The sequence below is a fragment of the Macrotis lagotis genome, chromosome 5 (genome assembly GCF_037893015.1).
Source record: "Macrotis lagotis isolate mMagLag1 chromosome 5, bilby.v1.9.chrom.fasta, whole genome shotgun sequence".
Classification (NCBI taxonomy): Eukaryota; Metazoa; Chordata; class Mammalia; order Peramelemorphia; family Peramelidae; genus Macrotis; species Macrotis lagotis.
In genome coordinates, this window is record NC_133662.1 from 215,816,271 (window position 1) to 216,392,986 (window position 576,716).

At 38.9% G+C, this 576,716-nt stretch overlaps 2 protein-coding genes, 1 long non-coding RNA gene and 1 other non-coding gene across 4 annotated transcripts; 2 read left to right on the top strand and 2 right to left on the bottom strand.

The window, feature by feature from the left end:
- Nucleotides 1-28,762: 28,762 nt before the first annotated feature.
- DDX20 (DEAD-box helicase 20) lies at nt 28,763-41,689 on the top strand. Its single transcript, XM_074188435.1, has 11 exons — nt 28,763-29,543; nt 29,675-29,769; nt 31,329-31,497; nt 33,138-33,252; nt 33,363-33,505; nt 33,689-33,827; nt 33,932-33,990; nt 36,082-36,164; nt 36,696-36,801; nt 36,922-37,023; nt 40,229-41,689. The coding sequence occupies exons 1-11, from the start codon at nt 29,246-29,248 to the stop codon at nt 41,395-41,397; spliced, it is 2,478 nt and encodes an 825-aa protein (XP_074044536.1). The 5' UTR covers nt 28,763-29,245; the 3' UTR covers nt 41,398-41,689.
- Nucleotides 41,690-44,820: 3,131 nt separating this feature from the next.
- On the bottom strand, nt 44,821-355,901 carry KCND3 (potassium voltage-gated channel subfamily D member 3). Its single transcript, XM_074188436.1, has 7 exons — nt 353,844-355,901; nt 76,873-77,035; nt 56,455-56,556; nt 54,766-54,855; nt 53,059-53,115; nt 51,423-51,670; nt 44,821-50,316 (listed from the first exon to the last, which is right to left on the bottom strand). The coding sequence occupies exons 1-7, from the start codon at nt 354,947-354,949 to the stop codon at nt 50,115-50,117; spliced, it is 1,968 nt and encodes a 655-aa protein (XP_074044537.1). The 5' UTR covers nt 354,950-355,901; the 3' UTR covers nt 44,821-50,114.
- On the bottom strand, nt 69,866-69,968 carry LOC141490291 (U6 spliceosomal RNA). The gene has a single exon (XR_012469140.1). It is a non-coding gene; the product is annotated as a U6 spliceosomal RNA (small nuclear RNA).
- LOC141488401 (uncharacterized) lies at nt 252,283-256,403 on the top strand. Its single transcript, XR_012468671.1, has 2 exons — nt 252,283-252,444; nt 256,271-256,403. It is a non-coding gene; the product is annotated as an uncharacterized LOC141488401 (long non-coding RNA).
- Nucleotides 355,902-576,716: the final 220,815 nt, after the last annotated feature.

Here is a 576,716-nt window from a genome sequence, read left to right on the forward strand (position 1 = left end):
TTTGGTTCTACTCCCTTGGCTCAGCATCAGATCCTGTAAGTCATTCCATGCTTCTTTAGAGCCCAGTCATTTATGGTTTCTTATAGAATAATAATATTCCATAATATTCATGTACCATAACTTGCTTAACCATTCCTCAATTGATGGGCATCCCTTCAATTTCCATTTCTTTGCCACTACAAAAAAAGAGCTGCAATGAATATTTTGGAAGATGTAGGACTTTTCCCATTTTTTACATTTTCTCCTGGATTCAGAATTAGAATTGTAATTACTGGGTCAAATAATATGAACAGTTTTATTGCTCTTTGAGCATAGTTCCATATTGCTCTCCAGAAAGGTTGGATCTGTTCACAACTCCACCAGTAATACATCAGTGTCCCATTCCTCCCATAACCTCTCCAACATTGATCATTTTCTCTTTTTCTCATCTTGATCAATCTGATAGGTGTGAGATGATACCTCATTGTTATTTTAGTTTGCCTTTCTCTAATCAATAATGATTTGGAGAATTTTTCCCCATATCATTACATATAGCTTTAATTTCTTCATTTGAAAACTGTTCATATCCTTTGACCATTTATCACTTGGGGAATGACTTGTAACTTTATAAATCTGATGTAATTCTCTATACATTTTAGAAGTGAGACCTTTATCAGAACTCCTGGTTGTGAATATTGTTTCCCAGCTTTCTGCTTTCCTTCTAATTTTGGAAGCATTGATTTTATTAGTGTAAAAACTTTTTAATTTAATATAGTCAAAATCATTCATTTTGCAGTTGATAATATACTCTAATTCTTATTTGGTCATAAATTTTCCCATTTCCTTAGATCTGATAAATAGAATATTTCTTGGAATATTAATTTATCTATGGTTTTTCTCTTTATGTCTAATTTCTGAACCCATTTTGACCTTATTTTGGTATAGGTTGTGAGATATGGATCTATGCCTAGTTTTTGTCATTATATTTTCCCAACAATTTTTGTCAAATAGTCAGTTCTTATCCCAGAAGCTGATGTCTTTGAGTTTGTCAAATAGTGATTGCTTGTAGTCATTTACTGCAGTTTCTTTTGAACCTATCCTAATTCACTGATTTATTACTTTTATTTCTTAACCAGTACCAGGCAGTTTCTATGACTGCTACTTTATAGTATAGTTTTAGATCTGGTAGAGTTAGGCCACCTTCCTCTACATTTTTTTTCATCAGTTCCCTTGCTATCTTGATTTTTTGTTGCCCCAGATGAATTTTGTTACTATTTTTTTCTAGCTTGGTAAAGTAGTTATTTGGTAACTTGATTGGTATGGCTCTGAATAAGTAATTTAATTTGGGCAGAATTATCATTTTTATTATATTAGCTCAACTAACCATGGGCATTTGACATTTTTTTTAGGTTTTTGCAAGGTAAATGGGATTAAGTGGCTTGCCTAAGGCCACACAGCCAGGTAATTATTAAGTGTCTGAGACCGGATTTGAACCCAGGTACTCCTGACTCCAAGGTTGGTGCTTTATCCACTACGCCACCTAGCCACCCCCACATTTTTTCCAATTATTATATCTGACTTTATTTGGGTGAGAATTCTTTATAATTGTGTTCATACAGTTTCTGGGTTTGTCTTGGGAGGTAGATTCCCAAGTAATAACTTGCTGTAGTCTCATTATTAAAATTTTATTTAAGATTTTTGTATCAATATTCATTAGGTAGATTGGTCCATAATTTTCTTTGTTTTGATTCTTCCTGGTTTAGGTATCAACACCATATTGGTGTCATAAAAGGAGTTTGGCAGAACTCCTATTTTTTAAAAATAGTTTATGTAGAATAGGATTTAATTGTTCCTTAAATGTTTGATAGAATTCACTTGTAAATCCATCTGGACCTGGAGACTTTATTTTAGGGAGTTTATTGATGGTTTCCTTCATTTTCTTTTTTCTGAAGTGGGGTTATTTAAGTAATTTATTTCCTCTTCTGTTAATCTGAGCAGTTTGTATTTTTTGTAAATATTCATCTATTTCACTCAGATTATCCAATTTATTGGCATACAGTTTGGCAAAGTAGCTCCGAATTATCTCTTTAATTTCCTTCTCATTCGTGGTTAGTTTACTCTTTTCATTTTTGATACTGGTAATTTGGTTATCTTCTTTGTTTTTTTAAATTAGATTAAGCAAAGATTTGTTTATTTTATTGGCTTTATTATAAAACCAACTCTTAGTTTTATTTATGAGATCAATGGGTTTTCTTGCTGTCAATTTTATTAATCTCTCCCTTGATTTTCAGCATTTCTAATTCAGTATTTAATTGGGGATCTTTAATTTGTTCTTTTTCTAGCTTTTCTAGTTGCATAACCAATCCTATAGGCATTTAGAGATATAATGTTTACCTTCAAAATTGCCTTGGCTGCATCCCATAAATTTTGGTATGTTTCATTAATTATCATTTTCTTGGATATAATTGTTGATTATTTCTATTATTTGATGTTTGATCCACCGATCATTTAAGATAAAGTTATTTAATTTACAATTAGTTCTTGGTTTATCTTTCCATGACTCTTTATTACATGACTCTTTATTGCATAGTGTTCTGAGAAGTGTGTATTTATTATTTCTGCCATTTTTCTAAGGATTTTGTGTCCTAATATATGGTCAATTTTGGTACAAGTGCCATGTACTGCCAAGAAAAAGGTATATTCTTTTCTATCCCCATTAAGTTTTCTCCAGAAGTTTACCCTAAATTTCTAAGATTTCATTCAACTTCTTACTTCTTATTCATTTTGTTGTTAGATTTATCTAGTTCTGAGAGAGGGAGATTGAGATCTCCCATTATTAAAGTTGTGCTGTCTATGTTTCCTTGTAATTCACTCAGCTTTTCCTCTAGGAATTTGGATGCTATACTACTAGGTGCATACTTGTTTAGTAATGATATAGCTTTATTACCAATGGTGCTTTTCAAGAAGATGTAGTTTTGGAGCAGCTAGGTGGTACAGTGGATAGAGCACTGGCCCTGGAGTCAGGAGGACCTGAGTTCAAATCCGGCCTCAGACATTTAATAATTATATAGCTATGTGACCTTTGGCAAGTCACTTAGCCCCTTTTCCTTGCAAAAACTAAAAAAAAAAAAAAAAAAAAGTAAAAAGAAAAGAAGATGCAGTTTCCTTCCTTATCCCCTTTAAAGAGTTGATTTTTGCTTTTACTTTATCTGAGATTAGGATGGCTACCCCAGATTTTTTTACTTCAACTGAGACATAATATATTTTGCTCCAACCTTTTACTTTTACCCTGTGTGTATCTCTCTGCTTCAATGTGTTTCTTGTAAACAACATATTGTAGGATTCTGGTTTTTAATCCATTCTGTTCTCCACTTCTGTTTTATGGAACAGTTCATCCCCTTCACATTTACAGTTAATATTACTAATTCTGTATTTCCCTCTGTGCTATCTTTCTCTATTTATATTTTTCTTTCCTTTTCTCCTATTCCTCCTCACCAAAATTTTACTACCTTTCCCTTTTGATTTTTCTTTTAAAAATGTAACTTTCTGTTTATTTTCACTTATAACTTTGCCTTCCCTTTTTTTTCAGTCCCTTCTTCTCTTATCTTTCCCTTTCCCAATCCCCCCCCCCCTTCTCTGTAGGTTAGGGTAGATTTTTAAAAGTGGGAATGTATCTTATTCCCTCTCTGGACCAAATCTATTGTTACTCAGAATTCACATTCTCCCTTCATTCCCTCTAAAATTATAAATCTTTGTGCCTCTTCTCTTGCTGTTATTTATCACTTTAGTGCTATTAATCAGGTATCATCAATCACACTTTGATTATTTGATAAGCTCATATTGTTATCAAGTTATCATCATAGATGGCTTCATTGCTTGATAAGCAGCATTGTCTCAAATTACATCAATTTATAATTATAATCATTTTTACCTTACTCCCTTTTTGAGTATCTTTCAAATTATACCCAATCCTCCTCAAGAACCGAAGTATCATCCAAAGCCATATCATTTCTTAAACTATTTGTGCTTCTCCCTCCAGGCTTTACCCCCCTCCCCCCATCTAGGGTAGTTAACCCCTTTTTAAGTGAAGTCAAACCCTGATCTAATTAACTGCAAGAATCTTGAAGATCTCTAAGTACTGGGAGGCTCTGGAGGTCTCACCTGAGAACTTTACAAATGATTGCAAGTTACAGAGACACTGACTCCGGTCCTCACAGTTTAAAGTCAAGGTGCTAAGCACAGTAGAGTTAAAGTGGGTCAAAGGATAATGAGACACTTAAATTTAAGGTTAAGAGCCCTGGGCTTTTTGTCTTAAACATAGTGATGTCATCTTGGATCTCTTCAATGGAGAGATAAGACCCAACTGTACCCATATCCTTTAAATCCATTCTCTTCAATTATATTTGACCCTTTAATTATCCTAAGAGAAGTAAAGTTCAAGAATAAGAAGTATTTTATCTTCCCTTTTAAGGTTGTATACAATTTGATGGTCTTGACTAACATTTTGTTTTGTTTTTTCCTTCCCTTTTTCATTTATCTTTTTATGCAGTCGTGTATTTGATGATTGACTTCTCTGTTCAGTTCTGGTCTTTGTGTCAGGAAATTCTGGAATTTTCATTCACTTTTGCAAACTGGATCACTTTTAACTTGAATTCAGCACTGTACGAAAATCTTTTCTGAGCCATTTCTGGGCAGAACTGGGCAAAACATAACCTAATATACTGGTAATAATTGCAAAACAATGAGTGCAAAAACAACAAGCTTGAAAAAGCAGGAAATGCAAGTTAAAAAAATCTACAACTGGGGCAGCTAGGTGGTGTAGTGGATAAAGCACCGGCCTTGGAGTCAGGATTGCCTGGGTTCAAATCCAATCTCAGACACTTAATAATTACCTAGCTGTGTGGCCTTGGGCAAGCCACTTAACCCCATTTGCCTTGCAAAAACCTAAAAAAAATCTACAACCATCGTATAAGATGCTCCCAGTTTTTAGACCCCAAATTTTTTGAGAAAGGGTACATTTTATACATAGAGAAGTACAGTAATCGAACCTGTTGAGATGGCCAAGGGAAATAGTGTAGATGGAGAAAAGAAGGGGACCCAGGTCAGAGCCTTGTGGGACACCTATGTTTGAAGGGCATGAACCTGGAAGAGCATCTGGACAAGGACAACAGGAGTGGTCAGAAGAAGTAGGAGACAGTGGTATCCTGTAAACCTAGAGAGAAGAAAAGAATAAGAGGGTGATTAATGTCAAAGGCTGCAGAGAGAAGAGAGGTCAAGAAGGTGGGAATTGAGAAAAGGTTATTAGATTTGGCAATTAAGAAATCTGGAAACTTTGGAGAGAGAAATGTCTATTGTATGGTGAGATTGAAAACTAAACTGAAGAATAAAAATTAAAGGAAGATGAAAAGATGTGAAGGTACCTATTATAGATGGTCTTCTCAAGGAGTTGAGCCACAAAAGAGAGGGGAAGGGGGGGATGATTTTACAGGATGATTTGATGGATCAAATGAAGTTTTTGAGAATAGGGAAAACATGGTCATTCAGTAGGGAAGCGTCCAGTAGTCAGAGAGAGATCAAAAATAGGTAAAACAGGGGCAATTTAATAGAGAAGACCAGATGGAGTAAGATCATTTGTATATGCAGAGGGGTTTCTTTGCCTTGGCAAAGAGAAGAGGTCACCTCATTATGTGAGGTAGAAGTGAAGGCAGAGATTGTGGCAGAAGGTATGAAATAAGGAGCAAGGGAAAAGAGGGAACTCTTCTGATGGGTAGTGAATAGCCTCAGGTTTTTTTTTTTTTACGGTGGGATTAAGTGATTTGCCCAAGGTCACACAGCTAGATAATTATTAAGTGTTTGAACTCAGGTCCCTCCTGACTCAAGGTCTGGTGCTCTATCTACTGCACCACCTAGCTGCCTGAATGGCCTCAATTTTAAAAAGAAAATATGATGCAAGGTTCTTAGCTGAGAGAGTGGAGGAATGAAATCATGGGAGATATGAGAAAGAATAAAAAAGTCTGGAAAAGAAGCTGTGGAGAGTGGAAGAATGAGTTAATGAGGGAGGTGTAAAAGGATTATTTTACAGTAATGAGTATCCAATTGCGTTTATATAACATAAATTTGTAGTGGATCCAATCAGCACCATTAACCCATCACAAAGATTAGTTTAAAAAGAGCTTTCTGGGTCCACCCAGCCAAATGACCAATTCCCATTTGATCATTGAGAAGTCCCACTTTCAGGTTCTGAAGAATCCATTACTGTGGGGGGAGGCAAATATGGAATTATTAAGAGCCCCAGGGTTTCAAGCCATGACATCTACTGAAAAAACTTAGAATATCTACAATGGCTGTCCTAAAATATCTGAAGGGCTTTGTAGAAGAGGGATTAATTTGTTTATTCTGACCCTAGAACAGTACCTGAAAAAATGTGTGAAAGTTAAAAAGAGGGAAATTCAGGTTTGATATCAGGAACATTTTTTTAAGGCAACCAAGGTTAAATGACTTGCCCAGAGTCATTTAGCTAATAAGTAAACACTAGATTTGAACTCAGGTTCCCCTGACTCAAGGGCCAGCATTTTATGCACTTCACCATTTATAAACTTCACAATTAGAGATAATTCAAAGGTGACCTTGGTAGATAGTGGGCTTTTCCTCCCCAAAGGTCTCATACTAAAGTTGGATGACCAATTTCCAGGTACCCTGTAAAGAGGACCTGTGTTCAGACCCTTCTAATTCTGAAGTTCTGTGATCCTTTGATTCCGAGACAGAACCAGAGATGCGTGTGGTAACTGGAAGGGCTGTCATGATTTTTAAGGGTGCAGGTTAAGAGAGAACCAAACTTGTCACCATGGAGATGTAAACATGAGTAAATATTCCTGACACATGGGGGTGGGGGTGATTTATACAGGCTTAGGAGGAATGAGATGGCTCAGCATCTCCCCCTCTTCCTCTCTCCAACCTCCCCCCCCCACACACGTGATCTCCTGGGAGGATTTATCTTACTTAAAAATAAATTATGGAAATAAATCAAAGGCATCAAGATCGGTTGTAAACACACTTTCTCAAAGTACAAGGATTCCTTCCCAAAAGGGAGATGAGCATCTCCCCAAGGGCCAGTGGGTAAATAACTGGCACTTTTTTGCACATTTTCCTGGGTGGGAAGGGCAAATGTAGTAGTTTTAGGAGCTCCTAGAAATCCTGCCCTGTGGCTCATCATCTTGGCAACTTGCCCTACCTATTCTTGGGAGGCCATCCCACTTGGCATCCATGCCCGAACTGGTTGGCTCAGGAGTTGACAATGATTGACAGGAACTGAGAGAGAGGCAGGTCTCAGTTTTGTCCCAACAAGGTCTGGATCCTAAATTAAAATGAACACAGCTCCCCAGTTCCAATCCCTCTAGCCCTTCTCCTCTTGCTGAGGACTGAACCCCATCCCAGTTCTTGGATATGGAACATAAAGACGCACCCCAGTGATGTAATGTCAAAAATCTTGTCTCCATCGACAGACTAGAAGCTAGGGAGCTTATTCTGATTTCAGGAAAGAGATCTAGGGGCCACACACAGTCTATGGAAACCACATTCTAATATTTAGGCCCAGGGCTGATTCCATGTCTCCATTCTCTCCCACCCCACCCCACAATCCTCCCAGGGTTTCGAACAATAAGCATCCCAATTCCCCCACCCCTGAAACACTCCTGAGCAACAACAGGAAAGACTGTCCCTGGAGATAAACACGCTCTGTTGGAGCGTGTTCAGATCTCACAGAGGGAAGAGGCTCTCTTGGGAGTGGGCTGGGGCTTGACAAGCAAGTCCCTCCTAAAATTATGCTGGGCTTCAGAGGGAAGAGGAGCAATGCCTAGGGTGAGGATAGGGAATTGACTCTGGAGGGAGCCCAGCTGAGGCTGGAGACTGTAGAGAGAGAAGATCAGTGAAGGAATTTAAGTGCCAACTGGAACAAGGCAAGGGCTTAGGGGTCTTTGGAGAAATGGAGGAGAGACTGGGCAGGTTTCTGTGAATTGGGTCCTTTGACTGGTGCTTAGACACTTTACCTGACTTTTTGTTCTTTCTTAAGTCAGTTTAAGGCCCCTTTTCAGAGTGAGGACAGTGTCAGAGGGAGGATTTGAGCCCAAATTTTCAAGTTTCAGGTTTCTATCTATTGCACAATGTGAATTGTTTTCTGCTTAAGTAATTTAGAGGAAATGTTTTGGGACTTGTTCCTCAAAGACTTCAACTTCATTTAATTTCCAAGTCTGCAACTCTCTATTTAGCTGTGATGTAGATCAGGACAATGAATTTCAGTCCAGGAAAGCAGATGGGATAAAGGGAAAGAAAGTGTTGGACTATGGGAGAAAACTTAAACTTAAAAAAAGAAGATTTAATTTCACAATTTAATTCGACAAATATTTATCAGCACTTTGTTCAACACTGAGGATACCAAAATTAAGAAAGAACATAGTCCCTGTCCCCAAGGAGTTTATTTCTACAGTCACATAGTCCTTTTGCTCAAGAAACTTAAATTCTACAGTCACTTTTTTAAATTGTCCTGGGTTTTTTCTTTATTTTTTTTCCCATTTACATTTAAAGATAGTTTTCAACATTCATCTTTTGTTTTTTTTTTTTGCAAGGCATATGGGGTTAAGTGTCAACATTGATTTTTTTGTAAGATTTTGAGTTCTGATTTTTCTCCCTCTTTCTCTTCCCTCTCCCCCTTGACAGAGAATAATCTGATATTGCTTATATATGTACAACTATGATAAACATATTTCCACATTGGTCATAATGTGAAATAAACATCAGAACCAAAGGAGAAAAACATGAGAGAAAAAACATTCACCAACTTTTTAAACTTGAAAATAGTATGCTTTGGTCTGACTACATAATTTTTTCTCTAGATATGGATGGCAATTTCCATCACAAGGCATTTAGAATTTTCTTTGCTCATTGTACTGCTGAGGAGACCTAAGTCTATCAAAGTCAATCATCACACATTATGTACAATGATTTCTTGGTTCTGCTCACTTCATTCAGCACCAGTTCATGAAAGTCTTTCCAGGCTTTTCTGAAGCCTGCTTGCTCAAGATTTCTTATAGAACGATAGAACTCCATCTCATTCATATACTGCAATTTGTTCAACCATTCCCCAATTGATAGGCATCCCCTCAATTTTCAGTTCTTTGCCACCACAAAAAAAAACTACTATAAATATTTAGTTCATGTGGACCTTTTCCTCTTTTTTTCAGACTTAGTAGTGATATTGCTGGATAAATCTAGTGTCACTTTTTTAAAAAATAGTATTTTATTTTTTCTAATTACATGTAAAGATAATTTTGAAAATTCATTTAAAAATTTTGAATTCCATTTTTTCCCTCCCCTGCCTTTCCTTCTCCCTCCCTAAAATGGTAAGCAATTTTATATAAATTATATATTGTGTCATCATGGAAAGCATATTTCTGGGGGCCGCTAGGTGGCACAGTGGAGAAAGCATCAGCCCTGGAGTCAGGAAGACCTGAGTTCAAATCCAACCTCAGACACTTAATAATGGCTTAGTTGTGTGACCTTGGGCAAAGCACTTAACCCCGTTGTCTTAAATTTTAAAAAAAACAGCATGTTTCTATATTAGTTATGTTGTGGAAGAAGAAACCAACCCAAAGGAAAGAAGTCATGGAACAATAATAAACAAACAAAAAAACAAATAAGTAAATGAATGAATAAATGAATGAATGAATGAGCAAATGAATGAATGAATGAATAAAATGAAAATAGTATGCTTCAATCTGTAGTCATACTCCATCAGTTCTCTCTAAATGAATAGCATTTTGCATTATGAGTCCTTTGGAATTGTCTTGGATCATTATATTGTTGAGAAGAGCTAAGTTAACATAGATTGATAATCACACAATATTGCTATCACTATTTAAAATGTTCTCCTGGTTCTGCTAACTTCACTTTGCATCAGTTCATGCAAGTCTTTCCTCTGCAGTCATTTTTCATCTGAATAAGCTACCTGAACAAAGATCATGAAACAGCTACTGGGTGGAGCAATCATAGATCTTGGATAGGATGTCTAAAGAATATTTTGCTGCACCTCCTGTCTCCATATTGAGCAACTAAAATCTAAACATCATAGGGAATTCATCCATCACAACATGGAAAGGTAACAAAATGGAGAGCAGAATTCAAATCTTCTTTCCTTCAATATGTGGCTCTTTACATTATATCAACGTATGCTTTCAGAACACAGTAAGATCATGAGAGAAAGTCCAGACTATTATATTTTCATGTATCTTTTTTTTTAATTTGGGTGGCTTTGAGGAATGTTATCTACAGAGTTATACAATAGGAAAGCACATTAGAGAACATTTAATCTAATCCTTACCTGACTAGAAATCCCCTCTATAGCATACTAGAAAAAGTGATTATGCAGTTTTCAAAAGAACCCCCACTGCCATCTGAGACAACTGGTTCCATTTTTGAACAGCTATAAATTCTAGATAATTCTCTGTCACTGTCACTTCCCCCACAGAAGCACATCCACATCTTCCTGGAAAAATATGGCAGATTCATATAGATGCTGATCATTTGGCCAATTGCCATTAAAAAAAAAAACCCTGCAGCCAGCAGCTTGAGGATAACTCTACCCCCACCTGATTTGTTTTACCGGCTACGATGCTTGGCCTACTGGATGTGGGGAGGTTGTTCTACTTTGTATAAATGACACCAATGAGAGTTTCAGTAGAAAATGGTAAGAGATCAAAAAACCAACTCCTAATTTACCTGGGCTAGAATCAACTTTCAAGAGAAATCCCTCCTGACCTGGGTCTTGTTCTTTGTGATCAGAAGTAATGGTTACCTGAAAAGTGGAAATAACCATTCCCCTCTATCCATTTATTGCCAGTTAATCCTGTATCTATCTATCTTGTATATGCATAGCTGTGTGTGTGTTGTTCCCCGCATTAGACTATGAGCTCCTCCAGAGCAGGGACTGGTTTTGTGTTTCTTTGTAACCCCAGAAAAGAGGTACATACATAATATGCACTTAATAAACATTTACTGACAGGCAAACATTAATCATTAGCAAGCTTTTATTAAGCTCCTACTATGGATCAGGCTCTGCACTAAAGAAAGGAAATGCAGAAAAAGTGAAAGAGTCTTTGTCCTCCAAGATCTTATTTTCTTTTTTTATTTATTTTTTTCAAAATCTTATTTTCTAACATGGAGGAAACATGCACATGTGAAATATATACATGTTTATAAGCATACATATGTATGTGCATATTCGTATTCATGCATATACACACTCATATATGTTGTCTGTCTTTCATTTTCCAAGAGGACCAATGACATCACCACTGCCATCTTGACTTAAGCACGAATTGGATTGAAGTGAGGCAGGTTTGCACAAAGTCCTCAGCCTCATATTCTCTTCTATAGTCATTTAAGTTCATTGGCAAGACAAAGTTAAGACAATTGGCAGTGTGAACCAAGATGCAATGGATGACCTTGGCATCCTTTATGTCTGATCAAATTCTAAGGACTCCCTAGCAACTGCTGCATTCCCCTCCAAGGTTTTTGGAAAAAAATTGTTCTCAATCACCTATTCTGCTGGGAGAAGTCATCTCCGCAACTTACAATTGAGTTTAAAGCTGTCAACTATTCCCAATGGGTTTAGACCATTTACTGAGACAATTTACTGAGATGTGGCCATTGTATATGCTGCTGCTTTTGCTGTTTCTCCTGTTTTCAAAGAAGACTGTGTCAAAGTGGTGCCATGCATTGGATCTAAGTGAGGGAGACCTGTGCAGAATCATCACTCTAATAGGGAGAAGACAAGGTGGTTGGGCAAGAAGGTTGGAGACATGGGAGTAGTCTGGTTGGGGGTGATGGCAAGGGAGCTGTTGGGGAGATGTCAGTGACTGGAGTTACTGAATAGGAAGGAGGCAGAGAATGTTTGTATGTGTATACAGGTGAATCTATTGACATATCCTGGAAGAGCATTCTTAGTATGCATTTTCTTGAGATACAAATCTGATGTGTTTTCAGTACAAGAACCTAACCTGGTATTCCATTCCATTGGAACCACAGGTGAAAACTGGGTGACAGGTGGACACAAAAAAGTGGGTGAACAGTTCTGAAAAAGCCTTGGCAAGCTCTCAGACCAAAGGTATCAATCCTTCCTGGATAACCCATACATGTATGTATCATGGATGTATGTATAAACACATCAGAAAATGTGCTTGAAAATATCAACTCTATAAAGTACCTATTTTGTGGCATTTTCCCAGTTCCTACATGAGACATGTGGGAAATATTAATACTCACTGGAATGTTTTTGCCTATAAGCTGTGCTAGAAAGGAAAGCAAGAGTCTCCAGAAGTTTGAAGGAGTCCAGGGCTCAAGGGGTTAACAAAGATCTGAGGATAAGGACTATGATGGTTGAATGTATAGAAGGCACCAGAGACCCTCAAATTGAGAATACTATTCAACAGGTACTGGGAATGCTGTAAAGCTGAGAAAGATTACAGGTATGCCTAGACTTGAGGATGTTTCCCTGTCTAATCTAAAATGGGCAAGAGCACTGAGGTATTAGTAGCTTCATTGGAATAGGAGGGGAAGGGTAGGATGTGCGAATGGGAAAAACATTTTCAGGATGTTGTCAAGAAATGGTTTTAGGGCTATTATATGTTAGATAGTTTGAGAGACCAGAATGGGAGTTTTGAGTTCAGTAGCATAGAAAGAGACTCCTTGACTGTGTTTCTACTTTGGGTGAGATTAGGAAGTGAATAGAATAGGTGCTTGGGGGGGTATGGCTACGGTAGTTTGGGACTGACTGAAAAGTGAAAAAGTCCTAACAAGTACAAGTTTAGATTCTGAAAGCCCTGGTTGTGTGCATTTGGAACTCCTTGTGAAAGAAGGAATGAGAGAAGAGACTGAAAATAGGGCTTTGACCTGGATGCTAGTCTTTCTTTTCTCTGATGAAAAGCAAAGATGTAACACCAGGGATTTGGGGGCCAGGAGTAAATTCATTTGTGGTGAGGGGAGATCTCAAAGACTGTGGAGTGCAAGATCCATATCACTGTGGGTGGAGTCCCTGAGACACTAAGAGGCTACAGCTGGGGAGACACAAGGTAGAGTTGGCCAGGGAAGTGCCAAATTGCCTAGAGAACACAGGGAAGAGGAGGAAGCCATCTGTTATCTTCTTATTTTAACTAAATGGGGGCCAAGCTCAATTGTGTCTTCCTGTTGAAGTGCTATCAGTGCTTCTTAAATTTTGGAGCTCTAAGGAAAAGTGTTGATTGCTTTGCCCTAGTTAGGGTTCTCTCTGTAAGTTCAGATTCTGCTTATGACAACATATCTGAATCAAACCTTAGCTCCTCCTGGATTCTCTTTCAGAAAGTAAATATTCAGGAGGGTAACTTATGGTTGAGCATAATCATGGTTATAGCAACTACAAAATGAAAATAGCTCCTAAATCATCTTGGATGACCTGGTGGATCTGGAGCAGATCTTAATACATTCTCCAGGGATATTCAAGGGGGCTTACGTTATTGCCCCCATCTCTCCCCAATGCCATATCTCTTAGAGGAGCCATTAATCAGGGTCTTGTCTGTTTTTCAGGGAAGTGAGAGGACATGACTTTTCCAGGATATTTCCATTTAGTATTTTGGGTATGGTTTTGAACATTTTTTGCTGGAGCAAAGCGAGGATAATCTTCACTTGGTCAATTTGGGAGGGTCTACACTGGACAGGCTGGTGTTCATAATGGAGGAGGACTTCCCTTTGCTGCCAGTGCTCTGAGAGTAAGTCTTATGACTCTCACAGTGTTGAGCTACCCTCACAAAGAACAGGAATTCCAAGTTTCATGCTAAAACATCAGGCAAGGTGCAAGACCTTTCCTGGAATGTATAAATGAATTTTGCCAAGGGGGTTGGGAGGAGGCAGTTGGTATGGAGAACTCCTCCACAAGCCCAGGACACAAACAACTATTAATTAGATACTTAATAAATGTTTATTGACTTTAGTGCCAGTAGATAGAATGCTGAGTCTGAAGCCAGAGGATATGAGTTCAGATTTCACTTGTGTGGCCTGGGCAAATAATCTCTCTTGGTCTTAGTTTTCTCATCTGTACAATGATTCTGTCTTATCTGCTCAATAGCTAGCTAGACTTCTCCTGTTTCTGTGTCAGAAGAACTGTTGTTATCATTTGTCCTTTGTTCTCAAAGGCTTGCCCAGCGATTGGGTGATTTGGGATATTGAGAATCATGACAGTCATGGAAGAAAATGATGACTTCTCATGGAAAAGTTCTGAGAGAGACTATTTACCGGTAGGGCTCCTATGTTTGTTGGGGAGCATTCCCCCCTCTTTGGCTAGGAAACTGAATGCAAAGTACAGCTCTGGAGGAACCAAGGTCAGTCTGATTAGTCAGATAACTGGTAAGGGTGTGTCAGGTTGCTGGTGCCCCTTCAACTTCTTCTCCTCAAAAATAGAAACTAGAAGGCCAGTTCAGCTACACCAGGATCCAGATGATCTGTCCTAGACAGGACTGGACCATTTCATGCTCTGTACCATTATGGACTCTGAGGAGGAAAACTCTACCCTACTTATCCCACCCCCCAACATATTGAAATTGGGGAAGGAGAAACAAAGCAAATACCACTGGGCCAGCAGGCCCCTTAGATTCTTTGTTCTCCTAAATTAGAGTTCTGTTTTCATGCTGAATTACATGCTCCAAACACTCCCAACTTCTTTTTTCACATTTTTCTACAGGTGGCCAGGTCCCAATTAATATGGTAATAGAGCCACCGGCTCTCTTTCTGATGTCCTGCATCTCTACAGAGTGGCAACCAATCACCTCTTTTTCAACTGCCAGCAGCCCTAGAGTCTTCTAGCCTTCAGACTCAGAGTAGGTGTTAAAGGTTTGGGGTTTATAGAGCTTATCACAGAGAAAGTATTGCGGCAGAGATGTAACTCCTGTGACCCAAGAACACAGGCAAAGAGCAGAATGTAAAGAGCTCTGTATTCAAGGTCCAGGGGTGGTAGAAGGAAAGAGAGGAGCCACCATGGCTGGGTGAGCCAAGATAGTTTCCTATAAGGAAGCTGGGATGCCAATAACTGGGGAACACAAAGATGAGATAAAATACAAATAAAAATGGAAGCCAGAAGTCAGATAAATTTGAAACTAGGGGCAGTCATGTTGTAATTATAGGTTATAGTCTGATTTGGAAGGGGGCTTTTAAGTTAATTAGTCTGTATACCATATTCCTCCCCACCCTCAGGCCTACCATTTTACAGATGAAGAACCTGAGGTACATAGGGACAAAGGGGTCTGTCCAGATGACAGATTGAGCAGTAAAATTTGAAAGCAACCAATCAATCATTTCTTAAGAACTTACTGCGTCAGACACTGTGTGTTAGATGCTGGAGATTCATATAGAAAAAACTTTGTCCTCTGACTCTAAATTCAATAATATTTCCATTATACTATATTCCATGGGACTTCTTTACCAAATTCTTGGCAGTTATAAGCTAAAAAGGAACAAAGATGCTGGGAGGGGTGGATTTCAGGGTGAGCCTGCCAGGGAGAAGTTGGTTAGTTGGTAGAGATGGAGGAAGAGAAACAACAAAGACCCTACAAGAAGTTGAGGATTGAGATGGAAAAGAGATCACTTTGGACCATTGTCTCAGTGCTCTCCATATTTGGTCTCCAGTGGGTGTTCTCTGCTCTCGCATCTGGTATTCAGCAGGAGATAGAGACCATCCATTCTCCTCTTGTTCTGGTGGGGGGGGGGGGAGGGCCTTTATTCCAGGACTCAGTGGGAATTCTAATCTGGAAGCTCTTGGAAGAGCCAGAACTGAAGTCAACAGCTGCTCCTAGGAGGGGCTGGGTCTAAAGCCCATGACCCTCCTGTTGTCCCAACAGCCAGTATGTGGGTAAAGATCCTCTCAGTTCTGGCTGCCAGGGAGGTTCAAGCATTCATGGGTATGACAGAAGACACAAAACTGCCCCAGGAATCAGGGGTGGGTGGTCTATATAAAAAGGAAGTACCCTTCAGATCTCCAGGGGGACAAGGCACTCTTCCTCAAATCAGAGGGAATATAGGAAAACAAAAAGAAATGAAGATGCAAATCAAAGAGCAGGGACTGAGCTGGGAAGAGTTTTATTCTCTGGCTCCCTCCCAATCTCCCTTTCCAACTCCTGCCCACCCCCACCCCCTTACTGGCTTTAGACAAGTTTTCTTTGCTATGATTATTCTCCATGAATCATCATCTATGAAAAGTGACTGGGGCAATGGAGAGTGAGTAATGAATATCCAACATGGTCTTTTGTGTTTCTGCCTGGAGGGATCTGGAAATAACTTGCATTTTGATCTTTTCATTGCAGAATGATAGAATGAGGTAGCTGGAAGGGACTTTGGAAATTATCCAGCCCAAACCTCTCATTTTGCAGATGAGGAAACTGAGACTCAGAGAAATGATGTGATTTGCTCAAGGTCACATAGTTAGTTAATGATGGGTTAAGGGTTAGAATCTACATCTTTTCACGACTAGCTCAGTACTTATACTTCTTTATCATGTTGGCATTATAGGGTTAAATTAGAATCTCATCAGCTACTTGATGCCATCTGTGTGACTTGGACAAGATACTTCATCTCTTTAAGACCTGAAATCCTCATCTGTAAAATTAGGGAATTAGATTAGTTCATAAGATCATATACAAGCTGAGAGCTGTAAATGACTCCAGGGTCATCATATCTAAAATTCTCCTTTTACGGCTGAAGAAACAGAGGCCCAGAGAAGTAAAAGGGCTTGCCTGAAGATAGGCAGTTGTTAATGGCAGAGTTGAGATCTTTCAAGTTCTTTCCAGTACTGTATTCTAATCATGTCATTAGTCATAAAACTAATGACACAGAAATAATATGTATGATTAAGAACAAATAATTCAAGGAAACTTATGAGCTTGGGGTCCAAAGAGTGAGAATTTATGCAATCATTAATCGTGTGTGTGTGTGTGTGTGTGTGTGTGTGTGTGTGTGTGTGTATGTGTGGTGTGTATCTGTATTTGGGAGTCCAGACAGACTGGAGAAAGGTAGAGAACAGCATATTTGCTTCTTTTGGACTGCATTAAGAATCTTTCAGCAAGAATAGGAACCTAGGACTTCTTGGTATAATTGACTTTTCCAATACATTATTGGCAGTGCCCCTCCCCAAGGATTTGATCTGAGGGCAGCTAGGTGGTGCAGTGGATAGAGCACCAGCCCTGGAGTCAGGAGTACCTGGGTTCGAATCGGGTCTCAGACAATAATTACTTAGCTGTGTGGCCTTGGGCAAGCCACTTAGCCCCATTGCCTTGCAAAATGATCTGAAAGAGGGAGGGGAATGGGAGTGGGTGAGAGCATCTGTAGATGATGAGAACAGGCTGAAATGACAATGTGATTTTAGAAATAGAATTGGCATCTCAGGTGCTTTAACATACTATCCATAATACTAAGACAGAGGTGCAATATGTTCAAGGATTTGTTATTTCATCTGATCTGGACAGCAAGTTGTCACAGAAAGAGCAATGGTCTGGGAGTCAGGGCAACTCTATGTTGGGATTCTGGATCTGATACCTTACTGGCTGGGTGACCCTACTGAGTCATTTTATTGACCCGATCCTCCAATTCTCCTTCTGTTTGTAGTGGCTTTATCATTCTGCCTGCACACACACACACACACACACACACACACACACACACACACACACACATATATATATATATATAGAGAGAGAGAGAGATCTGATCTGACTGGGCATGATCGTAAATGAGACAGGAGAGGCACCTTTTGTTGCATTAAAGCTAAAAGTGGGAAAACAATATTGGATTGTAGGCTTCTCCTGGATGGAGAATCTTATAGCTATATAGAACCTTATAGCTAGGGCCAGCTTGGCAGCACAGTAGATAGAATACTGGTCATGGAATCAGGAGAATCTGAGTTCAAATCCAGTCTCAGACACTTAGGTGTATGACCTTGGGCAGGTCATTTAAACCTATTGCCTTGCAAAACCAAATATGAACCCTATAGCTATGACCAATCAAGTTGGAGGTCTCTGCCAGGACAAAATGGAATAGCCCATCTACTGTGGGACCTTCAGCCTTCTCCTTAGTTTACCTAGATCCTGAATCCATTCCCAGACACCGAATTCCTCCAGAGTTTCAACTTACTCATTTAGTGAGTAGAGCATCAAGTGGGCACTCCTTTGACCATTTTTTTTCTTTGACCATATAAAGGAAGAAAAAGTGAGGAACTAAACGAACTCCAACTGAACATTTCATTGAATTCCGAGGTCCCGATTAATTCTATGTCTGAGGGACTTTTCAGGTCTGGCAGAGCAATGGGTGTGTAAATACTTGTTAGATGCTTTATTATTAATTACTATTTCTAAACAAAGTGGAGAAAAGATGCAGTATTCAAGAACATTTGTCATCTTTGTATAGTTGACTACATTATGCTAAGGTCACATGATGAACCCTACATATGTATGTATGTGTATATATATATATATATATATAATATTCCTCTATATACATGTGTATCTATATATCTAACAAGTTTTCTCTATATACACATAGGTGTGTGTATACTATAGATCAAGTTCTCTCTCTATAATACATGTGTGTATATATACATTTATTTATTTATTTTAAAGATTTTTATTTATTTTGAGTTTTACAATTTTCCCCCTAATCTTACTTCCCTCCCCCACCCCCCACAGAAGGCAATTTGCCAGTCTTACATCATTTCCATGGTGTGTGTGTATATATATATATATATATATATATATATATATATATATATATATACACATTTAACAAGTTCTCTTTCTATACACATTTGTGTGTGTATATATATGCATATAACACATTTGGTCCAGATAGGCTGTCTTCTGTCTCTCCTTGAAGCAAATTGACTAGGGGGACACATCAGTAGGGGGGAACCAAGAAATGATGGTACTTCTGCCCAATGGAGCTTGCACAAACCACTACCGAGAATGGGACAAAAACCAGTTCCAGATCTGATAGTAGTTATCAATGCCACCTGCTGGTAAAATGTAAAATGGGCATAAAAATAATTATACTCCCTCCTTCACAGGGTTATTATGCTGAAAACATTCAATAAACTTTTAAGTCTTACAGAAATCTGGACTTTTGATGTTAGTCCTCCCTTGACTAATAAAATAACTGGATCTACCGCTCCTTAAAAGATGGTCTTTGCAAGTTACTCTGCCAAAGGAGACTTTTTGAACTTGGGTAGACTCGATCATGAAGGACAGAGCTCCTTTCTGGTTTGTACTTAGCCTAGCCATTGAAGAGAAAATACCAGAGCTTGTTCCCCTCTTGGGAACCCAATTAAACTAATTGCTGTATCCACACCATGATTAAATGTTTTTTTTTGGGGGGGGAGGAAGTGAACATGTAAATACCTTTCTATGGGTGTGCTCAAGTAGAACTTTGAGATTCATAGATTAGCTCTCAGCCATTTGCCAAATGGCCAGTGGAAAACTGGCCCTGCAGAGAGAAACGAATAGTGAGGGAATAATATGATCAGGCTGCTGGGGTAGGTTTGTTGCAGCTGTTGGTATTGTTCAGTGTATCCTCTTTCTAGTTGAGGGTCTGTTGTGTCAAGGTTGAGAGCTGAGGGAGATACAAAGGGTTTCTTCCTTTCTAGACACTTATAATCCAGTATAGTAGGTAAGAACCCTATATCAGCAACCATAGTACAAGTTAGACTTGAAGTGCAGGAGATAGAGTTAGACCTAGAGCTACGAGAACTGTAAGGAGAGAGAAATCCATTCCCTCTTGAGGATGGAGGGAAGCAGAGTAAAGGCTTCTACTTCAGCCCATCCCAGCACACTACTTGGTGGACATGCTTTCCAGTGGTGTCTTCTGTCTTTTCTTGACTATGGGGATAAACCAGCCTGGGATCAGAAGCTGACAATGCTAAAAGCCCTAGCCTCTGAGGCTGACTGTAGGGACCCAGGCTACCAATGTGAGTGGAAGTTGGGGAATGAGTCTCCAAGTAGTACTGTAGGATCAGGGAAGGTTTCATGGGGGTATTTGATCTGAACTCAATTTGTATTTTTTCAGCTCTTAATTTGTTTGTCCAGCAGGTTAAAATCTTATAGGAGATGGAGTAGTGTAGTGAGAAGAGTTCTTGGTCTTGCTGCTGATTCTCTGAGTGATCTTTCACAGATTTTCCCCTATAACTGGAATTCTTTCCTTAACTGCTTAGAATCTAGGCCCTGACCATATATTCTCATTACAGAACATACGCTTCTAGGGTTTGTCTTATTTTTTGTCTTCATATGCTCAGCAACCTACGCAGTGTCCTTCCATTATTAAATTCTGGAATAGAATTGAATGATTCACTTCTCCCATATCTCGGTTTGTATATCTGTAAAATGGGGCATATAATCCCTTCTTTATCCATCTGTTCTGTTGTTGAAGATAAAATGAGATCACATCTTGGGAAGTCTCTTTGGGAAATAAATATAGTGGGGCACAAATGCACGGTATTTTCAACACATTTTCTGAACTTGCTTAGGGTAAGATAGACAAACAGGTGGTACAATGGATAGAGCTTTGGTCCTAGAATCAGAAAGATGAATTTAAATCTGTTCTCAGACACTTACTATGGGAACCCTGGGTAAGTGACTTAACCCTGTTTGTCACAGTTTCTTCACCTGTTAAAAAGTGCTACAAAAGGAAATGGCAAACCAGTATTTTTGGCAAGAAAACCCCAAATAGGCTCATAAAGAGACAGGCATGACTGCAATGACCAAACAACAAAAGCACAGGTTCATAAATTTTAAGTTGGAGGGATCTCTGAGGTCATCCAGTCCAGTGCCATCATTTTACAGATGAGAAATCTGAGGAACTGAGCATTAAAAGTTGTGAATGTCAGATTCAGGATTTGAACCCAGGTCCCTTGATTCAAAAGCTACTTCTTTTTCCATTGCAGCCTCCCATAGCAATCTAATTCAGCGTATATGTATGTTTCTGTGTGTATATGTATGTGAGTATATTTAGATGCATCTCTGTATGTCTCTGTGTAGGTATCTATGCATGCATGTGTGCACACACCCTTTTTTCCTACATATTCTGGTAAATGTCCAGAAAGGCATTTAAGAATCTCACAGCTGTAACTCTCATCTCCTCTCTAGGCTCAGAAAATAAGGAAAAGGGCAAAACCAATGTTCTCTTACTGCTTGATCTCTTGACATCCTGTCGGAGCCTCCCCCACCACCTGAGGAGATGCTCCTGCAGCCCTTCGTTATCGACTCAGCGCCTGTCAGTTTAATTTAGCAAGGTTGCGGTAGAAGTTTGATTTAATCAAACCAGTTGCTGTATCCATCCTGCTCTGAGGCCCCTTTGTGTCATCATCAGGCCCAGATTAGACAGCGACAATTGTTTGTTCCTTGCAGGGGCATCTCCCCCTCCCAGTTTCTCTGGCTGGAAGGAATGAGGAGGCAGACAAACCTCAGGGGCTAAGAATAGATACAGAAGGATTAAAGGAAGAGTCTGGTTGAGGGAGCCCCCTCACCATGTCTTATGTGGTCCTAGGGAAAAGGGGCAGGGGTGGGGATGGGGCTGAGGAAGAAAGGTTTTGGGCTGCAGAATCTTAGACATGAAGGTGGCGAGCTATCTTACAAGGCCTTTGAGTGCATCTCCTTCATTCCATGAACGTGGAAATTAAGACCTAGGAAAGAGGAGTGTCTTGCCTGAGGTTTCATAGGATTTAAATGGTAGAGCCAATATTTGATCCAAGTCAAGTTGGCAATGATTTGCTGTGTTAAAAACTGGAGAGAGAAAGGCAAAAAATAATCCTTGTCTTCAAGGGGCCCACACCAAAGCTGCTTCATCATTCATGGTGGTCAGAGATCACATTGGACTTCCCTTTTTGATAAGAAATAGTGTTGGAGGAGGGAGCGATGGTATGGTGTGAAAGGCCCAGGAATTCAGTGTGCCCCAGACAACTTTAATTTCTGGTTTCCAAGACCAGGAACAAAAAAGAAAGATAAGATTCATAATTCAGGGCCCATTGCCCTTCAACTTAGATGGAAGGTGGGTAGCAGGTGGAATTGTAACCTGATTATTGCATTCATGTAAATGGAGGAGATGGTATGTACATATATGTGTGTGTGTGAGAGAGATTTATACATACACACATATATGCCTTGTATACCCAATACTGTCTTAAATGCATGGTATGTAGTATGTAGGTAATTTTATATATATGGTCACACGTGATAGCATGTTATATATATATTTTATGTGAAGTATTCTTATTAGTGCAGAGAAGATGAAGACCGGCTAAAATGGGGCCCTAAATGTTTTTTTTAAAATTTTTTGCATTTGTATTATATTCTTTAGAGGGACTATATACTGAATAGTTGATTCTTTCCTTTTCACTTTTTTCAGTCCTCCTTTCTCAGCATTTGTCCCTCACCCACATATCAGTAGCAGATACCATCATCTCTAGGAGCTGAATATGATTAGCAGAAACCCTTCCTGACAGCTCCAATGAAAAACCCTCAAATGCAGATTCTACTGAGTATGTCTCATTGCTACTGACAGCCGCTTTATCAATTAAATTCCACATTCTCTGTCTTCAGAGACACTGAGAACCTACTTACCTAATAAATCATGGGGGCCCCAGTTATTGTTAAATATCCCATCAGTCTGTAATAAATTCCCTGTCAACAGGGCAGGTTATTTATTATGCTGTCTGACTTAGAATGAATAAGGCCCCCACCAATTCTCACAAGGAGAATAGCAAATTTGACTCCATGCTCCCCAAAGAATCAGGCTTCAGTGTTTAATCGGGGCAATTAATCAAAATGGTTTCTGGGGCAGAAGGAAGAATTGGGTGGAGAAGACCATGGTCAGAAAATTTCTCCACAACATGATCAGGCAAATCCCTATGGACTAGGCTGCTGGTTGAAGCTCTAGGGGACTCCGACTGTTAATCTGCTTTTGTCTCCACTCTATGCCACTTATAGAAAGCCAAGTGGTGCTGGCCACCAGTCTAATACTCAGCTCTGTTGCTGGGTCATTTTGGTGGTGTCCAACTCTTGGTGGTTTTCTTGGCAGAGATCCTAGAGAGGTTTGCCATGTCCTTCTCCAGATAATTTCACAGATGAGGAAACTGAGACAAACAGGGTGAAGTGACTTACTCAGTCATACAGATAGATTTGAACTCTGGAAGACCACTCTTTCTGACCTCAGACCCAATATTCTATATGCCATTAAAATACCATCTTACTCTATATTTAACCAGCATAGGTAGCTTCAGAACACCTCACAGACCTCATACATATATCCATTATATGCCTTTGCTAACAGTATCAGCCTAATGAGTTCTGATTACCTAGGGTTGATTTCCTCTCTTCATTAGGTCATTTTCATTAAAAAAAATAGATGGTTTTGTCCTATTTGCTTACTACCTTTTTAGGAGCATCTATCTGGTGAAAAGAGCAATACAAACTCATAGCTACTGGAAAACTCAGGATGAAAAGCTATACTAATGGTAGCTCAGTTGTCACTTTTCCCTATGTCCATCCTTCCATTGTTAGAAAACACTGTCTTTTCACCTCTACATCTGAGAATCCTTCTTCCGGTTTAAGGCCCAGCTCAAATACTATCTGCTATGTGATGCTTTTCTTGGGCCTCCCTAATGCTAATTATCTTGTGTTTAGCTATTTTGTAATTTATCCTGGATTTATATTCATCTGTATTTGATCATTTGTGTAATTGTTTGGCCCATTGAAATGGAAGTTCTTTTTGAAGTAGACTCCTTGGCCAGAAGAGAAGATGGCTGGAGAGTAGAAGTGTTACTGGGCAGTATTGGAGAGGTGAATTGCCCTTGTTGCATGAGTCCCTATATGGGGTCCCTTCCTGCATATTTCTTAGTTACTCACATCTGTTCTTTATGTCCTTCTGTTGTTGGTATGACCTTTAATGGACACATATCTCCACTGTCTGTCATATCATCTCTTCTGGGTGTGATTAATCCTCTGATTTTTTTTTCATTATTTTGCTACTCTCTGCTACTATTTTCAGGTCATAGAGTGTAGTGACTGATAAAGCCTCTCCCCGTCAAGGAATAGCTCTTTTAAAGCATAGTTATAGGGTATATATCACAATATCTAGCAAAAGCTAGTCAAGGTTCCAGACTAAGATTAAATCTACTCTTTTGACTTCTGCTAATTTTTGTCCCCCTCATTACAGCTAACTCAATGATTTGAAATTAGAAAATTTCTTTTCATTCACATTAAATCCCTGATTGACCATCTGTATCCACAAGCTCATTTTGGGGATTCAATTCATTAAATTCCAAAGAAGCTTTGTGAGGATTGGGTCTAAGAGATGCTCCCTAATTCTCAACATGCTTCCTAATTGGCATGTAAATAAATCCAGGGCTAAAGACATTAGGACTAAATAAATAAGAGAGGTTATGCTTTTGACTTTGATCTACATTTTTGCCATTATTGTGCATACATGTTAGCAACAAAATACTTAGTAATTTAGAAGTCTGTCCCCCATAAAAGTGCTAGTGCATTTACACTTTAATGATACTACACAATCTAAATATAGCAACTCATTCAAACAAGAAACATTAGGCAAACACCTGTTATGTACGAGAACCCTGTGTTGTATGATACAATTTCCAAATAGGTTCTCTTCCTGAAAACAAAAACAAAAACAAAAACAAAAACAAAAACTTGAGGTACTCCTAACTTCCCTAGAGTTCCGACATTATGCTTTATTTTTGTAACTCCCTCTTTTCCTCCACCTTCTTTTCAGGTCCCTTTTGTTCATTGTCTATAGCCTGGCTTCTGACTTCATCATTCAACAGAAGTTGAATGAAGTCTCTTCAAAATTACTAATGATCTCTTAATCACCAAACCTGAGCTTTCTTGTCCTTTCTGCAGCCTCTGACACTTTTTCCCTTCTCCTCCTTTTCAATTGCGGTTATGTGACTTGCCCAGGGTCATAAAGCTAGTAAGCGTCAAGTATCAAAGGCTGCATTTGAACTCAGGTCCTCCAGTCTTCAGGGCCAAGTGCTCTATCTACTGTGCTTCCCAGCTGTCCCCACTCTTTTCTTCTTGCTTGTTTCTTCAACGTTTTTCATGACCTGGTTCTCCTATCCATTTGATCCTTCTTTTAATAGAGATTCATCCTGGTCACTCAAGCTGAGTATTCCACAAAGTGTTGGTTCTTTTCTCTTTATCACTTGGTGATCTTATCGATTCTCTTTCCCATAACCCTTCCACTCTCCTAAGACCTTCATAACATTTCTCATGTCTGTCAGGGGATCTCCTCTGACATCATCATTACCCTGGGGCAGGCCATCACCTCACACCTGGATTAGTGCAATAGTTAAATCTCTAGGTCTCAAGGCTCTCTCCCCTCTAGACAATCCTCCAATTTCTCTCCCCTCTAGAGGATCCTCCATTCAATTGTTAAATTTATCTTCTTAAAAACCAGTTCTATGTTACCCCTTCATTCAGTAAACTACAATGGCATCTCCTAGCACCTCCAGGATAAAATAAAAAAGCTCTTTATAATCTTTCTCCTTCCTACTTTTCTAATATTCTTACATTGACTACTCTGCACATAGACTGTGACTTATCTCCTGACTTCAGGACTCCTGTTCCTCATTCCTGGATTTTCTCCCTCCCCATCTCCATATGCCTCCCAGTTTCAGAGATTTTCTTACAATCTCAGCTAAAGTCTCACCCTCTACAAAAGGTCTTATCTAATCCTCTTTAATGCTAATATAATACATCTGTTAATTTGGAAATGAAGTGAATGGAACACTGGTTTTGGAGTCAAGAGGAGAGTAGTTCAAATTCAGCACCAGAGCTTTGACACTAGCTGTGTGACCTTGGGCAAGTCACTTAACTCTGACTCCCATCCAGGGCCATCTCCAGTTGTACTGATTCATGTCTGTCCCAGATGACTCTGGAGGAGAAAGTGAGACTAGTGACTAAATCCATTCATATACTTGTTATGGTATCACCTCTCCGGAGGTCACTTTTTTTTTTTAGGATTTTTTGCAGGGCAAATGGGGTTAAAGTCGCTTGCCCAAGGCCACACAGCTAGGTAATTATTAAGTGTCTGAGGCCGGATTTGAACTCAGGTACTCCTGACTCCAGGGCTGGTGCTCCATCCACTGTGCCTCCTAGTCGCCACTTGTTTTTTTTTTTAAGAAAGATTTTATTTTGAATTTTACAATTTTTCCCCTAATCTTGCTTCCCTCCTCCCCCCCCCCCCCCCAATAGAAGGCAGTCCATTAGTCTTTACTTTGTTTCCATGGTATACATTGACCTAAGTTGAATGTGATGAGAGAGAAATCATATCCTTAAGGAAGAAACATAAAATATAAGAGCAAAATTGTATAATAAGATAACATGTTTTTTTTTTTTTTTAATTAGAAGTAATGGTCTTTGGTCTTTGTTCAAACTCCACATTTCTTTCTCTGGACACAGATGGTATTCTCCATCACAGATAGCCCAAAATCGTGCCTGATTGTTGCACTGATGGAATGAGCAAGTCCATTAAGGTTGACCATCACCCCCATGTTGCTGTTAGGGTGTACAGTGTTTTTCTGGTCCTGCTCATCTTGCTCAGCATCATTTCATGCACATCCTTCCAGGCTTCCCTGAATTCCCATCCCTCCTGGTTTCTAATAGAACAATAGTGTTCCATCACATACATATATCACAGTTTAAGTCATTCCCCAATTGAAGGACATTCACTTAATTTCCATTTCTTTGCCACCACAAGCAGGGTTGCTATGAATATTTTTTTACAAGTGTTTTTACCCTTTTCATCATCTCTTCAGGGTACAGACTCAAGATCATGTCTTCTTTGAGAAACATCATCTCCAATTTATCTTGTTTGTTTGGGGCTTGTTTGTATAGAGTTGTTTGCTTGTTGTCTTCTCCCCATTAGACTGTGAGCTCCTTGAGGTCAGGGACTGTAGAAAGTTTTTTTTTTTTTAATAATTTATTGTTTTCCTTCAATAGAAAGTAAGTTCCTTGAGATCAGGGAGTGTCTTTTGTCTTTATTTGTATCTTCAGTGCTTAGCACACAGTGCCTAGTTCATAGGGGTTTTTTTTTGTTTTTTTAGTTTTTTGCAAGGCAATGGGTTTAAGGGGCCTGCCCAAGGCCACACAGCTAGGTAATTATTAAGTGTCTCAGGTCAGATTTGAACTCAGATCCTCCTGACTCCAGGGCTGGTGCTCTATCCACTGTGCCACCTAGCCACCCTAGTTTGTAGGTTAAGAAATTCTTTATTATTTTCCTTCATTAGAAAGTAAGCTCCTTGAGGTTAGGGATGATCTATTGACTTTATTTTTATCTTTAGTGCTTAGCACAGTACCTAGTTCATAGAAACATAGAACTTTTTCTTTTTTCTTTCTTTTTTTTTAGTTTTTGTAAGGCAATGGGATTAAGGGGCTTGCCCAAGGCCACACGGCTAGGTACTTATTGTCTGAGGCCGGATTGGAACTCAGGTACTCCTGACTCCAGGGCCGGTGCTCTATCTGCTGTGCCACCGAGCTGCCCCTAGAACTTTTTAATAAACATAAACATTTAATAAATTCTTTGTTTTCCTTTATTGGAAAGTAAGATCCTTGAAGGCAGGGTCTGTCTTATTTTTGCTTGTATTTTTAGTACAGTGCTTAATAAGGGCCTGTTGCTTATTGGAGGTCACATAGGAGGAATAAGGGGATGTTTGGTTCCACAAGAACGTGAAGGGAGAATTGTAAATTTATATTACAAAGAGTAGGATCTGGCTATATTGTGGCCTGTGGACAGGTATGTGAGTTAAGAAAGAAGACTTAGCCTCAATATGATCTAAAACTGAGATCAGGGGGCGGCCAGGTGGCGCAGCGGATAGAGCTCGGGCCCTGGAGTCTGGAGCACCTGGGTTCCAATCCGGTCTCAGACACTTTATAATGACCTAGCGGTGTGGCCTTGGGCAAGCTGCTTAACTCTGTTGCCTTGCAAAAACCTAAAAAAACCAAAACTTAGATTTAGGCCAGGTCTGCCCCGTCTGGTTCTGAGTTAACCTAGGTTCTGCCTTCTCCTCTGTCCATTCTCAAGGGGGTAGCTGTCCTTGCTCATTAGTACAGTGAGCAGGGAGGGGAAAATGTATGGGGACAATGTGACAATTAGATGTGTGACCCCAGCCAAAGACTGGCACAAAGGGGCAGGATCAGAGCCTTTCAAAGTGCCGGTAGGACTTAACGTTTCCAGAATCCCCTGTCCTCTCCCCTTGAGACAGAGGTGTCATTTATTAAGATGTCTAAATTAAAAAAAAACCCATTTTACTCCCTCTGGACGGAGTATTCACGAGCCACTTATGCCACCCAGCCTGGGTGGCACGTAGATGGGGGGAACCGTGCCCCTGGGAGACGGCGCCCACCCGAGGCCTTCCAGCTCCCACGCATGGGGGTCCCCAGGAGGCGCGCTACCTGGCCGTGCCCCTTCCCTCACGGGGGCATCGGCTTCTTGGCTCCTGCGTGTGGGCAACGAACTGGAGGCCTTTGGGGCCCCCACTTTTCTCTTGTAGAGGGGTCCAGAGGCGGGTAGCCAGAGGGGCGGCAGCCGGGGGGGCCTCTGCCAGCAGGTGCCCCCCGCGCCTGCCCAGGCTTACTGACCACGCACCGCTGCCAGGCGGCCGGAAGGAGCGGCGGGGCTCGGGGGGCGGAGCCTCGCATTGTGACGGCCGTGACGTCACGCCGTAGCCCGGATGTGGCGCGCGGGGCGGGCCGAGAGCCGGAGCGGGGGCGTGTCCGGCTCCGGCCTCTCCCGTGCCCGGGCGCGAGGCCGCCCCGCGGGGCCCGGCTGACCTGCCTCGCTCTTGGGCCGGGTCCGGCTGCATGACCTGTCCGTCCCCCGTCACCGGGGCGGAGGAGGGGAACGAGGCGAGGCAGCGAGGGGCGGAGAGGCGCCGCCCGGGCGCCTCAGAGCGACGGACGCGAGCGCGGGCCGGCGGCGCCCTCTGCCGGCGGGAGGCCCCGGCCCCTTCCGGCTCCTGCCCTCTGGGTGCTCGCCGCGCCTGATCCCGCCTCTTGCCGCCCTCCGGGGCGTCCATTGGCCTCCGCCTCCTCTTGGCCCCGCCCGTGTTCGCTCCGGACGGTTTGTCAATAAAGTTGCTTCTCTGCGCTCGCGCCGCCGCCCCCTCCTCTCGCGAGATCCGGCGGCGGCGGCGGGCGGCATGGCCGCGGCGGTGGCGGCGCCGGGCAACGCTCGAGGCTGCGCGATGGCCGCCGGCTTCGCCCCGGGCCCGGACCCGGGGCCGGACGCGGGGGAGCCGGGCCAAGGCCGCGGCCCGCGCACGGCCCACGACGTGGGCGGCCCGCGGGCCCGCACCGGGGACGTGCTGCCGGCCGAGCCGGCGGACTTCGGGTCGCTGCTGCTGTCGCGGCCGGTGCTGGAGGGGCTGCGGGCGGCCGGCTTCGAGCGGCCCTCGCCGGTGCAGCTCAAGGCCATCCCGCTGGGCCGCTGCGGCCTGGGTGAGGCCCGGGGCCCCCGCCCGGAGCGCGCCTTTCCCAGGGCCGCCCCGGGCCGCGCGGGGAGGGAGGCCGGGAGGGGGCCGAGCCCCGGGCCGGGGCCGAGCCCAGAGCTGCCGCTTCCCGCCCCGCAGATCTGATCGTGCAGGCCAAGTCCGGCACCGGCAAGACCTGCGTCTTCTCCACCGTGGCCCTGGACTCCCTGATCCTCGAAAACGTGGCCACCCAGGTGAGCCCGAGGCGGGGCGGGTGGGGGGGAGCAGCCCCCAGGTGAGGCGGGGCGGGTGGGGGGGCGGCCCCCCAGGTGAGCCTGAGGCCAGGTATGAGGGGAGCAGCCCCCAGGTGAGGCGGGGCGGGGTGGGGCAGCCCCCCAGGTGAGCCTGAGGCGGGGCGGGGTGGGGGGGCAGCCCCCCAGGTGAGCCTGAGGCGGGCTGAGGGGAGCAGCCCCCAGGTGAGCCCGAGGCGGGGCGGAGGGGAGCAGCCCCCCAGGTGAGCCTGAGGTGGGGCGGAGGGGAGCAGCCCCCCAGGTGAGCCTGGGGCGGAGGGGAGCAGCTCCCAGGTGAGCCTGAGGCGGGCAGAGGGGAGCAGCCCCCCACCTGGCCACCTAGGTGAGCCTGAGGCGGGGCGGAGGGGAGCAGCCCCCCAGGTGAGCCTGAGGCGGGGCGGAGGGGAGCAGCCCCCCAGGTGAGCCTGAGGCGGGCGGAGGGGAGCAGCCCCCCAGGTGAGCCTGAGGCGGGCGGAGGGGAGCAGCCCCCAGGTGAGCCCGAGGCGGGGCGGAGGGGAGCAGCCCCCAGGTGAGCCTGAGGTGAGCAGAGGGGAGCAGCCCCCCACCTGGCCACCTAGGTGAGCCTGAGGCGGGGCGGAGGGGAGCAGCCCCCCAGGTGAGCCTGAGGCGGGGCGGAGGGGAGCAGCCCCCCAGGTGAGCCTGAGGCCGGGCGGGAGGGGAGCAGCACCCCAGGTGAGCCTGAGGCCGGGCGGGAGGGGAGCAGCCCCCCAGGTGAGCCTGAGGTGGGCAGAGGGGAGCAGCCCCCAGGTGAGCCTGAGGCGGGGCGGAGGGGAGCAGCCCCCCACCTGGCCACCTAGGTGAGCCTGAGGCGGGGCGGAGGGGAGCAGCCCCCCAGGTGAGCCTGAGTCGGGGCGGGAGGGGAGCAGCCCCCCAGGTGAGCCTGAGGTCAGGTATGAGGGGAGCAGCCCCCCACCTGGCCAGCCAGGCGCCCTGGGCCTGCCCTGGAGCAGATCTAGTACTAGCTGTGAGACCTCGGCCTGTCCCCTAAGGAGGCAGCACCAAAAGTGCAGTTTTGAGCAGTGAAACTTTCCAGGAGCATCAGGATGAGGTGCCTCTGAGGTGGCTGGATCTTGGGCCTTAGCCACCCCCACGGCTGGGGCTTACTCTCTCTCAGACACATGTTTATCAAGTTGATTGACTTCCTGCCTCACTTTGACGAACTTTGAAGGCATGAGGCACTGAGGGTTCTTAGAGGATGGTGATGATGCTGAAGCTGCGTCCTAATGGCATGAGCCATAAGTGGCCCTTTTTCCTCCTTCTCTTGGGAGTGTTTCTAGGGACTAGATGTTTTCTGTACTTTTAAAAATTAGTCTGGGAGGCAGCTGGGTGGCACAGCAGATAGAGCACTGGCCCAGGAGTCAGGAGGACCTGAGTTCAAATGTGACCTCAGCCACTTAATAATTACCTAGCTGTGTGGCCTTGGGTAAGTCACTTAACCCCATTGCCTTACCCCAAAAAAACCCTAAAAAAATTAGTCTGAAAATTGATTTCTTGCACCCTAGATCCTGATCTTGGCTCCTACCAGAGAGATTGCTGTGCAGATCCATTCTGTTATCACAGCCATTGGAATCAAGATGGAAGGATTAGAATGCCATGTCTTCATTGGAGGCACACCTTTATCTCAAGATAAGACTAGACTTAAGAAGTGCCATATTGCTGTTGGCTCTCCTGGTAAGTTTGTTTACTGTTACCTTTTCTCAGCAAGAACATGGTAGATTCTGAAATTGCTAAGGTAAAATTTCGATTTTTAATGGTCAGTGTCAGGAATAATAGACTGACACTAAGCAAATGAGAAAAACTGTGGTACATTGAGGTTAGAGAACTTGGGTTTGAATCCTGCCTTTGCTCCTTAATATCTATGTAATGTTAGATGGTGAATTACTTATCGTTTTTGGCTTTTGCTTCTTTATAAAAGAAGGGGGGCAGACCATATGACCTGAGGTCACAAATCTAAATCAGTGATCCTGTGAATTAAAGAATCCTCTTCACTTGAAATCCTGAAGAATAAATTTGGGGCAAAATGGGTCTGAAGACAATGTGAAAGATTAGCTGCTGGACACTCGTTTTTAATATGTATGTTATGGATTATCTTAATTGTGGATCATCCAGGAGTTGATAATCTATTTTCCTTGTAAAATGTTGATGAAATGAGAATGTCTCAGGAGAGCTGTCTAGTTTTAGGGAGCAGAGATTTTTTTTCCCCTAGCAGTGTCTTGTACTTTTTTTTGTCTGTGTGTGTGTGATAATAGAAAATTGAAGGAGGTGGATCTCCTTTTACCAATGAAGTATAGCAACTTAAGAGTCTAAAGAGAGGCCAAGTAACCTGCTCAAGGTTTCACAGCCAGCCTATGTAAAAGGCAAGATTTGAATCTTTTTCAGGTTCTTTTAACTCTGAAATCCAGTCTCTAGCTATATGCCTTTTTCATAGTGTGAGGAATATGTTACACATGGTAGTTGCTTATTAGATGTTGAATAGGCACTTTAACAGGTATTTTAGTTGACTTACATGACCTCATTTCTATTTTGGCTTATTGATTAACTATGCACAAAATTTTAATGGGAACTGGGGAAGGAAATTAGGGGAATTAAAACTAATAGTGTTTAGCTGTTCCTCAGACTTCAGTAGTTGCTGTCATTATTATTTACATCATTAAAAAGTGATAGATAGATAGATAGATACTCTGAGTCCAGTGACTAGATATGAATCAGGATGCTTAGTGATAATCCTGGATGTAAGGCATGGGAATGTGAGGGAACCAGGAAAGGTCTAAAGGAAAGGAGCTTCTAAAAGGTTGAGTTCAGGGACAACCATCCAGAAGCTCCTGAAAGAGTCTATGGGGGTCTAACCTTGGATGGTTGTAGAGTCAGTTGAGAGGAGGGGAAAGAGGTCAGTAACAGACCAGATACAGGGGCTGAGGAAGAGTGGCTTGGCTATTGCCAAGGATATGCAGTGATCAACTTTGACCCAGAAAGTCAAAGGTGAGCTGTACCTCTTCGAAGTATATCTTAATAGGCAGGACCTCTGTTCATTTATTTTTGCCAAACCATACCTCTTTATTTCAAAGGTGTTAAAGTGAGGCTGGTGACTTAGCACAGCACCCCCTCAATCAAATCCAGTTTATGTGCTTGTCATGGCATCACCTCTTCGATGATTGTTATGATCTTCTTCAAGAATGAAGGGCCAACCTCAGCGTGTGTATGTGTGTGTGTGTGTGTACAGTTACATATGTACACAAATAATGCAAAATGCTTAAATGTTTTGTACATAGTTAATCCGTCAGTATTTACTTTTTATTTTTTCTGAAACATAGGTCGAATTAAGCAGTTAATAGAACTTGACTACTTGAACACAGCCAGTATACGTCTTTTTATTCTTGATGAGGCAGATAAACTTCTAGAAGAAGGGAGCTTCCAGGAACAAATAAAGTAAGGAAAAATAACTGGTTTAACCCTTAAATGCATAAATACTTCACCTTTCCAAGGGATGCTTGTGTTAAGTATCTTCAGTGTTTATTTTTCCTTTTGTTATTCTGTAGTTGGATTTATTCTTCTCTACCTGCCAACAAACAGATGCTGGCAGTATCAGCTACCTACCCTGAATTCTTGGCCAGTGCTTTGACGAGGTACATGAGAGACCCCACATTTGTGAGGCTGAATTCCAGTGACCCAAGTCTTATTGGTATGTCTAGGTTTTAGATATGTCCTTTGTGTTAAGTTCATGATATTCTGATAGTTCCCCCCCCCCCCCCATTTGCAGCTGTTTGTACACATCTGTTATAGACCTTATAAGAATTCTTGGTATATGGAGTATGATGTCTGTTCGTTCTGTACTAATGATTCCTATTTTTTTTTTTTTGCATAGGGTTAAAGCAATATTACAAAGTGGTGAATTCACATCCCTTGCCTCATAAGATTTTTGAGGAAAAGACTCAGCACTTGCAAGAATTATTTAGTAGAATTCCATTTAATCAAGCTTTGGTTTTCTCTAATTTACATAGCAGGTAATTAAGATTGAGATGCTGGGTGAAGGAGATAGTCATGAGAATCTGAAAGTATTTTGGATGAATTCTATAAGATTTGAGTTCTTTATATCGTTTTTCTACAGAGCCCAACATTTGGCTGATATCTTGTCCTCCAAGGGCTTTCCTGCTGAGTGCATTTCAGGTAAGTATTTTAACCTTTATAAAGTACCTTGGAATGAAGTTCCCAAAGTAAGAGGACGAAATGGTATGTCAGATATAGTCTTGAGATTTATTCCCCTCTATTTTTCTGTAATTTCAAATTAATCCAAAGTATTGTTCCAGTTAGATATTTTTCTTTGTGGAATTCTTAGGTATGTTTATAATGCTCACTGACAACTTTCTTTTTATAAGTGAAAAGATTAAGTTAAATAACAATGATGAAATTTTGCAAATAGAGCATGATAGCAGGAATGAATTATTTGGGGTATTTTTTTAAAATAGCAAGTTGACTAAGATGGGTGTTTTTGTGACCTCACCTTTGGGAAGCTTACAGTTCACTTTGGATGATTAATACATTTTGACACATGTTCCAGTTCTTAAATGTACAAATTTGGTATATTTTATGTGCTTGTATTGAGAGAATACCAGAAGACAGCCTAGCCTCCTCCTAGCTCTATGGAATGATTTCTTAAAATGTCTTCGATATTTGTCCTGTTTCTTGAAAAAAAACTTAGGTGTTTTCACCTATTTGCTATTTGGGACAATGTTTTCTTTTTTCTTTTTTCTTTATTTGGTTTTCACAAGGCAAGTGGTGTTACATGACTTGCCTAAGGTTACACAGCTAGGTAATTATTAAGTGTCTGAGGCTGGATTTGAACTCAAGTTCTCCTGACTCCAGGGCTGGTGCTCTATTATCCACTGTGTTACCTAGCTCCCCCTGGGACAATGTTTTCTTTCTTTTTCTTTTTTTTTTTTGTAGTTTTTTTTTTTTTTTTTGCAAGGCAATAGGGTTAAGTGGCTTGCCCAAGGCCACACAGCTAAGTAATTATTAAGCATCTGAGGCCAGATTTGAACTCAGGTACTCCTGACTCCAGGGCCAGTGCCCTATCCATTGTGTCACCTAGCTACTCTGACAATGTTTTCTGATAGAAAAACATTTAAAACTCCAAAGTGTACAAAGTATCATGCTGTGTTAAGCCTTCATTGTAATTAGGATGGGAGCACATATTTTAGGTTATGATACTTTGTGTGACTCCAAAGGAATTTTATATATATTAATCTCATTAGTCTTTGAGCTAGGTGTTCAAGTGTCATCCCTGTTTTCTATAGGGGCAAACTGAAGCTCAGAGAGATAATGATTTTACTAGTCACACTTGGTATATGGTGGAGTTGTAATTCTAGCCCAATTATTTTAGGTACTTTATCTGGTATATTTCATCATCACTGTTGGAGCAGTTATTATATAATGTATAATATATACATTTTTGTTGAAAAATATCAGTAGGTATATATATATATATATATATACATAATACATGCACACTGTGTATGGTAATGAATTGAAAATGTTTCTATTATAGAACTATATTCTAAAAAGCTTGTTTCTCTTGTATCTCATTCTGAATTATTCATAGTCTAAGAAACTCTTATCTCAATGTCACATCATGTGGCAGCTAGAGAGTGGATAGAGCTGTTCATAGTGGTGGAGTCTGAGTTCAAATCCAGTTTCAGACCCTTTAACTAGCTGTGTGTGTGTGTGTGTGTGGCCTTGTGTGCATCACTTAATTTTTCTCAGCCTTAGTTTCCTTATGAAGTGGGGATGATATAATACTTGTAAAATACTTTATGAACCTTTAAAAGCTCTATAAATACTAGCTATTTTTATTACGTGTAGGGAGGAAGTTGAAGAGAACTGAAGTTTTGCTCTTAGAACTCTGGGTTCTTGAAAACTATGCTAGTAAGAACACAAGCTTTGGCAGGTCCTACTGATCAAGAGAAGCCTGGTACGGACCCAGTAACTCTCATCCAAGGACCAGCTTAACTCCATTTGGAGATCCAGCTGATGTTATTTTAGTTGTATCAGTTTATCAGTCAATGTCCTAAATTTTGAAAGAGCCAGAATTTGTATCAGTTGCAGAACTTACTCATATTAATGAAATCATACCCATGCATATGGAAGTCTTAAAATAAATGCAGTGGGAGTCAGGGTTGTTTCTTTTTATGTATTTGAGTAATCACAAAATACAGCCACATCATTGCTTATAAAACATTTGATGTTCTTGGATTTCTTCAGGTAGTATGAATCAAAACCAACGTCTAGATGCTATGGCCAAACTGAAGCAGTTCCATTGCAGAGTTCTCATTTCAACAGATTTGGTAAGCTTCCTGTTCACTTTGGATGACTAATACATCTTGACACATATTTCTAATTCTCAAATTCAGATTTAGTATATTTTATGTATACGTATTGAGAGAATACCAGAAGACAGCCTATCCTCCCAGCTCTGTGGCATGATTTCTTAAAATGGCTTTGATATTTGTCCCTTTTCTTAAAGCTAAAGCAGTAATGTTCACAAAACAATAGCTTATCTTTATGTAGCATTTGGTGTATTATCTCTTTTTCAGGTGAGGAAACTTAAGGTTTAAAACATTTTTCCAGAGTTAAATAGCTAGTAAGTGTAGAAGGACTTAAGTACAGACACTTTTTTCTACACTCATATGCAGAATTTAGAAAACATATTATTTTCACCCATGCTGCCAAATATACTTCTGCCTTTAATTTGTCCTATCATCTGTGGTTGTGCCAAAGTAGTATAGATTTTTTGGGGGTAGAAATTACAGTGTTCATTTTGAAATACTATGGGGGAACATTATTAAGTAAACAACTGCTATCTTATTCATTTTGAGACTTCACGTGGGATTGATGCTGAGAAAGTGAATCTGGTTGTAAATTTGGATGTGCCATTCGACTGGGAAACGTACATGCATCGGATTGGCAGAGCTGGACGTTTTGGTAAAAGACAAAAAAAAATAGGGTTTCCTTTATTTAGGAAAGGGCCCTTATGTGATAGTTGGAATTGCAGGTATCATTTATGTCCAGCAGGAAGTCTAATTTTATATCTTTCTGTTTTAGGTACTTTGGGACTAGCTGTAACCTATTGTTGTCGGGGAGAGGAAGAAAATATGATGATGACAATTGCCCAGAAGTGTAATCTTAACCTCCTCTGTTTGCCAGGTAAAGTTTGTTACCAAAATTTGTTGAAGATCAGCCTCTCACTAACACAAGATGTGTTTGATGACCATATTAACTCTGCTTTTATTTAGGTGGTTTGGTCATTGCATAGTAACTTTTTCTTTTTGTAGCTAGAGACTGTTATGCCATTTTCTCTATAATATCTCAAGTTTGGACAGTATTTTGTCTGTATACAGGATTGGTTGGAATTACTGTTTTAATCAAGTCATTTATTCTCTCTATCCTTTTTAAATATTGCATTTGAAACTCGATATGAATATTAGAAAAAACCTAATCATGTGGGAATATTGTTATATTTGACTGTTCATTCAGAAATTGGGTAAATGTTTGTAAGGCATTGTGTTTAGGTACTGTGGACAAGAGAACCAAAAAACTCTTGAACTCATGGAGCTTAAAATGTAATAGGGAAAATAAAATGTTCACACAACTGATTAATGTAGAATGTGATAATACCACAAGAGATATAAAGGGTTTAGAGAGTTTCAAGGAATGAGAAGTTTTCTCTTTCATGAAAGATTGATTTTATTTTCTTAATATGTTGGATTTCAAAGGTAGGTGAATGAAATAATTTTAAGGTTTTTTTTTTGAACCAACTAAGCTAACTAAATGTTAATATTTAGACTGTAGGGCTTAATATAGAAATTAATTTCTTTTAAAAAATCTTAACCCAAACTTAATAGCATATTGCTTTAAATATATATATGTGTGTGTGTGTGTGTGTGTGTGTGTGTGTGTGTATAATTTCATTAAATATTTCCCAATTACATATATAGTTTTTTAACAATCATTTAAAAAAAAATTTGAGTTCCAAATTTTCTTCCTCCTCTGTTCTCGTCTCTTCTCTTTGAAAAGGTAAGGAATTTGATATCAATTGACAGTATGCAGTTTTAAGTAATATTGAGCATGAAATTGGTCATATCTTAAATTTTAGTTCTAGATAAAGAGACATCATGGCTTCTCTTGGGAAGTCTATTATGTGTAAAATAGCCCAGTTTGATTAGGGTGTATGCAAAAATGCTTTAAAAAAATAATGCTAACTACTCTTTTTTAAATTTTATTTAAGGCAAAGGGGTTAAGTGACTTGCCCAAGGTCACACAGCTAGGCAATTATTAAGCATCTGAGGCTGGATTTGAACTCAGGTCATCCTGACTCCAGGGCCAGGGCTCTATCTACTGTGCCACCTAGCTGCCCTGAGTACTCTTGTTTATATATTACTTTAAGGTCTACCAGAGAATTGGCCTGCAGACCCCCTTTTGGTGGAAACTGGTGTTAAAGTGTTAGAATAAATATTTTTTAAGGTGTGCCTGAAAGGGAATAGCTTGATAAAGAGCATGAAGGTGCTAATTTGGAATCTTTTAGTATGTAATAAACATAGTAGATCTTTGAGGATGTGGAGAGGTCTTTGTGGATGTGGGTGAAGCAGAATAACTGGGAATGACTTTGTGAGTTGGCAAGAATTTAAGTTAGGATAGCCATTGGTCAAGTCCAGAGAAGTCACCTGAGACAGGGAGAAGCAGGTAGATATTGTAGCTCCAGAGTCTTAAGAAAATGAGCCATGACAGAGATCAATAGCAACTGGGGTTAGGGCGGCTAGGTGGCCAGTGGATAAAGCACTGGCCCTGTAGCTGGGTTCAAATCTGGTCTCAGACACTTAATAATTACTTAGCTGTGTGGCCTTGGGCAAGCTGCTTAACCCCATTTGCCTTGCAAAAACCTTTAAAAAAAAGATGATTAGGGACAAAAGGGGGAGCGTGCTGTCAAAAACTTAGACCACATTATTTAGACAGTAAGGGTTAAAAATCTAAGTGGGGAGGTCCCTGAAGAGCTGAGCCAGGGGCTTATTGAAAGGGCTTCATTTTTAGTGTGGAAAGGCAGACCTGACTGTGGCAGGACTACCTGGACCACCTAGACAGTGTGCTGCACTGCAACTCCCTGTTCATATTTTTTGTAAAATGATTAACCAGCTTTTTGCCATTTACGTTATTTCTGGTTTTTAATCTGAGGAGTGCTGCCTCTCCTTAGCTGTTTGAACAATAATGTCATCCTTTTGGGATTCAGAGTGGTTTTTGTAGGCCCTCTCTTTGTCTCCTGTTTTAAAGCATAAACTTCTGATCTTGGTGTTCAAGGTGCCCAGCATAATCTGGTTCACAGTCAACATTCTAGTCAAATTGGACTGCTGTCAATTCCCCACTCTTTCCCTCTTCTGTGTCTTTGCCTTTCTTCCTGAGTCTGGAATGGTGTTCTCTCCTTCTGTATACCCCTTCCCTCTGTCCATCTGTTGATATATTGTCCTTTCTTTCAAGACCCAATTCATTTTATTCATAGTACTTCTTCTCCTATGCATTCATCCATGTCCTCTTCTGAATTAGATTGGATTTTAGTTTCAAATGCAGTTTCTCTTCTCATCTCTAAATTTTTTTTTTTAATATTGCTGTTACTGATTGTTCATCTGGTTCTGTTTACCTCGTTCTGCATTATTTCAAATAAGTCTTCCCAGGTTTTTTTGAAACCATCCCCCTTCATTATTTCTCAGTACAGTACAGTACATATACCATAAATTTGTTCAGCCTTTTCCTGTTTTGATGGACAACCCAGCAGTTTCCAATTTTGACACTACAAACCTAAATATTTTTGTACATTTTGATCTTTTTTCTCTTTCTTAGATCTCTTTGGGGTATAAACCTAGTAGTGTTAGTGCTGGTTCCAAGACATGCACAATTTAATATTCTCTCTACTTTAGTCATAGATATTTATGTACCCCCATCCTTCCCTCTTCTCTCCAATTAGATTTTAAACTTGGAAATAGGAATATTATTCTCTGTATCCTAAGAATAATGTTTTTTTTGTATTGGTAGGTGCTTCATAAATGTTTATTGAAGTTAGTTGAATTTCCATTGGGTGAACAGTTGTGGGGAACACAAATCCTGTTCCTCTTCTGCTTTCTTAAATTTGCTAAAGGGAAGAGGATGATACTGGGAAAGAATTCTCCATGTCCTCAGTCTTTTATTCTTCCACCAGATGGAAATGCAACTGGTGGGGATGTTGTTTGTCTGCCATATTCCAAGAACAGCTCATAAGAAAAACATACTTGGAACATTTGAAGCCTCTGAAGACTATCCTACATTTTTACATAAGTTAATAAGAGTATTAGGAGAATATTAATGCTTTCCTTTTTCTATTATGTAGATCCAATTCCTCCTGGCTTGATGGAAGAATGTTTGGATTGGGATGTTGAGGTCAAAGCTGCTGTGCCTACAGTTGGTTCAGTTAATGTACCCATCCAAGCTCCTAAAACAGTTCAGAAGCCAGATTGGATCATCCAGGCACAGAAAGCTCAGAGTAGCCATATGGCTCTCTGCCAGACAGTGTCAGGTCCTCCAGGGACAGTCAAATCAAAGAAAGCTACCAAGCAGAAACACCTAGGGAAAAGCCATTCAGAGTATGGATCCAAAGAGAAAGCCGAACTCTCCAGGGGAGTGGGCTATGCCACACAATTGAAAGAACCAGTAGAGAACTACAATCAGACCCCTGTTGAAAGTGCCAACATCTTTCAGAACCAGGCCAGAGAAGCTTCACTTGCCTCACTCCCCAAAATCCCTTGTCTCTCTTCTTTTAAGACCCAGCAACCCTGCATAGTGACTTTTTCTGAATTGGTGGAGGATTATGAAAATTATATTGAGGGACTAGAAAAGCATGTTGAAATTATCAGGCACTATACTGGTCCTGGGGAACAGGCCCTGCAGCCCCAAAATGGTTTATTGAAATGGAGACAAATTCAAGAAAGCCCCCGGGCATTGGTGAGTAGTGGCCACTCAGAAGATTCAGCCAGTGACAGTGATTCCGGCTGCTCAAGAACATCATCCCAGAGCAAAGGGAACAAGTCATGTTTAGAAGGCTCTTCTGACAATCAGGTGAGAGAAAGCGACTTGGCCTCCCTGACAGGCCATGCCTCTCCTGATCAGCCCTTGAAAAGAAGTGAGACTCTGAGTGTGGAGGAGCGGGAAGATGTCCCTCACATCCCGATGAAAGCCCTGGGAAGAGAGGAGGGAGCTAACCAGACCTCTAAGCGCAGCAGGAAGAGCATTCCCAAACGGGTGCCCCACCAACTGCAGTGGGAGCCTCCAGAAGAGAGTTGGTGCAATCACCCCAATCACTCTGGGGAGCACCCTCCAGTTTTCCCCACCAATCAGAGTTATGAGGATTACTGGAGATCCTGCTACTGGGCATGGCAGGAATATTACGCAGCAGCCTCGCAATCCTACAGCTGGAACGCTAAGAGACACTCCGATTGGATGGCAGCCTATCACATGAACACCATCTATCTTCAGGAGTTGATGCGGGGCAGTGACCTGTGAAACTTCAAGTTTATAGAAGCTCTTTGGTGCCTCTGGGGGGACTCTGTCCTGGAGGACAGACTATAATGGCATTTTTGAGGGACTTTTAAAAAGCTTGAGGTTCTATGAAATGCTTTTATTCTTCAGGTTGGTTTGTATCAGGTGAGGTACTGTTTTCCTCTTTTTTCTTTTGGGAAAATTCACATATTTGGGCTCTGAAAAAAGAGAAGTTTGGGTACAGAGTCTTAGTGCATCATTTTTTTCACCATTCTTTCACTGTCCCCCTTAAAAATAAACAAAACATAGTACTACACCCACTGCTTATTTAAAATATTCCTAAACTACCACCACCTGCTCCCAAGGAGTAAATATTATGAAGGACCTCCTGTAGAAAAATAACTTGGTTCTTATCAGGCTAGGCTGTATTTTCATAGCTACAATGTGAAAATGCAGTATTTTTAGAATTTTGTTGACCAAGAATAACTCCTTTTTTCTTTTAAATTGAGGTAAGTGGGGATTTTTAGTAAAGCTGTTTCTTTAATCTTTGTAAAAACCCAGACAGGAAACATACGTTTATTTTCATAAAATGAACTGCTAAAGTTGTGGTGGGAACCCTCCCCCCCATGTTTTCACTGTTAACTTTTCAAATATCTGTTTCTAGTAGAGAGGCTGCAGTGGGTCAGGACCTTCTTGGCTGTCAGAAGACAAAGTGATCTGCTAACTTTTTGGTTCTCATTTGAATAGCTAGCCTTTAATCTTCCCATACTGCCTCCACACAGCATCCTTGATGCTCTCATCACGTATTTGTTATGTTAGACCGGGAGGAAGAAGTTAATCTTGTTAGGAAATGTTACATTCTAATATTGTGGTGATTGAAAAAAATCACTAGGAGTCAGATCTTTATGTTCCTTTCTTTTGTGTTCTTCCCTGCTGTGAGCTAGTCCCTCCAAGGAAAACCTTGATTCTTTGGAAGAAAGAGGCAGGATTTAGGGCAACAGGGTTGGCTCTTCATTTAGGAAGGCTGTTCTATTGAGAGGGCTAGACAACATAAATACTGTTCCTCTCCTGTCAGCATACACCCACGGTGATCGTCATTTTTTGTCAAAACACCCACACAGCCATAGTCCTGAACTCAATACCATCCGCTTCCTGTTTTAAGGTAAAGCAATGAGAGTCTTCACTTTTCTATTTATATGATTTTGCCAAGTAGGGTGGATTAATTAAAACAATGTAAATAGCAATTGGATAATTAGGTCCAGTGTGCCATACAGTGGTAAAAATTTTAATTACACCAAATTAAGATCCTGTTGCACCTTTCCTTTGCCTTGCCATGTCCCATTTGTAACTCTCTTCCTCTGCCCCCCCCAATATGGCCAAGTTAGCAGCCTGTCATTGCCAAGGAATTTTAATTAGGATGCCACTGCATCTTAATTAGAAATGAAATTGCCCATTAGTCCTGAAATTAATTGGATTCTCTTTAGGTTTGTCTGTTACTTTGTGTTTGTTATTTTTTAAATTGGAAAATAAGCTGGGGATGAGCACATCTTTATTGCCAGATAACTAGTCTGAGGAGAGAAGCTACACACAAAATATATTAAATCTGTTTTCTTTTTTCATGAGCATTTATAAGAAAAAAATTTGAAATAATACCTCCTCTCAGTGGAGAAAGCTAATTAGGTTCATTGTGTGGGACATTCTCTTCATAAAAATAAAATTTTTAGCTCAGACTTGACATCCTGATAAACCCTAGGACTTGATAGATGTTTTTAGGAAACCCTAGGTATGGAAAGAAGGTGAGGTAGCAACTGATGAGAAAAACTACTGTGGCCTAGTTGCTGACTAGACTGAGCATCTGTATCTGGGCTCTAATCCTTCTAAGAAAAGCAGTTTGCTTAATTGAAAATTGAGGCCAGTGAAAAGGTAATTTCTTAGTATGTGTGGTTCTGTAAATGATATGAAGGATGATGGGAGGTGGAGGAACCTAAATGAATCACATTTTGCAGATAGTCTAAGACCTTCCTTACTAATTGATTACGGTTGAAGGTAGAGACCAGTATGAATTGGCAAAACTTCTTCAGTGGATGCTTTACAAAAGTTTTTTATTATAATTCATATTGAGAATAATTCAAAATTAGGTTATAGTAAAAACTAAAAGATTTTGTTCTTTTAGATGATTATTGAATAGGTAAGTTTGATGTTATTTGAAAAGTATTTTCTAGAATAGGTTATGTATTTTTCAGTCTTGTTATACCATCAGTTCTAGTAGCTCCCATATTTAAAAAAAATTTGAAAAGGTGAGTGTTTTGTGAATATAGTTGCAATTAAGATTATACTATATTTCAGAATCCAGACAGGGGGATAGTTTGATTTTCTTAAAAAATATGCTTAGAAATCCATAAATTTTGGAATGTTTATTGACCTTTTACTTGATATCCAAGCATACTCTAATGAAAAATGTTAAGCATTGATCACTGTCCTTGATGTCTGGAGAGATTTGGGGCTAGGGTGACACCTAGTGGGTGATGAGATTCAGAGCAGCCATTTTCTTGGTATGAAAGTAAATGTCAGTTTTGCTATTGGCTGTTTGACCCCTTTGATATTTGTCCGAAAATGTCTTTTTCTCATCCACTGACCAAGATCTGACTACTGAATAGTGGTGGTAGTTTTAAGAGAATTTTCTTTGAACTTTGTGTTCTTGTAGCTATTACCTGTTCTGCAACTATTTCCTTAGACAGTTCTTAATTTTGAGCCTTTTTTTCCCATTGAAGGGACCTTTGTTTAGAGGATTTATTTATTCCCTTATCAGGGCTTAGATTTTTAGCTAGAGGGTAGAATTAGGATCCATTAGAAGTTCAAAGAAGCTCCTTAGCTGCTGTCCTAGAAAGTTAGGTAAAGTCGTGAACTCTTTGTGACTGGAAGTGAGCCTGCAAGCAACTAGATGGTGATCTCAGACACATTCTTTAGGAGGCACTCTAGCTCTGGTCAGGATGATGGCTCTTAGAATTCTGTCTTTTACTTTTCAGAACATAATTATAATGGACTGGGTACAGTGCTGGGCTCAGGAGGTCCCATGTACATGCTAGCTGTTACTGTTCAAGGTTAAGTGGGTAGTATTGTGAAGGTGCTGGCAGGTGTCTCCGATGTCTTGTAGTCCATCTGTCACCTTAAATAGATGATGGAACTTGAGGTCCTGGGAAGGATGTGCTCCCACTCTGCCATAGTAGGAAGGAACAGGGCTAAGATCTGTCTGCACCCTGCCTCTCTGACACCAGGTCTGCCATGTTCTTCTGCTATGGAAGTTGGATTAGATGAACTTTATTTAAGGGCTCTTCCAACTAGAAGGCTTCCATTGGCACAAAAGAAACCTTAGTGCCACCTGCTTTCTCATGGGCAAAGGTAACTTTAAAAGTGGAAAGCCGGGTTACAGTAAGCACGCAGCATCACTTTGGGGTTTGTGGCACATACGCCATTTAATCCAGATTGGATACATCAGGTACAGCAGTGGCACACGACTCGATACTGTCAATGTTAGACACACTTTAACATATGCACTACAATTTCAAAGAGAAGACAACAGGAAACTCAAGAATTTTTGTATTAGAAAGTTGTTTTCAGATGAAGTCTGAATCTTCCTGCAGTTTTGTACAGTGCGTTTCTGTCTCTGCCATTGTGACGTTGGTAAAGCAAAGCCCATTTATTATACGAAAATAGAGAAGAACGTACGCGATGTTTTTCACAATAAACGTTAAAGGGGGCAGGGGAACCTCTAAGGAGAACATTGCATTGGAATGTCTGATTATCAAAAATATACCAACCCTCCCTCTATCCCCAGCCCCCACTTTGTAAAATAGTCCCTTGGTCCAAGGAACCCCCTGGGACTGAGATCATCACCCTACACCTGAGTGGAGTGAGCCCCACCCCAGGTAGGTAAGTGACTTGCTGAGACAAAAGCCCATCTCAAACTTGGTGAGAAAGACACATAAACGAAACAAGACTAAGGAAAAACCTCTTTAAACCACTTTGTTTTTTTGATGGTCCCTTCTTATGAGCCTCTTCCTAAGGTTCATGATAATGCTTTTCCCTCTTCAGTCATGGAGCACTTTGCTAGTGATGAGGTTCTCCACAAAGAAGCCCCAAAGGGAAAAAAATGCCTATCAATTCCCTGCTTGGCCATATTCACAGTGCCATTTAGTTGGAAGGGGGAGCAGATATTTGGCTATGCTAGGTAAACTGAACATTTTTAAAATGCATAACCAACCTCACAGTTATCTGGTTATAGGGACAAGGGAGCTGGGATCACTGGAATCTACAGAGAATCTTAAAACATAATTTTGACCCCATGCTCTCAACCTTGTAAAAATCAGCTTCCCTTTTCCCTACTCTGAATTGTCTCTTCAAAATGTGTGGAAAGATCCCAAATTATGGGAGCAGGAGAAACCTTCAAGGGCTTGGTTGATCAGCTTATTGGATCATGACTCCACCTTTGCTAATGATTGGTCAAAATTATGAGGCCATTTTTATGTACATAGAAATCTAAGCTCTTTGTATCCCCAGTGTCTAACACAGTGCCTGGTGTGTAGTAAATGCTTGGTACATGCTTGTTGATTCACGTATTGCCCAATTTCACCGTTCTTTGTGCTGGTGTTAGGCCCATAGTAAGCATGAGAGATCAGCTCCGCTGGCAGCAACTGTAAGATTCACCCCCCTTGTGTAATTTTAGTAAGCCAAAACCGACAATATTTTGAAGTCTTCAGTCTTCTGTTGAGGGGGGCTGGTCTTTTGAGCAGGTGTCACCTAACTGTCCCAAGCTCAAAAGGTTTATTTGCAAAGGTAGACCATAGAGAAATAGAAATGGATATAATTTGAGAAATTTATGATATCCCATAGATGACAGACTTCCCCTGTAAAGGCAATGCCAGAGAGGTTCTGTATGATAATCTTGAGGAAAATGTAGTAAAGCATCTTAATCCTGTCAGTCTCAGTTTGTCCAGCTGCATAATAGGGTACATAATGTTCTACCCTCCTAAAAGGGTTCTAAGAAGCATATACTAATGTAAATGTTTTGGAGAAGATGGTGTTAAACAGGTTTAAAGAATTATGGTTTGAAATGGTGCTTCTTAACCCTCCCCAAAGAATAAAAGGAGAGCTGTTCATATATGTATCTCAAACTGATTATACAATAAGGCAGAGCATTCAGCTCTGAGCTTTCCTCTTCCTCCCCCAGCCCCAAATTGCTAGCTCACTTATTCTGAGTACCGCGACAATTGCTATGTGAGACATTTGACATAAATGGATCGTTAAAATGACCCCTTATTTGGGGCAGCTAGGAGGCATAGTGGATAGAGCACCGGCCCTGGAATCAGGAGGACCTGAGTTCAAATCTGGCCTCAGACACTTTCTAATTACCTAGCTATTATGACCTTGGGTAAATTACTTAACCTCACTGCCTTACAAAAACGAACAAAAAAAACCCAACCCCTTATTTTTGGTCTTCAGCTTCTATTCTTGTTCTCGTCTACTAATGAGCTATGTCTCTTAGGGCAAGTCCCTTAACTTTTCTGGACATTTCATTATTAGGTTTGGACTACATTTCCAAGGTAAAAAATACAAATATTCAGTATGTCCTTTCTTCTTGATCAACTTCTGGGTTAACAGGTTGGGGTGGGGTGACATGGTCTATGGAATCTCTCCAGAAGTGGTTCATGAATGGAAAAGGCCCGAGGATAAGTTCCACAGGAGACCAATGGAAGAGTAAGACCCAATCATAATTCTAGGTGTCTTAGTTGCAAAGAGGTCAGGGTAGTATAGTTTAGAAGTTGAACTTTCATTGTTAATCTCAAGGAGACTGGAAGGATCCATTGTCATGTATGGGCTTTTCTCATTTATAGCTCCTTGATTGCCATCCCTTTTAGACCCATGGTCAGAGAAACTAGTTAAGGTCTCATCTCTGGCTGAGCATTGTTCACCCAAGTATTGAGGATTAGGGAGGGACTGAAAAATCTTGAGGGCAAGTTTGGTGACCATGAAGAGCAAAGTGATTTGGGATTCAGTGGCTGCCATGAGAGGATCATAGATTTAGAGCTGGAAGGTACCTCAGAGGTCATCTGAGGACAACAAGATCCAGAAGATGTCAAGGGACTTGATGATTTGTTGCAGATGGTAACTGGCAAAATACAGGTAGGCAAGAGTCCTGAATCTGGAGTCACAATGGCCATTTGTTGGGAGGTAGAACTCTAGGTGACCTCCAAACCTCCAACTCCTGTTTTATCAATGCTGCAGATGTTTTCATACAAAACAGCCTTTGGTTCTACAGTGAGACAAACTTGGGTTGGATGGATCATTGTGACCCAGTGTGACTTAAACGTTGATTGGCCTTCATTAAAGTACTATTCTGAACTTCCTTTGTGAAATGGAGATAAGCCTGTGATCTCAGTCTCTTCCAGAACTGCTTGAAGGCTAGACATTGAAGCCTACCTGCTGTAGAAATGATCATCACTAGGAAACTGGCTTGAATCTTGAAATTTACTGAGGCAGGAACCATTACACACTTTGTAATGGTTGGATGAAGGATCATTCTCTTCCCTAAACTTCCTCTCAAAGCAATGTAGCTTAGAGCATAGACCTTTGGAATTGTTAATCTGCCATTAAGAACTATTCCAAGACTCCACTTGCTCTCTGTAAGATTATCTTATTCTGAAGCCAATCTAATTTTCTGCTTTTCTCTACTGAGGAGGTATCTTTATATAATTAAATTTTAAGCACTGATATTTCAGTGTGTTCAGGTTTGTGTGGCTACTCCAATGTATATTTACATCCATGGTCCTCAGCTGCACAGAAATGATTGTTCTGTTGCCCATCAAGATGTTAAGCTTACAGAAAGCAGGAACCATTTCCCATATTGGAGAAAGTTCCTAAGGTCAGGACCAGTTTGATAGTCTGTACATGAGAAGATGGGAAAGGTTCCCTCTCCTTTGCCCTATCTGAAGTTCATTTCCTATGATTAGGTACTAACTCAGAAGGCCCTTTTTAAAAGGCCTTATAGGGCTTGGGTCATGGGGAGACCTAATGGTGTATTTAGATTCTTGACCAGAGAAATCTTATCTACAGAGGGCTGAGGCAGGAGAACTGTAGGAATGGTAACCACTTAACTGTAGAGCAGGTTTTGAGGAGCTGCTGAGGAGTTCCAAGGGGTTGAGGAGGTAACATGACCATCTTAATCCTTCAGAGCTCAGCCTGAATTAGTGGTCATGAGGTAGGGAGTCCAGGAGATAGAATGAGCTTATCAAGCTCAAAATTCAAGGAAAGTTCTTATTGTAGTAGATTGGCTAATCCACTCTTCTACTGAAAGTGATAGAAAAGGACAAGAGATCTTCCTCCTAGCATTAATTCATAAAAATGGTGCCCAGGTTTCCAAGGAAAAGCCATCTTTACACACTTGATCAGAGGGATATCAGTTCTCCTTGGTACTGGATAGACCATCATTCCTGAGAACACATGATCAACCTTGTCCAGTTGGTTGTATCCTAGGACCTTGTCCAGGTCAGGTATACTCTAGGGGAAGCTGCCCAGAGTCTCCTGGTTATGAATTAGACTGGTCATTGCTAGCAGAACAGGAGAGAAGAAATTTGTCTTCATACTCCATGCAATGTCTTCCATCTTTTGTTATTTAGTACTCATCACAGGATACACAAGATTCTGTTTTTTTTCTTTTTTCAAGATCTTAGGCTAATCAATTTGGATGAAACCAAAACTTTAGAAATACCAGGAAGTACCTTCATGTCTCTTCTTGGCTCCCCTGCTCCTTTTCCCTTAAAGCACAATTTCCCATTAACTAGCAGGTGGATTTTACCACATAAAGTTGTATTGCAGTGGTCAGGTTGACCATTTGCAAAACCAGATTTAGACTGAAAGCAGTGGAAAGAGGCAGCTGAACAGAGACAAAGGGAGAGGCAGTGACCAGGTACAAAGAGACGAGGAGACAAGATAGACTTGGAGAGAGCAAGAGCTGCATTGTGGTCACATGGCTACTGTGTGGGTCACTCGGGCTTCAGGAGGCTCAGTGGCCCAGATTCACCCACCTAGGGTGGGGAAAGGAGAGAAAACTCAGTAACAATTGACATCTTGGCCTAAAGCCTTTTGTTATAAAAGGAGGAAAAAAACCTCATAAAATGCATTGTTTTGGTTTAGTTAAAGGTATTGGGTCCATGGAGAAAAACATTTCACAAAAATCCTGTTTTTCTGTTTTGTTTTCCACCTTTTTTTTTCAGTCATGTCCCATGAATAAATATTATCCATTTAAAAGCCTTGAAAAAGGTGCTTAAATACACAGTGTTAATATTTCCTTCCTGTTTTGCATGTGATTTCTCGGCCTCTGTGCTGCTCTCTTCTTGTTTCCCTTGCTGGGGTCTCCAGAAACAATCATTCGTTTGATCTGAGGTTCTCCCCCACCCCCCACCACAAGCCACCAGGCCTTGACCAGGTACACACTCCCCAGGTCCCCTGCCTCCCTGTCCTGCCTCTGTGGCTCCAGTGGAGTGATGACACCCAGGGCTCTGTCCACTTTGGCAGAAGCTGCCGTAGTGTCTCCTTCCTGCTTGCAGGCAGTTTTAGTGCAAGGGGTTCAACCAGACCAGACAGGAGCGGCAGGGGAAGGAGAAGGGAACAGCCTGGCCCTAGAGGCTCCCTTCACCTCCCCATCCCTCCTGCCACCCTTCCACCAGCCCCTTCCCTCAGTGGCTTTACAAGGCAGAGACCTTGACGATGTTGCTGCTTAAGGGGGGAATGTTCGTTGTGGAGCCAGGGCTAGATGGTGGTGGTCGGCTCTCCCCCTCTGGGGTCAACGCTGGCGGGGTGGGGATGCTGATGATGGCTGTAGTGATCTGGGATCCTTTGCAGTTGGGTCTCAGTCCATCATCTGCTTTCAGATTAAGGCTGGAACGACTGGGGTAGATAGAAAAAAAGAATTAAAGGGCTGCCTTTACCACCCAGGACTCCCACAAGTTCCTAGATTTCTTACTCTTCATTTTATCCTATTACTGGAGCTAAACAGAGCTTAGAAGATCCTCAAAGTAATATTAATAAAAAAAAATTATACCCACCATATATTGACTGTAAAACCATGGGCAAGTCTAACTTGTGGATGCCCTGGATAAATCAAGAAAATAAATGAGGCAAGGTGCCATGCTGCAGAGGGGTTTTCTACACAGATGAAGACGCGGGACCAATCCCCTTCTCAGTTTACTTTTTTTTTTCCTGGCCAGATTACAGGTTCAAGGTAGTAAGGAGTGGGGGTGGAGAGTCAGGCTTTGTTTCAAAATTAGTTATCGATAAGGTTCAAATTGTCCTCTAAAGGTCTACTGTGATGCCTCCTTGTTGGGTTCCTGAAGGTTTGGCCAGGGCAGTACCAGCTCTCACAAATCCTGTCAGCCTGGAAAGGCTATCAGGTCAAGCTCCAGACTGGATGGTTGCCATCTGAAGCTAAGTTCAGAAAGGATTTTCAGGGGAGGATGGCTTTTTGGCCAAATAGCTTCCTTTCAGGACAAAGGATTATGGTCTGTATTGGTGGAGAGAACAGATCCTAGAAACTAAGTCAATTGGTAGCCCAGTATCTAGATAAAAGCATTGGGCTAGGAGTCACAAATATCTGACCTGGACAAGGGCTCATGATACAACCAACTGAACAAGGTTGGTCATATGTTCTCAGGAGTGATGGCCTGTCCAGGACCAAGGATCCTGCCTTATATACTAGTTGTGTGACCTGGATGGAGTCATGGTCCTCAGCCTCAACTTTCCTTGTAAAAAATGGGGATAATAGGATTTATCTCCTAGTATTGTTGTGAAGTACTATGTAAATATTAGCTATTAAGCCAATAAGAGTTGACTATTACAATGTTTTCCTTATGGGAAAACAAGTTAATTCTCTGGGTAAGGACAGATTGATTATCTTGCCACCTTGTTAGAAATCCTGATTTCTAACTCCAATCCTGGTATCCTCTTGGGTTAGAGCCCATTAAAGAGGGAGTGTGTAAGGAGGGGAACGTACTCACCTGGTTGTGAGTGAGGGCTGTTCACTTCCCTGGATGTGAATGGTGCTGAGCTCTTGCATGCTCCTCAGGCGGGTAGCAGGCAGGTTAGAATTGGGCAGGTGGGTGGTCTTCTTGCTTCGACGGGAGCAGCAGGAGGTGGTTATGCCTGGGTGGCTTGACAGTGAAGGGCTTCTTGTGGATGGGTAATTCTGCATTGAGCTTTCCATGCAGTTCTGCTCAAACATTTGCTCATCGATAAACTCATGGTTCTGTTGGGAAGGACAGAAAAGCATGTGGGAAGGGGGAGATGGGAGGGAGGGGACAAATTCCCCTCACACATTAACTGGAGGGTCTTGTCCTGGATTCTGTAGGGGTAGGCCCCCAGGAGACTGGAGTACAGACGAACACTCATGAAAGGTAACATCCCACAGGTGTTGAGAGAGGAAAGAAAGAATCATCTTGGCAGCCCTGGCTATCACAGTTGGGTAGGGGTGAAGGATTGGTATGATGGCAGGACTATGTTGTGTCCACCTGAAGTTGCAGTTCGGGAGGGTGTTAGGGGTATACAGTTATAACTGTATCTGAATGATTTTGAATCAGAACTTACTCTTGGGTACTAGAGGATATAGAAGCTTGAGTGTGGGGACCTAGGCTGTAGGAATTAATGGAGCAACATAGTCAATAGAAGGTGATTTGGTGACATCATCACCCATTGATTGGGGCTTCACACTTCTTTGCCATCTCTAGCACAATGGTTTCTTACAATATTTGTCATTATTGTCACTGAAGGGGGACATACAAAGGTTTCTGGCTTGCTCATAAACTAAAGCAATTGGAGTTGCTGCTCCCCATGACTAATAATATTTGTTCTTCATTTTCGAAGAAAGCCATGACATCAGTGAGATGATGCCACAACAAGCACTTGAATTGGATTCGAGTGAGAGGGTGCTGTTTTAAGTCACCAGTCTCATTTTTCTCCTCCAGAACCATCTGGGTCCAGTGGCCAGTTATCAGATGACCCTGGATATGAGGCAATAATATTAGGAAGATATATGCTTTCCTAATACAGTTTTTTGAGAGGGAATGGGGAAAGATGTTGGGCTGTTAGGAGAGCCTGGGGACCCTGTGAAGTTATGGGGGGAGAACCTGAGATGCATAGGGTCCTCTAGCCTGGAGTTGGAGAGAAAGAGAAGTGGACAACCCTGGAACCTATGAATAAGAACTGCTTCTAAGGCTAAAGGAGGCCCCGGGGGTGTCTGTGACCTGGCTAAGGCTACCAGGGTGAAGAGGAGAGGTCACATTGGAGCAAAGGCTAGCCCAAACCAGGAGACCCCAGAGAGCGAAGGAGTGGCACAGACAGCATAAGGCACATGGACACTCACAGGATCCCAAGACAAGTGTCCTATTCAACCACCCCCACCACGCCCCCAGCAAGGTAGGAGGAAGAGGTTGGGAGAGACAGGTTGCTGAGTTGGTCTGCACAGAAAACTGGAAGCCCAAGTTGGTACTGGTAGTAACAGTGGAGGGCAGGGCAAGCCCCAGGGAGAAGTGACAGCACATGCAAGGAAACCAGACCAAGTGATAGAAAGAAAACAGTCCACATACGCCACAGGAATCAGAGAGAAAAAACAGGAATTGAATTTGTAAAAAGCTATACCTTGATGGTGGAAGTTCGTACAGATAACAGGGGATCATCCACAAGATAGGACAACCCCTACAGGACAACATGCCAACAGAAGATAAAAACACCATTGATTGTACATTCCAGCATTCCCAAGCTCAACTCTGACATTCCACCTTCAATTCTGGCATTCCACCCCTCAATTTCCACAGGCCCCAACATTCCACTTTTCAAGTCCGGCATTCTGTCCTCTCCATCCCGGCATTCCACCCCCTCAGTCCCCACATTCTACCCCCCCCTCAAATCCCAATATTTTATCCTTAGTTTCAACTTCCCATTTCCTTAATTCCAACATTCCAACCCCTCAATTCAAACAATTCCCCCTCTTCACTCACTCCTCTGAAATGTCCACATTCCCATCTAGCACATGCAAGTTTGAAAGGGCAGTTAGGTCTGAGCCTTTCCTTTCCTTTTTTTTTTTTTTTTTTTTAGAATTGTTCCAAGTCCTGGAGGAGAATTCCAGGGACCTCATGAGACATGCAAATGCAGTCCTTTGGGGGCAATGGAAGAAGTATTTGGTGAGGCCTGGAAACTTCAGGGTTTGTTTCCTGCTTCCCGATTTGGAAACCTCAATGGGGTTCACATGCCACCCCCAGAGTGCATATTTAAAGCTTTCCCTCTGGCCTGAGAGGGTAGACTATTGGATAGTCTTACTCAGAAAGCCTCTCTCTCATGCTGATCATTCAATCTGGGGAAAGGAAGGTACCAGAGAACCATGGAATGTTTAGTGTGGATGCTTCCATCTTATTCATGTCCTATTAGGTGACCCAAGCATTTCATTCCAGTTCATTCCAACTATGGCCCCGAACCCAGGATTTGATATTGCTCTTTAGTAGGGTTTGGACCTGTCCTTTGGGAATAGGTGGGAAAGTAAAATTGACCTTCAGTTAGAAAGCTCCTTACATCTCCTAGCACCTTCCACATGGGTAGAAGGGTGGCACCGGAGGAGCCTAGTCAAAAAGCATCAATTGAAGTCTCTCCTGGATGCAGGAAGAGTGCAAAAGGGTTGTTACTGTCTAGTCAAGTATTGCAAACTTGATAGTTGGCTCAGTGGCATCTACTTGGAGGGTGATATATCAGCCCATTAGAGTAGATCAGTCATACTGTGATAGTGTATAACCTGCCCCATAGCTCCTGTTGGCTATGAACGTATGGCTGGAATAGGAAATAAGTTCCAGCCTTATCTGAGAATCCAGGCCCTGGCAAATCATTTGTAATTGGAGATAATAATAGCTTAGTAGCTCACATTTATAGAGCATTGCTTTATATACCTCATCCCTCTTGATTCTTAGAGAAACTCTCTCAGTTTTGTAGAGCAAGTATTATCTGTATTTTACAGACTGGAAAACAAGTTCAGAGAAGTAAAGGTTCAAGGCCTCTCAGGCCCAGTCTGAATTTGAACCCAGGTCCAGAGAGCCTCCCATTATACCATGGTAATCCTTTCTTCCTCTTCTCTTAATGACAACAGGTGATTCAGTGCTTTGAGATATTCAAAGGGAAATGAAGAGCCTGGTGTGACACTGGAAGAGAGAGGATGGTTCATTTCCTACCATTCCCTGGCACCATCTTGGTCTGTGAATGGACAGGCTGTGCCTAGAATCCGGGGCTGGGCTTGAGACTAAGGGTATACCTTTAGGAGGAGGGAAGTTGATGCTGGGAGGGATGACTAAGGAGGAGACTTACAGTAGTTTTCTCCAAGCAGTGCAGCAGGTGGTGATGCTGGCTTTCAATGAGTGATGTGGCCTTGGTCAGATGCTCCTCCTCTGGGGAACCCTGGAACAAATGAAGAGATGCAATAAGGCAGGGAGATGTGTGAGGCTCCTTCTCCCCAGCTACCCCTTATCTCTGAGTGATAAGGAATTGTTTAACTTCTAGGGGATGTGCAGGTTTCAAATTCACCCACCCCACTGGCTTCTTTGGCTCAGGGGGTAGGGGGTGAGGAGGATTCTGTAGTTACAGAGAGAGAAATTACCTTTGGAGGGGTGCATGTTGCGAAGAACAAATAAGATACAAGCTCCCGAGGTATGGCACTACAAGCTCCAGATTGTCCAGGATTTAAGCCACTTTTATACTTTCCTCCCCCCTCACCTCCCAATATTTTTTGCTTTGGGGAATTGTGGCACAGTGAATGAAGAAGGGTAACTGTTCAGTCTGACCATAATCCCTCACTTGGGTCTTGGGATTCCTTTGACTCTCTTTCCCTTCATGGAACTTCTTGTTCTCCTTTTTCTGTACTTATCCGGGACTGAGATAGAGCTGCAATTGTGTGACCCTCCCAAGACTAAGCTGGGAAAAGCAGGCAGCAAAACTGCAGCTGGGGAAGGGGGTTGGTGAATGAGGAAGTCTTGGGATTGGAAGGAGGAGATTCTTGGCACACCTAGTGAAATCTGAATCATGCAAGAGTCCCATTGCACATACTTGAGAATCACTGGTTTAAGCCATGGGAGCCATCTGTGCCTCCCACATGTCACTCCATCTTCCATCTCTGTGTGCCTTTGTACAGGCTGTTCCCTCCCCCCTCAGTCCTTACCCCCTCCACACACACACATACACACACACCTTCTCCTTCCTCATCTCCACCTGTTGAAATCTCTGTCTTCAAGATTCCATCTAAGTACCATCATCTTGATGAGACTTTTCCTGGTTTGTCATTCATACCTGACTCTTCATCTTGTCTCCCTCATTAGATTGTGAGCTCCTCGAAGGCAGGAGCTTTCACGTTGTTCTCATCTATCACAGCACCTAGCTCACATTAGGGGGTTACTAAGTACTAGATGGCTTGATTAAAGGGGAAGAAGCTTTGGAATAGATTTCCCCCCAAAGGAGACAAGCTCCTTTATTTATTATGCTCCATGGCCCTTGATGGGGAGCTGTATTGTGAGGTCTGGAAATTAAGTCTTAACAGGAAGGTGTTAGAATCCTTCAAATTCAGCTCAAACCAGGCATTCCAGTGTGTGTGTGTGTGTGTGTGTTTGTGTGTGTTGGAGGTGATTGTTAGTAAGGTGAATTTGGTATATCTGATCTGAGGGAAAGTCAGAAGTATCATTCCTTCCATGAGGGGGTAGACTATGATCATGAGAAGGACCTAGGGTTCAGAGGGAGGGAGAAAAACTACAACTTGTCTCTCTCCCTTCCTATTTTTTTTCTTTTCTTTTTTTAAGGTTTTTTTTGCAAGGCAAATGGGGTTAAGTGACTTGCCCAAGGCCACACAGCTGGGTAATTATTAAGTGTCTGAGACAGGATTTGAACCCAGGTAACTCCTGACTCCAGGTCTGGTGCTTTATCCACTGCGCCACCTAGCCGCCACCTAGCCGCCCCCCCTTCCTATTTTCTTAAACCTCCCCTCCTTCCCTCCAATCCCAGGATACTGACTGTTAGCTCCAGGGCTTCGTTGAGAAGACCATTCCTCTTGCTGTGCAGGTAGGCATTGGAACTACCAGTCTTGGCCACACGAATCCTGGCAAGGCGGGCTTTCTGTAATTGAGAAAGACAATGAGAGGGATGCTGAGATCATTAAAAGGCCAGGCTGAGGTTGCTCTCATGATGCTGTTTTCATGTTAAGGCAGCTACAAACTTCCTTAGAACCAGAGCTGGTGATGGTGAACTCCTTCCATTCAGAATGTGGTCTAGGACAGTGGTTTGAGCATGTTGCAGTACAGGACTTGCTACATGATAGCACATGGGTAACCATATCAATCTCTACTTCTATAGTCAAAGACATTATTGGCCAGACACCAAGGCTTCCAGAGACCTGAGCTATGAAAGAGATGGGGTGGAGTATCTGGGATAGAGATGATCAAAGACTATTCCAAGTACCAGGATGTCAGCTATTATGAATTCAGATGGACTAAGAATTAGCCGAGAAGAGGATATTGGTTTCCTACATTATCTTGTCTGCTTTCCTTTTCTAAGTTTCCATGGTCTTGAGAAGAAAGGTTACTTCCCCCCAATATGCTTTCCCTTTGCCTTTCCTATGACTATAGGTGGTTTGGAAATGTTTTCTCTGAATGTCTGGAAGGACAAACAGGAGGAGGTTTAGGAGATGGTGAAAAATGTGTATATTTAGCCTAATTCTTTTTTTGAGGGTGTGTGTAATTAATTATGTAATCACAGTATGTTAAATATCAAGTTCTGAGGATGTAGAGTCAGCAGAGAGAGGAGATTCCAGACAAATCAGGTGTTATGTACAAATGATAGAGCAAAATATTTTTTAATATTTTGAGTAATATTTTATTTCTTAGACTAAATGCAAGATGTAGCCACTACTACAGAAGTCACTGACTGGGTAGTGTAGAAGGCAGTCTAATTTTCTTCAGATTGAACATTCTCTAGGGACCAGTCCTTTAGGAAGGGTATTTTGTAACTGTGCCAGAGACTGATGGCAGTACTGGGTTGGTGACTTAGGTAGGATGCTGCCTAGTGACCAACTTAAGACTACTGGAGAACTAATATATTAACATGCTGTCTTTATGTGGGCTAAGGGAAGGAAGCTTTTGAAGTGGATATAGTGTTTGACCTGGAGTCAGAAAGATCTGATCTCAAGTTCCATCTTAGATACTTACTAGCTGTGTGACCTTGGGCAAGTCATATCTCCTTCAGCTTCAGTTTCTTCATCTATCAAATGGGAATAATAGCAATACCTACCTTGCAGGATTGTTAGGAGGATCAACTAAAATAATACGTACTGTGCTTTACAAACTTTAAGCAGCTATATAAATGAGGACAACAATGATGATTATATAAGATCAGATCTGTCTTGCTCCCCTTACTTAAAATCCTACTGTCAACTGAGGCTAGATGTCCTTTTGTGATATTCAAGGCCTTTCATTCTGCGCTTTCCCACCTCTGTGCAATTACTTTCATGTTGTTCTACCTAAAACAGTGTGATGATGACAACAATAATGATATTTATTCGTTTTATCTTGTGAATTCTTTTATATTTCTTGTTTTGTCATAGATCCATAAACCTGAAAGGTAATTTCTTCCTCTCTTTTTTCATTTGTTTTTGATAGAACATTTTATATCTAGGTCATGAGTCCATGTTGATGATGATGATGATGATGATGATTTTAGAGAATATCTTGTTAATATGTGGTGAAGTGAAACTTAATTTCTCCCAGTGAGCCCTTCCCTTATCAAAAACTGGGGTCTTTTGTCTTATCAAGCATTATGCTACTATTTGTTTTCTGTATGTTGGATACCTTGAGGAGTTCTACTGATTGACTTCTCTCTCTCTTTAAAACCAGTACCAAATTGTTTTTTAATGATTACTATATACAGTACAGTGTAAGAGCTAGTATTCATAGATCCCCTTCTCTCTGACTAATTTAATTAGTCACTTTTAGTTTCTTGACCTTTTGTTCTTCCATAGGAATCTCATTACTATTTTCTTCTAATTTTATAAAATCTTCTTTGGGAGTTGATATAGTATAGAATAAGTAAATTAATTTAGATAGTATTTCCATTTTTTATTATACTGGCTCAACCTATCCATAAGCAATTAATGTTTCTCTAAATATTTAGGCCTATCTTAATTCTGCAAAGAAGGTTTTGTAGTTAAGTTCATATAGTCTCTTGTGAATCTTAGCAGATATAACTTCAAGTATCCTCTCAAGGTTGTCTTATGAAAAATACTTGTAAACCACAAAGTTTCCAGTGAATGGAAACCATTATTCTTATACGTTTTAACTGCTGGTTTAGTAGTTATTCAATTCAATGCAAAAATATTTATTAAGATTTTGTTATATACTTGGAATGAGAGGTGGCCTGTCATGGTGAAGAGAATTATGGTCAGCCCCAGAAGCAGAAAAACATGCCCCTGATACATGTTAGCTGTGTGAGCCTAAAAGTTCTCAAAGACTGTGAGTTCTAATTTCTTGTTTTGGTGGAGGGATTCCTCCAATACCTGCCTCCCCCCCAAAAGAAGAAGACCATGTAGAAACTTTGCCTTGTGGCTAAATCTCTTTGAGTTTGTTCTCATGAATTTGCACTTGTTAGGTATCAGGAAAAAGGGAGGGATGTGACTTCAGAACACTGATTTCTATGGTAAATATGGTCATAGTCTTTCTTAGTCCCTTCTTTCAGAACCTCCCAGCTGAGGATGCCTCCAGCTTCTTATTCATTAAAATGTACTTTGATCCCAAGGACTTTTGGCCTGGGAGATTGTCCACTTTTTCCACTGAACAAGAAGGGGAATGACACAAGGTACATACATACTGGTTACTTTTTTCTTTCCTAATAAGCGTCATTGGTATAACCATAGCAGCAGCACAACTAAGGAATTAAGTCAGTGAGGGAAGGAATCTTTGCGGGAGAGGGAGGAGAGGTGAGATGAAACCTTAAGGATTGTCCCAGGTTCAGACTCTGGGACTTGGCAGATGACTCTAGGTTCATCCCACCAAATAGACTTCTTTGTGATTGTAACTGGAGAGCAACAATGCCAGTCTCACAGGGCCTTCCAGGGATCTTTTTGTCCATCCCTCTGGTTCTAAGGAAGTTTGTAACTGCCTTAAATTAGGGGACTGTGCTATTATGCACCATTTCCCTTCACATAATCTGGACAAGTTGCCCTTCTTTCTGTGTCTCACATGAGCTACTCCATCTATCTCCTGTCTCTCTCCATGAGAGAGAGTCAGGATCTCTCTTTTTGCCCTCAATCTCTTAGAATCCCTCAGCTCAAGCTTAATTTTCTCCATGAAGCTTTTCCTAATCTACTGAACATTGAATATCTTCTTTCCCACAAATTTCCTTTCATTTACATATATATTTTTTGATATTTTTACATAATCACGTTCTCTCTAAATAGAATATAAACTATTTGAGGGCAGAGATTATTTCATTTGCTTGACACATAAGAGGTACTCAATACATATTTGCTCGTTTGATTCAATCATTTTGTTGTGTTCTTCCTTCTCCCCACCCCCATCCCTCTACCTGGAGTCAGTCCCCATCTTGAGTCCTGTTTGGGTAGTTAAAACTAGTCCAAGAATCCAGGAGTTTATATTACCCAAGAGAAGTGCAGGACATTTACTATGATTTGTCCATTAGTTCAGAAAATCTTACCTTGGCCACCATCAGAAAAATAATGATGACCTGTCCCAGTAATATTCAGGATCTTACTGGGACTAAGAACTGTCCAGAGATCAAAGAAGGTTTAGAGTGAGCCCAGGTGGACCCGTAGGAAGCAATGGACCTTTTGGGAAGAGTTTTCTCATGAAGGTAAATTGATTAGCAACTCAAAGCAATTGGAACCAAAGGTCACAGTTCTATCTATAAGTAGATATAGATTTGCTGTGACATGGCCACACATTGCACCCCAGACCTTCGACATTTATATCACAAATAACATGTCTTGGCAGTGTTGGGTTGAGAATGTGAATGATTTAGCCAGAATAATCTCTACCCCTGGAACAAAAATGCAAATAATGAGTCATGCCAACTCTGTGTACAAAAGATGGTACATTTGAGCTTGGAAAAATTCTAAAGAATAGAGCTATGGCAAATTAGAAAAATAAATTCATCCACAAAAGACTGGTGGAGGGTGGGAGGTAGGGTCAAAAGTGTAAGCCATTGAATGTCTAACACTGACTACATTGATTCAAGAAAGTGGTTTAGTTTTTCATCGTCTCTTTTCTTCCTCTTTATCTAAGGAAAGAGTCTGCTAATATCTGCCTGATCTGGGAACTCTGATGGAAGTTGGAGGTCATTCTTCTCACCCCATGAATTGGTTAAGCTAGGACAAGGGACTGGAGAATTGGGTCACGAATCCTATTAAACAAGCATAAAAAGTTGCATGACTTTTAAAGGCAGCAATGTACATTGGAAAACATATTGGGCTTGGTTTAGATCATAGATTTGGAGCTGGAAGGGATCTCAGAAACCATAGGTGAAAAAGGCCAGAAAGGTCACCCAGATAGGAAGGTCCAAGATCAGATTGAAGATAACGACTTTCCATTGTTCCAGACTGCTCTGAGTTAAAACTCCTAACTTACTTGTGACTTATGGGATCTTGGGAAGTCACTTAATCTGTTTTGGCTTCAGTTTCCTTATACAGAAAGCAAGGGGTTCAGACCAGATGACCTTTCAGTCTCTCTATCCATTCTTAGGTTTTGCACTGTCCTTTCTTTCCTTGGCTCCTTCAAATGCTCACCCTGTCTAGAGAGGCCAGAGACATTGAAGCAGAAACAAAGGAGGGAGAGAGGGGAAAAATAAATCCATCCATTTTCTCTCTTTGTCAAGCTGGCTAAGTTTCCAAAAGTCATTCTCATCCTGACAAGTTCCTTGCCTCAAAGAATTTGCTTCTGTCCTCTCCCCTCCATCTGTATGTTTATATCCAAACAATGTTCTTACCTCCCCATAGAAGAAAGTGGTTTTTATTGCTTTGGGGAAGCTCTGGGTGCTGAGAGCTGCATATGGAAATCCAATTGTGTCAAGCTCATTATAGCCTTATATAATTTGATCCCACCACTTAGAGCCAGACCTTTATCGTATCTGGGGTCTGTCTTCATTACTTTCTAGAGATGAAAGATTTTTCTTCTCTCCTTTGTGGCATTTCTTTTAATCTTATCTTACCCTGGGCTCTATTAAAGCAATAGATTGTCATATCAAATATACTGTATCGTTTAATCATTTCCAACACAGGATGAAGAGGTTGGCAATATATTTATGGAACAATTCCCAGAATATGGAATTCAGTGTGGTTCCTGCTGTGATTTTCCTTGATATAAGCCCGGGGAGGGCAGGGATCAGTCTTATCCAGCTTTAGATTCTCTCACAGGGCCTAACACAGTGTTTAGGAATGTTCAGTGATTCAATTCAGATGCACATTCATTCATTGTCATTCATTTGCCCTGTACTAACAACCATGGGAGATACAGAGTTTAGAAAAGACATGATGTCTGCCCTCATGAAGCTTTTCATCTAGTGGGGGCATACAATACATACACAGATATCATTAATACTAAGTAATACATGACAAATTCATACAAATGTACTATCCTGACATTTCATGGTGGCATGCCAGTTATCCTGAAATCTTAAAGGGTATGCCAGCTTTGTGTGTTATCCTAGCAACAGATGGAACCTACTTTCTGAGGTTCAGCCTGATTAATAAAAGGGAGACTCATAATTAGAGAGGCAGACCACTAGGTGATGAATTCTTGGGCCATAACAACTTATGAAATGTGGAAAGATTCAAAATGACTCTTGAGTGACCTATATTCCCCTTCTGTTAGAGTGGTAGAGTGGTGAAAAAAGTAGGCAAAAGGTACCAAGTATAAAAATTGCTAGTTAAAACTACCATTTATATAGCACTTTAAGATTTACAAAGTAATTTATAAATATTATCTACTTTTTTCTTGCAACAACTATAGGAGGGAAATACTTTATTATTATTATTATTATTATTATTATTATTATTACTACTACCCATTTTATAGATGATAAACATGAGGCAGTCAGAAGATAAGAGACTTGACCAAGGTCACACAGAAAGTAAGTATCTGAGAATGGATTTGAAGAATTCAATAGGCTTTAATATAACTTATAAAACACTAACTTAACTGCTGATATGTATTTTACAGTGGAGATCCTTGACCCGTGAACAACAAATGACATTATTAGAAAAATTGAATCATATCAATAATAAGGGGAGTGAATTAACATTTATGAATCATCTGCTGTGTCTTTGGAAATATTATGACATTTGATCCATAATGATCTCATTTGGTCAAAAATGGAAATTTCGTTAAAATGAGTTCAAAAGACGCAAGGAAGATGTGGTTAAATGAAAGTATGGTTCATAGGTTCTCTTTGGAAAGGTGCTGATGGCATATAATTTTGTCATACAGCCAAAGGCAACAAGAAACATAATATCATGGGATACTTGATCATAATTAACCCATAATTAGCCCATAATTAACAAAAATAAAAAAATGATACACTGATGGACTATGATCTATTGCAGAGAGATGAACGTATTCTCCAAAGGACTCCATATCATCTTCCAACTCAAAATAGCCCATTCTTTGATACTCAGTAATTTCAGTGCAAAAGTAGATATTTAAGGCAGTTATTAAATAGCTACTCTGTGCAAGTCATTTTGTCACATGCTAGGGATGCAAAAGACAAAATGAATTCCTGCCCTCAAGGTGCTTATATCTGACTAGGGAGATACAGCATTGGCCCATAGAAGCAAATTAAAGATGATCTGAAGAGAGCACAAATAACTAGGCAATCAAGAAAGACTTCCCATAGGAAGTGAAATGAGTTGAACTAAACACGAAGAAATGTGAGAAAGCAGAAATAGCACATTTCAGAAAACAAAGACAGATTAAAAAACCTAGCTGCATCAGGCCAAGTATAAACAGGAGAAATCCATGCTGGAAGCAACACAATTTTGAGGGAATTGATTTTGTGAGTTTATCTGAAAGGGAGGAAGATGCTTAATTATTGGAGGGAAAAGTCATGGCTGCTATCACTACCAAAAAGGCATCAATAACTATTGACTCATATGCCTATGTCCTCATCTCTACAAAATCTCCATGAGAATAATTTGCTCACATTTTTTTGAGAATGTCCTTGATGAAGATAAGAGAAGGATCTAATAGGCAGGATTTCCCAAATGATATTAGAAAGCAGAGCATGTTTTTCACACAATTGACTGAAAGGTACAGAGAATACAAAAGCCCATATTGCTTACTCTTTGTTGACTATGAAAAGCATTTTTGCTGCCTGTGAGAACTTCCTACAACAGAGCATCATATCATCTCATACAAGATTCCTTGATGAAAGCAACCAAAGTGATATCTTTGATGACCTCCTGGTCCTCAAAGGTATAAACAATGGAGATATAATCTTGCTAAAAGGAAGTATGATGTAGAGTTCAAATGGAAGAAAGATTCCCTATGGGACTGAGGTTCTCCAGGTGTTCTTTTCTGTAGATAACATTATGGTAATTGTATTAAAACCCAGACTACCGTAGAATTTTCTAAGTGAGGTCCATCACTACTCATAAGTGTTTTGCCTAACTATCCACATAGGAAAAACAAATGAATAAAGAATGTCTTTTGTTCAGATTATGATATACAGTTCTATAACTACCCCCCACAGAATTGGCTCATCACGGTATTTATCATGGACACTTCTGATGGACAAAAAGATGAACTGAGAATTGAATAGGAGGAAGAGAATGAACTAGACTGCATTTGGGAAATTGTGCATTGATTTTGGTTACCTCAAGTTCTTCCCTGAAATAAAATTCCATTGTTATTCTATCAATATGCTACAGGAGAAAGAATTAGGAAACAGTATGGTCTCTGAGGAATCCAAGTGGTAGGTCACCCATAAAACCATAGAGACATATGATCATTAAAATTATGTTTTGGATCAGATCTGTGATTTCATTGATATAGGGATCTTCTAATAAATAACTTCCTCTATCAATGAAGATTGACAACTTTTTTGAAATTTATAGTCCAAGAGACACAGGGACATTGAGAAGTTGTGACTTGCCCAGGGTTATATAATCAATTTATATAAGGGCTAGGATTTGAAGCCAGATATTTTTGATAACCAGACTGATTTTCTGTCCTTTATGCCTTATTTTCTGGTGTAGTATATTACAAATAGTGAAAGTAAACACACAAAATGATGTAAAAGATATGATCAAAAAGATGTGTGACTAGAGATAGTGGATGAATTACAGCAAAAGGTAAACAGCTAGATGGCTCGTGTGCTATCCTAGCACCCACATAACATCATGAAATCTAGAACAATGGTTTTTAATTGGAGAATCCACAGATGGATTTCAAGGGGACTGTGAATTTTGTTGGGGGAAAAATGACATCTTTATTTTCCACTAACTTTTACTCAGGGATCCTTCATTTTTATTGGGTTATGGACTCCTCTGGTAGTCTGGCAAAGTCTATGGACTTTTCAGAATAATGTTTTAAAATGCATAGAATGAAGTATATAGGATTACAAAGGAAACCAATTTTATTGAAAGGAAAAGAGAGTAAGTATTTATACTTACTATTTTTTTGTGTGAAGCAATCAGAGTTAAGTGACTTGACCAGAGATACACAACTGATGAGTATCAAGTGTCTGAATCCAGACTTGAACTCAAGTCCTTCTGATTCCAGGGCTGGTGCTCTATGCACTACATCACCTTGCTGCCCCTGTGCTGAGCACTTTTTACAAATATTATCTTTATTTTAGCCTTATCAAACCCTGTGAAGTAGGTGCTGTTATCATCCCTCTTTTACTGTTGAGGAAACTGAGACAAACAGAAGTTAAATGACTTGTCCAGAGTCTAGTAAGTGTATAGACCACATGACTCCAGATCAAGGATTCTATCCACTGTACTACCAACTGCTTCAAATATGAAATATAATTATCAAAATATAAAAAAGCCCAGACACACAAACTTCAGGTTAAGAACATCTATTCTAACTGAAATTCAACATTTCTTTCAATTATTTAAAAACATTATTTTGAGAAGAGGTCCATAGGGATTCACCAGGCAGCAAAAGAAAAAGGGTCTATGATAAAACATGCTCCAGAGGAAGGTCCTCAGTGTATTGGGTGGTTCCCTTGTGGAAGATTTACAGGGAGAAAAAGATCAGAGTCAAAAAGGATTAGAAACCCTGGATGTTTTGCCATTTGTCCAATTGGAGGAAGTATTACATCAATGAGAGCAGATAAATGAAAGTATTAAAGAATATTGAAACATAAAGGTACAAAAAATTCAGAGTGTATTAATTATACCAACTTTTTCTCTCACTCATAGGATTACAGATTTTGAGTTGGGAATGCCCTGAGAAGACAGTTAATTCAACCCTTTTATTTACATGTAAAAGATCATAGAGTGTTCTATATCCTCTTTCCTACTAAGTACTTGGGCAGCTAGGTGGTGCAGTGGATAGAGCACCAGCCCTAGAGTCAGGAGGACCTGAATTCAAATCTGACCTCAGACGCTAGATTTACTAGCTGTGTGATCTTGGGCAAATCATTTAACCCTGATTGCCTCTGGAGGAGAAGGTGAGGCTGGTGAGCATCCCCTCACTCAAATCCAATTCATATGCATGTCATGGCATTACCTCCCCGATGTCATCATCTTCTCCAAGAATGAAGGACAAACATCATCACTTGGGTTGTAGTACCAGTGCAAGCACCCAGGTGGCTCTCTCTAAGCTCAAACTGCTTCAATTTGATTCAAACTATGCCTCTGCAGATAGGACCTGGCCTCTCAGGGTTGGGCAAATCACTGGAGACTTCTTAACCTGGGATCTGTGAACTATATTTATTTTTAACATTTTGATAATGTAAGCCCTTTGATCAAGAGAACTTGTCTTGGCAGGGAAGCAATAAGATGCAAAGCACTGTCTCCTCAAAATAAAAAAAAAAAAGTCCTTAAACGACATCTGAGACATCACTCATTCCAATCCCTTGAGTCTACTCAGTTCCAAATTTCCTCTTATCTCTGGTGCCTTCAAGATTTGGACAGTGCAGGGAAGACGTTTCATCTGAGCAGTGGAAGACATTCACAGGACATGGAAACTGAGGCCCAGGGAATTGAAAGGGTCGATTCAAAGTCATACAGATAGTATGAGGTAGCTAGGTTTTCAACCCAAGTTCTCTTGATCCAAATCCGTCATTCTTTCCATTGGACCATAGTGCCAGTTTCTCACAACCCTGTATATTCCCATCTCAATTGAATCTGCTCTCTCCAAGGTTGACAGTGCTTACTTACTAAATCTGATGGCTTTTTCTTAACTCTCATCCTCCTTGACCTTTAGTGGCACCTGACACTTTTAAACCCCTTTTGGTCTTCTTCTTGGGTATTCTTCTTCCTCATTTTGGGGGAATGTTGCTCTCTCTTTGTTTTCCTACTATTTGTCTATTTCTCACACTTTTTTCCCTTGGGACATCCTTGTTTTGCTGCCTTTAACAGACCCCATCTAGGATGGCAATGATGCAGAAAGACTAGTGACAAGGAAGTTTCCTGCCTTCCTCCCTTCTCTTCTCTCTCCTTTCCTTGGCCGCTTAGAAGCTTACTAGACAGTTCCACTGCCCACATGACTTGGTGAGTTGGGAGTCACCAGCTGTATTCCTTTGGGTGAGATGACAGGCCATAGGACATATCATTGACCCTGCTGCAGCCTCTTAAGGTCCTCTAGGTCCTACCGTCTGCCCTGCGGACCTCCAGCTCTGTCATCTGAAGTTTTGATGTCGTTGAAGGACCCTGGGTCTTCCTATCTGACTCACTGTGGCACTTTGGAGACTTCTGAATTTTCCATCTACCCTGTAGCTGAAATTTCTTTTACATGCTGTCTCCCCTAGAATATGAGCTCCTTTGAGAAGAGGGACTAATCCCAGTAAAGTAGCTCAATACTTGACACTTGGTAAGCACTTAAAAACATTTATTAATTCATTCAACAAAAAACCTAATAACAATAATTAATAATAGTTAACATTTACATAGTGCTTACAATTATTATCTCATTTGAGCCTCACAATAACCTTGTGCTATTACTATTCCCATTTTACAGATGAAAAAAACTGAGGCAGACTTTTTTTTTTAATTGACTTGCTCAGGGTGAGTGAATGAAGCTGATTTCATCTGAAGTTTTCCTCTATCTCCTGCACAGCCTAGTTGAGTAGAGGAAATGGCTCAGTAAGTATTTACAAAATAAAAGAATGATGAATGAATCAATGTAGTCATCCATCGGGCCCAGTACCAATGAAGTCAATAAATTTAGGCATACTTAACATAGTGGAAAAGATCACTGGACTTGGTATTAGGAGGGGGCTGGAAAGGACAATGTCCAAGGCTTCTTCTATTACTAGCATTCTAATGCAGACTACAACCAACCAACCCAAGCCTTTTCTTCCTGTGTCTCCCATCCATGTCCACTCACTAGTAGCTATTGCCACCCTCATCAGAGTCACAGAGGATAGAATAGAACACTGGACCTGGAGTCAGAAGGATCTGAGTTCAAATCCAGTCTCAGATACTATCTGTGTGACCCTGGACAAGCCACTTAAGCCTGTATGCCTCACTTTCCTCATCTGTAAAATGAGAATTATAAGGGCAGCTAGGTGGCACAGTGGAGTCAGGAAGTCCAGTATCAGATAATTACCAGCTGTGTGATCCTGGGCAAATTACTTAATCCTAATTGCCTCAGTTTCCTCATCTGTAAAATGAACTAGAGAATGAAATGGCAAACCACTCTAGTATCTCTTCCAAGAAAATCTCAAATGGGGTCATGGAAGAGTCTGAAATGATTGAAATGACTAAGCAAAAAAACCAAAAAATGGAGATAACAGCATCTACCTCAAGGGTTATTGGGAGGGCATCCACCCATTGTCCTGGCAATTTTCCTGGCAATTCTCTTGATAGGAGGATGGTACCACTAGACTATATAAGCTATACCTCTCTCTTGGCACATGCCCAACTTTGTCCTCATATACTTCTGTGTTGACAGTCTTTATTTCTCCTCTATTTCTCTTTCTCAGCTGTGATTCCTTGTATGGAATGAATTGTAGCTTGCTCACTCCAACTATGCACCTTTCTACAGTTCCTTGAGAAATCAATCCTCTTCTTCATTTCTTAGGAGATTGCAGTGTTCCAATGATATTCAGCCTTATCGTATAGCTAGTCTATAATTGTAATGATGATTATTCTTTAATATCCAATATCACTTGTTTCTTACAAGCATTTCATCCCCATATTTTTAAAATGATTTTTAAGGATCAGGACTAGACCTGGAATTTCATTGGTATAGGCAATTCCCAGGTGAAGAAATTCCCTCTACAAATGCAGCTAAATCCCGAGTTTGCAGTTTGTAGACTTAGAGACCTATCGAGAATACTCAGAGGTTAGGTGACTTGTCCAAGGTCATATAACCAGTATGTTAGAAGTGGGGCTTAAACCCTTTCTCCACTATGTCTGATCTGATGGAGAAGAGCTACCCTCAAAGGATTTTGGGACCTTTCCATCTGACTTGCAGTGAAAATCTACTTTAGTGTTTTCTCTCTTTATTAGAATGTGCTCCTTCAGAGGAAGGACTGCCTAAACTTTTTATTTGCAGCCTCAACTCTTCTTGTGGTTTCCATATAGTAAGCACTTAAGCATTTTTAAAATTTATTCATTGACAGGCCGCCTCTCATTTTAAAATCTTTTAAAATGTTAATTTTTATTATTATGCACTTGATAAACATCAACTAACATGAAAATTTCTATTTATAAAGAAATATGAAAGAAGATTAAACTTGTTGTCAATTGTTTTTCAGTCATATCTAATTCTTTGTGACCCCATTTGGAGTTTTCTTGGCAAAGATACGGGAATGGTTTGCCATTTCCTTTTCCAGGTCTTTTGACAGATGAGGAAACTGATTCAAATAGGGTGAAGTAACTTGTGCAAGATCCACAACTAGTAAATGCCTGAGGCTAGATTTGAACTTGGGAAGATGAATCTTGTGACTCTATCCATTATGGCACCACCTAAATGTCCACATATTAAATAGGGGTTAACTATTATATACAGCATTTAAAAAACTATATAGCTATTTCAGGACAGTAGTTCTAAGACTGCCTTGCTTGTCTTGTTTTAGAACTTTCTTCTTTTTTCCTCTCATTCTGAAAATGTGTCATTGATCAATTTCTTTTCTTTTTTTTTTTTAGCATTACTACCATTATCCCTTTGCTCCTATTACTCTACCCCCCACCAAAGAGAAAAGACAGAGACCAAGGGGGGGGGGGGAGGGAGATACATAGAGAGAAAGAAATATGGAATGCTTCATGAATTTACATGTCATTCCTGAGCAAGGGCCATGCATATTTTCTGTATCATTCCAAATTTAGCCTCTGTATTGTCAAAGTTAACATCCCACATCCTACTTTTTCTAGGCTCATTCTTTTTACTATTCTTTCCCCAGTACCTTTACTTAATCTCTCTCTTCACTTTTATCACAGTTTGTCTGGCTTAGGTACTGATAGATCACAACAAAACTCTGGTTAAAAATTGAGAAATATTTAACAAAATAAATAAAAATACAATACAACACAGGTAATATTAATTTGTGATTTTCCAAGTCAATATTTGGCCCTCAGGGATTCTGTTTCTATTTTGACCCTGCTATGCCCATTGGGGGGCAGGAATTTTTAACTTGGGGCCAGTATGTTTTAAAAAAAATTTTTGACAACTGTTTTCAACAGATTTGATTTTCTTTGTAATTCTATATAATTTATTTTATGCATTTTATTGTTGTTTTGTTTTTTAAGTTTTTTTGCAAGGAAGTGGGGTTAAGTGACTTGCCCAAGGTCACACAAGCTAGGTAATTATTGTCTGAGGCTGGTTTTGAACTCAGGTCCTCCTGACTCCAGGATTGATGCTCTATCCACTGTGCCACCTAGCTGCCCCTATTTTATGCATTTTAGGATTTTGGAATTTTGCAAGGCAAATGAGGTTAAGTGGCTTGCCCAAGGCCACACAGCTAGGTAATTATTAAGTGTCTGAGACCGGATTTGAACCCAGGTACTCCTGACTCCAGGGCCAGTGCTTTATCTACTGCGCCACCTAGCCACCCCTATTTTATGCATTTTAAAAGCATGGTTCTGTGAAAGGATCTATAGGTTGAACAAAAATGGTTCAGAATCCTTGACTTAGAGGATTACCAGTAGGATGGTACCAGGTTATACTAGAGAGAAGGAGAATTGGATGTTTGACTCTATATTTGTGATTTATTTCTATCCAGACCTTCATTTGGCTTCTGATTCTATTGTTATGACCTAGCTAGAGGTGATGCAGTGGATAGAGCACTGGCATTGGAGTCAGGAGATCGAGAGTTCGAATCAAGCCTCAGACATGTGACACTAGTTTTGTAGGCAAAAATCACTTGGGCAAATCACTGAACCCTGATTACCTTGTATTCTGGGCCACCTTCAGTCGAACTGATTCATATCTGGCCACTGGACTCAGATGGCTCTGGAGGAGAAAGTGAGGCTGATGACTTAGCACAGCCCCCCCTCACTCAAATCCATTTCGTTTGTTTGTCGTGGCATCATCTCCCTGATATCATGGTATTCTTTGAGAATGAAAAACATCAAAATGACCTAGCTAGCTTAGTGGGGTCCCCTAGCTAGAACCCAGTGGGAGTACTCCTTAGGTTCTAAACTTAAGATCTGAGCCTGTCTGTTGGTTTCTATCTCAGCCTCTATGATTATAGCAGTCTCAGACTTAGAATCTGTCCATTGCAATTGGAGGGCTTGTAGCTGCTATTGTCTTCATCAGAGGTGGCCAGGTGCTGGACTCTGGGTAATGAAGAACTGAATTTCAATCTTTCCTACAATACTTATCAACTGTATGTTTCTGGGCCAAGGGACTACTTGACTTCTGTCTGCCTCAGTTTTCTAAAATGCAAAGTGGAGATTATAGCAGCTCCTATCCCTCAGGATTGTTTTGAGGACCAAATGAAATAATATTTTAAAGTGTTTTGCAAAAGTTAAAGTGCTATGTAAACGGGAGCTGTTGTTATTGTTTTTTGATTGTCATGCCCATTACTACCTTGTTTTCTTTCCATTGTTGACCTTCATTTGGCATCTAGTAACCAGGTGTGTGTGTGTGTGTGTGTGTGTGTGTGTGTGTGTGTGTGCGCGCGCGTGCGCGTTTAAAGTCAGGGTGAGTATAATGGCAGAACATGTCTTCTAGACATGGCTGGGGGAGTTTCTACTTCTTGGCTTTCAGTTCTGCTGAGGAAAGTACATTGTAAAAGCTGACCAAGAGTTCCCCATTCCCAATAGACACAGATTCCAATGGAAAGGGAGGGGAATTGAGTGCTGAGAGGTGATGAGTTCTCCCTTTTAGGAAAGGAGATGCCTGTTGGAAATGCTCATTCCCTTTTGGTGATGATCACTCATTTTGAGTGCTGCTAGCTCTCCATCAATCTCACCCTACATTCCTTAAGTACCTTTTAACAGTTTTGCTTACAGGTGCCCTTTAGTACCTGAATATTTATATCTTTCATCTGGAGTGGCAACATAGCTTTCTCCTTGGAAGAGTAGAAGGAGAAAGATGAAGAGACAGGGAAGTGGGAAGAGAGGAGATGAAGGAGGGGATGGGAGTGGAAAGGAGCAGGAGGAGACTGAGAGATTGAGAGATGAGGAAGGAGGGACATAGGGAAGGAAGAGGAGGGGGGAGATAAGAAAAGTGAGGGAAGAAAGGAGGGGAAGATGGAGGGAAAGGGGGGAGAGAGAGAAGTATAGAAGGGTGGAGGAGGGAGAGAGTGAAGGAGAGAAGGGGCAAAGGATGTTAGAAGATGAAGGGAGAAAAGGGGAAACATTCTCCTTCTTCCCCAGTCTCCATCTTCCCTCTGCCCCTTCTCCCAAATTTACAAGACTCAGAAAATATGATGCCTGTTTGGCCAACACTATCCAAATCCCTGATATGGAAAACCTATGTAAAAATCAATGTGAAAGGAAGGAAAAAAGAAAGTGAGGGCATTTATTTCTTTCTGGACTGGATGGCTTCTAGGTTCTAAGTTTGTAGACTGATGCTTATTTTCATCACTGCTCTATCTTTTAAAGCATTGACTCTGATTGAGGGCTAACATTTGCCATACTACCCCAGCTCCCCTTTGTGACTCGTCTCCTGAGATGCACAGCTTCAGCCACCAAAAGCAGATAACTATTTTTTCCTTCCTGGCAGAGAGCCCAAGGTGAAAGGGGGTAGGTTTGAACAACCTTGAGGAAAGGCAGCATCAGTTTGAGTGAAAATCCTGTAAATATTTACTCTGATGTCAGAGAAGGAAGGAAGGAGGGAGAGATGGAGAGGGGGAAGGAGTCATCTTCATCTGTCAGCATGGGGAAAAAAAGATAAGACATAGCTCTCTGACTTTTAAAGATCAGGGATGTATTTATAGAGTAATGAGATGTCCCAAAAGGTGGGCAAGTGGGACATGGGAAATACCTTGACTACAACTGTGTTGGGGAGACAACCAATGTTGCAAAACATAAGGCTAAATGTAAGGTTGGGAGCTTGGAAAATGTGGCCAATTATTTCTCTAAATTGTCTGCTCAGTTGAAAGTATTTTAGAATGCTCTTAGGATTGATTCCAGTGAGTACCCTATCTCTTCAAGTACTCCAATGACAGGGGATGGAGATGAGATGGGGTGGGTCCAGAACCAGAGAGGGTTTAGGAAACAGCTCTTCCACAGATTTGATTAGAGTCAAGTAAAGCAAGAGTCAAGGGTATGGTAAATGGAACCTTATCCCAGGGCACCAATCATCTTTGCTCTGTATGTAAGCCCTATTCCTGGCAGGGGATTTGCTGCAATGACACTGGGAGATCTGAGGTTTTGTCAGGTTAAATTCTTTTGTTCATCTAATGTTATTTTCTTCATTAGAGTTTCTTGAGAAATGGATACCCCCAGGCTAGGGATCACTAGAATAAAGATTTTGATTCAGAATTCCATAGCCCAGTTTTCTTAGAACTCTGGGAACTTTTCTCTCATAGTCTTCAAACCCCTCTCAAAGCCCCAAACTCAGGAAATGTTGTCATCATGACACTGGAGTCAACACATGCTGATCTCATTTTTCAATACCAGCCTGTTCACTACTTCCCAACTTTGCCAGGATGTACTTTGCTCAAAAAGGATCAATGGCCTCAGTTGCATCCTGCCTACCCCCCTTGCCCTGACCTAGGCTGCCTGGCACCACTCTGTGGAGTCAGCAAAAACCACATCTAATTAATTCTTTTCCATTGTGGGTTTTGGAGAGGAACAAACAATCTATCTTTGGAGCATTTAAACTGCCAAAGAGTAGCCAGTCTCTCTCTCCTTCTCCCTATGTCTCTATCTCTCTCCTCTCTGCAATTACTGAGGGTTTCCACATGAAGGGAGAATAGTTCTTTGTTCTGTCCACCTTCAGGGAATGTGGGGCCAGCAAACACCATCTGGACTCCGCTCCTCTGTCCTCTTTGGTTTCTGTTTGGGTTACCACAAACAATCCAATTTTGGGGTGTCCTGAGACATTTTTGCCTGTCCCAACACAACACAATGTTCTTGCATTTCTATTAAACCCAAACTTCGAGTCTATTGTCCTTTACCACTTCAGGTAGTGAAGACAATGGTGAAGGTCTCAGAGGTTGGGATCTAATTGAAGCAGGTGATGGGCAATCATCATGTCAAGGGATGGTCTGAGGGATTATAGGATAATAGATTTAGAGTTGCAGTGTACATTGGGAGGTCATCTAGACCTATCTCCATATTTTATTGATGAGGAAATAGAGGTCAGCAGAGATTAAAGGATCTGCTTTAATGTCACCCAGGTAGTAGATAACACCGGGGATCTGGTTCTTTTCTTGGTATTACTTTGGTATAAGGAATATCAATTAGAAGTATCCAGGAGAGGAATAGGCTACTTGAGGAGGGCCAGAAGGACTCTAGAAAACTGAATGGATACCTGTTGAAGATACTATACTGTATACCTGTATAAGATACTATAGAGTGGGGATTCTTGTTCAGGTATGGATTGGTCTAGATCAGGTATCAGCAAACTACAGCCCAACAGCCATATCCAGTCTGTTGTCTGTTTTTGTTTGGTTGGCAGGAATGGGTTTTCACAGTTTTATATTAAATAAAACTTTATTTAAAAATATAAAAATCCTCCTTAACTCATGAACCATATGAAAACAGGCAGCAGGCTGGCTTTGACTCTCAGGCTACAGTTTGTCAACTCTTGGTCTTGATGGTCTCTGAGGTTCCTTCCAAGCCCAAGAGTCTGTGGTTTTGATGAATGGATAAAAATCAACCTAAATGAAGTATCTGGTAGAGTGCGAGAGGTCTTTTTTTCTCAGCCTTGTTTTATTTGACATCCTTGTCAATAATTTGCCTGTGGTTCGGGGTTTACCAAGTTGCAGATTAAACTAATACCAATACTAATAGTAGGGCAGCTTGGAGGTACAGTGTATAGAGTGCCAGGCCTAGAGACAGGAAGACTACTCTTTCTGAGTTCAAATCTGGCCTCAGATATCTACTAGCTGTGTGACTCTTGGGCAAATCAATGAACTTTATTGGCCTCTATTCCTCATCTGTAAAATGAGCTAGAGGAGGAAATAGCAACCCACTCTAGTATTTCTTCCAAGAGCACCCTAAATGGAACCATGAAGAGGCAGTTATGATTGAAACAACTGAACAATAGCCAACTACAACAATACTAATACCAATACTGGCAGACAGTCTAACAGGAAGGACCCTTGTCTTTGAAGTCAGAGCTCAATCTCCTGTTTCAAGGTATTCCCTAGTGGTAGTTTCTGGGAAATGAGAATGTATGGATCTTACTATTAGGTCAACAGCAATTTTTCCCAGTCAGAATCACAGAGTTAAAGAAGTTGGAGTTGGAAGAAACTGTAGGAAATCACATAGTGCTAGATTTTCTTATGCTGATATATTCCTCTGTTATACCACTCCTCTTGGTGAGTTTCTTGCAGGGTTTCCATTGGGGGATGACAGGCCTATGTTGGCCATACTTCATTCCCATACTGGCTATGCTTCTGACTCTATAGACTTAGCTACTATGACCCACCTGCTCTCTCATCCTGTTATTTCCTTTAGTGTCTGGGACTTTCTCATGCTGAAATAGGCTTCTGCCATGGCTGTCCCCTTCTCCACTGGTGAGTTTCTTTCAGGGATGCAGTTTGGGGATGATGATCTTTGACCAAGTTTCATTCTTCTGGCTGTGCTTTTGACTTTTTGCCCTTTGAGATCACACTCTGACTTGGACACCACTTCTAGTTCCTTTTTAGGTGTTGGCTTTCCCCATCAGGGATTTTTTTTCTTTTACCGGTATTTCCAATGTTTACCACACTATAGCTGCTTAATAAATGTTTATTGACTGCTCAATTCTCCAAAGAACCATTCTCTTTTAAAGCATTTCTGAGTAGTCATCTAGTTTCCACCTGAACATCTCTATTTTGGAACAATACCCAATTCTGACACAGTCTCAACTAGTTACCTTTATCACTCCTCATTCTCTCCACCCTCAGTGTAAAAAGGAGAACCCAGTTGCCAAATGGGTGCTATTAATCATTAGGACAACTGATGGATTCTTTTCTGGTATATTTTTTTCTTCACACTATTCTAACTTTCTCTGCTACTTGGTTTTGGATTGGGAGAGATGGGTTTCTGAAGAGTTAGGGTGAGATCTAGGGAATCCTAAGAACCTTCCCCATCTCTTATGATACTGGGGAGAGAAGATCACATTCTTGACCTCGTTGTCTCTAAAAGCCCTTACTTCTGCTAGGTATGTGACATTAATCCATAAGATCTTAAGGTTCCTGAGACTAGGAACCACATCTTAGGTAATCTTAATATCTTCTCTTTCCTCTGTTTGACATTTGTTCTATGTAGCTCTAGAGGGCAGAACTAGCAGCAATAAGTGGAAATCAAAGGGAGAAATAATTGGGTGCAAAATAAGTAATGAGTGGCTACTGAGGTGGAGCTATTCAGTAATGCATTGGGTTAGTTTCCTGAAGATATTCAAAGGTTATCCCAATGAAGGGAGAAGCAGGCCTCAAACCCTAGTCCTTCTGTTCCAAAGCTGGTCTTATTATCTATTCTGCCATGCTGCCCTCTTCTATAGGTGAAGACACTGAAACTCAGTAGTATTTAGGGTCCCAGGTCTAGTAAGTATCAGAAGTCAGAATCTGAACTTAGGTCTTCTAGTTTCTGTATCTGCCTCATCTTAAATATTATGGGCAAGAAAGCCTCTGTTAGAATGGATTAGGACTCACCTTCTGTGCTCGTCGCTTGTCAGCTCTCTGATTCTGATGATAAATCCGACTGAAGTTGGAGACAATGACAGGGACAGGCAGGGCGATGACCAGGACGCCACTGAGGGAGCAGATGGAACCGAAGATCTTCCCTGCGATGGTCTTAGGCACCATGTCTCCATATCTGGGAATGAAAAAGAAGCCCCCAGTGAAATTAAATTAGTGTGGCCTCTCTGTCCCCATCATCTGGCTGCTCCCTCATTCCCTAGATTTTGAAGGGAAGGAAAGGGGAGCTAGGACTTGAAGGATAGTTAAAGATGAACATTTTTCAGAAATATTCTTCTACTCACCCAGTTTTGATCATTCCTATAGGAAAGGAGGAAGCAGTGGCCAAAATAAAGGATTTGGGCTACCACGGATTTAAATCATACCACACTTCCTTGTGGTCCCATAATCATGAATGATAGAATCATACAATGTAGATCATGAGTCCAATCTGGATCCAGAAAGGAATCTTGTCCGACCTCCAATAAGGATACACTCATAATGTCTTTTTTTTTTTAGGTTTTTTGCAAGGCAGTGGGGTTAAGTGGCTTGCCCAAGGCCACACAGCTAGGTAATTATTAAGTGTCTGAGGCCAGATTTGAACTCAGGTACTCCTGACTCCAGGGCCAGTGCTCTATCCACTGCTCCACATAGCCGCCCCCCCCCACTCATAATGTCTTAAAGCAATCAATTAACCAACCAAACAACTAAAAAGCATTTAGTCTTCATCTTGGTACCCCTTATCAAAGCTCGCAATGTTCTCTTCAACCTGGAGAACAATAAAACTGATCATACCCTCTGACCCAGCAATACCAATACTAGGCTTATATACAAAAGAAATAGTAAAAAAAAAGAAATGGGATAAGCTATATTTATAGCAGTTCTTTCTATAGTGGCAAAGAATTGGAAATTGAGGGGATGCATAAGTTACAGTATATGAATGCTAAGGAATACTATTGTTCTAAAAGAAACCATTGAATAGTCAGACTTTAGAAAAGCATGGAAAGAATTAAATGAACTGATGCTGAGCAAAGGAAACAGAATCAAGAGAACACTGTACACAATAACAATAATATAGTTATTATAGATGCAGCTCTTCTCAGCAACTCAGAGAGCTAGGGCAACCCTGGGAGACCTGTTATGGATAATGCCACCCACATCCAGCGGGGGGGAACCCCACAGAATCTGAATGGGTACTGTTAACTTTTTAAAATCTTCTCTTATATTTTTCCTTCCTATCTCCTTTCTTTTCCTTTAGTCCTAATTTCTCATAGAAACAATGCCTATTATATAAATATGTTAAGCACAAAAGTACATTTACAACTTTTACCACATTATTCACTGCCAAGGGGAGGGGGGGTGGGAAGGGAGGGTGAAAGAAAAATGTATAACTTATAAATAGGCATATGGATGAATGCTGAAAAACTTCTATAACATGTAATTGGAAAAATAAAATAAAATATCAATTAAAAAACCCTAATATCCCCTTCAATTGATACTTAGCATAAATTCAGGAGATTTCGTAGTTGTCCTCCTTTGTCCACCTCTCTACATAACTGATATCTTATTCTAAAATGTAGAACTTGGAACTATACATGATATGTACTGTATAGTATAGTATATATGGGGTACAGTACAGTATAGTATAGTATACATGGGGTCTGGCCAGGGCAGACCATACAGAGAATACCCCTCTCTTGACCTGGATATCCATCCTCTCACAATGCTTTTTCTTAGCAGCCCGTTTCACTTCTTATAACAAGTCAAAATCTGCCTCTTGCAACTTCCACTGCCATAACAGGATAAAGGAGGGACTGTGCTTTCCCATCTCTTCTCTCAAGAGACTCTTCCACTCTTCCATCTTTTCCTTTCTCTGAGTGACTCTGGTGTTCACTGACTGTAGAATAATAAGAAGAAAGATAATAATAACTACTGTTTTCAAATGCTTTTGAGCTTCACAACAATTCTTTGAGGTAGGCATTATTATTTATCCCCATTTTACAGATGAGGTAATGAGGTAACTAAGCTGAATTCAAGTATTCCTGTCCCCGAGCTGGGGACTCTAGCCACTAAGTCATCTTCCAATACATCTTTATTGGAACAAAGCTTAGAGAACTTTGGGGTTTAAATCCTCCTTGGTACAGTTGAGGAAACAGACCCAGGGAAGGGAAGTAACCTGCCTAAAGATCCACAGTCAGTTCATGGAAAAGCTGGCATTGGACCCCAACCTCTCCTATGTTTCTGCTTTCTCTCATCACTTTGTAAGATCCTTGAGAGTAAGAACTCCCATGTCCCTTGGGGCCCTCTATCATACCTACTAATTGTGACTTGAAGTCAAGACAATCTGAGTTTAATTCTTGCCTCAGACATTAGTTATGTGTGACACTTTGGGCAAGTCACTTACTCTTCCTCAATTTGCTCATCTGTAAGATGAGGATAATAAAAAAAATACCTACTTCCCTATTGTGAGGCTCGAATGAGGTAATATATCTAAAAAAGCTACTTTAACAAATCTTAAAGCATGATACAAATGCTAGCAGTTGTTTTGGATTATCACTGATCTGCCCTTAGATCTTTCTGAGTTGCCCCAGTCATCACGTAAAAGATGAAGGGGTGGTTTCAGGTGATCAAGAGTCAGAATGGGCTACATGAGAATGGAATAAAACTCTGTCCAGAAGGTTGCATTTAATGTGCTTTGCTAGAGATCAGAAGGGAGTAAGCTTCTGGAAACAGCCTCTGGGGGGGCTGAGCTTGAGTCCCAGAGATGGTGTCTTACACCCCATGCCCTCTCCCTCTTCCTCACCGAGGGAGAACAGTAAATAGATTCTGGGTCCCACTCTCCATGCCCTTTCAGTCTAAAGAACAGCTTGGCAAAAACCTGATGTTTGGATTGGTAAAAATTCACACTTCAGCAATTGCATTGGGGGCCCTAATCTCCTGTCTCTGCTCTCATTACTATCTCCCTTCTAATAAATAAAACTCTGTCCCAGCTGTTAAGTGTTATTTAGCCTTCTCTTTAGGAGATAATTTAAAGGCCTTTTGTTAAGCCAAGAGTTCGGAAGCTTCCTTTCTCCAAGGACAGAAACACTTTCTTCCCAGCTCCCCCATCCCCCGCCACTGGGTGCCTAGAAACAGAGGGGATTGAGACAACCATTAATCATGAAATTATCACTTTGAAATCATATAGCTTATTTCTTCTATGTAGGCTTAAAGCTACTTGTCCAGAGACATCATCCTTCCGGACTCCCAGGTTAGCAACCTCAGCATTATCCTTGTCTCGTTACTCTCTCTCTATCCCCACATATCATACAATGGCCAAAATTTTCAATTTCCTCTTTCACATCTCTCATCATCCAAGTCCTTTTCTCTATTTCACAGCTACTGCCTTAGTTCAAGTCCTTTTAATGTCTTCCTTGGACTCTTGCAATGGCCCCCTATCTCTCCTCTCTCTAATCTACCCTCCATACAGCTGACAAAGCGATTTTCTTTTAAGCCTGTCTCTGACCATGTCTCTCCACCACTCAATAAACTCCAGTGGCTCCCCATTACTTCTTAGGCTAAACATCTAAACTGTTCTGTTTAACTTTTAAAACCCTTCAAAATCTAGCCCTTCTCTCCCTTTCCAGCCCCATTTGACATTACTTACCATACTCTAGCCTAAACTAGCCTTCTCATAATTTCTCATGTTTAGTCAGTGAGTAATTTATTAAGCATATAGCACACTGTATTTGTGCTGGGGTTACAAAAAAGGGTGAAAACCTGGTCCCAAGCCTCAAAGAGAATGTAATCTAGTGGACCACACCTCATATTGCATGACTGTCTGTCTCCAGGACCTGGAAGACACTCCTTCCTCATTTCTGTCTTATTGAACCCCCATGGTCTTCTCTCTCTCTCTCTCTCTCTCTCTCTCTCTCTCTCTCTCTCTCTCTCTCTCTCTCTCTCTCTGTTATGGTTTTCAGGTAGTCCAGTGACTTTTTTTTTTTGGTGTTAAGTGACTTGACCAAGGCCACACAGCTAGGTAATTATTAAGTGTCTGAAGCTGGATTTGATCTCAGGTACTCCTGACTCCAGGGCCAGTGCTCTATCCACTGCACTACCTAGCTGCCCAGTCTCCTTTTATTTAATCTCATATTTATTTTATATTCGATAGTTACACACACACACACAGACACCACACACACACACACACACACACACACACACACATACACACACCACACTATGGTTGTCCTTTGTTCTCGAAGAGGACCAGAATGATATCACTGTTAGTGGCAAAGTACAGTATGTCTGGCTCTGACTGACCAGACCAGTATGAGTCTGGGATGCTCTACCAAGGCCAGGTACAAATAGTTCATGTGAACATTGGGAGTGGGTACTCTAAACTTATGTTTCCTTTTATCTGCTTCAATTTTATTTTGCTTCAAAGAGTACCTTCTTGGATGAGGGCATGCCATTCTGGGTGATCCTGTGCCAGTGTCTCCCATGTCCCACAATATATGTTCATATATCCATATATACAAGTTATTCATCTATAGAATGCAAGCTACTTGAAGGTAGATCTTTCTTTAATTCTCAGCACCAAACATAAAAGATATTTAATAACAGCTTGTGGATTGTGAAAAAATCCAAGGATCCTGGGGGTTCCAGGGCTTGTAGAGGGGGCTGGAGATAGATGGGAGGGATGACCAAAACAGGCAGAGAGGAGAACAGACTGAATAAACTCTCAGGTTAAAATTTATTGTTGTTGAGTCATTTTAGTCTTCCAACTCTTCATGACCCTATTGAGATTTTCTTGGAATGGGCTTACCATTTCTTTCCCCAACTCATTTAACAGATGAGGAAACTGAGTCAAACAGGGTTAAGTGACTTGCCCAGGGTCACACAGCTTAGTAAGTGTCTGAGGTCAGATTGGGACTCAGATCTTCTTACTCTAAAGTTCAATGCTATCTACTGTACCACCCAGGGCTGTAGTTAGGAGGATGCAAAATGACACAATGGAGAGAACATGGGTTCATATTTGGACTTTATTATTTATAGTATGACCTTGAATAAAACAATTAAGTCCTTTGGGCTTCAGTTTCCTCATCTGTAAAATGAAAGAATTAGATTAGAAGGACTCTGAAGTCCCTCCAACTCTAAATATGAATGTAAAGTGGAGGGGGTTATAAGTAACAAGGGTTTAAATTCCCCCTTCTTTCAAGACTTGAATGAATCATGTGCGATCTTTTCCAGAAAGCCTTCTCAGATTTCCTCCCCTCCAGATGGAAGTGATCTTTCTCCTCATATATTGATGGCACTGTAGCTGGATACTTGGATACCTCCTTTGTATAGCTAAAAATGATTTTCTATTGATTTTTCTTTGTTTGTTTTATGTGGCAATGGGGTTAAGTGACTTGCCAAAGGTCACACAGCTAGTATCAAACGTCTGAGGTCACATTTGAAGTCCTCCTGACTCCAGGGCTGGTGCTCTATCTATTGTGCCACCTATCTGTCCCTAAAATGTTTTTTTATCTCCCTCTCACCTTTACCTCCCTATTCCCCACCCCTCCCCCTCCCCCCTTTACTCCATTACTCTCAGGCTCCATGACAGCAAGGTGTGTGTCCTCAATACCTTTGCTTCTCAAGGGCCTAGCTCAGTGCCTCACATACACTAGGCAATGAGCAAACAGGTTCTGTTGAATTTTGGATTGCAGGCCTGAGCCTCCTCTGACTGGCGATAAATCATCGCATTTGGCTCTGACAGTTATTCAACTTGGTGCCTACTTCTCAGAGCCCCGCAAGACAAAACAGAGTCAACAAACCTAATTTGGGAATCACCTTTTCCTTCTTCCCTTTCTCCCAACCCAAGGGAAGTCAGGACAGGTTTTTGATAGTAATTGTATTTGCTGTTGCCTTTTTTTAAAACTTAGATTCTGGAGCTGTGCCAAGGTGTGCCAGACCTGCCAAAGGGGAGGACTTTCAGGGAGATGAGGTGCCCTTTTGGGGCTGGGAGAATTGAATTGAATCCGGTCCAATCAGTACCTATTAAGAACAAGGTATTGTGCAAGCTGTAGACACAGAAAAATGAAAAATCGCCCCAGTCCTTGAGTTACTTAACGTCTACTGGAAAAGTGAGATTTCTGTGGAATACTATCTCTGCAAACCAACCCAGGCCAAATCCTGGGACCACAAACACCACCAAGGTGAAAATTTCTGTTTAAGAAAAAATATTCTAAACAATCCAGACAGTTGTTATAAGTCATAGTCCTGGGCAGCTAGGTGGCACAATGAATAGAGCACCGGCCCTGGACTCAGGAGTACCTGAGTTCAAATCCGGCCTCAGACACTTAATAATTACCTAGCTGTGTGGCTTTGGCAAGCCACTTAACCCCATTACCTTGCAAAAAAATAAGTCATATTCCTTTATAACCAACTATGACCAAAGAATGGAGAGTCCTTTGGATTTGGGAGAAAGAGAGGCTGTTCTACTTGGTGTCATTAGAGATCATCTAATACAACCTTCTTTGTTTTATAAATGAAGAATCCAAAACCCAAAGAGAAGGAATGACTTACCAAGCAGACACAGGTAAAACTTGTAACACCGACCTTGACTTCCATTAGGTAATGGTTGTAATCTGTAACTGCTGACATTGGCATTCCGGAGAAAGAAGGGATTCTGAAATAGTTACTCACACAACCTTTGATGACCCTGTGATGCAGAATCCAGCCTACTGGTGCAAGCTAGGAAAAGGTCTAAAGTGTCTTGGAACATGAACCTTGAACCAGGCTTTAACCAGGAACACACAAACTATAGGGAAACAAACTCAGAAATACAGGGCTTGGTGCTTGTCCTTCATTATGGAAGAAAACAAAAATGACATCACTATGTTTGAAACAAATTACTGTGTCCTCCTGTGACTGATCAGCCCAATACAAACTTGGATTGCTCTACCCCAGGTAGGGTACAAATAGTTTATATGAAAACCTGAGGTGGTTACTCTAAACTTATGGATGTCACATTTCCTTTGAGTTCTTTCCATTCTGCCTTCCTCATAGAGCACAGCCCCGTCACTGTTGAGGGCATGCCATGCTGGGCCGTCCTGTGCCAGTGTCTTCCAAGTTGTGCAATCAGTTTTAAAGTTCTTCAATGAGAATATAAGGGTGTCTCAGCATCGCTTCTTCTGACCCCATTGTGAGCACTTTCCCTGTGAGACTTCTCCATAAAATAGTTTTTTGGGCAAGCGTATGTCTGGCATTCTAACAACATGACCAGCCCACTGTAGTTGACCTCTCTATAGTAATGTTGGAATGCTAGAAAGTTTAGCTCAAGAAAGGACCTCAATGTCTGGGAGCTTCTCCTCCCAGGAGATCTTCAGAATCTTCCTAAGACAATTTAAATGGAAGTGATTCAGTTTCCTGACATGGCACTGGTAGACTGTCCAGGTTTCAAGGCATACACCAACAAAGAAGTCAACACAACAGCTCTGTAGACCTTCAGTTTGGTTGCATTCTAATACCTCTTCTCTTCCACTCTTTCTTTCAGACCCTCCCAAATACTGAATTAGCCCTGGCAATGTGGGCATCAGCTTCATAGTCAATGTGTACCTCCCTGGAAAGGACACTGCCAAAGTAAGCGAACTTGTCCACAGTCCTCAAAACTTCTCCATTTGCTGTAATTGATGGTTCCACATAGGGATGGTGTGGTGCTGCCTGATGGAGCACTTGGGTTTTCTTGGTGTTCATTTTTAGACCAAAATGAGCACAAGCAGCAGAGAATCCATCCGTTTTTTTGTTGCATCACAGCCTCAGAGGCTGCACTGAGAGCACAATCATTTGCAAATATATATATTTTGGGGTCCTGGTGCCCTCAGGGCTCTTGAGCTTCTATGGTGGGACCTGCCTTCTGAGGGGAGCCAGGCAGTGGCATCTGTGGCCCTCTCTGAGAGAAGAGAGAGTAGTTGGGAGAGAGACTGAAATGGCATTGGCAAGACCCCCTCTGGCAAGTATTGGGGGAAGAATTGACAGTGGAAGGCGGTTTTTGGGAGGCCCGTATGGCTTCTTCTTCTCCTCCTTTCATTCTCCCCACTTGCCAACTTCTTGCTTTCTCATGATCGTTTTCTCCTCGTTAGGGAAACAGGGAAAATTATAGGTGAAATCAAACTTAAATCACCCCTGCTAGGTGAGAGAGTGGTGAGCTCTCTGACTCTGGCATTAGGAAAACCTGAGTTCAAATCTCACCTACTTATTATGTGTATGATCCTGGGCAAGTCACTTACCCATTGACTGCTTCAATTTCTCCAATTGTAAAATGGAAATAATAATAGCTCCTAACTCAAAAGGTTGTTGTGAGATAATGTTTGTAAAGCACTTAAGCAAAGAGAAATATGAACTATTATTATTATTATTGTTATCCCTATTTCCCAAATGCGCGGCTCAACCACCGCAGACTAAGGGATCAGTCTGACACCATGCCAAACTTCAAACTCTCTCTATTTTTATATGTATATAATTACCTCATAAAATGTACTTTTTACATGTGCTATCTTGCTTGATCTTGACAATAACCTTTGGAGACTGTGTATTGTCATTACTCTCATCTTCTAAATAATGAAATTGAGACCTGCCCAACTCACACGCCTAATAAGTGTCTGAGGAGTGATTCAAACCTGGTCAGTCTGCCCCCAAGGCTAGCCCTCCATCCACTTTGTTACCCATCTATTGACTTTTTATACACTATTATATTCTTTGAGGAGGCAGACCATGATCAAGATGGGGATATTGGAGAGATGCTGACTTTGACTTCCCCATAAGGAACATCATTCTACCTGTTGGGGCTGTCTGAAAATGAGATAGTTTACTCTATAATAGAGGTATTGTAGGAGGGTAGAGAAAGTGTCTTTAGAATCAGGAGAGAGTTGGGTTTAAGTTCTACCTCTGATACTTATGTGATATGGAAATGTCACCTTTTTTCTGAGCCTCAGTTTCCTCATCTTTAAATGAAGATAAAAATAATAGTTTCACTTGCCTCAAAGGGTTGTTTGAACATGCAAATGAATAAATGTGTATGTTTGGCAAACCATAAGGAACAAAGAGTCAAATATTGCTGCTGCTCTTATCATTGACATTATTACTGTTATTATTATTATGGCAGACAAGCGGCACTATAGTGCGTGGAATGAAGGGTCTGGAGTTATTTACTAGCTGTGTGACCCTGGGGGAAGAACTGACACTGGCAGGTGGTTTGGGGGAGGCCTGTTAATCCTGTTTGTCTCGGTTTCCTCTTCTGTAGAAAGAGTTAGAGAAGATAATGGCAAACCACTCCAGTAGCTTTGCCAAGAAAACCTCAAATGAGGTCAGTAGAATCAGATATGACTGAACAATAGCATCAGTTATTTTATTATTATAATTAGCAGTAGCAATAGTAGTGGTAGCAATAGCAGCAGTGGTAATAATAGTAATAATAGGAGTAGTAAGAATAGTAATAGCAATACTACTGCTACTGCTACTATCACTATTTCTATTATTAGTAACAGCAGTGACAGTGGTGAAAGGAATGGCAATAATAGTAGCAGTAGCAGCAATAGAAGAAATAGTAAGAATAGTAGTAGTAGTAATAGCATTAGTAGTAGAAGTAGCATCAACAGTAGGAATAGTGGGTTATAGTAATAAGAGCAGCAGCAGTAGTAGCAGCAGTAGCAGCAGCAGCGGCAGCAGCAGCGGCAGCAGCAGTAGTAGTAGTAGTAGTAGTAGTAAACAGTAATAGTAATAGTAGCAATAGTATAGTGGTTGGTTGGGTTGGTTCTTGTCCTTTTTTATCAAAGAAGACCAAAATGATATCACTAAGTTAGAGACAAGCTGTGTCTGATTATGGCTGATCAGGGCAATATGAGCTTGGAATGCTCTACACAGGTTGAGAGCACAAATAGTTCATGTGAACACTTAGGTTACTCTAAACTTATGCATTTCATGTTTCCTTTGAGCTACTTCAATTATGTCATGCTCATAGAACCCTGATGAGGGCATGACAAGCTGGGCAGATCTCTGCTAGTGTCTCCTGTGCTGAACAATCAATTCCAAAGTTCTTAAGAGAGACCTTTAGGACGTTTCTTCTTCTGACCCCTCTGTGAGTACTTGCTTGTGTTAGTTCTCCATAAAATAGTCTTTTTTGACAATCGTACCTTTGGCATTTGAAATAGTAGTAGTAGTAGTGGTGGTGGTGGTGGTGGTAGCAGCAGCAGCAGCAGCAGCAGTAGTAGTAGTAGTAGTAGTAAAGTAGTAATAGTAGTAGTAGTGGGAGGGGGTAATGGTGGTGGTGGTAGGAGTAGTAGTAGAGCGGTAGTAGTAGTAGGTAATGGTAGTGGTAGTAGGAGTAGTAGCGGTAGTAGGGGTAGTAGTGGTGGTAGTGGTAGTAGTAGTAGTGGTAATAGTAGTAGTGTAGTGGGTAATGGTGGTGGTAGTAGGAGTAGTAGTGGTAGTAGTAGTTAGTAGTGGGGTAGTGGTAGTAGTGGTGGTGGTAGTAGTAGTAATTGTGGCAGTAGTAGAAGCAGCAGCAGCAGCAAGCAGCAGCAGTAGCAGTAATAGTAGTAGTAATAGAAGCAGTAATAGTAATTGTAGCAGTGGTAGAAGCAGTAGCAGCAGCAGCAGAAGTAATAGTAGTAATAGTAGCAATAGCAACAGTAGTTGTAGCAGTGAGCTCCCTGTCACTACAAACTGAATGACCACATTGCCCAGGATGTCAGGTAGATGTACCACCTTGATCAAGTTCAATGTGCTCCTATGCTGCACTCATTAGAATATCGCTGCATTGGAAGAGACTTCAGCCAGCATCTAGAAAAAACCCTTTATTTTCTTCATGGAGTATTAGGTTGACTTGGATGACCTCCAAAAGTCCCTTCCAATGAGGGTTAGAACTAAGAGAAGGTAACTGCCTAAGGGGCAACAAGAAACATGTTGAAAAAAGAATCCATTTTTATTGATATTATTTTTGCATCACTTAGATTTCACAATATATGCTGCTTATATTGATTTTTGAAGGCTTTTGTAATAAAGAATTTAAAGGGGATGGCTAGATGGTGCAGTGGATAGAGCACCGACCCTGGAGTCAGGAGTACCTGAGTTCAAATCCGGCCTCAGACACATAATAATTACCTAGCTGTGTGGCCTTGGGCAAGCCACTTAACCCCATTTGCCTTGCAAAGAACTAAAAACAAACAAACAAACAAACAAATAAATAAATAATTAAAAGAGATGGAAAAACAAGTAACAAAATGAACTTGAAAATACAGGCATCTTTCCACACCTTTAAGTCCCCTACTCTGGCCAAGAAAGGGAGGTAGGGAAATGAAGAATCCTTTGTAAATATATATTAGTTTTTTCGAGGCAATGGGTTCAAGTGGCTTGCCCAAGGCCACACAGCTAGGTAATTATTAAGTGTCTGAGGGCAGATTTGAACTCAGGTACTCCTGACTCCAGGGCCGGTGCTCTATCTACTGCACCACTAGCCTCCCCTGTAAATATTTTTAATAAGAGATAATTCTCGGTAACATGTAGAGATTTTATGATAAGTCAAGTCACATGATATGATAGAGATTTTCCACCTTTTTTGCTTGTCATGAACTCTTGTGGTTTCTGGCCTATCGCCTATGGACCCCTTCCAAAAGAAAGGTTTAAAATAACTGAAGGAAATGCTAAACTGAAAATAGAGGTTAAGAAAATAAAGATTTTTTTCCCTATAAGCTTACAGACCCCCTGAAATTAATCCACAGACCCCATATTAAGCATACTTGCATTCAAGAGAGGAGCCCTTTTTAGCTTGGGTGAACTGTAACACAAGTAGGACCAAAGGCTTTAAACCCTGCTTGAGGTGTATAGCTTGCCTTCTCCTACCTCTAAGATTCTGGGATCCTGGGATTCAGAGATCATCTATCTTAGGATTCTTATTTTACAAATGAGAAAGTGCTGGAGAGGTGATGTGACCAAGAGGAAATAGCGAAGTTAGGATTTGAACTCAGAGGTATTAGATTCTAGAGGTACCCTCCACTGTTGCACATTTGCCCCTGGAAGGGGCCCAAGATTAAGTTGGGTTGCTTCTTAAAGTTGCATTGAGGAAGTATCCCTGACATTCATATATCATAATTTGTTTTTTCTAGAGAAACCTAGGAAAACATGTATGAACTGATTCAAGTGAAATGAGCAGAATCAGAATAATCTGTACAACAGCAACATTGTAAAAGAAAAAAAACTTTGAAATATTTAAGAATTCTGCTCTGCATTGTGACCAATGACTATGAAGAATGCTATCAATCTCTGGATCACCAGAGAGACTGATACATTCAACAAGCTGAATGAAACATATTTTTGGACATGACAAATGTGGGAATCTGTTTTGTTTATATGTATTTCTTAAAAGGTTTTTTCTCTTAGTGGTGGTGATGGAAGAGAAAATAAATGCTTGATAATAAAAAAAATTAAAAGAAAGCATTCTTGAATTGTCCCTCCACTTCCAGATTCTATCCTTTCTCACTTTTCCTCCTCCATGATTCCTTGGTAGACTTCTCATTATATTGGACTTGGTATATAAATATAATACAATCCTCTCACCTTCCACCATGATTAGTTTACCCATCTCCCATTAGCTTCCTTTTAGGACAGTTGGATGGGAGTAGAATCACTGAGGCATTTATCCAGATCATACTTTGACAATGGCACAAGATCATCCAGCATGGCGTGCCCTCACCAGTGAGGGTGCTGCACTCTATGAGGAAGGCGTAATAAGAGCAGCTCAAAGGAAATGTGACATCCATAATTTTAGAAAACCCATCCCAAGTGTTCACATGGACTATTTGTGCCCAACCTGTGGTAGAGCATTCTGAGCTTGTATTGGTCTGATCAGCCAAAGTCGGACACACTAATTTGTCTCATACATAGTGATGTCATTTTGGTCTTTTTTGATAATGAAGGACAAGAACCAATCACCTTGACCAAGGTCCTATTTTCAGTTCTACCTTTGCCCAGCCAGATGCAAGGAACAGAAAAGAAGAGAGGGAAAAGGAGAAAGAAGTGGAAAGATAATAAAAAGTGGCGAAGCCTATGGAGAAAGATAGTCCTCCTGGAAGAATCTGAACACAAATCCTTGTTTCCTTTCCCAAGGAAGCTAATCTTTCTCAAAATGGCATTTGAAAGTGAAGGGAAGTGAATGGGACTCTCAAAACAGAGTACCAGCAGAGACTGATGGACAGGCAGGTCCCTGAGTCTGAAGCCCAGTGTTCCAGTCTGCAACAAACCCCAGACCTCTCCTGCCCTGGAAGCCAATCTGATGTCTTCAATAATCCAAAGAACTGCCTACCCTGAGACAGGGACAGGCAAGCTTACTCTAGTAATATGGGAGGCTAATTAATTTGTATTAGGGCTTAGGGATAATTAAACTTTTTATCTGAGCTTAAGCGGCACCAACAGCAGGCCTTGTACGATTAATTGCTGCTTTCCTTTTCTCCTCCAGGTACCAGAAAGATAAGCCTGAGCCATTCTCTCTCATCTTGTCTTGTTGCTTCTTACGGGGAGAGGAAACTGCCAGTGTTCCTGGTCTAAGTCCAGGAATGAGATGGAGGGGACCCTCCTCCCCCCACGGCAATCCTGCAGTGGTCAGCCATCATAATGAACACTAGATAAATGTTAGCTTTTATTGTTATTATCTGTGGGATACCTGGGGGTGGGGGGGTGGGGAGAGAGGCAGAGCTATGAGAAGCAAAAGCTTTCTCCCCAAATTTCTGCCTTACTCTGGCAAAGTTAGGAGGATTTTCTCTACCATAGAGTTCTCTTCATAGATGTCAAAATGATTTTTTCCTAAAGCACAAGACTCATGAGGTCACTCCCTTCCTCAACAAACTTCAATATTTCCCATTTAAAGGCTTTCAAACCTGAGTACAACCTCCTGGTCCTTGTTTCACATTACTCTCATTCACCAATTCTCCAGCCTGGTCAGACTGACCTTCTAACTGTTACTCTATTGATCCTCCATCATCCACAGCTCTGTATCTTAGCTGCCACTTCAATATGCTTGAAATCTCTCCTTACGATCTTCTCTTGCTCTCTCACTTTAACTTTATTTATTTCTTACATTTGAATTGTAAATTGTTTCCTTCCCAACCACATATTAGAGAAGACCAACATTCGATATAGCCTTGGATTTGCTATAAGTGGCACCATACAACACATACTTCTATCACTTCTTTCTCTGAAAGATTTCCTTCTTAAATTCTTTGGAGTTGATTTGAATGTTCATACTTCTCAAAATAGCTAAGTCATCCATAGTTACTCATTGAATAATATAGCTTCATCTCTTACCATCCCCAGTTTCCTTCAAAGGTCACTTTGTTTTTAGGTTTTTGCAAGGCAAATGGGGTTAAGTGGCTTGCCCAAGGTCACACAGCTAGGTCATTATTAAGTGTCTGAGGTTGGATCTGAACTCAGGTCCTCCTGACTCCAGGGCCAGTGCTCTATCCACTGCACCACCTAGCTGCCCCCAGAAACATGACCTTCTTGAGGGCAGGAACTGTGTTTTCTATTTTCTCTCCAATGCTTGCCTGAGAGTAGACATTTTAAAAATGCTTATTGACTGTCTGCTAGATCTTTATGCTGAGTTCTAAGGATTCAGGATGAGATTGCTCCTTCCCGACTCAGGTAAAATGGGAGTAACATCAAAGCATTGGCCATTCAAGTTACCACCAGGAAAAATAACCAAGGTCCTTTAGAGGAGTTCTTGTAATCAGAACACTGGAACAGAGAACCCCTCATCTGCAGCTCATTAGTTGTGAGATGATCTTGGCCAAATCCATAAAATGGGAATAATGAGACTTTTCTCACTTTCCCTGCTGGCCTGCTCTGAGGTCAAAAGAAATGATGGATATGAAAATGTCTTCTAAACTGTAAATCATATAAGTGTAAATTATATCATTCTTTGACTAATTAGTATTCATTATAACCTGGGCAAGATCAGCAAAGGACTGGATGGTGAATGCCAAAGACTTGCCAGTTGAAGAATTCATGATAATAGTAGTGATTGTTGACATGCAGTAAGATTTTTCCAGATGCCTTACAGTCACGATCTCATCTGAACCTCATTTGCCATAGATATTATAGGTATTTTGTTGTTTTTCAGTTATTCCAGTTGGGTCTGACTCTGTAACCCCATTTGGGAATTTTTTGGCAAAAATATTGGAATAGTTTTCCACTTCCTTCCAGATGAGGAAACCGAAGCAAATAGGATCAAGTGACTTGTCCAGGGTCACTCATCTAGGCTGCATTTCCTGAACTCAGGTCTTCCTGATTGTAGACCCACTAAGCACCTGTGCTACTTAGATGTCCCATTATATATATGATTCTCTCCTTTTCCAAGATGAGAAAACCAAGACCTCAGACAGTTTCATAAATGACATGACTGTGGTCATGGGTTTGGTAAATGTTGGAGGAGGGAATGGAAACCAGGCCTGTCTTGACTCCTCTTTTGTGCAACACTTTGGTTGCCTGCTGGAACCTGTTTAATGGGTAGTTCTAGGTTCTTAAAGTAGTGTTGCTACATAGAAAGAACACTGGATTAGGAATTGGATATCTTGGATTCCAATCCTGACTCTGCTGTTTATCTTGCATAAGTCACTTCTCCTTACTTCTTTTCAGACTTCAGTTCTTCATCTTTAAATGGGGGATTGTCTCTTTTCTCTAAGGGCTCTTCCACCTTTACACTCATCTTTCTTGGCCTTGACCACATGGCAGGTGACTGAGGCTCTCCCCCTAGCAGTGACTGAGCCAACATGGTCAATTCCTATCAGAAGGCATAGGAACCAGCCCCCAACAGTGGGCAATGAGCAGGTGAGCTCATCTGCTAAATGCAGATAGAGAGCAGCTGGAACAGACAAAATCCTGGCCAGAACTTCAGTCAGGTGGCCTAGAACATCTGGCTGGTGGTATAGACCCAGGAGAACAATTCACCCCAGACAGCAGGGACTATCTGTTGCAGGGGATTAGGATTCCTGAAAGGTAGAGGCCAGGTTCTGACATTTAAAGTTTAAAATGTCACCTCCAAGCAAATGTGCAGAGTGAATTCAACAGAGAAAAGTTCTTATCTCCTATACTCAAGGTTGGGCTCCCTGGGAACTAGAAATCTCCATGTTACCTTGATCCTGCATTGAAGCTGAAAGCTTGCACTGCCTTCCTTTGTGTGAGCCTCAGACACCTCGAATGAGAGAGCAAGATCAACTCTGAGATTGTCGACAGTCCACTCTTCTCTGTTTCATTTATTCCTCTCTAAGGGAAATGAAAGTTTCTAGTTCCTCTAGAGGAGCTCCCATCTATCAGAACATACTAGATTTCAAAGAACACTTTGTTAGGCATCTTTCTAACCATGTGATATTGAGTAGCTGTACTTTATTTCCTTGACTAGATCATAAGCCCTATAAGGGTTGAGGAACATTTTATCCAAATTTTGAATTTGCCCCTGCTGCCTATCATGGTATTGCACATACAGCAAGCATTAAATAACTGTTGCTTTATAAATTTTAATTTAATTTAAAAATGTTTTATTTTTCACTTTATTTTTAATTTTTAAATGGGGATATATATTATAGATGGGGAAATTAGATTCAAGAGTGGCAGGGCATGGATTGGAACTTGCAACTTGGAAATATGCTTGCATGATGGCATATACATAGCATAAATCAAATTGCTTTACATTATTGGGAGAGGATGGAGGAAGGGAGAGAATTTGGAACTAAATTTTGTTAAAATGAGTGTCAGAAATTGTTTTTCCATGTAATTGTGAAAAAAATAAAATATTCTTTTAAAACAATGAAGCCTCATCCTGAGTCTAATACTCTGTTATACCATATTACCTTAAGCTTGAGCACAGATCTAGGGGCTAAAACCATGGATTAGTGTGATATGATTTTGTTGAAATGTAGTGTTGAAATTGGGCCACTTGATTTGAAGTTCTGCATCCCTGAGTGATTCCATCTTTGCCATCTCCCCCACCCTTCTCAGTTATTTCCACAGAATTTGTAGTGAGCCCACCCCCACATTATCTTTCTTTCCCTAACATCCTCTCAGCATCTTCCTAAAATCAAGAGTCACCTTGTCAAAGGCATAGAACCCTCAGGAAGCTAAGTACCAAAGGAACTGCAAAGAGGGTAGGTCTCATTCCTCCAACTTCTATTATTCTTGTGCCTGAGGCCTTTGGGCAGATGCTTTATTTCCTAGTCATTTCCTTATGCAAGCTGAAAACCCCTCCAACTTTTTTCTATTGATAGAATGTAAGCATCTTGAGGACAGGAAATGTGATTTGCTTTTATTTGTATTCTCAGTACTTAGTATAGTGTCTGACTAAGAGTTTATAAAATTATTGTTGATTGATTACAATTGTAGGAGAACATAATTATAGATTTCTTTCCTAAAATTCTTTTCTGCTGATGCATTGTGGTGGAGAGATGACCTTGGATTCTTGAAGGCCATGCCAACATAGCATAAACTCTGGCAGATCCTTTTTACTGAGTTGGATACGCTTTGCATTTGGGCCTGGCTATTGTTTATATGTCTGCTGTCCCCAAAACAGTTTAGATAAGTTCAAAGAAATTCCTTTCCAGAAAACTGGTCACTAGGTAATGAATATTTTTGTTCACATCTACTAAGGTGTAATGGGGATTGAGATCTCTACCAGAGAAGGTAATACCCATCCTGATGGAATTATGGAGCTCCTTACTATTGTATGTGTAACTGGGCTTGCCTTTGGCATATGCCCAGGTCATCCAAAGGGACAATGCCTAAGGAGGCTTGTGTGGGCATGCTCAGATCTTCCAACATAGAAGCTTTGCATCCCTTACCACTTGGGGTAGGGTTGCCTCTTTAATTATTTGCATTTTCTTGCTCTGTCCTGTTCAGAGAATGAGGATCACAGTTCCTCTACAGAGTGGTAGAGAGGGTAGCTAATCCTACTATTAATGGCTAAATGGAACTTAGATACAAAGGGACTTCCCCCCCCCCCGCCCCCAACATTTGAGGATATATTAGAAGTAGATGCTGGAGTCATTGGCCACTGACCATTGACCAAGAGTGTGGGTGCCACAAAACTCCCTGAGGGTATCCGATAGTTCTGAGAAGTGGTATAAGATATAACATGCCCCCATGTTGTAGGGGATTAGTATCCTCCATGTTAGGTGATCAGGGCATGCTAGAAAGGCAAGCCCCAGTATATACAGGAAATATGAACTAGAGAGCTTTCCAGTAAATATTTTCATATTTTGAGTTGTAACCCTAAATCTGGGGAGGCAACTGAAACCTTGCTATTGTGGGCAAGTGATGGATCAGAAAGGCTGATGAACTTTCTCTGGAAGGAGAAATTGGAGTGAAAAGGCATTAAGGATATGTTTTCAGAGCAGCATGGTGGCTAATCAAAAGCAGGGTGGTGGTTTTGGCCTATGTATGAAGGTGGCTAGTTAGCCCAAAATGTTTCTATTGGCCTCCTTGGCTAGATGAAGGATCAGGTGAACCTGAATGGTTGTGTCCTGGAATTGAACAACTGTGTTCTCCATAGAGTTGATTTCTTTTACCCTTTCCCCCCATAAACAAACCAAAAGGCTAGATTCAGTTTGTTGTCAGATATGACATAGGTATGAAGTTCCATAAAAAGGCAGCTCCAAGGACTAGAAAAAAAGGAATTAGGAGGCCCATGAAGCTAAAATATGAAGCAACAGATGGATTCATGATTTAGTCATTACCCCAAAAGGTATTAAAAGAATCAAGGGAAGGCCTCCAATATATTGGGGGACCTTTGAGGAGAATCTTTGATATGATAGGGACAAGAATCTCAAAGAAGGAGAAGGCAGGGAGGAGATGCAATCTTGGTGGAGTGACCACTCTCATTGAAACCATGAAACCACTGAAGTATCAGTTTCTCCCCATTTATTGGTACAATCAACCAATCAGTCAATGATAAAGTACTACTTATTAAGTTCCAGATGCTGCGTTGAGTCCTGGAGAGAAGATGAGCTGCAGAACGAAATGGCAAAACACTCTTGTCCTTTGCCAAGAAAAATCCCTTGCATCTGAGTTCCATTTAGCCATTAATGGGAGGATTAGCTACCCCCACCCAATACTGTAGGGGAACTGTGGTCTTCACCCTCTGAATAGGACAGAGGGGTCATGAAGAGTCAGACACAACTGAAGAACAACAAGTGGTAGAAAGACAGAGGAGTCTCCCCACTAGCAGTTTTAGGGTGCCAGTGAATAAAGACTGAACACAGAGTAGAAAAGGAGGAAGAAAAGTCCTGCTCAGATGGGGTTTATCTCCTGTGTACTTGGATCACATTGCCTCACTAGACTAAGAGGTGGGTGAGGGCAGGAGGCTTCTAGGACATTTGCCGATTCTCACCTCCATTGTCATTATACCTTGCTTAGCATGGGTTCAACCATAGTCCATGGTTGAGCCAGGGATGTGCAGTGAGGGGGAGGCGGGGGAGGCAGGGGAGGCAGGGGAGGCAGAGCTGAGCCTCACCTCTGATGCACTCAACTCTTCTCAATCAGATGAAGCACAAATGAGGCACTTCTCTGCCTCTCCTGCCTCCCCTCACCCCATGTCCCCGACTTAACCATGGAGCAAGGGAATTACATAGACAGCTCCTCCTCTAAGACATGCTGATAGGGACAAATGTGTAAAGGACGTGGAGAGAACAAGATGCAAACAAGCAAACCAATTTGAAACTAGACAGGAACCCATGCCAGCTGATAAAAGCCAGGAGAGGAAATGCAATCAAGGCTTGTGTTGGTCTCCTTTCAACAAGAAAATATGGAACAGTAAATTGAGTTCTTAAATTTATTATGAAGATCCTAAAATATCATCGTGAATTCCTCCACTCATGGGGATGCCTCAAAGGACCTCCAAAGGGGGTGAGGGGACCTCTTTTCTGGGGAAGTGTGTGTGTGTGTGTGTGTGTGTGTGTGTGTGTGTGTGTGTATGTGTGTGTGTACGGTGGAGAGAGGAAGGAGATTAAAGGGAAGGAGGGAAAGACAGAGTCAGAGAGACAGAAAAAAGAGACAGAGAGAGGAGGGAGAATAGGAGGAAGGAAGAAGAGGAAACAAGGAAGAGAAGGGAACACAGCATGCAAAGATTTAGAAGTAGGAAAGATCTTGGAGGTCATTGAGTCCAGTTCCTTCATTTCACAGATGAGGAAACTGAGTCCCAGAGGTTTACAGTGACTTGCCCAAAACAATCTCATGCAGCTAATAAGGCATCTGAAATGGGATTTGGATCTGGATCTTCCTGACTTTCATTCTGGGGAAGAGGGGAAAGAGGATAAGGAAAGGAATAGAGGGTGAGAGTGAAGAAGAAATAGAAAGAGGGGAAAAAACAAAAGAAGAAAAAGAAAGAGGAGAGAGAATAGAAAATGCAAAGGGGGAGAGAGAGAGAGAGAGAGAGAGAGAGAGAGAGAGAGAGAGAGAGAGAGAGAGAGAGGAGAGAGGGAGTGGGTAAAAGAGAGAGGAGAAGGAGAAGGGGAAAAGGAGGGAGAGAGGGAGAGTGGGGGAAGGGGAGGAGAGGGAAAAGGGAAGGATGGATATGGAGAGAGGGGAAAAGGGAGAGATAAGTAAGGAGAGGGAGAAGGATGTAGAAGAAAAAAGGGAGAGAAGGAGAGAGAGGATAAGAGGGGAGGGGGAGAAAGAGGGAAGAAGAGTGGAAGAGGGTAAGAGGAGAGAGAGACAAGGGGAAGAGAAAGGGAAGAAGGGAGAAGATGGGGGAAAGAGAGACAGAGAAAGAGAGGGGGAGAGGAGAAGAGTAGGGAGAAATAGGAGAGGAGTAGAAGGGAGGGAAGGAGGAAGAAGACCTCAGCTTCTGAAAACTTGTACCTGTAGGTTTCTAGGAGTCAATATACTCTTTTCTGAGCCCTAATCAGGGAGACTAACAATTAGTCCAATGAAAAGCTGATCCCCTTTGTGGGGAGCTGTGATGATATTTCTAGAGCCTGGGAGTAGCTAGGTAGTATAGTGGATAGAGCACTGGCCCTGGAATCAGGAGGGCCTGAGTTCAAATTTGTCTTCAGACACTTGACACCTACTAGCTGTGTGAACTTGCGCAAGTCACTTAACCCTGATTGCCTCATGTCCAGGCCAGCTCCATTTGTCCTCATTCATAGCTAACCACTGTACCCAAATGGCTCTGGAGGAGAAAGTGAGGCTGGTGACTTAGCACAATACCCCCTCACTCCTAATTCATGTGCTTGTCATGGCATCATCTTCCTGATATCATGGTCTTCTTCAAGAATGAAGAACATCATCAGAGCTTAGGATGGTGCTTTCTGTGGAGCTGCTGTTTCTAAATTTTCCAGAGTTGGCCTGTATATGAACATTCTTCTGAAAAAAGGATGTCACCTGAGCTCTTCAATGTTAATCTGGGTTGGAGAGCATCCCTCACCCCCCCCCCACCTGGGGATGGAAAGCATGGGGAACATTACACACATCCCTGGTCAGACTATCAAAGGCCTGGAGAGAACCTTGTCCCCCAGGCCTAGGCCATCTGCTCATCTTTCTCCATATGCTCAACTAAACAGTCATTCTCCCCTGAGCTAACTCCTTCTGTGCTTCCAGCTCTGTGCCCAAAGAGAAAACAGGAACATGAAATATCTGTCCCTGGGGCTCCCAACTCTGGTGGGAGACCGAGGCAGGAGTGAAGTTAAGAACCAGAGTTGTTCCCTCAGGTTGGGGAATGGGAAAAATGGAGGTGCTATAGATTTAGATCAACCTAGAAGTTCAAATAAAAACTATTTATTAAGACCTAACTATGTGCCTGCCACTATGCTAGAAATTGGGATACGAATAAAAAAAGTATGGCAGTCCCCACCTTAATGTATAGAGAAAATTCCACACTGGCCTCACCCATGGGAATGGACATCCAATAGGAAGGGGACAGAAGAAATCAATGCTTCTAGAACCATAAAGAGTTTTGCATTTCCTTCCAAATGTCCTCTGGTGTTGGTGTTGAACCATAACTGCTGGAGATAATTAAAGGACTGTTTGTACCTAGTTCTTATAATTGAACAAGATCAGGCAAGGGGCCAGTGTTACCCCTTGGTGGTGGAATATTTTCTCTTAAAACAACTTTTATTAAGTCATTTCCTTCTCTAAAGAGTCTCCAGGATAATTTCAAAATATTTTCTTCAGTGCTTCCTTTGGAAAACCCCCAGTAACAATAAAAACAATAATTATAATAACTGTTTTATCATGTTCATTATGTGTCAGACTGGTCGAGTGGTGGTTGTCCTTCATTCTGTTCCCAAGGAGGACCAAAATGACACAACTGTAGTCAAGTTACAATGTGTCCGATGGGATTATTAATATTCTCCAATTTTTTTTGTCATTAAGTCTTAACTGACTTTTTGTGATTCCATTTGGGATTTCTTGGTAAAGATATTGACGTTGTTTGCTATTTTCTTCTCCAGCTCATTTTACAGACAAGTAAACTGGGGCAAACAGGGTTAAGTGACTTGCCCAGGGTCACACAGCTAAATTAAGTGTTTTGAGTTTGAATTGAACTCAGGTCTTCCTGGTGCTCTATTTCACCACCTAGCTGCTCATCTTCATTCTACAGATGAGGAAAGAAAGGCAAAGAGAGGTTAAGTAACTTGTTCAGGGTAACAGAGTATATGGTTCTGAACTGATACTGGAAGTATCTAGGTCTTCTTTATTGTATCTCCTATACTTTTTCCAGGGCTATCTAACAGTCCCTTTAGGATAATGTCCTGACTCCCTTTGGGTCTTCATCACTCTCCCCTTTCTTTTCTAAATGACATAAAACATGATGGCCCTTCAAGCTTAAACCTCACTTAAGCCCAAATTATGCCCCACTTCTTCCATGAAGTCTTCTCTGACTCCAGCTCATTTATGAGAGAATCACCAGTTTAGAAGGGAACTGAGGTTAATTAATCCACCTTTTCATCTAAGATCAGAGTATCTCAAAAAGATAGTTGTTAGTGAGTCAGCCAGTCCTTAAAGACTTTCAGTGAGGAACATTTCAAACTCTTTTATTTAATTTTTTTTTAAAAAGCTATTTACTTATTTTACAAGTACTAATTATCTCTCCCTCCCACTGCACCCTCCCCCTCATTGAACAATTAAAAAAAAAAGAAAACTTGAACCCTCATAACAAATATGCATGGTTCAGCAAAACAAATCCCCATATTGGTTGTGTCCAAAAATACATCTCATTCTGCATTTCAGGTCCATCAACTCTCTGGCAGGGTGTGAGTAGCATATTTCATTGGCAATCCTTTGGACTTAGAACTCACTCTTTTTAGAAACAGACTTTTCTATTATTGGGCAGTTTGAATTATCAAAAAGTTCTTTCTCATATTTGTACCAAAACACAGTTCCCAGACATCTACCCATTGGTCTAGTCTGTCCTCTATAGAGAGATTGTTGTTCATACTGAGTTTTAGTCATACATACCTGATTCTTTTTGAACCTATTAAGGGATTTCTTGGCAAGGATACTTTGGTGGTTTGTTATTTCCTTCTCTAGCTCTTTACAAATGAGAAAACTGAGGCAAACAGCATTTAGTGACTTGCCTAGGGTCACACAGACAGTGTCAGAAGTCAGATTTGAACTCAGGAAGATGAGTCTTCCTGATCCTTTGTCCAGTGCTCTAGTTCTTATACCATCTAACTAGACTAAATCTGCTTCTTTTTTCATGAAGAGGCAGTATTGTATAATAGAAAGAGCCCTGACCCTGGGGTTTGGCTGTGAGGCTTTGGACAATCACCTAATCGCCCTGAGTCCAACTTCCTTCATTAATGAGGATGGGCAGCTAGCTGGTGCAGTGGAGTCAGAGGATCTGAGTTCAAATCCAACCTCAGACATTTATTAGTTGTGTGACCTTGGACAAGTCACTTAATCCAAATTGCCTCCAAAAAGAAAAAAAAATGCTCCATTTACCTCATGGAAAGCTGAAAAAATATTGTGTAAACCTTAAAAAGTGCTGCTGTGTGCTATTTTATTAGAGTCTTCCTGAACTCCTCTGATCCTTTCCAGAGAAAGTTGACTTTTGGTCATATGGAGGCAAATCTTTTCTCTTTCTTTCCCCCTTCCTTATATATGAACTGCAACCCTGAGACAGCTCTTCCTGTGGGTCACAGAGGCTTTACCCTTGGCATTCTTCCTCTTCCTCCTCAGATTTTGGGCTTGTCTTTGCTTTTCCTGACTTCTTACTGTTTAGAGTCCATTCATAATAGTTCTGAGGAAGAAAGAGGGAGAGAGGGAATATCTCTGAGGTATCCCTTCCTTTCCCCAGTCTCAAAGCTGATCTCCTCGGGCTGTCAGTATTGTTAATTCTAGTGCTATGCTATTTGAAAGATTTGGAATAACCTTGGGGATCATTGAATCGAAACCTCCTCATTCTACAGATAAAGAAACAGAGGCACAGAAAGGTGAACTGCCTGGGATCATGTGGGTAGGAAGTAGCTGAGCCAGGATCTGAACACAAGCCCTCCCTGGTTCAAAATCCACAACTTTTCTTCTCATCCCATCTCCTGTCCTAAGTGAGGACAATCCTGCCACTCACCCTGCTCTCAAACACAACTCCTTGATGAAATGCCAAGATAGACTAATCCTGTTTTTCTCTGAAATGTAGAGCCTCTAATCCTTAGTGAACCAAAAACCCCATTAGCACCTCTAGGCAAGTTTCCCTAATAACAGTTGACATTTGAACAGTTGACATATGTTCTCTCATTTATGCCTTTCAACAACATTGTCTTTGTTGTTCAGTTTTATCCAACTTCGTGTGACCCCATTTGGGATTTTCTTGGCAGTGATATTAGAGTGGTTTATCATTTCCTTCTCCAGCTCATTTTACAGATGAGAAAACTAAGGCAAATAGGGTCAAGTGACTTGTCCAGGGCCACACAGCTAGTAAGTATCTGAGGCTGGATTTGAACTCAGGAATATGAGTCATCCTGACTCAAAGCCCCTTGTTCTGTGCCCTATCTGCTCTACAATGCTAAATCCCTGCCCCAATACCCTGCATCTCTTGTTGCAACAGTGCCTGGGATTAGGGAATTGGGAGTCATCCTGTCCTCTGACCTGATCAGGTCACATCAAGAGGATCATGGACAGCTCTCAGAACACCAGTTTTGGAAGGAGGATGGCAAATGGAGGATGTTCCAAGGAAGGCAACTAGAATGGCAAAGATCTCTAAAGATTAATTGAAGTAATTAGATAATTTTTAACCTGTAGAATAAAAACAAACCAAATGAACAAAACTTGGAAGGGACACAATAACTGTCTTCTAATATGGCATGGTAACAATTAGGTGGCACAGTGCACAGAGGGCCAGGTCTGGAATCAGGAAGATCTGATTCAAGTCCAACCTTAGAAACTGGATGAGTGATTGTGGGTATGTCACAGGCTCAGTTTGCAATCATAGAACCTACCTCTCTAGGTTTCTGTGAGGATCAAATGAGATAATATTTTTAAAGCATTTAGTATAGTGTTGTGGCTTGCTTCACTTTGGGGCCCTTTCAGCAACGAGCTCACTCCTGGAGGGGAGCTGAGAATAAGGAGTCAAGCCACACTGCCTTATGCCTCAAGCTCAAATTTATTACTGCTTAGCTTCTAACATATATACTGATAGGTCTTCTGGGGTAGAACAAAGAAAAATGAGGAAATGGGGGATGTGCAAGCAGGGTCTACGTGCAGCATTTTGCGTTACAGGATGAGGGGGTACATTAGTGGGGAGGTGGTTAAATACAGCTGTGCTTTGTGCCCTTGGGCTGTGGGGTGGAAAGACCAGCTCCCAAGGACTCTGGCATGCCTTATCTCTCAGGGCGGCACACCAGCTCTCCTGAGATTGTGTCCAGGTGGTGGTTATTTAGAAATGACCTGGGTCATGGCCATTAGAATAGCCTGTGTTCCCACAGTATAGTGTCTGGCAAATAGTAGGTACTTAGTTAATCCCTTCCTTCCTTCCTTCCTTCCTTCCTTCCTTCCTTCCTTCCTTCCTTCCTTCCTTCCTTCCTTCCTTCCTTCCTTCCTTCCTTCCTTCCTTCCTTCCTTCCTTCCTTCCTTCCTTCCTTCCTTCCTTCCTTCCTTCCTTCCTTCCTTCCTTCCTTCCTTCCTTCCTCTCTCCCTCACTTTCTCCCTCCCTTACTTCTTTCATCTTTCCCTTTTCCTTTCTCCCTCACTTCCTTCTTTTCTTATCCTTCTTTCCTCTCTCCCTCTCTTTTTCCTTTCTCCTTCCTTCCCTCTCTTTCTCCATCACTTTCTCATTCCCCCACTTCTTTCCCTTCCTTCTTTCCTATCCATTTTAAATTTTGAGTTATTCCCCCTTCCTCTCCCACCCTGTCAGAGAAAATCAACATGCATCAACAAATGACTATATAATAATATAGTCTTTCTCTGGATGTGGATAGCATCTTCTGTAATAGATCCCTTGTAGTTGATTTGAATGTTCATATTATTCAGAATACCTTAGTCATTGAGAGTTGCTCTTTAAGTAACTGTGCTTAAAGAAATATTGTACATGATGTTCTCTTAGTTCTGCTTATTGTACTCTTCATTATTTCATGCAACACTTTTTATGTTTTTCAATCAACCTGCTCATCATTTCTTATAGCACAGTAGTATTCACAATCCTATACCACAACTAATTCAGTCATTTTCCAAGTAATTGGCATCCCCTAAATTTCCAGTACTTTGCCAACACAAAGAGAGCTGCTATAAATATTTTAGAACATATAGGTTTTTCTTTGACCCCCATCACCTTGGAAAACATATACCTAATAATGATATTGCTAGATCAATTTTATATATACAATATTTGTATATTGAATATAATTGTATATACAGTTTTATGACTTTTGGAGCATAATTCCAAGTTGCCCTCCAAAATAGTTGGATCAGTTCACAGTTCCATCAAAAATATGTGTATTCCAATTTTTCCACATTCCCTCTAAAGTTTATCATTTTCCTTTTCTGTCATATTAGTTAATCTGATAGGTGTGAGATGGTGTTTCAAAGTTGTTTTAATCTGCATTTCTCTAATCAATGATTTAGATCATTTTATCATATGGCTTTATAAAACTACTTATTCATGTCCTTTGACCATTTATCACTTGGACAATGACTCATTCTGAAAAATTTGATAAAGTTCTCTATATATTTAAGATATGAAGCCTTTAATCTGAGAAATTTTCTACAAATTTCCTCCTCAATTTTCTGTTTATTTTGGCTACATTGGTTTTATTTGTATAAAACCTTTTTAACTTGATATAATTAAAATTATCTTTTTTATCTCACAGTTCTATCTCTTGTTAGTAATAAATTCCTCTCCTATCCATAAATCTGATAGACAACATATTCCATGTTTTCTATTTACTTATGATATCCCTTTTTGTCTAGGTCATGTATCTATATTGATCTTATCTTGGTAAGGTGGTAGATTGGTCTTTACCTGGTTTCTACCAATCATTTTCCAGTTTTCCCAACTATTTTTCTCAAGCAGTAAATTCTTATACTGAAAACTTAAATCTTTGTGTTTATCAAACAAAAGACTATTATAATGGTTTATAACTGTGTATTACCTGTACTCCATTCTATTTCTTAGCCAGTATGAGATAACTTTCATTATTGCCTTACAATACAATTTAAGCTTTGATATTGCTAGACCTCTTTAATTTACATCCCCCCATTAATTCCTTTGATAATCTTGACCTTTTATTCTTTCTTTCATATATATATGTATGTATATTGATTTTATTTATTTTTTTCCAAGGCAACAGGGTTAAGTGACTTGCCCAAGGTCACACAGTTAGGTTATTATTGTCTGAGGTCGGATTTGAACTCAGGTCCTCCTGACTCCAGGGCCAGTTCTCTATCCACCATGCCACCTATCTACCCTGACGTTTTATTCTTTCAAATGGATTTTGTTATTTTTTTCCTAGCTCAATAAAATATTTTTTTGATGATTTAAATGGTATAAACTTGCTTTTTAATGGAGAAAGACAACACAGAAAAAGGAGCTAAAAAAACCAGTGGAGTAGGAGAAAGATGTCCAAATGGGGGAAAAACCAAAAATAAAGAACGACAGGAATGGAGTTTGACCAGTCTGGGTCTGTTTCCAAAATGCAAGCCCTGGGCAGAACTCATCAGAGAGTAAAAGGGGCTAGCATAGCAAGTAATGTGAGGAGGCATCAGAAGTGGTTGTTTACTCCAGGGTGAGGAAGGCTCAGGCTCTTATTATGATCCTACCTTCAGAGTCCTCCATAGTCTAACTGGGGAAGCAAGATTAAGATTTAGGAATCAATGGAAAGACAACATCTCTAGTCAGTGTCCAACAACAGGATCAATGATTCCTGAAAGAAAAGCTGCTCTTGGTGTTCAAAGAAAAAGGTATGAATAACTAGTCTCTAATTTTTTTCTCAGATTAAAGATTGCATCAAAGGCTAAAGGAAGAACTTAGAATCCTTGAATTATAAAGCAGGCCTCCAATACAACCCCTCTCTGAAGCAATATCAACATCTTTACCAAATGCTCATCCAACATCTTTTTTTTTTTTTTTAGGTTTTTGCAAGGCAAACAGGGTTAAGTGGCTTGCCCAAGGCCACACAGCTAGGTAATTATTAAGTGTCTGAGAACAGATTTGAACCCAGGTATTCCTGACTCCAAGGCCAGTGCTTTATCCACTGTGCTACCTAGCCGCCCCCATCCAACATCTTCTTGATGCCCTCCATGGAGAGGTAACTCAGCCCAAACTAATTTTATACAGCTCTAATTTTAGAAAGTTGAAAATTGTCTCTAACTTCCTCTTGTTGGCATCATTTCTTTCTTCTGAGGACAAGTTGATCTGCTCACACAACAGCCCTTGGAAACAATCATTATGCTTGACTTGCATTCTCTTTCCCAACCTTCTCTTCTATAGGCTCAATATCCTTAGTTCCTTCAAGCCGACTTGAAGGTTTCCAGATTCTTCCTGATCTTGGTCTTCCTAATCTAGATCAGTTCTAGTTTATCAAGGTTCTTTCTAAAATGTGGATTCAGCTCTCTCTCCCACACCCAATTAACTGAACACAAGGTTCCATATGTTATCTGACAAAGTGGACTTTGGCTGGACATTACGGTTCTATCAAAGCAACTAAAGCTCACAATAGGCTTCTAAGCCACCCCCCCCACTCCCATTGAAGAGGTGACTTAGAATACCCAGATTTTTTTTTCCTTCTAAATTACTATTAAGGTGTTATCTTTCCATTTTTATATTTGTACAATTGATTTTTTGAACATTAGTAAAGACTTTTTATTTATTGCCACCATATTTTATGGCATATTTTAAAGGCAGAATATTATCTCATTTGAACTTAACAACAGCTTTAGGAGGTGGGTGCTGCTATTGTAGTGATTACTACTCCCAGAACTGGAGGTGGAAAGGGCAAAGATATCATGGAGCAACCTGACATCAAAATTACTGCTGGGTAGGTTTAATGGCATTAATTAGTAGGCCAGCCTTGGACTATCAAAGATCTGACCTCAAATCCTGCCTCTGATACATGTTGCAATGACTATGGGTAATTCATTGCAACTTTCTAAGACTATAAGTTGCATATATAGTTTTTTTTTGGGGGGGGGATTGTCATTGATATTAGAGGTAGGAATTTTAAGTCAAGCATTTCTGAAACTGATGGAATCACAGGTCTGGGCCAAATTATCTATCTATCTATCTCTCTATCTATCTATCTCCATCCATCTATCATCATATTAGCTCTGACTCTTTGTTTCTGTTCTCCCTCACCCCTATCCCTAGGAGACAATATAAGATGGTAGAAAGAGGTCTGGAGTCAGAGGATCTGGTTTCAAATACTGACTTTGATTGTTGTTGTGTGTCCTTCATTTTCTCAGAGGACCAGTGACATCACAGGTGATGTCTCGACTTATGTATGAATTGGATTGCATTGAGGCAGGGAGTTGCACAAAGACAAAGTCCATTGGCAGGACTATAGTCAAAATAACTGGTGATGTCTTGGGATGCAATGGATGACCTTGGAGTCTTCAGTGTTTGATCAAGTTCTAAGTGTTTCACAGTGTTTGCTTCAGTAGCCTTCATGGTCAATAGAACAAATTGTTCTCATGGGTCCATTCCACTGAGGAAATCTTCACCCTGCTAACTTAGAATTATCCAGTTTAGCCCATTCTTTGAGAAAGTTTTTTACCAGGGTGTGGTCATTGCATATGCTACAGCTTCTTGGAGAATTGGGTGAAGGTGGACACTAAAAGTGGGCAAACATTCCTGAAAAGGGCCGGGCAAGCCCTCACCCAGTCACATTAATCCTCCCTGAACACTTCCACACAACCCACTGACTCTGATATACTCATAGCCTCTATGAGTTTCAGTTGTGAAATGATGGAGTTGGATTAGAATAGTCCATGAGGTCTCTTCAATCTCTAAATCTATGATCCTATGCTCTGGCCCCATTATACAATAATTCACCCCTTCCTCTGCCCCCTTACTTTCTATCATATTCTCAATCTTAAATTATCCTGGAATATTTCTATCTCAGACACCTTTAGGGCATAGTGAACCAAAGCAAGTGTCCTGGGCCCTTCAATGCTATAGGGATACATTGTTTGGAGAGAGACAGTGACTCAGGGAGGCAGTAGATAGAAAGATAGAAAGAAAGCTAGAAAGAAGAGAAGATGGTCCTAATAAACACTAAAGAGTGCCAAAAAAACAGGTTTGTTGTCAGAAGATCTGGGTTCTAATCTTGACTTTACCACTTAATCCCTGTATGGAAATTATATAGTGTCTCTGATCCTCAGTTTCTTCATCTGTAAAATGAGGGAGCTGTATCTTCATTTTAGAGGTCATTAGATGACCCAACTCTTAATTCACTGACCCTGAGATACTTATGTATATGCAATTAGCAGCCCCTCCCTCTTTCTATCATTTGACAATCACTGTGTGTGACATATAACCCTCCTCCTCCATGCCCAAGTATATTTTAGCTTGCATGTTACTTTTTTCTCTCTTTGGCTGATTCCTGACTCCTGTAACACTTTTATTTACAAAGATTCCTGATGTTAATAGCTTTGGTTCCCTTGATCATGACCCCATCTTCACATGAATCTATCTGCATAAAAGTGTTTGTTATAAAGGTGAAAGCACATGGTGTGATTTACCCTGGGTCTTAAACCCTGGTCTGTGGGAAATGGAACAATAAATTCTTTATAGGGATGAGAAGTTAAGAGCCTGATCCCTGATCTGTCCTTTGTCTCTATACCCCCTGTCTTGGCAATTTTATCAGCTCTCATTCTGATGTAGGAAACTCCCAGATCTCCAGATCTCCATACCCAATCCTAGGGACTCAGTTAAACTTCAATTCTACATTACCATTGCTTGCTGGAAATTTCTATGTGGGTCAGGGATCTCAAATTAAAAATGTTCTTCCCAAACCCATCTCTTTTCCTGTTTCCCCCTTTTTTGTCAAGGGAGTTTCTATTATCCAAGTTACCTGGGTTCATTTTTTATCTATTTTCTCTCTTTCACTCTCCAGATCCAATTAGTTGCTAAGTTCTTTGAATAAAACATCTACTACTTCTGCATGTATCCTCGTTGTTCCATTCACATAGCCGCCACTTAGCTCATTCCTGATTTACCTTTTCTGCATTATTATAGTGACTTCCTTTTTATTCTGTTTCTAGTTGCTTCTAGCTCCAATTCATTTTCCACATAAATATCAAATTAATATTCCTAAAGCACAGCTTTCATTATGCTTATATCTTGCTCAAGAAGCTTTGGTGAATATATATCAATGTTATGTATCATATATATATATTCATGTTTAATTATAGCCTTCTCTAGGACAAGGTGGGGAGAGAGGGAGAAAAATAAAATAAACTTTAAAATGCACAGATGAGAACAAAAGAAAACTTAGAAGGAAGCATAGAAAAGCTTGGACAGCTTTGGAAACAATGTATAGTATTTATTACATAGGTTTTCAAAAAACATAAATAATTCAAAATGAATCTATTGTTTTATATTGAATTTTTTCTTTAAGTTCTGCTGTGTACTTGGAAATGTTCTTTTTCACTTTTCTTGCTTTGTATTTAAGTTGAAAAATGAATAAAAATTTTAAAAAGAAAAGAAACTTTGGAAGATCTCTGTTGACTAGAATAAAATGTAAATTCGTTTTTGATGTTTAAACTCTTTTCCCTTCAAGACCTGACTTCAACTTATCTCTCTCGACTAATTGGATATCCCTCTTGCATTCTACGTTATTAGCTGGCCCACCTACACAGGCTCTTCCTCATAGGTGGAACCCTCTTAGTCCTTTTGAAATGTTCTCCAGCTTCAGCTTTTACTCCTGGAATTCTTAGAAACATTCACATCTCAGCTGAAACAAATGCCTCCTATAAGAGGTCTTTCCAAATCCAGTGGTTATTGCTCTCTGTTTTTACTTTGTCCCTGTCTGGGTACATGTTGTTTACTCCAGTCAAATGTAAGCTCTCTGAGGGCAAAGGCAATTTCATTTTTTTTTTCGTTGAATCCAGAACACGGCATGGATGACACTCAATAAATGATTTTTGAAGAGCAAGACAGGCTCATGAATGAGATAACTGCCCCTGGGGCCTCTAGTAAGCACAAGAGGCATCTCCAAAGATTCCTAAGTCAGAAGCAGCTGACCCACACCCAGATGAAGTTATTTCATAGATTTCAAGCCTGTCTTCTTGCTCCTGTTTTCTGAAAAGCATCTTCTAGCTTATCATCATTGGACTTAGGTTTCCCTTCCCCAGTGTCAGTCTAGGGATACATTTCCACTCCTAGCTGTGAGGTGAGGTAGAGCTACCAAGAATCCTTCAAGAAAGCACTGGCTATTCCCAGTCCCAATAGTTACTCTCTAGGTGCTTTGACTTTGGAGTGGGACAATGAGAACTATGTCCTGAGGTCATCCACTTCCTGACTATGGTCCCAATGTAATCAGTCATTCATGATTGACATGGCTCATGAATCCTGGCTTGGCTATGTGGCTGACCTTGGGGAAAAGTGACCACCATGGTGAAACATCAAGAAACCATTCTTTAAAAAGATCTGCTGCACATTCAGCCTGGAGAATGAAAACTTTGGGGGCAATAGAGGAGCTGTCTGTCATGAAGAAGAGATATTAGATTGATTTTGTTTGGATCTGGGGAGCAACTAGGTGATGCAGTGGATAGATCACTGGTTTTAGACTCAGGAAGGACCTGAGTTCAAATGTGACCTCAAACACTTGATATTTACTAGCTTTGGACCTTGGCAAGTCATTTAACCCCACTGCCCTATCCCCACCAAAGAACCACCCCCAAAATGACTTTGTTTGAACCCAGAAGGAGGCACAATGGAGAGAAGAAGAAGAAAGATGGATTTTGGCTAAATGTAAGAAAAACTTATTAATACTTGAGTTATCCCCAAGTTGAAAAGGGTTATTTTAGAAATAGGATTTCTCTCTCATTTCAAACAAAAGCTAGGTGACCTCTTGCCAGGTATGGTATAGAGGGATTTACATGCAGTTTAGCCTAGACTAGATTGCATGTACACTACAAGTTAGCTGACCTCTTTTGAGATTCTGAGAAATTTCTCCAGGCTTCTGTTTCTTCATTTAGAAATAGAGGGTTATTTCTGTGCTCCCTTCTACTTATAAATATTCTATCCTAAGCTCAGGTAGAATGATTGCAACTTTACCATGCTCAATCACTTCCCTGAAGTTCTGTGCACAGATTAAAAACTACAGGCTAGGGACTGGGTAGATCCTTCAAGGCTCAATTCAGCTATCATTCCCACTATGAATTGTGTTTTTTTTTTCACAAGGCAATGGGGTTAAGTGACTTGCCCAAGGCCACACAACTAGGTCATTATTAAGTGTCTGAGGCTGGATTTGAACTAGAGTACTTCTGACTCCAGGGCCAGTTCTCTATCCACTGTGCCACCTAGCTGACCCCCCCCCCCCACAATGAAATTTTTGCTGAGAAACTTAGCCCTAACCAAATCATGCTAAAATTCTTGAAGCCTTAAGCTGTTCATTTCTTCAGTCCCTTTTATGTGGAATATTGAATAAACAAGGGTTTACTGATATTCCAGACTTTGTGCTAGAGATACAAAAACAAAAAGCAATAAACCTCAATAATTTACATTCTAATAGGGAGAGACAATCTACATAGGATTGGTGGCTGGGGAGAGGTGTTTTGTTCTGAGTAGTCATAGAGCTGGTAAGTGGAGTCAGAAAACAACTGATTGACATGTCCTTTGCCAGGATGGCTGTATTGATTTATGAGTTTATCATATCTAACTCAACAAAACCCTCCATGAGACTCTCTATGCATGGTGCCACTCCCCCCACCCTTTCCAGTTCTAGCTTTGGAGATAATAAGAAACATTACAATTGATAGCACTCACCTCACAGGGCTAGTGGAAGGATGAAATAAGATAATACATGTAAAACGCTATATAAAAGTTAACTGTGATATTAGTTAACCACTAACAGCCAGTCTTGTCTTCATGTATCTGCTCTTTCCCTTCTGCCTCTCTTTCTCCAAGCCTATTTCTATGCTGCTCCTGTACAAAGTCTTGCCCCTGGACAGACGGGGGCTTAGCAGCAACTTGCCTGGGATGAGATATGCTAATATCAGAAAGGATGGCTTTGGGGAGATTAGAGGCTCCATTTAGGACTGCCAGCTGGGTAATTTCCCATAGAGCAGTTTTTTCTTTGTAAAGCCAGCTTTCCTAGGTCATCTATACAGTCTCTGCCTTCAAAAGAAACACACACACATACTCATCAACAGATATTTCAATCTTTCTTTCTCTTACTATCTTTCTTCTTTATCTCTGTCTTTCTCCTTTTCTTTTTCTGTTTTTGTCTCTTTCTCTATTGTTCTACCTTTCTCATTCTCTATTTTTCTTTGTCTCTATCTCTCCCCTTTCTCTTTCTCTACCTTCCTTTCTCTGTTCTTTCTTCTTCTTCTTCTTCTTCTTCTTCTTCTTCTTCTTCTTCTTTTCTCTCTCTCTCTCTCTCTCTCTCTCTCTCTCTCTCTCTCTCTTTCCCTTTCTCTCTTTATCTTCTTTCTCTATTTTTTGTTCTCTCTCTACCTTTCTTTGTTTTGTTTTTTAGGTTTTTGCAAGGCAAATGGGGTTAAGTGGCTTGCCCAAGGCCACACAGCTAGGTCATTATTAAGTGTCTGAGACCAGATTTGAACCCAGGTACTGCTGACTCCAGGGCCTGTGCTTTATCCACTATGCCACCTAGCCACCCCTCTACCTTTCTTTATATCTGTTTTTTTAAAATTTCTCTTCTTCTCTGTCTCTGTGTCTCTCTTTCCACATGCATCTGGGTACAGATGGGATCCTAAATTAGCTCTTGGATCAAGCGGTTAATCAATCCACAAACTTTAAATCCTTGTCTACCATGTTCCAAGCCCCTGCCTTCAAAGAATACTGAGTCCTTTCCCTCCCGTAAAGAACCTTTAGACTCCTCTAATGTCCAAACTTTTCAGCCTGACATTCAGAGCCTTCCACACTTTTTTCCACCCTATATGACTGCTACTTACTACCACACACAGTAGCCCATTTCTGACTGATTTTTATATATAAATAATATTAAACATTAATATTAATAAATACTATATATAATATACCCATCCCTCAAGGTTCCACTCTGGTTCTTCTTCCATGAAACCGTACCTCATTCTAGTCCAACACTCATTTTACAGTCAAAGAGCATGTCACTAGGGAGAAAACTGACTTGCCCAAGGTCATACAGGCAGTAAGTCATAGAGTCATTTCTTATCTAATTAATACCTGCCTCCAAGTCAGATGGGACACAGGAAAGATGGAATTAGAGGCACTGGGAGATTCAGTAGCATTAAAATCATACAATGTTAATTATATTCAAAATATTAAAATAATAGAAAAATCTTATGTCAAGAGAATCACTGAGTTGGAAGGGACCTTACACATCATCTGGTCCAACCCCCACTCAACACCACACTCCCTTCCTCAGATAGCAGGTAGCCAATCAACCACTGCTTAAAACCACCCAGGGAGGACAACTCACTTCTTCATTTCTTAAAAGGTTATTCATTTTAACAAATGTTTATTCCCTCTCCCTCCCACTGCTACTCTTTCTTTGCTGAAGAAAGGGGAGACCTTGATATGTATAAATATAAGTGCATACAAAATATGTACAAAATAAATATCTGGTAATCTGTGTAGGGAGCCACCATCAATTGGAAAGATCAAGAGTGGCCTCATGTAGGAGATGATGCTTGAACTGAGCTTTGAAGAAAATTAGAGCATTTAAGGGACAAAGGCAAAGATAGCACATATTTTTGGTTTAGGGGATGTGGAGATAGAAGACAAGCTCATCTTAGCTTATCTGATATCTGAGGACCAGATGGCTGGTCATCCAGTGTGGTAGAAAGACAGAGGAGTCCAAAACCCTCTACTCAAATGGCACAGTACTAAAAGTCAGCAAACTTGAATTCTCTTCTTGTCTATCTTGTTTATTCTTCATTTAGCCAAGCCTGTTTCCACATCTGTAAAATGAAGGGATTGGTATAGATTGGGAGTTCTTAGTCCTTTCTTTGTCATAGAGTCCTTTAGTAAATTGGGGAAGCCTATGGATCTTTTCTTAGAATAATCTTTCCAAATACATAAAATAAAATCCAGAGGATTACATTGAATTTTATACTGAAATATAGTTAGAAATAAAAGCACAGTAAATAAAGCATCAGACCAGGTTAAGAATGCTAAGATTTTTTCAACATTCTAACATGACTAAGATAATTAATGTAAGATTTCGGATATAATTAACATTGTATGACTTTTAATACTACTGAATTTCCCTATGCCTCTATTTCCATCTTTGAAAAAAAAATTTGCCCTTGTCCCAATTGACTTGGAGGCAAGTGCTAATTAGATAAGAAATGACTCTGTGACTTACTACCTGTGTGACCTTGGGCAAGTCAATTTTCTCCCTAGCGACATGTTCTTTGACTGTAAAATGAGTGTTGGACTAGAATGAGCTTTCAAGTTCCTTCCAGCTCTAAATCTTATGATTCTGAGTACAAGGATAATTAAGCTGTAGGAGTCCTTATCTCCTGTGAACTCACTGCCTCTATACTCCTTTGGAATTTATAACATGTCTTCATTTAGATCTGACCTGCTATATATTCCCTGTCCTCCCCACCCCTGCACTGATGACATGAAAATCCATCTCAAAAGTATTTACAGAGTTCAAAAGGAACCCACAAAAAATTCCTTGAAAACAATAGGGGGTTAAAAGCTTTCTGGCTTGTGATTGATTCTGGTTTTGTTTTTGGTGACCTAAACAGGGCACTGGATTTAGAATCAGGAAAACTTGAGTTCAAATTCTATCTTGGATGCTTTACTAACTTAACAGGTCACCTAACTTTTCTGGACCTCAGTTTCCCAATTTGTAAAATAAAAGAGTTAGACCCATTGCTCTCTAAGATCAATAGTCCTATGATCTTCTTCCATAATGTTTAACTTTTATGTATGTGGACCTCATTTTGCCACTGAGATTTTATTTGAGAGCAATGCCCACACCAGAGGATGAGATAATAGCTAAAACTAGAGGGAATTTTAGGGGCCGATGAGTCCAACTCCTCATTGTGCAGATGAGAAAGTTGAGGCTCAGAAAGATTAAGCAACTTGCTCAAGGTCATGAGGTAGTGTCAGAGATAAGACTTGTATTTAGGTCCCCTGACTTCAGAACTAGTACTCTTTCCATTGTACCTCACTCTATTTTTCTCAGTAGCTACTCTATCAATGACTGATGAAGAAGTCTCCCAAGTTCCATTCCCCATCACCTCATGTGAGATATCAAACTCTTCCTCCAGATGGCTCATGTCCTTTCTGTTCTACTCTCTTGATTGTCCTTGCCATGAGCCTTAAGCTCTCCTCTTGATTTTCTACTAAGGTAAGAAGGTGGTGATTTTTGTCAAGGACTCTTCTGTTTGCTAGGTTTTTGGAGCTTTCCTCAAGCCCTGGAACAGACTTAGCTCTCTCTCCTCCTGCTCTTCGTCTCCTCCTCCCCCTCTTCCTCTAACTCCTCTTCTTCCTCTTCTCATTCTTTTTATTCTTGTTCTTGTCTCTCTTCTTTTCTCTTTCATTCTCTCTCTCTTCTTAATCCATTATTCCAATCTAATAAATATTTATTACTACTGTGTGCCAGACACTGTGAACTTAACTGTGTTAAGTTCAACTAATAGAAAAGAAAGACGGTCCCCCCACCCAGGAACTTTTAATATAATGTGAGTAGGTGGGAGGAGCAATACACAAATAATCCACAAAAAGGAGGCAGGAAAGGAGGGAAGAGACTGGATATTAGTGGGTTCTTGGCCCAGGGACATCTTGTTCTTTGGAGCTGGAAGCAGGCAGAGCAGCAGATGTGTAGTGGAATGAACCAAAAAGCCCAGTTTCTTCTGCACTCTCTGAAGTGCAGCATTTGGAGGAGTTTGGTGCTCCAGCCTCCAGTCCTTCAATCAGAGGGGAGAGGAACTTGGAGGGGGGGTGGCAGTCAAAGTTGGGGTTAGCAATATGGTGGTCACTTCTTCCATGTGGCTCATAGTCTTCTTGCTAACCCTCCCCACTGGCCCCCAACTCTCTTGGTGCTTCTGTTACGGTGAAAGGGTAATGCTATTTGTCATGGACTATCCTGTTTCCTTGGAAATTAGAGCTTTTCCTCAGCTCTGACCCAGAACTCCCTCTCTGTCTCAGTCTCTCCCTTCCTCCCTTCCTTACACTCCCTCTCCCCTCCTCCTTCTTTCCCTCCCTCTGCTTCTTCTCCTTCCCTTCCTCCTCTATCTCTCTCTCTCCCTCTCTCCTCCCATCTCTTTCTCCCTCCACCTCTACCTTCCCATTTTTTCTCCCTCCCTCTCTCCTTCCCTTCCCCTGTTTCTCCTCCTTCCCTTTCTCCCCTATGTCTCTCCCCTCCCTCCTTCTTCCCAATCTCTCTCCCTCCTCTACTTTTCTGTTTCTTATCTCTTCCTGTCTCCTTCCCTCCCCCTTTCTTCTCCTTCCCTCCTTTTCTCTCCCTCTCTTTCTGTTTTTCTCTCCCTTTCTTTCTTTTCTCCATTTCTCCTCTTTCCCTTCCTCCCCCTGTCTCTTTCTCCCTTCCTTCCCCCCCCATCTCTTCCTGCCTCTCTATTGGTTTCTTACTCCCTCACTCCTCTCTCTCTCTCTCTCTCTCTCTCTCTCTCTCTCTCTCTCTCTCTTTCCTCCTTTTCCCCATCTCGCTCTCTTCCTCCCTCTCTACCCTTCTGTTTCTTTCTGCTTCCCTCCCCCTGACTCTCTTTCTTCCCATCAGTCATTTTCTCCCTTCCTCTTTTTCTCCCTCTCCCTCTCCCTCTCCCTCTCCCTCTCCCTCTCTGCTTCTCTCCCTCTCTGCTTCTCTCTCTCTCTCTCTCTCTCTCTCTCTCTCTCTCTCTCTCTCTCTCTCTCTCTCTCTCCCCTTTCCCCCATCTCTCCTTTGGTCAATATTTAACTTAATTTAAATTCTAACACAGGAAGTGGGAGGGAAGGAGATGCATTTCTTTGCAAGTCATCAGTGGGCTGGCACCAGTGGCAGGCAGAGACACCTATCTCCCAGGATTCTTCAGCCATCATACATTAAGTTATAATGAGGCTACTTTGCTTTGAATCTGTTCTTTATCTAAAATATTCTCTCACCTCTGCCCTTTCCTCACTTTATTCTCTGATGAACAAGTCCCAAGTTCTGGACCTGTACAGAGGCCAGAGTAGGGGCAACTTTGCTGGAATGGATGATACCCTGGCTCAGGGTGGCTTCCCCAGGGGCCCTGTCTGTATCCTTTAGAAAGATGAGTTAGTGTTCTAATTGCTGGCTTTCAAGCCACACTTGTTTCCATCACTTTTGGACAGGTTTACCACTGCAGGGTCTATGTTTGTTAAGTATCGTGCCTCACCACAAAATAGTCATTTGATAAATGTTGGATTGAATTTTTTAAAAATTTTATTCAGTTAAGTCAATGGGGTTGAGTAACTTGCCCAACGTCACATACTAGGCAATTTTTTTTTTAGTTTTTTTTTTGCAAGACAATGGGGTTAAGTGGCTTGCCCAAGGCCACACAACTAGGTCATTATTAAGTGTCTGAGGTCAGATTTGAACTCAGGTACTCCTGATTCCAGGGCTGGTGCTCCATCTACTGCACAATTTAATCCAAGTCTGATTTCACAGATAAGGAAATCAAGGCTCAGAAAGAAGTGATTTTGCCTAAGGTCACGTGGCTACTAATAGCAGAGACAGGATTATAATCCAGATCCTCTTCCAACCCTCCTTCTCCACTCCCTTTCTTTCCTTTATTTTCTAGTAGGGAAAGAGCAAGCATTCAAGGCCAGATAGAGTCCAAGGCTTTGGACACTCTGGATCAGAGTAAGAGGATGCGCTCCCTCCAGTGAATGAGGCATATGACCATGGGTGGTGGGCACAGAGCAACAGAATTGGGAGTTAGCTTCAAGTTCATCAGCACCAAAATTTTACAGATGAGGATATGAGACCTAGAGAGAGGAAGTGATCTTCCAAGGATCATATAGTTCAAGGATCTTAGTTTCTTAAAGTAGAAGATACTTAGAGGCCATCTAGTCTACCCTGCCCTCCCACTTTCAGTTTTACAGATGAAGAAACTGAGGACCAGGAGAGGGAAATGACTTATTGAGGATAATCCATGTAGCATCAGAGGAGAAAGCTGAACCCAGATCTTCTTACTCCAGTGTCAAGTCTCTTTCTACTGTACCATGCTGTCTCTTAGATTTTCAAGGGAAGAATTCTGGATTAAGGCCAGGTTTTTTGCCTTGAAGTCTTAGGTTTGTTCTATTACACTGTAGTCTGGGTTGTGACTCCTAGAACATTAAATCCAATATCCTAAGACTTAGGTCTGAAAAAAGGACTCTACAGCTTTCTCTGTGTTTGGTTTAGGGAATGTGACTTTTCTTTTAGTTTCAGTTTCCTCATATCAGTAAATAAGCCATGACTGCTATCTGGATCATCAATGTTCAAAATGTCATATGGAGACCCTTGGTTAAAACTATTTTCATCATGATACTAACATGTTTTTATTTCTCACATGGTAATTATCAATAGATAAAATCCTAATAAACATGAACACTTTGGAGGGGGGGAGCTATCCTCCATAATTTTTAAGAGTGTAAAGGGATGGGGCAGTTAGGTGGCGCAGAGAGCACTAGCCCTGGATTCAGGAGAACCTGAGTTCAAATGTGGCCTCAGACACTTAATAATGACCTAGCTGTGTGACCTTGGGCAAGCCATTTAACTCCATTGCCTTGCAAAAACTAAAAAAAAAAGAGTGTAAAGGGGTCCTTAGACCAGAGAACTGTTGTACTTTATGACTCAAAGGTCTTTTCTAGCTCAGATTTTTATGAGCATTTGACCTCCAACCCCCTGGAAAAATGTATAAAATGGAGGCAATTATCACCTCCCTTTGATCTAGGCAACTGATCAAATGGAAAGGGGAGAGTTGCTGGAAAAAGAGACCCAACTTGATCCAGGGCAAGTCAGTGGATCTGAGTATCTGAATAGGGGGAATCTGGTCTCCAACAAAGAAGCTGAGTTGTTAGTAGGAGGGAAATTATGCCAAACATTGACAAACAGGGTTATTTATTTTTCCTCCTCCCCATCGTGGGGCTTCTATTAAATGACTCAATCTGCTATTAATCCTTCCTGAGCCATCAGCCCCAACAGGGAAAACAGAAGAAACAGAAGACAATCTGTGTCAGCAGGGAGCTCCCCTGGGGATGGACCTGAGGACAGAGCTACTGCAATAAAGGAATCTTATGACATTCCACTATACTGAGTCCAAAGACCCTTGAGACCTTGGAGGCCAAGGACATATTCCCAGAGAACCAGACTGTAATCTTTATGGTTTGCTCCTCTTAGATGAATAGAATTGGAGAGTTGTTATATTAGACTTCATTTTCTTCACTGCCTTACACTTGTTTTACAAATGAGGACTGTAGTGAGAAATGATTTGTCCAAGGTCATACTAGTATGATAGTATGATGATCCTCAAGTGTTTTTCTTTCTTTCTCTTTTTCTTTCTTTCTTTCTTTCCTTCTTTCTTTCTTTCTTTCTTTCTTTCTTTCCTTCTTTCTCTCTTTCTTTCTTTCTTTCTTTCCTTCTTTCTCTCTTTCTCTCTCTCTCTCTTTCTTTCTTTCTTTCTGGCAAAGAATGGGGTTAAATGACTTGCCCAAGGCCACACAGCTACTGAGTATCAAGTGTGTGAGATTGGCTTTGACCTCAGCTTCTCCTGACTCTAGGGCAAGTGCTACACCTCCTAGCTGCCCTTCTTTGCTCCCACTGCCTTCTCTCTTTTCCTTTCTCTCTCTCTATCTCTTTGTCTCTCTGTCTCTCTCTGTCTCTCTCTCTGTCTCTTTGTCTCTCTCTCTCTCTCTCTCTCTCTCTCTCTCTCTCTCTCTCTCTACTGTTTTCTTGCCCTTCTGCAGAGTCAGTGGGGTTCCTGCCGAGCTAGGCTCAAGTCAGCCAGACACACACCTTGGCATTTTAATGAGTCCCCCTGTACAGATGATATGAAAATCAATCTCAGAGGTACTTCCAAGGTCCAAAAAGAATCATTAGAAGGGAATAAATCAACCCCCTTTAAAGAGCTCAGTTCAGCTGAGGTCTTAAACTTTAGGGGAAATTGGAATTGGATGTTGGAGAGGTTTGCCCAATCAAAACTTGGGGACTGGGGAATAAGAACTGGTGGTTCCTTGCTTTGCTTTGGGGAAAATGCCTATAGAGAAAAATTTCCTAAGTGCTGAAGTCAGTAAAGTTGCACTGGGCTCAAGGGAAAAACCTAATTAAAGATTTTATTTGTATTTTCATAAACTCAGAGAGGTCTCAGAAGAAGGCATTCTGGGGAGGCAGCCCCTGGAGAGAAGGGGCATGGAATCAAAGATCTAAAACTGGAAGAAAATTCAGAGGTCATTTGCTCCAGCCTCCTCACAAAAAAAGAAATTGAGGTCAAGGGAAGAGAAGGGATAGGGGTGAGAGAGTATTTCTCTCTACCCAAACACCCAATCTTAATTTGACCTGTAAGACCTTTCCACCAACTGGTCATTTCTGGCTCTTCATTTCTTCCTTCCTTACCTTTCTATGGTCATCATACAGAATAGAATTGACTATGCAGTATGGGAGATACTGGCACAAGACTGTCCGACATGGCATGCCCTCATCACAGAAGTTCTTGCACTCTATGATCAAGGAAGAATTGAAGTAGCTCATAGGATATGTGAGATTCTTAAGTTTAGAATAAATAACCCAGATGTTCACTCGGACTATTTGTGCCTGACCTGTGGTGCAGTATTCTGAACTCTAATTGATCTTATCAGTCACAATCAGACACACTGTAATTTGTCTCTAACAAGGTGATGTCATTTTGGTCTTAGATTGAAGGACAAGAGACAACCAACCATCATACAGGTTTTTCTCCTGAGATTGCTTACTTTTCTCTGCATCAGTTCATGTGAGTCTTTCCCATTTTCTCAATTCATTTAAAGAAACATTTACTAAGTGGTTACTATGAAAAAGAAACTATATTGGATTTGGTGGAAATAAAGCAGGTGGCAAATTGGATGGAGAAGTGGACTTGGAGATAGGAAAGACTGTTTTCAAATCTTCAGAAATTTACTAGCCATGGGACCTTAGGGAAGTCCCTTTTCTCAGTGCCTCAGTTTCCTCATCTGATGATGGATGTTGGATGCAATAGCCTTAAATGTCCTTTTCAGTTCTAAATCTATGATCTTATTAAATTGCTCCTGCCCTTAAATTCTTTAATTCTGCTTTGTTGCTATTTACAGAAGAGTTACAGAGTCAGTTGCAGAATGGAAAGAATAGTCAGGAGGTTCAAGGAAGGCTTCATTCAGATGTGACCTTTGTGATGAGCTGTTATTGTTGGTCCTTTGAGCATGAGATAATGCTGAGGCAGAATTGATTTGATTATTGGGGATAAGGGAAAGGGAGAAGCAAGTATGACTCCAAGATTTCAAAAATGGAAGGATGGTGACACCTTCAACTGAAATATGAGAATTTGGAGGGCAGCTTTTGATGGGGGGAGTTAAGTGATGGATTTTCTTTTGAACATGTTGAGTCTGAGATGCTGATGGGACATGCAAGCATTTGGTGATATAGAAATGGAGATCAGCAGAGAGATAGGGATTTTTCTCTTTCTGTCTCTGTGTCTCTGTGTATGTCTCTATCACATATACTCATCTGCACAGAGAGACAACTACATCCAAAGGAATTGATAAAATCATTAAAAAGTGAGTGTAGTGTAAGAAGACAAGAGGAAACCAGACAGAATCTCAGGGGACACCTATGTTTAAAGCAGAAAATATGGATGATGATTAAGCAAAGATTAAGCAAAGAAGAAAGAGAGAGAGAGAGAGAGAGAGAGAGAGAGAGAGAGAGAGAGAGAGAGTAGTGTCAAAGTAAAGGAAAGAGGAAGTGTTAAGGAGGAGGGGAGGGGATGGTCACCAATGCCAAAAAATGCAGGTAGGACAAGCTACCAAAAATGATATGAAATCATTGGTAATCTTGGGGAGAGTAGTTTTAGTTAAATTGTAGAGGCTAGCTAGGTGGTGCAGTGGATAGAGCACTGGCCTTGGAATCAGGAGTCTGACACTTAACTCTGCCACCTTGGGCAAGTTATTTAAGCCTGATTTTATTTCTTCTTCTAAGAGTTTTGCAATGAAAGTGAGAAAAAAGTAGTATAATAGTTTTAGTGAATGGTAGGCTAAATGCAGGGTTTTTTTTAAAGAATGGGAGAGCCCTGGGGCAATAGGGCATGTTATATTGAAAGTGACAGGGTATGACTGAAGGGGTGAGCTGCTTCAGGGAGAAGATGAGATCAAGGGCTTCAATAGAGGGTCATGTCTTGGCTAGGAGAAAGACCACATCTTTATCAGAGATTGGAGTAAAGGAGAGAATGGGAGGGATTTGAGGTGTGGGGTAGGGAAGAAGGAACTGAAGGTGGTAGATAAATACTTTTTTTTTCCCAGTAAAGTCTAAAAGTCTGTTGAGAGAGAGGGTGTCCTTTTGTGATGGATTTGTGAAGTGATGCTTTGCTTAGTGATCTCATCCACTTCCAAGGACTTAACTATCATTTTCATTCTCACAATTTTCTAATTTATATCCCTTACTCTAATCTCTTTGCTGATGTCTCCTATTTACAACTGTCTTTCAAACATCTTGAATTGGATGTTCAGTAGACATCTTAAATTCACTTATCTCTCCTACTAAACACCACCCCCCACACCCCAATTTTCTGTTAAGGTAGAGGGCAGCAATATCTTTCAATACCTCAGATTCACAATTCCTCAACTCTTCACTCTCTGAAGTTTTCCATGGAAGATTTTCCTAACTCCTATTAATTCTATTGCCTTCCCTCTTTTAATTATTTCCTATTCATCCTCTGTGTAGCTTGTTGTGTCCCTCATTATATTGTATCAACTCTTCACCTTCCCATAGCCAATCTCTTGCCAAAGACAGGAGATTTCACCTTTAGAGCATCTCTCAAGTTGCACCCCTTTCTCTTCTGACCCTATCAATATTCTGGTACAGGATATCATCACCTCATACCTAGACTATTGCAATAGTCTCTTGGTTGGTTTGTCTACCTCAGGTTTCTCCTTAGTCTGATCCACTCCCTGTTTAGCCACTAAAGTGGTTTTCCTAAAAAAATAGGTTTAATCCCTGCCACTTTCTAGTCAATGAATTCATTGACTCCCTATCACCTCCAGAATCAAATGTTCAATATTCTGTTTGGTGTGCAGAGAAAGTCCTTTATAAACCAAGTCTATCTTTCTAGTCTCTTTAAAATCTACCTGCCTCCCTCCACTTCCCTGTTTCCTGAGCCTCCATTTCTCTTCGATCCAGTGACATTGATTTCTTGGATATTCCAGGAATAACGCTCCATCTCTTAACCGTGGGCATGTGTGTGGAAGGCCCTCCCTCTCCATCTACTCCTCCTGACTTTTCTGGCTTCTTTTAAGTCCGAACTAAAAGTCCCATCTTCTGTAGTAGGGAGTGGGGAACCTTTTTTCTGCCTCATTTGGATGTTTATAACATCATTTGAGGACCATATAAAATTACCAACTTAAAAATTAGGCTGCTATATTTGGACAAACATTTGGGTAATTCACCCCTAAAAGCTCCTAGATTTATTGAACTTAAGTCCCACCTTGGTTGCCTTGGCAGTGTCAGGCCAAATGATTTCACTTGCCTTTTAAAGTTGAGGGCCAGAGGTTCTCCACCAAAGCTTTTTCTAACTCCTATTGATTCTATTGTCTTCCTTCTTTTAATTATTTCCTATTCATCCTCTGTATAGCTCTTGGTCTCTCCCATTAGATTATAAATTCCTGAGGATAGTGATTGTCGTTTGCCTCTTTTTTGCATCCCTAGGGCTTAGCATAATGCCTAACACTTAATAAATGTTAATTGGCTGGCTGACTGAAGGTTCCTTTGGGATGATTCCCTACACCACCCAAAGATCAAACAATGCACTGTCTCAATAAGGAGTGAGTTCTCTGTCACCTCTTCAAACAGAGCCTGAATAATCACTTAATCAGGGATGTAATAAAAAAGATTCCTCTTTGATACAGGCTAGACTTGCTGTCCTTTGAGAACCCATCAGATTCTGTGTGAAATACAAGGAAAGTGCTTGAGGAAAATTCAAGGGGGGCAGAACGCGATGCCCAGACTGTTCTGAAAACCTTTGATGGAGGCAGCAATGAGGCTAAAAGACTGATACCCAGAGGGCTTGGACTCCCAAGGGCAGCACCGGAAATTTGGGTAGAGAAGCAGTTTTCTGTCCCCCAACATGACCCTTGAGTGTAGACAGGATATTACTGAGATTGAAGTGTGATAATTCTTGGTCACCCTGCTGGCTGACAAATAGCACCTCACACAGTAGAGGAAGAAGAGACATGGTGGAGGCAGTTATAACAGCTCTCCCCCCTTTCCAGAGTTTTCACTGTAGCCCTGCCTTCAACTAGCAATGTGAAAATCTCCATCCATTTTTAGGGCTCTGTTTCCCCAGCTATAAGATGATTTAGTAGGCAATATTCATTTATCATCTATATTTGGAGATTCCACCCAGGTCATTGGGAAGCCATGGAAGAACTACCTGGGGATAAGAAAGACAGATTCCCAAACAAAGAAAAAATTTCTTTAAAAATTTTGCTTCTGCTATTTATTCACTGCGTGACTCTGGGCAAATCACAATATTTCTTGACTTCTGTTTCCTCATTTCTAAAAAAGAAGAGGCTGGACACACAATTGCCTTTGGGACTCCCTCTGGCTTTAGATCTACATGATCAGAAGATGCTTTGGCCTCTGTTGAGGGCTGGGTCCCCTTCCATCTCTAAGGCCAGGCAGGGACCCCTTCATCTTTGTAGCTGCCTTCACAGATCTGGAGTGGAAACCTGTTATAGAGAAGGAAACTCTTATCTAAGGTAGTCTGGGATTCAGCCCTGAATTTGACTTCTTCCTGCCTGAGGCATTTCTTTATAGAGGGATTAGAAGTTGGGATGTTGCTACCATATAAAGAGTTTTAATGGTATATATTGCAAAGGAACAAAAAGCAGGTTCAAAAATGAATGAATAAGGAGGGGGGGGGCTAGGTAGTGCAATGGACAAAGCACCAGCCCTGGAATCAGGAGTACCTGGGTTCAACTCTGGCATCAGACACTTCATAATTGCCTAGCTGTGTGGCCTTGGGCAAGTCACTTAACCCCGTTGCCTTGCAAAAATCTTTAAAAAAAGAATGAATAAATAAATTAATGGATAAATGAATAAGTAAATAAATAAATGCCACTCCCTTATACTTCTTCCATATTTCCATTTTTGTTTACGAAAAAGAGAATTGGATTGTACTAGGAGCAAAGTAATTAGGGTACTTTGTTTAGGGGTGGTACTTAATTTTAAGGGTGTAGTGTAAGGAGACTGTAAAAGTGATAACTAACTAAGCAGGAAGAATCTTTAGCATATAATGTGTCCCTTACTTCCTCCCTCAAGCTACTATATTGACCTTTGATGACACTTCTTCCTATAGCTGCTTTTCCTGGTGTTTCCATTCACTTTACCTTCCATCCCATCACAGGTGACATCAGATTTCACCTGGATAAAAATATTAGGGAGAAGAGAGGATCATGGACTTTATAGATTTAGAATAAGCGGGGACCTCTTTACAGAAGAAGGAACTGAGGCATAGAGAGGTTAAGTAATTTGCCCAGTAGGTATCCAAGGTAAGATAAGACCCTAGGACTCCCTAATTTCCAGTTCTGTATCTATGTATTATTCTACTCTGCCTCTCAAAATTAAATTTTCAAAATGTCACCTCCAAAGAAGGCTGTGACCCATATTGTATCTTCAGATCCTTATTCCAGTTGGCCATCTCGAATCACATAATAGTTTAATGTCTCACACATCAATAACTGTGGATTTTAGTTTGCTCTCTGACAATTTGCCATGTGATCTTAGACAAGTCACTTTAAGGTCTTAATTTCCTTATCTGTAAGATGGGGCTAAATATAGCTATTTCCACTTATCTCTAAAGGCTGTATGATGATGTGAAAGCATTTTGAAATAAATATGAGGTGGGCAGCTAGGTGGTGCAGTGGATAGAGCACCGATCCTAGAGTCAGAAAGACCTGAGTTCAAATCTGGTGTCAGACACTTAATAATTTCCTAGTTGTGTGACCTTGAGCAAGTCATTTAATCCCATTGTTTGCAAAAACAACAATAAAAAAGAAACAAATATAAGGGACAAGCAAAGGATTACTTTTATCACTATATATATCATCCTTCTGTGTTATTTAAATATGGTCAACTCTTTGTAATCTGTGAGTGGATTGTCTTTCTCCCTCCACTTCCCTTGGATCTCAATGGGCCATATGATTTAGATTTTGAGAAAAGCATAGGAAGAGGAAGGGGTGAGTGTTCTTGTGTGAGTATGTGAATAAGCGAATTGATAAGTTCCTGAGTGGGCCACTTTCTGGACTTCAGAGCTAAGTATCAATTATATTGGATTAGTCAGTGGTTGGGGGGATCTCTGCACCTCCTTTGACCATGAGCATTCAAAAAGTGAGAGTTGGCTTTAGAATTTCACTGTATAATTATTTAAATAACTCATTGGCTTCACTAAGGCATGACTGTAGACCCTATTTTAAACTTTTGCAGGAGGGACATTACTCATTCAGAATGGGATGAGTAATGTTACCATTTTCCCCAAAAGCTTTTGGTCTATGTATCTTAGGATCAAAGGTTTTCTTTTCTATCCCTCTTCATATCTTGCCTAGCTATTTTCATGGTCCAGCACAGAAATCATTTCATGGTGTGTGTGTGTGTGGGGGGATCGGAGATCTAAGTATCATACATTCAGAAATGAAAGGGATTTAGAAAACCATCTAGTCTAATCTCCTCATTTGATAAAGGAGGAATTAAATGAATTTAGGTAGCCAGGTGGTAATGTAGTGGAAAAATCATTGAACTTAGAATTAGGAAGATCTGAGTTCAAATTCAGACTCAGATGCTTACTAGCTGTGTGACTGGACAAGCCACTTAAATCTCTGTCTGCCTTGGTTTCCTTGTCTGTAAAATGGGGAAAATAGTAGTTTCTATCTCCTAGGGTGGTTATAAGAATCAAGGGAGATATTTGTAAAGTTTTTAGCACAGTGTCTAGTATGTAGTAGTTGTTTAATAAATGCTTCTTCATTTTTTTTCTCTTGTCCAAATTCATGTAGATAGTGAGTAGCAGACCCAGGATTAGTAGCCAGGTCCTTTAACTCTAAATTCAATAGTTTGTCCCCAGCCCTGTGATACTGAGTCTTCTTGTCTGTATACAAATGATAACCACAGATGAGGAAGCAGAGATGATGATCATGAAGGTTGTTTATTGATTGCACAGTCAGCTTTCAATTATCCAGAGGGTAGTAAAGCTGATATAAGTTGGTAATTAAAATATTATTAAAAGTGACAGCTAATATTTCTATAGCATTTTAAGATTTGTAACTTGCTTTATATAAAATATCCAATTTGATCCTCATAACAACCCTGTTAACTAGGTACCATTATTATCTCCATTTTACAGATGAGGAAACTGATACTCATAGAACACCTTTAGCAGAGACTTATCCAGAAACTTGTCCAGTCACTTATCCAGAGACACTGGATTGTAAGCATCTCATGTGAGAACTGAATATAACTTTGTTTGATTCTTATCTCAGGTAGAAGTTGATATTATCCAGGCTCAGAGTCTTGGAAAAGAGAATTTTTGCTGTCCTTTTGAAAGAACTGGCAGTTGCCCAACCAGTCAATATAAATGCAAACAACCTTGTGTGTGTGTGTGTGTGTGTGTGTGTGTGTGCTTGGGATTAGGGGATAGAGAAGGAACATATATGGCTCTTGCTTTTAGGGTGCTTACTAATGAGGAAGATGGAATCCACAAAAAAAGTAACTGTAAGAGACTTATAGCCTAGTATAAATTGATGCTGTGTGAATGGGAGCCCAAGTGCCAAGGAATCAGAGTCAATCAGATGAGATAATTGGGGAAGACACCCTGAAGGAAGGGAGTCTGGGCAGTGTTCTTTTCATTGAATTTCAGAACACTGCTTATTGTAATTGATTGGCAGGTAAAGGGGGTGATAAGGCATTTTTCCATTGGTTCAGTGGCTTCCTTGACAATGGGGATATGGCTGAAGGCAGGGTGGGGAGAAGTAATCCTCTCAGATTTGTTCTTTATACAATAGTCTCAGCTTGGAATTTTTCAGGAATCGCTGAATGTTTTTTTAAATTTCATATTGCCACCTCCCCCACAAGGGCTTTATTAACCCATGACTGATTCAGTCAGTCACTAGATGTTTCTTGGGTGGAATCAGTAGCTTTCATTCAATGACCAAGGACCTATAAAACCTCCCAAGTTGATTAGGGAATTTCATCATGTGTTGTGGGATTGTGGGAAAACTTAATTCCTCCCTTACAAGGAGAAAGGAGAGAGGTGAATTTTCACAGAGGAGCTAGATGGAGTGACACAGTCATAGTGAAGGGTTTGTGACAATTCTGTTCATAAAAAAGTAAAGCCAGAATTTGAACTCAGGTCACTTGAGTCTAAATCCAGCTTCTTATATTAAATTGTATTACTTCTACTTTTTTTTTGTAAGGTAATGGAGTTAAGTGACTTGCCCAAAGTCACACAGCTAAGTAAGTATTGAGTGTCTGAGATCAATCTGAACTCATATTCTTCTGACTCCAGGGTTGGTGCTCTATCCACTGCTCCCTGCTTCTGTTTATAGATTGGCGACTCTTGTCTGAGTATGATTCTTTTCTAGGCATGGGTTAGGAAGCCTATGGAATGCCCAAGTAGGTAGCTGATATGCCCCCAACTGATTGGGCACATCTTCCTGTCACCAGATTACTAGGTACTTTCCAGGAATTCGGGGCTAGTTCTCCTTCCCTACATTTTGAAAAGTATAAATGTGAAGGGCTCTGTAGAGCTGTTTTACCTTGAACATGAATCTTCTCCAACTTAGCCCTGAAGGGTCAGTACGGAGATGACAATTTCTTGGACAAAAGTAACTGGGGGCATTATGGGTTCTCAGAGTGTTCCCCAGGTCATCTCTTAGGCCCATGAATCAGAAGTCAGTAATTCTGGTGCCTGCTCTATTAGGCAGTGTTCTCTCAAATTAATGGTATTATCCAATTTAATTTCCCCTCTAGGAAATTAAATATTTTTAAAAAATATATGAAGGGTCAGAGAAAGAACCATAGCAACAAGGGGACTGAAAAGTGAAGACTTTATTCCTTCTCCTGGAGTCTTGTTCCACCTTCTATTTGTCTCTCAAGATTCCTTCCCAGGGCAGGGAAATGGGATACTTTAGAATTGAGATAAGAAAAGAAGCAGGCCACCTGCCTAGGGTAGATTCTGGCCCAGATTTTTAGGCTAAAGTTGTATGCAACTCATAGGTTATCACAAGAAAAGGGGAAAAAATTAAAGATTTCTGGTTGATGAGTAGATCTCTTTTTTCTTCTTTCCTTTTGGGAAATAATGATCATTACACAAATGGTTTACATAAAGGATTGGGGCTTAAAAGACTGAGGTCAGTAGGAGGCAGAGGTCATTCTTCTCTCTAGGCAAATGATCATGTATACTGAGGAGTATTCTGATTTAGCACAGTGAAGACTTTCTTTCCTCCTTTTATCTATCCTGTGTCATTGTCCTGCTCATTTACTTGCAAACAAACAACAAATATTTTTTAGACACTTCCTATATGCCAGACATTATCTTAAGGGCTACTGACATAAGAAGCACATATTATATTGAAGCAACTAGATTGTGAAACACCATTCAATATGTAGAAATCTAAAATATTTCAGAGTTAAATAGTAACAGGAGGGAGATTTCCTGACTTGAGTTCAGTGGCTGAGGGGGAAGGGGCTATAAAAAAAATGGTCAGTTCAGGGAATCCCTTTATAGTGTTACTGTTGGAAAGACATGGTTAGTATCTTTGTTATAAACTAATCACATTACAGCAGAATTTTACTGCATTTATTTGAGAATGTTTTGGGAAACATGAGCTGGTGGGTTATAGAGGAGCTGAGTAATAGTGAGCCATGCTCTAATGGGCTTATTACTCTGGGTCCCTAACTTCCCTCCTTCCATCAAGGGCACTATCATTCTTCCAGGTTTCAAACCTTAGTTATCTTTGATTTTTTTCCTTTTTTTTTAAAATTTCCTCTCATCTCCCAACTTCCATTGTATTAATTGCCAAATCTGTGGCTCAAGGCCCATTGGTAAGTTGGTTAGAACATGTTATGAACACTGAGATCAAGGACTCATTTCAACTTATTTAATTTAGGTGCATCTGTAATATTCTTGTGAGAAGCAACATGGTGCAAGTGTTAAGAATGATAAAGGATTTGAATATAGACAATTTGGGTTCTACTTCCATTTCAGTCAGTTATTACCTATGTGATTTTGGTCAAGTCACTTAATTTCTGGGTTTCTCTTTCATCTCTAAAGCAAAGGGTTGAATATTCTTTGAAGTTTCCTTACAGCTTGAAAGGTGGAAACAGCTGGTGGTACCATGAATAGAGCACTGGGTCTTGAAACAAGAACTGATTTCAAATTTGGCCTCAGACAGCTGGATTTGGACCCAGGTGCTCCTGGCTCAAGGACCAATGCTCTGTCTGCCACCTAGCCACCCCTACTATTATTACTATTTTTATTTTATTTTGGGTTTTTTTTTTCTTTTTTCTTTTTTCTTTTTTTGGTTTTTGCAGGGCAGTGGGGTTCAGGTAGCTTGCATGTCACATGGCTGGGTGATTGTTGGGTGTACAGGGCCGGATGTGGGCTTGGGTGCTCATGACTCCAAATCTGGTGCTCTGTCCACTGTGCCACCTGGCCATACCTACAATTATTACTATTATTTTTTTAATTTTAATTTTTTCTCTCCCCTTTACCTTATTGCTCAAGTGAGTCTATATTTTTGGGGGGAGGGGGTATTTTGTTTACTCTTAAACAAGAATATTTTATTAATGTATAAAAAAAATTTGGCCTCAGACACTAGCTGTGTGATCCTAGGCAAGTCACTTAACCTATTTGCCTCAGTTTCCTCAAGTGTAAAATGGGATACTTATGGCACCTACCTCACAGGTCTCAATTGAGACAAAATTCATTATCATCTCGTATATAGTAGGAGATATATAAATGCTTAATTCTCTTCTTTCCAGCTCCAAAGCTGTGATGCTATGATGCTGTCAATGACACTTCCATAATAATTCTGTCTTTTGTATCTTATTCTCCCCCACCCCACACCCCTCCACATACATATACTAATTCAGGCTCTATCACTTCACATTTGAACATTTTAATGTCTCCAAATTGGTGTTCCCCCTCCAACCTCTCCCTCAATCCATTCAACACATAACTGCTATGCTTCTAACCTTAGGTCCCATGACTTTTCCAAATGAATCATCTGCTTCAACTAGTGTGAGGTATTCACTGTCCCCAGAGAGCAAATCCCTGATTCATTGATGTCTCTACCCACACTTCTCTTCCCTATCTAGAATGCTTGTCTTCCTCCCCTCTGCCTACCTAAATCCTACTCATATTTCAAGGTTCAACTCCAGTTCCACCAATTACCAGAATCCTTCTCTGATTGTTTTGACTCTTGACAATCTCTGCCTGTTCTGAACTCAGATAAGCCTGAACATTGGTAGCACTGACGTTTCCTAGCTATGGCACCATGGACAAGTCACTTAATGTTTTTGAGGCTCAAATAGCTTGATTCACAAAAAGGCAATAATAAGACTCAGCTTTACAAGTGAAAAAGTAAATTCTAAATGTTCTATAAATTAGATCCAAAGGGAACCAAAGGTCTGAGGTTAGAAGGGACCTCCGAAGACATCTAAACTAACCCCTTTATTTCATGGAAGAGAAAATAGAAATCCCCAGAGGGTGACTTGCCCAAGGTCACACAAGTGGTAAATGTTGGAGCCAAGATTTGAATCTACATCCTTTAACTTCAGAACCAATGTTTTATCTCCTGGGCTATTATTAGTTCAATTCCACAAACATTTGACAATAATCAAAGTTAACATTTACATAGTGAATCAAAGTTTGCAAAGTATTTTACATATATTATCTTATTTGATCTTCACAATGGCCCTGTGAGATAGATGCTATTAATTTATTGTATATAGGAAGGAATCAAGTATTTATTAAGAATGTGGTGTTATTACTATTAATCCCATTTAAAAAGTTACAAATAATAACGATAATAACAATAATAATGATAGCCAACATTTACATATCACTCTACCCTATGTTCTTGGCACAATGTTAAGTACCTTACAAATGTTATCCCATTTGGTCTTCATAATGACCTTGGGAGATGGATGCTATCATTATCCCTATTTTTATTAATAATAAACCTTAGTCAGTAGATTAACAATAAACAATCTTAGTAGGTGGATACTAGCTTTATCTTCATTTTAAAAATGAGGAAACTGAGGCAGTCAGAGGTTAAGTGATGTGCCCAGGGTCACACAGCTAGTAAGTTTCTGAGGCTGGATTTAAACTTGGTTCTTCCTGACTCTAGCTCCACCACACTATCCTTTGCTTCATGCAAGAAAATGAAGCTCAGTCCAAGTTAATTAATGTCACTCAGCAAGTTAGTTTCTAAGGGGGGGATTTAAACATAGGTCTTCCTGACTTTCAGCCCAGTGTCCCTCCACAATGCCTCATTTTATTAAGTATATATTATATGTAAGATACTAAGTTAGGTACTTGGGAAACGGCAACACAAAAATGACACCATCTCTATAGTGAAATAACATATTGCAACTATTATTGTATATTGGGATGTGATGCAACATAGATATGAATACACATGATTTAAGATAGAATGTGAGATGAGCAAAGGAGACTTGTGCAAAAGACCTTTTTGGTCTTCTTTTTTGGCTTCCTTGCTCAATCATAATGCATGTCATACTAACTGTAGGTTTTCCCCAGGCCTCTACCCTTGTCTCTTCTCTGTCTACTCTTTATCTTGGTGACCTCATCAGCTCCCATAAGTTTAATTATCATCATTAGGCAGCTAACTTTTTCCAGTCCTGGTTCCTCTCCTGAGCCACATTTTTGAATCATCAACAGTCTATTGGATATTTCTAACTCGATAACAAATTTAATATATCCAAAAACCAAATTCACTATCTTCCACAAAGCCCCATACCCATGCCTGCCAAATGTCTCTTCCTCTTAACTTCCCTTTTTCTTTTGAGAGCATCGTCATCTGTCTACATTATCACCTTTGGTTATCCTAACCTCTTCCTTCTCCTTTACCTGGTTTTCTTCATATGTAAAATGAGGAAAATGAAATCATGGACCTGGAGCTGGAAGATCCTTCAAGGTCATCTCATTCAACCTCCTCATTTTACTGAGAAGGAAATTCAGGCCAAGAGAGAATTAATGACATGCCTAAGGTCACATGATAACAAGGAAGCACGAATTGAGCCCCAGTTCAATTTAGTCATTCTTTCACTGGACTACTTGTCTAATGGATGAAAACATTACTGTAAACTGAATTATTATTACTATTATTGATATATTTAACCTTTCACATGGGCAGGTTAGATTGCATTTAGAAAAATTGCAGCATCCCTTTAAAGATCCCCAGATGCTCTCTTATACAATGACCTATTTGTTTGTTCCACACAAATGTTTTCTCAGGGATTGATTCTCAACATATCTGGAGAGAAAGAGACCAAAACCTTGGGAAAAAAACAAACAAAACCATGGATGTTATTACTACTAAAAAAAGGCAAATGGAAATAATAATAACCACCAAGCCACATTCCTATTTTCCCACATCTATAAAATCTTTATATGATAATATTCTATCTACTCAACATATCAAGGGCATTCTTGAAGAAAAGAGATGGGAATGGCCGGCCTTTTGCTAACAGCATTCTATAGTATGGCACACATTGACAATTACACAACTGACAGAAGGGTACAGAAAATGCCAGATCCTGCTGTTTTTATTGTTTGCTGACTATTAAAAAAATATTTTATTCAGTAGAACAAAATGGTGTCTTAAAGGGGTCTGTCTTCTCTGCGTATGTGAGTATCATAAGATTCTTTGAAAGGAGATCACTTTGTTTGATACCTCTGATTATTAAGATCAAGCAAAGCATAAAATAGGAAGTCATATGTTTGCCAAGGGTATTTGCCATTGCTGTGGAGGTTTTCCAGTGAGGGAAAAAAAAATCCTCCAAGGATTATACTTTTTTCCCTTTCTTTGTAGTCCCCGTATTTATTTAGCACAATGCTTAGCACAGTAGGCACTTAATAAATGTTTATTGACTAAATTCAAATGAAAGAGGATGGCCAAAGAATAACAATTATCCAGACTACATTGTGTAGCTGGACCAACAGCCACAGATGTGGTCTATCACCATAGATATCTTTTTTAAAAACTTTTATTTATTTATTTATTTTTGGCAAGGCATTGGGGTTAAGTGGCTTGCCCAAGGCCACACTGCTAGGTCATTATTAAGTGTCTGAGGTCAGATTTGAATTCAGGTACTCCTAACTCCAGAGCCAGTGCTCTATCTACTGTGCCGCCTTGTTTTGATGCTGCAAATGGACAATAAGCTGGACACAGAATTGAACAGATGAGGGACATTGGTTGGATTGTATCTGGGAAATTGTTTAGTATTTTTAAGGACTGTGACCTCCTCTCTGAAACAAAAATCCACCTTTTAAACATAAATACTCTGGGAATCCTATATAGCTAACAAGATGGAATAGCATGTCCTTTAAAGATATAAATGTGGTCAGACACACAAAATGCAAGGGAGAGATGTAGGGAGGGCACCAGTGGGAGATAACTTATTCCTGGTGAAAAAAGGAGAAGGAGCAGAATGGGTATTGGAAAGATAGACTCTTTTTTCATGAGGTGAGAGTGAGGTATAATTGATGAATGATTTGGATATGATTGGTATTTGTGCAGGACCTAGAAGAAGGCAGTCAGGCAGTGGTGCAATGGAGAGAAAGCTGGGCTTCGAGTTAGGAAGACTTAAGTTAAAGTCCAGCCTCAGACACTTATTAGTGTCCCTGGGTGAGTCACTTAACTGCCTCAGTTTCCTCAACTGTAAAATGGGTATAATAATGGCACCTACTTACCAAGGTGGCTATGAGAATCAGAAAAGGTGTTATTTGTAAAGGGCCCAGTATAGTACCCAATACATAGCAGGTGCTTAATAAATTCTTCCTTACTACTCTCCTTTCTCTTTCTCTTCATTCCTTTCCTCCCTCCTTCCTTTTCCCCTTTCCTCTCTCCTTTCTTCCCTCCCTCCCTTCTTCCTTCCTTCTATCTCCTTCCTCTGTCCTATTCCCAACATGTTGGGTAGACTGAATTAAAAGAGGACAAGAGTCATCCAGGATGAGAAAGCATAAATGAGTTGTATTCTGTATAAGGGGATGGGGTACCCTCACTGATGAGATTACAAATCAATTGAGGATCAGAATGAGTTCTGGTGATGTTGCATGGTTGCTGATCTCAGAAGACCACAGTCACAAAGGAGTCAAGGTTGCAGGTGACCCAAAGGACATCTGAGAAACACAGGATGAATGCAAGGAGAAAGATCCAATGATTATCTATGTTCAATAAGTGGCCTAAAGGATATTATTGGGGAAAGGTATAATTAACAACCAGGCTGGGCTGGTCACAGTCTGAAAGCAAGGGTTAACAGATGGATGACCACAGAACTCTCCTGCTTCATGCAATATAAAGAGACCATGGGAAAGGTCTTCAGAGTTTAGGTTGGGTCTTTTGAGAAATGTCTGCTTTCTCTGTAAAATGCTGTGGTTGAACTAAAGACTCTTCAAGCTTTAACCATCTGATCCTATACACAAAGACAAGAATCCAAAAGGAAAAGTGGGCATGGAGGGGATGGCAATCAGCACCCATGGAGATCATATTAGAGATATGATCTATTGTAGCATGAAAAAATCATTATCCTCCCCCTGGCTCTCTTTCTTTTGAGCCTCTCTCTCTCTCTCTCTCTCTCTCTCTCTCTCTCTCTCTCTCTCTCTCTGTGTGTGTGTGTGTGTGTGTGTGTGTGTGTGTGTGTGTGTGTGTGAGTGAGAGAGAGAGAGAGATGTGGATCTATAGAAACATAGCCATATGTACTTAAATCAGTACTACAGATTTTGGGGGTGGGGAGGTGAACAGGGGAGGTCTTTTATTTCAGCATGCCTGGGAAGGGCTGGGTGGCATAGTGGATAGCTTGCTGAGTCTGGAGTCAGGAAGATTCATCTTCCTGAGTTCAAATATGGCATAGACAGTTACTAACTGTGTGACTGGCCAAGTCACTTAACCCTGTTTGCTTTAGTTTCCTCATCTCTAAAATGAGCAGGAGAAGAAAATGGCAAACTGCTCCAGGATCTTTGCCAGAAAAACTCCAGATGGGGTCACAAAGAGTTGGACATGACTGAAAATGACAGAACAACAGTACTGAATTCCTAATTTCATACAAAATTTTAGAATAAAAATTCCATACATCTCATTACTTCTGAGAAACCTAGGGGGAGAAATGTGCAACTGGGTAGGAATTCAGATTAGAGATATGACACTGATAACAAAACAACCCCGCCCTAAAATCAACAAGGAAAAAAAAGCTCATTAAGGTTTCTGTCCTTGTGAAGCAAACAGTCTTCTCATAAATATTCACCAACTCCAAAGTGTGGTGGAAGGGAATGTCAACACTCTGAAGTTAAGAAAGCTCAACATTTCCCCTTAGTTTAACTCAGTTATTATCTTTTCTCAACTTTGCTTTTCCAAAGCCATCTGTTGGATAGGGACCAGGTAGAGCATCATGGCAACTTATTCTGATTCCTTAGAAAGGAAGAGCCTTGAGTAGAAGGCTTCTACTCAAGAGAAGCCTTTGAAGAGAAGTCTTTGTCTAATGACCACAGAATATGGGAGTTGGAAAACCTCAGGACCATCTAATTCAAACCATGCTTTCACACACTAAATCCAATCTCTTCTTGAAGGTCTCCCATGACCTCTTGAGGCAGACAAATCTATTTTTGGATAGTTTTAAACTTTAGGAAGTTTCTCTGGCCATCAAGCCTAAGTTTGAATCATTGCAACTTTGACTCATTTTTCCTGGTTCTGTTGTCTGGGGTCAAAGAGAACAAATCTAGTCCTTCCAAATAACAACCCTTCAAATACTTGAGGATATACACCATTTATCCCTGGAATCTTCTCTCCTCCAGTCTAACCAAGCCAATTTCCTTACATCCTCAGATGTCATGGAAACAAGGTCCTTCACCAATTTGATTGTCCTCCTTTGGACACTCTCAGGTTTGTTCTTTTTGTTCTTCAACCGAAGTTTTATGTTAAAACTTTGGATGGAATTAGGCATTCAGGCTATTATTATTCAGTCAGTTTTTAGCCATATCTAATTCTTTGTGACCTGATCTGGAGTTTTCTTGGCAAAAGATCCTGGACTGGTTTGCCATTTTCTTTTCCAGCTCATTTTGTAGATGAGGAAACTGAAACAAACAGGGTTAAGTGATTTGGTCAGGGTCATATAACTAGCATGTGAATATATAAGTCCTCCAATTGAAGTAAGAAAAAGGGTAGAATGCTATAAGAATGTTACTTTCTTAATCCTCTTAATGAACCCAATTAGTAAATAGAATCTTTGAATTTTAAGGGTAACATATTTATAGTGTTTTAAAGTTTAGAAATACATCCCTGGGGCAGCTGAGTGGTGCAGTGGATAGAGCACTGGCCCAGGCATCCAGAGGACCTGAGTTCAAATGTGATCTCAGACACTTAATAATTGCCTAGTTGTGTGACCTTGGGCAAGTTACTTAACCCCATTATCTTAAATAAAATAAAAAAAGAAATATACCCCCCCCCCAAATCTCATGTGATTTGGTTTCCTGACACTTCAGCCTTCTAGCTGCTGATTTCTGCATATGCTTAAGTTTGTTCAATGTCCATCTTTAAAATGTGGCATCAAGGATTAAAGATACTCTAGATGTGCTCTGACTGTTACATAGCACAATTAGATAATTAACCTCCTTCAAATGGCACTTCTGCATTAATTGAAGCCTAGGGTCATGCTACCACATCCTATTGTTGGTTCATATTGAACTCACTAAGACTCTTACATTCCTTTCCCATGAGCTGTTATAAGTCTCCCCTAACCCAAAGCATTGATTTTTGGAATCCAAATGCAGGATTTTATATTCATTTTTCATTCAATTTAGTTTTATTGGTTTTGGTCTATCACTCTAGCCTGTTAGATCCCTTTAAAAATCTTGATTCTGTTATTGAATGGATTAGTTTTATGTCATCTGCAAATTTGATAAATGTGCCTGTTATATTTTCATCTGAGTGTCTAATAAAAATGTTGAAGATTACAGCATCAAGTATGAAACCCTCTGGCATACAGTGATGGACCTCACCCTATGTTGGGAGGTATTCATTAATCAACATCCTTTGGATTTGAATCTACCTAACAGCACTTACATTCAGTTCACATTTCATCATACTATCCACAGAGATATCATGAGAGTCTCTTTCAAATGCCTTACTGAAATCAAGGTACACTTTTTCTATGACTTCCTCCTAAACATTTTAAGATGAAGAAACAAAGGTTCAGAAATGCTAAGGCTTTTGCCCAAGGTCCCATAGGAAGTTGCAGAGTTAAACCAGAACCCAGATGTTCTAGCAAGAAGTCCAATATTCTTTCCCTTATATCATGCTTTCTCCTATTGAAAGTTCTGCCTTCTTTGTCAAATGTTAATGCTTTAGTAGCCTCTCCAAATCTTAGCTATTTCCTATCTGTCTTTTGAAAAATTCTGAATATAGCTTTTAAAAGACCTTATATGTTGTCCTTATCACTTCTACAAGTCCCATTCCATTTCAGTCTTTAGCCTTCTTACCTACTCTTTTGTATTCATCCTTTGTTATGAGCCCCTCCTTACATCTTTTGTACACATCCTTTTAAAATATTAGTCCCTTGGAGAGCTCTCTTTGCTACACTTTTGTTGTTGCTTCCCCTTTTTCTTCCTCACTGAGATTATTTATGATTGTATAACCAGAATTTCATTTCTTGGCTGCCCATCCCTCTTCAGATGTCTTTTATTTCTAAAGTTTTAAGATCCTACCTATCTGCCCATGTTACTGTTTTTTGAATCAGTTTTCCTATAGTCTAGGGTATGACTATAAATAAATTTCTTTCTTTGTGGGTTGTTTGTTTTAACCAACTTATATATACACATATACACATATGATTAGAACTAGTCTCCCTCATTATTGATGTATTCAGGATTTACATTATTGAGTTTTAAACTTCTATGCTTTTTAAAGATAGTTTAAAATGTTCATTTGGATTGCGCAATCTCTAAAAGGAGACTCAGATCATGATTTAGCTATTGCTGGGGATGTGATTCCTCCTCTTCAGCACATATACTGTAACACAACCTTTTCTAGAAGTTCCTATTTTTCTTTCTCTCCTTGCCTTGCCTTCCTTTCCCTCTTGCTTCTTGCTTTTCTTCCTCTCCTCCCAACCTGTCACCATGTTGTCACCGAGACAAGAAGCAGATGTATGATGATGACAGCTTGACATCAATTCATCAAGCTGTAAAAGAAGCAAGAATTCAACATCAGGCTTGAGGATGGGGTCAGATTGAAAGCACAGGGTACCAGGCTGGGCTGAGCCTTTAATATGATGAGTATTGGGTAAACTCCTGGATTTTAGGTTTGATTCCTCTGTTCAAGAGTCCTCCATGACACCACATAGATAGGAATCAATCTTAATTAAAGTCTATAATTAAGGTTGAAGCCCTTGCTAGGGGAGCTCTTAGGTCAATGTTCACTTGAACATGTTTCTGTTGGCCATAGGAACACAAAGAATGGTATTTGGGAAGGGAGCAGGACTTGAGGATATTAATAAACTTATTGTCCTAACTGGAAGATAGTGAGATTCACAGTTTAATTGGGCAGGAAGAGCATAGAGTTGATGATAGTTTTTGTTTCAAGGGATTCATTTAGGGACAGCAACACCCTCCACTTTCACCCTGTTTTGAGCTAAGGGAGAAGGAACAATTAAAAACAAATATTTCTAGTTTCTGCTTCCGGTCTTTCTCCTTAATGAAAATCAGTATTGTTAAAGGCTCTTAGGGGACTCACTACCCACCTCATTCACTTCCTGCTCTCAAGTAGCTCAGGGAAGGATGCTCCAAAAGGAGCATTTGGCGGCTTCTTGACCCTTAGCAGCTCAATGGAACCACATTACTCCACTGCTCTTGGAATCACAAAACCCCAGGAGCTGCAATGGGACCTTATGGATCTCTTATCCTGCTCTTTCATCTTGCAAATGATGAAACTGAGGTCTAGAAAGGGAAAAAGGAATCAACCAAGACTGATATTTTGTCCTTCGATAGCTAAGACCATGACATCAGGGAAGTGATGTCATGACAAGTATGTGAATTGGATTTGAGTGATGGGGGGGTGCTGTGTTGTCACCAGTCTCACTTTCTCCTCCACAGTCATCTGGGTCTGTGATCAGATATGAATCAGGATGACTGGAGATGGCCCTGGAGGTGAGATCATCAAACTTTAAAGACTTGCACAAGGTCAAGTGTCTGGGGTCAAATTTGAACTCCCATTCTCCTGACCGCAGGGCCAGTGCTCTAGGCGCTGCACCGGCTTGCTGCCAAATATCACTACTAGGACTAGGGCCTGGATAATTAGATTCCTTCTGCCTTTGCTTCACTTGGTTCAACTTCATCTTGCCAGGGATAGCTGCCTTTCTTCTTCCCTTCCCCACAAAAGCTTGTGACACATAATTTCCTGTCCATTACTAGTTACTCATTACTTTGAGGGAGTGTCCAGACTTGCATTGTTCTCTTTTTTTTTCTGTATATATTTCTTTGTCTGTGTCTTATTCTCCCTCTCTTTCCAGGCTTAATAATGGTTAACTAAGACTGACCTTATTTATTTAACTTCACCTCTCATTATTTTCCAGCATTTTGTCCAGTTTTGATCCAAGGAGTTTAATAGTCATACTCATTCATGCCTTCATACTAAGGATTATTGCATTTTCTTTACTTGTAATGCCTAGCTCATTCTTTCTACCTAATCACATCTGATTCAGCCTTCAAGGTTTTTTTTTTGCAAGTAAGTTTTACCTCCCCCATGGAGTCTTCCCTGACTGCTCCAACCTGTAATGATCTTCCCTATTCATTTGCTGAGGTAGTTAGGTAACTTAAATGTATATTTTGACCCTGAAATCAGGAACATGAGTTCAAATCTGGCTTCAGATCCATAGTAAATCTGTGACCCCGGGCAAGTCACTTAGTTGAAATGAGAGCCTTAGTCCCTCATCTATAAAAAGAGCTGAAGAAAGAAATGGCAAACCACTCTAGTATCTTTGCCAAGAAAATCCCAAAATAAGGTCACAGAGAGTCAGCCATGACTGAAATGACTCAACAACAACCACTTAAATTGGATCACATCTTTCTTAGCTTGTCTGTTACTGCTTACCTTTTTTTATACATATATTTTGTCTACCAAGTAGACAATAAGCAAGGATATGTAATATAGTTCTTTGTCTTCCATTTCATCTGAAAACAGTCTATAATAGATGCTGTCACTTCTTTAATATCCACTCTTTAATTACCTGCTTCTATAGCTATCATTCTACTGAAACTGGTCCCTTGAAGAACATGAGTCACTTTATAATTGAAAGGCAACATGATATACAGTAGATGGCATGCTGGTCTTGGAATCAGTGAGACCTAAGTTCAAATCCTGTCTCTGACATTTACCAGCTGGTGATCAGAGACAAGTCATTTAATTTGTTTCTTCATTTGTAAGATGAAGGGATTGAACTCATGGCATCTGAGATCCCTTCCGGCTTTAAAACGATGATCTATGATCTAATCTCCATTTCCATCAGCATTTTTCAGTCCTCATCCTTCTTAATGTGTCTCCAGTACCTGACATTGTTCATCACCCTATTCTTCTTGAAACACTTTTCTTGCTGGCTTTTATACCACTGTGCTAAACTGGTCAATCCACTCCTCTGACATCTCTTATTCTGTCTCCTTCCCTGACCCCTAAAGAGCAGCACTTCTCAAGGTTTTGTTCTTAAGGTACTTTCCTTTTTTGTTATACCCTTTCTTCTGGCATTCTCACCCATTCTTATGGGTTCATTTATTACTTCTATGCAGATGAAACATACATTTTTATCTCCAGACTTGACCTATCTTCTGAGTTTCAGCCTGGAATTTAAAACTACTCACTGGACATTTATCATCACCTCTATACCTTATCAAACTCAACCTGTACAAACCAAACTCATAACTTTCTCTCTGAAAATCAGCTACTTTTCTTGCCTACTCTATTTCTCTGAAAAAGAAATTATTGTTATCCTTTATTTTTATATCATCTTCATTTCCAATACATCCTCCCACCCTCTCCTTCCAGACAGCTATTCTTATAACAAAGAATAAGAGAGAAAACAAAATCAGCTAAGCAGCCCTAACCAGTACATCAATTAAGCCTATATAACATACGGCATCCCACATCCCCTATTCCCTGACTTCTTCACAGATAGGAGTTAAGTTCAGTCTCTTAGATCTTTTGGAATATATAGCACAGTTTCTGGATTATAATTAGGTTATTAATAAATATTTATTGAAAGACTGACTATAATTTCTTAGCATTCAAGGGTTTTTTGACTGTTCTTTCCATTAATATTATTTTAATCATTGTTGTGACTATTTCTCCTTACTTCATTTTAGATTAGTTCATGTCTTATCATGTTTCTCTACAGTAACAGTTCATCACATAATTTATTTAGATGTTCCCCAACAGATGGGTTCAGGCAGCTATGTAGAGAGTAGTCCTAAGTTAGGAGACTTGAATTCGAATCTAACTCCAGATACTTATTACCTGTGTGACCCATGGAAGTCACTTTACCCTATTTTCTTCAGTTTCCTCTTCTATAAAATGAAGTAAAGAATGAAATCAAACTATTCCAGTATCTCTGCCCAAAAAATTCCAAAAGGGATCATGAAGAGTCAAACATTACTGAAAAATGATGAAATGACAACAAAATAATTGTATATCTACTTTGCTTCCTGTTATTTGCCACACTAGCACTTGTGCTGATATGAATATTTTGGAACATGGCATTATGGGACTTATGTTTGACCTGATTGGGATATATATATATAGTAAGAGTGGGATAATGGGTAGGAGGAGAGGGCATGGGTATTTTATTGATTTCTTTATTTCAAATTTTAATCTGTGTGCATGAATTGAACCCTAGGTCTTGACACTATGGATTAGATTTTTCTAAGCAATGCTTTTCTTTCATTTATAACATTTATGGTCTTTTGTTCCTCTGCAGGCATTAGACTAACTCCTAAGATTTAGGAAAGATTTCCTTTAACCAGATAAAAAAATGCAGAATAAGCTTAAACATAAACCCTTAACAAGCCTTCCACTTTTTTTTTTTGCAGAGCAATGGGGTTAAGTGACTTGCCCGAGGACACACAGCTAGGTAATTATTAAGTGTCTGAGGTCAAATTTGAACTCAGGTCCTCCTGACTTCAGGGCCGGTGCTCTATCCACTCTGCCACCTTACTGTCCCAAGTCTTCCACTTTTTGAAGGAAATCAAGCAGTCCTGCCCACTGGTAAGTCCCTTTAGACTTCTGGATATTCAAATGAGGCTGATTAATGGCTTATATTTCTATAATGAGTGAAGGATTGCCAAACTTTACATAATCTCATTTGATCCTTCCAACAATCGTTTGAAGTAAGTGTTATTATTATATCCATTTTCTGGAAAAAGAAACAGTAGATGTTAACTAAGTAACCCAGGGTCATACGGCTAGTAAGTATCTGAGAGAGATATTTTCTGAGACCAAATATAGTTTTCAAGCTATTCTGTTGCCTAACTGGGCAAGGATATAAAAGGAAATTTTATTCCCCTTATTTTCTCTATTACTACCTCCAGTTTCACTTAATAAAAGATCTTTCTCTTAGTTTAGTTGTTAATTAATTTTCACAAAAGTATTAGTCTATATAGGTGTAAGGTCTTACTATTTACAAGGGGTGGCCAAAGGTGTGACTAATGGTGGAATTTCAGGCATATATAAGAAGGCATTTTGAAGTAAGGGCCCTGCCTTAGGACTCCTCACACCATTTTGTTCTGATGGCTATATCTTTTTGGAATTGGTATTTGACAGCCAATACTTTTGTTGTCTCCACTTTCTGACACTAATGATGACATCATTTGGTTCCTATGACCTGACTCTAGCTCCCCTCCTGACTAGATCACCAGGAGCTCAATGGAAACTGGATGTCCATCCTCCTAAAGATGAATCTCAGTGTTTCCCTCTTTTTCAGATATTAAGGGAAGTCTCTCAATCTTTCTGCCAATTTGATGCCAATTGTAGGAGAATAAACAGAACTGTCCTTTAGTCTGGCAATGAGAGGAAAAGAAAAAGGGAAAGTAGAGCTGTTCCAAAAACAAATTAATATTCCTCCATCTTTAGTCCACAGTTTTTCTAGGCCTCATCAATCCTTGTATGATCCTCTACATCTGTAAATAGGTCAGCTTGACCTGCCAGGTATTCGAACATTGACCTCTTGGGACCTGTGTTTAAAAGAGGGCTTAAAGATCTCAGCAGATATGTAAACTCTTGGTGAGCTGATGCTTTACAGGTTACACCTTCCAATGAACTTTAGATGTACAAAAACTACCCAGGATGAACAAACTTCTCAAAGCTGGCCTAATTGGTTCTTATGATGCTGAACTAAGTCTACAGGGGGACTCAGGCTTCTATTATTTTCTCTCTACCCTGGAGAAGTACAAAATAAGACATTATGTATGATTTCAAATATTGAAATAAAACCTGGGGGGTGAGAAGACGTGAGTTTTAATCTCTCTACAGATTCTTACTCTCTATGTTACCTTAGGAAAGTCATTTAATCTCAACAGACCTTAGTTTCCTCACCTGAAAAATGAGTGGGTTGGGCTCAATGAACTCTAAATTTTCTTTCCAGTTCTAAATCTATGACCTCATAATCCATTTAATAATCCATAATCCATAAACTCTTTGAGTTTTTACATTGCCATTTCCTGATTGTGTGATTATATTCAAATCACTTAAACAACTGTCAGTTTCCACGTCTATAAAATGGGGATAGTAAACTCCTTCATTAAATGTGGAGTTTTTAGTGTGGAGTTGAGCTGTTCTTGAGTTCTCTAAGGCTATTCCAGCAAGAACATGAATTCTGGCGGGTCTTCCCAAACTAGACAGATTTTTATTATTGTTCTTGTGAGTGGTTTTTGTCATTTAAGAACTCAGTCAAGCTAAATTTAGAAAGGCTCATAACTGAATGGGTCAGGTTAGTCAGATAGTCAGCAAACACTTAAAAGTTCCCCCAGAGGATATAAAACTAGGCAAAAGTTAATCTCTTCCCTCAAGGTTCTTACAATCTAACTGGGGAGATAATAGGCAAATAAATCCCTACAAAAAAGTCATATATGAATGAAATATATAGGAAATAATTAGGAGAGAGAAGGCACTAGAATTAAGGGGCTTCCTATAGAAGATGGGATTAGGGGTTGGGTTACAAGGATCACAACAACTCCAAAGACTTGTCTTTTGTTCACAGCTCTTCTGGAAATCCTAGGGAGGACTCTTGCTTCAGATACAAGTTGAACAAGAATGACTCTGAATATCCTTCCAGCTCTGAGATCCTATGATTCCTGAAATGATCCACACTTTTAAAATCCAGGCAGTGGGAGGAATTGGCAGTTAAACTGGAAGGGGCCTGAAATGTTTACTGGGATCAGCCAGAGTCTATATTCTTTGAAGTGTCTTCCTATAGAAATCTTGGACTCCACCCCTTGAACCACTCCTAGCTTCTGACTGGTCAACCTGAAAACAAAACTCCTCATCCCTTCGGTTATCTCCACAGCATCTTGTCCTTCTGGCTTTCCCCTAGACTCCTTTCCAGCCCTTTCCCCCAGCCCCTCACTTATGTGTTGTTTTCTTTCTTTAGAATGTCAGCTCCTTAAGGGTAGTTCATTTTTTAATTTGTATCTGTATACCACTAATTAGCTTGGCATATTTTGTTGTTCAGATGTTCAGCTACATCTGCCTCTTGGTGACCCCATGGACCACAGCACACTAAGTCCATCGATCCTCCAGTTTCTTATGAAGTCTGTCATAGTTCAAGTTTGTTGTTTCCATGACACTACTATCTCATCCCCTGCTGTCCCCTTTTTCTTTTGTTTCAGTTGTTCCTGACATCTGGGTCTTTTCCAATGAGTCCTGTCTTTGCATTATGTGGTCAAAAGTATTTATTTAAACTTCAACTTCACTATTTTACCTTCCAGTAAATAGTCTGAATTAATTTCTTTACATATTGACTGATATGATCTCCTTCCTATCCAAGTGATTCTCAAAAATCATGCTTAATATTCCATCATATATATATATATGTATATATATATATATATGCCAGAATATATGCCAAAATTTGAGGGGATATTCATGAAAAGTGAGTCAATTTTTGTCTTTGGTGCGAGGGAGTCATGCTCAAGTCCATCTCTAGGGGATCATAATGCCTAGCGATATGGCAAGGCCAGATGTAGATGCAGTTAAAGTAAGGGGTGGGGGAGGTCATTGCAACATAGCAAAATAGTATCAGCCTAAAAAACAGGTTAGAGAATGCACATTATTCTTTTGAAGTTTTCTCAGTTACCTATAGTTAAATTATAGATATCTTAAGAGATTTCTGAGCTTCATTAATCTGTCAGTTCTGTGTTCTTTCATTTCCAAGTGACTAGTACAATTCTCTCTTTTTTTTCCAAGGCAATTGGATTAAGTGACTTGTCCAAGGTCACACAGCTAGGTAATTATTAAGTATCTGAGACTGTATTTGAACTCAGGTCCTCCTGACCTCAAGGCCAGTACTCTATCTACTGTATCACCTAGATGCCCATATGAGCATTTTAAAGCAATCTAGCCTTTGTCTCAAAGGAGAAGCACTTGGTAATGAACCTAAGTTCAGGAAACATGGGGAAATGTCATATAAATATCATATATCCTTGTTTGGGGGGAACAATACCTATCCACTCCCTTCCCCCATGAAAGTTAGGGTAGTTTTTCCTCAAAAATATTAAAACCATTGCATAGACTTAATTGACTCAATGAACTAAAGGCTCTGACTATTGTTATCATCTATAGGTGCTTATTTTCTGATGCCTGGCTGGCAGACCACCCTGGGAAACTCAGAGAATCAACCTGTGGTGTCTTAACTGCATATGATTTTCAAATAGTCTTCCCCTGAAGAACTCAGGAGATATTCTTTTTATCAACTGTTGAATAACTTATGAGTATCTCATTTCATACCAATACTATATTTAAGTTTCCAAGGGACTGGTTTGAATCATGCCCAGTATATAACACTAAAGTAGCCTGTGGGTAGTTTGTCTGCCTCAAGTATCTCCCCACTCCAATCCATCCTCTTTTCAGCCACCAAAGGGATTCTTCTAAAACTCAGGTTCCATCGTGCCTCTCCCTACTTTGAAAACTCAGTAAACTTAAAGTCCTTCATAACCTAGTTCCCTCCTATCTTTCTAGTCTTTTTATACTTTATATCTCCCAAAGATACTTCATGATCCATTGATATTGGGTCTCTTGCATGTTGCATGAACAAGAGACACTCCATCTCTCTGTGTCCACCATTTTCTCTGGCTGTCTCCATGTCTGGAACTCATTCCTTCCTTTGTTCTGACTATTGACCCCCGCCCCCCACGGTTTTCTTTAAGTTCCAGCTAAAATCCTACTTTTTATTGGAAACCTTTCCTATACCTCCTCATTCCAGTGCCTTCCCATTTAAAAATGTCTTTTTAACTTTTACAAAGCATGTGTTGTATGTTTTCATGTTGTCTTCCCCATTAGACTATAAGCTCCTTGAGGGTAGGCACTATCTTTTATTTCCATTTGTATCCTCAGTGCTTAGTACAGTGCCTTGCACATAGTAGGTTTGTAATAAATGTTGATTGACTGACAATTTTGACACATAGTAGGCTATCAGGAAATGTTTATTGGTTGACCTAACACTGGCATGTGGGAGACCCTTAATAAATGTTGATTGGGGCCAGCTGGGTGGTGTAGCGGATAAAGCACCAGCCCTGGAGTCAGGAGTACCTGGGTTCAAATCTGGTCTCAGACACTTAATAATTACCTAGCTGTGTGGCCTTGGGCAAGCCACTTAATCCTGTTTGTCTTGCAAAAACTTTAAAAAAATGTTGATTGGCATTATCTTGGCACATAGTAGGCTCTCTGAGAAATGTTGATTGATTTGATTGGTAGGAACTGTAGCAATTTTGGAAATCTAGAACCCACTTCTCCCTCCCCCTAATAGATCTGAGATGTATTCACAAGAGGGCTAGCTTCAAGAAGGCTGTTCTGGGGCTCATCTGTATGTGTGACTCTTCTTTTTTGCTTTAGGATATTTCTTTTTTTGTTTGTTTGTTTGTTTTGTTTAGGGTATTTCTTTACAGATTGTCTTGGCTCAAGATAATAATAACAAGCAACATGTATATAATGCTTTCATATTTGTAAAATGCTCTCCATATGTAATCTCATTTGATCAGAGATCCCTGTGTTCCTTACTCCCACAGTTGCTGATGGCAAATATCTCTTTCCTTTCTCTCTTCAAGAGAAGAGCTCCAATCTCAGCTGCCACCTAGGCCTTTAGAGGAGTCCATTGACTAGGTAAGGAAAAATGTGCCAATCTCCCCATTCTCTTCTCCAACACAGTCACCATGTTTTTTGACTAGCCTCTCCTCTCCTAACCCGAGGAAGGATTTAGGGATCAAACACATGGATCACAAATCTTTACCACTTGTTAATATCAAATCTCTACTCATCCAGGGCCTTTGGAGGAGGGCTAATTGTAATTGTAATTCCTCTTTAAGGAATCACCCATATATGCACATACACACACACACACACACACACACACACACACACAGACACCCCTAAACATACACATATTCACATGCAGAGAGCTAAGGTGACCATGACATTTCATTGTGAAAGTAAATTCTGATGGTCCAAGGTAAGCCATTTTTTTAAACATCCTTTTGCTCATTTTTTTACTCATTCTTTTAAATTTCTCCTTGGATCTTGGATCTTATTTATCAATCACTCATTATTATTAAGCATGTATTATGCTAGGTATTGAGAAGAAAGGATAAAAATAAAAGTTCCTGAATACAAATCTAGATTGAGCTCTTTTATATCAAGTAAAAGTACCATGATTTATATCAAGTATAAGTAACATGATACTTTCCAATCTGTGTCCCCTCCTCAATTCCATCAGTTAATTCCCATTTTTCCTGGAGTCATTTTAATTTATGCTGAAGCTGATTGATCTGCCATTGTCTTCTGCTGAGACTCAGATAGAACTGAGGTTAGGGAAGGCTGAGGGGTGGAGGGAGAAGAGTGGGACCCAGTTCTCAGGGGAGAATTGCAGTGGAAAGATATTATCAGTTCCTAGCCTGAGGATCGGGTCCATATGTCTTGATCTTCCCCATACAAAAAAGCACTTTGTCTTCTTAAACTGGAAACCCTCTGACACAGAGGACACTTCTCTCTCTCTCTTGTTCCCCATGGAAGACAGAGGCACTGTGATCGATGTGATGCTGGAGGTAAGTAGGCCGAAGGGAGGTGTAGTTGTAATGGAATAAATACATCTCTGGTAAATCTTCCCACCAAGACATCTTTAAACCTAAAAATGGTCGCTCTGTTCCCTATCGCTACTGTGAGGGTTGATGGATCTTTGTACTTCCATGGGAGCCATCTCTGTTTCCTCTCCTAACTCATCATTGAGAACACAGTCAGTAGAGTTGGGGACCCAATTAAAGATTTTGAGAGCTAGGAGGGGGATGGAGAGGATAGGCAGTGGTTTAGCTAAAAAACTGCCCATGTCAACAGATTATCCTCTGTGACACCACCTGCCACTTCCCAAGGAAGGATCAACACCCATTTTGCTTTGATGTAGAGTGAGAAGAATCAGAAGCTTTGATATTTGCCCATTTTGATATCTCTCCATTTCACACTCTCACAGGCTTGCTGTCTGACATCAAGTGTGATTTAATGTACGATGAAGGTGTCGGGCAAACTTGCCATGGCCCCCACCACCCATTTATAGCACCCATTTTACACTCTTATCTTGATGAGTGCTGAGAAATTCTCAGATGCTGAGCTTATTAACATGGACACTTTCCTTGTCCACAAGCAGCTTCTCACACCCTCAGGAATTTGCTGTCAGTACTGAGAATTTTTATCCCTCTCAAGTAGTCTTTTGTCAGATTTTGCCCACCCATCTAAGGGAATGAACTGAGGTTGGTCCTGGAATCACAGGATTTTAAAGTTAGGAAAGATCTTAGAAATGCTATAATCTATTCTCTTCTTTCACTGATGAAAAAACTGAGGTCCACAGAGGTCTCCTGACCACTACCTCAGCTCCAAGAGTGGGGTGATACCAGTGGGTCAAAGGCACCGAAAATGCATCCTGCTCTTAGACCATGATTATTTGGTTCCTTTCCAGGTCCATAGGTGGTCCCAGAATTTAGTGGGTTTGGAAATCAAATAGTCCATTTCCCTCATTTTACTGAAGAGAAAATTAGATTTAGAGAGAACTAAATTATGCAAGGTCATCCAGCTAGTGAGTAGCAGAGTTTAGGTCTTTTCACTATATTGTATTGCTTCTAGCTCTCCCTTAGCTCCAATTCTTAGAAATACTTCCTAGATAATAACTCACATAGCACTTAAATGGTTTAACTCTTTGTGACTCCATTTGGTGTTTTTTTGGTTAAAGATACTGGAGTGGCTCTTCCTTTCTTTCTCCAGCTCATTTTACAGATGAGGAAACTGAGGTAAACAGGATTAAATGACTTATTATTATTATTAAATGACTGAAATATTGTCTGAGATCAGGTTTGAACACAGGAAGGTGAGTCTTCCTGATTCTAGATTGAGCTCTCTATTCACTACACCATCTAACTGCCCAACTTAAAAGTTTAGGGATCATTATATTCATGAAAGCCCAGTAAGCTATCTCAGATTTACCAGAAGAGAGCTGAATTGTCCATTGTACCTGTTGGAAGCAAATTTCAGTCTCAATTATCCAGTGCTTAACCAATTGGCACATAGTAGGCTCTTAAATATTTACTGAACTGAACTGAATTGAATCTTGACTCTAAGTCTAACCCTTACATATGGCTGTTGGAAAACCCCCATATTTGCCTCTCAAGCATTCCCCTCAATAAAGGGGTCATCTTGACCTTAGCTCTATTTATCCCAACTATTTCCTTTCATGAGAAAGACACATGCTTAACCCTACCAGTCAACAAAATAAGAGAGCTGCTGGAGGTCTTGTGGTGGGGCATATTCATGATCTCACACTGGCCAAAAGCCCCAAGAACAAGGGCTTGCTCTTGGCAAGAGTAGAGGCAGGGTATAAAAGGGAGGGTCACAACAAATCTTTATTACATGAAGGGTATTGAGGGTGCAAAGATAAAAATGAAACCAGTTTCTACCCTCAAGTAGCTTTCATTCTCTCAAGTATATAAACATGCACACATAAATATATAAAATAAATCAAAAAGAAATAAATGACAATCTTGTGAGGGTTGACACTAGTTTTGGGGAACCAGAAAAGGCTATATATGTCATTATAAACATTTCAACTATAATTATTTTTCATTGTCAGACATGTGCCAATTTGTGAGTGTTATCCCTAAACCCAGTGGCACAAATTGGTTTCTGTGGGAGGTACTTTTGTGCCAGTTAGGCTAAGGAGGAGGGATTGCTAATAGGCATTTATACAGTGCTTTGTCAGGTGCTTTGCCAAACATGAAAGAAATATTATCTCATTGAATCATCTCAACTATTCTTCAAGGTGGTTTCCATTACTATTTCCATTTTACAATTGAGGAAATTAAAGTAAATAGAGGTGAAGTGAATTGCCCAGGGCCATTTAGCCAATAAGTTTTTGAGGCTAGACTTGAACTCAGATCCTCCTGACTTGAGGTTCAGTGCTCTACCCCCTTTGTCACCTAGCTGTCTCTAAGGATCAGTGGAAAGGGGCAGAAGAAAGGGTTCAACAGTCTAGTAAACTCTTCATGGATTAGATCTAAGGTTACTTACAGTTTTAGACCTCTTTTATATGTTTATACTATGATCACCCTAGTCCCTGCCCTTTCATCTTACACCTGTATTACTGGACTAATAGTCTAACCATCCACTTGCCTCTAGTCACTACTGTTTCCTGACCATGATGTTCTCATACTCAAAAATCTGGCTCCTTGTTGTCTCCAGGATAGTTGGTTTAGCTTGGCTTTGAAGATCCTATAGAGTTTAGCCATAACTGAGCTTTCTGCCTTTATTTTACATTATGGCTTTTGACATTCCAGTCTAACTAGATCCTACCACTTTCCTGCCCCCAATCTGCTAGCTCTTTCCTCTTTCATTTGAATGAGCTATTCCTCATTATCTAGATGGCATTCTGTCATCTCTTTCTTTCAGATAACTTTTCTTGAAGGTTCAGTTTAGGTGCTAGCTCCTCCATGAAGTTTTTTTTTAATTTTTTAAAAATTTATTTAAGGCAATGGGGTTAAGAGTGACTTGCCCTGGGCAGCTAGGTGGTGCAGTGGATAGAGCACTGGCCCTGGAATCAGGAGGACTTGAGTTCAAATGCAGTCTCAGACACTTAATAATTACATAGCTGTGCGGCCTTGGGCAAGCTACTTAACCCCATTTGCCTTGAAGAAAAAAGAGTAACTTGCCCAAGGTCACACAGCCAGGCAATTATTAAATGTTTGAGGTCACATTTGAACTCAGGTCCTCCTGACTCCAGGGCCGGTGCTCTATCCACTGCACTATCCACTGTACCACCTAGCTACCACCCCCACCTTGAAGCTTTTTAAAAACAGTTTTCCACCTGAGAGAATTCTCTCCCATTTCAAATTTCCCAAGTTCACTGTGCTTTCTCCTTTGCCCTCATCCCGTTCTATCATTGCATTACACCTATTGACAAACATTTAAGAATACCAATAGATTGCAATTTCTAAGAGAGCAGGAACTGTTTTGTTTTTCACCCTATGAACATACATATATGTATGTTTTGAATCACAGTGCCCTGTACATCATAACATATTTCTTGAATTGTATTACTGTAGTAGAGAAATTCATTTATAGACCAGGAAAGGGTAGCCTGAAGACTAGGATTATGGTGACTTACTTTTTCCTATTGGTCAGTTGAACAATCCTGGATGGGTCAATCAAGTCAGTGTGGTCTGTTGTTCTGGTAAGATCTCTGGATCTAGCCCAGACATAAACCTCTACACTATTCCCAACTCTTGCAACCACCCTGAAGACAATGGATGGAACAGCAAAAGAAAAGGAAATAAATCTTAAATTCTTGCTACCTGATGAAGATTTTAACAAGAGGTTTTCCTGAAAAGATATGAGTCTACGTAAAAACCAAAGACAAAAGAAAGATGCCTTTACTGTTCTCTTGGAGCCAAAAGAGATTTGTTACCTTTTCTATTAATAGGACCTGGAAAACCAGCTTATGTGAAGAAGTTGACGGTTTTTTAGGTCTTGGGTAACCCAAGTAGGTTAGGACTTTCAGAAAGTACCAAAGATCTTGTGTCAGTTTTACCTAATCATTTATGCAAAACGAGTTTGGGGGCAGCTAGGTGGCACAGTGGATAGAGCACTGGCCCTGGAGTCAGGAGTACCTGGGTTCAAATCTGGCCTCAGACACTAGCTGTGTAGCCTTGGGCAAGCCACTTAACCCCATTTGCCTTGCAAAAACTTAACCCCCCCAAAAAAACCCCAAACCAAAAAACTGGTTTGAATCTGACATCAGGCCCTTACCAACTGTATGTCTCTTAACCTCATTTTGCCTCAGTTTCCTCATCTGTAAAATGTGAATAATAATAGGACCTACCTCTCAGGGATGTTGTGATAATCATTGTAAAGTGCTGTATAAATAGTGTAAACATTATTATTGATTACAGTAGGAACATCACTTGTGTATATTTGGACATTATCTCTTTCCTAGTATAGCCTAAAAGTGTATTAGCTATTTTGGGGCCACCATATTATATTATTGACTTGTATTGAATCTGAAGTCCACTTACAACTACAGACATTTTTTTTCAGATGAACTTCTTCTGTTTTGCCTCCATCTTGTACTTGTGAACCGGATTTATTTGAACTTAATCATAAGACTTTACAGCTATTCTTTTCATGTTTTATCTTATGTTTGGCTCAATGATTCAGCCTGCAGAGATCTTCTGGGAAAAGCTAACAAAAGAGGAGTAAGTCAAGTCTGCCTTTCACATAACTCATTGAATATTTGAAGACAGGGATCCTGTTGCTGCCTTCCCCTTTCCTCCACTCCCAACCTGCTCCCTTTCAGTTTTCTTTTCAAAGAGAAACATTTCCAATTCTTTTTATCTTCCTTTTATAATATGATTTTGAGACCCATCTCATGCTAGGCCATTCCAGTTTTCCAAAATTCATCCTGAAATATTATTCCAAAGATAAACACCACAGTATCAGCCCAGCTAACCGTGTCCAACTCAGAATCCTAAGGAAGGCAGTTGGTATGGGGGAGGAGTAGATTGGCAGCCATGCCACACAAGAATTGGTTGGACATCATAGAGGGAAAGTTAAGGAGTTAGGAAGAACTGGATTTGAATTTTGACTCAATCATTAACTGGCAAGCAATGATTCACCACAGACAAGTAATTATTCTCAACCTCAGTTTACTCATCTGTAAAAGAAAGTTTGGACAACTAGGTGATACAGTAGAGAGAGTGCTAGATCTGGCATCAGGAAGACTCATCTCACCCCTGACACTTACTAGCTGTGTGACCCTGGGCAAGTCACTTAATCCTGTTTGTCTCAATCACCTCATAGGCAAAATAAACTGGAAAAGGAAAGATATCTTTGCCAAGAAAAACCTCCAAATGGGGTCATGGAGAGTTTGATGTGATTGAAAAATGATTCAACAACAACAAAAGAAAGTTAATTACAACAACCTCACAAGAATGCTTTGAGGATCAAATGAAATTATAGATGCAAAGTTTTCCTTTTGGTCCTTCTAACAGTCTGTGTCTCTCCTTTGCATATTTTAATGTGAGAAAATGTGTTTCTTTACAAGTTTATTTCATCCTTTATCCTTTTGCAAAAATTAACTTAGCTTATGTGTCTTTCTGCAACTAGACTGTCCACTTATAAAATGTGGCAGTGCTTTAGTTATGTAAAGCCCTTTGCAAATCTCAAACTCTCTATAAATGTTATCTCTTATTGTTTTACTAGGCCCTGAAGGGCAGAACTAGAAATAATGGGTAGAAATTTTAGAGAAATAGATATAGGCTCCATGTAAATAGCTTTGTGGAGCTTCTTAGAGATGGAATAGGCTTCCAGTAAGGGTGGAAGTCAGATAGGGGCTGGGGAAGGTAGTGAAGTCCCTATCTGTGGGGGTATCCACTTGGAAGTATAAATTCATGGCTCTATGAATATCATGTTTTGAGGAAAAACTGCTGACTTCTAGATGATGACCTCTGGAGTTCCATTGAATTCTGAGACTGAGAGTGGATTGGGGGAATGTCTTTTTGAAGGTGGGATATAATGTAGTTACAAAGGTGGCCCTCCTTCCAATGAAGAGTTAAATGATATGTTATATTTAATTATAAAGTTTGATCTTCATTTTTGAAGAAGACCACAACATCAGGGAGATGATGCCATGACAAGCACATGAATTGGATATGAGTGAGGGGGTGCTGGGCTAGTTCACCAGCCTCACTTTCTCCTCCAGAACCAACTGGGTCCAGTGACCAGATATGAATCAGGACAACTGGAGATGACCCTGGATGTGAGGCAATCAGGTTTAAGTGACCTGCCCAAGTTTACACAGCTAATATAAGGCAAGTGTCTGAGGCTGAATTTGAACCCTTGTCCTTCTGACTCCAAGGCCAGTGCTTTACCATTGTGCCACCTAGCTGCTCTTGGACTATAGTCCATGAATCATGGGGCTGGTGGTCTTCCAAAGAAACCTCCGTGTGCTCCTCACTGCTGGCATGGGGTCTGGGAAGGAAGTAGAATAACTTCACCAGTCTTTAATCCTTGACCTTTGGAAACTCTATAGTCTGGCCTTTTTGCTAACTCCTGCTGAGAGACCTCTGCTGCTTGGCAATGGCTGGAGCTGTGTGTGTGTTTGTGTGTGTGTGTGTGTGTGTGTGTGTGTTTTAATTCTTTCCTTTATGTTTTTATTAAAAATAAAAATCCAAAAAGGAATTCATGTCTGTGTCACTTTATGCAAAACTAGATTCATCTGTCATTGTCTTCTGTACCTTCAGGCTCTGTTAAAATTTAAAAAAAAAATACATTGTTTTCTTTTTTTAAAAGAACACAGTGACATCTCTGGAAATCTCCAGCGTAAGCAGATCTCAGCGTAATGCATTGCCCTAAATCACCTTGCAATTAGCCATGGACAGAAATTGCAGGAGAGGATTTTACAGCTGTCCTGGAGATGTGGAGAATAAGCTAGCATCCTAAGGACCAAATCACCCCTACTCCCCTATTCCCATAGCCTGTATCACATAGCTAATTGTGATTGGAAGAACTGAAGTCATTAAGTTTGGAAAAGAGACTTGTGGGATGTTTATTACTATTTGGTCTTCCAGTCAGTTCATGGTCCCCTCCCAAGCCACATGATAACTATTCAAATTGCTCATAGATTGTTGATTGGGTCATTCACGGAGCTCCCTGAGTCTCCCCTTGAGCTGACCATATTTCATGATTCCCTTCACCTTGTCATACCCCACCCACTCCCAAATTCCATATTTATTTTGTGATAGTTGAGTCCTCACATTTTAAATCCAATTAGAATGCCTCCCCCGACCCCTTTTCCTGGGCGGTTTTCCTAGCCTCACATCCAAGGACCTAGCTCAAATTTCAGTTTCAGCATGATTCTCTGGGTGACTTTGGACTGTCTCTCTGACCTCATTTACAAAATTAAGGGCTATAATATTGGTACCACCTACCACATGGAGTTGTTGAGGGACAAAGTGACTTCATAAACCTTAACACACTAGAAATGGGAGTTATTATTTTTCCTGAGTCATACCATTGACTCTGAACTCTCTTTCAACCTAGGTCCCCAAAGCCATGAAGCACGTGCCATACTCATTTATGTATTTCTTTGCAAATTATTCTTAAGACTGTGATCCTGTTTGGCTTCTGTTCTTTATGGAAGGAGAGATCCCTGAAGACAAGAACTGTATCCATTCATCTTACCATAAGCCCCTCTGCGTGAGCTATGAATGAAGTGACTGATGACACCATTCCCTGTTCATTTCTATGGAGTAGAAGAGAGGTGATAAGGAGCAAGGAACATATGATTACATAATATTAATTCTAGTAACACTACTATCCATCAATAAAAATAATAGTGAACATTTATAAATCTAGCTCTGTGTAGTGGTTAAACTCATCCTTGGAGTCAAGGAGACCTGGGTTCAGATCCTACCTCTGTAACATACTGTTGGTATCAGTCTCTCAGTCTCCCAGTTAACTCTCTGAGAGCAGAGATGAGCAGATGCTGATTCATCTCAGCAAAGGCAATTTTCCTCAGTGAAATAACAGGACTACTCCAACCTCCCCATATCCCTCCTTCTAAGCATTTCTATAATTGCTTTAAGTTTTGCAAAACTTTGCTTTAAATATATTATTTGATCCGCATAGGAGGTTGGGGCCATTTTACAGATAAAGAAACTCATGTGGCATTGAGAGGTTAAGTGACTTGCACAGGGTCACGTAGCTAGTAAGTGCCAGAGGCAGGCTTTGAATCTAGGTCTCTCCTGAGTCCATCTACTACACTGCTGTTTCTCAGTAAGTCCATATGGAATGATGCCCGGTTTGTGCTGAATTTGGTGGCTGGAATAGGTTTGAGGAGAGGTTCTTCTCCCTGTGAGATCATCTTCTGAGCTTCTCTTATGTTAGTTAAAACTTGAGAAGTCTGTAACTCCTGCTAGAGCAGCATAGGACCAAGACACCATCTTCCTTGCTTTGCTATTACCTTGTTAGGTCAAGGAATAAATACCAGTTTTTTCAAATAACAATACGTGTTATTCTATTCTCTCTCAACTACCCATCTCTAGTGTGAACAGTCAAAAAAGTAAATATGGATCTAAAACTAGAATGCCTGTCCATAGCACTCTTCATTTTTTTCAGATCAGTTGAAAATGTATTAACGTATATTTTTGACCTATTCTTAAGCCAAGACAAGTATTACTGTGCCCATTGTTCACATCAGGAAACAGAGATGTCAGCAGGTAAGGTGACTTACTATTCAAACTCACATAATAATAATCACCAGGATCAATGACTGCACCTCACGGGATCTCAGAGTTAGAAGGATCTTAGAAATCACATAGTATAGATAACCACTTAACACAGTAAAAAACTCCTATGGTGTCTTTGACAAGGGGTCATTCAGTTTTGCTTCTATATTTCCAGAGGATGGGGGGGGTGGTTCACTACTTGCTGTTAAATTCTTTAATTATTAAAAATTTTGTCCTTATACTAAACTCAAATCTGCCTTCCCTGGAAGTGTAATTTGTTGGTCATAATTCTGCTCTTTGGAAAAACAGAATAAAGTATATTCCACATGATGACATGTTAAATATTGTATTTAAAGACAGTTATCATAGTTCCCCTAAGGCTTCATACTAAACACCTCTCTTCCCTCATTTAGTTGTTATGTGATTTTTCTCATCATTCTGACTGATTTCTATAGTTTTTTCTCTCAAAGTCTATATTAAAAGCATAGGGTCCACAACTAGATATAATACTCTAGATATGATCTGACCAGTAGAAGATATATTGGGACTATGCCTCACTTATTCTGAGTACTAGCATTCTGGTAAGTTCCATTTCCTTTACTAAAGACCTATGCGACTATTTTGTAGAAGTGAGCCCAGGGTCTTAAGGTTTAGCCTCATCTAGTACAAGTTCTGATAGTGGGTACCACTTATCTGGGAAAAAATATGGATCCTGCTCTCTGGAGACTAGCCTATTTTAGTTTAGAGGGTGTGATTGCTAGAGAATTGATCCCAGAGGGAAAATTTGCTTTTATTTACAGACATCCATGAAACTAGCTGCTAAGGCATGGAGAGGTTGCAGTATACATTGGTAGAATAGTACCCACACTGATAAAATCTTTTTAAGAGTAGGGTCTATGTAATAATTATCTTTGTTTCTTTTGACTAAAGAATCTCTTGAAGTACCAAAGACCATGCTAGTTTTTTCCTGTTTTTTTTCTAGCTGGGTCTGTTCAGCATCTCCATTTTAAAAGCATTTTATATCTATCTATCTATCTATCTATCTATCTATCTATATACACAATCATGTTAAATATATTTTCACATTAGTCATGTTGTGAAAGAAGAATCAGAACAAAAAAGAAAAACCACTAGAAAGGAAAAAACCCCAAAATGAAAATAGCATGCTTCGATCTGCAATCAAACTCCATAGTACTTTTTCTGGATGTGGTTGGCATTTTCCATAATGAGTCTTTTGGAATTGTCTTGGATCATCGTATTTCTGAGAAGAGCTAATTTAATCATAGTTGATGAATGCACAATATTGCTATTACTGTGTACAATGTTCTTCTGGTTTGAGCATCTACATTCTTGACTCATAGTGAGCTTGTGGTCATAGGAATCTCCATTTGTTTTTTTCACATCAACATCAAAGCAAGTATTCCCCCATCTTGTACTTAATGTGATTGATTCTGCTTAAACCAAAGGGCAAGGCTTTATATTTATCCTTATTAAGTTGTATTTTTTTTTTTTTTAGTTTTTGCAAGGCAGTAGGGTTAAGTGACTTGCCCAAAGTCACACAGCTAGATAATTATTATGTGTCTGATACTGGATTTGAACTCAGTACCTCCTGACTCCAGGACTGGTGCTCAACCCACCGTGCCCCCTAGCTGCCCCATTAAATTGCATCTTGATGCCTTAAAATTAGATAAAGCATTTATTAAGTTATCTGGGTGGCATAGAGGGGCTTGGAGTCAGAAAGACCTGTGTTAAAATTAGCCTCAGACATTTATGCACTGTGTGACCATGGGGAAGTCAATGTCACTGTTGTTTGCCTCAGTTTCCTCATTTGTAAAATGAGGATAATAATAATAAAAGATTATTTAATATAATATGTAATTATAATAATAATAATAGAACCTTCCTCCCAGTCTTTAATGTGAAGCCCAAATAAAATAATAAAGCACTCAGAATCATGTCTAGAACATGGTAAGCACTATATAATGATGATGATGATGATGATGATTAGTTTACTTTGTGCCCCAAACTTTGCAAGAGTCTGGAAATAAATACAAATGCAAGCATAAGGAAAAATAGTTTTTGCCCTTAAGGAGCATACATTCTCCTAAGAGGAAGACAATACAGACCAGGGCAAAAATTGCCTGAGGAATCAGGGTTTAGGCAGATCACAAGTATGATTGTTCTTGGAGGTTCTGAGAAGAGCTTATTGATTGGAGGGAGGAGGAAGGGTCGATGTGTCTCTAGGATGAGAAGACCATTGGGACAGAAGTGGGGACGATCAAAGCCTGTTGTCTATGATTCCAGGCTGCTGGGAACAACTTCAATTTTAATTCTTTCATCCAAAGGATCAAAATTATTCCTTTTATTTCTATGCTATCTACAATTTTGATGGGCATATACCTTTTGAGTCTTCATTAAAGTTGCTGATAAAATGTTTAACAGGATAGAGTCAAAGAAAGAGACTTATGGCATGCCACTAAAGACTTTCCTCTAGTCAGGGATTCTTAGTGTTTTGTGAGTCGTGGATCCCTTTGACAGTCTGAAGAAGCTAAAGTCTTCTTAGAATACTTGGTATAAAATAAGATATATAGAATTACAAAGGAAACCAATTATATTGAAATAAAGATGTAATTTTTTTCCTCATCCATGTTTGAAAACCCCTCCCTCCAAATCTTGCCACAGAATCCTGGGGGGGGAGGGGGCAATCCCTAGAGCTTGTTAAGAATCCCTATGCTGGGCTGATACTGATCCCTTCAACAACATTCTTTGGCTCTTTTTGTTTCATCATTTATAAGCTCCTGAACCCTGCTAACTGTATTACAATCAGACTATATTTCTCTACCTTTTCCACAATAATATCAAGGAAAAGGTGGAAGGATTTGAAAGTAACCAAGACCTGATGAATCTCATAAAAATAATGCTGGATGTTAATGACCAAAATGAATTCAGGCTTGAGACAACCTAAAAAGGATAAAAATATGATCCTTGAAGAAATAAGATAAACAAGGAAAAGATGAATCCAAGAGAGCTTTATCTACCTCCTTACTAAAAATCCATATATATATATATATATGTGTGTGTGTGTGTGTGTATTATCTTTGGCCTTTCTTTGAATAACCACTACAGTCACCCTTGATCAGAAATGGAAATTGGCTTAGTTTTGCTATGATTCTTTGTGGTAAACCCGCACTGGTTCTTAGTCATTTCTTTTCCCCAAAAAAGTCTGTTTAATAATTCATTCTAGAACTTTGCAAGGGATGAAAACCAACTCTGATGATGTTTAATTTCTAGAATCCAACCTTTTGGAAATTTGGAGACTCTTTTTTTATGTTTTTGCAAGGCAATGTGGTTAAGTGGCTTTGCTCAAGGCCACACAGCTAGGTAACTATTAAGTGTCTGAGGTTGGATTTCAACTCAGGTCCTTCTGACTCCAGGGCTGGTGCTCTATCCACCGTGCCACCTAGCTACCCCCAAGACTTATTTTTAAAACATTTTTCTGCCATCTCTCTTATTTGTAATCAAAGAAAATTCATAACAGCATGATAATTACTTTTATCAATTTTGTACACTAGGCCTAGAGGCTTGAGCTAATTTAAAACAACTATATTTTCTCATATTATCTTTTCTACTATCTTCAAATCAATATCTACTATGTGCCAGACTGTATTAAGTGGCAGAATTTCAATTCCCTTCTTGAGTTTAAAATCTCTCTAAATGATGTTCTAGTTTTTACAGTTTGATGGTTAATCCACTTGGTGGAGAAAATGGAAGCAAAATAGGATTTGAATTTGTCTACTCATTGTCATCAAAATATTAACCTTCTGTCTCAAATACTTACCCTAGTCTATCCTTGTTTGTCTATTTTTGCTTTAAATACAACTGATACATTTTATTTTTGGAAATCATTAACATTCTCAGATCTCAGCTCATTTTAGGGATTCTGTTTCCTGACAGTTTTATTCTTCTTCTTCATTTTTTTTTGCTATTGACAGTTCTGTTCTTACACAGTGTCCCTCCTTTTATATTTTGTATTTCCTCTTGAAACATAGGCTCAGCAGAGAGTTCCCTATGAGGTTACATCTGTATTTCTATGTCTCCTCCTTTTCTTGTGATTGTTTTAATTTCATTTTTAAGAGTCTCTTTTAAGTCATATATATATGTGTATATATATATATATACACATATATATATTTAGGTTTTTACAAGGCAATGGGGTTAAGCTTGCCCAAGGCCACACAGTTAGGGAATTATTAAGTGTCTGAGGCCAGATTTGAACTTAGGAACTCCTGACTCCAGGGCCGGTGCTCTATCCACTGTGCCACCTAGCTGCCCTAAGTCATATTTTTAAAAGATCTAGAGTTAAAAGGGACCTCTCTGTTCATTTAGTGTAAATTCCTAATTTTACAACTGGAAGAAACTGAGCTTAAGTCAAAGGTCACATAGGTACTAAAAGTGAGCAGTAGGATTTGAACCCAGGTCTTTCTGCTATATCATTCTGCTTCCCAACCTTTTATAAGGTCTGGTCATAGGATCACAAACCATTTTTTTTTCATTTTTTTTAAAATTTTGTTTTTAAGGTCTAGAATACCCAATTTTCCAAAGTTTAGATATGACAAGTTTACCCTCCTTCCGTCATTACTATATTTTCCTTTGTTATAATTTATGACATTACTCAAGCATCATTCATAATCTTTTTCTGAATGGGTGGTATATATAATAGACTTTCATTAGTTTGCTCTCCTTTTATCGTTACTAAAATTAATTAAAGAATTATAGTCTTAGATTTTAAAAGACCTTTATTGACCATCTAGTTCAAGCCTGGAAGCATGTAAATCCTTTATTATATATCTGTCAAATAGATGCTCAAGTTTGGAATAAGATTCCATGGATGTACTTAAGGTGGTCCATTCCATTTTAGAGCATTCTAACTTTCAGTGGATCACTCTATCTGTCAAATTGTATGCCTCACTGTATTATGTACTTGTCTCATGCTTTCTTGTTCTTATTCCATGATTCATGTTCTTCCCCATGCCTGGAACATCCTTCCCTTTCTAACTGTTGAAATCTGAATCACCTTCCAAGACCTAATAAATATTACCTCTCCATGAAAGCTTTCTCTTTGCCTACATAAAAATCTTAGTATTTATTTTAATTTTAATTTTTCATAAACAAAAAACTGGTTCATCTCTTTTCTATTCCCAATTTGAAAAAAAAGAGAAAGAAAACTAATATCCTTTTAACAAAGATGCAGCATCTAGAAGAACAAATTCCTGCCTTGGCCATATGCCCAAAATATACTTCAATATATGCTATGAGTTCATCACCTCTCTATCAGGAGGTGGATAGCATGTTTCATCATGAGTTTTATGGAATCATAATCACATTGATCAGAATTTTTAAGACCTTCAATGTTGCTTGTCTTTACAATTTTTTGTTATTGCTATATAATTTCCTTTCCTCCCTGCCCCCCCTGCCCTGATTATTCTCATTTCACTCTGCATCAGACCATGAGATTTCTCTGAAGTAGTCCCCTTCATTATTTCTTACAGCACAATAGTATTCTCTTATAAATTATGCATATATGTGCATATAAATGTACATGCATATATAGGTGTATTTATCAATAGATTCATACATACATATGTATATATATATACATTTCAGCCATTCCTCAATTCATGGGCATTCCCATAGTATCCAATTCTTTGCTACCACAGAAAGAAACACTAGAGATATTTTTGTGTATGTATACGTGTATAAATATGCATATATATATTTATATATACACACACACATACAAATATCCTTTTCCTCTTTCATTTAATCTCTTTAGGATATGGATCTAATAGTGGAATCACTGGATCAAAGTTTAGCAGCTTTTTGGGTCGTGGTTTTTAAATTGCTTTCCAGTAGGGTTAGACCAATTCATAGCTCCATCAGCAGTGCATTAATCTATCTGCTTTCTCAAAGCCTTGTCAGCATTTTTTATTTAACTTTTTTTTTGTTCACTTTCGCCAATCTCTTAGTTGTGAAGTAGAATTTACCCTTTTCTCTTGGCCAAAAATTAAATTTTCTTCTTTGGAGCTTTGTTTAGATTTCATGCACTTAGTGATGGTAGTTTATATCTATCATTCTATGTCTGCATCCACTTGCTATATTGTAGAACTGTAAGTTTCATAATAGGAGAAGCAATGGATTATAATGGAAAGAACATTGAGTTGGAGTCAAGAAAACATGAATGGGTCATAGAGGATAGGCAAACATGGAAAAGTATAATCTGAATCACTGGAAGAAACATTTAAATTAATATGACCCCAGTTTCATCTGAATATTTGTGTATTATTATTATTATTATTATTATTAAGCTCAATAAGGCTCAATGTATTTTATTTATCATTGCATCAGTCATAGTGCTCAGAACATACTTATTCTAGATATTCTAGCCATGTCTCATTCCATCAAATATGGGTGATATCATAGTATCCTTGAAAGGGCCACTGGTCAGAAGGGTCAGAAGTTTTCTGACATTTACTGGCTAAACATTAATGGACAAGTCATTTAACCTAACTGAATCTAAATTTTCTCACTTCTAAATGAGGGTGATCTTGCCTATAGAACCTACTTTTTAGAATTGCTATGAGGACCAAATGGGAAAAAGCATGTTTTGAAAAACTTTAAATTCCATATATGTGTATATATATATATATATATATGTATATATATATATATAGTTACTTTAGCAATTATATTGTTTTTATTATTATCCTTATAGTTATATATTATCCTTATCCTTTATATATTATCCTTACATCCTGAGAGTAGATGCAGAATTCCACACCCAGAGTACCCCATCTCTGCAATAAAGGAGGGAAAGCTATGCCAACAATTACAATTATTGGTTTTACTTAAGAGGCTATATTTATCAAATAAATGCTTGTTTACTGAAAGACTGAAATTGCATTATCATTTCAACTTGTTTATTTCTCATGTTCTATACATAGATATTTAGGTATTTCAAGCCACAAATGCTGCTCCCAATGTGGTTTTTTACTTTTCTCTCCTGATGATTACTGGGTCCCTCTTCTGCCTCCTAAAGACTTATTTGACCTTGTTCTCTACCCAAGTGATATGTCCTATTCTTACTGAATGGATCCATTCTCAGATATCATGCTGCCCATTCTTTTCCATGTATAGGTTGTCATCCATGACAGGAGTCCATTCCCTTCTCATCTTTACTTGCTGAAATCCTTAGCTTTCATATTCCCAACTCTGGTGCCATGTCTTCCAAGGGTCCTTTCCTTATCCGGGGGCTGAAATTGATTTTTGTCTTCTTTAATCTTAGAGAATTTCGTCTGGATCACTCTTCTTTGACCTTCTCACATCCCAGTTTGTATCATATTGATTTAGGTATGACGTTGTTGTTCAATTGTTTTTCAGTCGTGTCCAATTCTTTATGACCCCATTTGGGGTTCTCTTGGCAAAGATACTGAAGCAGTTTGCTATTTCCTTCTCTAGGTCATTTTATAGATGAGAAAACTGAGGCAAACAGTGTTAAGTGACTTGCCCAGGGTCACACAGCTAATTGTCCACTGATATGATTCACAGAACTGCACAATCTCGAATTGAAAGGTATCTCATCAGGCACCTAGTTCAGCCTATATCTTAAAAAAGAACTCCCCTCTATGCTGCATTTGGCAAGTGGTTATCCAACCTCTGAGTGAGCTCGCCAATGAAGTAAGTTCCTTAGACAGATCATTTAAGCTCTCATAGCCAGGAAGTTCCCCCTTACTTTGAGCCTAAATTTACCCCTTTGTAACTTCAATAAATCAATAAAAATTTATTAAGTACCTACTAAGTTCTAGGTGCTGTGCTAAATGGGAAATTGATACATAAAGGGACAAAGAAAATCCCTGTCCTCAAGGAGCTTGCAATCTAATCCAGTGCTTCTGAGACCAAACAGGTAAATCTAATCCCTCTTGCCTGGGACAGTCCTTTAAAGGCTTAAAGACAGTCATCAGTACCCCAATTTTCCCAATTCAGAATCTTTTATGCTAGAGGTTAAACATCCCCATTTGCTTCATCTGATCCTCACATAGCATGGTTTCAAGGTACTTCACTACATTGGATACTTTCCAGTTTAATAAGGTCTCTGAAATGTCAGAGCTCAGAGCTCAACCCAGTTCTACAGATGTGGTCTGACCATGGCAGAGGACAGCAGGCATCAACTTATTTCCAAGATAAGAAGAAATTCCTCCTTTTCGCTCAGAAACCTTTATTGTATTTCATTGTGCCTCTAGTTTCTAGTACAATGTTCTGTATGTATTAGGGCTCCCTGAATCAAAAGTGCAACCCCAGCACCCAGCATTGTATCTTACATAGCAGATAATTTAGATGTTTACTGTTTATCATTGAATGATATTTCCATGTCTCACCCATCATCCCCCATGAGCATTTTTCTTCCTTTGCTTAAAATTGCAGCTTAAGTCTTCATTTCATTTTAAAGATTCAAGTCTTCTAATGGCTTATTCAGTGCTCAATTTCATTAGGGAACAAAAAAGAAGGACTGGGGAAGAAGACTGACTTGGCATGGCTAAGCCTGTCATCAGAATGGGGGAGAGGATTATGAACTAGGGGGGCAAGCGGGCAGTGATTTGTCCCATTGTGTCACTGTGGACAATTTTCCATTATCTGTGGGTGGGTAATAAACTTGTGACCCATCTGTAGCACTTTGGGCTTGCCTCCTGCTGGACTCGGATTTGGTGCTTAATTTTTCTTTGTGATGTCCTGGAGGGAATAAGGGCAGCTGGAAAGTAAGGCACCAGAGGAGTATTAACATGCTTTGGTTATGGTCCCAAATGTCAGGCAGCAAGTAGACTCAGTTGTCCTGAATCCAGTCTAATTCTGCATCAACTGGGCTTTCCCAGGGCAGGTGGGATTTTCAAGTAGCACCATTGCCAAGGCTCACCAGGGCTGAGTCAGCATTCAGACTCTGGACAGCTCCCACCTCTCCACACTACTCACCTGTCCCCTGTGACCCCTCTTAGGCAGATGACCGTTCACCTGCCCACCCTCCTGTATAGTCAGGGGTGGGAGGATGATTCTTACATTCATACACATATATCAGGAACCAAGAGAGGAAAAGCTAGGCATGCACTGCCAACTATGACATCCAATCAGTTTTCAATCAAATTCTTAAGACAGACATCAAGTTCCCAGAAGGTCTTCTCCAGGGCAAACATCCCTTAATTTCTCAGTTCCTCATCTATGACTTTTCTTAGGAACTTCTAAGGTCCCTTTCAGTTTGATTATCTTTGATCCCATGGTCTTCTAAATGATCCTCATATGGCATGAACTCAAGACTCTTCATTACCATCATCACTTAAACTTATCACCTTGTACTTTGCATTCTGTAGATTTTTATTTGCATAGTGATTGAGGCAGCAGGTGACTAGAGGATAGAACACAGGGTCTGAATTAGGTGTGACTCTGGCCAAGTCACTTAATATGTCTGCCTTAGTTTCCTTAACTGTAAAATGTGAATTTAGTACCTGGTCATTGGAGAACCAAAGTAGGTCATATTTGTAAATTGTTTAGCACAGTGCTTCTCACCCCTTCACTGTCTTTCCTTCCTTCTTTTCTTCTTTTTTTTCCTTCCTTCCCCTCCCTTCCTTCCTTCCTTCCTTCCTTCCTTCCTTCCTTCTATCCTTCCTATTTTCTCAATACATCTTCTTCTCATAAGTCTCATTCCATCAAACATGAGTGACATCATGACATCATGAAAAGAATCACTGTTCAGAAGGGTCAGAAGTTATTTCTGACATTTAATGACTATGCATCCATGGACAAGTCATTTAACCTGAATTTATTTTTCCTCCTCTCTAAATGAGGATCATTATGCCTGTAGTAGCTACCTTGTAGTATTGCTGTGAGGACCAAAATGGACAATGTATATGAAATGTTTTGAAAACTTTAAATGTCAAATAAATGCCTTCTTTAAAAATTATGTCTTTTTATTATTATTTATTATTATCCTTATGTCATATTTACTGTGCCTGAATACTGTATAGAATTCCACACCAATAGAACCCCATCTCTGCAATTGAGGGAAGCTATGCCAGCAATTACTATCATTAGTTTTACTTAAGAGGCTGTATTTACTTAATAAATTTTATTGATTACAAAGTGCTCCCCTACAAAATTCTATGAGGTACATAAAACATGTGTCATCATTCCCACTTTATAGGAGAGAAAACTGGGGCATAGAAAGGTTAAAGATAAAAGGGCCATTCAATTCCAAGTTTTAATCTTTCAAAAATTGTGTAAAAAGCAAAGAAGCTAAATAGAAGAAAAAAAAGGAAACCACCAGCCCTTCCTCCACCTCCAAATGAAAGATCTCATAGGGTGCCATGATGAAAAATGCCATCCACTTAAAAAGAGAGAACTCATAAACTCTGAGTGCAGATTGAAGTATTGAAATCTATTTCTTTTTTCACTTTTTTCTTTCTTTGTGTTTTTTTTCGCAATATGGTTAATATGGAAATGTTTTGCAAGACTTCACTTGCATAATCGATATCACACTGCTTGCCATCTCAAGGGGTGGGAGGGAGAGAATTTGAAACTAAAAAAAGAATGTTAAAAAATTTTAAAAATATAATTGGTAAATATTTAATGAAATCAACAAAATATATTTAAAAATAAGAAAGCATAGAGTGCTTAAATTCTATTAGGTTGTAGTTAGTGGTTTTTGGTTCTATCAACCTTAATAATGATTCGCAAGGAAATGGATGGGTATTAGCCTCCTTCCAAGTAATTTATGTACTTATATATATTCATTCATCCAATTAGCATTTATGATGTGCCTACTGTATGAGAAATTACCAGGCTCAAGGAGGGCAGCTAGGTGACTCAATGGATGAATTTGGAGTCAGAAACCTGAGTTCAAATTTGGCCTTAGACACTTACTAGCTGTGTGACTCTGGTCGAGTCACTTAATCTTTGTTTTTCTTGACCCTCTGAAGAAGGAAGCAGTAAGCTATTCCACTATCTTACTATCCCATTGACAGTATTGATGTCATGTACAGTCAGACACATCTGAACAATAAAAAGAGAGGCTGAAGATAAAATTTTAGATAAGATATGAAACAATCTAATTATTGCTGATAGTTTTCCAGGACCTCAATTTGTTCATCCAAAGAATGAACAGGTTAGATGAGATGTGAAATATATTCTCTGATTCATATAAAATTCTCTTTTAATTTACTTACCCACTTGAATAGAATGGGTTTTCCAGAAAGCAAAAGAAGGTGAACTTGTATACAGGGGATAAGGATGGGAGTGAGGCTCCAGCAAAGAAGAGAAAATAGGAAAGGGGATAGAAATCAGGACTTTTGAAACTCTTGGATGGTGGCAAAAAAAAAAAAAAATTATCCTCCCTCTACACCCACCCTCCCTAACCCCCAGCAGCCAGACTACTCTAGTTCCACTGGTTTCCTAAACTCTGCTTTGTTTCATGTCCCACAAGTCCCAAGTTAATTGACGCCCTTTCCTTGGTGGGGGGGGGATGGCACTGTCTTGGGTCAAGGAAAAAAGATGATCCAGACAGAAACCAGAATCATTATTTCAGTCCTACTGACCATAAAAACTTAACCCTTGAAAGTATGAGAATAGAATATTAGCTTCTAGGGGTCAGAGACTGCTCTTGGTTTGGGGGGCTTTGTATCCTTGGTATCATACCTTGTACACAATAGACATTGAATAAGTGTTTTCCAAACTGAAATGGGTCATGGTTCACTTACACCTAGTTCTGAGGAAATGGTTCATGGGAGAAAGCTCTGAATTGATCATGTGGGATCACTCAGATGTATTTATGGCCTTCTTGAGGTAGCAAATGCTTTAGCCTAATGGGCTGCCATTAGGAAAACGTGGATGTGGTGAACACTCACATTCCCTTGATTTTTTAAATGGGAGCAACTGTAGCAGGAGGAGGCCAGGACTAGCCATTCCCTCCGGTACAGACCATATGGCCTGGACCCCAAGCTCTCTGTTCACTTGGAAAATGGGACACAGCTCAAGGCCTGCTAGGAAAGTAAATATTTCCTTCTGGGTTAAAAATAAAACTCATCTGTCTCTGCTCCCCTGACAGGAGCCCCAGAGGCCGTTTGGGAGAAGCTGGGCTTTTTCTTTTCCTTTATCGGCATTTTATTTCATCCTGCCCTTTTTGATGCCATTAAGAGGCTTTGAACGAGGCTCCTTCTCCCTTGTGTTTCAGGGCTCTGCTCAAGCCATTTTGTAGCTCAGGGACCAGAGAAGGGGTTGGGAGAAAAGTTAATGAAGATGTGGGGACTGTAGCCAACCCAACCACAGCAGAATGGGAGTTCTGTTGGCAAATATAACATTCCCCTCAAATTCAGGGCCTCCCCTTTCCCCCCAGACTACCTACTGTATACTTGTACTCTGGGCTATAATTACTATTTTGGTTCCATTTTACAATGTTAATTAAAAATCACAGAGCCCCCCCCCCCCATTGTTACAGCTAAATATAAATAGATAATTTTCAAGTCACATAGCAGTGGGATTGTGTGTGTGTGTGTGTGTGTGTGTGTGTGTGTGTGTGTATGTGTGTATGTTGTGGGAGAAGGTAGGGAGGAGATAATGTGTGATCTCCCCATCTTCTTCCTGTCTTGGAAGTTAAATTGATGTTCTCTTCTCCCTCACCCTCAACCCCAATTTCCTTAATAACCATTCTGGAAAAAAAAAAGATGCCAGGATTTCAAAGGAGACAGAGAGGTGGGGCTGGGGGAGAGAAAGACCCAGATAAGGGATCGTGGGTGGTGAATGCAAGAATTCACCAATTTGGGAGCAAAACAGGGAAATGAAATGCCTGTGTGTATCTTTTCTATCTAGAATTTATATTTTTTATGTGTTTGTTTTCTTCTTTTTATGAGGGAAGGAGGAGGAGGAGAAGGATGTAAAATCACCAAGGGCCTCACAAGAACTACAATGCAACAGAATAAAGACCTGCTTTTTCTATGGCTCCATTTGGAGTTGTCAAAGTTTGCCATTAGAGGAAGGGGAGGGGAGGAAGGGGGTTTAGGGTTCAAGAATGCCTCTTATCTAGGATAATATAGCAATCATAGCTACACACTGGGATCATTTCCATGTTTCCTTCAAAAATGGAAGTTGTAAGAGGACAAGGGGTCAGGTTCCTCTGGCTATTTGTAGGTCCCAGAGTGGACTTTATTAAGAATTGGCTGTAATAATAACGAAGGACAATCTACATAGGCGTTGATGAGGAGATCTAATTCTTATGACATATGAATGACTGATCAAAAATATTCCTCACCAGTTCTTATACTACCAAAGAGTAAATAGAATTATTTCTAATCAATATAAGCCCTTCAGAGATAATGGCCTTTGTGGGCTTAATAGTTCACCGCAGTTAGTAATCAGAGGAGGAAGACAACAGAAGAATCAAGACTTCTTGCTGCATCTGAAAAAACCAGCAGAATCTTTAGGAAATTGCTAGAGGAAAAAGCTGAGTGTGGAAGTTGGATAGGACCTTCAACACATTGATTGGAACAAAATTGAGGGCTGCACTACTTGCCCTCTTAAACAGATTTTGCACCTACATTTTCCCAGTCTTCCTTTACTTTTTCCTCTCCTTTCTTCTCATCTCCATAGCACAAAGGATCTTCTGGTCTATATATCATTTTCACCATCATCTCTTTCACCATCATCACCATGGGCAGGGAGCCTTTATTTAGCTCTTTGAAGTTTACGAAGCACTTTTATTTATCATCTCATTTGAGACAATCTGATGAGGTAGTTATTAGTATTCTATGTTACAGTATTTCACAGGAATAGAACCTGATATAGACAGAGGGAAAGTGACTTCCCCAAGAAAAGTAAAGCAGGATTTTAACTATGTTTTTCTTGACTCCATGTCCACACTCTATCCACTATGCCACGTACTTGTGTATGTGGGTCAATGGGTCTATCTCACTGGATTTCTTTAAGAGGGCAGGGCCTGCCCTGTGTAATTTTCTATGACTTATCTATAATGATCAGCCTGGGGCCCTGGCCTAACATCTCAGAGAGAAAAGGCATTTAACTCCCCCTTTCCCGAGCCTCAGGGAACAAAATGATGAAGTAATCCACAGCTTGGCTGCTGACCTACTCTGACCTCATTCCCTGCTTTCAGAAATTGGTCTTTGGCTTGATTTTTGTGATGAAGCACTTGCTTGATACCCATTTCCCCAGTAATTGGGTCCTGTGACCTTGTGCCTAGGACTGGAGCCTTTTCCCCAAACCCTGGATGTTTTGCTTAATGGTACAGAGTTCTGATTATAATAGATACTTTAACAAATGTCTGTTGAATGAATCAATGGATGAATAAATGTGTTCTTTCTACTGTAGTCATGCTTTTCTGACACTAACCACCTCTTTGTTTAGACCTTTGTCTAATATCTCCCTCCCTATGTCCAACTAAAGGGGACCCTAAAGAATCCTGGGACTATTTAGTTGTTGCAGTCATGTCCAACTCTTCATGACCCCCATTTGGAATTTTCTTGGCTAAGATACTAGAGTGGATTGCCATTTCTTCTCCAGCACATTTTACAGACAAGGAAACTGAGGCAAATAAGATTAAGTTACTCACTCAGGGTTACACAGCTAACTGTCTGAAACTGAATTTGAACTCAGGTCTTCCTGTCTCCAAGCTTGGTGCTTTATTGACTTCACTAACTAGCTGCCCTTTCCAGAATCCTAAAATCATTTAATGGTTATGGATTCATTATTATTGTTAATGATTATAATGATGTTAATAATACTATTGTTAGTGTTATTATTATATTTTACATACCTGGGCTATAAACTCTTGGAATTATTTAATATCATATAAATCTAACACACACACACACACACACACACACAGCACTTCATGTTTACTGAGCACTTATATTATCTCAGGAAGCTACCTGTACAGAGGTTAGAGAGCTGACTCTGGAGGCAGGGAGATCTGAGTTCAAATTTGACTTTAGATACTAGCTGTATGACCCTGGACAAGTCACCTTGCCTCAGATTTCTCATCTCTAAAGTGGGGAGACTAACGTCCCCTACACTCCAGGGTTGTGGGGATCATATGAAATAATCTTTGTAAAACTCTTAACAGAGCATCTGGCAGACAATAATAAGAAAGTAGATCCTTAGTAGGTGCTCATTTCCTTCTTTTCCCTCATCCAGATGTACATCTCTTCCAGATTAATTTTTTTCTAAGTATGCCATTTGAATCCTATTACGGCAATGCTTAAAGCCTCCTATAGCTTTCTGTGGACCCCAGAAGAGAGTATAAAACCCCTGGGTTGGCATTCTGATTATTCTCACTTTTTAGCTTTTGATCATTCTTGTGGATTCAAATGTGGAATCCCCCCCCCCCCCCCACTGAGATCTGCTTCAACCTTTAAGGTTTGGAACTCATTCTACTTCCCTACAACCTTGCCCTGTCATCTCGCTCCACAGTGATGGTTCCCTCCCTTCGAACCTCTATAATAAAGCTTTGTCATTCAACTTGAATATATTAAGCACTTACTGTATGCCCAAACACCGTGCTAAGCACTGGGGATACAAAGAAGAAAAAAAAACAGTCCCCTTGAGGAGCTTTAGAGTCTAATGGGGAAGACAATGTACAAAAACTACATAAAAACAAGATATATACAAGATATATTGGAGGTTATCTCGGAGAGAAGACACTGAAATGAAAGAAGACTAGGAAAACCTTTTTTTTTCTAGAAAGTTGGATTGGTTTCTGGATCAATCATTTGACCCTCTCCTTGGTAGTCCTTTCTACAAGAAAGGCAGCTAGGTGGTGCAGTATATAGAGTACCAGTCTTGGAGTCAGGAGGACCTGAGTTCAAATTTGACTAAAGACATCTGACATTTGCTAGCTACGTGACCTTCGGCAAGTCACTTAACCCAAATTGCCTTGCATCCAGGATCATAAGGTCATGCCTCATTTATTTTAGTGTGTAATTCATTCATGATTGTTACCCACTGATTAACCAAATGAATTGGGGATTTGATGATGAGGGGATCCAACAATAGGTGGAAAGGGCTGGGTGGGAGGGCAGGCATTGGAAAGTACTCTGACCTATTTTTTTTTTCTTTTGGGGTCACTTCTTCCTAAGGACCACCAAAGTCCTTAGGAAGGACTTGTCATTACACAGTCTCATTTGTGGAGACCAGAAGCATTTGAAATCCTCTTTGAGCCTGGAAAAAGGAGTGATCTGGTAGTTGCTGGATGGAACTCACTTTTCCATCCTTCCCTTTGCAGTAAAACTTAAAGACTTGGATTTCTTTCCAAGTATGCTGACATCCTGAATATCTCCTCCTTTTTCTGCCACCCCTTTTTTCATTTATTAAGCCCCTTAAGACTCTTCAAATCTGGGGCTCCTCCAGATTCAAAGCAATCAAGCCTTCCTTGCCTAATGACCTGGGACTTGCACTCTTCTTGCTATGCTTTCCTCCCTCTGCCTCAAAGTCTTCTATTGTGTTTTATCTTTTATATCTTTTTTTCCTTTCATGGTTTTTTTCCTTTTTATTCTGATTCTTCTTTCACAATATGATTAATATGAAAATATATTTAACATAGTTATACATATATAACCTATTTTAGATTACTCTCTGCCTGGGGATGGGGAGGGAAGGAAGGGAGGGAGGGAGAAAAATGTGAAACTGAAAATCTTAAAAAAATGATTGTTGAAAACTATCTTTTCATGTAGCTGGAAAAATAAAGAAATATATTTATTCTTTTAAAAAAGAATCTTCTATCTTCCAACTTCATCTGAATTTTGAAACAAAAGTGGATTTTGGGGTATCTGTTGGGAGAACTACCTCTGAGGTAGCTCACTGACATCTAACTTGGACCCAGTCTGATTAAACCAAACTCTGGATTCCCTTTGATTTAGAGATGAAGAGGCTTTGGATTTAGTTCTCTTAAGAAGTCACTTGCCCACACCCTTTCCCTAAACAACCATCAACCTCCTTTTCTTTAACTGTAAAATAATATTAGTACCTGCCTCCCAGGATGGTTGTGAGGATTAAAGGAGATAATACTTTAGCATATAGTGGGTCCTTAATAAATTCTTGTTCCCTTTTCCTCTATTTTTACGGTTGTTGTTAGAATAAACAGGAAAGGGCTTTTGCAAACCTTAAAGTATTATATAAATGTTTTCTATTATAATTACAGTAATAATTATCATTATTATTGTTACTGTTATCATTTTGTGAAATCCAAGGGGGAAGTCCATACTAGTGGTGGTGGTGGGGAACAGAATCAGGGAAGGCTTCCTGGAGTTTGTTTAACCTGAATCAATAAGGGATAAAGGATATTTCAGGCATAAGAAATAATGTGAGCAAAGACATGGAGATGGGGAAATGCAGGGTGGCATATAGTGTTTGTAGGAATGTAATAAGTAAGGTTAGGAAAGTGGACAGATCATGGAGGACATTCAATGTCAGCCTAAAGAAGTTGAGCTTTACTCAGTGGTCAATAAAGAAATGCCAAAAGATTTCTGAGGACCTAGGTCCATGCCAAAGAGAGAGGACTCTAGCCATGATATCAAGGCTGGATTGGAGAAGGGAGCTGGTGAAGGGGGAAGCTATAGGATAGATACCCCCTATATGGGGATAGAAGTGGGGGGGGTTGGGGTGAGAAGGAGTGGAGGGTGGAGTAGATGGCATGGAAGATACTCTGGAGGGTTATGTGGGAGTGTAATCAATAGGACTGGTTAATAACTTGAAATCAGCAAAACTTATTGAGTGAATGAGATGGACAGGGCCTGACAACCAAGAGAGAGGGAAGGGTATATAACAACCAGATTTCATTGTTTTTTTTTTAGGGTTTTTTTGGCAAGGCAATGGGGTTAAGTGGCTTGCCCAAGGCCACACAGCTAGGTAATTATTAAGTGTCTGAGGCCACATTTGAACTCAGGTCCTCCTGACCCCAGGGCCGCTGCACTATCTATCCACTGTGCCACCTAGCCATCTCCTTTCATTTTGTTTTTAGAAACATTTCCAATATTTTTTCAATATGATTTCAAACAGAGGTTCTTCTTTCTCCTCCCCCTTTTCCCTCAGCAGTGGGGGCATTGGTCTCTTTCTAGTTTGTCTATTCTGAACACAGGTGCATCCTTGGGAAGATGAAGTCTTACTGATTGGGCTAGGTAGTCTAGACTCAGTAAACCTTCCCACAGTTGGGTGTCTCCTACAACACTGAAAAAAAATCCTCAAGAACTCTCAACATTTATTTTTTTCCCCCTTACCCTAGCTGGCTGAGGCCAAACTTGGTGTTCCTTGAAGATGGCATGAGACTTCAGTTTGGCAAGCTGCCAGTTCTGATGAGGTGCCAGGAGAAATAGAGAGAAGCCTGGACTAAATCTTCAGGCACATGGGGAAGAGAAGAGAAGTCTGGAACTATGAAGACCCAGTTTAAGGCGATGTCTCCAAGCTTCCCCACCATGCCTGCAACACTAGTGAGGACTCCACTGGCATCCTGGCCTCTACAGAGGACCTCTTATTGTAGCCTCATTAAAATACTCATGGAGTCCTAGACTCAGAGCTGGAAGAATTCTTTGAGGTCATTAGTCCACCTCTCTCATTTTATTGATGAGGAATCTAACACTCATTGAGATTAAATGGGTATGGAAGGGGTTATGTAGCTAATAATAATGTTTGCCCTTCATTTTCAACATCAGGGAGGTGGTGCCATGACAAGCAAATGAATTGAATTTGAGCAGGGGGGGGGGGCTGTGCTAAGTCACCAGTCTCACTTTCTCCTTCCATCTGGGACCAGTGGCCAGATACAACTAAGTACAATTTGAGGCAATTAGGGTTAAGTAACTTGCCTAAGGTCACACAGCTAGTAAATGTCTGAGGCTGAATTTGAACTCCTATCCTCTTGACTTGAGGATTTAAACTCAAGCCTTCATAACTCCGAGTCTAGGATTCCAACCACTGCCCCACACTCACTGCCTTTCAGGCTTGTAAAGTAGGTACAGAGATGGAAACATGCCTGGATCCGGTGTAAGGTGACCTTTGTTCTGGTATCTGTGGGATTTCTGGGCAAGCTACTTTATTTGTGCCTCAATTTTTCATCTGTAAAATGAGGGACTTTGGACTAGATGGTCCCTGGTGTCAACTTTCCAGCACTAAATCTATGATTCTGTGATCAACCTATTTTACAGATGTGGAAACTAAGGTTCTGTGAGGTTTTAGTGACTATCTGATGAATGAAGTTGCACAGCTGGTACATAGGTTAGAGCTGGATTTTCAACCAAGGTAGAATGCTGCTTCTCAATAGCAACTCAGGCTAGATTGTTAGATTGTTAGATCAGTTCACACCTATCTCAGAATTCACATCTCCATCTCTGCATTTACCTGTAGGAATCCTATTTGTCTTTGCATTTACTTCCATATCAATTAATTGATAGACAGTTATTAAGTACTTACCATGTCCCGTGGGTAGCACAGTGGATAGAATGCCAAACCTAGAGTCAGGAAGACTTATTTTTGTGAGATTAAATTTGGCCTCAGACACTTATTAGCTGTTACCTGTCATATATTTCATCCTCTTTGCCTCAGTTTCCTCATCTGTAAGATGAGCTGGAGAAGGAAATGGCAAACCACTCCAGGATCTTTGCCTAGAAAACCCCAAATGGGGTCATGAAGAGTAAGACATGACTGGAAAATGATTATGCTAAGCATTAAAGACACACAAAAAGAGGCAAAAGACAGTCCCTGCCCTCCAGGAGGTGACACCAGTTTCTGGTTTTGACCCCATCCTGTATCTCTGTCTGCCTGGGTCTTCTGGTCCTGCCTTCCCTAATCTGACTCATACCCTTATTGTTTAAGCTGGGTGAGACCACCCAGCCCAGTCCCAGAGGCTTCTGCTCCCAAGATCCTATATTCATAACCCCGACTCCTCTGCCACAAAACCCAGTCCCCTCCTTACTGAAATTTCAGCTCCTTTTGTTTGATTCTCTCTAGAAAGAGAGACCAGTGGGCTTTCACCAGGCTCCCTAAGACTTCGATTCTCAGAAACTGGAGAATGCCAGCCCTTTTCCTCTCCGACCCCTCCCGGAATCTTGAATTCTCCTGCAATCCCAGCTGGCCTGCTCCCTGCTCCCTGATTAGAGAAGCACAAATTGCTTTGCTGCTAAGAATAGCATCTTCATCAGTGACTAAACAGTCCTACACACAGCTCTCTCCAGTCCCCCTCCCTGTAATGTGGTCATTTCTAGAAAGGAAGGAGTGAAGCTGCTTGTCAAGGAAGACCCTGTCTCTGGTGCTGGAAGCTGGAGCCATGCCTGAAGGTCAATGATGGTGGCAGTCAGTCTGCAGTCCTTGCCCCATCCTTTCCCCAGGAGTCTCACTAGCACTTGCTAACCAGAAATGCCCTCCAGCCAGCTCTCCATTATCTATACCTAGAGAGGGAGCGCTGACTTTTCATTGCTTTGTTGGGATTACTGGGAAGAGGTTTACCCACTTAGGTTAAGGCTAAAAGTCCTGAATCCATAAGGCAGGATGATCTGGAGTTAGGAACAAGGAGAGGGAAGCCCAAGCAAAAACTTTGCTTCCAATTATTCATTTAAAAATAATAAGCAAATAAAAAAATGTGATCGACACTTAGATCTGAGCAAACTTAACCATGTGTCCAGGTGCTACACCTTGCCTATACCCACCAACTGAGTATAAGGAGAGCCAACAGCATCTACAAAGTAATTTTTGTGACAATTATTTTGTATCATTATTTACCTTTTTTTTCTGGGGTCAGGGACTGGATCTAAGATTTCATTGATAGAGAAAATTCTGGAGTGGGGAAACTGCCTTGGAATTACCTGGCATGCTAATAGGTTAAGTGACTTGTTCAGGGTCACCTGGCCAATATGTGTTAGGGACAGAACTTGAATTCAAGTCCCTAGAGGGTACCCATCTGCCATATTGCCTCCTCTTCCCCCCTCCTCATTCTCCCTGCTCCCTCCCAATGTATCAAGGATTTATTGAATCTTTTAGTTGTTGAATGCCTTCCTCATCTCTTAGCGAGGTCAAGGCAGGGATGCCATACCGTTCAGAACCATAGCTCTAGAGTTAGAAAACAATTCAGAGACCAGCTGATTTAACCCTTTCATTTTACAGATGAGGAAAATGAGAGCAATGGACTTAACAGGACCTTAACAAAGGTGGTAACTATCAGCAGTAGGATTTGAATCCAGGTCCTCTTACTCCAGAATCCTTGCTCTTTCCAATAGGTTCCACTCTTTCCCTGATTCATCCATATTACCTATACTTTAGTATGTATTTAGTAACTTTGCCACTGGCAAAATGCATTATCTATATATTATCACCTTTATTCCTCTAATCTAATAGGTAACTTCTATTTATATATTATTTATTAAGTGCCTACTATTTTCCAACTAGGTAGTGCAATGGATAAAACCTGGTATCGGGGAGATTCATTTTCATGAGTTCAAATCTGGCCTCAGACATTTACTAACTTTGTGACCCTGGGCAAATAACTTAATCTTGTTTACCTCAGTTTCCTCATCTGCTAAATGAGAAGGAAATGGCAAACCACTCTAGGATCTTTGCCAAGAAAAGCTGAGATAAGGTCATAGAGTCAGCCATATCTGACAAATGGTTGAACAACAATTTTCCAGGCACTTGTGATTGGAACCTGGGGATACAAAGTCAATATGAAGAACAGAACTTGTCTTCGAGAAACTTACATTCTACTGGGAGAATATGACATGTAAGGAAATAAATACAGAGGTTATTATTTGATCATGAAGAAAGCAGAAACAAGTCTTTCTAGTCTTCCATATAGGAGGTGGTGGCACATGAATTGAGCTTTGCCCTTAACTAGGACTAATAAGAGGTAAGAGAAGGAGGGAGTGCATTTCAGGCACAGGAGAGAATCTGGTTAAAAGGATGGAGACAGGAGGGTAGGGAGCCAAGTGCTAGTAAGAGCAGGCAGGGATATAACCTCACAGTGCTGGGCTCAATATTGCCTATTACAGCATTACCACCAGAACTCAGCTGTGGGACCAGTGATTTCATTGATTCATCATAATTCAATGAGTATCCATCAGTGGGAGAATTCCCTCTACCAGACACAGATCAAAACATAGATATATAACTTGTAGTTTTAGAGAACTGCTTGAGATTCAGAAGGGTTAGATGATGTAATCAGTAGCTTGAGACAGTAGATAAAGCACCTGGCTTAGGTTCAGGAAGAATGGGATTTCAAATTCTGATGCTGACTCTAGCAATTTGATTTATTTGTTCATTTATTGGGTTAAGTGACTCGCCCAGGGTCACAAAACTAGTGAACATCCGAGGCTGGATGAACCTATTCTTTTGACTCCAGGACCAGTGCTCTATCTGCTATGATACCTTGTTGCCCCTGGCACTAGCAATTTTATCTATTCTATCTGTCTGTCTGTCTATCTATCTATCTATCTATCTATCTATCTATCATCTATCTATCTGTCTTTTATCTATCCATCTATCAATCTAGTTTGCCACTATCTGTCTGTCTGTCCATGTCTGTCTATCTAGATGTCTGTCTGTCTATCAATTGTTTATAAGACAGGAGATACAAAGTCAATATAAAAAACAAGATCTATCTATCAATCTGTCCATCTATCTATCTATTTGTCCATCCACCTAGGTATCTCTCTGTCTGTTCATCTGTCTGTCTGTATCCATCCATCCATCCATCCATCCATCCATCATCCATCCATCAGTGCTTCCATCTATGAGTCCACCTGACTACTCATCTATTTGTCTGTTCATCTGTCCATCCATCTGCCCATCTTTCTATCTATCTATCTATCTATCTATCTATCTATCTATCTATCTATCTATCTATCTATCTATCTATCTATCTATCTATCTATCCATCTATCTAATCAAAGGCAATCAGAGTTAAATAACTCATCCAGCTAGGAAGTGCCAGAGGCAGAATTTGAATTCAGATCCTCCTGACTCTAGAGCCAGTGCTTTATCCACTACCCCACCTAACTGTCCCTGACACTAAGCAATTCAACCATGGGCAAGTCACTTCCCTGTTGGATCTTAGTTTCCTCATCTGTAAAAATGAGAGGGCTAGGTAAGATGGTCTCTGAGGTCCTTTCAGGCTCAAAATCCATGACCCTGGGACTTCACTAAGTTCACACAATCAGTGAGGTTTAAAGAGGAATTTGAAGCTCGTTCTCCAAGTCCAGCTCGCTCTCTCTCTCTCTCTCTCTCTCTCTCTCTCTCTCTCTCTATCTCTCTCTCTCTCTCTCTCTCTCCCATAAGCTTTTTCTGGAACCAAAGGCAGACTCTAAAGTATATGGAAACTCTGAAACAGAGGTGAAGATGTCCTTGGATATCTCATTTCTGGTACCTTCCTTGTCTTTCTGTCTGATGAATTGTGTTTCCTCATCTAATGACTCTTAAAGATCTAGTTTCTTGGTTCCAACTTTTCTGAAATATGGGAAAATATAAAGTACAAGAACCCTATGGGTCTCTAACTCTATATGTCAGCGTCATCAATGATCCTTGCTGTTGGCACCCCTCTGACATTGGGTCCCAGTTCCAGGAGCTGAGCTATCTCCTCTTTCGTAATGAAGCTCCTGCTGCTCTTGTAACAGCCTAAATTAATAACAATAGCAACAACTCGTACTTAGGTAGTAAAGTACCCCATGTGGTGCAATAGATAGGGCTGACCTTGAAATCTGGAAAACCAGGGTTCAAGTTCCATCTCTGATATATACTATGTGCTCTTGGATGATAATCATAACAACAGTAGCACTAATAATAATTATTATTATGATAATAATATTTATAGATAACATTGATGTACCATTTATTGACAAACGTTATGCTAAGTGCTTTATAATTATAATCTTATTTGATTCTCACAACAAGCCTGGGAAGTAGATTATTATTCCCATTTTTCTAGATGAGGAAACTGAGGCACACAGAAGTAAAGTGACTCACCCAGGGTCATACATATTGTTCAGTAGTTTTCAGTAGTGACCTATTCTTTGTGACTATACTTGGAGTTTTGTTAGCAAAGATACTGGAATAATTTGCCATTTCCTTCTCCAGCTCATTTTACAGATGAGGAAACCAAGGTCAAAAGGATAAAGTGACTTGCCTAGGGTCACACAGCTAGTAGGTGTTTGAGGCTGTATTTGAACTTAGAAAGAAGAATCTTTCTGACTCCAGACCCAGCAGTCTATCCACTGTGTCACCTAGCAATTTTATTATCTTTTCTCCAATTATTCTCTTTAGAGGATTATTCAGGGCAATGGGAATTTAAGTGACTTGTTCCATGGCCAATCGATGGATCAAGTTATCAACAAGCATTTATGATATGAACTATTTGCTGTGAGCCTCTGGGAAAGTCATTTTGGCAGCTTGTGGAGGATGGAGGAGAGATTTGTAGCTAGTCTGTTTCAGAGAGGCAAAATGTGAACCTAGATCATAGTGACTTTCAAGGTTCACCCTCTGTGCTTCTTAGAAAATGAGGAAACTCATTTTCATTTGTGTTTGCGTGTGTGTGTGTGTGTGTGCTTGTAAATCAAGAAAGATTCTGAGTTAATTCTTGAGCATGGTAATGCTGAATAGAAAACAGAAGATAGTTAATTGACTTGTCAGTTGACTCTTATTTAGCAAGACTTGAATCCAGATCTTCTGATTCCAAAGACTGGTATTTTTGCTGCTTTGTCCAACTACTTCTTCTATGAGGAGAATAGGAATTCTCAAAGGCCCTGGGTTCAAGTCTAGACTCAGATATTTAATCAAAAGGTGATTACAGACTCAATAGGGGATTATGGACAAATCACTTTATTTTTCTGATCCCTGATAAATGGGCTAGATGATCTTTATAGTTCCTTCTAACTCTAAATCCCACGGTCTAACAAACTGGGTCACCATAGCATATGTCCAATGGTTGAATTTTCAGCCTGTTATCAATCCAATTCCTTGGGGATTTAGGGTGCTTGTCTCCTCTTCCAACTCATCCTTGAGTCTAGAGACCTGTCTTTTAACCCTTATTCCTGACAGCATTCTCCTCCTGCCTTTCTAGACATCTGATTTATTGTTGGTCACGGGCATTTGTGATGTTCACAATCTACTTATCTGATCATTTATGCCCTCAGGATGCTGAAGACTGCTCCATCCTAATGGGTCCATCCATTCTCTGGGTCCGGATTTTGTTAGCCCAGCTGGTTCTGTTGCTTATAAAGTTTCAGTTCTGATAGCACCAATCACCCAGAGCAATGACAAGGGAAGCCTCAGGAAAATGGTTATGTCATTGCTCCAAGAATCCTTCCATGTGGACCTTCCGGAAAAAAAACCAAAACCAAACCCAAACCTTTGGTAAATTGAAAGGCACTTCTAGGGTCATGTTAGTACCCTGAACAATGAGGCTGAAGGATTTGGCAACTTGTCCTAAAGATTGTACTCCCTGGTCTGGGGCTCATTCTTCTAAGAACCTAATTTGAAAAGCAATTATTTTAATAAATATGAATTTTGGGCTTCCTGCCTGAGGTAGGAGTATAATCTATAACACAGACGGAGGGAGGGGAGTACAGCTGCATTATGTTAATTAAGTATATGCTAAGCATATGGCAGCAACCTCCAGACCAAAAGGCAGAGAGAATTTTCTTGGATGTTATTCACTCTCTTGCACATATCAAAAAACAGCCAGGTAGACTGAAAGAAAAACAGACTAGCTCGAGTCACAATCTCAAGTTAGTGTAATTACAATCGTGCACTGAAGCAACATTCATACTCATCCAGACTCATGCCAGCCAATTTGGGTGCATTGCCTCTAGTCTGCTAATCAGCTGTGTTCTGGTTCCTTCTTTCTTCACTTGATTGTCCGATCTTGGTGGGACTCCCGGGAAGCCCTACGACATAGTTGTTAAAACCTTGAAGACTTCTACTGATGTAGCTATATACCTGTCTATCTTCTTAGGAGATGAGGTTGCTGGTAGAACACGTATGTGTGTGTGTATGTATGTATATGCATGTATGTGTATGTGTGTAAAAGTGTATCTGCTTATAAATAAATGTTTTTGTGAATGTGTGTATGTATGTTTAAATGTGTGTGAATGTGTGTATGTGTGTAAAAGTGTATCTGTGTATAAATAAATGTGTATATGAATGTGTATATGTATGTTTAAATGTGTGTGTGTGTGTGTGTGTGTGTGTGTGTGTGTGTGTAGGTGGCCAAAAAGGCCAACGAGCAATCCGAGTGTCTATGACACAGTGATATATTCACATGCAGTAGTAATTATAACTTACATCTGGACAGCTTTGGGGTTGGCAACCTCTCAGATGTGTGTTGCCAAGCTCCTGATTCTTATTCTTTTGATGTATGTGTATGTGTTTGTAGAAGACCAAGAAAGATTCTCAGTTAATCCCCAAACATAGTAATCCTGAACAGAAAAGGGAAGCCCTCCTCCCACAGACTCAAATAGAATTCAACTGAACAAACATGTTTGTTCTCATGGAGCTTATGGTCTAGGAGGGGAAGTAGAACACATACCCAGATAACTAAATCACAAACTAATAAATCTTAAATTAACCAGGAAAGGTTTTAAAACAAAGTGCCTATGAGAAGGGGATAAAATTGGAACTAACTGGAGGGGTAAGAATCAGGGAAAGCTTCGTAAGGAGGTAGCATCACAATAGGCATTTAAAAATGGTGATTCAATAGAAAAGAGAGGGAGGACATTATTACATGCATAGGAAATAGGGGAAGTAAAGACATGAAGTGGGAAAATGAGTTTATTCAGAAGACAGAGAATAGTCCAGTTTGGCTGAAGCATCAAAGGACAAGAAAGAAGAAGAGGTTTAATAGAAAGACTACTAGATTGGAAGTCACAAGGTGCCAAAGATAGAAGAGATCTGGGCCATTATTTGGTCCAGTGCTGTTTGTAGATTGGGACACTTACTACAAATGGCTGCTCAGCTTTTGCTCCAGGAAGATCATTTCCTTTCAAGACTCCACTTTGTCTCCTGTCACATCTTTAGATCATCAACTCCTACCTGATTGGAACTGATTATGAAATTTTCACTGTGGAAATCAGCAAAGGCTACAACTTAGGACTTGATTTATTGTTTTGTTGATTATCTAGATTTGAGAAAGTAATTAAGTAAATAAAGTTGAGAAAAAGTTAATGCTGTGTGACCTTGGGCAAGTTACTAACTCCACAGATTTGAAAAAAAATCCTCCCCCCCCAAAAAAGAGAAAATGTTAATAATACAGAATAAATTTTAAAATATGCTTAGTCCATTTCTTTTCTTCTAGAGAGTCAATGGTTAAAAAATTTACAAGCATGCCCCTGGTTCAGCCTACTCCACAGAATAAAGATTTGGATCCCATAGTCTTTTTTCACTGACTGTAATCCATGCTTTTCTCATCTCTACCTCTTGACTTCTTTGACTTCCTTTGAGACCCAACTAAAATCCCATCTTTTACAGGAAGTCTTTCCCAATCTTTCTTAATTTTATTGCCTTCCTTCTGTTAATTATTAATGATTTACCTTACATTTAGTTTATTTGGACATATTTGCATGTTATTTTCCCCATTAGATTATAAACTCATTAAGGGTAAGGACTATGGGTCTTTTTATATTCTTATATGTAGCCTTATACCCTTTATATCCTTTTACTCACCCCCCCCTCCCTCCCTAGCTATCTATCTAGCCCTTAGTACAATGTTTAATAATTATTTATTCATCTGATTGAATGACCTCCCAGGTCCAACCCACACTGGTCTGAGAATGGTGGTGATTGGTAAAATGTGGTGACCTAGTCTTCAAGGAAGACCTCCAGTGAGTAGGAAATCCTTCCCTCTAGAGACAGTTCATTTTTCCTCTGAACAGCTCTCATCCTTAGGAAACTTCCTCAAATGAAGCCTAAATTTGTCTCTACAATTTCTACCCATTACTCCTAGTGAATTCCTCCTCTGGGGTTAAGTAGACTACCTCAAATGCTGGGGTGAGTTGGAGTCAGCTCTACTGCTTCTCCTGAGGTGATTATAAAATTTTCAACATGTGCAAATGCTACAGATCAGAACTTGATTTATTGTCTTGTTGATTGTTGAGTTTAAGAAAATGATGGAGAAAATTTTGATAGTGCGGATTAATCTTAAAAGTGCATCAAGCTCTTAGAGAGTCAATTGTTAAACATTTACTAGCAGATCCTTGGTCTAATCCCTCTTCTATGGGACAGACTTTCAAAATCTTGAGCACAGTTATTTTGTCTCATTCCAAATCTCCCCCCCTCTTCCAGACTAAACATCCTAAGTTTCTCCAACCAATCATTGAAGACATTATGTATGTTGTTCATGCTTTTGTAGACTTGCTCCAATTTTTCAGGATCCTTCTGAAAATGTGGTGATCAGAACTGAATGTCAGATGTTGTGCATTCACCATTCTGAACCTATCCCTCTTTTGAAAACTGGGTGTAATAAAAGGTGCACTGGTTTTATAAGGAACTTAATAAACTGTAAAGTTCTATGTTTCAGCAAGAACAGTATTTATCAGGTTCTGCACCTTTCCTAAGAGACAAAGAAATTCTCACCCTTCATTTATCCAGGATGCTATAAGATTTTAATCTAGGACACTTAGGAGGCACTAAAATGGGAGAACACTGGCCCTGACTTAGGGAAGATTCCCTTCTTCTGAGTTATAAATCTGACCCCAGATGTGACCCTGGGTCACTTAAGCCTGTTTGCCTCAGTTTTTTCTTTGGTTAAATGAGCTGAAGAAAATGTTAAACCACTCCAATTCTTTACCAAGAAAATCTCAAATGGGGTCATGATACATTGAGACAACTGAAATAACTGTACAACAACAAATAAGATGACAATAATAGACACAGCCCCTTACCTATAACAGTGGGGGGAACCATCCTCCTTTTAATCTCTCAGGTTCACAACCAAAATGTCATCCTCAATGTCTTCTGTCTCATCACTATCCTCCCCCTAGCCCATCAGAAGTCCAGTCCTGCCCTTGGCAATATCTCCTGTCTGACACTATCACCCCATTGTTACAGGTCCTCATCACTTTACCCTTGGATTATTACAATAGCTGCTGGTGGAATGTCTACCTCAAGGCTCTTCCCATCCTACATTCAGTCACCAAAGTGATCTTCCTAAAGTGCAGATTTGGCCATATCACTCCCTTATCAAATCAACTTCACTGATTCCCTAGTACTTCTGGGATCAAATATAAAGCTTGCTATTTGCATTTAAAAGCCCTTCATAAGCTGTCCTCATGTGTCACCTCCCACCTTTCTTATACCTTACACTTATCTCCATACTCTCCAATCTACTGACTTCCTAGATATTCCTTGCAGAAGAGGCTTGCTCTCCTGATTCCTAGCAATTTGACTGGTGTTCTCCCCACCACATCTATCTTTCCTCATTTCTCCTTTTCTATTCAAAAAAGTTTTCTATCATGTTAATAAATCCATACAATGAGATAAGGGATAAAAAGAAGATGAGAGGCTGCTGAAGCAAGAATTGGAAAGGGATGGCTCAGAACACTACTTACTTTTGTGAAGTTCCAGATAAAATTCCATCTTTTCCAGGAAGCATCTCCCAATCTCCCTTAATGCTATTGCCTTCCCTCTGTGGATTATCTCCAATTTTTCTTGTTTAGATAATATTTGTACATGTTGTTTCTCCCACTGGACTGTGAGCTCCAGGGGAGCTTTTACCTTTCTTTGTATCTTCAGTTCCTACTCACCACAGAGTCTGGCACAATAGATGCTTAATAAAATATTAAGTGTTTAATTAAAGTTAACTCTGACTATCTCTCCTCCAAATGGAAATTCATATGGTCAGCAGGTGGGATGATTCAAAGGCCCTGGGACATTCCCCAAGGATAAGGAGCACTAACTGACTGGCCTTTTTCATGTTCTTGGATAACTAAGACTCTGGAAGTCCTCATCAAGGCTTCTCACCTTAATTGCTATACCTGGAAGATAATGCTCCTATCATATATGAAGATGGATAATTATTATCTACTTTACTAGATTATGAGGAAAGTATTTTGCAAACTTCAAAGTATTTTATAAATGTCAGATTCCTCTGTCTCTTTCTTTCTCCCTTTCATCCTTCTTTCCTCTTCCTCCTTCTTCCATTTATTATTATATCGCTACTCCCTTGCTGAGTGAGTGGAGATGGGGGGAAAGGAGGTAGGTCAGGCGAATTTCTGATTACTTGGGGATCCTATAAAGGAGAAGGATATCTTAGAAATGTCTCACAACTAGATATTAAATTTCTTTCCCCAATACTTCAAATAATCACCTAAACTATTTATGTTGAGCCTCTGTAAGGATAAGAAAGGTTCAAGGTATATCTCCTATATGTAGCTTCTAGACCCAAGAAGCTCTGATTTGTAGTTTGCTTCTCCTCCTGTCCTTCCAAACAATCCCCTCTGATCCCTTTTGTTCTATCAATTCAGCCTATTTTTCCCATCCTGATAAGAGTACTTATCACCCTAGGTCACAATAACCCATTCACCTACCCAACCAGGCCTCAAGAGATATTTTCCAGCAAATGAAATAGAGAGATATCTCTAATCACCAACCCATAATTACTTTTCCCACTTTAGCTTCATTTCAACTTTCATTATTTAAAAAAAAGTTTTCTGTCATATGCTAATAAATTCATACAATGAGTTAAGGGGTAAAGAGAAGATAAGAAACTGCTGAAGCAAGCTTTGGAAAGGGATGGCTCAGAACACTAGATTCAAAGGAGATCTCATTCCAAATTGCTAAAATAAATTTTGGAAAGTTAGATCTAAGGACTGTCTCTTGAGATGCATGATAGAGTCAGTTTCCTCTCTTCATTATTAGGAATGGGATCTCTAAGCAGGGCTTGGGCTTATGGTATCATCTATCAACAATATTCTTTTTCTTACCTTTACTTCTCTTACATTTACCTCACCTTCTCTGGGAAGCCTGCCCTGATGAAACCTACACCATCAAATCACATCTTTGCCAAGATGATCTTCATTATTTATTTACATACTTGTTAGTATTCATTTTTTATATCTATAAATATACTTGTTTATTTTTCATAGGCTGCAAGCATACTCAAGGTGTGAGCATGTGATTGTGCATTTATTTGTGTGTGTATGTGTGTGTGTGTGTGTGTGTGTGTTTGTGCATGTTTCATCTCTCCCATTAGGTTTCTTGAAAGCCAAGATAATGTTATTTCTTCTTTTTTTGAAACATCTTTTTAGAACCAGGCAGGGTTTTCAAATAGTCAGCATGGTATCATGGAAAGAGACCTCAATTTAAGAATCAGAAGGCTTTGTAAAAATATGTTAAATGCAATTTTACATATATAACTTATATCAGATTTTTTTTTTTGCTGCCATGGGGAACAGTTGGGAAGGGAGGGTGATGGAAAAATGAGGAACTCAAAAGCTTGCAGAAGGATGAATGTTGAAAACTATCTTTACATGTAATTGAAAAAAAAAGTAAATTAAATAGAAAGAAAAGAATCAGAAACTTTGAGTTTCATTCTAGGTTTTGCTACTTGCTAAATTCTTGGCCCTGGGCAAATCACTTAAATTCTAGAAATTTCACTTTTTTCATCTGGAAAATGCCTGTAGACTTCTATTTCATAGGATGCTGTGAGGATTAAATGAGAATATGTATAAGGACTCTGCAGACCTTAAAAAATAAGTGCAGAGGCAGCTAGGTGATGAAGTGGACAGAGCACTGCCCTGGAATCAGGAAGACTTGAGTTCATATTTGGCCTCAGATACTTAATAATTACCTAGCTGTGTGGCCTTGGGCAAGCCATTTAACCCCATTGTCTTGCCCCCCCCCCAAGTATTAAGTACATATATTTAAGTTACAATTAATTAATATTACCTATCAATGATGCTGTGAGGTTGGAATGAGATAGGAAGTGGGATGGTTAATATTTTCATGGATTGCCTTAATAATAAATTCATTCTGTAATAAATTAAGAAAGCACTAGATTCTAATCAAAGGCAAAGGAACTAACTGCTAAAGTCAGAGTGGGCAAAGTCCTTATCACACTGAGTCACAATAAGTGGGAACCTTGAAAAGGAATCACTCCTTAGAATTTACAGTAGAAGAAGGAAAGGAAGACCATTCAAGTAAAGAAACTGAGGAAGATTTCAAAGAAATCAGGAAAAAATATAGGCAGGATACAGATGGCTAGGTGAAATAGTGAAAAAGATGCTAGGACCGGAGTCAAGAAGACCCAGTTCAATTCCAACCTCAGACATTTACTAACTGTAACCCTGGGAAAATGTTTTGACCTCTTTTTGCTTTAGTTTCCTCAACTGTAAAATGGGGATAGAGAATAATAGCATCTACTACCTTCTAGAGTTGTGAGGATCCAATGATATAATATTTGCACTGTACTTAGTATGGTGCCTGATACATGGTAGGTGCTTATTCCTTTGCCTATCTTCCCCACTCCCCTAAAATTCTGCAAGGAAAATTGGCATGGGAGATATGGAAAACACTTAAGAGTAAAATTCTAATGACACAAACAAATGAAATTCTGATGAGGAAGAAAAGGGGAAGCTATTTAAAGACATTAATATGGATGCAAAGGGAAGTCATCAACCAACATAGATTTAAAAAAGACAAGTATAGAATACAGAAGCAAGAGAAGCTAATGGAAGAAGAATATAATGGAAGAGAAGAACCCAATTCTAAAGAACAGTGCCAAATGTGTTAATGGTCAGAGAAGGTAGAGGCTGATAATGGATGTTAAGAATAATAAAATGAGTTTTTGAGGTTTTTTTTTAAACTTTGATTATAGTCAAGTTAACGATCTAGCAAGGCCAGCTGCTCAGAGTGGATGTGATGGGCTACAAATGGCAGAAAAAAGGCAGAACTGATGAACTTCTTATTTGCTTTGGATTACTCTATTCTGGAGATTGGTTTTCAGACTAAGAAAAGAAAGCAGAACAGGAATTAAAGTCTTAGGCCAATGAAGAAATAGTAAAATAGCCCCTAAATGTCCCTGATGGGAACAAATGACCAGATTCAGATGAAATACATTTTGGGATACCTAAAGAACTGATGGATAAAATTGTTTAACTGTTGCTAATGATTAAAAAAAACCAAGAAATATAAATATCTCAATTTCCAAAGAAGGACTTAAAATGGAGTCTTTAAAATGTATCCTGGTGAGTTTCAATTTTATACCTGGTAAAATCAGAGAGCATATTATTAAATAGATGTTTTATAGTCATTTAGAAACAGAAGCAGTGATCAAAAAGCTCTGTCATGAATTCATCAAGAATAGTTCATACAAGATTAACTTTATTTCCAGTTATCAGACTGGTAAATCAGTAGACAGAGCTACCTTGGTAGCTAAATATACTATTCTTATATCCAAGTTGGAGAGATATATGCTTGATGATAGTATGGTTAGGTTGATACAGGGATAGTTGAAGCACTATACCAAAGAGTAGTCCTTAGTTCAATGTAAACTTGGAGTCAAGTCTTAAATGGTAACACATTGAAATCTGTCTTTGAATTCTGACCTATAGGGATCTCTGCCCTGTCTTGGGCCATTCATGATTTTAAATCCATGACTTGGATTAAAGCACAGTTGTCTTATTTATCAAGATAACAGGAATTTACCATATTGACTGACAGTTGTGATTCAAGATGATTTCCAAGTTAAAATGTTGGGCTGAGTCTAGTAAGATAGAATTTATTAGGAATAAATGGGGTTTTATAAAATCAACTTTAAAAAAGTATATGGGAGAAAGTGAATTGCAAGCTCCATCTGTAAATAGTATTACTTAGCAGATGGACAAAAATATTGAATGCTATCTTAAGTACTCTAAGAGGCATGGTACATTAAGGTAAATAATAGTTCCATTGTCTTGTATCTTGATCAAATTCCATTCTGAAATACAGTGTTTAGTTCTGGGGAGCCACATTTAGTTTTTTTTAGGTTTTTTTCAAGTCAATGGGGTTAAGTGGCTTGCCCAAGGCCACACAGCTAGGTAATTATGAAGTGTCTGAGGCCAGATTTGAACTCAGGTACTCCTGACTCCAGGGCTGGTGCTCTATCCACTGTGTCACCTAGCTGCCCCCACTCATGATTTCTTACAGAATAATAAAACTCCTGGGGAACCACATTTTAAGGGTAAAACATGGATAGACTGAAATGTGTCCTTGGGAGGTGACTGGGGTGATTGAAGATCCAAAGAATTTAACCAATGAAAATCATTTAAACTGTAGGGCAGGGAATTTTCAACCTGTGGGCTGTATAAGGTCTGTGAAATCATTTGGTTTGGTGTTAGCATGGTGAGACACCATCACAGGTGGGACTCAAAATTCAATAAAGCTAGGTGTTTTTTCAGGGTAAATTAATTAAATGTTTGATCAACTATAGTTGGCTAATTTTTAAATTGATAATTTTATATGACATGTGAATGATAGAAATATCCAAATGGCCCCTAGTAGAAAAAAAAGGTTCCCCACCCCTGATTTAAAGGGACAAAAGATGTTGAGTCTGGAGAAAAGATTTCAAGGAGATGAAACATGGGTTTCAAGATTTAGAAGAATTAAGTTGTTATGTAAAAGAGGGATTACATTTGTCCATTTTGACCCCAGAGGATAGACAGGAACAAAGTAGAAGATAAATGATTATTTCAGAAAAGTCAGATTTAGGCTTGATTTAAGGGAAAATTTCCTTATAACTATCCCAAACTGAAATGGGCTGCCTTGGGAGGGAGTACAACATTGCAAGTCATTTATTAGAATATTTATGACCACTTATTGTATTACCTGAATGGGTTGGAAACTCCTTGAAGTCAGGGACTACTTCATTTTTGTCTTTCTATCCCGACTCTCTTATACCATGTTGGTGCTTCATAAATGCATGTAAGGCAGGAAGCAAGCATTTATTAAGCACCTACTAATCTTATCTCATTAGATCTTTCTAACATTCCAGGGAAGTAGAAGCTTTTTATTATCTTCATTTTACAGTTAAGAAAACTGAGACAAACAGAGATTAAGTGACTTCTCTAGAATCATGAGCTACTTGAATCTAGCTCTTCCTGGCTTTAGACTAGGTTAAATTTTAACAGTGATGATTATTCAGTGGGTCAGACTCTATGTGACCCCCCCCCCACCTTGGGATTTTCTTGGCAAAGATACTAGCTCATTTGACACATAAGGAAACTGAGGCAAACAGCATTCAGTGCTTAGGTGAAAGTATCTCAGATTGAATTTGAACTCAGTAAGATGCATCTTACTAACTTCAGGCTTGGCACGCTATCTATTGTGCCACCTAGTTGCCCTAACAATACTGGTTAAAGCATTGCTTTGTCACAAATATAGAGGATATGGATTCAAAAATATTGTAATATTTAGATTAGATGGCCTATGAGATTCCTTCAAGTTTCTGACTTTCCAAGAGTAATTTTCATGATCTGTGGTTTATCTGTGAAAATACTTTATAACCTCTAAAATACTATACAAATAAAGGCTTTATCATTCTTGCTATAACTCCCACCTGAGGATTCGTTGTCATAGATGTTTTGGTGACTGACTTTGTCTTCCAGAATTGAACTGCCATTCTGAAATCCAACACCCACCCTTTTCCCTTTGCCTCCAGAATTTGACAGGGGCTAGTGCCTACTCCACTACAGTGGATTCAGATCCATATTCCAGCACTGAGTCAGCTCCAGGAAGCCCCAGATGCCAGCCCAACCTGCCAATTTCTGGGATGATGTTTGCCAACTCCCATCCATCTCTGACATCTGTCCATGTTCACTCCTGAGTATGGTGTAAAGCTCCAAGTAAACTGTGCCCACTGAACACTGAGGTGTTTGTGAAGCAGCTCGAAGCTTCCGAGGATTTGAGATTATAGAGCCAAGAAATGAGAGACCCATCCTGAAAGAGGGTCCCTGTTACTGAAACTCTGAGGGAGCAGCTCACGAGGGAGAGGGAGAGAGGAGGGTCCCCCATCCTGCACACAAGACACAGCTGCTGACTGTCTACCTTGTTAATTTTGAGCACAATTAATGTAGTTTGGAGTCGGAGGGCTTCATGTTTATTCATATGTTGTTTTTTTGCCATTTCCTCTGTGTGTGTTTCATTGTCTTTCCTCTTGAAAACTCTTCCTGTCTGTACCTTAACATCTGTACACATTTGCTTAGGTATCTCACGAGCTTTTCTGGGGGATGAAGCTGTTATGGAGTTAGGGAGAAATTCGGCCCCAAATCAGTTTCCATTCTAATTTGTTGACCCCGTTCTCAACCTCTTTCCAGGAACTAAGCTCAGTGGGTCCTATACTGGTCTAAGGTATTCTCTGTGGGAATTGAGATCATTCTATCAAACAGGAACCAGAAAAGCAGGATGGCGCTGATTACAGTATGAGTTCCCAGGGTCATGAGTCTGTTGCACAATGGGACTGCTCATCCTTGCAACTTGTCAGCAAAAGATTTTTACCTTTGAAACTCAGTTGTTCCTTCTGTAACTCCTATTGTCTTCTTCTAAAGAAGAGTGCTCCAAATTCATTATTCTTTTTCTTGAATTGTATAAATCTGGTACCTCGTTTTCTTGACCTCCAAGTCTTACTTGTTAAGCATTGTAAAACCTGGTGGGCTAGGTTTGAGGAAACTTAGGGAAGCATTAGATCAGAAAGTTTGGATGCCAACCAATGTAACAGACACATTTATATGCACATCTAAGCATTCTAATATGGGAGATTATTTTTGGATTTGTATATTCTCTTATCCTTTGCAAAAAAAAATCCTAGAATATGGGCTCTTGTGGTCTGGACTGCTTGAATATGGGAGGAAAAAAGAAGGGAAGTGGCTGTTGGGAAATGACACTAAGAATAGCAGCAGCTGGAGGATGGGAACAGATTATTAAAAATTGGCTATAGTTGATCTCCAAACTCAGGGAAAAAGGAAGGTCAGGGGATCTCATAACTTGAGTGAGTGTTAGAGGAGCTGTTCAAGGTGTGAAGTTGCTATCTCAGGAGCTGAACTTTGTCCAACAAAGTCTTTAAGGCTTATAGCTGGATCCTTCACATAATCTCTTCCTTCTCTGCACCAAAAAAGGGTTGACCATCCCATAGGATCGAATGAGAAAATATTTTTAAAGTTCTCACTTTACAAATGGCATAGCATAGACACCATGCAAGTATTTATTATCTTCCCCTTCCCCTCTCCCATAAGCTGCTGGGAAAATGCCTGCCTTACCCTCTAGGGTACCCAACTTCTCTCAGAAATTTTTCCTGTTGAATCTCACTGGTTTGGTTTCTGGTCATTAAGCTGCTTGGTTTCTAGGAGAAAGGCAAATCCAAGTTTGTTCCTGAAAATTCCAGGGTCTAAAAATGTAAGGGGGAGTTTGGGATGTGAGAAGGAAAGTGTGTTGATCTTAAAACTGATCTAAGCAGAATGGGTTTGGGTTTGATAATCAAGGTTAAATAAAGCCAGAGGAAGGACCTCTGCCCCAGGTGCTATATACTAGCTAAAATTTTTCTCTCCTGAATAGTTGAGCTAAAGTTAACAAGAAGAGACTAGGTCTGAATTATCCCAAGTGCCTAGCTCAGTGCTTTGTATATTCCTAATAGCTGACTAAAATAAATGGATGAGGAAATTCTTCCAAATGAGCTTTCTCTCTCTTCTTTCTCTTGACCATCTTTAGCAAGTCTGGCAACAGAAAATAAATATATGCCATTTATTGTAGGTTATGAATCCCTACTCCTAAGAAGACATCCCTTCTTATTATATTTATGGATCTGTGATCTCATCACTGTGGGTCCTCCTTCCAGAAGTGTTGTTTGAAATCCATCCAAGCTTTTTATCCTGTTGTTCTTATCTATGCCCTCCTGTGAATTTTCCACAGGGGGTCCATTTAACATGCTGGGCACTTTCCTCTAGGACTTTTGATGTTATGTGGATACCAATGGAGCAATGGAACACGCCTGTTCATTGGTTACTTCTCACTCTTAGTATATGACCAGCCACCTTCCCCTCCTTTAGGAAACTTATTTCCTATAGAGCTGCCACTCTTATCTGAGAAACTTTTGAGGTAGCTAAAATACCCATTTTTAGGCCAAGCAGAGTATTTTCAGACACTTAGAGTCTTGCTGATACTTTGGATGCTCTAATATCTTAAATTGAAGAAAGAAGCTTCAGCATTGGGAAGACAATCTGCACAGAATGAAAATGTATTTAAATGAATGACTGAAGTTGGAGCAATGCCAATCCTGCTCTAGGTAAAACCCAATAGTCCTTGTAGTTCCTCATGTCCCACATGCATCAAGGTGTTCTGAGAAGGGGAAATGAATTTAGAACATTGCTATTGTATTGAGTTTCCCCTCCCCATCACTTAGGATTCATACCCATCTGTACTGCTAATGCATGACCCACACTCTCAGGTTCCCTCCCCCTTTATGAACAGCATCTGTGAAATCACAGTGACAGCTCCACTTTAGTATCTAGAAAAGGCTTGTGATTATATCTGTCTCATCAGGGAAGTGACCCCCTTGGCTGTCCCTTGCTTTCCCTGAGCAGTCCCACCTTCCACATTCAAACAGCTTCTAGGCTCCCATCTCCTCTACAAAGTTTTTCTGGATTGAAGATACAAAAATGGACAGCTTCTCCTGGGAATCAGACCAGTTTTTCAGGGGGCTCCTCTAGTAATGTAAATGGGGTGGGGGCACAACTCCAGTTGATCTGCTCAAAGCTCCTCTGGCTATTTTAAAAGCTCCTCTGGGACTCAGAGCAAGGCCTGAGGTATCCCAGCAGTCCCGATTTTCCCCAAGTGAAAGTCCTTTTGGTGATGGGGTAGAAGGTATTTTTAAGAACTTGAGGTCAAAGAAAAGAGGAATCAGAATCTCAAAACTGCAAAGTAGGAAAGGACTAGAACAGCTAATTAGTCCACCCTATGCCAGAAAAATGAATCTCCATTCCAATTTTTTGCATATTTCTAATTATTAAAAAAAATTTCTTTGCATTCAAGCCTTAATTTATCTCTTTGGAGCTTCTATTCTCATTGCTTCTAGTTCTGCTTCTCACCTCTACCCAAAATAACACTCTCAATCAGGAGTTAACATTTGGATAGTGCTTTAAGATTTGCAATTTCATCCCTTTCAGGTAAGAGCCCTTCTAATACTTGAAGACAGCTATCATTCCCCAGTCCCCTCTCCACTTTGAGTCTTCTTTTCCCCTGCTCTTTCAGAGCATATGGTATAGCCTTGAGGCTGTGACTTCAGTCTTGGTCACACCTATTCTGTTTGGTGAGAGAGAGAGAGAGAGAGAGAGAGAGAGAGAGAGAGAGAGAGAGAGAGAGAGAGAGAGAGAGAGAGAGATCAGAACAGAAAAGAAGTTTCTAAAAAACAAGGAAAAAAACCTTTTTAACAATTAGAAACAGCCTCCCCAAAGGGGAAATGCTGACTTGAAAAGTCAAGGATTCCCTCCTTTTAAGGGGAGACTGGATGATCCCTTGTTGGAAATACTGTAGAAGAGTTTTTCTGTTCACTTCCCTATTGGCTTAAGCTGCCTTCTAAAATCCTTTAAAACTTCCTAATTTTACAAAGGGTATGGGGAAGCATGGAGGCTGAATGACAGTGTAACTACACTGATCATTTACCAACACTCATTTCCAAAGTGACTCCCTGTCTTTCTAAAGCTGGGCATACCACTGATGTATGGTGTTTAAAGGACAGTTAGAGCAAATGTGACATTTGCAAAGCTAAAGTGTGGGAGGTAAAAGGCAAAGAAATGGTTAGTACAGATGCTAACTGAAGAAACTGCTCCCCTTATAAAGAGCAAGTGAGATCTGGGCAGAAAAGACCCATGTGGGGGCTTAGAGACCGCCAAACCATACTTAGAGTCCTTGGACTACACTGATTTTATCTGCTATAGCTGAGTCTCAATAACTGAAATGGAAGCATGCATAAGACTTAGAGCTAGAAGGAGTCCCTGGAAATATTCTTTTTTTTAATTTCTCACATTTAAATGATTTAATGTATGTAAAATACTTAGCATTATCTACATGCTAGCTAGTGTCATTGTTTTACAAATAAAGAAACTGAGGTTCAGAAAGATGTGCCTATGGCCTGCCATACAGTGAATTAGGCTCAGAGCTAAGATTAGAACCCAGGTGTCCTGGATTCCTGCCCAGTACTGTTTGCATCACACCAGATCATCTCTGGTTCTTCCCATTGCTCCTTCCCAGGCTCTGACAGCTACATTGTACAGAGGAAGGGCAATTGCAGGAGAGAGGCCCACTAGAAAAATGAATAGAATTTGTTGTGCGTCCCTCTTTTACCCTCCCCCTTTCTGTTGGCCAGCATTTCTAGGCTAGGAGGGCAGGGGACCTGGGACAGGGATGGGATGGGGGAAGGGGCATTAGGAACTCTGCAGGGAAAGACAGCCTGTAGGGCTGGTGCAGATGCCAGTGACAAGAGTCATTTATTTTTGAGGCAGAGATTAGACGGCAACTGAGAAATTCCTCACTGTATCATCCATCACCCAGGCAGCCGCTATGAGGTCACTGAGTTTCTCTTCACTGTGATGTTTTCCTCCCCCTTTGGGTTTCCACAGCTCAAGTCTCAGATGAGAACACCTATCTGAGAAGTGAAGGAGGAAGAGACTCCAAAGATCATCATTCCAAAGATCACCATAATAGTAACAAACAGCTGGCACTGCCATCCCCATGCCAGATTGAGAACATGACTCCAGAGGGCAATAGGGCATCTGCTCTGTGAACTGCTTCATGGTCTGCTCTTTGTGTCCTTGGCCACTGAGGGAGGTAGCTATAGTGGTCCTAGCCCTAATAGCTCCCATCCTGTAACCAGACATCACAGAACTTGTACCAGCTGTACTGAGGTACTACTACTGGCTGAAGGCCCTACAGGATTAAACAGTTCTGGGACCTAAAGACTTGGGGGTTTGGGGGCTCTTCATGTTCTAAATATGAATAATCATTTCATTAGTAAAACAAATTATACTAGATGGTATTTATATTATACTTTATTTTATAAAATGCCTTACAGGCTATTTCATTTGATTTTCACAATAATCCTGGGAGTTACATAATATTATTATTAATCCCACTTTGCAGCTGAAGAAACTGAAGATGAAAGAAATTACATGTCTTGCTCAGGGTCATACAGATAACTATTGGAAAATAGCCCTTTCTGATTCAAAGTGCCTCACTTCAGTCACTGTATCATCTAGCTACCTATAAAATCACAAACTCCTAGATTTAAAAGGAACCCTAGAGGCAGTTAGGTTACACAGTGCATACAGCATTGACCATGGAGTCAGAAGAACATGAGTTCAAGTCCTGCCTCAAACACTTGACACTTTAGATGTGTGACTCTGGGCAAGTCACGTAATCTCATTTGCCTCATTATTTACCTTGCTGTCTTAGAAATATGGATCTAAAGTTGAAAGGGACTCTGAGACCATTTAACTTAAGTCTCCCATCTTTATTTTTTAGTTCTTTTAAAAGTTACTTTATTTTTTAAATTTACATTTAAAGATAGTTTTCAACTTTTTTTGGTAACATTTTGAGTTCCACAATTTTTCCCTCCCTCCCTATGACAGTGAGTAATCTAATATAGGTTAGACATGTACCACTATGTTAAACATATTTCCATATGTCATATTGTGAAAGAAGAATCAGAACAAAAAGGAAAAAAATCATAAAAAGGAAAAATAAAACAAATTTTATGAAGTGAAAATAGTATGCTTTGGTCTGCATTCAGATTTCATAGTTCTTTCTCTGAATATAAATGGTATTTTCCATCACAAGTCTTTTAAAATTGTCTGATCATTATACTGTTAAGAAGAGATAAGCTATCATAGTTGATCATCACACAATATTGCTGGTTCTATTCATTTGACTCAGCATCAGTTCATGAAAGTCTTTCCAGGCTTTTCTAAAGTTCAGTAGCTCATGATTTCTTACTGAACAATAGTATTCCATAACATTCATATACCATAATTTGTTTAGCCATTCCTTGACTGATGGGCATTGCCTCAATTTCCATTTCTTTGCCACAACAAGAAAAGTTACTATAAATATTTTTGTACATGTGGGGTCTTTTGAACTGCCCATGGTACTGACCTCTAAGCCAGCCTTATAGTCAAGGTTCCTTGGTCTTGGTATTGAACTTTGAATCATTTTGTAAGGTGAAATTTGGACACTTACCACTTTATCAAAGAACTGAAAGTACTTTATTTCTTATTCACAAGAGGTGTTGCTAGATTCCCTCACTCCACACAACCAAAATCAAACCAATCCTAAGGCATTAGAGGAATTCTAAGTGTACATTCTGGAAGTGTTTTATCTTGTCAGAGGAACTACATGCAAGAGGCAAGGGAAATGGGAGACATGATGGTTATGTGTTCATTTTCCAAGAGACCTTGGCCAGGCAGAGGTTGTGACAAGTATGAATTATGTTAAAGGTGAAGTACCCTAGAGGGTTATGTTATCGGCTGATAGAATCTTTTTTTTTTGACAAGACGATGGGGTTAAGTGACTTGTCCAAGGTCACAAAACCAAGTAATTAGTAACTGTCTGAGGTTGGACTTGAACTCAGGTCCTCCTGACTTCAGGGCCCTATCTATCTGCTCTATCTACTGTGCCACCTAGCTGCCCCAACATAGAGTCTTATAAGGAGTAATAATCATAGTAGTAGGAATAAAAATAACGACCATAGTAATTGTACCTTCTAATACTGATATGATTTAATTTTTTACAAAGTACTTTCCCTACAAAAGTTTTTGAGGTTATAAGAACTATTTATCCCCATTTTATATAAGAGGAGACTAAACCTCTGTTAAATGACTTTTGTGTAGTCAAACATCTAATAAATGTGAGAGCTAAGATTCAATCTGGCCTTCTGACTCTAAGATCTGTGCTCTTTCTACTATATCATACTGTCTCCTTAGACAGAAAGTGAGTGTTTAGGAGTATATGAGGTGTAACTATGATATAAAATGACTTTTCTTTAAAGCAAATACACCAGAAACAGTCATCTCCATGTACATTGCTCTCATCAAGGTAGTCCACTTGGGAGGTTATCTGCTAATTTGAATAATACTCCCATTGCCTAAAGTCTTTTAGCAACTTCTTTCAGAAATGCCAAAAAAGTAGTTGTATGCATTTTTTTGAATAATCTCAATTGTGACAAATCTTCATTCACTGAAAATGAACTTGATATCTGGGACCAGTACATCTCCCTCATCATATTACTGTAATGTTCAATCAACAAGCCTGTGAAGCATTAATAGATTGTAGTCCTTTTAAAAATGAGGTAAACTGAAAGAGAAATATTCAGATTGTCGAGAAATATAGATGGCAAGGGGCGGCTGGGTGGCGTAGTGGATAAAGCACCGGCCCTGGAGTCAGGAGTACCTGGGTTCAAATCTGGTCTCAGACACTTAATAATTACCTAGCTGTGTGGCCTTGGGCAAGCCACTTAACCCCGTTTGCCTTGCAAAAAAAAAACAAAAAACCTAAAACAACAACAAAAAAAAGAATTCACTAAGAATCTCTAAGAAAGAATCAGCACAGCACAGTGAACAGAGTGCTCAAGTTAGAGTCAGAAAGACAAGTTTAAATACTGCCTTATAATTACCAGCTGTGTGACCCTGACCCAGTCACTTAACCCCTCCCAGTCTTAAGTTTTCTGCTCTGAAAATGGGGATAAAAATAGTGCTGACTTCACAGAGTTTGGGAGGTGCAAATGGGATAATATATATGAAGCATTTTATAAATCTTAAAGAGTTACATAAACAATCAAGTATTTATTAAGAGGGGCAGCTAGGTGGCACAGTGCATATAGCGCCAGCCCTGGAGTCAGGAGGACCTGAGTTCAAATTTGACCTCAGACACTTAATAATTACCTAGCTGTGTGGCCTTAGGCAAGCCACTTAACCCCATTTGCCTTGCAAAAACCTAAAAAAAGGTATTTATTAAGCACTCAGGCAACCAAACACTGTGTTAACCACAAAAGTTATAAAAGGGTAAAAATATTAATTCTTATTACCCAAGTGTCCTAGAGACATACCACATTTATGATATCTTCTATATTAGATGACATATAGTCATTTATTATCTGATTGGAACATTTACATGAAGGGGAACTCATTACCTCCAATAGCTATCTGTTCTGCTTTTGGGTAGCATTAATTGTTAGAAAGGTCTCTGTTTTTTTTCCCAAATTTAAAAAAGTCTATTTTTTTCCCTTATGACAGCCCTTCACATAAAAAAGAGCCATCATGTTCCCTTATGCCTGTACTGCAGGCTTTACAATGAACTTTATATGTAGAAGATTCAATTCTTCATATAAAGGTTAGGTCCCCCCCAAAATATCAGGTTAAATAGCCAATCCCCCTCATCTCCAGTGTCCCTCCTTATAGTCTAAGTAGTTTCATGAATATTATTCCCGAACTGAACTAGAAATAGTATCTGACTAGATTAGAGTTAGGGTTAATATAGGACTTTTTCCTGCATACTGTGAAATTGTGCTTCTATTTCTTCAATCTAAGATCATCTGAGGTTTTTTCCTAAGCTTCCATATCATATAATTGGGTAGAAGCCAAATAATATGAGCAGGAGCTATATTTGAATTATCTTTCAATTCTCCCCTGTGACTAGTAAGGTATATTGGACAGAACAGAAATGTGTATTCAATTGGGTGGTAGGGGAAATAAAAGGCTCTCTGTAGGATTTTGATGCTGGGAATTCAGGATCTGGGTACTAGAGTTAGTTACTCAACCTCACTGAAACACATTGAAAAAAATAAGACTGAACCTCATTAAAGTGGACAGATGATCACTTTGGCAACAAAGGGAATTATTGGGCATAATAAAGACATGGCTCTAATCGAAGACTCGACTTATGGCAAGGCCGTTTTTCAGATTCAGCGTCAGAGATTCAAATGAGATTGTAGTCCAGGGAGTCACCACTCAGAGTACTTTGCTAAGGGGATTTTGCCTGGAATGGGAAGGAGGGGATCTGTAGAGTCTACTCTATCCTATAAAAATCTTGCTTGAACATAGTTACTTGCATATCATCTTCCCCATTAAATTGTGAGAGCATCTGCCTTTCTTTGTATCTTCAGCACTTGGTACAATATATGGCAAACAGGAGGTGCTTAATAGAAGTTAGTGACCAATGACTACAGCACTGTTGGTTCTAACTCTGGAAAGATGCAGTCATTTGCATTTGTTGAAAATGAGTCAGAAGGAAGACAGAGACCAGGATGTAAGGAGTCTTTGTGATGGTCAATTTAATAAAATGCTGTTTGACCTTGGGAAAATCAGTTCTGCTCTCTGGGTCTCAATCTCTACAACTGTAAAAATAAGGAGGTTGGGCCAGATGATCTCAAAGGTCCTTTTCAGATCTTTGATGCACTCAATTTAGAGTTAGAAAGACTTGGTTTTTCAATTCTGGTTCTGTTACTGTTGGTGGGACTTTGGGCAGAACTCTAATTTCTAGGCCTTTCCATTTTCTCATTTGTAAGAAGAGTGGGTTGGATTAGGTGATCTAAGAACTCTTACAACTCTAACTGCTATAATGCCCTAGGGTGTTAGCTTATAAGATTTGCAAAGTGTTACCTCTCTCCGGGAGTATTTGCATTTTAAGAGGGGTCTCTAGAGGGGATGCCAAATAATGAGAAAAGCTTAGGACTTGTACTCTAGGGCATTAGTCATACTTTAATTCTTCTCCTCTTCTTCCTTCTCCTCATCACAATACTCATTTTTTTAATATAGAAAAGACATTTGTGCAATACTTTAGAGGCTTTATAATGATTTATATCTATAATGCCATCTGATCCTGGTAAACAGTAAAGTCTGGATTCAAACCCAGATCTAGTCTTTTTGTCATTTTATCATTCTTCTCTGACTGAGGAGAGAGGGTCTTTTCCTCCCAGAGTGATTTTTTTTTTAACTATGTAAAAGTGACTCTTCTTGGGATCTTACTCTCCCAGATTATTTTTCTTTTGGAAATGGTCATTTTTGACCTCTTCTCATCTCTCTCTTACCTAACCTTAATGACTGAATGGTCATCACCTCAGTCAAATTATGACTTGGGTAGCACCTAGCTTTTAAAAGGCCAAGGTCTCCCACTACATTCAGGACTAACTCCAGTCATGTTAATCCATATGTGGTCACTTGATCCAGATGCCTCCAGAGGAGAAAGGGAGGCTGGTGACTTTGCTCAACACTCCTTCACTGAGATCTGTATCACTTTCACATCATGGCATTAGTTCCCTGATTATGAAATGTTCTTCAAGAACAAAGGACAAACATCAGAGAGGGACATAAAACCATGAGGACAGTTAATGAGAAACTTGAGGATGGAACAGAAGATATTCATTGAAAACTACTTAGGAAATATCAAGTGAATGCAAATGTATGTGTAATGTGAGGACATGAGGGGCAATAGGGGAGCAGAGGCTGAGGTTCATTACAGAAGGCTTTTTGGAATAGGTGAGTTTCAGGCCAGCAGCCCACCTAGGAAATAGGATGGGTTAACTTGGAAATTCATTTTATGGCTGGGAGAATATGTATTTGCTTGGTTGTGAAGGAAAAGCAATTTGCTCCAGCTAGGGCAGGAAGGTTAAGTCTATTTGAACAGGCTGCTGTAGCCCCGATCCTAACCCAATTTGTATCAGACAAAATGGGGAAACTAAGTGGGGAGGACCTGGCACCAACAATGCTCTTTTTGAGCAATTAATATGGCTTCTCCTTCCCAGCGCCTAAATGTCCATTTCTACATTGCTGATATTCATTGGTGAGGGTGGTTAATATGTGAATATAGATTAGCATTCTGGCGACTAATGCAGAGCTGCCTCACTGGCAGCCAGTTCCACTGAGATCCATGAAATAACCAGCAAGAGCAGGAGAGAGAAGATAATCACTGGGATGGGATGGGATGGGATTAGAGGAGTGGGGAGAGGGAGGTTTATTTCTTGAATTGTTAATACTCTGGAGTACAGCCAACTCTTGATTATCCGTGTATGGGTTACCCCATTGTGTGGAGTTCTCCACAGAGACTTATTTCACCATTGGCATTCTGCTTCTACTTACACTTCTGAGTTGCCTAATCTTGATATCATTTTTCAATTCAGTTAACGAATTATTAATAATTATAAATAATAAATGTATGTGGTGCTTTATGTTTAGCCAAGCACTCAATTAGATCATTCCCATCTTATAGATGAGGAAATGGGGCTCTGAAAGGTTCAGGGTCATAGGACTGGAAAGTAGCTGCAGGAAGATTTAGACCCAGGTTTCCTCACTCCAAAACCAGCATGACATCTGCAATGCCACATTCAGGGAATACTAAGTAATTTAAATACTGGTCCAAGGAAAACATAATTAGAAAAGTAAAAAAAAAATACTTCAAACATTAATATGATACTTTCCAAAGTCAGGGAGAGGTGTTTGAGAGCATTGGATTTTATTTAATGTCTGCATAACTTTGGACAGGTTAGTGAATTTGGGTCTCAGTTTCTTTATTTGAAAAATGAGAAGATTGGGCTCCTTCACTCCTCACTCCCCAGACTTACTTCTCACATCTCAGCAATCTTCTCACCCCTGGGAGGCCTCTTGGTCCCTTCCTCTAATTGATATTTCTTCCTGAAACCTTCACCTATGGAAGGGACTTCTCTCATCACTAAGTCACACAAACAAAGCATCTTGAACATGCTCAACAGGTGATAAGAAGTATTTAACTATCTCTAGAAATGGTAACTTGAAAGATCCTTTCGGTCCGAGTGGGAACAGATCAAGCATTCCTTCCTTCATTCTCCTGTGGTTTCTGATCCCAGCTCTACAGATGTCTTTCCCTATCTCCTCTTCTCTTCTACCTGACTGAATCCAAACCTTCCCTTTTATGTGTTGTGTTTCCTATTAGAATGTAAGCCCCTTGAGGGCAGGTACTTTCTTTTGGCTTGTACTTCTGTTCTCAGTGCTTAATAGATGTTAATAACCTTTAAGGTACATTCCAGCTCCAAAATCTTTGATTCCTTCATTAGAAGAGGAGACTATATACAGAAATGAAACACACACACACACACACACACACACACACACACACACACACAAACACACACCAATTCTACATGGCAGGCACATCAGAATATATTCAGCAGGTACAGCAACTCCTTCAAAGAGTCAGCCTAGTTCACTTCCCACTATGCTGCCATTGACTAGACTGTTTCTGGTCCTTCAGAACCCTATAGCCCACTTCTCTGAATATTCCCCAAGGCAGCAAATCTTCACTATTTGAGAATGGATTGTTGTTTATTCTCTGAAGAATATCCAGACATCAGAGGGATGATACCATAACATGCCTGAAAACTGGATTTGAGTGAGGAGGATGCTGTGCTGTTCACCAGTCTTACTTTCTTCTCTAGAGTCATCTGAGTCCAGTGGCCAAATACGAATCAGGATGACTGGAGATGGCCCTGGATATGAGGCAATTGGAGTTAAGTGACTTGTCCAAAGTCACACAGTTGGTGTCTGAGGTCAGGTCCTCCTGATCCCTACACTATCCAGCTGTCAGTAACACACTAAGTCTGGTGAAGAAGGTGGGGCAAAGTATCCTGTGATAAGACCTGACTAGCCAGTGACAGGGCATCTATGAAAATGGTTCGGAAGGCCGTTCTAAAAGAACTGAAGTGGTGTCTCCAAAGATGACTGCTTTGAAGGAGATAGCAGTCATTGGTATGCATGACTTGTTTGCAAGAATATTATTTTTATTATTATTAAGACTTTTGATAAGCTCTATCAAGCATTATTTTATTTGTTTCTCACAGCAACCAAATTAATAATAATGATAGCTAGTATTTATATAATACTTTAAGATTTATAAAGCACTTTATAGATGTTATTTCATTTGATTTTCACAACAAACCAGTATAGTAGGGGCTACCATTATTTCTACTTTACAGATAAAAAAAAATCTGAGCCAGACACAGTGGTTAAGTGACTCAAGGTCATACAACTAGGAAGTATTTGATGTAGAATTTGAACTTAGTTCTTACTGACTCTAGATTCCTTTTATCCATATATATATATATATATATATATATATATTCATGTATTGCCCCCAAACCCCAAAATAGTAGTTTAAGGATTATAGATTGGAGATAAAAGAGATCTCAGGAGTTATTTAGTCCATTCTCTTATTTTATGGATAAAGAACCTGAGGTCTAGAGAGGCTGAGTGTCTTGCTCAGGGCAGTGTCAGACACAGGTAGTGTCAGAGGTAGGATATAAACCAAGGTCCTATGACTTAAGGACAGAAAAGAGGGTATAGAGCTTGTCCTGGAGTCAGGGAGGCCTGAGTTCCAATATGGCACTAGGCACTTTCCAGCTGGGTGATTCTAGGCAAGTAATTTAGCCTCTGTTTACCTCAGTTTCCTCTACTATTAAATGGTGATAATAATAAAACCTATCACTCAGAGTTTTTGTGAGGATCAAATGAAAAATATCTGTGAAGCTTTTAGTATAATATCTGGCTCATGCCTAAAAATATTTGTTTCCTTCCTTGGAATAATGGACAATGTCAATATTTTGTGAGTAGTAATTATTTCATGCTTTTGGATGTAAACTTGGAGTTGGAATAGAATCAGAGAATTCAAGATCTTAGTGTCTTTGATAGGATTTAGACCTGGTCTTAGAGAACCATCTAATCCTATACTCCTGTCTTTCAGGTCCAGAGCAGGTGAAATGTCTAATTAAAGGTCATATAAATATTAAGCGGCTCAGTTTACCTTCACAGTCAGATCTGACTACAAATCCAATTTTATTTTCTGTGTTCCATATTGTTTAGTAAGCTCCACTTATGGAAAGGGGCCTTACTTGTCACTCACTTCAAGCACAATCATCCAAACATCTCCAAATCCTTAACAGCTGATGATAAAAATTTGCTTAACTACTCCTAGAAGTACCTTGAGATGATATTTCTGAGATCTTTTAGAATCCTCGATTTTAGGTGTCCATTCTAAGGTTTCTGGGAGGGGGTGAAACCAGAATTTTGCCTATCTTTGCCCAAGTCCTAGTTCATAGAGGGCTTTAGAGGGGCAGGTAGGTGGTGCAGTGGATAGAGCACTGGCCTTGGAGTCAGGAAGACCCGAGTTCAAATCTGCTCTCAGACACCTAATACTTACCTAGCTGTGTGACCTTGGGCAAATCACTTAACTTAATTGCCTTGTAAAAAAAAAACCCAAAAAAGGAAAAGAAAAAAAGAGGGCTTTAGAGCAGTAGTTATGGAAAGTCTTCCTCTACAGCCTGGAGTTTAACTCTGATTTCCTGAAACTTATTCCTTCCTTTCTGGATTTCCTACCTGAAGGTACCACCTTGTTCTTGGGACCCTCCCCTCTCCTGGACAGATCTTTGTCCGGTTGTTGTGCCTGACCTGGGTATTTCAATGAGCCACACCTGTGAGGGGAAAGACCCTCCTTAGATTCCAAGGCTAGGTCATAGAGCAGGATGGAATCAGCCAGGCTTGAAGGCCTTTATCAGGGCTTCCTTTTTTTCCTGATATTATATAATAGCTACTGAGTCTCATTATCATCCCTCCTTAGAGTTTTCAATTCACTTAGGGAGGGAGGGTCCTGCTGTCATCCCTTGACTGCTGCTCCCTTAGGGATTTTCTCCCAGGACAAGCAGTTTTCCTTGCCTCATTTCCTTGGACATATTAAACTCAAGGCCTTCAGTTTCAGAGAAACTCAAATCCCATTCTTCTCTCTGAGGAAAACCATTAGACCTGCACTTAGCAACCACTGTGAGGGTATTTTTAGCCCTGGCAGAAGCATAATGTACAAGATGTAATAAGCTTGGGCTTGAATTTGCTCCCCTACCCCCACTCCAACCACCAAGACCTATTCAACATGAAAGTATGGTTGATGGATGTTCATGGTTTAAGGAGGCAGCAGAAGCCCAGAAGCCCTAACTTTGCTGTTTTGTATTTGAGAATCAGAGGCTCTTTGGTAGGTGGTGGTGATAGCATGAAGGGGTAAGTCTGAACTTGGCAGAGGGGATGAGGAAACAAGTCTGAGCTTGAGAGTAAGGGGACAGATCTGAGTGTAGCGTGTGTGTGTGTGTGTGTGTGTGTGTGTGTGTGTGTGTGTGTGTGGGGAGTGTGGAGACAGAGCTGAGTTTCATAGAAAAAAAGTGAAGGGACAGGTCTTTTCTTGGCCAGAAAGACTAAAGGAGATGAGGAAAGATTGTCAGGAGAGAACTCACTCAGTAATCCTCAGGGATAGATTTCACAGGTGGTGTAGGGAGAGTTTATGGGAAACAAAAATCCAGGAAAACAGAAGAGATACTCAGCCTATATCTAGAATTGATGAGTTAAGGGGGAAAGGTAGACTTTCTGCTACAGGTTCATGTGTTTACCAGCTTCAGACTAACCATGACAGAAGACTATTGGAAAACCACTTCTCTCCTCCTGTAGCATCAGTCTCAATTTCTGGAGGGTGAAATGAGCTCCTTCCCTGATCCTCTCTTTCCTCTCCCCTCTGCTCTGCCCCCCACCCCCCACTAGCTACAATATGCTCTTATTATGGCTAATAAGACACGGCTCTTCTAAGCAGCATGAGCTCAATCACCAAATGAAAGGGAGGGAGAGTGACTTTGCTTTTCTCACATCTCCTACTCCCCCTTCTTCTAAACCCTTCAAAGAACATGTTTATTTTAGGGAGACAGGACCCCAGTCCCAAGAAGAGACTGGACAACTCTAAGGGTTTAACTGCTTTTCCTGATTCTCCTAACACATTGGGTGGGGCGGGAAAGGGAAAGAGGAATGGGGATTCGTACCTTCTTTGGATGTTTTAACCTGCACAGCTGGCTCAGGAGACTGACAGATGTGGGAGACCAAGAGAAAGGGCAACCTCATTAGCTAAGCTTGTGAGTGCACACCAAGAGCTCTCCCTACAAACGCCTCTCCTAGTAGGACATTTGGGGAGAAATCGGGGAGAGAAGAGCATCTATGCCTCTGGCACCCAGGCAGGGGGGCCATAAATATTCATCAACACTGCTGGTGAGGGGCGGGGGGAGACTGCAGTCCATGGATCTGTTTCCTGACAGACAGCTTTGAGTCAAAGGTATTTGCATTTTCAGTCCTAGTTTGTCTCTGTCTCTGTCTTCCAGGAATCACTCAAGTGGCCTTGCAAATGCATCTCTGGTTCGGAAATTGAGCAAGATGTTTCTCTGGCCAAATATTCCTGGATATGGCTTCTTTCTCCAAACTCCAAATGAAAATTTGCAGAGCTATTAGTTTTCCCTCCAGCTAGAGAGGTGCTCCAGCTCTGAAAAGAGCCATATGGTGTTAAAAGTTCAATGTAACTTATCTCAGCCTTGTAGATAGATAAATGTCTATCTGGATTTCTGAGGCCAGTTTGTGGGGAGACAGTAGTGGAGTCCATGGTTAATTTGGCCTCTAATCCAGATAGAAAGGAATCTCTCTGACTTCAGGGATCAAAAGAATGGAGAAGGAACCAAGAGGTCTTTAAATCAAATCCATTATGAATTTCTGGCAAGGAATTCAAGTGCCTATCACATAGAGTTACAGAAATACTTCTTCCTTTGCTCCTTCCTTCCCTTAGTCTGTCTTAGTATTACTTTGGACCACTGGCAGCCAAACAGAACAATTCTAGTCTCTTCTTAATGGCAATTTTTAAAATAGTTGAAGTCAGAGATCATGTTGCCTCCACTAGGACCAATATTCCTGATTCCTTCAACTGTTCCTGAAGATGCAGCCTAGAGTGGTAAAAATCCTGGATTTTGTGTTAGCAGATATGGATTCAAGTTCAGACCTTGATTCTTGTAGCTTTATAATGATGGATGAGCCCCTTAACCTCTCTGAAAATCAATGTCCCCTTCTGTAAAATGGAAATAATAATAATATTTATACAGTCTGCCTCAGAGGGATTTGTAGGAAAACTGCTTTTAAGCTAAAAGCTCTCTATAAATGTGAAATATTATTGTGACTATTTTTCAAGAGGTCTGTTCAACCTGGCTTTTTTCCTCTCATTGAAAAATATTACTGCCTGTCAATATCCCTCTTAAGACATGGTGCCCACAACTGAACATAATATTCCAGGTATGGTCTGACTATTATATAGTACAAGTCCACCTCCTTTTATTTATATATTAAGATCTTTAAAAATAATTTTATTGACATTTTAATTTTTATATCACCTATATTTTCCAATGTGTCTCTTCTTCCTCCTCCCAGCCACCATCCCTTAACACAGGAAAAGAAGAAGGGGAAAAATTCCTGTAAAGTTAATCATCCCATTAAATGACCTGATATTATGTGTACTATACTTATATTAACAGGACTAGAAATTTAACTAGATTCTTTTTTGGGAGGGGGGTGGGAGGAGGAATGTCATTTTACACTATTGGACCCATAAACCTGCAAGTCCAATGAAATGCTCAGATCTTTTTCATATGAACTGACATTTTTCCATTTCTCATTCACCCCTTAATCAAGAAGTTTATTTTTAAAAATTAAATGTTGAGGCAGCTAGGTAGTGCAGTGGATAGAGCACCAACCCTGTAGTCAGGAGGACCTGAGTTCAAATGTGGTCTCAGACACTTAATAAGTGCCTAGCTGTATGACCTTGGGCAAGTCACTTAACCCCATTATCTTGCCAACAAACCTCTAAATGTTTGATTCTCTCTCTCTGTATGTATGTATATATGTTAAATTTCATCTTTTTTTTTTTTAGGTCCAATCTATTATTTTATTTTGTCAAGATCTTATTGGACTTGAGTTTTGTTATTGAGTATCTTAGTCTTCTCTCTCTCCCTCTCTCTCCTCTCTCTCTCTCTCTCTCTCTCTCTCTCTCTCTCTCTCTCTCTCTCTGCCATCTAAGATTCTGATAAGCATGTCTTCTATGCCTCCAGTCAAGAAACTAATGGAAATATTAAGCAAAACTAGACTAAGGGGAGATTCCTGTGGTTTCATTATACTAAGCTTCAATCCAGAATCCAGGTTCAGTTCATACTTCCAAAAATTTATTAGTGGTAAATTTTTTCCATGTCCCCTCCTACAATTGTCATTTTCCCCTTCTAATAATTTCAACCAATCTGATAGGTATGAGTTGATGCCTCAAAATTTTTTAAATTTCTGTTTCTCTAATCAAAAATGATTTAGATCATTTTTCATATGACAATAGATAGCTTTGGTTTCTATATCCAAAAACTTCTCTTTCATATTCTTTGACCATTTATCAATTGGGGAATGCTTTTTATTCTTATAAATTTCTAAATATTATATATTTGAGAAATGAGACTTTTATCCAAGAAACTTTAGAATCCTCTTGGAGGGGGCAGAACCAAGATGGCAGCAGGAGAAGCACCTCTCTTGGGTGCTCTCTCTAAAATATTTCAAAAACCTTAAAATTATAACTCTAAATTATCAAGAGACAGAACCCATGGAAAGATCCAATGAGGCAACTCTCCAGCCCAAAGTAACCTGGAAAATAGTGGTAAGACTGTTCCACGGGGTTGGAGAGGCAGTACCACACAGGAACAAAGGAACTTCAGCCTCCCGGGAACTGCTCCAGGATACCTGGGAGCACAGACTCCCAGCAACAGAAGCAATTTCCTGACCTGCACCCCAGGGAGCACCAAGCACATCATGGAAGATAGCAGTGAGACCTCTGCCAGAGCAAGCATGAAGCCTAGGTCTCAGCACAGCCCAGATCCCAGGAAACAGAAGCAGGCCCATGGAGCTGCCCAGCAGGAACCTCCAGGCAGCTGCACCCTGAGTGCTCAGCCCACGGAAGGTAAGGGAGTGAAAGGAGAATGCCAAGGTTTGTTCTCTGTCCCTGGAACAGGACTCTGGGACTTTGATCACATTCAGATCCTGGTCACAGTCTAGGCTCCCCCATAGAGCAAAGACCCCCTCACAAACCTGGGGTAGAGGGGTGTACTTGTAGTCACTTACAGACCAGGAGAGCAGGCAGAGCCTCACACACTGAGGCCTTTGTGTGGGGTGTCCCAATAACACCCCAAATCTCAGGAAGCACCCTCAAATCAGGCACAGGCTGGGGAAATGAGTATACAGAAAAAAAGGAACCTTACCATAGACAATTACTTTGGTCCCATGGAAGACCAAACCACACGATCTGAGGATGAGAAAGTCCAAGTTTCTGCATCTAAAGACTCCAAGAAATCTAGAAGTTGGGCTCAGGCTGACAGAGCTCAAAAAAGATTTTAAAAATTAAGTAAGGGAGATAGAAGAAAAATTAGGAAAAGAAATGAGAGAGATGGAGGAAAAACATGAAAACAAAGTCAGCAACTTGGTCAAGGAGATCTAAAAAAATGCTGAGGAAAATAACATGTTAAAAACCAGCTTAGGTCAAATGGATAAAACAGTTCAAAAAGTTATTGAGGAGAAGAATGCTTTAAAAAGCAGAATTGGCCAGATGGAAAAGGAGGTAAGAAAGGTCTCTGAGGAAAACAAATCCTTCAGATGTAGAGTGGACTAAAGGAAGCTGATTACTTTGCAAGAAATCAAGACACTATAATGCAACACCAAAAGAATGGAAAATTAGAAGAAAATGTAAAATATCTCATTGAAAAAACAACTGAGCTGGAAAACAGATCCAGGAAAGATAATTTAAAAATTATTGGGATCCCTGAAAGTCATGATCAGGAAAAGAGCCTTGACCTCATTTTAAAATAATTTCTACATGAAAATTGCCATGATATCCTAGAAACAGAGGGTAAAATAGAAATTGAGAGAATCCACCAATCTCCCCCAGAAAGATAAAAAAAAAACCCAACCTCCAGGAATATTATAGCCAAGTTCCAGAACTACCAAGTCAAACAGAAAATATTATAAGCAGCCAGAAGGACACAATTCAAATATCATGGAACTACAGTCAGGATCACACAGGACTTAGCAGCAACTACATCAAGTGCTCATAGAGCTTGGAATATAATATTCCAGAAGGCAAAAGAGCTTGGAATGCAACCTAGAACCAACTACCCAGCAAAACTGAACATCCTCTTCCAGGGATAAAAAATGGGCTTTCAATGAAATAGGGTAGTTTCAAGTGTTCCTGTGGAAATGACCAGAGCTGAACAGAAAGTTTGACCTTCAAGTACAAGACTCAGAGAGTGGATGAGAAGGGTAAATAATGAGGGACTTAATGATGATGAACTGCATGGAAACATGACACTGATAATACTCATATGAACCTGCTCATTTAATAGAGCAGGTAGAAGGAGCTTTTATAGATGGGGCACAGGAGAGATCTGAATTTGAAGATATAATATATTGTATAAATGGAGATAGGAATGTACTGGGAGTAAGAGAAAGGAGAGGTAGAATAGGTTAAGATATTTCATGTAGATTTTACAATAGTATGGAAGGGGGAAGGTAAAGGGGAATGAGGGAGCATTCTTATCAGAAATGGCTCAGAGAGGAAACAGTATACACACTCAATAGGGTATAGACTTCTAGAAGAAAAGGGAGAGAAGAGATATGGGGAGGGGAGGGGGGATGTGGGTGATAGAGGAGAGGGTAGATCATAGGAGAGTATAGTCAGATATAATACATTTTATTTTTTAATTTTTGCAAGGTGGTGGGATTGGTTGGTCTGTCTGGGACCACGGGACCAGGTGGTTACTGGGTCTCTGGGGTGGGATGCAAGCTTAGGGCCTCTTGGCCACAGGGCCAGTGCTCTGTCTGCTGCACCACTCGGCTGCCCCCCAGCACATTTTTGAAGAGGGATAGAGGTAAAGGAGAGAGAAAAATATAGTAGATGGTAGTGGGGAGGAATGGACAGAGGGAATTACAATCAGCAACAGCAACTGTGGAAAAATATGGAAGTGACTTCTATGATGGACTTAAGATAAAGGAAGTGATCCACTCGAGACAGAGCTGATGGTATCAGAACCCAGAATAATGGTATCAGAACCCAGACTGAAACACATTTTTCCTCTTCCTTTTACTTTATTTCTCATGAGGTTTTATATTTCTGGGGGGGGAGGGGGTATTATGTTTACTCTTAAACAAGAATATTTTAGTATTGTGTAAATAAATTAAAAAATTAAAAAAAGTTACAGAGGGAACTCATATACTTAAAAAGAAAAGGAAGGTCTATACAATGAAGTTCTGTAGTCTTTAAAAAAAATCCTCCCACCCCTAATTTTCTGCTTTCCTTTTAATTTTAGTCACATTGGCTTTATTTATACAAGCCCTTTTAAATTTAATGTAATAAAATTATCCATTTTACATCTTACAATGCTCTATATTTCTTGTTTTTTCATAAATTCTTTTCCTGTTCAAAAGTCTGATAAATAATGTTCCATGTTCTCTAATTTACTTATATCTGATCCCTTTATAACTAGGTCAATTATCCATTTTGACCTTATTTTGGTAAATGGTATAAGATTTTGGTCTATACCTAGTTTTTGCCAAACTGCTTTCCAGTTTTCTCAATGATTTTTTTTAACCAAATAGTGATTTCTTATCCTAAGAATTTGTCAAACACAAGTTTACTGTAATCATTTAATACTGTGTATTATATCTCAACTCCGTTCCTCTGATCTACCTTTCTATTTCTTAGTACCAGATAGTTTTGATAATTACCACCTTTATAATACAATTTAAGTTCTGATAAAGCTAAACCAACTTCCTTTACATTTTTTCATTAATTCCTTTGATATTCTTGATCTTTTGTTATTTTAAGTGAATTTTGTTGTTACTTTTTTGAGATCAATAAAATATATTTGGGATAATTTCATTGGAATGGCAATGAATAAGTGTGTAAGTTGAGGGTGAATTATCATTTTTATTTATTGGCTCTACCTATCCATGAACAATTAATATTTCTCTAATTATTTAAATCTTATTTTATTTGTATAAAAAGTGTTTTATAACTATGTTTATATAATTTCTGGGTTTGTCTTGGTAACTATACTCCCAGATAGTTTATGTTATCCCTGGTTATTTAAGGGGGGTATTTCTTATTATCTCTTCTTGTAGGATTTTTGTTTCTGATTTACAGAAATTCGAATGGTTTATGTAGATTTATTTTATATTCAGTCACTTTGCTAAAATATTGTTTCAACTAACTTTTAGTTGAATTTGTAGAATTTTCCAACTATATTATTATATTGTCTATAAAAGAAGATAGCTTTATTATCTCATTGATTATTCTGATCCTTTCAATTTATTTTTCTCATATTACTATTATTAGCATTTCTGTATTGAATAACATTAGTGATAATGGCATCCTTGTTCCACTAATAATCTTATTGGAAAATTGTTTATCCCCGTTACAAATCATGTTTGCTGAGGCTTTTAGGTGGATGCTTTTTATCATTTTAAGTTAAAATTCATTTATATCTATTCTTTTTTTTTTTTGGCAAAGCAAATGGGGTTAAGTGGCTTGTCCAAGGCCACACAGCTAGGTAATTATTAAATGTCTGAGGCCGAATTTGAACTCAGGCACTCCTGACTCCAGGGCCAGTGCTCTATCCACTGTGCCACCTAGCTGCCCCAATATCTATTCTTTCAAGTGTTTTTTAAATAGGAATAAGTGTTATATTTTATTGAAAGCTTTTTTCTAGATAGATGTATTGATATAAACATATGATTTTTTGGTTACTTTTGTTACTAATATACTCAATAATGTTAATGGTTTTCTTTATATCAAACCATTCCTGAATTCTTTTTTTCAGTTTGTTTTTCTTTTTTTTTTGCAAGGCAAATGGGGTTAAGTGGCTTGCCCAAGGCCACACAGCTAGGTAATTATTAGGTGTCTGAGACTGGATTTGAATCCAGGTACTCCTGACTCCAGGGCCGGTGCTTTATCCACTGCGCCACCTAGCTGCTCTCATTCCTGAATTCTTGATATGAATCCCATTTGATCATTTGACCCTGATATATTAATCATTATTCTTTAAATCTAATTTTTGACCAATTCTAAGCTTAACACACTCTATCATTATTTAGCCCAGACAGTTTTAGTTTTCCTGTAAGGATCTCATAAGAATCTTTCTAAAGTTTTGCTGAAATGTAGGTAAACTATGTCTAGTATTCCTCTGATCTAATATAGTAATTTTGTTAAGAAACACAACAGAACCAATCTCTAGGGACTGAACTGACACATATACTTCCCTGGTGGTCATTCCCAAGTATCTCACAAGAAGTCCTTATGATAATAAAACTCATAACAAGAGTCTAAAAATGAATTCTAAGGAAAATGGGTATGGTTTATGTTCCTCTCTATGCAGTCACATAGAGTGGATTTATGGGGAGTAGCGATTGCTTGTTGGATGGATTCCAGTCTTGGTTTTCCCACTCACTTCTATGTAAACTTAGGCAAGTCATTATGGTTTTGGTTTCCTCATCTACCAAACAAAGTGGTTGGATTATGTTTCTATCCTAAATTCTAGGATTCTTATACATCTTACACTTCTTTCTGTTTCCAAAAGTATCTAGTGTAAGCTTCAGTAAATGCTCATAATATATATATATATATATATATATATATATATATAATATATGTCAGTAAATGACTTATAATAACAAAAAATAAACATTTTATATTTAAAAGGCACTGAAAGTTAGCCAATACTTCAAAAAGATCCATTCTTGTATTTTTATGTGTACTATGCTTTTTGTAACGAGATAGTTTAATTGGTTCCTGTGCTCTCCTTTCTCCCCATCATGAATTCATTCACTGGTGAACTCTATCAAATTACCTGATGGTCAGACAACAAATAAAGTGCACTGTTCAGCCTCAAGCTCCAAGCCTTTCTCTCTAGATTGGTGAGACTTGTCAAAGCTTGCATTGTGTTAGTATTGCCTTTGAGGACCCTGAAAACTAGTATGAGGCACGGGGCGGGGGGCATAATGGAGCCAGTCACTCAGACTAAAGCTTATGTTGATTGCCACTTGTTTGGAGTCCTATAATAGGTTCCCTAGTGGGATGAAAGAAAATGGTTGGTCCTTTCCTGGGAGTAGCTTATAGTTCAATAGAGAAGACTGAATCAGTACTTACTAATAAACAAGCTTAGATTTCCTCATCTAGCCTGTTACTAATAACATAATTCAAATGAAAGGAGACCTTAAATACTGGTGATTGAGTAATCAATCCACAATTAGTCAGTCCATGAGCATTTATTTTGCCCTGTTACTACTATGCTCCAGGTGCTGTGCTAGGCTAAAGAAAACTCCAGAGGTAGCATTTTATAGTGGGAAAAATACTGGACTGGAGAGTCAGGAGAACTGAACTTCATTCCAGACTTGGCTATCAACTAGTTTTGGGGCTTTAGACAAATCATTTATGTCCTCGGGTCTCAGTTTCTTCATTTATAAAATGATAAATAATAAATTGATGGATCAATTTATAACTATCCTCCTTTAGGATCCTTCTGCAAAGGATACTCTATTCTCCCACCCATATATCTTATAATCATAATCTTCTAAATGCTTTCAAGGTTAAACCTTTGTAGTCCTCAGTCAAGTCTCTCAGTCTCAGGTTAAGCCAGCTGATACTTCAACTGCCACTGCAGGTGGATAAAGAGACAGGCATTCAGAGGAGCAACAAATAAAGTTTTAAAGTTTCCTGCTGGGATTTCTCTGTTTGTATAAATACGGTTTAGGAGCACAATGTCTTAAGTAATAAAGAAGAAGGAGGAGGAGAAAAAAAATCCGGGGAGAAATCAACTTATGGTTCATTTAAACCTTATTGAAATTTCTACTGTGGAAACATTTAAATATCATAGTTATTGCAAGCCCGTCTTCACTCCTTTTATTCCCTGGTGGATGTCTTCTTGCAAATTTGGTTGGGGAGCTGAACAATAAAGGCGCTTGGAAATTGCTTTCCCACTGCTAGGTAATTACAACAGGTTTTTATACCAAATGTAAAGAATGAACCATTATTTTTTAATAAAGAAGGCCTCTCAGCTGGTTCCAGCCAGCATGGCTGTCCCCCCCTCCAATCCCTCTCTCCCCTACTTCCTTCAGCCCCTCAAATATCTCCTCCACCCTGCCCTTCTCTTCTTCCTCACCTCCTCCCAAAGGAATCTCCAAGCTGACTCTCCCATTTCACAGCTCCCTGAAGGTTCCACCACCTCTGGCTTCTGGATGCCTTAAATTTCAGGGTGTTGAAAAAGGTGCAGCCCCCCGCCCAAGGAACTCTGTCAAGAACACAACATTTAGCATAATCCAGGTCACCCAATATATTCCAGTTTCCTCTTGTTACCCAAAATGGCACATTTCCCTACCCCCCCATTTTTTTTAAGGAGATAAATTAAGGACCAGCTGTTTGTTGGTATTACCTAAGCAAAAGGACGCTGAATTCATTGATTACAGACCCACCAGAAAAGAACAAGAAAGAGCATGGTGAGCTCTTCTTTGGAGGAAAAACAGTTCAGTCAGGCAGCAAAAGGGACAGGCAAGGTACAACTATTGACTTATTTTTCCCTGGGGGCTTCTTCACTTGGTGGATCCTCTCTATCATTTTCTTCAAAATGAACCTGGTTGTTGTCTCAGTGTAAAATAACAAGAACAAAAATACAATCTTCTATCAACATAGCTTTCAAACCGTAGGAGTACTTTGGGAATGGGCTTCAATTAGAAACTATATGACTATATACATATATATTACATATATATATATATATATATATATACACACACACACACACACACACACACACACACACATATATTGTCATGTAAAGAATGAACCATTATTTTTTAATAAAGGACTCTCAGTCAGTTCTAACCAGCATGGCTGTCTCCCTTCTACAATCTCTCTCTCTCTTTCTCCAATACATATATATATATATATATATATATATATATACATATATATGTATATATATACATATATATGTATATATATATACATATATATGTATATATATACACATATAAACACACAGAGGGGAGATTCGTGATTCAGACAGGATTTGGACTATATAATAATAATATAAATTGCTAACTTTTATATAGCACTTCTGGGCTTGCAAAGCATTTTACAAATAAAACCTCATTTTATTCTCACAAAACTCTGAGAGGTAGGTTTTATTATTAACTCCATTTAATGGTTGAGGAAACTGAGGCAAATAGAAGTTAGCAACTTGCTCAGAATCATATAGCTAGTAAACTGGATTTGAACTCAAGTCATGTGTTATATCTGCTTTTCCAAATTTAGGATGACAGGAATTCCTGCCCTACTTCTCTAATATATTCTTCAGTCATCTCTAACAGATATTATTAATCAGCGTGTTTCTGAGGATGCAAATACCTCAAAGATGAATTTGTGGACCCCCCAAAATTCCATACAAAATGTAAAATTCATTTCTAATTCAAATGGAAGTAGATTATTTGTATGGATTATGTCAAAATTTGGAATTATCCAACCCATTGTTCTCTTCAACATAGGGAACTCACCAGTGAAGAAATTCCCTTTACAGTGTATATTGGCAATCATTGTTGGGGACACTGTATGATTTAGTGAATTACCCAAAGCAGCAGCGTGTGTCAGAAGGGAACCTTGAAAGGGAGACTGACTTTAAGACCTCCTTTCTACTCATCTGCACTCTGCCTTTCTTAACTTCCAATATAATTGCTCACATTTATAGAGCATTTTAACATTTACAAAGTCCTTTCCTCTCGGCTGACTGTAAACACATAAACTGTGCATTACGTTAATTAGAGACAGTGTGCTTGGGTCAGATCCATTTGATAGCAAGAAAAGAGAAAGAGGAACTATTTTCGGAGGAATTATTTAGCTAATTCAGGTGTAAGTTATAGAAAACAAATGGGAGAGAGAACAGCATATAGCTATCTTAGATTCAAGCTGGAATTTGAAGATTAGGTCCCTATCCCGCATGAATTTTTACAGTATAATAATCATAATGGAGGCAGCTAGGTGGCTCAGTGGATAGAGCACTGGAACTGGAGTTAAGAAATCCTGAGTTCAGATCCAGCCTCAGATACTAACTGTGTGATTTTGGGCAAATCACTTCAATTCTGCCTAATGCTTTGGAGAAAATAATGGCAAAACACTTTAGTATCTTTGCCAAGAAAATCCCATATAGGGTCATGAAGAACACAATTTAACATCTGATCAATTATCATGATAATTAATTCCCTTTGCTATAACACACACACACACACACACACACACACACACACACACACACACACACATACAGAGATGAAAGCAATGCAGCCAAAAACAATGTGGTTAAAGTTAGATTTGAATGTAGGTCCTCTAACTATGTCGTACCACACTGACTTCAGTTTATCACTGAAAGGAGAATAGGACTGGATCATGAGTTGCTAACCTTTTCAGTGACTGCTTTGACAACCTGGTGAAGCCTCTGGACCCACCCCTTCTCAGAATGATGTTTTTAGGTGTTTAAAATAAAGTACATCAGATTACAAAGGAAGCCAAAGATGAATGAAAACAAACACGAATTTTTCTTCCTTCCAAGTTCATTGACCCCTTGAAAACTATCCACAGATCCTATAGTTTAAGAACCTGTGGATTAGACGGTCTTCATAGTCCCTGATTCTGGTAGTACAGTCAAGTGTGCAGCTTAACTCAGATCCATTGGTTGTTCTGTTCTGTTCTTGACTCTGTTTTTCATTTGTTCTATGTTCTTGGGCAAGCCACTTGACTTCTCTTTCCAGTATCTGAATTGGAGTGAAAGCCTGTCTACCTTCAAATGACTGTTCAGGAAAATGCCTTTAATTCAATTCAACAAGTGTTTATTAAAATACTTGGCCCTGGGAACACCAAGAAAAAAAGAGCTAGTTCTTGCTCTCAAAGAGCTTAAATTCTACATTCTGCTAGGCCAGGTGACTTAACCTGGAGATCATGAATCAAGAGTATTTCATTAAATTGATTTTCTTTGTAACACTATGTATTTATTTTATACATTTTAAAGACATAATTCCAAGAAGGGGTCTACCACACACCTTTCAAGAAAGGTTAAGATCTTTAATCTTTTTATATAAGAGATTGAATCTCTTTATATAAGAGATTCAATTGGGACTGAAGGGAGAGAAAGAATTTTTGTATTCTTAGGTGCAAAAGGAATTCCAGATATTAGCACAGGAAATGGGGAGACCCAAGATACAGGGAGAAACTGAGTCAAATGATTCTATATATTCATATAATTCTCCTTTATCCCATAGAGATGTTTGATTTTAGATGTTAAAGGAGGAGACCATTTATCTCTAATCCCTTCCTAGTGAAGTTTCTGTAGCTATGATGGAAGAAATATGGACCCACTAGATGGGGAACCTAACAGGCCAATCTCTAGAAAAAGAATTCCTTTCCATTTCCCCATAATCAAGCAACATCATTGCTAAGTCATAAGAGGGCTTCATTATTTGCTAGGGGTCTGGGGGAGTCTCGGAGTACGAAACAAGAGAGTGGATTCGAAGTGAATTTCTGAGGAGGGTCCCCCACAGAATGGAAAGCGGGGGTGGGGGGTGGGGGGGAGGGGAGCAGCGGCTGTGTTGGGGGCGGACAAAGGGAGAAGACAAGGATTATTTTAAACCTGTATTAATCACTGCTCCAAACCGGGACTGGGGGTGGGAGGCCGCAGCTGTCAAGAGTGAAGTTGGGCAGGGGGGTGGTGGAGAGGAGATGGAGTCCAGCAGGGAGGGGACTTCAGTTTGGAAACCAGACACACAGAGTCCCTTTGGGCTACATTAATGGTCTTGGGATCACAGATCTAGATCTCCCAAGACCAGTACACAATGTCTAATTCCTGCCTGGATGTTCTAGTAACCACAAGCTTTTTTTTTTTACAATAGTCAATAGGGTTCAGGGTGAGTTCTGGGTGCAAACAGCTGCCGCTTAATAGCTTCTGCTCAATTCTCATTCGACTAGACGCTGAGAAGAGTACTGGGAGATTGCTTTTTCTGAAGTGTCACACTTTTTTTTTCTGTAGACCCAAAGGTGGGAAAATTAACACTTCCTCAAGTGGGAATCTAGGGATGGGGGTGTCACTGTTCCTGCTGCCAATATTTCTATCTTTTCCTCTTTTTCCAGGGTGCATAGGATGGAGAAATGGAGTCCATCTCAGAAAAGTGAGTTCCTGGGCCAGGAAACCACAACTGTGGCCCTTACATTGTTTTATGAATCCCTTCTATGAATTCAATGCTTTACTTAGACTAGGTTTTTCTTCTCCAACCTACATATAATTTAGCAAGACTTTCATCTCTCCCTACTAGAACAACCAGAACCTTATAAATATATCTTCCAGGGCCTAACACAATATTGTACACAGAGGGGATTTAAAAATATTTGATGAATTGTGGAAGGAGATAGGGAGACAGTTTAGGTGGTGTAGTAGTTAGAGTGTGGAACCTGGAGTCAGAAGGTATCCTCATTGTGAATTCAAATCTGACCTCAGACACTTATTAACTGTGTGACCTTGAGCAAGTCATTTCACCCTGTTTTCCTCAGTGTCCTTATGTGTAAAACAAAAAAGAGAAGGAATTGACAAACCATTCCAGGATCTCTGCCAAGAAAACTCCAAATAGGGTCAAGAAGAGTTGGACCTTGGGGCAGCTAGGTGGCACAGTGGACAGAACACTGCCCCTGGTGTCAGGAGGACCTGAGTTCAGACACATAAAAATGACCTAGCTGGATGACCTTGGGCAAATCACTTAACCCCACTGCCTTGTTAAAAAAAAAAACAAGTAAAAAAAAAAGAAGAGTTGGACTTTACAGAAAATTACTGAATAATGCCAGCAATGAGAGGGAATAGGATGAACAGAAGAAAAATGAAAATGAAAAGAGAAGGTAGAACTCAAAGAGCTGCCTTGTGTGGAGGGAGATGGGGCACCACAACAAGTACATTGATGAGTAAATACAAAGTTTATGTAAAATAAGAGAATTTTAGGAGGGAAAGCACTAGCAGGGGATGAGGAGGAAGGGAAGAGGGAAGAGCTGGAAATGATTAAAAATTACTGAACCAAAAACAAAAAAGGACATGTCATAACAGTTTCTATCTTCAAATATTTTAAGACTGTAGAGGGTTTTAAAATATTTTAAAAAACCCTTTTTGCCCTAGAGAGCAGAACCAGGATTAACAGTTGGAAATGGCAAAGAGCAAATTTAGCTCTGCTATAAGGAAAACTCCTGAAAGTGAAATGGCCTACCTCAAGAGGTTCTCTTTCTCCTTGGAGGTCTTCAAGAAGAAACTGGACAATCATTTGTTGATTAGTATATAATAGGGAATTCTTTAATATATGAATTGAATCAGATGGCTTCTAAAGTCCAAACCAATTCTCAAATTCTGTGATTTTGTGATTTTCTGGTCCCTCCTGTCTTCTAGTGTCTTCTCTTTTCAGGCTACTTTCCATTTACTTTAGGGTAACTTGAATATACTTATTCAAGTATTTGTTCTCTGGAATGTAAGCTCCTCGAGGACAAGGAATATTTTTGTTTTTGGTTTGATTCTTAAATGCCTTGTATCTCCATTTACCAAAACCTCTCTGGGCAGCTAGGTGCCACAGTGGATAGAGCACTGGTCCTGGTGTCAGGAGGACCTGAGTTTAAATTCGACCTCAGACACTTAATAATTACCTAGCTGTTTGACCTTGGGCAAGTCACTTAACCCCAATGCCATGCAAAAATCAAAGGGAAAAACAAATAAACAAAAAAAAATTCTCTGTTCCTTAGACCACATCTTTTTTGGTTCTACATATTTCTTGATTCTGTTAATCAACCATGTTTCTGATTCAGATGCCACTTTCTCCCTCTTGTGTCTGGTGACACTGCTCAACACATTTGGCCACTACCTGGTTGGGAACCTTTCAGCTGTAATCCTCACCAGCTCTCTAGCTTGGAGAGGTCCATCCAGTGCAAGACAGGAGGGCTAGGGCTAAGAAGTAGCCCATATAGTAGGTCTAGAATTTCCAAATCTCCAAGTTGAAAATAACTTCACCATCCTTAAATCCAATTTATATCTGAATAAGAATTCCCTTGACAATTGTGTTGGTGAATGATCAGCTTAGCTCTGCTAGGGATCCATGGCTTCAAAGAAAGCCTTTTCTACTTTTGGATAACTCTAACTCTTAGGAGTATTTTTCCTTACAGCAAGACTAATTCTGCCTCTCTGCAACATCCACCCACTGCTCCTAAGTTCTGATGTGGTCTAATCCTTCTCTTGTATATGATAGCTATTCAAATACTTAAAGACTGTCATCATGTCCAACCTAAGTGATCTCTTCTTCAGGCTAAACATTCCCAGCTTTTTCAACAAATATAAAAATCCTGTTGAAAAAGAACATGAGGTCAGCCTATATAACCTGGTCTTGATGAAGTCACACTAAACATTCATAATCACTGTTTCCATTTCTAGACATTCACAGTTTAACATATTTAACAATCTTATAGAATTTCTTACCTCACTTTCCTCTTCTCCACACAATCAAACTGGCTTCCTAACCCTCCTCCAAATAGGTCCTGCCTTTTCTGTAGCTTTGATCACATTATTCCCTATGCAATGCAGTGGTATTAAACAGAAATAGAAATAGCCACTGATAAGGATCCCTAAGGATTGCAGATCAACTTAGAAAATCACACGTTTACATTGTCTGTGTTGTATGTTTTATACTTTTGCTATGAATGTATTTTCTCTGGACATCTCTAATCATGTCACCTTGATTCCACTTAGACCTTTTCTTCTTTTCCACCTGAAAATGAGACTACATCTTTGGAATTTGACTCCAAGTCTTCCCCATACTTCCTGAACATGTCCAGTTCTGCCACCACTATATGTTCCTCCACTCCTTCCGGCTGCCATGCTTCCTTTTATGTTTTGTCTTCCCCCATTAGAATATAAGTTTCATAAGTTTAGGAATTGTCTTGTTTTTGGCAGGTTTCCTTGCTTGCAGAATTTACTATAGTAACTGGTAAGTGCTTAATTTTGCTCGCTCTATTTATCCATATATTATTTATCAATCCATCCATCATCTCCCCTTTAAATCTCATAGTGTCTACCTTTTGAAATACCTTCAAGAAACATTTTGGGGATCAACTGCTCCATTAATCTTTCCCTGAACTCCTGGTTGACATTTAGCTTCCCTTTCTCTGAATTCTCCTAATATTTTACTTCTACCTTTCATATGGCACTTATTCTGTTGTCTATATTGCCATTTATTAAGTCTTATTGCCCATACTGGAATACAAGTTCCTTGAAGTTAAGGACCAGGTATTTTTTTAAATCTTTATATTCTCCAGAACATGTAACTGGCAGTATCTGACAGGTACTTCATAAATATTTATTGACTTACTGAATTGCACATAGTAGGCACCTAATGTTTGTTGAATGAAAATAGAAAGGAATAAACAATGTCAATTGAAACATTTCCTTTTCCATTAGTAATTCTATACCAGTTGACCAGTGGAATACCAAAGATACCTATTATCTTTACTCCAGCAAGACATCAGAGAGCATCTGCCACAATGTCTTTCTAGGCAAGATGGAGAAGTATGGACTGTAGAGTCACAGACTGTTGAAATAACATACCCAAAGTATGTTGCAAAATGTACCAAAATCACCTAGAAGGAGATCCCTAATAGGGGGCATCAGAGCTTTGTATTTGGTTCTGTCCTATAAATACTTTTATTAAAAGTTTTCATGAAGACCTGTACTGTATATATTTATCCAATTTTTAGAGGGATAATCACTAGGTCAAGAATTAAGAATAAAATTTCTTAACAGGCTAGAATTATGAGCCAAAAGAAACAGGATGAACTTTAATTAAAAATAAATGGAAAGCACACTTAGGTTTTAAAAAATCACCTACATAAGTGCAAGGTGGGGAAGACTTGACTTAGCATCTCTCATGAAAAAACCTTGGTGTTTTACTTGACCACAAGCTCAATAAAATTCAATAGTGTGATCTGGCTCCATTAATAAAAATTGAGTGTCTAAATCGAGGGGAACAAAAGCGCCCTCCCTTCCTCCACCCCATACTTTTGTCTTAGACCACAAAGGGAATGCCTTATTCATTTAAAGGCCCCATAATGTAAGCAAGACACTGAAAAATGGAACATGTCCAAAGGAGAACCGACCAGGATGATAAAGAGTTGTGAAGCATATCACAGTAGGATCAGCTGAAGGAAATAGGGAGCCCTATGGATGAAATAGTAGACTTTTGTTCCTCCATAGGGTGGAACCGATACCAGTGTTAAAGGCCAGGGAAGTGGGACTGGGATTAATATGGAGCTTTTGGACAAAGAAACTTTCCCAAATGATGGAACAGATTGCCTTATAAAGCAGCCCATGATGTGTCATAGAGGGAATTCCTGCTCAGGAAGGGGATTAAGCTTTGATATTTCCTCCAGTTCCGAGCTGCTGTGAGGATTGGCATCCCACCATCAGAGAATGGTTTACACAGAGGGTGAGTGACCTTGTGTCACAGACAATGGAGAAGGCATTGGGTGGGAGGTAATTACTGGAGTTTGTGTTTACTTTAAGGGTCTAAGAAAAGAAATACTGTGCATATTCTCTGTGAGAAAGGCAAAAGAAAGCCATGTTTTCTCAACTATAAAATGTGGGAGTTAGATTAAGGCATTTTTCAGTTGTGTCTGACTCTCTATGACCTCATTTCGTATTTTCTTGGCACAGATACTGAACTGGTTTGCCTTTTTCTTCTCTAGATCATTTTATAGATGAAGAACTGAGGTAAACAGGGTTAAGTGATTTACCCAGGGTCACAAAGCTAGTGACTGAGATCAGATTTGAACTCAGAAAAAGGAGTCTTCCTGACACTCTATCCTCCACTGTGCTATCAAGATTGGATGATCCTTAAGATCTCTCCAAATTATCTTCCTTTCCCCTTCCCCCGGGGTCTCTGTCTCTCTGCCTATAAGTGTATGTGTGTGTGTGTGTGTGTGTGTGTGTGTGTGTGTGTGTGTGTGTATCTCTGTCTCTCTGTCTCTGTCCCTGTCTCTGTCTCTGTCTCTGTCTGTCTCTGTGTCTGTCTGTCTGTCTCTGTGTGTCTGTCTGTCTCTGTGTGTCTGTCTGTCTCTGTGTGTGTCTCTGTGTCTCTCTCTCTGTGTCTCTGTCTCTCTCTGTGTCCCTGTCTCTACGGGATTGTGCGTCTGTTTCTGTCTCTCTCTGTCTCTGTCTCTCTGTCTCAGTCTCTCTCTGTCTCTCTGTCTCTGTCTCTCTATCTCTCTCTCTGCTTCAGTATCTATGTCTGTGTCTGAGTATTTTCACTCATGATCCTTTATAAGGTGGCATGATCAGAACTGACACTTCCTTCAGGGAGGAAAGGAGGGAGGCATGGACAGAAACCTTGAGAGTGAATGGCAACCCCAGAGGTGCAATGACTGTCCAGCAGAGGAATTGTGCCACCTCCTTTGTGCTGCTTTGTCTTAGTTAATTAGGACTGATGGAATAAAAGCACCAGGGGTCTGATTAACCTCAGACTGCCATATTTCTAAAAGACTTGGTCTCTGTTTACTTCTCAGTATAAAATTAAATAAATATTGATGTCTGAAGACCACTCAGGCCAGGCTGCAAATCTGGTAGGCATGGCCATTTAAGGACTGGATTTCACATCTGCTTGTAGCATGTTCTAAATATGGACAAAAGGAAGAACATTTCATTCAATCAAACCGACATTTATTAAATAACTACTATATGCAAAGTATTGTTTTACATGTAGAAAAATGTAAAGATAAAACTGAAACAGCCTCTCTACTCAAGTAGCATACATTTGGGAGTGGGGATGGGGTGCAATGTGCCCAAAGGGAAGTAGAAACAAGGTAATGTGAGGAAGGAGAGCTTGGTCTTCTGGGGTGGATGGGGAAAAGCTTCTTGTTCACATGGCAATCTGAGTTTGAACAGACAAAGGAAGAAAACACAATTAAAAAGAACCTACTTTGTTTTGGGTTCTCTGAAAGTATTCTACTTAGATCAACTCATTTTGTCTATACCTACTATGTATTTAGGTTCTCTGAAAGTACTCTAGCAATATCACCTGATCTGATTTGTCTATACCTACTATGTGTCAGGTACTCTGAAAATAATCCACCAATGTCACCTCATTTTGTTTGTCTATACCTACTATGTGTCAGATTCTTTGAAAGTACTTTACCAATATCACCTCATTTTGTTTGTCTATACCTACTATCTGCCAGGTAATCTGTAGATGTTTTGCTAATATATTTCAGTTGATTCCCCTTAACTAACCTGGGAAATAAGGATTGTTCTGATCCCCATTTTACAATCCAGTTGAGGAAATGGAGATAGATAGGGGTTAAATGACTTGCCTAGGGTCACACACCTAGGAAGCATCTGAATTGGAAGTTCCACCCAGATCACTGTGATTTCAGTTATCCTTTGCTGCATTATGCTATGCTCTGTTGCTTCATTTCTGAGAGGAGATCACTAAGAGAAAGAGGGAAGAGGGTTCAGGACGGAAACTTGAGAGGAAAAGTTAAAAAATTGGAATGGATGATGCTCTGACAAAGGATCACTGAGAAATAGAGGTCAGACAGGTAGGAGAAAAATACAGGAGCAGCAGCTTCATACAAATTGAAGGGAGGGAATATCCAAGAGAGAACATTCAGGAGAATATCCCTTTTATTCAGTCATGACCTTTATTCTGTCCCCTGGATTAAATTCTGTCCATAATCTATCCCCTGAATTATTATGATAGCCCCCAAATTTGTTTCACAGATTCCAATATCCAATTCATCCGCCGTATAGCTACCAAAATAATTTTCTTTAGGTACTGGTTAGCTAGACAGTACAATGGATAGAGTGCTGAACCCAGAATCAAGAAGACTCATTTTTCTGAGTTCAAACCTAGCTTCAGACACATACTTTCTGTGTGACCCTTGGCAAGTCACTTCCTCCTGTTTGCCTCAGTTTTCTCATCTGTAGAAAGACTGGAGAAGGGAATGATGAACCACTCCTATATCCTTGCCAAGAAAACACCAAATGGGTTCATGAAGAGTTGGAAATGACTGAAAAATTACTAAACAGCAACAGGCACTGGTCCAATCATATAATTCTGTTACTCAAAAATCATCTACAACATTCTAATGCTTCTAAGACAAAATACAAAAAGTGCCAATGGTCAAAGATGAAGAATGTTAAAAGCTGAGGAAAGGTCAAGTAGAATGAAGACAACCAATTTTGGTAGCTGCCATATAAACTGGGAAAGAGGATTTTTCATTGGAGGTGAAAGGAGGTTGGTTAGGCAACAATTTATAATGGATTCAAGAGAGAGTAGATGAGTAATAGAGGAAATGAATGTATATATGGTTTTTTTTCCCCTTGGTTGTGAAATATCATCACTATACATATCTGTCAGTATCAAAATGTTACAATTAAGGAAGATCCTTGTGAGTGTGAATTGTTTCTTTTCTGTAAATTCCAATGGATCATTATAGTTTCCAACCCTTAGTTCTTGGGATTGTAAGATTGTAGATAATATGGCAATCTATAAAGACTTCTAGTTCAACCCTCTCATTTTACAAATGGAAAAATTGAGGCCCAAAGTGGTTAAGAGACATGCCCAACTCAGGCATCTCAGAGGTCATCTATTCTAACATGCCCATTTTACAGATAAAAAAAACTGAGGCTCTAGGAGATTAAGAGATTTGCTTATGATCACAAACGTAATAATCATGAGAGGTAGTATCTGAACTTAGGTCCTCTGACTCAAGAGACAGTGGGTCTTCCATTTCACCAGGGTGGGAGAAGACACAAAGTTCAAATGGGCTAGTTAAGTGTACAACAAATGTGTCACTGTAGACCTGACCTTCTGCCCATAAATGTTTTGTTGATTATTTAAACTTATGTATAACTTCTAAGTGATAAGAAAATGTTAACAATGCTGATTAAAACTTCTAAGTATGTTATGTGTATATATTCCTCAGAGAACCAGTTGTTAAACATTTGCTAGCACACCACCAAAGACATTCTACATGAGCTCTGAGTGTGTCTATAACCGAATAGTTCACTGTTAATGGTATAACCAGGATTAGTATTCAGATCTCCTGACTCCCAACCCAATATTCTTTCATTGACTCAATATGGTTTTCTCTTCTGCCTGTGCAGACACAGTAGTCATACCACCTCCAAGAGGCAGGAGGTGACACAGTGGATAACCTGGACTCTGAAAGACTCAAGTTGAAATCTAGTCTCGGACACTTATTAATCATGTATCCCTGGGATTTTACTTAACCTCTATTTACTTCAATGTTTACTCAATGGTAAAAGGGGCATAATAACAGAGCTTATCTCCCAGGGTTGTTCTAAGGATCAAATGAGATAATACTTGTTTTTCTTTCTTAATTTTTTTTCTATTTAATTTGGCTTTATTTTCAGTTCCCAATTCTCTTCTCCTTACATTAAGAAGACAAGAAATACAAAATCCATTACAAATATGAAGCCATGCAAAACAAATGTTGCATTAACCATGTTCTTAAAGGAAAAAAAATAAAAAAAGAGAAAGGGGGAGAGAACCCCCCCCCCCCAACATACTTCAATCTTCTCTCTGAATTCATCAGTTTTCTATCTGGAAATAAATAACATTTTCCACCATGAGTCCTTTGGAGTTGTGGTAGGTCACTGCATTGATCAGAGTTCCTAAGTCTTTCACAGTTGATTATTTTTCCAATATTGTTGTTACTCTGCACATTGTTCTCCTGGTTCTGCTGACTTCCGAGATAATATTTGTAAAAGACCTTAGCACATAGCAAGTCCTATATAAATGCTTATTCCCTTCCCTTATATAATCTTACCTCTTTGCATGTGGGTTTCTTCCTTAGAATGGAAGCTTCTTGAGGGCAAGAAACTGTTTTTCTCCTTCTTTGTATCCCTAATACTCAGCACAATGCTTAGTGCATAGTAAATGCTTAATAAATATTTGTTAATTGACTGACCATACTCTTTGCCCTACAGTCTCTTTAGATAAATTAGGGTGCATCCAAAGGAGATGAGGGGTCATTATGATGTTCTATGGGAGTGAAGAGAGTGGGACATCATGTGGTAGAAAGACGACTTATTCTATATTATTTCAAATTAATTCAATTTTAATGCACATTCCTTTATCGCCTACTATGTTTAAGACTCTGTTTTTAAGTGTTGGGGAGGAAAACACAAAGAACAGAATTAGTAATAATCTCTCTGAGTTTTAGTTTCCTGATCTAAAATAAAAAGATTGGACTGGATGCTTCTTTAAACCGCCTCACATAATCACTAATCTCCAAGTTGGAAGGTCCTATTCAGTTCAATATACTGTGTTTCTAAGACTAATACTAATTTATATAATGCTTTTACAACTTATAAGGCATTCTCACAACAACTCTGTCAGATAGGTAGTGAAAATATTATTTTTTCCCATTTTACATATGAAGAAATTGAGTTCCAGAGATATGTGACTAGTCAGTGGGATCCAGGTCTATCATTTGGGCTATCTGAATCCAAGATCAAGCACCTATCCATTAGATCATGCTGACTCTCCATTCGGACTCACAAGAGACTTGCTCACAGTCTCCTTTAAGGAAGAAACAGAGAGAGCGAGGGAAAAAAGAGGGAGATTGTGTGTGTGTGTGTGTGTGTGTGTGTGTGTGTGTGTGTGCGCGCGCACGCAAGTATATGTGTGTGTGAGTATACGTGTGTGTATGTGTATGTATGTGAATGAGTGTGGTGTGTATATATGTGATGGAGAGAGAGAGAGAAGGAAGAGTTAATTGAGAGGCATTGAGAGAGGAAACTGAAGGAGAAAAAATGGGAGAGGGTAAGGACAGTTCTTCCCCATTTAGATTCTAAAGACAGACATGTATTCAGGATGTCCTCTGGGCTGCAGTAGTGACACACAGTCTTAAAATATTTAACATCATCATTTCCTAATGAAACAAACCAAAAAAAGGCAAAGGATCCCTTGAGCATCCCATGAATATCCCAGCCCAGAACAGCAGGGGGTTGAAATTTACTGGGTGGAAAGAGAAAAATGCAGGAAGTGAAAGAGATTTAAATGGCTTGAGTTGAAGCCAATAGTCTGAGCCTGGTGTTAAGTTTTATAAAGTTATCTGACATGCCACACTGTAAAGGAAAAAGATGAGTGAGAGATAAATAAGAGGCAGAATCACTTTGGAGTGTCCAAGAGAAGAAAATTCACACTCAGTGGGAAGGAGCAGTGAAGCCTGCATTTGCAGTAATGGAGATGGGCTCTCTAGGGAAGCAAGTTTAAGGGAAAGCTCAAGAAATTAATGCAAAACCTTCAAGGTGCTCTCAGCAAGGCAATGAGGGAGCAAAGTAAGGATGCTGGTCAAGATATCAGATGCCTTTGGTTCACTCTTCAGTACCTGCCGCAGGAGGGTGCATACCAGACTCAAGGCACGTCAGACTCAAGTATCTACAGGGCAAATCCTTCATCGAAGTGGTATGAGTGGCTATCTGGGAGGATGAGTGAGGGGCAGGGAGAACTTGACCTATGTCCTCTGCTCAGTACACAGCTTATGGCAGAGAAAATAGATGCCTTGGCTGGAGGCTGGGAAGGTACAAAGAGATTCAGGGGATTCTGGGGATGGTGTGGGCAAAGAGTCACACACACACACACACACACACACACACACACACACACACACACACAGATCCCCTAAAAAAACCAAAAGGAACAAAGATAATAGAAAAAGAGGGGGGAAAGTGAGAGACAAGAAAGGGAAGAGAGAGTGGGGATAATAAATAACCTTAGCAGAGCAGGAGTGGGAAGTGAAAGATAGGGAAATAGAAAGAGATGAAAGAGTAAGAGACTCGGGAAAGAACGAAAGGGAAAGTGGAAATAAAGGAGGAAGAGGAAAGCGGAAGAAGAGGGGAGAGACAATGACAGAGAGGCAAACAAACACCATGATAGGGAGAGGAAAAGAGAGAAATCCACATGGTGAGGAAGGGACAAAGAAGGCAGGAAGCTCCTATTCTGAACTCCTTGAAGTGGCATCTTTTGCTGAACATGACCCAGGCTTTCTTGATACTGGAATGGACTTTATTTTGGTTTTGTTTGGGAAGGAAAGAGGGACTCTGGTCCCCAGGTTCAGTTCCCTGGAAACTCTTGAACTGTCCCCATCTTCTGATGGTTGAGTTTCTGTCTTTATTGGATAGTATGATGGAATAAATATGCTCCTCTCAAAGTGAGGGCCCTATCTATCAATGGCTGGGTGGTACTTGGGATAGAATCTTAACTCTCCAAGGGATCATCTCGGAGGTCAATTAGTTTTAGCTATGTCCTGCTCATTATCCTCATGGCACGCGACCCAACAAGTGGTCAACCAGTCCTTGTCTGGAGACCTCCAAGGAGGGAGAATATGCAATCTCCTGAGGCAGCACACCCCCTTTTAGATAGGGCTAATTATTAGTAAGTTTTTTCCTGATATCAGCCTTTCAGCAACTCCTACACACTATGTCCAGTTTTGTCCTCTGGATATAAGTGGAACAAATCCATCTCAATTTCAAATGACAACCTTTCAAATATTTGAAGACTGCTCTCATGGGTCCCCTTAGTCTTTCTTCTCCAGGCTAAACATGTCTACTTCTCGATTCTTCCATAGCATGAATTTAAAGCTCCTCATCATTCTGGATGCCTTTGTCTGGACACTCTCTCAGCTACTGATGGCTTTTTAAATTGTGGAACCAAAGAGAGAACACAGTATCCAACACAAGGAAGAGGATAGCAGGGCAATCTCCTCCTTAGGGCTGGACACAATGCCTCTCTCTTAAGTGGCCTATTTCATGTTTACCTGAACTGCAGTATTACCTATCTCCATTGCTATATGTCACAGTGTTGACTCAGGGGCAACTAGACCTGTCAAGATTTTTTTTTTTTAATCCAAATTCTGTGATCCAATGTGTTAACTCTGCTGACTACGTTTATCTCTCAGTCCATTTTATTGGCCTGTCATTTGTGCCTTTATCTGAGTGCTGAGCCTGGAGTCAGTTCATATTTGGCCTCAGACATTAGCTGGGTGACTCTGGATGAGTCACTTAACCCTGTTTATCTCAGTTTCCTCTTCTGTAAAATGAACTGGAGAGGAAATGGCAAACCATTCCAGTATCTTTGCCAAAAAAAAAAACAAAACAAAAAAACAAAAACCAAACCCAAGTAGGGTCACATTTACCTGAAATGATTGAGCAAAGTAGCAAGGGCTGACTCATTTTGAACTTGAGGATAATTAAACTTCTAGAATGCATCTTTCTTAGATGTACTGGATATCTAGTCATGCCTCCCCTAAACTGAGATAGCTAAATGGTGCAGTGGATAGAGTGCTGGACATGGAGCCAGAAAGACCTGACTTCAATTCTATCCTCAGACACTTAACTAGTTGTGAGACCTGGGCAAATCATATAACCTCAGTTTCTTCAACTGTAAAATGAGGATAATAACAGCACTTGCCTCCCAGGGTTACTATAAGGAACAAATGAGCTAATATTTGTTTTAAGAAAATGCTTAGTGTATTGTCTGGCTCATCACAAATACTATATAAATACTTATTCCCTTCCTTCTTACACTCAGTTGATTTTGTCATCTACATTTACATTCATCTCTATTACATTTCTTCTTCTTCTTCTATTCAGTCCAAAGTTCTTACCAGCCAAGGTCTTTTTTGAATCATGATTCTGTCATCTAGTGTGTTAGTTATACTGACTAGGTTTGTGTCTTTGACCAATTTGATTAGCATGACAAATGTGCCTTTATCTGAGTCCCTGATAAAATGTTAAAAGACACAGAGCCAAGGACAGACCCCTGGGGTACTCCACCAGAAACCTCTTCCAAATGTATAACGACTCTTGGGATTGAGCAATCAAGTCATGTCCAAAACTACCTGTCTACCTACTGCTGCCTCACTCATGCTTCTCTGTGTTTTCTTCAAAAATAACATGAACGTGGGGGCGGCTAGGTGGCACAGTGGAATCAGGAGTATATGAGTTCAAATCCGGCCTCAGACGCTTAATAATGACCTAGCTGTGTGGCCTTGGGCAAGACACTTAAACCCATTGCCTTGGAAAAAACCTAAAAAGTAAATAACATGAACAACTTAGAAGTTTAGACATAGGTTTTATATTTCTTTTTAATCTCCATGGCCTGAACACAGGTCCTTGCTCTTAGTGAAAGCTTCATAAATACAAAATGCCCCCAAAATTATCGGCTTAAAATTGGATAGACTTTTGGAACACCCTGTATTTGTTGAATAAATGATAGGGGGAAGGCATTAAAAAACAACCCCTTCATAAACAGCACATAGACTTGAGTGGATTGGAAGAAAAGAATTGTTGATTAGATTCTAAGCTTCTTGAGGGCAGACACTTGTCTTTGTCTTATTTGTATCCTCAAGCACTTAGTACAATGTCCTGGCAAGGACTAGGAGCTTAACTAATACTTACTGAAATGAATTGAATTGAATCAGGTGAAAGTCTGAGGAGGCTTCCTAGAGTCAGTGGATTTGAGGCAGGGTTCTGAGACTGAAATCAGACTCACCTGAGAAACCTCTGATCCTCTTAGCTGCAAATCTCTTCCCCCCAACATTGCCTGGGGCACTGGCTTTTTCAACACTTATATTCTAGTGCTTTTTGTTCCGTATACTTCTGCCTCCATGCTGGTAGGGAAGGGTCAGTACCTGGCTAGAATGTGAGGAGAGATAAAGGCTGAGATTTATATACCATGTCCCAAAAGTCACGGTGCAAGTTTAGGTTTTATAAGCGTAAAAAGCTTAAGGCTGCACTGAGCCTTTGAGATAGTCTTGCATAATCCTTTCAAGTTTATAAAGCGATTAACATACATTATTTCATTTTAACCTCACAACAAAGCTGTGAGGGAGATACTACAACCATTGAGGATGATGGTCGTGCATTTTTCCGGAAGAAGACCATAAATGACATCAGGTGGGTGATGACATGACAGGTGGGTGAATTGGATTTGAGTGAGAGGGTTCTGTGTTAAATCACCAGCCTCACTTTGTCCTCCAGAGCCAGCTAGGTTTAGTGGACAGAAATGGATCAGGATAACTGGAGACAGATAGCCTTGGATGTGAGGCAAACAGGCGTAAGTCACTTGTCCAAAATCCATTATGACTCCCATTTTGTAGATGAAGTAACTGAGGCCCAGAGTGAGCATTTATTCATACACATACACAGCAGTGATTGGGCAGGTTTCCAACCCAGGTTTTCCTGACGCCAAACCCAACATTTTATTTAATAGGTCACATTGACTCTGTGCTGGCTCTTCAAAAATCATCTGATAAGTCAGATGGAGAAAGAGGCAGAACAGGCTGCAGACACCATGGGTTATATTAACAATATAAAGACTTGTAACCCTATGTTGACTATGACCTTGCAACAATTGTTACCATGGAGTAATACAAAGAAATGTAAGACAAATTTCTACCCTCAAAGGCAGTTCATTTGTATCAAATCTAGAGTCAGAAAGTTGGGAGTTCAAATCCAGCCTGAGATATTTAGTAGCTGTGTGTCCCTGGTCAAGTCTCTTAACCTCTATTTCAATTTTCTGAACTGTAAAATGGGGAAAATAATAGCAGCTGCCTCCCAGGGTTGCTGTGAGGATCAAATCAGATAGTCTTTGTAAAGTAGCTGACCCAAAGCAGCACTATAGGAATCCTAGAATCATCAATCATTATCATCATAGTCCTGTAGTAGAGGAGTCAGGTGCTTTAGCTCCAAGTCCTGGCTACCATCATGAAGCATATCTGAGCCTCAGTTTGCTCATCTGTAAAATGGAGATAACCACATGCTACCTGTTTCGCGGGGTAATTGTGGAGAAGGAACTATAAGAGCAATAGAAAAACTTGAGCCATTTTCATTGTGTATAATGCAGTGGGAGAGAAGAAGCATCTTCATGTGAAGAGCTTCCAGGATGGCACTCACTTTTTTTTTCAGGTTGAAATGAGGGAGGAGGTGTCCCAGGATAACATGAGCCAGTCATGGCAAGACAGAAAAACTCTCCTTTTATAGGAGATGGAACTTTCTTGCCCAGGCTCCTTCTCTATGTGACATTTCAGGGGATCTTCTTCCCTAAACCAAATACCCAAACAATCTCAGCCTAAGGGAGCAAAGGGCATTTTTAAGAGCTCCCCCAGCGATGGCATTCCAGTGCCCTGGAACAGTCTCAGCTGCAAGGCAGGTTGGGAAGCAGATTGCATTGGTCTTGCTGGGGTCTTGGTCCAAAGAGGGTGAGGGGGTCTTACAGAGTGAGATAGGGCCCTTCTCTTTTCCCCATCTTCCTAGAGCAAAGTGCACACAAATCAGGAGGGGGAGGGGAAGGAACAAAATTAAATTAAATTAAAAAAAAGTTGGAGGAACAAATTATTTGGAGACGAAGCAAAAATATCTGTGACACACCGCGTACTGTTTTAATGACAGCCTCGTGTGGGAGGACACTTTAGTCATATTTTTCATTTTCTCTTCCACTGGGAGCCGCGTTCCAGTGATCAGCCCCTGATATCAAATTGGCATGTTCGTTAAATCAGTCACCTCCTCAAATTATTCACCAGGCAGGATGAGTCAAGGAGCTAGGGAGTAACCCCTTCTCCATATGTTCAGGATTCATCCTCCCTTCCTTTGTGGAGAGGAGCAGGAAGCTGAATGGGGAGCTAGGCCCCAGAGCCAGGCGGGAGGGAAGCAGAGAAATTGGCTTATCATCTTCTGGAGGTGGAGCTGTGCTTCAGGTGGCAGTGATAATGAGAAGAGCTAGTGGTTATACGGCGTCTTAAAGTTTACAAATGTCTCATTTGATCCCTCACAACAACTTTGTGAGGTAGATGCTATGATCATTTCCTTTTTACAGATAAGGAAACTGAGGCAGAAGTCTGGTGACTTGTCCAGGGTCACACAGCCTGGTCCCTTTGAATCCAAATCCCATATTCTTATCCACTGTGCCACTGCACAGCGGATAGAGCACAGGACTTGGAGTCAGGAGGATGAGAGTTTGAATCTGGCCTCAGTCACTTGACTTTTGCTACTTGTGTGACCTTGGACAAGTCACTTAACCTTTATTGCTTCGCATCCAAGGCCACCTTCAGTCATCCTGATTCACATCTGGCCATTGGATCCAGATGACTCTGAAGAAGAAAATGAAACTGATAGTTTAGCACAGTACCCCCTCACTCAAATCCAATGCATGTACTTGTCTTGTCATGGCACCACCTCCCCGATATTATGATCTTCTTTGAAAATGGACAAGCATTATTATTATTAGTAGTAATTATTGCTTTTTGACTGAAGTTAGGCTTTTTAAAAGTTATAACTTTTACTTATTTAGCTGTGTGACCTTGGGCAAGTCACTTAACCCTATTGCCTTATAAAAACAAAAGTTATAACTTTTATGGGTCTCAGTTTTCTCATCTATAAAATGAGAGAATGGACCAGATTTCCAATTTTAAATCTATGAAATAATAATAACATCATATCTCTATCACTCTACTTATCCAATTTTAAAGTTTGCAAAGCACTTTATATGTTATCTCATTTGATCCTCATATCAATCCTAAGAGGTAGATACTATTATCACCTTCATATTATAGATGAAGACACTCAGACTGAGAGTCATATAGGTAGTGAGTATTTGAGTCAAAATCAGTACTCAGGTCTTTGGGATATCAAGTCCTTCCCTCTTTGTATGTACTGTTCTACCTAGCTGTATATCTCCTTTGCAAAATCTAAAAGCACTCTATCAATTTAAGCTTGGATTCCTATGGGTTTGTTGTCACCTGTCATTTTAGAGCTCATTCCACTGAGCCAACTGTGGTTTCAGCTAGGTAGCTGCAGAGGTATGCTGCTGGTATTCTCTTTCTCCCCAGAAACTGATTGATCAATGGTGCAGTGGTGGAGTTCTGAGTCTTGAGTCAGAAAGACATGAGTTCAAATCTAATCTCAGATATTAACTTTGTGACTGGGCAAATGACTTAAACTCTGTTTCCTAATCTGCAAAATGGGAGAAATAAAAGCTTCTCCCTGGAATTGTTGTAAGACACAGTGAGATAACTGAAAAGCACTTAGAACAACAGTTCCTTTAGCATAATAGTTGTACTATAATATATAAATGTTTATTCCCCTCATCTCCTCTCTCCTCCACAACTTTCATAAGAATGTGTACTAAAGATATATCTTATATCTTTATACTTTTATTTTCCATCCCCCCATCATCCTGAAATGTAGGTATCCCATAGTGGTGAAGTGAAGCTATCCGAGGTCACAAGTTAGGAAGGAACAGAGTTAGAACTAGCACCCACATCTCTGGGACTCCAGAGCCATCAGACTTTTGACAGCGCTTAGATTCTACATTGTCCTTCTCAGTCACACTCACACTTTTGGTCAAATGTCATTAATATCTAGTAGTCTGACCTCTTAACAACAAAGACCTACAAACATTGGGAGATTGAGGAATGACATGGGCTCTGTAAACTGCAGGGAAAACAATCACACAAAATTAGACCTGTACCTTAAAGCCATTAAGGAAACTTTCTCTTTTATGCCTTTTTTTGGGGAAGGAAAGGACTGGAGGGAGGATTGGTACAAGGAAAGCTAAGAAACCCTACTGAGCCCACTCAGTGGGTACCTATGACCTAGGACCACAGATTTGGAGATGGAAGGGATGGTTGAAATCATCTAGTCTAATACCCTTATTTGACAGGTGATGAAAGATTAGTATCCTCAGACTCCAATCCAATAGTTTTTCTCTTTAATTAAGATGAATATGTTTCAGTGTCTCTGATAATACTATTGGTTCTTTATTCTCAAAGGAAGATCATTACATGAGGGAATTGATGCCTTGGCATGCACATGAATTGGATTTGAGTGAGGGGGTGCTGTGCTAAGTCATCAGCCTCACTTTTTCCTCCAGAACCGTATGGATCCCAGTGATCAGATATGAATCAGGATGACTAGACATGGCTCTAGATGTGAGACTATCAGGGTGAGTGACTTGCCCAAGGTCACACAGCTATTCAATGTCTGAGGTCAAATTTGAAATTAGGTCCTCCTGACTTCAGGGCTATCACTACCCATTGTACCACCTAGCTGTTTATATTGGTATTTTAGAAGATAGGATCAATTTACAAATATGCAAAAGGACAGGGATATAACTTGTGGCCTTTTTTACTTCAGCTCTGTTGAATTTAAATGAAGCAGTTACATCCCTTCACCCAAAATGGGGGACTTTGAAAGAAAATTCTGAATGATCAGCTCAGAATTATTACTTATTAACTGGCTCCAAGTCCTCCTCTGAGTCCCTCCTTCTAGTACTAGTACAACTACAATACAAACAAGAACCACAGTAGATAGCAGCAGCAACTATTTAAATATTTGCAAGACACTTTACAAATATTATCTAATTTCATTCTCACAACTTTGTGAAATAGTTGCAATTGTTATTCCCTTTTTACAGATGAAGAAATTAAGGCAGAAGTTAAGTGACTTGATCCAGGGTCATCTAGCTAGTCTAGTACTCTATCCACTATACCACCTATCTGCTTTTCCCCTCTCCCTTCAAATCCCCTCCCTCTCCCTCTCCTATCCCAGCATCCTTGTCAAGAGAAGAGCTTCCTCGATACCCTCTCCCAAACTCTTAAGCACTAGCTGTTGCTGCTAATGGTGCTGTGAGCTGTTCCCTCCCCAGAGACAGCTGCATTTCAGAGACGGGTGACAGGTGTGCTTACCCTAGACTCATCCTGTGCTGTCGATAACGTACTCGGTTTCTAGGGGAACAAAATAGTTGCCTCGCCACACTGAAAACCTGTGGCATCAAAACAGCTACAACCTTGAGTTTATACTGGCCATGAAACTTATCACATCAAAGAAACACTAGAGCTCCATAGGGTTGGACTTGACTTCTCTAAAAGTATTTGTCTGGGTCCCCAAGGACAGTTTCTCTGGGGGTTCAGCTCAGCTAGACAGGTTTCCACAACCAAGGGGAAGCCACATCATTAAAGAAAAATAATACTCCCTGTCTCTATGATACCCAGATAAATTTGTCCTCTGGAATAGGAGTTTGATTTAATTCATATTAACAGGAACCAATAGAGTCAACACCCTGCTTTGCATGGCATAGGATTCTTTTTCATATTAAACACTTGATTGTTGACTCCATAGACACAAGTGAAGATTCAAGTCTTTAAACTCTTTCCCTGGGAATGACTAACATTGGGAACTTCACAGAGTACCTTTTGACACACGATTTGTAGAATAAGTTGTCAAATCATTCATTCAACAAACATTTATTAAGTGCTTACTATGTGTATTGTACCAGGGAACCAAAATTTAGATAAGGCACAGTCCCTGCCTTTGTAAAGCCATGGCCTAACACAAGAACAGATACAGATGATTATAATGGAATTAAGTGCTTTTATTTCATTCAGTTGTTTTTCAGTTATGCTTCACTCTTTTTCACCCCTTTGGAGTTTTCTTGGCAGAGATACTGGAGTGGCTTGCCATATCCTTCTCTAGTTCCTTTTACAAATAAGAAATCTAAGACAAAAAGGGTTAAATGACTTGCCCAGGGTCAAATAACTATTAAGTGTCTGAATACAGATTTGAACTAAGGTCTTTCTTGACTTAACATCTGATACTTTATTCACTGCCCCATTTAAGTGCATTATAGAAGGGAAAAAGCAAAGCTACAGGAAAATTCTGAGGAGAAAGGTTACTTCAGATTGGGACAATCAGGGAAGAACTCATGGAGGATGGCATAATTTGAGTTAGATTTTAAAAATCATGAGTAGGAAGTTAAGAGTTAAAGATATGGCTTGTAATCTAGCTAACATTCCCAGTCTACTCATCCTTTCACCCTCCTTTTCACCTCTCTATCCTTCCTCTGAAAGACTTATATGCTGCTAGGTGAACTTTTGTCTTATCTTGATTTTTCCTTCTCTTGCCCAAGCTAAAATGTTGAAGCAGTAATAAAAGCTCTGACCTGAGCAGTTTCCATTCTCTCCTCCTTAGGCAGTCTCCACCCATTATATAGGTGCCAGATTTAGAGCAACACCCATTTGGCTTAGCTCTTCTAAGCTTAGAACTCATGATCATAAGCAATCCACTTGGGATTCTTGGTCTCTTCAGCACCAGGAATGAGATATGTTCTATTCCATCTAGCATTTTGTCTTTTTTCTCCTGGAACCTGGTTGTCTCCACATTATTTCTTAACCATGGTACCAAGTATGCCCTTCCTCCACTACTGCTCCTTCTAGCTGACCTTTAGGTGTTGTCTTTTCCTAGTAGAATGTAAGATCCTTGGGGGTAGAGCATGTCTTTCTTTCTTGAAGTATCCTCATGGGTTAGTACAGTGACTGACACATAGTAGGAACTTAATAAATGCTTGATGATCCATTCATCCATCCATCCATTCCTGGTATAGGATATAGTATAAGCTAAGGTAGAGGTTGAGGAATACATTTTGTGTACATGAGATGAAGAGTAAACCAATCTGGGTAAATCATGTTGAATTTGGAAGCAAAGAGAGAAGGGATGTCAGTGGATGGAAAGGATAGACAGCATCATGGAAACAATGTACATGAACTTGGACAGATTTGGGAAATAGTGAAGGATAGAAGGTCTGGGCACACTATAGTCATATATAAGTTATCACTGAACAATAACATTGTTTTCTAGACTCCTTTCTCATAAAATAAAATGATTAAGTTCCTCAGTCCATCAAATTAAGAACTAAATGGGACTGTGACAGAATGAATGAATGACATAGACCTGAAAAACAACTTGAGGACACTATCATGTGGGATTAGCCCAAGGTCATAGGTTTAGAGCTGAAGAGACCCCAGAGGTCATTTAGTCATCACTTTACAGATGTTGAAACTGGGGTGTATGGAGGTTAAATGATCGATCAAGGTTACAAAGTGAAAAGGGGTAGAGCAAGGATTTGTACCTCTAACTCTCTATCCATTGCTATTTTTACTGTCCCCCCAATGTCTTCCAATTAATAACTAATTGACACCTGAACAGGCTCCTGAAACATGCACAAGATTCAAATGGAAGGAAGAATATTCTGTGTGTGTGTGTGTGTGTGTGTGTGTGTGTGTGTGTGTGTGTGTATGTGTGAATGTAAGAGACAAAAGGAAAATTAGTGGTTCTAGAAAATCAGCTATCAGAAAAGCTTCTCATAATTAATAATATTCATGATAATCATTATCACAATAATGTGATAATAGAGCCTACTATGTGCCAGACATTATATAATTAGTGCTTTACAATCTTCATCATATTTGATTCTTACAACAACTATGGAAGGTAGGTTCTTCTATTATGATCCCCATTTTACAGTTGAGGTACTTGGGACAAATAGAGGTAAAATGACTTTCTTAATTTCACAGATAGTAACTGATGTGGTATTTGAGCTCAAGTCTTTCAGACTTCAGGTACAGTTCGCTATTTACTGTACCACCTAATTGGTAAAACAATATATTTACCTTCAGTCTTGCTAATCATATCAAAAGGACTTTAAAGTGGAAAAAAAATGGTACAAGTGGGGAGGGAGTAGAAAATGTCTCCCTCAGGAATATCATGGTCAATATAGAATAAAGAATATCAATAGAGACACCTAGGAATTTATGGAAAATAAAATATAATGAAGGAAATAACAATAAAACTCTTGGTTTCCAATGTCTTCACACATGTAGGATAAGACCCAAAACTGAAACCTGACTCTAGTAGTTTATGCTTTATTAAAAAGAAATGAAATAGGCAGAATAGCCTAATATTTATATATGTACACACACATACATATATACATATACATATACATACTATATATATATACACAACACACAGTCTTTTGAAGAAATTCAGGAAAAAAGAGGAAAACATGAAGAACATTTGCATGAAGATAAACAAAAGCAGACACAGGAGTGGTATTTTCCTTAGAGTACACTACAGACCACTGGGAGAATGAAGCATGGGTGCAAAGTTCAGAAGCTTGATATACTGATGATCTAGTGATGGAGAACATGAAACTGACAATTAACTGATTTTCCTTAATGATACTTTCATCCTTCAAAAGAGGGAAGAACCAAAGAAGAGAACTTTGATTCTGAATTTTATTCTTATCAACAAAGAAAAAGTGATGCCTGGAGGGTAAATGATGAGAACTGTTCCTCAAAGTAACACATTCATCTTAACATATGTGATAGAGAAGGAAAGGAAAGCTAAGTATAGTCTGACATGCACCCTTCATTTAGGAGGAAATGAAAAGTAGTCATGAAAAAGATTAGGAAGAATCCCAAGGAGTAACTTCTAGAAGCATGGAAAATTCTCAAGGATGAAATTCTGAATATAAGAAGAGAAATAATATTGATGAAGAAGAAAAAGGGAGTTAATGAAGAAAATAAATATGGATGCACAAGGAACTCACCAATAAATGATTTTAAAAAAATGCAAGCAAAGTATTGGTAACAGAGGATGAAAACCAAAGTGTGATCCTGAAAGAACAGAACTTGGGAGAGCTTAAGGTCAGATTGATCTGAGGCTGGTGAGGAGAGCCAAAAACAATGGTTACTGAAAAAGTTTTCTTTTAAAGCTCTGTTAAAAAAAACAAAAAACAAAAAAAAAACCCCAAGAATGACAAAAGGATAGTACTGCAGGTTTTTTTTTTTTTTAGTTTTTTGCAAGGCAAACGGGGTTAAGTGGCTTGCCCAAGGTCACACAGCTAGGTAATTAGTAAGTGTCTGAGACCAGATTTGAACCCAGGTACTCCTGACTCCAGGACCGGTGCTTTATCCACTGCGCCACCCAGCTGCCTCAGTACTGCAGTTTGTGAAGGGTGGGACACAAATGAACTATGATGGAAAAAAAAGGTAGTGTTCAATTTTTACTTGCTTATATTTTTCTCTGCAAGAGGAATGACCTATGAAAAAAACAAAAATAGTTAATGAGTTAGTACCCAATATAAGTAGGGAGGCAATAAGGGAGTACTCAGTTGCCTTTCATTAGTTTACATAAATCTTGGGTAGATGTGTCTTTGAACACAAGTGATTTTTGAAAAATTGGAAAGAACAGGAAAGAAAGGCAATGCAGATTTGAAGAGGGCAAACATTGCTACAATTTTCAAATTAGGAAAATAATACAATTTTCAATCATAAAACAGTGATAATGACTTCTATTCTTAGAAAAGCTCAAGAATTATTAAAAGGATGGCTACTGAACACCTCCAAAAGGAAGCAATGATAAAGAAAATAAAGTTTTTTCAATTTCAGAAAATGCTAGGCTAATTTCATTTCCTTTTTTGACAAGGTCATTATTAATCTGGTAGATGAAGAGATTGTTCTCACTAGAGTTTACCTAGATTGTATCAAAGTGTTTGACAATGTTCCTCATATTATTCTTCTGGATAAGATAAGGAGATATAGTATATAGAATAGTACATTTAGGTAAATTCGGAACTTGTTAAATGACTAGACCCAAGATTTGTGGTTGACTTGGAAAATGGTCCCTAGTGGAGTTTCCCAGGATGTGTTATCAGCCTTGTGCTATTTACCACTTTTATTAATGGCTTGAATGAAGTCATTGAAGATAAAGTTGTTTGTTCTCCGTTCTTGAAGAGGACCATGATATCAGGAAGGGGATGCCATGACTTGTAAGTGAATTGGATTTAAGGGAGGGAAGGCTGTGCAAAGTCAAAGTCTTATTGTCTCTTCTGGAGTCATCTGGGTCTATTGACAAGATGTAGATCATAAAAGTTCAACAGACTAAAATATTGTGTTGAATCTAATAATTCAATAATTCTAATAATGAAATTTAATGGAGACAAATGTAAAGTTTCATTCAGGTTTAGAAAATCAATATCACAAGCACAAAGATGGGGGAAGTATAACTGGGGTAGGGGTAAGGGAAGGCATTAGTAGATTTCAAATTCAATGATCTAATAGCAACATCAGGCAATAGGAAAAAATGCTGATGATATCCTGGGTTGCATTAAGGGAAGTAAACATAGATTATAGAACAAGGAGATGATTGTTTCAACATACCATGTCCTGGACAATCAGTTCTGGGCACTATACTTAAGCAAGGACATTGATAAGCTGGTGGGCATTCAGTAGGGTGATTAGGATGGTAAAAGGCCCAGAAAGGAATCTATATGAAGGCTGGACAGGGGAACTGAGGATACTTATCCTGGAGAAGAGGTGATTTTGGGGGGGGGCGGGGGGGAAAAGGACATGATAGCTGTCTTTAAGAACATGAAAGGCTATCATATGAAAAAGGCCCTGTATTTATTCTTTTTGGGAATAGAGAGCAAACCTATGAGTACTCGTTTGAAAAGAGACAAATTTTGGATTGAAATAAAGAAAATCTTAACATTTAGAAGTATCCCAAAGTGGCTTGGGCTGCTCTGGGAGGGAGGGAGTGAAATCTTCTTCAATATTAGGCTTCCAAAAGAGAATAGATCAACACTTGTTGGGGACGATGTACACGAGTTTCCACTACAAGTACATGTTGGACTATATGGCCTCTGGAATTTCTTCAACTCTGAGATTCTTTGATTTTGTAACTTTCTTTCATGGGTAAGACATGCCAAATTGAATGTCCATAGCAGAATCTTTCTTTTCTCTTTCTATACCCCACCCCATCCTGATTATTGGTGGAGATTCTAAAGAAAAGAATAAGAGGCAATCAGGATTGGGTCAGTGTTGCCTAGAGCTAAGGGGGTGACCCAAATGACTCCTAGAAAAACCTTTCATCTCTAGATGTAATCTAATACTATATAATTAAAACCCAGTCCAGGTTCAATGGGTTTGATCAACTTGTTACTGTGAGCCTTATGCCTGGTCAAGGTGGGGTGAGGGGAAGAGAAGACAAAGAAGAGAAATGGTAATATCAGCTCTTCGAGTATTCATCACTTCTTTGCAGTTACTCAAGTCTTCAGAATAAAGGAAACAGAAGTGAGAAGGAATGGGACAAGTTGGGGAGAAGAGGGAAAGGGGAGCTTGTGGTAACTTTGAAGCCCTTGGCCATCATGGTTTTGGCTAAAGGAGAAGGTTAGTTTGCCAAGTGCACTCTTCTGATCTGAAGTCCATCTGCCCCTGGTTCTACTCTTCTCTTGACATACTTTGAGGTGAGCTGCTCTGACCCTCTCAATACTCCTGCCGTCCTCTGGCTCAGCATGACTGGAATGAGGCCAGGACCCCACAGAGTGAAGGCTCCGCATGAGAAGGCATCGATTTCAATTCCACCTCTTAACTCATTTGTTCCATTCATTAAACAGCAGAGTCATTTGCATCTACTGCAATATTCTAGCAAAAGGAGAAAAAAAACTCCTGTAATTAACTTGGCACCCAAATACCTCACCTGGGCATTGCCCAAAGCATAGAATGCCATACAGTGGACACTGGCTTCTTAGATTGGCTCAAGAGGGAGGCTGGGGGAAAGGAATAAAAATAACATATGAAACCTAGTGGCAGGTTCTGTCATATTTTAAAGGCCTCAGGAATAGGTCCTATGGCAGACTTTGTCAGCTGCCTGAGAACTACCAGCCTACCTATGTACAGATAGATGCATTGGTAATCATTGGTAATCTGGACATGAATGCTTTAGTCATGGCAGTCCAATTTGGACAGTCAGTATTTATAAGATGTTTTGCAGCATATAAAGTTGGTTCTTCATACCACTCCAGGAAAGAAAGTACTATTATTCCTATTTTACAGAGAAGGAAACAGAAACTTGTCAAGAGAGTTGCCTGATGTTACTAGCATAAGTGTCAATACAATTTATTTCAATAAATATTTGTTGAATACCTTGGCAAGGACCTTACAATGCCCATTGTGTAGGTAGTGATTGGGACACAGGACCTCTCTCAAGAATCATAAGTTCATAGAGTTTGAATGAACTCTAATGCCATAGTATAAAAGGAAACTGAGACTCCAGGAGGTAAGTGACTTGGTCCAGGTAACTTAGGTAGTAATTTTCAGAGGAAGGATTTGACCCAGGTCCTCTGACTCCTCAGATAGTATACATTTTTTTTTTTGCTAGACAGTGGGTTAAAGTGACTTGACCAAGGTCACACAGCTAGGTAATTATTAAGTGTCTGAGACCAGATTTGAACTCAGGTACTCCTGACTTCAGGGCCTGTGCTTTATCCACTGTGCCACCTAGCCGCCCCTAGTATACTTTCTTCTATACCATCCTTGCAGTCTAATGGAAGCAGGACTGAAACCCATTTTTTCTAATTCCATATTTAATATTTTCCTCACGAAGAAAGCAGCACTAGGATAGTAGGGATAGAGAGTTAGGCACCTGGTGTCAAAGTCCAGAGCAGGAACACAGGGCCTGAGTCTTTTCCTAGAATCATAAAATGACAGTGTTCAGAGTGAACCTCTTCCTTCCATATTTTTCTCTAGTATTCAACCTGGAGGGCATTCAGCATGGGTCACTGGGTATGAAAGTCTTTGTGGTCCCCATCACTTAGCTGCCTTTTCACCAGTATCATCCCTTTGCCATACAGGGACCTTTGTCCCCTTCCTCTTTCCTGTTCTCTCTTTGGGATTGTTCTTTCCCATTAGAATATAAGCTCCCTATGGGTAGGAATTGGCTCCCCACTTCCCGTTCTTATATCCTCAGTACTTAGGATAATACCTGAATGCTTAATAAACATTTGTTGGTATATTTATCTTTTCTTTCCTTCCTCATCCTTCTCCACAGATTGCCTCTTTGCCCTCAGTTGATTACAAAGAACCCTATTTGAAGTGCTCCTTTATTTATAAATTACCTTCAAGTAATACCCTGGATTTGACTGTTGAATGTATATATATATATATTAGAACCATCTTTTTTGTTTTGCTCACCAACTGTTATTTTTTCAACCAATAAGAAAAATGAACAGTCCCCAAAAGCTCTTGCTATTTTTTGCTTCCTTAGTAAAATGGCTATTGTTAAGCTGCAATTAAAACCATTTTCATTAGGAATATACTTTGAAAATCTATCCCAAATGCCATAATTTACTATATTTGGGAGTTACCAAAGGTCTCTCTTTTTAACTTCAACAAGTCTGTAGCTTCATGTACATAGATATTCCTTTACCCAGGAGAGGAACAAATTTATAGAGTTGGAAGGAGGTCCTCAGAGGTGACCAAATGACTTCATTTTATAGATAAAGAAACTGAGGCTCAGAGAATTTAAATGATTTTCTCAGGGTCCCTGAGTAAGCAATGATTTGAAAAACTAATTGAGCCCAGATTTTCCTGACTCCAAGTGTTATATGTAATAGAGCAGCAAGGCTGCGGGTCTCAAGTAGTTACCAAACTTAATTTTTAATTTTTTATTTTTTTTTAGTTTTTTGCAAGGCAAATGGGGTTAAGTGGCTTGCCCAAGGCCCCACAGCTAGGTAATTATTAAGTGCCTGAGATCGGATTTGAACCTGACTCCAAGGCCAGTGCTTTATCCACTTTATCCACTTTATCCACTAGCCACCCCCCAAACTTAATTTTAAAGATGCAGCAAAATAATGTTAATTTGTGGTTTTCTACTCAATATGTGACACAAAATGTCATTGGTTAATATGCCCATCATATGTGTTCCCATTAACCTGCTAGGGGATCACTCACAATTTTGACTACAAAGACTGTAATGTGGAATGATTACAGTCATATGCAATCAATGGAAGAGTAATGGTATTAAAAGATAGGTTTTTAAATCAGCAAGCAACTTGGGATCATCAAATCCTTATACAATTTTCCAAATGCAATAAAGCCCTCTCTCTTCCTTCAACTAAATGTAAACATTGAGCCCAGAATTAATCATTTATCTGTAAACACACATACATGTATATATGTTCCTTTCTTCTTCTGGTCTGAACTACAGATAATTTTGAGCCAATTCAATGAAAGTAAAGCTATAGTCATTTTGGATTATCTGTAAAGAAAAAAGTCCAATCAATAAACAAGGATTTGTTAAGTATGTGGGAAAGGACTAGAATTACAAATACAAAAACTTCATGGTGGGGTAGACATTTAGCTACACTACAGGGCAGTATGGAATGTCTGAAAAGTGATTTCAGATTTGGAATGAGAAGAACTAGAGTTCATAGTCCATCTATTGTCACTTACTGGGCATCTTGGGCAAATGATTTAACTTCTCTCATCTCTAGAATAAGAGTGCCCCAAACCTCTAAGGCCCCTTCCAGCTCAAAATCTATGGTCTGATCATGTCTTTGGAACCCAGTTTTCTCATTTGTAAAACAAGGAGATTGATCTATACCCAAAGGGCTATAAAACTGTGTATACCCATTGACCAGCAATAGTGCTACTAGGTCTATATCCCAAAGAGATAAAAAAGGAAATAATCTATATGTATAAAAATATTTATAGTATCTCCTTTTGTTGTGGCAAAGAATTAGAACTTGAAGGAATGTCTATCAATTGGGGAATAGCTGAGCAGATTGTGGTATGATTGTGATGGAATACTATTGTGTTTAAAGAAATTAGCAAATATTTTCAGAAAAACCTGGAAAGACTTATATGAACTGATTCAAAATGAAGTGAACAAAACCAGAACATTGTACACAGCAACAACAATATTGTGTGATGATCAGATGTGAATGACTTAACGGTTTTCAGCAATACACTGATCTAAGGCAGTTCTGAAGTACTCATGATGAAAAGTGCTACTCATTGCCAGAGAATGAACTGACAGATTCTGAATACAGATCAAAGTGTACTTTCCCCCTTTATTTTTCTTGGCTTTTTTCTTGGGGTCTCTATTTTCTTTCACAACATGACTAATATGGAAATGTTTTTCATGACTGCACATGTATAACCTATTTCAAATTGTTTGCCTTCTCATAAGGGGGGAGGGAAGAAAGTGAGGGAGAGAATTTGGAACTCAATATTTAAAAAAATTATGTTAAAATATTTACATGTAACTGGAAAAATGAAATACTTGAGAAAAAGAAGGTTGGATTAGCTGATTCCTAAATTTTTCTTCACCTCTAAATCCTATGAATTTTCAACCTTCTCCATGTTGGGTGAGAAGTCAGTATCTTTGGATGCTGCCATGAGGTATATTTACAATTCAGGAGCTAAATATAGATCTGATTTCCCACTCTAAGCCCCTCTCAATCTCCCCGAGGCAGAGGAACTGGGAAAGCATCAGTGTTTTAGTCAACTCGGCCGAGAGACAGACAGACAAACCTTATCTACACCTGTCAGTGATTGGTTCTGAGAAACTGTGACATCCTGCAGGAAAGCAGGTCACCATGGCGACCTAGTGCAACAACAATTGCTATCCTTGGTTCTGAACTCTCCCTCCCTCTGCTGCCCTGCTGGCCCCAACTCTGCCAGGGGAAAGGAAATCACATCTCTGCTTCTCCCACTCCTGGTTTGGCTCCAGCTGAGCTCTATGTACAACACAGAGGAACCCAGGTTCACAACGCTTACAACTCACAATGAGTTGATTTTCTTTCTTCTCCAATTGTATCTTTGGATTTGTGTTTTTCTTGGCCCAGATATTTGTTCCCAAGGTGCTGTGGTGGCTGCTCTGTTGGGCGTTCAGGAGGAGGTGGGGAAGAAATGTTATTCACTGGGAAAAGCTGTGGTTCTCAGGGACTGCTTCTATGTGAGCCGCCCCTGAACACCAAGAAAGGATGAATCAGTCCAGGCTCATCAGAGCCTTTCATGCTAAACCAGCTCAAAGGACCGATTTAGAAACTGCGTAGTTTTTCGCCTTCAGTGAATTTCAGAGTCACACTCTAGAGTGGGCCCTCGATCCTTATTATCTCTATCCAAATGCTTTGATTACATACTAGTAATTGCATATCTCACAATTCAAGAAAGAGCTAAAAGATAGAGTCTATTGTCCAGGACAGACCCACAATTTGGAGAGCGCATAGACAGTGGAATAAAAATGTAAAACCTACACGTGAATGAATAATAAGAGTTTCACCACATACAATAAGTTGAGGGTAGCAAGCAGTGATTGGCTATACAAGAGGCAACATATCATAGAAGAGAGAGTGCTGGAACTAGGGTCAGAGAGACCTTTCAAATCCTGCCTGTGACACTTCGTTGTGACTCGGGTCACTTAAATTTTAAGTCTCAGATTCCTCATCTGTTAAATAGAACTGACAATAACTGTAGTGCCTACTCATAGGTGGTTGACAAGTTCAAATGAGATAATGTATAAAAATTGCTATGGAAACTTTAAAATATTGTGTAAATGTCAGCTATTTTGTTATGGAAGCCTTGAGAGCAGGAATTGTCTTGTTTTCCTGCCTGTCCCTCCATTTTCCCCCACAATGCTTTTGCACACAGTGGGGACTTAATTTCTTCTTTATTCATTCATTCATTTATTCATTCATTCATGGGAGTTACTTGACTTTCTGAGGTAGATCAAGGGATAGATGTTAGTCCTTTTCTCCTAGTCTCACAAAATTAAAGAAAGTGGTGATGTGAAAGGAGAGGGGAAAAAAGGAGAGGGGAAAAAAAAGGAGAAATGGACTTGTTAAGTTTCTTTAAACAATTCCTGGGAGGATTTAGTCTTGGCATCATCATCATCATCATCATCAGAATAGATATTATTATTGATGTTGTAATTGGTCCAGACCTGTGATTTCATTTATTTAGTGAACTTCCCCTTATGAAACTTCCTCCACCAACATAGATACACAATTATCTTTCAATTTCTGGACTTAGAGAGTTGCTTGGGGCTACTGAGAGCTTAAGTAATTTATCCAATATCACAAACCAATATACAGTGGCCAGAAAGTCTTCTTGACTCGGTCCAGTTCTCTATGTACTAGGCAACATTGCCCCTCAATAATGATGATAGAGAATTATCTATAATTTCATTGTAGACCTTACAATGAGGCAAGTAGCCAGCATCATGAGTTAATTTTGGAGATGAAGAAACTAAAATAGGATTCAATTCTATAAACATTAGGCACTTACTGTATGCAGAACACTGTACTAAGCACTAGGAGAGAAATTAAACTTAGTTTGCTTAAAAACATTTAGGTGGGACTTTTTAAGATTGGAAAGCATTTGAGATCCAATATCTCATTTGATCTTCATCACAACCCATGAGGCATTATTATTTTCATTTTACAAATTTACAGAAGCCTGGGAAAATTTAGTTTCCTTGACCACAGTAGAAAGTGTTTAAGTCATAAGTCACCTAGCTAATAACTGTGAAATTTGAACTGAATACAGTCCCAGGAATCTATTCATTCCATCCTGCTGCCCTAGTTTTCTCCTTTTGTGATAATCAGGTTACAGTTTGTTTGACAACATCAACAATAGCTACTAATTTTCCCTTGGTCCATCCCAAATGGCCAAGGAACTTCCATAAATGAATGATTTATTAATTCTTTCCAAAGCACCTCATTTATTTGAGAAGCAGAGGAAAGAATGTTGAATTTGGGACCAGTGAACCTGGGATCCACTGACCTTGCTGTGGGTTGGAGGCAAGTTACTTAATCTATGCATCTCAGTTTCCCCTCCTGTAATGAGATAATAAAATAGGTACTGATTTCAGGGTGGTAGTGAGAAAAATGCCTTATGACCAAAATATGAGTTATTTTGTTAATTAAGGTGGCACAATGGATAGAGCACTGCCTTGAAATCAGGAGGAAAGGAGTTTGAATCTGACCTCAGACACTTGATTCTTAGTAATTGTGTGACCTTGAACAAGTCACTTAAACCTGATTACCTCACATCCAGGACCATCTCCAGTCATCCTGACTCATATCTAGCAACTGGATCCAGATGTCCCTGCAGGAGAAAGTGAGGCCAGTCCAATCCATATACTTATCATGACATCATCTCTCTGATGTCATGGTTCTCTTCAAAAATGAAGGAAAAACATTAGTTAGGTATAATGTCATAATAAGCAATATATAGTCACTATGCTAGCCTTCCAGGTGACTTATGGTTTAAGATAATGGCAAAATGAAATCCTCTCTTTTTGAATATATATTGTGACCGGGTTTGATCATTTCTATATATTCATCATATTCTAGCTCATGTAGTTGTTTCCTTTCTCCATAAAGACTCTCAGTTCTTTGAGAACCAGAACTGTCTTGGTCCCGACCTTTTTACTTCCTTACCTCTAGCACACATGTCAATCTGCCAATACATCAGGAATCTAACACATCACCAAAGATAATGTTCCTTCAGTATCAAAAATAGCACGGACTTAGAGCTGGATGGGGTCTTAAAGATGATCTTAAGTCCAAAGGACTCATTTTTACAAGTGGGGAAACTTAAGGCCCAGAAATGAAAATAACTTGTCCAAGGTCATAGAGTTAATAATCCTCAAAGTTAACCCTTAAAGACCATGGAAACATTGTGTTCCTTCCTAATGGAACTTCTTTGGCCTATATCAACCACCTCAAAATTGAAATATGTTCTACATTTCATTCTTCCTTACTGTTTCCTATGGGCAACTAGGTGGTACAACAGATAGAGCACTGGCCTTGGAATCAGGAGGATTGGAATTAGAATCAGACATTTGACTCTTACTGGGCATGTCACTTAACCCTGATTGCCTCAATCCAGAGCCATCTCCAGTCATCCTGATTCATATCTGACCACTGGTCCCTGATGGCTCAGGAGGAGAAAATGAGGCTGGTGACTAAGCACAGTACAACCCCCCCACCTTAAATCCAATTCATGTGCTTGTCATGGCCTCACCTCCCTTGATGTCATGGTCTTCTTTGGGAATGAAGAGCAAACATCATCATTTCATACAAAATCTTGTTTTTACAACTAGACTGTAAGCTCTGAGAAGGCAGAACCTATGCCTTATACTATTTCAGGGAATCCCACAAGACTTAGCATGCTACTTCAGAGATAGTGAAGGACCTGCATCATATTAATGCCAAAGATAAATGTGTATATGGGTGTTATGTGCACCTGTGTGCCTTGTGTTTATGTGGTGGAACAAGAATAATAACAATCAATTCTGAGATTTACACATCTCCCAAATGCTCTGTTCTCTCTGGCATTAGCCATCAACTTTCTGATTTTAAGGTGTGTTCCTAGTCTTTACTTCAGTCCATTTAACATTTCTGCCCAATAAAAGGAAAATCAGCGGGGATTGTCATAGAAACTCCAACTGTCATTCTTTTTTGTTGCTGGGGGGCTGAGGAGACTGAAGAGCAGACAAGAAAGAGTGATGGTGAGAAGAATCATAGAGTTAAGAAATGGCAGGGAACTTGCAGATCATCTAACTCAACCCCTTTATTTACAGATGAAGAAACTGAGGTCCAGAGAAAGGAATTGACTTTTCCAACATCACACAGAAATCAATCAAGCAGAATCAGTATTCAAATATGTGTCATCTGACTCTAAACTCACCACATTAAAGAATTAAAACAACAAAATGATTCTTGTCTCTGCTATTGAGTGCCAGGGGAAGATTAATAATCTGAAAGTCCTGGCTCCAAGCTTGTGGGTTGTGTTTTTTTGGGGGCAGGACAGGGTGTCAAAGGAAGAATGATGTGAATTGGCAAGTAATAGACAACATATACAAAGGAGTGGGAAGAAACTTAAAATTCAGAAGACACACTTCTATTTTAAATTAACATCCTTTCTCCCCATATACAAGGCTTAGACTCTCTTCTAAGTCCTCCCCCCCAACAAGACACGTACTCTTTCATACAAGTCAATGTTCTTGCCCCACAATAGGTGTGATTGCTTCCTATTACGTTGTCATGGCAACATCCATTTCCATCTGGGGGGTGGGGGGAGCTTGGGATAGGGAGATGGAAACAAATGAGCGGCCAATCAGTCTTTCCTGGAAAGTCACATAATGACACACTGTTCTCTGCCAATTGCCAAAGACAGGCAGAGGAAAAAAAAAGTTAGTATGAGTGAATCCTTTCTGGGTCTGGGTTTCTCTGGATCAAAGAGATGATTCCCCCCTCATCTCTGGTGCACTTTTTAAATTATTAACTACTGTAGATGTTGAGTGAAATTCAGTTCATCAATGGAGTGCTGGTCCATTTGGGAGGGGATGAGGAGAGAAGTGGATTGCTGCTTGTATAGGATAAGAGGAGGACTGAGGGAGACTGGGGTCATTCAGACCTAGCCCTGCCCCAGTGTGATGAATAAGTGAGAAGTGACTAGATCTTCTCCTGGTTCAGGCAGGTTAGATTCTATAAAAACTCAAGACTTTCAGGGCCATCCTATACCTTGAAGAAAAATGATACTCCCTATTCTATATCCTCTTTGTATATTGTTTGGTTGTGTCTACCTCTGTGATCCCTTTGGGGTTTTCTTGGCAAAGATGCTCAAGGGGTTTGTCATTTTCTTATCTAGCTCATTTTAAAGATGAGGAAACTGAGCCAAACAGGGCTTCTTTCTTATAGGGTCATACAGCAAGGGTTGGGGATCAGATCTGAACTCATGGAGAGGGGTGGCTAGGTGGCACAGTGGATAGAGCACTGGCCTTGGAGTCAGGGGTACCTGAGTTCAAATCCGCCCTCAGACACTTAATAATTACCTAGTGGTGTGGCCTTGGGCAAGCCACTTAACCCCATTGCCTTGCAAAATCTAAAAAAATAAAAGAAATAAAAAAAGAACTCATGGAGAAGAGACTTCATCTCCACTGTGCTACCAAGTTGCCTGTACTCTCTTTAGCCCAATTCAATTAAACAAATCATGTGTGGCTCTATGTTTGAAAAGACTCTATATCTGTGCCTCTCTCAGAAATTCTCACTTCCTTTAAAGGTACAACTTAAGCATCACATATAAAAGTCATTCCTGATTTTCCGAATTGCTAGTCCCTTCCCTCTATCCTAACTTAATTATTACTTGCTATTATACCTTTATTACTTATTTAATAATTTACTAAATATATTTGTCATGTATCATTATATATTTATAGATTGTCTTCTCTACTGAAGACTAGCTCCTTGAGAGTGGAGCCTGTTTTGTCTTTGCATCTCCTCCATTTGACAAAGTAGATATTTAATAAAATGTATATTGATTAATTGAATTATTAAACTTCTCCAAAGTATAAGGCATGGTGCTAAGTAATTGAGGATGCTAAGATAAATACAATGCTGTTATTTTCCACAATTAATCAATCAACAATCATTAAGACTTTTCAACCAGCCAGGAATTTAAAAAAAAAAACCTCCCCCACCAAAAAAATAACCCCAATCCCTCTCATACAAAATAAAACTAACACCTGATTTCAAAACACTCATATTCTTTCAGAAACATGAAGCTCTTGGCTTCTACATATAGATACAGCATGTATTTGAATAAGTATATTCACAATATATACAAAATAAATTCCAAGTTGATTGTATTTAGGGGTGCTAACAACTGGGGATCAGAATAGGTCTCATGTAGGAGGTGATACATGAACTGAGTTTTGAAGAAAGTGAGGCATTCTAAGAAGGGGAGGTGGAGGTGGCAGAGAAGATCCAGGCTGTGCAAGCCACAGTCACAAAGGATCATGGTCCTCTTGTTCCTTCCTATACCTCCATTTTAAAGATTGTACCCAAGCCAGCCATGTTCACTCCTTCCGTCCTTGGGCACCCCTGCCGTGCTCCAGCTTCTTCCTTTACCATGTTTCAATAGTCTTTTCATTCATCCTTGTGCTCCTCCCTCTGATTTGTAGTTTCTCCTGGAACCTCCATTTCCTACAACATGCACTCCACTTCACTCCAGTCTGTTCATACTCTTTCCCCATCATCCTTTCTTTTCTCCACCCCACCACCTTTTCTACTTCTTTTTCTATATTGTCCTCCCCAATTAGAATACAAATTCCTTGAGGTCAGGAACTGTCTTTCTTTTTGTTTTTCTATATTTAGCTGGCACCAGTCGGCTATGAATAAATGTGTGTAGACTTAACTTGAATCAATGTGATAGAAGATTTAGAGTTTAAATGGACTTTGGGGGTTCACAGAAATCAAATTCCCTCCTCATATTTTACAAATGAGAAAACTGAGGACAATAAAATAAATCATCTTAGGTCAAACAATAAACATTGAAGCCCAGATTTGATCTCTTATCCATGACCTTGGTCCTCTGCCCAAGTCCTGTGGTCATGTTCCAGGCTCTGGGAAGATATGACATGGGTTCTGAAGTTATGCATTTTTGTTGTTGTTCTGTTGTGTCTGACTCTTTGTGATCCCATTTGGGGTTTTCTTGACAGAGATATTGGAGTGATTTGACATTTCCTCCTCCAGATCATTTTACAGATGAGGAAACTGGGGCAAATAGGGTGAAGTGACTTGTTGAGGGTCACACAACTAGCAGTTGTTTGAGGCTGGATTTGAACTCAGGTTTCCTCCAGATCTAGTGCTCTAGACACTAGCTGCCCTAAAGTTATGCATACCAGATAATAATAAAGGGCACGTAGACCAGTTTATATTACCTCTATCCCAATGAAATAAGGACACCTCATAGCCACACCGTTCCTGCCTTGAGAGGGTGCTGCTATAAACCCCAGAAAAGCAGAAAAGCTGTGTTCAGGAACTTTACATATCACTTCTGAAAAGTTTCCAGCCCGCACCCCCAAATATCCTGTTAGCTTCAAGGCTTAATCAGAGGGAGTGTAATTGAATCAGAACTTATAGCTGGAAGGGAGTTAGGAGATCTTTTAATTCAACTCATTTTACGAAGAAAAGTGAGGCTTTTCTCCTCACTTTAGTCTAGGCAAAGGACGACAGACAGGGTGCTGGGCAGGGCTCACCATGGAACAAGAGATTGCATTTCATGAAAGACACTGATTCTGGGAGTTGACAAACTCCTCCCATGTAAATGAATGGACAGTACTTCCATAAGCATATTTGGATTCCTGGATGTAATCTCAGATTAGGCACCTTGTGTTCCTTTGCCTCTGCCTTAACTCCCAGGACTCAGTCTCTGGACATCGTGAGCTTTATGATCAAGAGCAATGAAGAGAGCCAGACCTCGAGGCTGAGGTTGGCTGGAGTAATTAATCCTAAAGGTTACCGGTGCTTGTCCTACTGTGGAGGAGCAATCCAATTATCTACCATGACAGCAAATCCATCCCTCGGGAGACACTCATCTGCTGAAGACACTGACCTGTCTCTCCTCCTGAAGCCTTCCTGTCAAGGAGTCCTTACCTCCCCCTACCCTCTTGTTCTTCCAAGTCTGGTACAGACCTTGGATAGGTCTATCTATGTCATCTGGTATGTGGCTCCTAGATTGACTGCCAAAGCCTTGGATTCCAGTCATTGGAATCAGAAGTACCTTCAGTTCTCTCCTCTAGGGGTTATTTTCCTTTAAAACTTAAGGGAAGGGGAAAACCAAACTAATCTGTCACTTTTTTTAAGGACATATCAGTTCAAGCTTACACATTAGACACTGGGAGAAAGGAGCAGGAGCAGGGAATCTGGATGCACTTTATAATTCAACAAATATGCAAATGGACACATGCAGTTCTTCTGAAAAAATAAAGGACTCTGTAGTAAAGATAAAACACTTTGAAAAGGCTCAAGCAATCCAACCATGATTCCAAAAGAAAGACTGATGACAATCAATACTATTCATCCCCTTGCAGAAGAGCAATGGACGAAGGGAGCAAATGAGACATAGAATTCTAGATTTGATCCATAAGAAAATTTGTTTTGCTCGACTGAGCACATTTATTACAAGGATTCCCCCCCCCTTTTTTCTGATGTCAATAAAGGGGAGGAAGATGAGAAAATAGATTTTATTAATATAAAAGATTTCATTTTTAAAATGCTAAAAAGGTACCATTCACAGTTAAATTTAGCTCTTTATTCTCAGTCTACCAGAGAAGATGGGTTTGCTTTGTATGTTTGTTTTTCACTTTTTTCTCTGATCAGGCTTTTCTTCACACACAGAATGCTCTCCCTTCCCAATGTCCAACTCTTCAAAATCCCATGATCCTTTAAAATCCACTTCTAGTCCACCTCCTCCAGAAGGTCTTTCCTAACTGCTCTTGTCTTCCCCCCAGTTTTAAGTGCATCTCTCTATGGTTTTCATCAATTTAATCTAAATTTATTTTCTCTCTTTCTTTCTGTATCTATATATCTGTCTCTATATTTATATATCTATACACACATGCATACACATATATAAACACACACAGGCACATACAAACATGAACACATGTGCACCCACACACGTATAGGAAAATATGTGCATGCACATACATACAGACAGACAGACATACACATACATTCTGTCTTCCCCATTTGAATGTGAGCTTCTGGAGGGTAGGGGAAATTCTTGCTTTTTTGTTATAACTCCCATGCTTAGTACAGGTCCTGGTCTTCCCTAAGCTAGCACCAAAGATTTTCCAATTAGTTGACTGATAAGGTGGGTCCCTGCTTGGCCATACACCTAGGACATAGGCAAGAGAAGCAGGAAGCCAAGTCTAAGACCCAGCAACAGTTCCAGCAGAGAGACAAACTTGACTTTTGTCATGCAAAACAGCTTCCTGGCTTGAAAGTAGATGATTAAAATTACATGTTTCAATGGGGGAACGAGACAACAAGACAGATTTGGTATTAGAAGGCTGCAGCAGCTGCTGCTCACATCCAGGGGGTGTTTGTGAGGTTCTCACTCAGGAGGAGACAAAAGGAGAGTCTGTTGAGATCTGCTCCTCTGCATGGAGGGGACAGGCTAGGGCTGAACAGGATGGATAAACCTCCAAAATGTTAGCATCTCTGGCCTCTGCTGCATCTCTTCTGGCCCTGGGGAAAAGGGCAGATTAGCTCACAGGTCAATGAGCAAATGTTTGTTTGCCTCTAGGGCAACAATGTGTGTTGGGGGGAAGCATGCCAAAGGATGGTGTTACCCTGATGAGAAACATACACCAGTATATGGGTATTTATTATCTAAGGTTGCTTACAGGCCCAGTGAATACAGCACCCCAGGCAGGTACATTTAAGAGGGAGATGACAGATATCAGAAGAAAATTGGGAATTAGTTCTGTGGAGTGGTCTGTGATTTCTGCACTTTTTTTTCAAAGGGGGTAGCAGTGGGAATCTTTCAGCCTACTTTTGAGAAGTTGGCCCATCCTAGAAAAAATAAAAAATGACAAGTTTTTCAAGAGACTTAAGGCACATGACCTCTGGAAATCCAATAAAAATGCCTAAATCTTAGGACAAAATTCTTTTCCTTCTTGGTGAGAATGGAATAAATGAAGTATATTTGGGTATCAGATATGCTGATCACAAGGTTTAGGCCTAGAATTTGGAGGTTGTCTGGTTCAATTTTCTCCATTTTAGAGTAATCCCAAGGGAAGTGACTTATACAAGGTCCTATAAACATTAAACTGACTCAAATCCAGTGATGTTTATACTAATGTTTATCAAGAGCTTGAGAGTCGAGAAAAAAGTGTGTACCAGGTTACCTGAACAAAAGTGACACCGAGGAGAAGACACTTTGCCAAAAAATAAAATATAAAACAAACCAAAAAATTCCAAAAAATCCCATCCCTAAAAAAAAAACCCAAAAAAACCAACTTGGGGACTTTACAAGAAATTATGTTCAAAAAAGCATAAGGGGAAATAGAATAAAGGTAGAACAGATGAACCCTTGTGTAACAATTGTCTGAGTCGGTATGGGATGAGAGGATGGAATTTAAGAAAGTCCCATCCATAACCATGTGGGTAATCTGCTGAGTCAGGGTTAGGGGTTGGGGTGGGGACCATGAATGATTTTGATTTAGGACCCTGGGGTGAACTCAGAGGCCAGACAAAGTTAAACACAGACACAAAACCTTAGTTCCAATGACATTAGAGAAGTCCTGAGAGATCTCTGCCAAGGCTTGGGGGTGGCATGGTGAAATAGAATTGGAAACGAAGCTGAAGGCAACTATGTAAGTCAGCCTGATATATTTGCAAACCTGTGCCAAGCTAAAGTAGGTAACGAGACAGTATTTGTAAGTACCTTTCTGTATATAGTCTGTACCCTGAGCTCTCAGCACATGGTTGGTAAAAACAATTTTTGCATGCTGGAGGGTTGTGGGCATCCTTGGAGCAGAAGATGCTGGGGAGACAGACACTAGAGGAGTCGTGCAGGGAAGGAAGAAAATTCTAGGAGTGCCATTTTTAGAACAGAAGCCCTCTAGCCCCTATGTGATGGTGATAGGAAGTCAGAGAACCTGTCAGAAAGTCTTCTGTCAGGGGCAGTGGGGGGGTTGGGGGGAGACCCTAACCCTGTTTAGTCCCAATGATATTAAAGTATATTCCTTATTTGACTAGAGGGAATTCCTTCCCTTCCCTCTCTCCTCTCCCCTCCCACCCCTTCCTTGTTCCCTAACTAGGAAGGACCCATCTAAACCAAGCAAATTCTATAATTCTATTGGGTAATATCCCCAGGGGGGTTCCCCTTCCTTCCTCATGTCCATCACTGGGCACAATGCTTGACTGGTACTTTGGGAAGTCCCAGGTTGATTCCTGGCCATCAAAATGGAAGCATTTGACCCGACCTCCTGCTGATATTCCATCTGGAAAAGGTCACCCAGACCCCAGACTGGCTGATTATCTGGGATGACTGGATATGATGCAAGGGCAATGTTTGCCCATGCACACTGACCTAGAGAGAGGAGAGGTCCCTTCTAAGAGCCTGACCTCACACATTCCTTTAACATCTCTGGGAAATAATCACACTTCCCGCACCAAAGAAACACAGTCAACAGATTCTGGTTTCCTAGATACGCCGGTGGCTTCTAAAAATAGCTGGGCAATGACAAAGCAAATTGGCATATAGACTGCAAATAATTCCTGTACCAGCTCGTTTGGCAGAACTTGGCCCTCCCAATGCTCCCAGCTTCCTTCGATCCCACTTTGGAACAATAACAACAACAACAAAACAGCCTCTTGTTGCTTAACACCCCAGGCTGAGGGAGAGCTGGCACACCCCCTCGTCTACACCCCTCCTTCCCCCGGCCCCAGCTTCCTCAGTTTGCCCTGCCTAGAGCTGCTGGCTTCTGCCATGCCAATGGCTGGGCTGGGCCATTTTTGTTCTCTTTCACATTCATCCTGTTCCCTTCTTTGCCAACACACACACACACACACACACACACACACACACACACACACACACACACAGTTCAAGGTCAGTACACCTGGGGAGCTGATATGACTATGACCCAAAAATAGAAAAACTCTTCATCAGAAGATGACCCTGGATGGGTTTTCATCTTTCAGAAGATCAAACAGTTAGAGCTGGAAGGGACCTTCAAAGCCAGCTAGTCGAATCCCCCTCATATTACAAATGAGGAGGGAAGGAATTTTGTCTATGGCTACGAAGGTAAAAAGTGGCAAAATGGATCTGAATGTTGGTTCTGATGCCAATGCCCTTGCTACTAGAATACCATCAAGATTGTCTCTGTATAGCTGCAAATATTCTGGGTCATTTTGGAGCCTTGTCCCGTTTGGGTTCTTTGGATTCCGACATTTTTATGTTGTCCCATAACTAATTCAGAAGTTCCATTAGCACAGAATCTTTGTAAAGGGTTTGAGTTCCTACCACTCCCTCCCATAATTCCCTCTATTCCCCAAGTTATCTTTTCTGAACTACAGATGCTTGCCCTTCCTGGCTTGCTCTAAAATGTTGGACACTGAAAACCTTCTCAAGCTGAAGGTAGAGGTGAGGCAGAGATGCTTGTCCTAATCAGGAGAGAGAACAGAATGGCAAGAAGCCAAGGTGAGGGAACGGGGAGACTTGGGTTCTTATCCAGTCCCTCTAGACAAATCACTTTATTCATCCATGCAGTTTTCAGAAATCATTCAGCTGCAAAAGTAGTCACTCAACCTGCATACTGAGCACTGACCTTATATTTTCTCCATGACCTCTCCTCACTCCATTCTTCTTATTCCCAATACAGCTGGGTTCTGAGGATATGACTTTCCACCTGCTGAAAACACAAGCTCCTCCTCCACCCCCTCCCATCACATGAAAACTAAGCTTACATGGAAGAATCAGAGGATGTCAGAATTAAAAATACCCTTAATGCTCAATTTATAGATGAGGAAACTGAGGCACAGGAAGAAGTGATTCCTCTAAGGTCATACAATTAGATTGGTAACAGAGAGGGAAATAGATAGGAGACTTACATCATGCTTGAGTGTCATTGGCTGATTTCTATTATGGAATTCAAGGCAAGTCAACTTTTAATAATTGCTACTCCCTGCAAGTCAAGAAAAATCATTGATTCATGGATACAGGGTCAGAAAGACTGAATTCAAATCCTGATTCTGATATGATCCTGTCCCTATTGTCTCTCACCCAAGATACTCTATCTTTCAACTCTGCCTTTTCATGGGCTGTACCCTCTGTTGGAAAAGTTCTTCCTCCTTATCTCTTTTGACTTTCATCAAGTCTCATCTTCTGCAAGAAACATTTCCCAGTTTCCTTCCTCTGCACTTACACTGCTTCCTCACTTCCACTGCATTTTGTATATTCATCTTTGCCTCCATGTTGTCTCCTCAACACACTAGGAACTCCTCCTCAAGGGCAGGGAGTGTGAGTTTGCCTTCCTTTGCATCCCCAGCACTTGGCACAGTGCCTGCATTTGTTGCTGTTGATGATGATGATACTAAGGATGGCTGTGTCACCTGGAACAAATCACTTAACCTCAGAGTATCAGCTAGTTCTTTAAGTCTATAATTTACAAAAGAGTTATCCAGAGATATTGCTTGAGAGAATTTCTATATTGGAATTTCCACACCTGAATGAAATCACTCCTTACATTACTCCACCCTCCCCACCCCAGGTCAAAAAATTGTAAAGTATTATGATGTGCATTGGAAATTATATCTCTATCTCATCTCTATCTCTATCATCTCTATCTCTGTCTATATCTCTATCTCTATCTCTATCTCTGTCTCTGTCTCTGTCTCTCTCTGTCCCTATCTCTATCATCTCTATCTCCATCATCTCTCTCTTTATCTCTATCATCTCTATCTCTATCACTATCTCTATCTATATATACATATACCTAACATATGTATATCTATACACATTTATGTTTGCATTTAAATACATACATTTGTATATATATATACTTACATACATACAATGTAGACAGTTCTGAAGGAGTTTGCTTTCTCATGGGGATGCAAGTGGGGGCAACATGTACACAGATAATCATGAAATAAAAGGGAATGTGGCAATAAAAAAATTATTTAGAGTGACTCTTAGATTCAAGACACTATGTTAATGACTAGTGAATACAAATCTACACACAAAACAGACACAGACCTGCCCTCAAAGAGTTTACACTCTAATGAGAGTGTGGTGTATTGGACATATACCCAGATCAGTATAATCCCAGAAGGGTATGATGAGATCATAGAAGAGAATGAGGAAAAATATGCAAGGGAGATTGGAGGTGGGAGAGAACATTTTCAGTTGGGATGATCAGGGAAAGTTTCATTAAGAAGATGTCACTGGAGAAGAATTCTGAAAGATAGTAATAGGGAGGCAACATATTTCAGATATGAGAGAGGGGGGATGATAAACCTATATGAATGTGCAGCAGTGAGGAATGGCACTTTAAATTCTGGGCATGACTAGTAGTCCAATTTGACAGGAATGTGGAGTATATGTAGGGAAATGATATAGAACATAGCTAAAGATATTGGCTGAAGGCAGATAATGAAGACTTTAAATACTATGCTGAGGAGTTGGTATTTCAGATCGTTAGATAATAGGGAGCTATTTCAGATTTCTGAGGAAGTGAATGGTCAATATGAAGGTTATTTTGTCAGGTATTTGGAGGATGGATCAGAGATGGGGGAGACCAAGAACATGACTGATAATTTGGATGACAGAGGTTATGGAGAGCCTGAACCAGAGTTCTGGCAATATGAATGGAGAAAAGTGGGCAGACATGAGGGAGGCTCGGAAAGCAAACATACAGGAATTGGCAAAGGAGAAAAAAGGAAGGAGAATTAAGAATCAAAGATAATTTGGGTTTTGAGTCTAGCTTCCCAGGGGGATGTTTGTTGTTGTGGTTGTTAAGTACTTTTTCAGTTGTTTCTGATTCTGTGATACCATTTGAGGTTTTCCTGACAAAGATGCTTGAATGGCTTGGCATCTTCTTTTTCAGCGAATTTTAAAGATGAGGAAACTGAGGCAAACAGGATTAAGTGATTTGCCCAAGATGATATAGCTAATGAGTATCTGAGGCCAGATTTGAACTCAGAGAAATGTGTTTTCCTGACTCCAGGTCTGGCATTCTATTCACTGTGCCACCTAGCTGCCCCCAACAGAAAAAAGGAAAATTTAAACAATGTCTAGGTTTAGGGTAAAGATGATGAGTGGTGTTTTAAATATGTTAACTTTGAAATTGTAGTGGGAAAACTTTCCCACAAATCTAAGTTTATGATCACTGGATCCAGGTAGAAATGTCTAACAGGTAGGTTATGGGTCTGGACATGGGGCAGGGGTGAGAGAGGCTGAGAGATTAAGACTGGGTATATAACTTTGGAGGCATCTACATAGAGAAGAAGATGGAACCCATAAGTGTTGACGAAATCACCAAGGGCAAGATATAAAGGAGTCCTGGGGGATGCTCACACTTAGTGGATGGGAGAAGAAAGGTAATCCAGTAGAGAAGCCTGAGAAGGAACTGTTAGGTAAAGAGGTGACAGTGATGTCATGGAAGTCAAGGAAGTAAAGGATGTCTAGGAGAAAGTATAACTATTAAAAGCTATGGAGGTCAAGTAGAATGATGACTGAGAAAAGTCAACTGAGTGCAGCAGTTAAGAGATAACTGTGAATAGAGGTGCTTTGTAAGCTTGAAAATGATTTGTAAATGTAAGTAGTAACAGATTTCATATTTACAGATTTAATGGAAATCTTTGTATTTCTCAAATTATAAAATAAAGAAATCATAGAATTACAGAATTTTAAAGCTGGATGAACTTCTGGAGATACTCTACTTGGCTCCTCCATTTTACAGGAAAAAAGAGACAAAGTGACATTTCCCCCCAGAATTGACATAGCTAGTAACTGGCAGAACCTAGATTAGAAACAAAATCACTTAACTTTCAATACAGGCCTGTGCCCACACCACAATGCCATTTATGGGTCTCCTCTCTCTCTCTTAGAGGAAGGAAAGATGATAAATAGGGTCATGCAGGTGAAATCTGGAGGTCTCAAAGAAATAAAGGTTTTACTTAAACACAAGGAAATATGATGACTGATGATAATGGTGGTGATGAGGATGATGAAAATGATGGGATTATTTCAAAGTAATGTTTCAAAAAAGAGCAAAATTTTATATTACTGAAGAAGTCACAGGTGTTCCCTTTACAATTTTGGCTGAAAATTCACTCTGCATGCATTTCTGTCTTTACCTATTTACTGTCTTAAAGCCTGAGACTGCTCTGAGGCAGCTCTAATTTGTCCTGGATGAGCAGAAGAGAGGTTGATGTCATTACAAACCCATGGCCACAGGCTATATCTTTAATTCATGAGTGGGAATGTGTGACACCAGGAAGGATGGCCTTGAATGTTTTGCCCCTAACCCAGAGAAAATCTGAAATAAAGTTCTTTTTCCCACTTTCTGGAGAGAAGAGATCTGTATGAGGGACTGGTGAGTGGGGATTGGAGAGTGACCCATTAATCCAACCTATCTTCCTCTAAAGCTTTTCTTGTTCAGTCATTTTAGTCATGTCTGACTTTTCATGACCCTATTTGGGATTTTCTTGTTAAAAATACTGGAGATACTGGTTTGCTATTTCCTATTCCAGCTTATTTTTTATAGATGAGGAAACTGAGGCCAACAGGGTTAGTGACTTGTCCAAGGTCACACAGCTAGTAAGTATCTGAGGCTAGATTTGAACCAGGTCTTCTTGACTCCAGGTCTATCTCATCTAACTGATATCTTGGGCGTGGCTTCTTAGCATTTTTTTTTTTGCCTTCACCACTTTGGAAATATAATGATACCTATAGATGCTTTCTCAGAATAATATTTTTAATAATTGAAAGAAATGGAAGTTTCAGTTAGAGGATAGTAGAAAACAAAGACGTGATTTGAGCAAATCATTAAATGTTTTTGGGACTCGGTTTCCCTATCTGTAAAATGAAAAGGTTACAATAAATCACTACTAAATTCTTCAAGCTCTACATTTATGATCATAATATTATATAATATTTATAACATTTATTTGAGTTATGATGGTCGGAACTATGATGGTATATGATGGTATATGATGGTATCTCACTGGATGTCACCAGAACTGTGAAGCTTTACAAGGCATGGGTCCCTCTCTCAGGGTGAACCATTCCAGGGTGGCCTTGCCTCATGCCTCCAAGTCATTTAGTTTCTTGGTGTGATCATCTTCAAACCAAAGCACTAGTTATAGAAACAATATTTATTTAATCTTTTCTGATTACATCAATTGATTTTCACCATATATTTTCAGTATAACTGGAGATTGGTGTTATCCCTTTAATAGATAAGAGAATAGAGGCTCAGAAAAGAAAAATGGAAGCTCAAAAAAACTAGGACTTAATTTACTAAGGAGACATAGTTGGATAGAACAAAGGACTCAAACTCAGGTTGTCCTACACAAAGTCCAATGCTCTTTTAAATATATATATATAATATATATATATATATACATATATATATATAATATATATATATGTATATATATATATATGTATGTAAAACCTATTTTCAGTTTATCCTGAAAAAGACCAGAAGAGTGTTTGTGGATATAGAAGATAATCAATTAAATAGCACTTATTATTATGGTGTCCCAGGCACTGTACTAAGAATTAGGGAGAGATACAAAGGAAAAAGCGAAATTGGTTCCCGCCCAGTCCCAGTGCATCCTAATAGACAAGATAACATATACATAAACAAGTACTGACAAGATGGCAGAGTAGATAAAAGTTGACCTTAGAGGGGAAAGGCACCAGCCATGGAGGAAGGGAAGGAAGATGGGGGGGGGGGGGAATAAAGCAGATGGTGACCTTTAGTTAGAATCTTAAAGGAAACCAGGGATTTTAAGAAGGAAGGGTACAGGCAAAGAATGGAGGACAAAAGGAAAAGGCAAAAAGATGGGAGATGGAGGGTCCAGCATGAAGAAAAGAGCAAAGAAGAAAGTTGTTTTGGGGAATGGGGGTGAACTAAGAAGCATCTAGGTGGGGAGCCTTGAGACTTGGACCATGCCTAGCCTAGGACTTCACTGTTTACAGAGGGATTCAGTACTGGAGAGCGAGGAAGGAGGAGACAGTATAAGGGAGAATGTTCATGACCTTTTCTGTTTCATTTCTGGAACTCTAATCTTCAGCATCATTAAGCCTGGGTCAACATCTTGAAAATTTCTTTCCGTATCATCAGCTAAGGAGGAGGCACACGTCTCATTGGCAAAGCTCTCCGCCTCAAAATGAAAAACAAACGCCGAGTTCTGTCCTCTCCTCCCCCTCTGCCACTGCAAGCTGGATGTATATGGCTCCTTCCCATTGATCATGAATGAGTTGATGGTTAGGCTTCACCAGCTCAGTTGGTAGATGACCCTTTCCCATCTTTTTCTTTTTTTTTTTAGGTTGTTTTTTTTTTTTTTGCAAGGCAAATGGGGTTAAGTGGCTTGCCCAAGGCCACACAGCTAGGTAATTATTAAGTGTCTGAGACCAGATTTGAACCCAGGTACTCCTGACTCCAAGGCTGGTGCTTTATCCACTACGCCACCTAGCCACCCCCATCTTTTTCTACAAAAAAAAAAAAAAAACTGAAGGGAGGATTTATAAAACCCCTCAAGGTGATGGTAGGGAAGAAACCACAGGACTCCTTAAAATTATCTTTGGGGAAATGTTATCTGAAGATGGATTCTGTCCCTTTGGGTTAGGAGATGTTCATGGGGTTTGCAAGTTGTTGAATGAAAAGATCTTTGAACTGGTCCCTTGGAAAAAGTAGATGCAGGAAACACAGAATCTTAAGTGTTTCAGGATAGAAAGCAGGAATTGTTTCTATTTAGATATATTTTATAGTGGACAGTGTTTTCTTTACTGCAACCCTGTTTTCTTAAAAACAAAACAAAAAAACTGTCTGCCTCAGTTTCTTTCTCTATAGCATCGGAATAATAATGCTAAAAATGATAGTAATAATGATAATAACCAGAAGTACCTGAAGCAAGATTACTTTGGGACACTCACTTTAAGGAAGAACTGGGCAGTCTTGGCCACCAAAAGCAGCAAAGTTATTTCAGGACATGCTTCTCTTGAGAAATAACAGGGCTACCTGTCTTCCCTGCATACAAAAAAATCTTCCTCTCACCCAACCCCTTTGATTTCCCTGGAGGGGAAAACATATTGCTTCTATCTACAAGAGACATTGCTGTCTCTTGACCATTCCCTGGGTCCAGTCCAGAGGGAAGTCAAGGCCTTCAGCTCATTTCCTCCAGGGGTATGGGAAAGATAATTGCCAGAAAACTTTTCCAAAGGAGAAGTAAGGCTATTAGGACAGAATTGCCAAAGAATCATACTTCTGAAGTTCTCAACTCTTTTCCATTGAAACCCTCAAAGAAAGGAAAAAGTGAATTGATAACAAAACATTTCCAGAATCAATGATTTCATCTTTTCATAAAATCAAATTGGAATAGTGCATTTAGATAATGTCTACTTCACATCAGGCACTATGTTAAGTGCTTTACAAATACCTTATTTGATTCTTATAATCCAATCTGCCCCTGGGAACAGATGCTATTATTATCTCCAATTTACAGCTGAAGAAACTGAGGCAAATAGAGGCTAAGTGACATCATAAACCTCTAAGCCTGGATTTGAATTTAGCTCTTCCTGACTCCCATCCCTGTGATCTATCCCCTGAGGCACCTAGCAGCCTATCTTACTCTATATACCCTAGGAAACTATTTTAAGGGGTTGCTGTGACAAAAATCCCTCCACCCCATCATTTAGGGGATAGAACTCTGGTAATGGTTGGGTTAACCTATAGCTGAAACAACAACACTCCATCATTACATTTAACTTGGTAGATTTAGACAATGTGTTAGAGACAGTTAGGTGGCACCATAGTGGATAGAGAACTCATCTCCCTGAGTTCATATCTGGCCTTAGATACACACTAGTTGCGTGATCCTGGGCAAGTCACTTAACCATGTCATTTTCCTCATCTGTAAAATAAGCTGGAGAAGGAAATGACAAACCACTTCAGCATCTTTGCCAAGAAAACTGCAAATGAGATCAGAAGAATAGGACATTATGAACAACAACAGCAACAAAGGGAACTCCTTCCTCCAAAGGAAGATGAGCGATGGTTAGACAATTTGGAGTCTTAGAACTGCCTTAAAACAGAGAAGTTTAAATGACTTGCCCAGGGTAATACATCCAGTACCTGACAGAGGCAGGAAAGACCCAAGAGTGATGAATCTGCATCAGACAAAAAAACATTTGAGTCCAGGGATTGTGCTAAGAGCTGGGAGTACAAATATGAGAAAGAGTCTCTCCCCTCAAGAAACTTAGAATCTAACGGGAAGAAAACTTGACATAAAAGGAAGCTAAAAAAGAGGAGTAGAAGAATTATCTATTTATATATGTATATATTTATATATGTCTGTACACAGACACATAAGGGTGTTCCAAAAGTCTTAGTAAAGTTTTAAACTAATATATGTTATGTTTTAAGCTATTATATATTGTTTTAAACTATTATACATTATGTTACATTTTATCTTACTTAATGTTACATTCTATTCTAATTATTCTTTATTCTATTCTATTCTATTCTATTCTATTCTATTCTATTCTATTCTATTCTTCTAATTATTCTATTGTATTCTATTCCTTTCCATCCTTTTGGGAATCTTTAATGTGATTTGCTGAACACGTATAAATATGTACATATATATCACAGACAAAAGAGTTGAGTTGGGTGAGAAAAGAGGAGATGGTTGGCCTGGACTCCTTCCTAAAATGGAGGTTTTTTGGGAGTGTCACTCTTCACACTTTGCCCTCCAAACAGAGTGATCCCAGAGAGGAGGGTATTGATGACAGATGAGTGCCATGGCTGATGCACTCTTGCAGGATGATGAGGTTCCTGCTGATGAAGAAGCTAGGGCAATGATGGAAAAGTCTGAAGGAGTCACAAGGTTATCAATAACTGTGTCTTGGACAACTTTTTCTAATTTTTTCTTATTTTAGAGGTAGCATTGGGAAAAGTGAAGAAGATGGGTTCAAATTTCATTATGTACTTATTATCTGTGTGACACCAGACAGAGAGACAATTAGAGACCAACACAATTCAGAACCATTCTTCTATTGTTTATATCTAGAGTCAACTCAAAAGGTGCTTTCCTAACTGGGGCAAGATAATGTCACGAACAAGCCAAGATTACCAATAGTCTTAAAATGCATTTATATTTGGTTCTGAGATAGGTGTCTAAGTATTACTGTTTTCTTATGTTAACAAATTAGATTGATCGTGACTACCACAATAGCTTTGGTTTTGAGTAAGTTTCCCTGTGCCTTGGTTTCCTCATTGGTCAAATGACAGGGTTGGACTAAATAATCTCTGAGTTCTCTTTTAGATCTAGTTCTGTCCCTATTCACTCTACCTCTCAGGCTCAGATTCCCCCTTTTATAAAATCAGGGTGAGGGGAAGGGTATTAATGAATTAGATGCTCTTATAGGTCCTTTCCAGCTCTGATGGTTAAATCCGTGTTTCTTGAACAATCAATGGATCAATGAAGGAGATAAAAGAACTGTTAACTTAATTTGGGATTATTTATATATCACTACAGATATTATGCAAAATAGATAACTTAATGCAGATTAATTAATGTTGATATATATGTGTATGTATCTGTAGATGTATAGGTATATCTATTTATTTATTCTATACTATTAATCTGTTGTTATAATTATTCTATTCTATTTATTCTATTCTTCTAATTATTCTGTCCTTTTGGGAATCCTTAATGTGATTGCTGTATATGAACATATATGTCATACTTGTGATTAAATATACATTCTGTATCCTTGTATATACTATGTGCATATTCATATATATTTATGTAATTCCCCCTTTCTTTGGTACCTTGGAGGAGGAATTAGAATGGTCACCCACACCAGGCACCTCCAATATTTTGTACAGCTCCCCCTGGGAAGAACAGTTTTTGCTTCCATGTGCCTGCCATCCCAGAAACAACTCCCACTGGCTGCCTCACGCTCTCCACTCCCCACCTTTATTATTCTAGGTAACAGCAAATGTTGGTGGGGGTAATGAGGGAGGTGAAGAGGGTCATCAGAATGAGATCTGAAAAGAATTCAATGATAACTGCTTTAGCATCTAGCAGAATATGGACAGAATTGGCTCTAAACATAACTTTAAAGTTGGACAAAAGAGGGCTTAGGATCCTAGATCTAAAGCTGGAAGGAGTCTTAGAAGCCATAGAGATCAATCCCCTCATTTTACATCTAAGGAAACTGAGGCCCAGGTGAAGGGACTTGCCTAAGATCCTGTGGGACACCAGAACATTGCACTACACACTGTGCTGAACTTTCTATCTTTTTCAAATCGCCCTCCTTTCAGATATTATCTTTTCATCTCCGAGTACCCCATAGGCTAAATGCTCTGGAAGATCCACTTAAAAGGTTCACCCATGCTCAGGTACTGGAAACTAGGAGAAGGTGGATCCTGGGATCCTGGGTTTGTCTTAGGGTAGGACAACCTCCACCCCAAGATCAGATATTGCATGGGAAGGGAAAAATGGTGACGACTTCTCTCTCTGGCAGGCGAGAGGGGCTAGAGCCTAAAACTCTCTCCTCCTTATTGTAGGAACATGTTTCTCCCCTGTCCTCTACCCTAACAGTGCTAGGTTTGATTATGTAATAATAATAATAATAATAATACTATAATTTTCATTTGCATGAATAGGATGTCATTCATTTTTAACAGCTTTGGAGTATAAAAACAATTATGCATATCATTAAACCTGTCCAATTAACCTTGCCCTTAGTTTTATTCAGTTTCAATACTAAGCCTTGCTCAGTAAGCTCAATATTGGTAAGCTGTTACAACCCTAGTATGATACTCTCTTCACAACTTAAAAGTACCAGAGGCACAGGTTTTTGAAGCAAAAATTCCACCTGAGCTCCTCTGGTTGTATTTGACTTGCTTTAGGGAGGAAGTCCTTTTTTTATTGTGTGATCCAATGAAATCTGTTGACTGTCAGCAAAAAAATACTCTGCTGCCTTGCTAGAGAAGAGTATTCCAATATCCATTCAATAACAGGTAAGGATATACTCAATAACTCTGAATCCTAAAATCTAACTTGAACCCAAAGATGACTTCCTTCACATTAATAAATTCTCCAGCTTTGCCAGCCAGAGGAGTCCAAGCCATATGCCCAGACTTAGCTTCTGGGGAAGAAGGGAAGGGGCTATAAACAAGACTGAATTCCCCTAATGCTTGATTGAGATGGCAGAAAGACAGGCAGGAAACAGTCTGGAAGGTCCATTGTATCCAAATCTATTGTTTGGAGCTATCCAAAGACCAGGGGACATGGGGAAAGAAAAAGAATGACATTTCAAATGGAACAGCAAAACTTCACTCCAAAATAGACTGCTTCTTCCAGAGGTTTTTCCCTCTCTGCTTTAGCTTTCCAACAGATATTTGGGCTCAGCTATTTTTCATTTTGGAATCATCTCACCTCTACATGAGATGAAGAATAGAAAAACAGAAACTGTCAACAGTGGGGTCCTTGGTGGTGGTGGGAGAGGGGGGAAGGAGGTGGCAAAAGCTGAGAGGCATCTGCTCCAACTTGAAGATTATTACTATTACTCTTTCCTGATGATTGTCAACCACTGGCAGTATCTTCCTCTTTGTGGTGGGAAAACTCAACCTTGGAAGAGTAAAGAAAGTCATTGTTCCCATAAGTGAGAGTTGTATTAAAAAGAATTTATTTAAATCAAATCGATTAAATTAATTGATTAATCATTAAGGCTTTAATTTTATTATTAAAGACCATCTACTATTGGTAGTGTATCAATTAATTAAATTCAGTAATTATTAAAGACCGCACTGTTGACAGTTGGGAGTGGGTTGAGAATGGATGCTATAGAGAAGAATCTAGTGTATACAAGTGTTGAACTTAGAGTCAGGGAGGCCTGAGTTTGAATCCAGTGTCATTCACTTACTAACATGTCAGACGCTGGGCAAATATCTTAACCTTCCTTAGTCTCAATTGTTTAATCAATGAAATGAAGACAATAAAAACTGTTGCTAATTAATCTGACCCAAGAAGAAAATACTCAGGACTGGAGGGGCTGTGAGGCTCTGGTCCAACCATCCTGGACTGCAATGTGCAATTATGCCAAGAAAAAGACTAAACTGCCCATACCCTTGGATCCAGAGGTTTACACCAGACCTCAAGAAAAGTAGTTATAGAAAGAAAGATCCCATATCAGAATTTTTATGGAAGGTCTTCATTGTTGGAAAAAAGAATTGGAAATAAATATGCACATTGGTGCTAACAATTACGTCAAATAAATAAATAAATATTTCAATCTATAAACATTCATTAAGTTCCTACTATATAGGCACTGTACTAAGCATTGAAAATAACAGAATATTACTATGTCTGTAAAGAACAATAAAAATGATGCATTTAGAGAACCATAGAAAAACTTTATTAACTGATACTAAGTGATATAAGTGGAACCAGGAAAATATCATATGCAATGATCATAATAAGGTTAATGGAAAAAGTAACAAATATTAAATGACAGAAACTGAATACAAAAATTAAAATGACCAATCTTGGCTCCAAAGAAGACCTATGAGATGAGATTTCCCCTCCCTTGCTTTGAAAAGTTTGGGGAATATAGCCACAAAAAATTGCTGGTTAGTATTGTGGACATTTTTTTCTTCCTCTTTTTTCTTCTTTATTATAAATGATGGTATACTGGGAGTAGTTTGGAGGGGACAATGAGAAATGTAGTTAAGTTAAAATTAAAGATTATCATTGAACATGATTTTTTTAAAAATTAATTGAACAATCAGCAAAATTAAGTGACAATTATTTGTCATACACTAAGCTCTGGGGTTATAAAGACAAAAAAGGTAAAAATAATCCTTGCTCTCAAGTTGCTTACATTCAAAAAAGGGAGAAAACATGTGCATCTAGCAATATATATGTATATATATATATATATATATATATATATATATATATATATATATATATTAGATTTGAAATCAGATGATCTGGATTTAGATTCTGTTCTATTATCACAGATAAAAAACACTTCTCTGGGTCTCATGTTCATATCTATGAAATGAGGAGCTTAGACCAGATTGAACTCTAAGGTCTCTTTCAGTTTTGAACTATGAATATTCTGTAGCAGAGCAATAGCAATATCACCACCTAAAGCAAATCTTGGATGAGAAATTCTTCGAAATATTAAGGAAAACACATTTCTGAATAACTTCTAAGGTTTAATTTCAGCAAAATTCATGTAACACAGAACACATATCCTCTTTCTTTAGATAAAAATAACTGATCCCCATAAAGATAAAATGATTTAGTCAGGCTCAGTCATAAAGTGTCACTCACTGGGATTTGAACTCAGGTCTCCTAACTCTAGTTCTCATTTACCAAGATCCTTTTTGAGACTAGTTTGGCCTGGCAAAGACTTCATAAGGTTGCCCCAACCTCTTGCCTCTAGAGCTCCTTTATCTAATCTAGTGCAAACAGATTTTCTTGTTCTTAAAGATCTCCATAGGAAGAACTCTCTCTTCACTAGAAATATCAAAGAGATTCAGTTCTCAATTACTCACTCCAATGGAGAGGAGCAATGTTTTGGTTAATGCTAAATACTAAAATTTACTTTCTTTTTTTGGTTATAAAATCCACTAATTTTGGGGGGAAGCAGAATTATAGTCACAATTATGTTTTCTTGGGACTGAGAATAAAATGAGGTTGTTTATATTCCATCAGAATACCAACAATGTGGGAAGGTGGCCTAAAAACATGTTTAGTAGCAACTAGAATCCAGTTTATAATTGAAAATTTGTTGTAAATAGCACACCAGGTAGGTAAGATTAGTTATAATGGAAAAAACACTGAATCAAGAATCAAAAGAAGAGTTAGATTCTGGTCCCACCCTGGCCAATTATTGGTCATACTGGTTATTTCTTTCCTCAGCTCCCAAGGCTTCAATTACCTTTTCTTTACAGATGACATACTGAGGTACATACACAGTCCTTGCATTTCTCCTGAGCATCAATCCTGCATCATCAAATCCCATCAGACATTTCTAGATGGATTTCCAGTAGGCAATGGAGACTGAAGATGTCTGAAACTGAAATCATTATCTTTTCCTCAATCCTGTCATTCTTCCAAATTCTCTTATCTATCAAGATCCCCACCATCTTTCCAGTCAGTGAGATCTGCACCTTCATAGTCATTCTCAATGTCCCATTATCCTTCAATCCAGATGGCCGATCTGTTGCCATCTTGTGTCAATCACCAATCAACCAATCATATCAACCAGTCACCAATCAATAGACATTTATTAAGCATCTACTATGAGGCAGACACTGTCCAAGTGCTGGTCAGCTTCTTCTTTCACAACCTTTCTATTATTTAACTCTATCTCCCCTTTCACAACAAATCACCTTGCTTTATGATCTTATTGCCTCTCATCTGATTTTATAATAGCCTGTTTAATGGTGATTGAGGCTCAGGTTTTTTCCTCTATCCAGCTTATCCTCCACATAACTGCCAATGTTATATTCCTAAAGCACAGATCTGTCCAGGTGACCCCCTTGATCAAAAGGCTCCAGTGGCTCCCCACTGCCTTTAAGCTTATAAACAAGCTTCTCCGTTTGGGACTTAGCACCCTTCACAGTCTGGCTTCAGACTGATTTTCCAGGATTATTAAATATCACTCCCCTTTTTACCCTCTAACTACTACCTAATATGGTTGACATGCTGCTCATCATATTTGGCTGCTCATCATATTTGACAGCTCATCTCTCACCTTAGCTTTTACCCAAATGCCTCTCATATCTCATCTTCAGTTCTTAAGACTAACTCCTATCACACCTAAGCTTGAATACCACCCACTTTTTTTGTTCTTGTGCCATTTTGGTTGTGTCCATTTTTCCATGACCCAACTTGGAGTTTTTCCTGGCAAAGATACTGGAGTGGTTTGCCATTTCCTTCTCCAACTCATTTCATAGATGAGGAAACTGAGGCAAACAGGGGTAAAGTGACTTGCCCAGGGTCATACAGCTAATAAGTGTCTGAGGTCAAATTAGAACTCAGTTCCTCCTGACTCCAGGGTCTGTTTGCCCTATGTGAAACCTTTTCATAGCCCTTATTGTTAGAGCAATTCTCTCCCTCCCCCTCCCCCATCTCTTTTTAATTTTTATTGTGTTTATGCATATTTTATGCATTGTTTCCCTTGAATGTAAGCACTGTGAGGGCTTGATTTTCTTTGTATCCACTGAAAGTAGCAAGTTGCTTGCTACAAGGAAATATTTAATAAATGAATTGACTATTGATTGATATCGCCTTAGGCAAGTCATGATTTCTCTGAGCTTTACTTAGATTTCCTGTAAATTCAAGTCTGCCTATCTATCTACTTCCCAGGGTTGTTTTGAGTCTTCAACAAGATTAAGTGAGCTAGCAGTATTTGAGAAAGCACTTTGAAAACTGTCAAGAGCTGACTATATACTTAGGAAAATCCATTTGTATAATAAATCTTATTTTTTTATTCATTCATTCACCCTTCCTACTTAGATGATCATGAATTCTTGTCTGTTAAATAGATAAGTGGTAAAGTGAATAGATTGCTGTATTTGAAGTGAAGAAGTCCTAAATTTGAATCTTGCCTCAGACTTATTAGCGCTGTGCCCTTGGGCAATTCATTTTTATTTCTTTCAGCCTCAGTTTCCTTATCTGGAAAACAGGGATAATAATAATAGTGCTGACCTCCCATGATTATATTGGAAATGCAATAAAAGGGTACACGAGAAACTCCATGCAAATTTTCAATCATTATCAAAAATTTTACTATAATCATTTCTTATTAGTACCATTAGCTAACATGTATATAATGCCTACTATAAACATTTTACAATTATTGCCTTATTTTGACCTTCACACCAATCCTGGGAGATAAATGATATTATTATTCCTATTTTGAAGATGAGGAAACTGAGGCAAAGAGGTTTAGTGAGGTAGAATTTGAACTCAGGTCTTCCTGAGTTCAGGTCCAATGCTGTCTGTTCACTATGTCACCCACTAGCTGTAGGACTGATTCAGAAATTCTAATAATAATTATTATTATTATTAGCATTTATTTGTGAGGCTATATTTGCTGGCATACAGATGGCCTGGGGTGGGGGGTAGGTTAAGGCCTTGATTATTTTTTTTTCCTTTTTGGTGAGGTGATGGGGTTAAGTGACCTGTCCAAGGTCACACCACTAGTAATTATCAAGTGTCTGAGTTGAATTTGAACTCAGTTTCTCCTGACTCCAGGGCCAGTGCTTTATCCATTGCACCATCTTGCTGCCCTTTTAGAGCTTGACTCCTGGGGTCCCCTGCGTAGAGGACTTCTTGAGAAATATATCAGGGTGAAGCAAGCACCTTGAGCTTCCCCAGTCAAAGAAGAGACAATCATAGTCTGTGACCCAAGAAAGGAAGTGCTTTGTTTCTTCAAAGGCTACTTTTTCCAAGGTAATAGGATGCATATGACTCATATGCAACAGGGCTAGAATAACACCAGGGGTTAATGGACCCTCCCACAAACCTGGCATCCCAACATCTCCGGCAGCTGCATTAAAGCATAACAGTCTTTCCTGTGGATTTTTCCGATTAATGCAAATTTGTTTTGCTTTGCAAATTGAAAATCAGTTGCCAGCACCTGGAATAATAATTCCAGCAGGGAGGGTAGAACCTTCAGGGTAAAACTGTCATGCTGACACCCAGGGAGGGTCCTTTGTCCCCTCCCAGAACCAGTGATCTTTGCAGACCCAAGAAATGGGACTCAATCCAGTTTTTCCCCTCTCAGCACCAGAACAAAGTCAACCAAGCTTCCTGGGAGCTGCCACCTGAGCCAGTGAGCTTTCTAGTTGAGACCCTTCCCTATCTTGACTTAGTCAACATTACCAATCAGGTGGTGCTGATTGCAAGGGTGTTTTCAAGATGTACCTACCTCTAGTGGAGGGCAACAGGTATAATCACAAAGGTAAATCAAGTCTTCTTTAAGAAGGAGGTCTCTATAGCACCTCCTGCTGTGCAAGCCGTTGCAATTATGAGAGTAGAATTGACCACCCTTTCAGGAAAGGGAGGGAGTGGAATGGTTGACTCAACCAGCCTTGGTGGTCCTGAGTCTTTCCATTTACTCCTTATACTGCTTACTCTACAGGCACACTTTCCAACATCTCCTCCTTTCAGAAATATCAGAAAGGAAAGAATTAAGGAGTTAAAAGGAAGGTTCATTTGGTGATAGGATAATCAATCAGTAAACAATTATTTATTAAGCATTTATTATAAATACCTAGCTAGGTGGTACAGTGGATAGAGTGATGGCCCCGGAGTGAGGAGGACTCATTTTTTTGAATTCAAATCTGGCTTTAGACACTTACTGACTGTGTGATCCAGGGCAAGTCACTTAACCCTATTTGCCTCAGTTTCCTCACCTGTCAAATGAACTGGAGAAGGAAATGGAAAACTATTCCAGTATCTTTGTCAAGAAAACCCCCAATAGGGTCAACGAAGAGTTGAACACGACTGTATGATGCCAACGATGGAAGGAGATAGAAGAAAAGGGAAAATCCCAAATGGGATCATAAAGAATCAGTCACAACTAAAACAACTCAAAAATAGCAACATTTTGCCAGGCATAAATGGGAACACAAAGGAAGGTAAAAAATAATAATATAGTCCCTGCCCTCAAGCAACTTACACTCTGATGTCGGAGACAACATGTAAGTGATTAGGTAGTTTTATGACATATACTGAGGAAATGAAAAACATTCTGAGAGGGAAAAGTATTAACATGTAGGGGAACTTAGAACGACTTTTTGCAGAAGATAAGACCTGAGCTGGATCTTCAAGGAAGCCAGGGCAGGGGGGAAAGATGGGGGCAAAGCATTCCAGATATAGGGGACTGCTAATGCAGAAGAAATAGAAGTGGAAGATGAAAAGTGGAAGTTAAGGAATTGCAAGAAGGTTAGGGAGGTTGGATTTTAGTCAGTGGAGAGGGAAGTAAAGGACAAGAAGGCTGGAAAGGAGAGGGTTGCTACTGCAGTTGACTTTCCCACAAAAGCAACTTCCATTGTCACCTCTTAAACCCCACCTGCTTGTCCCTCACTGAAATCCAGTCCCGTCTGGCTGGTGTGTTTCACCTGCCAGCTCAGCTCAATAGAGGATGTCAGAACTCAGGAAGACAGGATCCCCCTTTTCCCTTCTGCCCCCTCCCACACTAGGGATTCATTGTTCATTCAGTTCTGAGATAAGTCGTGAGGGATGGCAGCTGGGAATGGGCCTCCATTATTCTCCCTCTTCCTCTGGCTATGCAATTTGAAAGAACAGAAGAGGAGAGATATCGAGGGGAAAGATGCGCTCTGGAAATCCAAATTAAAATGTATTCCTGCAGCAATCCAATGCCCAATTAAAGTAACCCAGAGCCTATTGTCCTCAGCTAAATTTAGTAAATGCTCAGGTGTGTCTGATCCTGCTCTGCACAGATATTTTTAATACAGATTTAATCATATTTTGGGTTAGAAGAAGGAGCTAATTAGGTAGGCAGATTTAGAGAGGCTGCTGGAATACGGGACAAAGCGAGGTGATTTGATGAAATTCACTGTTTTCTTAAACAGTAAGTCATGTTGGGCCTGGGTTTGGGATTAGTAGTAAATTGGCATGGGGACAGAAATGACGAGGACCAGGGGAGAAGTAGGAGTTGTACAAGCCAAAGAATTCTGGGGCCAAAACCTTCTGGACCAGATTTTTTTCTCTATCTTCGGGTAGGGTTGCATTCAAGCTATCCCAGAAAGAGCAGGAGAATTAATGAACAGGAGAGTTCTTAGTGATCAGGTGGTATCAGGTCCCTAACATTTGGTCTACCTGATTGTGGATTGTGGTTTGCCTGGTATTTTTTATGAAAAATAAGAAAATAAAACATTTACACTTTTAACCTGAATATAAGCTAGGAAATCGAATCTGTCCTAACTACATGAACATTGACATGATTCTGAACTTGATGGATGCTAGGTGCCAATCCTGGCAGCTTTGGGTCCACTGAGAATTTTGAGAGTACACATCATGAATTTCAGATCACTCCTGAGAAAGCTAGATCTCATGGACTTAGTTCAATCAACCAGTTCGTAGGAACTGATTAAGCCCATGTTTGTCAAACTCTAGGCTACCACAGAAGATACCAAGACTAACATGTCTATCCTTGCCCACAAGGACCTAATAAGTCCAGGTAACATAAGTCTATTCAAGACTAATGAGATAAGAATGACTAAGAGGTATATTTTGATTCAAAATAAGGGGAAAAGAAAATATGTTGGGCTTTCTGGAAACTCCCTTATTTTACAGATGAGAACAGAAATATGAATGAGGGAAGCAAGGGCTCTATGTTGGTTATTGATGGTTAGTTCAGTTCCTCTTTCATTGTACATGCTGCCTTTATGTCTACATTTCTTGCAGATCTCTCTCTCCCTGCCTCTCTGTTTCTATACCTCTGTCTCTCCCTCTCTACTCTCTCTGTGCCCCCATCTTTGTCTCTTTGTCTCTCTGTCCTCTCTCTGTATGTCTGTTTGCTCTTCTCCCCTCTTCTCCCTCCTCCACCTCCTTTTTTCTCTCTGTGCCTTCTCCTTTTCTGTCACCCCAAATTAACATTCTGTTTTTGCTTACCCCCCACAACAGAAGGTACATAGGAGCCAAATTTTGACTAAGGCACCATACTAGCTTCTTCAGACTAGGTGGTAAGGATCTCAAAGGTTTGAGTTGACTGGACAAATTGGAAAGCAAAATATTCAGGTTCAAGTCCTAGCTCTCTGGCTGAACTCTCTATCATGAGTTACTTCAGGTGAGTCACTTAACTGCTATGTGACTCAGTTATTTCATCTGGAAATGGAGCCTTTGTAGTCATTGTAATGATGTACACCCTCCTTCTAAGGAGGGTGTACATCAGTCCACCATTACATGAGGATGTACACGTACATAAACAGAAACTCAAGTGTTTGGGACTTTTGGAAAAATGGTGCTAGAGATTCACAGAATTAGCTGCCATTATACTCATTAGGACCAAGCCCTATACAAATATAATAACATTGGTCTAGAGAATTTCCAGGGAGGAAATTCCCTCTACCAAATCAGATCCCGAACACTCTTTAATGAATAGTCTTAGACTTGAGCTGATTCAGAGTAAATTCCCAGAACTAGGGGCACAATGCTAGACAACACCACAACACATGAATAATGATATTGTAAGAACAATCAACTGTGAAAGACAGATCACCACAATAACCAACTAGAATTCCAAACAATTCATGGTGAAACATGGCAGGCATCTTCTGACCCAGAATTTATGATGGCAAAGAAGAGATCCGAGCACAGACTGAAGTATATGTATATATAAAACATACTCATACATTTAATGCATATATGTACATATAATACATAAGCATTGCATACACATATGTATGTGAATATTTGTATATATCAATATCTGTGCACATACCTATATCCATATCTCTTTCATCTCTTTCTCTGTCTCTATCTCTGGAAAGAGCCCATGTAGGAATTTGTTTTCTTGACTTTACATATTTGTAATTGGGGTTTTTCTTTCTCTTGATTTCCCACTGAGAAGAGGGGGTGTGACAGGGAGAGAGTATGGATCAGAAAATAAAATGAAATAAAATTTAGAAAAACATTCCTAGTTGCCTGAAGCGTAGCCAGGGTAAGTGATTTGCCTCGGTTACCCAGTTCGATCTCGGTCCCAGACTGGCTCCCTAAGCATTCTGTTATATAAAAGTCTATACAAGTTTAGAGTTGAACTGAGAAAACTCTGGTTCTAAAGGATACATTTTATTGGGAAGAAAATTTTGACATTTCTATTAAAAAACCCCAAAACTGGGAATGGGAGGGAGAAGACTCTATCTAAGATTTCCTTGTAACCCTTACCAAGAACAAAGATGAACCCCAAATGACTTTTCTGAGTCATCAAGGTTCTGCTTGAAAATGAGTTTTTCTGTTACTTGGATTACTGAGTGAAGGGGATGGGCTCTGGAGGAGGCAATGAATTAATGAATTAACTCATCTCTTACTCCCATAGGATAGGGATCATTTCTGCCCCCCTCCCCAATTCCCACAAAGACTCTATACCTTTGGGAGGGGGGCAGGAGAGAATAAATTAAGGACCTGGGACTGAAAGGGGTTTTTTTCCTGAATTTGATTTAATTTTCCTGGTTAAGGTTCCCAGATCCTCAGGGAGCCTCGGTCAGAAGCTCTGAACTCTTCAGAAGATGAGCACGTAACAAACAGGGAAGGTAATTACAGAAGAGGGTCTACGTGATTTCAGGAAAGGTCTTCTGGGAATGGGCCTCTAAAGAAGGGGGACATTGAAGGCAGACCTTGAAACAGCATCAAGTTAAGACCTAGTGGGAGGCTGAGATGGGAGCAAGAACATCCATCATCTGCTCCATAGCTAGTGACTTGTCCCTTTTTTGGTTTTCTTCCATGAAGCATTCTCAGATTAACCCCATTCAGTACTGATGAGTCCTTCACTAGGAATCCCCTTTCCTATCTAATCAGTTTTCACTTATTAATTTGCATTAATTTGCCACTGGGTAAATGTCAGTAGTTCACATTAATATCATTCTTTGAAGTATTTTCCATCATATCTCTTTAAGGTAGGCAGTGCAGGAACTATCAATCCCATTTTTTCACATGGGGAAATTGAGGTTCAAGAAATTGTGTCTTTCTCAAGGTCAAATAACCAGGAAGCATATGAGGTAGAATTAGAACTCTTTTTAAAATATGTTTACAACTATTATTCAAAGGAAAGCAGATGTGGTACAAATAACCAGTTGCAATTCCTTTGGGTCACTACCCAAATCTGGGGCATTTGGAGAAGGAGGAAGAGGAAGAGAAGAAGGAAGAGGAAGAAGAGGAGGAGAAGGGGAGACAGAGGGGGAAGAGGAAGAGGAGAAGGAGAAAGAAGAGGGGGAGTAAAAGGAAAAGGAAGTTCAGAAGGTACATAATTAGAATAGGACATTTGCTGTTAGTATAAGTAGACCAGGCAGAGACTTTAGAATGAAAGATTCCTAGAATTTCAGACCTGAAAGGGACCTCAGAGATCATCTATTCTTTCTTTTTTTTTTTAACATCCCCACTTTAGAGAAAAGGAGAAGGAGGATCTAAGACCACATAACTATTTAGAGGCAGAAGTGGAATTGGGACCCAGGTCTCCTGACTTTCAATTCAGTGCTTTTCAAACCAGACTAGGCTGTTGCTCCCTACTCAAATGAGAAGGTATATATAAAATGCTCTCTCTCTCTCTCTCTCTCTCTCTCTCTCTCTCTCTCTCTCTCTCTCTCTCTCTCTCTCTCTCTCTCTCTCTCTCTCTCTCTCTCTCCTTAGCTAGAGGATATGAATGAAGGAGGTTAACACTATAAGTTAAAATTCAGCTTGGCTCATCTGGTTGGCCCTGTCTTTCATGAGCATAATTAAGTGGAATAGATGCATCGACTGTACTGAAGTTAAATGATTACCCCAATCCATGTCATACCCACTCACCAAAGGCATCACCCAAGGTCCAACCCCAAGACCTCTTCTCTTTTTCCTTTATATTATCTCAGGTGGGAATCTCATGAGTTCCTAAGGGTTCAATGATCATCTCTATGCAGATAATTCTCAGGTTGATATATTCAGCACTGGACTTTCTCCTAACCAGCTCCATATCATCAACAGCCTTTTGGACATTTCAGATTTCAGGTAGTCTAGGCATCTCAAAATCAACATGTCCATATTCAAATTCATCATGTCTCCCCAAATCCCATTCTCTTCCACAATTTCCTATTATTCCTCCAAATCACCCAGTATCACATTTTTGATGCCTCGTCCTCACTCACCCCACATATATAATCTGTTGCCGAATCTTAATGTTTCTACTTTAACAATACCATTTATATACATCCTCTTCACTCACACAGCTACTACAGTGTCTCATCACCTCTTACCTAGTCAATTGTAAGAACCTTCTAATTCTTCTCTCTGACTCATGTCTCTCCCCTCCAATCTGATTTCCACTCAGCTGCCAAAGTGATTTTCCTAAAGCACAGGTCTATTTACTAAGTCTCTTAGCTGCCTCGCAGTCAGGCACATAAGAAATGCTAATACATGCTTGTGGTTAATGATGATGAATGGGAATTATAGATCATCCAGGCCATCCTTCCCATTTGACAGGAATTTGAGCTAGAGGTATCATAGAGGACTTGTTCAAGGTCACTCAGTGAGTTAATAGGTTTGGACATAGACTTTTGAGTCCAAGTTCAGTGGTCTTTCCATTATATCAAGGCTTAGAGACTTTATTTCTTTCTAGCCTTATTGGGAGGCCATTTTATAGCTCATGAATCTCCTCATCTTTTTCTCTTCAGTCCTGAGTTATGAATGCAGAGAGGCAAGGAGGACTTGAGAAATCCAAACTGCCCAACTTGCTTCTTGTGAACAAGTCTCTCTCTTTCTTTCTCTCTCTCTCTCATTCTGTCTCTCTGTCTCTCTCCTCCTCTCTCCCTCTCTCTCCTCTCCCCTATCTCTCTGTATGTCTCTGTCTTTGTCTCTGTCTCTCTGTTCAGCTAGAGGATGTGAAAGAAGGTTAACACTAGTAGTTCAAATGCAGCTTGGCTCATCTGATGGGTCCTGTCTTTCATCAGCATAATTAAGTGGAATAGATGTGTTGACCATCCTGAGGTTAAATACTGACTCCAAGTTTTGACAAACACAGTCAATTCTCAATTATCCATGTTAATGGAGAGGCATAGATAATCCTAAATTTCTTTCTGTCTGACTCTGGAATTTTATGAAGCATTTTATGACTTTTTAAAGGCAGATTTACCCTCTTGATTATGTACTACTGATGGATGATACTAAAATGAGTTTGGTTCCTGGGATACAATACTTACTGAGCAGAGGGGGTGGGGCATGCTGTGGATAATGGAGTGCTGAGCATGATACAGAGGTGGAAGCTGTGAAGTTTAGGTTTAAAGGAGAGATCATGGTGGCCTCTGTCCTTCTCAGGGACAAAAGATACTGAGAAGGCAGTATCCAGGATTTCAGATAGACACATTTCATATAGACACAGATATCCTTTACCATTGTTTTCAGGAAAGGTGATGCTCAGTTGCGCTGGGCTTGGGTAAGTCTCTTAACTTTTCTGTGTCTCAGTTTCCTCATCTGTCAATGACGATGTTAGACTACATGGTCTCTCAGGTCCCTTCCAGCTTTAAATTTGTGATCCTGGCTCTACTCAGTGGGGAGTATTACAAGTCAGTGTTTTTTGTCCTGAGTCTCTTGGGCAAATTTCATCTACTTGCCTTTGAGAGAAAATGGCAAAATCATGGTCATCTTCTAAGCCAAACACTGGTTTCCTGGGATACAAAGTTGTCTTGTCCTGTCCCAAGGGTCAGGTACCTAGACCAAAATTGAGTACTAATGGGAACAATCAAATATAAGTGCCTGGTATGTTTGTGGAACTTTCAGATAGCACAGTGAAAAGAGCTCTAGGCCTCAATTCAGGAAAACCTGAGTTCAAATCCAGCCTCAAATATTTCTTAGCTGAGTGACTCTAAGAAAGCCACTTTACCTTGTTTGCCTCAGTTTCCACATCTGTAGGATGAGTTAGAGAAGGAATGGCAACCCACACCAATACTTCAACCCCAATGGGGTTGAAGAGTTGAATGTGATGAAACTATTGAAAATTTCCAAATGAAACAATATGCCAAGATGCCTGGTATGGTTATAACCTTGAAGAGAATCATCTAGGAGCTTGAACTCAGTGCTAAAATCCCTGTTTAGCTCTTTCCATTTGGGTTTCCTGCAGCAGTCTTTTCCCCTAAGTCCTTTCCCCTTCCTAAAGTCCCTATTTCTATCTAGGCACCATCATCTTCCCATTATCTCTCATTCAACATAACCAACTTGACAATTGCCAAGGCCCATTGACTTCACCTTGCTTTTAACATAAATCCTATTCTCTCTTCTTATACTGTCACCATTTTAGTTCAGGTCCTCTTCTCACTCCAGTACATCTACTACTCAGTTGCCAAAATAGTTTTTCTAAAGCATAGATTTGACCCTGTAAAGCTCCAGTGGTTCCCTATTAACTATAGAATAAAAATTTTAAATACATTCTTTCATAGCCTGGTCTTCTTCTCATCTTTCCAGTCTTCTTACCTTAACACTCCTACACTTAGCTACACACTATCTTACACTCTCTCCTTCCATGTACTCTTCAATCCAGTGACACTGGCTTCCTGACTGTCCAGGTATTTTCACTGGCTGTCCCCCTCCTCCTCCTACCAAGTCTAGAATGTTCTCCTTCCTCTTCTCTACCTTCTGGCTTCCTTGGCTTCCTTCAAGTCCCAGCTAAAATTTCACTTTCTACCTGAAGTTTTTTCCTTATTCTAGTTCTTTCTCTATTTCAATTAATGATAGGACAACTTTCTAGTCTGTATAGATTGCCAACAAAAGTGAAACAGAGCTTGCCCTCAAGGAGCTTACATTCCAACAACATATGCATGAATAAGAATATACAGAATATATTTGAATGCAAAATGAATGGGAGTTAGTTTGGGGAGGAAGGGTACTTCCTACTTGATAAGCTATTTGTATGTTGGCTCCCTGTTAGGCTGTGAGCTCCTCAGGCATAGGGGCTGTCTCTTGTCTTCCTTTCTGATATCTAGTGATTATCATGATACTTGTTTGACACTGACAGACTGATAGTATTGTTACCCTGTCTTCTGGCTTAATGGTCCATTTTCCTTCCCTGGTTTATTTTCCAAGACTCTTCCCCCCCTCTCCTCAGACCCTCCTCATAAAAGGCAACATGATGGGGGTGGGGTGGGGATATACACTAGACCTGGAGTTAGAGGGTTTGGGTTTGAATCCTGGCTTGGCCATTTACTAGCCTATGACCAGGGCAAGTCATTTAATCACTATGTTTCTTCAACTGCAAGAAAAGGACATTGGATTAGATGGCCTCAAAAGTCCTATCCAACTATAAAATTAAGATTTCATGAATTCCCAGAGAGGCCTAATAGTGAAAAAAAGATTTCCATGCTCCTTGATAGAGATTTGAACTTAGCATCTCTTTTTTAAAAAATCTCAGTATGTCAGAACATAGACTCCTGGGATTTGGACTTTAAGGAGTGTGCCAGTCCTTTTTAATGACCATCTACTCAAAGGAATATGGGAATTGGAGATGGAAAGGGCCTTAGAGATATTTTAGTTCAAATCCCTCCTTTTACATATGAGAACAATTAAGGGATTCTTTTTAAAAATTATTTTATATTTTTCTAACTACCATGAAATTGGTAATTTTTACCAGTCTTTTTTTTTTGGCCAGGTTTTGCCTTTACATTTTTCTCCCTCCCTTCCTTCCCTCCCCTCCTTCCCTCCCCTCTCCCCCAACAAAAGGCAATCTGATATAGGATCTACATTTATAACCATGTAAAGCAGGAATATTTAACCTGTATTTCATGAACTCATGATTTAAAAACTGTATTTTGATACCTGTACTCCAATAATTAATTCCCTTCCTAATTCTATATATTTCATTTTATGATTTTAAAAATATTATTCTAAAATAGGGATTCATTTTTATTGTTAAGTTGTTTTAGTCATGGGTTTTCTTGACAAAGATGACTGGAATGGTTCTTCTCCAACTCATTTAGCAGATAAGGAAACAGAGATAAATAGGATTAAGCAACTTGTCCAGGGTCACACTGCTAGTGAGTGCCTGAGACTGGATTTGAACTCAGGTTTCCCAACTCCAGGCTTGGCACTCTATCCATTGTGTCACCTAGCTGCCCAAGGTTGCATAGGCTTCACCAAAGCCAAATGGTTGATGATACAAAGAATATCTATCCTAAGATTTGAGGGAACTCATCCAAATTCATATGACTGGGCAGTAACAGAGCCAGAATTCAACCTTTAGGTTGCTGACTTCTAGTCCAGTAAGTAGTCTTTCCCATGTGTCTCAATTGTCACACTAGTCAGCAGTCTTAAGGAGACATCAGGAGATGAAGTTTCCATCCTCAGGGAAGGCAGCAGAAGACCACTCAGACTTGGGCATGTTTCACCATGAGGCTCAGAGAAACCTACTGCTTTATTTTCGGTTAAATCCATGCAAGGACTTAAGAGGTCACACAGTCCAAGCTCTTCATTTTATAGAGGGCCCAGGAAGGGCAAAATGGTTAATTTATGGTTAGGACCAATTGACATGGATAACATAGATAATAATTAACAATGCTAGAATCTGAACTCAGGTCTTTTAACCTTAAAATCAAGGTACTTTTCTTACCCCACTGCTAATAGACTCCTTTTGGTTTCCACCTGTTCATAGGGATCATTCTCAGCTAGACTCATAGTAAGTGCTTTTTATTTCTTTTATCCTCTTTAAACACATTCTAGTTTCAGTTTGGTGCTATGGAAAACCCACTGGATGAGTTCTAATTCCAGCTCTTACTTCAAGTAATCAATCAACAAACATTTATTAAATACTTACCTTGTGCCAGAGCTGGGGATACAAAGACAAAAGTGAAATAGAGCCTGCCCTTAGTGAGCTTGCATTCCAACAACATGCATATAAATAAATGCAACCAGAATACATTTGAATACAAAATAAATTGAGTTAGTTTGGGGAGGAGGGCACCTATTTCCTGAGTGACTTTGGACAAGCCTCCTGACCACTTTTGGTTTTGAACTAGAGATGACTTCCAGCTCTAAATCCATGATTCTAAAGTAACTAGAAAGTAAGTAGAAAGTAACTCCTAGAAGTCAAGGATCTTGTCTTCGCACCTCCACCACTCTCCAGAGTTCTATACACTGAATCCAGTAAATGTTTTGTAGGTTTTTGTTGAAGAGACGCCTGCATGACTAATCTAATAAAACTCATGTGCAGTTTGTTTATTTTTTAAATTATTAATCCCAGGTCACTTCCCTGCCCAGCTGCTGTGTGTGTTCAGCAAATCCTAACCACTGTAATTTCCAAAACATCCTAAGCAAAACATAATTAGGAATGAAAATCTGCTATCCAACCGAGATAACATTAAGTAAAAAGCTATTCATATGGAAACACATTCCTCCATGTGTGTGTGAGCAGAACTTCATTCGTCAACCATTTCCAATGGGAGTCTCCTTCCTACCTGGCCCTCAGAGGCTAAGCCATGGATATTTGTCATTGGGAAGAATGCCTTCAAGCAAAGTCTCTTTGGTACACCCCATCTTTCCTTTATATCTGGTTTTATTCTCTGTGTTATCACTTACATGGGGGTTTGTCTATGTGCTTTTGGGGGTGGTAAAATCCCTGAGAGTATGTCTTGTTTCACAGCTATCTCTGTTCTAGCACAGTAATAATTACCTAAAAGTCAATTTAATCATGTTTGTTGATTGACTAAATGAATGTCATTACTTTTGGAAAGAGTTCAACATGGCTTTGCCATATGCTGAATTCTGTTTTCTAGTAAATTGTTTTAGAAAAATAGGTTGCTGCACATGCTTGCCTTTGGGCTTGATTTATTATTTTTTCTCTCTCCCTACATACCTTCATACTTTATTAATAATTGATGCAACCTTGTACACCTATTGATGATTACATATTGATGACTATATGATTATCTGAAAGTTTACCCTGGATTGAATTTTAGTACTTCTGCAGGTGTTAATTTCTTTGTTCCTCCAAACTACCCTGTGAGATAGATGAGGAAGCCATTATTGGTGACATGATTGACCCACCGTCACATAGTCAATAAGTGGTAGGTGTGGTACTAGAGTTGAAGTCTCCTTGATTCTCAGTCCAGTGGACTTTCCAGTAGACTACAATGCTCCTTTCAAAGCTTGTGAACCTCAAGGTTCATAGAATGGTACCAATTCTCTACACTATGAATACCATTAGATGCCATTTATCAATGCTGTTAGTCATAGAGAGACAAAATGGACCATCTATATTATGAAACTGAGAGAAAAATTTTAAATGTTTTCCCCTCCTTTAGTCTTCTCCCTAAATAAAGCAAGTCAAGGGAGGATGATGATGGGAAAGGGCATGGGAAAGGAGAACTAGTCAAGGCCTGGGTATTCATGTGAGCAAAGAGAAATTTTTTGACACCAGTCACCAAGGATACACAGCTCCACTGATTCTTTTGAATAACATATATACATATACATATACACAAAGTCTAGTTTTTAAAAATAGTAATCTTTCCTGCACAGGTCTGGTCTTGTTTAATTTATGCAGGCAACATAGAAACTCATCTTTCCATAATAAACTGAACTTTTTATGGTTTTCATGAATTTTCTGATTACACATGAATACACACACACACACACACACACACACACACACACAAACACACTGATTCTGATGGTCTAAGAAAGGCAGTGGGAGAACAAAACAATCAGGTAAATGCCCTTCTCCAATGGAAAAATCTCTATGTGATACTAGAGCCCTTAGTGGAATTGTCAAGAGCTTAGGCCACTGCTGCTACCTCCATTTCCCAGAAAAATATCCAATTATTCCATCAGGTAATACCCAGATGCTTTCAAGATGTCAACTGAGATTAGAGAATTATTCCCATCCCTAACCCTAAGCATTGATCAGTTTCTTTTTTCTGTCCAAGTCTCATCTTCCCAGGGCAGCAAATGTCCCTCAGGGGAGGGAGGAATAGGGACAAGGCAAAAAAAAAAAAAATAGGAAGGCTCGTTTTATCAGGAGCCTGAAAATGAATGAGGCCATACAAATGGAATTCAGGCGGAACAACCCAGTACCCGGCTGGCTGGGTGTTCTGCACCAATGGTCCCCTCTTTTCAGAGCCTTTCCCCCTCATTATAGCCAGCCTCTAACCTGGAGGGATAAGACTGGGACAAAAATTATAACCATCTGAGAACTAAAAAAAGGATGAGCAGGCAGACCACAGAATAGTGATGCTCTACTGAATTTCTCCTGACCCAGATGGGCATTTTAAGGAGCAACCTGTCATCTCTGGGTGACAGGCAGGGACCAGTGAGGTAGAACCCTGCGGACGAACACGACCCTCTGATTTCATTGCTAGTCTAGAAATGTGGCAAATGAGTCTGTCAGTCAACCTCGCATGCTGAGCACCCGCTGTAGGCACAGCCTGGCAGAGGGTACCATGCGAGGATTTTTTTAAAGAAATCTCTCCAATTCACTGCTTCTTGTTTGTTTTATTAAAAATATTACTTTTGTCATGTTAGTCTGTTCAAAATTCTTCAATGTTTCACCATTGCCAATAGGTAAAAGTTGAAATTCCTCAGCCAAGACAATGTTAATTGAGTATTTATCATGTCTCACACTGAAGATACCAATAAAAGAAAGCAAAATAGTCTTTGTGATCAAAGGGCTCACATTCTGATGAGGGAAGATCAAACAAAGGTGGGGGAAAGAAGAAGAAAGGATATTTATCGGCTGTGACAAGGTTTGGAAATTCAGTGGCGGGGGAAATAAGGGCAGGTCCATGCCAGTAAATGTTTAACAACTGGCTTCTGGAGGGGGATGTTTTTTCCTTTGACACACTTTATAGTTTAATCCACATTATCTATATTTTTCTGTACTGCTTTCTTAAGTCTAAGCAATCAACAAAATAAACCAATCCCCCATTAGGAGCTTTTTAATTTCTGAGGTGCAAATATTCATACTGATCATTTAACAATTGAATTTGAGCTGGTATGGGTTCTAGCACACCTTTAGGTGATTTGGATCAAGATAAAGCAAAAACTCAAAATTATCAGAGCCCGAATGGTTCCAGGGTCTTAGGCCAATTTCTTGAGTATTTGCCTTCAGACATGACAGGTGTGCTCATAAAGGCAGCTGGATACTTTGTAAAGGAATAAGCTTTAGGCAGTCAGAAGATCTGAGTTCTAATCTTGGTTCTTGTATTAATTGATGTGATCTTGAGGAAATCATTTACTCTGCTTCCTCATGTGTAAAATAAGGGGGCTATATGAAATGATCTCTCTGAGGTGCCTTCCCATTCTATCACAATGCACTTAGAAGGAAGATTCCCAGCCTCTGGAATACCAGCTACAAGGGGCCACCCTATTTCTACAACAAATCATCATATCCTCTACCTTCCCCCTTTTCTCTTATGTTTCAGAATTAATCTAAGACATGGGCTAATTAATCTAAGGCTAGAAGGGTCTCACAGAAGAAAGACCAGGTCTCTTTACACAAAACCCCATTCTCAATTTCCAGATGGGATAGAAAGGGACCATTACATCTCAATCCAAGTCTCCAAATAAATAAAACAAAAACGATAGCTTTTTGATCTGACCAAGACAAGGGTGATCTTTAATTCAGTTAGTTCCTATTCATGGCCTCAAGTGGATATTTGACAAGTCTGAGTTTTTGGCTTGGGGTATAAAAGGATAACTGGGGAATAAAAGCATAGGATTTAGGACTGGAAAGCACCTAAGAAGCTTACAAAGCTCGTTTTGCACAATAATCTGAAGTATAAGTAGTATTTCTCCAATTTTTTGCTTATTCAGCTGAAAGAGGTAGTTATTTTCATAGTCACACAACTATGAAGTATTAGAAGCTAGATTTGAACCCAAGAACTGTGACTCCAAGTCAGTTGCTCTTTTCTGTTATACCACCATTAAAGGTGGTATATCCTTACCATTAAAATGGGCAGCCTCTGCCACCTGTGTGATAAGATGAAGAGATCTTTGACTACTGAACTGTCGGTTAACTTCACTAATAAAATCTGACTGTTTTTATTTTTCTCCCTCAATAACTGTGCAGTCTCCAGCAATGAAACAATCCCAGGAGAGTTTTACCTCCCTAGAGGTCAAAGAGACTAAGGAATCTACCTGGGTTTGGACAAGTCACAAGAAGACTGGAATGACATTGTCCGCCAGTTAAATCGCATTAAGGGTCTACTTTGTGCCACTCATTGTGTTGGGAATACAAAGAAAGATAAAAACAGTCCCAGGTCTCAAGGAACTCACAAATGAATGGATGAGACAACATGTAAAGAACTACGTATAAACAAGATATAGAGAGGAGAAATTGGAGATAACTGACAGAAAGAAGGCACTAAATTAAGGGGGAACTGAGAGATGATTTTTGCAGAATATGGAACTTAAGCTGATACTAGAAGGAAATCAGAGAAGCTTGAGGCAGACATGAGGGGAACATGCCAGATATGGGGATCAGCTTGGAATACCTGAGTATCTTATGTGGGGACAGCATGGTTGCCAGTGTCATTGGATAGAAGAATATTTGGGAAGGAGAATAGAATATGGGGAAAGAAAGGAACGTATAATCCATTATTAATGTGCTAATCACTTTACAAATATTATTTCATTTGATCCTTACAACACTGGGAGGTAGGTGCCCATTTGCCAGCTGAGGAAACTGAGGCAGAGGAGAAGTAACTCCCTTAGGATCACACAACTATTAAGTGTCTAAAGCTACATTTGAACTCAGGTCTTTGGACTGATACTGAACACTGAACCAGTGTTCTATCCATTTCACTTCTAGGGGTAAGGTGTAATAATTTAGGTTAAGGTGATATAAGGTACAATAAGACTGGAAAGGCAGAAGGAGTCAGGTCCAGGAAGCAATATGGAGCCACTCTACTTGAGTGATTGGGGGGAATAGACATGGTCACACAGGCTTGACAGTTGAGTGGAGAATGGAAGGATGAATTGAAATGGGAAGAGGGTCAAGGCAGGGAGATCAACTTCAGTGGTTACTGACTTTTCTGTCATTAGGAAGCCCTAACTGCCCTCCAGGTCCAGGCTTGCACTACTACCCCCCTTTCCCAGCATCCTTCTCTCGCCATCCTCTGACCAGAGCTTGGTCCTCAGTGAAGTATGAGTAGAACAGACTCAAAGGTCCCGGGTGCTGGGATGGCAGGGTCCTGGTCCACTCACTTTTTCTCATAGACATAAATCAGGGACTTGTTTTACCCCAGAGCACACATTCCTTTTTCTCTCCTGCTAAAACAAACTTCTATTTCATCCCTTCTGGAGAGGCTCATTTAATAGCGTGTGAAATGAAATGTCAACAAGAATTAGAACAAATGGCGTCGTAATCCCCAGTAGATGACAGGCTGCTGTGGGAGCAGTCATTTCAGCAGCCCCAGCAGAGAAGAACAACCGACGGAGGGGGGAACCCCACAGGCTCTGGTCCAGGAAAGGGGTGCTTGGAGAAATCTGGGCAGTCCCCGAGTTTCTGTCACTTACGGGATCTCTGAATCTTTCATGGAAGAGCACTGATTGATCTCTGACTTCCGTTTGCTACACAATTAATAAGGGCAAATGTACCCAGGGACTGGGATCAAAGAGAGCAGAGCTAGAAATGTGGGGTGCCCAGACATTGCCTGGCAGATAAGGCTGCTTATTGAATGACTACTGATAGTAGACCTACTGTCAATAATGAAAATAACCATCACTAGTTTAGTACTATTTACTTTTTTTTTTTTTAGGTTTTTCTTGCAAGGCAAATGGGGTTAAGTGGCTTGCCCAAGGCTACACAGCTAGGGAATTATTAAGTGTCTGAGACCGGATTTGAACCCAGGTACTCCTGACTCCAGGGCCAGGGCTTTATCCACTACACCACCTAGCTGCCCCACTATTTACTTTTAAAGGTGGGTTTGCAGGAATCTCTTTATTCTAGATCAGCTAAGTGACTCCTAAACCTAAAGTCTGGAAAACCTGAGTTCAAATCTAGCATCAGATACATTCTTGTCATGAGACCCTGGGCAAGTCTCTTAACCTCTGTTTGCCTCAGTTTCCTCACCTGTAAGATGGGGAGAATAACATTGTGAGCATCAAATGAAATAATATTTGTAAAGTACTAACACTGTACAAAGGGCTGGCACATAGTAGATGTTTAATGAATATTTACTTCCTTTGCCTCCCATCTAAGTGTGATATTATTTGTTTTTAATGCTTATGGACACAAGTTACATCTAGTGACATCCAGGTGACAATGTCTTATTTATTTATTTTTTTTTATTGGCAAGGCAATGGGGTTAAGTGACTTGCTCAAGGTCAGGTAAGTATTAAGTATCTGAGGCCGAATTTGAACTCAGGTCTTTCTGACTCCAGAGCCGATGCTCTATCCATTGCTCTATCCTAGCTTCCCTGTGGCCATGTCTCAAAGCTCCTTCCAGCTCTAAAATTCATTTTAACCATGCCCATTTAATATGAATCTTGACTCTTAGGTGACAGAGTGGCTAAACCACTGGATTTGAAGTGAGAAAGAGCTGAGTGCTGGTTGTGTGACACAGATCACCCTTCTCTGCCTCAGTTTCCCCATCAGTGAAAAGGAAATGATAATAGGACCTGCTTTACCAAATTATTGCCAGGGCCAAATGAGGTACATGTAAAGCACTTTGCATATCTTAATGTAATAGTTCTTGTTATTTAATTTCTCTGGGCTTCAGTTTCCTCATCTGTAAAATGGGGATTAAAATACTGTATTACTTGCTATGTCTACCTTGGGGAGCAAATGAAGTAATTCAAGGGGAAAAGATTTTGTAAATTGCAAGATAGGAGAGAAGTGTAGAGGATTATTATGAACAATGCTTAGGCAAGAAAGGACAGTAAGCATAAATGAATAAAAGCATGAATAGGGTCTGAAGTGTTGAAATGTCAAGAGGATGTGTTAGATAGGAAAGACTACCTGGAGGAGGTAAGTTAAGAAGGTAGAGGTAGGGAGGAAAATCAAGAGTCACTGAGAATAAGGATTGTTTTGAGTAGGGTGAATGAACTAAACTGGTTGGAGTAGAGAGCTGTATAGCCCCACTAAAGAAAAAGAAAGTGGTAGAAAATGTTGGTTCCAGAACTTTATCAGGGGCAGCTAGATTGGTTCTGAGCCATCTCTTCCTTCTCATGTGGACTGTTCTGCAGCAGGTTGTAGATGAGGAAGACCCATTTGACTTCATCTTCCTCCCCTTCTCCATAATATGGCTCAGATGGTCAAGAGGAGAGAATAGAGGTGAGAAGACCTGGTCCTAATTCTAGGTGACCTTGAAAATAACTTTGTTTTACAATTTTACCTTATAGAAGAGAGAAAAGAATCATCCTGACCTTTTGCCTCTCATAGGAATTTCTTTTCCCCTCTATAATAAAAATAACTAGCATTTATACACCATTTTAAAGTTAACCAAAGGCTTTACAAATATTATCTCACTTGATCCACACAATCACTCTGGAAGACAGGTACTATTGTGATTCTCCTTTTATAAATGAATAAACTGAATCACAAAGAGGTTAAGTGGTCTACCTAGGTTCACACAGAGAGGGAGCATTTGAGGATGGATTCAAACTCAGGTCCTTCTGATCCAAGTCCAGTACTCTGTACTTCTGTCATCTTCCCTACCACAGCTTAGCCTAAAGGATTCCCATTACCATTTACCCAAATTTACTTTGGCAGCATTTTCCCTAGAGAGATACTCAGAGAATGACAGGATGATATAAGTGTAACAGTAAAGCCTTAGAAATCCCTCCCCCTTTCAAGTCTCAGTTTCTATATTTACAAAATAGTGGGGTTCAACATGATTGCTAGCGCTTCTTCCAGCTCTCTAAATCTATGATGCTGTGTTCTAGGTCATACAACCCGTTGATCCACAATTTTACCCATGAGGATGCTGAGGTACAGCCAGGAGAAATTTACTCAGTCACATAGCTAGTTTTAGGAAGAATGAGGACAGAAGTCCAGGTTTTCTGATGCCCTATCTATGCTGGGATAGTTTTACAATGCAATTGCTGTCTCCAAGGGAAGAAGGTACTAGAGTATTGGGTTTGTCGTGATAGCATATGTGCTCTAGATAGCAGACAGCAGAATGCTGTGATTTTTATCCTTTTTCAGAAGAAGCACTTGGACATTCCCACGACAAGCCACACAATTTGGGGGGAGGGGGATGCTAAAACAAACCCAGGTCTCTTGGTGATTACCTTTCATTAGCTGCAAACAGCCTCTGCTTAGCAGACTTTCATAAAGGCCTAAATCTGTCAGGAAAAAATAAAGACAGGGCTCTCATCCATCTTCCCGACAACTATTTATTAAACTCATTATTATGTAAATACAGAAGAGGAGGGAAAACAACATTAAAAAAATCAAGTCAACCCAGGCACCCCTCCACCGGGGATGGGATGCAATAGGCCAGGGTGTGTGGGGAGGAGGTGGGCAGCTTTCAAGGTCCCTGCCTTCATAGAAGCTGCCCGTCTCTAGGGAGGTAGACTGGAGATCACTCCCCATCCCGGACACCAGAGGGGAGGGATGAGTGGAAGGAAGGAAGAACCACAGGCACTATCTCCAACTCCTGAGTACCGATGGCCTCACATTTGCAAGCAGGAGTTCCAGTTCCTGACCTGCCATTGTGACTCCCCTCTCTGCACAGGGCCCCAATTAATGAAAGGTTAGGAAGCAATTAAAAATCCTAATGGTGCCCTTTATTGCAGCAGGAGGAGAGCTTCTTTGTCCTTGCTCTCTCTACACTCTCCTCCTCTGCAGCCCCCAAACTCCCTTGGGCCCCCTCTTTCTGGGGATGGTGTTCTCAATGGAGTCCTTGCTTGACCTTTTCAGAAGACAAACAAATAAATAGAGCAACCCCCTACCTCCTTCCCCACCTCCATCCTGTTCTCCAACATGCTAGCTAGAGGTAGAGGACCAGTTTATGTGCCAGAGGTGAGCCAGGCAGCCTGCCCATCCAAGTGCAGCTGCAATAGTTTTGTAGAATTTGCTATTTACTTAGGTATTCACTAGGCAAACATTCTCTTAAATGTCTACTCTGTGGAGTACCCAACACGAGATGCTAGGGGATGTGTATCTATAAATATGACAGAGATTCTGCCTTCACTGTGCCTACAGTCTACCAAAGGGGATGACACATATACAGATGAACTGATTAGAAAAGGGTAAATGAATAAAAAGTAAATACACCATATAATGTGCTTTGAGATCAGATGAGGGCAGATGTGATAGTATTATAGAATTCATCAATCATTCATCTATTTCCCAAACACCTGTCATTGTTTTAGTGCATACTAGTGCAACGTGCAGTACTAGAAGCTAGGCATTGCTAGGGACTACGGGAGATGGGGCGATGAATCATATGCTGTCCCTGTCCTCTAGGAGTTTACAATCTACTGGACAAGAAGGACAAGCTATTTACCCCAGAAAAATAGAATGTAACTTGGAATAAGATAAGAGACATACACACACACAGACACACAGATAAGACAGACAGACAGACAGACAGAGACAGAGAGACAGAGAGAGAGAGACAGTCAGACCGAGATAGAGACACAGAGAGAGACAGAGAGTGAGAGTAGAGCAGAGGAGAGAGTATAGAGAAAGAGGAAGAGAGAGAACAGAGATTCGGTCAGAAAGACTTCCTAGGAGGTGACATTTAAACTTGGCTTTGATTGGTATACCAACAATAGGGAGATGTTCTAGGTTTTAAAAGCAGCATAAACAAAGGCATAAAAATGAGGGAGCTTGTGATGTCCTTGGACATAGCAAGTCACCCCATGTGATAGCACTATGGAGCCTCCTTACTTTGAGACTTAATCATAATATCTGTATACATTTCTGCATTCAATGAACTTTTATTAAGCTCTTTCTGGATGCAAAGAAATATATTAGGTGAGTGCCAATTCCTCTAGGTATTTTATTCAAATGGAAGAAAAAATATAACAGCTACATCATACAGCCATATAAGTGAAGTTATATAACAAGTGGATAAAATGTCAGACCTGGAGTCAGGAAGACTCCTTCCTGAGTTCAATTCTAGCCTCAGACACTTATTAGTTGGGTGAGCCTGGACAAGTCACTTAATCCCATTTACCTCAGTTTTCTCACCTGTCAAATTAGCTGGAGAAGGGAATGACAAATCATTCTAGTATCTTCCCCAAGAAAATCCCCCAAAAGTCTGAAATGACTGAGCAACAATAATATTATATAAATGGCATCTTTCAAGCATGTTGAAGTCTTATTGTCTGACCATTTGGTTCTAGTGCTTACCAAATATAGCTCATTTCTCTAGACCCTCTCATGAAGTTGTCTGATGCAATTTAACCCACAGCCACTTCTAAATCAGGTCTTGAGAGCCCAACATCAAAATGCTTTGTTTCATGTGGGTCCACCTTTTCCCTCCACAATGGTGCCTCCTCCTTCCTTGTAACCCATTTGCTGACTTAGATCTGTCCATCTTTGGGTACATTGGTTTAAGTTCACTGATAGACTTAAAAATTGTTGCCTCCTTCTGTGCATATCCAATATCTCTATGTCTTCTCTTGAATCCTCTTCTGAATTCCTAATTTGCTTCTCAAATTGCCACAGGATATCTCTTCCCAGATTTCTCACCTCAGGTTCAATATATCAAACTGAGCTTGCTAGTTTCCCACTGAAACTTGCTGTTTCTTCCAATTTCTCTTTTTCTGTCTAGGGTATCACCATTCACTTAGTCTCCCATATTTGGGGTCAATGATACTTGTTTTACCTACTCGCCAGGCTTGTCTTAGTTTTTTGATAATATAGAAACTTTGAAAAACATAAAGAATAATATAAACATGACTTCTAATTATATCAATGGCCAGAGATAGGGATGTGATTGGGAAGCCCTAGACTGCTAGCTCATAGAGAGATTAAACCTATGACCTTAACCTTATTAATGTAGGGTTTCCCATCATGGTGTGGTACATGCAGTAGGAGCCTAATGAATACTTCTTGAATATGAAACTGATAAATGGAAGAGTGAACAAAGTGCAGATTTGGAATTTTAAAAAGCTGAGTTCAAATTCTGTCTGAAATAATAGCTATATGACTCTGTCAAGATCATTTGGCCTTTCTCAATCTTAGTTTACTCATCTGTAAAATGGGGATAATAGTTATACCTATTGCATAGATGTGGCTAAGGCAGGGAATGAGATAAGATGTATAATGCTTTGAAAACCTTTGAATGTTATGTGATATTTATATTTGATAACATATTATCAATTGGTAAATACATATAATATATAATTATATTATAATTATATATCATATTATTATTATTATAAATGAAGAATAAGGAAGGTTTAAGTAAGCAGAAATGTAAAAGACAGACTTGGCAGTTGTACTTGACCACAAACTAAACATATATGCCAGCACTATAATGCTTTGATGACCCTGTGATCTCATTAAAACAACAGACTATACTCTTATCATGTCTTCTCATGCTTTAGTTCCTATCTGTGTCTTTTTGTAAAAAACTCATGGTGGGGAGGGAAGACATCACATTCAAAAGAAACCATCCTTTAGATCCCATGGCATTTTCATGGAAAGCCAATGGAGTACATGGTTTGTCCACTGGTTATCTCTGGATTCAAATCCTGCCTCAGGAATTTGATAGCTATAGGACCCCAGATGAATCATTTAACTTTTCTCTGCCTCGGTCTCATTAATTTTAAAATGAGGACACAAGAGCATGTCTTCAAAGGGCTGTTGGGAAGATCAAATGAAAAGGGGGAGAGAACAAGCATTTATTAAGTGCTTACTATATGTAATGTGCCAAGTGACTTAAAAATATTATCTCATTTGATCCTTAAAACAATCCTGCAAAGTAAATACTATTGATTACTCCATTTTACAGTTGAAGAAAATGAAGTAGACAGAGGTTAAGTGACTTGCCCTAGGGTCCACTAGTAGTAAGTATCTGAGGTCAGATTCGAATTTGGATATTCCTGACTTCAGGACAAGCACTTTAGCCTTTGTATCACCTAATTACTTTTAATGTAAGTAAAGCACTCTGTGAACCTTAAAGTACTATATAAATATGAAATATTTTATCACTAGGAATTATTTTCGTTTAATCAGCAATAAGTAGTGTGTGGAATCTTGCGTTCTTGTATTGACCTTTCAGGTAATTGGTTTAAAAAATTGCTATAGACTATTGTTTGCAACATCCTACATTTTCTCTTCTCACACTTTCAACAAGAATGTCCTGGAGATATATAGATTATCCTATAAAGGTTTTATTAGAAAGAGTGAGTAGCACATGGATCACTAGTTAATATTTTCTTTAATCATATGTTTCAACACTAATAAGATACATTTTCCCCTGATTTCATACCTTCTACTTTAAAAAAAATGTTGAAAAATTACTCTCAAAAATTGGGTCATCTTCAGGGCACCCTTGTGTGTAAATATACTTGGTCTTCTCTAATTGCTTTTCCAATCTTTGTTTTTTATAGTGTAATTTCTATTGGTTCATTTAGCAAAAAAGGGACTGTGATATAGAGCAACAATGATAGTTTTATTGCCATAACCGAACAAAAGAATTGGTTACTGAACTCTTGGCAGATCTTTTCCACTTTTTTGCTTCTTGTTAGTCTCTTTTCAGTTTCATTCTTAAAATACTCTTGGGAAGAAATCACTTATTTGACTTTCTTGAAAAGCTTTCTAAAAATATTATTTTTTAAACTTCCTACTGCTTTATGAGTTCATAATCATGATCTTCTCCTACCTTCTTCCATAGTATTTTGCTGATGAGTTTATATTTTAAACCATTGTTTGTCCTCTCTCTCTGCTTGGCAAGGCATTATAGAATTTGAGAACTGGAATTTTCGCATTTTAGTTCTTTCTTCTATTGATTTTTATTTTGGTTCTAACAAGTTGGTGGTCTGACTATACACAGACAGCTGATTCAGGAATGACTCCCACATGAATAACCAGTTGTTTCTATCAGAATATAACTCATTTCATTTTTTGTGATATATTTTGATTCTTATTTCAAGTACATTCTAATGCTCTTCCAGAAGAAATATAGTCAAATCCCTATTAGTGCAAATAAAGAATCTAGTTCAATGGTTATATTATTCAAATTTGCATTTTATATTTACTTGGGTTAGAATCAATGATTGTGCTTTACATGTTTACAAATTTAATTATGAAAATTCAAATATATGCTACCACTTCACAGAATTCAACATTCACACTAATCAGGACACAACTGTGTTCCTAATCTCTGGCCATGAAGCCTGTGGATTTGCTCCTTTCTTACTTTTGAACCATGCTTTCAAGCATCCTTTTTTCACTGTCTTCTTACCTCCCATATGCCTATCTCTACACTGTAGTCACAGCAAGCATTAGAGTAAATGCTGATTTCATTTGGAGAGTTTTATTGAACTCCTTGTATCATTTCTCCAATTCTTCATCCTGTGCAACAAGTATTCCTGCACAAACTACAATGATATATGATTGTTTTCCAAATAATTTTTATGAGTACTGTAATACCACATGACCAAAATGTCTTCAGTTCAAAGCTGGCTTCAAATCCTAACTAGCTATGTAACCTTGGACCAGTCACTTAACCTTTGTTTGATTCTCATCTATAAATGGGAATAATAATTGCATCTACCTCCCAGGGCTGCAATGAAGATCAAATGAAATAATATTTGTAAAACATTTAGCATAGTGTCCAGAACATAGTAAGTGATTTATCAAATGCTAGATATTATTATTATTATTATTATTATTATCATTGTGCTACAAGAAATGTTTCCTTTTGCCTCAATGCATGATTGAAAACAAACTCTTACAATTCCTCAATTGGAAAAGAAAAATTTGAGAATCCTCCTATTCAGCTACAATTTCCCTTTGTCTTCTGTTTATTCATAGCAAGAAGATCAAGAGGGAAATGATGTTTCCAAGAGTATGTCACCAATATAATCACTGGACAAGGATTTTCAAGGACCTGTAGCTATATAACTGATCTTTAAAAAATATTCTCTCTCTTTTCATTTTTTTTGGATTTACTACTAATGTAATGACCATAGACATTTTAATATACAGAATAGAAAAGGAAAAACTATATGAATTCACCTACATGCTACAATTCAACTTCATGCACATGAGGTTAGGTTTTTAAAGTGAATATTAAATTTATCACAAAAGTGACAAAAATCACCCTGCTAGTTGAACATCTTTTAGTTTTTTCATTTATAATTTGTTTCATTCACACCTTTTCTTTCCTATTTTTAAAAATTATTATCATTAATTATCATCAATGATCATCATTAATTAAAATTAAAATTAATTAAAATTATTATCATTAATAACTAGTACACCACCTCCCATCATATACAATAAAATACAAGCAAAGCAAAACAATGTAATACATAGATTATATCTGAAAATGTATATCTCCTCCACTGTTAGTCCATCATCTCTTTGCCAACTGATGAGAAGCATGCTTCCTCATCAGATTTCTGAAGTTATGAATTGGTCATTTCATTGGTCAGAGTCCTGAAGCCTTTCAGAGGATTTGAACTCAGGATTTCATTGTTCTGAGTCTGTTGTTCTATCTCCTTCTGCCTCTTTTTTCAGCTGTGATGTGGAAAAGGGGTTGGATTAGATCAGTGATGTCATACACTCCCTGTGAGCCACACATCATTGGTGGTTTAGCAAACCACATTTTAAGATTATCTATGTTGTATTGTAAGCTTATTTATTTTATTAAACATTTTCCAATTACATTTTAATCAAGTTCTGGTCACATTGGGGAATTTTGCAGGCATCTTGTGACATCTCTGGTCTAGAAAATGATTTCTAAGATCCCAGTACATTATAATTTATCATTCATGTGTTTCCTCCTTTCATGCTCACTACAGTGAAGAAACCCTCTCCCCCAATACAAAATTAGCAGCTGTTCTCTAATTTATCATCATAGATAGTTGTCTGGGGACACGTAGAAGTTGGCAATCAATAAATCACTAACATTTATCAATTCTTAGTCTGGGCTGGTACCTGGACTGAGAGCTGGAGCTGCAAAGAAGATAGGTGGGGGCCTTGCCTTTAAGAGTCTTTTCTTCCCAAAGCCTAGCCTTTAGGCATCTTGAGGGACTCCCTGGATCTCAGGGTAGTTTCTTCATTGCCTTTCCCTTTAGCCCCGCCTGGTTCCTCTTTGTCTAATCTTATCAAATCATGAACAATTCATTCTTCTTATAATACTCCCCTAGAGATTGGCTGATTATTAATAAATACTGAATAGTGGGAACTTAGAAGGTTATGTAGCACTCAGGGTTTGTTAAAAGATTAAGCTATATCCTGGCACAACTGATCCTTGCCACCTTCATGCTTGCCAGCAAAGCTGTGACAGGGTTGGCATAATAGACAGAACTAAGGGGACAACAAGAACCTATAACAACTCAGATAATAGCAGATCCATGAACCTCAGGCCCACACCCCTGGCATGGGCCTGCCCCAAAGAACATTCGGTCAATTCTGTGATTTCTGGGATAACTTGTGAATTGTAAATGGAGTCAAAGAGGAAAAGGAAGAAGACAGGGACACTCGTGGTCTTCCCCTATAGGAACTGTGCCCCATATTCTCATGGATGCTTACTTGGTCAAGCCTAGGGATGCTATTGCATTCTTTTCTTCTCCTGTTCTACCTTTCTCCAAGAATGAATGTCTCTAAAGTACTAGTTCAGGATGGAAATTCTGGGTTAATTAATAATAGTCCACATTCTCAGACCCCAGAAAAGATTGTCCAGGTTTTTGTTCAATTGCAATAGCTCATTCCCCACAGCATCCATTATTCACCTTGGCATGAATCCAACATCCCCCAAGGTATCTAGGATACAATAGGCCCCATGGCTCCAGAGAGGTTTAACCAGATTCTTGCATACATTTAAAAGATAGCATTTCTTTCTTCCTAAATAATGGCTTTTTATCAACTGTTCATCAAGCAACTCTACATTCACTCCTTCTTTTTCTCTCTCTTCTCCACCTGACAATCTGGGGATGGATAAATCCTGTCCTATGTCATCAGGATGCAGGATCTCTGTAGAGGTTGGTGGCTCAATAGTGATTCTGCCAAATCACTTTTCAGAGAATTTATAGGCTCAGGTCCTGACTTTTCCTCCCCCATCAAAAGCACTAGGGGTAGATAACTTCATGAACAAAAACCACTTTGTTCTTTTAATCATCCCTAATCTAACTGCCACTCAGATGCCAAAATCATCTCCCTAAATCCTTATCTAATTCCTAGGATATTACTCCCCTGCTCAAGAAACTTTAGTAGCTCCCTACTACCAAAAGGATAAAATGCAGTCTTCACAGTTTAGCACATAAAACATTTCCCACAATTCAAAAGAACTCATGATAAAAATGTTATCCAAATTTAGAGAATGAACTAATGCAATCTGAATACAGATCAAAATATAATATTTTTCATTTTATTTTTTTGTCTGTTTTCTTTCACAACACAATATGGAAATATATTTTGTTTGATTGCACATATATCAGTCTATTACCATTTCAGGCAGGGGGGAAGGGAGGGAGACAGACAGATTTTGGAACTCAAAAATTTTTTTAAAATGATAAAAAGTGTTTTTTGCATGCAATTGGGAAGAATAAAATGTTATTAAAAAAAACTTTCCCAAACTTACTAAAGACTTTTTGCAGGTTATTCTTCTTTCATGCACTTGGCATTCCAAAGAAAATGTCCTCCTTACTGTTCCCTGAACTCTGTACGCCTCTTGTTTCTACACCTTTGTGTAGTTGGTCCTCCATAAAGGCATCTCTTACAGGAAACCAGTCCTGATCTCCCCCCCGGCCATTTTTACCACTCCCTCTCCCACTCAGGGCTCCTCCAATGACCTTGTTTAAATGATCTGTTTCCCCTCTGCCTAGTCTCAGGAGATAATATATTTTTGCTGAAGTTCCGAACTATTAATTTGGTCTTTCTATTATTAGGATCCATACCTTAAACAGTAAGTATAGTGTTCAATAAATGCTTGTTGGAGTGAGTTAAATTCGATTGGGGGATACCAGGCTCTTCCTTCCCTAAGCTCTTGCCAAAACAATCAGTACTATATTGTCTTCCTTTCTACAAACAGTAATCCGAGTTTGTTTTAGGATCAGTTGAGATGTTGGATAGCATCAATTGCTTGTCTCTGTTTGGTCAGGGAACCCAGAGATTCAAGTCAGAGATAGCTAGATGGAGAAGTGGATAGAATGTTGGACCTGGAGCCAGGAAACTTAACAAGATCACAGCTGTGTGACCCTTGGCAAGTCACTTAATCTTAGTTTGCTTCATCTGTCAGATAGGGAGCACTTACCTTCCAAGGCTATTGTGAGGATCAAATGAGTTAATATTTGGCAAATGAATTAATATTTGCAAAACACTTAGCACTGTGACTGGAATACCCCCTTCCTTTCATGAAAGAGGGTTAGGATTTGATAGAACTTTTACTTTGGAGAGGGGATATTTGATGAGGTAAGGCAACCAGATCCAACCAGTTCATTGTCTCTTAGCACATTAGCCCCTGAAGTACAAGATTTAGGGAGAGGGAGAACAGGAACTCCAGAAAACCCTGGACTCTCTGGCTTGGTGACTGAGAAAGGTTAAGTGACCTGTCCAGGGTGCTAAAAGTTAGTGCCTGAGGCTGGCTTTGAACTTAAGCTTTCTGACTCCAAGTTGAGCATGTTATACACTGCACTACCTAGAGATGGACGGAAGATACTGCAGGGGGTCAGAGAAGGGGTAAGTATATATAAGAGACTGAAACAACACAGATCTTGGAGTCCAGAGATCTGGGTTTGAGTTCCAATTCCAAAACTTTTGAGTTATGAGTATGAACAATTCATTGCTTCTACCTTATATATAAGGAGGATGTTAGGATAGTCACTATTTCATGCAAAGAGTTCTAATTGTTGCTGTTGTTCAATCTTTTAGTTGTATCGGACTCTTTGTGACCTCATGGGTCATGCCAATGGTGTTTGTGGGATTTTCTTGACAAAAAATACTGAAGTGGCTTGCCATTTCCTCCTCCAGTGAGTTAAAGCAAACAGAGGTTAAGTGACTTGCCCAGAATCATATGGTTAGTAAGTGTCTGGGGCTAGATTTGAACTCAGATCTTCCTGACTCCAGGCCCATAGCTCTATCCATTAAGTCATCTAAGTTGTCTCTTATGTAAACCTTAAAGTTCTGCATAAATGTTAATTCTTATCAAGCAACACTTTGGTATATGGAGAGTAGGGCTTGGAGTTAGGAGAGATGGATCTGAATCTTACCTCTGGCCTTTATCAACTGAATTACCATGGCTACAGCAAGCCACCAAATTTCTCCAAACTTTGGTTTTTCTCTTCTATAAAATGCAGATAATAATACTTATCATGAGAGGGAGAGGAGGGCAGTGAATGGACAGGGAACCAGCCTCACATTAAGAGCTGGGTTCCAGACTCATCTCTGACAAATACTGGGTGTATGACCCTGGTTATACCTCACTGGTCGTACCTCACCACCATGGGTCATGAATGAAATCCATGACTTCCTTCAAAGCTTAGATCTAATACCATATTCTGTAGGAGACCATTTTTGCTCTCTTCACTGCTAGAACCTTCATCTTCTAAGTTAACTTCTATCTATAATGGAGGTATGTGTATAAACCAGCAGTCATTTACATGTTGTCTCTCTTTTTAGTATGTAATCTCCTTGAGGGCAGGGGTCCCAGCACTTTCTTTGTAGCCCCAGGACTCATCACAATGTCTAGCACATAGTAAGAATGAATAAATGTTGTTAATTTAGTGATTGACAACATCTAAGTGCCCCTATACTTTCTCTGTGGTGATTAATTAGAAAGAAGTTTCATAATCCTGTATTAGTGGAGGGAGTTTCTTTACTGGGAAAGCCATAACTATATGAATTCCAACTGCTAATCAAAACTCCAAACTTAGAATTTTTGGGGGGAGCAGATGAGATAATGTCTAAAAAGTGCTTTGTAAACTTTAAAACAGTATTCAAATGTCAAGGATGAAAGCTGCCTATGCTAAGGAGACTGAGGATAAACTAGCTGAGTGACCACAGGGAAGTCTTTTGATGACTCGGGGACCCAGGGAACCCCTCCCCCTAGGTCACCAGTTCCCATTTCCAGCTGAGGCCTCACAACTATTGTCCAGGGAAAGCATCTCCTATCAAGAAGGGGTCAGCCATCACATGGTGGGGGTGGGGGTGGGGTAGGGTAACAAGAGAGGGAGGGAAAGAAAAAGGGGAAGTGGGGAGAAAAGTGGGGAAGAGAGGAGTGAGAAGGAGAAGAGTCAAAGATGGACAGAGACAGATGGCGACAAGGGGCAGGGTAGCAAAAGACCCTGTAGATACTACCATCATATCTTTCTGAAGATCCAGTGAAAAAAAATATTGCCCACCAAAGTTGTTGGTACTATCTAATGGTTCAATTTAAGAAACTGATGCAATTTTTATCATTGGAAATGATATTAAAGAAGAGGGATTAACATCTACTTTATTGCTCTATCCTAGAGCCCATGGGAGCTTTCCATCTGACTTGAAGCTGAAAGCTTCCATGTTAATTGTCTCTCCCATTAGATGTGAGATCCTTAAGGGCAAAGACTATTTTGTGTGTGTGTGTGTGTGTGTGTGTGTGTGTGTGTTCATAATATTTAACACAATACTTTGCATGTAGTGATGTTTAATCCATTCATTCATTCATTCATTCAAAATCATCTAGCCCAACCTGTCTTCTTCTATAGTAATATATGGGTGTGAAGTTCCTGTCCCAGTACTCCTAGGAGACGGACCACTCTTAGATGGCTTTGTTAGGTCCCTGAAGCCTGAGCTACCCATGCAGACTGCAACTTAGTTCTTTTCTAGGCGCCACCCCAGGTTCCAGAGCCCGCGGGGGCAGGAGTCCACAGCAGCAGCTGATTAATTCCCACTGACAAGAGGTTGCGTCGTTGGCAAGCACGGTATTAAATAGCTCCTTTTGATCATAATTAAGTTTCTCTTGGGCTAGAGCTATAAATAGCCATACCCTATTGATTGGAGGGTCTGGTCTGTGAGCTCAGCATCCTCTGGGGCTGGGTTGTATGGTGGAGTCCCACTTTTCTCTCTCTGACATGCAACACTTCCAATTCCAAGGGCAGATGCAGGCAAATACAGCCCATGATTCCTCTACACCTCTCTTGTTTTCCTCCCCTCACCCACCTGGAGAAGTCTCCTTTCTGCCCCTTTGTCTCAAAATCAGGATTTGGATCACACATTCACCATATTACTTGGTTTCCCAAATATTAAGAAGGCTCTCAAGTGTTGATTAAGTTATGACCTCCGAGCTAAGAAATCTGGCTTCTCTGCCTGGGATGCTCCTGGCGGCCATGGGATCTTTTATGAGGTTTTCCTTTTCCTTTTCTATAAAACAAGGAAAATGATTCTACTTCTTGTGGATACAGTTGTATTACTCTCCCCATTATTCCAATAAGATAAGGATGGAGTCACAGAGATAATCCCTGGAAGGGAGGAGAAGTCATATGTAGAATGAACTGTCCTTGAGAGATAATATCTTCCCTTCCTTCTTACTGTTTCTTAAATGATTAATTATTCATTGTCGTGTCCAGTGATGGGGAAGGGGGGAGGAAGATATAGGAGAGGGAAGATACTAATAACTGAGGGATGTGTGAAATCAGGAAAGGTCTCTTCTAGAAGGTGACATCTGGGCTGGACTTTGAATAACACTACGGGATCTAAGAGGAAGAGGTGAGAAGGAATGTCTCCCAGACATGACAGACAGACAGCCTGTGCAAAGTCATAAAGATGGGGTAAGCAATGCTATAGATGAGGAACCATAAATAGGTCAGTTTGATCAAAGCATAATGTTCATGATTGCAAGATGATCTGCAATCAGCCAGGAAGGGTAGTCTGAAGCATAGTGGGAGATACTTTTAAAATACCAAACAGAAGAGTTTGTAAATTATGGTAGAGGTAATAGGGACTTGCTGAAACTTCTTAAATATGGAAGTGACATGCTGAGACCTGAACTTTAGTAAAACCAATTTAGCAACCATCCAGATGGATTGGAGTGAGGGGTAGGGGAAAGAGATTGGGGGCAAGGAGACCAATTAAGAGAGACTAATGACATTGTTGTGCAGGAGAGAGGTGCTCTTGTGAGTGAAAAGAAGGGAATAGAGGGAAAGGGATGTTGGGGAGCCCAGAATCAATAAGACTTGGCTGCTGGTTGGATATGAGGTCCGGAAGAAAGAAGAGTTGTGATAAGGTCAAGCGGGGAGCAGTCTCTAGTTCCAGTTGCCATTCCCCAGAAGTCAGATCCAAAACAGATCAAGTTAGGTCATTGACAAAGAGGTGAGGACTCATATACTCCCATTTTTAAAAATTACTCTTTGATTTATAAACAGATCATGGGGCCCATTTGAGAGCCAGAGAACCAGAGCTATAGTAAGGAAATGAAATTTTTAGGCCTCATCATCATCAGAATGAAAAAATAAGGACCATTCAGGGTCTTCATCACACTGTCTCATTTATGTAGTGTCTACTATATGCCATTCAATAGGAATACAAAGAAAGGTGGCAGACAGTCTGCTCTCAAGGAGCACACCATCTAAGAAAGGAGATGACATGCACACTATGTTCAAACTGTATACAGGATAAATTGGAAATCATCAAAAGAAGGAAGACATGGTCATTAGGGAGAACTGGGAAAGGTTTCCTTTGAGCTGGAACATGAAAGAAGCCAGGGAAGCCAGGAGTTGGAAATAAGGAAAGGGGAGTAGTCCAGACTTTGGAATGACCATTGAAGACACCTGAAGTTGGAAGGTAAACTAGTAAGGAGGCCAGTGTCTTCTTGTGGAAGTCAGATTTTAGCTGACACTTGAAGGAAGTTTTCCTCTTTGCCTTCTGACCCTAGGATTTAGGCTAATTTAACTATTTTCCAGGGAAGTTCTGAAATAGTCAGTTGTTCCCCATTATTTTGAGCATCTCATGAGGGTGGAAGTAATAACTCATTCCTTATCCCCATCCATCTGGCCCATGTCCTCCCTGTCATGCACAACCTAGTCATTTCGCTCTGAGGACACTAGACTGAGGACCGAGTTCTTCTGGTCCCTGGAGTTGTTCCCTAGCTCTGTGTTGGGGCTCTGGCTGTCTTCATTTCTTTTCCTCAACATGAAACCCAGTTCAGTTTTCCAGAGAAGAAGGCAACCAAATCTCTCCGATTAGCTCTCACACAGCGGCTGCCGGAGGCCATATGTTGTATGCTCCTGCTTTGCCATTATGCATCTCACTTGTAATTGCTTTAGAATGACACTCATCATGTTCTATTTTATCACCCAATGACAGATCCATACAGGAGAAGGGAAACATACACAGAGCCAGCCAGGCTGTACAACCAACAAGCAGAGAGACTGTTTTGAAATTCCAAGAGCTGGACTCTATCCATTGGCCTAAGAAGATAATTTGCCACACATATTCCTATTGCCCACATTCATCAAAGGAAAGCCAGTATACCAAGGGGCTCAATGAGTGATAAGTGCTACTTTCTATGGTTCTTCCTCCTTGACTCATCCTCTCTCTCCCAGACTCAAGGTTTTTTTTTTAAAAAAATTTTATACCAGAAGGATTTCTTTCATTCTAGGGGGCAAAGAAATAACAGATGGGGATCAGACATAGCACTCTTTGCAGAGACTCAAATGAATCTCTGTACAAAGCAACAATGGGCCCATAAAGCCTTGTTTGGGTCATCTGGTCATCTTGCTCCATCCCTTGTTCTGGACTATGCATTTGTATAGTTAGTTCCTCTAACTCGAATGTACATCCTCTTTACCTTTGCCTCAAAATTCCTTGTTTTCATGGGCAACTTAGTTGGTAAAATGGATAGAGTACCAGTCTTGGAATCAGGAGAATCTGAGTTCACAACCAGCTTCAAACATTTACTAGATGTATGATCCTGGACAAGTCACTTTACCCTGATTGTCCCCAAAAAGAAGAAAAGGAAAGAAGAAAAATTTCCTTGTTTCCTTCAAAGCTTAGCTCAAATACCCCAGGTGGTAGCTGATCTACCCCCCCCCCCCAACTACTAGTGTCTCCTTCCACCCCAATCACCTTGTATTTCTTTTGTGAATATTTCAACATGTACATGTTTTCTTCCTCAATTGAGTGTAATCTCCTTGAGGGCAGAGACTTTTATTTTTGTCTTTGTGTATTTCCAACTCTAGCAGAGTGCCCCCAAATGATTATTGATTGATAACACAGTCCTAGGAGACCCTGAATATCCCAAGGATATTCCTTTCCAAGGAAGGTCCTTTCTCCAGCTTAGACCCCTCCCAAACCTGCAGGTGGTCTCAGAGCCCCTCCCATTACCAGTATCTCAGTAAGCACCATACTATGGTGGACAAGATACATTAGACATAGTCATCCAAGTCTGGGCTAGAAGGAAATAAACCAAAGGCAGAAAATTCTTATGAATTTCTGACCTTCCATTCTGGTATAGGATAATGTTTCATTTAAAGATCATTGTGGAAACGGAGCAACACACACTCTGACACTGCCCCTCCGGGAGGAGTCTTGGGGCTTGGGATGCACCTGATCTAGTTCCTAAACAAGGATTCCAGGAAAGGAATCACAGACATGATGCTGGAGGGGAGCTGATCTTATCCAGACTCCTAGAGTCATGTAATAAAGCTAGAAGAATGGGACAGCTCAAATGGCGGAGGCCTATGAGGGACCAAGTCTGAAAGGCTGGCTCATGTACAATGAAATCACAGCCCTTTGAATATGGGCTGGGGTGAGATGTTATCCACAAAGCAGACCAACAAATCCCCAGAATGCCAGGCTTCCCCAGAGTTTTCAGGGGCCTCAGGCCACCTCTCAAAAGTACAAGTGGGTCCACAGTTTGTGGAACAGATATTGCATTGCTCTCTGAGGGAGCCCTGGTCTGACCTGGCCTGCTCTGGCCGGGCTGAGAATAGAGAAAGTAAACACTTATGTTACATAAAAATGACTGAACTCTGGGGTGTGGGGGTGGGGTGGAGAAGACGTTCTCTCTCCAAAACCTTCTCCTGTAAAGATGAGAATGAGTGAGCATCCCCAGAGATGGTGAGGAGAGAACAGAACAGATTGTTTCTAGAGTGATTTCCCATCAGCCCTGATATTCTGATTTCTTAATGAGGAAATTAAGGAGAGCTTTGGTGGGGGGAGTAGGAAGGGAGGGGTTCAATAGTGAGAGGAAGGCTAACATGTAATTAGGGAATATTCACTCATGTGACTAGGAATTCCACCTAGGATGGGACCCTCTAATCCCACTACAAAAAAGACGATGGGGAATTTTCCTAACAACAGGTAGGAAACCTTGACTTTTCTTACTTTCCCATGTTAAAGAGAAGCCCCTGGATATTCTGCCAATTAGCTTGGCATCATGACTGTTTGCTGCATCTCCTTTGAGGAAGGAGCTCCATCTTGACTTCCAACTGCACAGGGACTAGTGACCAGGATTCCTGTTGGGCCAAAGAAAAGTCTGCCCTGGTGTATTCATCACCCATGCAGGGGGCATTGGATTTCATAGAATGGAAAGACTGACATTGGATTGGCTATTGTACTGTTCACCGAACAGTCACCACTGTCAGACAAGGCTGGCACTAGCTTTCCTGTTCTTTGTTGAATGTGTCCAATTTTCTGACCAGCTTGTCCTGATAAATAATTGTTTTTTCTCTTCACCCTGGCCAGTGTTCAGAGAAGGGGCACCGGGTGGAGAGATTAGAATGTTGGAGACATTTCTCCTTTTCTCCTTGTAGTCTAAAACTGGCACTGACCTTTACTTAGGAGAGCAACACACAACTTTACAGTGGCTAGTCTCTTCCTCGTGATCTGTCAATACTTATTTAAACCTCTGCCCTTCCCTAGACTACTGAGCTTTCCCATCCTCACTGCACAGTCATCCCCACCCCCCCACCCCTGACAGAGGAAAAGCAGAACATGTAGAAATAATTTTGGGAAAAGTAATAGGTTTTTCAGTCAGAAGTTCTGAGTTCAAATCTTTGCTCCAGTGCTTATGACTCTTTGATCCTGGGCCAGGATCATAAGGTTTTGATTCTAGTGTTATGATTCTGTTTTTTCATTTTTAAAACTGACTCTATTATTCAAGTGTTCTGTAAACCTTGTGTGTGTGTGTGTGTGTGTGTGTGTGTGTGTGTGTGTGTGTGTGTGAATAGGGAGGCATTATATCTAACTATTCTAGAACTCATACAGAGAGCAACTGAACCTTGGCTTAGGCAACTAGAATCAACACAACTTTGTTAGAAAAAAGGAATCACCAGTGACCTGGTCACCAAAAGTAAAGGTTTTGCCCAGTAGGCTGGCATCATGAGGATTTACTCAACCTGCCTCGGGGAGATCAATCCACCCAATTCCCTATCTAGAAGTTCTGACAGCTGCATTCAGGTCCATAATAATTGTAAACTTCTTAGAACAGTGCCTAAAAGTAGTATTTAAATGTTAGTCATTATTATTGTTATATGCAAAGGAATGTCACTTCAGGAAACAGAACTCTGGTCCAATTAGATCTGGGGGAAATGGAATCCATCTGTGGTAGATTCTGTGGATGAAGAGAGCCCAGAGATGAGCTTACTGGGGAAGCCTTGGCTGACTAGAGAGGTTTGTAGTTTCCCCCAGTAGAAAGTTAGGCCTTGAAGTGACACTATCTCTTACTCAGATGGTGAAAATTGTTGCCTTATCTTATAAGGGGAGACGGTGAGGCATTCACAATTCAAAATAAATAAATATCTTGGGAAGGGGAATCAGAACTGATTGTTAATCTTGACTGTGTGACATGCAGTGAGTCCCTTAACCGGATCTTGGTTTCCTTCCCTGTAAAATGGAGAGGAGAAGAGGAAGGAGAGGGATGGATCAGATGAGATGGATAATTGTTAAGGTCCCTTCTAATTTTTTGTGTTGCTATGGATTTCCACATCTGAACTGTGACTATGGAGTATTCCTTGAGTGAATGTAGTCTTACTTCTTTTGTCTCTACAGTTTCTGCCCCCAGCCTCCCTGGCCCATGTTTCTGGCTCACCATCTGGCAGTGCAGGGAGAGCCAAGAGTTAGCTTGGCTAACAGCTCTTGTTCGCGTGGGCATATCTGTCCATGGAAAAGGGCAAAAGGGTTTGTATGGTTCTCAGGGATGCTCAGATTGGAACTACCCCAAAGGCAATTGAAAAGCCTAACTCGACTAGGCTGATAAGACAGCCAAAGGTCATATCTTTCAGGCAGTGGGACCGTGCTTCTTACTATAGTGACTGGAACAGAGAATTGGTCCTGTTCTGAAAGGAGAAATCAGTTCTAATATTTCCTAGGCTGACCAACAGAGTCCTAAAATGTTAGAGCTAGAAAACAACTTCAGATATTCTCTGGCTGAACCCCTTCAGATAAAAGAGGTGATACTGTTTGATTTGCTCAAGGCTACATAGCCAGCTAATGTAGTAACCCACATTGTCCTGGGTTCTCACTGCCACTTACTGATGGATACCTTGTTCTGGAATTGGACATATCTCCTTAAACTCCTTATATAAGTGTAAGAGTACTTTTGGCCACCTACATAAGGTCTGATAGTGAAGACAGCTCCCAATATAAAGTAAAAACATTTCTATTAAAAGTACATTTGGGGATGGTTGACTAAGTCATGACTAACTTCTATAACTGAGCCATTCTCCTCTTGGTCTTGTCCTTTAAAAGGGAAGACAGATACATCCATACACTCACTCTCACACAAACACACATTAGAGAGAGGACCAGAGCTGAGACACACAGACAGCAAAAGGGTTTCACAAAGAGGGCTTAGTTTAAGTTCCTTAGGATGCCAGGACCTATATGATATCCTTCCAGGGAGCCACATGGTCCTAGGACAGAAGATGTAATTTTGGCTTTTCTCTTTTTCTCATCATTAAAATACCTTTTTTGAAGCCCTATACCCAATAAAAATGACTTTGTTGGAAAAGATCATTCATAAAACAATCTGACTCCTTGTTGAAATCAAGTATAATGTATTACTTTACTACTGTTACACCCTGAAATTTGTATCTGTTTTAGGATTTATTGTTCTAATTCACAAGAGCAAATTGAAAATGAAACAATTATGAATGAGTAGTAAGGTTAAGAATCTGGATTTGTCAGTTAGACATATTGGCTATTAGAAGGGAAAATGTTTGGGAGGAGGATTTTGTTTGTTTCGTTATAGATACGTCATATATTTTATTATTAAATTTAAAAAAATCCAGAGATGAATGGTAGCAGAAAAGAGGTAGCTGGGTGAAAGCTGTGAGTTGTTCCTAAACAAGGAGAAGCATTTGGGACCAAACCTCTGGATCACAGAAGAAAACCTAGACTTAGCCTCCTGGGAAAAAAGAGACTTTTCTTGTTTGCCAAGTTCTAGAACCAAGAAGAAATCAGAGCAGCTAAGGGAGAGCCATGATAGGAAGGAGCAAACTTTGACCTTATACTGACTAAATATATTCAGAGAGAGGGAACCACCTTTCTAGTGAACCCCCAGTTCTTTCCCCTTTCATGGGAAGATTTAGTGATTGGGCAGTACTTAAGTCTGAAGGACTCTCTTGGTCCTTGGGGTAGGAGGATCAACAACATTAATGGGTTATTTTTCTATCTAAGTGCTTTCTAAGAAGTCTAGAGGTAGTTTAATCTTAGGACAGGGTTTTGGGTTTGAAAAATTGTATAGATTCTGAGGAAGATAGAAGTTCACTGGTGAGAGAATTGTCTTAAAAATTCATGAGATTTATTGTGAGTCATTTGTATTTTGCATTTTTTAAATGTTAACCTGTCTTTTAATTAAATTTTCTAATTATATGTAGAGATAGTTTTCAACTTTCATTTTTGTAAATTTTTCTCCATCCCTCCCTTCCCTTCCCCTTCTCCAAATCATTAAACAATCTATTGTAGGCTATACATATACAGTCATGTTACACAAATTTCCGTATTAGTCATGCTGTATAAGAAGAATCAGAACAGAAGGGAAAAAACACGAGAAAGGAAAAACAAAAAAACAAATTAAAGAAGTGAAAATAGTATACTCTGATCCACATTCAAACTCCACAGTTCTCACTCTGAAGGTGGATGGTATTTTCCATCACAAGTCTTTTATAATTGTGTTTGATCACCTAAGTCAATCATAATTGATCATCATATAATGTAATTCTACTCATACACCACAACTTGTTCAGCCATTTTCCAGTTGATGAACATCTCCTCAATTTCCAATTCTTGCCACCACAATAAAGCTATTTTATATTTTTGTCCAGTTAAATGAAGTCTAGCTTTCACCCAATGTATTATTGGCTTGAAGGAGGTGAGGACCCTTTCCCCATTTTCTTTAGAAAACTCAAACTGAGGTAAATTTCAGGAGGCACCATGGTGCAATGCAAAGAAAATGACTTTGAATTCATAGTCTGGATTCAATGCCTCACTCTCTCCCTTATTACCTCATATGACTTTGTGAATGCTGCTTAACTTCCCTAGACTTAGTTTCCTCAATTGTAAATTTAGGAATTTGAATGAGTTGACCTCAAAGTCCCTTCCAGCTCTAAATCTATGGTGATACTATATGATACTCCTAAAGGAAACCAAGTCCTGGTATTTTCAGGGATTCCCCAAACCCACAAAAAGGATTTATGTGAGAAGCCTCGAAGATTCTTTAAAATAAGAGCAATGGTTCTAACCATGAATTCTATTAGTGATAAAACAAGGACCAGAAATCAGGTGTCATGACTCCCTATCTGGTATTTTTTCAAATACTTCATATTACCAGTCTAGAAATTAACTTTAAAATAGAAACAGAATGACTCTCCATACCTCTGAGGCATCTCATAAGTGGTTCCTGCAGTAGCTTAGCAAATAAGAGCCCCAGATGTAGAGTCCAAGGTCATGTCTCAGACTGTGACATGGTTATTGCAAATGTGACCCTGGCAAGCCAGGCTACCCTTCTGAGCCTTTGTTTCCTCAGCTACAAGGAGATGGTTGAACTGGGTTGTTTCTAAAGTCCCTTTCAGCTCTAAATCTATGATCCTATAATTTCTATCCTTTCCAAATGACCAAAACACTCATCCTGCTACAACTTACTAATGAGGGGCTATGCAGTCACTGCCTTTGCATTAAAGTCGATATCCCAGTGGAAATAATGAAGGGTTTTCCAGGTTCAAACATTGTTAAGGAGACAGGAGGATGGTGTTTTGGAGGTGGTGATGGTGGTAGCAGTGCGATTCTCTCTTCAGGAAATTCCTTTTTTGGGGTAAGGGACTGAAATCTACATACCCCATGAGTAGTCTTGAACAAAATTCTCCCCTAATGGATCAATGGTCTAGATAATGAGCCCTAAAAAAAAGGGATATAGGCATTGGAATGATTGCCAGGAGAAGAGAAGAGTAAGAAATAGGCAAATATTGGTCTTCAGAGATTTATTATATGAAGGGAGCTTATTCTCTAGCTTTATAGAGATCTAGACCAAAAAATATGGCTTCAAATGATAAGGTTAAATTAAGAGAGGGTTCCTTCACTCTGGTCAGAGCTTGTTGCTGTTTAGTGCTTTTCAGTCACGTCCAACTCTTTGTGATCTCATTGGGGATTTTCACATCAGATATATTAGAGTTGTTTGCCATTTCCTTCTCCAGCTCATTTGACAGATGAAGAAACTGAGACAAATAGAATTAAGTGACTTGTTCAGGGTCACACAGCTAGTAAATGTCTGAGGTCAGATTTGAACTCAGATTTTCTTTCTTTAGGCATAGCACTCCATTCACTGTACCACCTGATTGTCCCAAGGTAGTCATGGAAGATCTCAAATAAATTAGAACAGAATCAGAAGGGAATTTCTTAAGATTAAGTCCTCCACTTTCCTGCCTATAAGCAGAACTTCTGGACCAAGACAATACTGGACTATTTCTCCTTCTTCAAGGATTCTGGGGTCCCAGCATCTCTCAGAGTCATCTGCTCTGGTATTATAAACAGTTAGCTTTCTTCTATTCCTACTAGAAACATTGTCTTGTTATATATCCTTTACATAAAGGAAGAGAGAAAGCTGGTTTTTTTAATCTCACCCTTAATCCTCACTAAATAAATAGAGTAAATAGATATGGGAGGAGGGGCATGGCAAATCACTTCTCCAAGATTTAATTTCTTCCTCTGAAAAATGGGAATGATAATACTTATGCTATATACCTCTTAGAAGGTTGTTCTGAGGATAGTTCTTTGTAAATCTTAAATCACTTTGCAATCTAGTCTTTCTTACTCCCTTTCCAACCTTGTCACATCATATTTCCTTTTGTCTTTATTTTCCATCTCTTCTCCTTCCAATCCTGGCATGACTTCCCCTGCTCCTTAATTAACACTACCTCTCTCAGTCTTGATTGCTGCTATCTTACTATCATGAAGATGGAGGTAACCCCTTGAGATTCATAGGACAGTTCATTTTAACCCATTCTATTCTCTAACTCGAATTATAGCTTCATGGGTGCCTCCAGCAGACTGAAGAGCCTTGTGGACAAGAAGCATGCATTATTTTCTCTATATCCAGCACCTTCCATAGTTCCATGGTATAGAGTGGGTGCTTAATAATTGTTTAGCATTCTTGGGAAGACTTAATCCTCTGATCATTGAAATGACTACTCCAGGGGATCAATGATGAATCACTACTAACCTCCAGACAAAGAAGCGGTGGTTCCAAGGTGTAGAATGAGACTCACATTTTGGGCAAGACAAATGTATAGATTTGTTTTCCTTGATGAAAGCTTATTTGTTACAAGGATTATGTTTCCCCCCTCTTTTTATTAGGGGAGGAATTCCAGCAGGGAGTAGGAAACTAGCATTTCTATATTGCTCAAAAGTATGTGAAGCAAAATGATAGTTCTGCTAAAAAAAGAAAAGAATTAAAAGAGGGTCAGTGAAGCATCTTAAAAATGCACAGAAGGGAACATTCTGTTGAAGGAAGTTCAGATGGAAACAAAGAGAAGTAGGACAACTTTGAAAGTAACATGTTGAATTTATCATATGCTTTGTAAAGAAGCAAGCTGTACATAATCGAGATTCCTGATTTCAGAGAATTCTGTCTACCCCATTTTTGTAAATGGAAATGTTCTCTTCTCATGTTCCTTTAATTCAGAGTAGACTTTTTTTTAAAGTTCATTGTTGAATTATTGAAATTTCCTACATAGTCATTCCCAGATAGTGGCCTTGAAATTATGCTGAAGTGGTTGTGATACAGTGGAAAATGCTCTGGGTTAGGAGTCGGAGAGCAAAGTTATGGTCTTTTTGCCCTTAAGAAGCTGCACAAATCACTCCACCTTTACCTCAACTCCAGATCCATCTTTATAACTAGAGATAATGGTGGGCTATGATCTCAACTTCTCTTTTGTAGGACACCTTAGAGCTATATTTGGGTGATGATATGGTGCTACCTTTGTGGCAATGATTTGAGTTAACTGTCCCCTGTTTAGCGCATACTATTAGTCCAAGGAAGCAAACCAAGAAGAGGTCTGCAGAGACCTCTCAGAGAACACAGAGCAACTCTGTTCAAGCTCCTTTCATTTTTATTTCACATCATCCTCCTTAATGTTCATATATTCTACAGCCCAACCCAAGTGACCTACTGTTGTCAAACTTAGCTCTTCATCTCCTGACTATGTGTCTTTGAACTGGTTTTCCTCCAAACCTTAGAATACACTCCATTCTCATCTCTCCCTCTGAATATCCCTAGCTTCATCCAAGGACCTGTCGTGGTGTTAATTCCCATGTTAATTCTCTCTAGACCCTTCCAATTGTTAAATCCTGCCTCAAATCATCTTGTGTTAATTTATCTCTTATATCTCTCCAGAAGAATATAAAGTTCCTAAGGGCAGACATTGCTTCATTGTGATTTTATATCCCCAGCACCTTCCAAAGCACCTTGTACATAGTAGGCATTTAATAAATGATAGTTGGATTGAACCAAAGCAAGAAGATTCTGGGGCATCTTCCTTACCATTGAGGAGTATAAGGAAGAAGAGAATTTAAATAAAAATTACTAGTATGAATAAACAAAATAATAAAGTAACATAATAAATAAATTAGTAGTTAGTTAAAAGAAATAATCGATAGCATTTATATAGTGATTTGAGATTAGTAAAGTTTTTAAAAATATATTATTCCATTTGATTCTCATAATAACCCTGTAGGGTAGCAGTTATGATTATTACCATTCCTAACTGGTATGAAACAACAAAGATAATTCAAATTCTTAGAACAAATTCAAGTTTACAAATACTTTTTTTTAGGTTTTTGCAAGGCAAATGGGGTTAAAGTGGCTTGCCCAAGGTCACACAGCTAGGTAATTATTAAGTGTCTGAGACCGGACTTGAACCCAGGTACTCCTGACTCCAGGGCCGGTGCTTTATCCACTGCACCACCTAGCTGCCCCCCTACAAATACTTTCTTATTCAAAAGAAATGTTTGGATACAAGAATTTTGGATATTATTGAAGAAAGGGAAGACTGCAAGCATTCTGCAGATTTGAGCTCCTTGTGTGTTGTTAGGGGACTACATGAGATCATGCCTAAGTTTCCATGCACTTAGAGAGGTGGTGCCCTCCATGACAAGATAGGATGACTAGTTTTGAGATCTGAATGAAGAACTTTTATCTTCTAATCCAGCATAAGATGCTGGAATGGAATAGATAAAGAAACTAATTCAGAATGTTTCAGAGTATCAGGATTGGATGAGAACCTAGTCCAACCCATATTTGATCAGGAATTCCTCTCTTTCCTGCAGATAATCATCTAGCTTCTGGTAGAGGTTAAGAAACGAGTGCTAAAAAATCTCCTGTAGAGGGCAGCTAGGTGGTATAGTGGATAAAGCACTGGCCTTGGAGTCAGGAGTACCTGGGTTCAAATCTGGTCTCAGACACTTAATAATTACTTAGCTGTGTGGCCTTTGGCAAGCCACTTAACCCCATTTGCCTTGTAAAAACCTAAAAAAAAAAAAAAGAAAGAAAAATCTCCTGTAGAAGAGGCCATCCCACTAGGGGACAACTATTGCTTAAAGTATTTCTGCCTCTCTCACTCTGCCATCTGGGGAAAGAGGAAATAAGATGGAATTGTTGAAGTTGGATTCAGGAAAACCAAATCTCCAGCTTTGGATGCTTATTAGCTGTGTGACCACGGACAGGTAACTTACCATCTCAAAGAATCATAATTTGAAAGTTGGAATGGAACTCCATGGCTCTCTAGTTCAGACCAACATAACATGCCTGATCAGTGGCCATTGAGATCATATGATATGGATCTAAGGTCCAACATCATTTTGGTTGCACTCCTTTGGTCAGTCTCTAATACATCTCTAATACATTTTTAAACCATGGTGCCCAGAACTGAATTCTATACTCCAGTTAAGGTCTGAAGAAGGCAGAAGACAGTGAGACTGTAACCTCCATAATCCCAGAAGCCATGACCCTCTTAAAACAGCCCATGTTCCCATTTCCATTTTGGGCTATCATATCACACAAATGACTCATATTGAGTTTGCAGTCCACTAAAAGTTTGAGATCCTTTTCAGATAAGACCTGCTGTGTATCCATACCTTCCCAGCTTATATTTGAGAAATTGATTTTTTTAATATCTAAATGTAAAACTTTACATTTGACCCAACTACATTTCATATTATTAGTCAATCCAATGCCCTAGCCTGTAGGGCTACAAAACTTACATATACTGACTGTGTCATCTACTGTGTTTTTGATTTCTCTCAGCTTTAAATTCTTTCCAAAATAAATGAGCAGTTTGGCAGCACAGCAGATAGAGTGCTGAGTATGGATTCAGGAAGAACCTACTTAAAATTCAGTCTCACACATTTATTAGTCACATGACCTAGGTAAGTCACTTAATCTGTTTGTCTCAGTTTCCTCAATTATAACATAGAGATTATTAGAGTTTCTACCTCTCCCAGGGTTGTTGTGAGAATCAAATGAGATAATATTTGTAAAGAGCTTAGCACAATGTCTGGAACAGTTGTGTTTTATAAATAATTATTTCCTTCTCCATCTCCATCTCCATCCACATTATCCAAGCCATTGATAAAAATGTTAAACTACTCAAGGGCAAGTCCAATTTTCCTGGAAGGGAAGCTCCTGCTAGATTGATCCTGAACCATTAACAACTCATCTTTAAAGTGAGGCCATCTGAACAACTCTGAATCTGATTGTGTTATTGTCTTATCCATCTCTTTGTCTTCCACATAAGAAGAACATGAGAAGCTTATCAAAAGCTTGGCTAAAATCTAGGTGCATGAAATCCACAGCATCACCCTCATCTACTAGTTCAGTAATCCTATCAAAATAAGGAAATAAGGTTAGTCTGATGCTGGTTCTTTATAATCACCAATTTCCTTTATAGGTATTCTCTAACCATCCATCTCTTTAATGATCCATTCTCGAACTTTCCCAGGAATCAAAGTAAAATTCGATGTGCTACATTTTGCAGACTGTTTGCTTTTCTTTTTCTTTTTTTTTAAATCAAGACATTTGCCCTTCTTCAATCTTGTGGTACCTTTCCTATTTGCCATGACTCTCAGCCTTGGTTTTCTTATTTGAAAAATGAGGACAATTATAGCACCCACTTCACAGGTTAATGTAAGGATCTAATAAGATAATATAGATAAAGTGATTTGCAAACTTTAAACCACTATATAAAAGTTAGTTATCATCATCACTGTTGTTATCACTATTTGGTCCCACAACAATCCTTCAACTACTTGAAGCAATTTATTCTATATTTCTAAGGCTTCTCTGGGTTAAATACCTCCAATTCTTTCAACCAATCCTTACATTGGCATTACTTAGGGACCTTTCACCAATGAGGTTAAAGTAAGTACAGGGGAAGGAATGTCATTCTATTAGCAAAAAAAAAAAAAAGAAAATCAAAAAATCCCAAGAGGACAGCCTTAAAGCATGAAGCTAGGTCACTGTGAAGAATTTTTAGACCTACAGAACACTTCTATTCCCTCCTCCTTTCTCTCCCTTCCAAAAAAGTACAACACCTGGATCAGTGGGGTTGGACATGCCCCCATTCATTGTTTTTGCTTCTATGGTTGTGATTGGTGAGTGCTCCAGAGAAATTGAAAGAGTGGATTTCATTTATATTTGGAGTCCCCCCAAATCTAATGCTGCTAATATTTTTAAAAAATTTCAACAGGACTGAAACCCCAAATACCTCCCCTCCCTCAAATCTACTATATATTCCCTATACTTAGTCAGACAAAGGTCTGGATCATTCTTCCTTGCATTCTATTTTTTGTGGGTGGTATTTGTGGGGCAATGAGATTAAGTGACTTGCCTAAGGCCACACAGCTAGGAATTATCAAGTGTCTGAGGAAAGAAATGAACTCAAGTCCATTTGACTCCAGGGCCCCTGCTCTGTCCACTGAGCCATCTAACTGCCCCTCTTTCTTGGATCCTAAGGAAGCATTGAATCATAACTGGGATGACAAGAGCATAGCAGCTGATGAGAAGATTCTTTGTTTATTTGGAGGTGGTGGTAGTGGGACATTCAGCCTTGTTGTCTAAAGTCAGGATTTAGTCAATACTTTTTCTAGGGGGAGGATTCCTCCACTTTTCTAGTCTTTAGGTAATATGGTGGAAGGTATCAAAAGATATCAATTCACATCTTGCCTCTAGACAGTCATTACTTAGGTGACTTTGGCTAAGTTATTAGGTATCTCTGGGACTGTTTCCTTATCTATAAAATGAGGCATATATATATATACATATATATATATATATATATATATATATATATATATGTAGGGAGATGATGGTAATACATGACATCCAATGTAGTTTCCTTTCATCTCTAAATCTATGATTCTTCTTTTATGAGGAAAAGACTATGGACAAAGGTTCCCATTTTCCATGAGTTCCCAGATGTCAGATGCTCCCTGGGGACTATCTCTCACCTTCCTAATCATGAATAAGGTCTGGAAGCAAAAGTCAGCTGCCTGTGTCTGAGCATTGTCACCAAGCCATAGCCCTAAGATTGGACTGCCTTCTTTCCTCCTCAGACGAACTCCACCATAATTCAAAATTTTAGAAATCCCACTTCTACCCAGACTGACCAAAACAAATTCAATTAAATCCAACATTTATTAAGAACCCACTGCATGCAGAGCACTCTGTTAGTTGTTGGGGAAAGATGCTGAAGTGAAATAATTTAGCTCTGCCCTCATGAAACCTTGGGATTAGATCTGTAATTTCATTGGCTTGGAACTTTTAGATAAGAAGACATCCATTCTTAAAGCAGGTCAGCACCTTCTTTGCAACTAACAGCCTTAAAGAGTTGCCTAGACCCTTGAGAAGTTAAATGACTTACCCAGTGTCACTCAGTCAGCGAGCTTCAGAATAATATCTTGAATTCAGATCTTTCTGGCTTTGAGGCTGGCTTTCTATATACTATAGTATGTTGCTGCTCACACACAGATGATAATAAAATGGCACTTTTGGTTAATCTTTAGTAAGATAAAGGGAAAATGTCTTTACTTGGCTGAGGTTATCAGGGCAAAGTCCCTTTTCTCTTATTCTCTTTAGCCCAAAGAGATACCCAAACTTCTGTTATTCACTATTGAAAAGTTAGCTAGCTGGCATAGTGACAGAAAATTGAACTCAGAATCAGTCTGAATCCTATCTTGGAAAATTATTAATTTTGTGACCCTGAGCAAGTTACTTAACCTCATCTGGAAGAGTTTTCTCATTTGAAAAATGGGGATGATAATAGAAATCTACTCCACAGGGATGTTGTGAAAATCTAATGAGATTATATATATGTAAAGAACTTTGCAAACTTTAAAGCATTTTGTCAGTGCTAGCTAATATTAGTCATATTAAAATGCATTAACTGTGATCCAGACTTACAGCTCATTTGGGTTTTCTGTTGTTTTTATTCTGATGCTCAGATGTCCTGAATTTCAGTCTGAAAAATGCACATATATTAAGTATCTACTATCTGTGCTAAATTTTAGGGATATAAAAAAGAGGCAAAAGACAGTTGCTGTCTTCAAAGAGCTTATAGTCTAACATGGGGACAACAAGCAAACAGATATGTAAAAAATTAAAAAGGAAAAATAGGAAGTAAATTACAGATGAAAAGCACACTAGGATTTCTGTAGAAGATGGGCTTTTAGTTGGGACATGAAAGAAGCTAGGGAAACCAGGAGGCAACTAGATGACTCAGTAGATAGAATCAGGAAAACCTGAGTTCAAATGTAACCTCAGACACTTTGTGCGAGCCTGAACGAATCATTTAATCTGTTTGCTCTGGAGGCAGATAGGTGGCTCAGTAGAGAGAGTGCTGAGAGCCTAGAGTCAGGAGACCAGAGGTCAAATCCAGCCTTAGACATTTCCTGGCTGTATGATCCTGGACAAGTCATTTCATACTTCATTTGCCTTAATCCATTGGAGAAGGAAATTGCCAAGAAAACTCCATGGACAGTATTGACATGCTATGGTCCATGGGTTCATGAAGAGTCAGACACAAGCAAACAACCAAGGGGAAACCAGGAAGCAGAAATGAGGAGGGGAAATGTTCCAAACATGAGGGACAGCTAGACATGGAATATCTTAATGGAATTTCAAGGATGAAATTAATGGATTTCAAGATCTAAGAGTGGTAGGAGCAAGGAATAAAAAGACCATCAAGGTAGGAGAGAACTAGGTTATGAAGGTCACAATCCCACAGCATCATGGGCACTCAGGAGCCTTTGTATGACTTTCTGGGATAAATGATGCATCAACAATGTACCTTTTTTTTGTAAACCAGTTGTATCCCCCATCTCTCCCTCCAGTCCTCATCATCTATTCATTAAAGGAAAAGCATTTGAGATGTTCATAGATCCAGAGAACTCAAAATGACCCCACCCTCTCTGCCAGGCTCTGTGTGATCATTTAATGGTTGACTTAATTTTAGTGAGTCTAAGACTAGGTAATGTGAGCCTGCTGCCCACACTGATGTTAATAGAAATAAACTGATTGCCCAGCAATCTTTTAGAAAAGTGGTTTAATAAAATAATGGTGATAGAGCAGTAAAGAAGGGACCATTCACAGGACACCTGGAAAAATGGAGTATGTGAAAGGGGAACCATAGCCTTCTAGAAGTGGGGGTAGAGGCCATACAAAGGCTTTGTCAGTCTTGCCTGATTATGAGAATGGCTGACCTTAGGAGGTCTCCTTCAGCAGAGATAGCAAGGCAGATACACGGAGAGATGAAGCATTGGTTAATCACTAACCAGGTGCCAGAAACTAATGTTCAATTCTGGGTATTCAAGAACAAGCAAGCAGAGGCAGCTTTTATTAATCAAAGATGAGCTCATCTGAGCATTCACGTGGTTGCTCTGTGTCCACAGTCAGAGCAGACCCTCCCCCAAGGACAGGCAGCATTATGGAGTGGAAAGAACACTGAGATCTTGGGGCAGGACAGACCTGGGCTAGAATCTACAATCTCTTCAGCTATTTGTGCTTCCACGTGAGGCAGGAACATTTCCTGCCACCAGTTGCTGGTACCTCTCCCACCAAATAATTTTGTGTATATTGTAAATATATATATATATATATATATGTATATACATATATATATATACATAGGAATGTATTATATCTTTTAATAGAAGCATTTTCCTTAACAGCAAGGACTGTTTCTTTTTTGCCTTTGTATTTAGCTTGATAAATATTTATTGATTAATTAGACATCTAGAGTACTGCAACTTCCCTGGATTCTCCTGGATATGTCTCTTTTCCTTAAGCCATTGGAAAATAATGGTTAGTTAGGTTTTTTAACAAAAAACAAATTTTTTACTAGCATTTGAGAACAATCAATCAATCCTAAAGAATTTATTAATCACTTCCTAAAGAGCTAGGGATTCAAAGATAGGCAAAAGCAAAATAACATTCCTGACCCTCAAGAAGCTTACACTCTATGGGGGAAAGTCACCACAAGACTCATCATGGTGCTGTCCTGTTGATTTGATTATGTCCTCTTGTCAGAGACTCTTTCAAAAGGAACCTGGGTATTTTTGTTCTTTCAATGTATAGTTTATTAAGTATCCACTGTAGGCCGAACACTAGACTAGGTGATGGGAGAAATAGAAAATTTAAATAAGATATTGCCCCCTGTCCCTTCCTGGAAATGACAGCCTAGTAGAAGATGGGCTATACTATATACTATACTATTGCTGATAGTATATGCACAATGATGCACACAATTGAAGAATTACAGATTCACTGCAGAAGTCTAACCTCAAATAATCCTACCTAATATGACCATTAATGATCAGTTCAAGCTCAATTTAAACAAATCACTCTTAAGGCAGTTAAGTGACACAGTGGATAGAGCATTGGTCTGTCAGTCAGGAAGACCTAAGTTCAAATCCAGCCTCCAACACTTGATATTTGCTAGCTGTATGACCTTGGGCAAGTCACTTAATTCCATTGCCTTTCAAAACTCCCTCCCAAAGTTGCCCTTTCATCTAGCTAATAATTTGTCTCCCTTCCCCACAAATTGATGATTGCTTCTTCACACTTTTTTTTACAAGGCAGTAGGGTTAAGTGATTTGCCCATAGTCACACAGCTAGTTAATTATTAAGTTTCTGGGACCAGATTTGAACTTAGGTCCTCCCGATTCTAGCGCCAATCTACTGCACCACCTAGTTGCCCCTTCTAATCCTTTTTTAAGGAAGATCCCAGATATGCTTTATCTTCTGGCTATCTTCTCTATGGTCTTATTAACTTTTCCTGTACACATCTTCTTCCTACCCCCAGCACTGACACAATGATTAAGTCAACTGTGTCCTCATTCCTGGAAGAGGTATGTCAGTGAACTTCTTCATGGTTCTATTCTTCATCTCACAGGTCACTATTCCTATCATTGTTGTTAATTTACCCTTCATTCTTGAAAAGATCATTACACCTGGGAGGTGATGCCATGACATGCAAGTGAATTAGATTTAAGGTATTGGGGGAGGATAATGGTTGTGCAAAGTCAAGCAGTCTCACTTTCCTCTTCAAAGCCATTTGGGTCCAGTGGCCAGATACGGTTCAGAACCATTGGAGATACCCTGGATGCAATGGGAGGCCTTGGTCTTTTGAAGTTAAGTTTTTTTCCAAGTCACAGTTTGACTGAGGCAACCTTCATTCAGGGATTAAGGCTAGATAAGAGCAGATGAGGCAAAGAGGCCAAGAATGACCACTTTTACTTAGTCAAAAAAAAATTACACTGGGGGGGGCAAGACCTTTAGGTTTCCTTAGTGATTAAGGCAAGTAAGAAAGAAATGCACCTGTATCCTCCTGATAGAATATAAAGTTCTTAAGGGCAGAACTCTATCTTTGCTTTGGATGTATGTATCAACAGCACACAGAACAGTAAAACTTGGCACATTTTTATTGTTTTTCAATCATTTTTCAATTGTGTCTTAGTCTTTGGGACCTCATTTGGGGTTTTCTTGGCGAAGATACCAGAGCATTTTGCTATTTCCTTCTCCAGCCTACTTTACAGATGAAACATATAATAAGAGCTTAATAAATACTTTTTTCTTTTATTGATTTACCAACTTGCTTTAGCAAAAAGCTTTCATTGTATTTTTTTGCCCAGATTCCAGATTCATTTTTTTATATAAGCAATAGGATTAAATGACTTGCCCAAGGTCACACAGCTTGGTAATTCTTAAGTGTCTGAGATTGGATTTGAATTCAGGTCTTCCTGACTTCAGGGTCAGTGCTCTATCCACTGCACTACCTAGCTGCCCCTAGATAACAAATTCTTAACCTTTTTGTACCATGGACCCTTACTCCTGTGGACTTTGAAGAATAGTATTTCAAAATGCACATGATTATTAAAGAAATTGAATTAAATCAAAATACTTTAGAGTTATTGGAATGCATGAAAAACAAATTAATGGATCCCATTTTAAAAACCTTTGTCTCAGATGGTGTTCAACTCACTTCAACTTTCCCCCTCCTATCCAAACTTAGGATCCTTTTGATCTCTCACACCAACTTTCAGGGCCATTACTTTGGCTGCCTTGAGTTTGCCTCATTTCTGAAACTCTATTTGAACCAAGGGTTCTTGACTTTTCTTGTGTCTTCATCTTAACCATTTGGTGAAGCCATTAATCTCTCCTTAGAATAATGATATCAACTAAATAGAAGTACAAAGGAAACCAATTAGTCTGAAATAAAGATGTATTTTTTCCCATCCAAGTTCATAGACCCTCTGAAATCAATCTATAGACTTCTTTGGCAGGTTCCCTAAGTTAAGATCCCCATCTGATATAGATTGATTTCTTCCTCAACCCAGAAGAGGATCTGCAGGTTGTTAGTATCTCAAAATATAGTCCAAGGTGGCCATATGTATAATTCATATTAACATTTAAGGGGAAAGGGCTTTTCTTCAGGGGTTGTCTTGCAAAGATAGACTAATTGGTTTGAGTAACATCAAAGGGCAGGACCAGGGGCAATAAGGAATTTCTCCAACCCAGATTCTATAGTCCAATAGAAGAAAGAACCTTCTAAACATTTGAGATGTTCTCTACTATGGAATGAATTGTACTATATACTAGAGGCTAGATGACTATTTGGAGGGGCTATTTCTGAGAGATTTCTGAATTGGTGGGGAATTGGACTAGATAATTGCTAATTTTTTTTACTACTCTTAAGATGCTATAGTTCTCAAATACTTTCCTTCAAGATCTCACATTTAAAAGACAACCACTTAGATACCTAGACCTTTGCTCTGCCTCTCTTTATCTCCCATTAACTTAGTCATTAGTTATCTCCAGAAAGCCAAACTCACACCTTCATACTTTCCTCCTTTTGCTTTACTGAAAAATAATCCAGTTAGGAGGGGTAGGGTGCCCTGACCCTGTGCTGTCTGAGCCCACTGAATTGACTCTGCATCAACCTGTCCCAATTTTGGTTCTCTTCTCATCCTTGCTCAGCCTTTGAATTTCTGATGACAGCGTTGATCAAACATTCTTCCAGAGTCTGTTTATTTTGAGAGGAAAAATGGAAATAGGTCGTGGATGGGGGGGGGGGGAACTCAACTCTTGACTAACCAAGAACTGATTCTGTAGTGTATCAATCATCCAGATCTGTTGCCCAGAAACATCCCAGTGCTGCTGGCCCCCTACCCCTTTGGACCTCACGTAACACTTGGTTTTGTTGCTCTCTAATAGTGTTATTGTTATTATTATTATTTTTAAGCACGTGGTATATGCTAGGTATTAGAGATATAAATGCAAAGAATGGCACACTGCTTATCCTCAAGGGGTTGACATTAGAATCATAGAAGCATTATCTGTTTTGACAGGTTTTCCCTTACTAGACTGTAAGGGCATGGTCTTATTTAAGTTTTATGTCTCACTTCATCTCCTGACATAGTATTCAGAATGTAGAAGATAATTAATAAGTGTTGAAGAAATGAATAAAGAGACATAATTTCCTCTCTTTCTCTTTAAAGGTAAAGTATTTAAGTACGAGGAGTCGGGCATTGGGTAAGTCTTGGAGATACAAACATAAGCTAAAAAAGACAGTTCTAAACCTTTAAGAACTTGTATTTTAATGGAGGAAGGTTCCATGTGAAGGGGATCTGCAGAGTAGGGGAGGAGACGTGAAGGTAGAAAAGCCCAGGGACTGAATAGTTCTGGGAGTGAAGTGAATATGTCTGGGCCCTCAAGAAATGGTCTAGGGACCAGTCAATCCTGAGAGCTGACCTCAAGGTTGAGGGGAAAAGGTGAAGTCCAACAAGCAAACAGGGATGGGAGTGTCCCAATTTTCTTTTGGGGGACTATAGGACATAACCAAACCCAAAGACTCTGGTCTGTGGCATCCAGCTGCTAATATAGAGTTTGTCTAGTATTCAAACTCAGGTCTCCTGACTCCAAGTCCATCAAGGATCCAGCAGAAGACTCCTCCTTCATTAGTCAAAAAAAAGGAACCTTAAATGGAAATATCAACAACATACTGTATCAGGGTAGTGGAGGAGGTGGAGGAAGGAATGGGCACCCCTCTTCATAATATTCTCTGAAGTCTTGCTGAGGTTCTGAGCATGCCAGTTAGGCCGAAGGAAAATGTTTTATTAATCGACATAAGTCTGTTTCCCTTACATGGGAAGTATTGCTGTTGGAGGTTAAGGTGAGGGAGAAGAAGGATCTGACTACTCAGAAAGCAAGGCAATAAGCCCCCTCCCCCCCGCTGGTGAAGGATGGGGGTGGGGAGAAAGAATAACAACAAAGAGGGGACAGGGAGAAGGGGGTGGAGAGGGACTGGGCTGGGAAGAAGAAGAAAGAAAAGTGAAAATAATCTAAGGTCAAATATGGTGAACTGTTTTTGCAATTTCTCCTGTGCAGAAATGTCACAAAAAAGAATGGAAGGATTTCAATAGTCCCTATACATCAGAAAACACAGCAAAGAGTGTAGCAAGGTTTACAAATGATGAAGAAAGATGAGGATCTGGTATTGTGATTCTTCATTCCATGTTACACCAGTGATGACACTCTCCAGAAGTCTCCATCTGTCTGTCTTTGTCGTCTATCCCCCCTTACTTACACTCCCTTCATCCCCCTATCCTCAGGAACAAGAGAGCACCCATAGATCACTGTGATGGGGCCAAGGCACTGACAGAGAGGGGGCCTCTGGGGAGGAGGTGGGCCTGTTTTTTGTCACTGGCTTACAACAGGCTCCCTGTATGGAGCTACCTTCTTCTTCAACTCCTGAAACTAGTCAGGATCAGTCAGCAGCTGAATTTTCCACCTTTCTGACTCCCGTGGTAGCCAGGAGATGCTCAGAATCTAGCCAGAACAGACAGCCAAGAGCCATGTCCCATTTATTTACTAGGGATATGGGATGCAATAGAAGCACCACAGAATCTCAGTTCATCCTACTCTTGCTCCTGCAGCTGAAACTCCTAGAGCCTTCTGTGATAAGATTACCTTCCAGCTAATTTGCTCATATCTTGTATTCATTCTCATGTTGTCTCTCCCATTTGAATGGAAGCTCTTTAAGGACAGGGATTGCTTTTTCCTGTTTTTGTATCCACAGAATTTAACAGAGTAAATGGCATAGAAGAAACTCAATGAATAAGTAGTTGACTAACTGAATGGGAAGTATCCCACCTAGCTAATTCTAGATGAGAATCAATAATAAAGTTTAACTGGAAATACAACTTTATAAATTACTTTTTGGGGAGAAGAACAAGTTTAAATTTCTGTGGGTCTATGAAGCACTTTCAACACAACTCTAAGGAGATCAAGAATACAAATACTATTATTCCCATTTTACAGATGAGAAAAATGAACCTCGGAGAGTTTATTGTAATTCTAAAGAATTTGTAAAGGAATAATAGGAATTAACTAGTCCACAATTCATGGAATCTCTGGAAGAGATTGAAGAGATCATCTCTTTCAACCTCCTCATTTTGCAGAAACTGAAGTCAGGAGAGATGAAACTAACTGCCTAAGATCACAGAGAGAACAAATGGCAGAGTAAGGATTTGAACCTACATCCTGTGATTCCAGGTCCAATCCTCTTTCCCATGGATCAAGGTTCATTTTACAGAGGCAACTAAGAGAAGCAGTAGATAGAACTCTGTTTATGAAAGTCAGGAAGACCTGAGTTCAAATGCAGCCTTAGATTTACTAATTGTGTGACACTGTCCAAGTCACTTATCCTCTGTCTGCCTAAGTTGCATCAACTATGAAATGAGGATAATAACAGCACCTACCTCGTAGAGTTGTTTTGTGGATTGGATGATATTTGTACAACACTTAGTATAGTCCTTAGTTTGTTTAACTCCTTCCTTCCTAAGGTCATATGTATTTAATGCTATAGATGAAACTCAAGCCCAGGACTTTCAACTCCAATTCCAACACACCTTCATTATACTAAGTTGCCACAATTGTAAAAAGAATCAAGTGCTGACATTTCTTTACACTAATTTCCTACCACCAAATAATACGAAAATATTTCCGTGCTCTGCCCTGATGGCCTATCAGTTCCATATAATGAATTCAAATTGTCATCCTTGCTTCTTTTGGTTCTCCTTACCATGATGCTCTTGACTCTGCTTGTCACTTTATTTCTTGACTCTCATATACTTTAATATGTATTATTGTAATGATTGACCCAAATCCATGACCCCATTTAAGCCTTACTCAAAACTTGATTCAAACTCTGGGGTAATTTATGTAGTGGAACTATAGCTCTGCTTTACATAGTACTAATTTATGTGGAACAACTCTAATGATCCCACGTTCTACAATTATCAGCTAGAGAGTAGCATGTTGATGGTGTCCCCCCAACCTTGCTTCCTATCTAGGGATAACTGACACTTGACTTTTGTCTTGAATGGTTATGAAGACAGATTGGGTAGAATGTTAGACCTGAATTCAAATGCAGCTTCAGACATTTACAAGCATTGAATTTTTCTCAACCTGTTCACTATCTGTAAAATGGGCATAAGTAGCTTTCCTAGTGTTGCTGGAAGTTCTAAAAAAAATATGTGTAGAGAGTTTTGCAAAACTAAAAGCATTACTCGACAAGATCTACTCTGAAATTCAGGTCTGAAAATCAATCAATAAGTAAATATTTATTAAGGACCCACCATGTCCTAGGCAGTGGATCTCTGATTTATCCTCACATTCCTTGATTATCTCTTTCCATGCCTACTTCATGCCATCCACCTGGACTTTTGCTGTTGACTACTGCTAGACTCGACTGAGTGCTCAGTACAAGTGATGGACCATTCACCTATGACTGGAGTTAATGATGCCAACTGCCCATTTCTCAGCACTCTATTCTCTATTGCTGAGATTTGCCCCACACAAGTACCCTGCTCTGGAGAGTCTATCTCATCTCCATGCTGTAGCCTCCCCTACCATCATTAATAAGTGCCTTGAAGTACACACAGATCACCCTTAATAAGTGTTTGCTGACTAAATTTCCAGTCTGAATCACCTTCTAAGAACCAATCCCTAGTTACTGCTGTGGTTCCAGAAGTGCCTTTGTTCCTCAAATTGTGGTGCTGATTCTTTTTCTTTTTTCCAATCCTTTTTAATAAGGTTCTATAGATACTTTCTTTGTATACGGAGCTTGCTTACTCTTTGTTTTTTGTTTGTTTGTTTTACTAACTGGCGCTAAAGGTAGGTCCACTGGAGGAAAAGATATTTTTACTTTGACCCTGGGCTCTTCTGCTAAGCTGATACACTGTGGCAGGAGAATCCCATCCTTTGGAGGTTATTTATTTCTGGGCTCAACCCTTCCTGTCAAGAAATTCTGGTGTCAAATTTAAAACCTTACTTCAGGGTAAGCTCATTTCCTGTTTCCCATTCTTTGTTGGCTAGGTTGTTGTCCAGTAATTTTTCGATTGTGTCTAACTCCTTCTGACCCCATTTGAAGTTTTCTTGGCAAAGATAATGGAGTAATTTGCCATTTTCTTCTGCTGCTCATTTTACAGATGAGGAAACTGAGGCAAACAGATTTAAATGATTTGCTCAGGGTCAAACTGCTAGTAAGTGTCTGAGGCCAGATTTGAACCCAAGAAGTTGTGTTTTCCTGACTCCAGACCCAATCCCCTATACTCTATGGCATTACCTAACTACATTTCTTTTACTATTAGTATTATTCAAAATCAAAAGTGGTTACTGAGGTAGATATTGAATTGAAAACCAGAGGAGTCCAGATGATCATGTATAAGGCACATTATAGAAGGGATTCCTGCTCAGATATGAATTGCATTAGATGACTTAAATGTACTCAGAAAGTGACTCAGAGCCAGCATCGCCAGCCAACCTCAAGCCTGGAAAGCATAGTAAAGCCCTAGAAATTCAGTCTGGGGTCTGTCACTGCTTTGGCTTGGTCTCCAATCTACCCAAGATATATAGGTTTTCTTATTGTTGAATGGAGTCCATAAGCTAATTTTGCTTTCCTGGGAGAACATGGTTAAGTCAGTTATCATCCCAGAAGACTTAAACTAACCCTGCTCTGGTCAGAAAACCAAAAATGATCCCTTTATCTCTGATGGAAACAATATAGGAAAGGTTTCGAATGGATTGCCAGAGACTTAAGAGAAAAATTCATAGGAAAAGTTGTAAGTTGGTTGCGTTACTTATAAGTGGAAAGTATTCTCGAGAAGGTTTTTACAGAATGGGGAAGGCAGAAATAGACAAAAGAGAGAAGATGCTCTCTGAATATATAATTCTCATGTTTTTTTCATAATTTCATTTTGATGTCCCAACTTATTTTTCTATCTAAGCATGGGAAACCTAAGAAATAAAGAAAAATACATAATGATTCTCACCCTCGATAAATCTTATAACTATAATTGACTCTCAGTTACCCATATTAGGGACAAAAAGCAGAGTTAATTCTTCAGAGAACATTTCCCTCTCCCACCCCCCTACCAAATTGTCTATATTTGGTATTGTAGTATATTGCAAGATTTCTTTTTTAAATAGTAGATTTAACTTTGTAGTTCCATTTGGTTCTTCAGGCCAACATTAAAATCAGCTTATATTCCTTGAAAACTAGCAGGCTAAATATGATTGAGGCTGAAGTGGGAGGAAGGTAGGGTATCACTGGGACTTTGGATGGAGATGAAAAATTTGTCAATGAGGTTTTAAAAACTGTGACTTAGGCAATCAGAGTACCAGAGTTAAACCAGAGTAAGGACTGAGTTCAAGAGACTGGATCAGGACCCCTGCCTTGAGGCAGAAGCATGAATAAATAATTGACTCTCAAAACCCTTGCAGGGGTAGACATTTTTTCTACTTTATCTGCCTACTATACAAAACACCATCAAATGCTGTTGTCCAGAATTGACGGTAATTTTTAAAAGGAGACAAATAACTGCATTCTAAATTGCCACTGAGAATAATGAGGACTCAAGAAGCTAGCAAGGGTTGGGCTCCTAGACTTGCTGGCATCAATGGGAGGCCTTGCTGTGCTCTGGATGCAAATCAGAGAAAATGAGACTTGCAATTTTGCATTAATAGCCAGAAAAATGCAGGGAGAAAAGTTCTCCTTTTGAGTTTCTGAAGCAAACAAATAAGACACTGTGTCGGTGGCTGAATTAGTTGGGGGAGATTGATGCCATTTCATGTGTCAGGGAGCTGAATCCCCACAAATGGAGCCAGTCTCCCAGAAAATGGCTTCTTTATATAGTTCTACCCATTTATTGTTTGATTGGACTTTCTGTATATTAAATTCAAGCTGCTCTTGAGCTCGTGGGTATTATGATGCTTTGACTCCATGGGAAATAATGAAGGTGATGGGATTTTATAGCATTGCATTACAAAGGAGGCATCCCAGGTCTCATCCATCTCTCCATCAACAAGCTGGTATGGGAGGTGGCACTTATATTAAAACGATTTTTCTGATTCAGCTTAATGATACTCTTTGGAATGTTGGCACCAGGAATATGATTACAAGGGCTAAATGTAATCTCCATCGCCTCCTCACCCTTTCCAGTCCCTTAGACGCCAGACCCCTGCTCCTCCCCAACTTGTCTGTTGATTGCCAAGGCACTGGGAAAGCAAATTCTTTCTCAACTTCTCAAAAAAAATTCAGAAAATAGACAGATGTCAATTCTATCAGGGACCGTGATAGTGAAGGTATTTTTTGTGTATATGAAGTCCATGGGGTGGAATTTTCTGGGTCCCCCAAGAAAAAAATGTCTTGATTTAAAGAAATCTATATTTTAAGCAATATCATATTCTGTTCAAGGGGAATGTTTAGACTTGGTCTTTCCTGTCTAATAACAGACAGTTTTAGAATGATCCAAATATGAAGGACATAGAGGCAGGAAAATATCAACTTTAAGACCAGATAGGAAAACAAAAGAAGGTATGGAAGGTTAAATTGTTGAGACTTTCAATAGGACTTTAAGGATGTAGGAGTGCTCTTTCCTCTCTACAAAATGACAAAAGGGATTGCATCCAAAGATTTCAAAATTTCTTTATGGCTGCCTCAATTTCCCCATTTCACACTGAAGGTCCTAAGGACTATACAAAATGAATAAGAATCAATAACTTATACTAAGAAAGGTCTATGGAGGTCATTTTACAGACAAGGTAACTGAGGCCCAGAGAGATTAAGAGATTGGTCCAAGATCACTTAAGCTGCAAGTGAAAAAACCAGAATTTAAGCCCAGGACTCCCCCCCGCCAAATCTGTATTTCTAAAGGTAGTGTTTTGTTTTGTTTTCTCATAAACAACAGAAGTGAAATATTTCTTTTTGAGTGGTAGGATTCTGTTATATTACTTTTCATAGGTTAGCATATCTCTACTTCCACCATCCCTTTCCAATTTGGAGTTGAAGTGGGGAAAATGATATAGATTAATTTTCTAATGCTTAAATATTAATATGAGAGCAGAACCCCCAAAGCCCCCAAGGAACTGGAAAGTTATCTGATTGACTGAGTTTTAGCAAAGATTGGGTGCTTCACTAAGTGGATCTCAATGCCACAGAATGGGGTCTGGGGAAAAGGAAAGAGGATCTTGGTGTGAGCAGTAGACCAAACTATTCCAGGTAGCTCTGGGGCCTCAGGGAATTATGAAAAAGCTGTTCAAAATAGAAGACTGGGACTCAACTTGGGTACTTAGTTAACCAAAAATAGGTTTTGTAAAATCCAGACATATCCAGGCTTATCTGGAAAGATTTATTTTATGCATTTTTCATTTCCCCATAGTAACATTTCTTTGATTATTTTTTCCTTGTAAATGATCACCTGGAAATTGCATACCTGGTGGTAAGCAGATGGAGCAAAGGAAGGAGAAGGGAAAGAAGAGTTTGTTCTTTGCTACCTTAGAGTAGCAATGAAGGAAACTTGGGATTCAGGAGGCCTGATATCTGGGCATGGACAGCATTTGATTAATGGAACTGAGCAATAGGTGTAGATATTCAAAGACTACAACGGACACATTCCACTTTTGATCTAGGCCATAAAATTCTTTATATGACCAGCTTTTGCCCAACACAGAAGCCTGAACAGTAAAGAAGTTCCTCATGCCAGGATTGGACAAAATACTCCTCAGGTGGGAGAGACAGCAGTAGGCCAAATACTTGCTCTGAATCTCTGGGGGGAAAGGAAGGCCAGACTACCTCGTATTTACACGATTTTTGAGGCAGAATAATTGCTGCTCCTGGGAAAGAATCATGTTTGTGTTTACTAGAAGTTTTGTAGTAGCAAAAATAAAAACAAAACACATAAAAGGAAGGATGGAGGGGAAAAGAGGGAGAAAGAGGGAGACATAAAGAGAAAGAGAGAAGAAAGGGGGACAGGAAGAATGAGAGAGTGAGTAAAAACAGAGCAGAGGAAAAGAGAGACAGGGAGTAGGAAAAAAGGGGACAGAAAGAGGGGAAGGGGGAAGAAAAGGGGGAGAGAGAGACAGAAGAGAGAGGGAGGAAGGAAGAGAAAGAAGAGGAGGATAAAAGGAGAAGGGGGGAAGAGAGAGGGAGAGAGGTGGAGGGTAAGAACAGTAGGAGGAAAGAAGAGGCCAGAAGGAGGAAGGAGGAGATAGAGGGAAATGGGTAAAGAGGGAGGGAGAAAAAGGAGAGAGGAAGAAGAAAGGAGAGGGGGAGAGAGGAAAGGCAGAAGAGGAAGAAGGGGACAGAAGGAGAAAGAATGAGGAAGACGGAAAGACAGAAAGGGCAAGAGGGAAGAAGAGTGGAAGAGAGAGAAGGGGAAGAAAAGGGGAGAAAGAAGGAGAGAGGGAGAGCAAGAGGGGGCAGAGAGTGCAAGGGAGGGAGAAAGCAAGAAGGAGAAAGGGAAGGAGACAGGGAGAGAGAAAAAGAAGAAAAGATGGAGAAGGGGAGAATGAATGAATATTTGGTTATTCCTTAAGATTCTGGAAGGGAGCTATTAAATGGGCACCATCAGCATTGGAATTTATTTTAAAAGGCAAATTTCAGTACTTTAAACACCTGTCATTTCAGATGGACCAAGGGACAATGCATCCAAGATTAAGGAAACAGCAATTATTCTTGCTTGCAGATGGTCCCTGCTTACCCAAACTCACAATGCTGTCTGTCATGACCTCAATAATGGGGCTGCTCTGGATTTTTTCTCACTCTACTGGAAACATTGCTGCCCAGAAGCAGCAGAGTCAGGCTAGAGACTACCTGGTGCTGGGGTTGGGTCAGAGTTAGCCTTGTCCTCCATCTCCTGACCCTGCCTGTGCCCAGCTTTCACAGGACTAACCATTCTTAAGCCTCCAAAGCTAGAGTCAAGTAACAACCAATGAATGTTGATTCTGGTACTGCTGGAGGAAGATATTCTTAATACACTTGTCATTCCTAAGCAACCACAGTCCTGCCTGGGAATCTGGAAAAATGAGAGGCAGTATTGTATAGCAGACAGAGAATGAATTGGCTCTATCTTTCAGAACAAGAGAATCTCTGAGTTAGAAGAGATTTCTAGATTTGGTATAGAGAACAGAGAGCTGGATCTGCAATTAAGAAGTTTGTTGTTTAGTTGTTAATTCATTCCACCATATTCCACTATGTCCCCAAGTCTGTCCAAGCTCATGGTCATTGTTTCTATGATACCATCTCTCTGTCTTATCTTCTGCCATCCCCTTCTCCCTTTGCCTCTGTCTTTCCCAACTTCATGGTCTTTTCCAATGAGTTCCATCTTTTCATTATATGACCAAAGTATTTAAGTTTCAGCTTCAATAATTGACCTTTCAATGAATGGTCTGAATTGATTTCTTAAGCACTGACTGATTTCAAGGGACTCTCAAAAGTCTTCTCCAGCACCAAAGTTCATGATTCTTTGGCTTTCCTTATAGTCCAACTCTCCCAGGCATATTTTGCTACTGGAAAACCATAACTTTGAGTATAGGAGCCTAAGTCAACACTTAACTAGCTGTGTGACCTTGGACAAGTCACTTAACCATGCCTGCCTTGCATCCATGGCTATTTCCAGTTGTCTTGATCCATTTCTGGCCACTGGACTCAGATGGCTCCGGAGGAAAAAATGAGGCTAGTGATTTAGCACAGCCCCTCCTCACTCAAATCCAATTCATGTGATTGTCATGGCATTACCTCCCTGATATCATGGTCTTCTCCAGAAATGAAGGACAAGCATCATCATTTTGGTCTGTTTTTAGTAGGCTATTCAGACTTACCAGGGAGCACACATCTTTTAATTGCATGGCAATAGCTGCCATCTTCGGTGATCTTTGAGCCCAAGAATATAAAATCTGACACCACTTCCATTTCTTCTCTCTATATATTTGCCAGGAAGTGATGGGACCAGTTGCCAAGATCTTAGTTTTTTTTTTGATGTTAAGCTTCAAGTCAGCTTTTATACACTCCTCTCTCACCCTCATCAAGAGACTTCTTAATTCCTCTTCACTTTTTGCCAGCAGAGTGCTATCATCTGCCTATCTGAGATTGTTGATGTTTCTCCCACCAACCTTAATTGCAGATTTTGATTAGTCCACCCTGGCATTTCACATAATGTACTCTGTACATAAGTTAAATAAAGTAACTATATATATATATATATATATATATATATATATATATATAGCCTTGTCATACTCTTTTCCAATGTTTGGTTCTGTTACTTCTTGACTGCAAATAGGTTCCTCAGCAGACAACTAAAATGATTTTGTTCTTCCATCTCTTTGAGGCCTTGCCACATTTTATTGTAATCTACACAAAGTCAGCAAGACTTGAGTTCAAATCCAGCCTCAAATACTTATTAGTTGTTTGACTCTGGGCAAGTCACTTAACCCCACTTGCTTAGTTTTTTCATCTGTAAAATAAGTATTTTGCCAAGAAAACCCCCAAATAGGATGATAAAAAAGAGTCTGACACAATTAAAACAATTGAACAACAACAATAGATCTATCAGACTGCCAAAGTTGACCAAAAAAATGAAATGATAAATGTTGGAGGGGTTGTGGGAAAATGGGCACATGATGTACTATTAGTAGAGCCGTGATCTGATCTAGCTATTCTGGAAAGCAATTTGGGGTTATGCATAAAAACTTACTAAACAGTGTGTACTTTGTACACAGATCTACAGTGGTACATCTCTCTCTCTCTCTCTCTCTCTCTCTCTCTCTCTCTCTTATCTCTATCTATCTGTCTATCACCTCTAGCTTTACTGTATATCTTATTTCTATATCTCTATTATCTATCTATCTATTTATCTATCTCTGTCTCTCTTTGACTCTGAATCTGTATCTATGTCTATGCCTATATCTATATCTGCTAACCTCTATTGAAGAGAATTCAAAGAAAGATGAAAAGGTCCTATGTGTAAAAAATATTGACATTAGTTTTTATGGTAATGGCAAAAAAATGGAAACTAAAGGGATGCCCAGTCATTGGGGAAATGCCTGAATGAGTAGTAGTATACAAACATTACAGAATATTATTGTGATATAAAAAAACGAGGAAATATATTATTTCAAAGAGACATGGGAAGAATTTTATGAACTGATGCAGAATAAAGTGAGCAGAACCAAGGATAATTTATAATATAACATCAATATTATAAAAGTGAACAATTTTGAGGCCTTTTATAATTTGTTGAAGAATGAACTGAGCAGAACCAGAACAATTTATACAATAATAGCAATACAGTAAAGACAACTTGGAAAAACAACTTACAGTTTTAAAAACTATGATCAATACGATGCCCATTCATGATTCCAGAAGAACAAGGATAAAACATACTATCCATCTCTTGACAAAGATTAAGTGCAGAATCAGAAATATTTTTTACTGTAGCTAATGAGAGAATTTATTTTGCTTGATAATCCATATTTGTTAATAAAAATTTGTTTTTCTTTTGTTTTCTTTGTATTTTTAATGGGGTTGTTAATAAATACACAGTTTTTTAAAAAGGAATGCTACAGATATGGGATACTGCATGTACTTTCAGATGATATCACTATATTGCTCTATATTGTTAGCTTTGCTTTTTTACAAGAGATCTCTCACTGAGTCTGGATAATGTATAAATATTTGTAATGCAAAAAAAGCACATCAATAAAACACAAAAGCACACACACACATACAGAAAGAGAGAGAGAGAGAGAGAGAGAGAGAGAGAGAGAGAGAGGGAGGGAGAGAGAGAGAGAGAGCCCCTCTATAGGCTTTTTAACAGTTGGTCATCCAATCATCCAATCTCTGCCAGCAGGGAGGGAGAACCTACTGTGGTTTGAAGCAGCCCATTCCATTTTTGGACAACAGTAATTGCTAGGAAGTTGAGATTTTTATTTTTTTTTTGTCTAATCTAATTCTATCTCTTTGCAACTTGCCCCTGTTGCAACAAAATGTGTCCTCTGGAGTTAATCAAAATAAGTGAAATATCTCTTTTTAAAATTTTCTTTTTTCAAATGAGAGGTTCTCAAGAATGTACTCAAATATAGATGGCATGATGCATTGAGTGCTAGATCTGGAGTCAAGAAGACTTGAATTCAAATCTGACCTTAGACACTTAGTAACTAGGCAAGTTGTTTCATCCCTGTCTGCCTCAGTTTCCTCATCTATAAAAGAGGATAATTATATGCTCATTTTACAAAGTTGTTGTGAGATCAAATGAGCAAACATATATAAAGTGCTTTGCAAACTTTAGAGTACTATATAAATGTTAGCTCTGATTATTTTCATTCTTAGTCGTTTCTGTATTTAGGAGCCTTATCTCTCCTATAAGTCTTGCAAAGTCTCTGAGGGCAGATAATATCACCTTTTTAAAAGATAGATATTTACTAGCCTCCTGACCTCGCACAAGTCACATAATCTCAGTTTCTTCATCTGGAACATGGGGTACAGACTATTTATACTAGCTACATCACAGGATTATTATGAAAAAAAAACACTTTAAACTTCATTTAAAAAGAAGTTTAAGTCACCTAGAATTGCAGATTCAACTAAGTCACAGAATTTAAGAGTTGGAAGGTACCCAGGAGACTGGCTGAGTTAACCCAAACTGAGCTAACCCAAGCATTCCCCTCTACAACAACATTCCCTAGGAATGGTCATCCTGGTCTCTAGTGAGAGAGAACCTACTGCTGTTTTCCCAAAACAACCTATTTAACTTTTGGAAAGTTCTAATGACTTGAAAGTTTATCTTTCTATCAAATCTTAAATCTGCCACTTTAAACAGTATCACTATCCCATAACGTCAAATAAAAAAGTGAGAACATTGCTCAGAGCTCTGCCCTCAGAGACAGATAAAAACCAAATCAAATTTCCAAAAATTTTATGAGACCATGTTTTATTCCATAAATTGAAAATAAATGAATAAATAAATAAAGAGAAACAAATCTAATGCCTCAAGTGTAATAGCATGTGGAAACATGCCAGCCCTTCAAATACTTGAAGACACATCCCCCATGAGGTGGCTAGCAAATGTTTAACAAGTGACTCACTGGAAAAAATATGTTTGCAGGGCAGTTTTAAGTTTAATCTTCATTATTGACATTTTCTCATTCATTTCTCAAGTCTAGACTGGTTATGGCAGAATCAAAAGGAAGCAGGACCACTAAATTACACATAAGGCTTCAAAATGTGACCTACTTGTCACATACTGAATTAGAAAAAAATCACCTATTAACTTTTTTAAAGTTTTTGTTGTATTTTTATTTATTTGTAAAATGTTTTCCAATCACATTTTATTCTAGTTTGGAGGCACTGTGGAAGTGCTGCGGGGCTGCATGATGTTAGTGGGAGGTGTGTTTGGCATCTTTGGTGCAGACAATCAATGAAACAAGTCATGCATTGATTGGTAACATTTGCCAGTTTTTGAGATGTAACTGCTCACACTAAAAGTTTAACAATCAGCTCTCATAGCAAGAGCTGGCTCCAGTATATCCCTCTGAGCCATTTCTTTCCCAGGCTAGCTTTTCTATTCCTAGCTCTTGTGATCAATTTTCTTAGTCTCCCTTCTCTGGCTACTGTCTAATTTATCAAAATTCTTCCTAAAACTTTAGGTCACAACCCTCCAGGTGTGGTCTGACTAAGGCACAATACATTGGGACCCTCATCTCTCAGTCAAACATATCCTTATATTTCTCTCAGAATAGCCTAAGCAGTGAGCTAATTTTGGAATCCCTAAGAAACCAAGGACAGAGAAGGTCAGCAACTAGAAGTGTGCTGGTCCAAGCAAGCTGACACCAATCCAAAAGGACCTAAAGATGGCACTTTATAATGCCCTTGACTAAACTGACTTATCTCCCTATACTACCTGAGATTATTTGATACAGCATTCAATTTATTTTAATAGACATTCATTAAGAACTTTCTCTTGGCAGATAGTATTGCTAGGCATTGAAGATAAAAAGAAAAAAAGGAAATCAGTTATTACACAATATACAGAAGCAAAGGAAGCCAAATTGATGTGACTGGGATAAAAGTTTAGTATTTGAGAAAAACTGCTTGGAGACACTAGAAAGCAAACTGGCAGAAACTTGTTATAGACTACCAATCACACCAAATACCAAGATAAGTTTATTTTATTATTTTTTTAGGTTTTTGCAAGGCAAATGGGGTTAATTGGCTTGCCCAAGGCCGCACAGCTAGGTAATTATTAAGTGTCTGAGACCGGATTTGAGCCCAGGTACTCCTGACTCCAGGGCTGGTGCTCTATCCACTGTGCCACCTAGCCACCCCCAAGATAAGTTTAAATGGATATGTGATATAGACATCAAGGGTGACATAAACAAATCAGAAGATGCAAAGTGAAGTGAGCAAAACCAAGAGAGCAGTTTATACTACAACAGCAACAGTGTTAAAAAAAAAAAAACTTTAAAGGATTTAAGAACTCTGATCAGAGTAATGACACATCATGATTTCAGAGGACTAATAATGCTGCTAGCTACTTTATGACAGACTTGAGAAAATGTATATGTGTTTATGTATATACACATCCATATTTACATGTATGTATATATGCTGCCTGCATGAATGTATGAAGACATGGGTAATTCATGAATTTGTTTTGTTTAGCTATACTTATTTATTATGACTTTTAAAAATTCATTTTTGTAAGCTTTTTCCAAGGGGTGTGGGGGGGAAACAGAGAGAGAAAATATTTTTGCTAATTAGAATTATATATATACTTGTAATTCCAGTTAGCAAAAATCTTCATATATATATATACATAGAATCATAGGTTTAGAACTGCAAGGGCCTTGGATATCTTAGTCCAACTGCCTCAGTTTATAGATGAAGAAATTGAATCCTAATGAAGTCAAGTGACTTGCCTAAGGTCATACAGATCTGAGATTAGAATTCAGGCTCTCCAAAATTAATGTGCCTTTAAGGAAGAGAATTAAATACAAGATAGGAAGAAAAATATAGAGGGGAGAAGGAGGAAGGAGAATAGAGAAGCTAGGGAAAGCCGCAAGCAAGAAGTAACACTTGATCTAAACCCAGAATTTAGGATTCCCAGAGCTGGAGGACAAACATTTGTGGCTTGGTCTATATTCCACTCATTCTGCCTGTACCTCGAGTTAGCCTGGAACATTCTGATTCCTTGCTGTGATGTGAGTCTGTCCCCACCCACAGAAACTTCAGCCCTTGGGAAATGTCTGCTTGTTGTTACTTTCCTTAGGGGAAGAAGCCCTTGGCTGTTTGAAACCCAGAGGGTGCATCATGATCAGATTTTGGGGGGCTGGGTTCCAGGGACAATTTAGGCTACTTGCTGCTCCCCTGCCAAGCTATAAGACACCTTTGAGAGGTAAAACTAATAAGAATTCATATTTCTATAGTGTTTTATGGTTATAGAGTGCATTATATGCAAGTATCTCCATGAATCCTCTCAATAGCCCTGTAAAATGAATCTCTCCATTTTACAGATGGGGGGAAAACAAGCCTCAAAGCAGTCACAGAGATCTACCAAGAGGATTCCATAGGTCAAAAAGGGCAGACCTGGGACTAAAGCCCAAATTTTCTGTCTACAAGATCAACACTCTTTCCATTAGAGTTTTCTGTAGTTGAATTCATGGATCCATCCACAGGGAATAAGCCAGAATATCTAACTGGAAGAGTAACTAAAAAGTCTCTTTGATGCAGTTTCTTAGGATTGGAAAACTCCTTTAGATGCTTGCCTGCAAAATTCTTCAAAACTTGTGTTAGTTCTTGGTTATTGATTCTCATGAGTTCAAGCCCTGGGACCTCCTGGGATTAGACAGTCTGTATAGTCACAATAGTACTGAAGTAGAAATCAAAAGGCCTGAGAGTCCTACTCTCATTTATGAGCTATATGACTTTTATCCATGGTACTGAGCCTATTTATCCTTCTCTATAAAGTCAGGGTAGTAGTACCTATGAACTCTTTTTATAAATTGAAGGGCAAATTGGAGAATTTCCTCACTGAGATTTCTTTTGACCAATGGAATCAAGATTTGGTTAAATAAAAGTACCTACTGTAAGGGTCAAGAAAGATGATGCAATTAAAAACACTTTTGAAAACTATAAAGTACCAATTCACTGTAAAGTGTTATAATTCAATTGAATTTAATGAACATTTGTGAATTTTTTCAACATTTCTACTTAGGTGACCAAGAAATCTTGAAGTACCACCAATGTGCTAGATATTAGCTCTTGAGTGCTAGACTTAAGATGAAAAATGGCAGCCTTTTCCCTCAAAGAGGTTATAGTCTAAAAGGGATGGGGGGAGAGGGAGAGTATATAGTATAAACACAAGTAAATATGATTAAAGGGAAAAAGATGTTTGGAAGAAATTTTTATTACTAAAATTTTATTACAAAAAATATAAGCTTCCTTAGGTAGAGACTGTTTTATTCTTGTTGAGGTACATAGCCTTTAAGTGCCAAATGTAGGATTTCAGTTCAATTCTTCCTGTCCCCAAGGTGTCCATTTTATATACTCTGACGCCTTTTCCATGAAATGCTTAGCTACATAAACAGTTTTGTGGCATGGTGGTTCTAAGGCTGACCTTAGAGTCAGGAAGACCTAAATTTCAATCCCACCTTAGATACTAACTATTGGTGAAACTGTGGGCAAGTCACTTAATATAACTCAGCCTCAGTGTTCTCATCTGAAAAATGAGTTTAATAATAGCACCTATCTCCCATAATTTCTGTGAGAGTTCAAGGAGATAATATTTGTAAAGCATTTTAAAGCACTTGTATAAATGCAAGCAATTATTAATTTTTTAGGATTTTTGCAAGGCAAATGGGGTTAAGTGACTAGTCCAAGGCCACACAGCTAGGTAATTATTAAGTGTCTGATGCCGGATTTGAACTCAGGTACTCCTGACTCCAGGGATGGTGCTCTATCCACTGCACCACCTAGCCACTCCTGCAAGCAATTATTATTGTTGCTGTTCTCATTGGGTTAGAATATGGATTGTCCTGATTCTTAGTAAGGTAGCTAGTTGTCCATGAATATCATAATCTCCTAGATATAGTAAAATTGCATTATTCAGAACCCAGGCTGCTGAGATGGTTACCCTATTATAAGTGTAGGGATTAGACAGAGAGGAGAAGGAGGTTCCTCTTTGGCAATGAAGCAGTAACTCCTGAACACCTAGGAAGAAGGGAACATATGAAAAAAATCAGAGTCAAAGTTTACTATAAATGATGGAAGGAAAGGAGAGCTTTGAAAAATCAATAATGTTGGCAGACCAATGACCCCCTTTCCCTATCAAAAAACTCCAAAACATAACAAAATGAAGCAAGGAATAAAAAACAAAGCAGGGACAATGGTGGCATGTGAAAGACAGATTCTGAATCTAATAGGTCTTCCTTGAAAGATAAAGGATCCCCCTCACTAAATGGTCTTCAAGCAGAGAATAAATGATCTGGAACACAGAGGAGGTATGGATTGGTTGTTCAGCTATGGGTTGGCCTGGATGGCCTCTGAATCTTTTCCAACTTTGAGATTCAATAGTTTTATTTTTTATAAAATCCTGGAAGAATACAGAGCCCTTTACAAAGACTGGTTTGTTGAGCATTTCCTGCCTTTGACTGGGCCACTGGTTATATTCAGACTGTTCCTCTTTCTTTTTTCCATTTTCTCCTCCCTATTTCTTGACTAATTCATTTCTTGCCTACATCTTCTGGTGTGTTCTAGTGTTATGAATGCTCTATCCTCAGAACTGGAATTCCAAGAATCTGAAATAGTACCAACATCTGGATAGTTTACACCCTGTACTCCTTGGAATTTATACAAAGTTTTGCAACTGCTAGTCTGGGAAGAAGTTACTCAAGACTTCGAGAATGCTAGTCATGTGACCACTTACCATCTTCTAGATTCAATGGACATAACTTTTACAAATCCCTTAATGAAGGATGGCTATCCTGGGAAATGAGAGGTAGCTTGGTACTGTAGCTAGAACACCAGACTCAGGAGTCAGAAAGATACAGTTTGGTTAGATTACCCACTCCAAGAAAGAAATTCTTGTTTATTCTGGTTGCTATTTCCAGTTAATAAGGCCCTTCACCTGAAAAGATTCAACCAGGGAGTCAAAGGGCAAACCTCTATTAAAGAGACTGCCAGACTCTACTGCCTTGGCTCTCCTCAGGTTCTTAGAGACCAGAAAAGACCAAAAACAGAACTCTCTTTTCTCCTCTTTCTCCTCCTCCTTGTGACTTGTGGCTTCCCGGACCTAGCAGAATGACAAATGTAATCATTTTAAAAGGTCCCATCACCTACTCAGTCATTCCCAATAAGCTCACACAGCACTATGGAAAGACTGACATCCGAGTCGTGGGGCCTCAGCCAGAGGAAAAAAAATCAAATCACCGGGATGCAACCAACAGCATTGTCAAAGACCAAATAAAAAGCTTCATGAATTCTCCATCAGCAATATAACGCTTCCTGGCCTAAGCAAATATAGACCCAGCATATGAATTGTGATAGAATTGCATTAGGCTCAACAACTTCCAACAGCTGGAGCAGAAACCCCTAAGAAATACATGTTTCTATAAAGCTGCCTTTATTGGTTCTAATCCTGTTAGGGTGAAGGCTGTAATCTCTTTCTCTGTAGGCCTCTTTTTTTTTCTGGTGAAAGGTTTCCCATTCAAGAGGCATGAATACATTTCTCTGACTTCAGATGAAGCAGAGAAAAGAGAACCCAGTGGATGGATGAGGAGTTCCATGTGTGTGGTTCCTCTCACCTCAAGCTTGCCTTTCTCCTCTCTATCTAAAGCTGGTGCTTTTGTCTGACCCCAATAGCCCAGCAGTCTTATGCAGTTTAACCACTCATCAATGGAGAAAATGGTCATTCATCTTTTAGGAAAGGACAGGGCATGCCACTTTCCAGGAGCCCAAGTTCAGAATCCCAGAAAGTCTGCCCAAAGTCACCCAGCTCCTGAGAGTCCACTAAAGAGAAATAGGTATCGTACAAGCAAAACAAACAACCTCTGAATATGCTGGGGGAAAAAAAATCTGAACTGGAGGAATCCACAGAGCCTAGTCTGTCTTCTGCAATATAAAAGCGCACCCTTCCCCACAGCAAATCACTGACACTCCTCACTTCCTGCCAATGGTATAAACCTTCAAGGATCTAACACAGGCTACTCATCTAAAAATAAAATAGTCAGTTTGACCTATAAACTTTAGAAAATATATTTTAGACTCTAGTCACTGCCAGTTTGATCACCCCTTTCCTTCATTCCCTTGCCCTCAGAAGCCAGAGCTCCTGTATGCTTTGGTCTCCCGAGTTGGGAATTTCCTCCTGGCTCCTGGAGAACTTGTATGAGATGTTTTATCCTTATTCCCTCATTCCAAATCTGCATGGAACAACTTTCACCCCCACAGGTTGTGACCATTACTTACCCCAATGTAGTCATGGTGACAATGGTATACCAAAAGGAAGCCGGAATGCTTGTGAATTTGCTGGCAGAAGAGCCCTTTTCAGCATAAAACATCACAGTGGCAAAGATAATGATGGCCATGGTGAGAGAAAAGAGGAGGAAGCCCAGCTCTGATGCACAACTTTTAAGTGTATAACCCAGGATGCGCAAACCCTGGGAGTGCCGGGAGAACTTGAAAATTCTGAAGACTCGGAAGACCCGAAGTGTGACAAAGGCGCCAGACACATCCTCATTGTTGGTCATCACCAGGCCAATGTAGTATGGCATGATGGCCACCACATCAATGATGCTCATCACACTCCGGATAAAGCGGTAACGGCTAGGTGCTGCAAAGAGCCGTAGCAGGTACTCAACAGTAAAGATCATGACACAGGCCGTGTCTAAGCAGAAGAAGGCCACCGCATAACGCTCACCACATGGCAGCTCCTTGTTCCCAGGGACTGTGCCACAGGGCACAGTCTCCACTACGTTAGTGATGACAGAAACAGCAATGAAGAAGCCAGTGACATAGTAGAAGACCAAGGCCAGAGTGCTTGTATGAGGATTCTCAAAAGCCCGCCACATGGTCTGACGGAAACTAAGTGATGGCAGGGATTCCTGGTTGTTCTCAGAGTCATTGTCATCCATCAACCGCTCTGCATTCTCCCTCTTGCGATCCTTGTACTCTTCATAACAACAGTCCCCAATGATCTCTGGAAGGATGCCATAGAAAGCCAGCTCATCATCGTAAGCAGAGATACACTCATACCGGGGATAATGCAGCTTCCCTGTGCGGTAGAAGTTGAGGACACAGCGAAATACTTCTGGGTCTCGGTCAAAGAAATACTCCTTGGTGTCCTCATTGAAAAAGAATTCCTTTTCTGTACTCCCAAGTAGGGTGTCAGGGTAGCGCTCTAGCGTGGTCCGCCATGTCTGGAACCGGCGCCCACTCACGTTGAGGATGATCAGTTCATCTTGCCTCTTGTTCTTGTCTGCTGGGGCCAGGGGCATGGGGCAGTTGGCCACGGGCATCCAGCCAATGGCTGCTGCCCTGGCAAAAGGCAGCCAAGCTGCGACTCCAGCAGCCATGGTGACGCCAGCTCTCAGGACAAGTTACCGAGTCTTGGAAAAGTCCCACACCAGCTTGGAGTTAGCTCAGCAACCCCTGAGGGTGAGAGCAGAGAAAGGGGGGGTAAGTCAGGATGGAGAGAAGTAAAAGGTAAGAGACTAGGGGTAAACCACTAGTGACCAAAAAAAATGAGATTTTATCTAAAGGCTAATTCAGTGCACTATAAGAAAAAAAAAAACAAATGACAGAGTTATCTTGCATTTTCCCTTTCCATTCCTAATAGTTGCTGACGACTCCGTGACAAATTAAGTTCCTCTTAAAAGCTTGGAATCATATGGAAGTAAAGCATCCTCAAAAGAAAGATCTGAGAAGACGCAGGCTATAATCAGCTCCGAAAGGTTATGGCCCGATTACAAATTTAAATTGGGAATGGGTAAATGATTTCTCATTAAAAGTAGAATAAACATGCTAATATGTGTTTCTCCACCAACCAAGGCAATTAGGAAGTTGGGGGGCAGGAGGCAGAGAAAGAGCAGGAATAAACATACTCCTTCTACTTGTTTCCCTAGTCAATAAGGTGAGATGCCCAATTTAGATCAAATAAATCCCAGCATTGCAAATGGATGAATGTTGAAAACTACTTCTGAATGTAACTGAAAAAAATTTAAATTAATTTTTAAAAAAAATCCTAGGATGCCAGTTCATTCTGCAAAATACCCAGGAACTAAGCCCTCTGCTGTTTTGGCCCACCTATGACTTCACTTCCAACTCACAAATCAGGGAATGAATGATTCCCTTTTTTTCCCCTTCAGGACCTAACCTACAAATGTGACAAATATAACCCAATATGGATATTATTAGTAACATAATAATATGTGTTTGTTAATTAGAGACCTAGAGAATTGGATCTCAAACTTTTTGAGTGTGAAAAATCCCTTTTTTTAATATAAAAAAATGTCAAATAATTCCTCTCCCTCACAGTACCTGCATTATTAATATATTGATTGTGGAAATACATAGTGATAAAATGGCAATATTCACAGTATATATGGTTTTGTGGACTTGCTACAATATCTCTGTCCCCAACACCCACCAAGGAAGGGGTCCATTGCCTTCAAGAAAAGACTCAGCATAAAATGATGGAGACATGAAAACCTAAAGAACTTTGGACTGTAGCTTATCTTTGTCTTTGCCTCTTAGTCCCTTTAGGGATAGCTGCCTTGCAGTCAGAATGATCCCCAGATTTTTGATCTCCCTGGCCCATTTCTAATGTAGTCTCTGCCTCCCCAGTATATCCTTCTGGTCTTTTATCTATCATGTTGAGATATCAATTCTTTGACCTGTGTATATGCCCTACTCACAAATGTTCAATCTTGGGGCCGACCTCCACATGCATTCCCTGGACACATACACTGTCCCCCCCCCACATTATTTGTATGCCTCAAAGATTATATATATATATATATATATAAAGATTCAATCTTCCTGCTGAATGGGAACTTATGGAAAAGTGAGCTCAGAGTTAATGAGGAAAATATTTTATTTTTATTATTACTACATGGTGATTTATTTTTTCAATATGGGTTTCAGATGGTTAGAGAGTATATGGACATGCTCTGCCTAAAACCTATGTCATAATCAAATGCCATTGTTATATAGAAAGGGAAATTCTGCTTTTCCTTTCTTGTGATAATAGGTGGATGCAGGAACCCAGACAAATCAAAAGAGCAGATAATCAAAATGAATGTTATTTGGTTTTGGAAAGCTTTATCATCTCAACCATCCCATTCTATCCCAAAAAGTCTCAGTGCAAAGGCCCAGATCACACAACTACTGAGCTAGTAATCCAAGCTCAGGTTAAAAAAAGCCATATTTACTTCCCTGATTATGTGGGTGATAATAACCAGCTATTCATATTAACACAACACAACAAACACAAAAAACCAACAAACAAAAATAGACCAGAAAAAGTCCTATTAAGTACCAAAAGCAATATGATTATCCCTGAATTGAAGAATCTTGATTGGAATCAACTAAAGGTAATGATAATAATAATCTTTACAAAGCACTTTAAGGTTGCAAAGCATTTTATTCATTTTCATTTTCATCCACACAATCTTCCTGTAAAGTGGATGATATTATCTTCATTTTACTCATGGAGAAACTGAGGCTGAGAAAGTTTAAATGATTTGCCCAGGGTCACAGAGGTAGGAAATGTCTGAGGCAGGATTTGAACTCAGGTCTTCCTGACCCCGAGGACTACACTCTATCTACTATGCCACCTAGCTGTGAAAATCTCTCTACCACATCCTTGCCAAGTGTTGCTGTCCAGTCATTTTAGCTGTGCCCAACTCCTTATGATTCTGTTTGGAGTTTTATTGGCAAAGGTACTGGAGTGGATTGTCATTTACTTCTCTGGATCATTTAACAGATGAGAAAACAAGGTAAATCAGATTAAGTCACTTGCCCAGGGTCACACAACTAGGAAGTGTCAGGCCCAATCTGCACTCAGGTCTTCCTGACAGACCCAGCACTCCATCCACTGCTACATTTAGTTGCCCAGCCTTGGCAAGCAATCATTCAGTATCTATTTGGAGCCCTGAAGAAAGAAAGCATCCAAAACATCCCAACACAACTAACATTGAACCATTTTTTTTCATAAGGCAATAGGGTTAAGTGATTTGCCCAGGGTCACACAGCTAGGTAACATTGAGCCATTTTTGTACAATTTCCACCCATTATTCCTGATTCTGTCATTTAGAATCAAACAAAACAAATCTAATCTCTTATTTTAATTGAATGATTTTTTAAATTTTTATTGCTACTTTTTGCTTTTATATCACATCATTTCCAAATAGTTTTGTTTCCTTTCCCTACCCAGTGACACCATACTAAACCATCTTGACAGAATATCTAAGCCAGAGTTAGGGGGATGTCTACCCCAAGTATGTGAAGATTGTCCCTGGCAGAATGGGTGGATGAGAACAATTTTTTCCAATGGCCAGGAAGGTGGATGAAGCAGGAATTATGTAGAGTTTAGAGTTTTAAGCAAGCATCAAATACACCGAAGTCATCTACTGCATCCTAGGCCATTGCCAACCATCTCGATTTTTGTCCTCCCACTGAACTTCCATGACTCCAGAAGACAGTAAAGCTGGGCAGCTCCCTTAAATCCAATTCAAGTATGTCATACATGATCCATGTTGTTATTGGTCCTCCTCAAAAATGGACAAACAACAACAATTCCTGTTCCCCATGATGGTCCTTCCAATTCTAGAAGCCAACTAGCTTCTAGAATTTTCTCCCTGTCTTCTCTTTTCAGGTTAAACAATTCTACTTCCTACAACTAATCATATGGCCCAGTTTCTAACCCTTCAATCATTTTGTCTCCTCTCTTCTCTACATTATGCTAGGTTGCTGGTATGGTTCCTAAAATGTGACTAGGTTTGTAGACAGAAAGCCTGAGTTCAAATCTCTTGTCTGTGTGACCCTAGGTAGGTCATTTCATTAGGATTAAATTTTATCTTCTATAAAATTAGAGGACTAAATTTAATCATCTTGAAGGTCCCTTGCAACTCTAAATCCCATGAGAGATGATACTTAGAAGGGATTGTAACATTCTATATCTCGTCTGACCAAAAAGAGTATTTAAGTGACTTGTTCAAGGCCTAGTAACAAAGATGAGATTCAAATTCAGGTTATCTGAGTCTCAGACCAGTGATTTTTGACATCATTTCAACTTTTGAAATTAAAATAATTCTGCATTCTCTGAGAAAATATGAAAAACATATATAGGGATGGGGGAAATAAAATTTTTATTTTCACCAAAATCATCAGGGTTCTTCACCTTTTTTGCATGTCATGGACCCCTCTGGTAGTCTGAGGAAACCCAAGAACTGCTTCTTAGAGTAATGTTTTCAAATGAATAAAATAAAATACATAGGACTACATTGGAAATAAATTATATTGAAATGCAGCTATCAAACTATTTTTTAAAACATTCATGGTCTCAACTTAAGAACCCTGACTGAAAGCTACAAGCCCAACATATATTCATGGTGTGATATGGTGACCAAGCAAGTTAATGCCATTTTAGGCAAAGTTTTCCAGGAATAGAATGGTGAGAGTTTAACTCCTGGTCAGATCACATATGGATCTCATTCTTTTCTGGATACCATATTTTAGGAAAGACATTGATAAGCTGAAAAGTGACCAAGATTTTTCTTTTAGGTTTTTGCAAGGCAACGGGGTTAAGTGGCTTGCCCAAGTCCACACGGCTAGGTAATTATTAAGTGTCTGAGACCGGATTTGAACCCAGGTACTCCTGACTCCAGGGCCGGTGCTCTATCCACTGTGCCACCTAGCTGCCCGTTACCAGGATTTTTAAAAGCTGTAAGTAAATGGGCCATGAAGGTCAACTGAATTAATTAAAGGTATTTTTTATGAAGAAAGTAGAGTGTGGGATGGGAAAGGGTTGGGGGGAATATGAAGGACTTTCATGTGGAATAATGAATAGATTTGCTCTATTGGTCCATGGGTTAACTTTACAACAAATGGGTAGGAGCTGCAAAGAAGTAAAAAGGCATCCCAAAGTAGAATGGACTGATTTCAAGCAAAAGTTGGAAGACAAAGATGTGATCCAAGCAATTTTGCTATCAACTACAATTTGGAATGAATGGTTGCTAATGCCCCTTCCAATATTGACATGCTGCAATTTGGAAAGGATTTGGGAATCTTCATCTGAAACATTAACTTCAGATAATTTCCAAATAACTGAACAGAGGCAAACCTCATCATGACAAATTCCAAGGGACTGTCTCCATTCTTCTCTCTACTGGCATTTTAATGTATTAAATATCCCTTTAAAGAGACAATGTAGTTACTTTCTTCTCTCAACTGGACTTTTGTTGTATTAAATATCCCTTTAAGGAGACAGTGTAGCTACATTGTTTTCTCTATCTGAATTTTTTTTTGTATTAAATACCTCCTTTAAAGAGACACTGCTGCTATAGTGGAAGGATGGAAAAGGGTTGGGGGAATCTGAAGGACTTTCATGTGGAAGACTCCTGACTTGGAGTCAGAAGGACCTAGTTCAAGTCAGAAGGACCCAATACTTCCTAGCCATGTTACCACTGGGCAAGTCACTCGTGCCTCTGAGTTTGTTTTTTCATCTATAACATGAGGATAATAAGACTTGCATTAACTATCCCACAGGGTTATTGTGAGAAAATTGCTTTATAAACAGCAAACTCCCTATAAATGTGAACTATTACTATAAGTGGGACATTGGTAAAGGTTTAGAAATCTTTTGTCACAGATTTGTTTTGTATTATATTCCTTTTATCCTTCCATTGTGAAACAGCCCACTTTTAAACTCTCAGGTGCCTCCTCAACCCCAACATTACATCCAATTGATCAAGATCTTGGCAACGTTTTCTTTATCCCCTCAGGATTTAGGCACTCATATTTCTATTGGAACTTAACATTTTCAAAACACTATGCTCACAACAACCCCATGAGATAAGATGGCACATGTGTTGTTATCTCCATTTTACAAATCAGGAAACTGAGGCTCAGGGGAAAGCAATATGCCTAATTAGATGTTAGATATGAATCCAGGTCTCCTGCAAGGCCATTCTTCTTCCCACTATATCATGCTGCCTTGCATCAATTTTGCACAACTTTATTTGTTCCTTGGTAACACTCTTAAATTGTTTTCATGTGTGGAGGTTCTGTTTCTCCAATCAGATTACAAGGTCCCTGAGGAAAAGGAATGGGTGGGGTGAACTAAATTCAAAGGCTAGTATTGTCTACAACTCACTGTGAGACCTCAGACAAGCTAAGATCTCTGTGCCTCTATTTCTCCATCTGTCTGATGCAGGAAAATAATTAGAGTTTTCCCCCTCCTCAATTCTAAAAGTAAAGGAAGGGTGATTCAGATGCCATATGGGAAAAGCAGTGGGTATATCATCCCCCACATACAATCACAACAAGAAAACAAAATAACTGCTTAGGGTATAATCAATTCCTGATTGTGGTCCCTAAAAGAAGAAAGCTGTGACTGAGTTAATCCCTTGGGTTTGATTTTGGAATGCATCACAGAACTCTTTTTTTCTGCCTGGCTGAAAAGAGAGATGGCATAGTAGAGAGATCACCAGTCTTAAAATAAGATGGGCATAAGATCGGTTTCAGTTCAGGTTCTGACAATGATTGTGTAATGATGGACAAGTAATTTAATGTCACAAATCATAGGGTTTTCATCTGTTAAATGGGGATAATATTTGCTTTCCCTACCTCATAGGTTTGTTGTGCAAACCACAAACCACCATGTAAAAATGAACTATTATCATTATTAGAATAACATAAAAATCTAACTGGATTCTTTGCATACAAAATGATGCTAACTTGTCTGGGGGGGGGAACCAGACTGGGTCTAAAAAAGTCTGCAAAGAGGATACACCCCATGAAGCAAATAGAGATATGAGCATTTCAAATATCACTGGATCTCTGACATTCCAGCTCTAAGTCGATGATAGAATCATTGCTTCTACCTGGGTTCAAATGGAGTAACCTAGCATCCCAGAGAATGAAGGGCTATCTAATTTGGATCTCTATATTCATTCCTTCAGACACATACACACAAATGCAGACACATACTTTTCTAGGTCATATATGATCAAAGAATAGTGACTGAGAGGTCTATGGTTCCTCAAAGGTCATTTAACCCAGGCCTCTCATTTAATACATTACAAAATTGAGTATTAACATGAACTGATTTAGTCCCTACCTCTAATTTCCACTGTACCATGTTATGGCTTAGGCCGGGGGGGGGGGTAACAGCCATGGCATATTACAGTAAAAAGAATGTAACTAGAATAGTGGCAATCAAGAAATTGGAATCTTACTTAAAGGATCAAAAGATTTATAGCTGAAAGGGCACTGTGCAGTTTAATACAGATCCCTCTTTGTTACACATGTGGAAACTAAAAACCACAGAGGTTCAAGTCACAGTAGTAGTAGTACTGGTAGTCTTGGGAGTTCAATTCTGTTCCACAGACTACCACTGCAGAATGCTTTCCACTGTGTAGCAATGTCTCCTAACACTGTAACATTTGGGAGGTGATTTCATTTTTCCTTGCCCTTAGCTTCTTTTTTTTTTATTTTTGCAAGGCAATGGGGTCAAGTGACTTGCTCAAGGTCATACAGCTAAGTAAGTATTAAGTGTCTGAGGTTGGATTTGAACTCAGATCCTCCTGATTCCAGGGCTAGTGCTTTATTCACTACACCATCTAATTGCCCCTCTTAGCTTCTTCATCTATAAAATACGGTAGCGTGGTACAAAAGAAAGACGATTGGCCTTGGTGAATGAAGACCGAATGATTCCAACATTTAGTAGCTGCATGACCTTGGGTCTTCAGCTTCCTTATCTGTAAAAATTAAACAATACCAAGCAAAACATAACACTTATTGATAACCTTGGTGGATTGTTGGGGATCAAATGCTCTATGTAAAGTGCTTTTTAAACTGCATACATGCAAGCAAGAATGAGACTTAAAAGATCTCTAAGTCACTTCTCTAAAATCATATGATGCTATAAGAGTCAAGAATCCTGGAGAGAAAACCTGTGGTTCATGCCCTCACACAACAAGTCCCCAGGATTCTCTAAGAACAAATTTCCTCTCTACAAAGCAAGACTGACAGCAGTAGTTCTTCAATATGAGGCTTAAGATCCCTTGAGTCTCTTCACTGGGAAAGAGTTTCTTGTGAACATCACAGAGCCAGTCTTGGGCATAGCTTAGGGCATAGAACCCCTACAGCTCATGGCTCCAAGTCCTGCAAGAGCTTAGACCATCAACAGAAAAGCCATCATTCCTCTTCTTAGTAGACTGTCTGGGGAACAGCACTGGTTGGGCTGAACTAAATTTCAAGGATTGTATCTACCACCCTGTACTATGCTTCTCCCCACTACAGAGACCAAAACCTAGCTGCCTGAATGAGTAGTTGATGTCATGAAATTACACTCAGTAGGATCCTTCATGGACCAAACTGCAAGCTCTGCATCTTAGACCAGATACTCATCTCCCTACCTCTTATTTAAAACTACATTCTCAGCTATAAAATGAGAATAATAATACTTGTAGTTCCTATCTTCTTGGAATTTTGTGAGATTCAAATGAAATAAGGTTTATAAAGTTTTGAAAAGCTATATAAACTCAGGTATTATTATCTTATTATCTTTTTCGAACATTTATATAGCATTCTAGGTTTTGCAAAGTGCTTCATTCATATTAATTCAATTCTCGGAATCTTCATTCACTCTCAAAACAACCCTTTGAGGTAGTTACTTTTATTATCTCCATTTTATAGATGAGGAAACAGACAAATAAATATGAAATGACTTACCCAAGGGCTCACTGTAAATAGAGTCTGAGGCTAGATCATGACTCAGGCTTTCCTGATTTTTAGTTTAGTACACTATCCACTATGTCACCCCATCGTTCTTGAGGTGCATTATCTCTGATTAGCTAGTACTCAATTGTGGCTGCTGTCTTAGTCACCTTTGCTTCTCTCAATTCCAGGACTCTGTCTCCTATCCTAATGGTTCAAGAGATTGGTTTTTTTTTTGAAGAAAGAAAAACTGCCATTCATCAGCATCAGGGTATCCATCAATCTGAAACCTTCAAAATGTTTTCCATGTAGAAATTGTTTTAAAGATTTTTTTCCTTCTTTAATTTATTTTTTCCTTATTTCTAAAATTTTTTAAATTTTTTATCTAAGGTTTTGAGTTCCACATTCTTTCCTTTCCCCCCTTTGAGATGGTAAGAAATCAGATATGAGTTATACATGTGCAATTATGTGAAACATTTCCATTTGATTCATTTTGTACAAAAAGACATAAATAAAAGAAAAATGAAGAAAGAAAATGAAAGATAATATGCTTCCATCTGTATTCAATCAGAATAAGTTCTTTCTCTGGAATTGGATAGTATACTTCATTATCAGTCCTTTGGGATTGTCTTGCATCATTGGATTGCTGAGAATAGCTAAGTCACTCAGTTCTTCACCTAACAATATTGCTGTTACAGTGTACAATATTTTCTTGGTTCTGTTCACTTCACAATGCATCAGTTCATGTAAGTCTTGCCAGGTTTTCTGAAGTCATCCTGCTTATCTTTTCTTACAGAAGAATAATATTCCATTACAATCATATACCAGTTTGTTTAGTCATTCCTCAATTGATAGGCATGTTGTTGACTTCCAATTCTTAGCCACTACAAGAAGAGCTACTATAAATCTTTTTGTACAAATGGTCCTTTCCCCCCCTTTTATCTGGATGTCTTTGGATTATAGACCTTGCATTAGTATTGCTGGATCAAAGGGTATGCACAGTTTTATAGCCTTTGGGCATAGTTCCAAATTACTCTCCAGAATGGCTGGATCAGTTCACAACTCCAAAAAACAGTGTATTAATGTCCTCTTTTCCCACATCCCCTCCAACAGACATCATTTTCCTTTGTTGCAATATTAACTACTCTGATAGATGTGAGGTGGTACCTCAGAGTTGTTTCAATTTGCATTTCTCTGACCAATGGTGATTTAGAACATTTTAAAGCAGATTGTAGATAGCTTTGATTTCTTTGAAACCTGCTTGTTCATATCCTTTGATCATTTATCAATTGAGGAACAATTTGTATTTTTATAAATGTGACTCAATTCTCTCTCTATTTTTTATCAGACATAATTGTTGCAAATTTCTACCGTTTTTCAGTTTTCCTTATAATTCTGGTGGCATTGGTTTTGTTTGTGCAAAAACATTTTAATTTTATATGATCAAAATTATCTATTTTACATTTTGTAATATTCTCTACATCTTTGATCCTAAATTCTTCCCTTATCCATAAATCTCACAGATAAACTACTTCATGCTCTCTTAATTTGCTTTATGGTCTCACTCTTTATGTATGCATCATGTACCCATTTTGACCTTTTCTAGATTTAAGACATTTTACAAACTGCTTTCTCATATTAGAAAATGAGGGGTCGGGGGGCGGCTAGGTGGTGCAATGGATAGAGCACTAGCCCTGGAGTCAGGAGTAGGAGTTCAAATCCTACCTCAGACACTTAATAATTATCTGTAGCTGTGTGGCTTTGGGCAAGCCACTTTAACCCCATTTGCCTTGCGAAAAAACAAAATAAAATAAATTTTTTAAAAAGAAAACGAGGGGTCATGGAAGAGGAAAATCCAAACAAAGCACTTGCAATGTCTTTTAAAAAACTCAGAGCTAACTTTCCCTATTCAATGAGCCAGGGCTATCTTCTCAAACAGGTCAAATAAACAAATTAGCAATTTCCAAGGGGTCAGACAATTGATGTTCTCTCTCTACCCTCAAGCATCTCTTACCTTCTGTGCCCAGAAAACTGCATAAAGGGAGCAGGTTATTTCATTGACTATATGTCTGACTGCGGGGTGGGGGTAGGGGGCGTGGCCTCCTACTCTGTTAACCTGTGCTTGGGCCACATGAGAACCTTACATTCAGCATAACCCATAGGCAAGACTCCAGTTAATGCTTTGACCAGTCTACAGTCTGTTACCCCCTGCCAGGTACCAACAGCTCATCCACAGTCAGCCCTAGCATGCATTCCTCCAACAGGCAGAGCATCCCGGCCCCGTTTCCAGCCAATGGCACTGCAAATGCCTTGAATGTCAGCGTTTTACTAGGACGTGTACTCTTGTTAAATGGAAAACCTGCAGCTATTTTTGTTTTTGACAGCAGAGTTTGGCAGCAAGTGTGGAGGGGGCATTGGGGGGTTGGTGAAGAGAGATACCCCCCCTCAAAGGACAAAGGCAAAAAAACATAGGAGAAAGGGAAATGGATTTCTCCCTTCTATAAAAAGTTATCAGCACAATTCCCTAGTTTCTCTTCGGGTTGGAAGAGCAGAGCCCTTGGGCTTAGATTTACTTAAGGCTTTAACTTCCAAACTGGGTTAAAGCCTAAAATGTTGCATTGTCACCTGGGTGAGAGTCCAGCAAAACATGCTTAATCTAAAGGGAAGTTAGGGGACAAAGAAGTCAATTTCTGCTTCCACATTTTCCTCACCTAAAATCTACCCTCCCACCCCCCCACCATGAGATAATATTTGTAAGGCTCTTAGGACTGTGCTCAGCACACAGTAGGCATTCTATAAATGGGCTGTCAGATGGGAGGGCTTCCAAATAACCCTAATGGGGTTGAATTTAAGGCAAGGAGGAAAGGGAAGGGATGATGATCTGGAAAGAGATCAGAAAGCTAGACTTGAACTTGACTCAGTGAACCATCCCCCCTGACCCCATCTGCTCCACAGAGACTCCTTTCCTTTACAGGGCCCATCGTAGGCCCCCCAGAGCACTTTGCTAACTGCCTTTCCTTCCTCTTCCATAACAAAAGGGGAAAATGACTGCTCTCTTGTCCTTTTGGGGGTTCCTTATGGACATGCATTTTATCCCATAAGTAGCCTATCATCAGAGCTAGAGACATGAAGAAATAGCTTTGTGCCAACATATCTACAAGAAACGTAAATATGACCACGGAAAGGTAGGATCACCCTGTTTGCAGCGACATGCAGAAGCTTTTATGATTTCCAGAATCATGCACATGGAACCTCGAGGTGAAGGGCTACAAAAGATCTGGCCATAGAAACACACATGCACAATGTATACCGTTGGCTAGAGATCTGCTTCCTCAGAACACTTCTCCTACGTTCTCTACCCAAGCAAGGGGGGTGAGGAGCAAGCCTACGTTCTCTAAAGCAATAAAATGGAGATTTTCCTTTACCGGTGGATTCCGGGTCCTAGCACCTCAGCCTGTTGCTTGTCTTTCTGTCCCGACCCCAATAACAGCAGGAAGCCTTTTCTCCTGGGCTCGGCTTCAGCATCAGGGAAAGCAAATCGACTCAGCCTGCCCAGACGACTTCTCTTATCCGCTCCCCTACCCTTCTGTCAATACCTCAGAAGACATCCCCTTTGGCTCCGTCTGCCCAGGTCTCGCAGAATCCAGCTCGGATTTAATAGGACACCTCGGGGACCGGAAGGATGGACCCGGACTGGGGCAAGAGCAGCAGTTCGAGCTGCACCTGACTTGGAGGAGCACAGAGTTCTAGGCTCCTTCGGGGCCGGAGAACTTTACCAAGCGCCCCTATTCAACCACTTTCCCTTTCCTCCCCGGGTCCTCTCCCTCACTAAAGAGCAGGCGTCCGCAACCTCCCCTATCCGACGCCTCTCCCCAGCCCGGACTTTCCCGGCGGTCAGGGCCTCTGAGTTCCTAAGGGCCAGGGGGCAAGATAGAGGTGCCCCTCCCCCTTGAGAGGGCTAAGCAGCAAGTGCACCTCCAAAGAGGACTGGCGCCCCAGACCCTGCTCTCTATGCCTCCTCCGGAACCGGAGCACAGCGCCCCCCGCCCCGCCCCCAAGGCTCCCCAGCCCCGGTGCCCAGCCCCCAGGGCGTGGGGGGAGGGACTCGAGTGGGCCACTGGAGCAACAGGCGTGGGAACACCACCTGCGGACCCCTGTTCTCCCCTGCCTCTTCCCTCGTCCCCCGCCCCCACCTCAATTCCTCGCGGGTCCTTCTTACCTTGGGCGCAGAAGGCGCCCCCGGCCCCTCCCGCGCCCGGGGCTCCCGGGGAAGCTGCCGCCCGGAGCCCGGAGCCCGGAGCCCGGAGCCGGGGACTGGCCGCCGCCGCCGGGAGCCTGGCCCCGCGGCTCGTGGGGCTCCGCGGGGAGGTGAGGTCCGCCCGCCCGCCCGCTCGCCCGCTCGCTGGCTCTCTCCCGGCGTCCGCCAGGCACTCCGTCCCTCCTCCTCCCCCGCCGCCTCTCCGCCCGGGGCTCAGCAGCGCGCCCCCCTTCCTCCTCCTCCTCTCCCTCCTTCCTTCCTTCCTTTCTTCCTTCCTTCCTTCCTTCCTTCTTTCCTTCCTCCCTCCCTCCCTCCCTCCCTCCCCGGCCGCCCGCCTCGCTCGCTCCTTCCCTGGCTGCCCCCGCCAATCCCAGCGTGGCGGGGAGCCCAGACCAGCGGGCCAGCGGCTGGATGCCGAGGTCCCTCTCCCTGGGGGGAGGCGGCGGGGGCGCGGGGCGGGGCCGGGGAGGAGGAAAGCGGGGAGCCGGAGCCGTGGGGGGGCGGGGGGATGGATCAGGGGGAGCAGACCGCCGGCGGCTCCGGGGCAGGGCGAGCCCCCCGGCCACAGGCCGGAGAGAGGCGGAGGAGCAGGAGGCCTGGGGGCGAGGGTGTGCGAGGGGGAGTGACTCGGGGTGCGAGTGTGAGAGCGTGTGTGTGCGCGCGTGTGAGTGTGTATGTGTGCGTGTGTGCGTGTGTGTGTGTGTGTGTGTGTTGGGCGGGCGTGGTGCGCGCACGAGCGAGCGTGGGGAGAGAGCCGGGAGCCAAGCCGAGCTTCCCTTCCCTGCGCGTCTCAGAGCCCGGGGCGAGCGAGTGGAGGAATCCGAGGGTGCAGCCGCGGGTCTGAGTGCGCGTGGCAGTGTGGCCACCGGGCAGGGGGAGGGCCTAGCCCGGGGGGTGCGTGTCGGAGAGCGCGGGGGGCCGTGTGCTCGCGTGGTGGAGCCTGCGTGGGCATGTGCTGGACAGGTCTCCGTGGGTGTCCACACGGGAGCGCCCCCGCGATCACCTGCCTGCGTTTTGGCCCCAGCCACCTGGGAAGGTGTCGCCTTCGGGCTCCTCCGGGGTACGCTTCTCCGAGCTCCGGGACTCGTTCCCCGAACCAAAGCGCCGAGTCCAAGCCGGCCGACGGAGCCTCCCCGCGCTCTGCCGCGCTCTACGGTCTGGGCTCCTTCAGGACGAAGCGACGGTCTCTTTCCTCAGAGGGCATGGTTGCTCCGCTATAGTCCGCTGTGAGAGCGCGCACAGGGTGATCCATGCTAAGGCTGCTCCGAATGCCCCCCGGCATGCCCCAGACTCCAAGTCCGCGCTTCAGAGACTGAACATCGCCAAGACTCCCTGGAGCGGGCACGAGCCTCCTCATGCCCAGAGCCGGACCGGTAGAGACAGGTCCCTTACCACCCCACCTTGGGCTCCCGAGCCCACGCCCTGATGTGGAGAATGCGGAGAGGCAGGACCAGGCAGGCAAACTCGACTGGAAGAGACGCTCGGGCTACTCGCGGGTCTCCGGGGTCCGGCCGACTCGGTCCATCCCGGGGGTGCCCGAAGCTCACGATATCCAAGAAATTCAGAGCCCGGCGTTTGGAGAGCCGCGCACTTCATTGATTCTCCCCAAGAAGATAAGAGTAATGGCTTCTCTAGGTCGAATGTGTGTGAGAGCGGGTGTGACCGTTAGAGATGGGAAGGAATATCGATGCGCCCTCAGAAGTTCAGGGTGAACCCCAGGTTTGGCAAAAGATCAGAGGATCAGGAGTCTGAAGCCCGGCTTGGGGACGAGTCAGAATTATTCATCTGATTCCTTCAAAAATGGCAGAGCCTTCGGAGAAGCTGGGCATTTGAACCGATGATACACGGGGAAACTTGACTACCCCCCCACTCCCCACCCCCCACCCCCCCACCCCCACCATTTTGGAAACAGAATAGAATGTGTAACAATGACCTGCGTCCCTGGGAACTTTGTGTGGCAGCCAGGCAGCCTGGAAATTTGCCCAAGAGATTTTATGAGTGCCCTTTCCCGGAATTCCCCTTGCTTCCTATACTACTGTCACGCTTGTATATCATTGTCGAGACACAAAGCAGATAGAGGGGCATGGGTAAGGATGGCAGACATCAGCAACATATAGCAGGTGGGTGTGGACCGGAGGGTGAGGTTGCCAGAGTCCCAGGGCTGTGCTTGATTAGCATAGTCATTTGCATACAGTAATAATGATTAACAACAGTGCCACTCCCTGGTAGATAGAGGAAGGAATCAGGGAGATCCTTTGCAGTTTTCTTCCTCCTTTCCCTTCTCTTCCTCTTCCCTACTTCTCAGATCCGTCAATGGCACAACTAATTTTCTAGCATCTGTTCTAAATTAAGAATATTGTCCCCTTGGGAGAAGATACTCTTTTACCCTTATAAAAGGCTCAGAACTTACAAAACATCTTTCAGTACAATATTCAAGTACATTTAAAGAGTTAGTTGTTCCACCCCTGACCTTTCTTCTTCTTTTTGTTATTGCTATGAAGAATAATTCACATTTCTATAACACTTTCAGGCTTATAAAAGGCTATTTCACATCAGCTATCTAAGGTACGTTATATAAGTATTCCAAATGAGAGCACAGAAAGTTCACAGAGACTGACTTGGTCAGGGTCACACGGGTTAAGGCCTTCTTTTTTCCAATACCTGTATCCTTTGCATTTTATCATGCCTCCTTCTACCCATCTACCCATCCCCTGAACTAACTCTTGAAAGACTTTAATTAATTTTCATCTGCAGGTTGCTATGCCTTGAACTGGAATTCATTATTTCTCTCTAAATAGAGAGAGATTATATTTCTGTGTATATAAAATATATATCTATATATAAATGATCTGTCTGTAATATATTCCTATACACATCCTATATACATATCTATTATGGGATTGTTCTTGAGGTGGGCATCTTCACTAATACAGCAGACAGGTAGAAGGCAAGGAGAAAATAAGTAGGAAGAAAATTCCTTTCAAAAAGAAACCTTAAGTCATTGACTACTATTTCACAGGGATAATTTTAGAGCCAACTTGTGATTTCATTGGTATAAGAAATTTCCTCTACAAATGGAGCTTTGTGATTATTCTATAATGATTAGTCTTACCTGGAACACTTGAAAGGCTAAGACACTTGCCTAGGCTTTCACAACCAATACAGATCTCATATGAAGCAATCACTTAGCTCTTCCTGATTTTCTACCCACTTAAGTTGCCTCTCTCAGAGATCATTTAGGGGAAGCCTTTAATAATAATAATAATGGTTGTCTTTCATTTCCAAAGAAGACCATGACATCAGGGAAGGTGAGGCCATGATAAGCATGTGAATTGGATTTGAGCAAGGGGGTGCTGTGCTAAGTCATCAGCCTCACTTTCTCCTCCAGAGTCATCTGGGTCTGATGACCAGATATAAATCAGGACTACTGGAGATGGCCCTGGAGGTGAGGCAGAGTTAAGTGACTTGCCCATTGTCATACAGCTAGTTAGTGTCAAGTATCTGAGGCTGGTTTCAAACTCTTGTCCTCCAGACTCCCGGGCCAGTGCTTCATCCACTATGCCACCTAGCTGCCCCTAGGTGAAGGAATCAGAGGACTCTAGAGCCTTATGAATCAGATGAACAAAACTAACAGTAGTTTTTTTTCCCCCTTTACCTTTCTGACAGGGAGGAGGATGATGACAACAAAACAAAACACTTCTCTTGCAGGCTTAAACAAAACACACTCTCTTGTAGGCTTAAAAAACATGAGATTAAAGGGGATAGATAGGAAAAGACCCCTTGAAATTTAAGGCAATCCTATCTAATCTAATGTTCTTGGAGATCAGCTAGTCCAACTGCCTTATTTTATTGAGGGGTTGGAGAGGCTGATTTGGCTAAGGCTCATACAAGTGATGAGAGATAGAGATAGTCTGTGGAACCCAAGCTCCTCCTTAGATACCACCTGGCTGCCTCTTAGGTTTGTGGAGCAAGCTGAGGGCTCTCCCTCTTCCTTAGCTTCCTATAGTCTCCCTGTCTCTCTGGCTGCCTGTCCTACCCTTTTCTCTTCTCTGCCTCTGGCCTGGCCGGGATTTTGAGTTGCTTTTCCCCCATGACTCGGCCGCTTTTCCTTTAACTCTCAGCTTCTATTTAAAAAGCTAATTTGGGAGCTTGGTCGATGCTCCCAATTCAGGCATTGTAAATGGGAAATGAAAGTCAGAGAATGCCTTTCTCCAGAAGCTGTTGAAGCCCTGGCTTTTTTTTTCCTTTTCTGTTTGCCACCAGCATGGCTATGGCAGTCAGGAGCTCTGCCACTCTTGTCTGGATTGCTTTTAACAAGGATTTGTGTGTCCTCTCCGACCTGGGCACCCACGAGAATGGCTCTTTGACTACTCTTTGTAGAGCTTTTCGCTGTTGGTGCTGCTGATGTGTAGCCTTGTGGTCAAGCTGGTCCCTGAGAGCCGCACACTAGGTTGGTGTACATCCCAGCAGTCCCACCTTCTTCCCTGTTGTTGGCAGCAGGGTTTCAGAGAATCTTTAAAGTGTCTCCTCTGTCCTCTCTGCTTGTGATCATCCAGACAGAAACTGCTTTGCCCTGAGTCACATATGGAAGGAAGAAAACCTCTCAGAAGAAAAAAAAATGTCTAGGAACTAAATAGCAGTTTGGTCGAATTTCACTGGACACAGACTCTGAATTTATTATTTAAGTTTCCTGATGGGACTAGTGAGAGGGTGCTAGGAAATCTGTCCTGACTTTCCATGAGAAGCAAATGAACACTTGCATTTATGTTTTTAAAAAGGAAAAGGTCCCCCAATCTGTGAAATTCATAGTGGGTAATTTCAAACTGTTGGGATTTTTTTTTTGTCCTTCATTTTCAAAGAAGACCACAACCTCAGGGAGGTGATGTCATGTTAAAAACATCAGTTGGATTTGAGTGAGGGGGTGTTGTGCTAAGTCACCAGCCTCACTTTCTCTTCTAGAATCATTTGGGTCTAGTAGCCAAATCAGGACACCTGGAGATGACCCTGGATATGAGGCAGGTGACACAGCTAGTAAGAGTCAAATGTCTTGAGGCCAGATTCAACTCTGGTCCTGACTCTAGCCAGCCACTATTCCACCTAGCTGCCCTATTGGGATAACTGCTCTGGAAAAATCTGTAGAATTCAAAAACATTGTTGGGGTAAGATATTTTGAATTCTACAAGTTTTCCCAGAGCACTTTGGCTTTTTTTTGTCCCATCATATTCTACTGGTTATTAAATTTATTGGTGAGTACATACTGTCCTTAAATAGGTTTTCAGCAATTTGAGGATGAAAACTGTCACTTTTTATCTCTGTATCTAGGTGTCTTCTGCATACCCACAAAATAAATGTTGTTGGATTATAAGACAAGAACTAGATCTGTGATGTAATTGGTATGGTGAACTTTCAGATGAATTAACTCCTACTCACTCAGGTGCCTTCTTTGCAAATTCTAACATTAGAGATTTGCCTAGATCACAGAAAGATTGAATAATTTCCTTAGACTCATATAGAATCTGGTATATGAATGGAAGAAGTGGAATTTGAACCCCAGTTCTTTCTGCCTATGAAGATCTATTCCCTACTCCAGTGATTTGCAAAATTTCTAGTGTCAGGATACATTTTCATTCTTAAAAATTACCAGGGAACTTCCTTCTCTCTCAAAGAGTTTTTGTTTATGTGGATTGTATTTATTGATATTTACCATATTAGAAATGAAAATGGCTTAGTATTACAAAAATGATTTTGCCTATACTTCATACCTTTCAGGGATCCCTAGATCATACTTTGAGAACTACTTCGTTGTGCCATGATTCTCCTCAATTATAAAAAAGAAGACATTTAAGTGGTGGGAAAGGGATAATTGGTGAGCAGTTGCTATTGGCAAGTTATATCTTTATCAAAGGACAATCAAGCATTTCCTTAGTGACCTATGAGGCAAATTTCACATTTTTGTAATTTTGAGGGGATAAGTTTGGGAGAAGCAAATGGTTTAAATACCAGGACACTTTGACCACTAGCCAGGAATATTGGCTATTTGCCCAGTCCACATTGTAGAGGTCATACTACTCTAGTCTCTTGGTGTCAAAGAGAGGAAGAAAACAAAACCCAGATGTCTGATAGGAGACAGAGATTCTCAAGACTAAGTTCAATAAGACTGCCATATTCTTGTCCCCTAGGGACCCACCCTTTCCAATTCTTTCACCTTCACAACTTTATATAAGAGCTGTGGATGGATGATGTTGAGCATGGAGAGACATTTCCTTCTGGTCAGATAAGAACTTACATCCTGACCTGAAGGGGTTGGAGATTCTCTGGGTCTGATCTGACTCCTCTGTTCCCCATTTTGGCCCCTGTGGTTTTGTCAATCTGGAAGGATAGCTCAATTCTGGCACTCTCTGGGAATAAGGCCAGTTCTTCTGCAGGATAAGTCTGTGAGGAGATTTGCTTTGTGACTTCAGGATGACCTAAGGCTTTTCATAGTTCACTAAAGTAAGTAGGGAATAGCAGTGACACAATCCTTAGAAATATCTTCTAAGAGACAATAAGATAACATGATGGAAGAAGGATGGACATGGAGGAGAAAGCAGGACAAGGGGGAGTAACACAAGGAGTCAGGGGAAGGAAAGATTGAAGAGTAAGAAAAACTTACAATTAGTAAATTTTATGTCTTGGATAAATAGTCTGGGACAGTAGCATTTCAGATCCGGAAATACCTTAGAGATACTAACATCCTACCCCCCCCCCCACTTTGTTTTAGTGTATGGATTTTTTTCCTTGATTTTTTGCAGAATTATACACATTTGTTAGAAAGATTTTTCTTTTTCTTTTCTAATTGGAAGGGTGATGGGGAAAAGGGGGGACTAGTTATAGAATCATTGAAAGAAAAAGAAAAGAAAGGTCATTGAAGCACATTTTACTTGCACAGAAAAGAACAGGAGGAAGATCAGAAAGAAGCACAAGTTGGACAGCTTTGAAAGTTACATGTTGTGTAGGCCTATGTTTGATTGCTTTCTGTTGGGGGGAGGGAGGAAGAAAAATGTAAAACTTAAAATCTTATAGAAAAGCAATATGTAGTTGGGAAAATAAATAAAGAATTTATATGTTGAATTTATGATATACTTAGAAAAACAAGCTCTATGTAGTAGAGACTCATGGTCTCATATAATTCTTTCTCTTCTATTTTATATATAGAAAATTAATTTTATTTCAATTTTGATAAATTCCAAATATATATATATACATTTAGACACATTTGCATATGTATACATATGAAGTATTTACACATATATGTATATACTCAGCATATATAAATGTATTTACATGCATATGCACATAGATGACCACCTAATGTGTGCAAGTAATCACAAAACAAAGGATTCATTAAATTCATTTCAATAAACATTAAACATTATCCCCCCCCCAAGACTTTGTAGTAGATCCCCTGGAAATTTCCTATGCTCAAGAAGGGTACAGTTCTACTCATGGCAAAAGGACAGAGAACTGGAAGGGTCCCTGTTGCCCAAAGCCTTCAGTTTTATAGATAGGAAAACTGAGATCCAAGAGGCAAAGTGAATTACCCAGTGACATAGGTTAGAAATAGGTACCCTGACTTTAAATTCAGTGCTCTTGTCTTGATAATGGCTATGTTGTCAGCCAGCTGAAATGAAAGGATTCCCAAAGTCCTTTAATTGGAAAAAAAGGAGACTTTATAAGTGAAATAAATCACATTATAAAGGAAGACTTGGGGTTCATGTTTCTGGAAATGGAGAAAAGTCCAATTTTCTGCTTTTGGTCCAGATCCCTTTGTTGGGTCTTTCTCTTCTTTCTTCTTTGGCTGAGTGGGCATTATATCCCCAGAGAACCACCTCACTGGGAATAGCTACACTAGTCAAAAATGTCCGAACAACTGCTGCCTGTCCATGGCTCAGTCACAAGCTCTATGAGAGGTAGTAGCATCAGCTGTACTTGATGCAGTAATTCTTATGGGGGGATTGTAAAAAACCCATTAGCCAAAAACAAACTCAGGAAACTGTCAAAACCTATGGTTCAGCCCAAGAAATCACCAAGACAAAGACTTCTTGGTTTTAAATATAGCTCAGTATGAACGTCAAGAATGGCTTTTTGCTGAACTCTTGACTGCTAGGAGGATTATGTCTACTGGCTTTTGTATATAAATGGAAGCCTATGGAACTTGTGATAATAATTAATATGATTTATTTCATGATTTTACTGAAAGAAGACAAATATTCAAGGTAAAAATAGTTTCATTCATATGAAATGCATATCGGTCATCATTGTATAGTTGAAACCTGCATCAAGTAGGTAACCATTTAGTGTGATTTTTGCTTTGTTGAGGGGAGGGTGGAAAGATCTGTTCAAAAATTTAATTAACACATTTATTAAAATCTCCTTTTTTGAAAGACATACTGAAACAAAAATGAGACAATCTCTATATTCACAATAGTAGTTTTATTGTTCAGTCATTTCAACAATGTTCAGTTCTTTATGACCTCATTTGGAGTTTTCCTTGATAAAAATACTACAGATGAAGAAAACAGGGTTGAAGCAAATAAGGTTAAGTGACTTGCCCACAGTTACCCAGCTAGTAAGTATCTGAGGTGAGATTTGAACTCATGAAGATAAGTCTTTCTATTTCAGGTCCAATGCTCTATCTACTGAAGTTGCCCTCCAGTAATAATAACAGCCAACTTCTATGTAGGGCATACCATGAACTAAGTAGCCTGCAAAGTTTTTATCAATTTTTTTAGGGTTTCTATTTTTTGCAAGGCAATGGGGTTAAGTGGCTTGCCCAAGGCCACACAGCTAGGTAATTATTAAGTGTCTGAGGCCATATTTGAACTCAGTTACTCCTGACTCCAGGACCGGTGCTCTAACCACTGCACCACCTGGCTGCCCCAATATTATCTTTTTTGACTCTCACAACAACCCTACTTACCTATGGTGCCTATAGATAGGTACTATAATTCCCACTTTATAGAAAAAAATTATGAGGCACAGAAGGAATAAATGACTCATTCAGGGGTTGAATTTGAATTCAAGTCTTCCTCCTTTGAGACTCAGAGTTCTATCCACTGCACTACCTATTGTCTATCAAGTAGCTTATATACACTGTAGATCATAAGTACTCTGCTAAGTAGGTAAGCCATAACTTAGATTATTATTTATACTTGGATTTAACAATATTTGTAAAGGTGGCAAAGGTGAAATAGTCAGCCAGTCAGTCAATATGCATTAATTAAGGGCTTACCATGGGCCAGATACTATGCTAAGTGATGAGAATACAATATAAGAAAAATGAAAGAGTTCTCGTAGTTAAGGAGCTTACATTCAATGGAAAAGGCAAAACACAAACAGAAGCTGACCAGGATGGTGGGGAAGAAGGCAGGCAGACATCCAGAAGGGGTGGGAAATGAAACTTGTGAAGTTTTGTCTAATGTTCCCCATTTCCCATTGTTGCTTCTCCCCCTTGATCTTGAGTCCCTCTATCCAATACTGCTCTCAGTATTGATTTAAAATTAATTAATTAAGTTAAAATCAATATTTGGATTCCTAGGTCTAGAGCTAAAAGTTATCTAAGAGGTAATCTAATCCAATGCCTTTATTTTATAGATGAGGAAACTGAGGCATGGAAAAGGCAAGCAACTTGTCCAAGATTGTACAACTAATCGGTGGCAGAGAGAGATGTGTTTATCCAAGAAAGATAAAAGCTGACAAAAATTCTTGCCTGAAAGGAACTTATAGTTGGAGTGCTGGCAATACCAAGAGAAAAAAATAACACAGTTCTTGTCTTCAAGCTAATTGTAGTCTAGTAAGGGAATGAATAAAGGAATGAATGAATGAATGAAAAAGCATTTATGGTGCATTGTGTGTTGTGCACTGTGCTGGCTTAAGGATACAAATAAAAATTCAAACATCTGTGCTATAAAAGAGTTAACTCTAACTGGAGAAGATTACACATTAAGGAAGATTGTGCTGTAGTGTAGCTAGCTGTAAAGGTCCATTCATGATTAGTGTCTAATAGCAAAGCAAATGATATATCCTAAATAGAGCTTGGGTACATTGATGAGAAGGACAGAAATGCTTGGGGGTCTGAAGGGTATGCAGTCATTTGGCAGATGTAAGAACCAGTGAGCCTCCATCTTGCTTAGAGGGATTGTAGTTAGTGACTACTCGTTTACCCAAGTGAGGTACAGGAGGGATGGAGCTGAACCAACCTCTTCTCACCACCTTTGGGAAGGGAAAAATGGACCTGAAGACTGGAGTGGAAGAGGCTTTGGGTTATCAGGGGCCAGCTGGGATTGGAAAATTAGAAGGAGGTAATAGTGCCTGCTCTCCTGGGCCTTCCAGTCCTAGAGGGATTTGATGCTGGGCAGAGTGGGTCAAGGGAATAGAAAGGAGTCATGTAATATCTCCACTTCTGTGAGATATGTAGGAAGATAATTTGTTATATCAATTAGGAGAGAAGTAGAGTGAGAGGTCAAAATGAAACATGAAAAATTCTGGAAAGGAGTCACCTGAGGGAATCAGGGAGAGTCTCATAGAAGACGACTTAGAGGATCTGCTAAACTCATTTCTATTATAATATACATGTAACTGACTGACAAAGCTTAATGTGCTTTTCTTCAAATATTTGCAATTTAGAAAATATACCAAACTGGGATTTAGAATATTTGAATTCAAATCTATGTGACTCTGGGCAAGTTATATAATCTCTCTGGATCTATGTTCTCTTCTGAGAAAACAGAGAGCATTCTCTTTGGGATCTGTCCCAACTCTAAATAAGTGATCTTAATAATAACACTTCATGCCAAGGGAATGAATCTCAAAAGGAGAAGTTTCAGGCATTACATAGTAGATCTGTAGATAGATTTGAGGAGCAAAAATGTCTTCATGGGCCCTTGAAGGTTTAGTGTGTAGGTGTACACCTGATCATGTCTACATTAGCTGGTTCTAAATGGGTTCTCTTTTATGTGAGGAGGCAATTTCAGAAATACAAATCTTGGAAATAATGTAGTTCTCCAAATAGAAAGGGAAGATGCCTCCCCCAATAGATGATTTTGTCAAGGAAAACAAAAGACGATAACAGAGGTAATGAAGTGTTAGAGAATTAACAAGATATTACTATTCAGTGATTTTTTTACAAGACTTTTCTCTAGCTAAATTAAAGGAAGTCTGGTCATTTGAAGCTTAGAAAATTATCTATGTCTCTGAGGATTATTGAAAACCTGAGTGTAGCTTCTACAGTCTTTGCCTAGATCACGAAATGGAAGAGAAAGCCAGTCAAGAAGGAATTATTTTGTGGGGGTAAGGAGGGCATTTCCTTCTTCTTGTCTCTCTCCCACCTTCTCCAAAGCTCTGTCAAGAACCTAATCAACCAGTCTGAGGCACCGTGTTTAATAGAGAACAAGGACGTATACTTCCAAAAAATATAGATTAAGAGAGGGGAAAAGGATCTCCAAAGGAAGAAGCAGCTTTAAGGCTTCTGAGAAAACAGAGAGCATTGATGGCTGCTCTTTGGGATCTGTCCCAACTCTAAATCAGTGATCTTATTAATAAAACTTCCTGACAAGGGAATGAATCTCAAAAGGAGAAGTTTACTTATAGGCTTGGTGGCAGATCCACCCACACAAGCATTGTAATTCATAGTTGTCACACTCTGCATGGCACCTGCACCTCCCTTCTCTCTCTCTCTGGGCTGATTTACTCATTCCAACCTGGTGTCATACCAGAAAAACTGGGAGATTTTTCTTAGAGTGGGGGTCAGTTATTGTCCTGGCTACAGATTGTAATTCACTACTCTTTTTCAAATTCATAAGAGTAAACCTGGTGTATGGGTAAGGAAGTGGGGAAGACACACTCCTATTAGCTCCAGATAACCCCACCTCTAGCCCCACCAATATGCTCCCAATGTACATATGTATATTATATATATATGTATATATATAATATCAATCTCATGCTTCATTTTTAAGCATAAAAGTTACCCAGAAGACAAAAACAAGAATAATGATAACATTTATTTATTAGTCAATCAATCCATAAACATTTATTAAGCACCTATTATTTTCTAGCCACTGTGTAAAGTATTAGGTATATAAATTTGAAAAAGAAGCAATCCTTGTCCTTAAGGAGCTCATAACCTAATATGAGAAGACAACACACAACACACAAAAGGAAACTGAAAAGTAGTGAGAAGAGGATTTGAGAAGGTTCCTAATAATAGGGGCAAGATGGTCCAAAGTAGTGCATCTAGTAGAGAATGAAGAATTGGCTAACCTGGGAGTCCTCTTTATTTTTTTTAATTTTGAAATGGTTGTTGCTTATTTTTTCCTAACTATATATAAATATAGTTTTCAACATTGATTTAAAAAAATTTATCCATCCCTTCCTTCTTTCCCCTTCCTCAAGACAGCAAGAAATCATGTTAAACATATTTCCATATTAGTCATGTGAAAGAAGAATTTGAAGAAAGGATAAAACTAAGAGAAAGAAAAAAACCCAAAGAAGTGAAAATAGTAGACTTTGATTTAAGACTTCATAGTTTTTTTTTTTTCTGAACATGAATAGTATTTTCTATCACAAGATTTTTGGAATTGTCTTTGATAACTGTATTTCTGAGAAGACTTAAGCCTATCGTAGCTGAACATCATAGTTGCTGTTATTGTGTACAATGTTCTAATTCTGCTCACTTCATTCAGCATCAGTTCATGTTGTCTTTCCAGATTTTTCTGAAATCTGCCTGTTTATCATTTTTTATAGAAGACTAGGATTCCGTTACATGCATAACTCATAACTTGTTCAGTTATTCCCCAATTGATGAGCATCCCTTCAATCTTGAATTCTTTGACCGAAAAAAGGAGCTACTATAAATATTTTTGTACATGTAGGTCTTTCCCCCCCTTTTTTTTATGTTCTCATTAGGATATAGACCTAGTAGTAGCATTGATAAAACAGATTATGCAGTTTTGTGGTCCTTTGAGCAGAGTTCCAAATAGTTGGATCAGTTCACAAGTGGAAGTTCTCTTTAAAAGAAAACTTTGGGCAGAGCTCTTTGCACTATTCTCTCATCCCACAATCAGAGAGGTAGAGGGTACTGAGGGTATTAATCAAGTATGCATACCAAAGGTGATGCAGTATTGAAGGATAATTGATTTCCTGATGATGAAGTTTCCTGGGGCCTTGGTGGAATCCAATCCAAGGAACTCAGCTGGAGGAAAATTCATTTATTTATTTAGGTCTTTTGCAAGGCAATGGGGTTAAGTGGCTTGCCCAAGGCCACACAGCTAGGTGATTATTAAGCTGGATTTGAACTCAGGTACTCCTGACTCCAGGGCCAGTGCTCTATCCACTGCACCACCTAGCTGCCCCTGGAAAATTAATTGAAAGGAAAAAGTATAAATAATTAAATGCTATAATTCACCCATAAATCTGGGAGAACTCTTGCACCAAATGACCAGTTCCTATGGAGGAGAGGAGACACATGGAGACCTAGCAGGGAGGTACATGGGTGGGGAAGTCCATGTGTCTAGTGAAACCCACAACTCTGGTTATAGGTCTTGTTGCCCTTAATCTATTCATGAACACATGGCTTGCTTGTCACTGAAAAAGCGTAACTTTTTTTCAGAGCCCTGTTATGGATGGCTGTGGAGAAAATCAGTTTATTTGTTATCTTCTTTCTGATTTTCACTGCTCTCCTATTGGCAAAAGTTATTCCTCTTATGTTCTAGAACTGATGAAGTGTGGCAAGCATTTTTTTTTAATCTCTACAGCCACTCATCAGAGGGCTCTGAAAAAAAGTGTTAAACTTTTTCAGTGACATGCAATTCCCTCTGCAGATCTGCAAATACAGGGAATTTGTTCAGTCGATTCCAAACCTTAAGAGGTTTTCACAGTAAAGAACAGTTCACAGAAAACAAATACAGAGCCTCTTGTTTCTTTCTTTCTCTTCCTCTCAAGCCAGAGAGGTCAGTAAAGGGAGGTGCCCTTGATAGGTTTTCTTCTCTCAGCTCCTTTTCAATGAGCATCTAGTCACAGCTTGTCTTTCCCAAGTAAATCTGTAAGCTCCCATCAATCAAACTGTATTGATTGTCTCATGGAAACCTATCTTTGGTCCCCAGTCTCTTCCTGTGCTCAAATCACCATTACTTCTCTTCTTATAACTTCCTCTCAAAGCTTTTTCTCTGGTTTCTCATAGCTCTCTATTCTTTTTTCTTTTGTTTATTTATAACATTTATGAATTTTTTGAGCTCCAAATTCTTTCCTTTCTCTCCTGCCCCTACCATACCCATTGAAAAGGTGAGCAACATATCAATTATATATGTGAAAATCATATAAAAGTATATTTCCATATTAGCCATGTTAGTAAAATTAATAAAAAAATACCTCAGTAATAAAAGAAACTTACAGTTAAAAAAGTATGCTTCAATTTGCACTCAGGGTTCATCAGAAATCTCTCTCTGAAGTGGATATTTTTTATAATGAACCTTTTGGAAATATCTTGGATCGTCATATTGATCAAAGTAGCTAAATCTTTTACAGTTGATAATTTTGCTGTTACTGTGTAAAATTATCTACTGTTCCTGCTCACTTCATTCTACATCAGTTCATTTAAGTCTTCTCAGATTTTCTGAAACCACCCTTCTCATAATTTCTTATAGCACAATAGTATCCATTACATTCACATACCAAAACTTGTTTAGCCATTCCCCAAATGATAGGTATCCCTTCAGTTTTCAATTTTTTCCCACCACAAAAAGAACTGCTATACATAATATTTATATATTTAAGTCCTTTTCCTTTTAATTTGGTCTTTGGGTAACATCAAGAAGTGAGTCAAAGGGTATGCCCAATTTGCAACTTCATCAAGAGTGTACCCATTTTTCCACATCCCCTTCAGCATTTATCATTTTACTTTTTTGTTATGTTGACCAATCTGATAGATGTGAAGTCCTACCTCAGAGCTGTTTTAATTTGCATTTACCATATTTTCCATGCGATTATTGATAATTTTGATTTTATTTCTAAAAACTTTTTTCCTGTCTTTTGCTCATAATTAGAGACCAGCTCATTCTTTTTATAAATTTGACTCATTTCTATGTAAGTTTGAGAAATGGGTCTTTTAACATAAATTTCTATAAAATTTTCCCCAATTTCTTGTTTTCCTTCTTATTTTTGGTGTACAAAAACTTATAAATTTCATGTAATGAAAATCATTACATTTTATTTCTGATTATTTTTTCTGTTTCTTTTTCAGTCATAAACTCTTCCCTTATGTACTGACAGGTACAAATCTGACAGATAAACTTTCCCATGCTCCCCCAATTTACTTCTGTTATCACCTTTTATGTCTAAGTCATGTACCCATTTCCTTCTTAGCTTGATATATGGTATGAGATGTTGGTCTGTGCCTAGTTTCTGTCAAACTGCACTCCAATTTTTCTAATATTTGTCAAATAGTGAGTTCTCTAAAAATATTGAAGCAATTTCTCTGATGGACTTATGATAAAGAATGCTATTCATTTCAAAGATAGAGCTGACGATGTCTGAATACAAACTGAAACATATTTTCCCCCTCCTGTTATATCTCTTGAGGTTTCTCTTTCTTTGGGGGGGAAGGGATTATGTCTACTTTTACAATATGACTTATAGTAATGTTTTTCATGGCTATTTTTTTATTTAATTAATTAATTTATTTTGAATGTTACAATTTTTACCCTAATCTCACTTCCCTCCCCCCCACCCCCACAGAAGACAGTCTGTTAGTCTTTATGTTGTTTCCATGGTATACACTGATCTAAGTTAAATGTGATGAGAGAGAAATCATATCCTTAAGAAAAAAATAAAGTATAAGAGATAGCAAAATTACATAATAAGATCATGTTTGTTTGTTTGTTTAAAATTAAAGGTAATAGTCTTTGGTCTTTGTTCAAATTCCACAATTCTTTCTCTGGATACGGATGGTATTCTCCATCACAGATACCCCCAAATTGTACCTGATGGAACGAGCAAGTCCATTAGGGTTGATGATCACCCCCATGTTGCTGTTAGGGTGTACAGTTCTTCTGGTTCTACTCATCTCATTCAGCATCAGTTCATGCCAATCCTTCCAGATGCCTATACATTTTTAACCTACACCAAGTAGCTTGCTGTCTCAATTGGGGGAGTGGGATGCGAGGAAGGGAGATAATTTGGAACTCAAGGTTTTGGAAATAATTGCTGAAATTTGCTTTTTCATGTAGTTGGGAGAAAAATTTAAAAATAAAATAAATTCAAAAAACTAAGGACAAACAATGGCAACAACAAATAGTGAGTTGCCTGCATCATCCCCACTCCCCCATCTGTAACTTGGATCTTTATGTTTCTCAAATACTAGATTCCTGTCGTCATTTACTGCTGTGTATCCACCATTATATTTTTTAGCCATTACTAGATGACTTTTATGATTACTTTTTTCCAGATAAATTTTGTTTTTATTTTTTCTAGCTCTATGAAATAATTCTTTGGTATTTTGATTGACATAGAGCTGAATAAGTAAATTATATACAATTGTAATTTTTATTATATAGGCTTGGTCTATCCAGGTGCGTTGAATATTTCTTGGTTGGATCTGTCTTTGTGTGAAAAGTGTTTCATAATTTTGCTAATATAATACCTGGGTATTATATGACTCTTATTTGTAACATTGGCAGTTATTTTAAATAACATTTCTCTATCTTTTGCTGTTGGGTTTTGTTGATTGTTGATTGTATATAGAAATGCTGATGATTTATGTGGATTTACTTTATATCTTTCAACTTTGCTAAAGTTGCTAATTATATTAATTAGTTTTTACTTGATTCCCTAGGGTTCTCTAAATATACCATGATATCATCTGCAAAGAACGGTAGTTTTATTTCCTCATTTCTTATTTTTTTATTCATTCAATTTATTTTTTCTTGTCTTGTTGTTAAGCTAGCATTTCCAGTATAATATTGAATAATCATGGTGATAATGGACATCCTTGCTTCACTCCTGATTTTGCTGGGAAGACTTCAAGTTTATCTCCATTAGAGATAATGTTTACTCTTGGTTTTGTTAAATATTATTTGTTATTTTAAGAAGGATTCCATTGATCCCTATGTATTTTAGTGATTTCAATAGGATTGAGTTTGAATTTTGCCAATGGTTTTTTTCCTGTATCTATTAAGGTAATCCTATGATTTTTATTTTTTTATAGATAGGATTAATTATACTGATGACTTTCCTAATATTGAACTAGCTATATATTTCTGGTATAAATCCCACTGCATAATAGCATGCAATATTTGTGATATATTAACTGTAATCTCCTTGCTAGAATTTTATTTCAAATTTTTGCATAGATATTCATGCTAAAAAAGTTGTCTATAATTTTCTTCCTGTTTTTATTCTTCATGGTTTAGGAAATAAAACTATATATTTTTCATAAATTGTATAGTATTGAGATAAATTGTACAGTACTGGGATTAATTGTCCCTTAACTGATTGGTAGTAATTCACTTGCAAATCTTTTTGTTTCTGGGTTTTTTTTAATTAGGTAGCTCAATGATGGTTTATTTGAAATCTTTTTCTAGGATAGCATTATTTAAACATTTTATTTTCTTTTTTGTTAATCTGAACAATTTACTTTTGAAAATAATCATTTCACTTAGACTGTCAGTTTTACTAGTGTATGACTGGGCAAAATATCTCTTAATAATTGTTTTAATTTCATCTTTATTGGTGATGCTGTCACCCTTTTCATTTCTGTGACTGGTAATTTTACTTTCTTCTTTTAAAAACTAGCTCCTAGTTTTATTAATTATTCCAGCAATTTGGTTTTTTACTTTCCCTTTTATTAATCTCTCCTTTGATTTTCAGGGTTTTTATTTTGGTGTTTAATTGGGGATTTTTAATTTTTTTGGGGGGGTTCTTTTTTGCTGCATGCCCAATCATTGATCTGCTCTTTCTCTCTTTTATTGATGTATGTATTTAAAAATATAAATTTCCCCTCTGTATTTCTTTGACTGTATCTCAAATTTTGGAATGTTGCTTTATTGTTGTCATTCTCTTTGATAAATTATTTATTATTTCTATGATTTATTCTTTGATCCATTTATTCTTTAGGAGTAGATTATTTAATGTCCAATTATTTTAACTCTATGTTTCCATGACCCTTTATTGAATTTTATTTTATTGCATTATGGTTGAAAAGAATATATTTAATATTTCTGCCTTTCTGCATTTAGTGTGAGCTTTTTATACCCTAAGATGTAGTCATTTTTCCCATTCAGTTTTCTTTATAGGCCTATCATTGCTAACATTTCTAAAATTCTATTCATCTCCTTAACTTTTTTCTTATTTATTTTATGGTCATATTTATCTAGTTCTGAGAGAGGAAAGTAGAGATCCCCTACTAGTATAGTTTTACTGTCTTTTTCCTCCTTTAACCTACTTAATTTTCCTTTTAATAATTTGGATGCTATGCTGTTTGGTGTGTCTATGTTTATTATTGATATTATTTATTTGTCCACGGAACTTTTTAGTAAGATGTCATTTCCTTGCTTGCTTTTTTTTTGAGATCATGATTGTTACCTCTGCCTTTTTTAACTTTAGTTGAAGCATAAATAGATTCTTCTCCATTCCCTTATGTTACTTGTGTATGTATTTTCTGTTGCAAGTGTGTTTCTTGTAAACAATTGTTGGATTCTGGTTTCTAATCCATTCACTTTTCTTTTATGAATGAATTTATCCCATTCAGATTTATAGTTATGATTACTGTACTTTTTCCTGAATCCCAGTTTTTCTATTTATCCTTCCTTTTCTTTTTACCCTCTCTTTCCTTAGAAGTTAGTTTTGCTTCTGACTGCTGCCTTCCCTAATCTCCCCTCCTTCTTATTCCTCCATCTTTCTCTTGTTCCTTTCTCCTCCTACTTCCCTGTTTGGTAATATTCCTTCTTTAGTGTATAAAACTCTTCCTTATGAACTTTTTTTGTAATATTTTATCTTAAGCTAATTTTTCTATTCTACCTTTCTCTACCTCCTTCTCCATTTGTATTTGTCACAGCTTGAATTTTTTTAGATCATTCTAATATTATCAACTCATTCCCATCCCTTCTGTCTATGTAGATTCCTTCTAACTGGTCTAATAAAGATAAAGTTTTTAGAAATCACATAGATCATCTTTTCATATAGGATTGTAAACAGTTTAGTCTTGCTGACTCTTATGATTTCTCCTTCATGTTTACCTTGTCATGCTTCTCTTGAGTTCATATTTGAAAGTCAATTCTTTTTTGAATTTTTGCAAGGCAATGAGGTTAAGTGACTTGTCCAAGGTCATATGGCCAAGTAACTATTAAATGTCTGAGATCATATTTGAACTCAGATCCTCCTCACTCTACTGAGCCACCTCGCTGCCCTGAAAGTCAAATTTTTGATTCATCTCTGATTTTTTCATCAAAAATGTTTTAAAGTTCTCATTTCATTAAATACCCTTTTCCCACTTTGGCAGATAATACTAAATTTTGCTGGGTAGATTATACCTAGTTGTAATCCCAGCTCCTTTGCTTTCTAGCATATCATATTCTAAGCTCCCTGCTTCTTTAATATAAAAGTTGATAGATCTTGTGTGATTCTGACTGTGCCTTTACAGCAATTGATTCTTTTTAGCTACTTGAAATAGTTTCTTTTTGACTGGGATTTGGCAATAATATTCCTGGGAGTTTTCATTTTTGAGATCTCTTTTAGGACTTGATTGGTGAATATTTTCAACTTCTATTTTACTATCCAGTTCTAGGATATCAAAAACAATATTCTTTTATAATTTATAGAAATATGATATTCAGGCACTTTCCTTGATCATGATTTTTAGTCATTCCAATAATTCTTAAATTATTTCTCCTCAAACTATTTTTATACCAGTTGTTTTTACAATGAGGTATTCCACATTTTCTCCAATTTCTCATTCATTTGACTTCGTTTTATTGGTTTTTGAAGTTTCATGAAGTCTGTTGATTCTACTTGCCCAATTCTAATTTTTAAGGAATTATCCACTTCATTCAAATTTTATACTTCTTTTTCTATTTGGTCAATTCTGTTTTTTAAGGAATTAGTTTTAATCAGTGAGGTTTTGTACCTTTACCCATTTGGCCAATTCTCTTTCTTTTCTTTTTTTAGGTATTTGCAAGGCAAATGGGTTTAAGTGGCTTACCCAAGGCCACACAGCTAGGTAATTATTAAGTGTCTGAGACCGGATTTGAACCCAGGGCCAGTGCTTTATCCACTGCGCCACCTAGCTGCCCCTCAATTCTGTTTCTTAAGGTAGTAATTTCTTCAGTATTTTTTGTTACTCTTTTATCAAGTTGCTAATTCTTTTTAATATATTTTTTTTATGTCTCTCATTTCTTTTTTCTATCTTTACCTCTACCACTCTTATTTAATTCAGAAAAAAATTATTCTTAAAACTCTTCCAGGAGTTCTGGTAAGGCTTGTGTCAAATTCACATTTTTCCCCTGAATTTTGCTTGTAACTCTTTTAAAAACACTATCATCTTTTGTGTTTGCGTCTTGATCTTCAATAGTAACCTTTTATGGTCAGGTTCTTTTTTTTTGTTGTTGTTGATACTTGTTCATTTTTCCAGCTAATTTCTTGATTTTTAACTTTATGATAAAGTTAACTTTGTTTCTAAAGTGGAGGTAGAAGAATACTGTTCCAAGGTTTAGGTTTTTTCACACTGCTGTTTTCAGAGCTTGTTTGGGGAGTTTTAAAGTTTTTGGTGCTTTTCAAGGTGCTGTTATTTGGGGAAAGGTATGGTCACTCCTTTCTTGCTGCAAGGTACTATGCTTCTTACAGTCAGTGATCCTCTCTGCCCTGGAACTGTGACTTAGAAGTTGGTATAGGCAACAGTGTAGCCAAACAGTATCCTGCCTTATGCCCAGGACTAGCCCAGGGGTTACCCCTAGTCTCCTTCTGACTAGCTTTTCTCTTCTTTTAATGTTGCTGGTTTCAGAACTTGCAAAGCTATTGCTACTATTGCCACCTCTAAGGTTCACTACTGGATATTGCTGCTGTGTGGGCTCTGAGTCAACTCCCACTCCAGTTTCAAAGACCTTCTCCCAACCTCCTAAATTCTCTTGAGCTGAAAAATCTCTCACCCTGATTTTTTTTTATTGGTTCTGCCACTCTGGAATTTGATTTTGAGGTAATATTTTACAATTGTTTGAAAGGGAATGTTGGATGGAGATTTCTCTGCTTCACCATTTTGCTCTGTCTCTGGAATTCAATAAGTATTTATTCACCTCTATTACTTTCTTTCTTTCTTTCTCTTTCTTTCTTTCTTTCTTTCTTTCTTTCTTTCTTTCTTTCTTTCCTTCTTTCTTCTTCTTCTTCTTCTTCTTCTTCTTCTTCTTCTTCTTCTTCTTCTTCTTCTTCTTCTTCTTTTAGTTTTTGCAAGGCAATGGGGTTTAGTGACTTGCCAAAGGTCACACAGCTAGGTCATTATTAAATATTGGAGACAGATTTGAACTCAGGTCCTCCTGACTCCACTGCACCACCTAGCTGCTCCCATCTCTATTACTTCTAATGCTTTAAATTAGTCCACAGAGATGTGGTTAGTGACTCATCATTAATTTATGAAATAAAAATCAGTAAGTTTAGTCTTCTCATAGCTCCCAAATAGTTAGTTGACTTACAGTTTTGTCAGTTATGTCTTTTAAAACTCTGAAGACAGTCACATGCAAATGGACCATATTATAGACCTTGGTTTGCCTTTAAATAATTTTTTCAGTACATTTATCTGTGATATTCCTCTGAACCAAAGATGCCAAACATGAGAGCATTTTGTTCACAATGCTCCCTAATCTAGCCTGAGCCAGATTGCAATTAGGAAATATATAAAATAAAAAAAATGAATAAAAATACAGTAAAAACTAAATAATGCTGCTATATGGTTTTATAAATCAATATGTGGTCTGTAAGGATTCTCATGTATAGTTTGTTGTTGAGTTGTTTCAATTGGGTTCAACTATGGGACCCCATTTACAGTTTTCTTGGCAAGGATATTGGAGTGATTTGTCATTTTCTTTTTTTTTTTTTAGATTTTTTTTTTGCAAGGCAATGGGATGAAGTGGTTTGCCCAAGGCCACACAGCTTGGTAATTATTAAGTGTCTGAGGTCAGATTTGAACTCAGGTACTCCTGACTCCAGGGCAGGTACTCTATCCACTGCACCACCTAGCCGCCCCTGATTTGTCATTTTCTTCTCCAAGTCATTTCATAGTTGAGGGAATGGAGGGGAAATAGTTAAGTAACTTGTTCAGTGTCACACAGCTAGAAAGTTTTTGAGATTGGATTTGAACTCAGGAAATTGAGTCTTCTTGATTGCAGGTCCATCACTCTATTCACTGCACCACTTCGTTGTCCCAATGTAAAGTTTAGTGGACCCCATTTCTATCTGAGTTCAACACCACTCTCCCAGACAATAAAATCTTTTCTCAACATGTTCTCTGAAAGTCTGTGTTTCTTCACAAGTAGATTTTATTAGTTTTCCACACAAATGTTTTTTGTTTGTTTGTTTTTGTCCCTCTCAGCAACCAAACTGTTTACCTACAAAAGGAGCAATACTTTCCACTAAGAGTAAATTGCATCTCTTGGCTAATTATTAAGGAGAAGCATATTGGTAGAGGTTCATAGCCCACATTGTGATAGAACTAAAATGAGTACCACCAAAATACTTCTCCAAACCAGAGTTGGTAACTTTTACCTTCTGGGGAAATAGTTCAGAGGATCTCCTCGTTTATTTGAAACATCATTTGACAAGTCATTTTCATATATGTTTTATTGCTCAGAAGTGCCTTTTTAAGTTCCCTTTTTCATCCTTACAACAACCTTGTGACACAGAGACTACATAATGGAATACTCTCTACCATTATTTGGATTTGAAAGAATTGGGTTTTAGCTCTGGTTCTGTTATTTATTTGGTATGTTACCTCAGGCAAGTCATTTAAGCTCTCTTAACTTCAGGACCATCATGGAAAATATGGACAAATAATTACAACTAATAATACCTGTGGGATAGTTCAGTGAATAGAGAACTAGGTTTGTAGTTAGGAAGACTCATCTTTCTGAGTTCAAATCTGACCTCTGGTACTTACTAACTGTAATTCTGGGCAAGACACAACCATATTTGCCTCAGTTTTCTCATCTATAAAATGTATTGGCGAAGGAAATAGCAAACCGCTCTAGTATCTTTACCAAGAGTCAGACACAACTAAAATGACTGAACAATAAAAGTCCTAGAAAGAGCTAGATTGTACTAAAGGCCCACCATTCCCCACTCATCAGACCCTCATTCAGATATATCCTCTCCAGAAAGCAAAACAAAGCATTCTTTTGGTGCCTGTTCTGGGCTGAATTTCATATTTACTCTGGGTTAGGACATGACTGAAGAACAACTGATCAACACCAATAATACTTGTATTACTTATTTCATAGGTTGTTGCAAGAGAAGTAGCTTTGTTAACTATAATTTCAACTATAGAGCACTAGATCATTGAGAACTATTATTCCTATTACCCCTCTTTTTTCAAATGAGGAAGTTGAGGCTTTCAAAAATAAGTGACTTTCATAAAGTAGCATAGTTAAGAACAGAGCTGGTACTCAAAGTGACTTCTTCTGACTTTTGATCTAGGACTCTTTCCAACTCTAACTTTTTTCTTAATTATGTACTCCATATCTAAAGAGTTGCCAAGTCCTTGTGCTCCTACCCCATCTCTATAACTTCCTGATTGGCCTCTAAGATCCCTCCAGTTCCAAAATTGCATGATATTTCTCATATGCTTGTGTCAATTTAAGAGATAGACCTCATCTCTGAGTTATTTTCTCTCAATGAGTCTAAGGGAGGCAGGGGAAGGTTTCATGAGATTTTTTTTAAGGAAGTAAAAAGCAATGAAGTTACTTCATCTCTAGGACAGGATTATACGTTTGGATTCTGATTCTTAAGCTAAAAATGCCACTAAGGACTCTTAGATTCTTTGTTAATTTTCAAATACATAGATCTCTCCAACCCTTTCCACCTTGAAACTATTTGGGCAGTACTCAAACCCACATTTTAGGGAGAATATATTCCTGTGTGTTCAGAGAAACCTCTATCCACTGCCTTTACTCTTGGTGAGGGGTTGGTGGGAGTGATTTTAGTTCCCCTTTGGTGGAGAGTGGGACATCTAGTTACTCTCTTGGCCTAAAGAGGAGCCTGGTACCACCTGTCTGCCCAAACTATTCCTATTCAGTTAATAATAAACAGACCCCAATCAAGGTATCCTGAATCACAGCTAGATGAATTTTTCTTTGCCTGGGAGTGGGTAGCTCCAAAACCTTACTTTCCAAAGCATTACTGATACTTGGGTCTAAGATCTTTGAGCTGGTAAGTTGAGGATCTTCTGCTAATGGGGAAGTAACTCTGATTTATTGCCATATTCTAAATGAACTTGAATTGGCTCATAATGGGGGCCCTAACTTTAAGTGGGGATAGTCTAGGGACCACTCCTCCAGGTAAGTTTATTTTTTTACTTTTTCATTTTTTTTATTTTTGTTTTCATTTTTTAGGTTTTTTCAAGGCAAATGGGGTTAAGTGGCTTGCCCAAGGCCACACATCTAGCTAATTATTGAGTGTCTGAGACCAGATTTGAACCCCGGTACTCCTGACTCCAGGGCTGGTGCTTTATCCACTTCGCCACACAGCCACCCCCAGGTAAGTTTTTAATGCTGTTGTTTAAATGACATAATATAAAGAATGCTAGATTTGAAGTCAAAGAACCTAGCTCTGGATTCAAGCTTCACCCCTATAATTTGCCTCCCTGGACTTCAATTTCCTCATCTATATAATGATTGAATTCAATGGAATCTAGGATCCCTTCAGCTCTAAATAGTGGCATCATTTATAGGTCATTTATAATTTTAGAGTACTATATGAATGTCAGCAAGTATTGTTGTTCCTACACACACATACACACACACACACACACACACACACACACGACAGTTTTCTCAACTTATTATTGTAAAAGCTCACATTTATATAATTCTTTAAGGTTTGCACAGTGCTTCATTATATGATTTCATTTGATCTTCACAACTAACCTCTGAAATAACTGTTATTCTCAGCTCTATTTTGTAGCTGAGGAGTGATTTACCTAAGGTCTCTCAGTAACTGAATCTGAATTTGAATTCTGAACATACTGACTCCAAATCTAATGCCCTTTCCACTAAGCCAGTTAGCTTCCACCAGGAGATATTTAATTAATTAATTACTTAATTTTGAATTTTGAATTTTACAATTTTCCCCCCCTATTCTTGCTTCCCTCCCCTCACCCCCACAGAAGACAGTCTGTTAGTCTTTACATTGTTTCCATGCTATACATTGATCTAAGTTGAATGTGATGAAAGAGAAATTATATCATTAAAGAATAAAGTATAAGAGATAGCAAAATTACATAATAAGATAATGGATTTTTTCCTAAATTAAAGGTAATAGTCTTTGGTCTTTGTTCGAACTCCCCAATTCTTTCTCTGGATACAGATGGTATTCTCCATTGCAGATATCCCAAAATTGTGCCTGACTATTGCACTGATGGAATGAGTAAGTCCATTAGGGTTGACCATCACCTCCATGTTGCTGTTAGTGTGTAAAATATTCTTTCACCAGGAGATATTTAAAAAAAGAAAGAAGAAAGAAGAAAATAAAAAGTCAAGTCCTGTAATTATAAGGAACAGGGGGGTTGAGGCTAATTAGAGAAAACTCTGATCAGTTTGGGGAGTTCAATTAATCTGATGACATTACGGAACCCGGAACTTTGTTTGAAGGGCATTACTTATGGATATGAGCATGAGAGGATATAGGCTCTTCTGATTGGTCCCTAGTGACTGAAACTTATTCCAAGCAGCTGACAGCAGAAAATCAGGGAGAATGTGTTCTGTAAGATGGAACTACAACAAGAGAATTTGCCCCCTTTATCCTTTGTCTTTTGGGGGGACTTTTTCTCCCCCTGCTTAAAGCTTGCTACACTTTAGCCTAGAAGTCCAAGAGGAAAGCTCAGGGGAAAATGAGTAAAAGAACAAAAACATTTCAGACTTTCATTTTTTAGGTAAAAGGGAAGCTCTTCTAATTGGAATCCATCCACCTAAGCATTAGTCAGCCAATCACTTGAAGGGCAACCCCAATCATAGAAACCAATAAATTCCCCTCCAAAAGGGATACCCTTCAAAAGTCTTCAACAAAAATTCGTGTCCTGAAATTCTATTGAGTTAATTTTTTGACCAGGAGAGAGATTTACCAAATTGGTCAGGACTACAATTTATCAAGCTTAATTACAAAGTAGAAACAACTTTACAGTTCAATAGCATGTTACGTTAAATATAATTGCTTATTTGATTATTACTATATTTACTATTATTACTATAACTTATTTTTTTAATTTCTTTTTATTAAATATATTATTTGAGTTTTACAATTTCCCCCCCAATCTTGCCCCCCCCCACAGAAAGCACTCTGTCAGTCTTTACTTTGTTTCCAAGTTGTACCTTGATCCAAATTGGGTGTGATGAGAGAGAAATCATATCATTAAAGAAGAGAAGAGAAGTCTAAGAGGTGACAAGATCAGACAATAAATTAAAGGGAATAGTCCTTGAACTTTGTTCAAACTCCACATTTCCTTATCTGGATACAGCTGGCACTCTCCTTTGCAGACAGCCCAAAATTGCTCCCAATTGTTGCACTGATGGAATGAGCAAGTCCATCAAGGTTGAACATCATTCCCAATGTTGCTGTTAGGGTTATTACTATAACTTCTTAAAAATTGAAAAGATCTTTGAATCACACCAGGTCAGAAGACTTGACTTTCATTCCCACCTCTTAACTAGTCACAAGCTTTTTGGTAAATCATAGAATTTCAGATCTGAAAGTGGACACTGTTTCATGTCCATCTAGCCCAACCTAAACCATGAAAAAAATGATCCAACACTACAATATATCATAAATGGTCTTATCAATGTTGAAGTCTTTCAATGAAAGGAAATCTAAAGCCCCAAAAGTAAAGTCTTTCCATTTCTGGACAGCTTGAATTGTTAAAAAGTTTTTCCTAAAATCAAGCCTAACTCTCGTTGTTTTTCAATTGCTTCAACTCTTTATGATCCCATTTTAGGTTTTCTTGACAAAGATACTAGAGTGGTTTGCCATGTCCTTCTCCAGCTCATTTTACAGATGAGGAGACTGAGACAAATAAGATTAAATGACTTGTCCAGGGTCACACAGGTAGTAAGTGTCTGAGGTCACATTTGAACTCAGGATGATAAGTCGTCCTGATTCCATGTCTGGCAGTCTACCCATTAAGGCAACTAGCTTCTGCCCCTTTGCCACTTCCACCTATTATTCCTAATTCTGCCTTAAATTGGATAAATCCAATCTCTGTGCTCCATTCCCACCTAACTCATCCCTTCTCCAGGCTGAAATCCCTTAGGTCATTCAGCTGATTCACACATGGTATGGACTCAAGATGTTTTGCCTTCCCAGGTGTCTTCTTTGAACATTTTTAAGTTTATTGACATACTGCATTGTGGCAGCCAGACTTTAACACAGTACCCCTGATGCAGTCTGACTAGAGAACAGTAGGAATCTCATCTCCTTGCTCCTTGAAGTTTTACTTTTAAATATAGTCCAAGAGCATATCAACTCTTGGGTGGTTACATTATGCTGCTGACTCATAGGGAACTTGTAGTTCATGAAAACTCCTGGTCAGATAAACTGCTATCTCAGCCTCCCTCCCTGGTCTATACCTTCTGGGTTACTTTTTTGAGCCCAAATGTAAGACTTAATATATTTTATATCCATTGTTGAATGACATAATATAGGTAAATGTTTTTATACTTTATAGTACAGAAGAAAATTGAAACAGTATAGCACTGAAAGTTTCATGTCAAATTTATTATATATATGTGTGTGTGTATATATATATATATATATATATATATATATATATATGTATATTTTTGTTTTGTTTTGCTTTTGCAAGGCAGTGGGGTTAAGTGACTTTCCCAAGGTCACAGAGCTAGTATCAAGTGTCTGAGGTTGAATTTGAACTCAGGTCCTCCTGCTCTATCCACTGTGCCACCTAGCTGCCTCTATGAGTATGAATATTCTTGAGAAGCAAGCAGTGTGATGGATAGATTGCTTTACCTGGAATCATGAAGAACTGGATTCATATTCAGCCTCAGACACTTACTAGATATATGACCCTGAGAAAGTCTGAATTGCTATCTGCCTCAGTTTCCTTCTCTGTAAAATGGGGATAATAATGGCATACTCCCCTCAGGGCTATTGTAAGGATCAAATGAGATGATATTTGTAAAATGCTTTGCCCAGCATCTGTTACATAGTTAAGTGCTATGTAAGTCTTAGTTATTGTTGCTGTTAATTATGATTATTATTATTACCGAGTTTCACAAATGGTTTCATGAACAATTCTTTCTTTCTTCTAGAGATGTAGAAATGCTAATTTTATTTGGTGTTTGCTAAATTTAGAATAAAGTAATTTCCCCCCAATAAACAAATTTTAAGGCACTATGTAAATGTCAGACATATTGGAGTTGGCTAAGATGCTTCTAGCCTCTGAGCTGTTTTTTTAAATTTCAAAAACTTCTGGAAGCTTTGATTTGCCACGGTGTATACAGACATAAGCTTCAGAGACTAGATTATATCCAGGCCTCATTTCACCCCTCTGGATCTCAGTTTCCTCATCTGTAAAATGAAGGGACCTAAACAGATGTCTCTAATCTTCTTTCTAATTCTAATAGGGGAAGTTATAAAGTATATTCTCCACTTTAAAGCCAAAGAAATTATTTAGAGAATTCAAATGACATATTTCAAGTCACAGACAGTAAATGATGAACTAGGGTACAAGGCCTCATTTTCTTGTTTTTTTAAATTAGTCCAGTGCATGTCATACTCAATCATGGTACCTTTCCAAACAAACCTTCAAATATCATTTTCTGGTCTCTATCTAACTCCTATAAGTCCTATGACTTTTACAATTTGTTGAAAAATGATATCTTTGGCCTCCTCCTTTGGGAAACTTTTTTTGGTGAGTCATCTTCAAGGTTACATTATTCCATACCTTTGATAAAAGATAGGTCCTCTCCCTTCCTCACCTCTCTGCCAAACCAAGTTCATGCCTGATTAAACCCTATAACACACTACCACTCTACAAAGCCTTTCTGGATAAATTCTCCTTGATTCCTATTGCTCATTGTATCCATTTGCCACTCTGTACTTGCATATTCTATTAAACATTTGCTTATACTCAATTACTATAAATTATCTATTATAGTTTGTTCTGTATTGTTTTTCTAATACAACAGAAATAAGCTTCTTGAGAACGTGGACTAGATTTTCTATTTGTATCCCCTTTGTGTTACTCCTTTACTCCCCACTCACACTGAGCTTCATGTTATATTCTCCAAAGCAGAACATGGGCTCAATAAGGGCAGGGACTATTTTCATTCTTTTTGTATCCCTAGTGCTTATGAGAAGAAACCTGATGTAGTGGATAAAGAGTTAATTCCAAAGACAAGGAGAACAGAATTCAAATCCTACCTTTGATATATACTAACTATATTAGTCTTGATAAGTTACTTCACCCTTTGATGCTCTAGAAAACATTCTTTAAAAAAAACCCAAAATTTTAATATTCTTTTCTTTTAAATTTGAGTTCAAATTCTCTTTCCATAAATTTTGAGTTCAAATTCTTTTTTCCAATTCCCTCAAATTCCAAATCTCTCAAAGAAGGCAAGCAATAAAATAATTATGCATGTGAAACCATGCAAAACATATTTCCATATTAACCATGTTGCAAAAAAGTGAGAAAATTATACTTTAGTCTGCATACAGATTTCATCAGTTCTCTCTCTGGAGATAGAATTTTTTCATCATTAATCCTTTGGAATTGTCTTCAAAAAGATATAGGGAAGTCTTTCAGTGTTGATCACCATTACAACATTGTTGCTAATGTGCACAGTGATCTCCTGGTTCTTCTCACTTTACTTTACATCAATTAATATGGGTCTTGTCATATTATTCTTAAACACCTCCCTCATAGCACAATAGTACTCCATTACAATCATATGCTGCAATTTATTCAGTCATTCCCTAATTGATGAGAATCTCCTCAATTTCTAATTTTTTGCCAACATCAAAAGAGCTGATGTAAATTTTTTATACATAGAGATCCTTTTTCTTTGATCTTTTTGGAATACAGGTGTATTGTTTTGTAGTTTTCTAGACCTTTAGACATAGTCCCAAAATATTCTCCAGAATGGTTGGATCAGCTCACTACTCCTCCAACATTTCATTAGTTTATGTATTTTCCTTCATCCTCTACATCTTTCATTTCTGAGATGTATAATGTGGTATCTTAGAGTTGTCTTAATTTGCATTTCTATAATCAATAATTATTTAGAGTATTTTTTCATATGACTATGAATAGCTTTTATTTATTATTCTGGAAAACTACCTTTTCATATCTTTGACCATATCTTCTTTTTTTGGGGAATGACTCATTTTTATAAATTCAACTAAATTCTCTTTATATTTGAGAAATGAGACCTTTATCAGAGAAGTCTACTGTAAATTTTCTTTATATTACTTCACTGTCTATGGTATCTTTTAGAAAAATGCACTTTTCCTGATTATCTCTTTTAATTAGGTCTAGTTTTGCTTTTGCTTTGTCTGAAATAATCCCTCCTTTTTTATTTCAACTAAAGCAAATTAGTTTCTGCTCCAGTCCTTTAACTCTCCTATTGTCTTTCTGTTTCATGTATGTCTCTTGTAAACAACCTGTTGTTGAATTCAGGTTTCCAGTCCAATCTGCTGTTTCCATTTTATGGGTGGGTTCATCCCATTTACATTCACAGTTATGATTACTAACTATAAATTTCTCTCCATCCCATTTTATTCAGTTCTTTTCTCTTTTTTTATCTTCTACATCCTCAAAAATCTGTTTTGCTTCTGACCTCTATTTCCCTTAATCTGCCTTTCCACTTTATCATAGCTCCCCCTTTCTCTTATCCCCCTTCTCCTCCTATTTCCCTATTAAGATAGATTTCTATACACAACTGATTGTATGTGCATGTGCATACATATTTATACTTCTCTCTTTGAATCAATTCTGATGAGTGAAGTTCATGTTTTGTCCACTGCTCCCCAATTTCCCCCTCTACTGTAAAATCTTTTCTTTTCATATCTCTTTTATATGAGAAAAATCTCCTCATTCTATCTCTCCTTTCCCTCTTTTCCCTCTACATCCCACTTTTTCACCCCTTCATATTTTTTTGATATCATTCCAATGTAAATCGATTCACACCCATGCCTTCTGTCTATGTAATTTTTTTTTAAATTTAAGCATCATTCTAATAATGTTTAAGTTCTTAGGAGTTATATAGATCATCTTCCAATATATAAATGCAAACAGTTTAACCTGGATTCCCTTATCATTTTCTTTACTTTTTATGCTTCTCTTAAATCTTATGTTTGAATATTAGATTTTTCAATCCATCTCTGGTCTTTTCATCAGGAATGCTTGAAAGTCCTCTGTTTCATTAAATATTCATTTTTATCTCTGAAGAATTTTTGTCTGCTTATTTTTTCAGCCAATTTTTTGACTTTGAACTTTATGTAAAATTAAACTCTGCTCACTTGGGGTTGGAGAGGCATTCTCTCAAACATCAGGCTTATTTTCAGAGTTAGTTCTGGGAGTCTGCAAGTTTTGGGTTCTTCCAAACTGGAGTGATTTGTGGAGAGGTTTGGTCAGTACTCTCCTGCTCTATGCATGATCTTGATTCAAGAAGGGCTCTTTGGGGCTGCAGTTGCAAGCACTAGCACTTCTTTTAGCTCTGAGACTGTGACCAGGTCCCCTGTTCCCTTTCTAGTGTTCCTCTCTGCCCTGGAATGGTGACCCACAACTTCATAGGGGCAATAGAGTTGCTAATCAGTGCCAATTGTACTCAGTACCAGCAAAGGGGTCCACTGTCCTCTCTTTCTGACTAGTTGTCTGATTTTGCTACCATCTGTAGGCTGAGAACTCTACTGCTGCTACCACTATCACAGCTGCCTCCAAAAACTCTCTGTTGTTGCTGTGGTCCAAGCATTCTAGATATGCCTCCGTTGCAATGTCACAGATTCCTCCCATGGATGACCTAAATTTTATTAGGCTGGAAAAAATCCTACTCTAAATTTTTGTTGGCTCTGTCACTGAAAAATTTGATTTGATGCCTTATTTTAAGACTGTTTGGAGGGGAATGTTGAAAGAGTTCAGCTGGGTTGCAGTCTCTAATTTACCACCCCTTTTAGGTAACTTTCTCTGACTTTATTTACAAAGGAGGTGCCAACTGCCATGGATAGAAAGAATTTCCTTATTTGGAATTTCCCTATGTAAATAAAATTAAAGGTCTAATCCTTATCCCTTTCCACAGTGACTATCATAGTCCTTTGTACTGCATAGTAGGTAGCAGGCACTTGATAAATACTTGGGGAATTGAGTTGAATTGTTGGATAATGTGCTTCCCATATAATGAGGCTATGCTTAGCACATAGCAATATTTCCATTTTCCATATTTAGTGGAAGAATGGTTTCATCTATATGAATTCTCCCTCCACTATATATTCCAAACCCATGTGTTTTGACAATGACCCTGGGGAAACGCTTGTCCCAACTGAGAGGTAGCAGGATCCCTTCCTATAAGCCATTAAATATAAGGTAACAGATCACAAGTACAAATGAACTTGGATGGACTTCAAAAGAGAGTGGAAGATAGAAGGATCTGGTGAGCTATGATTCATGAGGTCAAGAAGAGCCAAATACTAGTAAACAACAACAATAAAATGTGAATGACCTAGAAAACATGGTGATTCAAGATGAAAGAAGTGAACAAGGGAAGATACTGACCAAATCTGGTGTCTGGGTCAACAGAAATGTTCTTATATCCATGGCAACTGGATTTTTTTGCCCAGGACAATTTCTATTTTCTAGTGTAAATATGAGCTTCTAGGGACCTTTATTATTTTTCACTTTTAGGGGGTTAAGAGAGGACACTTTGTAGGTATGGGAAATGTCTATCCCAAAAATGGGGCTCAGAACCAACCCTCCTGTGATAGAGAGGGGAATATACTTTTTTTTTTTTGGAACTGGAAGAAACAAAGGCAGGGTTTATTTGGTTTGAATTTTTCTGGATATCAATGAGTGCTGACCTTTCAGAATCATCCTTTTAAACTCTTCTCATCCTTCTGCTGCCATTCCAGCCTTTCTATGCCTCAGTTCAAAATCACCCAGAAGGCAAATGGAGGTTCTATAAATCTCCCACAAGACATCCTACCCAGAAAGTCTGTGCTTTCCAAGCTTCCACCCACCATGTTAAACAAATCCCACCAACGCTGAGGGACATGACATCACTCATCATTTTATCATTCAAAAGGGAAAGTTGATAAATGAGCCAGGGAGGGGTGGGGGCAATTAAAATCCCAAACAGGCCCCAAGATGGATGGTGAGTCTTAGTGTCATTGGATTATTTTTATGGCGGTCAGAGCAGGAGAGAGGCAGCGGCCTCCAACGCCTGAGTCAACATTGCAATAAATTGCTATGGCGGCCCTTTCGATGGCTCATAACTAGTAAATCAAATCTATTGAACAATACATTCACTGCAAATTTAAGAAGTTGTTCTTTCATTTTTTAAGTGTATGTGCTAAATCATGCTTGGAGTCATAAAGAATGGAGACAGCCAGACTCAGGGTGAAGAAAAAAAAAAGACACAACAACCCACAACTGGATACTTAGAGACATGAACAAAATGCCTTGCCCTTTGCTGATGAGATATTCGCTTCTTTCCTCTTAAACTCAACTTATATTTACAGTCTGAATTTGCAATATAGTTGCTGCAACCCAGATTTTCAGTGGACCACAAAAGATATTTCTCTTAATAAGTGTCTGAAGAAGAATTCCTCAGGATGGTCAGTTGAATAGAAGCAGCTTGAGGGAGGAACTATTTTTGGTTTTGTCTCTATACAATTCATCACTCATTTATTAGATATTTGATTTGTACTTCAGAGAAAAAAATTTGGGACAGTCCCTACCCTTGAGTAGCTTGCATTTTACTGGGAGGAAATGGCATTCATTTGTTCAATAACACTATCATAAAGACAAAAACCTTAAGCGACACAAAAACTCTCCTCAGTACAATGACAACTCATAATTTCAGAGGACAAGTGAAAGAGATGTAAGTCATGAACTCAAGATGTAGAATATTATGTATATCTTTTGACATGGCCATTTTTTGATTGAATAAGCCTATTGATTATAAGTTTTTAATTTTTTGGTTTTTAGTGTGAAAAGAATGAAGCAGAGGGAGAGAAAATGCATTTTTATTAATGAAGAAAGCAATTCTACCAAATAAATAAATGCAAAGTAATTGCAGAGGAGGGGAGCATTTGTTATTGATGGAATTGGGGAAAGGATCTTATAGAAGGTAGCATTAGATTCACTCTCTTAAATGAGTTTGAAGTGAATTAGATATTCCAAAAGATAGAGATGAGGAAGAAGACAGCTTATGTCAAAGAACAAAACAGAAAGATCCATGTTGTCTATAGGGAACATTAGTAGGTTGCTTGGTTTTGAATGTAAAGTGCATAAAAATGAGTAAAGTTTAGCCTAGGAAAATAGAGAAGAACCAGATTGTGAATGTCTTTAAATGTTGTCAGATTTTGAATTTTTTCTAAAGTTAATAGGGAGCCACTGAAAGTTCTTGTTAAGAGGAGTGACATGATCAGATATATACTTTAAGGAGATCAATTTGGCATCTGGGTTGAAAAGCCAACAAATGATCATCCTTTCTTTTCTTGAAAATTTGAAACCCACTATCTTCTGAGGCAGGCTTTCAAATATATTTTTCTTAAGTCTTTTTCTAGGTTAACATCCTTGTTTCTTCTACTGACTTTTAAATGGAATTATTTTTAACCCTGAACCCCTAATCTCTTGATTGGTAACTCCTTCACCCAACTTCAGTTTCAGAAAGGACTCACTTAGGATACCTTACTATCCCAACTTGTATATATATTATATCACTGTAGAAACCTACAATCTCCTGACCAGTAACTCTTTTATTGAAGCCACCCATTCAGGAAAGACTCCAGCCATATGTCCTCTCCAACTTTTCCTTGCCAGCCCCTTACTCCCACCTGGTAATCCCCCTTCTAGCTTCATTTTGTGTATTGTCTTCCCCTAATAATGCTGGCCTCCTTCTCCTGAATGAACATTTTTCACTATCAGTCCACCATCTTTGGAATTCTCTGCTTCCTCATTCCTGCCTCCCTGACTTTTTTCAAGTTTTGCTAAAAATCTTTGCTTCTATGAGAAGCCTTCCTTGATCCTTCTTAATACTTTCTTACCATCTGTTTGCATTAGGATGTGAGCTCCTGGAGAGAAAGGATTTTTTGTGGTCTTTCTATCTTCTACATTTAACCCTGACTGGCACATATATAAGATATAATAAATACTTTTCGCTTGTCATTTGAATATAGTCTTCTTAAGTGTAGGGACTGTCTTATATGTTAATATTTGTATCTTCAATGTACAGCATAGTACCTAGTATATAATAAACATTTAACAAATATTCTGCACAACTGGGGTGCCATCGTGCACAGAACTCTGACCCTGGAGTCAGGAAAATGCATCTTTTTGAGTTCAAAACTGACTTCAGATTCTTAATATCTGTGTGAGCCTAGGCAAGTCATTTAACCCTGCTTGCCTCAGTTTCTTCATCTATAAAATGAGTTGGGGAGGAAATTGCAAACCACTCTAGTATGCTATGATAATACCAAAGGGGTTATGGAAAGTTAGGCATGACTGAAAAATGACTGAACAAAAAATAAATATTCTCTCTCAACTTTCTGACTGTCTTTATATCTTACCATCTCTCTCTTAGTCTCTCTAACTCTTTCTCTTTTTGTTCTCTCTCTCTCTCTCTCTCTCTCTCTCTCTCTCTCTCTCTCTCTCTCTCTCTCTCTCTCTCTCTCTCTCTCTCTCTGTATCTCTCTTTCCCCTTCACTATCTTGACTACCTTCTGCTGGATACACTCCACCTTCTCCATGTCCTTCCTAAAATGCAGTGGCAAGAATTAAGCACAATATGGATGTGACCAGACCAAGGCAGCATACAACGGTGCTCTCATCTTTCTTGTTATGAGGTCTATTCCCCATGCCCCCCCACTTCCTGAAACCTAGGATGGAGGACATCAGGTTGTGTAGCTGCCATACCACTTTTTGATTCCTATTGAATTTGCAAGGAATGTATGAATTCTTAGTAAATGTCTTGATTGTTTTATATTTGCAAGTTAACCCACTTGAGAAGGTTGGATTCCAAGCTGGTAACAATAAGGTTGACAAAACCAGTTGGATAGATTTAGGGAAAAGGAGCAGGACATGATTTATAGATTTTCTTTCTCTAGGGAAAGGGAGATTGATGGTCTTTTTTTCAAGGGAACACATTTAATTCACTGAGAAGGTAGAGCTATGGCCTTGTCTGAACGTGAGGGGATGGTCAAGATAGCAAAAAACTTAAAGTGATACAGTGGGAAGAACATTCTATTTAGAATCAGAAGATTTAGGTTTGAATCTAGGTTCTACCACTTGTGATCTTTGGGATCTTTGGCAAGCCATTTCCTTTCTATGGGATTTGGTTTCCTCACTTGTGAAAAGGGTTGGATTAGATAAACTCTGAGGTCCTTTTCAGTTCTCAGGCAATCATCTTACACAGCTCTGTAAGATTCACAGGCTTACAAGACACTTTATTTACAATAACCATGTAGGTTAGGATACATTATCTTCTTTTTGTGGATGAGGAAGCTCTAAGAGATAAAAATCACTTGTCCAATATTCCACAAATGGTATTGGAGAACAGATTTGAACATCAAACCTGTATAGTGCTTTTAAAACCTAAAATTAGAGAATTAAAGGATCATAGACCTTTAGGAACCTTAGAGATCATATAGTTTAGGGGCTCTTAATCTGAAAATAAATTTCAATGTATTTTAATGGGAAAAAATAAACTATTTTCTCTAACCCTTGATTTTCTTTGTAATCTTAAATATTTTACTTGGTGCATTTAAAACTACTTTAAAGAACATTCCCTAGGCTTCACAAGACTGCTCTAGGGATCTATGAGACAAGACAGGTTAAAAATGCTTGAACTTTCTGTTTTGGCTTGCATAAAAAAATGCCTGGACCAGTTCACAACCTTTATTCTACAAATGAGGAAACTGAGACCCAAGTAGAGTTCAAGACTTGCCCTGGTCCCTATATTTATTAGAATTTAGACCTTCTAGCCCATCTAACCATGGCCACTGATAGAATTCTGAAATTCTGTGATATAAGTTAGAAGGATTTTTTAAGTTCCCCAAGTAAGTCCAAAAAGTCAGAGACAAGAGTAACATAAATACTGAAGTGCCCATTGGTGTTACTGTAAACCAGTTTCCCTATAATTTCACCAAGACTCCATTTGAGGGAGTTTGCCTTCCTGAGGATATCACAGTCCACCTCTAACAAAGAAGGTTGAACAAAATAGCAACTGTGAACCTTGGGCAGATGATGGTATCCTTTTGGATTTGTTTCCTCATCTGTAAAATGAGGGGATTGGTGTAGAGGAACTCGAAGATCTCTTCTCTCTCTCTAAACTGATCATTTTATAATTAAGTTATGATCTCTAAGGTCACTTGCAGATGTGAAATTCTATGAGAAAGTGGCCATGGCGGACTGACCAATAGTGCTTTGATCTCACAGTGACATATAAATATATATACATATATATATATATATATATATATATATATACACACACACACATATATATGCATATGCATATATATATATATATTTTTTTTTCCCTTCAAATGACAAAACAACTGTATTTCTACCTTGTAGACTATAAAGGAACATGGATTTTTGGTTCAAGGAACCAAAGTTTCATTAAATGGATTGACATTTCCATAGAAAAACAAAGGTGATAAAGAGTGTGTATTGTTCAGGCTAGCAATTCTCAAAGTGTGGTCTGAGAAGACAAGGGGGCTCCCAAAACCATTTTAGGGAGTCTTTGAGATTAAAATGATATTTATTATAATACTAAGACTTTTAATTTTGAATATGGCACTTATCTATAGATTGAACCACATGGAACAAACTCTCTTTGAGAGATTCTCAAAACTGTAATTTTTTTAAGAGTATAAAGAGGTTCTGATACTAAAAAGTTTGAGAACCAATGATATAGACTATGTGATATAGTAGAATGGTTATTCTGTTAAGTTGCTCTATCAGTGAATATGTCTGGAACAGTCAGATGCTTGATAAGGTAAACTCAAAATTAAATGGGTGAACTCAAGGTAGATGTGACTTCATTTGACAAATTTCATATCGTTTCCATGATATTAAGGTGTTTTCCACTATAAAGAGCAACTTAAATAAATCCACTGGCATCTTCCTAGTGATATTATATGACTGTAAATTACAGAATCCCATAACCTCAGATGAGTCAAAATTTCAGTTTCAACAAAGGGTACTGAGTTAAAGACTGCATGAGGTGAGGGGAAAAACCCATAAAGAAAATCTATACCTGGAAAAGAAGATGAGCTGGTTGAGCTTGAAGAGTAATGTATAGCATAGATAGTCTATGTGTTGTACTAGGACCCACATAATATAAAAAGAGGTCTCCAATCTATTAACAGTCTCTCTATGGCACAGACAAGAGAGTGAGAAGGCACAAATGTTGTATGCTCTGTATTGTTGGAGGGAATATAACCATAAATATAAGATGGCAAGTTCATCAAAGCATCCAAGTTGATTCTAAAAGTGTGCTGGTAAATATGTACAGTATGACATACTTTTAAGTTTGACCGGCCTTATTAACATTTTCTCCATCACTTTCTTAAGCCTAGACAAACAACAAAACAATATGTCAATACTTTACTAATCTCTATCTTGGTTGGTTTGGGTTGCTATGGTAATTGAATTCATTTAAGGTCAGTGTCTGGGAGCTAGTTTCTTAACACCTTCTAGCTATATCTTAGAAGGGGATTCTAAGCCCAGAATTGGGACCAGACAAAGGGAGATCTCAGTATTTCAGGAAAACTACCTGTGCTTTCTTATAAACACATATGAGCTTCTATCTGTTTTTCTAGAACCATTTTCAACCTTCCTCCCTCCTTTCTCTCCCTTCCTTACTCCCCTCCTTTCCTCCCTCCCTTCCTCCCCTCCTTCCCTCTCTCCCTTTCTTCCCTCCTTCTCTCTTTTCCTCCATCTTTCCTTCCTTCCTTCCTTCCTTCCTTCCTTCCTTCCTTCCTTCCTTCCTTCCTTTTCTCCTAAATTTGATGTCTTTTAAAAAATACAGTTATTTCTTCAAATATATCTCTCCTCTCCCCTTGAATCCTCCCTTTTAGCAAGGAGAAGCAATTAAGCAAAGCTAATTGACAAAGTAACCTGATAGCATGTGCAGTATTTGTTATCTAAAATTTCTCTCCTCTCTATTAAGAATAAAGATAAGGTCCAATCTATTTTCCATACTTTTTTGCATGATTCTTTTCATATAAAGAGTATAGTTTTAATAGCTTAAAATAGCTAAGGGTTTTGGGATACATTATATTCTGTGATGTGGGTCAGCCAGATTATTTGTCATTCTCCCATCATTCCCTAACCTTTCCTGCTTTCTTGACTTTGTCCAGGTATCATCATTCTTGACTCATCCATCGGTCATATTCATGCTTTTAGTTTCAGTTCATAGGTTATTTTCTCCACAAAGCCTTCCTTGATCGTTCTTGTGATATTCCCATTTGAATCTTTCATAACCCTCTGGACCACTTTCATGCACATCTTTTATAATTTGTAGCAGAAGTCTTAACATTTCATGCAAATGTCACATATTATTAACCCCAAACACCTCTACATAACTCCAAGCACCTCAATGAAAAGTTTCATGTGTGGATCACCAGAACCAAGATAAGATACATGGTAAGTATTAGATTCTGGTTCTAATACTTACTAGTGGTGTGACAATGTACACATCACTTAACCTCTGTGGATCTCAGTTTCTTCACCTGCAAAGTGGGGAAAATAATTAGTTCTTACCTTGCCTACCTCATACAGTTACCATAAGGAAAACAGTTTGTAAATCTTCAAGAACCATAGCCACATGGGTTATTTGTTTATTGTTAAATATTAAAATGAAGTTTCCCATATATTTGGAAATGAACATTTTCCCTTAATTTTTGAAGAAGACCATGACATCAGGGAGATGATACTATGACAAGCACATAAATTGGATTTCAGTGAGGGAGTGCTGTACTAAGTCACAAGCCTCACTTTCTTCTCTAAAGACATCTGGGTCCAGTGACGAGATATGAATTAGGATGATTGGAGATAACCCTGAATGTGAGGTGATCAGTGTAAAGTGACTTGCCCAAGGTCACCCAGCTAGGAAGTCTCTGAAGCCAGATTTGGACTGAGGTATCGACTTTAGGGCTGTGCTCTACTCACTATGCCAACTACATTGCCCATATTTGGAAGTGGGCTCCATGAGAACTCCCCCAGGGGAGGTAAGATCTGGTGCTATTTTAAGTTCCTAGTTAAATTTTTAATTAATAACTGGAATTAGAGGTCAGGATCCCTGCTGCTAGAAGTTGGACTTCTGGGTACCAAGGCCTTCCCTTTTCTCCGGTGAAGTGCATACTCAAGAAAAGTTGAGGCTTATTTTCTAATAGCAGAGAGAAGTTGTAAAGAAAATCCAATTCATCGTTGTCCAACCAAACATTACCAAGATGGACGAGACACCACGGGCAGTATTTAATTACGAACAGGCAGAGCAAATTCGAGGAACGCTATAAAAATGCTAATCAGGGAGAGAAAAATCAGCTTTCATTTTCTCCTAGAATAGGCTAAAACTCATCTCCCCTTCAATCCCTGCATGGGAGGCCATCAGGCCTGCTGCTCCAAGTGACCAGTGAATGACTGAGTCCTTTACAGTCATCATTGCCAGGTTCTTCCTCTGTCTGCTGTCTTCAGGTGTCTGGGCAAGGTGGGAATTAACCTGACCTTCCCAGCCTCATGAGCCCAGATGGGATGAAAGGATATTTCTTTAAAGCTATCTTATGGCTTTCTGCTTAGCCATAAAAGTGTAGTCAGAGAACTTGGAAATCAAATTAAGTTATTATTTGGGGATAAGTCCCCTGATAGAGGCAGTATAATGAAGGGATGGGAAAGGAAAATCCCCCCTTTAAGCTGCTCAGCTGGTGTGAGAGGACTATTTGCAGAGGGAGTCAAACCCAGGGAGCCCCTCTTCCTTCCCCCTCCCCTGGACAAGCTTCAATTAATTGTACTTGGCAGAATCCCTGCTTATAGCAGATTTATCAGCCAATCCCAAACTGAGTCAATTAGAAGAGGTTTGGAAAGATTAGCTAGCTTCTAAGGGGTCTGGGTCAATTCTAGCACTATTCCCCCACTCAGGCTATTCCCCAGTATCAAAGAAATGGAATTTTTCATTTTATAAACAAAGAGGGGAGAGTCAAAGAATAGTGAGAGAGGCAGGGCAGTGGTCAACCCTCCCACTAAACCAATGTCTGATTTACTTCCTACACTCCCATATCCTAAGGCAGGAGTTCAGCACAATTATTTAACTACTATATCTAATCCCCCACACTGCACCCACTTTTACCTGTCTCCCTTTTCTCCCCTCCATTTTTTGGACTCTCTTAGGGTGATGTAAATTAGTTTAGCATAACCTTAGCCAAAGGCTTGTTCTTTGAATCTTATCTTCCTATCTTTAGTGCCCCATGTACTCTGGGGACTTTTCTACTTCCACCACCCTAAGGAATAGGAGAGGGGACCTCACTCCTGGAAATCATTTTTTCTCCCCCCTTGATCCCTTTATAACAGTGGTATCAGACAAATAGAACCTGGGGCCACTGAAAAGAGCACATAAGGATCCCTGCAGCTGCATATTGCCTTAGAAACAACATCTATGTTTTATTGTATTTTTATTTATATTGTTAAATATTTCCTAATTATACTTTACTTTTGTTTCAGGAGTGTTGTGGGTCATATGTGACTTGAAAAGAGGAAGATTCATCTTCCTGAGCTTAAATTCAGCCTCAGACACTTACTAGGTATGTGACCTTAGGTAAGTCATGTAACCCTGTTTGCCTCAGTTTCCTCACCTACAGAATGATGTAGAGAATGGCAAATTGCTCTAGTGACTTTGCCAAGAAAACCCTAAATGGAATTACAAGGAGCCAGACATAACTGAACAACAGCAAATCTGTGGGCTCAGAAGGCACATCTAACATCTTTGCTCCCCAGGACCCATTGCACTAAAGTCCTCAAAGAACAGTTTAGAGTATTTTTTTCTAATCCCAAACTTTATTATGGCCTGCTTAAATAGTTCAGTTCTCTATTGTGGTAACTTTACCACTCAAAGCTTCAGTGCAGTGGCTCTTTGTACAACTCCAACCAGCCAAAATGATGGTAGAGCTCATCTGAGTGAGGCAGGGGACAGAGGACAGTTTGACAAGGGAAACAAGTATGTGGGGATAGTCCCACAACAAGAACAATAATTCCAGAAAGAAGAAGGCAGGGCATTAGGAGAAAGAAGTATAAGAAGAAGTTGGGAGAGAAGAAGTAATTCAGGGAAACAGACCTGGGGATTGTGCACCTGGAAAAGAGAAGCTAAGTTAATTAAGAGAAATCATGTTTTTCAATTGATTGGGATTATGAAGTCCTAGCCAAGAAACTAAAGACCTTTGGGGCATAGGTAGAATTTTCATTACTTCTACTGATTATGGTATTCAGGAAAGAAAGAAGGCTTTGGGAGTGAGCAGCTAGATATCAGAGAAGGAGAACTGGAGTTTTTAACCCAAACTCACGAATTAAGAATGAATGATGAGTTCTTATCCAAGGATGGAATTCATCTAATGAGTTCCAGAAGAATATATTTAACTGGAAACTTTTGGATCAAATCAAAAAAGGCAATAAAGTGAAAATGAAGGGGGAAGGTAAAAATCCCCTAATAAGAACAAATTCAATTATCAAAGATAGACAGATTGATAGGTAGATAAATGAACAAATAAAATGATCATTTTTTTGAGTGCTTATTATGGACCAGGAACTGTCCTACATGCTGGGTATTCAAATCCAAGTATGTAGCATTGTTCCTGCCCTCAAGGGGCTTACATTTTAATGGGAGAAGAAAAACTATCAAAAGGAGCTGAGGTGGGGTAGCCAATGGGTGACTTAGAGAAAATCAGGTAGTGAGGTATCAACTCACTATGGAAAAAGATCATCCCTCTCAGAATTCAGCATCATTTCCAGAAGTATCAAAGTTTCTGGAGGGGAGGAAGTAAGGATGGTAGCCAGAGAGCAGGAAGTATGGTTTGAATTCCAGAAATTATTAGGAAAAGTCCAAAAAAAAATCAGAGGAGACTCCCAGTAATTCATAGGATAAAATAGGAGTAATAATAATAACAGTTATTATCTTGAGTGTTCATGCCAGAGTATAGATTATCAACAACAGGGGAAGTAAATTCAACCTTATAGGGGTGCAAAGACTCTGTGGGATATAATTCGTGACTGAAATATGACAGTAGAAAGATAGAATGGGTTGTGAGTTGAAATTCCAATTCTGCTACCTCACTACCTTACTTACTTGCCTTCACCTTTCTGGATCTGAATTTCTTCTTTATTAAATGAGGAGGCTGGGCCAGATTATATCTATGTTCTCTTCTAACTCCAATTCCTATCATACCATTATCTTTTCTTTATTCCAAAGAAACAGATTAGTTAAAAGGGGTGAAGAAGTTAAATTTATATCACCAAGTGATATATAATATCACAAGTTATATTCTTGTGAGAAAATCCATTAACTAAAGGGAGAAATCATAACAGAATATTTATGCAAAGATTAGCAGAGGAACAGAAAAATCAATATTGTGACAGAAGTATACTTTCTTTTTTTTTTCAAGGCAATGGGGTTAAGTGGCTTGCCCAAGACCACACAACTAGGTAATTATTAAATGTCTGAGGTCAGATTTGAACTGACTTCAGGGTCAGTGCTCTATCCACTGTGCTAGCCACCCCAGAAGTATATTTTCATGTTGCCTATAAGCATTTTCGGATCTTCCCCATCCTTGAAAGTCATTCTCTTGTCCCTTGAATCCCCTCATGTTAATCTCCTACATCTCCTCACATGCTCCTAAAAAAAAAATTGTCTATACTCACTGCCTCCACTTTCTTGACACCCAAACACAGAAATGTTTTGTTTTGATATGTCTAATTTTATGTCTTATCATTCTCCTTAAACTGCTGTCTCCAAAGTAAGCAATGATTTTTTTGTTGCTAAATCCAATGGTCTTTTCTAAACTATCTTGCTTCTTGACCTCTCTGCAATGTTTAATACTGGTGACTGTCATCTTCTCTTTGTTTCTTTGGGATACTGCTCTCTCCTGGTTTGCCTTCTAAGGACCACTCCTTCTCAACTTCCATTATTGAATTCATATCTCATGAGTATATATACACCCCAGGGCTCTGTTCTAGGTACTCTACACACTTTTGCTCGGTGATTTTATTAGATCCATGGGTTTAGTTATAATCTCTAGCCTGATTACTTCCTATCTACATACCTGGCAATAATTTCTCCTGAGTTCCAATCCCTCATCTTTAATTGTCTCCTGGACACCTCCTCTTTATTGTTACATTGAATCATCTCAAACTCAATATCCCAAACAAAACTCTTTACCTTTCCTCCTGGTCCCATCCATCCTACTAACCCCCTTATCTATTTTCATAGATGATATTGTTCCAAACATTAGGGTTCATAACTGAGGAGTCATCCTTGACCTTTTCATTTTTTCAGACTAACTATTTCTAGTTTCTTTAACTTATCCTTCCTTGGTTGTGCTTTTCTGAATATTCTACAGTTTATCAGTTCACTTGACAAAATATGGTAATGCAACTCTCTATGTAGTCTGACCAAGACAAGATTATCACTTCTCGATATTATGCTACTCTTTTTATAATCATGCATTCATTTCACCTCTCTGTCTCTGTCTTTTTACAAACATACACACATTTATTTGGGGTTTTTTTTTGTTTATTTATTCCATTTTTAATGGAACCTAAAATGGTACGAACTTCCTTGGTTGCCTTATCAGACTATTGCTCCCCGGGGTATCCCTCATCCATCTTACAGTTGAGGAGTTGATTTGTTTGAATCCAAGTCTCAAACTTTATGTTTCTCTCTATTACTAAACTAACATGCTAGCCAATCAGATTAGTTTGGATCTTCACTGATACCTAAGAACAAATTAATTATGCTCTGCTCATGTGATGTTATCAGAAAAATCTGATAATTTCTATTATGCTTTTATCTGGGCAGCTAGGGGGCATAGTTGATGGAATGTCAGATCTGGATTTAGTCACTTAACTCCATTTGCCTCAACTTCCTTATCTGTAAAATAAATCTGAGAATGAAGTAGTTAACCTCTCTAGTATAAGAAAAACCCAAATGTGGTCCCCAAAATGGGACATGTCCCATAGAGACATGACTGAAAACTGACTGATCAACAATGACAACAGTTTTTTTTTACAAGTATTAAGCAAAGTATATATCCCTGAAGGTTATTTCTTTTTGGTTGTTATTGCTTTTCTTTTCATTTAGGATAAGCTAGATAATTATATTTAATTCCTGGGTTGGAAAGTAGGCCTCATCAGAAAGGAGGAAAGTATCTTTTTTAAAAATAAATTTCAATTTATTTAAGGCCATTGGTCACACAGCTAGGCAATTGTTAAGTGTCAGAAATCAAATTTGAACTCAGGTCCTCCTAACTCCAGGGCCCGTGCTCTATCCACTGTAACCCCCCCTAGCTTCCCCTGGAGCTTATTTCTAGAGACATATATATTGTTATCAAAACCTTTAATGACTTTACCTAACATGATTTCTTTTTTAGGTTTTTTTTGCAAGGCAAATGGGGTTAAGTGGCTTGCCCAAGGCCACACAGCTAGGTAATTTATTAAGTGTCTGAGACCAGATTTGAACCCAGGTACTCCTGACTCCAGGGCTGGTGCTTTATCCACTGTGCCACCTAGCCACCCCCTACCTAATATGATTCTTTTAGAACTAGTCTGTGTTTTTGTATTTGCCCTCTGTTATCTGGTCTTGTTTTCATCTCTGTACAAGTTTTTTTTTTTTAAAAAATCCAATATAGCCAGTGAGTTTCCTGTACATACACATTGGTATCTTTAGACAGTGTCCCATTTTCCTATTTATCACAATTGCTTCTCTTTGTGTTTTCATAATTTCATTCTTGAGAGTTTTTCATTTTTCCTGGGATAACTTCCTTTAAATAATTTTAGCATGTGGAATCCTCACTGTCCTTTCTCTGACCTCTTTGAGGTTTGCTTTCTCAGACCTGGGCTGTCAGAATATCCCTAATATAGTCCAGACCCCTACTAGAACTCTTTCTTTGCAAAAACGCAAATCTGTTGATATATCCTTATCTTGAAATTTTATTTTAATAATCAGAGAATATGATGAGAGTCACCCCCTGCTAATTAGGATCTGATTCTGACAAATAAGAAAAAAGTATTTGCTGAATTAGAAATTGGTCATTCTATCTTATAATCTCTTAGTTAAGAAGGGACAATCCAATCATAGTCTGACAAGCATGCTAGCTTTGAAGAAAGAGGATTCCAAGTAATTCTGAGAAAGGAAAGCTACAATCTCATGGATTAAAATTTTACAGTAGAAGACTAAGATGTCTGCAAATGATCACATTCTGACCTACAAACACTAGTGGCTCAGAAAAAATGGAAAAACTGTCTAAAAATCAATGTATTCACAAGAAACTCATCACTCAACTTAGAAGAATAAGCAGATCTTCAGAAGGTAGAATCAAGGGCAGGTGCTTGAAAATAAACAGAGATGTGTCACATTCTTGTTAGAACATGAGTTCTTAAACATTTTTGTGTCATTCACCCCTTTGGCAATCTGATCAAGTGGACCCTTGGAATCATGCTTTTAAATAATTGGAGGAAACACTGTATTTCAATTAGAAGTCCTGAAAACATGATTGTACATTTGCAACTTTTACCAGATTTTCACTCCCATGGGGGTAGGGGTAGGTGGGAAGGGAGGATAGTAGAAAAAAATATGGAACTTATAAACTTGCAAATGGGGGCATGGTGAAAATTATCTTTGCATGTAATTAGAAAAATAAAATTTAATGTGGAAAAAAGAAGTTAGTGAAAATAAATATGTATTTTTTAAAATTCAAATTCACACACTCCATGAAGGCATTTGTGGGAAATCTCATGGTTAAGAACAATAATGTCAAATGTGAAAAACTATTATGATCTGAGGAAGGAATGGATGTTAAGGTTAATTAAAAAATACTCTTTTTTTGGTTAGGCAGTGGGGGTTAAGTGACTTGCTCAAGGTCACACAGCTAGGTAATTATTAAGTGTCTGAAGTGGGATTTGAACTCAGGCCCTCCTGACTCCAGAGCCGGTACTCTATGCACTGTGCCACCTACTGTCCCCTAAAAAGCACTTTTTGAAAACAGCTTTTTTATGGAGTAAGAGGGAGATCCAAAAACGAATAGAATCATTGTTCCCAAGTGAATGGCATGTTCCTGGATGTTGGGGAGAAAATAAAACTGCTCAACTCATGATATTCTCTATTCTAAAGAAAGATTTTCAAAAATGGGAAAAGACAGTAAAAGAAAGTACCAAGTTGCTCTCCCTGAGTCTGTAATATTGGAGAATTACTTCTTCCAAGTGGAATTTCAGGATGCTCAGTGGGGTGACCAGTAAGAGCAAGTCTTAGCTGAGAAAAGTTTCCTTTGTCTTGTAAGAATAAGATTTTCTCTTCTCACTCAAGGTTTGATTCACTAGTCAAGAGAGCACATGATTCTGAGTTTTCAATCCCTGTACCAACTTGTTCACTTCATAGGAACTATCACTGAAAGGCAGAGAGGAAGAAGAGACTAGCTGGATGACCTTATTTTGCTTGGAGTGGATCCTAGCTTTGATTTGAATGAGAAAAAAAAATGATCTTAATCACCTTCCAAGGCTTTATCAGTGATGTTTCTCTGAGGAAAAGAGGGAGAAGGAAGACAAAAAAAAATACTATGCATTTTAGTACAGAATTATTCTGTTGGGAGTAACCTTGTATGGTCACCATGGGAACAAGTTGCCTGTCTCATGGCTTCATGGGAAAAAATGCCCAGGTCTCAAAGTCAGAGCAAGACTAATTTAGACCAGACATGAAAATATTCACTGGCCCATGGACCCGGACCTCAAAGGAACCAAGGAAATCAGTCAACAGACCTGAAAGAGAGTTACAATATTACTTGAGCTATTGAATTTACTTTCTTTCCTCCTGAATCTCTTTAACCCTATTAAACCTTTTAATCAAACCTAGCAGTGGGTAACAAAATGCATTGTTTGGGTGTAGTGTGGTGTAGCAAGAAGAGTAATTAAACAGAAATCAGAAGACTTGTATTGGAGTTCTGTCAATGACAGTGCCAGTAGCACTGGCAAATCACATCAATGAAGGTGATAGACAAAACAATCTCCAAGTTCCCTTTCAGTTCTGACATTCTGGGTTTCTAGGAATATATGAATTTCATCCTTTTCCATGATTCCCATATCTTCCACTGGGTGTCATGCTAATGAACAGGGAAATGGGCCAAACGAGAAGAAAGGGAAAAAAAGGACCCAATCTGCCGACTAACTAGTCTGAGTTGTCAGTGCTAGAAGAAATGCCATGCCATAGGGATGAAGATGTCATAGCTGTGGTCATTCTATTTTATTATTGTCAACAATATCAGTAATAACAGTCTCTTAATTTTTTTATAGTATTTTACTGATGGGGCAACAAGTTATCTCAGTGGATAGAGTGGCAGGTCTGGAGTCAGGAAGTCCCAAGTTCAAATTCAACATGACTAGGCAAGTCACTTAACCCTGTTTGCCTCACTTTCCACACCTGTAAAACATATTAGAGAAGAAACTGGTGAACTTCTCTAGTATCTTTGCCAAGAAAACCCCAAATGGGATCATAGTCAGATACAACTGAACAACAATTTTATCCATCTCAAAATGTTTTTTTCACCTCTGTTTTGTCATTCATTCCTCCTGTGGTAGGCAAGGCCAGATGCTGTCATTCCCCAGTTTAGAGCAAATAAAGTAACACCTATGACCAAAGCCAAAACTTGCTTGGGCCATCTGGAGATTTGGTTCAGATCAACAATACATCGAAAGGGAAAAGATACTTTTTGGTGGAGGCACAAGTTCTTCACACAGTTATTTGGAGACCAGTGATTCACACCTAATGATGTTTCTCTTTTATTTTCAAAGAAGACCATGGCATCAATGATGCCATGACAAACATGTGAATTGAATTGGAGTGAGAGTGATATAAACATCTATTTATTATTATTATTATTGTCATAGATTTAAATTTGGAAATCTGATCCAACCCTTGAACTTTGTTTTTAAGTTTTTGCAAGGCAATGGGCTTAAGTGGCTTGCCCAAGGCCACACAACTAGATAATTATTAAGGGTCTGAGGCATGACTCCAGGGACGGTGCTCTATCCACTGTGCCACCTAGCCACCCCCCCCAACCCTTTAATTTTATAGATGAGGAAACTGAGACTTATAGAAGTTATAACTTCTTTTTGATTTTGTTTTGTTTTGTTTTTGATAAGGCAATGGGGTTATGTGACTTGTCAAAGATCACACAGCTAAGTAAGTAAAAGTTATAACTTTTAAAAAGTCTAGCCCCAGTCTCCAAGTAATGATAATAATGATGATAATGATAATAATGATAATAATAATAATAATAATAGTAATAAATGTTTGCCCTTCATTTTTGAAGAAGATCGTGTCATCAGGGAGGTGATGCCATGACAAGCACATGAACTGGATTTGAGTGAGGGGAATACTGTGCTAAGTCACCAGCCACTTTTTCTCCTCCATAGCCATCTGGGTCCAGTGGCCAGATATAAATCAGGATGACTGAAGATGGCCCTGAATGTGAGGCAGTCAGGATTAAGTGACTTGCCCAAAGTCACTTGCCTAGTAAGTATCAAGTGTCTGAGGCTGGATTGGAACTCTCATCCTCCTGACTCTAAGGCCAGTGCTCTATCCACTGTGCCGCCCAGCTGCCTCTCACACCTAATAGTTTTTTTATTGGCCTTTATTGAACAATGGAACCCTGTTTCTTTGTCAGGCCTTGGCTCACAATATGACATCCTTGGGTCAAGATCACATTCTCCACTATAATTGAGTGTGATAGGACTGCCTTCTCTACTTTTGCTCTTATACAGCATTGTCTTCTCCTCTTTCCCCCACATCCCAACTTCAAGTCAGTCCTTATTTCACCTGAGTTTTTGACTCAGGTGAAAGAATTCCTAGGCATGCCCCTTCTTGGGGTCAACAAGAATGGTGTCAGGTCACTGACAACCAAAACCCTTTGGTGGCTCATGTTCTGTATGACCTCAAGGAGCTGCCTCTCCTATTTAAACTCCAGTTGGCCCATCCTGCGACTTCCTTCTTCCAAGCTATTGGCAGAAATCAGTTTGGATGACAACAAATTCATTCAGGATGCCTTCTAAGAGAAATTGACATGAACACAGGGCATTATTACTATTTACTTCATTTTTAGTAATTCTTTGATCTCATGTATACAGCCTGATTAGGGAAGAGATTGAGTTGGTATATGCGAACACTGGGGAAAAAAGGTCATTGCTACCTGCCAAGCATTTTTAGAGGAAATATGCAAGTTGCTGGCCCTTTGAGAACAGAAAAATGAATAAGCAGGTGTGGTGCTTATCCCTGAACAGCCGGGAGTATAGTATGGAGGCTTGGACACAGACAAATCTTCTCTCCCTGGACTAGCTTTGGCTGCTTCTTCTGGCATGGCATGCAGGTAGAATGGCAATACATCAAGACCAGAACTACCATGCTTAGGGCTGCCACTAAACACATGAACATTCTGAAATCTCTGGTCCTGAGACCTCAGGAGGATTTTGGAAAATGATATCAGAATCTTACCTTCCTAAATCTGAAGGAAGGAGTCTCAAAGAAATTTGTTGGCAGGAAGTGGATTGCTGCAGTGGATAGCATGGTGGACCCAGAATCAGGAAGACCTGAGTTCAAATCTGGCCTTGAACTCTAACTGTATGAAATTGGGCAAATTACTGAACCATTTTTTTGTTTAATTTTACTCAACTGCAAAATGAGGTCAATGACAACTCCCCCCCCCCAGTTGTTGTCAGATAATATTTATAAAATGATGGCATAAAGTAGGTTTTATATATATATATATATATATATATATATATATATATGCTTATTCTCATTTCTTCTACAAGCATTAATTAAGTGCCTATTGTGAATCAGGTACTCTGCTAGTTATGAAGACAAAAGTGAAACAAACAATCCCTGCTCTCAAGGGGCTTGCATTCTTTTGGGGGAAGAAATATCTACACACAGAAAAAAATAAATGAAAAAGTAAATTTGAAAAGCAAATGGATGAAGGGAATAATCAGAATAGTAGTGCCTACTGTGTCAGCACTATGTGATAAATGCTTTACAATGCTGTTATTTGATCTTCACAATTATCCTGGGAGATATGGGTTATTATATCCTCATTTTGCAATTGAGGAAACTAAGATAGCCAGGAGCTGAGTGATCTATCCAGGGTCACAAAACTAGTATCTGAGGTCAGACTTGAACTCAGGTCTTCCTGACTCAAGACCTAGAATTTTATTCATTGTCAAAGTATTTTAGGGAAAATTAGCAGCCAAGAGAAAGAGGGCAATCCTCATGTAGGAGTGGTACCTGAGAAGAGATTTGAAGGAAGCTAGGAAACCTTCCAAAACAGCTAAGTGACTGAGAGGGTGGCAGTCAGGAAGACTCATAATTTCAAATTCTACTTCAGTTATTTACTAGCTGGGTGACCCTGGGCAAGTTACTTAACCCCATTTAGTTGAATTTCTCATCAGTCCAATGAGCTCGTAGTATCTTTGTCAAGAAATCCCAAATGGAGTCTTGAACAGACAGACCCAATAGAACAATAATAATGAGGAAAACCTTTAGATGACTTAATGGATAGAACACCAGGCCTGGAGTCAGGAAGCCCTGAGTTCAAATCCAGCCTCAGACACTTACTAGCTGTGTGAAGCTGAGCAAGTCACTTAACTTCTATTTGTCTTGATCCACTGGAAAAGGAAATGGGAAGCTACTTTGTCAAGAAAACCCCATGGACAGTATTGGCATGCTATTGCCCACAGTGTCAGAAAGAATCATATGAGACTGAACAACAAGGGGACAATCTACAGGACAGAACCTTATCTTTTATGGAGGGCAACAAATTTTTCGTAGTCTAGGGAAGACTATAAACCCCTTCTCAGAATGTAGGTTTTAAAAATGCATAAAATAAAATATATAGAATTACAAAGGAAATCAATCATGTTAAGATGTAGCAATCAAAACCTCTCCTATAGAAACATCTCTTGGAGACAGGCAACTTGGAGGCTTAGTATTAATATTGTAGAAAAGAAGAGGGCATTCAAAGCCAGGCCTTGCCAATGGGAAGTGAGGGACTTGACATGGGACAGGGGAAGGAGCTTTATAGAAAGACCTGCATTTGCATTGATTCAGGTTAGAAGAGGAGCAGCAGGTTGTGGAGTCCTTTGATGCATTGCCAAATGGTTTGGCAACAGAGAGCTGTCCAGCCTGCTTCCATGCTGGGGAAAATTCATTTGAACACTTTCCCTAAGGAGAAGCCAGGCAATCTCTCCTTGGAATTGGTCTTTGTAAGTATAGGTAACCCTGGGAGACAAAGCTGATTTTGATTTTTAGAGAGTATATGATCAGAACATGCAATGGACAAGAGTTTAACTATTTCACTTCCTACCTTTGGATATCTTGGAAAAAAGGAATCATCCTCATTTCCCAGTCCCCAATCCCAATCAACCTGAACTAGAGGAGAGATGGTTTGATGCAAAAAAATATTCATGGATTCAAAGTCAAGGAACTTGGGTTCAAATTTGAGTTCATTTCTTCTTGGATATATGAGTTTAGGGAGTGGCTGTCTCTGAGGGCTTCAAATTTCTCATCTGTTAAATGAAGGGGTTGAGTTAGATAAAGTCAGATCCTCATATAATGAAAGGAGATCATTTATACAGAGACTTGTAAACCTTAGAGCACTAAATAAATACATTCATGATCTTTACTTTCTCTCTAGATACAGGGAATTGGAGACAATGGAAGAAAACAACTCTATTTCCCCTAGTATGTCAGAACTTCAGAAAGAATGGAGACTCATGATTGGGTGGAAAAAAATTGATCTTTTCTCATACCCTCCTTCCTTTCTTTGCAGAGTTCTTGGACTACAGGTGTGGCATTCTGCCTACAGTGTAGATGATGTGTTGGTGAATTTTGTGAACCAACTTTCCCTCACATCCCTTTTTATTGCTTGTTAGGTGGTGTATTAGATAGAGTACTGAACCTAAAGTCAAGAAAACCAAAGTTTGAATTCTCCCCAGACACTTAACTACCTGTGTGATGCTGAGCAAGTCACTTAAACTTTCTGTCACAGTTTACTCATCTGTAAAATGGGGAGAATAAAATATGTCTGCCAGTATTATTATGAGAATAAAATGAGATAACATTTGTAAAGTACTTTGCAAATTTCATTTTATAAATGCTAGCTATTATTTTTATTATTCGGCAGCTAGGAGGTGCAGTGTATAGTATATTGGGCCTGGACTTAGGAAGACTCATATTCTGGAGTTCAAAGCTGGCTTCAGACACTTATTAGTTATTCACTAGGCAAATCACTTAACCCTGTTTGCCTCTGCTTCCCCATTTGAAAAATGAGCTGCAGAAAGTAGTGACAAACCACTCCAGTATCTTTTCAACTTCTACAACAATTATATGTGATGTAGGAGAAGAGACATATTGGGAAATATCAGTGATGTAAAACCAAAATAGAAAAATATATTAAAAAAAAAGATTTGTCAGGAAGACCTAAATTCAAGTTCTACCATAGAAACTTACTAACTCTGTGCTCTGGGCAAGTTACTTAACTTCTGCCTTATCTGTTAAATAAGAATAATTCAGGATTCTTGTGGTGACCAAATAAAATAATAATTATAAAGCACAGTGCTTGGCTTCATAGATGTTAGGGTTTTTTCTTTTATATTTTATCCAGACTTAGGTGGAGTCAACCTTCTCATAGATGAAATTTGTATAAAAAGCAATGTGACATAATGGATAGCTATGGGTCCCTGGACAAAACGCTTTCTCTCCCTGGGGTTCAGTTTCCTTTTGTGTGAAATGAGCAACTTAGACTTATTCTAAAGGCTTTTTCCAGATCCAAACCTATGATCTGGATAATGATGTGATGCCATGACAAGCATATGAATTGGATTTGAGTGAGGGGATGCTATGCTAAGTCACCAACCTCACTTTCTCTTCCAGAGCCAATCCTCTTCTTTTTTTTTTCCCTTTTTTACCTGTCATCCCCTCCCTTGTTTTATAAATTACTATTTAGTAACCCTTTTCATCAGCCTGGATCAATAATAATAATAGATTATATTCAATTCAGTAGGCTTTTTCATCATTTTGGACCAATAATAGTAATCGATGGCATTCAATTCATTTAGCAAGTAGACTATACAGAAGCAATCAGAGTGAAGTGACTTGACCAGGGTCACACATATAGTTTAGGTCAAGTGTCTGAGGCCAAATTCGAATTCTCACCCTTCTCACTGTAAGGCAGTGAACTATCCACCTAGCTTCCCTCTATGATCCTATGATGGAAGGGAAGCAACACCCTTGGGGAGTGGAAAGACAGAGGTCAGTCCCCCCCACCCCCGGTCATATGATTCACCATCCAGCTAAATGGAAAGAGCAACTTGTGGCGATCAACAATGCCCGACTGACTTGCGTCTTTGGATACCCCATCCTCGGTTCCCCGGCACACACATGAATAATCACTCCATCACAAATCTCTTCTCGGATTTCTCTGAATTTTGTCAAGTCTCCAGCCAACTGAGGACTCGGACCCTTCCTTTTGCCTTCAGGGCTCCTAAATACAGCCTCTCACACAGCCCCGCCTAAACCCCAAGCCTTCGGCGCCCCATTCCCCGCCCCCCAAGCAGATCCTTATTAATTTTTGTTTGCTCCTCTCTCCTTCCAACCCTGCCTCCGATGTGTCTCCTTGTCCTTCGTTTGCAAAGAGGAAGCCAGGCTGGAGTTTTCCTCCAGCAGCTGCCCGACTTCTCCCTAATGCCCCGGTCGCTTTCTGCGATGCTTTGGCACTCTGTTAATGGACGAGCTCCATCGTGGCTGGCACAAAAAAAGAACGAGACTTAAATTAATTTTCAGCTAGGGATGCCATTGGACTAGGCAACTTCCCTCCCACTGTGTTAACATCAATGTCTTGTCTCGTTAAATGCCGATAAACAAGGGTAACACTCTAACAAGCCACAAATTGGCTTATTGACACCTTTGTCAGCTGCTCTCGCCTTCTGAAATTTCCTGCTTTATAGTCAGCGACTACACAACGCTGGGGCCCTAATGGAAAATCTGGATGGGGAGTCATTGCGGACATCTGGCTCCTTAACTTCTGCCCCTCACACCTCAGACCTTCATCTAGCTGCACATTCTATTAATATGGGCGCTCCACCCACTGGGATTTCAGCCCTAATTCAGTGAGTATGTGTATTGGATAGGGAGAGGGGACAGATCATTTTCTTCTTTTTATCTTGCGCCTCTGGTTTTATAAGTTAATGTTCAATGGTCTTTTTCAGCAGTCTGGATTAATAATAATAATAGTTTATATTCAACTCACTTAACGAGTAGGTTCTATACGACATCCCAGAAAGAAACATTTTATTATCCCCAATTTCCAGATGAAGAAACTGAGCCTTGGAGAGATTATTTTATAGGTTATAAAGAGAGGAGTTAAGGAATCAGGCCCTGGTCTATAAACTAGGCATTGTGAATGTCATTATCCCTATTTTCCAGATGACAAAATTGGAATTCCAGGAGAATAATTGATTTATGAAATTCATATTAATATGCTCAAAAGCAATTCTCCTGTCTCTAAAGCCCAAAGATCTTTGCTGCTGAAAGTGGGTAGGGCTGACTGTCAGGGTCATGGACAAGGGGGTAAAGAAGATGTACAACCCATCATTTACACTCCACAGAGATCCCCTGCTTGTCTTCTGTATTGTGAGAACCCCAATCACTGACAAAAGCTCTCACCAGCAGAAGGACAAGAGTAAATTAACTTAAATGACAGCAAGATACTTTGCAGTGGTACATAAGAGAGATTTTTCTGATTGTAAGGCTTTCTAAAATGCTAGAAAAGACTGATGACTCACACTCCTTCCTCTCCCAATCGAATTGTAGACTGTAGAGCTGGAAGGAAATGTGGAGACCATATAGTCTAACCCTATCATTTAACAGATGAGGAAATTGAGACTTCGAGAGGAAAAGTGATTTGTCCAAAGCACATAGTAAATAGCAGAATCAGTATTCATTCATTCATTCACTCATCAAACATTTCTAAGAACCAGACATTTTTGACTTCCTTCCAGCCTTTGAAAGAGAGAACATTCAGTTTTCTTCTGGATGTTTTCTCCTCCTTGGGTTTTCATAACATTATTCTCTTCTCTGTCTTCTTTCATCTGCCTCACCAATCCTCCTTAGTCTCTACTGTAGTATCTAATCAGTGTTTTTGTCTCCTTTGAGTGAATATACAACAGGACTTTACCCTGGGTTCTTTTCTCTACTTTTTCTAATCTTTCCTGGTGATCATCAGCTCCCAGGGGTTCAACTATCATTTCTATGTAAATGATGCCCACACCTACATATTTAACATTCATCTCTTTCCTGAGTTTTAAATCCCATTCTCCCCACTTCCTCCCAATTCCAACTATCTACTAAACATTTTCATCTAGAGACTGCATAGGCAACAAATACAGTACAATTCAAACCTTCTCTCTTAAGCTGATGCCTTTTCCCAACTTCCTTATTTTTACTCAGGAAGCCAGCAGTCACTCGGAGTTATTACTCTTCACTTCCCCTCACATATCACACATCTAATAAGTTGCCAAGGTTTACTGAGTCAGCTTCTACACATTTCTCACATCTATTGCCTTTTCTTAATTAACATCACAATCATCCAAATTCAGGTTCTCATCACTTCTTACTCAGATTATTGAAATAACCTTCTGTTTTCTTTGTATTTCTCAATCTATCCTTCAAATCATAGACAAATTGATATTCCTAAAGCACAGGTCTGTCACTGCCCTGCTCACAAAGTTTCAAAAGCTCCCCTTTGCCTCCAAAATAAAATAGACTACTTTATTCGACCTTGAAAGCCCTCCACAATCTTGTTCCTGTCTGTTATTCTAGGTTAATTTTACACTATTTCCTATCACAAACATGAAGAAACCCAGGGTAGAGATGAGAAAGGGAGGGTAGAAAGCAAGAGAATAGCAGTTTTTTCTAATTTTGCAACACAGTGGAGTAGAGATATAGGCTCACTGGAGGGAATCACTGGATTTTTTTTTAAATGAGGATTTTTTTAAAGATAGGAGAGGTCTGCCATGTCAACAGACAGGAATAAATAGATACAAGAGATAAGGAGGTGAGAGTGTGGATGATCAAAGGACAAGATTCTGGAAGATTTGGAAGGGAGGGAATCCAAGGTCATACTAGAGCATCTCTTCCTAATGAGGAGAACTCTTTCTTTCTTTCTTTCTTTCTTTCTTTCTTTCTTTCTTTCTTTCTTTCTTTCTTTCTTCCTTCCTTCCTTCCTTCCTTCCTTCCTTCCTTCCTTCCTTTCTTTCTTTCTTTCTTTCTTTCTTTCTTTCTTTCTTTCTTCCTTCCTTACTTCCTTTCTTTCTTTTTCTTTCTTTCTTTTTGTTTTTTTTGCAAGGCAATATGGTTATGTGACACACAGCAAGGCAATTATTAAGTGTCCGAGATTGGATTTGAACTCAGGTACTCCTATCTCCAGGGTCAGTGCTCTATCCACTGCATCACCTAGAATGCTCCAGGGGATTCCTTTCTACGAAATTTGAAGAAAAAAGAAGAGAGTGGAAGAAGATATGGAAAGGTTTTGATGGCTAGAGTAGTTGATAAGAAAAAGCTCATGACAGTGAGCCTCATATTACTTGAAACCACAGGTGTCAAGGACCTCTACTGAGAGGAGAAAAGATCGATGTTTTAAGGAATTTGATTAGAGAAGAGAAGGCCTGAAAAAAGTCTAAAGCAATAAGAACCCACTTGAAAGTATATAATATAAAATTGCGCAACCAGGTGGTGCAGTAGATTGAGCAGATTCTTGAAGTTAGGAAGATTCCTCTTCCTGAGTTCAAATCTGGTCTCAGACATTAGTAGCTGTATAACCTTGAACAAATCACTTAATTCTGTTTGCCTTGGTTTACTAACTTGTAAAATGAGCTGGAGGAGAAAATGGCAAATTACTCCAGTATCTTTGCCAAGAAAATCCCAAATAGGGTCATAAAGAGTCAAAGAGTCAGACACAACTGAAAATGGCTAAACAATATGAATTCTTAGTTTGCTCAGCTGATGCAATTATTTGATTTCTTCCATTTTTCTCTATCACTATTTAGAAGCATAAAAAGAGGTGTGGAAAAAGTCAGTGGTGGAAGTAACTCAAATTTTAGGGTTGAGGCTTAAGTGACAAAAAGGAAGAGAACACAGAGGATCCAAGGGTAGATGTCAGTGGTTAACTATTGGGTCAAGACTAAGAGGGAAGAAAAGTGATGCAAGGATAGGAGGAGCAGACTTGGAGAACATGGAAGGTTGATGGGACTAGAATTTGGAGTGAGGGTGTAAAATAGGAATGAAACAGAAGGAAAATTAGAGGGATAGGAAGTTATGATCAGAGAAAGAAAATTTAGAGTTTAGGATCAGGGAAACTCTGTCTGGGGAAGTGAGCTAGGAAATAATTATATCTCTGAGGCAGACTGAAGATCTATGTTGTGAGAGTTGAGAAGACCGATGAGATAGAAAGTCAAAATGTTTGAGAGAATGTAAATATGCATTTGGTTCTTCAGAATGTGAGGGCAAGAGACGAGATAGAGAGGAAGTGCTGGAGAGATCCTAGAGGCTGATAGTTGACTACATCTACACTGGGTGACAGATGGATAGAGGGAATTTCAAAAAAAGGGAGGTTGCTGGGTGATGATGGTAGGGGAAGCATCTGTAAGAGTCAAGGAACACACCTTCTCCTCCATCTGTGTGTACACATGCTCAGTCTGTTAAGAAGCATGGAGAAAGTAGCATTATCTTCCAAGAGAAGTTAGGTTTCTGTGAGTTCTAGAAGATCAGTCAATTAGCATTTATTGTGCAAAGATAGACGTGAAATGACCCTTGGCTTCATGGAGATTACATTTTAATGGAGAGAGGCCATCCTTTATCTCTCTCTCTCTCTCTCTCTCTCTCTCTCTCTCTCTCTCTATATATATATATATATATATATATATATATATATATATATAAGCCCACATATACATGTATATGTGTATATGTGTGTGTCTATACCCACATATACACTTACTCACAAACATGGGGCAGCTAGATGCCACAGTAAATAGAAAATTTATCCTGGAGTCAGGAGGACCTGAGCTCAAATCCATTAGTTATGTGACTTGGGCAAGTCATTTAACCCTGTTTACCTTGTTTTCCTCATCTGTAAAATGAACTGGGGGAAGAAATGGTAAACAACTTCAGTATTTTATCATGAAAACCCCAAATAGGATCACATAGAATCAGACAAGAGTGAAACAACTCAAAAACAGCAACATATATATGTGTGTGTGTGTGTGTGTGTGTGTGTGTGTGTGTGTGTGTGTATGTGTGTGTGTGTGCTTATGTATGCACACATACAGATTTCTGAGTATATACCTAGAGATATTTGTCTGCAGACATATACATTTATGAATATGTCTATATACCAAGTAAGTACAAAATAAAAATCAGTAGATAATTTGGGGGAATGAAACTATTAAGTAAGAGAAAGGTTTCATGTAGCAAGTGTAGGGTTGAGCTCTTAATAGGAGGAAATTAGGTATTCTAAGAGTCAGAGATGAGAAGAGAACATCTCTATTCTAGGGATGGAAAGAGATTGCCTAGTGGGGTCAGATTGTGAAGAGCTTTAAATGTCAAACAGAGGAGAGATGTATCTGAGCCTCAAGGAATAGTATGTCAGACAGACCTAAACTTCAGGAACATCACTTTGGCAGTTGTGTGAAGGCTAAATCAGAGAGGGGAGGCGAGATAGGGAAACCAAGAGGAGATGGCAGACATACTGTCTGAGAGAAGGAGGTCTAAGATGAAGGGGAGTTTGCTAATGAGACTTTCAGAAAGTGTAAGAGCAGGAGATTAACCAGAGAAAGGCTGAGCTGACCTGTACAGAAGTCAAAGAACAGTTACTAGGAAAGGAATTTTTGTTGTTTTTTACTTCAAGAGGGGGATCTCAGAGAGTAGAGAAGGAAAAGGAAGCTGCTGATCATAAGAGAGAGGAAGTTTACCAAAGAACTCTTAGTGATGGGATGCTAGATGCAGAGGCACAGGGCCTCATTTCTAAGTTTACCTCAGATGCTTATTAGGAAAATTCCCTCACCTCCTGATGCCTTATCTGTAAAATGCAGGGAGTCTTTATGGCTTCCAAGGAACCTTCCACCTTGAAACCTATAGATTCAGAGGTACCACAGTAGAGGAGGACCATGTCAATGTATAGTTTCTTAAATATCAGGGGAGGAAGGGGTTAAGACAGCAAGGGAGTCAGACTGGGCACCTGGTCTAGTAAATACTCAGTCATTGGGTCTCCAGGGACTTGACTGAACTGGCCTCCAGTTCCTTTGCCTCATCCTAAGACAGTGAGAAATCCTGTATAGGTACAAGTCTGTGGAGAACACTTAGCTCTCATTGGGTCTGGATTTTGAGGTTCCGGTCTTTGATAGGTTCCTGACTGACAGGTGTGATGTATTTACATTTGATAATTAAGGAATGATAAGACATTACTCTTCTTGTCTTGTAGAAGCAGGTAATATCTTTTGTTCTTATGACTGTATATTCTGAATGGGTGAGGCCTTTAGTGGCTCACAGAGGTCTGGAATAGATCTCTACTCACCTTCCCAAGGCATGGTCCTGGGGCAAAGAGAGGCTTACCTGTCTGGGCAGTTGGGGTTTACAGAGAGCTAAAGCATTATTTACACTCAGGTAGTAATGAGGGTTGTAGGACAGGGCAAGTTCCATCTCCATATCTGGCAGTCAACTGAACCAACCTTACTGCCATTTATCTGGGTGCTCAGTGTTCATGGAGGGTTGGGGGATTCCCTTCATGGTTCACAGGAACAAAAAAGAACATATATATTCCCCTCACACGTGACAGGATTTTCCATGTCAAGGAACCCTCCAAACCCAGGCCCTGAGAGGGGCTCAACAATGGTGTTGGTGCAAAGAACTGACTTTTTTTTTTAGGATTTTTGCAAGGCAATGGGGTTAAGTGGCTTGCCCAAGGCCACACAGCTAGGTAATTATTAAATGTCTGAGGTCAAATTTGAACTCAGATACTTCTGACTCCAGGGCTGGTGCTCTAGCTACTATGCACCTAGCTGCCCCAAGAACTGACTTTCAATCCAGAGGACCAGAATTCAAAGCTCACCTCTGATGCCCATGTGACCTTGGACAAATCAGTCAATTTTCTCAGGCCTCAGGTTCCTCACTTGTAAAATGGAATTAAATAACTTCTAATGTTCCTAACTGCTCTATCTCTGTGATCCTTATGCATTAGAGGAGAGACCGAAAAGAGACTCAGAGGTACTACTATTCTCTCCATGGTAGGATCTTCCAACCTGAAAATTATGATAGTGTAGAATCTGGGAAGCAATGCTGCACTTGTGAATTAGGAAGAGCTGAGAGACTCTAGGCAAGTCACCTAATCTCAGCCTCAGCTATCTCATTTGTAAAATAGATATAGTAATGATGCCTATTCACAGAGTTGCTGTTGAACAAATGTCATGATGTACAAAGCACATCAGTGTCAATTGATTTTAAATGATTTGTTTAATTTCTATAAGTTGCTATTATTGTTATTATTATTGTTGTTAATGACCTTAAGAAGAAGGCAGATGGGGAAGGGATAAAGCATTACTGAGTCCCCAATCTGTGCCAACTACTGTGCTAAGGAAATATTACCTTCTTTGATGATCTGGTACTATGGAGCCTGGGGCTCAGAACCCCAATTAGGGGTGTTACGGATGTAATTTGTTCTTTATTAGGAGGTTTATTTGATTATCTCTGAAGTCTCTTCCAATATTGAGATTCTGATGTTCCTCTGAGCCAGGCCCAGGACTGTCTGTAGGGAGGGAGGATGGTGTGGTCTAGATAACTATTCATCGCCAAGATTCCACAGCTTTATGATACTCAAATGTGAGGGCAACTTTCTGGATGTTCCTGCGGCTTATGGATAAGGGGGAACATTGTGTTCTCCTTAGATTTAAATGTTATCAGTAGAACAGTTCACATGATCGTAGGAATGGAATGAAATCAACAGTACAGCCTACAGTGCTGAAGGCAAAGAATGTTTTCTGATCAGTCTAAATCTGTTTCCTGTGCAACCTAGAGACAAAACGAGGAAACAAGCCTGGGTTCTAATCCTACCTCTGCTGCCATTTTGTTGTGTGACTTTAGATGAGTCCTTAAATTTATCTGGCCCTAGCTTTTCCATCTGACAAGTGGAGATAATAATACTTACCCCATGTGTCTCATATGATTATTGTGAGAATAAAAGATAAAAGGGATAAGGAATCTGGAGACTTGTGCTCTCTCTTCTCTATAATTTTGACAGTAACCAACAAACTCATCCTTTGTGAACTCATCATTTTTCCTCTCTATGCCTTGTTTTTTTCATTCATAAAAGTGAGAGGATTGTACTTGCTCTATACAGTCTTTTCAAAACCTAATATTCCAGGTTTTCGTGTGGACTAGAAATCAGTGAACATACAATTATTGGAGTTATAGGCCCTGTGGATACAGAGAGACAGATGAAAGTCTATCTTCAAAGAACTTAATCAAGAGAGACATGTACCTATATAAATACATACAAAGTAGATTGAAATCTCAGAGCGGGAATAGACCCCAGAGTCTCAGTCAATAGATCTCTGGACCTGAGTTCAAATGTGACCTCACACACTTACCAGAAGTATGACCCTGAGTAAGTCACTTAACCAAAACTTTGCCAAAGTTTCCTTATCTGTAAAATGGGGATAATAACCTCTCAAGATTCTTGTAAAGACTAAATATAATAATTGTTAAGTGTTCAACAGTGTCTCTGACACATAGAAATTACTATATAATTGTTATTGTTATATTATTACACAATATAATATTAATAAATGCATATAAATATATTATTGCTATATAATATTAAATGACTATTCAGGGGCAGTCAGTCAATAAACATATCTTTCTAAAAAAAAGGGGGGGGCGGCTAGGTGGCATAGTGGATAAAGCACCAGCCTTGGAGTCAGGAGTACCTGGGTTCAAATCCGGTCTCAGACACTTAATAATTACCTAGCTGTGTGGCCTTGGGCAAGCCACTTTAACCCCATTTGCCTTGCCAAAATCTAAAAAAAAAAAAACATATATCTTAAGTACCTGTTATTTCCTGGGCTCTGTGCTAAGTGTTGAGGATACAAAAAAAGGGCAAAATTCAATCCCTGCCCTTACATTCCAATCAGAAAAAACAAAACATAAACCACCATTACAGACAAGATATGGACAGGATCAGTTAGGGATATTCAACAGAGGAAAGGTACTAACATTAAAGGGAATGAGAAAATCCTTCCTGTAGAAGATAGGATTTTGGTGAGAGAAGGTGGCCAGGGAAACTTGGAGGAAGATATGAAGAGGAACAATATTTGAGGCATTGAAGCAGCCAGTGATTTAGTTTCTTGTTTGAGAATAGCAAGGAGACCAGTACAACCAGATCATAGAATATGTTGGGGAATAAGGTGTAAGGAGAATGGAAAAATAGGGGCCACATGTAGTAATAGAAATGGACCCCAGAGACCATCAGATTTATTTCCATAAGGAGATTTTGACTATTCATATTTGATTTAGGTAGCAAGAGTCACAGGTGAAATTTTAAACTTGGACCGCTCTGTCCAGGACTGCTGTTCTTCCCATACTACCACAAGGTGAGTTTTTATGTTTATTTTTGTCAGGAAAAGATATTCCAGCTGGGAGAATCAGGAAAGGTATTATTTAGATGACTTCACTTGAGATGAGTTTTGAAGGAAAGCAGAGTTTCCAAGGGGCTATGATTATGAGGGAGGGACTTTCAGACATGGGGGACAGACTATACAACATAAATAAATTGTGTTCAGTTCAAGAACAAGAAGGGCAGTTTGGCTAGACCACAGGGTGTATGAAGGGGAATAATATAAAATAGGACTGAAAAGGTAGGTTGAAGTCAGGTGTGAAGAATTTCAAATGCCATTCAGAAGAATTTGTATTTGATCTCATGGGTTCATGAGAGCAGCTGGAGTTCATGAGCAGGACAGTGACAAATTCAGACCTTTTCTTTAAGGGGCACAAAGGATCCTAATGGAAACATAAGACCATTGAAACATGTTGGAATGGGAGGCAGATGACCAGGCTGCTGGGGGCAATATTCAGGTTGTCTCTCTATTACCCTTCATTCTCCCTATTGACCAATTCATGCTTCTTTTTCTGGTTATTCTTGCCTTAGATGACATATTTACATCAACAGTAATAAGTTACAGGCTACTTTCATCCACCATACATCTTTCCATTGCCCTCTGAGTCACCCATAATTTTTGTTCTTCTGAGAGAGTGGTATCCCATGACTTAGAGCCAAAACATCACTGGAACAATATTGATGTTAAATAAATAATAAGATGAACTTTGTTGGACAGGGAGCATCTTGGAATCCTTGAAAGTGCTATTCACTTTCATAAATGAAATTCAGCCTGCTCTCTTCCCATTTCATTTTGATCCCATATATTGTCCATCCACGGTTTCTCTCTAAAATAAATATATTGAAATACGTAAATTCAATTGCATGCCACAGTCCAGGCAATATGTATCTTCATTCATCTGGATTTTTCCTGTGTAGATTCTTAGACTGTTCTCTTTTAAGGGGGTGATGGGTTTCATTAAGGAGTTCCTTTGAGATTTCTAAGCTTAATTTATTTAGCAAAATGCCATCTCTAAAAAGGAGGAGCACCAATGTAAGGAAATCTCTTTCATTTAGAACTTGGGACAGGACATCCTCCATGATCTTCCTTGAGGGCAGGGACTCTTTCATTGCTTTTGGATCCTTGCCTTTGGATCCTTTGTGACTCTAGCACTTAACACAACTCCTAGAACATACAGTAAGTACTTAACAAATAAATGCCCATTGATTGACTGTCTGATTACCTTTAGGAAAGGGAAGAGAACAAAGATTTATAAAGTGCCTACCATATGCCAGAAATTAATGTATTAAATGTTTTATAAATATTGTTTAAAGGAAATATGTTTTACAAGATTGCACATATATAATCTACATCAAATTGCTTAGCATCTTAGGGAGAGGGAAGTGAAGGAGGGAGGGAGAAAATTTAGAACTCAAAATTAAAGAAAAAGATGAATGGCAAATATTTCATTTGATCCTCACAATGATCCTATGAAATAGGCACCTATTATGGTTACCATTTTACAGTTTTTAGAAAACTGAAGCAGAGGTCTTAACTTATCCAGGATCATATTCCTGGGGCAGGATTTGAAATCTAGGTCTTCCTGCCTCTAGGTTTTGTGCTCTATTGATTATATCACCTAACTTGCCTTTGGCAATTATGCATATATAATATGTATTTGCATAATATATGGTTGAATGTCTTGAGTGCATTTGTTGTCTTTAAATTGTGTTAATAAGGATACATGTGAAATCCTGTACTTTTCTTTGTTACATGTTTTATTGATATAGTTTATTTTTATATAAGAATCATTTCCCATCAAAACCCTAGGCCCCTAGTTCCTTCTCTCAGTTTCTCAAAAGTTAAGCAAAACCCACCTCTGTTTTAGGATATAACAGCCTGCAATCGTAACTTAATTCTACTTATTTCCTTGGTTCCAATTAGTTTAATTATCATATCCACAAGATGAATCCTAAATCTATACTATGTATACAGCTCAGATCTTTTTCCTGAACTCCAGTTCCACATGCCCATTTCCTGTGGGATTTCTCTACTTGAATATTGCACCAACATCTTAAATTCAAGGTGTGTCCAAAGCAGAATTCATTAAATTGTTCTCAAATGTTTCCTCATTTCAAACTTTCCTAATTCTGTTGAAGGCACCACCTTTCTTCTCAGACTGGTAACCATCTCAGCCATCCTTGTCTCTTCCTTCCCCTTTACTCAACCACATGCAATCTTTTGTTATGCCTTATTACTCTTCTCTCCATAACATCTCTCATATTTTCCCCCTTCTATTCACTCATACAACACTGTCATCATCTTTTGCCTGAACACCTGCAGGAGCATCCTTATTGGTCTACTCACTTCTAGTTTCTTCCCTCTTTAGTCCATACACCACACCACTGAAAAATATTCCTAAAAAGTTGCTCATACTCGAAGATCTTTGGTAGGATCAAGTATAAAACTCTTCAGATTGGAATTTTAGGTCCTCCACAATTTGGTTCACTTTTCTTTTCCAGTTATATTTCTTATTAATTTCCTTTACTGACCCTCTGATCTAATCATACTGGCCTTATAGTCATTCCTCAGAGTACCACATTACAGATGCTTCCTTCAGGTCTGGAGAGCCCAACCTTCTCACCTCCCTTTCATCAAATCTTGATCTTCCTTCAAGGTACAGTTCAACGACGAGATTTTCCCTGATACTATCAGATGTGAATACTCTCCTCTTCTGGAAATTATTTTATACATGCATTGTATGTCTTTCCTACATACTGTATTTGTATCTCTCCCTACCACTAGACCAGCAAGTGCTTTGGAAGCAGGGATGATTTCTTTTATAGTCTTTGTTTACACAGAATCAAACCTAGTACCTTTCATACGGAAAGGGGACAGAGATTGAACCTGGGATTTCTTTGGGATAGGGAGCTTCTAAATGAGGTAAATTCAGCTACCAATGTAATTTGGCAACTTCTCTATAGTTTATAGTAGAGCACTGCCCAGAGCACTGAAAAGTTAAATGATTCACTTAAGGCTAGGCAGCCAATATTTGTCAGAGGTTAAACTTTCCTAATTCTGAGGATGGGAATATCCTCTCATATCTCCTCTTTTGAGCATTTAAAAAGTAATCCTGCAACATTCACTTATGATTATTTTTTTGTATGTGCTCTATTTGTATCAGTGCAGTCATATATATTCTTTTCTTGGCTCTGCTTGCTTTACTGTCTCTTTGTATTTGCTGCTTTTGGCATTTCTTTCACCACAGTAATATTCCACTACAGTGGTGTTACACTCAAATAGAAATAGATCCCTGTATACTGCATATTAATTTGGAAAACCATGAATTAACATTATCTCTGTTGTATTATATTTTTATTTATTTTGTTAACCATTTACTAATTACATTTTAATCTGGTTTGGGCTGCAAATTTGATACTTCTGTCCCATTCATTACATATATATATGTAATATATAATATATATAAAATTATATACAATATATAAAATTATATATAATTATATATATGTGTATATATATATATATATATATATATATATCATGAAAACAATTTGCTTAGCCATTCTCCAAATGATGAACATCTAGTTTCTTATTACTTCTTTGCTATCACAAAAGAGTGAACTATATATATATATATATATATATATATATATATATATATATGTATGTTTAGGGACTTTCTTATTTTTTAATGATTTCATTGGAATATAAGCTTAATAGTGGAATCTTTTCAATAAAGATATAGACACTTAAGAAGTCACTTTATTAGCATAATTACAGTTTGTGTTCTAAAACGATCAAATGGATTTATAGCTCCACTAATGATGCACTAATATGATTATTTTCCCAAAACTCCTCCAACATGGACTATTCTCATTGTTAAAAATATTTGACAATTTGCAAAGTGCGAGGTAAAATCTGAGATTTGTTTTGATTTTCATTTCTCTTATTAATGATTTGGAGCACTCTTTTATATAGCTATTAATAATTTGTAATTCTTTTGGGAACAATTTGGTCATATATTTTGACCATGTATTTTGGGGGAATTGATTTTAGTCATATCAATATATTTTTTGTATAAATATAAATATATTTGTTATATATATATGTATATATATATATTGGATTCCAAACCTTTAGCTGAGAAATCTGACATAATTATTTCTCCCTATCCAACTTCTTCCTTTTTTATCCTGGATACATTAATTTTCTTTGTATAGAAGCTTTTTGATTGCATTCAGTTGCATCTATTTTATCGTTTACATTTTCCTCTCTCCCTTGTTTGTTTAAGAATGCAGTCCCTAAATCATAACTGTGAATGTAAATGGGATGAGTTTACCCATAAAACAGAAGAAAAAAGCAGAATGGATTGGCAACCACAATCCAACATGTTGTTTACAAGAGACACTTGAAACAGAAAGTTACACATAGAAGTAAAATAAAGGGCTGAAGTAGAACCTAATATGCTACAGCTAAAGTGTAAAAGCAGGGGTAGCAATCTTTAAATCAGACAACGAATAATAGTAATAGTAATAGTAATTTTTTCAATACTTTGTTTTCACTTTTGTTTAACTCTCTGCTAGGCTTATTCAATATTGGAAGAGAGTCATTGAATTTCCAATCATTCTTATTTAACTTTCTATATTTTTGTGATTTAGTTAATTTTTCCTTTATGAATTTAGATGTCAAAGTATTTGGAGCATAGAACATTTAATGTTGACATTGGTTTAGTACTTATGGTTCATTTCAGCAAATATGGTTTCAGTGTTTATTCTTTTTTAGGTTTTAAATTTTTTTTTGCTTTCTCTGCATGATTACAACTCCTGCATTTTGTATTTATCAGATATTTACCTTTAAAAAAGAATTTCTTGTAAGCCTTTCATTTTCTTATCCAACCTATCACATTTTTGGATTATTAAATCATTTATATTAAGAGTTATAGGAATTAGTTTTGTATTTTTCTCCAATTATCTCCAATATTTTTTTCCAAATTAGTTTCCCTTTATCTCTGAAAATACAGTACTATGCCTCTTCATTGCTTTACATTAGGTTGCTTTAAGGTAAACCTATTCCTATGTCTTTCCCCACACCTTCAAGCCTTTTCTTTCCCTTTCTTTGCCCTCCCCCAATATGTCACTCCTTTTCCTAGGGTTAGAATTTTACTTATTAGTTTCATTTTCTTGTCATTTTTATTACATTGGCCCTGCCTATTCAAAAGCAATTAATGTTTCTCCACTTACTTAAATCTGATTTTATTTTCTTAAAAAGTTTAAAATTTTTTTCATATAATTACTAGGTCTATTTTAGTAGGTATACTTCAAAGCATTTTATATTGTCTACAATCATTTTAAATAGGATGTCTCTTACTGACTCTTCTTGCAGGATTCTATTTGTGATATATAGGAATGTTGATGATTTGTGTGCATTTACTTTATATCCTGCTACTGTGCTAAAATTATTGTTTGGGGATTTTCCAAGTAGCATTTTGCTTGCAAAAGAATATCATTTTATTACTTATTCCATATTCTGACTCCTTGTATTTCTTTTTTTTCTTTTCTTATTGCTATTACTAGGATTTCCAACACAATATTAAATATTATTGATGACAGTGGGCATCCTTATTTCACAGTTGATTCATTCTAGCTTGGATTTCAAATAATACTTCCTGATGCTTCTAGGTAAATACTTTTAAAAAATAAATTTAAGGAAAAATCCATTTTCAAGTGTTTTTGGTAGAAATATGTTATACTTTGTCAAAAGCTTTTTTCTGCATCTATTGATATAATTATACGATTTTTCTTACTTTTCTTATTTATATAATCAATTACATTAATAGGCTTCCTTATGTTAAACCATTCTTGCATTCCTGGTATAAATCCCACTTGATCATAATATATAAACTTTATAATATATTGTTGACATCTTAGCTAGTATTTTATTTAGGATTTTACACCCATATTAATTAATAAATTTTGTCTCTAATTCTCTTTCTCTGTTTTTCCTCTTCCTGTTATAGCTATTTTATTTGACAGTAAGGAGTTTGGTAGGGTTAGATTTCTTTGTTTATCATTCCAGATAATTTATTTAGTATTGGAATTAGTTTATCTCTAAATGTATGATAAAATTCACTTGTAAATTCATCTGGTACTGGTGTTTTTTTCTTAGGAAGCTCATTTATGGCCTTTTCAAATTTTGTTTTCTAAAATAGGTCTATTTAGAAATTCTATTTCCTCTTTTGCTAACCCAGGCAGTTTATATTTCTCTACTTCCATTTCACTTAAATTGTTGAATTTATTGGTGTACAATTGTATAAAATAACCCTTTATAATGGTTTTAATTTTATTTTCATTAATGGTATATTTGTCCTTTTCATTTTTAATAGATTTCCTACTTTTTTTCCTAAAAAGTTTCTCTTTTCTCATTCTTTTCATTATTTGGCTTTCCTTGTTTTTGTTCTAAACTTTTGCTCTTTGCCTATGGTCTTATACTTATTTAGCCCTTCAGTTTCAATATTTCTCATGGAACTCAAGTTTTTTTATATAGTTTTTTTGAGCTCCTTCTTCTAAATAGTTTCTTTCTTATTCCCTTGTTGATCTTTCCCTTTTGCCCCTCTTTTTTGTTATACCTGGCTCTTAGAAATACTATTTCCTGCAATTGACTTAATGAGTATATCATACAATCCCTTGTGTCTTCTACTTTCTGTTCTCTTCCAATATGTAATTAAGTCTGAATCCCATCTACTCTCCAAACTCCCCCCCCCATAACCCATTGATTCTCCTATAGTTTGAATGTTGTGAGATTTAGTCAATGATATTTTAGGATTGTTTCCTTCCATTTGGATTCTACTTTTGCCCTTGCTTTCTTGTGTGTTTTTAGAAAGCACAATCTCTCTCTCTCTCTCTCTCTCTCTCTCTCTCTCTCTCTCTCTCTCTCTCACACACACACACACACACACACACACACACACACACACACACACACCTCTCTCTCTCTCTCTCTCTCTCTCTCTCACACACACACACACACACACACAAACAAACACAGACAGACACAGTCACTTTCCTTTCCTAGACCATGTCAGGCAGAGAACCACTGCTACTCTGCTACTGAATCAATCTCTTTGTTCAATTCATTTGTGGCTCCCCACTTCAAAAAAAAGTTTGTATCATTTTATCTCTCTGTACTCTTCTCCCTTCTAGGATAATCCAGAGCCTAACCTTAGATTCATGGACTTTGATCATTACTATTCTTTATTCTCTTTCTGAAAGTCATTCAAGGTTGGACTTCTGGGAGACCAAAGCCTTGTTCTCACTTTCATATAGCACAATGACTCATGTGACTGTGGAGATCTGCAACATTTCCTTCTTTTTCTCTTTGTTTGAAGGGCTTTTTCCCTAGAAATATTAATTCTTGAGAGAGACAGTGTTGAGTGATGAGAGGAACTATGTATCCAAAGTCATAAGATCTGGACCAAATCAGTTCCTTCCAGCTTCATATTGTGAACTCAGTCATATTATCCCTCTGGACTCCATGTCCCCTGTCTATCTGAGCTTTGTGCCAGGAGGCCCTGGGGATTTGAATTCTTCTTCTCCTTGTGAAACTGATTTTTGGCACCCAAGAGATTTTACTTTTATCCCTATTGAATTTCATCATATTATAGACATCTCATTGTTGTGGCTTGTCAAAATCTATTTGGATTCTCATTATAGAGCTTGTTGTATACATCTGTTTGCATGTTGCCTCAGCCATTACATCATGAGCTCCTTGGGGACAAGGACTGTCTTTGCCTCTTTTTGTATCCCATGACTGGCATGTATTAGAAGCTTAATAAATGCTCCTTGGTTAATTGAGAAATGGTGATTGATGCATAGCCAATTCATACACTTGGATTATACATCTGGACTTGATCTTTTTTAAAAAAGAGTTAGAAAGCTGAATAGTGAGGAACTTTATAGATACATTTGAATTGTATTCTCTAGAGGGAAGTTTAAAAATGGTGAGACTCCTGTGACATAAAAATAAGGGAAACATGAAGTCCTGGGAATGGTGAGACAATGGTCAACAAACGTTGGCAAGACCAAGATAAGAGAAATGTCTGGGTACAAGTGAATGGAATGACAGAAGAGTTCTTTAACCAAAGAGGAAGCCAGAGTTGAGGAGGAGAAAGGGACAGAATCACTTCTGTCCTTCCCTATTTTTGTGAGTTACATATAGGTTTGGGTAAAGGGGTCAATTCTTTAGTGATTGTTAGTGTTTTCTCTTTGGCTGGGGTCAGGGTGGAGGGGTTAGTTATGATACTCAACCCTAAGGAAGCACTCCAAGTCTGAAGAACTATAGAGGACCCTGGGGGAGGGAGGTGGAACTCACTCAGTAGCTTCATTCATTCTTTAACAACCCTCAGTTTTCCTCTTGGGTCTAAACTCCAAAGATGAAGCATAAAATTGGAGAATTGTTGATGTTCCTGAGAGATTTGTGGTTCAAAGGGCACCAGCTTTCACTTCTTATTGGTTCCAGTGGGAGTTCTCTCTCAGGTGAAATAAAGCTCAGTCTATATTTGTTGCTTTCTTGTCCTATGTACTTTTATAAGAGGTTGGGGCTCAATTTCAATGTTCCAAAGATTAAATTCCAGGGCAGGGGAACATGAGCCCAAGTGAAATTTTAGTGAGAAGTTCTTTAGACTTAACATGGCAAAGTCAAGGATATGACTTTACATTTACCCCCATCGAATTTCATCATATTAGATGTGGCTCATTGTTCCGCCTGTCAAAATCTGTCTGGATCCTGATAGTCTTCTGTAAATATGGCAAAAATGCCATCTATGCTTTTTATTTAAGTCATTGACAAAATATCATATAGCAAATAACTGAGGAAAATATCTGGGTCCTACCTTCTAAGTTGGCACAAAGATTTTAATTACTATCTTTTGATCTAGTCATTCAATCATTTTCTGAATCCAACTAGCTATACTATGTTCTAGCAAACATCTTGTCTGAAAAAATAGCATGAGAGACTTTGGTAAATTCTTTTCTAAAATCAAGGACAATGTATAGAGTACATGCTATTCCCCTGATTACTTTAGTAATCCTGCTTCCAGACAACAGAAAAATAATAGTTGGTAAGCTGACATAAGTTAGAGCACTAGGTTTGGAGTCAGAAAGACCTGAGTTCAAGTGTGATCTCAGACAATTAATAACTGGGTGACCCTAGGAGATATCACCTACCACCCAGGTTGTTTTGAGGAACCAATGAGATAATATTTATAAAGTGGTTAGAATAGTATCTGTCACATAGAAGCTGCTAACTAAATATTTGGTTCCTTCTTCCATAATAATAATAATAATAATAATAATAAACTACTACTAATAATAACAGAAATTTTAAAACTTGCAAGGCAATTTACAAATATCAAGCTTTATCCTCAATACAACTTTAGAAGGCATGTCCATTTAACAGATAGGAAAATTGAAAAAAAAGTAACTTGCCCAGTCATATAGGTAGTTAAGTGTCTGAACCTGGATTTGAAGTCAGGACTTCTTGATGGAAAGCCGAGCTTAACAACTGTTCTATCTAGATGCCTCCTGACAGATTGATGATGGAGTAAAACATATAGTGTGAGACTTACATTTTTAGACATGGCCAATGTGGGAAACTTACTTATTACAACGGCTTTCTTTTTCTTTTCTTTTTTTTACAATAGGATAAAGGTACTTAGGAAGAAGAGAAAATAGATACTCATTAATTTAAAAAAAAGTGTTAAATGAAGGGGAGCAGTTTATGATCAAAGAAGAGAGAGAACATTATTAAAAAACTGGATAATTTTTATTACATTAAATTAAATTTTTTTCATAAAAAACCCACTGCAACCAAGATTAAAAGGATTGTAATAAGTTGGGTAACAATATTTACATCTAGTGTTTTTGACAAAGGACTCATTTCTAAAATAAATAGAGAACTAAGTCAAATTTATAATAAAAAAAGTCATTCCTAATTGAGAAATAGTCAAAGGTTATGAAAACGCAGTTCTCAGATGAAGAAACTGTCTGTAGTCATATGAAAACTTGTTCTAAATAATTATTGATTAGATAAATGCAAATTACAACATCTCTGAGGTACTACTTCAACCTATCAGATTGGCCAATATTACTAGAAAAGAAAATTATCTATGTAGGAGGGGATATGGGAAAACTGGGACACTAATGCATTCTTGGTGGAGCTGTGAACTGATCCAACCTTTCTGGAGAGCAATTTGGAATTATGCCCAAAGGGCTATAAAACTGCATACCCTTTGATTTAGCAATATCATTACTGGGTCTATATCCTGAAGAGATCATAAAAAGGGTAAAAATTCCACATATATAAAAATATTCATTGTAGGTCCTTTTGTAGTGGCAAAGAACTGGAAATTGAGAGAATGTCCAGCAATTGAGGAATGGCTGAACAAATTGTGGTATATGTATGTGATGGAACACTGTTGTTCTATAAGAAATCATGAAGGAGGCAATTAGGTGGTGCAGTGGGTAGAGTATTGGTCCTAGTCAGGAGGACTTGAGTTCAAATCTGAATCAGTCACTTGATATTTACTAGGGTGTGACCTTGAGCAAGTCAATTAACCCCATTGCCTCACCAAAAAAAAAAGAAAAAGAAAAAAAAGGAAAGAAAAGAAAGAATTCATGAAGGATAGGATTTCGGAAAAGCCTGGAAAGACTTGCATGAATTGATACAGAGTGAAATGAACAGAACCAGAAGAACATTATTATACACACTAATAGCACCATGGGGTGATGATCAACTATGATGAACTTGTTTATTTTGGCAGTATAACAATCAAAGACAATTTTAAAAAATTTTTGATGAAAAATACCATCCATATTCAAAAAAGGAATTGTAGAGTTTAAATGAAGACCAAAGCTTATTATCTCAATTATGAAAAGCTGTCATATGTATTATGTATTATGTCATTTCCCCCCTCATGCTTTCTTCCTTCCATTTGCATTTGATTCTTCTCTCATAACATGATCAATATGAATCTATTGTTTAACATAGTTATAAATATAGAGCCTATATCAGATTGTTTTCTGTAAAGGCAAAAGGGGAAAGAAGAGAAAGAGGGAGAAAAATGTAAAACTCCTGACCTTGAAAAAAAAATTGGTAAAAACTACCATTTCATGTAGTTGGAAAAAATATATAAAAGTGATCAATGACATTAATTTAGTGTGATATTCTTGATGTTAGTTCTTTGGGATCACCATATTTTCCCCCTCATTCACTGTCAATACTTTTTTTCAAGTTTGGCCTGGATTCAAAGTGAAACCTTTTGGTCTATTTGCAGATAAAAATTTTGGAAATTGAGAAATTAGAATTTGTTAAATTCAGATATTTGAGACCACTGGAAATTGAAAAAAAATTGTCCTTCATTCATCTAGCAGTTTTATGCTCTCCAAGATTAAAGGTTATTAGCCCCAATCAAGATCAGGGATAAAGCTTCTACTGTCATGGCCAGGAGATCTTTCAGCACCCTGAAAAGCAGCAATTCTTGGTCTGGTGACATACTTATTAATTAGACTTGGGTACTGTCTTCTCATCTTCCTACTTGTCTTGTGTTTAAACTCCCTATTAATCACTTTTTTGTTCTGTCATTCCCAGGCCCAAGATAATTCTCCTTGGTCAAGAATAAAAGCAGAAGTACAGTTGGTTAGCTTAGCTTCCTCTTTGTCATCTGTAATGATTTTCTCTTTCCTCTACCAATAGTTTAATCCCTCTTCTTAGATAGAAACTGGACTTGTGATTTCATTGACATAGGGCAGAGATGCTCACACTTTTTGGTTTCAGGACTACTTCATACTCTTTAAACATTATTGAGAACCCCACACAACTTTTTAATCTTATTGTGGGATATATCTATTCACCACATTAGAAATTTGAAAATATTTATTCATTTAAAATAGCAATAATAAATCCACTATATGTCAATATAACTTTTTAAATGAAAAACAATTTGATTCTCCAAAACAAAACTAAAAAATAGTGAAGAGTGGTATTGATTTTTGCACATTTTTTCCAAATCTTTTTCATGAATGGCTTAATAGAAAATAGCTGGATTTTTACATTTGCTTCTATATGCAATCCATTATGAAAATGTTTTGGTTTATTGACTGGTTAAAGAATATGAATAAAATCTGGTGTCATGCAGATATGTAATTGGAAAAAAAAGCTTTAATTTTGCTATACAAGTGATATCTCCAGATTATTCAAAAAAATTGTTGGACCTTGGTGATCCCCAAGAGAACTTGGAGAACTGCTGATATAGGGGATTAGCAGAAATTTCTATCAATGCAAGTTAGCAACTTCTCTGTAACTTAATAGTTTTAAGAGATGTTAAATGCTTCAAGCACTGTGCACTTAAATGATGTGCTCAGAGTCACAAAGTCACAATGTATTAAAGTTTGAACTTGAACCTAGGTCTTCTTTGCACAAAAGATAGATATATTATATCATGTTTCTTCCCCCATTGTGACTTTAAAAAAGCAAAACAAACGAAAAGATCCCCTTTGGGTTATCCTTAGCACTCATTGCCAGATTCAGCTCATTCTGAGCTTTTATCCTCATGACTCTATTCTCATAGGAACATGACATGTTTTTGTATTTTCTAAGAGGAAGATTATCACATGCCTGTCCCAGTCATATATCCCTCCAGGAACAGTTTGCAGGGATATATTAAGAGTAGGAAAAAAAGATTCCATCTGGTTTGGATTTTATCTGACCTCTCCAGAACACTTTCTGGCAAAGTATCTCCAAAGATATCGGAGTTGTTTTGACCCTAAACCCCAATGGGATCAAATAATATGGAGGGGAGTAGTCTCTCTTGTCCTGAACAGTCCTTTCCAAGTCACCACCCTTAGAGTTTGAGCTAATACCTTTGATTTCTGCAACAGAAACCCTGGTCTTTGGGGCTGGGAGGCCAGAAGAGGAAGGGTTTTAATACAGAATGCATTTTAACAGGCTTTGCAAAAAAGTAATATCTTTTGTGTATCATTATTTTTGATGCAAAAATCATGGTCATGAGACCTTCAATGATGGGGTCATTCAACAGTGTTTTCTGGAAGAAGCTGGTCTATGCCAAGGCTGGGTTTCCTTGTCAGCAGAGCAGGGAGCAGGCAATACAGTGATGCTTGGGAGAATTGAGCCATGGGAGCAAATGGTCATTTCAATCAGTTGCTACTGTTCTGGTTAACACATTTCCAACCTGTCTGGCTGCATAATGAAGCTGCTGGTTCACCAGTGACCTTGTCAAAGAAGGTTACATTTGAAGAAAGAAAAAGACAGAAATATTTTGTTGTTTTCCCAGTCTCCTCAGGACCTGGGCTTTCAGAAAGTCTACCAGGTGAATAGGACCTGAGCTGTCTACCAGGAAAGATGTATCTTCACTTCTCTTGCTACTGGTTTGACTTCGCAACAACCCTTCCCTCCACTGCTGATCTCCCTCCCCCTCTTAGTCTGGTAAGTGGAGAAGGAGGGAAAAAGGAATTGGATCAACATCAAGGACTTCAATAACTGTTGATCCAATTTTGGGGTGCCCCTTTCTCTTCAAGAAGAGAAAGGCTATCCCTTCTATCCAAAGATCTATCTATAATATCATGCTTCTTCCCCACTATAGCTTAAAAAAGCAAAACAAACAAAAAGATCCCCTTCACATGTGTATAGTACTTTAAACTTTACAGAGCACTTTCCTTGCTTTTTATGTTATAACCATTTGGTGAGGAACCATTTTACAGATGAGCAGACTGAGTCTTGGGAAGGCCAAGTAGAGTGTTAAACTAATTCTAGCTTATGTCTCCTGACTCCAAGTCTAGCACTTTAGGAATAGAGAAGAAAGAATGGAGATGATACATACACACACACACACACACACACACACACACACACACACACACACACACAGATATTTAAACTGATAAGACTCAGAGGACTAAACACTAAAAGAACTAGTTGAGCGATTTGCCATATTTATATATTTATAAGATATATTTAATGTAGGTGGGGCTCTTTAGAGTATAGAGGAAGGATGATGATGATATAACTTTTACTCAAAAGATGATAATCTGGTAACTATAATAAGATAGAAAAAGTAGGGCTCCTAAATGTGCTGCTTCCTGGGGGGGAACTAGTACCTCATTCACAACTCTATATATGCCATTCAGAATTCATTTTCAGGTTGCAACCGGATCAACCAAGGGAAAAGTGTTAACCACCTAGTAGTCTAGGAACCAGCCTTTTCCTTCCTGGACATGAGACTGAAGCCAATGATGCCATACTTTGGTGTCTGCCCATTTAGACATCTTGGCCTTGCTTAGTGTTGCTCAGAGATAGGAGGCTTGCATGTTCTTTGGCCCAGTGTCATTCTGAAATTCCTAGACATACAATAGACTATGAGGTTACTGCCCTTTTAGTAGGAAGGAGGACCTATAGGAAAGGAACTAAAGTAAGAAAAGTATCTAGAGGGTCTGTTGAGTGGTCAGGCATTAGGGGATTTTCCAGGCTGCCCCTTCCATGGCAAAGGAACCCCCCCTTTCCCCTGGAGATTTGGGGTGAAGCTACCGACCTATTTCTCTGGGAGGGGAAAGCTATGCTTTGCAGTCTGATATCTGCAGAGATCAAAATCAGACTCTGCATCCTTGCTGTAGGTCGGGAATTTGCTTGATGTGGCTTTAGTTTTTGGTGCTTTGGAGCTGAAACAGAGCAAACTGGAGGTGGAAAAACACCACAGCTTAATACATTTTGAAGGACAGTGAAAAAAGACCTTGGCCCCAAATCAGATTGCTCCCGATCTAAAATTAAAAGCAACCAAAGCCCTTACCATTTCCGAAGAGATGCAGATGATGATTGTGTGGGTGACTAGGGTGGTTGGCATTCTTCTCACCTCTTGGATAGGAACAGAGTTTCCTAAGGATTATTCTGGAGAATGATTATTTACCATCTTGGAGGTGGGGAACAACATGCAGAAAAAAATAGCAATTTTGCAGGTTGCATGGAGATTTGCAATTGCCATGAACACAGTATGCTTGCTGCCCAGCCAAGCCTCTCGTGGTTTGTCTTGAAATGAGATCATTTCACAGCAAGAAGGAGGTCAGGTTACTGAGTGGGGAATTCATTTGGCCCCATCAATATGTAGGCTGCAGCAAAACCACATAACAAGATTTTCTGGCCTCAGTTGACTTTTCTGGTGTTAGTTGCCATCAAGACCAACACTGGTAGCAAGTCCACTTCCTTCCCTTCCCCAGGAATCACCCTGCTATTCTCTTTACATCCTGCAAGTCCTTCCTGCCTACCTATCTGTTCTACCTTATCTCTGAGTACCATCTTGGCCTTTAACTTTGTACAATAATAACCACAATCAACTCTTTGGTGGCAAATTTCCCTAGATGCTTCCAAAGTCCTCTTTTAATTAAGATAAGTGAGGCAATGGGCTCTTCCTTTGACCATCCAAAGTCAGGGGAAACTTTTTTTCTTCCTTCAGTGAATTCAATTTAATTCAGTTGGGCACTGAATTTCCTGTAATCCCATTTCCTATAGTCCCTGCTGCTAAGGAGGCTCAGGTTGGTGGATCACTTGAGTTCTGGAGTAAGGCTAAAAACCCATAAGATCCTCACTAAGTCTGGTATCAAGATGACAAGACCTCAGGAACTATCAAACTATCTAAGGAAGGTTCAGGTAGGAAAAAACAGAGCAAATTTCAAACTTTGGTGCTAATTAATATAAGTGAATTTCTTAATTCTCGTGTCTTCCCTCTGTTATTTTCTACTTGCCCTGTCTATAACTTGTTTGTACCTATTTATTTGCCTTTTTTGATTATGAGTTTTTTGAGGGCAGGGATTATCTTTTGCCTTTCTTTTTTTCTTTTGCCTTTTTGGTTATGAGTTTTTGAGAGCAGGGATTATCTTTTGCCCTTTTCCCCCCTCAGAACTTCCACAGGGTTTGGTACATAGCAAATGCTTTGCAAATATTTATTACCTGACTGAATGAATGACCACTGTACTTCCAGTCTGAAGGAGTCTCAATTTAAAATATAAGCAAGTAAATTTAAAAAAAAAACCAGAAAACAGTCTTAGAGACAATTGATTCTGAAAATGGTGAATAGACTTCTTACCAGAGATCACCAATTTGATGAATTATTGATTTTGGAGATTTCTGGGAAGAGGCAAGTTGAAAAGCTTTTCTCTTGTCTGAGATTTCCTTCCTCTGGGTGTCTGACTGACTGTGGCTTCATAGTGGTGGTTCACAGAACACATGGGACTCTTCCCACCAAACCCACCTAGCTTTCTAGCTCCTCAGGAAAGAGGGATATAGAAAGAAGGCTTGAGGGTAATCTCTTTCACCTGCTAGCCCAATGTGACCAATGCTTACTCATTTACTTTTTTGGTAAAGCACTTTGCAAACCTTTAATGCTTCATAAATGCTGCTATGTTTTAATGTCTGACTTTACCATTTTTCTATTTTTTTAAATTTTGTTTATTTAAGGCAGTTGGATTAAGTGACTTGCCCAAGGTCACACAGCTAGGCAATTAAATGTCTGGGGCCAAATTTGAACTCAGATCCTCCTTACTCCAGGGTTGGTGCTCTATTCACTGTGCCAACCTAGCTCCCTTACCATTTTTTTCATTCTATGTGTTTTAAAAAGTGATGTGTGTGTGTGTGTGTGTGTGTGTGTGTGTGTGTGAGAGAGAGAGAGAGAGAGAGAGAGAGAGAGAGAGAGAGAGAGAGAAGTTGCCAGCACCTTGTAGTATGTTTCATGTCAGCTAAGATAGGGATTTGGGAAAAGATGATGATCCCTTCAAAGAGATGGAAGATATTATTCCTCCTTCAATGTGAAGAGTGGCACAGAGTGATTTGGACACTAATCCTGTTTGGATTTCCCACAAAAAAAGAGATGTGCTATATTGTCTATCTAGATGCACAATTTTCATATAAACAAGCATATAAACTTGCATTATCATTTATAGACCTCCCCCCAGACCTAACTAGATAATCTCTTGAGGCAAACAAAAAGCCCTGAAGGATAAACCTTGTGATAGGAGTATTCTGAGCCAATCTTTCCTTGATCAGTCTCACATGGGACCATTGGGAAATTTCAGGACTGCCTTACCTAAGAGTCCCTCCTTGCTCTTAACCCACTCTTGGCCCCAATAATTTTTTTATTGTAACAACTCAATGGGGGGATGTTTCAAGCTAGAGTTCCCTTCCATTCATACATCTCCAAGGAATGTCATATATTCTGCAAATAAGAAATAGAGACTCCATACAGAACATAATCAAGGGCCAAAGTGTTTGTTCTACTCCCCCAACACACACACACACACACACACACAGAGAGAGAGAGAGAGAGAGAGAGAGAGAGAGAGAGAGAGAGAGAGAGAGAGAGAGAGAGAAGTATAGAGTGCAAATAAACAAAAGATATCAATGTGGGTTGTAGTTATAGGAGAAAGCTTCATGGGGGAAGGAACGTTTTAGATGGGATCAACTCTCCTCACAAATCTCCACCTACACAATTTGCTATTTTAAATCTCAGGCCAACTTCCACCTAGTAACATTCCCATGGGATGACCCTTCAATCAAAGTCTCTGGTTAGGAAATACAAATCAAGACAGCTCTGCTATTACAGATGAGAATTCCTGAATGTTTGATTCTATACTGAGCAGAGTTCATGAGGACCCTTTTCTAAGCTGAACTTAGCTATTGCTACTCCAGTTCCTTCTTTACCCCTGCTTTGTCCTTCCCCCTCTCTGATCCCTCTTTTTTTCTCTCCCTTTCCCTCTCCCTTTCATACTTTCATTCAACTAACATTTTTTATGTCAATAAACTTTTTTAAAATATTTTATTTATTTATTTTCCCATGCAATGGAATTTTCAAAAATCTCTTTTTTGCAAGGTTTTGAATTTTATATTTTTCTTCCCTTTTCTTTTCCCTCCACACCTCCCCCTGACAAAAAGCAATCTAATATAGAGCTTATACACATATAACCATGTTAAACTTAGATCGATATTAATCATGTTGTGAAAGAAAGATGAAATAAAAATAGAAAAAATTAGAGAGAGAAAAAATAATACTAAGGCAACTAATTAAAAATTTAAGATAGTAAGTTTTGGTCCACATTTAAACTCCACAGTTCCTTCTCTAGATATGGATGGCATTTTTTCATTACAAGTCTTGGAATTGTCTTTGATTGTTGGTGCTGTTCAAAAGAACAAGTTCATCTTCATAGTTGATCATCACTCAGTGCTGGTGTTAGTGTATACAGTGTTATTTTGGTTCTGCTCACTTCATTCAACATCAGTTCATGCAAGTCTTTCCATGCTTCCCTAAAGTTATATACCACAACTTATTCAGGCATTCCCCAACTGATGAACATCTCCTCAATTTCCAATTCTTTGCCACTTAAAAAAGAACTGTTATAATTATTTTGTATTTGTGAGTTTTTACCCTTTTGGGGGTGATCTCTTTGGAATACAGTCCTAGTAATAATATTGGTGGATCAAAGTTTATGCACATCAACTAACATTTTTTAAGTACCTACTTTGTGCCTGGCATTCTACTAATATACTACTACTACTACTACTACTACTGCTGCTGCTGCTGCTGCTGCTGCTACTACTATCACTACTACCATTATTCCTATTCCTACTATAATTTCTACCATGATTATTGCTACTGTTATTACTACTACTGCTTACTGCTATTGATACTGCCAATACTGCTTACTGTTTACTGCTACTATTCCTTCTACTACTATTACTACTACTACTACTACTGCTACTGTTACTGATACTGCCACTGTTTACTGCTTTCCACTTACTGTTACTGCTACTTCTTCTGCCATTACTTTTGCTACCATTGCTATTGCTACTATACTATTACTAATAATGTAGTTAACTATCTAATAGTGATATAGTGGCTATTATGTGCTAAGAGCTTTACAAATATCTCATTTTTTTCTCATCACAACTCTGGGAGATAAATTGAATTACAATTGAAGAACCTAAAGCAAACAGAAGTTAAGTGACTTACCCAGAATCCCACAAATAGGAAGTATCTGAGGTCAATTTTTTAAAAAAAAAATTTATTTAAGACAATGGGGTTAAGTGACTTGCCCGAGGTCACACAGCTAGACAATTAATTGTCTGAGGTTGGATTTGAACTCAGGTCCTCTTGACTCCAGGGCCAATGTTCTATCCATTGAGCCACCTAGCTGCCCCCGAGATCAAATTTGAACATGTCTTTCTGATTATGGGTTTATCATTTTTATCCACTGTACCATTAGTAACTGAGAAAAAGGATAAAAATCCTCAAAGATCTTGGAGGAAACTAACAAATACTCAGATAAATAAAGGCAAAATAAATTCATTGGTGTACTGAAGCCAGGTCCAACCTACTGGAAAATAGATTGTTAAATTCCCAGTATGCACATTTATACCTCAGAAAAAGGCAGATACTACAAATTAGAATTTGATTTAATTTTTAATTATCTCGATATAAGAACATGATGGAAGAAAATGTTTATAATGTAAGCAGTTTCTTTTTTAAAATATTTAAAAAATATGTCAAGGGCACCTTTTTTGTGAGACAATTGTTAAATATTTACCAGTACAACTCTGCATATACAAAGTAATTTCAGATAGTAAAAGTGTGAAGGGAACTCACAAGTAGGATTTTTAGATAGACCTCTTTGAGGAAGCAACACTTGAGTCAGAAAGAAAGCTAGAGAATTCTTAGAGTTGGAGGCTAGGAGGTAGTGCAGTCTAGTCGGTACAACAGTACAGATATGGAGCTAGGAGATGGATCACCAGGTATAGAGAACAGGAAGTAGCCCAATATGCCTGGAAAGTAAATACATAAAATAATAACATACAATGAGTCTGGAAAGGTAGACTGGAACCATTTAGGAAGGGTTGTAAATGCCAAATGGAGACATTTGTGCTTTTGTTTTAGAAACAAGAGGGAGACATTGGAGTTTCTTGAGAAAAAAATGAGGTAATAAAAAAGCTAACATTTACATATTACTTGAAGGCAAGCATTTTTGCTCAAATACTTCATCAGAACATCACGACAACCCTGAGAAGAGGTGCTATTATTGTTATTGCTAGTTTACAGATGAGAAAATTAAGACTGAGAGTAGTTAAGAGCTTTGGTCTAGGTCACATCCTTCCAAAGCATCCAAGGCAGCATTTGAACAAAGGTTTTACTGACTGCAAGTCCATCATTCCATCCATTTGGTCATTTCATGTCAGATGGCGTCACACACTTTAGGAATGTGCATTTGGCAGCTGTGCAGAGGAATGGATTAGAAAGAAGAGAAAGCAGGAGATAACTTCCTCCACCCACTGCAATAGCAATTGGCCTTTTTCTCTTTCCAGTTTTGAAGTGTCAATCATTACTCCTTACAAATCTGTCATTTCCCAAACTGATACCAGATGGATAACTGCAAAAGAAGAAACAGGATGCTTTTCAGGGTACTGGTAGAGCTCACCTTATCTTCTCTTCCATAGATCACTTAAGGTTCCCTGCTGGGGGACTGGGTTATCTATTTCAGACTCCTCTGGTGAAGTGAGGAGCAGAGATAGATCTTGTAGCCAGAGAACTGACTGACCCCTCTCAATCCCTTGCTATGGTTATGCAGATATTAAAGAAAAAGCAGACAAATAACCATAAAGTAAATGTTTGTGCTCTACCCACAACTCCTCTTCCTTCAGTTTGTTTGTCTTAAAAAAGAAATAGAAATGTACAGAGCGTGTTTCATTTCCATGAAAGACAAAGTAATTATGCCCAAGCAGAAAGACGACCTTTAACTGGCCGTGGCCCCAGCTCCAGCTCCAGAGCCTGGCTGCACCTGCTTGGAAGATGATAATATCCACTTGCTAAATACTAATAATTAGTCACCAAAGCAGGATAAAGCATGCACAGCAAAGTGAACCTGCAATTACTCCACTCATGTGCATCCCCTGCTCCCTTGGAGGGCTAATTACCAAAGCACATTACCATAATTGGACTGACAAGTTAACAGCATCCTCCATTCTTTGAAAGTGTCAACCACCCCCACCCCCCCCCAAGTCTCTGGACCTTTCCCTGGGATTGTGAGGAGAGTCAACAAAGAGGCTTTGGTTCCTCCCTTCCTAAGGGAGGCAAAGGGCTGGGCTTTCCAGATGAGGACTAGAACCTTAACCAACTGACCCATGAGCAAAATGGATTGACCTTTCCCTGGCAGGTTGGGCATATTGTACCTCCAACCCAAAACTCTGCTTAGTGACAGAAATCCAGAACCAGAGTCAGTTAGGAGGGAAGAATCAATGAAATCTAGTTTAGCTTCCTCATGATGGCACAGGTACTAAATGTCAAGGGCTTGTCTTCTGATTCCATATCCAGTGCTTTTTCCATTGTATCAATTGTTCTACATCTCATTCTAGAGAAAAGAACCCATACTTCTAGATGGCACAAAGACAGGTACCATGACCTCTTCATGAAGAAGCACATGTGGAAAGGCTTTGGCTCTGGAGACAGAGGATCTGGTTTCACATCCCACTTCTGATGCCTACAACCATTTACCCTCCTTGGGCCTCAGTTACCCTATCTGAAAAAAATGAGGAAGTTTGAGTAGCTTGCTTCTGAAGTGCCTTTCCATTCCAGATTAGTGATCAAAAACAGAAGATGGGAAGAGTGTTGTTCTCTGTGCTCCCGTGACTGGCAGTCTAGAACTTTTCCTCAGTACCAAATCTGGGTATAGGGTAGAACTGAACCAAAATCTCCTTCCCTCCTACCTCCCAGGGAGCATAGAGCATTTGAGACTGTCAGGGAAACCCTTTTTCTGAGGCTAGTAGAGTGGAAAGAGCAAAATGTCAAAGTTCAAAAGTCACTTTTGCCAATTTTACCTGTGAGACCTTGGAGTAGTTAAGTCTTTCAGGGTCTCTGTTGAGCTGGCTTCACAAAGAAGGGATGGGATTTGATGATTTCTATGATCTCTGTTTCTAAAAACCTATGAACCTTAACTTTCTCTCCTGACTCCCAACCTTGGACTATTTTATGAGGTGACCAGTGCAGTATTGATCAGGGTATAAGGAATTGTTGAGAGGGAGGCTTGGTATCTCCTTCCTGACTCTGACCTTTCCAAAGCAAAAAATTCCATTTTAAATTTACTTTTCTTTCTGTAGCCTATCTCCCTTTTTCCTTGTATGTGTGACTCCTCTTTTTTTCTCTTTTTGTCTATTTTCCACTCCTTTACCTCTCTGTCTCTGTCTCTGTTTCTCTGTGTCTCTCACTTTCTACCTGTTCTCTTTTCTCTCCTTTTTGTCACTCTGTGTGTCTGTCCTCTCTGTCTCTCTGTCTCTGTCTCTCTCTGTCTCTGTCTCTGTCTGTCTGTCTGTCTCTCTCTCTCTCTCTCTCTCTCTTTGCTTCTGCCTCTCTCTGTCTCTGTGTCTCTCTGTCCCTCTGTCTCTGTCTCTGTCTCTTTCTGTGTGTCTCTGTTTCTGTCTCTATCTCTCACATATACACACTTTTCTGTCTCTTCTTTTTTTATTCCTGGCTACCTCTGTCTCTGTATTTTTCTATCTCTGTCTGTCTCTGTCTCTTTGTCTCTGCCCCTGTGTCTTTCTGTCTTTTACTTTCTTTCTGCCTATTTATCTTTCTTCATCTCTCTCCTTTTTTATCCCTGGCTATCTCTGTCTCTGTATCTCTCTCCTTTTCATCTCTCTGTCTCTGTCTCCCTGTCTGTTTCTGTCTCTCTCTGTGTTGTCTCTGCCTCTGTCTGCCTGTCTCTCTCTTGTCTCTCTCTGTCTCTGTCTCTATCTCTGACATTTTACCCCACTGTGCAGTATTTGCCCTTAATTCTATGAACCTTCCAAGAGCACTGGATCAGATTTCTGGTTGCATTCTCCACACTCTGGGATTCACCAGCCGAATAATATCCCCAACTTCAACCTCTGTATAACACAGGGTGAAAGGGCCAGGGGCTGTCATGGGGACAGTGTGACCCTAGAGTTCTGTCCATGCTCTAACTTCATCTGATCTTCAGTCTTTAAAATGTTCTTGAGTTAAATTTTTTAAAATCCAATTAAATTAATTTTTTTAAGTCTAAAAAAAAAATCCCCTCTCTCTTCCTTCTGCCTCCTTTCCCTAGGTCTGGTAACTAAAAAATAGTAATCAGTTCCTCCTTTGTTTAGGCCCCCAGCGCTCCTGGAGAGGTGAGATCTTCTTGTCTTTCCCCTTGCCTTCAACTTCTCTGGACTGATCAGACCCCAAGGTGAGATCTCTCCTTTCACTGCTATTCTTGCATGAGATCTTGGGGAAGGCAGGGGATATCACCTGCCCATCCCCCATCCTCTTTATGCACACTCACACACACTAACTGACACACTGCCTGGCCACCTTTCCCTGCCCTTATTACTGGTTCCTGGGGATTTAGATCCTCACATTAACTAGATATTGATTACCAGAGGGTGAATCTGTGAATCTTGGGACAATCTTTAAACCCTTGGACTTTGAAGATAAAAGAGAAGAGAGCAGAGAATTACTTTTTTTCCCCTTGCATGGCTGAATTTAAAAGAAAACCTTATCATCTTTAAGCAATTTGCATTTTTTTCTGTCTTCTGGCAACTAGTCACACAGATATAAACACATATAGAGAGAGATCTATTCATCTATATGCTTACACTGAGAGATAAATAACACATGTGCACTATAAAAAGAAACATACATGTAACAGACATGTGTGTATGTGTGAGCAAATGCTGTGTAAAGGCATGTATTTTCATGGGCTAGATCCTCCAGCAGCCATTCCACCCTTTGTTTGGGTGACTCTCTCCCTTTAGGATCTTGAGTTGTGGGAGGAAATCGAGAGCTTTTTCAGGTTGGATTTATAAGAATGATTCCAAAATCCCCCTGGGCTCCTCCTTGCTGTCTATCGAGTTCTTCTGTAGAGGTCACAAATCATTGTCTCTTTGCTGAACAGCTGGGCACAGCTGCATCCTTGGAAGGAAGAGAGACTCAGACTTGTTTTCATGGTCCAAGCCTCCCTCGGCTTTTCTGATTCTTTTCTCAGATAAGGCAGACTTTTGACTCCAGCTCAGATCCATGGGAAGGAATGGTTGCAGAAGGCAAGTCTTTAGAGTCCAAACAGAGAAAGCCAGGGGAATTGAGAGTATGACACAGTCACTGCAGCTGGCAGGCAAGACATCTCAGCTTCTATGGGGAATTTGATTTCAGTGAGCCAGTTCCTATTTGGATGTCTTCTGCCTAGTATATGGGCATTTAGGGCAAGAAAAGGAGTTATGGCATGGGGGCGGGGAAGCACTGGATATGAAATTAGAAGATCTAAACTTCAAAGCACTGCCATTTCTTAATCTTAATCTTAATCCCCTCTCCCTGGTCACTGGGATAAGAGCTAGGCTCTAGGGAGTTCTGTGATGAAAAGATCTATAGGGAGAGAACCAGTCTCAGATATTTCTGGTCCTAGAGCGAAAAGATCCTACCTCTGAAGCTTGCTATCTGGGTGACCTTAAGAAAGACACAACTTCTATTTCATAATCTGTAAAATGAGAGGATGGAACCAAATGGCTTCCAAAATCCCTTTCATCTCTAGCTCCATGATCTCATGACCTCCTTAAATTGCAGATTCCTCATCTGTAAAATGCGAACCATTAAGACATCATTGACCTCACAAAAGTTATTGCAAAGGGCTTTATATAAATATGAACTCTAAATAAAAGTCTGATAGGTCTCACCAAACTGGAAAGTTCTCAGAAAAGATCCAGGGACAGGTATCTACTGTCAGCCTTTCTAAGTTTGGAGAGAGCCATCACTATTGGGTTGGCCATTAAATGTCGAAGTTGTTTGGTTGTGTCCCAGTAATGGTTTGGCTGAGACTTCATGGTCAGTTTTCAGTCAGGATCTCATCATTCCCATTTCAGTAGATTGACCAGTGAACCCCTCTCTCCCATCCCAAATAAAAATTCAGTACCCTCTCCCTCCAGGGGATAGTTCACAAATTAACTCTTCCTTCATTCCTCTTTTTTTTTCTTTTTAAATCCATGAACAAGAGACAGCTAGGTAGCACAGTGGATTTAGCACTGGAGTCAGGAGGACCTGAGTTCAAATCCAGCCTTAGGCACATAATACTTTACTTAGCTGTGTAAACTTAAGCAAGTCACTTAATCCCACTACCTTGCAAAAAACAAAACACAAAAATATATAGACAAAATCTATTTAGATACATATGTTTCAGTGCAAAGCATTTATAACTCCCTTCTCCCTGGTCACTGGGATAAGGACTAGGCCCTAGGGAGCTCTGTGATGAAAAGTTCTATAGGGAGAGAACCAGTCTCAGGAATTCAGAATTTTCTCCATGGTCCGAAACTTAGTCTCTCCCTTCCTGAAAGTTACTACAAGTAGAAAGGCTGATTTAGGGAGACAAATGGTCCCTATTAATTCCATCAGGTTATGAGCCAGTTGGTGCTGTCATTAATTGTACCAATTAAAGACATCTGTGCATAAGTTGGACCCATGAACACATCACCCCCATATACATTTCATTTCCTCTAATTGCCCAAGGCCCTACTTGACTGAGGAAGGGGCTCTAGTTACAGTGTTCAAAGAAACATATGAACCAGGCCACCCTGACAGACAAGCCCAATTGGGAAGAAGAAAAGGAGTGCATTTAAAATGCCTTGAAAATGCAAAAAAAAAAATTAGAAAAGAAAAACTCAAACAAATGGTACTGAGATCTCTGTCTTCACCAAGATAGAAAACCATTGTGGATAATTTTAAAAAGTCAGATAAAAATTTATTCCCCACATCTATCACATTGGTCAGAACCCTTGGCTCCAGAGGAGAATTTCATTGTGTTAATTCTCTTTTTCCCTCATCTATTTTATCATCCATTCTTTCATGTTCTCCATAAGATAAATATGACCTCTCCATCTAAACATTCAGTTTCCAGATCTGTCTCTCTCTTGAATGTCCTTTTCTGTCTCAGACTGCACTAAACATTGCTCTTGTCTCAGGGGAATGAATTTCTACTCATCCTCCATTTGTACTGCTTGCCTCGAATCCTTTTTGTCTCTCCTCAAGATGCTCATTTATTCATTTCTTGAGAGATCCAATTCAGAAGTAGATAGGTGATGAGGTAAATAAAATGCTGGATTAAATCAGAAAGATCTTAGTTCAAATTTAGTCCCAGAAATTTACTAACTGTATGACCCTGGACAAAGTCACTTTACCTCTGTTTCTCTCAGTTTTCTCAGATGAAAAATGAGATTAATAGTAGTACTTATTATTGAGATAATATTTGTGAAGTGCTTAGCCCAATGCCAGCACAGAGTTGGTAAATATTAAATGTTTTTCTTCCTTCCTTCCTTCCTTCTTTCATTCTTTCCTTTCTTTTTCCTTCCTTCTTTCTTTCCTTCATTCCTTTTTCCTTTCTTCTTTCTTTCCTTCCTTTTTCCTCCCTCCTTTCCTTCTTTCCTTCCTTCCTTCCTTCCTTCCTTCCTTCCTTCCTTCCTTCCTTCCTTCCTTCCTTCCTTCCTTCCTTCCTTCCTGCTTTCCTGCCTTCTTTCCTGCCTGTTTTTTCCTCTCTCCTTTCCTTCCTTCCTTCTTCCTTCCTTTTTCCTCCTTCCCTCCCTTCCTTCCTCCCTCCCTCCCCTCCTTCTTTCCTTTTTCCTTTCATTTCTTCCTTATTCCTCCCTCCCTTCTTTCCTTCCTTCCTTCCTTTCTCTTTCCCTTCTTCCTTTTTTCTTTTCTTCCTTTTTCTTTCTTCTTTCTTTCTATCCTTCCTTCATTTTCCCCCTTCTTCCTTCCTTCTTTCCTTCCTTCCTTTTTTCTTTCTTTTATTCCTTTCTTTCTTTCTGACCAGAGTAGTCTATAACTCCTCTACATAACTCATATTATTCCCATCTCCATCTTGTGATTCTCATTTCTTCCACCAACTGAAATGTCCTCTTCCACTCCTTGCAGATTACATCTCCATTTCATACCCATTCATTGAAACCCAAATCAGATACCAGGTTTTCCATGAAGCTTTTCCTGATTCTTCAGTTACAGATAAACTTCTTATCTAATTGACTTAATTCAGTTTAATAAACAGTTATTAAACATATAATACTATGTGCAAGGCAGTACACTAAAATCCCTAACCTCCAGGAGCTTACATTATACTGAAGAAATGTAGAATGTAAGCAGGTAAAAATATACATAGTTTTCCCTTTATATTGCATTTTTATATGCTTTATTCATAATCATTTCAATCACTCTTTCCAAATTGAAAGACAAAAAAAAGTAAAAATGTCTTATATTGTGATCACATCTGACAATCTATAATATATTTCTGAATATGTCACAATCAGTGCTCTTTTCCCCACACAGGCACTTAATGCCTATGCACTAGCAAGAAGACATTCAAATAGGAATTGGTTGACCAAAATCAAAATCCCCATAGAAATTTAGATGCCAATCAGGAGCAAAAACTATCATACTCTCAGTACCCCTGACTTTTTCTGCTCAGGTTCTAAAGACTTGCTTTCTACAACTATTCTTTCCATGGAAGTAGCTTTTGTTTTTTAAGGTTTTGGTTTTTTTGTTTTTGTTTTTTTGCAAGACAATGGGGTGCCCAAGGCCACCCAGCTAGGTAATTATTAAGTGTCTGAGGTCGGATTCGAACTCAGGTACTCTTGACTCCAGGGCAGTGCTCTATCCACTGCGCCACCTAGCTGCCCCAGAAGTAGCTTTTGAAAAGAGATAGAGATAGGAAATTCAGCATCTTGTTTGGAAACTATCAAGTGGGCCAGTTTGGCTTGAATGGAGTGAGCATGGGGATAGAAGTATTCAATGATCCTGAAAAGGATGTGTTGAAGCAAGATAGGGAACCAGAGGAGATATATATGGTCAGAATTGTGCTTTCAGAACCTTATTTGATTGTATTGTGAATGGGGAAGAGACAGGTATCTGGGCTGTTACAATCATCTAGTTGAGGAATAAGGATGACCTGAATTAAGGTAGTGACTAGATGGAGAAAAGTGAATGGAAGCTGCAGGGACAAAGGTAGAATCATAACCCTTGCCATTGAATTGGGGTTTTAGTGTTAGGAAATGGGGAAAGAAGTCACTTTGTACTTCTCTAATACGTTAAATGTGCAATATTTTAAACTATATGTTTCTGTCTCAGACTTCATGAGGGCAGGGACAACTCCTCATCTAAACTTTGCATCTTCTATAAGGACTAGTATTGAGCTCCGAATGAGAAGCACTTAATAATATCTTCTGATCATTGACTCGATTAGAATGAATTACAAAAGAAGTTGGGTCTGGAGATTTGCTTTTGTTCAGAAATTTGGTTTTGCCTTTCCTGCTTTAAGATTCTGTGACTTTAATTGCTATCTCTTCCTCAAAAGCCAGTCTCTTGATTCTACCCTCCCCCCAAAAAAACCCAAGCTTTTTTTCTTCTTTCCAGAAGGAGTTTGATATCAAGCACATTTTAACCTCTCCAAATTTTCTACTTCAGTCCTAGATTACTCAATAAGCATAATTAGAATGTGTTTAGGGACCCTCAAAGATTAGTGCCTGTATAGGGACCACCAAAGATAACAAACAGATAAGGGCTCCTATCACCTAACTCTTTTTCCATTCTAAGGCTAGTAAACTTCCATCTCCTTCTCTTTTGATATCTATGATTCAAATTGCCATCTGCTTGGACAAAAAAAAACCTTCCCACACTACCATTTCCTACTCTTTAATTTTTGTCCACCATAACCCTATCACTTTCCAGGTTTTAGGCTCCTTATACCCCTGCGGGCTCTCTCTATCCTCAATCTATTGTGAACAACCCCCATTCTTTTCAAACTTCTATTACATTTTTCCATCTTCTGGAAACTTGACTATCTCCAGAGGCAGCACATTTCTGGCTATGCCCTGTCTTACCTGTTCCATCTTCTCTCATGGTCTCTGACATTCAGGGATCACAAGAAGAAAGAAATGAGTTTATCCCTATCATTTTTAGATCCTTTCTCTGCCCTGGTTACTCCAATGATTTCTCCTCCTCTGAGGTTCCTTCCATTCTTCTACCTAGACTATTTAGAACATTATCACTCCTCTACCATCTACCAACCTCCAGTTCATCCTCTTTCCTTTAGGAAGGAATACAATATTTCATCTCAGCTTTTACCTAACACAAGAAGATTCCAAATATATGTTTAGATGTCTCCTCAAATCCCCTGGCCACCCAGTGGTTGTGATTCACACCTTCATTCCACAACCTTAGTCACCCACAGTAAAGCAGAATGATCTCATGATCATTGATGGATGTTCTTCCTCCAAGTGTCAAGAATGAAGTTTCTTCTAACTCTGTTTCTAGTGAAGAGCAAATGAGATAATAGATGTAAGAATGGAATTAAGCTTAAGGAAAGAATAGGGATAAAGACTGGGACAGAACTAAGGTTAAGAATAGAACTAAAGATACAGATGAAGATAAGGATAGAAATAAAGATACAGAAGAGATAAGAATAGTGGTAGAGTTCAGAATAGGGATAAAGATAGAGATAGGAATAAGGCTAGACTGGGCTAAAGATATGGAGAAGGAATAAGGATAAAGATAGGAATAAGGATAGCCATAGAGAGAGAGAGATAGGAATGGGGTTAAGGACAGATATAGAGAAAAGAATAAAGATAGGGAATCAGATGGCATCTTTTTTGTGAACCTTAAAGCTCTATATAAATGTTACATCTTAAAGGAGAAAGTATTTTCAGCCAGTCTAACTAGGAGTGACTGGTGAGGGGAACAGTTCAGTAAAAAATGAGTTATCATACTAAAAAGCTGTATGTGCTTGGAGAATGATAGTGCTAGGCTACTCAATAAGCTCACTTGGTATGTGTCTGGCTCCTAAGGCTAGTAGAAGCAAAGCTTCATGTAATTGCACACTTTGAATTTCATTCCTTTTGTTTTAGTGCTGGCATTGCCAGAGTTATAATTAGGGTTTGGGTCCCGAACACCGATAACACTTGTACTTTCTTAAACAGTTTAAAAACATTTGAATCTGATTGACTCTTCACTCCAGGTGAACTCCTTTCAAGCCTCACCAAGCTTCTACCCAAAATGTATTAGGGTCTCTGCTCTTGGGTGACTTCTATCTCAGGGCTCTCTATTCAACTGACTTTATCTCCCCAAAATGATTTTTAAGGCTTGTGCACTGTTGGCAACTGCTCACCTCCTTTGCAACTAATACTATAAGTGCTCTGAGGTATTAGGGATCACATAGCCTGTATGTATCTGAAGCAAAAAGTTGAGCCCTGCACCTGAGGCAAGCTCTGTCTTCACTATAGAGAGGTACTCAAGTATCTCCAGAACCAGATTAAAATGCAATTGTGAAATATTTAATAATAAAAATACAAATAACCCCATAGATAATGGTGTTATGTGGTTTACAGTGTCATTATGTACCCCCCCCCAGGATCCTTATGTATTATTTAAACCATAAGGTGAGAAACTATTTTTATTGCAAGTTGACAACACTGCACTATACCATACTCCCTCATGGTACATTATTCTCATTTTATTTGGGGTAAAAATCCTACGTTATTTTGTCAAGATCTTTTACTTCATGTGATATTGTGTCAGCTTTTTTCAAGCTCCTTTTCTCTGATTTTGTATTTATTGCAGTTTCGTTCAGATTACAATTGATAGCATTTTTTCATTTTAAAGATACAGATTCAAAAAATAGAAATGATTTTCTTTTCCCTTCTTTTAAAAGTTTATAAGTTTTAGTTATGTTCTAAAAATGAAAACAGTATAGTTATTAATAACATATTTCTATATTTCACTTTTAAAGTATAAATTAAAATGTTAAAAAAAATTGTAAATAAAATAGAACCGAAAACTTGTTTTCCATCCCCAAACTCTCTTGTGTTTTGGATTTTTTTTAAGGGATTTTACTTTGTGTCAGTGTTTTATATGGGTGTATTTTAGCATTATAAATTGTGAAGAAGGGGCCCAAACATTTAAATGTTTATGAGCCCCAGGGTCTTGACAGGTCATTGCCCAATCTTTGTTTCAAAACAAGAGGGTCTTAAATAAGAGGAAACTTCCTTATACTCAGAAGAGCCAGTTTTAAAAGGGCTTTGGAAAAGCTTCATTAAGAATCAGTTTTCCGGTCTTTTCTATGCCAGAGTGTGAATATCTGATCGTGCCTTTCGTGCTCCTTCAAGTACTTCCTCACACTCTCGTCACCACTGCCACCAGATGCACATTTGCTTAATTACAATTCAGGAAGCACTCTTCTATTAATAAAGCCTAATTAATCCATGAGATGCATAGGCCATTGGCACAGAAGATGCTGTTGTCATAAGTCAGCTCTGAGCAGAAAGGAGTTAAATCTTGTCCATTGCCATATTTAATATAACATGAGAGTAATAGGATTTAGAAGGGTCCATCAAGTGTCTTCTTTAAAGTCACATAGTACCAGAACCATGATTGACTCCAGGGCTAGTGCTTTCATGGCGTGTGAACCCTCTCATGAATACTTAGTCATGTAACCAATGGCCAAAGGGTTAAATTTCAGACAAGACAATGCCAATTGGGAGGTGGGATCAGGATGATGAGAATCTTCAATGTGATATTCAAACAGATTTCAATCTTTCAATCAGATCTTTTCTCCACTTTGAAAGAACCCTCTATCTTGGCTATTCATCAGCATTTTTGTGTACTTCTCCTGGGGAACTAGAAAGGGAAGAATGATGTTGATCCATGTCACTAAAAACTCTGAGTTCTGGTCCAGAATCACAGAAATTTTCCAAGGCAATCCTGGGGTTTATTTACCTTGGTTTATTTATTATTATTTGTCTGAATTATAGTTTTATTTGTATTAGTTATTTATTGAATGTGTTTTGAACTGTAGGATGTCACCACAATTTAGATTTATTTAATTTGCTGAGATATTCATCGAATCTTGGGACTTTTAAAGTTGTCCAAGACCTTAGGGATCTTCTAATCCAACCTCCTCATTTTATACAACATTAAACTAATGCCCAGAGAGGAAAAGTGAAGAAATGATTGTTGAGTCCCTTTTCCAGACTCTTATGATGAATCCCCTTCTAGACTCCCTCAATCTTCCCCAGGTGAGCTTTGGAGGTGGGGGGAGACAAGGAAGACAAGTTCTCCCTGTACACCAAGATCTCCAAGGTCTCCATTTATTTAACCAAATACCAGTGCTTAAATATCCTTCCCAGTTTCTAATCCACTACCACTCCCATGGCACTTAGGGAAACAAGGTGCTCAAGAACACCAAGTGTTGATAGTTTACAGTGCTCCCACATACAACAGTCCCTAACAAATGATAAAAGGGAGAGTTTCAGAGAAACTTGAGAAGACTGACATGAACCAATACAGAGTCAAGTAAGCAAAACCAAAAGAACAATTTATCCAATAACAACAACATTATCAGGACAAATAACTTTGATGGATCGAGCAGAATACCAGAGAATGATAATCAATTATAATTCATGTCTTCATTGATTTCTTTTTTTGAATTTGTTAATTTTTGACATTTTTTTAAAGAAATTATGAGTTCTAAATTCTCTTTCTCACTCTAACTCCTTTCCCAGTCATTGATAAGGCAAACAGCATATCAATTATACTTGTAAGATTATGTAAAACATGTTTCCATATAAGCTTCTTGTAATAAAGGAAGAAAAATGAACACAATAAAAAATTATATGTAAGTTTTCATACAGAATTCATCAGTTGTCTCTGGAAGTAAAAAGCATTTTTCATATGAGTACTTTGGAATTGTCTTGGATCATTATATTTCTGAGAATGGCTGAGTCATTCACAGGTGATCATTGTACAATATTACTGTTAAGATATATACATTATTCTTTTAGTTCTGCTCATTTCACTCTGCATCAGTTTATATGTCTTCACAAGTATTTGTGAAATCATCCAGCTTGTCCTTTCTTATAGCACAATGGTATTCTATACCAATCATAAGCCACAATTTGTTCAGGTATAGGATCCCCTTTTATGTGAGATAATTTCCCACATTCTTTTCCTCTCTTATGTCTCCTACCAGTACATCTTTTTTACCTCTTAATTTTTTTTCTTATCATCCTAATCTAATGAACTCACTCTTTTGTCTTTGTCTATGTATACTCCTTCCAATGGCCCTAATAAAGATAAAGTTCTTAGGTTGTTAGAGTTTTAAAATGTAAGAAGTATAATCTTAAGTTCCTTATTATTTCTCTTTCATGTTTACACCACTCTTCTTTATGTCTTCTCTTGAATCTTATATTTGAAGTCAAATTTTCTATTTTTCATCAGTAAAGCTTGAAAGTCTTCTATTTCATTAAATAATCATTTTCCCCTTGAATGATTATATTCAGGTTTGCTAGACAGGTCATTCTTGGTTGTAAACCTAGCTCCTTTAACTGCTGGAACATTATATTCAGGAGCCCTCTTTTCTTTTAATATGGTAACTACATGGTACTATTAGGCTAAATCTATGTGATCTTGTCCATGACTCCATAATATTTGAATTTTTTTTTCTGCTTGCATGTGATATTTTCTCCTTGACTTGGGAGCTCTTTGCTTACATTTCGGGAACTCAGGAGATGATTGGTAAATTCTTTCAATTTCTCTTTTATCTTCTGGATCTAAGATATTGAAACAGTTTTCCTTGATAATATCTTGAAATATAATTTTGTTTTTTAACTAATAGCTTTCAGATAGTCTGGTAATTCTTTAATTATCTCTCCTCAAACTATTTTGCAGGCCAGTTGTTTTTCCAATGAGATATTTCACATTTTCTTCTATTTTTTCATTCATTTGCATTTGTTTTATTGTTTCTCAGTGTCTCATGGAATCATTAGCTTTGTCTTGGCTAAGCCTAATTTTTAAGGAAGTATGTTCTTTGGTGAGTTTTTGTTCTTCTCTTTCCATTTGGCCACTTCTACTATTTAAGCATTTCTTTTTATTTTAGTAAACTTTTGTGCCTTTTTTAATCATTTGATAAAGTCTGGTTTTTTAAAAAAAGATTTCAATTTCTTCAGGAGTTTTTAATACCTCCTTTACTAAGCTGTTAATTCTCTTTTTCATAATTTTCTCAGATCACGCCCATTTTTCCTCTACCAATCTTATCTTTTTCTTTAACCCTTGGATTCTTTTTCTTTAGGTTTTTGCAAGGCAAATGGGGTTAAGTGGCTTGCCCAAGGCCACACAGATACATAATTATCAAGTGTCTGAGACCAGATTTGAACCCAGGTAGTCCTGACTCCAAGGCCGGTGTTTTATCCACTACACCACCTAGCTGCCCCTAACCCTTCGATTCTTTATGGGCTTGAGTTTGATTTCCTTTTTTTTCTTTGAGAAATTGCTTGTAGGTACTTTCACACTGTTGTCTTCTTCTGAATGTGTGTCTTGATCTTCCCTGTCATCAAAGAAGCTTTACAACGGTTAGGTTACTTTTGTTGTAGTTGTAGATTGCTTGTTTTTACAGCCAATCACTTGATTTTAAACTTTATGTTCAAGTTGGACTCTGCTCACCTGTGGGTGGGGAGGCACTGTCATAAGGCTCAGGCTTTTTTTAAATGTTGTTTTCAGAGCTAGTTCTGGGAGTCTGCAAGTAGAGAGAGGTTTGGTCACTATTCTCCTGATCTGAGAAAGGGGTAAAGACCACTGCAGCTACAAGTATTAAGATTCTTTTCCTTCTTGGAACTGCAACCCCAAACTGTGCATGGGCAATGGGTAATGGGGTTGCCAGAAGTATCCAGTCCTGAAACTACTGTCAGCTCAGGTCCCCTATAATAATTTCTGATTCATTCAAATATGACAGAATCAAGATGAGACCCCAAATTTACTGACTGATTTCACTACTTTTTAAAAAGATATGTTTTAGTGATCTATTTTAAAAACTTCATCCTCTTTTATGAATATATCTTCCTTCTTCCCAATTCAAATCCATTCCTTGTAACAAAAAATTCTGCAAAACTAACCAACACATCAATGGAGTCTGATAGTGTGCACAACATTCTACTTCACAAAAATAAAGAAAGGGGAACATTTCCTGACTTCTATGAATTAAGTTTAGTCATTATAATGACAGTATTCTGATTCTTTTATCATCATCATCATCATTATCATCATCATCATTATTTTCAGTTGCATTACTTGTATATATTGTTTCCCTGGTTCTATATAAGTTATTTTTCATCAATTTACATGTCTTCCTGTTCCTGTACTCTGAATTCTTCACCTTCATCATCTTCCTTAATAGTCTTTCATATTCCATTTCACTCCATTCCTGTAATTCAATTTGTTTAATCAATTGATGGCTATCTATAATTCTTTGCAAAGAGAGGGAGAGGAGGGATGGAGGGAAGGAGGGGATGAGAGAGAGAGAGAGAGAGAGAGAGAGAGAGAGAGAGAGAGAGAGAGAGAGAGAGAGAGACTATAGACTGTTTCTTTCTGTCATTGACTTGTTGGGTATGTGCATAGCAGAGGGATCTTCCATTGTACTTTTGAAGCCTCCTAGTAAAGACAATTGGTGTTGATGGGGAAGGGAAAGTTAGAAGCTGGGGAGGGAAGGGAAAAATCATATTAGGACAGAAGGTCTGCTGCCTAAGCTGCCAGGGATATACTTGGCTGATTTAATAGGCCCCAATTGCTCTGTGACAAGAGCCTCCAGGGAAAAATTTACATTGGGACTGATTTAGGAGGCGATGCACACTGGGGAGCCTAAAGGAAGAGAGATTTGTCTCTAATACTCTGCAGCATCTCACCTGCAAGTGAGTAATCCGCCTGCCCCCAGCACCTGGTAATTACTACAGTGCAGAGAGCCAAGTAATGAATGGCTTCAAGTTTAGTTGAAAGAATCCAGGCTCTGGAAGCAACATGGGAGGAGGTAATAGAAACCTAACCTGGAAAATGCTATCTCTGAAGATGAAGTCATTGGGAATCAACAGAAAAATTGAGGATGGGCTTCCCCAAATGCCAATTGCTAGTCATTCTTGTGAGCCGTTCCAAAGTTTGCACCCTTGCTAAGAGAGGAGTAGGTAGGAAAATTGATATACTGCAAGGAGTGTGAGGGAATCGAGTCAGGCTAGGACTAGAAGACATAAGGTGTCTTACTGTATTTATGTGATGAGTGTTGGGGTAGAGGCAAGGACTCTGTAATCACAGGTTAAGGAAATGTGCCCAGTGTGGGTACATCCATTAGTCATCTTTGTTCTGTAATTGTAAATATTTCTAATGTACTTACCAAGAGATATCATTGGTAATGGATAGAGAGTCAGCCTTATAACCCTGCTCAGATTAGAAAGAACAGTTCCCTGAAGGACACCTTTTAGCAATACATGAATGTAGAGATATGAGACCCTTAGTTAGCTAAGAAACCTGTAAACTGTTGATATGTGAGGAAGACCTGAATCCTGATTGGCAGAGACTTCAGGGGAGAGAGGAGTGGAGAAATGAAGAGAAATATTTTGAGAGTGAGCACAAATTTTGAATGGCTCACAGGAATAACTATCTTCAGGGATCTGGGGAAGTCAGCCCTCCATATGCCCCTTGATTCCCAATGGCTACATCCTCCGAGATTGCTAAGAGAGCTCTCCAGTGAGATCTTATCTCTCATCTGAGTTGAAGTGCCTTTTTATTCTTGTGTATTCTGTATTTTGCCTTAATCTATATAACTTGCCCAATTTCTATTTTACTGTTCACTTAGAGAAAATATGTTCAATATCTGTGATTGTCCTTTTTGTACTAAGTGTTTGGGGGGGAAGTACATTTGGTCTGGAATGAATGTAATAGGTTTATTCAGTTCCAGTTCAGCAGCCAACCAAAATGTTTGTGTTTACCGCCGAGTAAGCAGACCTAAAATAGTTCCAGAAAACATAAAATACTCTAAAGGGGAGAGCAGGGGCCTCTTCATTCTACATCATCATGATATCTAGGAACAGGCTTACCCAACATGCACTCTCTCAGAACTGGGTTCTCAGTGTCCAGTCCCTTGTTATACTTATACAAAATGAATGCATAAATTGAGCATTCAGGATGGGAGGGAGACTACAAACTTAAGAGTATGTCTATTTGTGGATGCTAGATGGCATAGTGGATAAGGTTTTAGACTTGGAGTGAGAAAGGTCTGAGTCCAAATTTGTCCCTAGACATTTAATAACTGTGGGATTCTGGGTGAGTCACTTTATCCCAGCTTGCCTCAGTTTCCTCATCTCTAAAATAGAGGTGATAATAGCACCTACCTCAAAGGTTTATTGTAAAGATCAAATTAGATAATAATTATAAACACTACATAAATATCATCCTGTTATTACTAAATTAAGTGAATGTAAATATGTTAAGTACTTCTGATACATCAGACATTATGCCACTCACTGGTGATACAAACAGAAAAGCAGAGTATCTGCCTTCAAGGAGATTACTTTTTAATTTTATTAATTTTTTTCCAGTTACATGCAAAGGTAGTTTTCTACAGTCATCCTTTGGCAAGCTTTTGACTCCACATTTTATTACCATCATCTTGCCTCTACCCTCCCCAAGGCAGAGAGCAATCTGTTATAGGTTGGACATTTACAATCATGTTTAACATATTTCCACAATAGTCATGTTGTAAAAGAGAAGTGAACTAAAGTAAAAAAAAAATAGTGAGAAATAAAAACCACAAAAGAATTATTTTTTTATAAAAAGAGCATGATGTGTTTTACTATGCATTCAGACTCCATAATTTTTTTTCCTCTGGATGTGGATGGCATTTTCCCAAACAGGTCTCTCAAGATTTTGCTTGATCACTGAACTGCTTAGAGGAGCTTCACCCTTCATAGTTGATCATCTCACAATGTTAATGTGTATAATGTTCAAGGAAATTGCTTTCTAAGGCAGGACTCTGGCATTGCCAGGGTAACTACAGGCAGAACTTGAAATTTAATAAATCTATTAGTTTTTTAGATATAAATTAATTAAATATTTGACCAAATATGAACATTGAATGGTGTTAGAAATATCCAAATGGCCCTTGACAGAAAAAAAACAGTTCCCCACTGTATTTATGTGATGAGTGTTTATGTAATGAGTGTTGGGGCAGAGGCAAGGACTCTATAATCATAGATTAAAGAAATGTGCCCAGTGTGGGTATATCCATTAGTCATTTAAGGGAAGATAACCCATATAAGGGAACAGGAGTGGGAGAGCTGTGTTGTGGATAAGTAAGTCACAGGGACAGGGTGTGGAATCAGAACAATTCAGTCTTTTTCAAGAATGACAGTTTTGATTTCATTCCTCCCAGAACTAGGGGTGGAAAAGCAAGAGAGGAAGGGTACTACGAAAGATAGATGCTAAAGATGACCTGGGATTGGTAGTGAGAAAGGGTCTGGTTGATTTGGAAATGTTGAGGACTCAATAATGTCCTGAAGGAAGCTTTGAAGTAAACTAGGAAGTAGGGATAAGAAGGGAGAGAATTTCTTTCATGTGTGACAGGATGCCAAGTTCAGAGATGAAATATTGTTTGAAAGGAACAGTAATAAAGCCAGTTTGGCTGAACTGAAGAGTTTCTAAAAAGTTCTATATGCATAATAAGGATGGAAGGTTAAGTTGGAGTCATATTGTGAATGCCAAACAGGAGTTTGCATTTGAACCTAGAGGTAATAGGGAACCACTGAAGTTTATTGAGTAGGGGAGTTATGTGGTCCCATCTGGGCTTTAGGAAAATTACTTTGGCAGCTATGCAGAGAATGAACTGGACATGAGAGATGCTTAAAACAATAAAATCAACTAGGAGACTATTTTTTGTTCGCATCTTTCATTGAGGATTTTTTTCTCTAAAAACTCAGAGAAATTTAAATTCCCCTAGAACAAACTCTCTATGAAATGATTTTAGAATTCATGGAAAAATTGTGGTATTTTGTTGTATATTGTTTTTTGAAGCCTGTGTTGGCTGCTGTCACCTCAAATTATCTTATATTTATCTATATTGGTTTCCGTATCTTGTTTCTTCCCAGTAGAATACAAGTTTCTTGAAAGTAGGCACTGTTTCAAAAATATTTTATCTGTACATGAGTTCAGTAACTAGAACATATTAGGGGATTAATGAACTTTTGTGAAATTGAATACAAAGCCCACTTCATTTATATACATAACCAACCAAGCTACTTTTCATCCTGTTGTCTCTCAGGACTACTTCTTTGCTCATATCATCTTCCATTCCTAGAATGAATGTCCTTTCCCTTATACCTCAGCCTCTTAAAGTCCCTCCCCTAGATCAAGAATAACCTCCTTTATGAATTCTTCCCTGAACTTTCCTACTGAATCTACCCAAGATGAATGTTCTTGTTCAGTCATTTCAATCATATTTGATACTTTGAGACTTCATTTGAAGTTTTATTAGCAGAGATCCTGGAGTGGATTGCCATTTCCTTCTCCAATTCCTTTTACTGATGAGGAAATTGAGTCAAACAGCCTTAAGGAATTTACCCAGAGTCACATAGCTAGTAAGTGTCTAAGGCTAGATTTGAACTCAAGAAGATGACTCTTTCTGACTCCTATCGCCTAACTGCTCAAACTGAATTTATCTTTAAAATTCAACTGCATTTTGCTGGGTTATTTCTTTTGCTCTTATAACATCTTCCTTTGCATGTGCATCTTTCCTTCCTTCCATTGAGGTGACAGCAGCCAATACAGGCTTTCCTCACTTCCATCCATTAGATTGTACACTCTTGGAAAGCAAAGTCATCATATTCATCTGTAAGGGTGGAGATCAAATTAATTATTCAGTTAAATCAATGGCAACCTTTAGTTAAAATAACTAAGGAGATGAGAGCCCCCTGATGCCTTTATCAGGTGAGAACATATCTCAATGGAATTAATCAAAGGTGTGAACTAGGTGTGACTCAAGAATGGACAACTTCCCTGAATTACTCATTCATAGGTTTTTCAACATGTTTGGGAAGATTGGCTGAGGGGCGTTTTCACATCAAAGCCAATTTGTGTAGATCTGAGGATTCAAGCAACTGCCAACCAAGAGGAGAGCCTTTTCAATCAAACTTTTGGGAAGGAGGCCCTTGAGAAGGGAAAGGGAAGAAGAGTCTTCCTTAACTTCAGTCTCAACCCCTCAGTCTCTCCCCACATCTTTATTGTTCCAACTTGACTAGAGAAAGAACTTGTTAACTTCAGAAGGTTGGAAGGTTCAAACTTCATTGATTTCTAGTCTAGGAAATATCCTAGGAATAGCTGATGCAAACCAGTGTCTATGCTAGGAGTTTAGGCAAAACAAGTCACCCTATAAAAAGCAGATTTGAGATAATATAAGAAGCCAGGCACAGATGGCTAAGGGGAATTTTAAGAGTTACCATCTTCCCTCATATGCTCCCTAAGGTTGAGCCCATTTTCACTTGGGTTCCATGTGTACTAGTAGAAAAATGCAGAACAGTCTTTGGCAGAATGTTTTGTACCTACTGTTTTTACTATACTTCCATAAATATCCTTCCCTCCTAAATGATATCTACTGAGAATGATGTGGGAAAATACTAGTGGGGACTCCTGATCAATAGGAATAAAACGCCATTTTTTCTTCAACCCATTAGTTTTCAATAGATTCTAGAAGCTCTGAAGTGATGTAGTAGTGACCCTCTAGGTCAGAATCAGCCAGCCAGTGAGAGTGATATTTGCAAATGTAGTTCCATAGTATTGTTAACCTGAAATAAAAAAGCAGTAATAAAAGTCTTTAATCTAAGGCAAAGGAACTGTCATTCAGGACATGCACCACACTGAAGAGTATTTAAACCCATAAGGTATTTACATTTTCCAAGACAAGATTGAGCAAAGTAAACAACTAGCCCAATTTCACTTTGCTAATATGTGTCTGAAGCAAGATTAGAACTCAGACCTTCTGAGTTCCAATGCTCTATTAGGCCACCTAGCTAGATATAGATTGTAGTTATGTTAACTTGAACCAAATTTTTTTCCAATTCAGTTCAACTCAAATAAGCAGATAGTTTATTAAGTGCCTACTGTGTGCAAAAAATTATGCTAGGCACTGGTGTGTGTGTGTGTGTGTGTGTGTGTGTGTGTGTGTGTGTGTGTGATTCAGAGCCTCTTTCTCTTGGTAACTATGATGGTAGAATGTCTTGTATTTCATGCTTTCTGACTGGGATGAGCTTATTGCCAATAAATCCCACTGAAGGACTCCACAATTTAAAATAAGAGGATGAGATTTCTTAGGGAATCATTGACTTCCCCATATATATGAATTTAGTACTAACTGTAATTATTAAGAAGGTATATAAAACATGATGTGTTATGTTAGTAATTCAATGACAATAAGGATGAGGAATGGAGATTTTCCAGTTCCTTCATTCATCATTTTCCCTCCTTAATTATGGAACAGTTCTCCCAGCTGAGAGAAAAGAAGTCATCTTAGCCTTCTTCAGTGATGCTCTTTGTTATCTTGGCATGGACCTGGATACCACCACAACTCTCCTAAGAAGACAAATAGGGTAGGGCTTAGCGTTAGTGTTCCAGACCTTAGGATAACATGCTAAGTTAGCAAGCTTAGAGATTCCATGGTGGGGAGAACTGAAACCTTAGTCTAGGTGGAGACTTTTCCAGAAGCAAAAGTTTAGGGAGCTTCAGGCCACTGATTGCCCTAACCCCTTTAGGAAAATGAACAAAATAGAACTTCACCATTTCCCCTTATTATCCCCATGAGAGGACCATACTGTTCCCCATAATGATGATACAGCAATCCTCTCTCTCTCTCTCTTTCTCTCTCTCTCCTCTCTCTCTCATAGTTTTCTAAGTTCTTGTCAAAGATAGAAATATACATCACAAATGTATCTCTAAGTATCAGTGACATTTGGAAGTTAAACCCACAACTCTGAGCAATTGATACTTTTAGCCTTTTTGCTTGGAATAATTATTATATATGAATATAAAAATATATGTGGTCATCTTTCTATAGTTCTATAGCATGTATGAAAAGGTGCTAATGAGAACCCATCTATAGATATCATATATATATATGTACCCATGGATGAATAGTATATTTACATATTTATATGAGTATACATATATGGCAATAAATGTCTATATTTTCTTGTTTTCCAATTCAAATGAAGGGATTTATTGGGAGATGATGCTCCCCAGGAGTGGGCTGGTCTCCCAAAAGTAACAGCCAATGTCTATATTTTCCTAGACCAGACCATGATTTCAACAGTGTGTGGAACTTTCAGTGAAGGAACTTTCTTCACTGATACAAATGAGCAATTCCTCTATTACTCACAGTCTTAGAGAATTATCTGGAGTGTGGAGAGTTTAAGTAACTTTTCTTGGTTTGTATTAAAGGCAGAACTTGAACCTAGGTTTCCCAACTCCAAGAACAGTTTTCTCTATCCACTATGCCATAGCATAATGCTTTGCACAGTAACACTAGCCTCTCCTAATAATGGATTATTGAATCATAGATTTAGAGCTATAAGGGATCACAGAATCCATCTAGTCCTCATTTTGCATATGAGGAAACAACTTTGTGGAGTTAAATGACTTTGAGCTCAGGTTCACACATTTAGGAAGCAATCTGAACTGGGCAGTATAGTAGATGGAATGCTGGGCTTGGAATCAGGAAAATCTGAGTTTAAATCCAACTTCAGATCCTCAATAGCTGTGTGACCCTGGGCAAGTTATTTAACCATTATCTGCTTTGGTTACCTCTGCTATAAAATGGGAATAATAATATTACCTACTCAGATTGTTGGAAGGATCAAATAAGATTATATTTATAAAGCACATAGTAGGGATTTCATAAATACTGGGTGCTCAAGACCAGAGGCAGGAAGGCTTTCCCAATAGCTCCTCAAGGTTTCTGAAATGCTTTACATATATTTATTTAAGTCTCACAGCAACTGTGTGAGTTAATTTGATAGGCATTAAGGCCATTTTTTGGTTGTTTATTCAGTTCACTTCTGTTCAACTCTTTGCGACCCCTTTTGGGTTTTCTTGGCAGAAATACTGGAGAGATTTAACTTTTCCTTTTCTAGTTCATTTTATGATGAGGAAATTGAGGCAAAAAGGGTTAAGTGACTTGCCCAGGAGTCACTCAGTTTTGAACTCAGGTCTTTCTGACTCCAGGCCTGGAATTCTAGATATAAGGAGACTGAGATTCGAGTTAAATGATTTGCCCCAGGCATTCTTCAATCCAATTCTATACTCTTTCTTCCTTTCCAAGATGCTTGATCTTTCTTCAGGAACAATTCATTGCTTCCTTCATCCTCAACTTTAACTCCTAACTCCCTTGGTTTCCTTCAAGATTCAGATCAAATCTCATCTTCAGTAGGGGACCTTTTCCAGTCTACCTTTATTGCTAATGCCTTTTCTCTGAAACTACTTTTCATCTACTATATATGTGGGTATGTGTTTAAACACACACATATACATGCATGCATGTATGTGAATATATGTTTATATTTTGTATGTATCTAATCAATGAAATTCAATACATATTTATTAAGTACTTAAAAAAGAACAATCCATTCCCTTGCCTCCAGTCCAGACAGGGTTGCCTCTCTGCCATAGTCACCAAAAATCCTCAAAAATTCTCAGAAAAATGAGTTTCTATATTTTTTTTAGGTTTTTGCAAGACAAATGGGGTTAAGTGGCTTGCCCAAGGCCACACAGCTAGGTAATTTTTAAGTGTCTGAGACCATATTTGAACCCAGGTACTCCTGACTCCAGGGCTGGTGCTTTATCCACTACGCCACCTAGCTGCCCCTATATTCTTCTTAATGTATATTACATTGGCTGTTTATGTTTTGAAAGTTCATCCTAGAATTTAATCTTTGTTTCTACTACTGCAACTTAAGATCATTTTTATAAATGAATCAACCAACAGCAGAGATTTATTTAATGCTCACTATTTGACAAACACTGTGTCAGTTGCTGGGAAAACAAAGAAAACAAGCAAAAAGTCCCTGCCCTCAAGTAGCTTATATTCTAAGGAAATTGAAAACATCTGTTTACCTTCACAAAGATCCTTGGTATTTCTCCCCTGTGTCCCAGATTCTTTATTTTTTCCTTACTGGGACTATTTCCCAGGTCAATAGTGCTGTGCTTCATGAGGATGTGAAAGGAGAAGCTCCACATCAGCAGGAGACAAAGCCAGAGACTGGAGAGTAGATTCTCAAGCACTTTTAAGTACATTAAAAATGAAGAAGTATAAAACTCCAGTTGATGGCATTGCAGAGCGGAGAATATGCTGATTCTATCAGTGATAGATCGTCCTAAGGTTTTGCTGGTATTAAAAGATGATAATGATCTTGTTTCCCTTCTTCACTACATAGTTACATAGTCATCAGCTCTCAGAAGAGACTGTTTTATTGTGTCCAGGCTGAGTTTCCATTATGCTCATAGTCCTCGATAGGGGGAAAAAAAAGGAAAGCAAGTTGATCTGATTTTCTGATATTCATGCTGAAAAATGAACAAAAGATGGGAAATGGGCAGCAGCCCAGGCTCAAGGATTGCTTGGTGGTTCTGCCCTAGCCTCAGTGAAAGGTTAACAGCAAACAAAAATAAGAGCAGCCACAACAAGAACAAAAGCAGGAACAACAATAGACTAGAAGAAGCATTTATATCATGCTTTATGGTTTGCAAAGCACTTTTGATCTTCCCAGTTATCCCACAAAGAAGGTACTATTATTAACCCCATTTTTACAGAGGAAGGAACCAGGGTAAATGACTTGGTCAGAGTCACATAGCTATTGATCATCGGATTGTTGTCCAGTCGTATCAGACTCTTCATGACCCTGTGGATTGTCCTGCCCTTGGACTTTTCTTGGCAAAGATACTGGAATGTTTTGCTATTTTCTTCTCTAGTAGCAAACCAAAGTTAAGTGATTTGTCCAAGGTCACATAGCTAAGAAGTTTCTGAGGTTGAATTTGAATTAAGATCTTTCTGATTTCAAGCCCAGCATTCCATCTACTGCAGATTTCTAATTCTAACTGGAAATTTCAAATTCAGGTCCAACATTCATTTATTTTTTTTAAGGCTTTTTTGCTAGGCAATGGGATTAAGTGGCTTGCCCAAGGCCATACAGCTAGGTAATTATTAAGTGTCTGAGGCTGGATTTGAACTCAGGTCCTCCTGACTCCAGGGCTGGTGCTCTATCCACTGCACCACCTAGCCACCCCCTAGGTCCAACATTCAAACCATTATTCTGGTGGTGTCAAATTCAAATAGAAACAAGAGCTAAGGATCCTTTGTCACATTGTGACTTAGTTTTTAAATGTAATATTATCTATCTTATAGTGTGCTTTATTTATTTTGTTAATTGTTTCTCCACTACACTTAATCTGGTTAGGGTACATTCAGCAGTTTAGAGGGTTCATTGATACATCTGAACTATTCCATTTAGCTAAGATGGGCAGATGGTACATGGGTAGAGTGCCAGACCTGAAGTCAGGAGGACCTGAGTTTAAATCCAGACTCAGCCACATACTAGATATGTGACCTTGGGCACTTTGTCTGGCATCCAGGGCTATATCCAATTGTCCTGATTCATATCTGGCCACTGGATCCATATGACTGTGGAGGAGAAAATAAGACCAGTGACTTTGCACAGCACCCCCATCCTCAAATCTAATTCATGTACATGTCGTGGCATTGCCTTCCTGATGTCATGGCCTTCTTTCAGAACCAAGGACAAATATCATCATTCCACTTATCTAAACTAAGCAGGACCTTCCTGGCAACTGAGAGTGCAGTCAAAGAAGGAATTGTTTTAGAGGCAGGATCTAATTCAAAGCTTAGTTTATAGGATCACATAAATAGTCCAGAAAGGAATCTTAGAGCCCATCTAATCCTATCCCTTCATTTTATCAATGAGGTCTTTTGCCAAATGAACTCAATCTGGGAAAGTACAGAAGGTTGGAGGTGCAAAGTTACCAGAAAGGCTTAATCCATAAATTATTCACCAGGAGATGAAGCCAGGGCGTGGGCTGCAGAGAAGAATTAGCAAGTAACAAAAGTTGATGAGAGAGTTGGGCTAGGTCCTTTTCAGAGCTGGCAATGACTGTAACATGGTTGATTCACTTCTCTACTTCTGCTTTTCACCAAGCTGGCACTATAAATTGCTCTGATCTGTAACTAGGCACAGACAAGACTGAGCCATAATGAGGAACCCTGTGAAGGAGTGCTCACTTTCCTAGTGTCTATCTCATCTGTGGGAAATAGGAACCTTAGAAACTCTTTATTAGTTATGAGATCACTTACAAAATACTCAGGTAGATTTATCATCATCACCTTGTGCTTTGAGGATATGGATAGCTTAGATAGGTCTCCAAGGTTCTCTCGTTTGCTCACAAACCAATGGACAGTTGGTTAATGGAATTTCATTTTATCCAGAATATATATATGTGTGTGTGTCTGTGTGTGTGTGTGTGTGTGTGTCTGTGTGTGTGTGTGTGTGTGTGTGTGTGTATACATTCCACACAAAGCATAAGCTGTTCTAAATCCTAGGAAATTATAGCACAGACTTTCAAGAAGATACAAGAAACTCACATAAATGGATAGCTAGGAAGGACAGATGGTAACTGTGCTAATAGGAATCCTCCTCTAGGTCTATAAGACTGAAAATTTTTTATGCAGGATGACTGGCTCTCTTCCCTGAGATCATCTCTTACCTTTCTAATTGCTTACTAAACAACTCCCCTGAATGCTTGTTATCACCTCAAACACAGCTGTCTCCCCCGACTAAAGTTGGATAAACTGGGAGTAACCAGGGGAGAACAAGGTCTCAAGAGAAAGGTCTCAAGTCCATCTCATTGTGAAGATCACTTGAAGAAACTAGGAATATTTGAAATGAAGATAAGAAAACCATGATTGAGCTTGAGGTTGGGTTGGGACTTGATAGCTGTCTTAATATTTTACTGAATGATTAATTCAAGTATCTGAAAAGCTTATCAAGCAGAAAAGGTGGCTAAATGTTTTTCTTTTTCTCTAGCAAACAGAACAAATTAGGAGAAGCAAAGAGGCAAATTTAGGTTTGATTTAAGTAAAAATTTCCTGCCATCTCAGAGGTGACAGGTTTTCTCTCAACTGAATTCTTTAAGCAAAAACTGGCTTACCACTTGGTGGATGAAATGCAAAGAGTATTCTTTTGTAGTTATAGGCTGAACTTCATTCAACTCTAAGATTCTGTAGCTTTGATTCTGTGAAACCCTTAGCTTAGATTCCATTTCTTTTGTTTTTTTTTTTTTTTTTTTTTTTTTTAGTTTTTGCAAGGCACTGACTGGCGCTAAGTGATTTGCCCAAGATCACACCCCTAGGTGTCTGAGGTGGGATTTGAACTCAGGTCCTCCTGACTCCAGGGCTGTTGCTCTATCCACTGCACCCCAGTTCCATTTCTGATAGGAGGACTTTTCTATTCTCCCTATTAGTTTAATTTTTTTCCCATGAAATTATTTTATCTTTATTTTTAAATATTGTAAATATTTCTAAATATTGGTTCTCCTGACAAAATAGAAGACTGTTTGGGATGGAAATATTTTCCCTTTTGGGGAATTCCTGAGTGTGGTATCTCGCACTTTATAAAGTGATGTTGATATTATTAATAACAAGAAATATAAATTGAAACAACTTTGAGGTTTTACATCACTGTCTCCCCCTCCCCCAGCAAATTGGCATAGATGACAAAGACAGAAATAGTCAAAGTTGGAAGGTTTATGAATTGTTGCTAAAGCTGTGAATTGGTACAACCAATCTGGAAAGCAATTTGGAATGATGCAAATAGAGATGAAAAGTCTACAACCTTTGACTACAACCTAGTCATATACACCAATGAAGTTATTGAACCAAAGAAAGGATTCATAAACACAATAGAGGAATACTTTTTTGCTAGAAAAGAATGAAAAACTTAGTAGAGCTCCATTAATTGGGGAATGGTCAAATAAGTTGAGATACATTATTGTGTTGTAAGAAATGACAAGAATAAGCAATATAGAGAAGTATGGGAAGAAAGATATATGAACTGATACAAAGTGAATAAAAGAGAACCAAAAAATTTATGTATGTGTGTATATATATATATATATATATATATGTTATATACCTATGTATGTGTGTATATATATATATATATATATATGTATATATATGTCTCCAGCAATGTAAATGAAAGAGCAATAATCACAAACCAGTAAAGAATAAAGATATACATAAAGATACATTTTCCCTTGCTTCTTTGTAGAGGTTAGGGTCATCAAGTGTGGAACAATATAAATAACATCATTGCAATTGCAAATAACATCAGATTTTTTTCCAATATGTTGATGGGTTTTGTTGAATTTTGTCCCCTCTTTTCTTTCTTTTCCTTTAAAAATAGTGCTTTGCCATAAGTCAGTTTCCATGGGGAAGGAAGGGGAAGAAAGTGAAATCTAGATAATGTAAAAACAAAAAATATCAATAAAATTATTTTAAATGCTTGAAGAGAACTGAATTGCATTGTGTTACTCTTATTAGGTTCCTTAAAAGATCAAGGATGACATTTTATTCCATTTTTGTTCTCCAGAATACAGTACACTATATTACATACTTGATAAATGTTTGTTAAATTAATTGGTGCATGCCTGCCAAACTCATGGTAATGTGGCATTGATTACCTGGTACATAAAGAACTAGATGTGGAACCTGAAGCCCCATATCTAAGGCCAGCTCTACTACTGAATCTGGGGAAGTCATTCAACATCACTGAGGACATTTGAAAAATCTATAAAATTAATGGTCTAGACTAGATAATCTCTAAATTCCTTGTCTTCTATTATTAATCTCCCTGAGATTATTACCTGTGTACTTGAGAGAAAGGCTTACATTGTTCAACAGATCACCAGTAAAAGAGCTACTTCCATTGGCTTTTGCATCTTGACCAATGCTTGGACAATCAGGATTGACATAGAACATGAAAGTCAGTAACTACAGCTATGTTATTACAAAGAACCAGGGCAGCTTTAAGACAGTTTTTGGTTAGGTTTGCTTCATGAAGCTCTCTTTCTTCCCATACCTGATCCTTGGGGGTGCTATCTGTGATAAATTGTTAGAACAGAAAGAAACCTGAATTTGCAATCAGGAAAACTATTTGAATTGAGGCTCTGCTAGTTATATGACCTTGGGCAAATTGCTAGTCCATCTGGTAGACCAGATGACTTCTGTGGTCCCTTCCAGCTCTAAATATATGATGCAATGAAAGAGGCAGCTTGGAAGAAGAAGGAGGTTGAATCATGAACTAGCAAAAGGGGAGGGGGAGGTACAACCATCATAACCCATTTATTGCAAATCAAATAGAACTGGAAAAGCCTTGTTAACCCATCTGGCTTTGTTCTGTCTCTGTTTTTCTCCTAAATCTTCCTTTTCACTCAAGTCATAGAATCATAGATTTAGTGTTGAAAGACATCTCAAAGACCATCTAATCCAACCCCTTCATTATAAAGATAAGGCTAGAGACTTAGAGAAGTTAAATGATTATCTAAGGTCCATCTTGCAGAGTTCCATATACTCTAGAACCATCTAGAGCTAGAGTATTAGAACTTGATGGGACAACAGAGGTCATGAAGTTTGGATACTTTATCTTAAATGGGCACAGGTGGGCCTTGGAATCAGGAAGGTTCATCTTCTGGAGTTCAAATTTGGCTTCAGACACCTACTAGCTATGTGACCCTGGGCAAGTTACTTGACCCGCTTTGCTTCTGTTTCCTCAGCTATAAAATGAATGAAATAGCAAACTACTCCAGTATCTTTGTCCAGAAAAACTCCAATAGGCATGATTGACACAACTGAACAACAGCAACTTAATTTTAAAATGAGGAAACAAGCTGAGAGAGAGAAGGGAGTTGATTTGCTCAGGATCACACAGCTAATTAGTGACAAAGCTAGAATGAGCTCACTGACTCCCAGTTTACTCATTATCTTATTATCTCAATTGATCTTTCCTATCCTGTGAAGGAGGCAGGGCAGAGATTTAATGAACCCATTTTCTCAAGATTAAAACTGAGATTCAGAGAGAGGTCAGTCAATAAATATTTATTAAACATCTACTATGGACCTAATGCTGAAAATTCAAAAAAAGAGAGACAAAAGACAGTCCTTGCCCTCAAGAAGCTTACAATCTAATAGGGAAATAAAAGAGTAATGAAATAATTAAAACAGGGAAGGCATTAGAATTAATAGGGTTTGAAAAGAGCAACCTATATTAGATATAGAGACTTCAACTACTCTCAGTAGGTAAAGGAGGAAGTTAGTCTTAGGGCCATTTTAAACTCTTTTTAAACTCTAAATCTTTAATATTATTATTAGATCTTAGACTTAACCCATCCCCTCTATTTAACAGATGAAGAAATTGAGACCTAGAGAGATTAACTAACTTGCCCTAGGTCATGTAATGAGTCTTTTCCCAAGTGAAGCTGTGTCCCTGAAGCTTGAGTCTGAGCCAGGTAAAGCTTTGGAGTCTGGAGATCAACAGTTGGATTTGGAGATAAACATTAATCAGAAAGAATACAACTGATCTATTGCCCTCCATCTTCCTATGAGTTTGGAACAGGTTGAGGAATATTCAGAGGCAGAGCTATGGTCAAGATGATTTCTGGAGGGTTCCCAAACACTGAGAAATTCACTGGATTTAAATCTTTTTTTTTCTCCCTTCCCTTCTACTTTCCTCCCTTCTTCTGCCTCTTTCCCTGTCTCTCCTTGTTTCTATTTATCTCTGGTCTGACTTTCTCTCCCTTTGTTTCTTTCTATTTTTGCTTCTATCTTGCTCTCTTTCTCTCTGTCTTTCTCTGATTCTGTGTCTGTGTGTGTGTATGTGTGTGTCTGTGTGTCTCGCTGGATCTCCTTTCCTCTCTTCCTTCCTCCCTGTTCCCATTATCTGTCTCAGACTTTCACCAATAGAAGGTTTTACTTGCCCAAAGAAGAGGTGTCCCCTTTACTCCCCCCCCCCCCACCCTTCAGCACGAGCCAACCTCAGAGGAGTTATAGTTTGGAGTGAGCTCAAGGGACTCCAGAACCACTACAAGTCTTATGAGGCCCTTGGGGCTATCCAGCCCCTCCACCTTCTCATCACAGAGGAATAGAAGTTTCATTTCATGGAAACCTTTTATTCTTGAGACTAAAAATAGTCTCCAAAGCACAAAGAGAAAAAAAAAAAAACTATTTCAGGGAGGGGAAGTAATTAGAATTCCAGTTTCCTTTTTTAGAAGCCATTTTCAGTTTTGTACTCCCTAGACCAAATGGCTCAGCTTCCAAGGATCCCCCAGCCCTGTGATATTCTATATAGTTGATATCTCTCCCTGTCATCTGGCATAGAGGGTATGGGGTGAATTGAAAAAGATACTTTGTCCATCTTTGACCCCTCAAGTTTTCCTTTCTCCCTCCTTTCCTACTTTCCTCCTTCCTCCCTTCTTTCTTTCCTTCCTTCCTTCCTTCCTTCCTTCCTTCCTTCCTTCCTTCCTTCCTTCCTTCCTTCCTTCCTTCCTTCCTTCCTTCCTTAATGGAAGGAAAACAATGATATCTGAAGATTTAAGGAAGGCCCTAAGCAGCATCTCCCCCCACCCCCCAGCAGATGGAGTTAATAAGGATTATGTCCAAGTTCTGAGTGATTAAGAGCCTCTCATTGAAAAGGGGCTAGGGAGACAATCCTCTTTTCTTCCTTACCCTTCCTGAAAGGCTGATCAGAAATCAGGCAAAGGCTTTCTGGGATGAAGTGACAATCAAAGTCGATCAGACCTCTGCCATCTTCATCACTCTCTCGGGGGGGATGCTGAGCACTGACTTTTAATCTTCCATCTGGACTGGCTCAAAATATCAGCCCTGTTAATTGCCAGACCTGGCTTAGTGCTAGGATGTTCAGGAGGATCCCATCAAATGACTTGAGTGATGAAAAGGGGGATGAAGGGAGAGCAGGGTTGGCTGCTCAAAGAGACCAGGGCAGTACCAGAGCACAGGTGACTCCAGGGCTGGTAAATAATAGAATTTCCAGTGGGAAGAGATCTCAGAGGTCAGCTGTTCCTATACCCTATTTGGAAGAATAAATCTTTACAACACCCCAGTCTTGAATTTCTAGGTCAGAGTCACAAAATTTTATATGTGGGTAGAAATGATTAAAATTTAGGGGTACTAAAAGACAACCCCCTCCATATATACCTATAAACACTGTCAAGACACTTTAAAATTTTCCCATCAGTCACTCTTTGTGTTCATTTCAGATCAATTTAGAATGCAAATACCCTACCTTGGAGGAGGCCTTAACTAGTTGTACCATTTTTGGTAAATGCTTCCATGAGATTTGTTGCTCTCACTTGGAAGGATCTGAAGGAATGGTAAGCTTGTATAAAGAGAAAGGTCAAAGAAAGGACCATAGGTTTAGAATTGGAAGAGTCATCTCATCAAATTATTTTTTCAGAGATATAATTTAAACCCAAATCTTTTCATCAAATTCAGTGCTTTTTGTGCTACTCAGTCTCAGAGAAGGTATGTGTTTGTGTATGGGAAAGAGGAGACTGTGGGCTAGGGGCCAGCTGGAGTACTCTCAATACATCTTGATACATATTCATGATGAGGCAGCCTGGGGCTCAGCCTTATCACATGGCTACACTAACAGAAATCTTCATGGGGTGACCATCTTACATAGAGATTTATGGAATCAATTCATCTTCCACCCAGCTGCCAAATAATCTTCTTTAAGCATATGTCTAGCATGTTATTCCCTTTCAAAACACCCTTAGGTGACAGTCCCCCTCCCCAATTACCTTGGGATAAATGCAAACTCCTTTTCATGACCCTTAAACTCCCCACATGATGGTTCCAGAGACCTTTCTAGGCATATTGCCTATTTCTCTCTTTCCTATCTCACCCATTGTAGCTTGGTTGTCTTATTTGCTATTCCCTGAATTACACACCCCCTTCCTACCTTAGTGCCTCTGAAAAGGCTGTCTGCCCCACATGCGTTCCCTTCTTATCTCTGCCTCTTAGATTTGAATGCCCAATTTCCTAAAAGTTTCAACTTATGTACCATCTCCTCTAGGGAAACCTTTTCTGACCCCTTTAGTTATTACTATTTCCCTCTGGTCAAATGATCAAATAACTTGCTTATATGTTGACAGGTATTCCACTGGTCAGTCATTCAATAAATATTTATTAGGTTCCTACTATTGTTCTATGTGCTGAGGATTAAAAAAAGAGGCAAAGATAGTCCATGACCACAAGAAACTCTCAATCTAATAGGAGAGACAATAAAACAAGCACATACAAATGAAATATATAGAGAAAAAAGAAATAATTAAGTGAGGGAAGGTTTCTTGTACAAGATGAGATTTTAGTTGAAACTTCAAGGTAGCTTGGAAATCCAGTAAGTAGATAAAAAAGGGAGAGCATTCTAGGCATGGGCAACAGCCAAAGCAAGTAACAAGAATCTAGAGATGGAATGTCTTGTTCATGGAATACTAAGGAGGTCAGTATCCACCATCTGGTAGACTGGAAGTTCCTTGAGTGAAGGAGCTATTTTCCTCTTGTCTTTGTATCTCTAGCATCTTGTATAGTTCCTTGTTTATGCTTAAAAATGCTTGTTGGATTACACTGAAACAAAGAGAATTGTCCCAGTTCATCCCAGTTTCTTCTTCCTCTTGCCTTATGCCTGAACTGTTTTTACCATGGGGCAAAGCTTCTCATTCACTGGTCTGTTAGTCAACAGGCACTTATTAAACCAGGAGCTATGCTAAGAGTTGAGGATACAGATACAAACTAGATATCCTAAAACACATTAAAGCCATATCTGAGCTGGAGAATGTTGGTCTAACTTTACTTACTTGCCCAAATGGAGGTTCTTGGAAGAACTCACCAAAGGAGAAGAGATACACACAGTAGGAGAGTCAGGAAGCAGGAGAAACATGGTGGTTTAGTCCAACACCATCATATTCTAATAGAAACAGATCCTTGCTGTCCAAATATTGATTTGGAAACCACAAATCAACATTATCTATGTTGGAATGTATCTTAAATTTATTTTATTAATGATTTCCCAATTACATTTTAGTTTGGTTTTGCCACACTTGGGGGTTTTAAAGCTGGAGGCCTTGAGTTTGAGTCTGGAAAATCTGGAATGATTTATCTAAGAATCTTCCCCAAAATGGATGTTCTCAGAAAAACTCACCCAGTGGAAAATGGGCCCCTCAGGAATAGAGTCAGGTTCAATAAAACTCACTTAAGATCATTTACTTAATTCAATTCAACTAACTGACATTAAGTCTTTTCCTGAGAGCAAATTGAAAACTTATTTCACTCACTTTGACCTTATAGGAAGGAACCCAAGGTTTTTTTTTTGAGTACCTATGGCTCAAGGTGCCACTTCCTGATGCCCCTAATTATTAGACATTCTCATTGAAATTACTTTGTAGGTACTTTGTGCTTCCATGTTTACATGGTGTATTGTAATAAGAGAATAGAATCTTCTTGAAAGCAAGTATTTGTTCGAGTTTTTTGTCTTTGTATCCAGTATTTTGTTCACAGGATCATAAATTAAGAGTCTTCCTGCCCCATTTTCCAGTCTCTTCATAGATCCTATCTGAATTTCCCCTTCTTTAAAATCATTGTTATCACCTGGATTATCATCTGCCCTCACACCCCAATGTAGACAGCCAGAATCCTGAACCTAACAGCCTTTGGAGAAGCAAAGCTTCTAACCCAGTGTTCTCAGCCATCATCTTGGAAAGCAGGTCCTTTGGAGAAGCAAACTGGCACCTGCTCCTGTTCCCAAGGTGCTACAGACATGTCTTTTGAAGATGCTCAAAATAAAGTACTTATCACCAAAGTCACATTTTAACTGTGGAAAAGATGTCAAAGAAGAGGCATTGATATTTTCCTAAGGACATTGGAATCTTTTCATCTTACTTACAAGTGATATCTTCTTTATCTGTTTCCTCCTCAATTAGAATGTGAGTTTCTCAAGGGCAGGGACTGCCTATTTCTATTTGGATCTCCTGAGTTTAATACAGTGTTTTAACATTGTTAACTACTTAATAAATGATTCATTCATTCATTCATTCATCCATGTTTGCTTGTTCAGTGTCTCATCTTTTCCCCTCTCTACTCTGACATTCAGATTCCCTCCTCCCTTTTCAAATTATGGGTCTGGGCTGCTTGGTCCTCTCATGTCCCAGCTTTGGTGGACATGGTCACTCACATCAATTTGATGACAAAATAGTCACTAAAAGCAAGTGTGATTCTTTTAATTCTAAAGACAGAGAACAAGTAGTTCTTAACGTCAGCCCTCTTGATACTCAGGGCATTGCTGTCTTCAACAACACTCCAAGCTAACAGCTCCTGTGCCTTGTCACCGGAGCTACCACTGCACCCTAAAGACCACAAGTTCTAGTAATTCTTCATGCAGCTGAAATCTCTTGTATTTGCCATCTCTTTCAATTACTATGAGAACCCCTTGAAAGCAGAGACTCTTATTTTTCTTTTTCTATCACCAGCATTTTGCATAGTACTTGATGACATAATAAGTCCTTAATAAATGCCCATTCATCCATGCATTTATAAGACTAAATTTAAAATGTCATTCTAATGACCCGGGTACCTATGGCAAGTAACTTCATTTCTCAACGCTCCAATTAGCTCAACTATAAAATGTGAAACTGACTTCCAAGGTCCCTTCCAGATCTAAATAGATGCTTATTTTACAGTTATTTGTATTTGTGTTATTTTACCTTGGTAAAACTATTTTAGAATGTAGATTATAAGGCATGTGAGGGCAAGAACTTGTATCTTTTTTTTTTATCTTTGTCTCCCTAGCATCTTGCCACATTTTCTTGCCTGTGTTAGGTGGTTGATAAATGCTTATTTAACTGAATTGAGTATTTCTAATAATGTTCAATTCTTATATTCTCTATTAATTCTAATAATATTTTCCAGGAACCAGTGGAAGAGAAGACAAGCCTGGTTAAAAAAAGGGGGGCATCAGAACAGAGACAGAGCAACTAAATGCTTTCCCTTAGGATGTTATGGTGAAAGAAGTGCTAGAAATGGAGTCAGAGAACTGGAGACACTTGGGGATCAGACTGGGAGTAAAGGAGGGGAGGTTGGGTGACACCTGACCTCATCCTACTGTGCCAAGACAGATCTGGCTTTTTCCTTTGGTGACTGTGTCTGTGTGAGGGAGATAGTCGGATTATTCTGGGAGCCAGCTTCCAGCTTTTCTCTTTACAGCCCCTGACCTGAATACTAAATGAGATAGATGGATGGAAACCTCTTCTTTAGCCCTGTAGTCCTTCATTCAGACCTTGTCTCTCTCCTCCTGGAACCCAAGCTAAAGTCCATATCCTTATCTAGTCTGGGAACCTCTGGTATTCTACTTGTACAATGGTCACCTGCACTGAATATATTCCTCTTTTGAATATCCTTAAGTAGTTTTCTTGGATATACGTATGAATTTGCTAACTGTACTGTCCCTGATAGCAAGAAACCTTAGACTAGTTTTATTGAGAGATCAGGAATTTTCTCCCTCTACAACCTGGATGTTCCCTATGGGCAGGAGCCAAGTCTCCCTCTTTAGGCTAGCAGATCCCAGAGGAAAAGGACCTGCTCTCCCCCCATTAGATTCTAAGCTTCTTAAGAGCAAGAATTATGTCTCCCTCATTAGGTTGAGAGCTCTTTGAGAATGGGGGACACTTCTACTTCATTGGCTTCTCAAAATTTCCCAGGGTAAGATGATGTGTCTCTCAGACTTTCCTCTCTCATTCTCCAAGGTTAATATAGGAACTTTAAGCATACCTAGGAAAATCATTACTTGGTTTCCACTTGTTGATGGAAATTTCTTTATATTTATTTAGGGTGTGGGTCCAAGCTGAGACTTGATCTGGGGGAGTCATTGGAATAGGAAAATGCATTTCATCCTCTAGAAGAAGTTACCTATTTTAGGGAGGAAGGAAGAAAACATATGTCAAATGCCTACTATGTACCAGGTGTTTTACAAATATTATCTAATTTGATGCTTATAACAACCCAGGGAGGCAGGAGCTATTATTATCCCTATTTTACAGTTGAGGAAACTGAGGCAGATAGCAAGTAAGTGACTTGTACAAGGTAACACAGCTAGGAAGCATTAGATGCCAGATTTGAATTCAAGTAGCCCTGATTTCAGCATTAGCAATCTATCTACCACCTCGTTTTCTTTGCAGAAAGCTGTCTTTGCAGTTTTCTTTGAGAAAAATCAGAAGCAGAAGAGATTAAAAATAGAGCAAGTTGGTCTGAGGCTAGATTCAAACTCCCATCCTTCTGACTCCAAGGTCAGTACTCTATCCACTGCACTACCTACCTGCCCCATATTACTTGACACTTACTAACTGTAGGACCTTGGGCAAGTCACTTAACCCTAAATGACACTCATTCAGAGCCATCTCCAATCATCCTGATTCATATCTGGCCACTAGACCCAGATGGTTCTGGAGGAGAAAGTGATGGTGGTAACTTGAAGAAAATGACAAATCACCATAGTATCTTTGAAGAAAACCCCATTATCAGTATGATCCATGGGGTCACAAATTGTTGAACTGAACAAAAACAAGATAGACTATAGATTGATACATGCACATATTTGCAGTTTACATTGTATGTAGTAGAAGGCTACCATTTCTTATAAGGTCTTTTTTATTTTCTTGTCTTAAGGTATTTGTGACCATTGATGATTGTGAAATTCATGGTAAAAATGCATAAAAATTTAAAAGAAAAACTGCCAAATATTCATGTTCAATCTTCCAGGTTCTGTTTATCTTCTTTCCTCTTTCTGATTGGATGACTCCTCACAGAACCTATATTTAAGGGGGCTTCCAGGCAGGCCATCTCTGCATTTCATTCAATCCTCCCTACTTTTCTAATACATTCTTCCCCCCATCTCTTTCATTTCTATTATGCCATATCTTCTCCATTAGACTGTATTTCTTTTGGCTTATATTTGTATTCCCTATTTATTTCAGAGTCTAGAATGTAGTAACTTCTAAATAAATATTTCTTGACAGATTGTCTGACTGATTTCCTTTGATTCAGAGCTTGATATACCATTGGACAATTCCAAAGCACTAGTAAGTTCTTCCTTATTTTGATCTGAAATCCATCTTGCTTTGGTTTCTTCTCATTGCTACTGGTTCTGTCCTTGAGAGCTACATAAAACGCATCTAATCTCTCTCCTACATGAGACAGCCCTTCAGATATAGAATGACAGCTATCAATCCTTACTCTCTCCTCTCCAGAAGCTAAAAGAATGTTTCTATATCAGCAGAGAGTGGGGGAATGAGATTTTAGGAGTCAAGTTTGATGGAGTAAAAGACCACTTCCCTTTGGGTGGTTGCCTGAATTTCATACAACTCCTTCCCCTGCCTCCATTCAAATTTGGTTATGCCACTGTGCCTAAAAGACCTTAGATAACACTGATTATGTGAGTTCAAGTCATTGTGGGGAATGGGATTGATCCTGGAAAAAATGATGAAGTCATAGTAAAACCTCAAATATATCTATATCTAATCTATTTCTATCTCTATTTCTATCTCTATCTCTATCTTTATATCTATCTCTATCATCTCTATCTCTTTCTCCATCTCTACCTCTACCTCTACCTCTATCTCTATCTCTATCTCTCTCTCTCTATATATATCTATAACTATATAGTATTTTTAGGCTTACTTTCTTAACCAAAACCCCCATGAACATGGATTTGCTGGTGTTTAACAACCAGCTCTCCTCCCCCCCCCCAAAAAAAATTTGTTTAATCTAAAATATCAACAATTTCTTCATCGCTTTATTTTGTCTAGACAACAACAAAAAATAATAAATCAAGCCCTGACTTGGAGTCTTTTTTGATTTCTGAGGGATAAATATTCTCACTGAAAATTTAACAATCAACTCTATAGCCCCGACCCAGCTCCAGTCCACCAAAGAAAGAATTTAAAAGCCTGTTTTGAGTGATAAGCACTAAGAATGGAACTAGAAAAGCAAAGACAATTCCTACCCTCAAGAAATTTAGATTCTATTTGAGGATCTGGCACACACATAGAGAACTAGAGAACATGAAAGGAAACTTTGATCCAGGAAGTTACAAGATGGTGAGCAGAGTCACTGAAAAGTAGATTGACATACCTCATCCTATTTGATCCTGCATCCAGGACTGGAAAAGAAGCTGGCAAAGAGAAGATGAATGGCAGCAAATTGATTGGCGACACTGTCAAGAAGATGGCCAAGAAGATAAAGTGAAGAGAAGCATGGCAGGGACCTACCTGCAATAGTAGACCAACTGAGGTAATCACCATACAAGAGAGCAGAGCACCACTGCAGAGGTGAATGGAGTTCATGCCCCTTCAGGGAAAGTCTCTTGGTCCAAGGTTATTAAAATAGAGCCAGAGAGATTGGGATGATATAGGTGTAGTTGTGCATAGAGAAGGGGTGGCTCATTGCTAAGAGAGTCCAACTTTCACTTACATAAGAAGTGGTAAAGATGGAAGCCAGCCTGGGATAAGAGTATTCCAATGAGTCCTGAACTAGGGTCAATTGTACCATGTGATGACTTGAGCAATGGAGGCCTGAAAGGTTAAAAAAAAACCCTCATGGGGAAGAAAATAAAAACGTCAATTTTGTAATTGAAAAAAATGAGGCAGCTAGAGGTTAACAAAGTTGTGCCCAGGGTCATACAACTGGTTAGATCCTGAGGTCACATTTGAACTCATGCCTTCCTTATTCCAGGCCCAGTTCTCTATCCACTGTAGACAAAGACAAAAAAGGTTAAATACAGAGAGATAAGTTAAGCAGGGAGAGGGAAGATGACTTAGGAAACACTGACAACAAAGATAAGGAAATGAATCATGAAATAACCAGACGAGGGTGAGAAATCTATTTGTTATTCAAGTCATAGTGAGAGAAATTGGTCCCAAATCCAAAATTTATTGTGATCAGAGGACAATCACTAGACAAAAGTCCAGGTCGTGAGTCTGGGGCATCAAGGCATCAACCTTATAACAAGAATTGGTTGCATCACCAGAATGGGTACAGTGGAATTTTAAAGAGCAAATAAAGGAAGAGAATGATCTTCAGACTGAAAAAGATCTACCACAGTTAAAGCAGAAGTTAACATTGGACCAGTGGATGATAAAGCTTGATTTCCCAGGCTCTACTCAATCACTCATGGTGCTCATCTTAAGTATATGAAGGTCAGATAGTGAAGTCAGAAATTCTCTTATCCCAATAGGAAGATAGATCGTGAACTAAAAGGGATCTCAGAGATGATCAGGTACAAGTTGATGAGGGATCTGATACTTAGGACAATGGTGAGTTGCCCAACGTTTCATACTATATAAGCAATAGGGAGGATTTGAACCTAAGTGCTCTGACTGCAGGGCCAGCACCCATTCTACTGCACACACTTCCTTTCCTAGGTCTGATTTAATTAAGATCCTACTTAATTCACAAGTTAAGTTTTATTCAACTCCTTTGTTCAGAAGTGCACCTTAGCTTTTGACTAAAAAGGGGCAGGAGGACATTGGGAGTACCCACAGGCATTAGGAGGTGTGGCAAGCATGCTTCCCAGGACATCCATCTCTCTACTGACTCATCTTCAGGCAGAAAATTTGTTCGGTAGCCCCCAATAACTCTGCCAAATGTAGCTTGCTATGCCAAATAGACCATGGCCTCTGGACGATGGCTATCCCTACCTTCCATCTGACTGTTCTCTAAGATTTTAAAGTCTCTAAGCTATGGAGTTGGATATTATACAAGACTGAATGACTGGTAATAGTTCTAGCCAAGAGAAATGCAATCTAGAAAAGAAAAGAGAAAGAGGTGGTGCAATGGATGGCACATCAGTCCGGAATTCAGGAGGAATTGAGTTCAAGTCTGGCCTCAGGCATTTAATAATTACCTAGCTGTGTGACCTTGGGCTAGTCACTTAAACCCATTGCCTTACAAACAAACAAACAAAAAAACAGAGTGAGACAATGAGACTGCTAGAAAAAAGGGTCTGTAAGATGGAGACAAAGATAGAGCAAGGCAAAGATAAAAAACGAGAGCTCTATGGAGAAATCTGGAGACAGAAATAGAGACAGAGATAGAGAAGTGGAATAAAGCAGGAACAAAGAGAGTTAAAGAAAAGGAGACAAAGATAAAGAATTCCAGTCAAGATGATTAATTCCTAGGATAGGAAGGAATCAGCTGTTGTAAATAGCCCTAAGGAGGGTATCAGCCTTGCTCTCCCTCTAAGAATGCCTGTAGATCCCAGATAAAATTAAGGAAAGCCTAAATATGTAGTAGCCTATTCTACCTGACTGGTAGAAGAGGAAGAATCAGGGGCCCAGGTGAGGTCCCTTTTGAGGAAGCAGCATGTTACTATTTCTAGTTGGTTTTCCTTTTTTTTGTCTAGCTCTATGTGTCTGTTGTAACATCCAGGTACACTTAACCTCTGTTTTCCTATTTGAGAAGGGCTGATTTTACTTCGAAACTGAGAATTATAAATCCCCTGGTTTTGTAACTAGCCAGCCCCTTCCCCAAACTGCTTTTCTTGTGTCTATATTCTGTATTCTGTATAACCCTGAAAACTGGCTGTGCTATGAATTACCTGAAGTCTCAGAGATAGAGAACACCAAAATGTTCACAATTATGATTCTATTTCAAAGAACAGTTGCATCCCTAACTACATCTTGTGAGCCGGTCTCTATTTTCCTAGGCATGCTTACAACAGGGATGTCAAACAACTCTAATTCCTCTGATTCTATGACCTTGGTGATACAAGAGATAGAATAAAAGAGTCACAGAGAGATTCTGTTATAAGATCGATTCATTTTGACAAGCGTTTATCCTCCATCATCATTGCCAGGAAGAAGTGGAAGCTTTAACTCTTTCTATCTTTAGGAACATGGATTCCCAGGAAGCATTAAAACACTTGCTATATTTGTTGAAATCAACAAAGCTGGTTATTTCTAGGCAGCACAGCTAATGTTTGAGGACATACAGTATGCTGTGATTGGAACTGGATCTGCCATGTATGGGCTCTGTGTTGTTTTTTTCTAGAGGATTCAATGCTTTATACCTACTTCCTTTCCACCAATCCTCCCTCTTTTCTCTGCTAGGGAGAAACTAGATAATAATTGGCCTTTTTCCCTTGTACAGAAGGAACTCCAGGTCACATTTCCCAGTTTGTCTAGCATTTTGAATTTGCAGATGGCTGAAAAAGAGATGATGCTAGAAAATGCAGGGTCAACACTGATGTACAATGTTGTTATTATATTCTAAATGGCTTCAATATGTTGTCCAAAAGAGAGGAATAAGGCTAAACAAATTCATGTTTTTATTCTTTTGAAAATGATTTTAATCATTATTTTTCAGAGATCAAAGAACTGGAATGACTATCTGGAAGTGTGGTATGATGTAAATAGAAGTGAGCTGAGAAGAACTGGGTTTGTCTATTCTGTTAATTATTGCCCTGGTGACTTTTAGACAAGATATTTCACGTCCATAAGCCTCAGTTTTCTCATCTCTAAATTGGGGGTGTTGAGACTAGATTATTTGTAAGAACTTTCCCAGCTATAAATCTATGATCTGAGCAACTTCTGTAAATCTCCCTTCTGGTCATTCCTGCCCCTCATGTATATTCTTGTTTCAGCATCCTTTGCTCAGGTCCCTGGTGGCTGCAAAGTTTATGAATGGTGATTCCTCCTGCAAACTGAATTAACCCTAATCTTTCCAACGCTTAAATTTTATGACTTTTTTGGATACAAAGACACAGTCCCCTCATGGAAGTTGCAGTTTAGTAGGGAAGAGGTTTATGGATAGGCTTGGTACAGTGTTTCTACTGATCATTGCATGTAGAGTCAGAAACTGTTTTAAGTCATTAAATTTGTAATTTCAATTGTATCCCACTCTAATCTATTTTGAGATTTCTTGGCAGAGATAGTGGAGTGGTTTGCCATTTTCTTCTTTAGCTCATTTTACAGATGACAAAACTGAGGCAAACAAGGTTAAATGACTTGCCCAAAGTTACAACTAATAAGATTCTGAGGTCACATTTGAACTCAGGTCTTTCTGTCTCCAGTCCCAATGCTCCATCCACCCTGGTGTTATGTCTGCTCATGAGTAAGTCACTTAAATCTCTCTGGGTCTCAATTTTCTCAGCTAGAAAATTAAGGCAATTAACTAGATTATGTAGGGGCAGCTAGGTGGCGCAGTGGATAGCGAACCGGCCCTGTAGTCAGGAGGACCTGAGTTCAAATGTGACCTCAGACACTTAATAATGACCTAGTTCTGTGGCCTTGGGCAAGTCACTTAACCCCATTGCCTTGCAAAAAAACACCAAAAGAACAAAAAAGATTATGTCTAAGGCCCCTTCTAACTTTAAATTACAATTCTGGCACAATGTAAACTCAAGCAAGATGACACCCCAGATTTACTTGTGAGTAGAGTTATAAGCTACTACTTTGCTTTAATGGAAGTATCAAGATTCATAGATACTAGTTATTCTGACAATTGGATAAATTGATTGATTGATAAATTTATTCATTCATTCAATAGGACCACAATGCAGAGGAAAGAGAATTGTGTCTGAAATCTAAGGACCTATGTATGAATTCTGTCTCTGCTACTTATGAATGTTATGAATGGAAATAACTTAACTCTCCTCAGATCACTTATTTTTTAGCTGCAAAATGAGGGCCCTTCTAGTCCTAATGTCAAGAAGCCAGTCATTCATCGATGAGTGCCTTAGTGGGACAATAACAAAAGTAATTAAGAAGTATCAATTGAATCCCTCTATTTGCCAGGCTTTGTATGAGGTGCTAGGAAATCCAAGTATAAATAATGAAACAATCCATACTCACAGGGAGCTTCCATTTTCATGGGAATTTTCCCTTCCCAGTGTAGTGCAGCAAAAACAGTGAAGTTAGGGGATCTAGGTTGAAATCTCACTTCAGGTAAACAATCAACCAAATAAATATTTGGTGAGCTCAAGGTGCTGAAGCTAAAGATATTAAACAGACACATCTTCTCAAGGAGTTGACATTCTAATGGGGGAAAGGACTTGCACATGCATGTATATATAAAGTTTGTAAAAGGTAACTTTAGAAGGAAAAATAGTAGGAGCTAGAAAAGGAAGAGTATCACTTAGAAGGAATTACTTGAAGTGAAGGTAACCAGAGATTTCAAGAGACAGGGGTTAAGAGGGAGAGAATTCCAGACATAAGGGATGGCAAACCTTGGAGATGGGAGACTTTGTGAAGAACAACAAGCAGACCAGTATGACTGGATTCCAGAGTACATGGAAAGGAGAAACATGTAAAAGGATGCTAAAGATAGGAAGGGACCAGGTTGTGAGAAGCTTTAAATGAGGTGGAGTGTATATTTTGTTCTAGAAGTAATAAGAAAACATGGTGTATTTGGAATTGGAAACAAAATTTTACAACTGATTGGATATGCAAGGAAAATGATATTGAGGATTTGAGGATGATGCCAAAGAGGCAAACCTGAATGACTAGAATGGTGGTAGTAGTCTTGACAGTAAAAAGAAAATTCAAAGAAGGAGAGAATTTGAAGATTTCAAGACTTTATTTTCGTCATATTGACTTTGAGATACCCATGAGAAGATAGTCTGAAATAGCCAGTATTCAGTTAATTATGAAGTAGTCACATAATCATAGAGCTGACAATAGAAACCATGGGAACTGATGGAGTCAACAAGTGATGGCGTGCAGAGGTGATGGAGTGCCGAGTGAAAATAGAAAAGAAGTCCTAAGACAGAACCTGAGGATAGACCCACAATTACTGGGAATGACAAAGAGAATGAATGAGCTAAGAAAATTGATGAGTGTCCAGAAAGGCAGGAGAAAAGCTAAAAGAACAAGGTCATGAAAGCCCAAAGAGGAGAGACGATTCAGGAGGGATGACAAGACAAGACAGCAGAGAGGGCAAGAAGAAGTAAAGCTGAGCATTGAGAAGAGACCATTAGATTTAGCAACTGAGAAATAATAGCTAACTTTGCAGAGAGGGCAAGAAGGATTGAAGATGAGCATTGGCAATAAAGAAATAATTCCTAACTTTGGAGCAAAGTGTTTTCAGTGAGCAACAAGGTTAGAAGCCAGGTTACAGAAATTTTAGAAAAGAGTGAGAGAAGAAAAACTTTATATTATAGGTGTAAACAGTTTTTTCATAGACTTTTTGAAGCAGAAAGGAAGAAGAGACAGATACTGTGTGATAGGTAAATCACTTTTCTTGCTAGTCTCATTTTCTTCATCTGTAAAATGAGTATAATAATACTGGCATTATTTACATTAAAGGCTGCTGTAAATGAACAAAATTATTTGCAGACCTCAAAGTATTATTATAATTTTAAGTTAAAAGTTTCCTTCTCCAATTAGTCAGGAGATTCTGTTTATCCTTCACAATTTCCTTTGAACTCATGTTTTACTTTCCATCCTTATTACCAATACTCTAGTTCAGACCTTTTAAAAAATAACATACATACATACACACACAACCTATTCACCTAGACTATTTCAATAGATTACTTTTCATATAAAAGATTTTAATGATTCCTTATCCCCTCTGAAAATCAAAATCCTTGTAACAAATGTGCATAGCCAGGAACAAGTTTCCTCATTGGTCATGTCCAAAAATGTGTATCACATTCTGCATCATGAGTCTATTACCTCTCTGTCAGGAGAATAGGTAGCATTCTTCATCACTAGTCCTTTGGAATCATGATTGATCATTGTGCCCTTGCTACAGATTCTTAACTTAATGCTTTTTTTCCACTCTCTCTTTAAGTCTTTTATCTATTCTACCTCTAGATTAATTTCCACTTTCTAGACTCCACACCTTTGCTATCCTTTACATTCAGAATTTCTGCTATTAGTGGTCTCCAGTTATTTCACACACACACACACACACACACACACAAACATATATATATATATATATACATATATATATGTGTATATATATAATATATATATATATATATATATATATGTCTCTCCAACTACTCTATGATTTAGTTCCTGAGATCAGGGGCCTTCTACTTCTAATTTCTTTGGCAAGGTTCTGGGTATAATGTAGACCCTTGGTCAATCCTTGCTCACATTCACATAGTAGAATAAATATATTGAAATCCCACAAGGCCCAGATACTGACATCATATGCACACCTGAATATGGGTTTTTTTAGATTCATAAATCCATCCCTTTCCTATTCTGGCCACCTCTCCCAAATCCTCAGGATGAATTGGGCTGGGATAAATACACTTTTCTATGGAAAAACAGTGGCTCTCTTTGGATTGGTTGAGAGCACTTGAACCCTGATGGATGCTGTGGCTGTCGCTTGCTCGTCGTCTTTCTGCTCTGTGCTATAAATAAATAATTCTGAATGCTTATCTATTCCCCTCTGTCTGCTTTTCAAGTTATTTTTGGGTGACAGGCCGCTTCTGTTCAAGGTGGGGGGAATGTACATTATTGAAGACCACGCACAGCTTGTCACAGGGAAATAAGGTCAGTGAACATAGGGGTGGGGGGAAGGGGAAGAAAGGAAAGAGGGTAGAGAGTGCTTTAAAGGCATCAGATGACTGAACCCATTGGAAAACCAAAGTCTTTGTTCTGACTCAGGGCAATGTTTAGTCTCTTTTTGTTTATGTATCTAAGATAGAACTGGGAACTGAGCCAAAAGACTGGTGGGAGCTACCCTGGGCATCCTCTCAAGGTTAGATCACGTTCATCCTCATGCTAATAGGCAACCGGGAAGTGTCCCAAGGCTGAGGCCCCTGCCTTCTCTTCCAGCTTGGAAAAGCTGCAAAGTACATGCAGGTTATCCTAAAAATTATAGGCAAATATCCTATTGGCCCTTGGGGGAAGTCTAGTCAGGGTGTTAGCCTCTATTGAGAATGTCAAATAGTCTGAAAGTGGGAATGGAAAGACTCTACCAGGGATGCCAAATCTCTTAGGAAAAAACTGTTAGGAATACTTAACACAAATCAGATCTGATACCTATTATAACTAACTTTATATTACTGGAATATTACTATTTTCTTTTAGTTTTTTGCAAGGCAATGGAGTTCCTTGCCCAAGGTCACACAGCTAAGTATTTATTATCTGAGGTCATATTTGAACTCAGGTCCTCTTGACTCCAGGACCGGTTCTCTATCCATTGTGCCACCTAGTTGCCCCTGAAATATTACTAGTCATAGGGGCAGCTAGGTGTCACTGGCCCTAGAATCAGGGGGACCTGAGTTCAAATCTGACCTCAGACACTTAATAATTACTTAGCTATGTGACCTTGGATAAGTCACTTAACCCAATTGCCTTCCAAAAAAACCCCCAAGAAGTGAAAATAATTGTTCCATATCTTAACAAGAAGTTTAAGAGATAAAAAGTTGTAAACACTAAGAAATAGTTCAAGAAACAATGCTATTAATCTCAATTATTATGGAAATTGGAAAAAATTTGCAATGATTTGCACTGTTTTTGGTGTTTATATTTTTGCCATAGTCAAGTGACATCTACCTATGTTTCAAGTCTAGATTTGTTCCTCTCCTACAATTGAAAATGAAGCAATCAGGACTATCTCTTCACACTTCAGGTGTGACAGGGACAATGGGATGCACCATCCAGATATCTGGGCTTAGGTTAGCTTCCTGAGATGACTTATCATAATGATCCCACAGGCTATTGCTTGACCCTCAAAGTAGCAGCCACACTCTGGGGATCATATAGGTATGAACACCTAGTGGGTAGTGTTCCATCTTGATTATGGAAAAGAATATGATTCATAAGTGCAAAATACTGCCTTAGTTACTTTTCTGTCCAACAATGTAACTCCTGTCTATATGTCAAAATCATTCAAAATTCTTTGGAAAATACCACAGAAATAACCTTATTCAATGACTCTCTGATCATAAACATCAAGTAAGGCATAAATCAAGAAGTTGTAAATTCACCAGAGGTATCTGTCAGAGTGATAAAAGAGATATGGTACATGGTCCATCCAAAATGAAGGTCAGTGATTCTTTGCTTAGGAATATTGAGGAAGGTATCTGTCAACCTGCTATAATGGAAAGGTCTATTGTCTTCCTGGTGCAAGTATCTAAGACATAACAGAGAACCCCCAAAACCTTATCTAAATAGATATCTAAATAGATATCTATCTAAATAGATTTGGAGATTCAAGGGGCACAAATGATACTGTCCAAAAAACTCCTTAAAAGTTTTGCCAATTATTGTGAAGTCTTGAACAAGAAACTGAAGGACACAATGTTTTCCTCACTATTGCCTTTTGAAAGCAAGGAATACAGAAGAGAAAAATATCATTCAGGAGGTTAACAATTGGCTAAGAAAGTGGTTATTGAGAATAGGATTTGGATTTATGTATCATAATCAACAATATAGTGTTAGCAGATTCCTGACCAGAGATGCAGTACATTTAATAAAAGTTGGTAAAGTTGTATTTCCTAAGTCTCTTGCAAATCCAATCAAAAGAGCTTTAAAATGTAGAGGACAAGGAATCGAGAAGAATTCCTATGCACCTTCCCAAATCTATATACTTTAGAGAGCAGTCATTAAAAAGGGGAAAATAGGGGCAGTCAGGTCGCACAGTGGGTAGAGCACTAGTCCTGGAGTCAGGAGGACCTGAATTCAAATCCAGCCTCAGACATTTAATAATTACCTAGCTGTATGACCTTGGGCAAAACACTTAACCCCATTGCCTTGCAAAAAAGAGGGAAGAATGGCTCTTGATACACTCTGAAATTCACAGAAGATAGAATCCAAGAAGGGAATCAGCAGTAAAGTCTATGGTCTCAAGTGACTACACACAAATTTGCAAAGTTTAGACAACAAATAAAAATTGGGTGTGCTAAGGCAAGAAGACAAATTTTACCTCTTGAATATCACTAAAATTTGGGGGATTGAAATCCATGTCTGACTTAATGGATTATTAAAAAAACAAAGCTAGGGAAAAGTGAGATGGACCATGCATTGTATATTAAGAAGAGTATACACATGTGATGAAATCCAAGGAACTAGTGAGGAGTTTATTAGAAAAGGAGTAAAATATCTGTTCGAGGCAATGTATGATAGATAAAATAAACTTGTCAACCAATAAGGTAAAGAAGTGACACATGGAGATCTCAAAACTCTTGTTATGTTAGGAGAAAATGAAGAAGGCTTTTTTACATGCTGAATGGACCATTTATAGTCATCTTAAAAAAGGACATGAGAAAAGTTACACAAGAATTGACAGGCATGGATTGGTTGAAATTGTCATTTTTATTTTCATGGTGGCAAAGAATTGGGAAATCCAGGGGATGCTCATCAACTGGGGAATGGCTGAACAAATTGTAGTATATTAATGTGATGAAACACTATTGTTCTATAGAAATCATATGGGATAGGACTTCAGAAAAGCATGGAAAGACTTACATGAATTGATACTAAGTGAAATGAGCAGAAGAACATTATATACACTAACAACAATATTTGGTGATGATTAGCTATGATGAACTTGTTTATTTCAAAGAACAATAATCAAAGACAATTCTAAAATACTTGTGATGGAAAATGCCATCCATATCCAGAGAAAGAACTGTGGAGTTTAAATGAAAACAAAAGCTTACAATCTTCAGTTTTTAAAAAACTGTCCTATGTTTTGTGTTATTTCTTCTCTCTAATGTTTTTTTCTTTCATTTGGATTTGATTCTTCTTTCACAATGTGATTAATATGTATCTATGTTTATCAGAGTAAGATTGCTTTCTGTCAGTGGGGGAAGGGAGGGAGGGAGAAAAATGAAAAATGTAAAATTCAAAGCCTTGAAAAAATAATGAAAACTATTGGATGTAGTTAGAAAAACAAATAAATAAAATATTTAAATTAAAAAAATAAACTTTCAGTTTTAGAGAGAAAAACTTGATTAATGATAAATCACAAATCTATTTGATTATGTCTTTGCTAATGACTATTGATTCTTGTCCTTCACTATCAAAGAAGACCAAAATGGCCTCACTATGTAGAGACAAGTTACAGTGTTTCCAACTGTGGCCAAACAGACCAATACAAGCTCTGAATGCTTTATCACAGGACGGGCACAAATTGTCCACGTGAACACAAATAATGTATGTGAACACCTGAGGTGGTTACTCTAAACACAGTTCCCTCACATTCTGACTCACTCATAGAGCACAGCACCCTTTCTGATGAGGACATGTCATGCTAAACGGTCTTGTGCCAGTGTCTCTCATGCTGTACATAAATTCCAAAGTTCTTAAGAGAGGCCTTCAGAATATCCTTGTATTACTTCTTCTGACCCCACTATGAGTGCTTGCCCTCTGTGTGTGCTCCATAAAATAGTTTTTTTTGGCATTTGAACAGCATTACCAACTCATCATAGTTGTACTCTCTCTAGTAACATTTGAATGCTTGGCAGTTTAGTTCCAAAAAGGACCTCAGTGTCTCATATCTTATCCTGCCAGGTGATGTTCAGAATTTTCCAAAGATAATTTAACTGTTTGCACTTTCCTGATATGGTGCTGATAGACTGTTCAAGTTTCACAAGCATACAGCAATGAGGTCATTGCTTTGTAGATCTTCATTTTGGTATAGTCTAATATCTCTTCTCTCCCCCACTTTCTTTTGGAGTATCACCAAATACTGTGTCAACCTCATTATCAATGTGTACCTCCATGGAAAGTCGCTAAGATAAGTGAACTTATCCACAATATTTAAAACTTCTCCTTTAGTATCTAATGGTTTCACATATGGATGGGATGGTGCTGGCTGATAGAGCAGCTGTGTTTTCTTCATGTTAATTGTTAGGCCAAACTTAGCACAAGCAGCAGAGAATTGATCCATACTCTGCTACAGTTCAACTTCAGAGACTGCACAGTCATCTGCAAACAGAAAATCATGCACCCACACTCCCTCTACTTTGGTCGTGGCTTGTAGGCTTTTGAAGTTGAAGAATTCCCCTGTATTGTGATACCTGACCTTGACCATATTCATCCTCAGTGAAGGCATTTGATAATATAGCTGAAAACATCATGCTTTTAAAGATCAAGGGAGCAAGGACATAGCCTTGTTTTACTCCATTGGTGACTGGGAAATCTTGAGAGTATCGTCCACTATCTAGAACCCAGGCATGCATTAAATTTATGTATAATACTGATGAACTTCTCAGGACAAATACATTTTAGCATAATTTTCCATAAGTCTTCAAGACTGATGGCATCAAAGGCCTCGGTCAGTTCTACAAACATCAGTTACAGACCTCTGTTCTGCTCTTGGCATTCTTCCTGGACTTATTGGGCATCAAACACCATATTAACTATTCCTTAACTCTTTCTGAAGTCACACTGGCTCTCAGAAAGATGACCATCTTTCAGGTGAAAGATCAGTCTATTGATAAGGACTCTGGAAAGAATCTAACTAACAATGACTAAAGGAGATTGTCACAAGACAATCCACTCCCTTTACCTTTATAGATTTGCACAGTGGAGGCATCCTTGAATTCCTGAGGGATAGCTTATTCATACCACATAACTTGGAAAATTTTGATCAGTTTTTGTGGACCCCCACTTGTAAATCTCAGCTGGAATAAAATAAATATCAGGTGTCTGCCCCAATCAGCTTAATGGCATTAAAACCTCTTTTTCAGTTGGGACTTCAACTTGAAGGAAAAATCAATGGCTTCTGCATTGATTGATGATGATCTATTAAGAACATTATTGAAATGTTTTTTGAAATATCTTTCTAGTATCATGTCCTTACAGTAATCAATGTGACTCCATCATCACTGAGTCGTTGAGATACAACATATGTCTGTGATCCATAAATAGCCTTCAAGGCATCATAAAAGTACCTTGGATTGTTACTATCCACATAAATCTGAATTTCATCTGACTTCTTATTGAGTCAATAATATTGCATCTCTCTCTCTCTCTCTCTCTCTCTCTCTCTCTCTCTCTCTCTCTCTCTCTCTCTCTCTCTCTTGCAAGGCAAAGGGGTTAAGTGACTTGCCCAAGGTCAAAACAGCTAGATAATTAAGTATCTGAGGTCGGATTTGAATGCAGGTCCTCCTGACTCCAGGGCTAGTGCTCTATCCAGTGTACCATCTAGCTGCCCAGTTTTGTTTTGGTGTTTTTTTTTGATGAATCTTGCATCACTCTAAGCTTCACTTGAACTTTACTTTTGAATTAAATAGTACCTTATTAGAAATGGATGAACTATCCTGCTGGTAGCCTTGTGGATTCTCACTTTTTAATTTAGTAACTTCTGTATTCCCCCATCATTTTCATCAAACAAGTCTTGATATTTTATAGTGTTCTGACTCAGATGAGCAAATGTACAATCTCTGAAAGTTGTCCACTCCTTTTTTGCTGCACTGTTGCCAACTATATTTTGGCTCAACTTTCCCTTCAAGTTAGCAAAAAATATTTCTCTCTCAGAAAAGTATTCTTATCTCTTGACATTAATTCTTTTGGTAATTATTTTGTCTTGGGATCACCACTTGGATTGAATATGAATATTTAGCTTGGAGAAGATGAGTCTGTGATCAGTCCAGCACTCTGCACCACACATTGCCTTTATCACTCTTAAATCCTGTCTGTCTCTTCTTCTGACTATCATGTATTCTCTTGGATGACAATGTTTGCTGTGAGGATGAATCCATGAAGTTTTATTGCATTTAGATAAATGAAAGACAGTGCTTGGGTTGAAATAGTTATGAGATGCACAAGTCTTCAGTGGTAAGCGCCCATTGCTGTTACTGTTTCCATCTTCATTACTCCCAAGTTCTTCCTGCCATGTCTGGTAATCTGAGCTTTCTCTAGCATTAAAGTCACCTATATTTATAAGATTATCCTTTTTGGCACATTAATTATAAGTATTGTCATGGTGGGAGCAAAAGGTACCCATAATGGTGGCATCGCGTTTTCCTGCAAGTGGTAATCACATTATCATAAGCCTGTCATTCATTCCTTTTGGTAAGCATCGAAGTTTGATGACTAGATTAGTTTTGATTGCAAAACCTACTCCTGCTTTATGGTATTCCCCTTCACTATGACCATGCCAGAGAAATGTGTATCCAGCTCCATCTTCAGTAAGCTGGACTTCATTCACCAGTTTTGTTTGACTTAGGGTTGCTATTTGGATGTGATACCTACTAAGTTCTCTTACAATAGGAGCTGTTCTTCTTTCAGGTTTATTGGATCTTTTGTTGTCTATGAGTGTGTACACTTTTCATGTACTGACGGCGAGTAGAATCTTCTTTGTAGAAGATGTATTGTGTGTGTGTGTGTGTGTGTGTGTTTTGGACTCACTGGGTGAGTTCTCTGCCTACCATGGTAATTAGGCCACTGTTGGGAAAAGAGATAGTTTTTAGATTCTTGACAGAGTTCTCAATAGGTTGATCCTTCACCTGCAAGATGGTCACCTTTCTGAGAGCCACTCATTTATGTGAAGTCATTGAATATATTTAACAGGACGAATTTTCTAACCCCTTCCTCAAACCAGTGGGTAAGTAGTGCAATCCTTAAAGGGTTGCTTAGACACCTAGGGGCTACCAAATCCTACTGCTACTTCCAGTAAGGAAATGACTCTATAACCTGGGTCACCTGTGTGTAAAACTGTGACTACAATTCTCAGTATATCCACACCTATTGCTTAGTCACTTGTCTGTCACCACAGGACTTTGAGATAGGAATAGTAAAGTTATATGGTGATGTCTTTAGATTCATGTAAAAATTGGATTTAAGTGAGTTAGTGATGCATGAAGTTGTCAGCCTCACTCTCCTTTTCTGAAGTCATTATGATTCAGTGGCAAGAGAGAGTCCAGACAACTGGTGATGGCTCAAGATGCAGTGGATGATTTTGGCATCTTCAATGTCTACCCAAGCTCCAAGCACTCCACAATGCCTGCTTCAGCTGCCTTCATGGTTATTGGAACTAATTGTTCTCATCAACCCATTCTACCAGTAGAATACTTCACATGCTTGGGGTAGACACTCTCCCCAAGTCATTAATAGGTTTGAGATCCCCTTGCTAACTTACCTTGGAAGCAGTTGCCCTGGTCATATCACAACTGGAGTATTCGCATTCATTTCTAGACATCTCAGTTTGAGAAAAGAACTGATAAGCAGGAGAACATCTAAAAGAGGGTAGGTCAGTCAATAAGCATGTAAGTGCCTGCTACAAGCTAGCCCCTGTCCTCAAGGAGCTTACAATCTAATGAGTAAAGACAACACAAAAAAAAAGTTTTAAAGTTTGGAGAGGAATAGAAATTATCTAGCAGGGAGGCATGGTGGAAAAGTTCTCAGGAGTATAGCCAGATAACTAATGGAGAGATGACTGACTGATCTGGACCTCCTCCTTAATTGTAGATTTTGGAGTTTATCATTCTACCCTCCTGTCAAAAACTGATTCAATCTCCCAGGATGATAGGGAAGAACAAATTAGTGCAGCTGGTTGGGAAATAAAGACAACTAGAACAGTGAAGAGATTTGTGTATATCTTATGTGAAGTCATTGAGTGTATTTAACAGGATGAATAGAAGACTTAGGGTGTGTGTGATCATTTTGTCAACTTATTTAAAGGGCTATTAATGGAAAAGGTATTAGATTTGTTCTGTTTGGTCTTAAGTGGGGCAAAATAGGGACAGTGAGTAGAAGTAGTGAAGAGAGAACTTTATACAATTTTGAGGAAAAAAATTTCTGATAATTTAAACTGTCCAAATGTGACATATGTCCAATTAATTGTTAGGTATATTATAGTGGCAATGCCTTTCCAAGATAGGTCAGGTTTGATGAATGCTAAACTATATTCTGATTCTAAAAAAAATCTATGATTCTGTGAGTTGCAATTTCTAGATAGTTACCTTTCTGCAGCAAGGTGGCCTCAGATTTTTAAAAACATAATTCTTGATTTGAGGAATATTTCAATTTTTTTATGAATCAAACTATTAGCAGTACAAACCAGCAGGGGAAAAATCAAATCTGTCTTTTAACTGACTTTGCTTCATCTTCAGAATTAATTTTTCAGGCCTGCTTGACATTTGAATTGAAGTAAGTAAATTCCTGAATTTAAATTATTCTTAACTATTACTCACTTATCATTTTTTATTATAGTCAATTTCTTTCTTCCCTACTTTTATCCCAATGATCTGTGAATCTCAGTCTTTTCTATTCCAGTTACTAAGTCTATTAGTAACTAGCTACTTCTTTATTTTAACCAAATGAGAGCTTTTTTCCAATAGCAAAGAAAATGAAGTCAGAACTAGAACCAGTAACACTAGGTTTTTTCCTACTTCTCTGCCCAGAGAACACATATCTCCTCCTAACATGGGCTGAATCTACCACTGCCCCCCTCAAGGACACATTTGTGGCTCTGCTGGGCTTTGAGACCAGCAGCAGTATTTCAGGAATTTTTTTTTCCCCAAATCTATCAGCAATTTTCCCCTGCTCAATAGGCTCGATCATCCCCTACTAAAAAGTATCCAATTTGGTGGTTGCTTATTAGACAATTTGCATACAATTTCCAGGTTCATTTAATTTCAAAATATATAGGAAGCCCATGTCTTCTGGTCCTTTTCCCAGTATCTCTCCTCTTTAATCTCTGCCACAACAAACTCCTGCCCCTCTTCTCTCAATACTGACCTCCCATTCTTTTCTTTTCCACAGTTATCTTCTTAATCCTTTCCCTAAAGCAACACCCTCCTCCATCACCCTCTCCACATAGTTACCCTGCTTAGCTTCTGCCCCTTTCATAAAGTTGTCTTCATAATCCCTCCTGCCCCTCTACTTCCCCCTTCATGTTTAGAATGATATTGTAACCAAGAAGACATTCACAATGTAGCTGAGTGTGAAACTTGGAATCAGGAGAAATAGAAGTGGGAATCTTGGCTATGAGATCTTGGTCAAATCAGTTTAAAAATCTCAGAACTTCAGTTTGCCTATCTATAAAATGAGGGTATTAATACAGTATTATTTTCTCAAATTTATACAGAGAATCAGGTAAGATAATGTCTTTAACCTACTTTGCAAACCTAAAGCAGTATGTAAATATACGTCATCTCTAGTCAATTGCTTAATGTTCTAAGGCAGTATTTTGTCCATACTTTTTTGGTTTCATGCATTTATCAGTTTAAAAAATTGGAGCACATGCCCTTTTATTTATTTTATAATTATTTATTAATGTATAAATGATATGTTATAATATTAATATGTATCAATAAATTGTATATTATATAGGGCAGTATAAATAATTATATGTATTATAAAATTTATATAAGGAATAGAAATTTTTAAAAGATGAAATAATAGTTGATTCTGGAGTCAATAGGGAACTACCAGTCTTTATCATGAGGTAGTCAGAATGGAGATACAGAAAAAAATCACTTTGACAGTTATATGGAGGATGTATTAGAGAAAAGAGAAACTAGAAGCAGGGCAAACTTAGGAGGCTATTGAAATAGGCCAGGAGGGTTGGGAACTGACAATCTCAGTAAAAATAAGGAGACCTTTATTGGAAATGTTGTAGCAACAGAAAAGACAGGGCTTGGCAATCAAATTAATATATGGGGTGAGGGAGAGGGAAGATCCAAAGATGATAGAAAGGTTGTAAATCTGGGTGATAGCAGTGTGCTCAACAGAAAAAAAGGACCAGGTAAATGATTTTTGACCACATCCCCTATTTTGGGAACTACTCTTCTTAGGAATGACCATTTGACTCTTAATTCTAGTTAAGGGTTAGGGTAGTATTACTTCATGAAGAGCCTACTACACATAGAGTTGAATTGAAGCTTGATGCTTCAAGTACCTTCGCCATGGTAACTCCAGGATTAGGTAGCTGGTGGTGTGGTACATTGGAAAGAACATCAGCCCTGGAGTCAGGAATACATGAGTTCAAATTCAGATTTGTATTAGCTGTATTAGCCTGGGCAAATCACTTATCTTCCATTTACCTTGGTTTCCTTTAACTGATCAAATGAGCTATTATTTGTAAAGCAGTTCCTTCCTCTTCCCCCTTTGACTCACTCTGTGGAAGTGATAATAGTGGCTGATATTGCAAAGTTCCCATATATAAATATATAATCTTTCTTGATTCCCAACAACTCTATGAAGCAGGTGCTATAGTTATTATTATTAGCAAAAGGGACATAAAGTTCTTGGGAGTGAAGTGACTGCGGAGATTTTTGAAGCCAAACTAGCACAGTGTCCACTGGGACCAGTCACCTCTCATCATCTCACATTGCTTTTGCAACTCCTGATCCCCCTGTATCACACTGGGCTGGTCTATTCTGATAGAGCCATGTCCATTGGGCTCCATCTCGTTGGGCATAGCCTTGCTCAGGAGCTCCCTCCCCTACGGTCCTTTGAGATTTAGGGTGTGTCTGCTCATCTCCCTGTAGTCATCTGGATTTCCAAGGTAGGACTCCCTTACACTTAATCAGTGGAAGCTAATCCCTCATTTTGGTCTCTGTCATCTCCAGGCCTCTTCTCTCTCAGTTTTCTCTCATTTCCCTCCCCTCTTCATGGTGACAGTTCATTATTTTCACCTTTTCTGCTTTTTCACCCTCCAATGATTCTCAGCAGGCTCCAATTAATAATTTTAAACGGTCACCAATTTTCCTTGTGCTGAAGGCAATAATGGAGATTTAAGTCTAAATTAAAATTTGTTCATTTAAAAGCATCTGCCTTCTAATCACTCCTAAAACTCCGTCACTTGCAGTGCTGCATCTTACAGTCATGAAGAGTCCCTTTCTATCAAGGTCTCCCTTCTCCCCTCTCTCTGTCCCTTGGGGTGGGGGTGAGCTAGAGTGGAAAATCTCTCCTATCAAAGAACATTCTGCTCTCTCAGCCTACTTGTTTCTTCAAGACATGCAGAAAACCCTCTGTTCCTGGAGATTAAATTCAATTCAACAAACATTTATTTAATACCTATTATGTACAAGACCCTAGGGAAGCCAAAATGGAATAAATGGTGCTCCCTGCCCTCAAGAAATTCATATAATCTAATAGGCACAAAGCTTTAATTACAGTTTAACATATTAGCTACCTTGAATGTTCTAGGTGAAGTCCTGCCCAGAGGCAAAGGGTTAGATCAGATAACCTCTTAGGCTCATAGATCATAGATTATTAGAGTTGGAAGAGAGTAAGTGATGTCTAGGTCAGAAATCTCAGAATCTCAAAGACTGTATTGCTGGTACTCCTAATTAACATCATACTACTGTTCACTGAGTTCTTCAAATGAATATAAAAGTAAATTAAAAAGTTTCTTGAGGAACATTAAGGAATTAGACCAGAATTTTAAAAAATTGATGAGTGTTATATAAGAAAACAAATATGAAATTTTGAGAATGATAACTTTCCTAATTTTGCAGATGAAAAGACTGAGGCCCAGGATGGGCAAATCACTTGCCCAAGCTCTGTCAAAGAGGAGTCTTTTGGAAGAGTGCAAAGTCTTGTAACTTTCTTTCTTTCCCCTTAGTTCTAATTCTTCTCACACAAAATGACTAATATGTAATTATGTTAAGCACAAAGGTACATGTACAATTCTTACTACACTGTTAGCCACCAACTGAGGAAGGGTGTTAGAAAAAAATGTGTAACATAAATTTGCGAATGAATAAACATTGAAAAACTACCATAACATGTAACTGAAAAAATATAATAATTTTAAAAAAGAAAGATAATGAAGGAGGAAGTCAATAGCATTTAATATTGTCAAGAAATATTAGATCTGATAGAAGTCTTTTGGATTTAGCAGTGAAGAGGTAATAATTAAATTTGGGAGAGAAAAGTTTCAGTTGAGAGTGAGTCTGGAAGCCAGATCATAAATGGTTGATATATGAATGGCATAGTTTATGTCTTCTTGGGTTGGGATAGGCATCTTTGATATTAGACAAATTCTTGGGGGAAATCTTTTTTTTTAGGTTTTTGCAGGGTAAATGGGGTTAAGTTGCTTGCCCAAGGTCACACAGCTAGGTAATTATTAAGTGCCTGAGGCCGGATTTGAACTCAGGTACTCCTGACTCCAGGGCTGGTGCTCTATCACTGCGCCAACTAGCCACCCCCGGGAAATCTTTTTTTAAAAAATATTTAATATATTTATTTATTTTTCCAACTTCATGCAATGATAGTTTTCAACAATCATTTTTTTATTAAAGATATTATTTGAGTTTTACAATTTCCTCCCGATCTTGCTTCCCTCCCCCACCCCCACCTCACAGATAGCACTCCGTCAGTACTTTGTTTCCATGTTTTACCTTGATCCAATTTGGGTGTGATGAGAGAGAAATCATATCCTTAAAGAGAACAGAATTCTCAGGGGTAACAAGATCAGACAATAAGATATCTGGTTTTTTTTTTTTCCAAATTAAAGGGAATAGTCCTTGTACTTTGTTCAAACTCCACAGCTCCTTATCTGGATACAGATGGTACTCTCCTTTGCAGACAGCCCAAAATTGTTCCCAGTTGTTGCACTGATGGGATGAGCAAGTCCTTCAAGATTGAACATCACTCCCATGCTGCTGTTAGGGTGTACAGTGTTTTTCTGGTTCTGCTCATCTCACTCAGCATCAGTTCATGCAAATCCCTCCAGGTTTCCCTGAAATCCCATCCCTCCTGCTTTCTAATAGAACAGTAGTGTTCCATGACATACATATACTATAGTTTGCTAAGCCATTCCACAATTGAAGGACATTTACTGGATTTCCAATTCTTTGCCACCACAAACAGGGCTGCTATAAATATTTTTGTACAAGTAATGTTTTTACCCTTTTTCCTCATCTCTTCAGGGTATAGACCCAGTAGTGATATTGCTGGGTCAAAGGGTATGCACATTTTTGTTGCCCTTTGGGCATAGTTCCAAATAGCTCTCCAGAAGGGTTGGATGAATTCACAGCTCCACCAACAGTGTAACAGTGTCCCAGATTTCCCACATCCCTTCCAACAATGATCATTATCCTTCCTGGTCATACTGGCCAATCTGAGAGGTGTGAGGTGGTACCTCAGAGAAGCTTTAATTTGCATTTCTCTAATAATTAATGGTTTAGAGCATTTTTTCATATGGCTATGGATTACTTTGATCTCCTCATCTGTAAATTGCCTTTGCATATCCTTTGACCATTTGTCAATTGGGGAATGGCTATTTGTTTTAAAAATATGACTCGGTTCTCTATATAGTTTACAAATGAGTCCTTTGTCAGAATCATTAGTTGTAAACATTTCAACAATCATTGTTTTAAAGAAAGATTTTATTTATTTTGAATTTTACATTTTTCCCCCAATCTTGCTTCCCTCCCCCCGACTCCTCATACTAGTCAGTCTGTTAGTCTTTACATTGTTTCCATGTTATACATTGATCTAAGTTGAATGTGATGAGAGAGACAGCATATCCTTAAGGAAGAAACATAAAGTAGTATAAGAGATAACAAAATTACATAATAAAATAAAATTTTTTAAAAAATTAAAGGTCTTTGGTCTTTGTTCAAACTCCACAATTCTTTCTCTGGATACAGTTGGTATTCTCCATCACAGATACCCCAAATTGTACCTAGTCATTGCACTGATGGAATAAGCAAGTCCATTAAGGTTGATCATCACCCCCATGTTGCTGTTAGGATGTACAATGTTCTTCTGGTTTTGCTCATCTCGCTCAGCATCAGTTCATGCACATCCTTCCAGGCTTCCCTGAATTCCCATCCCTCCTGTGGTTTCTCATAGAACAATAGTGTTCCATGGTATACATATACCACAGTTTGTTAAGTTGTTAACCCAATTAAAGGACATTCACTTAATTTCTAATTCTTTGCCACCACAAACAGACCTGCTATGAATATTTCTGTACAAGTGATGTTTTTACCTGTTTTCATGATCTCTTCAGGGTATAGACCCAGTAGTGGTATTGCTGGGTCAAAGGGTATGCACATTTTTGTTGCCCTTTGGGTATAATTCCAAATTGCTCTCCAGAAAGTTTGAATGAGTTCACAGCTCCACCAACAATCTATTAGTGTCCCAGATTTCCCACAGCCCTTCCAACATGGATCATTGTCTTTTCTGGTCATATTGGCCAGTCTGAGAGGTGTGAGGTGGTACCTCAGAGATGCTTTAATTTGCATTTCTCTAATAAGTAGTGATTTAAAGTGAGTTTTCAAATGACTATGGATTGTCAACAATCATTTTTGCAAGGTTTTGAACTTCACATTTTTCTCCTTCCCTCTCTTAACTCTCCCCCTCCCCTTGGGAGAAAGCAATGTAATATTGGGTATATATGAATAACTATGTTAAACATAAATCCATATTAATCATGTTTTGAAAGAAGAATCAACTTGAAAAGGAAAAACATTAGAGAGAAAAAAAGCAATACATAAAACAATGTTTGAAAATTGAAGATTGTAAGCTTTGATCTTTATTTAAACTACATACTTTTTTCCTCTGGATATGGACAGAATTTTCCGTTACAGATCTTTTGAATTGTCTTTGATTATTGTACCGCTGAAATGAACAAATCCATCCTAGTTGATCATCACCCAATGCTGCTGCTAATGTGTACAGTGTTTTTCTGGTTCTGCTCACTTCATTCAGCATCAATTCATGCAAGTCCTTCCAGACTATTCTGAAGTCCTATGGGAGAAGCATTTTGTAAAACTAGTTATAGATGAGCATGTCTGTATGCATCAGACAAAAGAGCCATGTGGAGAGAATGAAGGGAAAGATGGGATGATGGAAGGAGCTGACTCCTGTAGAAGGGGAAGGATATAATCAATAAATAAAAATGATGATCTTAGAGAATAAGAGGGTCTCCTCTTCATCTAAGGCTGAAGTTAAAGGAGAATTGGGCATACTATTGAGGTGTGGGATAGGATAAAGAGGAAGTTCATGATGGATGCCCCTAATTTCCTGATACCACAAGAAGTCTGATATGATATAAGGACCTTGAGAAGAAAAAAATGTTAGAAACAGTTGTCTTTCATAGTTAGAAACTGTAATAGAAAATTACTTAAGGAAGCTGGAACAGTGGGATTGGATAATAGTTGGAATGGTTATATGACATCTTTCAGCAGCATTTAGTCAAAGATAATGTAGAAGCAGAGAAGATAGATGATGAGGATACCCTTGGCTGGATTTGGAAAGCTGTACAAGCTGTACAAGAGGCCAAAGAATTTGACAGCTGAGTGATAATGCATAACTGAATCAGATAACTTTAGGTTCAAAATTTTCCAAGGAAGAAATCAATGGCAAAGAAGTTTTGATAGACTAGGAAAGAAGGGAGAGAGGAATAACATGTTTAGAAGGCATGTTGAATATGAAGTTGATGTAGTAGAGGTATAGAGTCTAGAGGCTGATACAGAAAAATAAGAGAGTTTGATAACATAGGTTAACCTTCCTAGTTTTAGAGGACCCAGAGAGGGATCCAAGTAAATTGGAGAAGGAAATTTCTGGTCTGTTTCTGGATTCCTAGGGTTTTTGATTGCATAGGGACATCAGAAGGGAAGGGATCAAAGTCAGAGTTAGAGTAAAGATGGGGTCAGGATCAGGATAGCAGGAATGAGGGGAAGAAATCAGAATAGATACCTTAACTGGCCAAAGAGATAAAATAATGCTAGAAAGTTTGAAGGAACCAAGAGTTTCAGTATAAGATGTTCAGTGGCCTGTGAAGGTTTATACATACAGAGTTGGGAGGTGACATAATCTAGCCCTCATAGAACAACTTCAAGAAGCTATAAAGCTCTATAGAGTGATTTATACCTTATCCTCAGCAGATGTAACCAGAGCTGTGAGAAACATTTCCATGAGAGAGGAGGGCTGGCCTTACACATTCAATTCAATTCATACAAATTCGATCAAATATTTATTAAATGGATACTAAGTGCAAAGCTATCATCCTTTTGATGTCATTGGTCCTCTTTGAGAATGAAGGATAAACAACAGCAATTATATACAAAACATTGTACTGTATGAAGAGCTGGAGATACAAAGAAAAAACCAAACAGCCCCTGCCCTCAGGGAGCTTACATTTTATAGGGGAAAATACAACATAGGAACAAATAAGAAAATATGGTTTTGATTCTAGTGCAAAGCAAGTTATGGGAGAAATAGTGGGGATCAGAAAATGCTTCCCAAAAGATAATAGAATCAATCAATCAAGTATTTATTTAGTTATGTGCTTGGTACTAGGGTTTTATATATATATAATATATATATATATATATATATACATATATGGAATGAAATTATCTCTACTTGAAAGGAGCTTACAGGAAATACAAGTACTACAGATGATAGGTTTAGAGATGGAACAGACTTTTGTAATTATTGAGTCAAAATTGAAAGATTAGGTTACTTGCCTAGTTTCATACAGGGTTCAGAGCCAGAATTTGAACATAGTTCTTTTGATTCAAAATCCCAGTGCTTTCTCCATTATATAAAACTATTGAGCTAAGGCTTTGAAGAAATTGCACAGTAATTATCATAGACATTTATATGATATTAAGGCATGTAAAATAATATATATATATGTATGTTTATTTATCTCATTGAGCCTCACTACTGTCAATTCTATTCTATAATCTTACCCCATTCTATAACTGAGGAAGTTGAGGCTCAAAGAGGCTAAATAATTTTCCTGAAGTTACACAGTTAATAAGTGTAATAGTTAGAATTAAAACTCAGATTCCTTCTGACTCCAAATCCTGCATTCTCTCTCTTATACCATGCTTCTTCTCTAAAAGGACTGGGATTATGAAAGATGGAGATGAGAAATAAAAGCACTATAGACTTAGAGAACAATTTATGCAAATACAAAGGAGGTGGGAGATAATTCAATTTGATTTTAAGATGGAATTCATAAAAAGGAATAATTTAAAATAATGCTAGATAGGTATGTTGCTATCAGATTGTGAAAAATTTTAAAAACTGACCAAAGGCATTATATTTTATCCCAGAGATAACAGAGAGCTAATGAAGCTTCTTGATTAGAGGAGTAACCTGGTCAAAACCTTGCCTTAAGAATAACAGTTTGGCACGAGTTTGGAAGGATTGGAGAGGGGAGAGGATGGATACAGTAGGAAGACTAATTCTTGAAGTATATTGAAATAGTCCAGATAAGAGGTGTTGAGGTCCCGAACTAAAGGGTGGCTATAAAAGTAGCAAAGTGATTGAGTGGATGAAAGATGGGAGAAATGTGAAGGCAGAATGGATGGGACTGAGCAACTGACAATGTGGGGAGAAATGAGGGAGTCAAGGACGTCTTTGAGCTCATCTATAAATCTGGGTGACTAGAAAAATGATGATATAGTCAACAGAACTAAGTAATTTTGAAGGAGAGGAGAGTTCAGGTTGAATAAGTTCTTAACTGCTCAGTGTTATTTAGAGGAAAGATTCTATGCTCACTCTCAAAATGTTTCCCTTACTGGTCTAGGCAATTCCAGCCTAAGAGAGTTATGTCTGTGGATTATCAGACATTCATTCATCTAAGAAATATTCATTAAACTCTTCTCTATTAAAAAAAATGCTGATTCCCTAAGGGATCACTCATTAAGTTAATATCAGTCATTCTCACCTAACTATAATTTGAATGAACAAGAACTTTTCTATTGACTACAAGTTAAGAGAAAAGGAGTTTGAATAAATGTGAGGAGAAAAGGATACATTTGTATAATGAAGCAGTAACAAGAAGGCAGATGAGTATGCTATCCTAGTTAGCACCATTTTCTCCCTAAGAGAACATAAATCTGAATGCATGGTGCTGATTCTCTCTGCCCTGGGAAGGATGAATTTGTACATGGTAAAGTAATAAGCCACATACCAGAAATATCATGGCATCAGAGAAATGAATATTCCCTAACATTAGAAGAGAGTCAGAGAAAAGTACAGTTTTTTATTAATAAGTAGACATGTTAACATTTGTGATGGGACAGGATAAGGGAGAGGGAAGATGGAAATTTGACTTTGTCCCTATTATCTCTCAGGTGACCTGTGTATGCAGTTTATTGAGTATATGGTAGGCTTTACCTCTGTCCTGGTACAGAATCCTAGAATTTTAGAGATCAAAGGAATCACAGAATTGATTTAGTTAAATGAACATCAACTGGAATGTTCTCTGCAACATTCTTAAAATCCAGCCTCTTCCAAAAGTCATCCAGTGATAAAGAACCCATTATCTCCTAAGATGGGGTATTCCACCTCTTACTTCTAGTTCTACCTTTTATGGCAAACAGAAAAGTCTAAACATCTTTCCCTCACCCCATATCTCTCTACTCCAAGATCCATTTGACCAGTCCTTAGTATGACATCATCTCTTTTTCTTACTATTTTAGTTTTTCCTCCATTGGAAATGTCCTTTTGAAAACATGTCATACAGAACCAGAACTAGTACTTCACAAATGATCTTACCAGAAAAAATAGGGGTGAAACTAGAGCCTCATTCTGGAAGTGTTGTTTCCAGGAAAACAACCTAAGATCAAAGTAGCTTTTTTTGATTATCTTGTCACATTTTGAATCATAACAAGTTTTCAGACCCTGGGAACTCCCAGATCTTTTCCCTATAAATTGTTATACATCCCCCAAACCATGAAGTTTATTTCTTTAAACTAGAATGCAACATTTTCATTTAATTTAATTCATATAAAGTTCCATCTTTTTTGGATTCAATCCATTCTGATTTTTTTGAATTTCCTTTTATATGTTATTGTATTAATTCTTCTTCCCATGTTTTTGTCACATGAAAATTTAATCTGTTTTATGTATGCCTCAGGATTGTAAGGTAATAATTCTATAGCAGGAAAGAGCACTTGCTCTGGAAGCAGAGGAATTGAATCTACTAACTACTACCTGAGTTACCTTGATCAAGTCACTTAAATTCCTTGGGCCTCCATTTTCTTATCTATAAAATGAAAGGGTTGGACTAAATGAATTTTGAGTTCCCTTTCAGCTCTAGATCTAGGATGTTTTTATTTATCCTGGTCCTTAGAACAATAAATGAACAACCATATATTCCTGGATCACTCCAATAAAGATTTTGCTCCAAATTGACATCAACTATTAATGACCAGGACTGAACTTTAGGTCATCAAACCAATCACATCCACTTAATGGTACAATTACTCTTCATTCAACACTGAATCTTGTTCACAAGGACAGCATGAGAGATTTCATTGAATATTTAGTTGAAATCCCATTATGCTGTGTCTATAATGTCTCCTTCTTTGTTTATCATTTTACTTGCCTTGTCAAAAGTAGAGGATTAGTTTGTCATGACCAATTATTTTTTATTTTATATTTTATTTTCCCTCAGTTATATGTAAAAACAATTTTAAACATTCATTTAAAAATTTGAAATCCAAATTCTCTCCCTCCTAACTTCCCACACCCAACACTGAGAAGCAATTTGTTACAGGTTATGCAAACATAGTCTGAAATGACCTATTCTTGATGAATCTATGGGATCCTTATGACCATACTTTCTAAATGTTCAAAACTCCTCACTTTAATGTTTTGTAAAAAAAAAAATTCTTGGAATTAAAGTTCAGATATACTGTTCTAAAATTTGAAGAATTGATCCTGTTCTCTCTTCTTTGAAAATTAGAACAATATTTCTCCATTTGCAGTCTTACAGCATCTTTATTCTTTTTCATAATTTTTCAAGCATCACTGAAATCAATCTAATGGTAACATTCTTCAATTTTATTTCTCTCTTAGGCTATCACCCCTTCACTAGTTTCATGGGCCCTCTTACAGTATCTTGATCCCTTGAATCATTCAATTCTATGTTGTCCTCTTCTTGTAAATTCCTTGACCCTTTATCATATTGATGATTTTGTCCTATCAAGTCTCAGTCTTGGATCACTCCTAGCATCCATTGTCTTCACTCCTACATACACACTGCTAAATGAAACTAAAGAAAATCATTAAAGCATGGTGCCTGGGTCCACTATAAATTTGTATTATATTTAACCTTAACTGGTTTCTTTCTGCTTCAGGGCAATTCTTTTACTCCTCCCTAATCAACTCCCACTCCCACTTACCAAAGTGACTCTTATAATATTTTCATTCCTCCTCAAATATGCCACAACTCTTCCTACTTCATCCTTCTCAGCTAAGAATTTTGACTCATATTTCACTCAAGAATTGTAAAACTCTTTTTATCCTACTCATCTTACATCACTAAGTTCTTTCAATTTCATGTCACATAATGAGGTAGACCTTTTTTCCGCAGCAAATCCTTCTACATTCACAAGTGATCCTTTTTCATCCTTCCTTCTCCAGTAGATTCTTCCCTCTATCAATCTCACATTCTCCCTTATTTTATTTTTATATTTTAATTAATTAATTAATTTTATTTTTGAATTCCCTCCCCAGCTACATGCAAAAGCAAGTTTCAACATTTACTTCTAAAACCTTGCATTCCAAATTCTCTCTCTCCCTTCCACCCCTCCATGCTTCCCCCATAGGAAAAGTAAGATACTTTCACAGGTTAAAAGCATGTAGCCATGAAAAGCATTACTACAATAGTCATGTTGTAAAAGTAAACATCCCCCCATACACATACACAAAGAAAGGAAAACTCAAGAAAAATAAGGTAAGGGGAAAAAGTATGCTTCAGTCTATATTCAGACACCATCAGCTCTGTAACTGGGATGGATAGCAATCTTTTTTGAAAGCCCAGCAGAAAAACTACTTCAACAGTTGCTCAATCCTATTCTCCTCCACTCCCATTCTCTTCTCTCTCTCTTTTCACTTTGTCCCTCCTCAAAAGTGTGTTGTATCTGTCTACCCTCTCCCACAATCTTCCCTCTCTTCTATCACCTACACACCTCCCTTCCCCTGTCCCCTTTCTCCCATCCCTTTTCTCTCCTATTTTTCCTCTAGGGTAAAATAGATTTCTATATCCAATTAAGTGTGTATGAGCCACTTTCATTGAGAATAAGGCTCACTCACTCCCCCTCACCTTTCTCCTCTTTCACTCTACTGCAAAAGTTTTTTCTTGCCACTTTTATGTGAAATAATTTACTCCAGTCTACCTCCCCTTTCCCTTCTTCCAGTTCATTCCTTTATCTCCCATTAACTCCATCTTTTAAATATCTTTTTCCTTCAAATTTAACTCCCTCCTGTTCCCTGTCTATATATACTCCTTCTAACTGCTACTGAGAAGGTTCATATGAGTTACCAGCATCATCTTCCCATTTGGGAATACAAGCAGTTCAACATCATGAAGTCCTTCATGATTTGCCCTTTCTGTCCACCCTCTCTGAGCTTCATCTGAGTCCTGTACTTGAAGATCAAATTTCTGTTCAGTTTTGGTTATTTTATCAGGAAAGTTTGAAAGTTTCCTATTCTGTTGAATGTCTATTTCTTACCCTGAAAGAGTACATGCAGTTTTGCTGGGTAGTTGGTAATCCAAGCGTTTTTGCCTTCTGGAATATAATTTTCCAAGTCCTATAAGCCCTTAGCGTAGAAACTGCCAAATCTTGTGTTATCCTAATTGTAGCTCCTCCATATTTCAATTGCTTCTTTTTGACCATTTCTAATAGTTTCTCCTTGATTTGGGAGTTCTGAAATTCGGCGATAGTATTCCTGGGAGTTTTCATTTTGGGAACTAGGTGATTAGTGCATTCTTTTAATTTCTATTTTACCCTCTGCTTCTGGGATATCAGGGAAATTTTCCTGGAGAATTTCTTGAAAAATGAAGTCTAGGGTCCTTTTATGGTCATAAATTTCAGGTAGTTCAATAATTTTTGAATTATCTCTTCTGGATCTGTCTTCTAGTCAGTTGTTTTTCCAGTGAGATTGTTCATGTTTTCTTCTAGTTTTTCATTCTTTTTGTTTTTTCCTGGTTTCTTGATTTCTCACAAAGTTATCAGCTTCCCTTTGCTCCATTCTATATTTGAAGAAATTATTTTCTTCAGAAAACTTTTGCATCTCCTTTTCCATCTGGCCAATTCTACTTTTGTTTTTAGGTTTTTGCAAGGCAAATGGGGTTGAATGGATTTCCCAAGGCCACACAGCTGGGTAATTATTAAGTGTCTGAGACCAGATTTGAACCCAGGTACTCCTGACTCTAGGGTTTGTGCTTTATCCACTGCACCACTTAGACACCCCCCCCCCAATTCTACTTTTTAAGACATTCTTCTCTTCATTGATCTTTTTATACTGCTTTTTCCATTTGACCCAACTAGTTTTTAAGACGCTGTTTTCTTCAATATTTTTGGTATCTCCTTCACCAAGCTGATGACTTGGTTTTCATGATTTTCCTGCATTGCTGTCATTTCTCTTCCCAATTTTTCTTCTTCCATTGCTTGATATTCAAAATCTTCTTTGAACTCTTCCATAGCCTGACACCAATTCATATTCTGGAGGATATGAATTCAGTAGTCTTGACTTTGTTATGTTCTGAGTATGTATTTTGATCATCCATTGGACCAAAGTAATTGTCTATGGTCAGATTTTTTCTTCTGTTGTTTGCTCATTTCTCCAGACTGTGACTTGATTTTAATTCATAGCCACTTTGTTAAGATGGGGTTATGCTTCCAGGGTGGAGGATACATTGACCCAAGCTTTGCAGTTATTTTCAGGGACTACTTCCCACCCCACCCCCACTGGGACCTGCCAGTTCTCAATTCCTCCAAGGTCTTATCAAAGGCTATGACTGCTCTCCTGGCCTATGCTCTGATCTGTGGATGAATACAAGCACTCCTTTCTGTCTTGGAACCATGAAAAAGGTCCTTGCTCTGCTCCAGGTGATTAGCTCTGTTGTGTTCTTCTCCTCCTTTTGAGACTGGGGCCCCAGACTGAGACCCTTTTTCTGAATATGGGGGAAGTAACAGAGCCCTACCTCAGGGATAGTAAAGAGATGTCTACAATTTCCCCAGAGTCCCTTACCTTCCATGAGTTGGGTGCTCTGGAAGTAGTTGCCATGTGGCTACCCAAGTGCCACAACTGCTCTGAGATCTGTGCTGGATCATGCTCTACTCTTACCCTGTTGAGGCAGAGTTTTCCTGCTGACCTTCCAAGTTGTCCTTGACACTCCATGGACTGAGAAGTCTGGAAACCGCCACTGCTTCCATAGCCCCAGGCACCCCGAGGAGCCAAGGTGATCCACGATCTGTTCCTGGATGGCTGTAGTTGGTTCACTATGGGTTGCTCTGTAAAGTCCTTTCTAACCCCAGTGTAATAGATCTTTCCTACAGATCTTCCAAGTTGTCTTAGACTGGAAAATTGCTTTGCTCAATCTCTTTGTGGGTTCTGCAACTCTAGAATTTGATGAGAGTCATTATTAAATTATATTTGGAGTGGTTTCAGGGAGAACTCACCAAAGTCCTTGCCTTTATCCACCATCTTGGCTCTACCTCTCTCATTTATTTTCAGTCTTTTCATGTTTAATTGCTGCTTCCCTGCTGCCTACAAAACACATGCTCTGTTTTCTGCATCTTCAAAAATCTTTCATTTGAGCCATACATTTCCCTTACCTGTCATCCCACATCTCTTATCCTTTTGCAGCTAAAGTCCTTGAGAAGACTTTACATGACGGGTACTTTCACTTCCTTTCCTTTCTCACTCTCTTTTTAACTTTTATAGTCTGTCTTTTAACTTCATCATTTCACCAAAGCTACTCTTTCCAGGGTTTCCAATGATCTTCAAATTGTTAAATTCCATTCTCCTTCACCTCTCTGCAACCTTTGAGTCTACTGATCACCATTTCCTACTTAATATTCTTTCTTTCTAGGATTTTGGTATACTGCTTTCTCCTAGTTCTCCTTCTATCTATATGACAACTTCTTCTCAGGCTCCTTTGTTGAATCTTTTTGTAGATCATGCCCATTACCAATGATGTCCCACAGTGCTTTGTACTGAGTCCTCTTTGATTCTTTCTCTATATTATTTAACTTGGTGATCTCATCATCTATCATGAATTCAATTATCATCTCTATGCTGATCACTTTCAAATGTACTTTATTCAGCTCTAAACTGTCTTTGTACTTCAAGTTTCATATCTCCAATTGCCTTTTAGACAACTTGAACTGGATAATCTATAGATATTCTGAATTCAGCACATCCAAAGCTGAACTTAACATCTTTTCCCACAGATCCTTTCCCCTTCTAAACTTCTCTAGTTGCACAGTCTGGCATTTGTATCTATGACCCCTCACTCTCTTTTATTGCCATTCCCCATATTTAATTTGTAGATAAGACTTGCATATGCCCCCTTCTTTCCTCTTATAATACCATCATTCTAGTGCAGACTCTCATAACTTCACTCTTGGACTGTTACAATAGGCTACAGGTTGGTCTCCCCACCCACTTCAATCCATCCTCTACTCAGCTTTCAAAGGAATTTTCCTTAACTGTATGTGTGACTGTCACCTCCACTACTCAAATAGCCTTCAATAGTTCTCTATTACTTTTAGAATAAAATCTAAAATTCTCTATTACCCCCCCCCATGTAAATTCCTCAGAGGATCTTCTTTTATCTCTTTTTGTATCTCTAATACTTAGCACAATGACTATTTAGTATGTTTTTAATGAAATGTTTATTAACTATTTTATCTAGACCAGCAGTTATCAAAGTGTAGTCTAAGGACTCTGAGAGTTCCCAAGACCCTTTTAGGGAGTCTGTGGTTAAAACCATTTCAATAATAATATTAATTTATCATTTTTCTATTACAATGCTTCTCCCTTTCCAACTACCTATCTGTCTGAGGCCAATAATATTATAGAATCTATATATTATATTATATAGAAACATATTATAACAGATTGAATCCTGAAAGAAATATGAGAATCCAGCTGTCTTCTATTAAACCAGACATTAAAGAGATTTCCAAAAATATGTAAAAATACTCTTCTCATTTCATTTTTATTTTGGGAAATGTAGATATTTTTCATTAAATTAAGTAAACATGTAATGAGTTTATTATTGTTTTTTAAAATAATAAATATTTAAAAACATTATTAATTTTAATTTCTAATATGATAAATATTGATAGACATAAACAAAAACTCTTTGAGATCCTTAATTTTTAACAGTTTAAATGACTTCTGAAATCAAAATATGTGAAAGTTACTGAGTTAGATCTGATGAGTCCATTTAAGGGAACAGAATGTTCTCTTCTAAATCCCCACTTTTTAATGAGTGTCAACTCCTTTTGAAATATTTTTTCCTATCCTTACCAGTCCTTGAATTGAAAAAGGAAGGTAAAATGAATTGAGTCATTTTGCTTTATTTCCATTTTCCATTGTCACTGTCTCAATATAATAAAACAATGACTTTTTAATTACCTGAAAAGCATTGTACAAGGAACTAAGGAGTTAAAAAGTTTAGATGGCATCATCCTTGTTCTCAAGGAGCTTACAATTTAGTAGGAATGAAATATATAAACACATATAATTATAATAAACAAAAGTTTGATCATCAAGGATGGAAGTTATCAACCATGACTTTTTAAAGGAGGTGGCATTTGATATGGGCTTTAAAGGATGAGAGATAAAAGAAGTAAACTATTTTCCAGGCATAGGGGATAGTTTAAGGTGAAGGTCTAAGAGTACAATGCTTATTAAGAGTACTGAGAATAGAGCATTATTGGTTAGAACCTGAAGTGTATAGAATAGAATAATAAGACTAGTAAGGTAGTTGGCACTGGGTGAAGCAAAGTGTTGAATACTGGCAAGAGGGATATGAATTTTTCATGGAAGGTAAGAGGGAATCACTAAAGATCTTTGAGAAGAGTGACATGACCAGATTTATGTGTAAAAAACATACTATTCTATTAATGGAAGGAAGGATGGAATAGAAAGGAGGCGAGTGAATGGAAAAAACCTGAAGAAGCCTATTGCAATAAATAATAAGGATGGTGATACATGCCTTTGCTATAGTGGTAGCAGCAGCATCAGAGAAGAGGGGATAGAATGAAGAGAATGTGAAAACAAAATTGGCAAGATCATGAGAGTAGCTATGAGATGGAAAGAGAAGAAATAAAAGATCCAAGTTTGTGAGCATAAGAGACTTGAATGGTGGCATCTCAGACAAAAGCAGGGAAGATTTAGAAGAAAATAGAGTGAAATCAGTTTTAAATGAATTTCATTTGAAGAATTAATGAAAATTTGATGAAGATCACTGGAAAATAAATCTAGAGCTCAGAAGAGAGGTGGCAGTGACACACTTTTGGAAGTTTCCTGCATAAAGGCACTGGCTAAAATATAGAAGTGAATAAGATTGTCACAAAAGCACAAAGAGAGAAGAGAAAGGGATTTGAGCTTGCTCTTTAAGGAATGCTTACACTAAGGAGTTGAGAAGAGTATGAAAACTTAGTGAAGGAGAGAGAAAGGAGCAATTAGAGAGATAGATATGAAATCAGCATGGCTTGTTATCTCTAAATCTAAAGGAGGAGAAAATATTTGATAGGAAAGGGTGGTTAAAATCCTTAACCACTCCAGATGGAGTATGAGGTCATTGGATTTAATGATTAGAAGAAAAGTTGCTTTGATCAAGTGGTAGAAGAGGACAAAGCCTTATTACAATGGGTTGAGGTGAGAGTAAGAAGTGAAGGGTAGCCATAAAATTTCAAATATTTTAGCAGGAAGGAGGGAACAATGAGATAGCTGGATATATGACATGGAACAAGAGAAAACTCTTTCAGGATTGGTGAGACTAGAATATACCCAAGAGTAAACAAGAGAGTCCAAATGGAAGGGAGAAGATTGAAGATGTACAAGATCAAATAGGGCTTGATTCCTTGAGTGAAATTCTGTAGCAGTGAGGTGAGAGGAAATGGGTCAACACAAAAAAAGACTTCCAGACCTTTAATATGGAATTATATAGAAATTGTTAACCCTCCCCCAATTCTAAAACTTTCCATTCATTGTCAACTTTAACCATTCTGAGCTTTAGCATTCCCAGACAGTTTTCTAACATAACCATGTACCAGGATTTTGTCTTTGTTTTCAGTCAACCCCTTCATCTCTCTCCCTTCCACCTTGATTTTATCATATATATATATACATATATATATATATATTCACTAAAAATAATAAACTTTGTCAATCATTTCCATATTTCCATTTCTATAGAAAGGAAGAAAACATGTATTTATTAAATGGTTACTATGTGCCAGAAACTCTTTTAAATATTTTACAAACATTATCTCACTTGATCCTCACAACAACACTAGGAGATAGTTGCTATCATCATTCCCATTTTACAGTTAAGGAAACTAAGGAAAAAGAGGTTAAGTGACTTGCCCATCACCTAATGAATATCTGAGTCTTCCTGACTCCAGGCCCAGCACTCTGGCCACCAAATTACATACATACATACACACACACAAACATACACACACACACACAGACACACACACACACACACACACACACACACACACACACACACACACACATATATATACTTTAGTCCTCAGTAGCTTCCTCCTTTCCTCATTACAGTCATTTCTATATGCTTTATCAATATGAATTTTAAATTATGTATACTAAAAATCCTTTCTGAGAACTCTTTGAAATCTGATCTCCTTAAATCTAAGATATGCCTTAATTAGTGGTCAACTTCCTGTTCCTGTAGGAGTTCAAAATGGGTCCTCTAGTTTTCTAGGCACAAATTTTTCTTGTGATAGTTCTTAACATTCTCCCTCCTCTTGTTACACCATATACCACCACCATCTTTGATTTTTTTTCTGTACTAGAATTTTGCCTCCTAAATCTAAAATTTTCTATACCATAAATTTCTAGTATCAGAAATTGATGCTTCCCTGTATGTGCCAGCAAAGATAAGAAACTTATGAGATGCATTTGAGAGAAACGCACCTCTCCTCATAAAAACACTGACCCTCAACTATCTGTGAGCAACTTTGCCATGTGGGAACAACACATATTTCCTTACCACTCTGACATCAAGACTGCTACTCTCTCCAAAATTTTTTTTTATTAAAGAAATATTTTATTTATTTTGAGTATTACAATTTTCCCCCTATTCTTACTTCCCTCTCCCCACCCCCACAGAAGGCAGTCTTTATATTGTTTCCATGACATACATTGGCCTAAATTGAATGTGATGAGAGAGACAACATATCCTTAAGGAAGAAACATAAAGTAAGAGAGAGCAAAATTACATAATAAAATAATGGTTTTTTAAATTAAAGGTAATAGTCTTTGGTCTTTGTTCACACTTCACAATTCTTTCTCTGGATACACATGGTATTCTCCATTGCAGATACCCCAAGATTGTGCCTGATTATTACACTGATGGAATGAACAAGTACATTAAGGTTGACTATCACTCCCATGTTGCTGTTAGGGTTTGCATTGTTCTGATTATGCTCATCTATCTCAGCATCAGTTCATGCTTCCAGGCCTCCCTGAATTCCCATTCTTCCTGGTTTCTAAAAGAACAATAGTGTTCCGTGACATACATATACCGCAGTTTGTTAAGCCATTCCCCAATTGAAGGACATTCACTTAATTTCCAATTCTTTGTCACCACAAATAGGGTTGCTATGAATATTTTTGTATAAGTGATATTTTTACCCTTTTTATAATCTCTTCAGGGTGTAGACCCAGTAGTGGTATTGCTGGATCAAAGGGTATGCACATTTTTTTTTTACTTTTAGGATTTTGCAAGGCAAATGGGGTTAAGTGGCTTGCCCAAGGCCACACAGGTAATTATTAAGTGTCTGAAGCCAGATTTGAACTCAGGTACTCCTGACTCCAGGGCTGGTGCTCTTTCCACTGCGCCACCTAGCTGCCCCTGTTATGCACATTTTTATTGCCCTTTGGGCATAATTCCAAATTGCTCTTCAGAAAGGTTGGATGAGTTCACAGCTCCACCAACAACATATTAGTGTCCCACATTTCCCACATCCCTTCCAACATTGACCATTGTCCTTTCTGGTCATATCAGCCAGTCTGAGAGGTATGAGGTGGTACCTCAGAGATGCTTTAATTTGCATTTCTCTAATAAGTAATGCTTTTCCTCTCCAAACTCTTAGCCCTGTTTCTCCTTTTATCATATCTCAGAGATATTCTCATCTGAGGACTGTATGCTCCATATTCTATCCCCCTCTTCTATATGTCTCTGATTTTTTTTATCTTCTCTCCCTTTATGAGATACTCCAGGTGTCTACAGTTAAGAGACATTTTCCCTCAAATTAATTAAAATGTGTGTAATAAAGGCCTATTGCTCCTAACAATTGATCACTTGTCTATGTCTTCTAAGAAAAACCCATAAATCTTCCAAATGCAGCTGCAACAAATTGGGACACCTTTATATCTGTCACTAATTTGAATACTTTTGATAATTTGGTTACTTTTCTATCATTTGTACTTCAGCAACCAAATCATCTTCATTGAGACTCAGGAAAGGGACAAGGATTTCTTATTCCATTTTACAGTTGCATTGAACTGAATCTTACAGTGGGAAGATGAGTCAAATTCAGAAATAGACTATAAAAGTGGGTACACATCAACCAGACTGTCTGAAAATTGTTTTATATGAACATAAGGGAATATTACTGTCCTGAAAGACATAATGAAAATGAGGAACTCAGAGAAACATGGGAAAAGTTCTATGAACTGATATAAAGTGAAGTAGAAGTAGGAGAATAATATAGAGCATGATTCCAAACTTGGAAAAAAGTATGTTAAAACAGTTTAAAGCAGAGCAATGTTGATCTTGAAGAAAAGGAGTAGCATCACCCTTTTTTGGTAAAAAGTTGGGGAACCATCTATGTAATAGATGTTACTGTATGTAATACATACACTGATAAACTTAGCCCTTGTTAGTTGGTTAAAAACAGTTATTAAACTGTTTTTCTTGGTTATAAGGGAAAACTTTTGGTAGAGCTTGAAAGTTATATTAAGAAATGACTATGACATAAAAACAAAAGACATTGCTAAAAAAAATTTAAAGGCATAGAAAAAAGTCCAAGTCATAAAACTATAGGAAGATCATTGAACTATGACTCAAGAGGTCTAACCTTGCCTTGACTCTGTCACTAAATGTGTTTTAATCTCCTTTAGCCTCAGTTTTCTCTTTAGATCTCCAAAAACCTTCCAGTTTACAATTTTATGATTATGATTATGTTTATTACTAATGTCATATGAATATAAGTCAATGAAAATATATGTGCCAGTTTATAGTGCCTGGGAACATACTAGATATTAAAAAAATGTGAAAGATATAGGAGGCAAGCTGTCATCCAAAGGACAGAAAACTCCTTTTACCAGGGCATTTATAGCTTACTAGTGTAATGGACTTTATAAAAAAAAACACAGATGAAATCACTTTTCCAAGTTAAACATTCCTAGTTTCTTCAACTATTATTTATAAGCTAATCATTTTCAATTATCATTTTGGTCATATGTATATATATATATATATATATATATATATATATATATATATATATATATATATATACACACATATATGTAATCCCTCTTAAAATGTCTAAACCAGAAGGAAGAACAATGTTCCTGATGTGATCTGACTGCCACAGAGTCCAGTGGTACTATTTCCTGACTTTTCCTGGATCCTTTTCTTATATCACTATTGTCTAGGAATGGATTTTTGACCTCCATATTACACTGTTAACTCACACTGAGCTTGTCATCAACTAAAACCCCCCAGGTGATTTTTATTTGAGCTGACATTTCACCAGGACTCTCCTATCCTGGGCTCCTGCTCTATATTTTTAACTACATGCAGGCCTTTCCATTTATTTCTATTAAAGTCCATTTTGTTACCTTCAGCCCATTGTTCCAGCCTGTTGGGTTGAAAATGTAGTAGTGACAAATGAAATGAGATAAGATACAGTGGAAACAGCTGACTGAAGTCCTTGAATAACAGACTGAGGAAGCTGAACTTAATTGGCTGGTCATTTAGAAACTGCTGCTAGGCTCTTAAGAACAGTAGTGATGTTATAAACAAGGGATTAGGGGAAGATTACTCCAGCACCAGGATGTAGGATAAGGTATAAATTGTTTTAGGTTAGGAATTTGGGGTCTTGGAGACAAGGAGACTATTTAAGCGGTTACTCTATTAATGATTCGTGAAAAGGGTAATAAGATCTGGCCAAGTAAGGGTAGTGATAGACATAGAGATGAAAGGACTCATCTGAAAGACACTATGAAAATGGGATATTATGACTGATTGGATATAAGGACTTAAGAGAGAGAAGGCAAGAGTACTTTCCATAGTTTGAGTTTAATGAAAGTTTAACTGATTGTTAGTAAAGGAAAAATTTGAACTCTCAGTATAACCCTTTCTCATATGCAGAGATATTGGAAGGGAAGAAGAGTCAAATCAATGCTCACTGGTATTCAAGGGGACAAGTTGGGTCAGAATGAGATAGAATTATATGTAGATTTGATGTTCTATTGATTTGGGAAAACAAACCTTTGGGAATTAAATAAGAGTTCAGCATAAAATGCTTGCTTCCTTTTATAACTCTTATAAATGTCATCCTCCACACCCAAGCTCCTCAGTTCTCTAACCATTGACATAATACCTCCTTTGAAGTATGGTGAGTGTATCACATGGGTCACTATATCTAATGGGATACAGATTTTTTTTCATTCTCCTTTGGTAATCTTCTTGCCATCCATGATGTCACCATCTTCCCCACTTTCCAACATGGAAAGTATAATCACAACAGTATTGCTATTGAAATGCTATGTTAACCATCTCCCCTATGGCTTCACTTACTGTCTGTGGGACTTTGTGAAACACAACACTCCTCCCTAGCCACTTCTTCTCTATGTGTTTTATCCCAACCCTACCCTTAACCCCTCATTGGAAAGTAAGCTCTCTGAAGTCAGGGAATATTTGATTTCTGTATTTGTATACCCAGTGCTTAGAACAGTGTTTGGAACATACTGGGTGTTTAATAAATACTTCCTCATTTAATTTTATTCACTCATTCATCAATTCAGTCAGTGAATTAGTGTCTATTTCTCTTCTTTACTTTTCCTCTCTATTTTTCCCCCTTCCCCCTCCCTCTTCTTCTTGCTCCATTGAACTCCCTCTCCCTGGCAGGAAGCCAGCACTTCACTCACTGGATCTGTGAGCCCAACATGAGACAAAACAAAATAAAATGAAACAGCTTCATTATCTGCTGGAGAAAGATGATTAAACTGGTTTACATTGTGTCCTGATGGGCTTTCTCTGAACCATATATCCATTCTCCTCCTGTCTGAATTAGGAAGAAAGTATGCACCTTCTGTGGGATAATTAGCTCCTTATAAAGTTCACCATCTAGCTTCTCTCTCCCCTCCTATCCTTCTCCTCTTCTCTCTTTTTCTTTTCTCTACTCTTCCCTCCCATCTTTCTCTCTCTAGAACAAATATTATTCCTATTTTTGTAGTATGAACACATACAAATGTACACCCAGGCTTCTCTCCAAAAGGGTCAGAAAATAGTATTCAACTTTTTGATTGCCTTTCTCATTCAACAAATTGTCAGAGGGGTTCCTTCCCCTTCTTTATGAATTCTTGACATTGAAACCTATAAGTGGTTAGCAAGACCACCCTCTAAGTCAGCTGCTCTTCCTCGGTATCTGAAAGAGACTATGAGGGAGTTGAATAATTAATTATCTCTGCTCTTTGCAATCTGCCACCCCACTTCTATCATTCCTTTAGTTCCAAGACTACAGTAATACTAATATAGCCAAACCAGGATAGTGTATAACTACCATAGCTGCCACAGGAAAAGTTGCTACCTTGGGGAAAGAAGTTACATGAAGCAAACCAAGCTGCCTCCTTCTCCCTCAGCTAGAATATTCTCCCACTCATTCCACCAATTCTGCTTTGCACCTTGTTGGTCCTTTAGATAGGAATACCTTGTAGGTCTGACTTGACTTGACATGACATGGCTTCTTTGTTTATTTACCTGGTTATGTTGCAGACCATACTCTCCTTTCCCAAGGGGTTTTTTCCCATAGTGTCTTGTGAATTCTCCCCGAATCACAGGCACACTTCAACTGAAATTTTCAATTCATACCCATAAGGGAATAGAGTGAAAATTCAATATTCTGGACCATTTATAAAACTCATCACCTTCAAGAAACTATTCTGGATTAGCTCATCTCCATTCTGGTCACTCTTTGATCCCATAGGCTGTGAGTGTGTGTGTGTGTGTGTGTGTGTGTGTGTGTGTGTGTGTAAAAGTTATATTTACTACTTTGACAAATGATACTTTACAACAATTTTTAAATAACTTTACATACATTCATTTTTTAATCCCTTAAACTAGATTTCAGATTCCTTGAAGGTTTCTAGACCTCATGGTCTCTAGTACAAAATTCAGCACATAAACATGAAAAATAGAGAGTTCAAAGTTGCCTGTTTATTAAGTATAGAACTTGAAATTCTATAAATACAGATCATTTCTCATTCTAATTCTTCTTTCTCTCCTTTTCTCTCCTCCTGATCTCCTTAGGTAATCAAAGATATATGACTTTAGAGTATAACTATCAATAACTTGGGATTTTATTCTATTGACAACAAGGGCAGCTTCCCACCCAAGATTCCCTGTGACTCAACTAGGGAGGGGTTGCTGGGCAGCAGGATGCTAACAGAACAGAACAAAGCTCAAGTCATACCTCCCAATCTCACAGCTTCAGCCTGATGCAAGATGTTCACCGCAGGTGAACAGGCATACAATCAAATCAATTAATCAACAAAATGCTGGAAAATGTGGTAGGAGACAGGGATACAAAGAGAAAAAAACTGTCTTGACCTCAAGGAATTTACCAATATGTAGCAGGCTATAATCATCACACCTGAGTCCTCTCTTTTCTATAAGGGAAAGGATCCCTTCCCCCTTCCTATAAAACATGCTTATATCAACCAGCAGAAAGTTCCAGTGTGGATAATCTGACTGGCATTTTTCCAACTTGCTGAGAAATACTGATGAGTGAGGTCTCTTATTGAATGAGGTTCCTTTGGGACTTGGTATTCTGGGAAATTCTGCCCCTGCTATAGTCTACTTTAGATGTTCTTCATCAAAATCAAACTGGAGGAGCAGGGATGGGGTTGATGCCCAAGAGCTCAAATTACTTTATTTTCTTTTTGCAAACATAGGTCAAATAAACAACAGGACTGAATAAAGGTCACTAAATCTGAATTCTTTGATCCAGATCCATAATTTTCCTATTGTTGATTTAAGACTTGGTTCTATACCCTGCTGGGGTTTTAGCCTTTCTCAACCAATTTGCTGCCATATAAACTAATGGTCTGCTGATCTAACTAGCAAGTCTCTTTTTCCCCTAAGAATATTGGTATATTGTGGGAAGTTTTTGATTGTATACCCATCTCATGTCATTGACAAGATCTCACTTCATCTTTCCACTCATCTGCAACTTAAAAAGGACAATCCATACTCCTCCCACACCCCCAAACATGAAGGACAATTTGTTTCCACATTTTCATGTTGTCGGAAAAGATAAGATCAGTGTCTGGTGCCCAACTCAACTTTTCTTTCTGTGGGAGTCTATCTTTTTTGTTACTAGCAGAGTAGAGACTTCTGGTGAGAACCCTGGTAGTCTATTTGATGCTATCTGTTGATTGCAAGAAGGAGTTCAGGAGAACTGGTCTGAGTTGATCCAGTTGCTTGTGATTATGGTGATGAAAGACCGACTGATAACTGTTCCTAGACTAGATGGATTATTTTGATATCTGAGAATATAGTTTGGGTCCATCCTTGAACCTAAGATTGAAAAACACCCAAAGAAAAGTCAGAGCTTTCTTACTGTAGAAGAATTGTTGGCAGAGACCATCAATATGATATGAACCCTTTTCCCTCTTCTCAGATAAGTAAAACTGTTCGTGCTCACAAGATCCAAGAAGACAGCATCAAAACAACAGGGCATCACACCCATTCCAAGACTTCCTGTGGTTCTTTGAAAGCTCCTGTCCAATAGTTGTCATTAACATTTCTATTCTTCCCTCCCTTCTTTCCTCCCTCTTACATTTCTGAAACTGAGCTGTTGTTCACCCTGAAGTCCACCCTTGGTAGCAATGGTAAAAGTGTCATTAATTGAGAAGAAAAGAACTATGACTCAGCCACAGTGGCCCTAGAATCAGATTGAAATTCCCGACAGATATTTATTGCATAAACATTTCTCTTTATATAACAATTTAATCAGGCTGAGGTACGATAAGCAGGGAAGCAGCCATTAAACAAGGCTGTTAATACTGCAAAATAGTCTCATGCTGATGGATGTGGTTGAGGTATGGTTGTTCGTTATAAATTAAAGTGTAACTGAAATCCATTTGCTGCCTAGTGGCAAGGAGTGCTGATGTTATGGCTTTAACACAGCCATATTCTTGTACAGTATGAACCTAACATATGTAAAGCAGCTCCTGTCCTATGCCAAATGTAATAATAAGGAAATATCACTTTCATATTCCTTCTTCATAGCTGCAGAACATTGACCTCCAACACATTGGCTTTGCCTGAAACTATTCATTTGAAAAGGCAAAAAGATGAAGTAGAAAGCTGCAGGGTGGGGCAAGCTGTTGAGGGTGAGAGGAAGGAGAAAAAACAGGAGTCTTCTGGTGATGAAAGAAGATACTATACATTTGAGAATTGACTCTTTTCCCCTTTAGTCACTGTGCTTGGAATAACTTTCCATTCTATGTCTACATATTACTTCATTCTATCTGTCAGTCCAAAGGATGGAGTCCATGGCTCAAAAGTGTCAGAATATCCTCAGCTTCAAGGAATAGGGACATGATGCTACTTGGGTGATTTAAGACAAGTTAATTCCATGTGACTCAGTTTCTTCATCTGAAAATTAGGGGGTTGGACTAGATGGCCTTTAAAATCCCTTTCAGATATGAATCAAAGATTCTATGATGTTATAATGTTCCAGATTCTCTTCATGGAGGACTTGGATAGAAACTAGAGCCATTAGTCTTAAGGTTGAGTACTGTGTTAATCTCCAAGTACCTTTACTACTATAAAGACAGAATATTTCTTAAATACCTCCTATACTGTGAGGCACAATATTTGAATGTATTGTATAATACTATATCCTGAGCATATTATACAATGTGCATGCCTTTCACTTAAGAAAGTGCAACAAAGGGGCAGCTAGGTAGCACAGTGGATAGAGCACTGACTCTGGACTCAGGAGTACCTGAGTTCAAATCCAGACTCAGACACTTAATAAATTACCTAGCTGGGTGATCTTAGACAAGTCACTTAACTCCATTGCCTTGTCCCCCCAAGAAAGAAAGTCCAACTTGCCAAAATCCACATTTGCCAGATAGATTAACAGATGGCAATTGTTTGCTCTACAGAAGTGTACTTTTCACCACCTAATGATTTATCATAAGGTTATCCTATGTGCTACCCCAGTACATTAAAAATGAGATTTAGTTTTTAAAAAATCTATAATAATTACTATTTACATAGCTCTTTAAGGTTTGCAAAATGCTTTACATATATAATCTCATTTGATCCTCACAATATCTCTGCAAAACAGATATTTCCATTTTATAAATAAGAAAACTGAGACTAAGAGAGATCAAGTGACTTACCCAGGGACATATACTGATAGGTGTCTAAAGTAGGATTTTAATCCAAGGTTCTTGGATTCAAGGTTCTTATGAACCCTAGTGAACTATAGATACAGTAGTGTTTTCAGTTCCCTAAAGGCACAAGAGGTATGATCTTCGACAATTATTCAGCATTTCAGGGGTCTGTTTTTCTATAATTAGAAATTGAGAATTTGAATTAGATGGCCTCTAAAGTTCTTTCCAGGGCAGGTAAGTGGAACCATAATGGTTAGAATGCTGAGCCTAGAGGGGAAAGATTCATCTTCATAAGTTCAAATCCAGCCTCAGACACTAGCTAAAAGACCCTGGGTGAGTCACTGACCACTGATTGCCTCAGTTTCTTTATCTGAGTGTGACATAAAAAAGTCTGAGAGACATAATTTTGGGGTAATTGTCTTTTTATTAATTATGGCTAGTAAATAATTAATAAAATGTTGTCAGTAGTTTTCTCTCATAAACCAAAGATACTCCTGGAGAACATTCAATGCTTAAAAAGTCTTTGATAAAGGAGATGTATCTGAAGGTGGAAATCAACTCTCACTGGTTAAGCAATCACTGAGGGTGTAGACATATTATTGAGGAGGTGGGCAAAAAATCTTCAGCTCCTCTTCTGAGAACATGATCTGATTACAAGACTCATTCACCTCCAGCAATCTAGTCAAAAAATCTATGTCTACCCAGACTACTTATCTGGTTTTCTCCTTCATAAGCTGGGTCACCCAAAATTCTAATGAAAGTTTCAGGACAGGAGTTTTTCCCTAAGGGCAAGATTTTACCTAGACTATATTATGTTTGAACAGTTTTCTAGTTGGGTGCAGTCTCATCCAATATTGAAAAACCCAGAGGATTTGGGCCATTTTATCTATCAACAATGTCCTTTAGAACTTGAAAAACCTACAGAAGTTGATTTCTGAACGAGGAAATAGAAAGGAAAAAACCTCAATCTTAATTAATAATTGGTTATTAATATAAGAAAAAATCATTTCTCTCATGTAATGAGCTGAGAAGGAAATGGCAAACCACTCTAGTATCTATGCCAAGAAAACCCCAAATGAAGTCATAGTCAGACACAAATGAAAAATGAACTGAGCAGAAAGCTTCTTCCAACTCTAGATTGCTAAAATCTCCATATATAACTGTTCAGTGCACTTTTAAAGCAAGACCTAGCTATACATGAATTTGAAGTCAGGTGTCCTGGTAAGTGGAAAGAGGGATACATTTGGAGTCAGGGGAGCTGAGTTCAAAGTCTGCCTCTGCCATTGACTCTCAAGTTATGCCATATTTGAATTTGGGCAAATCACTTAACTTCACTGTAAAATGAAAATCTATGACCAAATACTCCTTAAGGCCCTTAAGGGCTTTTTAGTCTAGTAAATGACCTGCCACTGTACATTTAGGACATCCAGGTTTTTCTTTCTGTCCTGTCATTGATTTTTTTTAAATGTGCTGTCTTCTTCAATTAGAGTGTAGGATCCTTGAGAACAAGGACTGTATTGTTTTTTATATTTGTATCCCAGCAATTGTCACATTGATTGGCACATAGTAAATACTTAATCCACTTTGTTATTTGTTGATTTTCCAGTTCTGAATCCATGAGGATGTAAGAATTTGACTTTGAATTCTGCCTCTGGTACTAACTATTGTGTGAGCTTGGACAAATAATTTTACCTCACTCAACTTTAGTTACCTCATTTATAAATTCTTGAATTTGAGTTAGATCAAGGTGTCACAACATGATCTGCAGGCCATATTGTCACCAGCAACATTCTTAAATAAGGCTAGAACTGGAATAAATTATAATTGGAAAATATTTAAGAACATAAAAAAATTCAATATAATGTTTAGATGTGGTTTCTAAATCAACACAGACCTTCCGAGATAATTATAAAAGCTTTAGTGGTCTTCATTTTCATTGAAGCTTTTACACTATTGGAATAGATAATCTGTAAGGCCCTAACATTCCAGTTCTAAATTTAAGCCTATGATCTGAAGTGCATGTTTCTGAAGCTTCAGATTCAGAACCTCAGGTAACTCAATGTCATGTTCCACAGACTCCCAGGAGAGACAGGTGAGAAAGTATAATCTTCCTGGGAATATTTTGAATCTTTAAAGGACTGAACAATGATGGACTCTAGGTGCAAACCTCTTCCTTTCTCTGGGACCAGGCCAGGAAATACTTACTCACAGATTTAGTGACAGAAGAGGAGAACTGCAGGTAGTTTCTTCCCTGCTGAAGAATCAAATGTCCATCATAGGAGTCTATTAGGGCTTCATTCATTAAGCCAGAAACAACTACATCATTTGCAAACAACAACAATTCATTAGTCTAAACGAGTTTTAATGTCATTCCCAAGCAAGGATTCATCAGACAATTAATTACAGTGTCTGGTTCTGTAAGAAAAATATAGGTCCTAAATCCAATATATTGTTCTTATTCATGATCCTCTTAATTTTCCCAAACTCCAAGAATGCAGCTGAAACATTATCTTGAACAAAGAAAATCGCACAGAGACTTCTCCAAGGGATATCTGCTAAGTCTTAAAAAGGAATTTGGGAAAAGAAGGACCTAGGAAAACTCAGCAGGTATAAGCAATAATTTGAGAAAAGTCTCTCATTTTAGGTTACTAAATCTGAATGGCAGCAAGGGGCAAATTGATCCGTGTTTATGAGGTTTTCGAAATTACGGAATGATCTTAATGGAAGATCATCTAGTCCAATCTACTTATTTTACAGATGAGGAAACAAAGACTAAAATTTGGCTTATTCCCTGGTTTACACTTAGTTACAGAATAGAAATTTGAATTTGACTCCATAATGGTGTCCTTTTAGTAACTCACATCATGTTTTTAGATTGAGACTGCCATTGTTGCTGTGACATTTCTCCTTTGCTCAGTATGAGACTAGGAAAAGGAAAGGATAAAGATAGTTCGGGTATTCTGAGCATCAAAGAAAAGTTTTATTTGAAAGAGAAATTCCCCTCTGACATCAAATCCAGTCTCTCTAGATGCCTGACTCATTTGGGAATGATTGGATGAGCTCAGAAACTAAGAATGAGCTCCTGAAAAAGTAGAAACTGTTTCAAAGACATTAGTACCACCAAATAGGAGAGTCCTTGAGGGAAAAATACTTTATGCAGATTTGTTTTAAGGCACAGGGTCAGTGATGTATGGTTGGAATGGAGAGTTGCTTATAAGGAATTATTTATTGGTCATTGAGAAACCCACTCCAATTCCAAATCTCTTCTCCCCCACCATAGTTCCTGAAATTTCTACTACTAACTTCTCTTGTTTTGAGGACCCAACTAATGTATGAATGTAATCTTGCAGAAATAATACATTAATCTACTAACACCCTGAAATCTTATATAACTGAGTTTCAAGTATTCCTAAGATTATTTATTGCAGAGGCTATGTCTGCAATCTAGGTAGGCTGTCACAAAGTGGTACTTCGGCTTTGGTCAAATGAGAGGCATTGTGTATAATAAAAACAGCTCACATTTCTATATCCATTTACACAGAATTTCATAACAAAAATTCTGCAGTATGGAGAATAAAGCATTATTATCATTCTTATTTTGCTTGGGAAACATATTGGCTGTGTGACCTTTGGCAAATCACAACCTCTCAGTGTTCTAGGCAGGTCCTAAGATTATTAGATAGAAAAGGTTTGAACAGCATTGTTAGGAATTTCTGTATCCAAAAAGTCTCTATGTAAATGAAATCATAGACCCAGTTTCTATGTCTTTCCCTATTTTACAGATAAGAAAACCAGATTAAGTGACTTGCCTTGAGTCACACAATTAATGTCAGAATCACATAGAGAAGTGAGAAGAAAGAAAATAAAATGTGAGATCAGAAGACCTTGGTTTAAATCACAGAGTAAACAGTAAATAGTAATTTGGTACCCAGAGCAAGCAGCATGAAAGCACCTTCATGAAAGTCAACTTTGTAATTCATGATCTGAAAAAATATAAAAAAAATTTAATAAGATGAATTCAAATGTGTCTGTGTGCTGGGGGTGAGGATTAATTACTATAATAATGATATTTTGTACCCTCTACATTTTGTGCCCTAAGAAAAAACCTGGTAGCCTTACATTGGTTAATGCTTTGGCTCAAGGAGTAATGTCACCCAAAACTATGCTGTAGTACCCTACACGCATACAATATACACCTAACTATTCTAGTAAGCATAGAACTTTGTCTACCTTAAAGTACTTTATAAATATGAGTTGTTGTTGTGATTGTTGTTGCTGATTTTGACATAAAGAATAATTGAATTGAGAATTTGGAACTTGGGGCTCTGCCTCTAAACTTGTTGTGCAAGTCTAAGCCTTGGTTTCCTTATCTGTAAGAATGCAGGGATTGGACTCCATGATGTCAAATGCTCACTCCAGTTCTTTTATGCTGTGATTTCATGTGACTCCAAGAGTTAGATTTTCCATCGACATTGCTAATACATTAGCATCATTTTTAAAGGTGGCAGCAAAGTGCAAAGGAGAGAACACTGGTTAGAGACAAAAGGCCTAGATTCAAAAACCCTTATGCTTAATACCTGTGTTACCTTTGATATGACATAATTTCATTAGACCTCAGTTTTCTTACCTACAAAATTGCAGAATTGAATTAAATAGACTCTAGACTCCCTTTCAACTGTATCTCTATGATCCTGCCACTTCCCTGTGATTATATGTTTGGTAACCAGAAGGTCTAGGATTCAAACCATGTCCTTTCTGCCTTGCTACAGCCTCCCCTGAGCCCCTCAAATTACTCCATTATCAATTTTATTTGTGCTACAAAAACTCCACTTAATACTTCTATATCTAATAAAGTACCTTCAAGATGAATATTTCACATGCTTTCATGATACTGAAAGAAGGGGAAAGGACCTGAGGTCACTGGAGGGTGCCAAAGAGTGGAAATATTGCTGAGAAATAGAATATTAATATTAATAGATGACATTTCTATGAGACTTTAAGGTATATAAATACACAATTCTATTTATTCCTCATCACAACTTTTCAAGATAAGTATTATTATAACTATTTCATAGATAAAGAAATCTAGGTTCAGAGGAGTTGAGTGTCTTGCCCATGGTTATTCATCCAGCAATTGTCAAAGGTCAAATTCAAACCCAGCACTCTCTTGAATCCAAATCTAGTGTTCTTTCCATGATGCAACATTGCCACCTAGGATGACCTTTATTTCTCAAAGAACAACCATGGCCTCCATTATTTTAAGCCCCAACTGAAAGCTATAGGTCTCTGGACCATATGCATACACTGGTACATACCTTCTGGAGACAGGTGAGTTCCTGAGTTAAAGGGATGTATGAAGTGATGGTGATTCTGTCAAAAGTTAGATTTCAGTGGACTTCCAGGGTGGAGTCAAGATGCAAACAAATCTTTGCATAGGCAATGCCTGGGATTCATAGGCAACATCTTGGCAAGCAATAAACCAGGAACAAAACCCCAACCTCAGCAAAATATAATGCTTAGGACTTTGCTCCCTATACTCCAGAAGCAGAGCTCAACAATCAAAATGAGAATAAAAGAGTACTAACCATAGAAAGCTACTATTCAGATAAAGATGATAAAAATTCCATCTCAGGAGAAATTAGTGACAAATTACCTATAGGGAAAGTCTCAAAGGACTTCATGAATTGAACTCAAATCCAAAATTTTATAGAAAATCTTAAAAAAGATTTTAAAAACCAAAAAAGAAGAAGAAAAATGGAGAAAAATGAGAGCCATGGAGAAAAATTATGAAAAATTGACCAAAGAAATCAACTCCTTTAAAAGTTAAAATAACCAACTGGAAAAAAATGTAAGTTATCAAAAATAAAATTGATCAACTGCAAAAAGAATGAAACTCATCTAAAAGTCAAATTGGCCAAGTGAAAAAGAAATGCAAGTCAGCTAAAAGTAAAATTAAACAACTGGAAAAGGAAAATAATTCATGAAAAAATAATATTAACCACTGGAAAGGAAACACAAAAGCTAACTGAAGAAATTAGAACTGACAAATAGAAACTAATGAATCTATGAGACACCAAGATTCTATCAAATAAAATCAAATATACAATAAAGTGAAGAAAAGTTAAAGTACCTTTTAGGAAAAATAAATGACCTGGGAAATAGATCCAGGAGAGGAAATTTATGAATTATTGGTCTACTAGAAAGCCTAGATCAAAAAAAGAGCCTAGAAAAGGACTATCATAGACAAATTCCAGAATTCTCAAAAAAGGAGGAAATTCTGTAAGCAGTCAAAAAGAAGCCATTTTAATACAAAGGAAGCACAATCAGAATTACACAGGACTTATGAGTTTTAATATTAAAGGATCAGAGGGACTGAAATGTGATATTTCAGAGAGCAAAGGACCTTAAACTACAACCAATAATTTACTACCCTGAAAAATTCATCATATTTTGTCAGGAGAAAAGATGATCTTTCATTGAAATAGAGGATTTCCTTAATTTCCTGGTTAAAAAAACAGAACTAAACAGAAAATTTTATCTCCAAATACAAGACTCAAGAGATGTATAAAAAGTTAAATAGAAAGGGAGAAAAACAGAAACCAAGGATTGTATTTAGAAGATATGGATATGATTGGTTCTTGTCCTTTGTTATTGAAGAAGACCAAAATGACATCACTATGTTTGAGACAAATTACAGTGTTTTTGACTGTGATGGATAAGACCAGTACAAGTTCAGAATACTCTACCACAGCTTGGGCACAAATAGTCCAGGTGAGAGAATACACCTGGGATATGGACTCTAAACTTATGTATCTCACATTTCCTTTGAGCTGCTTTAATTCTTTCTTGCTCATAGGACTCAGCACTCTCTGATTAGGGAACCCTATACTGAGTGATCCATTGCCAGTGTCTTTCATATATTAAAATCAGCTCTAGGGTTCTTAGGTGAGAACTTCAGAGTATGCCAGTATTTAGAGTACTTAGAGGCTCTATACATAATTAAATCAAAATTGACCTTACTTTAGTAAATACCTTGGTTAAAGAAAATTGTGGTAAAATAGGGACAGAGAGTAGAAGACACTTAGAAGGGTTGGACATAAAAAGATTAGAGTCATATTGTCTTAATCCATACTTTAGTTAATGAAGGTTTTAGTTTAGTAGTGGTACTAAAGGGACAGAGAGAGAGTGTACCTAATACTTTGGTTGGGGAGGATTGTAGGGCTGTGGTTGGAGTACTTTAAGAAGGAGGGAGAGAGTGTACTTTGAGAGACTGAATATGAAAACATCATGAAGAGATTTTGCTTTGCTTGACATTTTGGCTATAATTAGAGGGAATGGGCTTGGGGTTGGAATAAAAGTTTCATGAAATGATTTAGCTTTGTATGATGCTGTAGCTAATAAGGATTGTGTGCCCATGGAGGGTACTTGAGATGGTGTTTAGGTATAAATTATTAATTGATGTGATTTATAATTCTTGAGAAGTGTATTTCTTATTAGACAGAAGAGGGAGGGTACTTAGTGACTATGAGGCAATGCTGTTTATCAATAAATTAAACAATCAATCAATCAGCCTTTGAGGTTAGTTCTATCAGAACAGAAAAAAGTGGTATATTTTGACAAAGGTGTTGTAAGTACAAGGCAGAGTTAAAACAATAAAAGCATAAAAAGAAAGTCTATGCTAGGAGAAGACTAGGTATTAATGGATAAATAACATAAGGTGAAGAGGCACAAAGACTTATTGTAGTAGAAGGAAAGAAGGGAGGCTGTGACTGAGTAAATCCTACTCAACAAATATGACCCAGAGAAGGGTCATACATTCCCAATTAGGTTTATAAGTCTATCCTATCCTATAGCAAAATGGCGGGGGGAGGGAAGGAGAAGAAGGAACTAATAAAAGGGAGGTGAAGGTAAAAGTTGAAGTAAAGTTAAAGTTAAATTTTAAAGACAATTTAAAGGGGAAAGGAAGCAAAACATTGGTGAGGAGGAATAAGAGGAAAGGAAAAAGAAAAGTATAAATGGGGAAAGACAGCATAAAAGTATAAAAAGATGAAGAAAAATACTAAACTAGTAATCTTAACTGTAAATGTGAAAGGGATGGACTCTCCCATAAAACAAAGCAGATAACTGAATGGACTTAAAACCAGAATCCTCCAATATAATATTTACAAAAAATATATTTGAAACAGAGACAGGTTAAAGGTAAAAGGCTAGAGCAAAATATATATGATGCCTCAGTAGAAGTAAAAGAAAATCAGGGTTAATGATACTGATCTCAGACAAAGCAAAAGAAAAAATAGATCTTATTAAAAGTAATAAAGAAGGAAATTACATATTCTTAAAAGGCACCATTGGCAAAAAAGTTATATAATTATTAAACATATATGCACCAAGTGGTATAGCATCCAAATTCTTAGAGAAGCTGAACAAATTACAAGCAGACATGATTAGCAAAACTCAACCTCCCTCTCTCAGAATTAGATAAATCTAACCACAAAATAAATAAGAAGGAAGTTAAGAAGGTGAATAAAATTTTAACTTGGATATAATGGACCTCTGGAGAAAACTGAATGGGGAATGAAAAGAACATACCATTTTCTCTGCAGTACATGGAATTTATACCAAAACTGACCATGCACTAGGGCACAAAAATCACATTAAACAAATGCAGAAAGGCAGAAATAATGCATGACTTTCAGATCATGATGCCACAAAAATTACATGTGATAAAGGGTCATGGAAAGATAAGCCAAAAATTAATTGGAAACTAAATAACAATTTTAAAGAATGAGTGGATCAAACCATAAGTCATAGGAATACTCAATCATTTCTTTCTAAGAAAATAACAATGAGACATCATATCAAAATTTATGGGATGTAGCCTAAGCAGTTTTCATGGGAAATTTTATATCTGTAAATGCTTATGTAAATAAAATAGAGAAAGAGGAGATTAATGAATTGGATATGCCACTAGAAAAGATAGAAAAACAACAAATTAAAGAACCCCAATTAAATATCAAATTAGAAATTCTGAAAATCAAAGGAGAGATTAAGAAAATTGAAAGCAAAAAAACCTCTCATCCAATAAATAAAACTAAGAACTAATTTATGAAAAAATAAAATAGATCAACCTTTGATTAATCTGATTATAAAAAAGAAAGAAGAACAACAAATTAACAGTATAAAAAATGAAACTGATAGGCTCACTACTAATGTGAAGGAAAGTAAAGAGATAATTTGAGTTATTTTGTCCAACAGCGTACTATAAAATTTGACAATCTGAGTAAAATGTATAGATATATACAAAAATACAAGCTACCCAAATTAACAAAAGAGGAAATAAAATACTTTAACAACCCCATGTCAGAAAAAGAAATTGAAGAAACCATCAATAAACTCTTTTAAGGAAAAGTTCACAGGTCCAAATGGATTTACAAATGAATTCTACCACACATTTAAGGAACTATTGATTCCAGTTCTACAAAATATATTTTTGAAAATAGGAGTTCTGCCAAATTCCTATTATGACACTAATATAGTGCTGGTACCTAAACCAGGAAGAGTCAAAACAAACAAAAAATAATAGACCAATCTCCCTAATGAACATTGATGCAAAAATCTTAAATAAATTTTAAAAAAGGAAAAGCCCTTGAACCCCAAATAGACCCTAGAAATCAGGAAAATTCAAGCCTTTGGGAGCTTCTGCCATTGTATTGCTAGAAGAGGATATCAGACTGGGAAGACTCATTTGATGCTCTAGAAATCAGGACTCCTATCTCTTTCCTGTCTCATTTTTAAGATAGCTCATGACCAGGAATGCAAAGAGAAATGATAATAATTATAATAGTATTTAACATAACATATATGTTTTTGAATAATTATACTAGTATATAACATATATATGTTGTTTATATAATAGTTATAATAGTAATTGTATATGAGAGCAAAACAATAGCCTTGATGCACCAGAAGTAAGGAGTCTTATCTTCTTCCTCTTCCTCTTAAGAAAACTCATGAGCAAGAATTCAGAGAAGAATGATAATAATTATAATAGTATATAACAACTATATGTTGTATATATATATATATATATATATATATATATATATATATATATACATAAAATAACTGTAATGGTAATAGTGTATGAAAGAAAGAGAGAGAGAATAGCCTTAGTGCTCCAGAAATAGTTCTATCTCTTCCTTCTTCCATTCTTTTTTTTTAGATTTTTTTTACAAGGCAAATGGGGTTAAGTGGCTTACCCAAGGCCACACAGCTAGGTAATTACTAAGTGTCAGAGACCAGATTTGAACCCAGGTACTCCTGACTCCAGGGCTGGTGCTTTATCCACTGCACCACCTAGCCATCCCTTCCTTCTTTCATTCTTTCTTTTTAGGTTTTTTGCAACTACTCCTGACTCCAAGGTTGGTGTTTTATCCACTACGCCACCTAGCTGCCCTCTTCCTTCTTTCATTCTTAAGAAAACTCATGCCCAGAAAAAGAAAGGTAATAATCATAATAGTATATAAAATTATATATGTTGTATATATAATAATTATAATAATATACATATGAGAGAGAAATAATAGTATATATGTGAGACAGGCAGATGTTTGTTTGTGTGTGTGTGTGTGTGTGTGTGTGTGTAGTATAGTTCCAGGCATTGTGATAAGCACTTTATAAACATTATCCCATTAAACTATCTCCATTTTATAGTTAGCAAAACTGAGGTAAATAGAAATTAATGGTTTTTTTCAGGTCACCCAGCTAGTATGTGTCTAAGGCTACAGATTTGAACTCAAGTCTTCCTAACTCCAGCACTTCATTCACTGCATCCCCAACTGCCTTCTGGAACAAGAGAAGAGGGAATGAGAAAGGAAACATTAAAGGGAGGAGAGACAAGAGATAAGAGGAGTGTTATGGGAAAGTCATGTAGTTCTCCCCCAGTATTGCCAATGAACAATAGTTTCATGGTCAGGTCACCAAATCCCAACTAAAAGATCCCAGCTCTTGGAACTGCCCATTATATTATCCCAGCAATATTCTTCTATTCTTTCTCATAGATGGACAGAGAGGGGAGGGCATTGAATCAGTCTGGAGATCAACTTGCCTGGGCAGCTGCAAATTGTGAGGATAGGACAGATTGGGGAGCCAGGCTCATTGCAATTCCCCATAATGTTTGATGAACTTAGTCTTTTCCCCATCCTTCGTAAACATTATGGCCAGTCTCACTGGGATGAGACCACTTTCTGCAAATGCTCTGAAGGCTTTTTGCCATTTGTTATTCTAAGTGCTTGAGTGGATCACATGGCTCCATCAAGATACAAACTGAGAGTGGAGAATCCTTCTAAAGGTGAATTTGGCAAAGAACTTTGCTGCCTGTTTCCTTCCTTTGAAACATCACTCTCCCTGAGGGCAGGACAATGCCTTCCTTGCTGTCTTAATAAAATATGAGCCCTTAAAGTTTGTGTATTAGCCAGGATATAAAAAACAAAGATGTCACTTCAAGAAGACAGTGTTAACTTTTAAAATCCCCATCCTTCCCCTGTGTGCTTGCTCTCTTCCCCAGACTCTCAAATTCAGACTCAAGGACCTCCTGCTTCCCCTTTCATACCAGTGCCTTGTCTCTTTACATCATCCTGACTCTCAGGGTTTCAGGAAGCAACTACTTAATCTGACAGACTGAATTATTGGTAGGTGACTTGAACATATTATGTGGGATCTTTTTGAGACAGGGTCTTCCTTGATTGTCATTTGAATGTTGGAAATTTCAGGCTATGGATATATTTGTCCTTTATTTTTCAAGAAGACCATGACATCAGGAAGATGATGCCATGACATGCCCCACAAATTGAATTTGAGTGAGAAGGGTGCTTTGCTAAATCACCAGCTCTCCAGAGTCATCTGAGTTCAGTGACCAGATAAGAATGGGCATGAGGCAATAAGGGTGAAGTGATTTGCCCAAGGGCACACAGTTAGTGTCTGAGGCTGGATTGGAACTCACCAGATTTCAGGGCTGTTACTCTACCCAATGTGCCATCTAACTGCCCCAAAGCAAGGGAGGAAGACACTTTAGTCAATGAAGGCAATTAGTCTTTCATAATCCCACTGCATTGCTCAATTGGCTGAGACATGCTGTCCTCCAACAATCAGGGAATAGCCCTTATGGGTTTCTGAGAAAGCAGGGCAACCTCCACAGGGAAATATTTCTAGAAGACCAAGAGCTCAAAGAAAAGCTCATCTCCAGAATGCAATCTATGTCACCAAAAATCCAACAGAGAGCTGGGGTGGGGGTGAGGGGAAGTAAGAACTAATGATGCTCCAGATCTAGATATCAACTGAATATGTCTATGTACCACTCCAACTAGAACAGAAACTGATGTGATCTGTTCAAGCACTTATTAGCACAAGTCCCAATGGGTAGGATATCTAGTAAGATAAGTAGAATTTTTACCCTCAGTCCTCCCAGTTCTGATTTTATCAACTTTCAGCTTCTAGTCTAGTTGGAATCAGATTCAGATTATTTATTAGTGATCAATTCAGAGACCTGCCTCATCAAGTCTCAAAGAAAAAGTACTAACTGAAAAATGGGAAGGAGAATCTGGAAGGAGATTCCACAGGAAACCTTTGGCTTTCCTTTACCTTCCTAGTTTCATTTAATGTCCAAGTCATATGACACGAAAACTCTTTTTTAACTTCACTCCTCATTTTGTATTTATTCTAGTAAATGTTGTAAATTTTCATCCCACTGTCCCCCATCTACCCTAACCTTGAGTTCCTTAGTACAAGGACTATTTTTCATTTTTCAGTGCATGATCTTCTACATGAAAGATCCTTAATAAATACTCATTTACCTAACTTCAAGGTCTGCTCACACTCTCCCTGAAGTATGGAAGGGACAAGTCTTTCCTTCCGGATGTGATTCTTCTCCTACCTGGGTAAAGCCTGGGTAGAGGCTATCTTCAGTAGCCTAGGTTCCCTCTTACTGGGGGGATTTGGCCACATAATGGGTAATTGCTTGTTGAGGATATTGTGAAGAGGATTCCTGTTCAGGTACAGAGCAGATGGGTCTCTTAAGCTTTTAAGAAAGTCAAAACTATTTCTCCTAGCAAATTAAGCCTGGAAAGACGTTCATGAACTCACGCTGAGTGAAGTGAGAAGAACCTGGAGAACACTACACAATAACAGCATCATTGTGTGATGATCAGATATGGTGAACTTAGTTCTCCTCAGCTGTACAATAATCAAAGACAATTCTAAAAGGACTTGTAATCGAAAATGCCATCTACATTCAGAGAAAGAACTCTTGGAGTCTGAATGAAGACCAAATCATTATGCTTGCTTTTTTAACTGTCTCATGGATTTTTGTTCCTCTTTGTTCAGATTCATCTTTCACAATGTGACTAATATGGAAATATGTCTAATTTAGTTATATATGTATAACAAGGAGGAGAGGAGGGACGAAAGTAGAAAAATGATGACCTCAAAATTTTACAGAAATTGAATGTTGAAAAACTATCTTTTCAGATAGTTGGAATAATGAATAAATTTAAATGAAAAATAAACTGAACAAAACAAATATAGTCAAGCAAAATTACTCTCACACTAGCCATGTCCAAACTTGTATGACTCATTCTGCATCTTCAGTGATAGGAAGAGCTCTACCAAAAATTACAAAAAGGAGACCAAGATGCTATGATATATAAGGTCATCTATGGGCTGATTAATTCTTTATTTTCAGAGAAGACCAATGACATCAAAATGTTGGGGTCAGGTTACAGTATGGTTTGCTGTGGCTATCTGTTCAATATGAATTTGAAAGGCTCTACCACAGGTTGGACAAAAATAGTCCTTTAGTACAAATGGGATGGAGATGTTTCTGGATTTGTGCAACTCACTATTTTTTGTACTACTGTGATTCTTCTTTGCTCATAGAACACAGGACCTTCTATGATGCAGGCCTGTGGTTCTGTATTAGCATCATCCCAGTCTTACAATTGATACTAATGTTCTTCAGAGAGATCTAGAGAATAGCTTGTTATTGCTTCTGACCTCCATGTTAGTGCTTGCCTTGTATGAGTCCTCCTTAAAACAATCTTTTAGGTCGGTGTGCAGTTGGCATAAGGGCTATGTAGCTAACCCAGAGTTGTTCTCTTGTAGTAGAGTTTGAATGTTTGGCAGTTCAGTTCATGAGAGGTCCTCAGTGTCTGCTACCTTATCCTGCCAGGGATCTTCAGACTCTCCTCCAATAATTCAAATAGAAGTGATTTCGCTTTCTCATGTGGTGCTGGTAGACTGTTCCGGTATCATATTCAGATAACAATGAAGTTAGCACAACTCTGTAGACCTTCAGTTTGATAGGCAATCTAGTACCTCTTTTCCCCTACACTTTCTTTCTGTACCTCCCAAACACTGAACTATTTCTGACAATATATGCTTCAATCATCTATGCCAACATCCCAACCAATATAAGTGAACTTTTCCACAACCAGGTATTAGTTCATAGAGAAGCCATAGACTCTTACTTCCCCTTTCACATGGAGAAGTTCCAGGAAGCCAAGAACTCAGAGAAATGCTCATTGTGATCCCCATAGGGCAATCCATGGCCCCATCAATCCAGCAGAGAGCTTGGTGGGGTGGCAGGAGAAGAGTGAGAGCTGACTTTGGCCTTAGCAAGCAGTATGACTTGGAGCAACTCACAAAACTTCTTTGACCCTCAGTTACCACATCCCATAATATGTAATAATATTTTTGCTTAGTAGAGTGCCTGGTACATTGTAGTCACTTAATAAATGTTTATTGACTGACTGACTTGCACCATTTCCCTTAGAGGTTCCTATTTAATGATTTGTGAACCCTTTGGGGATAATGATAATGGTCCAAGGGATTCACACCAAAAATTATCCAATGGTACCTTAAACTGTAAATAGTTGCAGAATATTATGAGTAGGATATTAAATTACCCTGGGGACTCACTCACAACACATTTTTTGGTTGTTGAAATCAGTTTGTGAAAAAACTTTGGAAAACAATGACTACCTCAGTGATGTTGTAAGGAAACTTTTTGAAACCATAAGGACCTACTAAAATTCCTTCCTTAGGCCGTCTTTCTCCCTCCCTTCTCCACTCTACTCCAAAAACTGTGAGCTCTTGGAATGTGATCACTTCTCTCAAGTGATCAAGTGAAGGGCTTGAAGGGCAAGGGGTTGAGATGTAGGCTATTTGATCTTAGAAGGTGAACCAAGAGTGGTGGACTGAAGTTGCAAGAATGGAAATGTAGGCTCGATATAAGGATAAACTTTTGCATAGTTTGAGCCAAAGTAAAAGGGAAGGGGTTACTTTATTAGTGGTTGCCTCCTTACTGAAAGTCTTTCAGCAAAGACAGAATGATTACTTGTTGAATATGTTCTATGTAGGTATTGTTCAGATTGGCCCAGATGACATCTGGGGTCCTTTCCAACTCTGAGATTTTGTGATTCTTCACTGTTTTGAGAGGCATATATTAACATGTAAAAAAACTCTTCACACATAGCCATCCCATCAGATTTTTAAATTGTTCTTTCTCTTACATTAGAAGTTTTTTTTTTAATTGAGATCTGTGATTTCACTAGTGTAGGTAGGGAACTGTAGGTCAGGACATTCTCACTAAGGTCTTAGAGACTTTCCTGGGGTCATTGAGAAGCTAAATGATTTATTCAGGATCACCTAGAGTGGGGCTTAAATCCAAGCCAACTCTCTCTAAACTATGCCAGCCTACCTTGCATTCTCTACATTAACCAATATAAATCCTACATTTTAATCTTCCTCTGATTCAGCCTTCAGTATCTTTGATGTACTTTCCATGAAGTAGAAAGGGCACTGGGCCAGTTGTCAGAAGAGAGACTAATTTAGCTCAATATCTTTGGTCTTCAATTTTCCTAGCAGTAAAATGGAGGGGAGGGAATGGATTTAATAATCTACAAGAGGATCTTTGATGTAGATAGGCAGAACAGTGAATAAGATGCTGGATTTAGAGTTAGAAAGACCCAAATTCAAATTCTGCCTCAAACACTTACCATGAGCATCACTTAGATGCTATTTGCCTCAGTTTCCTTATCTGTAAAATGGGAATAATAATAGTACCTATCTAGCAGAATTGTCGATAGGATAAAATGAGACAATATTTGTAAAGCATTTTTCAAACCTTAAAGCACCATAAAATACTAACTATGGCTATTCCCTTCCAATTCTAAGAATCTATGATCATGGCCTTTGAATGAATATAGAAAGTGGCTATTCTACGATGATATTTTGTTTCTCTAGTCGGAGTTAAGATCTTGTCTGGTAGATGAAGGAAAGCTTTGGTGCATCACTATAGCTAGTTTGTGTCAGTGTAGGAAGGAAACCAAAAATTGAAAGCCTGCAATTGCCAATATATCAAGTTAATTGATGGTCATTTTTCAGATCTCTTTAAAGGATGTGGATTAGAGACAGTATGTCTATAATAGTCTTACCTGATCTATGGTGAGAAAATCGTGAGGAAAAGGTCTGGTAATTGAGAGCTATGGGGATGTTTGCAGGGCTAGACCAATGGACAAGAGAAGAGAGAGAAACATGGCAGAGAACATATCACACATCTCTGCCAGGGGAAAGATGTACCAGTCTGAGTACATTTTAGTTTTAGGGGGTTTGGGGGGGGCAGGAAAGCATATAAAAGTCTCTGAGAATACTTTGTCTTCTATTTCTTTTGAAGTTATGTATTTGAGGAAAAGAATGAATGAATCTGCTTCAATAGTAAAAAATAATATTTCTTGTTTCTATAGCATTTTAAGGTTTGTAAAGATATGATATCCAAGGTCTCTTCTTTCCTCTCTGCTCCTCTCTTATTACTTCATCAGCTCTTATGGATTTAGTGATTATATGCAGACAAGTCCTAAATCTATTTAATCCTAAACTCTCTCCTAACTTCCAATCCTGACAAACTATTAGACTGTTTAATCTCAAATTCAACTTGTCAAAAAAATACTCTTCCTCTTTAATCCAAAACACTTCCCTTTACTTAATTTCCCTATTACTATTTGAGATCGCATTATCTTTCAGTCTTTTAGGTTCTGAGATGCATTCTATTTTCACAATATCTTTTACAACTGGCACTTTCTAATCTATCATCTTGTTGATTCAGACCTTCACCACCTCTAACCTGGCTATTGCAATGTCCTCCTATTTTGTCTCTTTGCCTCAAGTATCACCCTAATATGACCCCTCTGCCATAGATCTACCAATGGTTTTCCTCAAACATAGATCTGACTATGTCTTCTCTATAGTCAACAAACTTCCATAGCTCCCTATTCCCTCTCATTTGAAATATAATCTCAGTTTGGATTTTTTAAAGCCTATCACATTGTGACCTCAATATACACTTCTACAATCAGTATATATTTCTTCTTTTCTTCAACTCTATGGCCTAATCAAATAGGCTAGTGTGTATCTAGTCCTTACACATGGCACTTTGTTTTTCCTCTCTATGCAGTTGTACTGGTTGTCTCCTTGCACAGGCTATCCTGGGGTGCCTATAATGTACTCCTTCCTCACCTGGAATCCTTTATTTCTTTCAAAACCAATTTCAAACACCACCTTCCACATGATGCCTTGATTCCTCCTAACCACTAAGGTCCTCCTCTAACACCTCAGTATTTAACTACATTGAATTTATTTTAAAATTGCTCTGTGAATATTTCTTTTATAGATTCTTATCTATCTACTTTCTTTCCTGATCAAAAGAAAGTTTTTCTGGACTAATTATTCTGGAGAACAATTTGGAACTAAACCTAAAGGGCTATAAAAGTGTGCATTCCCTTTGACACAGTAATACCATTCCTGGGTTTTTATACCAAAGAGATCAAAGAAAAGGAAAAAGGATCTACATGTACAAAAACATTTATAGCAATTCTTTTTGTGTTGGCAAAGAAATGGAAATTGAAGAGATGTTCATCATTTGTGGAATGATTGAACAAGTTGGAGTACATGATTGTGATGAAATACTATTGCATTATAAGAAATAATGAAAGGATAATTTCAGAAAAACCTGGAAATGTGTAGATGAAGTAATAACGTAAAGTTAAGTGACAGAGTCAGAGACATTGTACATAGTAACTTCATTTTGCTAAGAAGATCAACTAATCAAGACAATGATCCAAAATAATTCTAAAGGATCCAGAATAAAAAATGCTATCATCCTCCAGAGGGAGAACTGATAAATTCTGAATACAGAATGGAACATACTTTTTCACTTTATGTGCTAATTTAGTTGGGGTTTTTTTGCAACATAACTAATATGTAAAAATGTTTTGCATTCTTCACATATACAATTGATATAAAATTGCTTGCCTTTTCAAGGATATGGGTAAGGAATGGCTGAGAGAGAAGAGAATTTGAAGCTCAAACATTTAAAAATAATTATTAAAATTTTACATGTAATTGGAAAATATTTTATGAAACAAAAAAATAGTAAAAAAATTCACCATCACTTTCTTAAGTCTAGGCAATCAACAACAATAATAAATCTAGCCCTGTTTCATATCATTTGCTGATTTCCATTGTATAATTAAACTGATGAGCTGGCCCCGAAACACCCTGAGATGTATCCCTAGATTTTAATACAGAGTCTAGCACACAGTAAACCCATATAAAATGCCTGTTCATTGATTTAAAGTTTAATAATCCTTCTCAAGAACCTTACAAGGAAGGTTGTACAAGCACAATTAACATATTTTTTAGGTGAGAAAACTGAGACATGTAATAAAAGTGAATTGTTCAGGCTTATTTAGCTAATAACTATTAGAACTTGAATTTGAAACCAGATCTCCTGACTCCAAATCCAATATTCTTTCCCATAGTTCAACCTTTATGTTTTACAAGATTCAAACTATTAGACTTTTTATCGTGAAGTATAAAGTTGTAGCTATGAAAACTTCATCATATAACGTAAGCATCATCTTCTGCATGAAGTTTTCCTCATTCCCACAACTGATTGGTCACTCCCTCCATCCCAAAATACTTGGGATTTAACTACATAATATTTGTATTATTCACTTTACATTTATGCTACGCATGTTTACTTATTTACTTGTTTCCTTTCCCTTTGCAAATAGGGGTTATTTCATTCTTTGTACTTGGCACAGTATCTGGTGTAGGGTAAATGCTTCATAATTACAAGCTGGTTTGTTGATTGATAGTAGCATAACTGGATCGAAGAGTATGAACAGATGACTTGGACAGTAACGTTTCAAATTACTTTCTAGAATGTCTGGACCAATTCTAGTTCCATCAATATTTCACCAACATGCTTGACTTCTCATATTTATCAAGAATTGTCATTTTCCTTTTTTTGGTCATTTTTGCCAATTTGCGAGGTATAAGGTAGAACTTTACAATTTTTAAATTATGTATTTCTCTATTCATGATTTGGATTATTTTATTTTCATATGCTTGCATATGTCTATTTTATAAAATGCTAAGGAAATGTGAGCTGTTTTGTGTGGGTTTCTTAAGCAAGGTAACTTGCATTAGACCACCTTCCTTCTCCCTTCCCTTTTGTTCCAATAGCTACAAACTCTTTTCTACCTCCTCTGGGAGGCACAGAACCTAACTTGGCAAGATACATATTAGCATCTGAAAAATTTCTCATACATGACCACCCTCCAGTCCTCAAATGTCCCAGCATTATTCTTTCTCTTACATTAGCATATCTAAAATCCCATATTTCCTTTTTTCTTCCCATTGTCAGTCTTACCCTTATAGTGAGGGGCCGCATCATGCTGGTGGTTAGAGAAAATTAAATTAACAGACTTTTGGTGAAAGAACAAGCCTGGGTGGAAAGGGTGTGGTTCTGTAGGATTTGGAGCTAAGAAATTCTCCAGTTTAAATTCATACAGATATTAATCTTATCTACTCAGCCTACTTCTTACTTGGTGCATCACTGTGGGCAAAGATTTCAGCCTTCACAGTTTGAATTCCTTCTTAAGTCTTTCCTTTCATCTTTTGTCATCCACTTCACTGCTACCTGAATTATATTTTATATATACTCAAAGCTGAGAAAGGAGGAGACCAAGTGAGGTAGGGACTTCACAGGCAGTCAGAAGTTGCAAAATTGTTCTCTGGATAGATTTTTAAGCATAAGACAGCCTCCAATGAATAATCTAAAGTACATTGATTTCACCTCCAAGAGCCATTTCAGGAGAACTTAGCTATTCAATACCATTTATCTTAGCAGAAGAAAAGCCACTAATAATTATATAGCCTTTACTAGGTGCTGGGCAGAGCACAGAACCATTGATCCGGTGTTAGGCATAGTCAAAGACTGTGGAAAGATTACATAATGGGAGGGTATGGGCAGTGCCTCCTGCTCTCCCTCCCTCGGACCTGCAGTTTGCCCTGCCCTGGCTTAGGGATATGGAATCTAGGTGCCAAATCGGAAGGCTTTATTATTTTCCTTGATGATGATTCAGGTGGAAAAATCTACCAACACCCAATTTAAGTCCAGATGTATTTAATACACTTGCTTGGGGAGCTGAGCCAAAGATCCAAAAGAACTTCTTGGCAAGAGAAGAAAAGCATTTCTTTCTCCCTCGTTGTTTTGTTCTGTTTTCTCTTAAAAGAGCTTTCCCAGAAAAGGCAAAGGAGATAGAGAAAAATATTCTTCCCAGGTCCATGAATATTAAAGAAAACTTGGTCTAGGGTAATCAAACCTGATCAGGATAGGAATCTTTCAGGATTTTAATTGGCCCATTACTGCCACAGGTGAAGAAAATAACATTGATGGTAATAATAATAATAGCATTTATATCGTACTTGAAAGTTTTCAGAGCAAATTTACAAGCATCTCATTTCTTCTTCACAACAACCTAGAAAGGTTGATGCTATTATTATCCTTATTTTTGTAGATAGGGAAACAGAGGAAAGCAGAATGAAGTGAATTGCTCAGGGTCTCACAGCTAGTAATTACCTAAAGGAGGATTTAAACACAGCTTTTCCTGACTTCAAGTCCAATGTTTTAACCATTGTAACTCTTCAGCTATTTAGATCAAACTCCTTTTGGACTATATGAATCTTGTATATATACTTTTTATAAAAAATCTTCCTAGATGATTTCACCAGTGTCTTGGAGATCATTTTCTCCTTCTTTGAGTGTTTCCTGGACATCAGTGCAACACTCTTGATGTGTCCCTAGCATCTCTTACTCTAGTCTGATTGTCCTTAGGGAATGACTTTTATGCTCTTTCTTTCCTGACAGTTCTCACTAGTGGCATCCTACAATTTGCTGACACTGGTTGTGTGTCCTATCATCGCCCTTTGGGTCATCTGAAATTGTGAAGTTTTTGGAATTGTGTCATTGGAACTCTAGCTACACAACCAAAGATCATGGAAACAGAAGGACAGCGGCTTGGACCCTGCTGTTGAGCTTGGACAAGGAGCATCATTTGCCCTCCGGGGAGGGCCTGGCAGATGGTGCCCTGCAAAAAAGAGCAGCTGGAGTATTACATTACTCCTGAGAGAGCATCCCTCAACCTTCCCTTAAACTCACAGGATTCATAAGGCTCCAAAATAAAAGTATTTAAAAATCAGGAGATAAAAATCAGGACATATGTTTGGACTAGCAGTGCATGCCAAAATAATTTTTTTAAAAAAAAAGAAAAAAAAAACAAAATTAACCAAGCCTTCAGTGAGTGTCTAATAAACTTGACATTTTTAACAGGCACGTTGAAATTCCCCCGATGTGCTGGTGACAATGAAAATAATTTAATGCATCATGGATAAAAGCCCATTAAAAATAGCCACAGTAGCTAAAACTGTCAAGATTTTTTAAATTTAAATTTTTCTTTCACTTCCAAAGGATCCAGATGCAGCTTGGTGTTAAAGAGATGGAATATTGAGTGATCTGGGTTCAAGTTATGACCCTTACATTCATTTAGTATATGACTGAGTAACTCTCTCAATTCTCCACTTCTCTAGTTTTTATCTCTGTAGTGAGGAGATGAAACTAGATGATCATTCAGCTGTCTTCTATCCCTTATTCTATGATTTCCAGGGTTAGTAATGTATGACTCTTCTTTGCTCAAATAATTTATTATCATGTGGCTACTCACATTACACCAGAAGTCCTAGGTCAGTCCTAGGTCCATTAAATTTAGGAAAGAAGGAACAAACAATATGTATTGAATGAATCAAATTATTGAATGAAACATCACTGACGTAGAAATGAGGAATTCTGCATTCTGGTCTGGATACTGCTACAATCAATAGCTTTGCAGATTGATTGGACATTTTCCTTAATCCACATTTTTCAATCCACCTAAACTAGCTCTCTGTCTTCCTATTCTTCATACATAATCTCCATTTCCAATCTCCCACCTGCCATAGCATTGACTATTCTACATGACTGGAATACATTCCATCCTTACCTCTAACTCATGGAGTTCATCTCTTCTTTTAAGACATCTTCATCTTGAAGAAGGACCATATCCTCCTTGAATCCTAATATCCCTCAACTGTTAATGCCCTCCTTCCCAGAGGAATGTTTTATTTAATAATCCTATAATATTTGTATGTATTCACTTTCTATTTGTGCTGAATATATTTAAAATGTATTTGGTGTCTTCTTCATTAAAAATATAAGTATCTTACAGGTTGAGATTATTTCATTCTTTGTGTTTCCCTATCATCCACATGGTGACTGATAAAAATGCATCTTGGTAGTTTGATGAATTGATTTGTTACCTTGTGCAAGTCATTCAACTTTGTTGAACCTTGGTTTCACCATATGCAAAGTAAGAGAGAATTGAATTAGATGATTCATTAAGGTTTATTCTAATTCTAAAATTCTATTATTCTAAAATTTTCCCAAGTATAAAGCATTGAGACTCCTTTGCACATTCATTTTCTTCTGTCTTTTCTTCTACTTCTATGTAGTGCTAATCTGCACTTAGTTTGAGAGAAATGGGAAGGTATCTTACATTTTGGGAGCACTTTATGAAATATATCTCTAGTCAAGCCAAGTAAAAGTAGAAAACTTTGTACAGAGAATGTGACTGAGGGTTTTGTCCAATGGGAAGCATCATCCAACCATACTGTGGAATGTGGAACTGTCAACTGTGCTTTGACTAATGGGGATTCCTGTAAAAGAATGCTGGGTAGACTCTCACAAAAAACAAGAGAAGTCTAAATGATGACAATGTGTATAATCAAAGACTGTTGCTGTTCAGACTACATTTTTGAAGAGTATCTATACATCAAAAGGGTGATGTCTTGACTTGCTTGGGAGGCAGAATGGCACAGTTTTCAGCTTCACTCTTTCTTCCAGATTTCAGGAGCAAGACAAAAGACAAGATTATTGGTAATGACCTAGGAGATAACAGATGACTGACCAAAGTCTGAGTGCTCCACTTGGACTGCTTCAGCTACTTTCATTGCTGTTGGAACAAATTCTTCCTACCTGTCCATTACATTAGAGAGAGTCTTCATGTGCTTGGGGTGGACATCTTCCTAACTCATCAATGAATTTGGAGCCTATCACTTATGTCCAACCTGGTATATCATCTGGCAAGATAGTTTTTTTCCAGGATGTGGCCACTGGGCATACAAAACTTTTTGGAGTCACAAGTAAGAGTTGGATGACAGGTGGACACCAAAGATAGATGAATAGCCCTGAAACAGGTTCAGCAAGCATTCACACCATAGTGTTCCACCTTGAACACTACCAGAAAGCTAGATTAGAGGGGCTTAGATTGCCTGGCTCAGGAGTGTGGATTTGATTTTTTAAGGAATGAGCAGCATTGAAAGATTTAAAGTAAGGGAGGATCATGAAAGTGATATAAGTATTAGCCTGGCAACTATATGTAGTATATATTGGGGGAAAGTGAGACCATAAATGAAGGAGAAAAGTTAATATGCAATTATTGTGGTAGTAAAGATCAGTTGATTCAGCAACCAAAACCAAGAAAAGGTATGATTAGACCAGCTTCAAGGAGCCAGTGAAGTGGGATCCATCAAAGGGAGAGAAGGCTTTGAACAAAATCATTTGACTTTCAGTTGCAATACCTGGGTCCTACTGAAAAGGTCAAAAGGGCCACTTAACCCCATTTGCCTTGCAAAAACCTAAAAAAATTTAAAAAATAAAAAAAAAATTTAAAAAGGTCAAAAGGTGAACCCTCATGAAAAGGAAGATGGCACTGTAAATGGAAGTGATTGCAAAGTTGTTTATTGAAGGAAGGTACAGCAGGCTGGGTCCAGCAGTGGGTAGTGGGGAGAGTAAGTGTTTTTATAGGGTATTGGACACAGAAGGCAGAGTACTATAGTTTCTTTAGGGATTGGGATCCATTGGGGTCTCCATGGAGGATGTGTTTTGCTTGGGAATTCACCAAAGTGAGATTGCGTATTGTTTCCAGTTTCTGTGAAGATTAGGCTTCAGGTGCTTAGGAAAAGGATAATCACTGTGGTTCTGCTGGGTAACAATGAAACTCAGGTCTGGATCCAATACTAGTATTGACTTTGCAACTTATTAGATGTGTGACCCTGAGCAGATTATTGATTGATTCTCTACCCTTTTCTCCATGATGAATGTTTCAATTCTTATTTCCTCAAGATTTCTGTGCTACCATAGAACTACTGCCCCTACTCATCCTTTACTGAAAAAAAAATTGAGTTCCTTGAGAGCTCCCTAGTCCTTTCTCAGCTCACTATCTGCTCACTTATATCCAATTCAAGTGCAAGTCCAGAAAGCAACCTTATGATGCCATTTGTCTTCTTTGAAAACAAAAGACAAACAACAACAACAATCTTTGATATAATCTCCGATTTCTCCTTAATTTCAGTCTCTAATAAAGATATAGCCCTTATCCTCACCAAGGCCTGTCTTCCCATGTACCTTTTATTCTACTTTCTCTCATTTTCTCCTACAGTGGGGTGGGGAAACAGCTGCCAAAAGGCTACATAGCAATGCAAGCATGCATCAAGGCAATCGCAGGTAGAACTCAAAATTCAATAAATTTAGTAACTTTGTAGGGGTGAATTAATTAAATATTTGACCATAGACTACCCATAAATGGTGTTATAGCTATCCAAATGGCCCTTGGCAAAAAAAAAATAAAATTTTCCATCCTGCCCCTACAGACTAATCTATTATCATCCTTTTTATTCCCTAATATTTAACTTTCCTTATGTAGGTTTCTTTCTTTCCCATTCTTAAAAAAGGCTTTAGTAGATCTCATCACATTTATTGGAATTCTATATCTTTCTTCCATTTCTCTCAAAACTCTTGAAAAAGTCATATATACCTGATGACTCCACTTTTTTTTCCTTAGCCCCTTCAAATTGTCTTGAGACCTCACCACTAAACTATGACTGTTCATTCCAAAGTTATCAATAATTGACAGATCTAATAACCTTTTCTAAATCTTTGTCTTTCCTGAACACTCTGCAACAATTTACACCACTGAGGATCTTATCCCCCCGTCCTGCCCTCTCTTACCTCTTTTTATATATATGTACATTCTTAGCATCTCATTAGCTCCCAAGAGTTCAATTATCATTTCCATTCATATAATTACCAGATTTATATATCTAACCCTCATCTCTCTCCTACATCATCACCTGCCAATTGGACATTTGAAGCCATATGCCCTAAGGGCATCTCAACTTAATATGTAAAAATTATGACTCATTATCTTCCCTGTCACTCCAAATCCACTCCTTTCCCAAATATCCCCATTACTGTCAAGGATATCAATGTCTTTGCAATCACCCAGATTTGCAATCTCATTGACATTCCTGACATTTTACTCTCTCTCACTCCATGGAGTAAATCAGGTGTCAAATCTTTTGTTTTCTCTGTTGAATATTTCCCCTTCCCACCCTGGTTTAGATCTTCATCTTTTTTTTTTTGCTGTATTTCCTGTTCCTTTCTCAGTACACATAGTGCTCTTTTTCAATGTCTAAGCCTCTGTATTAACTATCTCACATGCCTGAATATACACTCCTTCACCATCTCAGTTGTATTGATTCCCTATTTTCCTTCAAATATCACCTTCTATATGAAGACAATTTTTTCTTCATAGATGCTAGTATACTGTCTCCCAAACTATCTTATATTCAATGTGTGGAGCAGTTAGGTGATACAGTGAGCAGAGCACTGGCTCTGGAATCAGAAGGACTTGAGTTCAAATTTGGCCTCAGACATTTGACACTTAATAACTTTTTGACCTTGGAGAAGTCATTTAACCCTGATTGCCTCCCATCCAGTCATATCTGGCCACATGAATTATCCAGATTCATATCTGGCCACTGGACCCAGATGGCTCTAGAGGAGAAAGTGAGACTGGTGACTCAGCACAGCACCTCTTCACTCAAATCCAATTCACTCGCTTGACGTTACCTCTCTGATATCTTGGTTTTCTTCAAGAATAAAATACAAACATCATCATCATGTTTATTGTATAAAATGTAAATACTTCTATATGTACTTGTTTTGTCCATTAAAACATCAGTTCCTCGAGGGCAGGGTCTATTTGCTGTTCAGTCATTCAAGTTTACCTGGCCCTTTGTGATCCCATTTGGGGTTTTCTTGGCAAAGTTATTGGAGTAGTTTTCCATGTTATTCTCCAACTCTTTTTACAGATGAGAATATTAGGACAAATATTGTTAAATGGCTTGTCCAGGGTCACATAGTGAGTAAATATCAGAGGCCAGATTTGAACTATGGTTTTCCTGACTCCAGGCCCAGAACTCTAACCACTGAATCATCTAGCTGTTCCCATAGTCATTCAATTAGTTCTTCTGCTCAAGTTTTCATCATTACTTGGTCACTTCCTGCCTTTTAATTTTTTCCCATTTTATTTCCCTCCAATAAGTCATAAATACTAACTTTCCTCATTTAGGAAACTTTATCTCCTGATTCTGTAGCTATACAAAGATTGTCCCCCATTTCTGGAGCACTCTCTCTCTCTTCCATCCTGAAACTCTTAAAGTCCTTAGCTTCCTTTAAGGTGCAGCTCAAATAACTACCCTTAGTTTTGGAAGAGCTTTCTTTTCACCCCAACCTGCCTGCCAACCCAGTTGCTAGTGCTCTCCTCTGAGATCACCTTCTATCTACTTTTCATACATGGTGTACACATTTTAGTTATTTGCATTTTGTTCCAAAATTAGAATGGGAGGTGATAAGGAGTGAGGAATATTTTATACTTTTCTTTGTACCTTCTCAGAAATTAGTACAGTGCTGGCACAGTGAGGAATTTATAAGTGATTGTTGAATTGATTTGACTTGATCATTTGCAGATCTAAAATGCATTATTTAATTGTGCCTCACTTCCTCAAGTGATTAAGTCTGTAAAGTCTGGGTGCTCATCTAGAAAGTCTTAGGACAGCCATCATTCCCCATAAAGCAAGTCTACATAGAAAGGCTGGGTGTTTATTTGTGGAATGACTGTGTCTGATTCCCTCCATCCAATTACCAGAAGAAACAAACACTTGCCAGTTATTTTATCAACTAACTTGTGTGTGACAAGTTGCCATGGAGATCAAAAAAGTAATTTGGTGGTACTTGTATCCTGAAAATAAAGTGTGAGCCAAACCACGAAATACCAGAGCAGGGGGGGTTGGACATGGGAGTCAAACTTTAGAGTTCTTCTGTGAAAGGAAAAAGATTAGTCTGGAATACAAGAGGGAAGGATCCAGAAAGTTTGACACCAGGGTGGAGCTATCCTAGAACCACAGTGCTAAAAAAGACCTTAGAGATCATCTGGTCTAGCTCTAGAGGAAATGATTTGACCAAGTTGATGCAATACTCCCAGATCATTATTTTTTTTTTCTCTTGTAGGCTTCCTCTTAGAAATTACTTGTATTGATAAGACTACTTCACATCTTAAGCTGTAGGTACACAATTCCCCCCCCCCCTTCAATGGGTGGATTTCTTTCCTCTAATAATTCCATATTTTTATTGCTCTGACTTTCCAATATGAAACAAAATGTCCCCCAAAGTTCTCAACATTTTTGTTCTATTTATCTATTTATCTATTTAAATTCTAATGGATCCTCAAATCTATAAAGCTCTAATCTCACTACAATTCCCATTGCCTACAGACTATTTCCAATCTTCTCATGGAAGTTCAAAATCAACATGTACCCAGTGGATACACATACACATACACACACAAAACATTCCTGCCAACTTAGACTGCCAGTGTCTACTGAAATTTTATGTCCCATCTCCTATCTTTATGTCTTACACAAATTGTCACCCCCTTCATAGCTGAAATGTGCTTTTTCACCTGAATCTCTAAGCATTACTGCTTTCCTGGATGGATTAACTCAAGTGACACCTCTCATATTTGACTCTTTTAATGATTCCCTTCATCCCTAAGTTGATAGTACTCTCCAACTCCTGAAATACACACACACACACACACACACACACACACACACACACACGCACACGCACACAACACATACACATCTTATACCCTGCTTTGAAGCAGAATTTTTAACTCCTTGAAAGCAAGGTTAAGTTTTTGTTGTTGTTGTGTCCTTAGTACTTAGCAGAGACTTGCCCATAGTGGGCACTTGATCAATATTTATTGAGATGAATGGCAAGGTATAGGAGATAAGCCTCGGACAACTCCATTGTGAAGAGGACATCTAGGTGATGTACTAATTGATTTCCTTTTCAGTGATTTCTCTAGGGTCACACAGCCAGTAAGTGTCTAAGGCCTAATTTGAACTCAGGAAGATGAATCTTCCCAACTCTAATCCCAGGGCTCTATCCACTGCACCAGCTAGCCACAGAGTGCCAGGCCTGAAGTCAGGGAAACTCACTCCAGTATGCTTGCCAAGAAAATCCCAAATGGGGTCATGAAGAATTGAACATGACTGAACAAACAACAACCATTATACAGGTTTTTGAATGCTAGGTTAATGAATCTGATGTTTATTCAATAGGCAGTGAAGAGTTATGTATGGTTTTGAGGTAGGGGAATTCTGTGATGAGAGCTGTGCATTAGAATGATTACTCTAATTGTGATTTGCAGGATTTATTGAAGGTTGAAGAGATTGGAGACTACTAATAAGGAGCCAATTACATTAGACATTGGCATGAGTTCATATGGATATGTCCCAACTTGGATTGGGAATCTGGAGACTGGCTCTCAGGTGAGGTGATAATAGCTAGCATTTTGTTTTGCAAGGCAATGCAGTTAAAAGTGACTTGCCTAAGGACGCAAAGTTAAGTAAGTATTAAATGTCTGAGGCAGGATTTGAACTCAGGTTTTCCTGACTCCAGAGTCAGCACTCTATTCACTGTACCACTTAGTTGCCCCTGCTAGTTAGCTATTTGTCTGCTTTCCTTCCTCTGGAAAGTTTTGTTACATGTAGCTTGACAGACACTGGAACAGAGGATACAGAGGTCCCAGGCATATCTCTTTAGAAAGATATTACAGGATGGCCCACCCTCCAATACTGAACATGATTAGAATTAGGAGGGCCAGCTAGGTGGTGCAATGCATAGAGCACCCACCCTGGAGTCAGGAGGACCTGAGTTCAAATCTAATCTAAGACACTTAATAATTTCCTAACTGGGTGACCTTGGGCAAGTCACTTAACCCCATTGCCTTGCCCTCCAAAAAAAGAATTAGGAAATAAGAATTAGTAGGAAGGACTACCTTGAGTTTAAAAAGTGAACCAAGTTTATCTGATACCAGTGCCTCTCATTCCTCTGCCCATTTCTTCTCTCCCTAATATCCTTTAGGTACTTAATACCTCCATTTTTCTCTTCTTACTATCAAAATTGGCTTTTAGAAGGATCTAATAGCCTTTACAAGTTAGAAAAAAGTTAAATCAGAATATTCTCTCTCCTAGCAGTGTTCACATTTTATATCTTCACAAATTGTGGAAAGTAAGTATTTCTCCCCATCAAAGATATTTCAGGCTCCTAGGTAATGTTAGGCATAGGAAAATTTAAGAGCAAAAATAGGGACATAAACCCCTTCATTTTAAGACTTGATCCATTGTTATTCCTGACAGAATGCTGGACTTAAGAGTCAGGAAAACCTGCATTCAATTCTATCTCAGAGACCTATTTTCTGTGGGATTCTAAGCAAATTTTTCTGAACCTCAATTTTCTCTTTAAAAAATGAGGAGATTGGACTAGATGGCATCTCAGATCCTTTCCAGCTCGTAGTTTAAGAACATATGTCCAAAGTCACTTTGCACAGTTTAAGACTAGAATCTAAGTGTTTTGAGTTCTAGTAAGCTGAAGTTTGTTTGATAAAAAAACAAAATGCTGATGAACTAATTATTGTTAGATAGAGACAGAGACAGAAAGAGATAGACAGAGAGACAGGGAGACAAAAAGAGAGAGCCAGAGAGAGAGAGAGAGAGAGAGATGTGATTGAGCTTGATGATGATGATGATGATGATGATGATGATGATGATGATGATGATGATGATGATATTTCAGTAGATTCTCAACAAGCTTTTAACTCTGATTGACTTTGAGGAACTGCTTCTCAAGATTAGTGACCGGAGTCCTAGTGATAAGTAAAGTGAATGAGATGATGGAAAAGCAAAAGACAAAAAACCCTCCAGGTCTTCCTTTGAAGGAAAACCTAGGTCCAGTTTATTTAGTAATTGTCAAGGCTAGAAACATTCTTAGCTAGGCTTTGGTTCATTGAGTCCCAGGGTGAAAGTGGAAGATGGAATAATGGTCATATCATCCATAAGATAATAGAATTAGCATAGAGTTATAAGTTATCTTAAAGATAATCTAGCCCAATCCCTTCATTTTACAGAGGAGGAAACTGAGACCATAAGAGGTAGTGCTTTGCTGAGTTCTCATAGATAGCTAGGATCTAAATTCATCTTCTAACTTCAAGTCAACAAGTATTTATTAAGCATTTACTATGGATCAGATATTGGGTTAAGCAGTGGGAATACAAAAAAAGAAAGAAAAACAGTCCTTATTCTTAAAAAGTTAAGGGTACATGAAATTCCAGTGGAAAAACTATGTAAGATCCTAGAAATAAACAAGATTATATAGCATAAATGGAAGGTCATTTCAGAGAGGAAGGTGATAGAAGCTTAGATAACCTGGAAAGATTTTCCCTAGTAGAAGAAATTTGGGCTGAATCTTGATAGAATTCAGAAAAACTAAGATAAGAATTAAGGAGTTAAAACACTTTGGCCATGGGATAAGTCATTGCCAAGATTTGGAAATAGGAGAAGCAGTGCCAGATATAGCAAGTAAGACAATGTTATCTCAATGTCATGATTAGGGGACCAGTTATGAAAAACTTTAAATGTCAGACATAGGACTGATTGTGGAGACAGTGGCAAGAAACCACAATTTATTAAGTAGATAAATAATATTTTTAGATCTATACTTTAGAAAAATCATTTTGACAGTTGGACGGTAGATAGATTGGAGATGAAAGAGACTTCAGGTGGGGACAGGACAGTTAGAAAGTTATTACAAAAGAGGTAATGAGGGCTTGAACTAAGTGATTATGTGAGTGGAGAGAAGATGTATACAAGGGATCTTGTTAAGGGAAGACTGACAAGATTTGGCTATAGATTTCATATATATCTGTGTGTTTGTGTGTGTGTGTGTGTGTGTGTGTGTGTGTGTGTGTGTGTGTGTGTGTGGAGAGAGAGACAGAGACACAGACAGAGACAGAGACAGACAAAGACAGAGAGAGACAGAGACAGAGAGACTGATGCAGAGAGACAGAGAGACAGAAAATCAGAGAGACAGAGACAGAGAGATTGAGCGAGAGAGTAAGAGAGAACTACTAGTCCTTTGTATCAAAGAGAATCACATCAACCAATCATAAAATATCCTTCTCACTTTACCAGAATTCCATCCCATCTGATATTTAGGAAACAGGATTATTGGAGATGGTCTGGCTTCTGCCAAGTCTCTTGACCTTAAATTATTTCAATTCCTCCCATTCTTCCCATATTCCTCCTCATATCAATGAGACCCATCAACTGCTGGGCAAGCACTAGTATTTATGAGTGAATATTTGAGAATGCCAGCAGAGTTATCATCCTGGATGTCTGGGAGAGAAGTACTCTTGATAATACTAGGGAAGTTCAGAAGAGGGACAGATTTGGGGGAAATATAATGAGCTCAGGTCTAGATGTGTTGAATTTGGGATGCTTATGGAATATCCAATTTGAGCTATCTAAAAGGCTTTGGTGATATGTGACTAAAGCTCAGGAGAGAGACTGAGCTGGATATATAGATGTTATAGTCATCTGCATAGAGATGATAATTGAATCCATGGCAACTGATAAAATTGCCCAGCAAGATCATATAAAGGAAAAAGATAAAACAACATTTGATAGAGTGTTGGGGTATGGGGCAGATGCTTCTAATGGAAATATGATTGATTTGCAGTATTGTGTTCAAAATAACCCAGAAAGATTGCTATCTGCCATTTTCTTTAATATCTCCATAAAGAGATTTTACAGTTTTTTACCTGAGTTCCAGTGCCCTATCCCCACTTATATTTTATTAGTCATATAATGACCTTTTGGCTATTACAGAATTTCAAAACTCCATCTCTTAGCCTTGGGCATTTTCTCCGACTATCCTCTTCCTAAAAGGCTCTCCCTTTTTCAATGCTACTGTTGCCTTCTTTGACTTCATTTAAGTACCACCCCAAAGTCACTCCCTTTTCAAGAAGCCTTTCCTAATCCTCTTAATTACCTTTATCAATTATTTGCTATTTATGCTGTTTATAACTTGCTTGTATATATTTGTTGGCATATTGTCTCCCCATTAGATTGTAAGATTCTTGAGGTCAAGACCTATATTTTGCCTCTTTTTGCACCCCCCCAGAACTTTTAGTAAAGTGCCTGACAATAATAGATGTTTAATAAATGTTTATTGATTGATTATTATATTGTGCATTTGCTCATTTGAGTATATTTTGTATCAACCCAATAAAGTGATTAAAAAAGAGCCTGTTCCATTTTTTGTCATTGTATCCCCATTGGGTTGCACTTAATTAGCTTGTTGAAATGCACTGAACTGCACCTAAGGATTCTAACCTCTCTGACTTGTAAAAATATACTACTGTAATTATCTAAGAGTGAGAGGGTGTGGAAACACCTGAAGTAGAATTGGCTCCATTGTCTTATTACATATCCACATCACTCTTCTGGAGTTGACATTCGAGCTTAGAAAGGAAGGACCTTAAGATCCAACATGGCAGTCAATAGACCTTCCTCAACCCTTTTCTTTCCCCCTCCAGCCCCCCCCCCCACTCCACCTGAATTCTGGGGGCCACAGGTGCATAGAATTAGATCTAGAAATAATCCTAGAGATCTTCTAGTCCAAATCATTCATTTGACAGAGGATGAAGTGAGGCCACGAGGAGTGAAGTGATTTTCCTAAAGTCACAGAGCTAGTTAGTAAATGATTAGAACTCAAGCCTAGATCTTTAACTCCAGGTCTCCTAATTCTGATCCAGTAAATATTTTGCTATACCATGCTACCTCCCTCCAGTATTGTTGGGAAGAACTTGGGAGCTGCCTTCAAATTTGGTGGTACATGGAACAGTTTAAAGTTTTATTTTACAAAACAGAATAAATTAAAAATACATTAGGAATGAGGCCCTTACTTAACTACAGAGTGTGCTAATGGGCTGGGATCCTGGGCTTCCTCCTTTAAGCTCTTAATGACTGAGCTCTAATGTATTTTATTTCTTGAAAAACAATCCCACAGGCACTCAGTACAGTCAGAAAAACATTTCTAAAATCATTAGGCCACTGCACAGTAAATATTCATCACAACTACAGCTCCCACCTGCTTGTGATCAGGCATTGATTTCCTGCCTTCTTTTCTCACCTCTCTTTCTTTTCATTACCCTCTCCCACACCCACCCATCCCCAGTCTAGTAATGTTTGTGCCTATCCTCTTTAAGGCCATTTGTTTTCAGAGATGGTGGGGGGCAGCAGCTCTATCATTTGCCTGACAGTCTACCATACTCAAAATAGGCAACTCCCCATTGGTGTGATTTCAGGATATAGAGAAAACTTGCTGGGCCTCCCCTCAAAGTCCCGCACACCCTGAGACACACACACACACACACACACACACACACACACACACACACACAAGCACATCACCTATTGACAATCTGAATCCAGGCAGAATTTCCTTACTTCAGGTATGGTTGACAGGATTGTTGTATAATGGAAATAACTTTAGATTTGGTGTTTAGAAACAGAAGTTAAGTTCAGGATCAGATGTCTCAGCTCTGTGAGCCCGAATAAGTCACTTCCGTTTCCTAAGATTCAATTTCCAAATCTGTAAAATGATATTGAACTGGAAGTTTTAATGCAGGGAAGCAAATTTGACCTCTTAAGTATAATTGAGATTTAATAATATGAAAATCATTCTTGGAATATGACCCTTGAAGGGTAAATCTTTTTCAAAAGAAATACAATCTGTAAAATGGTTTGTGGTAGCATTGTAAATTAAGATGCATTCATCATATGACAAAATCCAATAAACAAAGGAAGGGGATGCATGATGGAGAACATGTGGATGAAGATCAATAGGCAAAGACAAACATTTCAAACCTTTTATCAAGATAATGTGCATGATTTAGACATAAAGGGTGATACCATAAACCATTTAGGAGAACAAATAGTAGTTTATCTGTCAGATCTATGGAAAGGAGAACTTATGACCAAACAAAAGCCAGAGAACATTATGAAATGCAAAATAGATAATTTGGTTACTTTAAATTAGAAGAGTTTTACACAAACAAAATTAATGTAACCAACATAAGAAAAAAACACAAATCTGGAAAATAATTTTTGCAGTATTTCTGAAAAAGTTCTCATTTCTCAAATATATAGGGAATTGAATCAAATTATAAGGTTACAAGTCATTCCCCAATTGATACATGGTCAAAGAATATGAATAGGCAATTTTCAAATGGAGAAATTAAAGCTATCTATAGTTATATGAAAAAGCTCCAAATCACTATTAATTAGATAAATACAACTTAAAACAACTCTGAGGTATAACCTCATACATATGCTTGATTAAAATGAAAAAAAAGGATAATAATAAATCTTTGAGGGGATATGGTAAAATTTGAACACTGATGCATTGGTGGTGCATTTGTGAACTGATCCAACCACTCTGGAGAACAATTTAGAACTATGCTCAAAGATAAATAATATTTGACCTAACAATACCAAAAACTAGGCCTATATCCAGAAGAAATCATAAAAAAGTTCTACATGCTCAAAGATATTTATAGTAGTGGCAAATATTGAAAATTAAGGGAATGCCAATCAATTGAGGAATGGCTGAACAAGTTGTGGTTTATGAACGTGATGGAATATTATTATTCTGTGCAGCTTTCGGAAAAACCTGGAAATACTTAAATGAACTAATGCTAAGTGAAATGAGCACAACCAGCAGATCATTGTACACATTAAGAGAAACATTGTGAATCACCACCTATGATAGACTTAATTTTTATCAGCAATGCAGTGTTCACAGACAATTCTAAAAGACTTGTGATGGAAAATTGACATCTACATTCAAGTCTGAAGTCTGAATGCATACTATTTTTATTTTCTCTTATTTATTTTTTCTCTAATGATTTTTCCCTTTTGTTCTTATGGAAATTTATTTTTAATTTTTTTCCAATTACATGCAAAGATAGTTTTCAACATTTATACTTTTGCAAGCTTTTGAGTTCCACATTTTTCTATCACCTACCTTCCTTCCCACCTCCCTATGGCAGTGAGCAATCTGATATATGTTGTACCTATAAAATTGCATTTAACATATTTCCATATTAGTCATGCTGTGAAAGAAGAATTAGGGGAAAATCATGAAAAAGAAACAAAAAAAATTAAAGAAGTTTTTTAAAGTGAACATGGTATGTTTTGCTCTGCATTCAGACTCCAGAATTTTTTCCTCTGGCATTTTCCATAACAGATCTCTTAGTATTGTCCTTGATCACTGAACTGCTGAGAGGACCTGCATACATCAGAGTTGGTCATCTCACAATATTGCTGTTAATGTGTACAATGTTCTCCTGGTTCTGCCCAATTCATTCAACATCAGTTTATACAAGTCTCTTTAGAAGTCTAACTACTCATGATATCTTACAGAACAATAGTTCTCTCCACCAATTCATATATCATAAATCATTTAGCCATTCCCCAATTGATGGTCATCCCCTCAATTTCCAATTCTTTGCCACCACAAGAAGAGTTGCTATATGATCTCGTTAGAATACAGACATACCTGCTGGATCAAAGGATATGCACTATTTTATATCTCTTTGGACATAGTTCCAAATTGCTCTCCATAATAGTTGAATCAGTTCACAACTCCACCAATAATGTGTTAGTGTCCCAGGTTTCCCACATCTTCTCCAAGATTAATCAATTTCCTTTTTTATCATTTTAGCCAATCTGATAGGTGTGAAGTCACACTTCAGAGTTGTTTTAATTTACACTTCTTTAATCAACAGTGATCTGGAGCATTTTAATATGACTATAAATAGTTTTAATTTCTTCATCTGAAAACAGCATATTCATATCCTTTGACCATTTTTCAACTGGTGAATGACCTGTATTCTTATAAATTTGACTCAGATCTTTATATATTTTAGCAGTGAATCTGTCATCAGAAACACCAGCTGTGAAAATTGTTTCCCAGATTTTTGCATTCCTTTTAATCTTGGTTGTATTGGTTTAATTTGTGCAAACCCTTTTTAATTTAATGTAATCAAAATTATCCATTTCATGATTTATGATGTTCTCTACCACTTGTTCAGTCTTCTCTTTTCATCTGACTAATATGTAAATAAGTCTGACATGATTTTGCATGTATAACTTTTATCAGATTGCTTACTCTCTTGGGGATGGGGGAGGAAAGGAAGGGAAAGCAAAAAAAATTTTATAAAAATGAATGTTGGATACTGCCTTTGCATTTAATTGGAGAAAATACTAACAATATTTTTAAAAAGAATGATTCTGAAAACATGGAGAGAGATAATTACAGGGGACTATTTGTTTAGAGACAGACATGATTCTACAAGGAAATCATGAACCAACTCACACTTTTAAAATCATGTGCAAAAGATGTAAACCAAGGCAAATAATAGAAGAATAAAATGATATGGTAAAACCCGTAATAAATAGAGACCAATGGGAAAAATTTAGGACAGTTAAAAAATGATAGCAGTGGTGGTAGCAGTGGTGGCTCTATTGGGAAAAGAGGAAAAGAAGAAAAATAAGGGGCAGGATCACTGCTTAGTAACTAAAAATAGAAGCAAAACATCATGCTTTTGTTTCTTTTGCCAAATAGCTCTGTCTTTGTATTGAAAGGAACAAGAAAAAATGGGGGAAAGATTTGATAACCAATATGAGTAAGATAATAGAGTGCATCAAACTTTGCTTTCTGACCTCATATCATTTAGTTGACCCAGAATAACTAAATTACTGAGATCTGAAACAACTGGAAGATGTGACTTCTAAGCTACCATCAATGATCTTTGAAAGGTCATGGAGAATAGAAAAGATATTGTATTATTAGAGAAAGTAAATTCTCATACCAATTTTACAAAAGGAAAACACTAGTGTCTAAAACTTTTGACCAGGGAACTTTTTTTAATTTATAGAAATAAAATGAAATGAAATAATACATAAAAAGGGAAGTTGGCTTATATTCCTGATAAGTCATTTAATGTAATGATAAAGAGATGGTATGTGAACAACTCAAAAATTATATGGTGACCACAAAGAACCATCATTATTCATCAAGAACTAATCATATCAATTTGCTCCTTTACAGTTAATGAATAAGCAATCAAGCAAATATTAAAGTTTGCATAGATTTTTGTAACAAAGTATCTCATATTGTTCATGTAGAAATAGGAGAAAGATATTGGTTAGATAATAGTACAATTACAGTAGATTGATTTTGAACTGATTGAAAGGTTGGATTCAAATAACAGTTATTAATGGTTTCATATCACCTTAGCAGAAACCCTCCAGTGGAGTGTTTCATAATCCAGGGATCTATATTTGACCTTGTGCTATTTAATATTTATATGAATTAATTGGTTAAAGGCATAGGTGGAACAAACATTTATTAAGTTCCCACTATATATGTCCCATATACATAGTGTATGTGCTAAGTGTCTTTCAGATATTATTTCACGTGATCCTCACATCATCCTCTGAGAAACAGGGGCTTTATTTTATAGTTGAGGAAACTGAGGCAAGCAGAGGTTAAGTGACTTGCCAGGGTCACAAAGCTAATAAGTGTCTAAGACAGAATTTGAGCTCTTATCTTCGTGACTCCAAGCCCATCTCTAACCATGATTCAGCTGAGTTATATATCTAGCATGGTTATCAAACTTGAAGATGCAAAAAAAAAGGCAGAAGTACAGCTGTTAACATCAGAAATTTTTTAACAAATAATAATATTGAATAAAATCATTAAGATGAAATTCAATGAGGATAATAGCAAGTATTATTCTTGGGGCTAAATAAACAATTTTCTGAGTAAAAAAATGGAAGCAGTAAGGTTGAATAGTAATTATTTTGAAAAATATGTAGGAATTTTAGTAGATTGCAAGCTCAATATAAGATAGTGTGATAAAGAAGGGAAAGAAACCCTAATAGAATGACAGAGTGAATTAAGAAAGATACAGATAATTAGGAACAAGGAATTAAGTCTCTCTGTATTCTGTTCAGCTCAGTAACATCTGGAATATTGTGTTCATTTTTATGCATTACAGTTCATAAAGGTCATTGATATACCAGAATGAGTTCAGAGGAAGGCAATCAAGATAGTGAAGGGCAGATAAAGATTGCTCAAAAGAACTAAAGATATTTGATTTTTCTCTTTATTTTTGTTACATTTTAAGTTCCAAACTGCCTTCTTCCCCATACCTACACTCCATATTAGAGAAGACCACCATTTGACATAGATTTATAAATATATCTAAAATCATACTAGACATACTTATATTTATCAGTTCTTTTATAAGTCCTTTGTAATTGATTTGTATATTTATAGTATTCAGAATAACTTGATTGTTCACAATTATTCATCAAATTGCTATTACTGTATAAAATACTATTTTGGTTCAACTTGGTTCATTTTTCATTATTTCATGCAACTCTTTTCATGTTTTTCTGAAATCAACCAATTCATCACAATGATATTTATAATATATTTGTGGGGGGAGATTTGGGGGAGGACATTCTAGTCTAAATATTTGAATCACTATCAAGTAGAAGAGAGATTAGTATTATTCTTCCTGACTCTACTGGACAAAAACTCAAAATAATACACAGAAGTTTTGAAGATGCCAATTTAGGATTGATGTCAGGAAAGTTTCCTAGTAATTATGTCTATTCAAAAATATGATAGAACATCTTGGGAAATGCTAAATTTCTTCTTATTCAAAGTCTTCAAGCAAAAGCTGGATAGGATATTCTTTTTATGGTCTGGGTTGGATGAGATCACCACTATACTGCCTTCTAATTATGAAATTCTGTTAAATTGGGAATTGTCGTTCTATCTACCTTACAAGGTTGGTATGAACAAAGTGCTATGAATATATAACACAGTACTGCTTCTCTTCATTTTTCAAGGCCCAGATGATGTTCAAGAGGCCTTCCCTCATTTTACCCTATCCCAACCAGATAAATCTTAGAATCTCAAAGTTAGAAGGATCTCAGAAATCATTCAATCTAACTGATACCTGAACAAATTGGAGTCATAGAAGAAAAGATTTGAAAAAGAAAAGTTTATAATTTTGCTTAGGGTAGGTCTATGATCATCCAATGAAGGAAGACACTGTAGATGAAGTGGATAGAGATTGCTGTCCCTATCCCTTGGTTTGAATCAATATGGTGGAATATCTGAGATCACCTCAAGTGAATAAGCAGATGAAGAGGGAGAGTTCTCCTATTTTGTAAATAGAAGATTGGACAACATTTCAAATTCTAGAAATCAAATCTTGGAATTTAAGAGGAATCCTTTTATGCCTCTCCCCCACAACTCGGTATGGGCCCACAGTGTTTCCTTGATGATTCATCCTGTTTCAGAATGCTTCAAGGAAACAAGTTTATATGCCTAAATTCAAATCTGTGTAGCAAGGCTATCTCAGAGTAGAAGCCTTTTGCCGAAAGACCACTTGCCTCTGATTGTAGTCTTTTTCTTTCCCTTTCAATCTAATGATATGTAGTACAAGATTACCCCTCCTAATTTTGGATATAACTCATAAATTTAGATTTATCAAAAAGTGTAAATTAAGGAGGGATTCTTCTATTTTTGGAAGGATTCACCTTAAAATAATTATCTCCCAAAGCATGATAAAATTTGGTTTATTAAAATGTTACTTTTACACAGGTTTAAAAGGGAAAGGCCAACCTAGCATCTGAGCATGCCAGATCACATACAAAACATTTTATGACTTACTAAAGAGGTAGTAGTAGTAAGGTTAAATCCTTGACCATTTCAAGCAGTAAACAAACTCCATTCAAATCCTATTTGCATTTTAATTCCCCCCCCCCCCAAACCACTCAGCTGACAGAAAACTATTGAGACAGGGTTGGGACTCTATCCTGGGCTATTTGGAACTTCTTTGTAAATATATCTAAAATCAGACAACCATTTTTTATTCCTTAGAAAGGGGAAGGGGAAAAGGAGCTGGTATTCTACAAAAGACACCTTCCAGGACAAGATGAAGTAGGAAGAATAACTCACCATAAAAACAAAATCTCTAGGGAGGTCTTCCAAGGATGTGGGCCCTTCCACTTCACTAAGAAATATGGCAAAGTGGGTTGCTCCCCAGGCTTAAAGACTTTACTGATTTCCCTCTGGGATTGGTTTACATTTCTTGAGAGGAGGAAGAAAGGAAGGCTTAGGAATTCAGTTCCCTCCTCTTCAAAGGCACTGGTTAGAAGAGAATATAAATGTCCAGCTAGACCAAGGGTGCTTAATCTTTTTTATGTCTTAGACATTTTTGGTCCATAAAAATGCCTAGAATTACAGATGGAACTGATTATAATTAAATAAAAAAAAATCATATTAAAGGACCCTAGA

Excerpts from the sequence above, each read along its gene's own strand:
- KCND3 (XM_074188436.1), bottom strand. The coding sequence starts at position 354,949 with ATGGCTGCTGGAGTCGCAGCTTGGCTGCCTTTTGCCAGGGCAGCAGCC. Across the intron at positions 56,557-76,872 it reads ACAAGCGACGAGCACAGAAG|AAAGCCCGCCTTGCCAGGAT; the intron begins GTGAGTCCTAAT and ends TCTCAATTACAG. Across the intron at positions 53,116-54,765 it reads ACTGCTTGGAGAAAACTACT|GGGTTGTCCTATCTTGTGGA; the intron begins GTAAGTCTCCTC and ends GTTGTCCTGTAG.
- DDX20 (XM_074188435.1), top strand. The coding sequence starts at position 29,246 with ATGGCCGCGGCGGTGGCGGCGCCGGGCAACGCTCGAGGCTGCGCGATG. Across the intron at positions 36,802-36,921 it reads TGGCAGAGCTGGACGTTTTG|GTACTTTGGGACTAGCTGTA; the intron begins GTAAAAGACAAA and ends TTTCTGTTTTAG. Across the intron at positions 37,024-40,228 it reads TAACCTCCTCTGTTTGCCAG|ATCCAATTCCTCCTGGCTTG; the intron begins GTAAAGTTTGTT and ends TCTATTATGTAG.